General features: G+C 40.1%; 3 protein-coding genes across 4 annotated transcripts; all 3 read left to right on the forward strand.

Annotated features, from left to right (window-relative positions):
• The first annotated feature begins 91,672 nt into the window (after positions 1 to 91,672).
• EMB1030 (Alanyl-tRNA synthetase, class IIc) lies at positions 91,673 to 440,023 on the forward strand. Of its 2 annotated transcripts, XM_089405768.1 has the most exons (13): positions 91,673 to 91,983; positions 160,935 to 161,063; positions 161,195 to 161,406; positions 207,313 to 207,491; positions 239,089 to 239,167; positions 252,730 to 252,864; positions 253,010 to 253,159; positions 254,238 to 254,348; positions 254,461 to 255,387; positions 293,446 to 293,718; positions 350,075 to 350,284; positions 439,000 to 439,154; positions 439,434 to 440,023. In XM_089405768.1, exons 1-13 carry the CDS (start codon positions 91,785 to 91,787, stop codon positions 439,765 to 439,767), a joined length of 3,093 nt encoding a protein of 1,030 aa, XP_089261894.1. In that variant the 5' UTR covers positions 91,673 to 91,784; the 3' UTR covers positions 439,768 to 440,023. The 2 variants fall into 2 exon arrangements, with proteins under 2 accessions (XP_089261894.1, XP_089261895.1); XM_089405769.1 differs by lacking the exon at positions 91,673 to 91,983 and having other exon boundaries at positions 207,313 to 207,495.
• Positions 189,663 to 191,565, forward strand: LOC149197218 (uncharacterized). Its single transcript, XM_089406194.1, has 2 exons — positions 189,663 to 190,617; positions 190,735 to 191,565. The coding sequence occupies exons 1-2, from the start codon at positions 189,663 to 189,665 to the stop codon at positions 191,385 to 191,387; spliced, it is 1,608 nt and encodes a 535-aa protein (XP_089262320.1). The 3' UTR covers positions 191,388 to 191,565.
• A 26,980-nt stretch (positions 440,024 to 467,003) lies between the features above and the next one.
• LOC149197219 (uncharacterized) lies at positions 467,004 to 471,071 on the forward strand. Its single transcript, XM_089408608.1, has 2 exons — positions 467,004 to 468,283; positions 469,031 to 471,071. The coding sequence occupies exons 1-2, from the start codon at positions 467,004 to 467,006 to the stop codon at positions 471,069 to 471,071; spliced, it is 3,321 nt and encodes a 1,106-aa protein (XP_089264734.1).
• Positions 471,072 to 576,716: the final 105,645 nt, after the last annotated feature.

Consider the following 576,716-nt stretch of genomic DNA (forward strand, 5'->3'; position numbering starts at 1 on the left):
GTTAACCTTTTGGTGTCGTGTGAAATGCTTTATTATGAGGATCCGAAGTTCTTTCAATGTTGGGAGGAGACCTGTAATAAGATACAATACAATACATTATCTTCATAATATTTTTCATGATCTAGTTGAGGCGGGCATTCCCATGCTCAACTTTATAAATTCATTTTCATGTACATAGGACAGACAACCGTCTGAGTGTAGACTGATGATTCTGATAGAGCCATCATCCTTTTGGTAGGATGATTATCTGTGCTGCAATGTTGTACATTTAATGTCTTTATTTCCTTGAATATATATCGCAGCCCGGATGGATGAAACTAGATCTGGTGTCTTCAATCTCGTCCGATCTTCACTCGAAGTACAAGTCGATCCATGTGAGAAACGTTATGAAGTCAAACATGGAAAGACATCGCTTGATTACCAGTCAATGATGTAAATTGTTAACAAGCGCAAGAGGAATCACCGATAATGATAATGACCCTCAAGGTACTGCAGTACAATTCACGTGGTGTGAATAAAGGACTTGGCGTTGAACACCACGCAAAATCTTTCGGTCGAAGGCCATTGATGTAAACCTGTCGCCGGAAGTGAGAAACTTGCCATTGAGGCATGCAAGCTTCAAAGTACTGAATGGGGTGTTCCTAGATCAACTTCTTGGATAATGAGCTGATGTCGACAATAAGTGATCCGTCACAGGAGGGCCTTAATGAATCCCACATCAATGACACGGAACGGAGCAAATGATTCTGATGGAGGTGAAAACGATCTGGTGATATAAGGTTCAGGGTGGCGGTCATGAAAGAATGGAGTATAATGTATGGTAGTGGGTGAGACACAGGTGACTTCTCTGGATGACTTCTCTTGAACATATCGGCAACACTGATGTGATGGATTGGTAGCATTAACCCCAAATGTGGATGGTATGGCGTGACCATGGTGATGTGACCGGTGAATGAAACAACCCAACCCGACTCGGACACGGAGTGGAAGTGTCATGTTCAAGAGCGACTTGCTACCAACAAAGTTTCTTTGAGTTTTCTTCCCAATTTTTCCCCAGTCATTGTCGACCAGTACCTCTTTATTTTTGTCAAGCTTGAGGAGAACATATGCTTGTTCTATAATTTGCCCTTCGGGCAAACCCATTGCGATGTTTTAACGAGCCTAGCGATAGTGAAACTCGTTCTCATCTATAGACAAGTTTGTCGCTATTAATCTTTTTAACGAGTTTAACGACAAAGATAACACGGTCCTTTTCAATTTTAGAGAGTCTGAAAAGGAACGTAAAGGTAACTCCAAAATTCCTTTTTCGTCATCTAATTCCTTAAGTCCGAAAAAGTATAAAACAATACAGAAGGGATGAATTTTCGATACTTTTAACGAGCCGAACAAAACAAGCGCTCGATCTTTTTGTGTAATAATCCCTCGGGTCCAAAAAGATTAAAATCTAGAGGAGGGATAGCACTTCCTGTCCCTTTAACGAGCTGGAGAGGCCAATGGCTCTGCGATCTTTTCATATTTTAAGAGTCAGTTGAAAAGAGCTTAAAGGAGACTCGTCTTTTGAGGAACGAGTGTTAAAACGGGTAGCAGTTGATTCCAGGTAAGGTTTGGAATTTTCCAATCACGGCAGTGTCACAAGGATGGCTAGTGAAATCACTCTTCGCAGTTGTTCCTCAAAATGGGTAAACAATCAAATGGAGGTGAATGATCGGCCAATGAAAAAGTGGAGGTGATGGTGCAAACACGACCAAGGCTTTAATGGCTGAAGTACTACATTCACGATGGTTATTTACCGGGGAATAGTTCATTTTGTAATGAGCTTAAACACGGGTGGAAACATTTTCTCATGTCTTATGTTTATTTTTTAACGAGCTTGAACTATGTGCTAAAACTGCTCGATGCGGGTTTATTTTTTAACGAGCTTGAACCCTGCAGTAACACTGCTCGTTAAGTTTGCATGCCCCCAGCATAATAACGCAAATCGAGGTGCATGCCCCCCAAGATTCATTGCATTCAACTCGGTGGTTGGAATGAAGGTTTACCTCCGAGATCTTTGAAAGTCTCGGGTTGGATTTTACGAGACCATAATCAAAGACTCGATTTGGAAAGGGAGTTGTTTCATTTTTTAATGAGGTTGACACAGTAAAAGAACTATCTTCATGACTCCTTGTTTCATTTTTTAACGAGGTCGACACGAGATAAGAACCGTCCTCAGAATCACCGTATTTACAGTATTTGATAGAAAATCAAAAACTGATGGATGATTAAGGTTGCTGGAATAACCTTCGTGGTAATCCGGAAGATGGGAGTGATTGTGGTAATCTTCCCATGGTGCCTCTCTTATCATGAATGATTCCTTCGTCTGTAGAATGTACATGTGACCGAGGATCGGAAGAGGTGTCATATTCCTTAGACCTATCTATCCAAACACTCGATGAGTGTTGATTTGGGTTTGCCCCCCAAGCCAAGAAAATGGATTGCTACAATATTTCTAAAATGGCGATGATCCATGCTGACAAAATGTTTAGGAATATTCCGAATCCATTAGATATAGAAGATTTCATATTGTAGGTTTCCACTTTGGCCACTTCCGCCATATTACTCGAAGGCGGTAGGGAAAAAGTACCCATTAAGGCAGGGTATTTTAGGAGACCTACTCTGATATTTTGAAGCGAATGATTATTTCCATGGATCATTGGAATGCTTCCCGTAACTTGCGAACTGTTGGGGAGAAATGTTTGTTGGTCGACAATTGTAATTCCTCCTTGGAAGGGAAATGCAATCTTCCTGAAGTAGGTTGACACAACTGCGGCCATGGCATATATCCAAGGCCTTCCCAGTAGGATGTTGTAGTCGAGGTTTCCGTCGATTACTTCAACATCAATTTCTATTGTTTTGCCCCCCAGTTCAACTTGCAAGTTACTTAAAATCCCATATGGGGTGTATGATCGTCCATCAAATGCTTTTAACGTCGTTGATGATCTCGACAAGGGTGGTGAGCCTAAATTTTTCCAGCAACTCATCGACGTAATACATGTAGATGCCCCCTCATCAATAATTGTTCGATGAACAGTTTTGTTGAGGGCTTTCACTTGAATAAGGAAAGCTAGTTGAGCCGGTAACTGAGGGTCATATCCTTTATGATCAAAGGCCACAAGATTGGAATCCATTGGTTCAATCCCACCTATTGCTGATAATAGATCCTGATTTTGGGAGGTGAAATTTTGTGGTACCTCAAGTGTCGACATAGCCGACAGCGATTGGGCCAGGTCCTCTACTATATTATAATTATGTGCTACTTTGGCACGGGGATTAAATGTCGACTTGTGTACTACTCCCTTTGGCAGTTTTATTGTCGATTCAGGAATGATGGGTGGCGCAACTTCTGTCGAAGTTCTTGTCGAACTACTAGGTTGATCTTTATCCTTGTTGTTCGACAGCTGTGGATTCCCATAATCTTTATTCCTTGTCAAAGCATCATTTTGCTGCTTTGAGATAGACAACATAAGCACTTGGGATCGGGAAGCATTTTGATTAGAAACCAGTTTGGTTCCCAGGTTTGGAAACGGATTAGTCAATATTGCTGAGGTCTTTGAACTCTTAAAGAGTTTCTTAACTTCAGCTTTATGTGGACAATCTCTTGTCCGATGATCCCCATCGCATATATGACACCCCGCAGGGGGTTTCCTTTGCCCAGAAGGGTTTGCAGAAGGTTTTTCAGGAGATGACTCGTCCTGCTTATTTTTTCTCCCTTTCTTTTTCTTCTTGCCCCCTGGTTGCTTCAGTTATTTGCCCTTGTCGGTCGACACGACATTTACTTCCGAGGCAAGAAGTTCCTCATTTGCATTTTGACTAGAAATCTTACGGGCCTTTTTAGATGTAGCCTTTGTCGATTTCGTGTCTGTTGCGCCAATCACGCCATCGTTGGCATGAGAGTTATTGTTTGTTTTAGGAGGAGGAGGAACTGAGAATTTCAGTCTAGGGGCGTCAGGTATTTTATCGTAGAGCGTGCCGGACTGAGTGTAAATCAAGTCCAAATATTCCGCACGAGTGATAACTTGCTCTTCTGTTACGACCCCCCCCCCCCCCCTTTGCCACATCTTCCGTGATGGAAGGTAGTAATGACTTGATAAACCATTCAGCTAAGAGCTGATCGGGAACATACGTTTTTATCATTCTACGACGACGTCATCATTCATGTATATGATCAGATATGTGAGTGGCCGTCGTCTGTTTGAAGTTGGTAAGGAGTTTCGTTCCCATTTCGTACCTTATTGGTAATTGAAAATGGGTTAAAAAGGTTGTGGCTAAGGTACTGAAGTTGTCGAATGAAGCTCTAGGCAATTCGATGTACCATTTTGCCGCCGGACCAGTTAACATCCTCTGAAAAAGGCGAAGCCTTATCGAATCATCATTCAGGGTGTTTGATGAACACCACAGATGAAATGTCATCACATGATTCGACGGGTCTTCACCCGGATTTCCATTAAATTTAGGAATATCTGACGGAATTTTATGCGGAATCACTGGCCACCAAGGGGCATAAGAAATTGGATCATTCGTCAGCCAGTTTAGATCTGGTAATTTCTAGAGTTGCTACAAAGGGCAACTATTGATTCAGGTTAGGTGAAGCATACCCAGGATAAGATGGAATCGCCTGAGCAGTAGGTCTTTGCATACCAACATAATGTATTTGATGTTGGCAACTTTGACAAGGTTGATGGGCATAACCATTATAATATGGTTGTTGATAACCGCTTTGGAAATGCGGTTGCCCATTACTTACAAAGACTTGTTGCTCAGGTCCTTGATATGATTGCTGCAATGGCGGTTGTTGAGATTGAACCAGCCATGGTTGTTGGACAATTTGCTGATGCACAATACTGGATGATTGACCAAGATGAGGAGTCACAGTACTCGTTTGAGCCTGAGTCACTCCAGATAAGGAGGCACTAACCTGAGGTTGTGATTGAGTCGTTGAGACAAGAGGCTGTTGTATTGCAACCTGAGAAACTTGGGGTTGACATACAACAGTTAACGCTTGTACTTGTGATGCAGTCACCATAGCAGGTATAGTGGGAATATTCGACACAGGGTGGACTGGTTGCATTGAATATACAACCCTTGGTTGCTGAGGCAGTATTGGTACCCAACCACTGGATGTAATTCCAGTTTGACCTGAACTTTGTTGTAAACTCCCATATGGTTGTTCTCTGGGAAGGAACAATGAAAAGGCATACTGCCCTCCATATGGTGGAAATCCAGTACTTAAAGGGTAGATTGGCCTTTGAAGACACATTGGATCAATTTGTTGAGTTTCAACATAAGAAATACCAGTTGATAATCCGGATGAAGAAATAGGAACTGACCATGTTGTCGAAACAGTCCCTGATTGGACTCCAGCTTGTTGTTGATAACTTGTCGGGACAGATGGTATACCATCGAACATCGTTGGAGTAGCAGCAAGAGGCTCTGCCGCCACTGCGTCAGATGACACAGTCCTAGATGTTGACGGTTGTTCAGACATTTCTAGTCTATCCAAAATATTACCTAGCGATTCTACAAGAACTTGCGATGAAGGGAGACTAACTTCGAAAACCAACGAGGGAAAGGTGATGAATATTCCGTTTAAAATAAATTTTAGACGCTTTGACACAACTTGTTTTTTCAATTTTAAAGAGTCGAGAAAAAACAAAAGATGACTCTAGTCGCCTTCGATTTTTAATGAGCCTGGAGTGACAAGTGCTCAGATGGACCTTTTCCGTTAAGGAGTCTGAAAAGGAACGAAAGGGACTACTCTGGAAGTCTAGGTAGAGGGAGTACCAAACCAATCACAAAACTGCAGAATACTTTTTATGGTACGACAGTCAATCTTCCCGAATGTTGTGTTCAGTGCATTGCGATCGATAGGGCGGCAGACACGGCTTCCTATGGATAAAGGATTTAAGCCTATTGGGGTCTCCCAAAATATACTCGACGATACGTGGGAGCACAAGTCCGTACTGGCACTTATCGTCTCAAAGTGGAGGAGTCACCCAACCATCAGTGAGAACAACAGTTACCAGGCTTTACGATGCCGAAATACGTCTCTAGCCTAGACTTCTAAATGTTGTGCGTTAAGTTCCAAAGCGTTGTTAGATTCATTGAATTTATTTTAATTTGATCTTGTTTATGAAGTTTGCCTGTCGAGTTCACCACGAGATGTAGATGTAATTCCTAAAATGAAATCTAAAGATGATAAACAAACTTTTATCTCTTTTGTGCAATGAAAATCCTAGCTACTAGGGTAAAGAAAGACAGAATCTTTTCAGAAAGAGCAAAGAGCACACTGTAAATGCACTTTCCTAAATCAAGCCAAACAGACTGTCTATATGCAAATGCACATGCATGTATTTGTTTTTCGACTTTCTTAATATATAGATGCTTAAAAAGAAAGTTGATGTACAAATCTGAATTTCTTTTCAAGCGACAAATATAAACAAGCTCTTTTTTGAAATCAAAAATAGAGATGATTACGACACTTTACGATTTTGAAATGAATACTTGTTTTTGACACTAGAAAATTACAAATTCAGACCAAAAGCAATAGTAACAGGATAATCGACCATCAACAGCAATCAAACTTTCTCTTATGATCGAAATCGACACTTGTGACATATTCAAATCAAAGGACGACAGTACGACTATGCTACTTTTGCAAAGGAAAACTGTAAACGACTCAACAAACACACAAAAACATCTACAGTTCTTTTCTACAAAGGAGGCGGAATAATAGCAAGGAAAAGGGGTTTCAAACAGACATATACTGATCACAAGCCACAGAAGCCACAACTGCATAGAGCTAGTCTGATCAGCGCACCTGTAACACAGGGAATCTGAAATGCAGCGCAGGTTGTCCCTTCGGGAAGTGCGCTGAAATTCAAAATCTCTGAACAGTACCTGCGCTGGACCATAAACGAGACTCTGTTCGGGTTCCGGGTCACAGTTTTCAGTTCAGTTCTTGGTTTTTGGCCGAGTAAAAAGCAATCAGTAATGCAACAATCAGGGGTAGATCTAAAGAGGATCTAAGAGCTATCACAAGGGCAATCAGATAGTTTGTGAATCAGTTGTTTAAATCATAAACAGATCGAGTGGATGGATTGAAATAGCAGTTATCTACTTTGCATTTGTTATGGCAAATGCAGTTCGAATTATACTTATAAGTTTATGAAACAAACAACAAAGAATGATAAACAAACAAACTAATTATCTCCCCAGTGGAGTTGCCATTTTGTTACAGGGAAAAGTGTCTATTTAGAACTGCTCTATCCCACTAAGGTGTGACAGCTACCTTAAAAACAAACAGAGAAAAGCTACTTTTGTATTTCCTTTATGAATTATAGATAGAGAGGAATAGAAAGAACCAACCTGTGTCTTGCGCTAATCCTTTGATTCGATCCCTCTCTTCTTTGATAGTCTCCAGCTACCTGCTCACTAGAACGCCCAGCTTCACAAAGTACCTGAAAGATCACAGAGGCATAGCACTATACAAAGACATGGATCTATATTCATAAACAACTTAGGATCATATTTAAGTTAACCATACAAATATAACAAGCATCAATGATACAAAAGCATGGAGGAGAACTCAAATAGCTTTTATTGATAAACAATAAAAGATCCAGGAGGAGTTACAACTAATGGTTCTGACCCAGCATCAACCTCCCAGCAAAGAAGCCCCTCTTCACCTCCAACAAAGCATAGATCACCCAACAATCTGATGTTTGTCTCTAGAAACCAACATCAATTCCTTACAATATGCAAAATTCCAGCCTCCCAACCTCTGGATCTCTGGGATGAGAGATCTATATATAGATATTTGCAGAGGTGTGAGTCAGCTCTGGGTTTTTTATTAGTGTATTCTCTCTGATAGTTCTTGATGCCACTTGGAGATCTCATTGATCTCTTACTCATCCTTGGGCGATTCTGAGAGGCAAGTGTCCCAGGAGAAGTTTCTGGAAGATTCCATGATCATCCACCTCGCAAACTGTCTCCGCCACTTGTCTTTTCTCGTCCATCGCACCCCATAGAAGGGCTTTTTGAAATGCAACGCACTTCCCGTGTGTACAAGGTGCAATGCATCGCACTCTGGCCATGGAGCAAGTGCAATGATCCAGTTTTGACTAGTTCTGAGTAGTTTTTCATGGAGAACTTCTGGGAGAAGCTGTAATCTGTTGACCTTGTTCTTTTAGGGGTTGGAACAACACCTTTAGGGACTTAGGAGCCCTTGGTTTATGGAAATTTTATGCTTGGGGTTGTAGGGCCCAAAAATGTCTATAACAGGGACACTATACAACAAAGTAGTTACAGAGGTGCATAAGTGTCTGAATCGCTTGTTAAGGTTACAAGAAGGATGATCATGAAACTTCTCGAAGGTTCTAAAATAATAATCAAGAAGTAATTAGATAAGCCCTAAAGGCTTATCGATCTATGTGAAGGCAGATTGAAAGTGTAAAAATGACATCACGACCATATTAGGCTGTGGAAACTTGGTTCCTGCATCCCCCCATACTGCTTCGGGTGAGACTTCAGTCCATGCTCTACGGGCTAATGTCGAAAGGGCTAGTAGTGCAAGGATTTGCTTGGCTGACTAACGCTGAACCTGGATCAAGGCCCATAAAGCCAACAAATGGTTCTGCTGCCATGATTGGGATCAACATAACGAGATGTGTGATGGTGCATCATTGTAATCCAACTAAGAAGGAGATTGAAGACTGGTTGGATAGAAGATCCACGAATTCGCGGCACAAGAAAACAGGAATCCACGATTGATGAAAGAAGATTGGTTGGACCAATGTCTGTATATAGATATACATGAAATCTTCTTATGTTCCTTCCAGGTTGAATTATATGAGTGGATCGTGAAGTTGGCAAACGGCCAAAGGAGGTGGAGTCTTGACGATCTAATTGTATGAACCCCAGAGTTAGTGTGGAAATTAGAAGCCTCTAAAGATAAGATTGTGTGTGTTGTTGATAATTGGCTTGATCGTATCATAGGAGGGTTTTGTGATAGAGTTCACAGTCGATACTTCAGTCAGTTACATCGAAGCAGAGCATCGCTTCTTCAATAGGGCGTGAGGTAAGTATTTGAAAACATTAAATACTTGGATTAAGATGCTTCTGTGTGAAAAGTGGGTTATGCAGTTACCTTGATGTTTGGGGCTACGTGAAGTGGAAGGACTTTCAGTGACAGAGGAAGAAAAGGTCCTAAATATAGCCCGCTGATTGAGCCTCCTCTGAGTGACGACGAAGGAGCAGCACAAGGTTCTCCACTGAGAGCTATTTAGTCGATAAGATAAGGGTTCCTGCGAATACCTACACTGCCTTCATCCTCACCTCATCCATCCACGCCACCTCCATCCTCACCTCCACTACTTACCCCCTCACCCACACCGCCACCACCTCCACTACCATTCAACATGGCATACTTTGTAAAGCTACCTATGTTCAAGGGCATAGGAAATGAAGATCTGGACCAATTTTGGTTTGTCACAAAGGTTGTATGGGAAGCTTAGGGTATCATGAATAATCCAATGAAGAAATCAACATTAGTTAGTGCTTTGCAGGACCACGCGCTAACTTGGTACATTAAGTACTACACTGATAATCCGACTTCTGTGTTGGCCGATATCCAGACCGCATGTAGGTTTTAACCCTGTACAGAAATTACCTGCATACGAATTCTTAAACAAAGAAAATAAACAATGCGAGAGCATAACCCATAAAACACATATGCACAGAGATTTTTCCCTGGATCCCAAAACCGGGACTACCAGCTTGATTTTTCATTATGTTCCTTTCAATGTTACAATACATATTTATACATGCTGAATCATCCAATACCATGGACCGAAAACCATCGCGTCTAAAAAACATGTGCGAAAATCATGCACAAAACCATAGGTGGGTCCGCCCAACATAACATATGGTCCAAAACCAAAATTTTCTGGGGCGCTGCCCCGGACCCCATAATGTGGGGTTACGGGTGCCCTTCAAACCCCCTATTAACTACGTGGAAAGAATATAACACAACCCAACAATCTCCCACTTGTTGTTTTCTTTCCACAGGAGAGCTTAGTCATTTTTTCAGCCCTGAGATTCCCATTGCTTCTCTACACCAAGAAAACTTCTCAGAGCTCACAGGTTTTGTCAATGCATCTGCAGTATTCTTCAAAGTGTCCACCTTTACCAGCAACACCTTTCTGTCTTCTATCATATCCCTCACAAAGTGATACTGAACATCAATGTGCTTTGTCTTTGAATGATAAGCAGGGTTCTTTGCCAAGAAAATTGCACTTTGGCTGTCACAGCCTATTCTTATAGCTCCTTGTACTAACCCCATACTTGAACACAATCTCTGCAACCAAACTGCTTCCTTTCTTGCATGAGTGGCTGCCATGTATTCTGCCTCTGTAGTTGATAGTGCCACTACAGATTGTTTCTTACTCATGCAACTGACTGCACCTCCAAATAGGTTAAACACATACCCACTTGTAGATCTTCTCTGATCCAGATCTCCAGCCCAGTCTGCATCAACAAATCCATGAATATCCAACACTTTGTCTAATCTTGGTCTTCCTTGGTAGCACAAACCATAATCACTAGTGCCACACAAATACCTGAAAACCCGCTTCACTACTGTCCAGTGCTCCTTCCGAGGTTTTGACATAAACCTGCTCAATACTCCCACTGCATGTGCAATGTCTGGTCTAGTACAGACCATTGCATACATCAGGCTACCCACTGCACTTGCATATGGAACACGGGACATGTCCTCTTCCTCTTCTTGTGTCTTGGGACACTGTTCAGCAGATAACCTCACACCTACAGGAATAGGAACCTTCACCGGTTTACTATCCTGCATATTAAACCTTTGGAGTATAGTCTCAACATACTTCCTCTGGTTTAACCAGAGCTTCCTCTTTGACCGATCTCTTTTAATTTCCATGCCCAAAATATAGTTTGCAGCACCAAGATCTTTCATGTCGAATTTGGAGGACAATTGGGTCTTCAAATCCTGGATAATTTCTTTGTCATTTCCAACCAGCAACATATCATCCACATACAAGACCAGATAAACACTACGGTCGCCAATTAATTTAAAATACACACAATGATCTGCTTTGCTTCTGGTGAATCCAAGTCCCCGTATAAATGTATCAAATTTCTGATACCACATCCTTGGTGACTGTTTTAACCCATACAGAGACTTCTTTAACTTGCATACCAGTTCTTTCTTACCCTTCACCGCAAAGCCTTCAGGTTGCTTCATGTAGATTTCCTCTTCCAAATCCCCGTGAAGAAATGTTGTCTTCACATCCATCTGTTCTACCTCAAAATCAAAAGCAGCAACAACAGATAAAAGTAATCTAATAGAAGTTACCTTGGCAAAAGGAGAAAAAATATCACCAAAATCAATTCCCGGCACCTGGGAATAACCTTTTGCTACCAAACGAGATTTGTATTTCTCCACCTTTCCTTCTGCATTTGTCTTCTTCTTGAACACCCATTTGCTGCCAATGGGTTTCCTTCCAACCAGCAACTCCACCAGATCCCAAGCCTCATTTTTGTCCAAAGATTCCATTTCATCGACCATGGCCTCTTTCCAAAGTTTTCCATCCTCTGAATCCACTGCTTCCTTCACAGTTCTAGGATCATTATCAGTAACAGACAAAGAAAAATTTGAACTGAAAGCAGATGGACTATACCTTTCTGGCTGCCCTCTTTCTCGAACTGATCTTCTCACAACCGGAGTTTGTGGCTCTTCATCTTCTGATGCCTCCTCTGCTGCAGAGTCTGATTCTTCCTCCTTTGGCTCAAACTCTATCTTCTCAGGTTCCTTTGGTTGGACTTCATGTTGAATAACATCTTTTACCTCTCTAAACAACACATCTCGGTTGTACACAACCTTCCGTGTGACTGGGTTCCAAAGCTTATAACCCTTTAAACCATCCTTATACCCAATAAAGATGCACTTTTCAGATTTACTATCCAACTTGGTTTGTTTCTCCTTTGGAACATGTACATATGCATCACATCCAAATACCCTTAGATGTGAAAGAGAGGGTTTCTTACCAGTCCATACTTCTTGTGGAGTCTTATCCTCCAACGCTGATGAAGGTGATCTGTTGATCAGGTAACATGTAGTATCCACCGCCTCTGCCCAAAACTCCTGTCCTAACCCGGCACCACTGAGCATGCTTCTTGCCCTTTCCATCAACGTCTTGTTCATTCTTTCTGTGACTCCATTTTACTGAGGTGTATATGGAGTAGTCTTCTGCCGTGCTATACCACACTTCTTACAAAATTCTTCAAATTCCTTGCTGCAAAATTCTCCACCATTATCTGTTCTCAACACCTTTATCTTCTTCTCTGTCTGATTTTCCACCAGAGCCTTAAATTCTTTAAACCTGTCAAAGACTTCAGATTTCTTCTTAAGAAAATATATCCATTCCTTGAGAAGTCATCTATGAATGATACATAGTACACAGAATTACCTAGTGATGGAACCTTCACAGGTCCAAACACATCACTGTGCACAAGCTCTAATATATGTTTCGTCCTCTTACCACCAAAGGGGAAACTCACCCGATTCTGCTTCCCATATACACAATTTTCACAGAAATCAAAATCCAGAGATCTATTATTCATACCTTCTACCATACCTTTACCATGAAGTATTCGAAGGCCCTTCTCTCCAATATTTCCAAGCCTTTGATGCCACAACATGGTCTTCTCTCCAGAGACCACTAGATTCTCTACTCCATTTTCAGGAACCATAGAACTATTGCACCCATCAACAACAGTGCTACCTTGCAGCTTGTACAGAGTTCCAATCCGAACTCCCTGCATTAATATCAGTGCTCCTCGAACCATCTTGCAGGTATCTTTCTCGAACGCCGTCTTTACACCTGCATCATCCAACTTGCTTACAGAAATCAGATTTCTGGCCAATGCAGGAATATGTAGAACGTCCGAAAGTGTTCTAACCCTTCCACCTTGCAACTTCAACTTTACTTTTCCTCGACCAATGATTCTAGCCTTCCTATCATCTCCTAAGAATACATCACCACCATCGTATTTCTCATACTCGCAGAACCACTCTCTATGGGGAGTGAAGTGAAAGGATGCACCTGAGTCAATCAACCATGCCTCATGATCTACATGTGTACTTGAAGAAGCCAAGTACACATCCCCACCTTCATCTGAGGTGGTCTTCGCCTCTGCAGAAGGAGCATCATCAGATCCCTTTCCTTTATTAGGAGATTTAGATTTACAATCCCTTCTGAAGTGCCCTTCCTTTCCGCATTTCCAGCACACCACCTTTGTAGGTTTTCCTGGAGATTTAGATCTCCCACTCGATGACTTATTTTTGTTTCTGTTCTGGGACCGTCCTCGTACAAACAAGGCATCACCATTCTGGTTGTCCATATTTTTCCGTCTCATCTCCTCCGTCAGCAAGGTTGAGACTATTTCATCAAACTGCAAAGCAGTTGCATTGCTACCTATTGCAATAACCAGACTATCCCACGAATCTGGTAGAGAACACAACAGACTGATGCACTTATCTTCATCTGAAATTTTAATATCAACAGATAATAACTGACTTACCATAGTATTAAACGCATTCAGATGCTCTGTTACCGAGTCTCCATCTTTCATCCTCAGGTTATACAGCTTTTTTCGCAGGAACAGTTTATTCACCAGAGACTTAGATTGGTACAAAGTCCCTAACTTGACCCACAAAGCCTTTGTCGTAGCTTCCCCTGATACATTCAGCAATACTGAATCCGAGACACACAATCGTATTGTGCTCTTTGCCTTCCGATCCAACTTCTTCCATTCTTCATCGGTCACTCCCGATGGTTTAGTACCCGGATCTACCGCGATCCACTGATCTTTATCCACCAACAAATCCTCCATCTTGAGTTTCCACAACTCAAAATTCTGACCATTGAACTTCTCAATCTCTATCTTTCCACTGCTCGCCATCTTCTTTCACCACCAGAATCGATCTCGCAGATCTCCCACTGAACAGGGTCTACCATAGGCCCGAGCAAAACCCCTCAGCAACAAAGGCGTCCCCTTGAAGCCAAAATAGCTCTGATACCAAATGTAGGTTTTAACCCTGTACAGAAATTACCTGCATACGAATTCTTAAACAAAGAAAATAAACAATGCGAGAGCATAACCCATAAAACACATATGCACAGAGATTTTTCCCTGGATCCCAAAACCGGGACTACCAGCTTGATTTTTCATTATGTTCCTTTCATTGTTACAATACATATTTATACATGTCGAAGCATCCAATACCATGGACCGAAAACCATCGCGTCCAAAAACATGTGCAAAAATCATGCACAAAACCATAGGTGGGTCCGCCCAACCTAACATATGGTCCAAAACCAAAATTTTATGTGGGGTTACGGGTGCCCTTCAAACCCCCTATTAACTACGTGGAAAGAATATAACACAACCCAACACCGCATTGAATAAGGAATTTAGTAGACCTAAGTCTGAGGTACAATCAATTGTGAGATTCAAGGAGATCATGATGAAGCCTGGAGAGATGCCTAGGGATTTGGATCAAAGATTGAAGTGTGATCCGTAAAGCCAACATGAATCTAACTAATGGGTAGCACTATGAATGGTTTGTGGCCTCGCTCCTGCCTCACCAATGGTTGCGCTATCACAACAGAAGATGGGACCCAGGCAGAAGCTCTGGAAATCATGATGAGATTGCACGAGACACCAATGCAGGATGATAATCTGGGGATTCAGCAAATTCAAGTGCAGTTCTAGAACCTTTGCCTCGAAATGCAAAGTCTAAAGAAAGACAAAACAACTCAGCCAGAGGTGCGCGAAGAAGTGTGGTGTCTAAAGTGCAAAAGTTAAGGGCATGACAAAGATCATTGTCCTTTTTTTGCAAATTATGTTGCATCAGGGGGACCAATGCCTCTGAGGCTGGAAGCTGCAGCAAGGCCAAGTACAGGACCCGTGCTATGGTGCACTATCTATCAGGTAGCTATGAAACATATGACAGACAATTGTCATTTTCTGTAGAAATTCATACAGACACTACAACAACTCTTCTGCAACTTTTTTCAATCTTTGGGTCATGATGAGCGCAATTTCTGAAGTTACGAATTAATGATGGATATTACACCTGCATACAGGGTGTAGGCAGAAACGGGACCTCCGAACCAAGGCGTTGGAGGAGTGTGAGGAGAGTATCAGGGGTGCGGCCGAGGCCAAGGTGGAGGAGGACCTGGTAGAGGTCGAGAGCAAATTATTTGTTACAATTGTGGAGAACCAAGACACTACACACGAGACTACCCGAATCCGACACAGATGTCATGTCGCTATTGTACTCAATTTGACCATGCAAAGGAGGATTGCCCTATATTATTAGCCAAGATACATGAGAAGGGGGCACAACCTCAACAACCAACTCAGAACCTGCAGATGATGAGGGTTGAGCCTCAAAAGGAAGACCCCAAGGTAAATATTGTGTTGCGGAGTGAAATGACGACTGGTGAGGATAAGAGGAAGTAACCCGAAAAAGGCGAGTGGGTATGCAAAGCACCAGAAAAGGGGACCGGGTTTGATTTGGAATGCGCAAAAGAAACATTTATGGAAGAAAAGAAAAGCTTTGTTGAGGCCTCTACCTCAGGAATTCAAGAGAAACTAGTTGAAGAAATGAACCCATCCATGATTACCACGTTCTTGGATACCTGCATGAAACTACCCCACGATAGTAAGGCTGTGAAGGGACTGCAAGAACTAATCAATTGGTGCGCTGGAAAGGAAAATGCTATTGACGAACCATGCGTAGTCAAAAATCTTGGTAGGCATAAGGAAAGTACTGGACGTGAGATGAGACTCACCACTCAGATAGGAGAAAAAGAAACTGACCAAGTTATCTTGGAACTAGGTTCGACACGAATGTTTTTCCAAAACAAACATGGGAAATAATGGGGAGACTCGTGCTACAGTGGTCTTTGATTCAGTTAAGGATGGTGAATCAGCATAAGATCATCCCAATGGGGAGGTTACAGGGGGTAACAGCTGATATTGAAGGCATTAATGCACTAGCGGATTTTGAAGTAATAGAGATTGTGGATGATAGAAATCCTTACCCCATGCTCCTTGGGATCGATTCAGCCACTGACATGAATGGGGTAATCAACCTAAAGAATCAAAAGATGATATTTGAGAATAAATCGGTCCACGTAGTGGTGCCACTGGATCCTACAGAAGGACTGCGCTATACAAAACCAGTCCGCAATTATGAAAGTGATGACGATTTGGACCAGAATTACGAGATAACGACGAGATCAGGATTGGGTGAATCTGACAACAGACGGACGTATTGCATGGGACCGCGAGAGCTCCTACACATCAAATTCCGACAAAGAACTAGAGCACTGGAAAAATTGACTCCATGAAGTATTTACGTTGCGTTGTAATATGATGACCAAGTCATTGCGATGTGTATCATCAGAGGTAAGAAATCTACCTCACTATGATGGGTTAACTGATCTTGATCACTTTTTGGAATCATTTTAAAGGGAATTACCAAAGAAGCATCACTTCCAGGCATTATATTCAGCACTACGCACTACACCCGCAAGATGGTGGCGTACACACAAAGATATTTTTGATGATTGGCGTGAATATAGGAGGATGATGAGGGTACGCTTTGGTCATCCGAAGGTGCGATTAACAAAAAAATATGATGGGAGAAATGATATGCGTGACCATTTGGCCAAATGTACTAAAGTGTATGGAGCAAAGCCTCAACCAGAATGGGTCCATCTATTTTGTCATACCTTGGATGTTATACCTATGAATTGGTACTTGGAGACGGAACTCCACCATGACACTGAAGAGTGGGATTTTTTGCTCCAAGGATTTTTTTATGATGTTCAATTTTGAGGATGGATTTGAATCTATCGATGAAGCATTGCAGGAGGTTAAGACAACCATTTTTAGGGTACCGCAGGATCCTCTAGATTTGATTCAACCTAATTGGACCACCCAGTTGAGCCACGCACTGGAGTGCTACAATGTCACAACAGAAGAAGAAGACGAAGACCCGAGGAAGATTATTATTCTAGAGACTTAAGGATACCGTGAAGTTGAAGGACCACATCTAGAGAACCCAAACATAACTACGTCGCTCAAGACCAGGCAGGTGAACATTGGCATGTAAGCAGAGACGAAGTTTGCAAATATTGGGGACTACTGGGATGATGCGACAGTAGATAAGGTCGTTGAACTACTCGACAAATATCAGGATCTCTTTCCCACACAATTTTCATATCTAAAAGGGATAATAGGGGACTTGTGTGTCATGAATATCACCCTATAACCGAACGTGGAACTTGTGAAGCAAATACCTTACCACCTAAATTCGAAGTATAAAGAAAGGGTCCGCTTAGAGTTAGACAAGATGCTCATAGTAGGTATTATTGAACCGGTGGGAGAATCTGATTGGGTAAGCCCAATAGTGGTTCAAGAAAAGAAGCAGAAGGAAGAAATAAGGATATGTGTAGATCTTAGGAAGTTAAATGATGTCTGTGTTCATGATCCTTTCCCAACCCCATTCACTGATGAGGTCTTGGATAATGTAGGCAGATAGGAAGCATAATCGTTCATTCATGGGTTCTCTGGGTACCATCAAATAAGATTGCGCTAAAGGATAGAAGTAAGACGACCTTTGTGACTAAATGGGGATGCTTCTAGTATAGGGTGATGCCTTTTGGGATGAAGAACGTGCCGGTGATATCTTCGTGTGTATTCATTGCGACGTTCAAGGATTTCATTCATAAATTTCTGGAAGTATACTTTGACGATTGGACAGTGTTCAGACTAATGAAGTGCCATGTGGCATGTATGCACTTGATGCTAGATACATGTCGGAGGTACCAGATCACACTCAATCTGAAGAATTGTTTGTTTTGTGTCCCTTTTTAGATCTTGTTGGGCCAACTGGCATGTAGACAAGGCTCAATGGTAGACCCTATGAAGATCGTGGTCATAATCAATTTGGAGGTTCCAAGGAGTGTGAAATAGCAGTGCGCAATGTTGGGGCATACGAGATACTATAGGAAATTCATCAAGAGCTATGCCCAGATCACTGCGTCAATGGAAAAATTGTTAAAGAAGTATGTTACATTCTATTGGAATGAAGAATGCTAGAAGAGCTTAGATGTGTTGAAGGAGAAAATGGTCATCGCGTCGATCCTAGTCTTCCTAGATTGGAAGAAGGAATTTCATGTGCATGTGGATGCATCATGTATTTCACTAGGAGTAGTGCTGACACAGGCTGGTGAAGGGGACCTAGATCACCCTATAGTGTTCGCAAGTACGAAGTTTTCCAAAGCTGAGAAAATTTATTCCACAACAGAGTGCGAACGACTAGCTATGGTGCATGCGCTCCAGAAGCTTAGGCATTATTTTTTGGGCAGACATTTTAAGATGTATACATACCATTCTGCATTAAAATACCTGGTCAACAAGCCTGTGTTGGGGGGGGAGATGTGCAGGTGGCTGTTGTTATTCTAGGAGTATGATTTTGAAGTTATTGTGAAACTAGGACGCTTGAATGCTAGACTGGATCATCTGTCATGCATTGAAACGGGAGATGAACCTACAAATTTGGAGGAAGGACTACCTGATGTGCAGCGCTTTACAGTATGCATCATGGACAACCACTTTGAAGATATTATACACTTCCTGATGACACGTATGGGTCCGGAAGGATATACAAGCCAACAAAAGAAGGAATTGGTGGTATGCGCGGCAGACTTTTCTGTCAATGCAGTGCACTTGTACAAAATGGGATTAGATGAAATATTGTGACGTTATGTGCTAGAGTTTGAACAAAAGAACATCCTCATTGACGCTCATGACAGAGCCACGGTAGGTCATTATGCAGGAAAACCAACAGGGCAGAAGATTCTACGCGTTGGGTTATGGTGGCTGACCTTGCATAAGGATTCAAAAGTGTATTGTAGGGCATGTGACACATGCCAAAAGATAGGCAGATCCTCATGCAATGATGAGCTCCTGTTGAATCTGCAGATATTGTTACAACCCTTTGAGAAGTGGGCTATTGACTTTCTAGGACCAATTCAGCCTCTAGGTAAAAAGACGAGTGCGTGGTACATCATCACCGCGACTGAGTACTTAACCAAATGGGCAGATGTGTAGCCTATGAAGGAATGTACAAGCATGAGAGCAGCCAAATTCATCCTTGAGTACATGCTGACAAGGCTCGGTTGTCGAAAAATTCTAATGAGAGATCGTGGTACACACTTTCTCAATGAGATGATCAGCATGATGACGGAAGAGTTTCAAGTTTACCATCAGAAGAGAACAGCCTATCATTCGCAAGCTAAAGGGAAGGTGGAAGCATTTAATAAAATATTGGAGAGTGCGCTCACAAAGGTTTACAATGCTCAAACAAATGACTGGAATGTTCGCGTGCCCACGGTGCTATGGGCTTAGAGAACGACTTGCAAGAATTTGACTAGACAAACATCGTTCAGACTAGTTTATGGCATGGAAGCTGTGATGCCGATGAAGTACATTGTACCTAGTCTATGCATAACGAAATTCACAAGAATGGCAAATTGAGGAGCCCTACAGGAGAGGCTCGTGCAACTAACATATCTTGAAGAAGATATATTTCTAGCTGGATTCCATCAATAGGTTTAAAAGAATTGCGAAAATGCATGGCATGATCAGCACATCAAAATGCACACCTTCAAGGTAAATGATTTAATTCTATTATATGACATCAAGTTTGATCAATTTCTAGGAAATTTTCGGATGCATTAGTTGGGGCCTTGTGTCATTAAGGAGATTACCTATGGTGGAGCAGTTCAGTTGGTAAAGTTGAATGTGGAACCATTCCTAGGGTAGGTGAATGGCAGCTGATTGAAGCAATACACCAGCGATCTGGCTAGATGACTACATGGTGGAAGCATAGTCTTAGTGCTCCAGGCAGCTGAAAGGAGGAGAGGGACTATAAACTACACTGCCCGAGTTGGCGAGCTGCGTGATTGGGGAACTGCGCGGAATGAAGGCATGTCATAGTGTCAACAGAAACATGCAAGGAGTTGTGCTATCCAAGAATGGATTGCGCAGGGCAGCTAGAAAGTGATTGTTATGGTTACTGTTCATGACTTGATAGTGGCAAAACGGCTAAATGGAGCGGGGGTGGAATTTAAGTCGAAATTGAAGGGCAAGGTCTGTCAAAATCTGCTACGAATACAGTATTTATGAACGAATTTTGGGGGGAACGGTCGGATTTGAATTTGAAAAGGCCTATAAATTACAGATGGCTTCCCAGCAAAAAACACTTGGCATTTTGAGAATTGAGGTGTTGAGCTCTCAAGCGCGCATGAATCGTGAGAGATTTGAAGCTTTGATAGCGAGTTAAGTGTTTGAGAGGTTTCCAAAAGAGATGTAGGAGTTGTTGTCCAGTATTATGTCGGAACCCACAGAAACGTGAGTATAGGAGCAGCAATGGTAGCTGACGGAACTGCCCCAGAAGTAGCAATGGAGCTAAGGAAGTTGCAAGAAAGGTTGAGAGTGTCGAAGTACCAACAAAAGTGCCTAAATCACCGAGGACACCCAGGTCAAGGCCTACGCTGACCCAAGAGGGTCCAAAATCAAAGAAAGATAAGCAGAAAGCACCACAGCCGGTGCACGCATCACCCAGAAGGCACCCACAGAAGGAAAAGCCCACCGTGTAGGAGAAGGGAAAGCTAATTGACCTTGAACTTGAAGAGGATGTTGAGGAGATCCCTATGGATGAAGAAGACATTGACATGGGGGCGAAGGATGTTGATGTTGAGGGGTCTGACCCTATCTCTAAGCTTCCCGAGTACATTCCTCCACGCAGAGGCAAGACAAAGGTTCCAAAGGACATTGATGAAAACAAGGTCACGCTACATACACCCTTGCTGCTAGACAAAATTGCCTTTGAAGGACCGTGCCTGGGGCATGTCCCCCTATTAAAATTGGAGGATTTGGATTTGGCTGATATGGAGTGCTTTCCCCACTTAGCCACAGATCAACTCATGCACCACATCTTCTACAAAGACTCTGGTGTGACCACACTAGAGCCAAGAAAGTGGGTAAAAGGGGTGGATAAGGCTAGTCTATTAAACATGTTGTGGGTATCGCATTACAACTGCACACCCATAACCATGATAGTGATCAAGCAGCTACTGTGCTTGGTGCACGATGGGTGCCTATGGCTAGAGGAGTCGATACCGATCACTGACATGCTGATCCATAGGATCACTCAGCTGCCGCACGCAGGAGAAAATCTGGCCATGGAATTTGGAAGAAATGCAGGTGAGCACGACCTTGCCGAAGAAATGAAGGATAAATTTAAGCTCGCAAAGAATTCATGCGGCTACTCCATCACTAGCATAACCAACCCCACGATTAAGGTATCTACTCAGATCTTGGCAGGCAAGATTATGCAGAAGTGTCACACAGATGAAGTGTCAGCACCAATAGTATCTTTAGCGGCCCAGTACGCAGAGGGCGTGCAGTTCAACTGGGTGTGCTACCTCTATAGTGAGTTTCTTGCTAATTACAGAGAGGCATAGGATCAAAGCAAGACGTTTCACTAGCACACTGCTTCATACTTGATAGCTAGGTCTAGTAAGTTCGCAAAGCAACAAAAGAAAGAAGAGGCCAAGTAGATGATGGAACAACTACCAAAAAAGAGGAAGAAGGAGGATGAGGACAAAGTGAGGGCAAAGCATGCTGCTGAAAACAGACAGAGGAAGAAGAGGAGCACGAATCTAACAGAATTCAGAAGTCACCTTCCCCTGAAACAGAAGAGGAGCAGGACCAATAGACAGGGTAGGGAGGAGTAGACCTGGAGACTACTCCATTCTGGATTAAGCACAATAGGGAATTGGAGAAATTAGGGCCGCAGAAGAAGTCCAAGGCCATCAAGACTTCCCTCGACCTAATCACCTTGATAGAAGGTGATCTGAATGACATTGGTGATATGGTGAGGGATGCCGCTTCGGAACTGTTACAGTAGTTTAAGCGCAGCAGAAGTAGGCCTTAGGCACCATTCAGATGGGTCTGCGTGAACTGCAGATCCAGGCATCACAAGTGCAGACCAGTGTGGGTCACAGTAGCGTAGCGTCAACCAGCTTGGCACTTGGGACAATTGAAGCAACATAAATGGTTCGCATCTTGGACCCCCAGTTTATCCCGCTGCCAAATGGAGTGCTGACAATAGAAGCAGAAGATGATTGGGCCACTATCTGCACCCTCCAGAAAGGTCGAGCTAGACTTGGCCACGCTTCCAAGAGAAGCCCTTCACACCCTGCATGATGGTGTGATCGCAGAACTTTAGGCTTGAGAACAGCGAGCATTGAACGTCATCAGTGAGCAGAAGGTGAACAACGCCCAAATGTTTGCCGAGAAGACTTCTGCCATCGAGCTCTTTAAGGCTATCACCACAAAGAATGAGCACACTACCAAGGTAGTGGTGGAGGCATGCAGGTTTGTCCCCGAGTTGGATATTCCTGAAGATGCGCCAGTGGACGAACAAGTTCAGAAGATCGCTGCCGAAGTACGTGAAGCGAGATCAGACCTGGCCAAGGTTTAGTTGGAACTAAACCTTAAGATCATAGAACTTGCATTAAGGGACGAGCCCTCAACTCTGCTAGAGGTAAAGAAGCAGAGTGAGGCCGCTATCAGAGGTGCAGTAGCCACTGTACATAGCATAGTAAAGGAGTGCACATCACTCTTCGAGCATGCGCTCGAAGTGGTTACCAATTTGCAAGAGGATCCCACCTTACAAAGGTTGGAAACGAAGGCCCAGGAGCTACAATAGAGATATGATGAAGTCAAAGCGATAGTGCACACGATCGCCCTTATGCAACGGCTAGCAAAACTGTAGGAGGCAAAGGTGCTAAAGGTGTAGTTGGACGCAATGTAGCACAAAGAGAGTGTCCTCAAGTCCAGAATAGGGCCTTGGCTTGATGAATCTTATGCGCTCATAGCCACCATCGAAGGAAAATTTCCTAGTCTGCAAGGAATGCAGCAAAAGGTACAGGCAGATGGTGTAGGGCCAGCGAAAGAGTAGCTTGTTGAATAGATGAATCAAGCAGCAACACAACACACCACCGAAGTTTCAGTCATGCAGAGGAGTTGGGAGGTCTTCACGACAAGATCTCCATGCCAGCAGAGTGACTCGAGGGCAAGTCACAAGATTTGTGTAGGGGCTTGTTGGGAACGGGTCCCTTGGGGTAAATTTTGGGGTTAAAAGCCCAGGTTTTGGGGCTAAAAGTCCAAGTTTTGTGGGAAGTCTCCACATTTTGTGGTCGAGGAGCATGAAGATATCAAGAGTTAATAAATGGTTTCCACCCTTCTTTTCTGTAAAAGCATGTTGGCTTTAGAGATCCAACTTTGGTCCGCAGACCATGGGATTGTATAAAAAGAAGTGTTAGAAGAGTTTTGTAGGGGGAGATAGTCATAGGGGAATTCATTGAAGCCTGGGAAGAGCTAAGAGTGAGAGTCTTAGGGTAAGAAGGAGGCTTTGCAGCTGAGTGCGCAGAGGCCTAGGGTAGAATTCCATAGCTGAGTGCGCAGAGGCCGAGGGTAGAATTCTGCAGCTGAGTGCGCGGACCCCTGCAGCTGTGTGCGTAGGGCAGTTAGAGTCTGTACTGGAAATCTGAGTCATCAATAAAGAGAAGTATTATGAAATCACTGTGTATTTTACTTCTATCAATTACATGCAATTATTTTGTCTTTGAGGTTTCTGCGAGTTACATCATTGTTTAGATTCTCTTCCGGATCCATCGCATAAGGATTCTTTTCCATCGACATTTCGAAACGTCGATGGAAAAGAATCCTTATGCGATGGATCCGGAAGAGAATCTAAACAATACATGCAATTATGTTATGTTAAGCACTGGGTTTATGTTTTATTGCTAATTTGATGTGTGAATCTATATGTTTTCCTCTGTTATATGAACGTAAGTACAGATATATCTTTATGCCAAGATAATCTTAATTTCATGGTAGAGTTGGCGAACACTTAAGATAATTTGGGACACTATACAACAAAGTAGTTATAGAGGCGCGCAAGTGCCTAAATCACTTGTTAGGGTTACGTGAAGGACAATCACAGACCTTCGCGGAGGTTATGAAAGACTAATAAAGAAGTACTTCGATAAGCCCTAAAGTCTTATCGATATGCGCGAAGGTAGAGTTAAAGTGTAAAATTGAAATCACAACTATCTCAGGGTGTGGAAACTTGGTTCATGCATCCCCCTATACTGCTTCAGGTGAGACTTCAATCCGCGCTCCACGGGCTGATGCCCAAAGGGCCACTAGTGTAGGGATTTTCTTGGCTGACTAACACTAAACCTGGGTCAGGGCCCATCAAGCCAACATGGACATGTTTTATGTTTTGACATATGGTATCATGATGAAACATGGAGTAAAACCCTATACCATGACCTAAAATGAGGAATTTAACCATTTCATGACCCAAGACATTTAAATGAAGATATGATACCTCGATGTTGCTTCCCTAACCATTCCAGATCAATGTCGACCATTCATTGGCCCTGGAGAAGTTGCAAGAATATCTCCATGGGTGTTCCTCCGCCCAATGACATGCCCCGTGGAGCCACTGAAATCGTACTCTCGCGCATTGATCTTTCATGATACAATGCAAGTCATACGAGTTGAAGCTTTAGACATCGAAAGGATATTTCTTAATCTCCTTTGTTTCAACATCTGCATGCTTGAGGTTTTGTATCTCATACAACCTGATCCGCAACGAAAGAGTGGGCGGAGGTGCCTTCTTCTTCCGGTGCAGCCTAGCTGGCAGTCCTACAGAGATGTGGTATGATACTTCTTTTGTGATGACCTTGTCCATGGCAAACTTTGGCAAAACATGTGGAGGCTTCTCCGTGTTGTACTTCCATATGAAGGTGTCGGGCGGTGAGGAATACCATTTCGCTCTGTCGATCAGTGCCTCCATTGTTTCCTTTGACATGCAAGGTGGATCCTGTTCAAATATCATCTTGTACACCAGGGTGACAAAATGATTTAACAGTTGTGTGATATCTCCTCTGAAGCTGCATTCGGAAAATAGTTTACAATAAGTTTTGATAGAGGTTTCCGCCGATTTCCATGCCCACCTCATGCCTGGGAACTGCTGACGGGAATAGGTTGCATCCAATATGTAAGCGAACACGTAGAATTATTTTTACTAACCTGTGTGTTGTTGCCGAGCTCTTGTGACATGTTCCTTCAACTTGTGAGCCAACATGTCAAACCAGTTGCATGCTATTCCTTCACTGGCCATTTGGTCCAACGCGATCACCAAACTCTACGAGAAGGTCTTCATGCTCTCTTGGCCATACAAGAGACATGCAAATATGACCAAGTATTGATATGCCTTCCACAATATCTTTGCCTTGTAAATACGGTTGGGTGTCATCCTGAATTTGGTTGGCTCCTTTACCCAATTCTTCAATATATCCCTAGAGTTAGCAGTGCCACTGGGTATGCTAAAGGGTATCTCCATGGTGATCACTGGCTTCGACAAATGGTACATATGTTGATAATCTTGTGCCCTGAAGGTAGCAATATTTGTCCCACTGAAACTTCTTAATGTCATCATCTCAGGATCAGTGTGTTGGACAATCGAGTGTATCATGTTCGTGCATGGTTTTATCACCCTAAAATTCTTGTTTCTAAACTTTGGAAAGTTTGCCTTGTTTCTTTTCATAGTATTATAGATTTAGAGTCTCAATAGTGTCATTCTCATTTACAAACCCTTCTTCTAGTCATGGTGTTAAAGGGTCTCTAGGTCATTTCATGCTTTAAGGGTAAGGTAAGAAAGATTTGTTCTTGGTTATTCTCATGCTCCTTTCATGCATAAGAAGCACTTAGCAAACTCAGGTTCAACATACATCAAAGTTCTTTGAAGTCTCAAGCAAGGCAAGTAAGGTAATCCTAAATTTTGATATGAATTACCTTTTTGAAGTTTTCCTTGAAAAATGGTGCCTCTGCATTCAATTTTGAATAGTTTCAAGGTATATGAGAAGAAAAATTCAAGATAAAGAAGCTCAAGACAGTCAAATTTGGCATGTAAGCTGTGTTTTTGAAATTACACAGTCGTTTCGTAGCGCGCTATGAAACTGCTGTAAGTAATGCCTAATGCACAGCAGTTTCGTAGCGCACTACGAAACTGCTGTAGCTGCATATTGTGATTTGATGGACCATTTTTGTAAGACAAAGGGAAATATTCTTTGAAGAGGAGGGTCTGAAAGGGAGCATTCACGAAGTATAAGTGTCTAGCAAAGGCAAAACAAGGAAAGGAAAGACTTTTATGAACTCCAAAGTTTTATGTTATGAAAAGAGCAGTCGACTTCCAAGGGGATTACCAAGTAGTTAAAAACTCATCTCTGAAAAGTGAAAGAGGTTTTCATTCCTAAGATTCTGAAGTACAAAAACCTCTTCCACTTTCTTCAAATCCATTATGATTTGAGAGAAAGGAATGATCAAACTTGCGCTACGAAACTGTTGTAGGTGCAGTTTTTCACAAGCATATTTTTACACCTGTTTTTCAAAGACTCATTCTAGGCAGTAGGAAAGATGTTTCAAAAAACAAAGAGATGTTTTTGTTCAGCATGGATTGGTTCACAAAAGCCTCCTTCATTTTTTTCAAATACATTTTTTATGAGAATTTATGAGCTCTGTCCCAAGACCTATTTTTCAGCCAAAACAAAGCAAGGGACAGTCTCCTAGTTTCTAGGAACATCAAAAGGATGAGTAATCAAGGGCCAGCTGGAAGGTTATGAGCACCATAAAATTTGACTTCATGGAGTTTTAGGTGTCAAAGAATGTTTTAATTGTTTAGATAAGGTTTTTGTAATCATAATAAGGAGTTACACTCCTAGTTGTATTAGGTCTCTAGGACTCCTAGTTAGCTGTCCTTTGTATTAAATAGTTAGTTTTAAGTGTCAATAGGTGTCAAAGTAGGAGGAATTCTGCTAGAGGAAGGAATCTACATGAACTCTATATATGGGAGAAGAACTAATGTATTAAGGGTTGGAAATTTCAAGAGAAACAAGGCATATTATGTTATTGCAGAACACTGTATGTTTTATGTTAATGCAGAAGTTTGGCTTTCCTACTCAGGATTCAGAGAGGGTTTTATGTGTTTTATTTCCTCATGGATTTCTTCATTTTCTCACTTGCAGTGGTATGAACACATGTTACTTAGAATTCATTGATAATGCTCTAACTTCCTTCATGTGTTCATAAACTATGTTTCCTATATCATGTCTCTGTTTTGCTAGTAAATTAAAACTCTTTATGCTGTGACTTCCATGTAAGCTGATCTGTTGTTGTACTAAAACATACTCTGACTCCATAGCCCAATAGATGCTTGTTGATTGGCATTTCACCCATTTATACATTTTCATTTGATTTCAATCCATAGAGTTAGCCATCTTATTCATTATCCAAATCTTTAATCTTGTGAGAGAGCCCTCTCAGGTTGGGGAGGCTAAGCCTCAACAAAAAATTGGTTTGAAAGAGTTACACAAGGTCTACCTGATCAACAGCCTTCTAGGGTCTGATTTTTGTGATAACACATGGGAATGTGGGATACCTGCATGCAATCTGATACAAGCTGGACTTGTGAATGCTCACATAGACTTGGTGGTCTTCAAGATCTTCCTAAGATATGCCTGAGAATGCATCATTGACATCTTGCCATTTCAACTTGATGTCTCTGTCTATGATTAGCTTGTTGTCTTCATAGAGCAGCAAGCTCGTAGACACTCGCTCAAATACTGCTCCAGTTGCACTTCCATAGGTGTCCTTTGACCTTGATCTCTTAGAGGCCATTGATCCTGAACTACTGAGAGACGGACAAACACCTATTGTATCTGGAGACATGGTGACATGCATGTAAATAAATCTGTCAGTTAAAACCAAAGAAAAATTGAGGGATGATATGCAACATACCTGGGGAACTGCTAGAAAGGATTGCGCAATTTTCACGGGGATGGCAGGAGACTGATTGCCAGAACTATGTAGAAGGTATTTCAGACTGTCAAGAGGCTGGTTGACTATTGGAATTATGCAATATGCAATCCAGACTGGCTTGTTGGGAGCTGGGATTGAGCAATGCATAATTTCAGCTGTCAAGTGTTGCAGGCCCAGGGACTGCATTACACAATTTTCTGGGCCAGCAGTCACTGCCTCTCAGAATTGCACAAGGAAAAAATAGAGGGAAAGACCCTTCCCTCTCATAATTGCACAATGTTGTCTTGGTGAGGTAGAGTCCGAGCCAAGGTTGCCCAGACCTTCCGACGGGAAACTAAAAGAAAATGAAGATGTGAATGCATGGTGATACTGAGTGTAATCAAGAGTGAATGATCATGCATGAAAACAGTGAATGCAAGATTCAGAAAATAGAACAACATGCATGTGTGTGAAACGAGTCGTCGAATCAGCGACCATTTGTGCAAAACAATGTCATGCATGCAACAACAGTGAGATGCTGGAAAAAATGTAAATGGTGCTTGTACAAGCTAACATGCATGCAAATGACATTAAGCATTCACAGAAATCAAGTAGACAACACTCACACAAGCCAAAAAAACAAAAAGCAACAAAAATGTTGCAAAAGATAAGTTAAGCGGACTTACCTGGAAATAGCTGAGCTATATATGTCAAAGACTCTTCGATGTCCAGTGGGATGTCAGATCTCTAAGAATGATGTGAAGAATGAGCTCTGAAGTGTCAAATAAATAATTTTGACGCTCATGACGCGCATGCCACAAATCTAGGAAAAAGTGACACTTGGAGGAAAGTTTCTCAAATGATCTTTACATGTAACCTATAGTTCCTAAAAATAGCTCCCTAAAATCTAAGGCTTCTTTTAGCATGTTTATTTTTTCTATTTCGAGAAAAAAATAGCCCATGCATGCAATTCAAAATTCCTCGGTCCAGGGTGGAACCGGTCAACCTGAGGGCACATGCAACAGACTGGTTGACTAAGGGGAAATTTTGCACAATTTTTGGGATGAATCTGGGCTAGTTGTCTAGAGGGATTGCACAATTTATGGGAGGAGCAATTGACTGCTACCCAGAATTGCGCAATTTCTAGGCTGAGCAACACTACTGGGCTAGATTGTGCAATTTTCACTAGGAAGGTTGTCTAACCAGATTATGTAGTTTTTGAGCTAAGCAGGCTGCCAATCAGATTTGTGTAATTTCTGGAGGGAAGGTTGGTTCCCCTCTAGAATTGCGTAATTCCTTGAAGGAGTTTCTTAGCCAGTAGCTTGACCAATTCTGGAGTGGCAGCCTGTGAGGGGAGTGAGGTAAGCTATCATGCACATGCTAGAAAGTTGCTAGAAAACCACTGAAGCTCATGTACTTGACACTGCAATACATGTTGTTGAGGATGATTGGTAGGGAGGCTCCAAAATGAAGCAAAAGTTTGTAGGGTGGTTGTAGCCGCTCTAACTCTTGGCAACGCACTGGTAGAACTCCAGCTCTCTGAATGGATCTTGTTCGTGAAAAACAAGTCTAACACCTTCAGAAGTATTGTTCAATTCTCTGTTCGCCTTGGTTTCCACACTTTCTTGATTGTAAGATGTAGCATTTGCCAAGCCCTTGGTCGGTTGACACACATTCCAAGCCAAGTCAACATACTAAGTTGTTTTGACTGGGGTGAGGGGTATATTGGTGCACAAACAATATGGTCGTCAGAGTTTTAGTTTCATCTCTAGTGCTACTCTGCTGCCAGCAAGCTTGGATAGTACCCCAGTGGAGTCACGCAGGAACACAAGCATCACTCTGCTACCAGCGAGCCTAGTCAGTACCCCGACAAAGTTAATTGCATCATCTCTATGTGGAAGAAGCCTTTCTCTTCTTTCTCCTTATTCATTTTTCATTTTTTTCGAAAATTCTTCACTTTTTCATTTTTTTTTATTTTTCATTTTCATAATTGTGCATAGCACTTATTCATTTCAGAGGTAGAAGAGGGATCCCAGCTTATTGAGAATAGAAGAGGTTGTTCCTTCGAAGAAGTAGTTTATATATACCTTTGACATGCTTGTTAAGGTTTTCCCCTTCAACTTACTCTACTTGACTGAGCTGACAAGGATTAACCCAAAAACAATTGACTATAGTAGGTGACACTAGTTAGCATGCAAGCATTGTATTTTCACCAAGGTTCCCTTCGAATAGTACATATTTTCCATCGATGTATCATGTACTAAAGATAACAAGTTCTTCATACATAGGTAGGATGATAGATAACCAAGTATTTATAACTGCACAAGTCCTCTTGTACTTTACCTAGCTTGTTTCAAGAGTCGCACACAATCTCATGCGAAACTAACCTACGAATGTAAACCAACAAACAAACACAAAACAAAGTGAAAGAAGAAGTACATGTTGAATCAAAGCAAGTAAGCAAACAAACATGAAAGGTAATAAGCAAACAAACCAAAATCAAACACTACTCCTACTCCTAAGCTAACGGTACATGGTTCTTCTCACTTGAGGTGATACTTCCAATGTAGCTATTGACGCATTGGTCGACCCATGTTGGTGAAGGCATGGTTCGTGATGAACATAGCTGTGTGAACCAGTAAACATGAAAGATATAGCAATGAAGACCAACACACTCCAAGTTTATATGCTTCCATAGAACATATGTAAGAGCAAGTGTGTGACATGAAATCTGTGGACTTATCATGGTGTTGTGTGACATTGCTTGCAGTTATTAAGCATACGCATACTCTTGACTGTGACATGCAATCAAACAAAAGAAACAAAGACAACTTGCGTCATGCACATTTTCTTGCCATGTAAGATTCCTCCAATGCATGAGTGATGGGATGGTGTAGTTCAAGTGGAGGAAGCATGATCTGTGTGTCAGATTGATATTCAATGCATACAGATTAATGATGAGGAGCCTCAGATACTTCAAAAATTTCTTGATCGGAAATGAACCCAACCTCAAAACAGTGAGGGCCTGACATAACCATCAACTCGAGCTGAAGTGCCTCAACAACCTATGGAGTTTCGACTTCGTCGAAAGATAGATCATCATAAACAAGTGTCTTGGAAAAATCAACTACCTTAGAATCATCATCGTGATCGAATACAGGAGTAAATAGATCACGACATCTACGATCAGAAAAATCCATGATTTCATCGACATCCTTATGATCTGATAAATCAAATAGATGGGTAGATGAGAAGCGGACAAATTCACCCTCTACGCTTCTAGAAAAGGTAGATGAAAAATCAAGTGGATTTTTAGTGAATACTTTATCCTCTACATTTTCATATGATGGACTGACATCTGGTGTGTTATGCAAATGATAAAAAATGGGTGCATCCGTAAATGGAGATATACATGTGAAATCATGGATGGCAGAATCACCAAAGATGTCAAGAAAAAATGGAGGATGCTCAAACAAAAGGGAGTCACCCTTCGTCGAGGATTGATGCTCAAGCTCCCAGTCATACTCTTCATGAATGGCAATGCAGGTTGGTTGTGCAACACAACCTCTGTCGATATCTTGATCCTTGTTCACAATAAATGTAGAGTTTGGAATGGAAGAACACAAGACAGTGCAATCCGGAGGATCAGCAGAACACGAAGATGGAGGTTGAGGTAAAACAATCATGTGACAACCCATGGGCTTCGCAACCAAATCTGCGCAAAAATTGAGAGAAGTTATATTGGGAGGATGTCATCTTTGAACGGATGTGTATGCTTGTTCTCCCACATCACTTTGTGGTGGTGGATCAGTTTGATGAGGGGATGGCGGACAATCACTTGTGACAATGACCATGTCCATATGTGATTGTGCAGCTCCATCACTGAAGTATGCTAAGAAGAGCTTGGGCTTGAACATCTTCTTGGGATTGACTGATTTGTTAAGATAGTATTAGAATCTATCCCAAAGATGTGGAAATTTCATCTGAATTTTTGGAGCTTGAAACTGCAACACACGGAAGCATTCCCAAAATTCCATAGGTGATTTATGCAGAGCCTTCTGTTGTTGTAACTTTTTTTGGTTAAGAGGTTCTAGATCAAATTGATGTAAAGTAGATTCAATGAGATCACAGAACTGCTCCAGTGAGTGCACGCTGCTAGGAGGTAGGTTGCAGCACCACCATTGTGCGAATTCACGAAGTGTGTATAAATGCAATAGACTGACCTCTTTTGCATAGAACTTGTCTGTATCATCAAGGAATGCATAGAAGTCTTCTAAGTACTCAGGCAAGGCTACTTCGCCTTCACCATCATACGTGAATTCAGACAAGAGATCAAAAAACTCCCTCATGATGTTGAGAGGTTCAACATGCAAAAGACATCGTGGAGGGCTCAGTGTAATAGAATCCATGATAGATGTGCAAAGGTTCAAAACAAGATGAGAGGGCACAACTTGTCATCTTCCCCTCCTTCTAGCACCAGAAATGTTGATAGTGTTGGACCCACCAACATGTCAAGGGATCTCCTCAGTAAGAAGTCCCAACTAGACCTCAAATTGTTTGGTGTAAGAGTCCCAGTAGTGGGTTGTACGGTATCGCATTGACCGCAGTTGCGAGCACAGGCAAGTAAGATGTCCCTATTAGTAGCAAGGGTGTGACATATGCAACAAGTCAAGGAATGTGCATGAATGGTTCTAACACATGGAGGGTGAGGTGAGTGCGCCCCCTGGAAACCTGTGAAAGCACGGAGTTAAGAAGGGAACACATGAGCAAAGATGCATCACAAAATGGAAAGAAAGTAAGCTAGAAATCCAAAGTGATGGTTAAACCAACAACAAATTTTGGTAAGATTCATACATACACATAAAGAAAGAGTCTATACACTCATGCATAAGAAAATAGATACATATATCATTTAGAGTAAACAAGATAGCTGAAATACAATACGACATATGCATGAAATGTGTTGGCTATGTTATATTAAGAAGTGACAGTTCTAGTCATACAATACAACCATGACCAACCACTAGTTCCGACAGTAGAATGTTACAGTCATTGTCACCTACTCCTCCAAAGAGATATACTAGCTCTGCACAATCAAGAAGCCAAGGCTCGTTATAATACTCTCCAAGCTTTCTCTAAGATACTCCTATTGGAAGCTTGGTTGACCAAAAGCTTTTACAATGAGTTATGAGGGACTATATATAGAAAAGGGTGGGGTGACCCTTGGCATTCCCCTTTACGAATGTTCATCTATCCTCATGACTCTTCAACTACTCTATGACTGTTACATCCAAATATCGACACTTGAACTTCCACTTGGCAAGACTTTACATACAATCTACACATGTACCCATGAGAAACAAAATAGGCTTGAGAAAGCCATGCAAGACATCACTATGATTTGGACAACTGTGGGAATACCAACTCTTCAACATCCTCACGATGGTCGACGGTGGTGAAATGATTCCAATCTTCGTATTCTGCAATGGTGTCTGTGTAATCTATGGTGACATATTTTTGGAAACGAACTCTTGCCTCCATTTCATTCAGGTACACTGCTCTAGCTCCTCTATCCAACTCGTTTAATAGCATGTGCATCATTGTCTTGAGTGTGTAGGACTAGTGACATATTGATGCATGGTGTCTGCACTAATCACTAAGTCTACACTGGTGGCTATGTGCATCAACTCATCAAAGTACGAGTCAAGCTCTAGTCAGAATCATGTCGAGCGGATAAATCATTCTTGCGGACAAGACCGATCTCCCTAGTATCTATGGATATCTAGTGACAAGCAAGACAAACAAATTCTATCTTTCTCTAAATATTGTGATTTATAAATAAAAGCCAAGAGATGTTTCAGACCCTACCTCAAGTCCAATACCAGTTTGTGGAAGCCACGCTCCGTTCGTCCAAATGAGCTCCCTTTTAAAGAACCTACAAACACAAATAGGCACACATCAAATAACACCTGCATAGCCAATATAATAAACCATATTTATCATGATGATCAAGGAATTCATGAAATAAACTATAGAAGACAATTTATTGAGAAAAATGAATCTGATTGTATTAACTTTAAACAAAGAAGAACTTTACAACCTTGGTGCCTTGATGTTGTACAAGCTCCTCCCAGGGTCCAGCAAGAATCTCCTTTACTTTGTCAAGTTTCACTCTCTTCCCAAAGAGATCAAAAGGTATGTGATCTCTCCTCTCAAGCTCAATTAGGAAGTCTAAATTCCAACAGCATTTACCCTCAAAAATATTCAGCTTTCAACCTCTCTAGCAACCAACCCAATGCCTCATTTTATAGTGCAGAGGAAGGAAGTTATTGTTAGCACTTGAAATTTCACCTCAGGCTGAGAAAGGCAAACTCCAAGGCAACATCAAACCACTTAGCCTCGTAGCTAGCCCTACGGGGCAGGAGAGGGCTCTCTCCGGTCTATCTCAGTAAATATCTTCAACGGGCAAGATAGCCAATGAGGAAACACTGATTTTAGGCTAGTAAACTGATTTAAAGGTTTGGTGTGCGATTTTTAGGGTTTTGGTGGAAAGTTGGGGAAAGGCAATTCTGGGTGCGGGGATTGGACACAGTTTTTGCAGGGGGTTCTTTGGGGCAAGGTAGGAGACTGTACTGATGCCTTTAAATTAAATGGATGGATAGAAATGACCGGTGAGGAGCTAAAGAGAGCAAGAAACCTTCAAGAGTTCTCTTTAGACAGATGAAAACATAAATATTAAGCAAACTTAAAAGCAGAGCATGACAATCATGAATTCTACTTTAACACTTCATTCGCCTAATTTGCAGAAGGAAAAGTAAGATGATGAATCACATAACAAATTTACAAGTACAAAGAGATACACACCATCAATACATGTAACCACAGGAATCCCAAAAAAGACTGCAAAACCCTGGTCTTTCTTCCTTTGCCAAAACTGCAGAGATACAATGAATAATACAATAATAGCTTTGATCCGGATCTTGGGAGGAGGCCCCCAAGATCTAAATAATTGAAATGGATCTTGGGGGGAGAGACCCCCAAGATCTGAAAACTTGCAATGGATCTTGGGGGAAAGCACCCCAAGATCTGAAAACTTGCAATGGATCTTGGGGGAAAGGACCCCAAGATCTGAAAACTTGAATTGCTAGAAGAAAAATAAGGAGAATGCCCAATAAGCAAAACCACAAAGAAACTTTTTATTAAAACCCAAGTGGAAATAAACCAGTTAGGGCAATGGTAGCTTATCTCTGAGAAGAGATGTGTGGCTACATGCCTCTGAACTGTAAAGGCTACATTGTGGCGGACAATCTGTCCTTTTACAAAATGTGATCTGTTACTTATAGTATTTTTCAATTACAATACCATGGGTCAATTCCATGGGTGAATGAATACCATGGGTGGATTTTACAATACCATGGGCAGATGCCATTTACAATACCATGGGTAAATTCCATGGATCGATGAATAATATGGGTGGATGAGTACCATGGGTGGATTTTACAATACCATGGGCAGACGCCATTTACAATACCATGGGTAAATTCCATGGGTCGATGAATAATATGGGTGAATGAGTACCATGGGTTGATGCCATTTTCCATTCGGATCATTCCTCCCTCCTTAAGAAGCAATGGTCCCCATTGCGTAAAGTTCCCTCCTGCAAAGCCTTTGTTGAATATGAAGAGCCACTGAAGATAAGGGTTTTATGTGGTTAACCCATAACCATGATAAACGAAGATCCGAGGATAGAGATACCCTGTAATGCTTGTGACCAACTATGATGATGACAGTGTGCGGCCTAGAAAATGGACTTCGATGAAGTGTTGGTTTGTGGATGACCCATAACCATGAAGACCGAGGATAGAGATACCCTGTAATGCTTGTGACCAACTGTGATACTGACAGTGTGCGGCCGAGCAAATGGACTTCGAAGTTTGTGGATGACCCATAACCGTGATCTTTGTTGCTGATGAAGTAGCAGGTGCCTACATAGCCTGGGGTGGGAGGACACATCTCCAAATAACCCAAGCCGAATGCTGCTATGTTGAAATTGATAAATGTGAAGCAGGTGCCTACTAAAGTGGGGTGGGAGGGCACGTCTCCAATGGAAACCCACTCTGAATGCTGCTCCAGAATTAAAATGGACATAACTCGGCCAATATAACTCAGAATATTTATTATAACCTGTTTTTGGAAGCAGAAGGATCATTTTGCATCTTCCCATGTGAAGGAAATCCTTATCTGGGCACTCTAAGATCTTATATTCGTGCTGCAACAGTTCCGCCGTCACAAAAATTCTAATAAAATAGCTGATTTTAAATCAGCAATATTTCCCACATCCGGACTCCGATTTGACCCATTTTTTTTTTTTTAATTGGGTGATTTTTCGAGAGGAATCTAGATCTGGTATTTGTTTTTGTAAATTTTGTACTGAATGTTTCAGATCTGATCTGCAAAGTCGCCGCCCAAAAAAAAATTCCTGCAGAAAAATTGAGACTGAAATATGCATGAAACCCTCATTCCCATGGAATCGTAACCTGCTCTGATACCACTGATCCGGATCTTGGGAGGAGGCCCCCAAGATCTAAATAATTGAAATGGATCTTGGGGGGAGAGACGCCCAAGATCTGAAAACTTGCAATGGATCTTGGGGGAAAGGACCCCAAGATCTGAAAACTTGCAATGGACCTTGGGGGAAAGGACCCCAAGATCTGAAAACTTGAATTGCTAGAAGAAAAATAAGGAGAATTCCCAATAAACAAAACCACAAAGAAACTTTTTATTAAAACCCAAGTGGAAATAAACCAGTTAGGGCAATGGTAGCTTATCTCTAAGAAGAGATGTGTGGCTACATGCCTCTGAACTGTAAAGGGTACATTGTGGCGGACAATCCGTCCTTTTACAAAATGTGATCTGTTACTTATAGTATTTTTCAATTACAATACCATGGGTCAATTCCATGGGTGAATGAATACCATGGGTGGATTTTACAATACCATGGGCAGATGCCATTTACAATACCATGGGTAAATTCCATGGGTCGATGAATAATATGGGTGGATGAGTACCATGGGTGGATTTTAAAAAACCATAGGCAGACGCCATTTACAATACCATGGGTAAATTCCATGGGTCGATGAATAATATGGGTGAATGAATACCATGGGTTGATGCCATTTTCCATTCGGATCAAGCTTCTCCCTCAAGAGTCCTACCTCTCCAACCTCTGAAAATGACTAAGATAATACATAATATAGGCAATCTAACATCTTTCTTTGCCTCTAGGGGTCGAGCTCATCCTTCTAGGATCTGTTTCAACCAATTCTAAACTGAGCACTAAAATCTAGGCAGTCAAAACAACTTGCCTCTATAAGCTAGGAAACCAATTCATTCATTAAATGTTTGCTATTTCATGAATGAATCTTCTAGAATAAGTAAATAAGTGTCATGTCAACATAAAAATACATTAATTACATCAAATATGGTGAAAAATCCCATCACAATTCAAAATTGGTCAAAGCTGGGCGAATTCCTGAGCTGTAGATGAAAAATTGGCAAACTTTCCCAATAGGTCGCGCCCTGATCCTGAACGGGTTGCGTGCCTTTGGAGGTACTTTTGAGGCACTTCCAGGTGTCAAAATGAGGCAAAAGTGGGCTTGTTGGAAAGGTCTGGATGTCTAATTTCCAACCCAAGTGGAATTTCTAAATTTTGTGGTCATTTGCCCCTCCAAAATTGCAAACTCCCAAGACTGCTTCCTGTGTGTCAAAAAGGTGGCAAAAAGACATTTTTTGCTTTTTTTTTTTACTTTCTGGAGGCGCAAAACTTGGTGAAATTCTTGGCAATGGCTGAGAAATTGTATCTTTGCATGAAAAATCCAAAAATGCTGAGTTTTCCCAAAAAGGAGTTGCCCAACGAAAAGGTCGCGTGCGGCGCGCGACCCGTTGGTGGAGAAAACCTGTTTTTTGCCCAAAAATTCACAAGTGACCAAAAATGCTCAAACTTTTTTGAAATTTGTGCTGGATTTAAGTCATTTAGTATCATGCTCCTTCAAAGAAGCCTTAGCCAAGATGTGGAGGGGATGGGTTCTTTTCCTTCGTTTTAGTGCTTTGGCCAGCAAGCTCTCCAAATGAGCATTGACCTGGAGAAGCATAGCCTCTCGAGTGATAAAATCCTCCCATGGGATACCCTGCTGTTTTGACTATTTAAATGCTGCTCCAAGGGGACAAAAACACAAGGGAGATGTTAGGGAGGGGGAATTTTGAAGGGATATATGGAAAATACATATGAAAGGGGAATTTAGGGAAGCAATTATGAAACATATACCATCACATAATCATATTTTGTAGGGGTTTCATAGGAGGTAGGGTTTAGGGACTTTGATATTTTGGTAAGAAGATTAGGTGAAATTGACAAGGGAGGTGGTAATGGGATGTGGGGAAAAAATGGAAGTGAAAGGGATAACCTTGATAGTAGCAAAACAAAACCCTAGTTGTACTTGCACTTTGACATTTTTAAACAAAATACACATGAACTTCTCCTTTCAAATTGATGGCATTAAAACACATTTTCATGCTCATGCAAGCTTTAGCAAGCAATAAACCTTGATGATTAGAGGCCTACCTGCAACCTTGAAGAGATTTGGGGTCAATTTGCAGTTTATAAGCAATTTTTTGTGGATGAATTCCCAACAGGTCGCGCCAGTGTATTTTCTCAACTGGTAAGACCCCACTGACAGGTCGCGCGCACCCAACAGGTTGCGTGCTTTTGCAGGAGGCTTTTGGAGGCCTTCCCGGTGGCGGAATCAGGTGCAGGATAGCTCGTTGGAAATTTCTTTGAGTCTACTTTCCAAAACAACTATAATTATTCAATTTGGAGTTCATTTTCCCTGTCAAAAATCAAATCTCCCAAGACTGTTCAAAAAGTGCCAAATGAGGCTGCCTCAAGGAAGAGTGTTGTTGCAGTCAATTTTTGAATGCCTTCCTCAACCCAAAATTGAGCTCATGATATCTCATTAGGAATCTCTTTGTGTCTAGTTGTCATTTTACCCATCAAGAAAATCATTTGGCCAAACAAGCTAGGAGAAAACGTGATTTTCCCAAGGTCACTTCAGAGGTGTCTTTGATTCTCCTAAGGCAACGGTTTTCTTGACATTTCTCTCAAACCATGACACCTGTGCAAAACGTGAAGGATGTTTTTCTTCTTTGGCATGTTTTGGACAAAAACCTCTCTCAGTTTCCCAAAATTCATCTTTTATTTCTCTAAAACATCTTTTGAGTGAAACTTATCCCGATGTGTGAAACAAGGAATTTTGTCGAAATGAAGCGAAATGAAGGGGATAAGGGGCTTCTAAATTCTTGGGGAAATTTTTGGAAGTAGGGAGGGATGTTAGGAAGCAAGGGAAAGTGGAATCATGGAGATCGAGTGAAGGGAAGGGGTCCAAAAGGGCAAAACACAGGTCAAACCTAGAAAATTGCCAAGTTGTGGCAAGAAACTAGGGTTTGTGCAAAAATGAGGATTTTGGGGGACCTCAGTGATGGGAAGCATTTGATAAGGTATATGAAGGATAGGGGAAGGTGTATGAACATCTGGATACAAGTTTTGCCGATGATTTGACCGTCCAAGAGAAATTAGCTTTCAAAACCCTAGGAGAGGGAAATGACCCTGCCTAGGCGCAACTGAAGCATGAACAAGGTGTAAAATGACTCATTAGACACTGACATGATAATGAAAACCCTATGAATGATGATAGAATCAGCTGAATGATGACATGGACCGACATTTGGACAATTTTAGAAGGAGTGAAAGCAAACCCTAGACCTAATGCCTAGTGACCAAATTTTCCTTGAAAACTCTTTGAAATGACAAAATTTGACCTTGACACTCTGAGACCGCTTTGTAAGAGCATATTTGATCACTGGAGGAAGGGTGGAAAGACTGACTCTAACAGTTACCAGGTCCACCTTCAAAGGGATAGAGTCCTCCTTCAAAGGGATAAGCTCCTCTCATCAAGGGGTTAGCTCCTTTAGTTATGGGATGCATGAACCACCTAGGAGCGAACTTGCCACCTCAAGATTCCTTCTAGAAGCGTCCAGAATTAACCCAAAGTGAGTTTTTAATAATAAACTTACGCCTTTTTTACTTTTACAGGGGTCTGCACCCTTTCCTTTAGAGACAGAGCAGGCAGGTCCTCAGGGAGCATGACCAAGGGGTGCGGGACCGCAGGTAATGCTAAGAGAAAGTGCAGAACCAAATTTTTAGAGATTTTCAAGGACTTTCTCTCATTTTTAAGGCTTGAAATGAAGGGCCGAGGTTTAAGACTTGCAAAGGAGGACAGTATGAGTGGTGATAGACTCACACTAACTGCAAAAAGTCATGGTGACAATATTTCGTGTAACAGATTGCCCCCTAAAGTGTGAAGTCTGTAATAGATAGTATTTGTCATCTAAGAAGAGTGAAGTACTTTATCATTTCGAGGATCATCTTGTGGAGAGCCTGGTTGGAACCTGTAAAAACATTCAATACAAATATGTATATATGAGATTTTCTCATCGCTGAGGTAGGCATTCCCATACTCAGATCAAAACTGACTAGAAAACTAACTAAACTGCTCTGATATATGAATGATCTTGCAATACATCACAAGTATAGAAATATGTAGACACAGTATGGGCGCAGCCATCTATTTATGAATAGTCCATTGTATAATGAATAACAAAATTCCTCGCAGCCTGGATGGTGGAAACTAGATCCAGGGTGTTGATTTCTACTTCCTGAAATAGTACGATTCTATCAATGTGAATGAATGTGTCAAAGTCGAACATGGTAGAAACCACTTGATTACCAATCAATGATGTCAACTGTTAACAAGTGTGAGAGAAACCACCAGTAATGTCAATGGCTCTCAAAGTACTCAGTACAATCCATGAAATGTGAATAGATGTGTTGATGTTGAACATGTCACGGAATCCTTTGATCGAAGGTCAATGATGCAAGCTATCGTCGAAGGCGACAAACCTGCCATTGAGGCATGTAGATCCCAAGGTACTGACGATTTCTAGATCATCTTTCTAAATAATGAGCTGAAGTTGATAGAAAGCGATCCGTCGTAGGCAAGACCACAACACGAAATCATAGATCAAGTTTGAAGAAATATAGTTGCAAGGACTGACTCAGAGATGGTCAAGATGTACGACAGATATTTTGCAGATGAATGGTTTATTTGCACTAGCCTCTTGAACACATAACGACACTGCAGATGGTTTGGTGACAATTGACCCAAAGCTAATACCCAGAAACCGGCTGAAGACTTTCAATATGGTTTGATTAACTGTTAGGCAAAGGATTTCCCAACCCAGGTGAACAAAAAGTGTCGTGTTCAAGAGTGGTTAAATGTTTTTCTGAGACACAAAGTATGACAAACAGGTTCATTTCTCTCTCTTTTCCCCCACTATTTCTGGCAAGTACCTCTTTATTTTTGACAAGCTTGAGGACAATAGCATTTGCTTGATTATAAGCTCATCCTTCGGATGAGTCCAACTTAGTTTAAATTCGAACCCTAAGAAGGAGTGGTATGTTCCTGTTTGTAATTGAACAGGTCCTTTACTGTTAAATTTTAATGAGTCCAGTATAGGAGAAACTCGGTGTTTTTCAATTTTAGGGAGTCAGAAGAAAAAATTAAGAAAACTCCATGGTTGTCCTTTTTCGTAAATTTGTGTCTCTCAAGCCTGAAAAATTATAAAATAATACTTGAGAGAACCACTTGACCATTACGATCAAGGAGTACTTTTCATAATTAGTGTATCTGATCTGAAAAAAGTAAAAAAGTGATTAATGACACGTCGTTTTATAACCAATATCGAATTTGAAACGACAAAAATCCGGCAATCTTTTCATGTTTATACGGCCAGAAAAGAGCTGTAAGTGGACCATCCTTTTAATTCTGTTTTGACGAGCTTAAAAAGAAAAACTCGGCAATCTTTTCATATTTTAGGAGTCAGAAAAGAGCTTAAAGATGACTCTAATGTTTTTTTTCTTTTTCTTTTTGAAAATGATCAATTTTGAAAAATCCGATATTCTGCACAAAAACTCAAACATTACTCATACCTGTTTAAAATAAATAAAAATGCTTCAAAAGTTACCTCTTTAAAGTGAAAAATGAACAAATTGAAAATTTATTTATTCAAAAATCTTATAAAAAGGGCTTTTGTAAATTCATTTTTACCGTTTGACTTCAGAGTGAGAAAAGAGAGCTTTTGGGTAAGAAACTTCCTGTGAAGATTGAGGAAAATCTGTTTGTTGGAATCGAACACCGTCACCTCCAGGTAATCCACATCACTTTACTCTTGCATTTCAACCATTTTGAATTTTGTTTTTAGGTTTTTATTTTGATTTTTAGGAAGAATTTTGTTTAAAAGTCGGCTCGCAGGGGTCTGCAGGTGCAGCATGCAAAACCTGCAGACCCCGACTTTTTCCTACACAGGAAAGAGCCAAGGGCCCGCACCTGTTGTTCGGGCAGAGTGCGGACCTACGCATCGTCTCTAATTGGAGAGTGCGGTCCCCACGACATAGGTTTTAAAATTCCAAATTCTTCAAATTCCGCCCAGAAACTTTGATTTAAAATGTTTTAATCCGCCTTTTCTTTCAATGTAGGATATACACCATGCATAGTTGGCGGGAACGGGAGCACAAAGATGTGGACCTTGCTGCAATCTTTCATCAACCTTCAATTGATACATTAAAGGCATACACATTATCTAAATTCTGGGCCATACCTGGCATGAGGGCCCAAGTAGACTTTCTGCAGTGGCTGGTGGACAGGTGGAATGTACAGGACCATTGTTTCATTATTGGTGGCCACCAGCTCGAAATGGAGCCAGAGGAAATTTACTTTTTGACTGGTTTGCCCAAGAGAGGTGAACAATTGACTCTATTCGGGACTAGGCCAGGTGGCCATTCTGTCGATAGCCTCCGGCTAGAGTTTTGTAACGACCAAACCAAGGACAAAGGGATTGATATCAAAACCATCTCCCGCCCTAAACTCAAAGTGATTGCATTTACTATCACCAGACTCTGCGGAAGCGCAACACTACATATGGCCACTGGATCCCAAATGCAGATGGCAGTAGATTGTTTTCGAGGCACCGTCTTCAACTAGTGCGAAGCTGTGTTGGCTAATGTAAAAGGCCAGCTGACTAGAGAAAAGAACGGACAACTGAAAAACTTTGGATATGGTTTCTTAGTTGTGAGATTTGGTCTAGAGAGGGTCCCAATGTTGGTCCCACAGCATCTTTCCGTTGAAGTTGGACTTCCCCGAGAGCCCAAGCTGATGCGTTGGGTTGCAGTTATGGCCGTCATCCTGAGGAGGGTTCAGAGGTTGTTCGATTTCCTCTTGAGTATTTTCATTGGTTGGAGAACCAAGTTTTTGCGATTCAGGATTTTTCTTATGCTGGGATGGATTATCATGGTGACCCAGACATGGCTCTTCCACCAGGAGAGTAATGGGATGACTCAGCTAAAATCATTTTCAACATTTTCTAATTAATTTTTTTTTGTTTTTAAATCGTCCCAAAATTGATAGTAAAAAGTTTCAAATTCAGATGTAGGTCTACGGCGACCAGCCACTCTCCGGCCCTATGAGAGGAAATAGCCAACTGCAGCAGCACCAGCCCCACGGGACGAATCTACAGAGACCCTGGTCGAATTTGAAAACCATCTAGAGCATCTGACAGCAAACATTCCAGAGACTAGCATAGATGACATTCCTCTTAGGCTACAGCGCTATGTGATTGGGGTCCCAGGACCTTTCAGGAGGTTCCTTTGTAGGGTGGCCCATGCAGTGGTTTCTTATCGTGATCATCACCAGTGATAGGATGATCGCCTTTTGTAGACTCATATGGCATTTTTGCTTTTTGTACTATCATTTTTGCCGATCATAAGGTGTTTTTCAACCTATGATCGAAGACGATGTATATTTGACACACTTCTATGCTATGCTATGCTATATCACTATTACTGGCTATCTTGTAAAACGTGTTATGGAATGTTTTTAAATTTACTGTTTTATTATTACAAATGTCTACTTAACATTCAAGAAGCAATTGCATCTGCTAATGTATCCAAATATCTTGGAATATGTTGATATTCAATATAGTCAAATTCACGTTCCAAGAGACGAACTCTTAAAAATAATCTTAATAACACTGGATTTCTAATGGCATAAACTCTATTAAGCTGCAATACAACGAGTTCAGAATCTAACCTCACAATCAAACTCCGAATCCAAAATGAGATGGATTCAGATAATAACTCAATCACTGCACTATACTCTGCAATGTTGTTCGTTGTTTGATCGAGGCTTACCCCATGCATAGATACCAACTCATCAGAGGGTGAATAGATAACCCAAGCTGCGGAAGAAATGTTCCATGTATTACGACAAGCACCATCAACAAAACCAATGTATGTTTGAAGAGACGTCGACATCTGCAATATCAAGAGTAAAATCAAGATAAGCAGGAATAATGACAAAAACACTCTCTAAACTAAGCACACTTTTCTAATCTAAAACACACCAGCTAGAAAGAAAACTAACCTAACTAAAATCTCCACACCCAGATTTAAGCATAATATCTTTTCAGGTAAAGACCATTTCTGGGTTTACCTAAAGAGACACCGTCAAAATCTACCAATTCATAGGCCCCTTTTGCCAGCTTTCGCTTAACAACATAAGGACCATGCCACATGGGTACGAATTTTCCGGCCCATATCTTATTGTTTGCTTGATTGTATAATAAGACTAGGTCTCCTTCCGAAAAATTACGAGGTGTAACATTTCGATCGTACTGAGCTTTAATACGTTTGGCATGAGTTTCGATTGCTAGTGCAGCATCACGTCGATTCTCATCTAGCTGAGCCAAGTACAACAAACGTTTCTCCTCTTTGGAAGTGGCTGGAAGTAATTCTATGGCCATTTGCAATGACGGGATTTCGCATTCAATGGGTAACACTGCTTCCAAACCGTAAACTAGTTGGAAAGGAGTGAAACCAATTGATGTTTTTACTGAGGTTCGATACGCCCAAAGCGCTGAAAATAACATGCTATGCCAATTCGACCTATGAATCCCAATGACTCGTCGGATCATAATGACTAGAACTTTGTTGATGGCTTCAACCAGACCATTAGCCTGTGGGTAATATGGAGTAGAACTATCGTGACGCAAGCCGAGTTAATCTGTTAGTTCAGTCATCATGATGTTTCGAAAATGGCACCCATGATCAGTGATAATCACTTGTGGAACACCGAACCTAGCAATTATATGATTGAAAACGAAAATTGCAGCAGTTTTTCCGTCTGCTGAAAGTGTAGGCATCGCCTCGGCCCACTTGGTAAAATAATCTACCGCAAGGATTATATACGCATGCCCCCTGGCCGAGTGAGGGTTACATGTAATAAAATCGATACCCCATTTTCCAAAAGGACAGACGGCAATTATAGGGTGGAGAGGAGCAGGTGGAGCACGCATCTTTCAATCAAAAATTTGGCAGTTGTGGCATTTTCGGACCGCGTCAATACAATCTTTAAACAAAGACGCCCAGAAATAGCCAGCGCACAATATCTTTTGGGTTGTGGCATACCCAGACATATGACCATCACACGCTCTAAAGTGACAGTCATTTAAAACCCTTTCAGCTTCCTCATGAGTTAAACAACGTCGGAAAACAGAGTCCACCCCACGACGATAAAGTGTATCTCCAATAATCTTGTATTATTGGGATTGGAATCGTATTTTCCGACGCTGAGATCTTGAAATTTCAGGCCGAAAGGATTGGGTTTGGAGATAAACTATGATATCTCCATACCATGGATCAAGAGTGCTGATAAGAAACAAGGATTCATCCGCAATGGGCTCTTCCGCCACAGTTTCAGTATCAGCGCATGGGAAGTCACACATCAACTCCGCAAAAACTAAAGATTTCTTTGACTTAGATTTTTCAAACTCCAAGTCAAATTCCTACAAGATAACAATCCATTTGGAATACTTGCTCCCTAGCAATTGTTTTGTCAAAACATAGATCATAGGGTTGCAGTCGGAAATTACGGTAGTTTTGCGTAGTAAAATGTAATGACGAAAACGTTGGACAGCTTGAAAAGCTGCCAAGGCCAATTTCTCCACATGTGAATATTTTAGCTCAGTTGGATTTAAAGTTCGACTAAGGTAATAAAACACATGTTCACTATCGAATTCATCTTCCTAAACTAACACCATTTCGATGGTGGAATGAGAGGCGGCGAGATATAAGAAGTAGTCGTGGTTGTAGTTGGGAAGATGCAATAACGGTGCATGGGTCAACGCGTGTTTAAGTGCATCAAAAGATTTGTCAACTATCTCATCCCAAAAGAATGGAGTATTATGTTTCAACAACCTGGTAAAACCCTTTGTTATCTCGGCGTAGTTAGGAATGAATCGACGTAAAAAGTTTGCTTTCCCTTGCAAACTTTGGAGTTGGAGAAGAGTCGAAGGAGGAGGCAATTTGACAATAGCTTCAACCTTCAAGGGATTGACACGAATGCTAGCTTTCGAAACAAAAAATCCCAGTAAACGACCCATTTCTATACAGAAAACACATTTGTGTGGATTCAACCTAATTCGATAATGCCTACATCTCATAAAGATTGCTCGTAAATTAATAAGATGATCGGCTCTACGTAATGAATGAGCAGGTAAATCATCGAGATAAGGTTGCACAATGTCCTTGATGTCATGAAATGCGTAAGACATAGCTCTTTGAAAATTTGCTCTAACATTTTTCAACCCAAAAGGTAATTTGCAATAAGCAAATGTCCTCCATGGACAAATAAAAGTCGTTTTTGGTTGATCAACATGTAGAATGTTGATTTGATTGTAACCCGAAAAACCATCCATAAAGGAGAATATTTCACTGCCAGCACAATCATCAATGATTTGATCGATATAGGGAGTTGGATAATTGTCTTTGGGACAGGCTCGATTAATGTCCCTATAATCGATACATATTCTTATCGTTCCTTGCTTTTTGTTAACAGGAACAATATTCGATACCCAATCCGTTAAGGGAATTGGATAAATGAAACCTGCTTTAAGTAATTTTTCAACTTCTGCTTTAATAGCAGCAACTTTTCGCAGGTGAATCTGACGCAAACGTTGCTAGACGGGTTTAGCATCCGGGTAAGTTTTGATTTCATGAACAACTATTGTTGGATCAATTCCTAGCATTTGTTCATATGACCAAGAAAACACGTCATGAAATTCTTGAAATAGGGCCTTATATGTTTAAAGTTCATCTTCCATACATGAGGCACCTATATGAATGTTTTCAACAATTCCAGGTTTAACTGAAATGTCAATAGGAATTGTTCGAGAAATATTGCTCAAATTTAACTCAAAATCAGGATTTTGCAATGGATTCTGTGGTTCCTTGACATAATCAATTGTAAAAATAGATGAAAAATCATTTTCAAAATGATCAATCTCAGGTGAGAATGAAGATCTATGATGAAGATCTTCCCATGGTAAATCATCAACAGACAAAATTTCTCGAATCTGCTCATCAGTATGAACAAGTTCGGAAAAAGCTGTTGAATCTGAGTTTGATGTTGAAAGTGATTCTCCATGGACCACATTCATTAGGTCAATTTCGGTTGAATAAGGGTCGGAAAATGACTATACGGCCTGATACGCAACTTCATAGGGACTCAAAGGCATAGCATCGCCAAATGAATCTATCTCAGATTCGGAAGGTACGATCCAAGGATCATCATAAACAATAGTGTATGATGAAATCATATGAATGGTTGCAGTAGAAGGCGATACGTTAGGAGGAGGAAAGGAAAAAGTTCCTAGTAAACGAGAATCTTTAACTAGTCCTACTCCAACATCCTTATAAGGGATTGTTGTTTTGCCGACATGCTGGATACTTTTAGAAGAGGCTGGGTCGGATGAATAATAAGTTAGCTGGTCTATAGTTATGATCTTTCCATTATGAGGAAACTTTATAAGCTGAAAGACCGATGAAACAACAACAGTCATAGTGTAAGACCAACTACGACCCAAGAGAAGGTTGTAATCTAGAGGGGCATCAACCACTTCCACATCTAGATTAACAGTTTTGCCTTCAACCCCTATAGGTAAATCCTGTAGAATGCCAAAAGGATAGAACCCACGGCCATCAAAAGCCTTTAGAATCATCGGGGATTTATTGAGTGTAGGAGAACCAAGCGATCTCCAACACTGGATCGACATAATACACGTTGAAGCTCCCTCATCAATTACAGTCCTATAACAAGGTTTGTTTTTTACTAACACTGGAATCTGGAAAGCCATTTGATGAGGTAAGCGAGGTGTACTATTTTCTAAATCAAAAATTATAAGGTTCAAGTCTTGAATATCAACAGCTCCTATAGCCGACAATAGCAATTTACGTTGTGCTAGACATGATTGCAGCACCTCCAAAGCCGACATTGCTGAAGGTGAAATAGCTAAATCTTCAACAATGTTATAGTTCTGAGCAGCTCTCGCATGTGGATTGAAAGCTGACTTTTGAAGTATACCTTTAGCAGGCGGTTTGATTACTAAGTCTGGGTTAGGTTTCTCGATTTGTAGCGGATCGGAACTGAGAGTTGAAGTTGATGGGTTCGAATTAGAAGATTTTGCTTCCTTACCACCAACAGGACTTTTACTTCCATAACCTTGCGATCGTGTCGCAATCCTAACATGGGACACCATCATTATGGGTTCTTCTGAGGCATTTGAGGAATAACCTATCATCTTACTATCTTGACTAGGGAAAGGATCCTTCAAGACAACAGGCGTTTGAGAACCTTTGACGATTTTCGCAACCTCAGCACGATGAGGGCAGTCTCTTGTAAAATTCTCTTCGTCACAAATGAGACAAGGATAACGAGGTTTACGTTTCTCATCAGTAGATTCCATTTTATCTGGTTTCGCTTTCGAATTTTTCTCTGATTTATTTTTCTTCTTCCCCTTATTCTTACCGCCGGATTTTGATTTGGTCGTAGATGACTCTACAACATGAATATCGGCAGAAATTTCAGTGGAAGAGTCTCCTGTCGGGGAATCTGGTAAAGTTATAATAGGAGAAGAATTCTTGGAAGATTTCTTCTTACTTTTGGTATTAACTGAACCAATCATACCGTCAGCGGCATGAGACCCTGAAGGAGCTGCAGTTATTTGATTTTGTTTAGGAAGGTCGGGGATTTTCTCGTGTAAAGTACCCGACTGCATATAAACGAGGTCAAGGTATTGAGCTTGAGCAATTACTTTCTCTTCAGTAACGACTCTTGCCTTAGCTACATCCTCAGTGATTTTAGGTAATAATGATTTAACAAACCATTCTGCTAAGATTTGATCCGAAATAAAAACTTTCACTAAACGTCGTCGACGTCTCCATTCATGAATGTGATCTGAAATATAAGTGGACGTTGACTGTTTTAATGAACTTAATAATTTTGTGCCATTGTCATATCTGACTAGAAATTGAAAATGAGTTAAGAATGAAGTAGCTAGCTGACTAAAATTATAAAAAGTGGCTCGCGGTAACTCAATGTACCACTTGGCCGCAAGACCAATCAGAGTGCGTTGAAAAAGACGTAAACAAATTGAATCATCTGAAATGGAGTTAGATGCACACCAGAGGTGATAAGTCATCACATGGTTTGACAGATCCTCTCCTGATTTACCTTCAAACTTTGGGATATCACTAGGCAACTTATTCGGCATTGGCGGCCAAAACAGAAGATAATTAATCAGATCGCTCGTAAGGCGCGACAGATTAGGCAAGTCCAAAGTTGCAATGAACGGTAACTGACGATTAGGGTCTCGAAAACCCTGGGTCATGAGACCAACCCCAGGAGGAGGATATCCAGGATAACTTGGAATTGGAATTGCATTTGGGATATTATATCCTCCTAGAAAACCAGGATTAATTGGACCATATTGGGGTTGTTGAGGTTGCTGATAAGTATATCCAGGGTACGGTTGATACTGATAGATTGGGTTCTGCACAACAGGACTGAATTGGTACTGTCCCTGGTACAGTTGATAAGTAAATTGAGGTTGACTTGTGACAACCGTACTTGGACCGGGTTGTCCTACAGGCATCTTAATTGAAGTCTGAATTGTAGGTCTAGACTGAGGTAAATATGCTTGAGGATTTGATGCAGGAACAGTAGAAGCTGGAGCTGCTGATACTCCAGAAGTAGGTGGGGTAGATGGAACAGATGTTGCAGCAGTTGCAGCATTCGTTTAAGGCGGAGTTCGAGGCGAACTAGGTCCAGGCTGAGAAACTACACCACGTGAAAAAGTTTGAATAGTATGCTGGACAGGTTGCTGGGTTGAACCAGAAACCAAGGGTTGTCCAGATTGAGATGACAACTGCACATTCGGTTGCAAGATCTATTGGGATTGAGATGGATCCCACACTACGTTCATTCCGGGGTATGGACCCATAGAAGGTTGAGCATATTGAGGACCATAACTGGGTTGAGGGTAGGGTTGATAATTCAAAGGTACATTTCTAGTTCCTTGGACAAATGATTGACGTGAAGGTGGTTGGAAACCTTGGGTTGGGTACTGATCTTGAGGTTGATAACCTTGAGGCACATACTGAAACTAGGGTTGACCTTGAGGCATATATTGATACTGGGGTTGAACTTGAGGTACATACTGAGTCTAGTGTTGACCCTGAGGAATGTACTGTCCTGAAGGTATGTAATGTCCTGGAGGTTGCCCCCCAGGCGGTAATTGAGTACCTTGAGGTTGCCCCATAGGCGATAATTGAGGACCTTGAGGTTGCCCCCCAGGTGGTAACTGACTACCTTGAGGCTGCAGATTTGGAATGGTACCTGACATCATAAGAATATATTCTACACTCAACGGTTTAGTTCCGTTATTACCAGTTAATAACCCTTGTTCAACAAGTTGAGGAGATGCTCCCGAAAAAGTACCAGTAAGTGACTGATACCCAGAGGGAACAGAAGGACCGCCATATAAAAATGTTTTTGGAGATTGAGAAAACATGGATGACTGTCTCGACATATTCAAAGGAGGATAATAACCTCTAAGTGTTGGATGAAAAGGAATGCGAGGTGGTGAAAAACTTAGTCCCGGGTTTTCGAGAAAATTGGTCAATGAAAGATACCAAGTGTCCCTCGTAGGTGGACTGTAAAAGATCAATTCACGCTCCCTAAGTTCTATAGTTGGTTGATTTTCAGGGATAGATATACCTTCTTCCGGAGTAGCAAGTTCTTCAATAGCAATAACTCCAGAAGGAAGATTTTGGGTAATGATTCTTCCTACCCTGGGTGAACCAGGACAACTGGAAGTTGGAGAAGCAAATCCTGATGATGGAGTAGCAATAGGTTCAGTTTCAGGTTTAGAAATTTCAGGTTCCTCGGCTAATTCACTAGTAGAAGAAAAACTACCAGTAACTTCGGAAAATGAAATAGGTTCAATAATATACTCTGGTGCTTGAACTTGATAATCAGGATGCACAACTAAAGAAGATTCTCCTTCTTCGGGTGACCCAACTCTACTGTCACTAGCAGTTACAAGGGCTCATAGCCCTTCAAGTTGGCTTGGTGAAAACTCAGGAGGTTGGCCTCGAAGTCTACGGGACTGCCTCGGTAATTCGGCCACGATTAAATATTTTAATTACTTCACACACAAACAAAGCAAAATCTCAATGAAAACCACCTAAAGTCTCTAAAGAACCAAACAATTTGAAGCACATGCCTAAAGAATCTAGGAGTTCAAACCATACACAAACAGTAACTTTCTGTACCGAAAACACTAGTTGGTGATGAAATCCAACGTCACAGAATTCGATACAGAAATGGCGGTTGGAACAGTTACCCCAACAACCTGCTTAATGAAACAGACTGGCACAAGTTTCTCCACTAAACCGTCTCGAGTGAAGAGAACCCCCCAGAGAGTCCAAGTGAGTCTAGTCGACGTCTGCTCCAGGTACAGTGGGATCTTCCCTCCACCGTCACCTTAGGAAAGAATCCTATAGATTATGGTCACTATGGTTACCAACAGAAACAAATATACCTGGGGGAACAGTTTGTGATCCGATACACACGCAAGGGCAGAGTAGCAAAGCTCAATCCCCTTGAAGGCTCCTTGACATAATCCAAGGTTTACCAACAAGTGACCCCAGGCTCCTCGACAATGGTTAATCTGAGGTTTACCGTTTTTAATATGTGTATATCTGCTATCGTTCCCAATGAGGAAGGATTGATTACCCCACTGGTTCGGATATGACCTCGTGCTTGACTCCTTTAAGAGGAGCTTCCTAGAGCATAGATGTAACAATTGGAATTTATCTCCTACCGCAAGATACAGCTACTTGTTTGTTTTTACTATCTTGGAGAGTTAATTACTCCCTACTCCAAGATACTAGCCTAAGCTATGTTGGTGATAAAGAGCCCTAGAAATAAAAAAATTGCTAGATAGATTTTACTTTAAGCGTTATTTTTATGGTTTTTTCTTAAGTCAAAAGGTGTGGAGATGAAACTTTATGGTGTGAAGACTCGACTTGATCCAGGTGGATATTGGTGGCCACCTGCCAAGTCCACCTGGACCCCCACCATTGTCTTTCTCAACATTTTCAGTTTCCTTAATTGTAGCACAACTTACTATTTTTAGCAGTTTTTCGGGTCCTGAACTTCCGGAGCCGTTTTGAGGCCCTAAACGACGTTTTTTGGGAAATCTGGGGGCAACATGGGTCCATGGACCGATGTTGCCCTTCCCAAAGTGGTAGTGCTCGGATAGATCTTTCTAACGAGCTATTGTACGCGTCAAACGGAGATCGTATGCCAAAGTTACGACCCCGAGAAGTTGATGTACCAATTTACCCAAACGGGGCCCACAGTTTGGCGTTTCATCTCCTAGGGTTAGGTTTTGGAATGTTAAGGGTTGTCCATTGTTTCTCAACAATAAATAGGCCTTCGAGCCTCATTGTAACACAGTTCAGAGGCATGTAGCCATCACATCTCTTCTCAGAGATAAGCTACCATCGCCCTAGCTAGTTTAATGCCATTTCTGTTTGTAAGCATATTCAGCATTTTCCATTAATGAAATGAAGTATTATTTCCGCTGCATCTTTGTGTATATGGTTATCTCTGTAATTTGTTGCGTTCCTGTTTAAATCCGGATCAGTGGTATCAGAGCGGTCTGCTTTTTCTCTGTTTTTCTTTGCATGTCCCCAACAAGGTCGGGATATAAGGAGTTAGGGCTTGAACTGGTTGAATCTTTGCAAGACCAGCCTCGCAAATCCCGACGGCCTCCCATGGCGGACGAGAAGAAAGACGAGGGGGCAGGAGATCCCATCAAAATCTTGCTCGAAGAAGCGCTCGAGCGACAATGGAACGCGATGATGGACAACTTTGCGCAGATCCTTCAGCGGTTACCCAGAAGCGGCGCATCGGCTTCCAGTAGCTCCTCTGGAAACGCCACACCCTTTAAGGTACAAGTTAATTTTGAAATCCCCATATTCGAGGGTCAGATAGACGCCGATGCCGTAGATAAATGGTTAAATCTGCTAGAGGGTTATTTTTCTGTTCATGAATTTTCGAGTCGGGAAAAGATTGTTTTTGCTCTTCTCAAAGCAGCCCCCCACGTCAAGGACTGGTGGGAAACCTACTGCGAGCAGAAGGATGAAAGTACTGGCTCACTATTTTCAGCCGCACCCACCTGGGATTCATTCCGGGATGCCATCAAGGAGCAGTACTACCCTGTCAGAAGCTATGAGGATGAATACATAAAGTGGACCACGCTGCGGCAGGGAAGGGACCAAGACGTGCCGGAGTTCACCAATATTTTCCATACCCTTCGCACAAAGTTGGGTATCAAGGATTCGGAGCAACATTTGATACTCAAATACCGTGGCTGCCTGCACAAGTACATCCAGGAAGAAATACAGTTCTTAAACATCCCCTCGCTCGGCGCAGCATACCGGTATGCTGTCAAGGTCGAGCAGAAGTTTAAACAAAAGAAGCGAGACTTTGGATCTGCGAATCCAAAGCAGGGGAAAGGTGCCCCTAAACCACAGAACAAAGGACAAAGCCAAGGCGGGACAGCCCAAGACAACCAGCCGAAGCTGCAAGCAAAGAGCAACGCCGCGAAGCCGAGAAAGGACACTGGAAAATGGTGCGAGTTCCATAAGAGCTCCACTCACAACACAAGTGAGTGTCGGGCCAAGCAGTCACTGGTGGCTGAGCTAAAGGTTTCAGAATCAGATGCATGTTCCGACTCTGAGTCAGAACCCGATAAGGGGTATGAAAAAGGGAAGCAGATCATTGATGCGGATCCCAGCGCCACTGTTGCTACCGCAAAGATCCAGAAAAATGAACCCGAAGATCCAGAGGAGGAGGAGCGTCTCTTCCACTCCCAGATGTGGGTAAAGGGCTCCCCGATACAGTTCATTGTTGATAGCGGGAGTCAAAAGAACCTCATTTCGGCAGAGGTCGTGAAGCGGTTGGGCTTACCGACCACAGCACATCCACAACCATACACCATTGGGTGGCTTCACCAAGGGCGAGATCTTCGCGTGAGCCAGCAGTGTCGCCTTCCATACAACATCAAGCCCTTCACGGATGAGGTATTGTGTGACATTGCTCCCCTTGAAGTTTGTGATGTATTACTAGGACAACCATACTTGTGGAAGCGACATGCTGTGTATGAATCAAGGCCCCGTGCTGTTATTATTACATTGGGAAATAAGTTGTTCAGGATACCAGAGGTAGCACCACCTGCCGCCATCTCTTTGATTACTGCAAAACAATGCAGTAAGATCATTTCCAAAACCAGGAAATTTGTTTTCCTGATGATACGCCCTCAAGGGAAGAAGAAGACAGTGGCCGCGGCCTCCAAACGGGGTTCCTCTGCACGACAGCTACAGATGGACAAGATTGTGGAGGAGTACGAAGACATCTTCACCTCCCCGGCAGGGGTTCCTCTGCACTGTCAAGTCAAGCACTCCATCGATCTGACCCCAGGTGCGCCGCTACCCAATGGACCAATTTATCGGCGCTCCGTTCTGGAGAACAATGAAATCAAGAGGCAGATTCAGGAGCTCCTGCAGAAAGGTCACATCCGTCCGAGTTCTTCGCCCTGTGGGAGCCCGATAGTGTTGGTACAGAAGAAGGATGGGACGTGGAGACTCTGTATTGACTATCGGGCGCTGAACAAGATCACTGTCCGTAATAGGTACCCGATCCCGCGGATTGATGACCTCCTAGACCAACTAAAGGGGGCGAAATATTTCAGCAAGATCGATCTGAAGTCAGGATATCACCAGGTACCAATTGAACCCTCAGATGTGTGGAAGACTGCCTTCAAATCCAAGGAGGGCCTCTTCGAATGGTTGGTCATGCCTTTCGGATTGACGAATGCTCCTGCAACCTTTATGAGGCTAATGGATGACATCTTGCGGCCATTCACCAACTCCTTTGTAGTAGTATACTTGGATGACATTCTGATCTTCAGCCAGAGTTGGGAAGAGCACCTCCACCACATCCGACAGGTTCTCCAAACACTGCGGCAACACAAGCTATGTGCCAATTTGGAGAAATGCACTTTTGGCATGACCGAGGTTCAGTATCTGGGATACATCATTGATGAACAGGGGGTGCATGTCGATCCAGCCAAGGTCCAAGTCATTCGGGATTGGCCCTCTCCAACCACTCTAACAGAGCTCCGCAGCTTTCTAGGTCTTGCCAACTTCTACCGCAGGTTTGTGTTGGGATTTTCTCATATTTCTTGGCCCTTGAGTCAAGTCACCAAGGGCGGGGCGAAAGCAAAATTCTTTTGGTCTGAATCTCAACAGAAGTCATTCAGGGAGTTGAAGGATCGCCTCTGCACGGCACCAGTGCTCGCGTTACCAGATTTACAACAACCATTTGAGGTCGAGACAGATGCCTCTGACTATGCTATTGGGGCAGTCCTTACTCAACATGGACATCCAGTGGCATATCACAGTGAAACACTTTCAGACACAGTCCGGAAGTACCCCACTTATGATAAAGAGATGTATTCCATTGTACAGGCCTGCCGACAATGGAAGCATTACATTTTGGGGAAGGAAACGGTCATCCACACAGACCACCGACCTCTGCAGTTCATACAGACCCAAGGGAAATTGCAGAATGATCGCCATCAGAAGTGGTCTACATACCTGCAACAGTTTCACTTGAATATCAAGTATAAAAAGGGCAGCACCAATAATGTTGCAGATTGCCTCAGTCGACCACCGATCATGGCGCTAACCACCGTGCTCAACTCTTGCGGGCACGAGACTTCTGATTGGCCACTTCTCTACAAAAGCGACCCAGAATTCGGCCACACATACCAGACACTCTTGGAGGGTCGGCAAGTTGCAGATTTTCACCTCCAGGATGCCCTATTATGCCACCTCGGTCACCTCTGTGTTCCTTCAAGCGAGCGTGCCAAGATGATTTGGGAAGCACACTACAGTCGGGCTGCTGGGCATTTCGGGGTCGAGAAAACAGTGGCAGTACTGCAAAACTATTTCTATTGGCCGAATCTTCGACAGGATGTTGGGAAGTACATCCGATCATGTACTGCCTGTGCCATTGCCAAACCGACCATTAAGAAGCAAGGCCTCTATACCCCGTTGCCTACCCCTAGTCGACCTTGGGAATCCATCTCCATGGATTACATGTCAGGCCTTCCTTCCACTAAGCATGGAAATGACTGTGTTTTTGTGGTCGTCGACAGGTTCTCAAAGATGGCCATTATGATGGCCTGCAAGAAGAATATCACAGCAGAAGCCACTGCTAAACTCTTCTTTGAACGAGTGTGGGTGCACTTTGGGATCCCACAGTCTATCATCTCAGATCGGGACAGTCGGTTTCTCAGCACCTTTTGGTCCAGTCTCTGGTCAATGTTGGACACCAAACTCACGAAGTCCACAGCCTTCCATCCTCAAACTGATGGCCAGACAGAGGTTGTCAATAGGATGATTGTGCACATTCTGCGCATGTATAACTCAAAGCATCCACGCACATGGGACGAGAGCCTCCCCTACGTTCAGCACAGCTACAACCGAGCTCTTCACAGCTCCACTGGCCATAGCCCTTTTCAGGTGGGTTTGGGATTCCAGCCACTATGCCCCATTGATGTGGCCATGCCACTTGCAGCTACTCACATGAATTCAGCTCATGTCCAGTCCGAAACAGATAAGGCCACCAGCTTCATTGAGCGAATCCAACATATTCGCCAGCAGGTCCATGACATTCTTGAGAAATCAAATGCCAAGTACAAGCAGCGACATGATCAACATCGGGTGCCACACAAGTTTCAGGTGGGCGACAAAGTCTGGTTGCATTTGCAAAAGGAACGCCTTACTGGAGCCTATCGGAAATTGAGACCACTCCGATATGGTCCTTACACCATTACTAAGGCTATGGGAGACAATGCATTTGAGCTCAGCATTCCCCCATTCCTTGGCCTGCACCTAGTATTTAATGTGGACCGCCTTCGGCCATACATTCCACCATTGCTAGACACATCCGACATTGCAGAACAGCTCAAACCCACAGAATTAAATCCAGATTGCATGGAACAAGCTGCAACTGATCGGATCATGGACACACAGATCAAGAACACTCGCCAACAGAATATCCAACTGTATCGAGTTGTCAAAGCGGGCCAACTCCTTCAGCAGGGCAAGTGGCTCACCAGGGAACAAGTTCAGCAGAAGTTTCCTCATCTCATGGAGGAGCTCAACGCAATGGGGACCATTGCTTCCTAAGGGGGGAGGAATGATCCAGGTGGATATTGGTGGCCACCTGCCAAGTCCACCTGGACCCCCACCATTGTCTTCCTCAGCATTTTCAGTTTCCTTAATTGTAGCACAACTTACTATTTTTAGCAGTTTTTCGGGTCCTGAACTTCCGAAGCCGTTTTGAGGCCCTAAACGACGTTTTTTTGGGAAATCTGGGGGCAACATGGGTCCATGGACCGATGTTGCCCTTCCCAAAGTGGTAGTGCTCGGATAGATCTTTCTAACGAGCTATTGTACGCGTCAAACGGAGATCGTATGCCAAAGTTACGACCCCGGGAAGTTGATGTACTAATTTACCCAAACGGGGCCCACAGTTTGGCGTTTCATCTCCTAGGGTTAGGTTTTGGAATGTTAAGGGTTGTCCATTGTTTCTCAACAATAAATAGGCCTTCGAGCCTCATTGTAACACAGTTCAGAGGCATGTAGCCATCACATCTCTTCTCAGAGATAAGCTACCATCGCCCTAGCTAGTTTATTGCCATTTCTGTTTGTAAGCATATTCAGTATTTTCCATTAATGAAATGAAGTATTATTTCCGCTGCATCTTTGTGTATATGGTTATCTCTGTAATTTGTTGCATTCCTGTTTAAATCCGGATCATGACTCCAAAACACTAAAAATGCACCTAAGATGATAAACAATCCTTTTTCTTCAATGAATTTCTAGCTAAAGAAAGAGTTGAGAATGCAATTGCTTGAAAAACAAATCTTTCCTTAACATATAAATGAAAAGAAAAACTTTTTTGTCTTTTTCAATAAACTCAAAAACGAGACTACTAATTATGTTCACGAAAAAATCCTTTTTCTTTTCAACAATCAAAAACTACAAAGACAAATCCTTTCCAAAAGAGATTTTAAAATTCCTAGAAAACACTCAAAACTATTAAAAAATCTAATCTTGAGATCTATAAATTTGAAAAACCTAATTGAAGTAAAAGCTTACAAAATTTCTTTTCAAGGACGTTTTACTTAGTTATGAGCAAACTAAGGACTAATTTGTTCAGAATAACAAATTAATTAAAAAACAACCAGCTTATGTTTTCTTTTTTTAAAAATGAAATCCAAAACTTTAAAAACAAGTTCTTTCGAAGCTTTGCAAAGAGAAAAACGAGATGTATTCCTCACCAAAGGCAGATTTTACAAATCGGTCAGACTCATAAAGAAGACCAGCAAAAACTATGTTGATCTAAGGCTTCTAAGCTCTGAGTTGCTACAAAGACCAAACAAAAATCAAGCCAGGCATACAAAACTTCTAGAAATTCACCTAAAACCTAAATTCCAATGGAATTCACCTACAAAAAGTTTCTGACAAGACACGTGCAGATCTGGGCAGAGGCTAAAACACATAAACAAATCCTAAGCTTAACTGAATGAAAAGATTTTAAGTTTTTCAAAATTTTGACAGGGTCCGCAAGCTCCCAGTATAACCAGGTGCGGTACCGCTCTGTGTAGTAAAGCAACAGTGCGGGGATGTCCGCACTGTGTTACAACCAGAACGTGCGGTCCTCTTCCAAAAGCGTGAAAAACAAAAAATAATTCAAAATCTAAGGAAACTACCCAATCCCACACACATCAAGCAAAAACTAGAAACAGAGAAAAAGTTTCTCAAGTCAAAGTAAAAGTAAAGGCAAAAACCAAAAATTCAAGTCCCCAGCGGAGTCGCCATTTTGTCGGCCGGATAAATCGTTCTTGCGGACAAGACCGATCTCCCTAGTATCTATGGATATCTAGCGACAAGCAAGACAAACAAATTCTATCTTTCTCTAAATATTGCGATTTATAAATAAAAGCCAAGATATGTTTCAGACCCTACCTCAAGTCCAATACCAGTTTGTGGAAGCCACGCTCCCAATGAGCTCCCTTTTAAAGAACCTGCAAACACAAACCGGCACACATCAAATAACACCTGCATAGCCAATATAATAAACCATATTTATCATGATGATCAAGGAATTCATGAAATAAACCATAAAAGACAATTTATTGAGAAAAATGAATCTGATTGTATTAACTTTAAACAAAGAAGAACTTTACAACATTGGTGCCTTGATGTTGTACAAGCTCCTCCCAGGGTCCAACAAGAATCTCCTCTACATTGACAAGTGTCACTCTCTTCCCAAAGAGATCAAAAGGTATGTAATCTCTCCTCTCAAGCTCAATTAGGAAGTCTAAATTCCAACAACATTTACCCTCAAAAATATTCAGCTTTCAACCTCTCTAGCAACCAGCCTAATGCCTCATTTTATAGTGCAGAGGAAGGAAGTTACCAGGTCCACCTTCAAAGGGATAGAGTCCTCCTTCAAAGGGATAAGGTCCTCTCATCAAGGGGTTAGCTCCTTTAGTTATGGGATGCATGAACCACCTAGGAGCGAACTTGCCACCTCAAGATTCCTTCTAGAAGCGTCTGGAATTAACCCAAAGTGAGTTTTTAATAATAAACTTGCGCCTTTTTTACTTTTATAGGGGTCTGCACCCTTTCCTTTAGAGACAGAGCGGGCAAGTCCACAAGGAACATGACCAAGGGGTGCGAGACCGCAAGTAATGCTACGAGAAAGTGCGGAACCAGAGTTTTAGAGATTTTCAAGGACTTTCTCTCATTTTTAAGGCTTGACATGAAGAGCTGAGGTTTAACACTTGCAAAGGAGGACAGTATGAGTGGTGATAGACTCACACTGACTGCAAAATGTCATGGTGACAATATTTCATGTAACAAATAGTGTGCGCACAACAAGATCCATACTCTTAAATACCTGTGCATGGGAAGCCTACAAACTAGTGATGAGTTGCCAGAGATATTCATAGTTCTGGATCTGACTTCGGATGCATGCCTTCAGCTTGACCTCTCTAGGCTTCATCATCTTGGGTAAGTGTAATGAGGTTCCCTTGTATCTCATTTTCCATGTTTGCATGTAGTCGACAGCACTGTGCACGTTTGAAAAGATATGTACTCTCCTAGCACATCGTTGATGCCAACCTTTGAGATGGACAACTGCCTTATGCATGGTACCAAACTTGAAATACAATGCCTACATGACTATCTCAAGGGAAAATAACTCATCTAGTATCACCTTCTTCAACTCTTCTCGGGTAGATGTTGTAACCAGTTCTCATCCTTGCTTGGTCATCTATAACTCCTTATACATTCACTTGTTCTCACCTATCAAGAGGCGAACACTCGAGATAGTGGCTTCAAGATATGCCTTGGTAGCATCAGCTAATTAAATGGATTCTTGCGCACGTCAAAAATGATCACTCATTCTTCTAATTCCACAGGAGATGTGTTGTAATACAGAGTAGACACTCTGAGTGATTACACAACTCTATGTTGCGACTCGTCAAATGATATGTTGTGCATCTCTCCTTTCGGATTGTCTCCAAGATTCTTAGTATCTCCTTGGTCTCTTGGGACTTGCTCTGCTTCCAGATCTGGTGAATTTGGTGGGTCGACCTCTTGGTGGTAAGGCATGAGGTCGATTTCTTGCTCTAACTCTTGCTACTCCATATTTGTATCCATATGCTCAAGTGCTTGTTTAATCTCTTGAGTGAAGTCCTACGCTTGTGACTGCTCAAATTGTATGCTTGGTTCCAGCTGTTCGAAGGAGTCTACTACCTGTACGGGTGCAGTTTCATCTGTCTGTAGATGTTGTGCCCCCTGTTGTACATGTTCTTGTTGCACTTCCTTCTCCTGTTTGCGCAGCTCCTATTCCTTCCGGAGTTTCTCCTTCAACTTATGCAACTCCTTCACTGTTTCCTCCATCCTTTATTTTTCTCTCTGCCTTTGCATGGTCCTCTTGTTGCGTTTTTGCCTCTTCGCAAGTGGGTCTTCTCTAAACTTGTAGCTTTGTTCTTCCTCGGCACTATCGACAATATTTCTCTTGCCTTTATTGCACGCCGGTATGTTTACCTTTGTTGCTGGTGCTCTCCTGGATGTTGCTCCATGTTGCTTCACTAACCATTCCACATCAATGTCGACCGGTTCAGTGGGCCTAGAGAAGTTGCAACAATATCTCCATGGGTCTTCCTCCACCCAATGACATGCCTCATGGATCCACTAAAACTGTACTCTCACGCAATGATCTTTCACAATACAATGTGGATCATACAGATTAAAGCTTCAGACGTCGAAAGGATATTTCTTGATCTCCTTTGTTTTGACATCCATGTGCTTGAGGTTTTGTATCTCATACAACCCGATCCGCAATGGAAGAGTGGGCCAAGGTGCCTTCTTCTTTCGGCGCAGCCTAGCTGACAGTCTTGTTGAGATGTGGTATGATACTTCTTCCATGACGAGCATGTCCATGGAAAACTTCAGCAAACACATGCAAAGTCTTCTCCATGCTATACATCCATATGAAGGTGTTGGATAGTGAGGCATAACAATCCACTATGTCGATCAGTGCCTCCATTGTTGCCTTCAACATGCAAGGTGGATCCTGCTCAAATATCATCTTGTATACCGGGGTGAAAAAATGATTTGACGGTCAAGCTACATTCAAAAATAGTTTACAATAAGTGTTAACAGAGGTTTCCACTGATGTCCATGCCCACTTCGTGCCTAGGAATTGATGATGGGCACAGATTACATCTAATATGTAAGCGTACATGTACATTTCTGCTTGCTAACCTTTGGGCGGCTGCTGAGCTCCTGTGACCTGTTCCTTCATCCCGTGAGCCAACATGTTGGATGTTGGATTCGTGGGCCCTGACCCAGGTTCAGCGTTAGTCAGCCAAAAAAATCCCTACACTACTGGCCCTTTCAGCATCAGCCCGCGGAGTGTGAACCAAAGTCTCACCTGAAGTAGTATGGAGGAATGTTGGAACCAAGTTTCCACACCCTTAGATGGTCATGATGTCAGTTTATACCCCCTGCCCTTGCTTTCACGCAGGTCTCTAAGCCTTAGGGCTTTATCGATCTACCTTTTATTTTGTCCTTTAGTACTTCCGTGAAGGTGTACGATTGACCTTCGTGCAACCCTAACTAGAGGTTCAGGGACTTTCGCGCAACTATGACAATGTATTGTATAGGTTCCAAAGTTATCTCAAGTGTTTTACTTATCTACCGATCAATTACAGTTAGCGTCACGTAAACTGCTATCTTTACTTGCATTCAATTAACTGAGATAATCACATACATTCGTGCATCAAATAAACATTGTAAAATAAACCCAGATTGCAATATAATAAAATGCATTAACAGAGACTAAACACACGGTAATTAAAGAATACTTCTCTTTATTGATATCTTCTAGTTTAATGCAGAATTTATCTACCCTACGCACACAGCTGCGAGGGTCTGCACACTCAACTGTGGACTTCCACCCTAGGCCTCTGTGCACTCAGTTGCAGAGCCTCTACCTACACTAAGACCCAAAAACACTTAGACTTCTCTACCAGAACTTCCAAAGCTTCCTTGTTCTAACTGCCTATAGCTTACTTACTTAACTCTCTTTTATACAATCCCATGGTCTGCAAACCATGGGTATATATTTATAGCCGACTTGACACTTTAAAAAATAAGGGCGGACAACCCTTTATGACTCTTGACACCTTTGTGCTCCGCGGCCACAAAATGGGGAGACTTTACGACTTTATTACAAAATTGTCCCAAAACCATGGGCTTTTAGCCCCAAAACTGCTCTTGGGGGAACCCGTTCCCAACATTGGACCAATTGCATTCTTTGCCTTCACTAGCCATTTGGTCCAAAATGATCACCCAAATCTGCAAGAAGGTCTCTATGCTCTCTTGGCCATACAAGTGACATGAAAAGATGATCAAGTATTGATACGTCTTTTGTAGTATCTTTGTCTTGTAAATCTAGTTGGGGGTCATCCTGAATTTGGCTGGATCCTTTACCTAGTTCTTCAAGATATCCTTGAGTTAGCATTACTGCTGGGTATGTTGAAGGGTGTCTCCATGGTGATCACTAGCTTCGAAAAATGGTACTTCTGTTAATAATCCTATGCCCTAGAGGTAGCAATCTCCATCTTGCTGACACTACTCAATGTCATCGTCTCAAGATTAGTGTGCGAGATGATATAGTGTATCAGTTCCGCGGATGGGAATGCAAGATACCTACATGCAATCTGATACAAGCCGGACTAGTGAATGTTCACATAGACTTGGTGGTCTTCGAGATCTTCCTCAAATGTGCCTGAGAATGCATCATTGACCTCTTGCCATTTCATCTTGATGTCTTTGTCTATGATCATCTTGTTGTCTTCATAGATTGGCAAACCCGTAGACACTCACTCAACTACTGCTCCAGTTGCGCTTTCGTCGATGTCCTTTGACCTTGATCTCTTGGAGGCCATTGATCCTGAACTGCTGAGAGACGGATGAACACCTACTATATCTGGAGACATGGCGACATGCATTGCAATAAATTTGTCAGTTAAAACCAAATAAAACTTGAGGGATGACATGCAACATACCTGGGGAACTACTGGAAAGGATTGCGCAATTTTCACTGGGAGGCAGGGGGACTGACTGCCAAAATTGTGAAGAAGGTAGTCTAGACTATCAAGAGGTTGGTTGACTGCTGGAATTGTGCAATGTGTAATCCAGACTGGCCTGCTAGGAGTTGGGATTGCATAATGTGTAATATCATCTAGCAAGTGTTGCATGCCCAGGGACTGCATTATGCAATTTTGTGGACTAGCAGTCACTCCCTCGTAGAATTATGCAAGGCAATATTGGAGGGTAGTCACTAGCTAGAATTGCACATTTTATGGGAGGAAGAAAGAGCCTTCCCTCTTAGAATTGCACAATGTTGTCTTGGTGAGGCAAAGTCTGGGCCAAGGTTTCCCAGACCCTCTGAGAGGCAACTAAAAGAAAATGAAGATGGGAATGCATGGCAATACTAAGTGTAAGCAAGAGTTAATGATCATGCATTAAAATAGTGAATGCAAGATTCAGAAAATGGAACAACATGCATGTCTCTGAAACGAGTCGCCTAATCGATGACCGTTCATGCAAAATAGTGTCATGCATGCGACAACAGTGAGATGCTAACTAAAACTGAAACAGTGCTTGTACAAGCTAACGTGCATGCACATGATAGTAAGCGTTCACAGAAATCAAGCAAACGACACTAACACAAGCCAAAACACAAAAAGTGATAGAAATATTGCAAAAGACAAGTCAAGCAGACTTACCCGGAAATAGCTGAGTTGGATGTGTCGAAGACTCCTATGTGTTGTGGGATGTCCAAGCTCCAAGAATGATGTGAAGGATGGGATTTAAAGCGTCGAATAAATAATTTTGAGGCTCATGACATGCATGCCACAAATTTAGGAAAAAGTGACACTTAGAGGAAATTTTCTAAAATGATATTTGCATGTAACCTCCAACTACTAAAAATAGCTCCCTAAAATCTAGGGATTCTTTTAGCATGTTTCTTTTTGCTATTTCAGAAAAAGTAGCCCATGCATGCAAGTCAAGTTTCCTCGGTACAAGGTGGAACCGGCCAACCTAAGGGCACATGCAACAACCTACTTAACTAAGGGGAAATTTTGCGCAATTTCTGGGATGAAGTTTCGCTGGCTGTCCAGAGGGATTGCACAATTTCTGGGAGGAGCAACTAACTACTGCCTAGAATTGCGCAATTCCACGGTGCCAACACGTCTGTTTATAATTTTTTCCCGTGCTTCTAGTGCTATGGCACTATTGAGCTCAGGGAGAGCAACACGGGTCCGATGGGTAAAACCTGCGTTCATAACCCTTGACATATTTTTTTTCAAGCCGTCCTAACTACCTATCCTATGAATGCAATCACTTAAAAATACAATCAAACTGCAGAGGAAGGAGAGATCTCTTACTTGCAACAAACGGTTCGTCGAACGGTACCCTAGATCGATCACACTCCTTGTCTGAATATCGGGAGGATTTGGGGTAAAAATTGCTCTCCAAATTACCAAATGACAAAGGGTAATTTGTTTTAACTTTTTGATTTTATATAATTTTTTAAAAGTATTTTTACCATTTAGGGCACATTTTAATATTTTTATCGAAACAGGTAACGTTTGTTCACATATGTAGCAACAGGTTATGGCTTATTGGGAAAGGTAATTGAATTTTACTGAACTAGCGAGTTTTATTTTATCACTTTTTCGGACTTGTAAAAGATAAACAAACAAGGAACCCCCTTGGAGTCATCTTTGAGCTCTTTTTTGACTCTTGAAATATGAAAAGATTGTTGAGTACTTGTCATTTCAAACTCGTTAAATTAAATGAAATGACGTCTACTTAGTATAAATTTAACCCTTTTGTGGACTGAGATAGACTAATGTACAAAAAAGGAATACCTTGGTCACATGTGGCTAAGAGGTTCTCTTGAATATTGTTTTCTACCTTTTCGGATTCGAGAGTTTATCTACGAAAAGGGACCTTTGGAGTTTACTTTTTGCCTCTTTTTCAAACTCTATAAACATGAAAAAGACGTTGAGTTACCCCTCCATCTAAATCATAAAACTTAAATGACATAAGACTTGTCACCATGATGAGACCGAGCTACTCCTTCCTAGGGCTCGTTAAAAATACTATGATGGATTCATCTGAAAGATGAACTTATACGCCAAGCATATGGTATCCTCTTCAAGCTTGAGGTACTAACTAAAAATAGTGGGGAAAATGGAAGTAAACATGTCCTATATTTTGTATGAAGGTAGCATATCGCTCTTGAACATGACACTTATTTGTATCTCATGTCGGGTTTGGGTTATCCCCACTTTGTAACTATCCTTCCTGGGTTTTAGGAATATATTTGCCTCTCATCTGATTATATCCTATTATCACCATGACCTTTGATCCTATGTTGAGTCAAATGATGCCGAATTCCGAAGTCGTATCGCTGATATGTTCAAGAGAAGTCCCATCTACACTTCAAACCGCTTATACCCTGTTTGACTTTTCTGCACCAATCTTGAATCACTCTTACCAACTTTGCAAAATCCTATGTTTCATGTTGATGATGTGGGAAACATTATGGCCCTTCTTCGACAAATCACTTCTTGTCGACTGCAACTCATTATCCAAGAAGATGGTTTAGAAACTCTCTTTCAGTACCTTGGAGCTTGCATGCCTCAATGGCAGGTTCTTCGCATTCAATGATAGGTTCACATCACTGGCCTTCGATTGAATGATTCTACGGGTTTTCAGCTTTAGCTTCATTGTTCACACTCGTATATTGTGTTGTTGTACCTTAGGAGCCATTGTAATTATCGGTGGTTTCTCTCGTGCCTATTAACGATTTACATCATTGACTGATAATCAGGTGGTTTTCTACCATGTTCGACCTCGACGCATCTATTCACATAGTGGGATTAGTACTTTAGTTGGGTTGAGACAAAGATGAAGATGTTGGGTTTCGTCTGATAAATCTAGGTTATGTGGAGTTATTATATATTCATGATTGTACACATTATCACTTCTATTCGAATGGTTGCATACACTTGATCCCTTCTATTTAGATGGTTGTGTCCATACCATGGATCTATACACATGATTTCTTCCATTCGGATGGCCGCATCCATGTCGCGGATTCATGTATTGTTAGGTGCCTACTCAAAGATGTATTATTAGGCATACTTACATCAGAGATGTCAGATATCTTGTATCATGCTTGATTTGTAGGTCTCCTGATGGTGTTTCTCCAGGTCCTTGCCTTGACTAGTAAAGAATTTCACCCATCAATTCCTGTTCTGCCTTCACGCTTTAGGGGGCATCTGTTACACAATATTTTGTCACACTTCTCATCCTGTATCCTGAAGTGTCAAAATGATGAACGTTGTCACTGTATTCGCCATGAAACATATACAGAAGCATCCCTGAAGAAAAGAAGAAAAATTGCCCTAAGAGAGTTATGAGAAAACTTGTAAAAAAACCTTGTTTTTAGGATCAATGCGTTTTTCACCATTGGTGATCCATGCTAGTAACTTGTTGCACTATTTTTACCTAGTGTTTCCAGCATGACTTTGATAAGGAAAACCCACACTGAACCTCTTCAGGTAGTTTTTCCTAAAGTGGAGGAGAAGCTTCTCTTACTAGAAGTCTCGAGAACGATGAGCTAGTTACAGGTGAAGACCCTAGGTTTCATCTGATAAATCCAAGTTGTGTGGAGTTATTAGATATTCATGATTGTACACATGATCCCTTCTATTCAGATGGATAAATACACTCGATCCCTTTTATTCAGATGGTTGAGCCCATACCATGGATCTATACACATGATTCCTTCCATTCGGATGGCTTCATCCATGCCATGGATTCATGTATTGTTAGATGCCTACTCAAAGATGTATAGTTAGGCATACTTACATCATAGATGTTAGATATCTTGTATCATGCTTGATTTACAGGTCTCCTAGCAGTGTTTCTCCAGGTCCTTGCCTTGACTTGTAAATCATTTCACCCATCGCTCCACGTTCTGCCTTCATGCTTTAGGGGGTCTATTACACAGTATTTTCTCACACTTCCCGTCCTGTATCCTGAAGCGTCAAAATGATGAAAGTTGTCACTGTATTCACCATGAGACATATACAAAAGCATCCTTGAAGAAATGAAGAAAAAATGCCATGAGAGAGTTTTAAGAAAACTTATCAAAAAACCTTGTTTTCAGGATCAACGCGTTTTGCACCATTGGTGACCTGTGCTGGTAACTTGTTGCACTATTTTGACCTAGCACTGCCAGCTCGACTTTTAAAAGGAAAACCCGTGTTGAACCTCTTCAAGAATTTTTTCCTAAAGTGGAGGAGAAGCTTCTCTTACTAGAAGTCTTGAGAATGGTGAGTTGGTTAAAGGTGAATAAGGATTAGAGCGAGATCTCCCTTTCTTGGTCCTTGATCCTACCTTAATGATATTTCCCTTGAGTTGTGGAACCTCTCCTTCCTTTTATGGATCCTTAAATCCCTCTCCTTCCCTATAATTGAGATCTCTACTATCCACAATTGGTTAGTTATTGCTTGGTTGCCTTCCTATGTTGAAATTATGCCTAAATGTTGCCCATCTTACTAAGGAGAAAGGAGTGCTTGAAGGTCTTGGCTAGTACTTGGAAACTCATCCAAAGGAGGTTTCAAACATCAAGGCTTAAGTGGTTGTATGCTTCCCTTACTTTCTGTTAATAATACATTATGTGTTTACTTTCCATAAGTGTGTAAATCATTACTCATTTAGTGTGATACTCCTTTCCTGTCATATAATTTATGTTAGAACGAATTATGCTATGTATGCCTTTTTCATCTCTATTTGATCTTCCTTGCAGGTATTCATCCACAATGAAATAGAGAGGATTGAAATTGGAAGCGAGAAGATAGAGAAACCACACTGATGGATGTTAGCATCTAGGTGAGGTAGGTCATCTATCCTCCTTTGTGTTTTATGGCATAAACTAGGAAAGTTTGCACAAATTTGTCTTTGTTTGTTGCTATATCCTCCCATCGGACTAAAGGGATCGTTTATGTCTGTAGAAAGGATTGCATGCACAAAAAACAATAAGAAACATGAAAACTAACTAGAAAAAAATAAAAACAAGTGGAAGAAACCCACAACACCATGGCTATCCAGGAAATGGCAAGGAAAAGCTAAAAACATTGTCAATCCAGGCAAATCTCCATGCTAATGACAACACGTAACCAAAGAATCACATGCATATACCATGCATCTAGAAATCAACAAAGAAATCACACATGCAACTTGTTACCTGCAAAGCAGTCCAACTGTAGTTGTTGATCCAACTATTCCCTTGTGCTTTCCTACTTTCCTATGTCTTCTTTCTCCAATCCGAGTGAATGCTCAATTGTGCAAGAGTATGAGAGAATGAAATGAGAGCTCCAAAACTAAACTATCAAAAATATCCACTAACCAAAGCTACACCATAAAAAAGATTTGAACTGATCCTCATAAGCCGTTTTATCATTGAGGCCTCTATTTTCTTCATTTTCCTTTCAATTTCCCTCTCATGCAAATATGTGTCTCTTCACCTTCCTTTTCTCCTATTTTCCTTTATTTCCTAAATAAAATGCCAATTATTGCCTCTTTTCCTTTGCCAATGCCTTTTTCAATTTCCTTAGCCATAAATAAACCAAAAGTGATCCCCACTATAATAACTGCCCACCATTCAACTTGGAATACATGTCCCATGACCTTGGCCTTATATTTTTTACATGGAAAATCAACTAGGGGTTGTTACAAGATCCCATGAGGGGGGTTATTGTATGGAGCTCCAATTTAGTGTCGATACCTGGATCCCTGTAAGGGTCAGTGTCAGGGCATGGAGGCCTAGATGGTATCTATATCTTGTTGGATGGATACGAGGGTTGTAGCCTGATGGTACCTATAATGGCAATTGCCTAGATGACACCTTAGTCCCTGTTAAAGGATACCTTGGTAGTGAGGGTATCCCTAGAATTACTTATGTTGTTCTACTCTTCTTAAGAAAGCCGCATATTCTACAAGCCTTCCCTATACACGAAATTTTTTATTCAGTGCATACTGACTGCGTAGTTATATTTTGATGGTGTTCATTTTTAAAGTCATTCTTATGAATGATTTCCAATATTTGCAGATTTTTGTTTTCATTCGCTGGAATGGTATCCAGAGGATTTAGAAAGCAGTAAGATGCATCTGGAATTTTTTTAATTAAATGTGGGGAATGTAAGTTTTTAATTAAATGTGGAAATGTAAGTTAGGTTCCCCTCTTCGATCCCTATTTAATAAAATCTGACACGCTATTTGTTCCTCTACACCTTGAAATCTGATCGTTCTTATCTGCATAGGCTGTAATTTCCCATTTCTCGGCTACAAACTATTTATGTTTCTCATTTTGTAAATATGTGTACTCATTATATTGTCTGGGCTGTTGTCAAATTCCCACTGTATTGGCATTTTTTTATGATTGAATTGATATTCCAAAAGAGGTTTTTTATTTCAGAAATGAGTTAAAATTACTTCGATTTCAGTACCTTTTCATTAGCAAATTTTATGAAACCTGCTCCCTGTGATTAATCGCTGTTAACTTTCCGATTTGAAAGCCCTTGCTAACTTGACGTATTCCGATTTGTTTTAAGGGTTTAGGGCTTTAAAATTTGAGAAGTTAATCATAATTATTTTATTTTTTATTTTTTTGTTGCAAAATGTTGTTTCTTGGTGCTAGGTCATGAGGTTGAATCTCTCGGAGGCCCTGTACTAATAACAAAATTTTAATTAAAATTTTTGGGTCCTTTTACGTATTTTCCTCCTTTGAAGTTTTGACGTTGATTATTTTTTTTGGAATGGATTTCATTTAGAAGAAAATCGATTTCCTTTGGAGAAGGTTTATCATTATAAAAATTTTGTAAAATCCTTGTATTTTCTCTCATTAATATTTTCAGGAGGGATATTATTTGGCAAAAGCTTGCTTGCTAGGGCTTTTCCTAGAAGCCGATTTTTCTTTTTCTTTTGAAGAAGTCATTCTCAGAGGCACAAAACGAATTTGTGGACCACTGAGAACTAAAAAAAGGCTACCAAATTTTCTTTGGTGCAAAATTCTCAGCTGACTTCGACGTCTTGCAAGATAGCCATAAATTTTTAGGAGTCCAAGCTTTGAACAGTTAAGAAAATTGCTCATAAGAATCTGTAAAATTAAATTTAAATTTTAAGCCAAATCCCTTGGGCTGGCCGAGAGCTGTCTAAAATCGATTTTCTCTTTTGGCTTAAAGAATCTGCAATCAACCCAATTTTTTAAAGGGTTTGAAATTTTAAAATCTGAAGAAATAAATTCTGAGTTTTTTTTTCTTGCTTAACTGAAAGATTTTCCAAGTAGATTCTCCTTACCTGCAAGCAAAATTTCATGAAGTCGTCGAAAGTCAACCCTTAAAAATTAATTATAAAAAGCTTCGATGATTATTTATTTTGGAATTCCACGTTTATTTCCACCCCACTTTGAAATTAAATTTTGGAATTACATAGACTTTGAAATTAGATCTCCTAAAGGGAACTGTCATAACACAAATCAACAATGCTCAAGAATCAAGGTATTGAGGGCCATAGTGTGATGTACTTGGAGTTCATTATTCTAAATAATTATATTAATAATTGTGTGATATCACCGTAGGATCGTTTTTCATGGTGCAAAGCTCTAGATGGTATTATATACTAAATTGTATTAAATAATTGTATTTAATTAAAGAATAAAATAATTGTATAATATACAGGTTTTTCCTAACTCTATATATATATATATTATTTTCATATTATAAGTGGATTAATTAAGCATAAAAGAGAAATTTGATAAGTTATTTTTGGAATATTCTATATATATTAATTTATTGACAAATTATGTTTAAGATTGTGAACCTATGAATATTGATTATAAGTGAAGATTTTTAAGAGCACTTTCTATTAAGGCATTTGAGTTAGTGTTCTAACATTTTCATCTAATTGTCATTTCCTTTACTTGCTTTATTGATTATAAGTGAAGTGGTATTTCTTTTTTTTGAAGCATCTTGTTTTGAGAGATGAGGGTTTGACATTGAGACAAACAGGTGACAGTTGAGAGAGAACTCTGTGTGAGCTAAGACAAAGCCAGATTATCTTCCACCCCTTTATTGGCAAGGAGGTCCGCTAATCTATTGCATTCCTTCTGATATGAACGAAAATAATTGCTCGCCCTTCTGCAATGACTGCTGCTAGTTGTTAAACACCGTGGTCCAAGCGCCAACAACTTTTGCATTTGTGAGCTGAAGAGCCACCAAGTATGCAATTGGCTATTTGAGTGGGTGGAGATTATGTGATGGGGCTATTATTATTCCTTGCATGAGAAAATGGTACTATTGACCTTATAGTGTGTGCAGATTTCTCGACATGGTTATCGAAAAGAACAATGGAATTTGCAGGAACACGCATAGCCATGGCCGCAAGCTTACAATCTTATGTCTTATGCAGGCAATTTTATGTCTTATCTGGGAAATTATTATGGCTAAAATGTATCGTAATTTGAGGGATGGTGTTGCCTTCGCGGGTGCGCTTGCAGGCAGGCCATATAATTAATAAAATGATTTTATTTTGTGTTGGGGAGGGATAACCTTCCTAGTGATCCAATCCGGTTCTGGGTTGGGTGGTGATGTCTCTTCTTTATGGTGTGGAATATTTATTTGGTTGTTTTATTTCTTAAATTTTCTTAGAGTAATCATTTAATAGCCATAAAAATCTCAAGATACATTCAATAAATTTGTTTAAATGATTTATTTTGTTAAAAGCAGTCCATTTAATTCTTCTAACATAAGTTATGATTGCTTAAACAGATACTTAAAATAATTCACTCTACAGCACATAATTTCAATTTATCTTAGAACATAAGGTCATGAATCTATAGACTTAATATTGGTGTGACATATAATTTCAAAAGTCATGGTGAATTTTCTTTCAGAATTCAAGTACCTTCTTAAAACAATACTGCCACTAATATTCTTAAGCTTTACTCATTGGAATTTTGATTTTACGTTGAGACAATTCTCTAAGTTTTAATACTACAAAATTAGTGATTATTCATAATTTGCATGATCAATCACACAGTTTCAAATTTGGCAATGGTCTGATTGCATGCCGTGTAGTAGGGGAAAAATATACAAAACAGTAGATTGAAATGAATCAAGAATCTTCAAAACTTTGTTGAATAAATTTGGCATGGTTAATACATATCTAGTTAAAAATTCACTGCATAATTATCACAACAATAATCTAAGTATTTTGGCTCTTATTTTATGCTTCTTCGGTGATGAATCTTGATATTGAGTGACTGATTACAGCGTTTGGCTATCATTGCATGCATATGCAGGTGACTTTTTTTTTTTTTTTTTTTTTTTTTTTTTGTATAAAGACTATTCTATTAAGATTAAAAAGAAAAATATTTACAAAGAGGTTTGAACCTCTGAGAGGGCTGTAGCCTGCCCTCTGTCAGAAAAACCGTTGCGATTACGCTCATTTCCTTCTGTTTACAAAGATGAAAATCATCGACCCAAGACTAAATAGAGCCAGATAGGATCGACGCTTTAGTATGAGCCGCCCTATTACAAAATGTTGTTCTTTGCCGCTATTACAAAAAAACTGGAAAGCCAAAATCATATCCTGGAGGATGAGAAAAACCATACTGATGACATTAGAAGCCATACCCACTGAGAATTACACCCAAAAATCAGAAATCCTGAGATGACTTGCTGAGGCAGAAGTAGTTATGCCTGAGGAGGCAAGTCTGTGTCGTCTTCATTTTCCTTGTTGGGAGAGCTTACCCAATGAACCATCACATTATCTTCAACTTCCGTCATGTTGCAGTCTGGAGGAGTCACAAGGTGCAGAACGCTGCCAGAGAATTGCGCCGGCGCACAAGCTATGATATTCTCTTGAGAAGAGTCTTGCTGATGGCGAGAATCTTCTTGTTGGCCTTCTTCCTGCAACGCAGCGGGATTATTGAGGACATCACCAGCCAAGCTGCCCTGAGAGTCACCGGAATTTTGAGAAAGAGACTGTTCCTTGGAGGTTTCAACTGAGCCTGTGAGCTCATCTTCTTCCTCCGAGAAGATGACAGTTATAATAGCTGAGATAATCGGTTTGTTAAGCCTGCTTTTGAATTTGAACCGGGATGAGTGAAAAGAGTTGTTTAGGGAGGGTCCAGAGTGGTCTGATGGCGGTGAGGATGGCGAGGCAGAGGCTAATGGGGTAATACGTCGAGGTCCTGAGCCACCACGACCCCGAAACCCTTCACGGGATCCTGAGTTACTACCCCGCCTGGGAATACCATGACGCCGGGCCATTGTAGAATGGATTAACAAATTGAAAGTGATGAAGGACTGAGGGAGAAAGAGAAGCGACTCTCCACAAACTAAAAGAAACCGGAGTGAACAGACCTCCGATCTGAAGACCCCAAAGCAGAGCACACAGAGTGTATAAACGACCACGAGAAATAGCCCAGCACCGACTGAATGAACCCAATACCCGACCCAGACACCTTCAGCAAAGACCGAAACGAAACCCCTTACAGAGATGGGCAAGAAGACTGACTTAATATACCCGACACATATAGAGAAGACTGACTGACTATACCAGACACCTTCGAAAAGAAACAAAACCAAATACCTGAAGCTGGCTAGATGTGAGCGATTATGAGGCCATGGTGGCTTCCAAATGCTCTGTGTTGCGCCAAAGTTCTGAGGACATAACCACTAGAGAGTATCACTACTTGAATAAACCGGAGCGACTCTGTCACTGTCTGAAGAGACCAGAACAAATGAACCGTGAATTGTGCACGCCATCTTGAAATCCTTTCCCTGCATGCCTTGAACCCGAAGCTTCATAAATGCTAATTAATGTCCTGCCACGAACCGCCAACCCTACTCAAGGTAATGCCAGATGCCGGCGTCGCGTGCTCGAGCTTTAACATCTCATTAAGGCACCCGCATCCGGGTGTGAGTCTTCCTTCGATTGCATATCACTGGTTACTATGGTGTTGAAGGTAGAGAGTTGATTCTCCGAAGCTATACTGGAAATTGAGCCTTCAAAGAATTCCCTTCCACTGTCCACTCCTAAATTAGCAAGAAAGTCTGCCAGTTTATTCCCTTCCCTTCTGATATGTTTAAAGAAAATTGCTTGGTGATTAGTAAGCCATTGTTTGAGAAGCTCAAGTCGAGTGGCCATTCTCCAACTGCTACTTACCTTATGCACCGGGGATCCCTGCAGAAGCTTTGAGGCCATGGTGATAATAATCTGGGAGTCCCCTTCCACTATAAGAGGAAGGAATCCTCGTTCTTGCGCCAGATTAAGCCCTCTCCATAATCCTTCCAGTTCCGCTGCATTATTAGTATTCCAGCCAATTGAGCCAACAAAAGTTATTAGGGGAGTACCCTGGTAGTTTCTGATGGCTCCACCAAATCCCGTTTTCCCAGGATTCCCTTTCGAAGCTCCGTCAAAGTTAAGTTGAAACACGTTGATTGGCGGTGGCGTCCATCTTGCTGGAGAATCTAGATGCTTTGAGGAGTTATCATTTGAAGAGATCGGATGCTTTAATTGAATCTGCCAGCTGTCCCATATAGCTTGTTCCTGCGGGAGAGATGGGAAATCCTCTTTGGACCAGCCTTTAATAGACAGAGTTTCTTTGATGTTATGGTGCAATCCACTCCATATCTGCTCAATCGACTGTGATTGATCTTTAAAAATCCTTCTATTTCTCTCCTTCCAAATATTCCACATTAGTAGTCCCGGTATGAGTTGCCATAGTGTATTTAAGAGTTGGCTTTGATATGGCTCTTGGCTCCAGGTGCGAAGGGTACCTTTGATGTCCCCAATCACTCTGCCTTCCTTCTGACAGCGGAATGTAACTTTTTCCCACAATTTCCTTCCAAGCGGACAGGTTTGCATAAGATGTAATGCTGATTCCTCTTCCTGTTTGCAGTTGGGACAAATAGATGGTCCAGAGAAATTCCTTTTCCTGAGATTGTCCCATGTGAGAATCCTGTTGTGAGAAAGAAGCCACAAAAAAGTTGAGACCTTCGGCCATATGGAGGAATTCCATATCTTATCCCATAAATTATCTTTGATTATCTTGTCTTTGATGATTGTTTTGTAAGCTTCCCTGGTTGTGAAGGTGCCCTTTTCCTCATATCCCCATCTGAGAATATCCATGACTGCCGAAGTGAGAATTTTCCGTTTTTGAAGTTCTAAGGAGAGAGAGAGTTGAGTTTGCTCCAGGCTGTGAGGTATTATATGCTTGGCCTCTTTCCACTTTCTATGTTCTTGGGCATTGTGTGAGTTCCAAAATTGGCTCACCTTATCATATTGATTTATATCTTGATCTGAGATTCCCGGAACTGTATCTCTAAGGTTTGGAAGTTGCTGCTATGAGTCTTCCCAAAACCTTGCTGTGTGGCCATCCTTCACATCCCAAAAACTGTACTTTTGAATTATATCCCGATGTTGAATGGCTGAGTTCCAAATCACTGATCCTTTACTGACTTCTGACATTCTAATTCTCTCCTCCATGGGCGTATTGCTTGCATATTTCGCTGTCCATAGGGAGGCCCAAGGTGTATTGGGATTAGAGAGCCATTTCCACCAGATTTTGGCCCCCATTACCATGTTACTGTGATCTGGGTCTCTTAGCCCAATGCCTCCTGCTTTTTTGGGAAGACATACTTTCTCCCATTTGACTAGTGCCCACTTTCGATTTGGCCCTGATTTTCCCCATAGGAAATTACGCTGAAGCTGTTTGATAGCTTTGAGAACCCACTTAGGTGCTGCTAAAATGGAAAAAAGGTAAAGAGGCATGGACTGTAGAACAACTTTAATTAGCACTAGCCTGCTAGCCATATTAAGCGCTCTATGAGTCCAAAGGGACAATCTGGCTTCCAGTTTTTCTAAAAGACTATTCCAAGAGGAATGCTTGAGAGCCGAGGCAATTAAAGGAGCACCCAAATATTTAGAAGGAAGGGTAGCGATGGTGAAGCCAAGGATACGGGCTATTGCTCTTTGGGTGGTGGGAGGCGTATTGAAGAAGAATATCTGGGATTTAACTTTGTTAATGAGAGCTCCTGAGGCATCCGAGAAGTTTGCAAGAATAGATTTAAAAGATCGAGCTTCTTGAACAAAAGGATGACCAAATAACATGTTATCATCTACGAATTGTTGGTGCGAAAAGGTAGGGACCTGGTGGAAAGCTATACCTTTGAGTTGATGAGAAAGGATAGCCTCTTTAATGCTACGGCCTAACCCTTCAGCTAAGATGACAAACAGAAAGGGCGAGAGAGGATCCCCTTGGCGAATTCCCCGAGAAGGACGGAATGTGGGCGACGGGATTCCATTAATGAGAATGGAAAAGAACGAGGAGGATATAAGACTACTGATCCATCTAATCCAGGAGGGGGCGAAACCAAAGGCCTTGAGGATTTTTTGCATATATTCCCAACTAATACTATCAAAAGCCTTAGATAAATCAATTTTGAGCATCATACCTGGTTTTTTTGAGTGCTTGAGAGAGTGGATTATTTCATGGGTTAAAATTATCCCGTCCGTAATCTGCCTTCCTTCTACATAACCAGATTGTTCTGGAGAGATGATAAGGGGAAGCAGGGGCTTCAATCTGGAAGCTATCACCTTGGAGACAATCTTGTATATAATGTTGCACAAAGCAATCGGTCTATATTTATCCGGAGTGTTGGATTCCTCTTCTTTAGGGATTAATGCAATGAATGTTGCGTTCAGACCTGGATACATCCATCTTAAAGTACGCGATTCTTCCACCACCTGCCAAACTTCCCATTTGACCAGATCCCAGAAGTGTTGAAAAAAATTTGAGGTAAATCCGTCGGGTCCTGGCGCTTTCCCTGCTTTGAGCTGATGCACAGCAGTTTCAACCTCCTGAAGGCTTATGGGCTTGAGAAGGAGAGTATTATGGTCTTCAGTAATTAATCTGGGTATATGTCTGATGATTTTATCAATAGCCTCTGTTCTGTTTATGTCAGGTTCTTGATTCATCTTCTTGAAGTAATTGAGGAATACCTGTTCGATTTCTTTGCTGAGTATCTTTCATCTCTTGATTGAGGGTTTCCTTAGCTTTAAAAATGTTGCCAAAGATAGAGTGATTCCAGCGTTTAATTTCCCCCTTGAGATATTTCAGCTTCCTTTGGAATATGGACATTTTTGTGCCATCCGTCGGATTGCATTTTAGCCAAGATGCTCTGACAAATTCATAGAAGTCCGGATGAGTTAGCCAAAAAGCCTCAAACCGGAAGGGACGCCTTGTATTGCAACCAGGACAATTCCAATGGAGGGCTATTGGCCAGTGATCAGAGCCGGAAAAAGGAAGAATAGATGTTGTGAATTCTCCTCCTAGATGAACTGCATTATCAGAGATTAGAAATCGATCAAGACGCAAAGCTATTTGCATTGGTGCTGCCCTTTTGTTGTTCCAGGTGTAGAGGCCATTATTTGTAGGAAGATCTATCAGCCAATTATTTTGAATGAAGTCTTTTAATATAGAGCCATCCCTGTTTATTCTGCAACGCCCTCCCTTTTTTTCCTCCATTGATGCGATTATGTTGTAGTCTCCTCCAGAAACCCATAACGGGTATTTCCTCTCTGTATTAAGCTGCGTTAAAGCATCCAGAATTTCAACCTTGTGCTGGGTTTCTTGAGGAAAATACACATTTGTTATGTGACCATAGATATTGGTTCCAATTATATGAAAGATGGCTTGAATGAAATTTTTATTTGCATGTATGTTAACTAGTTGGATCATTCTTGCATCCCAGAGCACTGCAAGTCCTCCTGACGCTCCCTGAGCATCAACAGTTGTTACTAGCCCACCTGGCCAAGCCTTTGCTGCTATTTTTTCCAAGACTGTCGAATTACACTTTGTCTCTTGCAAAAAGAGAATTGCGGGTTTTTCCTCCATTAACATGTTTTTTAATAGTCTTCCTTTCCTTGGGAAATTAAGCCCTCTAATATTCCATGAGATCAACTTCATTGGGAAGGCTTGGGGTTGGTATTGAAATACTTGGTTAGCTTAGCATATCTGCCTGATTCTACCAATACTTCTCCAATCTTGATAGTTCTCTCTAGAGTAGTTTTCCTTCCTCGTTTTTTACTATCTTTGGTGATGAATTTCCCATCCCATTGGCTGTCGATTTGAACCCCTAATGAGTATTTTTTTGGGCTTTATTGAGGACTTCCACTAGGTTATCCACTTGTCTATCAGGTATTTTGTCGAAATTTCCTGTTTTACATGCTTGTTCTAAGCCCAAGATATCTAGCTCGCCGATGTCTATTGATTCCGTATCCTCCTCCATGATTTGAGGTTCTTGATAGTTTCCATCTCTTTCCTTCTCATTTTCTATACTGGGGTCTGTGCCATCTATATCCATTTCAGGGAGGCTCCAGGTTTTTGAAGCGGTCTTGAGCTTATTGCCTTCTTGTTCTACACCCTTTTCCCCCGCTTTCGATTGGGATCCTTCAATCTTTTCCTGATTAGATCCTTTTTTATTGGAGGTTAAATTGTCTGGATCCTGCAAATCTTCATTGGCTAGAGCTTCAAAGCTGTTACTAGTAGAGGGTTTTGATTGATCCCCTGGAGGTGTCTTTGTAGGGACTACTGATTTTTTATTTCCTCTTCTACGATTTATCACCTTAGTGAAGCCATCTGACGATGGGTTTTCCTGGTCAGTTTGAACCGAAGGTTTGCTATTTAATGGGCAGTCTCTGTAAAGGTGTCCTAGGTCATGACATTTCCTGCACCTAAAGGGTACATGCTCATAATCAATTAACTGGATCCATTCCACATCTTCATGAAAGAGACTTACCGTATTGGGCAGAGGTTGCTTCAGGTCCATGTAGACGCAAATCCGTGCATATGAGGTATATCTCCGCGTCTTTGTTTCTTCTGCTACCTTGACGAAGTCGCCCAGAACTTTGCCGATCGCTTTGAGAGACTCCTCTTCCCAGTATTCCCATGGCAGAGAGTACAACCTGATCCACACCGGTGCCCAGCTTAGGTCTTCCTTATCAGGGTTAAATCGTTCAATCCATTCTCTGAGAAATAGCCCGACAGAGTTAAAGAAATAAGGCCCTCCATCGAAAACTCTGTTTCTGTCTTCCAAGCAGTTGAAGACTGCGGTGAAAAACCCCTTAGGCCCTAGATGCAAGGTTATGTGTCCTTTTGGATGCCATTTAACATTTATCCAGGCTCTCAACGCTTTCTCGTTTGGCCATATTCCAATAAATTTGCCTATGAGAGCATGATCTCTCATATATTGAATTCTAGCATTGATGCGATGACTAGGTAGCTCCACTTTTGGTCTATGCGTAGCTACTGGCTTGCATGTGGACGAGCTTACTTTCGGCTTATCTTGCTGTGCTTGTTCAGTCTGCTTCTGCTGACTTTTGTCTGTGCTTCCATCATTGTACTCCTGTCCCCTGTCTGAACCCTCGATATTCCCTTGCTGGTTGTCGTTTGTTGGAGGAGGCGCCCCTCCTTCCCCCTGATGGGGGTTCATTGTACCCGCCTGCCAAAACCTGCGAGCTGTGGTATTCTACTCTGCCGCGTTCTGATCCTGGTGACCTCTGTCTGGAGGACCTGCCTTTGCATGTGAGTTCTGAAACCCTATTGCTGAGTTGCAGAACCTCTAGTACCTTCCCTTCAAGGGTTGTTATTTCCATATGCAGGTGACTTGATTTCGCTGTTAGAAATCTGATATTTTTAGAGGTTGGATATAGGTCTGACCTTGACATTACCGTGATATATTACCTTTGCATTTGCCACTAAGCTTGAATCTAGATAATTAGTACTCCTTATCTTGCATTCAATGATCATTTGAAAAGTGAATTAGTGGATTGATTGGATCATCTAGTGACTCACATCACATTGCAGTTTTGCTATCCAATTTGGTATCTAAGGACTGATATATTCTTGGCAATAAGCTACAACAATCGGATTCTTGACAGCAGAATAACGTTGGTATAACTTAAATTTTGGTGCATTCATTAGTTCCTCATTGGTTTTCTCATGCACCATTATAGACAACAGATTCTTTGGTTCTATGTTCGCATTAGAATCTCATTACATGGTAAAACCACTATCTCATTTTCTTGAGTTGATTGTCCTCTTATCATTTTCTAAACAAAAAAAAAGTGCTATAATCAACTACAACGGTTCTCTCCATTACAACCATATAACAAAGCGAAATTCTAAACGACTCGCCTAATTAAAAGTATATAGTTTTGTTATGACTCATTGATTCATTGGAAAAAAATCTTGTAATCTTGGATGGTGATAATCTACCCATAATTAACGATGTATAATTGCTGGCATGTTTTTTGTAACAAATCTCTAATGCTGGTGTAACCACTCACCACTAGTTCATTTTACAACACAGTTTTTGAAGTATTTGGATAATTGAAGTTGAAATTTGTCACCAATTAAAGTGCTCTAAAATAGTGAAATCTGTTCCAATTTACAATGGATAAACTCTGATATTTTAGTACCTTTAGATGATCATTGTTCACTAGCAATCTGTTCATTATTTTACTCTTCAAATTTGATCTAAAAACATAGAGATAACATTCCTTGAATGTTGATCATACTATTCACTAATTGGGTTGGATTGTTGTTCTCATTTCCTTTAGCGATAGCAGTTGCTTGGCATTTCTTGGGTATATTATTGCAAGAACACAACTCTCTCAATATGATCTTCTAATAAATTTAATTTTGCATTGCAATTGCCATTCAGATTACATGTATCTGCTCATTTACTAAACATCATCAAGCTACCATTGAAGTTCCCTTCATTCTTGAGTGAATCAGTTGGGTTTGCAGTATATATATAAACCACAAGATGGTATCTTTTAGTCTTAGTGGCAAATCGTATAAATTTGGATTAAAGTTCACAAGTTTAGTATAATGTTACATGTTACATGTTACATGAGGTTCGTGATTCAAGGTTAATTGCATATAATGGTCAAAGTTGTCTAAGGAGAAATGGAAAGGACAAACTTGCAAATTTTTTTGGGATGATAACTAATGATAATTCATGTGATTATGGCTAACTTGGATCAGATAATTAAGGTGGTAGCGAAGAAGTATCACAACAAGAGTAAGAAATCAGTAAGAAGAGACAACCTATTTTAGAACATAATGAAAGACTTTGGTATAATCATCACTTGGTACTCTAAAGGTATCACTATAAGGTCTATCTAAGGAGGAAAATATTGGCAATCAACCAGGGAAGTTGAAAAATCATGGTAATAATGAAGGTCATTTTAAGGAACCTGGAAGGTATGATAAAATAGAATGATTGGAGAAGATAAGTTGTGTGCATAACAACATCTATAACAATGGGAGAGCCGCATTGTAAGTTTTCCATAGGTGACTAACTATATGAATAAATTATGGATAACAAGATGAAGGATCAGGCAATTTTATTAGGTGGATGTCTTAAAACAGGATTACATTTGGTAGCCATCGTAATGAATTTATTTATCAAGGATTGCCCAAGTTGGGAAATAGTAACAACATTTCCAAGGTATATCGGTGCTATGTTTAAAAGAGGAAGAAAAGAAACCACAATGACCATAGGTGAGAAATTAAAGTCAAAATAGAATAAAGTAAAGAAATTTCCATTTTAAGCTAGTAGACATGGAAGACTAGGAGAAAAATATATAATAATATCTGGTAGGAGGAAATGAAGGGATGTTCTATCAAGAAGAAAGGTATTGATGAGTGGAGCGAGAAACATGATGGGTAATGGTCATAATGATGATCTACATATTTTAAAAATGTGAAGGTGTAAAGTTGCATGATGACCAAGTGATAATAAACGAGGAAGATAGGAAGGAATGTTGCTAGAAATTTTATAAGGATACCTTGTGAAGGATTGTGTACATAGTGACAAAAGAAGTGAAAGTCAATTAATAGAGGTTGTACTTGACTAATTTTCACTCATTGTTTCATGAGTAGGACTTCCCATAAAGTTAAAAGAGGTTGTTTCCACATAACACCTCACATTTAAATGGACAATGATGGTAGTGGTGTTTCCAACTATTTCAAAATTTAAAATAATGATACTATTTAAGAAAGAGTCTTTTATGATAAAGCAATCAAACGGTATTGAGATACAAACTCGATGAGATAAGAAAATATTTCTGTGGATGAAGTGCTAATTGTTAAATAAGTCAACATGAATCAACAAATCCTATGCAATTGCATATAGCAGTATTGGAATCAGTAAGCCAAAGGGTAAATGGATGTAAATCAAGGAATTTTAATAGATGATGATGGAACAACTAGTAAATATCTTAAACAATGAATTTCACCAGAATTTCCTGGGGTAAGGAAGAATATATAACGAGAGATTAAGACCCAAGATGATGAGGCTCATGTGAAATTTAACGATGATTATACCATTGGTGTAAATGATCAACTACCTAGTAGAAAGAAGTGGAAATGATTATTGAAAAGCAATTGACAACTTGATGAAAACATATTGACAACATTTCATGATATCATGGTAGGAGGATAATGATGCACATAATGTGGCATAAGAGTTATGATGCTATGAGGTTTATTGACATGTGATTCATTTATGTGAAGTTATGATATGTCTTTGATGCAAATACGTTGATGATCTAACTTACGAGGGTATTCATAAGGTGAAGTATGCGATAATTGCGTACAAATTTATGATATGCATGAGCATGCAGTTCGTTATTAGTCATAATGTTGCCATTAACATTGATGAATGTTCCCATGATGGCATGCAAGACTTGGCATGTGGATTACTATGATACTATGATACTATGATGGTATGGTTAATGCATTGGTTGCATGTTGGGGTGTGATGATTCACAGGACTCCACAAATGGGCCAAGAGGGCCGGTTTATTTGATGATCTCGTGCGAGCCCATATGCACGAGGGAGAATAAGTAACACCATATGGGCTGGGGACAAAACTCAATCAACACTACATATGCCAGTGGTTCCTTTGTCTTGTGTATAGCTCTTGATGGATAGCTCTTGAAGAGCTATGGGACCATCTTGAGGAGGCCAAGTGCCTGATGTTCTAGGCTAGGTGCCTGTTATTGGATTGGGATGTCGAAGTCTGGAAGGGATGTAAAGGACTTTGATGCCTGGGGTTGTGCGCCTTAGTAGTTGTGGAGGGAGTGGGCCAGCCTTGCGAGATGCCCGGGGTCATTGAGTACCGGATCAGATGCCTGCCTTGGGGCAGATGAGGTCTGAGTCAGGCGCGAGCCTTGGGGCCAGCCTTGGACTAGGATATAGACCGGGTCAGGCTTAGCCTGGTGCCGAAAGTGGGAAAAAGGATAGAGATTCCTTGAGATTTCCCGGGGTGTTGGGGACTTTCGATGCCTGCTAGTTATACTAGTTCAACAGAGGGTGTGGGCAACATGAAGTAAATTAAATAATAAATAATAAATAATAAAAATAATAAATAATAAATAATTCAACTTAACTTCGGGACGAAGTTCCTTAAAGTGGGAGAGTATGTAATATCCCTCCCCTTAATAATAAATAATAAATAATAAAAATAATAATATAATAATAAATAATAAAATAATAAATAAATAATAGAAATAATAAATAATAATAAATAAATCACTTAATAATAAATAATAAAAATAATAAATCATAAATGTTAAATAATAAATGATATTCAAAATATATTCAAAGAAAATAAATAAAAATAATAAAAATAAAAATAGTAATAACCATACTAATACTCTAAATAAGAATAAATAGAAATAAAACAAGAAAACCATCAAAAAGAAGGAAATAAAACAAGAAAAGCTAAAAATCAAAAGAAAAGTAAAGAAATAAAACAAGAAAGCTAAAAATCAAAAGAAAGTTGCATGTAGACACATGGAGTGTGTGCATGTGGTTCCCCTTCCAATGCTGTTCTATTTAATAGATGGTGAGGAAGATGAGAGACATTCCTGCATTTCATCATTCCGAGATTCTATCTTGCATTCTCTTGGGAGAATGGTGTTCTAAGACTTAGGAGTCACTGGTAGTAGTACGTTGATTGAGGGCTCAGGGGTGGCCAGTTGTAGCAAATCGTTGCACAATTGAGCCTACGGTTGGGTGGAGAGTTGTCCGTAAAACCTTGTTGCGGTAAGCCTACTTTTACCATAGGTAAGCACTATTCATAGTTTGAATTTAGTTAATTAATTACATGTTTATTTGGCTAGGTAAGGGCCACTCTTATTTAAGTTAATGTTAATAAGTTAATTAGATATTTATTTTGGGCTGTTAAAAATCCCAACATTTTTTTTTTTTTTCTAAGATGTCCATAGGCCCTAAGAGTTGAGCCAATTGTGCAACGATTTGCTACAACTGGCCACCCCCGAGCCCTCAATCAATGTACTATTGCCAGTGACTCCTAAGTCTTAGAACACCATTCTCCCAAGAGAATGCAAGATAGAATCTCGGAATGATGAAATGCAGGAATGTCTCTCATCTTCCTCACCATCTATTAAATAGAACAGCATTGGAAGGGGAACCACATGCACACACTCCATGTGTCTACATGCAACTTTCTTTTGATTTTTAGCTTTCTTGTTTTATTTCTTTACTTTTCTTTTGATTTTTAGCTTTTCTTGTTTTATTTCCTTCTTTTTGATGGTTTTCTTGTTTTATTTCTATTTATTCTTATTTAGAGTATTAGTATGGTTATTACTATTTTTATTTTTATTTATTTTCTTTGAATATATTTTTAATATCATTTATTATTTAACATTTATGATTTATTATTTTTATTATTTATTATTAAGTGATTTATTTATTATTATTTATTATTAACTATTAATTATTAATTATTTTTATTATTTATTATTTATTATTATATTATTATTTTTATTATTTATTATTTATTATTAAGGGGAGGGATATTACAGGTGGGAGAGAGAGGGAGAGAGAGGAAGGAAGAGGGAGAAGGAGAGAGAGAAAGAGAGAGAGAGAGGGAGGAAAGAACAAAGACACAGAGAGATAGAGATGGAGAGAGAGGGGGAGGAAAGAACAAAGACATAGAGAGATAGAGATGGAGAGAGAGAGGGAGGAAAGAATAAAGACATAGAGAGATAGAGATGGAGAGAGAGGGGATGACAAGGGAGAGATGGGGAGATAGTGAGGGAGAGAGGAGAGGAGGGAAGAGAGAGAAGAGGAGGGAAGAGAGAGAAGAGGAGAGGAGATAGGTAGGGAGAGAAGGGGAAGAGAGAGAGAGGGAGACACAAAGATGGAGGGAAAAGAGAGAAGGAGGGATGGAGGGAGATAATGATAGAGTTAGAGGGAAGAGAGAGAGAGAGAGAGTGATGGGGGGGAAGAGACAGAGGGAGGTGGGAGAGAATCACAGAGAGTGGAAGGAAGAGAGAGGACTCAATAAAGAGAAGGAGAAAGAGAGAGGGAGAGAGAGATGGAGTTGTAGGAAGAGAGACAGGAAGGGCGGAAGGAAGACATAGAGGGAGAGAGGAAGTGACAAGGGAGGGATAGAGAGAGGGAGGGAGAGAGGAGAGTGGGAGGGGAGAGAGAGAGAGAGGAGAGAGAGAGAGGGAGAGAAGGGCAAGGGAGAGAGATGGAGGGGGGAGAGAGAAAGATAGATATGGAGAGAGTGTGTGTATGTTTGGGGGTTGAGATAGAGAGAAACAATAAGAAATAGACACATAAATACAAATATAGATATTATATAGTATTATATAACCAACCTAGATCCGTCTTAACCCCGGATCTATTAAGCGCTGAGAGGGATCATATCTCTCGAGGTGCAAACCTTTCCTCATGTTTTGCACCAGAAGAAGAGGTTTACACCTTGAGAGGTTTGATCCCTCTCGAGGCTTGATAGATATGGGGTTAAGATGGATATAGGTTGGTTATAAGGGTACCCAATTTTAAAGTGGTGGCTTTTTTCATAAAGAGATCCCCTTCTTGATTGTTATTTCTTAATACATGAATCATTGAATAATCCCTTAAATGATTTAACAAGGGATATTAAGATGAAGAAGAAGAAATTATTTTAATTTCCATGAGGCTAAAGATAGCCTATGAGATAGGTTTCTTCCTCATCTGCTTGATATATTGGCCCTTTTCTGTGAAGCTTCAAAATAAATTCTCCCAGCTTCTCGACAAACACCTCACTAAATAGATTATCCCAAGAGCTAGCTGCTAGCATATCTCCATAATTTTCCGTGTTGTCTTTGAAGGCCTCAAATTCTAAAATGAAGCGTTTTTTTGTTTCCACTTTTCTAGAAGAACAAAAAATGCATACTCTTTCCTCCCACACTTCCTTTGGCCTTTTCCAATGCCTTGTTTCATAATGGAGTTGACGAGAATTAGTCCTTAACTAAGAAATAAGAATTTTGGATCTCCAAGAGATATTGGCCTCTATTTATGCTTTTGGTTGATGACAATGAGAGGGATTAAACACTTCAATATAATAATTGTTCTTTCTTCCTATCTCCTTATCCCAAGTACGCCTGTGGAACTTTTCCATAACAAAAGTTTTTATCTCTTTGCTATTTATGGGACACACGTTCAAGCAAATACCCCATTTACTAAACTATTTGTTATTTTGCTACATCCAAGTTTTTTTGCTCTTGCACAATCTTTCATTAAAGACAACCTTAGGCCATCTACCCTCTTCCATTTGCTCAATTTTTTTTTAAATTCCTTATGACTCGCACCATAGCAATTGCTTCAATAGGAGCAGTCCCTATTTCACTTAACAAGATATCATAAGGAACTGCACTTTTAATCTTAAATTTGTTTGTAATCAAATGCTTCTGAATTTTCTCAATTTGTCTCCACTGCATTTGGATGTACTGCTGGCCCATAGAGAATCACCAGAATCACTAGAAGTCGAAAAAGAGTTTGAGTGGTTTTCCAGTCCCATAACTCTGCCTCTTTACACCTATTTTGAAAATCATAAAACGCGTTCCAACCCCCCAAAGTTCTTTTCTTTCTACAATCATTCCAACTTAGGTTTTTGTTGAAGTCAATTCCAAGGTATTTGTAATCTGCAGCTTCTTCTAGAATTTGTCTTCAAAGTAGAACTTATGTTGGTTATGTTTTCTTTTCTTAGAGAAGACAACTACTTTCGTTTCGCTGATATTGACTTGCATCCCCACACTTCTACAAAAATGCTCAAGGGATAGTAAGTGCTCTTGCAACCCAAGAGCCGATTTAGCAATCAGAATAAGGTCATCTGCATAAAAAAGAAGCCTTATAACAAACTTGTCCAAATAGATACCATCACCCCCTTCCGAATTTAACCACTCCTCAAGCTTGTCGATATATAAACAAAAAAGGGTAGGAGACAACGAGCAACCTTGCTTGACCCCGATATCGCTTCTAAAACTTTCATAAATCCCTGCTGAAGTTCTAATTTTGATTTTCACCTTTTCATACAGCCTATGCACAACTGCTCTCAAATGTTTAGGAACCCCAAGTTCCTCCATTCTGTGCCAAAGCTTATCCCTAGGAACCGAGTCAAGTGCTTTTTTGAAATCAACAAAGCAACAAAAGAATTCTTCCTTTTTCTCCCAAACTTTTTCAATGATGTGCCTTAAAATTATACAATGATCAACTGCGGAAAGTTTCGGTCTAAAACCTACTTGCCCTTTAGCACACTTATCTCTTTCTTTTGTCCACTTACTAATTTTGTTTTCTAGCATGCTTCCAAATAGCTTTGCAAACAAAGGGTTTATCATGATGGTCCTATAATTGGAGGGATTATTGACGTCACTGCTCTTGAAAAGAGGTATTGCCAGACTAGTTGTCCAATCTGCGGGGAACCCTTGTTGTATGATGTCGTTGAAGATTTTTGTAATGTGAGGTGCAAGAATCTTTGAGCCCCACTTTAGATATTCTGCTTGGTGTTCAGCTAAGTCTTTTTCTTTTCCAACACCCAACTCCTTGATACCCATCTCTACCTCTTGTACTGTGAAGAGTTCAGTATCAGTGTTGACCAAAGGGGGAGGGTCAACCTTGGGAACCTGCTCATATAGTTGTCTTGCATAGTCAAACCATTTAGAAGTTGTAATATTATTTCCAATTTATATCTTTTTTGGTTAGAGCTCCTTCCAAAATAATTTGGGATTATTTTTTCCAAGGAAGATTAGTTCTTCCCTCCTTGAAACCATGAAATCGACCTTTTTCTTGCTTAATAACTACTTGTAAGTTTTGAGCTTTATGTTGTCCTTGTTTGACTCTTTCCACATTCTCCTTGCCTTTTTGCATTCCTCGTTAAACCAAGCATTAACCGGAAAACAATTTGTTTTAGACTTCTTAATTTTTCCTCTTTTGCACTTTGCAAGTGCGCATTGAATTACGTGTGTCAATTCATGGCTATGAATGCTGTGAATTGTAATTTTCCCCTTCTCGAAGAGCCTCTCGAGCGTCATTTTGAAGGTATTACAATTTTATGGGGTCAAAAGAATTCTGCCTTGTGGGATATTTTGTTGGACATGCTGAATTTTTGATTCTAATTGTTTCTTTCCAATCCAAGAGAAACATAAATAAATTGGCTTGTGATTCGATTTCAAGTCCCACAGCCGATCTCCAACCAAAACTTCCTCCAATTTCTCACACAAACCATGCGAGTAAATTACATAATCTACAACGCTTGCTCCATTGTAAGTATTGCAAGTGAAATTACCGGAATTTGCCCATCTAGTCAAGCCATTACAAATGACTAAATAAAAGGCCCCACATAGAGTAAGCAATTGTTCACCGAAGAGATTGCAGCCCTTGTCCCCTGAAATTCTTTCCCACTGATGATTACTTTCCTCTGTAAGCCAAATAGGGTCACAATCATCTTTACAACAAATAATGCTAGCTTGCTCACTTGCAGTCCTAGCATTGAAATCACCCACTATAAGGACTTCACCTAACTGCAAGTATGTTGCAATATCCGCTTTTAAGGCTGCAAATGGATCTTTGTGGTCAAGCCCTCTACCTTTGTAGATTTTTGAAACATGCGGTGCAAAATAACATGCTGCAATTCTAATGTGGTTTCCATTTTCTGATATTTTAAACCAAATGAATTGCTTATTTGAGTCTTCTTTTTCTAACTGAATGAGTCAACCTTCTTTTTCCATTACTAACTTTAGATACTTAGAAGGTGTGTCTGTATAAAAGTGACATATTATGTTTGGAAAAATTCTCACAATTATTATACTGCCAAGATTTATGGAGGTAACTTGAATAATTATAGAGGTAACTTGAATAAACCCCTAGAAAATGACATAAGTCTTTGCTTGTTTATTTGAGGTGTGTCCAAGACTTCAAGAGAAGGATATAGGGAACTTAATTTCATTATTAATTATATATTTTTTAATTTATAATTTTTTCCATAAGAATTTTTTTTATTAACATTGACATTTTTATTTTTTGTATATTAATATTAAATTTTATATTAAAATATTGTTATTATTATTTAAAATATCAATAAAAATAAATTCATATAAATTTATTTTAATTGTGATATTTAAACTAAAATATTTTTTTAAGGAGTGAAGTTAATCTTGTCACTTGCAAAAATTGAACCTCAGTGGAGAGGTGCCAAATCATTCCTCCAACCACCTAGCATAAACCCAATTGAGAAAATAAATTTAAAATTAAATTAAATTTATATCACTTTAAAATATTTAAAATTAATTAATTTTATTAAAATTTTATATTAAAAATTATTATTACTATTATTTAAAATATCAATAAAAATGTCCACAAAGTGTAGTGCAAATAGTAATAGGGTGTTTTGTTAAAGCAGTGTGTGGTGTAAATGTCACCAATTCAAAAATGCTATAGCTTAAATGCCGTGAGTCCAGACTACTCAAACCACTGGAATAACTTAAATACCCCTAAATTGGGACTACTCAAACCACAAATTAAACATACTAATGATCTCAAAACTAACATAATCTAACCAAAAAAGATTAAATTCATATAAATCTATTTTAATTATAATTTTAAAATAAAATAAAATTTATATCACTTTAAGATATTAAAGTTAAAGAACTTAAAGTTAATTTCTTTAAAGACATGGCTTCCCTCGATAATTATGGTTAAAATCTCTATATTATATTATATTATATTAAATTAAATTAAATTAAATTAATAGCATGCGCTTTTTTAAAAGCCATGAGAAGGAAAATCCTAATTTCTATCAGTTATGAATGGTGATATCAAGCATTTTATGGACCTTATCCTGCATTATTTAAATGTGAGGCACAAACCTAGCTTTTTCTCTCCAGACTCTACTGCTTTGAAACCTTTGCAGAATATGCATATTTATTTAACCAATTCACACTAAACTCTATGAGACACACACATTCTTCTCCATTCAACATGGAGTGCCTGCAGAGAAGCCATGTGCTGGCGTGGGCTAACAATCACTGTGCAACTACAGTACTTCTCATGGCTACAGGCAGATTAAACTGCAGAAATTTCCAGCTTAAATTTCATACTCTGAACCTCATTCAAGCTCCCAGAATTACTTTTCCTCGGACACTTTCAGGTTAGCTAATTCTATGACTTCTTTGCTGGAAATAGAGTGTTATCTTTGCCATTTACGAATCTGATATGCACGGGAATGATTTGAAAGAGGGAAACTTGTTAGCATGAAGTATTGAAACCACCCAAAACCAGCCACAAAAAGTCTGCCGTGTCTCAATTGTTTGCTGTATTGGTTAATTTTGTGTCTGTATTCACTCGGTTTTATGTCCGGAATCCCAGATGAAACGATGATGATCAGCGATTTATTAATGAATCAGTGAGTCAATTACTGGCTGAGAAATCTGCTGAAAAAAGCTACCAAAATCGGGCTGCTGAAAAAATCACGATTTTATGAAAAATCATTGCTCTGTCAATTCTTTGCCGACACTGATTGGGCGTCCATATCATCTCAAAAGCAAAATTTGCTCTCTGTTTTCGTTTTTTTTTAGCTGCTGATATTTGGGAAGAAGGGAGAATATCGATTTCGTTAGAAGAAAAAGGGAAAGCGACATTTTAGTCGGGGGCAAAGAATTTTTTTGGTATTACAACAATTTCCATTCGATTACTCATTTCTCGGAAAAACATCAAAATCCCATGGCTAATTTTCTGACTTCTATGCAGATTAACGCAACTCTATTTGCAGATTAAAGCAGGCCAAATCTATCTTTTTCATTTAAAAGCTAGATTCATGCAGCGCTTCAAATTTCAACATCTGATTGCTTTTTGCAAAAACCCACAATTTTATTTTTATCCTCGGTGTCAACTTTCTTTCTATGAACATGCTGAAATACTTGGACATTTTTTGGGTATATAGGAGCCCATTCAACGACAATGTGGGCAGGTCTGTTGAGAAATCTAGGGCAGCTAGATTAGGTGATTTCTCTTACTTTGATAACTGCTTATGATGTCTTTTTGCTTATCTTAATTAGATTCTTCTTCAACTTGATAATTATTGAGTTCTTTTCATCAAACAGCTATCAAACCATAAAGAACAATGAGACAAGAAGACACAAGGTATAGCCGATCAGCCAGGGCCAAAACCTCTCCAATTGAGAGGAAAACCCACTAGAATTCTTCTCTTCTTATAGAACTTCAATTGATGAATTTGAACACCTATGACCGTTGACCAAGACCCTCCAAGACCAAGTCAAATCTTTCTTTCCTTCCTTTTGCAATTACCAGCAAGTTCTTTTGCAACTTCGAACTCCCCAACAAATTCTTTTGCAACTTCGACTTCCAGTAGATTCTTCTGCAGAAACCCTAGGGATTTTGACCTTCTTTTCTCCTTCGCTTGAGATGAGACCTTCTCCTTATTAACTCGGCTTGCAAGAGAGACTTCCTTTAACCCAAAAACTCAGATCTACTCAAGTGACTGCAATTTGGTACTTGTTGTTGTAGAAGGATGCCCTAATACTTTGCATGTGTGGAGAGTAATAGCCCAAAATAGTCCAAGATTTTCGCTCTTCTTTTCTCCCTTTTATCCTTCTCTTTTTCGCACCCTTTTCTCTTCCTTGATCAAACTTGAGTGTGGTGAGTGAGTGTCCTTGAATGAGGCCGAGTGCTCCTTTATATAGTCTTCTTGTCCATGTTTGTAGGCCAACTTGTAGCTGTCTCTAGGCCGACTTGTCCTTGCTTGATAGGCCGACTTGTTACTTGCATTATGACAAGGTCTTGGAGAGCTTTTTGACTCAAATAAAATTTTCTATACAATATGTAACATGCCCAAATGGGTCTTCAATACATGAATATGACTCAATTGACTTGTAGACTAAATAAAAAGCCCTAGAAGCCCCCAATGTGTGCTTGACCTAAAAATAAATTTCCCTTGAGCCTGCAATTCATGCCTCAAGAATAATAATAATAAATTTATTTTATTTTTACATCAAATACATACAATCATGATTACATATGTCATTATGAAGACTGAACCTAGTTACATATTTCAACAAGGTCATTTGCACTCTACGTGCAACAATTTTATATGAAGGGATCCATTGTTTGAGTATTCACCTTGCAAGTAACCTTCATAAATATTCCAAGCCTTGTCCAATAGTCACCATAGACATTTTATCACGAGGTAAGGCTTATATTGAAGCGGTTCAACAGAAAAAAGTGGATATGCAAGCTCTTTTAACTGACGTTGCAATAGGTGGGGTAGCATGACACCTTTCACCTGTGAACTTGAAAGGGAAACGACCTATAATGCTAAATGCTAGGTTCCTTCTCCTAGTGCCATATCACTTTTTTTTTTTATCTAAGCATTGAGCTTGGGGCATGTTACTCACTACCTGTGGGTAGCATTCATAGGAGAAAATTTTCTCTTAGATGGTCTTTAGCCGACACCCAACAACCCCTTGCAGCCACCAGATAGCTCGATGTGCTACTATCTTCGCTACCTGAGGCAACCATGTGGTCCTTCGCTTATCTTTTATGATTGTATGTTTGAAGGTGGGTCTCCCAACCCTAAAGTTATGACTTTTCATTGCTTTAGTTGAGTAATTTTGTTTACTTTTCATGGACACTTTTGGGCAATGGATTGGTGGGGGGATCCAGCGGAAAGAGTGGGCTAGCTCTGTACTCTTGTCTCATCTCCCTGATTTGGTGGTTAGCCTTGTATTCTAGTCCCGTGGGATCATCTTTATTGCCCATTAGCTTTAGGGTTAGCACTACTTGGGAAATCCCGATTTTGGTTGTGTGGTCCCGCTTCTCGACACCATATACATCACTCCTTTCCACTCATTTTAGCCCCATTCATCATTTTTCCCATCCGGGTCCACATATGTCCACTGGTTCCACATAGGGTTAGCTTACCCCTCCCCTTGTCCACACCTTGGGTCGGGCTTGGAACGATGCCCCAGAGGTTGATGTAGCTAAAAGGAAAAGAAAAAGCATAATTTGGCCACACTCAATAGGAAATGTACCATAAAATGCAAAAGATGGTCTGGACATATAAATTTAGCATGTGGGCAAAAGCCAAACATGAGCTCTATCCCTTATTTATGGCCATCACCTTGGTTCCGATGGGCTCTAGATGAGCCCCCTCCACATTAAGGAACCCATGATTGTCCCAACCCCTGGTGGGCAATGAAATGCCCCACCTTAAAAGGTGGTACCTACTGCTATATTTTATACATCATGCTCTCATCCTTGGAGCCCCGAGTAGTTATGAAGAAAAATCAATCAAAGGCAAAAGGCATATGAAGAAGGGTGTAAAAATAAAGGCTTTGGTAACTTGTGTACTACAATTTGCTCCTTCATACACTCATATACCCAGGTGTGGGCTTCCCTTATTATAGTTTCCCTAGTACCATGGCATGTGGTTTGGAGCCTTCTCCTCATCCCCACTTCATACCATCATTATATCACTTGCCACCTACCACCTGATGGATGTACCATGGACTTGTCACCCCCTTTAAAGGGTTGAAACCACCTAATAGGTTCCTTGGTTATCCCCCTTATTGAGCTTGGAGACACTTGTACATGCCAAAGTCCACTATGGAAGGGCATGTCACCATGAAGTGCCCCATTGATTCCATGATTTGTAAGCTCTTTTACTTGATTATTCTAATGATTTGTTCTATTGAAGGGCAAGGGGACGCATTGGATCTTATGCAGGATTGCGGGGGGGTCTCCATTTGGGGTTTGGTCTCCCTATATGGGGTCCAAGCCCTCCAGAGGGCCACATTAGCACTTGTAAAGTGAGCATTGAGAGCAATGGGCCTTCACCATAGCAAAGAGTACTTCATGGATCCCTAACACAATTCAGTGATTGCTTGTACTCCACCTTTTGGATGAGGATGATGCACCTGGTTCACCATGCCTAGTCGGCTCCACACTTGCACCATACACTTGGCAGAGGTTCCGGGGTCCAGATGATGATGTGTCTCACTGCAGGAGACAAAGGAAAGGCACATGCCATCATCCTAGCCCTTATAGATGGTTTACTGACATTATCGATCCATTTGGAGACCCATGAGGATGTCATTGTGCCCACACGCCCACTGGGGAGCACCACATGTGACTTTCTTGGAAAACAAGGGGCCAACACCTTGTCCACTTAGCACTATGTTTGGAGCCTTTTCACTCAACTTGGCACATTTAGGCTCCATTAAGCCTCTTCAATGGCCCAACGACTTTGTCATATTCATTATTTTTCCCTCTTGAGAGGTTATTCTTTGTATTATTGAGCTATCTTGGTGGGCTTGTCACCAATTCATGTCATTATTGAGCATTATTTTATTATTTGGGGCTAATTAAGACAAATTAGGCTATTCGAATCCCCTATTGGATTGTATAAATAGATGAAAGGCTCATTCATTCCTCTCATCATCACTTGGATTGGATTAGTATCTCTTGAGAGCTTTTCGCACTTTTTGTTGGGTAAACATTTTGGAACTTTCTTGATGCACTATGATGTTTGGATTTTTGCTATGGTCTTTGGAGCTTCTTTCTAACGCGAAATTGATAAATGGATATACTCTCTGTCTCATGTAAGTCGAATTTTTGATGTTATTATTGTTATCTTACTTGTCAAATGCATGTATCTTGTTATCATTATTCTTGTATGGGTAAATGTGATGCGAAATTCTTTTGGGACCTTGAATAAGTGGTTAAATGCATGCGTTGATCTTTGAGGGATTAGGTGAATGTTCCTAGAGGCACCTCTTAGGTTGAAGACCTCGAAACTTTGTCTCCTTTGCAAATTTGAGTACAAATCCCTACTGACCTAGTTGCTGCCCTTGGAGAGGCTAGCAAAGATCAATTAGGGCTCCTTAGCTCACGGAAATTCTCGATTTATGTGTATCTTGACTCCATTAAGCTCAAGCAATAAGGCACCTGCTCCTCGTGTCCCTTTGGTGGTCAAAATTACCTCTCTTTTCTTCACTTTTCCAAATTCTAGGTCTAACCCTAGTAGGTCACCTAGGGCATCAAACGAATTTCTTTGTAGCCATCCAAACACCTTGAAAATTGGTCCACTACTGCACTATAGTTTTCTCAAGAGGTCCTCCAAGTTTGAAGCAAATCCAATGGTGGAATCTCGAGATATAGAAAGCCCTAGCCACAAGACCATCTCTTTCCCTAGGTTGATTTGGGTTAGTTTCCTCACTTGGATCATTGCATTCAAATCTCAAAAGAAAACTTGTCCTTTGATCCTATTCTCTCCCCTAATTAGGTCAAGCTCCTCCTTGGTTGATGAACCCCCTACCTTTGACCTAGTTTGGGTTTGTTAGCACTCCTTAGTTTTCCCAAGGCTGAGAAAGGAAACCAAAGAGGTAACCTCATACCAACTTTGGACTTGGCAGCTAGCCCTACCAAGTCAGAGAGAGCTCTCTCTAAAACAATCTCACAGCCAATGGAAGTGACTGGAGAATATGTCGATTTTGGGCTAGGTATCAGCTCAAATCCCTACTGACCTAGTTGCTGCCCTTGGAGAGGCTAGCAAAGATCAATTAGGGCTCCTTAGCTCACGAAAATTCTCGATTTATGTGTATCTTGACTCCATTAAGCTCAAGCAATAAGGCACCTGCTCCTCGTGTCCCTTTGGTGGTCAAAATTACCTCTCTTTTCTTCACTTTTCCAAATTCTAGGTCTAACCCTAGTAGGTCACCTAGGGCATCAAACGAATTTCTTTGTAGCCATCCAAACACCTTGAAAATTGGTCCACTACTGCACTATAGTTTTCTCAAGAGGTCCTCCAAGTTTGAAGCAAATCCAATGGTGGAATCTCGAGATATAGAAAGCCCTAGCCACAAGACCATCTCTTTCCCTAGGTTGATTTGGGTTAGTTTCCTCACTTGGATCATTGCATTCAAATCTCAAAAGAAAACTTGTCCTTTGATCCTATTCTCTCCCCTAATTAGGTCAAGCTCCTCCTTGGTTGATGAACCCCCTACCTTTGACCTAGTTTGGGTTTGTTAGCACTCCTTAGTTTTCCCAAGGCTGAGAAAGGAAACCAAAGAGGTAACCTCATACCAACTTTGGACTTGGCAGCTAGCCCTACCAAGTCAGAGAGAGCTCTCTCTAAAACAATCTCACAGCCAATGGAAGTGACTGGAGAATATGTCGATTTTGGGCTAGGTATCAGCTCAGTAGGGTTTGATTTGGGTTTGTTGGATAAGAGCACTAGGTCTGAGAACTAGGTTAAGTATTCCTAAAGATCAGTTGCAGTCATAAGATGGGGCAAGGTAGATGCAATCAATGACTTAAAAGGATTTGTCATTGTAGTGTAGTGAAGATAATATAGTAGGAGTTAAGTGAGCAAAAGCATGAATTCACTTATCTAGAAAGAAAACATTAAAATGCTAATCCTAAACAAAACAAAGCATTTAGATGATGATTTTTGCTTAAAATTCATGAGATAAAACATAAGATGAAATGTAGATGGCTGCTAGATAGGTCTAATAATCAAATATCAAAGAACACATAAGAAAAACAAAGCCACTATCACAACACAAGAATCACATAAAAATTGCTGCAACTGCATATATTTCTGCCAATATCAAGAACACTAGTTCAAGAGCATGAGTTTCCAATATCCAACCCTCTCCTTTGCTTGATTTTGACTACATATAGATGAAAAAACCAAATCTCCCCTCTAAGGGGTCGAATCCCGCTTCCTAGGAATTGATTTCATGATCCTACCTAACCACTGCCACATCATAGGGGAGTTAGAACCACTTTCCTCCTTTCAACTAACTAATTGAGTTTGTTTTCAAAGCATTTAATTACAAGGCTTTTTTACTTTAATCATCACTAAAACATTCATTTACATCAGGTAAGTTCATAGAGACACTAATTACATCAACAAAACTTGACCTTTCACCATCAACACGCAAGAAAAGCCTTCTTCCTTAGAAGCGCAACAAGTTTCTGCAGAAGCGCAACGAGTCTTTGGGCTAATAATTTGATGCCTTTAAAGGTGTTCTGAACTTTGTTGAAGACTTGTGAAGATATTTTAGGATGTCTACTACACCCTAGAACCTTTAAGTCATCCAAAATCCATCCTCAAGCCCCCTCAAAACTAATTTGAAAAAAGGTTCTCCAGAAATGCAGCAAGTCCTCTAAAATAGTGGCAGAAAGGTGAAAAATAGGCACTATTTGATCATTTGCTGAAAATTAATGATCCTTCAAATGTCCCCAAGTACTTTTCTAGCATGTACATATCAAGAGCTATCTTCACATGCTTGCAAATTTGGATTTGGACCTCCTGAGAAAAAGCGCAGCAAGTACTCGCTGCGTTTCTCTAGACTACTTTTCCTTTTGTGCATCAAAAACTCAAAATTTTCAAAAATTTGCCTCCTTTCTTTGCTTTTTGCCCTGTGTTCAGACTACCAGTGATGCTTCAGCTAAGAGGTGAAGGTTATCCCTCTTCTTGAGTTTCCTTAGGGTTCTCTTGAGCTTCTTTTTCATGTCTTTGACCGTAACTTTGTCAACCATGTTTCTTGCATAGTAGTGCCTTGCCATATTCCTCTGCATGGAAGTATCCCTGTTTGCCTTCTTCAAAAGCTTCTCTAGGTGCACATTCACTTTCTCAAACCAATACTCCTTGTCCTCTTCAATTTTAGCAGCTATGGAGTCATCTAAGGTTTTTAGGGTTTGAGGAGGAGAGGGATTTTCTGCTTGCTGTCGCTTCTTGGCCATGGCTCTGGTTGTAGGTCTCCTTGGCTGCACCTAAATGTTCTCCTCTTCCAAATGCTTCACATCAATGATTGCTTTACCTTTATCCTTTGCTGCCATAACACATGCCTTGCTGGATGATGGAAGATCCTCTTGTGATTTACTCTGTTGCATTAAGCTCAGCTTCAACTATCTATTCTCTTGTTGTAGGAAAGCCACCATGAAATTGGCTTTAGAAAGGTCCTCTTTTAGCTCCCTAATCTGTGCCTCTTTCTCTTTGATTATCTTCTGCTGCCTTATCTCCATGGTGTTCTGCTAGGTCAGCCATCTCTATTTTAAGAGGCACCTCTTCATGATGTTGGAAAGGTGAGTCATCTCTGTCTCTAGGTGATTCCATCATGGTTTCAATTTGAATTGTTTCTTCACCCACAACCTCCTTCGGTAATCTCGTAGCCTGAGACCTAGTTCTAGGTTTAGGTTTAGGCATCTCCTCTTGTATCTTAGGAGCAAAAATCAACCTCTTACCTCTCTTGTAGGTCTTTGAAATCTCTGCTCTTGGCTGAGTTTTTGTCACTGATGGCATGCTAGATGGCCCCACTCCTTGTGGCCTGGAGGGCGGTGAAGGAGTGCTTTGACTATTTGGCTGACTTGAAACAGGAAGAAGAGCAACTGACTCTAAGAAGCTTTCCCATGACATAATGATCTATACTAGCTCGTGGAGGACTATTAGCGTTACTAAGGCATGATGGAAAAGACTAGCTTGATGGTTTCTTCCCTTTGACTGTACCTTCTCTGTCATCTTTACCAAGCTTCTAAACAATTAATTAGGTAGGTTTAAGGGCTTTTGAGAAGTGAAATGCATCAATAACCTGATGTGATACTGATACAACCTGCTAAACTTGCCCTCACAAGTGAAGTACTTCATGATAATCTTCATTAGAGGGCTATACTTGTCCAACAACTGTTTGCTAGGAAAAATATGAGAAGGAGACTCCTTGTACTGTGGTTTCAAGAACACCTTGTAGTGCTCTAGGTCTAAATCCATCCCCTTGAACCAAATCTCACCTTCATTAGGGATTGTAGTGGCTGATGCTATGACCTCTGCTGACACTAAAAAGTTAACCCCTGCTATGGTAACTTGATCCTTCTTGAAATTTATGGCAAATAGGCTTGTTAAACCTTGATGATAACCTACCTCTTGCACCTTTAGACAAAACCCTAGTCAACTTGCCCGCTCAATGATCTTTTGATGAATTCTGATCTATTGACCTCTTGCATATGAGTTGGCTCATATTTTGAGATTTGTCCTCCCTTAAACTTCTTTCTTTCACTGGCATTCTCCATGATTTGACTTTAATTTCGACAAAAACCCTAGTTTCAAACAAGAATGGGTAAGGGAGTTTGTGCTGCAAAACAGGGCTAAAAGCGCAACAAATTGAGGGAAGGGAATGAAGGGGAAGGAGGATGGGATAATTTCTGAGGAAATTATGGGGGGTAGGGATATGTGTGAGGAAGGTAATGGGAGTGGAATTTCTCCAATTGAGTGAGAAAAGAGGGGGAAAAAAGGAAAAACACAGTCCTAAGCTAGAAGCGCAACAACTAGCTAGGGTTGTGAGGGAAAATGATAAAATGAGTGATTTTGAGTGTGGGGAAAGGTGGAAAGTGTTTGATGAGGGTAATTAGGGATAGGAAAGCTTAGAAACAAGGGGGTTTCTCTTGAAAAGGAGCCAAAAACCATGAAAATGCAAAAACACAGCAAAACCCTAAGCAAGGAATTTAATCAATTTTATGAGGGAATTGACTGCATCTAGGGTTTGTGAAGGCTCCACTTACTTTTTGAAAGATGCTTTGAAACACTGAAATGAAGAATGAACTTGTTCTTTTCTCCTTTTAGCCTCCCAATCAAAAGCGCAACAACCTCCAGAAGCGCAGCGAGGCCCTCCAGAAATGCAACAAACTAATAGCTAGAGCAGTGGTGATGGAATTTCGATGCTTTGATGGCTATTGTGAGTGTCTCAATGGTAGATAAGAGCTCTTGGAACTTTTGAAAGGATGAAATGAACTTTGAAATGTTTTAACGCCCCTTTATACTTGAAAAATCGAATTTTGGCTTTGATGGTTGAATGGCATCATGTGTACTTTGGACAAAATGACTTGGTTGATATGATTTCACTGCAACATTATAACTTGAATAGGAAATGATACTTTGATTGCTTTTTGAAAACTTTATTCCCTAATTGCTATCTCCCATGATGATGACAAAAATGAATGACATGACTCCCTTGTTTGATATTGATGATTGATATGATGATGACAATCCAATGTATATCCTAAACCATGACCTATATGGTGACCCACTAACTCTTTTGATGACCTAGGACAAAGAATGATGACATGACCATGATGGCTAATGTTGACCTTGAACAAGTGGAGGGAGTAGCAATGATACCTAGACAATAACCTATAACCATTTGACAACCAAGAGATGTCAAATTTTATTTGAAAATATAATAATTTGATATAAGACCCTATCAACCACATGAAAGAGTACATTTGATCACTGGGACTAATGGACACTAACAGGGTCCACTTGGGTTCTTTGTGGTCCCACAACTCTACAACTCAAATTCCACAAAGATTACATAAAACCCATTTTTTCACAAGGATGCTTAAGCCTAGGTGTTGATTTTTGTAGCTTGGGAGGTACTCCAAGCCTTGAGGATCGAGGGTTTGGAGGAAGGAGCTCCACAAGTGGTCTTGTGGGCTTGAAACCCAAGCTTGGGGTTTTGCACCCATCGTGATTTGGGACAAAACCATGAGCACATTTCGACATGTGATGGATGAGGATGATAGCTCTTGTCGAGACGAATCCGACACAACGAAGATCATCTGATTCCGAGTTGTAGAAATGGAGATATGAATTTTTGAAGTTATGGAGTGGGTTTGCACCAAATGAGTTAAGGTCGGCTTAAGTTTAGTAAGCCTCTTGACAGCTGGACAAGCCCATGGAGGACGTTGGAAGGAGCCCTTCTTATGTGTATAAAAAGAAGGTGATGGAGAGTCATTTCTCACATCCATTTGTGCAACACAAGAGCTCGTTGGAAGAGTGGACAAACTCAGGGCACCTATCTCTGTTTGGGCAATAGGTGGGAGAGCATTTCAACAGGGGAAAGAGGCTAAGTAGGATCCTTTTGAGGGTTGTTTGAAGGGCTGTTCACACTTGTAGGAAGGCCAAGTAAGTCAAGGTCAAACGCAGGTCTGTTGGGGTAGTAAAAAGGTAAGGGAAACCTGTTTTGTGTGGGACGTAGGTACAGGCAAGGAGCTGTGGTAGGCCATAGACCTTACCACCACAAAACAGTGGCAGCGTGGGGTTGTTTTGGAGCAGATTTGTGCCCAGAACAACAACACATGTTTGGAGGATCCTTCCTTAGTGGGGCCACAGTGATTAAGGGCTATTGCAACATGCTATGATGCCCTAACCAGTCACAGTTGTAACAACAAGAATACAACAAACTTGGAGCTACATTTTGTCTTGTGTTGGGTCATAACTTTGACCAGTTTTGGATCAAATTCATATGCAACCTGTGGGAGCCATGTGTTGGGGTTGTCTTGGGTGTTAAGAAACCCCAATTAGGAGCAGATCTTGCAGTGGAGTAATATGTGTCCTAGGAGAGGATTGATTAGAGAAGTTTGTTAGCAGCCATGTGGAGGTGTTGGATGCCCTAACTAGCAATAGATACTACAACGAGGATTGGTCACTCGTGGTTTGTTGGAGGGCAGCGTGGGAGTGGACCAATTGTGGATGTGATTGGGCATTTATGGTTTGTTGGAGGACAACGCGATAGTGTCCAAGTTGGAGCCCGGTGTGCACCATCTTCATGGACCTAGGTGGTTACTAGAGTGGCAGTTGTTGAGCTTATGGGTGTAATCAACCAGGAGCATTTTGTGGAGACCTAGACTTGTGTGTGGAGAAGGACTTATACAACAGATGATGGGCAGTCCTCCTAGCCCGTGTTCATTATGGGAGATGGACATCTTGCAGTGATAGGTGGCAACCCTCCGTGCCCTATGTTAGTCTTCATTGGAGCATTGGAGCAGTGCAGGAAGACTATAGTGGGCTGAAGTTCCTCAGGAGCAACAGTAGGCAAATTGAGAGTTTTTCACAAACGAAGTTGTGAGCAACTCGATAGGAGTCTCGATGTGTTGTGCCATTGATGGACTAAGGCACAACTAGTGAGTAGATTGATAGCCGAGGTTCAGTGGTTAGATGGACTTGGAGCATTGATAGAGGCAGGACCTGCAGATCGGGAGCCCAAGGACCAAGTAGGTACAGGGTATGATCGAGAGGAGCTGAGAGATTCGACTGCATCAGCCAGATGGTCAAAGTATCTTGTTGAGGGAAAATTGGTTGTCGATGGACTAACACCAAGCCCTAGTTTGTATTCTTATATCAGTGGATGTATGAGGGCGATTATCCCTAGTACGGGAGGCCTAAATTGTTATATTATATGTTGATTAATATAATGAAGTTGGGTTGAAAATTGTAAAAAGTTGTCCATATTTTGTGGATGTGTGATTTACTGCCGCTTATATTCCGCTGTGCAAAGTAGTATCGTTGAGATTCTTGGTTTGGTAGCGTCAGAGATTTTAAGATTCTATCATAGACCCAAGATCGTGGAGATTCAACACTAGGAAGCCCCTTGTCAAGGCATATCCTCCAAACCTAGGTCTAGGTATCCTCATAGCCCTTCTTAAAGGGCCTATCACCTTGCTTCTCAAGCAAGTAAGCTATTCAATTGAGTCGCTGTTGTGAATAGGCTTTAAGAATCACCCCTCATCCCATCATTGATACATTCATCTTTGTGATTCCTCCTATACTGGGTCTCCTCCCATCGGTGAAAGTCCGTAAATAACAGGGAGCTTTAACTGAGGTGACAGTGGGCTATTGCTCCATTGTTGCCCCTTGACCTAGTAGTTGCTCTATAGGATCCCCTCCTATGACCCCTCTGCTAGTTTGAGCGATAACAGGGCACAACTTTTGATGATAAATGCAATTTAGTACCTTTTTCACGGAGTTGCCAAGGTGAGTTGTCAAATGCCTTCACAATGATACTTGTCTACACCAAGCATCAAGTCTTCAAAATTTGTAAGAACAAAGTCTTTGTTCTTCCAATGGAGTTTCCAGGATGGAAATATGTTCAATCTCAAACTTCATCCAATGTTGTCTTCTAGAAATTGACTTTATCCCCTGCAATGAGGCCAAGTTCCTTCTCCTAGTGCCACATCACCTCTCTTTGATCTTAAGCATTGAGCTTGGGGCACAACCTTTGATGATAAATGCAATTTTGTACTATTTTGATAATGGAGTTGCCAAGGTGAGTTGTCAAATGGCTTCACAATGATACTTGTCTCAGCCAAGCATCAAGTCTTCAAAATTTGTAAGAACAAGGTCTTCATTCTTCCAATGGAGTCACTTGGAGGGAAAGATGTTCAATCTCAAACTTCATCCAATGTTGTCCTATGGAAAATGGACTTTATCCCCAGAAATGATGCCAAAAATGTTACAACAAAATCTCTCACTTCTTGAGATAAAGTCCAAAAGCTCAAGTGCGAAACTCAGTATAATCAAGAGGGTGCCACTCTCATCTCACCAACCCTCCTCTCTCACTTCTGGCCAACTCTCCTCTAGCTCAAGGGGGATTCTCCCTAGTAGATCTTAGGGATTGAATGGCCCAATAAAACCAAGTCAATAGCCCCCTAAGGCTTATACTTCAAATACCTCTAGTTAAAGGATTGCACCATTTTGGGTTTAAGGGTGGAAGATAAGATTGTTGGGGTTTAAGGTAATTTCAAGGTTTGAGTTCAAAGGGGATCCCCAAACACACACACCCAAGGAATCACCAAGAGAGTGAAACCCCAACAAAACAATTTTAATGATTTATAGGAAGAAAAGGTGATGGAGGATAGAAGATCAGTGCCTTAGCTTGCCAAGATATTTTTGAGGACATATGGAGTCAAGGAGCGATTCACTGGAGAGAAAAAGATGGATGTGTGTGCAAGGATCCAAGGGAGACTAACTTGTGTCCCTCATACCTCCAACCCTAACCTCCTTCAATTTTCAAACATAAGATAAGGGAATGAGCTTATTGTAGGTCATCTTGCAAGAGCTTGATGAGAGATCCAAAGAGGCTTGGAGCAAATTTAGCCTCAAGGACTAGGGCAGACTAACTCATGTACTCTAGAGGCTTGGGATAAGTACCTTACAATTTTCAAGGATAAATAAGGGAGAGAGCTTAACTTATGTCATCTCAAAAAGAACTTAATAAAGAACCTTGTCCTAAGAGAATAAAGAGATAAAAATACCAACAAAAAATATTTAATAACCCTTATCAATTAACAATAAACAAGATTGGAAGAAGATAACTCACATTGAATAGCATATATCATCAAAGTTAACCAATAATCATCTATGAAAATAATCGTATCCACATCAACAAGGCCCTCTCATCAAGATCTACCAATATTCGTCAAGAAAAGAGAACCAGCAAAATCCTCCAAGACATCACTCTACGTAATCCTCCATAGCTAAGATAAAGAAAAGAGAAAAAAATTCAGAAATTTCTGACTTGCTAAGAGATTTCTCTCTCAATCCAACCATCAAAAAATGAGAGGAAGTGCACCTTAGAGAGGAGGTGCTCTACTTGATTTCCATTAAAATATTCTTTATTTAGCCTACAAGTCCCTAATCTAGCCTAAGGAGGGCCAAAAGGCCCTCTTCATCAATTATTATTCTAAATAACAAAAATTAAGGGGTATTCATGCCACTTGTAGAAATTCTAAGGGATACAAGCTCACAAAAGTGATCAATCTCCAATAAATGAGGGGAAAAGGAGGCTTTGGTGCAACGTCCAACCTCCAAAATCCCTTCAATGCTCCTCTCACTAAATGCACAACACCTTGCCTTGAATAACATTTCCACTTTGCACAAGTAGGTCCAATGATGTTCCAGTACTTTGGAGATGGAAAAGTGGAGTTTCAATGTGGGCATTCTATTCTTAAAAGCCCTTCAAAGTGGCACAAGTCAACCTTATAGTTCTCCACATCAACGCAAACACAAAGGTTGGCTCCCCAAACCTTGTCCATGTAGGTAAGCTTCAACCTATTCTATAAGTCGGAATGTGGACCTTATCCACCAATATCCAAATACTTTTTAAGTCCAAACATAGGTTGGCCTTGTCATAGTCCCTTTAGTGCATAGGTCGGCCCTAAATTTCAATTTTAATGTTGGAGGTGTATATATATGTGTGTGTTTGTGTATGTGCACACACACACACATGTGTGTGTGTATATATATATGTGTGTGTGTATTACACACACACATACAGATATATATATATATATATATATTTATCCAAACAAAAACACTATTTTATCGCTCAAGATCTTGCATATCTGCCAGAAGTCACTGTAATTAGCCTCATGCGATCCTTCAAGGATAAACTCACTCCATCTATTCTTTCCTTCATCATTAGTGGCTCGTTGTTTTACTTTCCTTGGCTTATATGAAGGAGAGTGTGCATTTGTAATAAATGAATTTCAAAGGGTCGAGCTGAGAACATGACTTGGTGACATCATGGCTTGAGTATGCTACTGACATTAGGCCAATGCACTGTTGGACGAATGTACAAATCAATTATAAGGACTGTTGATTTTTGGTAGCTTGGGAGGTATTCCAAGCCCAGGGTTCAGGGTTTGGAGGTTGGGGTCCACAAAAGTCATTTGTGGGCTTGGAACCCAAGGTTGAGGTTTTGTACCCAAAGGGTTTGGGCCAAAACCATGGAGCATTTTGGACATGTGATGGATGGAGATGATAGAGGGTGTTTAGGAGAATCCAACGCAACAAGAATCGTTGAATTCTGAGTTGTCTACAATGAGTTATCAATTGTTTAAGTTAAGGAGTGGGCATGGACAACAAGTGTTAAGGTCAACCTAGTGTTATAATGCTAATGACAAGTTGTCAAGCCCTCTTGGTGCAATTTTGAGAAGCCCTTGTATTGATATAAATATAAGGTGAGGAAGGATCATTTAGAGACATCCAAGTGCAACAATTCTAAGGAGAATCATCACCTGTGGTAGCCACAATACAGAAAGGAGAAGGCCGAGGAGCACAAGGGCTAATTTAGGGTATGTTTTGTGGGATTAACAAGGCTGAGGTACAACAGAGGCTAGCCAGGTTGTTTCTGGGTTGTTTGGTGCATATTTCAGGGTATAATACTCCTTGTTTTGGAGGATCGCAGGCTCTGTGGGACAGCAGAGATACCGCAGGCCTGTTCTGGACTTGCTGGAGGGGCCATAAGGCCCATTACCAAGCTCTGTGATAAGGGAACAGACAACGTAGGAGGTAACTAAGCAAGGAAGGGAAACCACACTGATTTTGAGGACTGTTGCAGTGGTTAGGAAGGGTTGTCAGGGCCTGCATTGATGCCTTAACCAGATTGATAAACTACAACAAATGCACCAACTCACAAGTACAGGTATGTTGATGGTTTTGTGTTGAATTGTTTCTAGGGAAGAGGCCCAAGTTTGGACATTTTGTAGCATGTGGAAGCCAAGTGGAAGAGGGCTAACTTGGTGGCTAGAAGCCCTTTCCTAGGAGCAGATTCCATAGAAAAGTATTGGGCTTTTGAAGAGTTGTTGGAGGGCAATGTGACAGTTCCCAAAGTAACCCTAGAGCAACAAACATGAATGATGTTGACTGTTGTATGATTGGGTGAAGATTGGAGCCTAATGTGCAACACTTTGATGGACAAAAGTGATTACTAGATTGGCAGATTGGAGCTCAGGTATTGGCCAGCCTAGAGGAGCAGATTGGATCAGCCTGTGTTCATTGTAGTAGAAGTGACTTGCAGCAGTGATGTGGCAGCCCTCCTGGAGTCTCTCTATGTGTTCTTTCTTGATGGACTAAGGGGCAGCTAGAGAGCAGATCAGAATTGAAGGACCGACAGGACGAGATACGACATAGAGGCTGTGATTGTGCACTAGAGCAACGAGATTGTCATTGTATCTTGTATTCTTGTACTTGTAGATATTTGAGGGCCATTATCCCTTGTACGTGAGCCCTAGACTATCGTATTATATGTTGATAATATAATGAAGTTGGGTTATATATATTGTTGTCATTGTTCTTATTGTGCACGTGATTTGTTTACTGCACTGTATTGTTCCACTGTGCTAAGTAGCTTTGTTGAGATCTTTGGTTTGGTAGCGTCAGTGATTTAAGATTCTATCCTAGACACAAGGGTCATAGAAATTCAACAAGGACAACCTTCGGTTGTTATAGTACTTTATAGTAGCCCTTTTACATGTTGATATATCTCTTGCACCTGATACAAATCACATTTGTTTCATATGGGACAATTGCATCTTTGGTGATAATATCTATTTGAACTTCATCGAATTGTTGCTTTAGTAGTTTGAATTTACCCACACATTGAGCTCCTAAGATGATCTTTTCACCTCAAATGAATACATCAAATGAGTTGTTGTAGAATGGATCATCTATGCATGACATAATATAGAATGGTCTTGTTACCCACCAAAAGTGGGTGACCCTAAGGAGATATTTTTCTCCTATTCACCCCTTCCAGCTGGCAGCAACCACCTTGTAGCCAATGTGACGTGCCATCCATATCTCCACCACATGCATGAGTCATATGTTTCCTCACCCATTTGTTAAGAGGACATGTTGGAAGGCGAGCTTCTGATCAAAATATACTTTATTCATTTTGCAATCGGGTGCTTATGCTTGTTTGTATTTGGGCATTTTGATTATGGGGGAACTTGGTGTTGAATAAAATGTAACTAGGTTCGGTCTTCATAAATGCAATTTTGATCTTTGTATTTGTAAAAGAAAACAAATATTATTTTATTATTTATATCAATGAGTTTCTTGCTCATTTCATAGGTCTAGCACATGTCAAAGTGCTATAGGGAAGTCAAAGAGTCAAAAGAAATATTGAAGACCCTTAAGGGCATGTTACACCATGTATATTTATGTATTAGAGTCCAAGAAATACCTCCAAGCCAAGTCACAAGCCTCCATGCAACGACATCACAAAAGGAAGCAATCCGAAGCATAGAAGTCAAGTCGGCATCAAGTTGGCTTAAAGAAGGAGAAAACCTCTATATATAAGGGTCATTCCACTCCTCCATGACAACACAATTCACCTCTGGAATCAGCGAAGGTAGAGGACAAGAAAAGGGTACAAAAAGGACGAAGGAAGAGTCTCTAAGTGAAACAAAGAAAGGAGAAAGAAGACCAAAGTGTAATAGGGCTATCTTAGGGCCTATTACAGTCACACGTGCGAAGGAAGGAGGCTCTGCCTGCTGTCATAACAACCCTCCCATCACAGTCATACAATTTCATTGGTTGGGCTAGAAAAGAAGGCCTATAAGGCCTCTCACTCAAGCGAAGATGGAGATCACACAAGCGAAGGAAGAAAGATGTATTTAACATAAGTTTCTTGAAGGAATTGTTGAAGAATCTAGGGCAAATAAGTGTAGTGTGATTCTTCATTACTTGATAACAATTTGTGGAGTCTTTTTACTTTTTCTTGTTAGCTTAATCTTCTTCTTCTTCTTCTTCTTATTAATGCATGTGTGTGTACTTCATCAAATTACTACCAAAACATAAGAACAAGAACACAAGATGTTGGCTCTCTGCCAGGGCCAAAACCTCTCTTCTCTTGAGAGGAAAACCCTTTAGTAAGTTTCTCTTATTGATCAATGCCAAACCCTAGACCCCTGACTTGAATATCCTCCAAGCACAAGTCAAGTCCTTCTGACACTTTGTTTCCTCGACACTTCCTCCTTCTGACACTTCGACCTCCTTCTTCCGGCACTTTGTTCTTCTCTCAATTGTTGATAGACCTTGTTGCACTTGCTCTAGAAGAGACACCTTTTGATAAGTCCCTTTTCTTGTGATGATCCCTTCCTTCTACTTGACCAAATGAGCTCTTTCTTCAAGGTGTAGGTGCAGACTTGATATGACTGTCCTGTAGCCCTAGATTTCTGCACATGTGGTGACTTCCTTTATATGGTAAGCTCTTTTCTTCCTTTGCTTGAGTGTCCTTCTCCTTCGCTTGATTGGGAGACCTTATAGGTCTAGTTTCCTAGTCCAATTAGATAGATATGCCAACAGTGAGTTTCTGCTGCTATGGCTGCAAGTAGACCCTTCCCCTTTCGCACGTGTGGCTGTGTGTTCACCCTAGAGACAATCCTTAATCTTCGGCTTCTTTCTCTCTTCCTTCGCTGCCCTAGAAGACCTCCTTTTCGTCCTTTTTCTTAGCCTCTTCTTCCCTCGGATTTCAGAGCTCTTGATTGCGTTGTAATGGAGTGGACAACCTCTATTTATAGAGGACTGTCCCTCCTTTTAGGCCGACTAGAAGGCCGACATGTTAACTGTTTGTAGGCCGACTTGTTGAGCAGACTTCAGATGGTTTCTATGGTGGTGTAACATGCTTGAAGGAGCTTCTTTGATGGTTCCTTTGCATAGGAGGAGACTTGACTTTGCTTGGAGGTATTCTCTTGACTTTAATACATAATCATACATGGTGTAACATGCCCTTAAGGCCTTCAACATTTCCTTTTGACTATTTGACTCACCTATAGCACTTAACATGTGCTAGACCCATTTTAATGAGCAAGAAACTCATTGTCATATATTATAAAAATAATATTTCTTTTCTCGAATAAGTACAAATATCAAAAGTACATTTATGAAGACCGAACCTAGTTACATTTCCTTCAACAGGAATCTCCTCACATGTGCGAAGAATTAGGGCCACATTGCTATCATATCAGACCTGCAACTATATCTCAAGGAAGAGCTCGATTGGATAGGGATAAGGTCCTCTTCATAAGTGAAGGAGTCTACTAAGGAACAAAGAGAAATATCTCTTATAGTGCAAGCATAACTAGTGCTGCTATTGTTAGTTTTTGGTAGCATCAGATGTTCTCTAGCCATGAAAATTGGTGGAGAGGCTAAGTCTCATGAGTTCTAAAGAACCCAGAAACCGTTTGGTGAAATTCTACCCGGATTGTCTTTTATTAAAATAATTGATATTTTTAATGGGGTTCCTAAGTCTAAACTTAAGAAAATTAAAGTATTAATGGGTATTAATCAAAATATGGGTGAGAATGTTCTAGAAAACGGATCAAGCCCAGTTTTTAATCTTAGCCGTTGATTAGAGACTTAATCTCGACTGTTGAAGTCTCAACGAGAAAACTATAAGAAGGAGGCTTGGGGTTCATTCAGAAACACACTAAGAGAACGAATTGATCTAGAGGCTTGGGGTTCATTCAGAAACACACTGAGAGAACGAATTGATCTAGAGTTTGAAATTTCTGGGGCTTGGAAGTTGAGAAATTCGAACTAAGTGATCATTCTGCAGCAGAGGGGTAGGGATAGTTCGGGAATACTGGGCAGAGAGGCGGAGAGCCACTAGTGGAGGCAGTGCAACACCTAGAGGGATTGACGCTGGGCCAGTCTGGGCCCACGCAGGCTTGATGTAGAGCCAGAAGGGCCAGCGCAGAAGGGCAAAGCTTCTAGCATTGAGTTAACATCCGGTTAAAAGCCGCCGGGGGGGGGGGGCTGCCCACCATTAGCACCTGTAAGGTAATTCCTCCACTTGCGCCTTGCCCTCACTCATCCACGGTTAAGAGAAAGTGAAATTATATAACTCTCGGTCCAACTTGCCTTCCTTTCGAATGAAAGCATGCAAGTTGCCTTCACGTATAAATTCGGAACTGCTAAGGAGATGCCAGAACAGCCGGGAGAGGTTGATGCAGAAGCTCCATGAGGCGAAAGAGACATCGCAGGGCCGACGCAGGGATAGCCGGGGGTTTGCCAATTCTGCTGTCGGATCAACCGGAAACTGCCGGGTGAAGTGAGGTAATCTTACTTAGTTTTCCAAAATCATATTTTTCTCTGTAATTGGATTGCCGGTAGGGCATCCAACATTGTATTCAAAACTACTGCTTAATAATATAAAACCCCTCACAGTTGATGCACTGGTTTTCTCACATTGGGTTTTTTCCGGGGACTATTTTGTCAAAAAATAATGGTGTCCTATGTATCTTGTTCTTTGCTCAGTCTCTTATTTCATGTAATCAAATTAAGTTGGTCCATCTTCATGAGCTAGGGTTTCTTATCTAGGGCCGAAAGTTGCAGGTTTTCCCCTAGGAACTAAAACTCTGAGAGATAGCTAAGAAGAAGGAAGAGTCGTGAAGTGTGCCTATCGTTGACACAATGAAGAAGGAACTCATCAAGGGAACTTTGTGACTTGGTCTTGGAGAGGCAAATAGGTCAAGGGTCTCGGTCTTGGTATTCGTCAATTGAAGTCTCTATAAGAAAAAGAATTTGTTCGGGTTTTCCTCTCAAGTGGGAGAGGTTTGGCTCTAGATGATCGCCTATATTCTGTCTCTTTTCTTGTTATTGTTTATGCTTTGATAACTGTTTGATGAATAACACTATAATAATCTAGCTAAAGAGAAGATCGTAATCTAATAAAATAAAAAGCAATCACAAACAATTATCATTAGAAGAGATCACTTAATCTCGATGCCCTAGATTTCTCAGCATCCAATAGCCACAAGATTGCACAAAAGATTAATTTACGATGGTCAGATCCTTTCTCAATGCAACAATTTTGTTTATCACTCAAAGGATCCTATCATCTTGTATCAACGAAGATACAACTCCATGAATTTGTAGAATGTCATGTCTATTCTCAAACACATTTGTAACAGGGTGTTGTTACACAATTTTGCACAATTTTGGCTAAGGAAGAGAACCCATCATTTTCGACTTAGGGACTTAGGAGGCAATTCGACTTTATTTGCTTGCTAGTGGAATGTGGAGGCCACCCACATGGGAGTTCCAATTGGCCCATTCGAATAGCTTGGAAGGAAAGTCGAATAGGTGGATGGAGGGGCCCATATGAGGCTAGGGAGGCCCAAGGAGTTATAAGGAGGTGTTGAAGTTTCTAAGTGTACTTAGTTAGAAACCCTCCATGCACTTTATCTGATTTATTCCTACCTGCTTGTTACTTTCCTTAACAAGCTATTTACAATGTAAATACTGAAAATAAACACTAGTGCATGCTCAACATATTACAGATCAACAACTAAAAGAAACAAGAACAAACACACCACGACACCATTATTTTTGGACTAATGTCCCCGGAAAAATCCAATGTGGGAAAACCGATGCAGCTATCTGAGGTTTTCTTGTTAAGCAATATCAGAGTACAATCTGGGTGCCGAAACTGACCTACCCAATAGAGAATTTCCTTAGCAGTAACACCTCTCCGTTTCTGACAAATCTACTGGCGGATAATCCTTCTGGCAGCTACTCAACACCAATCTGCCCCAGAAACCCCAGCGTCTGCCCAATCTGGATTGCGTCAGCCTTTCCTAGCCCTGCACTGGCCCTGCGTCAGCCCCAGGAGGCACTGTGTCAGCTCTCTGAGCCTCTGCGTCAGCTACGCTGGCCCCTCTGGTGCTTTGCACAACGCTTAGCTACCTCTGCGTGGCCCTACGTGAGCACTGGCTGCTCCTGCGTCTCTCTCTCTGGATGCTCTGCCGCTATCCCGACACTATCTCTGCCTCTCTATCTCTCTGTACTCAATACCCCTCAGCTGCTCTCCGATCACTGATCCTATCTCTCTTAGCAAACCCTGCTCTAGAGAATAGAATGACTGGTCACTCTAGTGTAATCTCCAAGTGACCCTCAAACCTCCTCTTATACTTTTCCTATTGACGATTCAACGGCTGAGATTAAGTCCCTAATCAACGACTAAGATTAGATCTGGCTTGATCCATGTCTTTTGGACCACTCGAACACAGATTCATATTAATACTCATTAATATTTTATTTTCCCTAAGTATAAACTTAGGGACTCCATTAAAAATATTAATTATTTTAATATCTCTTGATCTGTTTAGAATCTGCCCAAACCCTTTCTGGGTATTGGAGATCTCATGTGCCCCAACCTCTCCACCAAATTTCGTGGCTAGAGCACATCCGATGCTACCCAAAATCAACACTCCCTTTTAGCGAGGATTGTGCTCTAGCAATACTCCTCACTGAGTATTACTCTGATCATCCGGCATCGGTACCTGTGCTGATGCTAGGCCTTCTTGCCCAACATCTTCTGCACTGCTGCATCCTGTACTGCTGCCCATGGTTCTGCCACTGCCACTGCTGCATCTGTAAGACAACTCCCTTTGCATCCGCGCTACTGCTGGTCCCTACTCCCAATGCTGCATCCACAATGCACCTCCTCTCATCACGCTGCATCGTGTTGCCCACTACTGCACTGCAACTTAGTTACTGAGAAGTAAGTAACTAATCTCCCAACTGACCTCCCTGTTGGGTTAGAAACACCCACTGATGTTGAAGCTCCCTTTGCCGCTGACAAATGCTCCCTCTCTGACATCTGCATTGCTGCAACAACTCTCTTGCATCTCGCACTGTTGCACACCTCTCTGTGCCTTCCTGCACTAGTGCAACACTCCTGTGTCTCTCGTACTGCTGCAGCCTGCTAGCTCTGCGTTGTCTCGGGACTCTTGCACTGTGCTAGTCGCTCCATCCGCATTCGTCTCTACCTGACTCAGCTAGTCCTGCTACTCCTCGTTGGGGCTCTCATAGCAAGGTCTAATCCAAGAGGCTGGGTACCTCAAGGATCCTGCCCCTCATCGCCTATAGTCTATCTGACTATAGCTCGATGTCTCCCCACTTTCGCTCAAGTGGTGCGTGTGCACTCATGGCACAGTCATCGTCTGTCAAAACTTCCTTCTCTGCCCGTGCTGGCGCTGCCTTAGTCTCGGAATACTCTCCCTTATTCTTCTTCCTTGGGCACTGGATTGCATAATGACCCATCTCCCCATAGTGGAAGCACTTGATCTTGGAGAGATTTTTCTTCGTCTGCTTCTCCTGCTTTCCCTCAGATGCTAGGTCCACATCCTCCTCCTCCTGCTTGACCTTGATCCCTTTGCTGCTGCTACTTGCCTTTGACTGCCGTCTGATCTCCTCCTGGCGAAGTGCTGCCCACATCTCGTCCCAAGGTAGGAGAGTCCCTCTGCCCAGGATGCTTTGGACAAACACTTCCCACTCTTCTGAAACAACATTCAGGGTTGTCCTCACCATAAGCTCCTGATCCAGTGTCGCTCCTATAGCAGTCAACTGATCTCGGATCTCATTTAGTCCTCCGAGGAAGGACTCAATCGTTTGACCCTTCTTCATCTGATACGACCTCATCTAGTTGAGAAACATTCTTCTCTGCACAAAAGTATGCTGGTACAGGTTCTTGAGAGCCTCTTACATCTCAACTGTCGTTCCCTTCTCGGCTATATGTGGTACCACATGATCCTTGACCCCGTCAAGGATAATGCACTTGGCCCTCGCCATCGCCTCCTCGTACTTGTCATTATCATTGGGGTTGACTAGGATAGCTATAACCTTCAAGGTGAAGTTCTTGACATGATTCCTGTCAAGCACTGATAAGATTCTGGCCTTCCAGACTGCGAAGTTCGATGCTCTGTCCAGTCTATCTTGGTCTCTTACCTCGTGAAGTGCCATGACGCTCCTCTACTTCCCTGCTGGAAGTTTTCTGTTCGACTCCTCTAAGTCTCTACTTCTTGTCTGGAAGTTCTCTTCTGGACTCCCTCTGAGTCCTGATTTCCCTCCTGGAGATCCTTCTGTTGCTTGTTGAGATGCCCCCTACTCTGATCGTCTTGTGCAACTGCACTGCTGATCCAGGTTCCTTGGCTAGAAACCCCTGGTAACAACTCCTCTGGCCCTGCTCTATTAGGTACTGTTCTGACTACAGTACCTCACCAACTCCACTCTGTAATATTCCTACAGCCTTCTAGACCCCAGCAACTGCCTCTTTGTGAACTGCGTTAGTCCTTCTCTGCCTCACGCTGGCTCTGCGTCACCTTGGATGGGTCTGCGTCAGCCCTGTGATGCCTTGCGTCAGCCCTCTGGCCCTCTGCGTCAGCAATGCTGGCCTCTCTGAGGCGCGTAGTTCCCGGCTTCTTCTGTGTGGCTTTGGTTGGCTCTGGGTCACACTTCCTTGGCTTTTGCGCTGCTAGAAATAGCTTCTGTCACCTTGGGACAATTGTTTTCTGCTGCTATTGCTCCGCTCGGCTGATGTCTCTTAGTCCTCCTGTGATCTGCAATCACCCTCTGATACCATGTTGAAGTTTCTAAGTGTACTTAGTTAGAAACCCTCCATGCACTTTATCTGATTTATTCCTACCTGCTTGTTATTTTCCTTAAAAAGTTATTTACAATGTAAATACTGAAAATAAACACTAGTGCATGTTCAACATATTACAGATCAACAACTAAAAGAAACAAGAACAAACACACCACATGACACCATTATTTTTGGACTAATGTCCCCGGAAAAACCCAATGTGGGAAAGCCGATGCAACTATCTGAGGGTTTTCTTATTAAGCAATATCAGAGGACAATTTGGGTGCTAAAACTGGCCTATCTAACAGAGAATTCGTTAGCGGTAATACCTCTCAATTCCTGACAAATCTACTGGTTGAAGCCTCGGATAATCCTTCTGGCAGCTACTCAGCACCAATCTGCCCCAGAAACCCCAGCGTCTGCCCAATCTGGACTACGTCAGCCTCTCCTGGCCCAGCGCTGGCCCTGCGTCAGCCCCGGGAGGCCCTGCATCAGCTCTCTGAGCCTCTACATCAGCTACGCTGGCCCCTCTGGTGCTCTACGCAGCACTTAGCTGCCTCTGCGTGAGCACTGGCTGCTCCTACGTCTCTCTCTCTGGCTGCTCTGTTGCTATCTCGACACTATCTCTACCTTTCTATCTCTCTGTACTCAATGCCCCTCAGCTGCTTTTCCGATCACTGATTCTATCTCTCTTAGCAAACCCCGCTCTAGAGAATAGAATGACTGATAACTCTAGTGAAATCTCCAAGTGACCCTCAAGCCTCCTTTTATACTTTTCTTGTTGATGATTCAACGTCCAAGATTAAGTTCTTAATCAATGGCTAAGATTAGATTTGGCTTGATCCATGTCTTTTGGACCACTCTAACACAAATTCATATTAATTCTCATTAATATTTTATTTTCCCTAAGTTTAAGCTTAGGGACTCCATTAAAAATATTAATTATTTTAATATCTCTTGATCTGTTTAGAATCTGCCCAAAGCCTTTTTGGATATTGGAGATCTCATGTGCTCCAATATCTCCACCAAATTTCGTGGCTAGAGCACATCCGATGCTACCCAAATCAACAGGAGGGAGCAACTCTCATTTTGGATTCATTCTTACACCTTGGAATAAAAATTACTTGACTATTCACTATGCTATTTAGCTGAGTCAACTAGCTGTTTAGTCACGAATCTCTCAAGCGGGAGATTCAATCTCTACTCCAGGAGACCATCTGTGCCCGCCCTAGAGAGGCAGTTCCATAAGTATTTCGGTAGTTCCGGGAGTGTGCTACAACACTACCATTCAGCGACAACAGGGAGTGCGTATTTTTGGCTAGCTGGAGAATACGCAAGGGGAGCTTGGAGCTATCAGTGATCAAGCATTTGCCTAGAGAGTTGGAGGATTGGGAGAGCAGCAAAGGGCCAACCTTTCTTGCGAGTTTGGAGCTAGTAGAGCCAACATCCCAACAATCCGATTTACAGTTACCTGGGCCTGCGCAGAGGGCCATCACTAGGCTCACGTGGGAGTTGGGGGAAGGAATTGTAGAGTTGGAGCTGGCCGGGAGAAGTAAGAGGTCACTTGGAGGGGCATTTGAGGAGGATTGCTAGAGTAGGGAGAGCAGAGATTGATAGGATCAGTCACAACAACAGAATTCGAAATTGGACGAGGGCCAAGTTGTGAAGGGTCAATTTTTGAAGGTTTGAACCAAGGGAAACCCTTTATGGGTTTTTCTGGGTTTTGGGCAAAGATCACACTTGTAAATTTATAGAATTTTTTGGGCAGATCTAAGGGTTCAAATAGGGGTCCCAACTCAGTCGGCAGCTAGAGGAGCTAAGGGGAATTTGGGCCAAAATTCCGAGGTCAACATTTGGCCAATTCCTTTGTGGGTTTTTCTGGGTTTAGGCCAAGGGGAAAGGAGCTGAAATCTTGTAATTTTTTGAGCACAGGAAGCAGTGATTCCAGTTGTTCGAAGTCGGCAGACAGAGCAACTTTCTGGGGCAGCGCAGTTTAGTTTGGTGCAGCAGTTGTAGCAGCCTTCAGTTCAATGTTTTCTCACCTGGTTTTGTTCATGCTTGTCCATTGAGACAAGCCTAGGTGCACCATTCTATTTTACTATTGTATTTGCTCCTGAAGAAGTAATAAAATGGCTCAACAGTTCTCTATTTCTAGTGTTTCCATGGGTGCTTAATGTATATTTCGTTCTTTTGATTGCTAGATTGTTTGCATGCTTTGTATATCACTTACATTCCTGTTTAGGAACATTATAGTGGTATTAGAGCCATAATCTTGGCTCAGCCTGTGGGAAAGATTAGAATTAAACAACATGGCGGTCACCTGGAATGAGGTGGTGAGGATACAACAAATGATGATTAATGTGGGGAAGAAATTGATTCATTCCTCAGTTGGGAATCCAGACATGATTGCAACTGATGTGGAGTTATTGGGGGAAAACTGGAGGGCATACCAATCATTGGGTCATGGCATTCAAGTGTCCCTCTCTTTTTGGGAATTTTGTGAACTAAGGGGTATGCACAAACCAATGGAGATTTAGTGGGATTTTGCAGGGATGATGAGAAGTATTAAGAAAAAAGATGAAAGAGTAGTTGAAGGGGCCATGGTTGGCAATGAGATAGTTGAGCATACACCCATTGATGAGGTGTCATCCGTTGATGAGTTATTCGGGTTGTGACCGAGTTCTCAGGTGATAACAATGCACCACAGGTTGGTGAGGTGCCGAAAGATAGCTCCACTATTGTTGAGGAGTCGATAGGTACAAAGGCCTCCAGATCTATGACAGAGTTGCCAGACGACAGCTGCCTACATCTGACTGGTGAGCATATCGTGCATATTGGGTTGTTTATGGAGGAGCAGTCGAAGGCTCATGTCGAGCTCGTGATGGAGGAGGATATGGAAGAGGATGTGCAACCATCCCTTGGGCTAGCCATTGATGAGGGGCAACATAGAGGTCACGCGTTGGGTTTTCAACACAGTGCACTTTAGAGGCCCACTGGCGGGGTCTATAGCGTTATCAACTCACCCTTATGTGCTGGATTGAGGGAGGCTGAGCTGTCTAGACGTACCCGAGGGGGTGGATAGGTTAGCAGGACTGAGATGAGCATGATACCACATCAGCTTGGAGGGCTTGTTCCTTCCACAGAGGATTACACATTCGATCTCTCCTTTGGGATTGGATGGCGAGAGGTGCTGTGCTGGTACTCGATGGAACAGGTTAGGCGGTTGGATACATCCATGGCCACATGTCAGCAGAGGCCATGGATTACCAGAGGGACTTGAGGGCCAAACTATTTTTGGGATCCAGGTGGGATTTTCCATCACGTCATAGAGCTGGTAGGTGATGGTACTTGCTATGGGATGGATTTGATGCTTGAGCGCACACACATTTTCAAATCTCCATCAGAGTCCTAGTTAGCACTAGTGACAGGATGGTTTGACAGGCGAGCAGACAGATTTCATGAGTTGTCTTGGCATATTGACGGTGGTGGAGTCACAGGGTGACTATCTTACTTTGGCAGGAGCTGGTAGGAGGAGGTGACATCGACAGGCTATTAGATAGGGCATTGTATGGAGAGAGTGCTCTCTTACTAGGATATGGGACTATTGAGGATAGGCGTAGCAGTGTCATTTCCGTTAGCATGTGGGAAGTCAGGCTGCTCGGGTCTTTCAGAGCAGATGGGGGGATGTAGCCCACATCATGGATGACGTATGAGCAGAGAGGTCGATATTTTGGCCCATGCAGGATACTGTATGTTACAGGATGGTACGACAGTGGGCATTGTTACACAGGACTACGCAGAGTTATGTCATAGCGTCGAGTGTTATGTAAAGGGATGTAGTCTGATGCATACAGACCAACCATGGCATCCAGTGGTGTGAGGGGCTATGGAGCGAGGAGCAGGGGTCTGCAGAGGAGCATGGAGACACAGGGTGGTGTATCATAGTAGGTTGGACTGCGTTGTGGAGTGGGAATGCCTCACATCGCATTGAGTACATGTGGGGAGTGACAGGTACAATGACACATGCGGGACCCAGGCTAGTACAGAATGGCAAAGTCGTAGCCGAGGGTATCCAGCGGTGTACAGGGGTAGGCTGTTGGGTCTAAAATGCGGATGCAAATTAGAGTTTCATTTACTATCAATCCAGGTAAAGTAAAACTTCGAGGAACATCCACCGTATGTGGACTTAGAGACAAACTAAACTAAGCTAGGTGAAGAAATGCCAAAGCTCCCTTACAGGAGGTCTTTCATTGGGATCTCCAACACCTATTTAGTCATTTAACAAAATGAAATCTAAAAATTCAAAGACATTATGACAAGTGTAAGAAATATTGAAGCTCCCTTACAGGAGACTATTCATTAATATTTCTAACCAACTTAATCAATAAACTAAGAAATGAAGGCATTTAAACATAATTCAAATTGATTACAGGAAATATTAAAGCTCTCTTGCAAGAGACTATTGATTTATATTTCCAGCATCAAGATCTTTAAACTAATGAAATTAAAAACATAAATGAAAGCTTACTATACCAAAACAAGTATGCAAGTGAGGCAATGGGGGCCCTCCGTAGCTCCACAAGCACACCTAGAAAGAAGTCAAATGTAGAAGAAAATCCAATCCACTTTATTTATCATCAATTGCAAATTGCAATTACAAGCTCCAAGTTCTACATTCCAAGAGATTCTAAATCTCCATTACAATGATCCTAAAATCTAAAATTACAAATGAAGGACTAAGTTTCTAAATTCTAAAAAATTAAGATTACAAATGAAGTAGATAACACTCCTATTTATACAACAAGATGAGATAACAAACTCATAATGATGATCCGCTATTCCCTCCTTTGATCCACTTATTTCTCAACCAATGGTGACACATAACCCTATCCTCCATGATTTTCTCCATGAGGTCCATGATCTCCTCAAATTCGAATTTGAACATAGAGTGCCACATAAGGGTGCCTTAGAAGCTTCCTTTGTACCTACACATGTCAACAAACTCATTCTAATTGTTAGGTATAAGTATATGGATATTATTTTCTAAAGTTTAACCACAAATTCTCTTAAAAATACTAAGAATTAATAATGTTTTGGAAAACACAATAGTAACACATTTAATGATGAAAGTGAAGCTAATGTGATGACATGGTGGTGGAATAGAGGTGAGAAAATGTGTGAATGGAGAGAAAGTGGATGTATTTTAAGGATAATTCTTAGGCCTAACATACCCCCAAACTGAAGGTGTTGACCTCTACTGGTCAACTACCCATGCAGTACACCCCCCTTTTTGGCAAAAAGGGGCAGCACCTGATCAGCGTGTCCGTGCCATCCAGCGGTCATCAGCAGCTTGATCAATCTAATTGTAAACCCAGTCTGCATGTATTAATTGTAAATAATCTTAGCAGATATGAGTCATGTATGTGAATTGCCTAGGTGGACCTAACTTTCTAGTGGTAATCTACGTCCCGGAAGGTTTTTCGTCTCACCGATCCATGGATCGGTAGAGTTTTCCTTCAAACCTGACCCCAAAGCCGGGATTGGATTTTGTCATTAGAACTTAAGGAGAATCCTAGTGTGTTAAGCTGCTAGATTATAGTTGTGTCGCAGAACTAGGTGGTTTATGAGGGTCTATATTAAGTGGGTTTTTCCCCTTAAGATGTAAATTGTAAAAGTCATGATGTAATGTGTCTTGAGGGTTGAAAAATGTTTTAAATCCCCTCATGAGTCCTAAGTCCTAGGTCCTAGGTGATGTTTCCGAAGGCTTAGTTCGATGAAAAAATTAAAAAATAATAAAATAATAAAAAAATCATAAAATACAGCAAAAACCCTAACTAATAAAATAATAATATTTTAAGTGAATAAATCGACGGATGAGATCAAGAGATGTCTTGATCCTCATCAACGGTCGAGATCATTTCGACATGGATCACTCGAACTAGCCGTTGGGATCATATCCTTTATATAGGGTGCTAGGGGTCATTTCAGATTATTGGAATTCGGATCTGTGAGTCTGATATTGAAGGAGCTCTCTTGTAAATCTGTTTCTGGTTAATAAAAGAAGACTTTGGGGTCCATATCTTGCTGGTGTTACTCTCTTGGAATGCTGTGAGATCATTTCATTTTCTGCATATGTTATTTTCAGCCATTAATAATAGCTTTTTGTAGAGTATTGTGAGCACAGGTATCTTGTTCACTTGCTGGGGTTTGAGTGCTGTTAGGGTTTCTGAAGTAATGGCAGGTATCTCCATTACTGTTTGAGATCTAGCAACATTTTTTCCCTCTTTACTGATGGTTGTTTTGAGCTGTGCAGAAAACATTTTCTGAAGGAATTTTGTGGGCGTTCGGGGAAGTTCTCGGCTGAACCAGCCAACTCCCGCAAGCATTTTTTGCGGAGCCCAGTTGGATTTGATCCTGGGTCTATCATTCGGTTTATTTTTCTAAGTTTGCATGAGAGATTTTCTGAAGTTCTTCACAGTGACGATCTGAAATTTCTGTTCTTTAAAATGTTTTCCGTGCTTACTGCTGAATCTGGCTGTTAAGGGGCCAAATCTGTAAATTAATTAGCTGATCTAGGGTTTCAAATTTCAAGATTTTGCTTTGTACAGTTTTTGATTAGGGTTCTCTGTTTGCTTGTATCCACAGGCAGCTCATCTGTCCAAAACAATGGCGTAAGTTTTATTTGAATGAACACACAGAGATCCGCCGGCAGCTGGTTTCGATTTGATCTGCGACTCAGGAAAATGTGGAAAACATTCAGTATTCACCCTCGGCCCAGCGTGTTCAGTGGTCTGCCGTCAGTCTTTGCTTTGGCTGGGGTCACGTATCATCACGTATCAACATTCTGTTATTGACTCTCCGCCGTCAGAAGCCTTTGCCGCCCTCCTCAAACTGCAAACGCAGTCAATAGCTTGAAAAATCGAAAATTTATTTTGATGCACGTTTGCGTAGCAGCTTGATTTTGCCGGCGTAAGGTTATCTGAGAGGGTCCAATATCGATTGCCGCTGTCAAGGCTTTATCAGAATATATGCTAATGTTTTGATGCGTTTTCCGTAGCAGAAAAATCGATTTACGTTTTCTTTTTCATGGTCATATCACGCGATTTACATGCTGGGGTTACGTATTCACGATGGCAGCCAGTTAAGGAGCCCGTCCCAAATAGTTTTCGAAATACTCAGGTAAAATCCGCTGTCAGATCCATTCGCTGCGTGGTTCGTGGAGGCATCAAAGCGTTAGCAGTGGGAGCACCAGGTAAGAAAGTCAGCTTCGATTCGATCCTCAAATCACTGCATTCGTCTATCGTCTTCATCATCGGGGCAGGTGACATCTTTAAACGCATTCCTATTCTCCTGAAAAACATTTGCGTGGGTATCAAAAACCTACACACGCCGGCAGCAGGATCAATCCACGATCCGTAGCAGGTAAAATCGAAATTTTTTTTGTCGTCTGTCAATATAATGCGTGTTAGATATTTGCGTCGCTGCGTTGTTTCAGTCGTAGGCTTTGGATTAGGTTTTGATTTAGCTTTGCGTAGGTTCTGACCTTTGGTTATTCGTAGGCTAGCATAGGTTTTCATATACGCCATTGGATATAGTTTCATTTAGTTGGAATTAAATTTATGAAAATCAAAAAAGTTTCACTATAGTTTCGTTGTATATTTAAAAAAAAAATTTATGTTAGTTTTTTTTTATTTTTTAGATTTAATGATTTTAGATTTTATTTTTTAGATTTGTATTTTAATGTTTTAGCTTTAGTTTAAAATTTGAATAGTTTTGTTTAGATTTAAAATAGTTTTTTAATATTTAGTCCTTAGATTTAATTTTAGTTAGACTTTAGTTTAAATTTTTTTTTAAAATTTTAGATTTTTAATAAGTCGTTTTGTTTTTTTTTATAGATTTTTATTATATAAAAAAAAAAAAAAATAAAAAGATTTTAGACTTAGTTTTATTTTTAATATAGTTTAGTTTTAGAGTAGATTTTAAATTTTAAATTTTTTAGATTTTAAATTTTCATTTTTATAATATTGAAAAATAAAAAATTTGAAAAAAGATTTAAAAAATTAAAAAAAAAATAAATAATAATATAAAAATTTCGTGGAAAATTATTTTGCCAGATTCAGTGGTTTTCATGTTATATCTTTCATGCTGAATTTTCAAGTCGAGATGCGAAATATGATATCTGGTCAATGGTTTATGATTCGTGGTGGTTTAAAACATTCATCTTTTGAAAATTCTCAATCGCCGGATATCGTTTTTGTCATTCTAAGAGCATTGTGATTTAGCTGATGATAGATGATTGCTGTTCATGGTCCATATTTTTATATCATTTAACAAGTAATCGTTTTAACCACAATCTCTTAAGGCACTGGTCTGCTAAATTAATCAAATCCATTAAGTGCTTTTTATATCGTATCTCGTGTCTCCCAACCAACTGGTCGACAGTTGGTCTCATCATCTCACAGGGACTACCCCCCTTAGCCGCGGGAGACAGGCTTAAACGGAGAGATCGGGGATCAGAGTGACAGCCCCCGGTCTGAGGGTTGTCGTGTCAATCCGCGCGACAACATTTTTTGGCGCTGTTGCCGGGGACTTTGTTTTTTCGGCATTTCAACGACTTTTCTTCCTTCTCATTTTTATCTTTTCATCTGGCCCGGCAACGCCAACATTTTTTGGCGCCGTTGCCGGGGAACTTTGTTTTCTCGGCATTTCAACATCTTTTCATCATTCATCGTTCATCTGTCTATCTTTCGTTTGACCCGGCAACGCCAACATTTTTTGGCGCCGTTGCCGGGGACAGAGTTTTTCTGTTCCTGGAGTTTCATCGACAATCATCTTCTCATCTCTCATCTCTCAGTTGAGCTGGCAGATTCAATATTTTTGGCATCTTTTCATCCCATATCAGCAGCATTTCTTGGGTTTGTTTCTTGTTTGGTGGCGACTCCATTTTCTCATTTTTCCCAGACAAGAAGCCTTCCTCATATCTGCTTGTGAATTCCTTTTTGGATCTTAGAATCAGATTCATTGTTCAAGTGGCGACTCCACTGTTTTCATCTCTTGATTTTCTTGAGCAGATATCTAGTTCTATCATCCTTTTAATCCCTTATCATTCATCATGGATTATTCATTTAAGCCATGTCGTTTTATTGAACGTCTCCATGATTTTCCGGAAGATGCCATTCCTAAGTTACCTATTTTCTCGGGTGGTGATCCAATCGCTGTTAGAAGGCATCTAGTCTTGTTTACTCGCATCATGATCATATATTGTAGATCCCCTCAGTTTAATCATGAAGATATCAAAATGCGTCTATTTGTCCTTTCTTTAGAAGATGATGCTTTGAATTGGTTTAACAATTTTCCAAAGGAATCTTTCACTTCTTTAGAAGACATTGTCGATGCTTTTAAAAATAGATATGGTTATCCAAACAGCTTGCCTTCTGCCTCTAAAATTGTGCAACAGAATGAAAGTAATTTGATAAGAGGTCCAGCTGAAAGATCCCAAGACGATTCATCATGTCAGAATGTGTCTTCCACCGAAAATATTGCAGATCAGGTTCATGATAGTGAAAAATCAGGAACAAATGACAATGAAAGGGAAGAGCAAAAACAAATTTTACGAGATCTAATGATGTTGGTAAGAAATATGGAAATCAATCAAACTAATTATGTCAATGATGTGAAAACTTTATGCACCCACCTGGAAAAACGTAATAGGGAGATTGAGGTCACGCAAAATCAGCATGCTAAGGAAATTGAGGCCATAAAAACTAAATATGAAACAGAAATTAGAATCATGCAAAGCAAGATGTCAGTCTTAGAGGAAAATATGGTGACCATGAAAGCTGATCATGATAGGGAAATTGACTCTATGCAAAATAAGTTATTCACTATGGATGAGGAAATGACTATCATGACATTCAATCATAATAATCAGTTGGCTGACATGCAAGCGAATGAGAGAGAAGAAATAAATTCCATACAACATTGCTTGATGAACATAAAGGAAAGAAATGTTAAAGTAATAAAAGATATGCAAGAACATCATGCCAGACAAATCGATGATATAAAGGTTGAACACTCTAGACAGATGGATGCCATTAGAATACAGGTTCAAAGGTTTCAACAGTTGGAAGATGAAAGAAACCAGGTGACATCAATAGATCATGAGCCTTCTCATGTGCTGCAACAAGCTCCATCTTATTATGAGGAGGTTATTGATTCGATTGAAAGATAATTAATTGAAGGTGATCCGGATAGACTTAAGAATGATAAAGATCAGATGCGGGCTAAAGAAAGACATATCACGCATACTTCATCTGATAGTTTTGAAACAGAAAGTTCCAGGTCATCAGTAATTCAACCTGCCAGAAAGAAAAAACGTAAGAGAAAGAAAATAAGAAGAAGATTTGATGCATCAGACGGCCGTGAGCAGCTTGATTTTCGGATAGGAAAAAGTCCTACCATATGCAAAATTGGACATGGCACATCCGACAAGCAGCTGACAGATTTGCCTGAAAGCAGGCAAATGCTCAGTATGCACTTTATTGAACACATCTGATGCCGTAGGGCATCCTTTGTATCGTATTTCTAACCCTACTCCTTTTTTTTTTTTTGTTTTTTCCGCATTTTTTTTTTCTGCTTTAGATAGTTAATAAATGAAGAGCTTTTATCTTTCCTGTGCTTAATGTATATGCTAATTTTTGCGATGGACGCTACTTATTTTTGTGTTATATGGATGCAGATTCTGGATTCTCACATTCCTGCAAGCAGCAACGTGTCCCCAAGTAGAGCCAGATGTTGACCTCTACTGGTCAACTACCCATGCAGTACACCCCCATTTTTGGCAAAAAGGGGCAGCACCTGATCAGCGTGTCCGTGCCATCCAGCAGTCATCAGCAGCTTGATCAATCTAATTGTAAACCCAGTCTGCATGTATTAATTGTAAATAACCTTTGCAGATATGAGTCGTGTATGTGAATTGCCTAGGTGGACCTAACTTTCTAGTGGTAATCTACGTCCCGGAAGGTTTTTCGTCTCACCGATCCATGGATCGGCAGAGTTTTCCTTCAAACCTGACCCCAAAGCCGGGATTGGATTTTGTCATTAGAACTTTAGGAGAATCCTAGTGTGTTAAGCTGCTAGATTATAGTTGTGTTGCAGAAATGGGTGGTTTATGAGGGTCTATATTAAGTGGGTTTGTCCCCTTAAGATGTAAATTGTAAAAGTCATGATGTAATGTGTCTTGAGGGTTGAAAAATGTTTTAAATCCCCTCATGAGTCCTAAGTCCTAGGTCCTAGGTGATGTTTCCGAAGGCTTAGTTCGATGAAAAAATAAAAAAATAAAAAAATCATAAAAAAATCATAAAATACAGCAAAAACCCTAACTAATAAAATAATAATATTTTAAGTGAATAAATTGACGGATGAGATCAAGAGATGTCTTGATCCTCATCAACGGTCGAGATCATTTCGACATGGATCACTCGAACTAGCCGTTGGGATCATTTCCTTTATATAAGGTGCTAGGGGTCATTTCAGATTATTGGAATTCGGATCTGTGAGTCTGATACTGAAGAAGCTCTCTTGTAAATCTGTTTCTGGTTAATAAAAGAAGACTTTGGGGTCCATATCTTGCTCGTGTTACTCTCTTGGAATGCTGTGAGATCATTTCATTTTCTGCATATGTTATTTTCAGCCATTAATAATAGCTTTTTGTAGAGTATTGTGAGCACAGGTATCTTGTTCACTTGCTGGGGTTTGAGTGCTGTTAGGGTTTCTGAAGTAATGGCAGGTATCTCCATTACTGTTTGAGATCTAGCAACATTTTTTCTCTCTTTACTGATGGTTGTTTTGAGCTGTGCAGAAAACATTTTCTGAAGGAATTTTGTGGGCGTTTGGGGAAGTTCTCGGCTGAACCAGCCAACTCCCGCAAGCATTTTTTGCTGAGCCCAGTTGGATTTGATCCTGGGTCTATCATTCGGTTTATTTTTCTAAGTTTGCATGAGAGATTTTCTGAAGTTCTTCACAGTGACGATCTGAAATTTCTGTTCTTTAAAATGTTTTCCGTGCTTGCTGCTGAATCTGGCTGTTAAGGGGCCAAATCTGTAAATTAATTAGCTGATCTAGGGTTTCAAATTTCAAGATTTTGCTTTGTACAGTTTTTGATTAGGGTTCTCTGTTTTCTTGTATCCACAGGCAGCTCATCTGTCCAAAACAATGGCGTAAGTTATATTTGAATGAACACACAGAGATCCGCCGGCAGCTGGTTTCGATTTGATCTGCGGCTCAGGCAAACGTGGAAAACATTCAGTATTCACCCTCGGCCCAGCGTGTTCAGTGGTCTGCCGTCAGTCTTTGCTTTGGCTGGGGTCACGTATCATCACGTATCAACATTCTGTTATTGACTCTCCGCCGTCAGAAGCCTCTGCCGCCCCCCTCAAACTGCAAACGCAGTCAATAGCTTGAAAAATCGAAAATTTATTTTGATGCACGTTTGCGTTGCAACTCGATTTTGCCGGCGTAAGGTTATCTGAGAGGGTCCAATATCGATTGTCGCTGTCAAGGCTTTATCAGAATATATGCTAATGTTTTGATGCGTTTTCCGTAGCAGAAAAATCGATTTATGTTTTCTTTTTCATGGTCATATCACGCGATTTACATGCTGGGGTTACGTATCCACGATGGCAGCCAGTTAAGGAACCCGTCCCATATAGTTTTCGAAATACTCAGGTAAAATCCGATGTCAGATCCATTCGCTGCGTGGTTCGTGGAGGCATCAAAGCGTTAGCAGTGGGAGCACCAGGTAAGAAAGTCAGCTTCGATTCGATCCTCAAATCACTGCATTCGTTTATCGTCTTCATCATCGGGGCAGGTGACATCTTTAAACGCATTCCTATTCTCCTGAAAAACATTTGCGTGGGTATCAAAAACCTACACACGCCGCCAGCAGGGGCAATCCACGATCCGTAGCAGGTAAAATCGAAATTTTTTTTGTCGTCTGTCAATATAATGCGTGTTAGATATGTTAGATATTTGCGTGGCTGCGTTGTTTCAGTCGTAGGCTTTGGATTAGGTTTTGATTTAGCTTTGCGTAGGTTCTGACCTTTGGTTATTCGTAGGCTAGCATAGGTTTTCATATACGCCATTGGATATAGTTTCATTTAGTTGGAATTAAATTTATGAAAATAAAAAAAGTTTCACTATAGTTTCGTTGTATATTTAAAAAAAAATTTATGTTAGTTTTTTTTTATTTTTTAGATTTAATGATTTTAGATTTTATTTTTTAGATTTGTATTTTAATGTTTTAGCTTTAGTTTAAAATTTGAATAGTTTTGTTTAGATTTAAAATAGTTTTTTAATATTTAGTCCTTAGATTTAATTTTAGTTAGACTTTAGTTTAAATTTTTTTAAATTTTTTTTTAAATTTTAGTTTTTTAATAAGTCGTTTTGTTTTTTTTTTATAGATTTTTATTATATAAAAAAAAATAAAAAAAAAAGATTTTAGACTATGTTTTATTTTTAATATAGTTTAGTTTTAGAGTAGATTTTAAATTTTAAATTTTTTAGATTTTAAATTTTTAATAATATAAAAATTTCGTGGAAAATTATTTTGCCAGATTCAGTGGTTTCATGTTATATCTTTCATGCTGAATTTTCAAGTCGAGATGCGAAATATGATATCTGGTCAATGGTTTATGATTCGTGGTGGTTTAAAGCATTCATCTTTTGAAAATTCTCAATCGCTGGATATCGTTTTTGTCCTTCTAAGAGCATTGTGATTTAGCTGAGGATAGATGATTGCTGTTCATGGTCCATATTTTTATATCATTTAACAAGTAATCGTTTTAACCACAATCTCTTAAGGCACTGGTCTGCTAAATTAATCAAATCCATTAAGTGCTTTTTATATCGTATCTCGTGTCTCCCAACCAACTGGTCGACAGTTGGTCTCATCATCTCACAGGGACTACCCCCCTTAGCCGCGGGAGACAGGCTTAAACGGAGAGATCGGGGATCAGAGTGACAGCCCCCGGTCTGAGGGTTGTCGTGTCAATCCGCGCGACAACAGAAGGTATTGCATGTCCTCATGCAATCTATTACATTACTTTTGATACTTGAACTTTGGCTTAAATTTTGCATGATATCATTTACTTAACTTTTGCATAGTGTTTTTGATGAATTGCAACTTGGTTGGTTCTTGTGTTTCAACTATATTTTGTTTGTTGCATTCAATTTTAATGTATGATCTTTGCATATTGATAATGTGATTTTTATTGTGAAGTATTTTTGTTGGAATGCATCATGGTTGGTTCTTGTGTAACAACCATGATTGTGTTGGCATCCAATTAACTTTTAAATACTTTTTACAAAGCCATTTTTTTGCTCATGATGATGTAATAGTAAATATATTTTGAAAGTATTTGGGTTTTAGAATGTGATATATGAATATGGGAAAATATGAAGGTGACAAAGTATGAATGTAAATGTATCCCCTCCCGCCCAAACTGATGATTTTGGCAATTTTGTGAAATTAAGAAAGGGGTTTTTTTTCTAAAAATGATCATTTTAGTTTTTCAAGGAATTAAATGGTTAATAGTTAGAAAATATCATACCTCAACTTACCCTTTCAAAAATGGATGAGAGTTGTGCATGCGTGGTTGCAAAATTCTGATCATAGTCTTTTTCACTTGGCTGTGAAAATGGTGGATGAAGTCGAACAAGTGAATCTTTTATTGCTGCTAAATCTGCTGCTGAATGTACAAAATCTGCTGTTGAATGTGGCTGAAAATGTATAAGGCTTGGAAGGTATACAAAATTCAGAATTTACACTTTCCCTCCGCAACCTTATTTATTGACTTGTCCTCAAGTCATTTACGTCAAAAACTGAAAAGTAATGAAAGTAAATCTGTTGCCTCTTCTACAAAATGATGGTCTTCAAGTCTTCAACACTCGTTGGCACAATTCTTGTCATGTGAATAAATGTTTCAGTGTCGAACATAACAAGAAATTGTTAACTTAGTGGCCATTAATGGATGCCACTAGTCAACACGAGAGCTCCCATCTTTGATGTGGATCATAGTTTTCAAAACCGTTTTAAAAAACCGGTTACCGGTCTAACCGGCCGGTTAGCAAGGCCGCCGGTCTAAACCGGCCAAAAAACCCGGTTGGAAAGGCCCTTTCACCCATTTTTTGCCCTAACCGGTGAAAAACCGGCCGGTTTAGGACGGAACCGGCCGGTTTGTATCAAACCGGCCGGTTCTGTCCTAAACCGGCCGGTTTTAGGCATGCCCACCAAAACTTGCAAAAAGTGTATTCCTGATTGTGGTTTAGGGGTTTTGGGGGGAAACTAAGGGTGTTTCAACCCTAACAATGTTGGCAATTAATGGTAATGTTAAATTCTTAAAGTAAAAGTGACATTTCCTTTAATTTTTATTTTCATCCTTTTACTTAAATTTTTAACATTACCATGAAATGACTCAGGATGTTTGAGAGTGGTTTCAACCTCATTGGATTTCATATGGAGAAACTAGAATTTTAGATTTCACTCAAAATTCAGCAGACTTAATGGTTTTCAGGATTTCATGGTTTGGGGGTAAACAATAAATGCAATTAGAGCTCCAAACGATAAGCAAAACTCCCGATCTAGATCCCATTGTGTTGGACGATATTGATCCAATATCAAAATGGGTGGAGGAGACTGAAGAACCTGTGTTTGAGGTTGATTTTGATATCGACATGGCTTTAGCAGGGGTTGAAGCAGATTATGTGGTGGCATCAGAACTAGGATCAGTAGCGGCATCAAGGAAAGGCAAAGAACCAATGGAAGGCACTAGTCACGCAGGTCGACAAACTCATGCTTCCATTAGGTCCACTTCTATTGTCATTAGTGGCATTGATACTGAGGTTGCAGATCAGGCTGAGGCATCTTCAGACTCTGAACCAGATGATGTCTATGTAGCTCCTGATGATGATCCTGTGTCTAGTAGTGGTTATGAACTTGATGATTGATCATGTGTACACTGTAGGCTTGTAGTAGGCCATTGGCCTCATAGCTTACAACATTGTTTTTAGACTTTATAGGCCATTTAGAGCCTCATTTCTTATGTATTTTGCTATTTTGTCGATGATATGTATTGCACTCGGTGCCATTTTGATATATTCACCTTTACATGGTATATAAATGATCAAACTTTGCATATTTTGTCTCTATTGGCTTGGAATCATGGTTTTACATCTTAAAAATAGTTTTGTTTCATTAAAAATTAATTATTTAATGTATTTTTTTAAAACCGGCTCGTTTAGACCAAACCAGTCCCGGTTAGACCGGTTCCGGTCGGTAAACCGGTTCATTAGGTGGACCGGTCCGGTCACCGGTTCCGGTTTTAAAAACATTGATGTGGATGAGAGTCAAGATGCCCCTAACACATCTTTCTAAGTATGAATGAATTTGTTGTTGTTGAATACTTAGAAGATCCGATGAACAAGGGACATTGATGTATTCCCTTTGTTTATCGGCATGATAGCTTGCCCTTAAGGCATGCAAGCTTCAAGGTGTTTTTAGAAAAATATTTAGACTCAAGGACTATGGACTCAATGGTGTATGGAAGCAAGGTTTTATTTGCAAGGGTAGGAAAAAGGAAACTGACAATGAATATGTAAAGTGGAACAAAAAGCTTGTAAATGAGCTTCGTTGCTTTTATTGGTGGGTTAGGATTGAAGAAAATGTAATATAGTGTATGTGGGTAATGAGAAATGGATAATGACTCTTGCTAGGAAAATGTGAATTATGGCATGCAAAATCTCAAAAATAGCATATCTGCTCATTTATTCTGGAATTTCTGCTAAAATAGCTGAGTTTGACCAGCGTTGACCAACTCCCTGTAAACTTTGAATTCAAGGGTGGATAGGTATTTCACCATCCTTGGATATTTAGGAACAAACCCCAGATCTTCGAATTTGCTAATTTGTCATGCAACATGTCAAACCATTAAGCTATTACAGGAAGTTGCAAGAACTTGTAATTTTCTGGAAATTTCGTTTATGATCATGGACTTGTTCTTTAGAATTTCTCATGAAATTAGTCTTTTTGAAGACCAATCGCTGGCACAATTTAGTCTCCTTAATGATCAGTTGATCTCCCAAATCCTGCAAAAAAAACTTGGCATAAAGAACATAAGTGTGTTCAAGAAGAAATGGCCATTCCCTTCCTGATTCTTATGCAAAAATTGTATGCCAAAATGAAACAGATTAAGGAAAATCGAAAGCGTAATTTTAGTCCAATTCATGATGTTGATAACAATCCATTTTTAATAAATATCCATGAAAATTAAATTAACTCCCTGTTTGTGTCAGAGGACTCATGGAATGTGCATGGCAAAAAGCTTGGCATTATAGCTTTGTTGTGTCCTGCAGATTAGTACGTCACATAAAAGCATAATACTCCAAATGTTCGATAAATTAGTGTTTCCAAATGTGCTGTGCCGAGAGTACTTGATGTCGAAACAAGCCCTTCTAAGGAGTTGGAAGTTGGTTGAATGAGTAGCACATACATCTGCCGCCATTTGGCAACATTGATTACCATTACCCCGGTATTGAAGTAGCACGACTGTTTCCTTCCTTCGAACGTTTTCGCCAGATTGCTGTCCGATTAGAAGGCACCACTGATGTATCCTGACCGTTCAGGGAATGCAATCGATATTTGCATGCAATCATTTAGAATCATCAAATTGCTCAAATTGAGCCGCAAAATCTGCATGCAACCATGATATCGCTAAAAATGGATCAACCGAAAGCAGATCAAATCAAGACTTGAGGAACAAAACGAGATTGTGTAGTGAAAGTGCAAATGAAGCGCGCAGGCGAGTCGAGATAGCGAAATGAGGAAGAGCCAGATAAGCTAATCACAAGGATAGAGCCGTAGTGACTCGAGTAAGAGACCAAAGGAAAGAGCTCGATCCACAGAACCTAATTTAGCTCGCCCAATCAAGGGGAAGGTCCACAGCCCAAACAAAAAGAAATAGATTTCTTTTGATCCACAGGACAGAGGCATGATCTCCAATCCCCTTGGTCGTGTGGCGGATTTTTAAAAGTCAACGCCAATTTCTTCAAATTGATCGTAGAGATATCAGCGTTTCCTAAATATATGATCTCTTCTCCAGAAATTTGAAATTGTTTCGGCTCTTTGGAGATTTGCTCCACGCAACCACCTAATAAATTTTCTCAAATAGTGTGATATCGATTTGTGATTGTAATCCGCTGGAGCAATAGCACTTTGAAATGTGACAACCAAACAAATGAACAGGCCCGATGGTCGGTTGAGAAGCTTCAGATGAAGGAACGGGCCCCGATCCACTTATTATGGATTCAATTGAATAAGTTGTATGCTCCTCGGGTTCAATACTGTATTCTATGGTAGGTAAATCAAACTATTCTGCTGGCACTTTGTTTTTCGCTGGCACCAAGAAATATCTAGAATGTGTTGATTATGCTGCACAAAGAGGAAGAGATAGCTACACTTGGCCACGAAGGATGGAAAAATGTTCAGTTTGTGCCATGACGATTCAGAATGTTGAATTGAGAGACGTGCACATCCGACCCAACTCGTGCCTTATTCTATCAAAGGAGAAACTACTACCCAAAACCAATCTCCAATCCTAATAGGCTAGCACTCGAATTTAATTAGGTGGAAGGCACTTAGTGCCCCAGACTAAATAAGAGAGCAAACCCACGCCAATCCTTTCAGTTTTGCCTTAATGTTTAGAAGCTCGGTGGTCTGTAATAGTATATATATCTATATATAGGTCATATAGTTAGGCAGATCTAGGAGCATTTTGTTTCGTTTGACGAAAAACATTTAATCTCAAGGCTTGATTCATTGATTGGACCTATTTCTACCTCTTGGAAAAGGCCCGAGATTGTAGATTTGGTATCAAATGAATCCCGAGCACCTAAGCTTGGGGTTTTTTTGAATCTGAGCATGATCCCAAACATTCAGGTGGTTTGAATGCAGTCGACAAGAATTACACTACACTCTCCGAGAACTAAGCCACGGCCAAACAGTCAAATCTCACCAAAATAGATCAAATCCCATGCATCCAGATGAGGAAATCGGAACTAAATCTCTATTGTATTTGGATGACCCTTTCTCCATTACAGAATTCTCGAATAGATAAAGAAATGTTAAATAGTTTGTGTGGAAACAAGTTTTTATGCAACCAACAAATCCAAAGGGAGAATAATCACCACATACGCACTTTGAAAATAAAGGGGATTATTCTTATCTAATCGTACTAAATTGGGACATTCGTTTCACTTTGCTCATCTGCGTTTTTATCAGAATTCCAATTGAAGTGGGCTAAGAAAGAAAAGGATTCGAATCTTGGAGGGTTGGTTCCATGTAAGAGTATTCAGATAGCCATTTCTTGTTAACCCAACATTCACCATTACCTTCCTTAAGGTAAACACTTTAATAGCTCGATATGTAGAGAAGTTTTAACACATTGATCAAATCACTAAACTACAGATTTAATTTTTAAATTTGAAATTGAAAATAAACGAATTTAAAAAAAAAATGATTTCGATTTCTTATAATGTTGTAGTTTTTATGATTTGTGCAAATTCCAAGCAAGAGATTTTTATTGATTTGTGCAAAATAAATCAATAGATTTTTTGATCTTTCCTGATCGCTTAAAGCGTAGGAAGAGAGCATCCTAACCTATTGATTTGTTTTTTTATTATTTTTGCAGGTTAGTGTGGATGAAGTGTAAATTTATTCATGAAAAATGATGATGTTTTTTTTTTAAAGAAAAACAAGACTAAAAACTCTAGCGAGATCTCGTTTTATTTTTCTAATCTATTCTACCTTAACTTGCTTGAAAGATTTTTTTATTTCCTAGGTAAAAGAATGCTTCCAGTGAAGCCACCTACGGACTAAGAATTTGAAAATGCTCACATCAAGATTTAAAATTTTTACCTGATTATTTGCAAGGATGTGAGTAACCTATTTTATTCTTGGATTTGGTGCAAGGTTCTTTTGAAACCAATCTTCACTATTGTTCTTGCTCTCCAAGAAATACTTATTTAACATCTTAAAATTTCTCATCCGTAGATGAATTAGAAAGAAATGGGGGGTTTGATAAAAAACTGAATTTAAAATCAAATTAAGTATGAAAAATCAAAAAGCTCAAACTTGAATACCTTTATGAAGATCCTGCTATCACCAGGTTTCACAAGTTAGTCCATAAAAAGAAATTGCAATAAAAATAACTTCCTAAGTCTGTCTCTAAATGATCCTCTCCGGCAACGGCACCAAAATGTTGGGTCTAAAATACGGATGCAAATTAGAGTTTCATTTACTATCAATCCGGGTAAAGTAAAACTTCGAGGAACATCCACCGTATGTGGACTTAGAGACAAACTAAACTAAGCTAGGTGAAGAAATGCCAAAGATCCCTTACATGAGGTCTTTCATTGGGATATCCAACAACTATTTAGTCATTTAACAAAATGAAATCTAAAAATTAAAAGACATTATGATAAGTATAAGAAATATTGAAGCTCCCTTATAGGAGACTATTCATTAATATTTCTAACCATCTTAATCAATAAACTAAGAAATGAAGGCATTTAAACATAATTCAAATTGATTACGGGGAATATTAAAGCTATTTTACAAGAGACTATTGATTTATATTTCCAGCATCAAGATCTTTAAACTAATGAAATTAAAAACATAAATGAAAGTTTACTATACCAAAACAAGTATGCAAGTGAGGCAATGGGGGCCCTTCGTAGCTCCACAAGCACCCCTATAAAGAAGTCAAATGTAGAAGAAAATTCAATCCACTTTATTTATCATCAATTGCAAATTGCAATTACAAGCTCCAAGCTCTACATTCCAAGAGATTCTAAATCTCCATTACAATGATCCTAAAATCTAAAATTACAAATGAAGGACTAAGTTTCTAAATTCTAAAAAATTAAGATTACAAATGAAGGAGATAACACTTCTATTTATACAACAAGATGAGATAACAAACTCATAATAATGATCCACTATTCCCTCCTTTGATCCACATATTTCTCAACCAATGGTGACACATAACCCTATCCTCCATGATCTTCTCCATGAGGTCCATGATCTTATCCATGAGGTCCATGATCTCCTCAAATTCGAATTTGAACATAGAGTGCCACATAAGGGTGCCTTAGAAGCTTCCTTTGTACCTACACATGTCAACAAACTCATTCTAGTTGTTAGGTATAAGAATATGGATATTATTTTCTAAAGTTTAACCACAAATTCTCTTAAAAATACTAAGAATTAATAATGTTTTGGAAAACACAATGGTAACCAATTTAATGATGAAAGTTAAGCTAATGTGATAACATGGTGGTGGAATAAAGGTGAGAAAATGTGTGAATGGAGAGAAAGTGGATGTTGAATGGAGTGAAAGTGGATGTATGTTAAGAATAATTCTTAGGCCTTGTTGTCGCACAAAGTGTCTAGGCACCGTGACAATGCTCAGAGTAAGGGCTATCACTGTCGATCTTTACTCCATTTAGACTCTCTCCTAGGCAAGTCAAGGGGGGTAGTCCCTAGGCTAAATGGATGAGAAAGCCTGTGGAACACGAGCTCTAGGAGATTTTAATTATGAACAACTTGACGAAAGTAAACAAATCTCGACTTAGATGAACGAATTAAATGCTAAAGTAACCAAGACACGACCACAAGATAGAAATGATTACAGACCAGTGCGTTTTATATTTAATCAACCATAGATGAAGTAAAACAAGATATCCAGAACAATTTTCCAATAAGCGACGAATAATGACAATCATGAATAACCAATATAAATGCCCAAAACGGTATCATGCAAGAGATTGAAGATTTAAAATGATTATCGTTAATGACCAAGATTAATGATTTAATTAATTTTCTCCAACAATGCATATAACTTAAAACATTTATTGTACTTTGACCATAGGAAAATCATAAAAATGCATATAATGACCAAATAACACTAAGGAACTTTAGGTTTAAATTTTAATTATTCCTTAGGCAATAACTTCAATGGTAATTGAAGAAATCAAAATCTTTTAGTGTGACGGAAAAATGAATTGAAGGGTTAAAATTTAAAATTTTAATGGGCCATAGGCCACATTAAATTTTTTAATGTTAAGGCGTAAATCCCTTAAATTTGTTTTAAATTCCTTAGTCACCAAATTGTTTTTTAATATTTTATTTTTTTAAAGTTTTTTAGAATTTTTTTTTAAAGTTTTTGGATTTTTTAGGTTTTTCAAAAAATATTAAGAATTTTTAAATTTTTTAGAATTTTAAATTTTGTTTGTTTGTTCAATTAGAAATTAAAAAAAGGAAAAATAAAACGTCAAAAGGTTAGTTTTTTTTTAAAGGTTTTTTTTTTTTTGGTAAACTTTGTAAATGTTTTAGATTTTTAAATATATTAGATTTTTTTTTAGTTTTAGAATTTTAAAATAAAAATCATAAAATAAAAATGAAAAAAAAAAAATTCTTTTTTTTTGAAACTTAATGAATCCTAACTTAAGTTTTATTTTAATGAAATAAAAAAAATATAATTAAAATTAAACCAAAACCCTATACCAATGGAATAAAAGAACTAACCTAAACTAAAGCATTGTATACATGAAATAAAAGAAACAAATCGAATGCCTTTTTTCGTTGTGGTTTTCCAGCTGCAGGTGAATGAAGAGATGCACGCATGTGAGGAAGGGATCGAGCTACGGATTAAGGTTTCGAAGAGAAGCGTGGGAGATTTTTTTTTTTTTTTTGCAGGTTGAAAGGCGGAGGAACAATGATGAGGAGTAGGTGAGAACTTCGACGACTGAATGGAGGAGCAGCTCACGCAGACAACAAATTTCGTTGAAAGGCCTCGCGTAGATGCAAAGGGCAGCACGCATAAGGAGCTCGAATGAGTGAGGATGAGGCTGCATGGTTTCTGCGATGAAGGAGAGACCAGGAAGGCAGCCACGAATAGTAGGGATGGATACAATTGCACGTTTAGGAGAGGCGTGGGCAGGTAATATGTTGCATGAAAAGGGATAAAGCAACGGATGGAATGCTAGAAAAGATGAGCAACGATGTAGGGTTTTCACGGATCTGGATGAGGAGAAGAACGAAATACAGATTATGGCTGCCAGTGAGGGTTTGGGGATCTAGAGAGAGCCAAAAAATACAGGGTTTCTAAAAAAATTTCGAAAATTCACAGCAAAAGCAGAAACCCCAAGCAGCAGATAGGTGGCCAGAAACCCTTGTAAATTTTCTAGATAAAAGATTTTCTTTTTTTTTAAAGCCCTGTTATCGCGCAGAGTGTCTAAGCATAGTGCCAACACTTAGACCAGGGGCTGTCACCCTGATCCCCGATCTCTCCATTTAAGCAGTCATGGGATAAGAGAAGACCAACTGGTAATCAGCTGGCTTGGGAGACATAGCGAGGGAAACAAGCACTTGATTGATTTTAAAACTTGATTAGATCTTTAAATGTTTAATACCAGTGCCTTTGCTGGATGAAGTGGAAATCGGATAATTGATTCGCTTCTTAGGAAATATAAATACAAACAAATCTTTCAACAATTGCTTGAAAATATTTACTGAAATGTCTAGCATACGATGAGCATTAAAACATTCAAGCAACCATGATCAATTTTAATGACTTAGCACAACTCCAACAATTAATTTTTCAAAAGATAGAATACTTTGAATGACCACAAAATGCTAACCAGTTCATAAAATGAATCACCACTTTCAGATAGCTAATCTTCAGATGCAAAAATTTAAGCACATTTAACTACAAAGAAATGACAAATACCAATACTACAAAAGATACATCAAAAGGAATTTTCAATTTTTAATTAGTCTTTTTTCAAAAATTTTTAATTTTTAATTTATATTTTATAGAAAATCTAAACAAAAATAATTAAAAACCCTAAGATTAACTTTTATGCCTTTTTTAGGATTTTAATATTTTTATATATATGTTTTATGATTAAAATATAAATCAAGATCATAAAAAAAAAAAAAAAAAAAAAACTAAGGACTAGACCTTTTATATGCTTTTCATAATTAAAAAAAAATAAAATTATTCTATTTTTTTCTTGTATTATTTGATTTGATTTAAAATAAAACTAAGCTAAACTAATTCTAAGACTAAAACCTAAGCCTAAAGAAATATATACACCCTAACTCCTAAATAAATACAAATGAAATAAAACAAAAGAACTAAACTAACACTAAACGCTACGCATACATAGATAATAATAAAAAAAATCGAATGTATGTTTGGTGTGCGTGAAGGAGAGAGCTCGAGGACAGAAAACAATGGAGCGAGGGCGAGCTACGTCTGCTCGATGAGGGAGCTGGAGCAGCACGTGGATGGGTTATGGCGTCTGCGTGAGAGTTGGAATGGCGGCTTCGGATAGACGGAGGTCCAAGGCTCTGAGATGAACAGCGGTTGGGCAACAAAACGCACGGAGGGAGGCCTGAGAGAGCTGGAGCGTAAGTGCGGCAGCGGGGTGGTGGTTTTCACGCAGGTGAGGAGAAAGGGATGCGTGCAGTGGATGAGGACTTCGACGGCAGCAAAGAAAGACTGCAGATGAGGCTTGAGGAGATACGACAGTGGGTTTGAGGAGCAGCGCAGATGAAGTTGCGTGAGGAACTTAGCAGTGGATTGCAGGTTGAGGAAGGGGGAGAGGGTGCGATGGAGGAACGCAGGTGTGTTTGCTTGCTGTGCAGGTTGGGTAGGTCGATGAGATGGAGAGGAGTCGCAGGTGCAGCAATAAGGAAAAGAAGGGAATGGACATCGAGCAACGTGAAGGGTTGAAGAATCACTGGGGCGGATTAAGTGGCTGCGTGGAGGAGTAAGATAACGCTGGAGAGCTGCGGGAATGAGATGAGCAACACTTTCAGCAGTTGTGAAGGTTGTGTAGGGATGAGCTGCGGAGTTATGTAGGCATCGTGGGATGGGCAACGTGGTTTGGTAGATCGCTGAGAAGAGGGTTTGGTAGTAATCTAAAAAAAAATTCGAAAAATTTTCCTGCAAAAAAAAAAAGAAACCCCAGGTAGTAGCAAACAAATGGCTTGGAAAACCTTTAACGTCTTCAGAAAACTTAATTTAGAGATCAGCTGCTTCGGATTGAAAACCCCACGAAATTTTCCAGATCTGGAACAAATGCCCCTGCAAGAGCTGATTCTAAGGCCAGATCTTACCCTCCAAGGCCTAGATCTAGCTTCAAACTAGGATCTCCTCTTCAGATCTGCAACCTGCAATGACAAAACAAACACTCAGAAACAATATATGCAAGGATCATACTAAAAACTCAAAAAAGAGCTAAATAATTACAATATTCGTAGTTTGAAAGCTCTAAATAGCCAGATTTGTTAGTATGCCACAAAAATATTTTTAGAATTTTAAATTTAGTATGAGGTGCTTCAGAGAACCTTTCATGCATTCACCAGAAAAATTCTAATGATAAGCCCAGGATCAAAACCAATTGGGCTCTTCAGAAAATGCTTTTTCAGGAGTTGGCTGGTTCAATCGAGAACTTCCCCAAACGCCCAATGATCTCAAAATCAAGATTTTCCTGCACAACTTAATTCAACCATTAACATAGAGGGAGAAAACGATAGAGAAATTCAGATCTAATGGAGATACCTGCCATTATATTCAGAAATTAAACCATCATTCAAACCCTAGTGATCAAACAAGATACCTGTGTTTAAATCAATCTTCAATAAGCTAACATCAATGGCCGAAAGTAAATCTATGCAAGAAAATAAAACAGCGTACACCATTTTCCCGAAGAGTAACACCAGCAGAGATTAACCCCAAAGTCTTTCTTTATTTGCACATGAAAAACGATTACAAGAGAGCTTTCTTTAGCACATGACTCTGAGATCAAATGATCTCAAATGACAACTGACCTCCTATTTAAAGAAAAAATTCCCAATAGCTAGTTCGAGTGATCCTTGTCAAAGTGATCTCGATCGTTGATGGGGATCAAAAAATCTTTTAATCTCATCCGTCAAAATTAAAATAATGAGGAAATTCGAAATTGTCAATTAAATGCAATTTAATTAATTCAAAAATTTAATTTTTGAATTAATTTCCTCAAAATTTTGACTTTGACTTAACCTTAGGGACCAAAGGCATAAAATTTAGCAAAATAATCATTTAACCTTAGTCCCTGGACCCTTTAAAATTTAATTTTTTAAAGGATCATCGAATTTAGCCTTTGGAAAATTTAAAAATACCTAGGACCTAGGATTTATGAAGGGATAAAATATTTTTCTAACCCTCAAGACACTTCACATCATGACTTTTACAATTTTACATCTGAAGGGGTAAAACCCATTTGACATAGACCCTCACAAAATACCCAGTTCTACGACATAAATATAATCTAGCAGATCAAGCGATTTGTAATAAAATAACCTAACCAAATAGTTAGGATTATTCCCAAATCATTTTTACATAGACTCGACTTAACACACTAGGACTCCCCTAACATTCTAATGATAAAATCCATTCCGGCTAAGGCTGAAGGAAAACTCTGCCGCTCATAGATCGATGAGACAAAAAACCTTCCGGAATGTAAATCATCATCAGAAAATTAGGTTTACCTAGGCAAATACATACATGACACGGATCTGCTGAGATTATTTACACATTTACACATGCACACTGGGTTTACAACATACCATGATCAAGCTGATGATGATAGTCGAATGGCATGAACACGTCGATCAAGCGCTACCCCTTTGCGAAAAAAAGGGGGTGTACTGCTATGGGTCGTTGATACGTAGTGGTCAACAAGCCCAAATGCAGACAAGAAAAATAATTTCGAAAATTTCCAGAAAATGATAGGCAGCAAAGGAACTGCATTCAGAAAACGAATTTCACACTGATATGTTTTAATGCTGGAAATTTTGATTAAAATGATGATATATTCCTGCTGAAGATTTTTAGTGAAACCCTCACAAAATTTCCAGATCTAAAAATAAAAATTTAAATTTAAAACTCTTAGATTGCAAACCTCTGGATAGAATCCCTGCAAATATTTACTCTAACAAACCCCAGAGATCCAGATCTTACCCTCCAGGGCCTAGATCTGGACTCTACACAGTTTTCTCCTTCAGATCTGTAGCTGCAATACAACAAGAAACACCCAAACGATATGTACAATGACCCGAAAAACTAAAACCCAGAAAACCCAAGTCATAAAACTGAAGATAATTATAGATCTGTGTACATAAATATCAGATCTAAGGAGTGTGAGTCCGACTCCGCTCCCAACTTTGATGATCTGAGGCTCTCAACAGCCAGATCTATTGATTTAGCACAGAAAAATTTAAATTTTTTGAATTTGAAAGGAGGTACTGAGCTCAAAACCCTTCATGCATCACCCATAAAAAATATCTTCTGATAAGCTCGAGATCAAATTTAAGCTGGGCTTTTCAGAAAACACGGATCGGGAGTTGGCTGGTTTAGTCGAGAACTTCCCCGAATGCCTGATGATCTAATAATCAAGGATTTCCTGCAAAAACTCAATTTAACCATCAACATGGAGCGAGAAAACGTTAATAAAATTAAGATAAATAGAGATACCTGCTATTATATTCAAAAATTAAATTATCATTCAAACCCCAACGACTGAGCAAGATACCTGTACTCAAATCGCTCTTCATAAAGCTATCATCAATGACTAAAAAGAAATCTATGCATGAAAATGACACATCTTACAGTATTCCACGAAAAGTAACACCAACAGAAATTTACCCCAAAGTCTTTCTTTATTGCTCATAAAAAGATTACAAGAGAGCTTTTCGCTTAGTACACAATCGAAAGATCGGATGAATTGACTGACAAATGATCTCCTATTTAAAGATAAATCCTCCAACGGCTAGTTCAAGTGATCCTCGTCAAAGCAATCTTGACCATTGATAAGGATTAATTTTTTTTTTAATCTCATCCGTTGAAATTGTAAATTATTGAGGAAATTCCAAATTTTCAATTAAATGCATTTTAATTAATTCAAAAATTAAATTTTTGAATTAATTTCCTCAAAATTTTGACTTTGACTTAACCCTAAGGACCAAAGGCTTAAAATTTAGCAAAATAATTAATTTAACTTAGTCCCTGGACCTCTTAAAATTTAATTTTTTAAGGACCAATGAATTTTGCCTTCGGAGAATTTAAATTTACCTAGGACCTAGAATTAATCAAATTTCTAGCTTAGGATTTTAATTAATTTTGGCTAGAAAATTTAATTAATTAACCTATGAGGGGATAAATTATTTTTTCAACCCTCAAAACACTTTACATTATGATTTCACATTTTTTACATCCAAGGGGGAAAACCCATTTGCATAAGACCCTCACAAACTACCTAATTCTGCGACATAAATATAATCTAGCAGACCAAGCAATTTGTAATAAAATAACCTAACCAAATAGTTAGGATTATTCTCAAATCACTTTTACATAGACTCGATCTAGAACACTAGGACTTCCCTAAGATCCCAGTGACAAAGTCCATTCCGGCTTTGGGTTAAGGCTGAAGGAAAACTCTGCCAACCATCCGAGAATGGATCGGTGAGACAAAAAACCTCTCATAATGTAGATCGTCACCAGAAAAGTAGGTTAAGTAATTACATACACGACACGAATCTACTTGGATTATTTACATTATACACATGCAGAATGGGTTTACATTATAAGATGATGATCACGCTGTTGATGATGGCCGAACGACACGAACACGTCGGTCAGGCACTATCCCTTTTGCGAAAAAAGGGGGTGTACTGCTATGGGTCGTTGACACGTAGTGGTCAACATGCCCAACATAGGCCATGGTGTACAGTGGCATGTCCAAGAGTACTGGGATGATCGGTGGCATGCAAGGGTGTATAGTGCTGCACAACGAGGTCATGGAGTGTTGCCTCCAGGGAGACCCTTGGATGGAAACACTGGGCATACCTTTGGGCGTAGTTCACCCAGGATCGACTGGGACATAGATCAATGATACTTGATGGTATCCGCGGGGACTCACACACCTGACCCTCTTCTACATCCCTCACATGCATAGTCGATTTTCCTGTCGAATTTCTGCACTTTGGGCATGAGCCACAGGGGATGAGGAGCTCACCTGAGATATTTGGGTGAGACTCAGCGCACTAGGGGGGAGACTTTTCAGCAGTGGCGTTGGGTTGGTGCGTCAGTTGACAGCCACAGGTTGGGGGATGAGGTGATCATCTGCAGGGGTGGCATATCGTTCATCACCGAGCCTACGTCTAGGGATCTAGTCCCGAGGGAGACATGTGTCACTCTTTTCTTAGGGCATGTCGGGATCGAGCATGAGCAGAGGATAATGGTTACGACTGAGGTAGTTTCCCAATATGTGTTCGGGCTCCAGACCTTATATTGGCACATTATCGAGAGGGCGGATGGCAGATCTAGGGGAGATGGTTGGCAGGGACAGGAGGGCTCCACGTACCCTGAGTTGATTATGAGTATCGAATACCCATCTTTTGGTTGCATTCATGGGGTATCTCTTTAGCACATGTGGCTTCTAGTGATCATCGGTACTACATAGTGGCAGACACAGGGCAGATTAGCATGCATCAGATTAGCCCACGATATATGGATCCTATATAATGATCACATGTAGGGACTAGAGATGAGGGCCAGAGGGATTCCATCGGTTGACAGGGCTATGCCGCAGTAGGTCTGGCTATGGGATGCAGGGATTCAGTTGATCGATAGATCACTCGTGATGAGCAGAGTCGTGGCAGAGAGTGATATAGTTCGCTCTTGGGATGACACATGGGGGTTCACAGAGGGTTTCATCATATGGGGAGGCAGACATTCTCTGTTGCTGCACAGGTTCGGAGTTAGATTTGGATGGGTAGGCCTGGGTGCCATGGAGATGCCCAGGCAGGATGTGTCTCGCCTCTTTCAGTATTCCACCATCGAGTTCCAGGAGAGGACACTGACTGCGCATGATGGGGAGTATGACATAGTCAGAGTAGCGCAACGTCAACATGATGGCACCACTTTGGGACTAGCAGGGAACTAGGGCATCACAACTCAATAACCTTTAGGGATGCGCCAATTACTGTAGGGGGAGATCATACAGATCTTCCATTGGGCTTTAGCGAGTCACTGATGGAGCAGGGGACTTCTGGTACTTTCACTGGGCAGGATAGTGAGTGGAGCGAGGGGAGCTTCATGTTGGACAGGATTTCCTGGGATCCTGGTATTGAAGGATTCTTCCATATCAGGATAGTGCAGAGATCAGGCATGATCCAGTGGCACATTTGGGACCTTGGCACATTTTGCAGTGACAGTGGGAGCAATAGTTAGAGAGGTTGCTTGCTCAGCGATTGCTTGAGGACAAGCGATTCTTGGTGCATTGGAAGAGCTTGTTGGATGAGGATGCCACTTGGGAGGGTGAACACATTTTGGAGCACATAGCTATGAGGTTGCTTGAGGGCAAGCAACATTTGGGAGGGGAGGACTGTTATGTCCTTTCTCAAACACATTTGTAACAGGGTGTTGCCACACAATTTTGCACAATTTTGGCTAAGGAAGAGAACCCATCATTTTCGACTTAGGGACTTAGGAGGCAATTCGACCTTATTTGGTTGCTAGTGGAATGTGGGGGCCACCCGCGTGGGAGTTCGAATTGGCTCATTCGAATAGCTTGGAGGGAAAGTCGAATAGGTGGACGGAGGGGCCCACATGAGGCTAGGGAGGCCCAAGGAGTTATAAGGAGGGAGAAACTCTCATTTTGGATTCATTCTTACACCTTGCAATCAAAATTACTAGACTGTTCACTATGTTGTTTCGCTGAGTCAACTGGTTGTTTAGCCATGAATCTCTCAAGCAGGAGATTTAACCTCTACTTCGGGGGACCATCCGTGATCGCCCTAGAGAGGCAGTTCCATAAGTATTTCAAGAGTTCCGGGAGTGTGTTACAACACTACCATGCAGCCACAATAGGGAGTGCGCATTTCTGGTGAGCTGGAGAATACGCAAGGGGAGTTTGGAGCTATCAGTGATCAAGCATTTTTGCCAGGAGAGTTAGAGGATTGAGAGAGCAAGAAAGGGCCAACCTTTCTTGCAAGTTTGGAGCCAGCAGAGCCAACATCCTAGCAGTTCGATTTACAGTTACCTGGGCCTGCGCAGAGGGCCATCACTAGGCTCACCTGGGAATTGGAGGAAGGAATTGTAGAGCTGGAGCTGGTCGGGTGAAGTAAGAGATCACTTGGAGGGCCATTTGAAGAGGATTGCTAGAGTTGGGAGAGCAGAGATTGACAGGATCAGTTACAACAACAAAATTCGAAATTGGATGAGGGCCAAGCTGTGAAGGGTCAATTTTTGAAGGTTGGAACCAAGGGAAACCCTTTTTGGGTTTTTCTGGGTTTTGTGCAAGGATCACACTCCTAAATTTATAGAATTTTCTGGGCAAATATACGGGATCAAATAGGGGTTCTAACTCAGCCAACAACTAAGGGGAATTTGGGCCAAAATTCCAAGGTCAACATTTGGACAATTCCTTCGTGGGTTTTTCTGGTTTTAGGCCAAGGGGCAAGGAGCTGAAATCTCATAATTTTCTGAGCACGGGAAGCAATGATTCTAGTCATTCGAAGTCAGCAAACAGAGCAACTTTCTTGTGCAACACAGTTTAGTTTGGTGCAGCAGTTGTAGCAGCCTTTAGTTCAGTGTTTTCTCACCTGGGTTTTGTCATGCTTGTCCATTGAGACAAGCCCAGATGCAGCATTCCATTTAACTATTGTATTTTCTTCTGAAGAAGTAATAAAATGGCTCAACAATTCTTTATTTCCAGTGTTTCCATGGGTGTTTAATGTATATTTCGTTTTCTGATTGCTGGATTGTTTACATGCTTTGTATTTTTTCCCTGGGAAAAAGTCGTAATTTCTATTAAGATTAAGAAATTACATTTTGTATATGCCGAAGCATTCATATATAGGCAGCGTTGCCTAACATGATCAGTCTGTAGTACTGTATAAACAATAAAACAGGTTGTCTCCTCGCAGGGAGCAGTCCCAAAAAAAACTGTACACTATCAGTGTTCAATAAAAGAGTCCATTGCTCTACGCAGAGAGCCATATATAGCTGTTATATCAAAATAGAAGTGCTGTATTGTACTAAACATAGTATAATCTACAGCTATAGTTAACCAAAAAAGAAATCAAAAAGTAGATCTGTAAATGGGCTTTATAGCCCATTATCCATCTGATCATCAAAGGGTCGATGATAATGCTGATAGAATGACCCTTCGATTTCCTCCTGAATCAGCCAATTGTCTCCTTGCCTGTGCGCTGCCTCTTTGGAGAGTTGATCTGCAATGGTGTTCTGTTCCCTGTAGATGTGACGACAAGCAAATGATTCAAAGGAAGCAGTCAGACGCTTTGCCTCATCTAAAATATGTCTCAATGAAAAAGCATGACAATGAGATGTATCAGACAGCCAATTGCAAACTATTTTGGAGTCTCCAAACAGCTGGAGATGTCTACATTGTTTTTGTATGGCAAAGTGTATGAGATGCTTGGCGGTGCAAAGTTCAGCGTAGTTATTAGTTCCTCTGCCTAAGGAAATTTGAATTTTGTAGCTGTGAGTGTCATTGATATGTAATACAGCTCCTCCCCCACAACCCTCATCTTGTGCAGAACCATCAAAAAAAGCCCATGGTTTGGATTTGTCAATGTCCAATGGTTTTAGGATACGTACAGGTCCTGTGTTATCATCATCAGGTATCATGTTATAATCCGCAATGGTATGAAGAAGGATAGTAGGCCAATGGGGAGCCCTAAGATTGAAGATAGTTTACATGCTTTGTATTATATTCCTGTTTAGGAACATTACATAGAAGATGCAAACATGTTACAAGATAAGAAAAAAATGACATGCCTTGTTAGCGATAAGCTTTGAGGACAAAGCTTTTTGTTGAGGAAGGCAATGTTATGAATAAAATATATATAAAAATAATATAAATATCAATAATAATGATAATTTTAATAATGATTAATTAGTGATTAGTATAGAAGAGGCATGTCTCTAAGGACATGACCATTCATGAAGGGGCACCTGCCTAGGTATATATGGTGACAGTGGGCCACTATTCCATTGTTGTCACATGGTCTAGTTCTAGCCTTGTAGATTAACCCCTCTCGAAGGCCTGCTAGATTTTGCGGCAACAAGCTTGAAATTAAGAGTTCCGAGCTATGTGACCCGTTTCTATGCAATAACAACATTTCATCTCACCCTTGTCTTTTGTTGATTTGATGCAATTGTTTCTTTGAGTATAATGTCATCTCAGATTGAGCAACCAACTCTTTCAAGGCATCAGTATAGGCAAGAGCTGACTGAATCTGCTCCAAAATCCTCTAAATTGATCTTGGCTATGAATGACCTGAAGGTTGAAACCCTTTTGGATTTTTGATGTGTCATGTTGGTGATCCTTCGATTTGTTTCTTCTTGCAGCGGTCTCTAGGCTTCACGCTTGCACAGATTCCATGTCCCTCAAACTACTGAAGTTGCAAGAGTGGAAACATTGTCTTTCAAAGGCATGAGACACTTGATATGGCTTTCTGTGGCTCTCAGACCTATGAAATTGCAAGAGTGGAAACCTTGTCTCTCAAAGGCCCAAGACTCTTGATATGGCTTAGACTCCTAGATTCTTCCCTGCTTTGATACCATATTAAAAAATGAACTAGATCACTAAATGAGAAAAGCGTAGATAGGGTTGAGTCACATAAGTTCATAACTAAGCTCAAAGGAAGATACTCATATTAACACCATATGATGTTATCAATGAATAATTGGTGCCTTTGTTACAATGGAGTTTACCTCCTTATATATCATTGTTCACTACGCAAATTATTTCCACTTATGAATGTGGGATAGACTGCTTTACAAAAAAGTGCCATAAAGTGACTTTATTACAGATTTAAACCTTATATCCTAACATTAACATCTAAGTGAAGAATATAAGGGGCCAATTTTACTGCTGTCCTATTGCTGTCAAAGAATATTTTCAAATGTGGTTATTGGCTGATAAGTTGCGCTAAAATGGCTGAAACTTATTCCTTTTGTTTGGTTTATTTTCTCCTTGAAATGCCAAGACGTTTGGGCTGTTTGGAAGTGAAACATTGTACTCTTTCTGCTGCTTTTTTCAGTTTTGTCCCTTTTTTTACTGTAGCCCTAAGGCTGGAAATTCACAGGGTTAAGATACAAGAAGCCTTCTAGATTGAAGGTGAAGTTTCCGTTTTACATTGAATGTTGAATTCTGAGAATTTTCCACAGTACATGTATTAAGAGTTCCTCGCTAGTAGTGTGCTTGAATTTTTTCTGAAATAAGAATGTAGAGATGTTGACATCCCAGGAAGAGTCTTGTATTGTGAAACTATCCAAGTTACCGACTGTTGAAAAGTGTAACTAGGTTCGGTCTTCATAATGACATGAAATTGTAATTTTATGTAAAGAGATGTAAAGAAGAAAAATAAATTATTGTATTGCTTGCATCATGGGTTTCATGAGCAAGAGATTTTATTTTTGAGTCAAGACTCCCATTGAGAGTCTTTAGGAATTTTGTCATCTAGAATAAAAGAGTCATTGTCATGTAAAGAAGTCATGTTACACATTGTAAAGAGTTACACTTGTCTATGTAAAATAGTCCTCCAAGACCTTGTCACTAACCCTCTCCAAGTCGGCCTAAAACGAATGAAGAATCTAGAAGATGAAGTCGGCTTCCCTACAAGAGATCATGTCAGCCTAAAAGACATGAGACAAAGTGTATATATAGCCTCACTCGGCCTCACTTGAAGCAAGCAATTCGGTGAAGAAGAAAGTCAAGAAAAGAAGTGCGAAATAGCCATCTAGAGAAGCCTCCATACCAATGAAGTCAAGGAGAAGAAGAGCGAAGGAATTCAAGTATTGTTTTTGGGTTAATTTGTTTTCCTTCATACGAAGATAGCAGAATCGAAGTGATCCAGAAGAAGTGTTAAAGTTGGCAACTAGGGCCAAACTCCACATAGGTTATCTTATTTATGACAACTGATATTTTTTTTTGGATTCCTCTCTCCGAGAGGTGTAGGATTGATCTAAACATCATCCAATTCCGACATGTACAAATGAAGTTATGAATTTATTTTGATTATGGACAAATTGTCAAGGTCGGCCAGCAAACTTATGTAGGCTCAGAAGCCTAACAGTGACGTCTATTCATCCTTAACGTTTGCTATAAATACATGATGCCTTAGCCTCATTTGGACATATACTCATCTTCACACTTCTCTCTCTCCCCTCATTTATTGGGTATGGATTTCTGAGCCTCTCTCTCCATACGTCCGAAATTTCAGGAGAGCGAAATTTCAGGAGGCCGAAATTTCAGGAGCGAAATTTCAAGGGGACGAATTTCTGTTTTTGGGCGTTGATCGAAATTCTAGGACAGTTTGATCAGCAGCATTGACCTGTTTGACTGGGTTTTTGAGAGAGGCATTTTTGTTTGGGTAGGCTGCAGTTCTGGGCACAAAAATTGAGGTCAAATGTTGACTTTGACTTGCATTGATTGCAGCTAGGGTTGACTGCAGGGTTGGCTGTTTGACCAGATTTGACTGGACTGTTTTGGGCTATTTTGAGGGCTGATTCATCTTGCTGTTTGGAGGCCGAAGTTGACTGAAGTTGACCAATTTGTTGAGGGTCAAATTTGCCTTGTTGACCAGCGTTGACTTTTCTGGTTAACGCTCTTTTACTGCTGTTACAAAATATCAGATTTGTAAATTATACTATCTCTCTTTGCTGAACTATTGATGAAGGGTTTCCCCACATTGGGGTTTGTCCCTGGCTGGTGCCACATCTTGTGTCCTCTTGTCTTGGTTTGTCTTCTACTGTTTATATTTATGTTCTATCTGCATTTTACCATCATGTTGATGTGATTGCTAATCTAAACATTGATACTGGGTTGATAAAGAAATTGAAGTAAAATTGCTCTAAAGCATAGAACATACCATTGTTGCCTAAAATTAACATGGTATCAGAGCTGAGGTGAAGACAAAGCCCAAGCAAGAGTGAAAGAGCAATCACCAAAGACAGTTGGACAAGGACAAAAGGCTCAATGGGTTCCTCATCCCACTTCCCGACTGAAGACAAGCTCCATGATAAATCTGACTATCATGGATGGAAGATGTCTCTTGATTTGACCTTGGAAGAACAAGAAGTGATGGATTATGTGCAAGGTAAAATCCCTGAGCCTCCTTCAAATGCACTGGCTGCTGCAAAGACCAAGTACAATAGGGCTGAAGTCAATGCAAAGAAGATTATTAGGGATTCCATTAACAAGCGCTCGGTGGCATACATCTCCAAATTGAAGACCTCCAAGGAGATGTACGATAGGTTGGTCAACATGTTCAAGGTTAGTAATGCTAATCAAATTCTATTTCTCAAGAATAAGTTGAAGGATATTAAGAAGGGCAAGGACGAGGATATTAAATCCTACATCTTAAGGATCACTGAGATCAAGAATGATCTCCTTTCGATTGGAGAAGTCATTCCTGACAGGGAACTTACTCTCACCACCCTTGGAGGACTCCCACCTGAGTGGTATGTATTTAGAAATTAGAACCACTATACTCAACAATGATTGAATTCCAGGGTTTAAAGAATTGATGTCGAGATGCATTCAAGAAGAAACAAGAATGGTGGAGCAAGAAATGCCTTCTAATAGAAGCAACCCCACTGCATTCTCCGCTCATGCCAAAAGGAGAAATAATGCAGGGTCTAAAGGTCATTTCCATGGAAAGCCTAGATCTAAGGGAGGAAGGAAGGGCAAGTGCTTTGTTTGCAATAAGTTTGGCAACTATGCAAGGGAGTGTCTAAATAGAAGGGACACATCACATGATGATGATCACAATCATTCCAGGGGCAACTTCAACAACAACGATCAAAGGAATGGTAGGTCCAATGGCAAGAGAAAAAGGAATGCGGAACATCAAGGAAATGGTCGACCCTCCAAGAAAGCAAGGAACTCCAGGTATGAAGAATCAAATGTTGTTAACAATAAGCAAAAAGAGTACTATCTTATATCGACCCTCTCCACTGCCTCTCCTCCGGACACTTTGGGGAATTGGCTAATTGATAGTGGTGCCTCAAGGCACTTCACCGGATACAAGGAAGCTCTCTCTAATCTGATAGGAAAGGAGACAAACTTGGAGATCATCCTTGGAGACGATGCCACCTACCTCGTGAAGGGAGTAGGGAATGTTACCCTTCAATTGAATCAAGGTAACACTATTCATTTACAAGAAGTACTATATGTACCCGATCTCAAGAAGAACTTGGTGTCCATTTCGGCAATGGAAGACAAAGGATTCAAGGTGGCATTCATTGATGGAAAGGTACGTGTTTGTATAAGAAATTTTAAAGATGCTTTTAGTCTTGGGTTTAGGGTTGACACTTTGTATCAAGTTGGAGGAAGTCCACTGGGAGTCATGTCTTGCGACACATCTCTACAATCTGAACTATGGCACCGGAGGTTTGCCCATCTTCATTATAAGGCCCTACCCGATGTGAGATAGATGGTGACAGGTATGCCCGAGTTCAAAGTAGAGCATGAAGGTGTATGTTCGGGATGTGCCAAAGGAAAACTTACAAGGGGACCATTCCCCTCAAGTAATAGCAAGACCACAAACATATTGCAATTGATCCACTTCGACATATCTTGTATGATGCCCGCAAACTCTTTGGGAGAATATTTATATTATCTCACTTTTATGGATGATTATTCTCGCAAAACCTAGATCTACTTCTTGAAGAAGAAGGATGAAGTGTTCACCTGGTTCCGACACTTCAAAGCTTTTATTGAAAACCAATCCAAGAAGAAAATCAAGATATTGAGGACTAATAATGGGACCGAGTACGAATCCAATGAATTCCAAGATTATTGTAGAGAAGCTGGCATTAAGAGGGAGATTACAACACCATACACTCCCGAGCATAATGGTTTGGCTAAAAGGAAGAATCACACTATTGTAGAAGTTGTTAGTGCCATGCTTCATGATTAAGGGCTTCTGAAGTTCCTATGGGCTGAAGCTGCAAATACTGTTGTGTATGTTCAAAACCAATGCCCTCATCAAGCATTGGACTCCAAGACTCATGAAGAAATGTTCACTGGTAAGAAATTCGATGTCTTTCATTTTAAAATTTTTGGAAACCCCGTATATTTTCATGTGCTGAAAGAGAGAAGCAAATTGGGTGCATTTGGGAAGAAAGGAATCTTTGTGGGCTACAGTGAAAATTCTAAGGGATATAGAATTTATGTGGCTAGTCAAAGGGAAGTTGAGATAAGTCTTGATGTCACCTTCGACGAAAATATGGTCCTCAGGAAGATCCACAACCTTCCTATCCCAAGGAAGGACAAAGAAGCTGACACCGGAAAACAGGTGCAAAAGAAAATGAAACAATGCCCGATGTTGATGAACCTATCGATCCTATTAATCCTCCTCCTTAAGAGCCCTCCTCCTCCAAGAGGAGACCCTCATGGCTTAGGGAGACTCTCGAAGACGTCGAGAGACATATTGCACCAAGGGGGACTTTCCGTGAAAGCAAGAAGCCGAACATGTATCAAGGATACTTGAATGTCATGAGCACTATCGTTCAAAATGAGCCTTTATTATTTGAAGAAGCCGTGAAGCAACAAGTATGGAAGGATGCTATGAATGAAGAATACGGGTCAATTATGAAGAATGATGCCTGGGATGTGGTCCCTAGACCCCAGGACAAATCGGTTGTCACCTCTAAGTGGCTCGACAAAATCAAGCATGGAGCTGATGGAAATGCAAAAAAGTTCAAGGCTCGCTTTGTTGCTCGAGGCTTCTCTCAAAAGGAAGGTGGAGATTACAATGAGATATTTGCACCGTTGCTTGATACACCACCATTCACTCGATCATAGCCCTTGCTGCCTCGCAAGGATGGAACCTACATTAGATGGATGTCAAGACCACTTTCTTGCATGGTTCGATCAAAGAGGAAGTCTATGTGGAACAACCCGAGGGGTTTGAGGTTCATGATTGGGAATCTCATGTATGCAGGTTGAATATTTATGTTATCTCACTTCGACATATCTTGTATGATACTTCGACATATCTTGTATGATACCTGTAAACTCTTTGGGAGAATATTTATATTATCTCACTTTTACGGATGATTATTCTCGCAAAACCTAGATCTACTTCTTGAAGAAGAAGGATGAAGTGTTCACCTGGTTCCGACACTTCAAAGCCTTTATCGAAAAACAATCCGAGAAGAAAATCAAGATATTGAGGACTGATAATGGGACCGAGTACGAATCCAATGAATTCCAAGATTATTGCAAAGAAGCTGGCATTAAGAGGGAGACTACAACACCATACACTCCCGAGCAGAATGGTGTGGCTGAAAGGAAGAATATTGTAGAATTTGTTCGTGCCATGCTTCATGATCAAGGGCTTCTGAAGTTCCTATGGGCTAAAGCTGCAGACACTGCTGTGTATGTTCAAAACCAATGCCCTCATCAAGCATTAGACTCCAAGACTCACGAAGAAATGTTCACTGGCAAGAAACTTGATGTCTCTCATTTTAGAATTTTTGGAAACCCCGTATATTTTCAGGTGATGAAAGAGAAAAGAAGCAAATTGAGTGCATTTGGGAAGAAAAGAATCTTTGTGGGCTACAATGAAAATTCTAAGGGATATAGAATTTATGTGGCTAGTCAAAGGGAAGTTGAGATAAGTCTTGATGTCACCTTCGACAAAAATATGGCCCTCAGGAAGATCAACAACCTTCCTATCCCAAGGAAGGACAAAGAAGCTGACACTGGAAAACAGGGTGCAAAAGAAGATGAAACGATGCCTGATGTTGATGAACCTATGGATCCTATTGATTCTCCTCCTCAAGAGCCCTCCTCCTCCAAGAGGAGACCCTAATGGCTTAGGGAGACTCTCGAAGATGTCGAGAGACATATTGCACCAAGGGGGACTTTCCGTGAAAGCAAGAAGCCGAACATGTATCAAGGATACTTGACTATCATGGGCACTATCATTCAAAATGAGCCTTCATCATTCGAAGAAGTCGTGAAGCAACAAGTATAGAAGAATGCTATGAATGAAGAATACAAGTCAATTATGAAGAATGATGTCTGGGATGTGGTCCCTAGACCCCAGGACAAATCGGTTGTCTCCTCTAAGTGGCTCTACAAAATCCTGCATGGAGCTGATGGAAGTGCAAAAAAGTTCAAGGCTTGCTTTGTTGCTCGAGGCTTCTCTCAAAAGGAAGGTGTAGATTACAATGAGATATTTGCACTTGTTGCTCGATACACCACCATTCGCTCGATCATAGCCCTTGCTGCCTCGCAAGAATGGAACCTACATTAGATGGATGTCAAAACCACTTTCTTGCATGGTTCGATCAAAGAGGAAGTCTATGTGGAACAACCCGAGGGGTTTGAGGTTCATGACTAGGAATCTCATGTATGCAGGTTGAAGAAATCTCTCTATGGATTGAAGCAAACACCCCGGGCTTGGTATGAGAGGATTGATAGTTATTTGATGAAGCTGAGATTCATTAGAAGTGAAGTCGATCCAAACCTTTACTTTAAGGTTGAAAATGGTGTGGACGACCTCTTTCTGACAGGTACAAACCCGCTCATTCACAAATGTAAGAGGGAGTTGGCTTTTGATTTTGAGATGAAGGACCTAGGACTGATGCACTATTTCCTAGGGTTGGAGGTCTGGCAAAAGCCAGGTGAAATTTTCCTATCTCAAGGAAAATATGTTGTGAAGATATTGGAAAGATTTGGGATGGTGACTACCCCGATGGAACTTAACTTTAAGAAGTTATGTGGTAGTGTTGCTGGACTTGAATTGGGAAATGCTTCTGAGTATCGTCAACTCATAGGAGCACTGATGTTCTTGGTGAACTCTCGTCCGGACATATGTTTTGCAATTAACACATTGAGCCAATACATGGTTGAGCCTCATCATATACATTGGATTGGTGCCAAGAATCTTCTGAGATATCTTCGGAGCACAATCGCTCGTGGATTGAGATACACTGGCAGAGATGTGAGGCTGCATGGTTATTCTAATGCTGATTGGGCTGGCAGTGTGGTGGATCATAAGAGCACTTCTGGACGCTGTTTTTCTCTGGGTTTTGCTTCGATATCCTGGATGAGCAGGAAGCAGAAATCGGTTGCCTTAAGCACCCCCGAGGCCGAATACATAGCTACTAGTATTGCCTCTTGTGAAGTTGTCTGGTTGAGGAAGCTCTTCAGTGAGTTGTTTGGACATGTGTTGGATACCACCGTGATCCTCTGCGACAACTAGAGTGGGATCCGATTATAAGAGAATCCCGTGTTTCATGATCACTCAAAGCATATAGATATCAGGTACCACTTTATCAGGGATATGGTACAACAAGGAGCAATAAGGCTCTATCACATTGGGATTGATGAGTAGGTCGCCGATATTCTGACAAAGTCCCTGGGGAAGGTCAAGTTCTTGGCCTTCCGAGAACGACTTGGAGTCGTGGAGGGACCCTCTTATGAAGGTCCTGTATGATATGGACATTAAGCTTTGGGAGCTCCGGGGGGCTTGGGGTACTTCTTGGAGTGATGAGCAACCATAGGGTGAGTGGTTCAACCTTCCCCTAGTGGTTTGCTGTGTTCAGGGTGAGTGATTCAGCCTTCCCATGTGATACCCTTGGCGACATGTAGGCAGGATGAGTGGTTCATCCTTCTCCTGTTGAGAAATCCTACCCATGTAGTCTGGGACTCATGGGAAGTACCTCTCATCTGGCCAATGAGTAGGGAAATGAGGATAGGGACCATAGTACTACCGATGGACGCATCGAGTATTACCGTACTCCCTATGCTAGGATGACCGATATTGATCTCAGATCAATAGGATTGATTTCGGGTCAGTAAGAGTGGTATGACACACTCTCCTTTGATTGGGACTGACTTCGGGTCAGTAGAGAATGGTATGATACATTCTCGATCACTTCTTCTTCTTCATAGTTCGGCAAAGCAGTGCATTGATGGCAGAGATAGTACAGATTGGCAGATGGAGTTCTCCTTAGTTGAGAGGGAGTGTTAAAATTGGCAACTAGGGCCAAACTCCACATGGGTCATCTTATTTATGATAGTTGATATTTTTCTTGGATTCCTCTCTCCGAGAGGTGTAGGATTGATCTAAAGATCATCTGATTCCGACGTGTACAAATGAAGTTATGAATTTATTTTGATTATGGACAAATTGTTAAGGTCGGCCAACAAACTTATGTAGGCTCAGAAGCCCAACAATCATGTCTATTCATCGTCAACGTTTGCTATAAATACATGATGCCTTAGCCTCATTTGGACACACTCATCTTCACACTTCTCTCTCTCTCCTCATTGATTGGGTACAGATTTTTGAGCCTCTCTCTCTCCATACGTCCAAAATTTCAGGAGAGTGAAATTTCAGGAGGCCGAAATTTCAGGAGCGAAATTTCAGGAGACTGAATTTTCAGGAGGACAAATTTTTGTTTTTGGGCATTCACTGCGTTGACCGAAATTCTGGGACAGTTTGACCAGCAACGTTGACTTGTTTGACTGCTTTTTTGAGTGAGGCATTTCTGTTTGGGCAGGCTGCATTTATGGGCATAGAAATCAAGGTCAAATGTTGACTTTTACCAGCATTGACTGCAGCTAGGGCTGACCACAGGGTTGGCTGTTTGACCAGATTTGACTGGACAGTTTTGAGGGCTGATTCATCTTGCTGTTTGGAGGCCGAAGTTGACTGAAGTTGACCAATTTGTTGAGGGTCAAATCTGCCTTGTTGACCAACGTTGACTTTTCTGGTTAGGGCTCTTTTACTGCTGTTACAAAATATCAGATTTGTAAATTGTACTATCTCTCTTTGCTGAACTATTGAAGACTATAAGAGGATTTGATCAAGGGTTTCTCCACATTGGGGTTTGTCCTTGGCTGGTGCCACATCTTGTGTCCTCTTGTCTTGGTTTGTCTTCTACTGTTTATATTTATGTTCTATCTGCATTTTACTATCTTGTTGATGTGATTGCTAATCTGAACATTGATACTGGCTAATAAAGAATTTTAAGTAAAATTGCTCTAAAGCATAGAACATATGATTGTTGCCTAAAATTAACAAGAAGCTGAAGAAACTGCTGGGACTAGACCTCGCTAAGAGAAGTCGAGTCAAGAAGTCTCTCTCTTGAGACTAGAAAGAAAGTGAAGACAAGCTAGGGTTTCTGTGGTGGGTTGACAAGCCTACAAGAAGAGACTAAGATTCAAAGGGAGTCGAGATCTAGAAGAGAAGAAGTTGAGCACAAGAAGAGATAGGAAGCTGAGGAGCATCGTTAAAGAAGAGGTTAGTGACAAGGGTCTTGGAAGGACACTAGAGTCAAGGGTCGTTGTCATGGTCTTGGTACTCGTCAATTGAAGATCTATAAGAAGAATTTTCCAATTGGGTTTTCCTCTCAAAGAGTGAGAGGTTTTGGCCCTGGCTAACAAGCCTACATACTGTGTCTCTTGTCTTCTATTGTTTATTTGGTAATTGTCTTGATGAAAATAACACATTAATAATATAATGAAGAGAAGATCATCACTCAAGAAGTAAAAGTATATCACAAGCAATTATCAAAAACAGAAATCTCCTAATCATTGATGCCCTAGATTTCTCAACACAGACAACATATAGTATATAGGGGCATTGAATTTGTACTTGCGATTTGCAAATGCTAGTTTTTTCTAAATGTAGTAAATAAAAGGAATCTTATTAGGCCATGAAAGATATGGGCAACTATTGGTATCTAGTTCTGAAAATCATCAAAATAATAAGTAGAATTTTCCTGCATTTAACAATGCCCTTTTATGTTATTGTGCATTGGTGAGAATTGTCACCTGTTTATTGTGTTTAATGTCATATTGAAGATGCATGCTATATGATTACGTGGAGATTCCATTTTTACAAATGTTCCATTATTTGTGAGACTGACTGCAGGTAGCAAGTTCAGTGTGGGTTCACAGCAGGGAAGCTCTTTTTTTTCAATTTCCCAACAGCATATGAAGTATAGAAGCTGTGATTTAAACGTGCCACAGAAAGTGAATCTATCAGTCAGAAATAGTTCAGGTTAATTGGATCATTTCACACACTCCCATGATTGAATTGAAACATGCTATTTCTCATAGTAACTTTTACTTATATAGTCTAAGTCAAGGCATTAAAGCTCTCAAATGATGCTTTTCAAATATTTTTCTCAGCACTGACAGAAACAATGAAGGATGAACCAAGTGAAAAGGCATTAAGTGCAGATCCTTCTGTGAGTGGGGATGCGATTCGCCGTAGATTTCTTGAGTTTTATGCATCTCGTAATCATAAAATTCTTCCCGGCTCTTCTCTTGTGCCCGATGATCCAACAGTTCTACTTACAATTGCTGGAATGCTTCAGTTCAAGCCCGTTTTTCTTGGTCATGTATGGTTTCTCCCTGGCATACAGGCATCTCACATTCAAACATGCAATAAATAATTTGTATGGCTGATAAATTGTAATGGAAAAAAAATATTATTTGCAGCTTTTTAAACAGTCTTTCATTTGCTTAGAGAAATAAGTCAATGTAAAAAATGGTTAGTGTTTGCATCTTTATGCTAACATTCAGTTTTACATCATGGCCTATTCATTGATGCTATTGCTTGCTTGTTGCCAGTGACATTTATCTGCATGTATTGGTTGCATTGCTGGCACTTCACTGGATGCTTTCTGTCCACTTTGGCTATGTTTCTCGGATTGTTTCCTGCTGCACTTTTTCCTTCCAGTAACTGCACTTGTTTTGATCACAAAATATGGATACTTTGATGACATGAATGATGATTTTTTCTCATCTGTCAATATGTTGGGGAAGATATAAAGCAGATATAACTTGCTTCTGCTTATCCATGATTGTATACTTCAGCATCATTTAGGTTGCAGGTAGTGAAGTCTCTAGTGATTCACCTTTCTTGTCTAATGAGATTGGATATGCTATTTTGGTAGCCTTTAACTTGCTTTAACCTACTTTTATGTTTTTACGTTTACTTTAGTGACACGAGCTGCTGGAAACTGTATCGATCTGCACTTTTTTGGATATCAGGAATTATTTTCAATTACTTTTTCTTGTTTGTTTCACTTAACCAAATACGGTAAAGACATGATAGTTATGTTTTCTTTTTGAAAATTATGTCTTATATATACAGAAAATATTTATGTCAGCAGAACAGAAAGTGGAAGGGTATATAAAATGGAGTTTATATCCTCTTCCAGTGCTGCTAAAGTGGAATAAAGTCAGAATATGATACTGCATCTAGAGACTTGGCATACTTAACAAGCAGAAAATCTTTGGCTGACAACTGCATTTGTACCTTATCCCTCCACATGGTACAGAATGTAGACAAAGAATTGATCACATTATTAAAAACAGACCTACACTAGATCTTCTAGAGAGTGTACAGAGTGGGGATCCTAAGACAATGCCAAATACTGAAGAAAGAAGAACAACTCAAACAGCTGCAATCACCTACTATAGCTGCCCACCAATTTATCCTTCCCTAGAGAAGGACTGAATACTGTTTCAACATACTTCCAGTCACTCTTTGCAAAGTGACAATCCAAAAACATATGCTTTACTGACTCAGACTATTCACAAACAGGGCAGAGATCATCAGAATGGCCACTCTTTTCCAACTTGGCCTCGGAGGGGACTGTATGATCAATAACCAGTGATGCAAAACCCGCAGCCTATAGGAGAGTCATACAGAGCACACATTATGTAGTTGGTGGACACACATATCCATCGGATTACCCAATGCTAATTGAGGACAGGGGCTAGTGCATGACACTATTGCAAAAGGGGACATAACTTCACTGAGTCATATTGTTGAAGGGAGTGACCAAGGTCCAAAACTCTACCCCCAATTTTGCCAAAATGGCCTTGGCGTTGTAATATTTGTCTTGTACATATCCTCTTACAGGATGAGTCAAACAAGCTCAGTGATAGTTGACCGGTTTGAGGGAAGCAAAGCATGCTTGTGCATGAGTATGCCAATCCTTCAAGGAATGTGCCACTAAATCCCATAGGTCTTGTCAAAAGACAATGCTCTTCCTACTCAGAAGATGGGCTTGAAAATCTGGGAGCTCTGAAATACAAGAACCTTGTAATCTCCAACTCCAAATAGGTTGTTGTGTCAAATCTCAATGCTCTATTGCCATTTGTATTCCATCTTACAAAACCTGCTACTTGTTTTCAACCTAAGGATGAACAAGCTTGCAAAGTGGAATAGGTGTTGAAAATTGAAATTTCTAAGTCTGACACTTCAGAAATTCCTATTGCATTATCTAGTTTTATTTCTCCTACTTGTTTATTTCATTAACAAGTTATTTATAAATATAAATACTGAAATAAACACAAATGCAACCTTAACTCATATACAGATCATCAACTGAAATAACTGAGACAAACACATAAGGGACACCGTTATTTTTGGACAGTCGTCCCTGGAAAAACCCAATGCGGGAAAACCGGTGCAGTAGATATGAGGGTTTTATTATTATGCAGTTTCCGAATACAACTAGGTAGCCAGAAATGGCTCACCCAACAGAGAATGTCCTCAGTAGTAGTACCTCTCCTCGGAGACAGATATTCCGGTTGATCAATCACCGGATGAACGATCCCACAACAACTACGACAACTCCTTAGTTGGACAACAAAAGCTGCTCCAAGCTTCTCTACTGCTCTGCGTCACTTTGCAGGGGCTGCGACACCCTTCCTAGCTCACCAACACTTAGTCTGCCCCACAAAAAATCTCTTGATGCTGCCTCTTGGCCTTGCGTCAGCTCTGCTAGCCTCTTCGCAGCCACTGAAGCCTCTGCGTCAGCCCTTTGTCTCTCTGCGTCAGCTCTTAGACCCTCCGCGTCACCCACGCTGGCCTCTTCAGCCTCCTCGTAGCTCCAAGCTGCCTCTGCGTCAGCCCCCAGCCGCCTCTGTGTCAGCCTCTCCAGGCTCTGTGCTGTCTCTCTGACACTATCTCTGCCTCTCTCGGCCTCATGCCGAATTGCTCCTCGTTGCAACAGATCACTAGCTCGATTCTCTTAGCAAAACCCCGCTCCAGAAAATCGAATTGACTGATCAATTTGGTGTATCTCCAACTGACTCTTAAGCCTCTTCTTATACTTTTCCTGTTGAGTCTTCAACGACTGAGATTAAGTCCCTAATCAATGACTAAGATTAGATTTGGCTTTATCCATGTCATTTAGAACATTCTCGCTCAGTTTTATATTAATACCCATTAATATTTTAATCTTCCTAAGTTTATACTTAGGAACCCCATTAAAAATATTAATTATTTTAATATCTCTCCAACCAGGTGGAATTTCCCCAAACCATTTTTGGGTCTTCGAGATCTTATGTGCTTTAGCCTCTCCATCAATTTTCATGGCTAGAGCACATCTGATGCTACCACAAATCAACACTCCCTCTTAGCGAGGAATGTGCTATAGTAATGTTTCACCATGGAAACATCACACTGATCCTCCGCACTGGTAACTGTGCTGATGCTTGGCTTGCTGCCTCACGTCAAATGCACTGTTGCTTCTTGTACTGTTGCCCATGACATTGCCACTGCCACTGCCAAATCTGTACTGCAGCTCCCTCTCAATATGCTGGCCATGCTGCCCCTAGCACAACCACTGTTAACTGCTGCATTGCAACTCAGTTACCGAGAAGTAGGTAACTAACTTATCTGAAGTATTGACATCCCAGTCAGTTTGGAAGCCACGTGACACTGAAGCTGCCTTTGCTGCTATCTTGTGCTCCCTCTGCTGCCACTGCACTGCTGCATACAACTCTGTGTCTCTTGCACTGCTGCACCCTCCACTGCGCTGCCTCAAATTTCTGCACCCAAGCACTGCGTTGTTGCTCCACTACACTTTGCTCCACCTGGCATCTGTCATTCTGCTACTATCGTTAAGGGCTCCCGTACCTAGATATGATCCAAGAATTTGGGCACCTCAAGGATCCTGCCCCTAGTATGTAGTCCTCCTGACTACAACTCGATGTCTCCCCACCTCTTCTCTAGAGGTGCATGAGCACTCATGGCACAGTCGTCATCAGTCTCGACCTCTTTCTCTGCCTTAGCTGGAGCTGCCTTGGAGTCGGAAGCCTCTCCCTTGTTTTTCTTCCTTGGACACTGGGATGCATAATGTCCCAACTCCCCACAATGGAATCACTTCACCTTGGAGATGTCCTTCTTCCTCTTCCCTTGCTGTCCCGCAGATGCTAAAGCTGCATCCTCCTCCTCCTCTTTCTTGATTTGACTTCCCTTATCACTACTCCCCGCCTTGGTCAACCTCTTGATCTCTTCTTGGCAAAGAGCTACCCACATCTCCTCCCATCCTGGAAGAGTAGCTCTGCCGAAAATGCCTTGGACAAATGTCTTCCACTCCTCGGAGACTGCATTCAGGGTGGTCCTCACCATGAATTCCGGATCCGGTGTAGACCCTATGGAAGTAAGTTGGTCACGAATATCCTACAATCTGAGGAGGAATGGATCTACCGGCTCTCCCTTCTGCATCTGATACGACCGCAATTGATTCTCCAATAGCATCTTCCGTTGCACGGAAGTGCCCTGATACCAATGTTTTAAAACTCTGACTTCGGTTCAGAAATGGCCGAGGGTCGGCTCCGACTCCGACTCCAACTCGGTGTCGACTTAGCTGGTTTGATTTCAATGACTCGGTCATAATTTTAAAGATTTTCATTCATGTTTCCAAACACAAAGCTTTAGAATATAGAGAGAAGACAACATATGATCAAAGTAGGCTCATGAATATATCCATTATATCAAAATGGCACCCAATGCACTGTCTAATACAAAGTTCATACTTATCCACCGATGCCGGGATTCTTTTCTACCACAGCCTAAGGACAATCACTAGACTACAACAACAATAATACCAATTCTCTGCCCTTAATGAAGTCTCAAAACCCTTGATTTAATTCTGGTCAAGCTCCAAAACAATCAGAGGTAAATATGTATTTATTAGTCTATTGCCAAAACGTTTGCCTTTTTTAAAACATTGTATGGCTCAATGCATTGTTTCAGTTTTCTAATTCATGCCACTAGGATAACCATACTTTGGCCTTGTAATTTTCAAAACTTTCTCACAGTGATAGATTACTTTAGGGCTATAAATATGCAATAAACAATAGCCCAACCATTGATATGTAGGAGGCGAAACAACTTTTGACAAATGTGCTTCAGGGTTTTGTAAAAGATCCGAGCCGGTTGAGTTGTTATAGAGCCGACCGAGTCATTACTGAGTCGACCGAGTTGTTACCGAGTCGACCAAGTCAATAAGGCTCGGTAACAACCCAGACAACCATTCCGTTTCGGCCCCCGAGCCAACCCGGCCAGACATTGGCTCCGTCTGACTCAGTTGAGTCGGAGTCAACTTGGCCGTTTTCTAAAACAATGCCTGATACAAGGTTGTCAAAGTATCCCACATCTCCTTTGCTATGTTCTTTTCAACAATATGTGGTATGGCATGATCTTTGACCTCGTTTAGGATCATGCACTTTGCCCTCGCCATTGCATCCTCATACTTCTCATTCTCAGCTGGGTCGATTGGGATAGCGATGATTCTCAAGGCAAAGTTCTTGATGCGATGTCAATCCAGGACTGCCAGGATCCTCGCCTTCTAGATGACAAAGTTGGAAGCCCCGTCCAACCTGTCCTGATCCCTTAGTTCGTTCATTGCCATTTCCGCTCCTCTTCTGGACTCCCTTTGAGTTTTGACTTCCCTCTTGGAAATCTCCCTCTAAGTCCTGATTTCTTTGCTAGAAATCCTCCCTCCAAATGTCGAACCACTCCTCTCCAATCCTTCTTGTAACTGCAACTCGGATCTGGATTTCTTGGCTAGAAATCCGCCAAGATAGTGACTCCCTCTACCTTGGTTTTGTCCCGTTAGGTGCTATTCAGCACCAACAGAAACAACCATCCACCAGTTTCTCAATCACAATGTGCCCATAGCTCCCCAAGCCCTGGCAACTGAAGAAACTGAGGCTTTCAGGCTTTGCACAACCCCGACAACGACAGAATCTGCTCCTCCTGGCCACAACGTCGATCCTTCCTGGCTGAGAAAGATGACCGAGCACTGCATAGGTCTGACCTGCCCCTCTGTCTTTGCGCTGACCCTCCTTCTGGCTCGAAATGATGGCACAAGCCCTCTGCGTCACTTCTTCTCTGCTGCTTCTGCTTTGGAACAACGCTATCTCTTGGGACAGCTGCTACTGCTGCAAATTCTTTAGATTACTGCTGGTGCCTTTAGTTCTCCTGTGATCTATAATCCTCTAATACCATGTTGAAATTTCTAAGTCTGACACTTCAGAAATCCATACTGCATTATCTGGTTTAATTTCTCCTACTTATTTATTCCATTAACAAGTTATTTATAAATATAAATACTGAAATAAACACAAATGCAGCCTTAACTCATATACAGATCAACAACTGAAATAACTAAGACAAACACACAAGGGACAGTTATTTTTGGACAATCGTCCCCACAAAAACCCAATGCGGGAAAACCGATGCAGCAAACATGAGGGTTTTATTATTATGCAGTTTATGAATACAACTAGGGTGCCAGAAATGGCTCACCCAATGGAGAATGCCCTCGGTAGTATTACCTCTCTTCAGAGACAGATATTCCGTCTGATCAATCACCGGATGAATGATCCCACAACAATTATGACAGCTCCTTAGGTGGACAATGAAAGCTGCTCCAAGATTCTCTACTGCTCTGCGTCACTCTGCAGGGACTGCGTCACCCTTCCTAGCTCACCAGCGCTCAGTTTGCCCCACAAAAAATCTCCCGACGCTGCCTCTTGGCCCTGTGTCAGCTTTGCTAGCTTCTGCGTAGCTACTGAAGCCTCTGCGTCAGCGCCTTGGCTCTCTGCGTCACCGCCTTGGCTCTCTGCGTCACCTCTCAGACCCTTTGCATCACCCATGTTGGCCTCTTCAGCCTCTGCGTAGCTTGTGGCTCCCTCTGCGTCAGCTTCTCCAGGCTCTGCGCTGTCTCTCTGGCACTATCTCTGCTTCTTTGCTGTGTATTCTCGGCCTCATGCCGAATTGCCCCTCGCTGCAACAGATCACTAGCTCGATTCTCTCAGCAAAACCCCGCTCCAGGAAATCGAACTCACTGATCAATTTGGTGTATCTCCAACTAACCCTCAAGCCCCCTCTTATACTTTTCCTATTGAGTCTTCAACGGCCGAGATTAAGTCCCTAATCAACTGCTAAGATTAGATTTGGCTTGATCCGTGTCATTTAGAACATTCTCACCCAGTTTTATATTAATACCCATTAATATTTTAATTTTCCTAAGTTTATACTTAGGAACCCCATTAAAAATATTAATTATTTTAATATCTCTCCAACCAGGTGGAATTTCCCCAAACCATTTATGGGTCTTGGAGATCTTATGTGCCTTAGCCTCTCCACCAATTTTCATGGCTAGAGCACATCCGATGCTACCACAAATCAACAATAGGTTGGGGGGGGTAGTTTTGCCCTAGCCAAACCCACTGAATCTTGGTAACATCCTGAGAAATAACCAACTTGTGATGCAACAACAACTACCATGGAACAACCCCCTCCAAGTGGCGAACCACACATTTAGTAGCAAGGATGCTCTCTTGTGTAGCCACATCAATCAATCCTAACCCCTCTCATCCTTGGGCATGATACACATGTTGCATGGGACCTATTACCCACCCATATCCCCACGTAATCCTAGGAGAAAATTTTCTCCTACGATGCAGTTTGCTAGCCAGCTCTATTCTAATCCACATATAGCTAGCCTCAAATGCCTCTCATCCACTCTTTGATCAGTGATTTCTTTCACCTAGCTTGCTCACCTCATGAAGTTGGGTCATCTATGTTGAGGGACATCAACCTTTTTTTGTATTCAAGTGCTTTCTTTTGATGTTCAAGGGCATTCTAGAATGGATCACAGGTTGAATTGGATGATAGACCTCTATTGATTGTACTCTTGTTCCCTTGCATCACCTTGGTGGTTATCACCTACTCCTAGTCCAGTGTGGAGGGGCATAAATAGGAGGCTTTGATTGATGTTGTCTGTTAGGGTCCTATATTTTATAGGATAAATTGATGATTATTTGTTGATTTTTATATTAGATATTGTAAATAGTGTTTCATCCTGCAAATTATTTCCAAGAAAAAAAAAGAAAATAGAAAAAAGAAAAAGAAAAGAGAAACATAATGAAAGGGGATACAAAAAAAGGATATATATATGTCAAAAAATAAAAGAATCAAAAAATAAATATGAAAAAATGCAAATAACCACAATAAGTGAGCCAGTTCAAATGGCACTTCATTTAAAAAAATAAAAATATGATGAGAAAAATCTTTAGAAAAATCAAAAAAATAATGTGCAGCTAGTTTAAATGCTGCATTACATTCAAATAAATAGGTTTAATTATTTAATCGCACCATTTAAGTGCGATTAGATTAGTTGAATAAAATGTGTTTAGTTAAATAAGTAAATTAGTATGATCACACAGTATAAGCGATTAGATTAGCTTTAATAAAGTTATTTAAATTAGTTAATTGCATTGTATAAATCACGATTAGTAGTGTTAATAAAGCTATTTTGATACGACACATTTGTTGTTTGTAATAAGTGCCGAGCAACAATGAAGGGCCGTGATCTCACCTGCCCAAATCAACGACGGGTGATGACTTTGGACCCCCTCGTCCCTTCGACAGTTAACCAAGGGAGGGGGTCAGAAAAGTTGTTTCCCCGCATATTGTTTGTGCAACGTGTCGCCCCTAGGCCGACTTCGGAACCCCCCCCCCCCCCCTTCCCTTCGAAATCCACCTTTTCCACCTCTCGCCTAAAATGACCGTTGACCCCGTGCTCCCTCACTCCACTCCTCTTCCGCGATGTCCCACATTCCTTTTTCCTTTGCCATTGGACCTGCCATTCCTTTGATCGTTGTTGTTGAAGTTGCCCTAGGAATGATTGTGATCATCATCATGCGATGTGTCCCTTCTATTTGGACACTCCCTTGCATAGTGGCCAAACTTATTGCAAACAAAGCACCTGCCCTTCCTTTCTCCTTTAGATCCAAGCTTTCCATGGAAATGACCTTTAGACCCTGCATTATTTCTCTTTTTGGCATGAGCGGAGAATGCAGTGGGGTTGTTTCTATTAGAAGGCATTTCTTTCTCCACCATTCTTGTTTCTTCTTGAATGCATCTCGACATCAATTCTTCAAACCTTGGAATTCGATCATTGTTGATGACGGTAGTTCTAAATACATACCACTTAGGTGGGACTCCTCCAAGGGTGGTGAGAGTAAGTTCCCTGTTAAGAATGACTTCTCCAATCAAGAGTAGATCATTCTTGATCTTAGTAATCCTCAAGAAATAGGATTGAATATCCTCGTCCTTGCCCTTCTTAATATCCTTCAACTTATTCTTGAGAAATAGAATTTGATTAGCATTACTAACCTTGAACATGCCGACCAACCTGTCGTAGATCTCCTTGGAGGTCTTCAATTCGAAGATGTAGGCCACCAAATGCTTGTCAGTGGAGTCCCTGATAATCTTCTTTGCTTTGACTTCAGCCCTATTGTACTTGGTCTTCGCAGCAGCTGGTGCATTTGAAGGAGCTTTAGGGATTTTACCCTACACATAGTCAATCACTTCTTTTTCTTCCAAGGTCAAATCAAGAGACATCTTCCATCCATGATAGTCAGATTTATCATGGAGCTTGTCTTCAGCCGGGAAGTAGGATGAGGAACCCATTGAACCTTTTGTCCTTGTCCAACTGTCTTTGGTGATTGCTCTTTCACTCTTGCTTGGGCTTTGTCTTCACCTTAGCTCTTATATTGTGTTAATTTTAGGCAACAATGGTGTGTTCTATGCTTTAGAGCAATTTTACATCAATTTCTTAATTAGTCCAATTTCAATATTCAGTTTATGTTGATTTTGGGTAGCATCAGATGTGCTCTAGCTCCGAAATTTTGTGGAGGGGCTAGAACACATGAGATCTCTAGAATACAGAAATTGTTTGGAGAAATTCCACCCGGATGAGGAGTTATTAAATTAATTAATATTTTTAATGGGTTCCTAAGTCTAAACTTAGGAAAATAAAAATATTAATGTGTATCAATAAGAATATGGGTGAGAAACTTCTGAGTGATGAGGATCAAGCCTATTTTAATCTTAGCCGTTGATTAGGGACTTAATCTCGGCCATTGATTCGTCAACAGGAAAAGTATAAGAGGAGGCTTGAGGGTCAGTTGGAGATACACCAAGAGATCAAAGAGTTCGATTTTTCTGGGGCGAAGTTTGCTGAGAAAATCGAGCTAAGTTGATCTGAGTTGCAGAGAGGAGTAGTTCGGTAGAGGGACTTCAGTCCAAGGCCGAGAATACATAGCAGAGAGGTAGAGCAACACCAGGAGAGACAACGCAGCTCCAGAGAGGGTGACGTAGAAGCCAGAGGGGTTGACGCAGGTCCTTAGAGGTAGCCCTGGGGTTTTCTGTGGAGCAGAGAGAGATTAGTTCAGCATATCAAGTTTTTGAGCAAGGGAGGCTCACTAAGAGGGTGACACAGCTCCTAGAGGAGGTGACGCAGTCCCAACGCAGAGCTTGGATCAACCATCGCTGACCAACACTGAGGACAACAATGTCATCTGTGGGGTTTGATCATCCAGTTGCTAGATTCGCCAAAATATCTCTCTAGAGAGAGGTACTTTTGCCAGGTTTATTCTTTGTTGGGTGAGCCGGATTTGGCACCCTAGTTGTATTCAAATATCTGCTTAATAATATAAACCCTCTATATGCTGTATCGGTTTTCCTGAATTGGGTTTTTCCGGGGATGATTGTCCAAAAATAATGGTGTCCCTTGTGTGATTGTCTCATTTGATTTTAGTTCATGATTTGTATGAATGTGTAGTCTGCAATAGAGTTTTCATCGATGTTTAAGTAATTAAATAACTTGTTGAATGTAAAGAACAAGTAGGAGATGAATGACCAATGATTGCAGTAGGATTTCTGATGTGTGGATTTAGAAATGTTCAGAGCAATCACATCAACATGGTAGTAAAATGTAGATAGAACATAAACATAAATAGTAGAAGACAAGCCAAGACAAGAGGACACAAGATGTGGCACCAACCAGGGACAAACCCCAATGTGGGGAAACCCTTGATCAATTCTTTTTATAGTCTTCAATAGTTCAATAGAGAGAGTACAATTTACAAATCTGATAATTTATAACAGCAACAAAAGAGCCCTAACTAGAAAAGTCAACGCTGGTCAACAGGACAGATTTGACCCTCAACAAATTGGTCAACTTTAGTCAACTTTGGCCTCCAAACGACAAGATGAATCAACCCTCAAAATAACCCAAAAACTGCCTTGTCAAATTTGGTCAAACAACGAACTTGCGGTCAGCCCTAGCTGCAGTCAACGCTGGTCAAAGTCAATGTTTGGCCTCGATTTTTGTGCCCAGAAATGTGGCCTGCCCATACAGAAATAGCTCACCCAAAAATGCAGTCAAATAGGTCAACGCCGCTGGTCAACGCATGGTCAAACTGTCCCAGAATTTGGTCAATGCAGTTAACGCCCAAAACAAAAATTTCATCCTCTTGAAATTTCGGCCTCTTGAAATTTTGCTCTCCTGAAATTTTGGCCTCTTGAAATTTCGCTCTCCTGAAATTTCGGACGTGTGGAGAGAGAGAGGCCCAAAAATCCGTACCCAATCAATGAGGAGAGAGAGAGAAGTGTGAAGATGAGTGTGTCCAAATGAGGTTAAGTCACACTCTATTTATATGCAACATTGAGGATGAATACACGTCACTGTTGGGCTTTTGAGCCTACATAAATTTGCTAGCCGACCTGGACAATTTGACCATAATCAAAATAACTTCATAACTTCATTTATATATGTCAGAATCAGATGATATTTAGATCAATCCTACACCTCTCAGAGAGAGGAATCCAAGAAAAATATCAGCTGTCATAAATAAGATGACCCATGTGGAGTTTGGCCCTCGTTTCCAATTTTAACAAAGTTGGACCTTCTCCTTATCTATTTCGAAATCAGTCTTTGGAGTAGGTAGTGGGATGGAAGCCAATGGGAAGCAAGCAGAGGTTTGATTAACGATACCTGCCCCTGTGTTACAACCACCCAGTGCCTCCGGCATTGCAGAGACTGTGGCTCTGACGACTGCGAGGTCACTATTATAACTAGTAGAAAGTGTTGAATCCCTCAAGTTAAATGAAGAAGGGTTGTCCTAGAAGTTGATCAACTAAGCTTATGCCTAGAGGTAAGTTATTAGATTCAACTATACTTAGAATACTTATGCAACGATGATGAGGAATTTCTTAACTAGAGATTATCTTACGTTTCGATGAGTTATGTGTAATCTCACAAGTAAGAAAGTGCCAATTAACTTAGTGCCAATAAACCAATGGTAACAATTGAAATAATTTAGAACACTTACCCACCAATGATTATCAACGCAAGATGCCAATAAAAATTACTCAAGATGTTTTTATGCTAATATCACAATGCCAATTAGATCTCAAATGCCCAAATTGACTTAATTCATCAACAAGACTAGAACTTAGATGTTTGAGTGTTTGAAGTGCCAAATTAACAAATTCGCAAATCCAACTCAAGACAATCAATTGTTAGAGCTTAACAACACCAAACTACTATGAAAAAGGCATTTATGATAAAATTAGGACACCAGTGAGAAAATCAATGTAGACCCAAGAAACAACAAGCCTATGATAACTAGAGATGCTCAATGAGATGCCCAACACTTTGCTGATGTAAATTATGAGTTTAGCCCACTTTAAGATGTAATATTCAGTGAGATATCACATCTGAAATAACTTATTACAATGATAAGAAAATGAGTGAACAATGATCTATCAATGCTACAACAAGTGCCAAATTATGCCCAAAATTTGGAATTAGCTTGCCAAACTGAAAAATTGTTTTTTAAACCCTTTTAGATGTGTTATTTAGAAAATATCAGATCTGATTATTCAGTTACGCAGAAAAATTCCAGCAAGCTAAAAATTAGATCTAGGCTAGATATGCAATACCCAAGTGGCCAAAAATTTAGGAAAATATTATTTTGCAATTTATGAGTTGTTTGACCAATTAGCTGTATTTTTAGGGAAATTATATGACTTTTATGAAGGTGTTATTACAATTCTAATAAAACAGAGGTCAAATAAGGGTTTAGAGAGCAAACCCTAGGTCCAAGGCCTTGAAGATCACTTTGCCTAAAGTTGCTAAATTTCTGCAATGAAGTTGCCATATGAAAATCAAACTTTTTGAGACAAATTTCTGCAAAACCTACCAAGTATCAAGTCCCAAAAAATTCAGAAAATGCACAAAGGTTAAAGAGAGGCTAACTATGGCCAAAAAGGGCTAGTGCTAGGCCTTGTAGGGCTAGCGTTGAGAGGAAGAAGGCTTAGAAGGCCAAAGAAAGGGTAGAGGAGATGGGAAAAGGCCAAGAGGGCCTAGCACTGAAGGGAGGAGTCCTACTTGGGGCTTACGGCTAAGGAAAAAGGCCCTAAAAGGCTATCGTAGGCCCCACAAGGGCCATGACCAAGGATGAGAACGAGGCCGAGGGTCTGGCAGAGACCCTAAGGCCTACAACCTAGGGTTCTAAGGCCAAGAAGGCCTACCACAAGCCTTTAGAGGGTTCCGGCTTGGGAGAAGAGGGGAAAAGGAAGGGTAGGAGGGCCGGGGAGGGAGGAGAGAAGGCTGAGAGAGGGGGAGAGGGCTAGCAGAGGAGAGATAATGGGCCAGAAGGGGAGAGGAAGGCCGTCTAGGTCCTGCGACAAGGCTTAGAGGGGAGGCCGAGAGCCCTCGGGCCTATGACCAACCTTAGTAAGGCCGAAAAGGATGATGCAGAGGCCTCAAAGGGGGACACTGAGGGTTTGGAGGAGAAAACTAGGGCTAGAAGCCCCAAAAAACTTGAAAACCTTGCTACAAAAATATTTTGGCTTAAGCTCTTCAATTTCCTGAAAATTCTGCAATGGCTGCCCCTGTGAAAATTATAGAGACTAGATCTTACCCTCAAGGGCCTAGATTTAGCTCTATTCCAACTCTTTCTCTTGATCTTACCTTACAAAATGGAGATAAAAATACCCAAAAACCCAAATATATACAAAATTTCAAAAATAATTCAAAACCCCAAAAACCCCAGCTGCAAAACAAATGTTATAAAATAATTATTTACAAAATTTTTATTTTACAAATATATTTACAAAATATACATGTGAAAATGCCTCAAGGAATTTTTGAAATTTTATAAATCTTTAGTGATGGATAAATGTATTTCGAAAGATAAATAATAAATCACAGCTTTAGTGAAGTTAGAACACCATAAAAATAATTAGAGTCCAAACATAGTCAACATCTATCCAAAGTTCGTGAACTTGGAGTCCAACGGCTGGGGAGCCTACAAACAATATAATTTTCTGAAAATAAATTGTTAGAAGCTTCCAGTGAATCAGATCACCTAAGATATGCCCACAACTTACCATAGAATGTTCCTATCACCTACAATGAAATAACGATCAAAATATTTCTAAGGCACAATATGGGAATGGTCGTACCCAACACATACCACAAATCATCAGAGTAGAGACACCATGAACTGCGCCTGAAAGTCTTTATTATGATTATTCCAACATACCCAGCGAGACAGTAATTTACATCAACTTTTCCAGTTAAATAAGCCAAAACTAGATGTCCTGGGACACAAAATGACTCTATATATAAATAAATCCTCAAGTGGAAAAATAATGGCTAGTTGGCTTGATCTTTGTCAAAATAATCTCGGTCGTGGATAAATACTCTATGATATTTTAATCTTAGCCGTTGAAATAATAATTTTTGAGGAATTTTCGAATTTCTCATTTAATCCCTTTTTTATTATCACAAAATTAATTATTTTGAGTTAATACCCTCAACAATTTGACTTTGACTTAATCACTAAGGTCCCAGGGTCCAATTTTTCTCGAAATATCCAATATTCCCTTGGTGGAGGACCTCCGAAAATTAATTCTTTTGATACCTACGAATTTTTCCACCTGGAGAATTTAATTTCTCTAAGACATTTAATTTGACTCTAATTAATTAATTTTCTGGCTTAGGATTAATTTTATTTTTGTCCGAAAAATTAATTAATTGACGCTTGAAGGGATTTAATACTTTTTCCACCCTCTAACATATTAATCATGGTGTCTAAGTATGGAGACCATGCATTCAAATACTTTTTACATAGGATCTTACAATTCAACCCTCAAAGGGGGAATACCCATTCGGCTTTGACCCTCAAATTACATACCCAATTCTGCGACACAATATGATCTAGTAGACCAAGTGATTTGTAATAAAATAATTTAGCCAACTAGCTTAAATTATTCCTAAATCACTTTTACATAAGACTCGACTAGAACACTAGGACTCACCTAAGACTTTGACGAAGAATTCTACCCTAGCTTTAGGGTGAGGTTGGAGGGAAAAACTCTGCCGACCATCCGTGTTTAGAAACATGAGTCAGTGAGATGAAAAACCTCCTAGGATGAAACTTTCGCCAAAATAATAGGTTTACCTAGGTTGTTACATACATATAAGGTCTTACTAGCATCATTTACATTACAAATTTGCAGAATGGGTTTACAATTACACATAATGCTGAAGGATGATGATCTGATCCTGTTATGAAACCAGCTCAAGAAAAGATAGAAAAGATAGATCAACGCCTTAGAATTCAGCCTCTTCGAGGGGGCAACCTCCTTTACATTACATAAATGAACAATTCTTGGATGATTCAAATGACAAAACCTCCTTTCTATATATAGGAGTCTAAGGAGTCACAATATAATCCAGCCGACCTAACAATAATAATATAAAGCCACAAAAATAAAAATAGAGGGATTCTATGGGGCACAGAAATAACAATATGGGGGTAATAGGGGCACAACAATATAAATAAGGGGTATAACTACAATAGTAATGGGGTAATCACTAGTATTATAGGGACCCAACATGCCCCTCCTTCAAAAAAGTGTTGTCCTCAACGCTTGAGTAGTTCTGGATACTTCTGCATAAAATTCTCATCCTCCCATGTGGAATCTTCAGCGGATAAGTTCTTCCACTTGATAAGATACTCTGAAATTGATCGATTTCGTAGCTGTCGAGTTCTTGTTTCTGTGACTGCTTCCGGTTCCAATATAATTTTTCCTTCCTCGTCAAGTTCTGGCAATATTGTTTGAATTGGGAGCTTGTCACCTATAACCTTCTTTAAACATGAAACATGGAAAACTGGGTGCAATCGAGAAGCTGCAGGAAGCTCCAATTTGTATGCCATAGTACCAATCTTTTGCAACACCTTGTACGGACCATAATACTTTGGTGATAATTTATTATCCTTCTTAGCTTGCTTTAGGGACATTTGCTTATATGGTTGTAGCCGTAGGAATACCCAATCACCTACATCAAAACTTCTTTCACTGCGATGTTGATCTGCCTGTTGTTTCATTCTATTTTGTGCCAACACGAGGTTATCCTTTAAGAGTTGGAGGACTTGTTGTTGATGTTCGCTGTGATGTTCCACTGCCTGAACCTTAGAATTTTCTCTTAAATATGATGTGATGGATGGTGGTTGATACCCATAAAGTGCCATAAATGGGGTCATTTTTGTTGCTGTATGGAAGGAACCACCATTCAGCCAGAGGCAACCATTTGACCCATTGTGTCTGTTTATCAGATACAAAGCAACGAAGATATCCTTCCAAACATTTGTTTACTATCTCAGTTTGCCCATCAGATTGAGGATGATAAGATGAGCTATGAGCTAACTGAGTACCAAGACAAGAAAATAATTCTGTCCAAAAATTTCCAGTGAAAATGGGATCTCTGTCACTTACAATAATCTTTGGGTTTCCATGTAGCTTTTGAACTGTTTCCATAAATGCAGTAGAAACTGTATTGGCTTTAAATGGATGTGATAATGCACAAAAGTGTGCATACTTGGTAAGTCTGTCAACTACCACCATGATGACACTCTTTCCCTCAGACTTGGGTAAACCTGTGATAAAATCCATTGAAACCTCCTCCCAACGTTGGCTTGGAATGGATAAAGGTTGTAATAGACCCGGTGTCTTAATTGTTTCAACTTTATTTTGCTGGCAAACCAAACATTCCGCCACAAACTTTTGAATATCTGATTTAAGGCCATCCCAAAAAAATTCCTTCTTAACCCTGTGGTAAGTTTTTAAAAATCCTGAGTGCCCTCCTAAGGGAGAAGTGTGCAATTCCATAAGAATCTTTTGTTTTAGCTGGGAATTCTTACAGAGGTATAAGCGATCTTTGTACCATAACGAATCATTTTTCCAGCTAAATGTATCAGAAGTACTGGAATCTTGTTGTAGCTTTCGAATAAGTGCCCACACTTCTTCGTCATTCTTCCATTCCTCCCTTGCTTCGTTTATCCAATCTGGTTGGATAATAGAAATGGCACACAACAATGCTTCCACATCCTCATCCTTTCTTGAGAGTGCATCTGCCACCACATTTTGCTTCCCTTTTTTGTAGATGATTTCAAAGTCATAACCCAACATCTTTGTGACCCACTTTTGTTGCTCTTCAGAGGATAATCTTTGTTCTAAAAAGTATTTAAGGCTATCATGATCCGTTTTTACCTTGAAGTGTCTTCCCATTAGGTAGGGTCGCCATTTCTTAAGTGCATGGAGTATTGCCAACATTTCCTTCTCATAAATAGCTTTGCTTAAAAACTTTCCCTTGATTGGACGACTTTCAAAAGCAATGGGTCTTTCATCTTGCATTAGAACAGCACCAATTCCATTTCCTGAAGCATCACATTCCACAATAAAGGTTTTTGTGAAGTCCGGTGTAGCTAAGACCGGTGCTTGGCACATTGCCTCTTTAAGATGTTCAAAGGCCTTTGTTGCTTCCGGAGTCCATGAAAATGAATCTTTCTTCAATAATGTTGTTAGAGGTGCTGCTATTCTCCCATAATTCTTAACAAACTTGCGATAATACCCTGTCAACCCAAGAAATCCTCGCAGATGCTTTATGGATGTGGGGATTTTCCATTCCTTAATGGCTTTAATTTTGCTAGGGTCTACCTTAACTCCTTCATGAGATACAATATGACCCAAATATTCCACCTCCTGGACTCCAAAGAAACATTTGGATCTTTTTGCATATAATTGTTTCTCCTCCAATAGTTGTAGCACCCTGTCAACATGTTCAACATGATCCTTCCAAGACTTGCTGTAGATTAGTATATCATCAAAAAATACTAACACAAATTTTCTAAGGAATGGTTTGAAAATTGAATTCATCAAACCTTGAAATGTTGAAGGTGCATTGGTAAGGCCAAAAGGCATGACCAAAAATTCATAATGACCCTCATGAGTTCTAAATGCCGTTTTTGGAATGTCTTCAATCTTCATTCTGATTTGATGATATCCCGAACGAAGATCCAACTTGGTGAAGTAAATTGATCCATGCAATTCATCCAGTAATTCATCAATAACAGGAATGGGGAACTTATCTTTAATAGTGAGCTTGTTGAGCTCCCTATAATCTGGACACATGCGCCATGATCCATCCTTCTTGTGCACCAATACTACTGGAGCTGAGAAAGAACTTTGACTCGGTTGAATTATACCAGCCTCTAGCATTTCTGCAACCATACGTTCAATTTCACTTTTTTGGACATAGGGATATCTGTACGGCCTGATGTTTGGAGGAACACTTCCTGGAATCAGATGAATAGCATGATCATGATCACGCATAGGTGGGAGACCCTTGGGAGTCTCAAATACCTTGGAATGATTGTCCAAGACTTTTTGGAGATCTGGAGAAATAGATGATTCCAATGTGGAAACATCTAGCGAACATAATTGTGCAATTACACCTCTTTGCTCCTTTTTTAGAAGCTTTGTCATACCATTAGAGCTGATTATCTTTCCTGGTTTCCCTGCAATACCCCTTAATTCAACTTCCTTTCCTTCCGCAGAAAATTTGATGAAAAGTTCTTGAAAATTAAAAGCTATTGTACCCAAGGATTGTAGCCATTGGACTCCTAGTACAACATCAGCACCTCCCATTGGAATGGAAAGCATTGGGCTAGTCAATACATATTCTCCCATGGATAGCTTGATATTATGGCACTTTCCAGAGCAATTTATTGTTCCTCCATTTGCAATCATCACTTGACACTCTGGTGCTGGATATAGGAAGCAATTCAATTCTTTTGCTACCCTACAATGAATAAAATTGTGGGTGCTTCCTGAATCAATCAACACTATTACCTTTTTCTTCTTGATTTATCCTTCTATCTTGATGGTTTGAGGAGTGGTAATTCCCGCCAATGCATTACAAGATATGGTCGGATTTATTTGTTCTTCATCTAGGCTTTGTTCCTTATTTGTTCTTCATCTAGGCTTTGTTTCTGGAGTATATCTTCTTCTTTTGACCTTTCTTGCTCCTTTTCTTCTTCCTCTTCACAATCTATGTAGAATAATTTCTTCTCAGCACACTTATGACCTTTAGTGTATTTGCTATCACAACTGTAACAAAGCCCTTTTGCTCTTTTTTCTTCCAATTGTTGTGGTGTCAACCTTATAGGTTGTGGAAGACTAGGGGCAACAACACTTCCGTCTTTATAGTTGTGAGTGGTATGCTTCCTGGTTGCCATAATTTTGCTTTCCATTTTTCTTGCTAACCTGAATGCCTTCTCTAATGAATCAGGTTCCCAAAGGCGAACATCATGTTGGATATTATCCTTTAAAGACCCTATGAACACATCAATCCTATGCTCCTCTGGAATATCTTTTACCCTTATGTTCAATTTTTGGAACTCCTCAATGTGCTCCATTACTGAACCCTTTTGTTTGAGACTTATCAATTGGCTAAAAAAAGTGTTGCTTTTTGTATCTTCATAATGTGCTATCAATTCTTCCGTAAAAATTGCCCAAGTGATAAATTGTTTACGAGAGCAAAGCCATTGATACCATACAAACTGATTTAGTTCCAAATATACAGTTGCCATACGTACCTTTTGTGCGTTTTGCACATTATTGAGATCGAAGAATTGCTCCATCTGTAATATCCATGTAGCGGGATCCTTGCCTACTTTCTTGGTCACAACATTTGTAGATGCACCAGAATCAAGCGTGCAATTGTGAAGGAGACGATCATTAATATCCAATGTTAGAAAGAAACATTGATGGTCTTCATTAGTCATATAGCAATTTAAATCCTTTAACTTTATTTCTTCATCTTTATGATAGAGAAACTTGTAGCATTTGACATGGAAATCTTGTACAAAAAGGGGAAGGACAATGTGGTTGCTGGCGATCTTTCACGTAAAGATGAAGACACCAAAACGTGTGCCGTTTTGGTAGTAGTTCTTGATTGGTTGGACGAGATCCGAGCTGAATATGCCAAGGAGCTAGACTCTTGCTGGATGGTCGAAAACATCAATCAATATGCCAACTTTGAATGGAAACATGACATATTGTGGTTCAAAGGTAGACTTTATCTAACCCCATCATCAATATTTAGAATGAAAATTCTAAAATAGTCTCACAGTTCTCTTGTAGCCAGACAATTGGATTCTTCAAAACCTACTACAACATTCGAAAATCATTTTACTGGAAAGGTATGGGTAAGGAAATCCAAAAGTATGTCCCTGAATATGATATTTCTCAGAGAAATAAGAGTGAAAATATTCCAACTCTTGGGTTATTACATCTGTTACATATTCCAAATAAAAAATGGGAAGAAATTTCGATGGATTTCATTGAAGGACTACCTATATCTGATGGGAAGGACAATATATTTGTCGTAGTAGATAGACTCGCCAAATATGCCCACTTCATGGCAATCAGAAAAACTAACATGACCAAGCAAGTTGCATAAGTTTTTTTGTAAAAACATTTACAAACTACATGGATTTCCGAAGGTTATTGTCAGTGATAGAGACAAAATTTAGAGGCAATTTTTGGAAGGATTTCTGCCACCAAGCAGGAATATCTCTCAACATGAGTTCAGCTTATCATCCCCAGATAGATGGTCAAACTGAAATTGTAAATAAATGTTTGGAAACATATTTCTGTTCTTTCATCATCGACACACAAAATTAATGGTCTCAGTGGCTACACCTGGCAGAATGGTGGTACAATACCACCTATCATACTTCAACCAAAATGACTCTCTTCCAAACTTTATATGGGTATGAACCACCAAAGTGGAAGGATTTTGCATTACACAATTCTAAGGTTCAAGTAGTAAGGGACAACTGAGGAAAAACAAAGAATTATTAACTTTTTAAAAGAAAAATTAACTATGGCATGTGTTGCACTCCAATTGTCAAAGTTCTAGGGAAGTGGAAGTACCGATTCTTTCAAGAAGGATCAAATCACTTATCAGCAGTCTGTGTGTCATAGTTATCCCATTCTGCAAGTTATATATTGTAAATGATCTTAGTAAAACCATGAGTCTATGTAACAACCTAGGTAAGCCTATAATTTGATGACGAATTCCATCCTAGGAGGTTTTTTAACCTCACTGATTATTTGTGTTTTTCGACACGGCTAATCAGAAGAGTTTTTTCCCTCCAACTTAAACCCCCAAAGCTAGGGTGAAATTTATTGTCGAATTATTAGGTGAGTCCTAGTGTTTTAGTCAAGTTTGATGTAAAAGTGGTTTGGGAATAATTTAAGCTAATTGGCTAAATTATTTTAATACAAATCACTCGGCTTACTAGATCATATTGAGTCATAGATGGGTTGTGTCTTGAGAGTCTAAGACGAATGTGTATTCCCTCTTTGACTCTTGTAAAAGAAAAATCGTTTGCATTAGAGGGTTGGAAAAACTAATTAATCCCCTCATGTGTAAATTAATTAAATTTTCTGGCAAAATAAAATTAAAATCCTAAGCTAGAAAATTAATTAATTAGAGTCAAAATTAAATTGTTTAGGAAAATTGTTAAAAATGGCAACTAGGGCCAAATTCCACTTTGAACGGCTCCGTTGGGGAAGATAATTGTGGCATTGAATTCCTCTTTTCGAAAGGACCAAAATCGATCTAAAGATCGTTAAATCTGGATAAGTAGAAGTGGAATTTTGAATTTATGTTTCTCTCATGTAAATTATCTAGGTCAGCCCCTCAACTATATGTCGGCTTAAGAAGATCAAAAGTCACGTCCCTTAAACTCCAACGAATTGTATATATAGAGGAGCATTCCCTCTCATTTGGGATACATCAATCAAAGGAAAAAGATATCTCTGAGGCAGCGAAGACTAAGGAGGATAAATTCTAGTTATGGTTGGGACTATTTTGGTTAGGGCTTTGTCATAACAGGTTCGAGTATGGAAGCAGTGCTTCACTATGGTTAAGGACAATCTTATATATGGGTTGTGACTTGTTTTGTATGGGACTTCTTCTTGTAGTTTGGCCGCAACTAGAAGATATTCTCACAGCTTGACCGTAGGCTTTGAATCATTTGCCCAGAAAGCTGAAATACAACTGAAAGCCGTTGACCTTATATGATAGTATTTGGCTGCTTCTTGAGGATGGCGTGGAAACTTAAAAGGAGGCTAGGACTACAACAAATAATAGAGCTCTTGTAAGAAGAAAATGGCCGCACTGTTTGCAGATATTCATGGGCTGGAGCAACATTCTTTAGAAGCCCTAATCAAGAACCACAGAGATAATATCAACAGTGACCTTAATGTGGTCATACACCAGCTCCTTAAGCCAGCGAAAGGAAGCATCACGTGAAATAAGGAAGGCCGTAGTAGAAAGGAGGATTTTTGGTTCAATCAACTTAGAAAGCAGTGGACTGTTGTTGTCATAACCAGACCGATCTTCTACAACAATATGATTTGTCCTCTATGAACAGACTGCCCAGTTTACAGGATTGAATGGATCTAAGAGTAGTGATACATGATCTTCATATTGGAAGGTAATTTTAAATCATCGTACTCTCTCTCTTTCTTTGCTGAAAATTTGATGATAATAATAAGAAGATTTGATCAAGGGTTTTCCCCATCTTGGGGTTTTTCCCTGGCTTGAGCCATATTCTCAAGTCTTTCTATCTAGGCTTGTATTCTACATCTATCATTTATGTTCTTTCGTTAGTTACTCTTATATAATGTCTAATGTAATTGCTAATTGGATTAATGGGCCTATGGTTGTATGAAGTATCTAAACTAAGGAAAGAACATGTTAACTAAAAATTAACATGGTATCAGAGCTCAGGTGAGGACAAGCCCAAGCTAAAAGAGATTGCGATCACTAAAGAATTTCATTGATACCTCCAACTCTCTGTGGTAAATCAAGTCAGAGTTCAAATCTGGGTTATTTCTTAAGGCCTTGTTCAAGCCTAATTAGTAAACATGGGCACCAATCCTAAAGATATTCAACCATCATGGGCAAAAGTTGGAAGACATCAATGTATATTCGTGTATTTTATAACAGTCCTACTTAGCATGCTTAAGACTGTATCATCATCGTAAGCTTATGGAAAGATATTTTCTATGGTCCCTGGAGGTAAGGTCAATCCTCTACAGATCTCTGGTACTATTCTCATCTTTTGAGGACTGATTTGTTAGTTTTTGGTAGCATCGGAAGAGCTGTAGCCTTGAAAATTGGTGGAGAGGCTAAGGCACAGGGGCTCTAAAGAACCCAGAAACCGTTTGGTGAAATTCTACTAGGATTTTATTCTATTAAAATAATTAATATTTTTAATGGGGTTCCCAAGTCTGAACTTATGAAAATTAAAATATTAATGGGTATTAATCAAAATATGGGTGAGAATGATCTAGAAGGCGGATCAAGTCAAGTTCTAATCTTAGTTGTTGATTAGAGACTTAATCTCGGCCGTTGAAGTCTTAACGAGAAAAGTATAAGAAGGAGGCTTGGGGTTCATTTAGACACACATAGAGAGATTGAGGAAATCGATTTTCTGAGGTGAGAAGTTCTCAGGAGGAAAATCGATTGGGGAGATTTCGGGAGGACTTTTTGGAGAATACAAGGCAAAGAAAGGACAAAAGACGTCTAGAGGAGCGTTGACGTTGGCCTACGCAGAGGCAGCGCAGTCAGTGAGGGGAAGTCGAGTTTTTGCAAAGGGAATTCGAATTTCAAGTGCTGGAAGTATTGGAATTTCTAAGTCTAACCCGTTAGAAACCCTTTATGTACTTTTCTGATTTATTTCTTCCTACTTGTTCTGATTAATTAACAAGTTATTTACCATGTAAATATTGAAAATAAATACAAGTACATGCTCAACACATTACAGATCATCAACTGAAGGAAACAAGAACAAGCACACAAGCGACACCGTTGTTTTTGGACCAATGTCCCCAGAAAAACCCAATGCGGGAAAACCAGTGCAGCTACTTGAGGGTTTTATTATTATGCAGTTTCTAAATACAATCTAGGTGCCAAAACCGGCTCACCCAACAGAGAATGATCTCGGCAGTAGTACCTCTCTACTTGAAAGCAGATATTTCGGCTGAAACCCCAGATAAACACTCCGACAATTCCCAACTCCAATCTGCCCCACGAAAAGCCCAACGTCAGCCTCTAGGGACTGCGTCAACCCTTTTTGGCCTAGCGTCTACCTAGCGTCACCCTGGCTTGCCCTGCGTTAGCCTCTGGAGGCCCTGCGTCAGTGTTTAGAGCCTATGTGTCACCCATGCTGGCTCTTTGAGGCACTGCGCAGCTCCTGGCTGCTTCTGTGTGAGCCTTGGCTGGCTTTGCGTGAACCTCTGGCTGGCTCTGCGTCCCTCTCTCTCGGCTTTTGCGCTGATCCTCCTGGTACTATCTCTGCCTCTCTGCTTCTGTATTCATTGCCCCTCAGTTGCAACTCTGATCACTCTTTCGACTTCCTCAGGAAACCCTGCCCCATAAAATCGAAATCTTGATCAACTCGGTGTATTCTCCAAGTGACCTTCAAGCCTCCTCTTATACTTTTCTCGTTGACAATTCAACGACCAAGATTAAGTCCCTAATCAATGGATAAGATTAATTCTGGCTTGATCCATGACTTTTGGACCCTTCTAACACAGTTTTATATTAATTCATATTAATATTTTATTTTCCTTAAGTTTAGACTTAGGGACTTCATTAAAAATATTAATTATTTTAATATCTCCCAAACTGTTTAGAATCTGTCCAAACCATTTCTGGGTATTGGATATCTCATGTGCCTTAGTCTCTCCACCAATTTTCGTGGCTAGAGCACATCCGATGCTACCCAAAATCAACACTCCCTTTTAGCGAGGACTGTGCTCCAATAATACTCCTTATTGAGCATCACCTTGATTATCCGACATCAGTCCCTGTGCTGTTGCTAGGCTTGCTGCCCAACATCCTCTGCATTACTGCATCATGTACTGCTACCCATGGCCCTGCCACTGCCACTGCTGCATCTGTACGACAACTCCCTTTGCATCCATGCTTCTGCCCATGGCCCTGCCACTGCCATTGCCAATGCCGCATCTACACTGCAACCCCTCTCATCATGTTGCATCGTGTTGCCCATAGCATTACCACTGCTAACTGCTGCACTGCAACTCAGTTACTGAGAAGTAAGTAACTAATCTCCCAACTCTGACATCTCTGTCAGGCTAAAAACACTCCCAATGCTGAAGCTCCCTTTGTCACTAACAAGTGCTACCTCTCTGACCTCTGCACTGCTGCAACAACTCTGTAATATTCCTAATTAGCCATGGCTAATTGGAATATTCGATTTTGTTCGATTTTTGCTTTCTTTAGTTATTTGTAAATAAAAAGTGAGGAAGGGGGACATAACTCACTTTTAGAATAAAAAGTCACTTCCTAGTAGCACAACGTTGTGACTTAAAGGGGAGCCAAGGGGGCCAAAAGGGGATGCAGAAATGGAGCCCACGCAGACACATGGAGGAACTGCGTAGGAGGAAAGGAACATGTGGCAAGAGGGGAATCACATAGGAGGAGGTGAGCCTTGGGATTAAGAGAGGCAAAGGCTATAAAAGAGAAAGGAGCCCCCTCATTTTGATCATTCTGGTTATGAGCATTTGTGATAGTCATTTCGACTTAGAGCACGCTGGCTGTTTAGCTAGTCTGCAGCACTGTTTAGTGCATTGAGTGTCTCCGTTCGGAGATCTCACCCTTAGCCCCGGGGGACTTCGAGTGCCTGCTTGGGCAAGGCATTTCCATTGGCATTCCAGCAGTAGATTCATCAACATTTCAGTAGCAGTTCCATCAGCATTTCAGCAGCAGTTTCATCAACGTCTTTGAGGAACTGCGCAGAACCCCAAGGGGGTGATTTTCAGGGGTTGGCCATTTCAGAAAAGCTTTCTGGGTTTTTTGAGTAGAGTCCGATTCCAGAGTTTCAGCCTTTTCTGAGGAGGGGAGCAGCGCCAAATTCTCATTCGATTTCCAGCAGCAGCAGCAGCATGACAGTTTTCCAGCAGTTGGGACGCAGATTAGTGTGAGGCCATTTTAGGAAAGCTTTTTGGGTTTTTCTGGGTTTCTTGAGTAGAGCCCAAATCCAGAGTTTCAGCTTTTTCCAAGGAGGGGAGTAGCCCCAAATCATCATTTGTTTTCTAGCAGCACAACAGTAGCATCCACGTAGAGAGGCCATGCTTGTCATTCTGAGAGTATTTCTTCACTTGCCTTGTGCAAGTCGAGGTGCCATCTGTCTAATCACCTCTTGTACTCATTTATTGCTCAGTATAATAAAATGGCTTAAGCCTTAGCATTTCTTGCTGCATTTCTTGTGTATTTGCTTATATTTCTGGTTTACATTATTATATGTTGTTCCATTGTTATTTTATCACTTCTGGGTTATTATATCATTTGCACATATTTGGTTGGAGTTTTTGCTGGGGTTTGAGGAAAATTCTGGGTTAGGGATATTACAGTGGTATCAGAGCATAGATCTGGCTCAGCCTGTGGAGCTAGCAATCTATGACACCGGGGGAAAAACCCTATAGATGTTACAGAGGTCAGAGATATAGAGACACTGGGCGTCATTGTTTTACGAAACGGCCGAACCGAAACGGAAACGGCCGTTTCGTTCCGTTTCAAACCCCTCCGCATTGACCCGGCCCTTGACCCGGCTCGGTTGACCGGGTCAGCTATGACTCGGCCGGGTCATCCAATGACTCGGCCGAGTCATAGCTGACCCGGTCAACCCGACCGGGTCCCGTCATGACTCGGCCGTACCGTTACAAACCGGCTGTGGCAGCGTTTTAATCCAAAAAAAATGATTTTTTTGCTGTTTTTTAATAAAGTGAGTTAGGGTTTGTGGAGCTGAAAGGGTTATTGTGATTTGTTTAATGCTTTTGGGGTCCATTTCCCCTCCCAAACTCTATTTAAGACAGCCACATGCTCTCATTTCACTCACAGCAGTCTTATGCATTTGAGTGAGAGTCTTCTTTGAGAGTTAGTGAGCAGTTCTTGAGCTTGTTTTGGAGCAGCAGTGAGGAGTCTTGGAGGAGCATTGTAGCTGGAGTGAGGAGCTTCTTGGGCAGCCATTTGGAGCAGCATTGAGGAGCTGATTTTTGGAGCAAGCTTGAGGAGGCAGTTTGTGCCTGGAGGTATTTTTTTCCACCTCTATAAATCTGTTTTTACTTAGTAAATTTTAGGTGCATATCAAGATAGCTTAGAGAGTGTTTTTAGTCAAATAAATGAACATTGAATCAATTTTTTTTTTTTTTTTCATTTTCAGATTGTTTTCCTAGTCAAAAAATGGCACCTAGAGCAAAAGATCCTGCTTGGGCATATGTTGAAATGGTTGATGATGAGATGTGTTGCAAGTTTTGCCATAGGAAAATTAAGTCAGGTCCTGGGGGATTAATAGGCTGAAACAACACTTGGCAGGGATTAAAGGCAATATTACTGCATGTAAATCTGAGGAAATTGGGGAGATTAGAAAGAATTTGTTGGAAAGCTTTGAAAAATTTAATGCAGAAAAGACTAGGCAAAAAGAGATACAGGCTGAAATTGGGAGGAAGAGGGAGATACAAAGAATGATGGCTGCCAAGGCCAACCCCCACTATGAGTTTGAGGGTTCTTCCTCTATCCCTCAAACTGATGCATCAAACCCTTTCCGTTATGTTCCTCCCTCTTTTGCTTCTGTTCAAGATAAGGGAAAGGGTAGAATGAAGGGTGATGGGACTATCAAAAGTTTTTTCACTCACTCAGGCTCCTCTCCATCAGATGCACATGGTCCTGAAGTTAGTAAAGGTCTTGCTCAGCCCACTTTAGATGACCATTGGAAGAAAGAATTGAGGGAGACTGCTTGTGACTACATAGCTAGATGGTGGTATGATGCTGATATCCCCTTTAATGCTGCTCGTTCACCATATTATGAGCCTATGTTTGAGGCCATACATGCTGCTGGAAAAGGCTTCAAAGGCCCTACTATGCAAGAGCTAAGGGGGTTTCGTTTGCAGAAAGAAATTACATCAATTAATGAGTATTTGCAAGATTTCAAGGAATCATGGGCAAGAACAGGGTGTACCATCATGTCAGATGGATGGACTGATCAAAGAAACCGTACCATCATAAACTTTCTTGTCTTCTGCCCACTGGGAACCATGTTTTTAAAATCAGTTGATGCATCTGATAAGGTAAAAGATGGCCACTTGTTGTTTCAGCTATTGGATGAGGTTATTCAGGGTGTGGGGGTGGCTAATGTTGTTCAAATCATCACAGACAATGCCTCTAACTATGTTCTTGCTGGTAGACTGTTAGAGGAAAAACACAAGACCATCTTTTGGACCCCATGCGCTGCACATTGCATAGACCTCATGCTTGAGGATATTGGGAAATTAGATTGGGTCAGAAACACTGTAGATAATGCCAAAAGCATAACAAAATTTATCTACAATCATACACTGGTTTTGAGTATCATGAGGAAACACACTGGAGGCAAGGATATTATTAGGCCTGCCATCACTAGATTTGCTACACATTTTTTGACATTGCAATCTATGCTTTCCCAACATAGAAACTTGCAAAAGATGTTTTCCAGTGATGATTGGAATAATAGCAGTTGGTCTAACAAACCAGAAGGCAGAGAATTGAGAAGGAAAGTCCATGATGAAACTTTTTGGAGAAAGGCAACAGAGATTGTGAAGGTTGCTGAGCCACTAGTTAAGGTGTTGCGGTTGGTGGATGGGGAAAGGTTGGCTATGGGCTTCATTTATGAGGCTATGGATCAAGCAAAGGAGCAAATAAAGGCAGCATACAAGGATAGAGTGGCAAAGTATGGGCCCATTTGGGCAATCATTGATGAAAGATGGAACAATCAACTCCATCGCCCTATACATGCAGCTGGGTATTTTTTGAACCCACGGTATCATTATAAAGCTAAGGAGTCAGGAGCTTTGAGGGGGGAGGTCAGAGATGGACTGGTTGATTGCATTGAGCGCATGGTCCCATCGGAGTCTGATCAGCTACTGATACATCAGCAGGTCACATCCTTCACCAATGCAACAGGTACCTTTGGGAAGAACCTAGCAAAGATTGCAAGAGAAGCAGATGAGCCAGGTAAACAAAAATTTCAATTTTCAATTTCTCAATTTCAAGTTAGATATAATTTGTAATTTTGTTGAGCTTCAGCCTTCATCTAACTCATAATTCATTACACTCCTATGTTTTTTGCAGCACAATGGTGGGAGGCCTTTGGTGGCCAGTGCCCTGAATTGCAAAGGTTTGCAATTCGTATTTTGAGTCAAACTTGCAGTGCATCTGGGTGTGAGCGCAATTGGTCTGTCTTTGAGAGGATTCACACAAAGAAGAGAAACCGTTTGGAGCAAAAACGGTTGAATGATCTAGTTTTTGTCCAATACAACCTTCGGCTCAGACGGAACCAATTGCTGAACAAAAGACCTGATTCAGATCCCATTGTGTTGGAAGACATTGATCCAACATCAGATTGGGTAGTGGAGAGTCGTCTACCAGAGTTTGATCCTGATGAGGATCTTGATGAAATTGATGTTGGAGATCCACTGCACCGTGTTCAGTTGAATGCAGATCCCAATCCACCAGCCTCAGTCTCACAGCCAGCTAGTAGGACTCCAGTTGTAGGTGCTTCGCCTTCCTCTGCTCAGCCACGACAGAAGCGCAGCCGCATTTGTACTCTATCTCAGCTTGCATCTGCTTCACAGCCTAGTGGTACTGGTACTGGCACCACTTCTACAGTTGCAGTTGGAGACGATGATGATGAGGAGGAGCCATGGGGCTCCTTGTCTGGCTCTGATGATGATGATCCAGAGATTGGTCGAGATGATCTTGGCTCCTCTGGCAGTAGCCAGTAGCTACTAGCCTCCTTGGTTATTTGTATTTTGTTTTGACTCTTGAGTCTTTGATCATGTATGAAACAGACAGACTACAGTTGACTATGTATTTACTATTGCCATTGGGTACACCGTACCATTTTGATATAATGGATTGGTTCATGAGCCTACTTTGATCATATGTTGTCTTCCATGTATATTATAATGTTGTGTGTTTGGAAACTTGAATGAAAATCTTTAAAATTATGTTTAAAATATTTAAAATTATGTTTTTTTATAAAAAAAATAAATATTTAATGTATTTTTTACAACGACCGAGTCATTGAAATCGAGCCGGCCGAGTCATTGCCGTTTCCGTTTCCGTTTCCGAGTCGATCCTCGGCCGAGTCCGAATCCGAGTCCGTTTTGTAAAACATTGCTGGGCGTAGGTTGGAGAATACCTACGAAGAGGGAGATTGTGTTCCTGTGGTAGACACAGAACAGAGAGAGCCAGTAGTGGATGCAGAGCAGATGGCAGACGATACGGGAGGAGATTTGCGGATATGCTCCTCAAATCAGTGCAGGATCTATTGAGGCAGATTGAGGTGATGGGGCAGAGATTCACGAAAGTAGAGGCCAGATAGCGGGAGAGCCCACGAGTTTTTCAGATCGGTGAGGGATCAGGTGCATCCCATCACTTGCCAAAGCAGCGTGATACTATGCAGCAGGGGGCCTCACATGCCCCTACACGCTCTACCATGCCCACCTTCTTAGGAGCAGACACGGGGGCCGCAACCCAGCAGGACGCAGAGCCCGAGCATATGGGCGATTATTTTGCAGAGTACCAGGCCTATGGACAGGAGTTCAGGGAAGCCCTCTCATTCAGAGATTTTGTTCAGCTCCAGCGGGATAGCAAACCCCGCGATTATCACAGAGGGTACCGGCATTACCATGATGGCGATACCCATCGTGTAGCAAGTAGATTCCACTTGCCTACATTTGATGGCTCATCAAATAGTTCGGCAAAGTCTTGGGTGGAGAAGCTAGACATTTATTTCCAGCTTAACCAAATGTCGGAGGCAGAAGCCATCAAGGTGGCAATATTGCATTTGGATGGCGAGGCCCAGGATTGGTGGTTTCATGGGATGGTTACACTAGGGCACTCCACAGTGACGACGTATGCTGAGTTTACCAGGAGACTGATGGAGCGATTTGATCGGAGGGATCCAGAGCAGCGTTTTGTTGAGCTGACGAGGCTCAAGCAGACAGGGAGCCCAGAGACCTACATTGCAGATTTCTTGAGGGTCTCCGTGATGGTGCCAAACCTATCCACGGCACAGAGGGTCTATATGTATGTTGAGGGGTTAGCAGAGCCACTTCGGGGTTTAGTTCGATCCACTAAACCACACTCCAGGATGCTATCAGCAGGACCCGGGACTTACAGGATGTCTTACCCAAGACCCAGACACCTTACCCCTAGAGACAGTCTTTCCAGTCTTAAGGGGAAGGATGTGAGGATTCCTCTTCCAAAGGGGAATCCAGGACGAGTACAGCTTGACGACGATGCCAGGAGGGAGCTGAAGAAGAAGTGGTTGTGCTTCACCTGTCAGGAGCCATGGGCACCAGGACATAGATGTGCTACTGGCATAGTTTTAAAAACCGCTCAGAAAAACAGGTAACCGGTCAAACCGGCCGGTTAGCTAGCTGGCTGGTCCGAACCGGCCTAAAAACCCGGTCAGACCCTTCATTTGCCCGATTTTTGGCCCTAACCGGTGAAAACCGGCCGGTTTAGGACAAAACCGGCCGATTTTGTCCTAAACTGGCCGGTTTTAGGCACAACCACCATAAAGTTAAAAAAACATGTTTTTGACTGTGTTTGAGGGGTTTTGGGGGGGACTAAGGGTGTTTCAACCCTAACAATGTTGGCAATTAATGGTAATGTTAAATTCTTAAAGTAAAAGTGACATTTCCTTTAATTTTCATTTTCATCCTTTTACTTAAATTTTTAACATTACCATGAAATGACTCAGGATGTTTGAGAGTGGTTTCGACCTCATTGGATTTCATATGGAGAAACTAGAATTTTAGATTTCACTCAAAATTCAGCAGACTTAATGGTTTTCAGGATTTCATGGTTTGGGGGTAAACAATAAATGCAATTAGAGCTCCAAATGATAAGAAAAACTCCTGATCTAGATCCCATTGTGTTGGACGATATTGATCCAACATCAGAATGGGTGGAGGAGACTGAAGAACTTGTGTTTGAGGTTGATTTTGATATCGACATGGCTTTGGCGGGGGATGAAGCAGATTATGTGGTGGCATCAGAACCAGGATCAATAGCGGCATCAAGGAAAGGCAAGGAACCAATGGAAGGCACTAGTCATGCAGGTCGACAAACTCGTGCTTCCATTAGGTCCACTTCTATTGTCATTGGTGGCATTGATACTGAGGTTGCAGATCAGGCTGAGGCATCCTCAGACTCTGAACCAGATGATGTCTATGTAGCTCCTGATGATGATCTTGTGTCTACTACTAGTAGTGGTAATGAACTTGATGATTGATCATGTGTATACTGTAGACTTGTAGTAGGCCAATGGCCTCATAGCTTGCAACAATGTTTTTGGACTTTATAGGCCATTTAGAGCCTCATTTGTTATGTATTTTGCTATTTTGTTGATGATATGTATTGCACTCGGTGCCATTTTGATGTATTCACCTTTACATGGTATATAAATGAGCAAACTTTGCATATTTTGTCTCTATTGGCTTGGAATCATGGTTTTACATCTTAAAAATAGTTTTGTTTCATTAAAAATTAATTATTTAATGTATTTTTTTAAAACCGGTTCGTTTAGACCAAACCAGTGCCGGTTAGACCGGTTCCGGTCGGTAAACCGGTTCATTAGGTGGACCGGTCCGGTCACCGGTTCCGGTTTTAAAAACATTGGCTACTGGCAGAGCACATTTTATTGAGGTCTTCTCCGAGAACAATGGAGAAGAGGATGACAAGGAGGATGTGGAGGCAGGAGATAACCATTCCATACAAGGACCTATGCCACCTCCACCACCAGCAGCAGGTGGTGCATCTTTTGCACCCACCGGAGGGGCCCTTGCAGCGTTGCGAGGAGTTCCCAAGTATCTGACGCTACGTGTACGAGGGACAGTACGTGGCCAACGCGTATCAGTTTTGGTTGACAGTGGGGCCACCCATAACTTCATCGATGCACAGATGGTTGAGCGGAGAGGTATACAGACAGAGAGCTTCCATGGGTTTTCAGTTTTGGTCCCAGGAAATCAGACTATGATGTGTGCTCGTTTTTTTCCAGAGCTATCAGTGACAGTGGGCACCTACACATTGACTGACCACTTTTTCGTGGTCGATATTCCGGACACCAACATGATACTGGGTGTTTAGTGGCTCATCACTCTAGGGAAGGTCACGACAGATTGGAAGACCTTGGAGATGGAGTGGGATGATGAGAAGACAGGGAGGCATGAGAAGATACGGGGATAGCACACATATCCGCCTTAGATTGTTTCGGCTCATCGGATGGAGGTAGTCTTCCGAAAGGGAGACATAGAGTGGGCAGTAGAGCTGCATGCATTAGAGGCAGGGACTACAGGGCGGACGGTACATTCGGAGGTACAGTCCATCCTTGACCGGTATGCCATAGTGTTTGGGGAGATTCCGCTAGGAAAGCCACCGGACCGGGGGTTTGAGCACACTATCGAGCTTGAGCAGGGCATCCAGGCAGTGATCACCACCCCCTATAGGCACCCCAAGGCCTATCGAGATGAGATTGAGCGGGCTATCCAGGAGTTGCTAGCTCTTGGGCACATTCGACCGAGCACGAGTCCTTTTGCTTCTTCTGTGGTGTTGGTGAAGAAGAAGGATGGTACATTGAGGATGTGCATTGACTACAGGGTGAGGACTGATCACAATAGCCTCAAGTTCTTTTTGGAGCAGAAGCAGCTACAGGAGAGGCAGCAAAAGTGGATCAGTAAGATCCAAGCATATGACTTTGACATTGAGTATGTCAAGGGTAAGAACAACGTGGTGGCAGATGCCCTTTCACGTAGACCAACCACGTTGTCTCTTATGAGCTTGGATACAGATTGGAGGGCTCGACTCTTAGTAGAGTACTCCAAGAACAGGTTTGCATGTGAGGTTCTGGATGGGCAGGTGGCAGATGACAGGTACAGGGTGGTCGATGAGATCATCTATTACAGGGACCGGATCTTCTTGACTGAGGGGTCTCAACTGAAGAAGAAGATACTCCAGGCATCACATGATTCACCTTTGGCAGGACATCAGGGGTTTACGAAAACCTACAGGGCCATTAGAGAGAGGTTCTCATGGAAGGGCCTCAAGGAGGACGTACTCTAGCACATTCGGGAGTGTGATGTTTCCATCCTGCGGGTTTATTGCAGCCTCTTCCCATTCCGGAGGGGACATGGGAGAGTATTTCGATGGACTTCATCACAGGGTTGCCCATGGTATAGGGCAAGGATTGTATCTTTGTCGTCGTTGATCGACTAACAAAGTACACACATTTTTTTGCCATATCCGCACACTATACAACAACATAGGTGGCCGAGCTGTTCTTCAGAGAGATCTTCAGGCTACACGGTCTTCCTAAGAACATTGTCAGTGACAGGGACAACCATTTCATGGGCGGGTTTTGGCAGGAGCTTTTCCGGTTGGTGGGGACGGAGTTGACATCGAGTACCAGTTATCACCCACAGACGGATGGGCAGACAGAGATAGTTAACAAGTGGCTGGAGGGCTACTTGCGTAACTATGTCAGTGGGCAGCAGCGAGCATGGCTGAAGTGGCTGCATCTGGGGGAGTACTGCTACAATACTTCACATCACATGTCCATTGGTATGTCACCATTCTATGCCTTATATGGGTATCATCCTTTATCTTTTGCTGACGTGATGTTTGGTGATAGCAAGGCTCCTAGAGCCAAGATTTGGATCCAAGAGAGTCAGGATATCCTCCGAGCTCTCAAGGATAACATGGCTACAACGTAGAACCAGCAGAAGCTGTATGCCGATAGGGGTCGGGTGGAGAGACAGTTCGAGGTAGGGGACATGGTCTGCCTACGATTACAACCATACTGACAGTTGTCACTGAAGTAGAAGGGGGCTGAGAAGCTGAAGCCCTGCTTTTTATGGGCCATACAGGGTGATACGCAGGATTGGATAGGTTGCATATGAGTTGGAGCTGCCCCAAGGCAGCAAGATTCATAACGTTTTTCATGTATCATGCCTGAAAAAGGCATTGGGGCAGCAGGTGACAGTGACAGATGAGCTACCACCCATGGATGATGAGGGGCATTTGGTATTGCAGCCAGAGGCTATCATTGATACCAGGGAGAGGCAGCTGCGGAGTAGGACGATCCGGGAATTCTTGGTGAGGTGGAAGAATTTGCCGGATGAGGATGCCACTTGGGAGAGTGAGCAGATCTTACAGCATCCATCACTTCAGTTGCTTGAGGACAAGCAACATTTTGCTGGGGGAGACTGTAATATTCCTAATTAGCCATGGCTAATTGGAATATTCGATTTTGTTCGATTTTTGCCTTCTATAGTTATTTGTAAATAAAAAGTGAGGAAGGGGGACATAACTCACTTTTAGAATAAAAAGTCACTTCCTAGTAGCACAATGTTGTGACTTAAAGGGGAGCCAAGGGGGCCAAAAGGGGATGCAGAAATGGAGCCCACGCAGACACATGGAGGAACTGCGCAGGAGGAAAGGAACACGTGGCAAGAGGGGAATCACACAGGAGGAGGTGAGCCTTGGGATTAAGAGAGGCAAAGGCTATAAAAGAGAAAGGAGCCCCCTCATTTTGATCATTCTGGTTATGAGCATTTGTGATAGTCATTTCGACTTAGAGCACGCTGGCTGTTTAGCTAGTCCGCAACACTGTGTAGTGCATTGAGTGTCTCCGTTCAGAGATTTCACCCTTAGCCCTGGGGGACTTCGAGTGCCTGCTCGGGCAAGGTATTTCCATTGGCATTCCAGCAGTAGATTCATCAACATTTCAGCAACAGTTCCATCAACATTTCAGCAGCAGTTTCATCAGTGTCTTTGAGGAACTGTCCAAAACCCCAAGGGGATGATTTTTGGGGGTCGGCCATTTCAGAAAAGCTTTCTGGGTTTTTTGAGTAGAGTCCGATTCCAGAGTTTCAGCCTTTTATGAGGAGGGGAGCAGCCCCAAATCCTCATTCGATTTCCAGTAGTAACAATAGCACGACAGTTTTCCAGCAGTTGGGACGCAGATCAGTGTGAGGCCATTCCAGGAAAGCTTTCTGGGATTTTCTGGGTTTCTTGAGTAGAGCCCGAATCCAGAGTTTCAGTTTTTTCCGAGGAGGGGAGCAGCTCCAAATCATCATTTGTTTTCTAGCAGCACAGCAACAACATCCATGCAAAGAGGCCATTCTTGTCATTCTAAGAGTATTTCTTCACTTGCCTTGTGCAAGTCGAGGTGCCATCTGTCTAATCACCTCTTGTACTCATTTATTGCTCAGTATAATAAAATGGCTTAGCATTTTTTCCTGCATTTCTTGTGTATCTGCGTATATTTCCGGTTTACATTATTATATGATGTTCCATTGTTATTTTATCACTTCTGGGTTATTATATCATTTGCACATATTTGGTTGGAGTTTTTGTTGGGGTTTGAGGAAAATTCTGGGTTAGGGATATTACAAACTCTGTGCATCTCGCACTGCTGCCTCACGCTGTCCTGGGACTCCTACACTGTAGCTCCCTCTTTCGCTCCATCCGCATCCGTCTCTACCGACATCTTGCCAATCCTGCTACTCCTCTTTGGGGTTCCCATAGCAAGGTATAATCTAAGAGGTTGGGTACCTCAAGGATCCTGCCCCTCATCGCCTGTAGTCCGTCTAACTACAACTCGATGTCTCCCCACTTTCGCTCAAGTGGCGTGTGAGCACTCATGGCACAATCATCATCTGTCTCCACTTCCTTCTCCGCCCTTGCTGGCGCCGCCTTTTCCTCGGAAGCCTCTCCCTTGCTCTTCTTCCTTGGACACTAGGTCGCATAATGACTCAGTTCCCCACAATGGAAGCATTTGACCTTGGAGAGGTCCTTCTTCCATTTTTACTGCTTTCCCTCAGATGCTAGGGCAGCATCCGCCTTCTCCTCCTTGATTCAGACCCCCTTGCCGTTGCTTCCTGCCTTGCTTAGCTTTCTGATCTCTTCTTGGCGAAGAGCCACCCACATTTCCTCCCAATCTGGAAGGGTCACCTTGCCCAGTATGCTCTGGACAAACACCTCCCAGTCTTTTGAGATTGCGTTCAGGGCTGTTCTCGCCATCAATTCTTAATCCGACGTGGCTCCTGTGGAAGTCAGCTGATCTGGATGTCCTTCAATCGACCGAGGAAGGTGTCGATTTGTTCTCACTTCTGCATCTGGTATGTCCATAGCTGATTTTCTAGTAGCATCTTCCTCTGCACAGAAGTATGCTGATGCAAATTCTTTAGGGCCTCCCACATCTCATTTGCCGTGTTATTCTCGGCAACATGTGGTACTACATGGTCCTTGACCCCGTGAAGGATGATGCTCTTGGCCCTCGCCATTGCATCCTCATACTTGTCGTTATCAGCCGAGTCAACTAGGACCGCTATTGTCCTCAAGGCGAATTGCTTGAGACGGTTCCTGTCTAGAACGGATAAGATTCTGGCCTTCCAGACTACGAAGTTTGAGGCTCCGTCCAGTCTGTCCTAGTCTCTTACCCCGTTCACTGCCATCTCGCTGCTCCTCTACTTCCCTTCTGGAAGTTCTAGGTGTGACTCCCTCTAAGCTTGGGTTTCCCTCCTGGAAACCCCTCTGCCAATGTCGAGATGCCCCCACTCCGATCCTTAGTGCAGCTGCACCACTGATATGGATTTCTTGGCTAGAAATCCTCAGTAGCAACTCCCTCCTCCTTGGTCTTGCACTGTTCTGACTACAGTACCCCACTAGCTTCACTTTGCAACTTACCCATAGCCTCTTAAGCTCCAACAAACTGAAGGTTAGAGCTTCTAGGCTCTGTGCAATCCCAACACCAACAAAATTCGCACCTCCTAGCCACGGGCGTCAATCCTTCCTAACTGAGAAAGATGACCGGGCACTACGTAGGTCAAGTCTGCTCCCCTCTGCCACTGCGCTGATCCTCTTCCCGGCTCAAACTTGATGACGTAGGCATTGCGTCACCCCTTCCTTATTGCGTCTCTGATAGGAACAACTTCTGTCACTCGGCTGATGTCCTCAGTTCTCCTGTGATTTGCAACCATGCTCTGATACCATGTTGGAATTTCTAAGTCTAACTTGTTAGAAACCCTTCATGTACTTTTCGGATTTATTTCTTCCTACTTGTTCTGATTAATTAACAAGTTATTTACCATGTAAATAATGAAAATAAATACAAGTACATACTCAACACATTACAGACTAAGTCACAGGACACGTCGCTCAGGGTCTCGTGTCTCGTATTTCACGTGTCGAACACGAAAACCGCCCTAAAACGTGTTGAAAACGTTTTTCTTCGTGTCCTCCAATTGAGACACGTGTTTTGGACGTGGCGAAAACGTGCCCTAACGTTTTTTGGTTCTTAGGACACGTGTCCCATGAAAAGTGACATTTAAAACCTACATGTATTTTTTGGGTTTTTTTTGTCATTGTTCATCACAGAAATTGAGTTTGCTCGTCGCTAGAATCCAATTTGTTGTGCAGTGTGAGGAATTCCATTAGATCCGAGCGCAATGCTCACAACTTCACATCAACTGAAAGAAACAAAAAGAAGCACACAAGTGACACCATTGTTTTTGGACCAATGTCCCCGGAAAAACCCAATGCGGGAAAACCAGTGCAACTATTTGAGGGTTTTATTATTATGCAGTTTCTGAATACAATCTGGGTGCCAAAACTGGCTCACCCAATAGAGAATGATCTCGGCAGTAGTACCTCTCTACTCAGAAGCAAATATTCCGGCTGAAACCCTGGATAAACACTCCGACAGTTCCCAGCTCCAATCTGCCCCACGAAAACCCCAACGTCAGCCTCTGGGACTGCGTTAGCGCTTTCTGGCCCAACGTCTGCCTAGCGTCATCCTGGCTTGCCCCGCGTCAGCCTCTGGAGGCCCTGTGTCAGTCCTTAGAGCCTCTGCGTCACCCACGCTGGCTCTCTGAGGCACTGTGCAGCACCTGGTTGCCTCTGCGTGAGCCCTAGCTGGCTCTGCGTGAACCTCTGGTTGGCTCTGCATCCCTCTCTCTGGGCTTCTGTGCTGATCGTCCTGGTAATATCTTTGCCCCTCTACTTTTGTATTCACTACCCCTCAGCTGCAACTCTGATCACTCTTTCAACTTCCTCAGCAAACCCTGCCCCAAAAAATCGAAATCTTGATCAACTCGGTGTATTCTCCAAGTGACCCTCAAGCCTCCTCTTATACTTTTCTCGTTGACAATTCAACGACCGAGATTAAGTCCCTAATCAATGACTAAGATTAATTCTGGCTTGATCCATGACTTTTGGACCCTTCTAACACAGTTTTATATTAATTCATATTAATATTTTATTTTCCTTAAGTTTAGACTTAGGGACTCCATTAAAAATATTAATTATTTTAATATCTCCCAAACTGTTTAGAATTTGCTCAAACCATTTCTGTGTATTGGAGATCTCATGTGCCTTAGCCTCTCCACCAATTTTCGTGGCTAGAGCACATTCGATGCTACCCCAAATCAACAGGAAGCCAGGGTGTGTGATTGGAGGCAAGAAAGTCGAATTCTCAGCCAGCATAAGATCCAGAGCAGAGAGGTAGCGTAATAACCAGGAGGGGTGACGCAGAAGCTGCCCAGGGTGATGCTGTTTGATGCAAAGTCCATCAGAAGGTGACACAGAGCCTCCCAAAGCCGAGGATCTGTCATTGATTCTCCAGTGACAGGGTGAGATCATTTCACCAGTCTTTTGTCTAGTATTTTCTGTGTAAAAGGTTGCTAGTTGAGCATCCTAGATTTGTATTCAAAATTTTCTCCTGCATAATAATAAACCCTCAGAGCTGCTGCACTGGTTTTCCCACATTGGGTTTTTCCGCGGACTATTTTTGTTGGAAATACTGAGAGGGGGGGGGGGTGAATCAGTACTTCTTTTCAATTGTTATTTTTACCAATTAAATCATTTATATTTATAACACAAAATGAACAATAGGAATAAAAGCTTTTATTAATATAATCTTTACAATAAATTAGGTACAATATATATAAGGCTCCAACTTGTTGTCAAGCACCAACTTGGACTTTTTGTGAGGCTCCAACCTCCAGGGCACCAGCCCTGTCTTGTCAAGGCACCAACCTTGGATTTAGGAGCACCAACTCCAAGGACACCAATCCTTCCAATCTTGAGGCACCAACCCCAAGGGCTCCGACCCTATCCTGTCAAGGAACCAACCTTGGATTTAGGAGCACCAACTCCAAGGACACCAATCCTTCCAATTCTGAGGCACCAACCTCAAGGGCTTCGACCCTATCTTGTCAAGAAATGTTTTGATTGTATTATACTGCTCTCAAAATCTTCTTCACTGTGTTTTGTCAATCTACAGCTTCACTGCTACATCCATGACAACCTGTCTTCATATGAAGGAGTCTTCACAATTCTTCATATTGCCCAACAAAGTCTGCAAAGTTTACCTCATGATGATTTCAACAATGCATCATGATCTTCAAGATCTGCTGATACTTATCAACAAGATATTTGCGCTAGGCCTCAATGTCTTTTTCAAAACAACTTTGTTTCGACCCTTTGTTCTTATTGTCACAATAACTGCTTCGGGAGTGAGGCTTCAAGAGTAACTGCTTCAAGAATGACTTCTTTAAAGGAGTGATTATTGCAGTTTCATATTGTGCGTTCAATTAAAAAACAACCCTGCCCTGTTCATACTCAGATAATCTTCTTAGATCCGCAGAGCGTCCTATTGAACTGTTATCTGAAATCACTATCAAACACAGGTCCGAGTTTTTCAATAAATAACCTAGTCAACAATATATTTGACGTTCGGCTTCCTTCTTCTTCCCCTAGACCTTTCGGCTTCCTTCTTCACTTGCGCTTTGGCTTCCTTTCTTCTTCCGTTGGACCTTTCGACTTCCTTCTTCGATCGCTTGATCTTCGGCTTCCTCTGCGCTCACTCGACCTTCTTCGCTCGCTTGATCTTCTGCTTCCTCTGCGCTCACTTGACCTTTCGGCTTCCAAATCTTCGGCTTCCTCTGCGCTCACTCGACCTTCTTCGCTCGCTTGATCTTCGGCTTCCTCTGCGCTCACTCGACCTTTCGGCTTCCAAATCTTCGGCTTCCTCTGTCTCTTCGAGTTCACCAATACTCAAAAGACACGTTCATTTGGAAGGAGAGGCCGACTTATGAATATTCATCCAATTACTCATAAACTTGTTTTATTTATGGAGGATTTCATAGGAGAGACCATACCCAATGAGGTCCCACATCCACGTCATCAATTAATCGCAACTTTCAGAGGTCCCACAATCGCAACTCTTAACATCACCGATGTAACATGGCTGATATTCATACTGCCGATGAAATGGACGCGATATAATATTAAGCAGTTGTCAATAGATCCGTCGGGTCCATAGCTCCATTGCAATCGACTGTCTGTCGGCTCCACAAGTCTTATCGCAATCGGCGGTCCGACAGTGACAACCTTTATGATTTGCGTAACTTCCTCGATACCTGGACGCAATATTACATAAAGGTATATTCTATGGAGCTATCGGGTCCACGTAATATATCGCAATCGGCGTTTTGACATCCCTTTGAAACTTTGCGATTACTACAGATGCGATATTCAATAGCTTGTCTTTGATAGATCAGTCGAGTCCACAATTCTATCGCAATCAATGGTTTAACCATCGTTACATATCTTCAAGACTTGTGATATGCGACGAATGCGATATTTCTTTGGGACATATTATAATGGTGCAGCGGGTCCGCATTACATATCACAATCGACGGATTTCAATGTGGCAAGGCTTTAACGAGGCTTGCAATGTGGCAGATGCGATGTCATATTAAGACGTATTGTAATGGGGCTATCGGGTCCGTGTTACATATCGCAATTGGGGGTTTTGAGCAGTGGCATATAATAGAATTGTCGATAAAGTCATCGATATGTTTTCTCTGATGCGTTGTGGACTTTAAAGAGTTTCCACTGCTTATTACTAGGATGTTCCTTAGCTCTTTCGATATCTTAACTCCTCCGATGTGTTAACTCCGACGATACTCCACAATACTCCTCCGATATGTTAACTCCTCTGATACTCTGCAATACTCCTCCGATATGTTAACTCCTCTAATATTTCTCTGATATTTCATGCAATATTACTGTTAACTCCTCCGTTAACACTGTTTATGCACCTTCGCCAATGTGTTCCTCTTTGCTTCTCGTGGCTTCCAATGACCTCTTCCTCTTACGCTTTGGCTTCATGATGGCTTCCGATAAACTGCTTCCGATGAACTCTTCTGATAGCTCTTCTTTGACTGCTCCTGTTCTTGACTTCCATTGGCTTCCAATGTCTTTCCAATGGCTTCCTTGATGGCTTTGCTCCTTGGCTTCTTACTCCTGTTTCTTCACGGATCTGCTTTGCTTCTTGTTGGCTTCATATCATCATTTAGTATCCTAGAATATTGCCATATTGACATTAATGACAATCTAGATCAACAATTTTTTCCAAAAACAATTGTGTCCTATGTATCTTGTTCTTTGCTCAGTTTCCTTGTTTCATGCAAATCAAATTTAAGTAGTGTAGGCTGCAGAAGTAATTTGCTTCAATATTCAGAAGAATAACTTGATGAATGTAATTAAAATCGAGCAGGTGAAGTAGATTCAGATTTACTATAATAGGGGTTCCTTGAGGATTAGGAATTTTCACATGGTATCAGAGCATTGATTTTGAAACAGAGAAGAGCAAATCTAGCGCGGAGCAGAGAGGCCAAAAGCTGCACTTGGTAGCAGTTCGAATCCCCTTGAAAGGATTGCACAGTCCTTACCGGGAAGCAAAAATTATGAGGAAATCTCTCTGAGAGAGTCGATAGAGATGTACGATTTCCAAATCGTGAGCTTGCAGAGGTAGAGGGAGTGATGCAAAGCCTCAACGCAGTGCTTGAAGGGCGCAGTTTCTACCAGGGCAAAAATTTGTTGGAAAAGAGCGAAGACACATAGAAGGGGAATTTTCTCCTTAGAGAACTTTTTGCCAAAAAGTCCGAATTTCTCACTTGCTGGGTAGCTGAGCAGTGACTAGAGGAGTCAGTTCGACAGTTGGGTGAGATGGCATTGCAGGGGCTCAGAGATCAGGACAGGTTGGAAGGAGCTTCCAACTATGTCATATGGAAGAACGAAATCTTCGCTGTTCTGGAGGAGTACGATCTCGAAGCCTACGTCAAAAGTGTTGTAGCTATTCTTGCTGACAATGATCAAAGAAAGAAGTACAAGTCCGAGCAGGGGAAGGCGAAGAGGCTCATTCTCGATGGAGTTCGAGATCATGTGGTCTCACACTTGCAGGGCAAGGATACAGCCCGAGAGATGTGGGAAGCCTTGTCTTCTCTGTATGAAGGCTCTTTCGAACAACAGAAGATGTACCTAGAACAGTAGTTGCAGCAGACATTGATGCAGAAGGGAGGAGTCAACTCCTATCTTCAACGTCTTCAGGATACCAGAGACCAGCGTGTTGCAGTGGGGTCCACTCCTCAGTCAACTGCGATGGTGAGGATAGCCCTGAATGGAGTCTCAGATGAATGGCAAGTCTTCGTCCAAAGCATATTGGGCAGGGAAAGACTACCTTCATGGGAGGAGATATAGGCAGCCCTTCAACAAGAGGAATTAAAGAGGGACCTTGTAATGGTCAACCTCAATGGCAGCAGTGGGAGTGGCACGAAGACCAAGGAGGAGGAGGCGAACACAACTCTAGCATCAAAGGGACAATAGAAGCAGGAGCGGAAGAAGGACATTTCGAAGGTGAAATGTTTTAGTTGTGGCGAGAAGGGCCACTATGCATCCCAGTGTCCTTTGAAGAAAAAGGATAAGGATGAGAAACTTGATCCTAAGGCTGCTCCAACAAAGATTGACAAAGATGAGTTTGCCATGAGTGCCCACGTAGAGCAAGGTTGGCAGCAGCGCAAAAGATTCAGACGGTTAGAGACTAGTAGTAGTTAGATTCCAACATTCATGGTATTTTGCTGAACATAGTTAAGTTCAGTTAATTTTGGATTTTTTTCAGTTGCTTCTCTCTGCAACTGAGTCGCAGTACGAATAACAAAACTTTGGAAAGTCCTATTCTTAAGGCTTTGATACCAATTTATATGAGAATAGTACCAAAAATGTGAATAGTCGCACATGAGAAAAGCACCCGAGAGCATTCAATATTCCCCATGGGATTGTGGTGTAGCTGCCAGCAGCAAGCAGGAAGTTGATTGGATTTGTATTAACATGGAGAGCTAGGTTCAAAACCCCCTGAGTAGGTGCAGATGAGGTTAGGTGCAAGTTTTGGGTGACTTCGACAACATAGATACATCCCACAGTGTGTGGCAGCTTAGTCAAAGAGATTTTATAAGATGTATTTACCAAAAAAAAGGTATGGAAGTATTAGAGAGGAGGTTCCCTGAACTGTACAATCATTTATCTTACTCTATATGGCATACAAAATTGTGGGGGAGTGATCAAAGTTGACCATGTCTTTGATAAAATACAATAAAGTGGGTGAATGATCAATTTAGATTAAGTCACCCAAGTGAGTTAATGATAATGTGCAAAATAGGAAAGTGCAAATATAATACATGTTAACACATGCTCACTAGATACTCATCTAAAAGTTAGGGTTTTAGGGCTGCAAACTTTGCATTGTTTTGTGTTTTAATTTTATATTTACTTTTCCGAAAATAATTTTTTTGGAGTACGTGCCAGCTTGATGTAAGCCAGAAAAAGGTGCTTAAGTAAAGCCCCAGGTTCTTCCAACCTGGAAATGTATTCCAAGTGGATCGGGATACAGATCTGCAGAAATGTGGTTCTTAGATCATCCATAGTTGGAGCTGGTAATACAGTTTCTAAGTATTTAGTTAGTTTGTGGGATCCTAAATGAACGTTTAGTATTTTTGACAAGAAAGATCATATGAAACCTAGAAATGGTAAAAATTATAAGAACTGGATTATTCTTTTTCTTTTGTGCTGTGGCTCTTTTGGAAAATTTTCTTGGAACTCAATTCCTTTAGTTCATTTTTCTTAAATAGAATGGTCTTGTTTTCAGAAATGAAAGCACATTGCATTTTTAAGCCTTGAACGTCATTTTCTTCTTGGTTTCTTGTTGCTTTCCAGTGTTAATGCAACTATTCTTGTCTGCTTATTTGAAAGGAATTAACTACTGTTCTTTATATGTGCTAGTATGTCTTTTGATTCCTTATAATATCAACAATACATTCCTTGTTTTCTTCTTCAAACTGCATTCCCTGTACAACCATAAATATCTGATATGCTAAGTCACATGACACCATGACACCGGACACAGGATGCAGAAATATGAGTGTCTGACTTGGGACATGGCTACCCCAGCAGGACATGGACGACATGTTATAATGTGTGTGTGTATTGATGTAATTTGTTATGTTTATATTGTGTTGGCTAACTTTAGAAAGCTTCATATACTTCTGAGCTAATGAACTCATTTTTTACCCTAAAATTTGTTCATAAATTTGCTGGAACAATTTTCTGCCATTACTTGTCTTAGGGTAAGAGTGAATGCCAGTTACTGGCTTGCTGAAAAATAGTTTATTGGTGGTTCATGGAGATTGAATAGGTTTCTTCCCTCCAAGATCATCAAAAAACATATTTGATTTTTCTGGTCAGATTGAATCTTAACTTCTAATGCCTATGATACCTAAACAAGGCATTTTGTTGCAGGCACCTAGGCAAGTGCTTCGTGCTACTACTGCTCAAAAATGCATTAGAACTAATGATGTGGAGAATGTGGGCCGGACTGACAGACACCACACATTTTTTGAAATGCTTGGTAACTTCAGTTTTGGAGACTACTTCAAGCAAGAGGCTATTAGATGGGCATGGGAGCTTGCAACTAAGGAGTATGTATGCGCTTTAACCCTTTTGGAAATTTTAGTTTGAATTAAACATGCAAAGCTCATATCAAATATTTCTTGGAACTAAATCGGATTACAAAGGAAATTCTTTTCTTTTCTAATCTGCAAGAATAATACACAGATGACAGAAATCACATACAGATGATTCTACACAGATTGATTAGAGAACAAGTGTAATGGCACATCGACCAATTATATTCAGGGAAATAATATTAATATAATAGACTGTGCCGTGGGTAATACAAAGAGAGGGGGACTATAAATATCATTAGAGTGACCTTTCTGATGAACAGACATGACTTAATTAAATAATAAGAAATAATAATTGATAATTACTATTATTCCTAACTTAATTCGTAAAATGCCCCTCTTCTTGAAATATGTTTTCCTAAAACTGATGAAATGCTTAAGGAGGGAAATTGTTCAAGGATAATGACATTTTCCCATTTGTCAACTTCGTCTAACAATTTCTTTTGTTTTTTTTTATATATTCTACAATTTATTGATTTCTAAGTTGTCTAACATTACAAAAATGACTAGATCACTAAATGTCGAAAACCTAGATAGGATTGAGAAGGAGATACACAAAATAACACAATATGATATTAAGAAAATACTTCAGCAACTTGCAACGAGATTCACCTCTTTTAGTTGAGCAAGTCTTATTCCCAAAACCCTAAAAGCTAATAATAATTGAAAATCCTAAATTGTAGCTTAAGTCACTACAATGACTTTATTATGCATTCAAGCCTTATATTCTGTTGTAGCGGCTACAAACACCCTTCAAAATTTTGCTTATGCTTCCTTTTTGAGCCTCCCTTCTAAATCACAGCAGCGCATCTTGCATTGATCTAGGTACTTGTGCTTTGATTGGGCCTCATTCTTTGCATCTTGGCTTGTGTTTGCTTACTTGGTTTACTGTCTAACCCACAAGCCGATCTCTTGACTTGGTCTTTCGAGAGTTCCAGGCTTACCTTAGTGAACTGTGCAATCCTTGAGGGCCACTGGCTTTGCTCTTGGGAATTGCGCAGTCTTGACTGACAGTGGGCCTTGTGCCCAGGAATTGCGCAAAATTGGATAGCAGCTATGAAACCGGATTCGTCCAAAACCCTTGACGAATCGCGAATCGCTCGAATCCGACACGATTCTCTGCGGATTCGTGTCAAGATTTCAGGGCACGTCGTGTCCTCTTGTGGCACGTCGTGTCCAGCAACGGGTCGCGAATTTCCAATCGTGTCTCGAATTTTATGACGAGTCCTGGTTTGCGGATTCGTTTCGAGGGCTCGGAACTGCGGCTAGGTTAAAAGGGGGCGTGTCTCTCTCAGTTGACGGCTCATTCAGTCATTCTGCAAGTCAGTTGGCAATTGCAAAGGATTGCTCTGTTGCAGCGAGGAGCGGACCGCCCAACGTCCACAGTCCACCCAACGTCCACAGTCCAGTTTAAACTTCAAGTTCTGACTCTCTGAGGTAAGTAGTCCACGGTCTTTGTATCAGGCTATCAGCGGTGCGGCGTGCCGGTTATAAAATTATAATTTATGAATCATGATGAAATTCGAGTGCGTTGAACGGTTGAAACTTGAACCACATTTATGTTACAGTTAAAAAAATATCTCAAACCCCTCACAAATGCTAAACCGTAAACCTGTAGACTCAGCTGTCGTACTTGCTATAACTTCTGTTACGGGTTACCTGTATTTACTATTAATATGAATTCTCAGATTCTGGGTTAACCGTTAAATTGATTGTTGAGTCCAAATGATATGAAATTATGTGTATTTTGCATGCTGTTTACATGAATGAAATCTTTTAAATTTTAATCCATGTTGCTTCAATTCTGCTGCAACATGGTCAAATGATGGTAGTCGAGTAGATGCATAGAACTTCACACACAGGATTAAAAAATTAAACATACGATGATATTGTTTTTATATGGTAACATGGAGAAAAAAAATTGCATGATGACTGCAAGACAAAAAAGCTAGTTGTCAGCAACTTACTTATTATACCAGTATTATTTTAAGGATTGGGTAGGATAGAATTTGTAGGCTTCAACAGCCTAAAGCCCGTCCCATTTGTCATAGAAGCGTGTCAATCAACTTTCCTTTTAAATGAAATGCAACATCCATTATATGCTTGTTACAAGGACAGTATCTATATTTAATATTTATCAATTTTACAGCTTTAATAGAACATGTTCAACACTTTGTTAATGTACATGTAAAGCTCAAGAAATTAAAAACAAAATTTGAGGCATTATTTCTCTTCATAAATAACAGGATGTCAATAAAAAAAAGAGGTTCTGGTTATCAAACAACAAGCATGAATAGACTGGCATAGATTCGGCTTCAACCTTGGCTCTGTTACACTCCTAGAAGGATCAAAGAACAATGAGATCTACACCTCAAGTTTATATCCTTCTTTGCTTTTAAAATATTAGAGATCAGGATGGATCCATGCTGGTTCTAGCAGTGAAGGGCAGGCTGCAACACTCCTGTCCTACAGATGTCCCCAATGTTGACATAGTCACAATTTCCGTGATATCAATCTCAGAGCTTATCTCACAGTATATCGATCTACCTCCTTGCTATATTAATAATTTAAAAATTAATATGTATATTAATATCAGTTGAAATTACAATTCGAATTAGTGTTGATTCTTGTTCATTTCTTTTGCATTTTTAAATTTTGACAGCAGTTTGTTCATTTTTTTTACAGGTTGAGGTAACATGGCTCAATCAAAGGCAGCAAGGAAGGGCAAGAATGTCATGGGTAGAGATGCCCTTCCTCCCCCAATATCATCAGAGTCTGCTGCAAGTAATGTTGAGGGAAGAGGACTTAAAGACAATGATAAATATCCATTGTGGAAATATGTCACAAGAGAGGATGGGCCAAACAACAAGGGAAAAGGAGGAGGCAATGTGCAATGGAAATGCAACTTTTGTAACATTTCTTTCAAAAGCACATATTACCGTGTGAAATCACATTTGTTGGCTATACCTGGTTGTGGGATTGGATCTTGTAAAACTATTACTTCACAAAAGAGAAAAGAATTGGAAAAGGAGGCCAATGTTGGTATGGAACATGTGGCACTGGCTTCAAAATCAAAAGCACCCAAGGGCAAGAATGAAGACCCCCTTCCATTTTTGAGGAAAGCCACCACCAAATTTTCATTTGAGAGTTCTACTTCTACTGAGGGACAAGCATTAAAAAGAAGATCACTTGGTCCAATGGACAAGATTTTCCAAAAAGAGAGACGGGAAGAGCTTGATCTCACCATTGCCTTCTTCTTCTATCAAAACTTCATATCATTTAATGTTGCACGTTCACCTTTATTTGTTGAGATGTGCCGAGCTCTAACTCAAGGGGCTCCAGCAGGGTATGTGCCTCCTGGGTCAGAGAAGCTGAGAACCACATTGTTGACGAAGGCAAAAAAAGAGGTGAAAAAAATGCTTGAGCCTATTATGGCATCATGGCCAACATCTGGGGTTAGCATTGTTTCTGATGGATGGACAGATCCAGCACGACACCCAATCATCAACTTCATGGTGTCTTCCTTGAATGGTCCAGTTTTCCTGAAAGCAGTGGATACACTTGGCGAATACAAGGACGCACAATTTATGGGTGAGTTATTTATTAGAGTTGTTGAAGAGGTAGGTGTTGAATCTTGTGTGCAAATCATTACAGATAATGCACCTGTTTGCAAGGCGGCTGGCATGATTGTGGAAGCTAAATATCCACAAGTGTTTTGGACACCTTGCATTGTCCATTCATTGAACTTAGCACTGAAATCCATTGCTTCTAATGTGCTTTGGATTGGAAGCATTATTGAGGATGCAAGACATATCCGTAACTTTGTGCAAAATCATACAAATGCCCTCACTATCTACAAGGAGTACAACAATCTATCATTGTTGAAGATTGCTGATACACGGTTTGCATCTTCATTCATGATGTTGAAGAGGTTGAGGGAGGTCAAGACTGCTCTTGGGTCCATGGTTATTTCTGAGTTTTGGTCTTTTTGGAGAAAGATAGATCAGGCAGCCTCTAAAAGAGTGAAGGACACGGTACTAGATGATGCTTGGTGGGAGAGGGTAGATCTAATTATTCGGATCATGGACCCTATCATCTCTTTGCTTCGAGTTGTAGATACAGACAAACCCATCCTATGAGAGGTTTATGAGGGATGGGATTCCATGATTGAGTCTGTGAGGAGCATTATTCTACAGAGTGAGTGCCCCCAGTATGAGACATCACCAGAGGCCTTCTACGATACCATACATGATATTCTTGTCCGCAGATGGGACAAGAATTGTACACCTTTACATTGTTTGGCTCACTCATTGAACCCCAAATACTACAGCCATGAGTGACTGAATGGTGGACCTTCCCGCAGATTCCCTCCTCACATGGATGGTGAAATCTCACAGGGGAGGAAAGAGGCATTGAGGCGGATTTATCAGGATAGTGCATTGCTTGCTGAGGTGGAGGATGCCTTTGCAGAGTTTTCCACTGGCACTAGTCGATTTGGAGGTTATGATGTGATTAGAGACAGGGGGCTTAAGAATCCCTATTCTTGGTGGGCAAATCATGGGGCAACAAGCCCTCCTCTTCAGCAGTTAGCCATGAGGCTCCTCTCTCAGGTGACTTCATCCTCTTGTTGCGAGAGGAATTGGAGCACATATGGGAATTTGCATACTGTGAAGAAGAGCAGGCTTGAGCAGTCCAGGGCAGAGACAATGGTGTATGTGCACACCAATCTTCGTCTTATTTACAGGTAGAGGGAAGAGTGGTTGAGGGGAAAGACAAAGATGTGGGATGTCTTTCCTGATGATATGGGTCTGGACACCACTGTTGAGTTGGCATTGGCCAACATGGATCTCAGTGATCCAGTGCTTGAGCCTGTTAGATTTGATGACTTAGAGGGGTCAACCTCCATACCAGCAGATGCAGAGGCGACTATGGATACAGGGGAGGAGGAGGATGCAGAGGAGAGCAGTGGGGACCATGATGATGGGGACAGTGATGCTGATTCTGATGTTGATTGATGCCTTGAGGCTTGTATACCTATAGTTGTTTTATATTTTCTATTTCTATTTGCCATTGGCATTGCACCAACACTACCTATGTAACAGATTTTGATTTGATGACTTAATGAGAAAACTACAGTTGTCAGTGTGTTTATCATTTATGTTTATGTGACCAGTACCACTGACATTTATTTGAATTTTGTATGTACTATGCATGCTAATAGTAATAGCTATAGATGAAGAATCAAATTCAAGATCTATGTTTGAAATCAATAAATTTGTATCATTAATTAAAATTTGTGTAAGAAATATGCTAATATCTAATTTTTAATATATATATATATTTAAATATATATATATATTTTTTTAATAAAATAATATATAAGTTTATAACGTGTCCTAACGTGTCCTGTTTCGGGGGTCAGCGTGTCCCGAATCCGACACCACGAATCCCAAATCCTACGTGTCCCGAATCCCCGTGTCAGGTGACTTAGGATAGCAGCCAACCTTGACCTGGGAAATGGCGTAGAACATGAGAGGTAGCGCAGAGCCACTCATCCCAGAAATTGCGCAAAACCAACTGAGCTCAGAAACTGCTCAGTGCATGAACTAGAGAGTTGCCCAGTTCTTCCCAGAACTGCATAATCTTTCCGGGCAATGCATGGCAGTTTTCCTGAAAAGCAAAAAACATTCCTAGGAAGTAGGGATCTGTTATTAGTTTCCCGAAGTTGGCGCATTGCTATCTTTAGAAGTTTCCGCCAAGTGTCCCCTTTTGTCCTTGATCTCGGGCATACGCGTCATAAATTCCAATTTGCTCAATTCTATGTAATGGACACCTCTAGAGCTCACTTATACATTCGATCATCAAGCTCTAGCATTCCCGAGGAAATCAAGGAACCTTCGTAGCACCATCGTCGCTTTTTCGGGTGAGTTTTGCTTTTATTGTCTTTTGCCGTTTTTTTTGTCGATTTTTGTTGTTTAGCTTTTGAGAGTGTTGTTTCACTTGTTTCTATGAACAACTGCTCACCTTTTAACTTGTTTTAGATTGTAGAAGTGTTGTTTCAAGTTATAGATTGCCTTTCCCAAGTGTCGCATGTGTTTTCCTGTGATTGCACCAACAGTTGCCGTTGCGGCGACACCCTTCACATGTTTCGTTTTCCTACAATTTGATTGATTCCTGCACTCGTTTCACTTGCATGCATCATCACTTAGTCAAATATGCACTCAACATCACACTATCCTTCTAATCTGCTTGATGTCACACTCCCCATGGGGAGATCTGGGCCTCCCCTTGCATGCATCTCCCACTTCACTGCATGCACTACGCAATCTGGGAGCTCAAGGCCTCTGCCTTGGCTTTTGGAATTGCGCAGAGCCTGTCCTGGCCTGGTTGCAACTGTGCACTGCATAGTTCCAGGAGCCAGTGTCCCAACATGGCCACTAAGACTGTGCAATGCGCAGTCTCTCCGAGGCCCTGGCCCAGACTAAACTGCGCATTGCGCAGTTCCAGTCATCAAGCTTCCACACTGACTGCTGGGACTATGCAGTGCACAGTTCCCACAGTTAGTCAGTCACCCTTGTTAGTCAAAATTGCGCAATCCCTCTCATCATATGCCCTGATTGCTGCTTGATCATGCTGTGAAGTTAGATTTGTAAGAGCTAATGTTTGCTTGCCATGAGTGTCCTTTCTGTCCCACAGGTACCACACTCATGAAGCACTTCTCTCCAACAATCATTGTACCATGGCACCAAAGAGAGTTGCTTCAAGAGAGACCACTGAAAGCAGTATTGGGGAAGCAGTTGAGCAAGCGCCAGTTTACTTGCCAATATATGCAAACACTCAACTATTTATAGAAAAGGAGTCAACACTAACATGGCAGCAAGTCCAACAACAATCGTAGAGGGCGACAATCCAGTACAAGATCAAGGAAAGAGGAATTTGCTGACACAATAAAGGGAGAACAAAGCTACAGAGTGAAAGTGGATTCAATTTTCATACAGGCATCTTTGGCAACAGAAACAAAAGGAAGTAGAGGACATAGACAGGAGAGCAGAGGAAGAGAGAAAAACAAATCTTGGAGGTAGCAGAATTGAGATCATAGCAAGCAGAACAAGAACTAAAGGAAGAACGAGAGCCGAGGAAGAAAGAACAGGAAGAGAAGCAGAAGCAGGAGGAAGAACAAAGGCAAGGCGCAATGACAGAGCAAACAACGCCAATATAGGTTGATGAGTCGGAACAACCAACAATTGAGGAAGAGAGTGAACAGATGCATGTTCCCTCACTGATGCTAAACAAAAGAACCAAATCCGGCTAGAGATCGATGAATGCATGGAGCAGCGAAGACGAGAGGCCACCAGGGAAGACTTGGAGTTGAACGCACACAACATGCAGCAGTGCATCGGTGGTCCGGTCAAGGTTAACACTATGCTGCACATGCTTTAGAATGAGTTGGATACAAATTCCAAGACCATATCGCCGGATGGCATGGAGGCAGGAGTTTGATTTCAGAAAGACACCATCAAGTAATTTGGGAAGACCATCATATAGTACCAAGCTTGGCACCAATATGTGATCGAGAAGCACCAAGTGGAGGTTGTTGAGTTGGTCTTTCCCAAAACTTAAGAGTCATAGTGTTTTGTCTTGTTAGGCTATCTCTAGCCTATTTTGTCTCACGTGGGTATATGTGGAAATTGTAATATTATTTGTAAATATGTTGTAGGTGAAATTCCAAGTGTCATTAGTGGAATTTGAAAGGTCATCATGTTATGTAATGAGTTATTTGTAAAGAAATTGAAGCAAAGAGTCACAAAGGGGAATGTCAAGGGTCACCCTACTCTTTGTTATAAATAGAACCTCATAACTCATAGAACGAGCTTTTGGGAGCCAAGCTTTTGGCTAGGCTTAGGCTTAGAAAAGGCATGAGAGTATTGTGACGAGCCTTAGCTTCTCCATAGCGTAGAGCGAGTATACTTCTATGGAGGAGCATGTGTTCTTGATTGTAATGTTCCACTATTGGGGCTAGTGGCCGTCAATGGTGTATGTATGGATGGAACTTCCACTTATAATAATAATATCAGAGCCAACACGCTTTCATGCATATGTTTTTATTGTAGTTGGACTATTTTGGTTTCTTTAGCAATGTATGTTGTTTAACTTATGCATTTGCTTATGAACTACTTTGTGTGCAATTGTACGAATCTTGTTGAATGTGTGTTGTTGGATTAAACCATCATTTTAATTTGTGGACTATTCTGCATTTTAGTTTGTGATGTCATTCTGCTAGTGTGTTCCTTTCAAGCTGCGTATTATTACAGGCTTCTAAGGGCACACTTCCTTTTCCCCTCCATGTGTTAAAACCTTCATGCATCGCCCTTGACTCTCCACAGGGTCACATACTTGCTCTCACCCAAAGTTATAATACTTACCTCTGCGCACTACCGCTGTCAAGGCATTACACTACCACCCACTGTTGGGACTCCTACTCCAAACGGTTTGAGGTCTAGTTGGGACTTTTTATCGAGGAGATCCCTTGAATGTTGTTGGGTCCAACATCGTCAACATTTCTGGCACTAGAAGGAGGGCTAGATGACAAGCTGAGCCTTTGAAGTTTGTTTTGAATTTCTACACATATTTCATGACTTCTGTCCAAATCACAACCTCGACATGTTTCTCTAACTTTGCTGATTTTGATGTGCTGGCGAGCATTATAGATAAATTGTCCAAATATAATTCAATGGCGACAATAAAACACCCTTGTTCAAGCAGACAGTTGTCTTTGTTGGCTTCTGTGACAGGCATGATGTCCCCTCAGATGACATTTCCCGTTGGTTGTTCGCTTTCACGTTCGAAGGGTGCGCAAAGCAATGGTGTCACGCATTGCCCGCGGCATTTATACACTATTTTGATCACATGTTCAGAGAATTATGCTGTTGTTTCGTTCTTTATGACTGTAAAGCACTTAATAAAAAAAATATAAAATTGCGAAAATCACCTGACAAATCTCTTGAGCACTTTCATGATCGTTTTCTTCATTACTGTTATGAATTTCCTAAAGATGAAGTTGACTGGGAATTTTTGGAGGAAATATTTCAATATCTTGTTCACATTTCTGAGAATCCACATGAGTTAGAATCTTTTGAACCTCTCCCAACATACCTCGGTGTTAGAGCTTCTAAATCTGAGACGAACAAGGTTGCTGTCCCAAGTGACCCTCCGTCCCCTTCTCATCAAACAACTCTAGCTCCGCAGGTCGAGGTGGGAGAAGTTGAGAATCCACCTGTTGATCTGTCACCATCTCCTCCTACCCCACCTGCTCAGGATTTCTGTGCAGATTTGGATTGTAAGCCTGATGGTTGTCATGTGGTCTCATCTCATCATCCTCTGTCCTTCGGTTCCTTTGATCCTCTAGATTTTGGTGTGTTGTATTCATCTGTCTCGGATCTCACATGTGATGTTCATGAGGATCAAGTTTTGGATGAAGTTGGTGTTGAACAACCAACCTGCGCTATTATTTTTGATGAGTATGTGTGGGAGTCTGAACAAGAATCTACGGTGAAGGATGACCTCCTTTTGTCCACACCTTGTCCACTTTATCCTAACATCTTCCACGATTCTTCCGTTTTTGTTCCATCTTATGAAAATTCATTTTTGGATTTTTCTAATTTTGATCATTCACAGAACACATGGGATGTCAGTCTTTCATTTGATTGCAGAGAGGACAAACCTATTTTCCCGAATCCTCCCAATCTCTCATCTTACCTTTCCAGAAACATAGAGGGTGAAATTTCTCGGTTTTCATCACCCCGTCTTTATGATTTGCCAAATCATGAGGATGTCATTGTTCATCTTGAACTTTCTGATCGTGGCTGTCGTGATCTCTTCATTCATTAATCCGATCACGATTCTGATTCGCCTGCTGTTGATCTTTCTTAGCCACCGATCTTTGATGATCCATCTTTTGATGAGTTGGAAACTCCTCAAGCTGCCGAGGCACTACAGCCCGAGCTGATGGTCATGCCAGGTTCTCGTAGCTTTGATGTTAGTTCCACGGCTGATCAGAAATCTGTTGAATCTATCCATCACTTTGTTGTTCACATTGAAGATCAATATATTTCACAGTTTTCGTATCCTCCACTAGAATTACACGATCTTACCGCTCATGCATTGGAGGAGTCGTGCGTAGCAAGCATTGTTGCGAAACAAAAGTTTTTTTCTTTCTTTATGCTTGCTCGGTTTTCAAGTTCGAAGGTGTGTACATGCTTGTCTTTCATGCGCACTGTAACAAGACACCATGATACATCCGCAAAGTGCCTTCCATGTTCTTTTCGTTTTTACTTTTCTGTGGATGCATAAGCTTCAAATGTTTTGGTGTACATTGTTGTATCTTTCTTGTTTGTTGGTTTGCTTGCATATCTTTCTTGTCAATCATGCTCTCGCGTACATGGGCCAACCAATGCACCGATGGCTGCATTTGAAGTATCACTTTATGTGAGTTGGCCTATTCTCTGCTTAGGTTAGGAGTAGGAGTAGTGTTTGGTTTTCTTGTTTTGTTTCCTAATTTGTTTATTTCGTTTTGCTTTCTCTTGCTTCTTTCCTTTGTTGTTTGCATTTGCACCTATAGGTTAGTTTCCGCATGAAATCGTGTTTGGCTTCTTAGACAAGCAGGGTGAAATCCAAGAGGAGCTTGTACAACTATCAACACTTGGTTATCTGTCTATTCCCTCTCTTTATGTGAATCTTGCATTTCTTCCCGTTGATGATACCCTCATGGAAAATACATTCTTTTTAGAGAGAGTCATGGTGGAATCACAATCCTTGCACTCTTAACTAGTACCGCCTACTCTAATCGGTTTTCTATATTCGGTTAACCCTTGTCAACTCAGTCAAGTAGAGTAAGGAGAGAGGGAAAACCTTAAAAAGTATGTCAGAGGTATATATAAATATCCTTCTCTAAAGGGACAACCTCTTCTGCTCTCAATAAGTCGTGATCCCTCTTCCGCCTCATGAAATAAATAATTTCCTTTGCACAGTTCTTTGAAAAATGAAAATGAAATAAAGGCGAAAGAAGAGAAAGGTTTCCTGCGTATAGAGGTGAAGAAAGTAACTCCGTCGTGGTACTGTCCAGGCTCGCCAGCAACGAAGCAATGCTTGTGTTCCTGAAGTGACTTTGCCGGGGTATTGTCTAGGCCTATTGGCAGCGGAGCAACACCAAAGATGAAACTAAAACTCTAACAATCTATATTATTTGTGCATTTATATACCCCTCATCCCCAATCGAAACAACTCAGTTTGACTTGGCTTGGTATGTGTGTTGCCGATAAAGAGAATGGTAGTGCCTACATCTTTAACTCAAGCTAGTGAAGAAGTTATGATAATTGAAGAATTGAACAGTACTTTCGGAAGAGTTAAACTCGCTTTGCATGAGACAAGGTCCATACAGAGAGCTGGAGTTCTACCAGTGTGTTGCCAATGCTGTAGCGGCTACAACCACCCTCCAAAATTTTGCCTATGCTTCGTTTTGGGACCTCCCTTATAAATCACAGTAGCTCATCTTGCACTAATCTAGGTACTTGTGCTTTGATTGAGCCTCATCCTTTGCATCTTGGCTTGTGTTTGCTTACTTGGTTTACTGTCTAACCCACTAGTCGATCTCTTGATTTGGTCTTTCGACAGTTCCGTGCTTGCCTTAGAGAATTGTGCAATCTTTGAGGGCAACTGGCCTTGCTCTTGGGAATTGCGCAGTCTTGACTGACAGTGGGCCTTGCGCCCAGAAATTGCGCAGAACTGGATAGGAGCTAGCCTTGCGTTGGGAAATTGCGCAAAACACGAGAGGCAACCCAAATCCATTCAACCTAGAAATTGCATAGAACCAATTGTGCTTAGAAACTGCTCAGTGCATGAACTAGAGAGTTGCCCAGTTCTTCCGAGAACTGCGCAATCTTTACAAGCAATGCATTGCAGTTTTCCTAAAAATGCAAAAAAAGAAAAAAGAATTCCTAGGAAGTAGGGATCTATTATTAGTTTCTCGAAGGTGGCACATTGCTATCTTTAGAAGTTTCCGCCAAGTGTGGCTTTTGTCCTTGATCTCGGGCATATGTGTCATAAATTCCAATTTGTTGTATTCTATGTAATGGATGCCTCTAGAGCTCATTTATACATTCTATCATCAAGCCATAGCATTCCCGAGGAAATTAAGGAACCTTCAGAGCGTTGTCGTCGCTTTTCGGGGTGAGTTTTGCTTTTATCGTCTTTTGCCGCTTTTTTTTGTCACTTTTTGTTGTTTAGCTTATGAGGGTGACGTTTCACTTGTTTCTATGAACAATTGCTGGTGTTTTAACTTGTTTTAGCTTGTAGAAGTGTTGTTTCAAGTAATAGATTGACTTTCCCAAGTGTCGTATGTGTTTTCTCGTTTTTGCACCAACGGTCGCCGTTGCGGCAACTCCCTTCACATGCTTCATTTTCCTTCTATTTGATTGATTCCTGCACTCGTTTCACTTGCATGCATCATCAGTTAGTTAGATCTGCACTCAACATCACACTATCCTTCAGATCTGCTTGATTTCACACTCTCTATGGGCAGATTTGGGCCTCCCCTTGCCCGAATCTCACACTTCACTGCATGCACTGTGCAATATGGGAGCGCAAGGCCTCTGCCTTGGTTTCTGGAATTGCGTAAAAACTATCCTAGCCTGGCTGCAGCTGCGCACTGCGCAATTCCAAGAGCTAGCCTCCCGACGTGGCCATTTTGCGCAATCTCTCCCAGGACCTGGGCCAGACTGAACTACGCATTGCACAGTTTCAGTCATCAAGCTTCCACACTGACTGCTGGGACTGCGCAGTGCGCAATTCTCATAGCCAATCAGCCACCCCTGTCAGTCAAAACTTCACAATCCCTCTCATCATGCCCTGGTTGCTGCTTGATCATGCTATGAAGTTAGATTTGTAAGAGCTAATATTTGCTTGCCATGAGTGTCCTTTCTGTCCCACATGTTGATTTGGGGTAGCATCGGATGTGCTCTAGCCATGAAATTTGGTGGAGAGGTTGGGGCACATGAGATCTCCAATACCCAGAAAGGGTTTGGGCGGATTCTAAACAGTTCAGGAGATATTAAAATAATTAATATTTTTAATGAAGTCCCCAAGTCTAAACTTTGGGAAATTAAAATATTAATGTGGATTAATATGAAACTGTTTTAGAATGGTCCAAAAGACATGGATCAAGACAGATCTAATCTTAGCCGTTGATTAGGGACTTAATCTCGGCTGTTGATATGTCAATAGGAAAAGTATAAGAGGAGGCTTGAGGGTCACTTGGAGAGTACACCAGAGTGATCAGTCTTTCTATTCTCTAGAGTGGGGTTTGCTAAGAGAGATAGAATTAGTGATCGGGAGTTGCAGCTGAGGGGCATTGAGCACAGAGAGTCAGAGAGGTAGAGATAGTGCCGGGAGAGCAGCGCAGTAGCCGGGGAGAGTGACGTAGTAGTAGCCAGAGCTCACGCAGGGCCACGTAGAGGTAGCCGAGAGTTGCGCAGAGCCTCAAAAAGGCCAGCCTTGTCGACGCAGAGGGCCAGAAGGTTGACGCAGGGCCTCCTAAGGCTGATGCAGACCCATTTAGGGTGACGTAGGGCCAACGCTGGGGAGAGAGGGGCTGACGCAGTCCAGAAAGGGCGGACACTGGGGTTTCTGGGGCAGATTGGTGCTGAGGAGCTGTCGGAAGGATTATAAGGGGTTTCAACCAAGAGATTTGTTAGACACTGAGAGGTATTACCGCCAAGGAAATTCTCTGTTGGGTAGGTCAGTTTCGGCACCCATATTGTACTTTGTGATTGCTTAATAAGAAAACCGTCAGATAGTTGCACCGATTTTCCCACATTAGGTTTTTCCAGGGACATTGGTCCAAAAATAATGGTGCCATATGGTGTGATTGTTTCTATTTCCTTTAGTTGCTGATTTGTAATATGTTGAGCATGCACTAGTGTTTATTTTCAGTGTTTACATTGTAAATAACTTGTTAAGTAAAATAACAAGTAGGTAGGAATAAATCAAATAAAGTGCATGGAGGGTTTCTAACAAAGTAGACTTAGAAACTTCAACATGGTATCAGAGCGTGATTGTAGATCACAAGAGGACTAAGGACATTAGCCGAGCGAAGCAATAACAGCAGAAAACCGCTATCCCGAGGTGACAGAGGCTGTTTTTAGAAGAGCAACAACAAGGGCCTGCGTCATCAAGGGTGAGCCGGGAAGAGGTAGCGCAGAGGCTAAGGAAGGTAAAATGGGCCTCACGTAGAGCCGCACAATAGCTGGGATGGTTGATGCAGTTGGCTGAGGAGGCCGGGTTGCTGGTGCCGGGATTCCGCAAAGCCCAGGAGCTCTCACCTTCAAGTTGTTGGGGTTTAGAAGGCTAAGGGAATATTGCAGAGTAGAGCTGGTGAGGAACTGTAGTCAGAACAGTACCTGACAGAGCAAGGCCAAGAGGAGTTGCTACTGAGGGTTTCTAGCCGAGGAACCCAGATCAGTGGTGCGGTTGCACAAGGCGATCAGAGTAGGGGGCATCTCGACAGCAGCATAAGGATTTTTAGGAGGGCAATCAGAACTCAGAGGGAGTCTAGAAGAGAACTTCCACACGGGAAGTAGAGACTCAGAGGAGTCGAACAAAGAACTTCCAAGAGGGAAGCAGAGGAGCATCATGGCATTACACAAAGTAAGAGACTAGGATAGACTGGACGGAGCGTCGAACTTCGCAGTCTGGAAGGCCAGAATCTTATCCATACTTGACAGAAATCGTGTCAAGAACTTTGCCTTGAAGGTAATAGATATCCCAGTCGACCCCAATGATAATGACAAGTACGAGGAGGTAATGGCGAGGGCCAAGAGCATCATCCTTGACGGGGTCAAGGATCATGTAGTACCACACATAGCCGAGAAGGAAATGGCATTTGAGATGTGGGAGGCTCTCAAGAAATTGTACTAGCATACTTCTGTGCAGAGAAGAATGTTACTAGAGAATCAGTTGAGGTCGTATCAGATGAAGAAAGGAGAACCGATTAACACCTTCCTCGAAGGACTGAACGAGATCCGAGATCAGTTGATTGCTATAGAAGCCACGTCAGATCAGGAATTGATGGTAAGGACGACCCTAAATGCAGTCTCAGAAGACTGGGATGTATTTGTCCAGAGTATACTAGGCAGAGGGACACTTCCACCTTGGGATGAGATGTGGGCTGCTTTTCGCCAAGAAGAGATCAGATGGCAGTCGAAGATGGGTAATAGCAACAAGGGGATCAAAGTCAAGCAGGAGGAGGAAGATGTTGCCCTAGCATCTGAGGGAAAGCAGGAAAAGCGGAAGAAGAAGGATCTCTCCAAGATCAAGTGCTTCCACTGTAGGGAGTTGGGTCATTATGCAACCCAGTGTCCAAGGAAGAAGAGTAAGGGAGAGTCTTCCGAGACTAAGGCAGCGTCAGCAAGGGTTGAGAAGGAAGTGTTGACAGACAATGACTGTGCCATGAGTGCACACGCACCACTTGAGTGGAAGTGGGGAGACATCGAGTTGTAGTGAGGTGGACTACAGGCGATGAGGGGCAAGATTCTCGAGGTACCCAACCTCTTGGATTAGACCTTGCTACAAGAGCCCCGAAGAGGAGTAGCAGGACTGGCTGAGTCGGGTGGAGATGGATGCAGATGAAGCGGCAGAGAGAATTACAGTGCAGGAGTCCCGAGACAGTGCGAGGCTAGTAGGCTGCAGCAGTGCAAGAAGCATGGGAGTGTTGCACCAGTGCAGGATGGCATAGTGAGGTGTGCAACGGTGCGAGATGCGGGGAGTTGTTGCAGCATCGCAGAGGTTAGAGAGGGAGCACTTGTCAGCGGCAGAGGGAGCTTCAGCATCCAGAGGGTCTTTAGCCTAACAGAGAGGTTAGGGTTGGGAGATCAGTTACTTACTTCTTAGTAACTGAGTTGCAGTGCAGCAGTGGGCAAGACGATGCAACATGATGAGAGTAGTTGCAGTGCGGATGCAGTGTTGGGAGAAAGGACCAGCAACAACATGGATGTAGAGGGAGTTGTCATACAGATGTAGCAGTGGCAGTGGCAAAACCATGGGTGGTAGTACAGGATACAACAGTGCAGAGGATGGTGGGCAACAGGCCTAGCATCAACACAGGTACCGATGTTAGATGACCAGAGTAATACTAAGTGAGGAGTATTGCTAGAGCACAGTCCTCACTAAGAGGGAGTGTTGATTCGGGGTAGCATTAGATGTACTCTAGCCACAAAATTTGGTGGAGAGGTTGGGGCACATGAGATCTCCAATACCTAGAAAGTGTTTGGGTAGATTCTAAACAGTTTAGGAGATATTAAAATAATTAATATTTTTAATGGAGTCCCTAAGTCTAAACTTAGAGAAATTAAAATATTAATATGGATTAATATGAAACTATTTTAGAATGGTCCAAAAGACATGGATCAAGACAAATCTAATCTTAGCCGTTGATTAGGGACTTAATCTCGACTGTTGATATGTTAACAGGAAAAGTATAAGAGGAGGCTTGAGGGTCATTTGGAGAGTACACCAGAGTGATCAGTCATTCTATTCTCTAGAGTGGAGTTTGCTAAGAGAGATAGAATTAGTGATCGGGAGTTGCAGCTAAGGGGAATTGAGTACAGAGAGACAGAGAGGCAAAGATAGTGCCGGGAGAGTAGCGCAGTAGCCACGAAGAGTGACGTAGTAGTAGCCAGAGCTCACTTAGGGCCACGCAGAGGTAGCCGGGAGTTGCGTAGATCCTCAGAGAGGCTAGCGTTGCTGACGCAGAGGGCCAGAAGGCTGATGTCGGGCCTCCTAAGGCTGACGCAGGCCCATTCAGGGTGACACAAGGCCAACGCTAGGCTGGGAGGGGCTGACGCAGTCCAGAAAGGGCAGACGCTGGGGTTTCTAGGGCAGATTGGTGCTGAGGAGTTGCTGGAAGGATTATCTGGGGTTTCAGCCAGGAGATTTGTCAGAAACTGAGAGGTATTACTGTCAAGGAAATTCTCTGTTGGATAGGCCAGTTTCGGCACCTGGATTGTACTCTGATATTGCTTAATAAGAAAATCCTTAGATAGTTGCACCGGTTTTCCCACATTGGGTTTTTCCGGGGACATTGGTCCAAAAATAATGGTGTCATATGGTGTGATTGTTTTTGTTTCCTTTAGTTGCTGATTTGTAATATGTTGAGCATGCACGAGTGTTTATTTTCAATATTTACATTGTAAATAACTTGTTAAGTAAAATAACAAGTAGGTAGGAATAAATCAGATAAAGTGCATGGAGGGTTTCTAACTAAGTAGACTTAGAAACTTCAACACCACAGGTACCACACTCGTGAAGCACTTCTCTCCAACAATCATTATACATGGCACCAAAGGGAGCTGCTTCAAGAGAGACCACTGAAAGTAGTACTGGGGAAGCTGTTGAGCAAGTGCCAGTTTACTTGCGAATATATGCGGACACTCAACTGTTTATAGAAAAGGAGTCAACACTAACATGGTAGCAAGTCCAAAAGCAGTGGCAGAAGGCAACAATCCATTACAAGATCAGGGAAAGAGGAAGTGGCTGACACAATAAAGGGAGAACAAATTTGTAGAGTGAAAGCAGATTCAATCTTCATGCAGGCAGCTTTGGTAGAAGAAATAAAGGGAAGTAGAGGACATAGACAACAGAGTCGAGGCAGAGAGAAAAGAAGAGCTTATAGGTAACAGAATTGAGATCGCAATAAGCAAGAACAAGAACTGAAGGAAGAACGAGAGTTGAGGAGTAAAGAACAAGAAGAGAAGCAACAGCAGGAAGAAGAACAAAGGCAAGGCGCAATGACAGAGCAAACAACGCCAATACAGGTTGATGAGTCGGAACAACCAACAACTGGGGAATAGAGTGAACAGATGCAGGTTCCCTCACTGATGCTAAACACAAGAGCCAAGTCCGACTAGAGATCGATGAGTACATGGAGAAACTAAGACGAGAGGCCGCAAGGGAAGACTTGGAGCTGAACGCACACAACATGCAACAGTACATCGGTGGTCTGATCAAGGTTAAAACTATGCTGCACATGCTTTAGAATGAGTTGGATACAGGTTCCAAGACCATATACCTGGATGCCATGGAGGCAAGAGTCCGATTTCAGAAAGACACCATCAAGCAGTTTGGGGACACCATCATGTAGTACCAAGCTTGGCATCAATATGTGATCGAGAAGCACCAAGTGGAGGTTGCCGAGTTGGTCTTTCCCCAAACTTCGGAGTCATAGTGTTTTGTCTTTTTAGGCTATATCTAGCCTATTTATTCTCACATGGGTACATGTGGAAAATGTAATATTATTTGTAAATACGTTGTAGGTGAAATTCGAAGTGTCATTAGTGGAATGTGAAAGGTCATCATGTTATGTAATGAGTTATTTGTAAAGAAGTTGAAGAGTCATGCAGGTAGTCAAAGAGTCACAAAGGGGAATGTCAAGGGTCACCCTACCCTTTGCTATAAATGGAACCTCATAACTCGTAGAACGAGCTTTTGGCTAGGTTTAGGCTTAGAAAAGGCTTGGGAGTATTGTGACGAGCCTTGGCTTCTCCATAGCATAGAGCGAGTATACTTCTTAGGAGGGGCAAGTATTTTTGACTGTAATGTTCCACTATTGGGGCTAGTGGTTGTCAATGGTGTATGTATGGATGAAACTTTCACTTATAATAATAATATCAGAGCCAACACGCTTTCATGCATATGTTGTTATTGTAGTTGGACTATTCTGGTTGCTTTAGCAATGTATGTTGTTTAACTTATGCATTTGCTTATGAACTACTTTGTATGAAATTGTACGAATCTTGTTGAATGCGTGTTGTTGGATTAACCCATCACTTTAATTTGTGGACTATTCTGCATTTTAGCTTGTGATGTCATTTCACTCGTGTGTTCCTTTCAAGCTGCGTACTATTACAAGCTTCTTGGGGCACTCTTCCTTTCCCCTCCATGTGTTAGAACTTTCATGCATTGCCTTTGATTTTCTGTAGGGTCACACACTTGCTTTCACCCAAAGGTATCATACTCACCTTTGCGCGCTACCGCGGTCAAGGCATTACACTACCACCCATTGTTGGGACTCCTAGTCCAAATGGTTTGAGGTCTAGTTGGGACTTCTTATTGGGGAAATCCCCTGAATGTTGGCGGGTCCGGCACTGTCAACATTTTCTAACACCCTCTCTTAAGGCTTACAATATTGGAAACCAAACTCGTTGAAAGCAAATGTTCTCTGGCTGCAAATATATTTACTGAAAGTTAAAAGAACATAATGAAACATTCTTTAGATGCGTTCTTCTTTGAAAAAAAATTCTTGAAGAGTGGGACTTTTTGAAGTTGCTCCCTCTACCATTAAAAGATATAGTTTGCTAATTGTAATCCAAGTTCATAGCATCATTGGACATTATTTTCACATGAAATGTTTCATAACCCCCATAAAGTTATGATACTTAACTTCAAGATCTTTGATCTCCCTTGAAATATAGGTCAACAATCCCCACATGCATGCCTCATAACCCCAATGAGATATAGTTTCTCCGATCCACAGTGTGTTGAAATTTGTAACTAGGTTCGGTCTTTATTAATGTATTTGAAAAGTATTTATCAAAAGAACGAAGAAAATATTTTTATTATTATTTCTATGACTTATTAAAGCATGGGTTTCATGCTTGGGTCATCATGTTTTAGGTCAAAGTCCCAATTGAGGAATTCTAGGATTTATTCTAGGTCATTAGAGTCATTGTACATTTAAAGAGACCCTTCTTGGGCTTTCAGATCATGTAAAAAGAATTATTTTTGAGTAAAAAATGAATTTATTCTTCTCCACACCAAGTCGGCCTTAAGAAGATCTAGTCGGCCTCAAGACAATTTATTCTACTTCCCTAGAAAGCTATAATTACAAGGAGTTCGAATTCATTTGGAGCATCTCACTCTCTCACACAGTTCGATTTCTGAAGCTGGAAGCTGGAAAGAAGTGCGAGTTTCTGGAAAGGGATAGAAGACCTCAAGATCGAAATTTTGCGACAACTCTCACTCTGTTTTGAGGTGTATCAAGGGAGATCGAAGTTATCCATGTTTGGTCGAAGCTGTTGTTGCTACTATTGCTGGGTCAAAGCTACTGCTGATGTTGCTAGGTCGAAGTTGCTTGTGAAGGGTTATCATCTGCAAGAAGTATTGAGGGCTGACTTGGTGTTGAGGAAGTCTCTGTCTGGGTCTAGATTCTTGGATTATCTCAAGAAACTATTGAAGGAAGAATTGTTGACTAGGTTTTCCCCTAGATAGGGGTTTTTCCGTGGTTGTCTGCTTACATCTGTTGTCCTTGTGTTATTGTTTTGGTAATTTCTTTCTGAACTAAAAGATAAAAGAAGAACATAAAGATAAAAGAATCACAAATATTTATCTATATAAGAAAATCTTTCTGCCTTTCTTATTTTCTAACATGGTATCAGAGCTAAGGCGAAGGAAGAAAAAAGCAGTCTTGAGAATTGATCTAGGGATCATATAAGAAGCTCTTAGAAGAGAAGAAGCTCACTATCTTCAGGGACACTGTCTAATACATTAAAGAGTGAGAACAAGTTGGAAGGACCATCAAACTATAGATCTTGGAAGAAGAGAATTTACGTCATTCTTGAAAAGAACAAGGTCTTGGATGTGGTCAGAGCGAAGGTGAAGAAACCTACTGAAGAATCCAATGATGCAGACAAGGTGAAGTATAGGGAATTGGAAATATTGGCTATGACTCTAATGGTAGAAAGAATTACGGACAATCTTGTGCCATACATTTCCAATATAGACCATGCTTAAGAAATGTATGAAGCATTTACAAAATTATTTACTTTCGAAGATATTGGTCAAGTAGAAAGCTTGAAGAATGTGTTAAGGACTGCTAAGATGACAAAGGATGATACTGTGGCTTCCTTCTTTGTAAAAATATCAAGGATTAGAGATGAATTTCAAGCCATAGTTGAACTAGTACCAGAGAAGGAGCTAGTAATCACTGCACTATTGGGATTACCACCTACTTCGAGCTCTTTTGCTTTAGGTCTCAATAGTTGGAAAGAAGCTCCTACCTTTGAACAATTGTGGAATGTTTGCACCCAAGAAGAAATGAGAATTTCAGTAGTATCCAACAACGGAGAAGAAATTGTGTTAAATGCATACTCCGCTTCCCACAAGAAAGGACACTTCAAGAAGTCAAGTGGGCCAAGAATGAAGATTGATATGTCCAATATAGAATGTTACCAATGCCGCAAGATGGGTCACTTTAGAAGTGATTGCCCTGACAATTCGAAGAACAAGAAAAGTGTGAAAATTTCTGAATTCAACACATCAGAAACCCCTACTGCAATTACTGGTTTACAATCTCCTACTTGTTCTTTACATTAACAAGTTATTTAATTGCATAAACATCGAAGTAAACACTATTGCAACCTTCACAAATATACAGATCATGCACTGAATATATAGAGACAATAACACAAGGGACACCGTTATTTTTAGACAATTGTCCCCAGAAAAACCCAATTTGGGAAAACCGGTGCAACATATATGAGGGTTTCATTATTAAGCAGATTTGGTGAATACAACTAGAGTGCCAGAAATGGCTCACCCAATAGAGAATTTCCTCGGCAGTAGTACCTCTATTCAGAGACAGATATTCCAGCAAATCAACAACCGGATGATCAAACTCCACAGTGACTCCTGTTGTTTCCTATGCTGGACAGCGAAAGCTGCTCCAAGCACTGCTGTGGAACTACGTCACTCCTCCAGGAGCTGTGTCACCATCTCTCAGCGCAGAGTTTGCTGATCTGCTTCTAGTCTGCCACACAGAATCTCCCCAACGCTGCCTCTGAGGTCCAACGTCAATTTCTACGGCTTCTGCGTCTCACTAAGTTAACCCTCTGCGTCCTCTACGTCAACTTTACAGCCTCTGCGTCAGCCCTTCTAGGGTCTGCGCTATCTCTCCTGGCACTGCGCTGCTTCTCTGCTATGTATTCTTCAGCCTCAGTTGAAAATCCCTTGCTGAACTGCCCCTCGCTGTAACTCGGACCACTAACTCGATTTCCTCAACAAACCTCGCCCTAGAAAATCGAATTCTTTGATCACTTGGTGTGTCTCCAACTGATCCTTAAGCCTCCTCTTATACTTTTCCTGTTGACGAATCAACGACCGAGATTAAGTTCCTAATCAATGACTAAAATTAGAATTGGCTTGATCCTTGTCACTCAGAACTTTCTCACCCATATTCTTATTAATACACATTAATATTTTTATTTTTCTAAGTTTAGACTTAGGAACTCATTAAAAATAATAATTATTTTAGTAATTCTTCATCTGGGTGGAATTTCTCCAAACGATTTATGGGTTCTGGAGATCTCATGTATTCTAGCCCCTCCACAAAATTTCGGAGCTAGAGCACATCCGATGTTACCCAAAATCAACACTTCCTCTTAGCGAGGAATGTGCTCTAGCAATACTTCACCATAGAAGCATTACACTGATCTACTGCATCGATCCTCCATGCTATTGATGCTTGGCCTGCTGCCCTTCATCCACTGCATTGCTGCTTCCTGTACTGCTGCCCATGACTCTGCCACTGCCACTGCTACATCTGTACTACAACTCCCTCTCAAAATGCTGCATCATGCTGCCCATAGCACTGCCACTGCTAATTGTTGCACTGCAACTCAGTTGCTGAGAAGTAAGCAACTGAAACTTCACCCAAAAACTGACATCTTGGTCAGTATGGATGCCTCGTGATCCTGAAGCTACCTCTGCTGCTAATCTGTGCTGACCCTCTGCTACCACTGTGCTGTTCCAAATTGCTCTGTGCCTCTCTTATTGCTACAACATCCACTGCGTTGCCTTAGACTTTGGCCTTCTAGCTCTGCCACTGTCGCTCCATCACACCTCGCTCCAACCGACACTGGTCATATTGATACTGTCGTTAAGGGTTCCTGTAGACGTATGTGATCCAAGAGTTTGGGCACCTCAAGGATCCTGCCCTTAACATGTAGTCCTCTCGACTACAACTACATGTCGCCCCACCTCTTCTCCAGAGGTGCATGAGCACTCATGGCATAATCGTCATCAGTCTCGACATCCTTCTTCGCTTTTGTTGGAGCAACCTTTGAGTCGGAAGCTTCTCCCTTGCCTTTCTTCTCGGGGCACTGAGAGGAATAATGTCCCAACTCCCCACAGTTGAAGCACTTGACCTTGGAGATGTCTTTCTTCTTCCTCTTCTATAGCCCCTGCTGTCCCGGTGATGCGAGAGATGCATCCTCCTCCTCCTTTTTGATTTTAACTCCCTTACCGCTACTCCCTGCCTTGGTCAATCTGCTGAGCTCTTCCTGTCCAAGAGCTACCCACATCTCCTCCCAGTTGGGGAGAGTTGCTTTGCCCAAAATGCTTTGGACAAACGTCTCCCATTCCTCGAAGACTGCATTCAAGGCGGTCTTGACCATGAACTCTGGATTCGGTGTAGACCCCACGGAAGTAAGTTGGTCGCAAATCCCTTGCAACCTGAGAAAGAATGGATCTATCTCCTCTCCTTTCTGCATCTGATATTGCCTCAGCTGATTCTCCATTAACATCCTCCGTTGCATGGAAGAGCCCTGGTATAAGGTGGTCAAGGTCTCCCACATCTCTCTTGCTGTGTTCTTCTTAGCAATATGTGGTATTACATGATCCTTGACACCGCCTAGGATCATACATTTTGCCAACGCCTGGGCCTCCTCATACTTCTTGGCTGCATCAACGTCAACTGGGACAGCTACTACTCTCAAGGCATAGTACTTGATGCGATGTCTATCTAGGACTGCCAAGATCCTGGGCTTCCAGATGACACAATTGGAAGCCCCATCCAATCTGTCCTGATCGCTTAATTCATTCACTGCCATCTCTGCTCCTCTTCTCTAGACTCCCTCCAAATCCTGATTTCCCTCTTGGAAATCCTCTGGCCAATCGTCGAATCACTCCTCTCCAATCCTCCTTTGCTGCTGCAACTCGGATCTGGATTTCTTGGCTAGAAATCTGCCAAGGTAGTGATTCCTTATCGCTTCATCAAAGATAGAGTCGAGAGAGGTGTTGTGAGACTGTAATACAGTTCCACAAAGGAGCAGGAGGTAGATATTCTTACTAAGCCTCTAGCAAAAGGGAAGTTTGTAAAGTACTGAGATAAGTTGGGGATAGTGGAGAATCCCTTTCTTGTTAGGAAGGAGTGTTGTTGTTGAAGCTAGTGGTAGCTTTAGAAGGTCACTAACTTGAAGAAGTTGAGTGTTTTTGAGGGTGGTTGGTGGATCCCACGTTGGGCAACTAATAGGTTCCTTGATGTATCTGGTCAACACTAGGCCAGATATTTGTTTTGCTATAAAGATTAAACACACTTAGCCAGTTCATGGTGGGGCTGATACAGGTTCATTGGGTGGCAGTGAAGCATGTGTTGAGGTACCTGTGAGGTACAATGGACTTTGGGCTTAGATATGTTGGAGTTGGTGGTGTGAAACTGTAGGGGTACAAATAATCTGAGTGGGCAAGAAGTGTAGTGGATCGAAAATCCACATTAGGTTGTTTTGTGAGCTTGGGATCAACCATGATCTCATGGTATAACAGAAAGTAGCAGTTAGTGGCACATAGTTTAGCAGAGGCAGAGTACATGGTAGAGAGTATGGAAAATTGTGAAGCAATGTGGCTTTGTGAGATGCCTTCAGAATTATTTGGTCTAGAGATGGGAATAACAAAGGTTCATTGTGACAATAAGAGTTGTATTAAGCTCTCTGAGAATCCTGTGTTTCATGATTGGTCCATGCATATAAATGTCAAATATCACTTCATTAAAAGACAGAGTCGAGAGAAGTGTTGTGTGACTGTAGTACATTTCCACAGAGGAGTAGGTGGTAGATATTCTCACTAAGCCTCTAGTTAAAGGAAATTTGTAAAGTACTGAGATAAGCTGGGGATATTGGAGAGAATCCCTTCCTTGCTAGGAGGGAGTGTTGATGTTGAAGCTAGTGGTAGCTTCAGAAGATCTTTTGCATAGGATTCTTGTCTTGGCATGTAAGAGATGATTTATTTCCTCTTTAGGTATTTATGTCTTCTTTCCTATGTCTAACTTAGGAAAAGTACAATAATTAAGGTAAGTTAATTATTGTGGGCTATTAAGTCATTTTCTAAGGATAAATAATAAAATTATCCAAGTTACTTAGAAATAATCTCAACCATTGATTTCCTAGATCTTCTAGAAGGGAGATTAGGGTTAGGGATTTGGGCTTCATGAAGATTATAAATGAAAGCTTTAGGGAGAGGTGAAGATACAGACAGAGAAGAAAGACAGCTACACCATTTCTGGTAAAATGATTTTCTCAAGAAGGAGAGTGCATTCTTTGGAGTGAGAGTCTCAGTTCGACTGAGGAGAAGGAAGGAGAACACGGATAATTTTGAGAGTGTTTCCAGGAGGCCAATTTGCTGGAGATTGGAGAGGCCGAATTGCTGAAGCGAGAAGGAGGCACAGTTGCTAGGGAGGCCAATTTGTGAGCGTGTAGACACTGAGTAGGGGCAAGGTACAAGGGCCGATTTATTGGTGAGAGGTGGGACGATTTTCTCAAGGTCAGATTTCTTCAACAGCTAGTTTCCAGTTGGCCAAATTTCCTTGGGTTGAATTATTCCGTTGGGATCAAGTTGCAGGTTCTAGTCACTATGTTTTTATTTGTAAATTCTCTATGGGTCGTGTTGTCGCACAGATTGACACGACAACGCTCAGACCGGGGGTTGTCACCCTGATCCCCGATCTCTCCGTTTAAGCCTGTCTCCCACGGCTAAGGGGGGTAGACACTACAGGTAAATGGGTGACCAACTATCAACCAGTTGGTTTGGGAGACACGAAGCATTAAATGGATTTTGCTAAGTTAAAAGACCAGTGCCTTATAGAATTGATGGCTGAACAATTATCTATCAAATGATGCGGAAAGATGAAATCATTAACAATCATTTACCATCAAATGACTCAAGCAAATGCAAGATATTCGATAAACACACAATGACTATCTTTCACCAAAACGAGAGAAGATGCTTAAATGATGTTCCAACGATTAAAGCTTCGAAAGATGAAATTCGATACACAACCGCGGAATTTTAAACGCTAATCATATTCATGCAGCTAATCTTCATTTATGAGCAGACTCACATAAATTTATAAAATATTCATTCCACATCAAATATTTGAGTCTTAGCTGGCAAATTTTTTCCACAATATTTATTTATTGCTTTTCAAACACGACAAAAATTTAAAGCTAAAACTAAATAAAATCTAAACCTACACTTTGAAGGAATTTTTTTTTTTTTTGACTCAAAATTAAAATAGAACAAAATTAAAATAAATTCTAAAACTAAAATCTAATAAAAATCTGATCAAATTCTAAAATTTAAGTACATACCATGAAAATCAAATTTTTATTTTTTTATTTTTTGAAATTCTATATAAAAATAAAATTTAAATCTAGAACAAAATCTCTAACCCTAAAAGAAAAGATTTGTAATTAAATCAAAATTTATGAAAACAAAACCTAAAAATAAATAAAAAGGCACTAAACGGACTAAACGCTACCTCTCTTTTCTTTTTAATGCTTCATGAAATCGAAATGAAACCTAAAACTAAAGACAAAAATATGAAGAGCTAAGCTATGAATATTTCGAAAATCATGAACGCGTTAGCCCCTAAAAAAATAGCGTGAGCTCAGGTGATGGTGGAGCGCTTGACGGGCCTGCGGGCCGATCCTGGACGTGTTGACAAATTTGAAATCAAAGATACGACGATGCACCGCAGCGGGGGTCAAAGAAAAATTTTGAATCGAATTGAAAACTTACCTGAGCATTTCTGAATTGAACGACTTCGATTTAGATTTGGATTTGCTACCTGGAGTTTGCTGAATCAAAGAACTGGTTCACAGAAGATTTCACCTGATGCCCAAAATGCGTGTTTTCACCCACGCTGTATCGTTCCAAAGCCCTGCTCTCTGCGCGTGGGTATATACAGGTTGATAACCGACGCTTAACGGACCTGAGACTTTCTTCTTAACCGGCCAGCAAGTAATCTTCCGCAGGTAACGATGTGGGAGCGCAAGTTTCTAATAGGAACTGTGCAGACGGAGGCTGCACACAGCAACCTGGTTTTCACATAAACCTGAAACTTTCACCTGATGCCGATGCATGAAATGATGGCCCAGAAAACTGGACAGCGTGTATCAAAAAGACGCTTCTTCTCTGCAGTTTGGAGTCGAAATAAATGCAACGAATGGCAGGTTGAGATCAACAAACAGCTGATGGGTAGATCAGCAAATGTAAAGTGAAATTTGCTGTGCAGGTCTGGCAGTTTATGGATTTTCATATGAAAGCAAACAGCGAATGTTTTATGCAAATGAAGATATATGGGAGCTGAGAATGCAGGAGCAGTAAGGGTGAGCCGCATGAGCTGGGTAGCAAATGGAGGCTATCTGAAACACGTAAGAAAAAAAATGGATATGCAGGTACGTGGAGCTTTTTAGCAGCTGGATGGTGGCCACGGTGCAGCAACGTTTTTTCGGCAAGGGATACACGTTGGTTGACAAATGATTTGTCTGCAGGCACCCTGAGGTAAACTTGGTTGTGAAATGGAGAATGACGTGGAGAGAAAATGACAACAGCGAAAACTGCAACCCGCAAGCAAAAAACCTGCAAAATTCGGGACACAGATCTGATAACACCTGATGTTTGGAACCCTTGGATAGCTAAACGACGCAGATAAACCTTGGAAATCTTCAGAAACCCTGCAACCTGGAAGGAAAAATCACCCAAAAATGATATGTGCATAAAACAAAAACTGAAAACCCTAAACCTAGCAAATTTTTTTTACAGTATTTACAAACTGAAAGCTCTTCAAAAGCCGGATTTATCAATAATCACAGTAATATTATCAGAATTTAATTTTAATATAAAACGCTTCAGAAAACCCTGCATGCATTCATAAAAAATATATTTCGAATGATAAGCCCGGGATCAAGAACTGGCTGGGCTCTTTCAGAAAACACAACCTGGGAGTTGGCTGGTTCAGCCGAGAACTTCCCCTAATGCCCGGTAAATCTGAAAAAAGGATTTCCTGCACAGCTTAAAATCGACCATCAACGTAGAAGGAGAAAACAATAGTGAAACCCCGATCAAATGGAGATACCTGCCAATATATTTCAGAATCTAAACTATCATGCAAACCCCAAAGATCAGACAAGATACCTGTGCCTAGATCAATCTTCATTAAGCTATCATTAATGGCTGAAAATAAAATTATGCAGAACAAATAGAACAATCTTACAACATTTTTAGAAGAGTAACACCAGCAAGATTTTCAACACCAAAGTCTTCTTTATTGCACAAGAAAAATGAACTACAAGAGAGCTTCTTCAGCACAAGACTCACAGATCCAATGATCTCAAATGACTCCTAGCACCCTATTTAAAGGAAAAGATCCCAACTGCTAGTTCGAGTGATCCATGTCGAAATGATCTCGATCGTCGATGAGGATCAAGACATCTCTTAATCTCATCCGTCGAATTTTTTAATTCATTAAAAAATGAAATTTTGCATGTATTTACTCAAAATATTATTATTTTATTATTTTTAGGGTTTTTGCTTTATTTTATAAATTTTTTATTATTATTTTTATATTTATTATTTATTATTTTTAATTTATTTTTAAATGGATCCTCGAACTTAGCCTTTGGAAAAATCACCTAGGACCTAGGACTTAGGACTTAAAACTTATGAGGGGACTAAAACATTTTCTATCCCTCAAGACACTTTACATCATGACTTTTACAACTTTACATCTTAAGGGGGAAAACCCATTTAACATAGACCCTCATAAACCACCCAGTTCTACGACACAACTATAATCCAGCAGATTAACACACTAGGATTCTCCTAAAATTCTAATGACAAAATCCATTCCGGCTTTGGGGTTAGGCTGAAGGAAAACTCTGCCGATCATGGATCGGTGAGACGAAAAACCTTCCGGAACGTAGATTATCACTTAGAAAATTAGGTCCACCTAGGCAATTTACAGACATGACTCATATCTGCTAAGATTATTTACAATTTATACATGCAGACTGGGTTTACAACATAAATTGATCAAGCTGTCGATGACTGCAGGATGGCACGGACATGTCGATCAAGCGCTACCCTTTTTGCAAAGAAAAAGGGGGTGTACTGCTATGGGCGGTTGACCGGTAGTGGTCAACAGGTCGAAATCCCGATTTTCCAGATTAATAAATGAAGGAGAATTGTTGTGGGTTTTATCTATAGTAATGTGTGATTGATATCTCTGTTTTATTTCCACTGCATATAAATTTATAGAAGTTAAAATACTAGTGATTTTATTATTTTAACATTTCAAAATTTATTTGGATAGTTAAATATATTTATGGGAATAAAAATTGATGTGAGAAAATAAATCTAGGTTGGTACTAAGAGATTTAACACAATAATTATTTCATGGTTCAACAAAAGTAGGCTTCTGTGGCACTTAGTTCAACAAAGGCAAAGCATATGGTAGCGAGTTTGGTGAGTTGTGAATCTATTTGGCTGTATGTGATGCTTATAGCGTTATTTGGTCTTGAGTTGGATTCTATTGTGATAAACTATGATAATCAGATTTGCATTAAACTCTCGGATAATCTAGTTTTCCATGATAGGTCCTGGCAAATTAGATATCACTTCATCAAAGATAGGGTCCAGAGATGAGTTGTGAAGCTTCAGTTTATCTTCATAGATAAGCAGGTTGCAAACATTCTCACCAAACCCCTGATAAAGGGTAAGTTTGCCTTGTACAGAGATAAGATGGGAGTGGTGAATAATACCTTCCTTGCTAGGAGGGAGTGTTGTTCACTGTAGCAACAGACAAACACTTTTGCATAGAAGGCCGCTCATGTGACGACTAAGCTCAGTATGGACTGCACATGTGGATAGTATAGTTCACAGTTCAGGGTTTTTCAAGGAGCTAAGTTTTCTAGGTTCCAATTGCTATAAAAATTTTGTATTTCTCTGTGGGCCATTTTCCCTGTAAGAGAGCTCTTATTTTCTGCTGTGATTTATTTTATACTTGTGCTTCTGCTGTCAATTTTATTCTTAAAATACCTGTGTATTTTTATTCAGCAATTTCAGAAAATAATTTACTAGGTTGAATTTTTTTTTGGGTCGTAAAAATTGATTGGGATATTGATCAGATCTGGAATTGAGAAATTCAACATTTTTAAATTAATATTTTAGAATTGAAAATACTTTCCTGACCATGGACAATGAAATCAAATGGAATACCTCCTTGAGGGCATTCCTTTGTTTGATGAAGAAATCAGGGCTTGTGGTTTGGAATCTTCTCAATTTAAGGAGTTATTACTATGGCCTTCTCATTTCCATGGTTCTGATACCATGTTAACATTCACCAAGTGTCCTAAGACACAATTTTAGTAATCAGGAAAAGGAAATTCCAGAATAGGTGAAAGACATAGTGTATAAATAACTTCTTTAGCTTTATTAAACATGCCAGTGTCCTTGACCAACAATGCCAGGATAATCACTATAACAAGGATTATCCATCTCCTGGGAAATATATTTTAAAATAATTTTATTTATTATTAGTTTAGGGAAATGCCTATCTAAATAAACTTTAGGGTTATTAGGCTAACAGTTTATTTTTCTTTCTTCTCTCTCATGAGGTTTGGTTTTTTCTCCGGCAATTTTATGCTTGATGGAATGTGTTACTATCCACAAGAGTGAACTTTTGTTTCCATTTAGTACAGTGCTTCAGGTGTTGTCTTTTTGCTCCCTAAAATCAATCTGTTAAGTAAATGAAAGCTACAAGTCCTTATTGAATTTTCTGTGTAACTCACTGAAGACCTGGGTAATATATCATATAGTGCTTGACTATGGTTTCAACATTCTACAACCAATGAACTTTTATGTTCTTTTTAAACATGGATAACTTCACTTTTGATTCTAATTGTTTCCTGTTAGGTTGTTTTTAATATGTATGCCTTCAGGTGTGGTCTTTTTGCTCCCTAAAATCAATCTGTTAAGTAAATGAAAGCTACAAGTCCTTATTGAATTTTCTGTGTAACTCGCTGAAGACCTGGGTAATATATCATATAGTGCTTGACTATGGTTTCAACGTTCTACAACGAATGAACTTTTATTTTCTTTTTAAACACGGATAACTTCACTTTTGGTTCTAATGGTTTCCTGCTAGGTTGTTTTTAATATGTATCTCTAGTGACTAGTCATCCATGGAAGTCTACTATGCTGGTATGTATTGTCATGAATTTGGTAAAACCTATGGAGATCATTTTTGACTTGAAAAAAATTATATTACAAGAATATATCCAAGTTTTTGTTTTCTTTGACAATACCTGCCCGAGTTTTCAACCAAGTAGATGCCCTTATATTTTATCTTTTCAAGGTTATGTTTCAAACTCATAAAATTGAATTTCGTTCTCAGGTTCAAGCTGCCTCCTGAGAGGTTGTGGGTGAGCGTCTTCAGGGATGATGATGAGGCCTTCAATATTTGGTTTGAACAGGCAAGATTTCATAACCAAAGACATACTTTTAACCTTGTGCCAGGAATCTTTGTTTTTATTTTTTTCTTCTTGTCTCTTGCATGACACAAGATGTTATAATGGAATACTAAAGCAAAAATCATGTAAAGTGGAGTGAATAATATATAACATTAAAGAAAATAAAGGCAATGGGAATCTCCCATTTTCTATAGTAGGCGTTTTAGAAATCTGCTATGCTAGTAGGTTAGGTGCATTATTGATAATATAATTTTGTTTAGCCTTTTAATTAAGCTCTAATGGAGTAAACTGTATTGCTTTACAACACACAATAGCATTTAGAGCCATTGACATGACACACCAGACTATGTAGAATTTTTTTTGTCCTGTAGCCTCACCCGATTTCAATTTGTTTTGCATAACAAGTTTAACGCCCACATCCCATGGTTAATTGCTGATATTTAAACTTGATTACAAATTGCAATTAAAACACTAAAAAGATACCACTACTCTTTCATAAATAAAATAAATCATCTGATGGGTCTGAGTTCACACCCTTGACTACCTGTGTGTTATCATCCTTGCACACCTCTTGCGAATCATCATCAAATTTCGTAACCTCATGATTTTCCTCAACAATCTCGTTAAATGATGATAGGTATTCTGCATCATTATCTGATTCTCCTTCATCTCGAACCCTTGTACCACCTTGCTGGAGTGAATCTAGGCTAGCTTTATCTTCAACGGGTATGAGTTCTCCCAATCCATCCTAGGAGGTTTGATCATACTCCTCACTTCCAATCATCATTTCTCCTACAGTCAAAATAGTCACTCAGATTTTGTTTTGCCTTTGTGCTCCTTATACCTTCATCATTTGCAGATCTACAATTTCTTTTTTCTTTTTCCACCCTTGATGATGCCTGTTGCTGCTCAAACTAGTAGGGGTCCTAGGAGGGGATTCTATAAGGCAACTACTACGTCAAGGGAAACAATGGAGCGATAGCCCACTGTCACCTCAGCTAAGGCTCCATGCTCTTTACATATTTTCGCCGATGGGAGGATATCCGATATAAAGGGGAATCACAAGATGAATAGGTCAATAAGAGGATGAGGAGTGATTCCTAGGCCTATTCTCAAGAGAGACTCAATTAAATGGGTTGCTTGCTTTGGAAGCAAGGTGATGGGCTCTCTAGGAAGGGCCAAGAAGATCCTTAGGGCTAAGCTTTGAGAGTATGCTTTGTCAAGATGGTTCCTAGACCTAAAGGTCTTTATGGAGACTTTGCTTCTATGTGATCTTTGTGAAATTGGAGTCAACAAGTTGCGGGACCAAAAAAGACCAAGTGGACCCACAATTAGTTCAAGGGTATGGAGTTGATCAACTAAGGATGTACTTGACCTAATTAGGGAAAGAAAGGAGATCAAAGGAATAATCTTATTTTGATAATTTAATGCTATTATCCTAATGAGGTTACTAGCCAATGGGAAACCAAGGGCAAGAATCGATCTTCAAGCTAGGGCTTGAAATATCTCAAGATCCCACAGTCAGAATTGCTTCAAAATTGGAGGGCTTCTAGAGGACACACTAGTGTAGTTGTGGGCAAGAGATCGAATTCTTTGGATGGCTAAGTCGTGAGAAAAGTGATGCCCTAGGTGACCTATGGAGGCTAGACCTAGAAAAAGAGGGGAAGGTGAGATGAATTCTCTTTGAAAATGATCACGTATGGAGGGATCAGTACCTTATTCTTTGGGGAAGATGTAGTCAAGGTGAAATTTATGATTTAGAGGAGCTACACCCAATCAAGGAGCCTTTTAGACAACTTCCGTGGAAATTAGGGCATGAGAGTAGTTCCTAGAAGAATTTATACTTCAGTTTGCAATAATCAATGGCTTAACAAGATGTGTTCAATAGAAACAATCTCTAGGAATATTCACCCATTCACACATGATACATGAAATGATGCAACACTACAAAAGATCAATATTTCCACAATTTCGCATAAAAAAGCAATAAATTTCAAAACTAGTATAGTGAAAGCCCAACAACATTTATGTATTAAAGTAAATAACAAGAATAGACATGAAAAGGTCACATGCACAAAAGAGTATATCCAACCATCATATTATGCCATTATCAAAGCTCCAAGACAAGAGAAAGAAGATCCAAACATCAAAATTCATTCATATCACCCAAATTCGTTCTCCAAAAGGTATAGCAAAAATCTCACAAGAGAGAATGACCCAATCCAAGTGATGATGAGAGAATGAATCGCCTCTCTTCTATTTATACAATGTCTAATGAGTTCGACTTAGCTAACTTGGCCTAATTGAGCCCTTAAAACAAAATAATGTGCATAATAACAATACTTTTGGTTACAAGCCCACCCAATAGCTCAAGAATACAAGCATACGCCTCTCAAGAGGGTCGAATGATCAACAAAGTGAGTCGTTGGGCCTTTGAGGAGGCTTAATGAAGTCTAAGGGGTGCCATGATGAAGAAATGGACTCCAAACATAGTGGACAAAGGGTTGGCCCCTTGTTTCCAAGCAAATCCCTGTGGTGCCCCCAAGTGGGTTTGAGCCTTGAGGGGCACAAGGACATCCTCATGGGTTTCCAAATGGATAAAAAATGCCCGTATACCAGCTGTAAGGGCTAGAATGATGAGACAAGCCCTCCCTTTGTAGCGGGAGACAATCCTTTGGACCCTAGAACATCTGCCAAGTGTATGGTGCAATTGTGGAGCCGACTGGGCATGGTGAAATAGGTGCATCATTCTCATTCAAAAGGTGGAATATGAGCCATCAATGAGTGCTGTTGGGCATCCATGAAGTAATCTCTGCTATGGTGGAGGCCCATGGTTCTCAACACTCACCCTACAAGTGCCATTGTGGGCCTCTGGAGGGCTAGGACCTTGTATAGGGAGACCAAACCCCAAATGGAGACCCACTTGCAATCCTAAATAAGATCCAATGCGTCCCCTTGCCCTCCAATATAACAAGTCATCAGAATAATGAAGTAAAATAACTTATAAGTCATGGAACCAATGGGGCACTTTATGGTGACATGCCCTTCCGTAGTGGGCTTTGGCATGTAAAAGTGTCTCCAAGCTCAATAGGGGGTTAACCAAGGACCCTATTAGGTGGTGTCAACCTCTAAATGTGGTGACATGTCCATGGTACATCCCTCAAATGGTATGTGGCAATGATATAAAATGGAGTGGAGTGGGGATCAGTGGAAATCATCCAGACTACATGTCATGGTACATGGGTAGCTATAATAAGGGAAGCCCACACTTGGGTATATGAGTGGAGGGAGCAAATTGTGGTACATGAATTACCCTGCCTTTGTTTTTTCCACCCTTGTTTATATGCCTTTTCCCTTTGATTGTTTTTTCTTCATAACTGCTCAGGGCTCCAGGGGATGACAGAAAGATGTGTAATATGTAGCAGTGGATACCCCCTTAAGGTGGGGTAGTTCATTGCCCACTTGGGGTTGGGACAATCATGGGTTCCTTAATGATAGAGGGGGCTCATCTAGGGCCCATAGGGACTAGGGTGATGGCCATGGCTAAGTGATAGATCTCATGTTTGGCTTTTGCCCACGTGCTAAATTTGTATGTCCCGACCATATTTTGCATCTTGTTGTATGTTTCCTGTTGAGAGTGGCCAAATTATGCTTTTTCTTTTCTTTTTAGCTACTTTAATCTCCGGGGCATCATTCTAGGCCTGACCCAAGGTGTGGACAAGGGGAGGGGGAGGCTAATCCTATGATGACTTAGTGGACACATGTGGACCAGGATAGGAAAAGGGATGAATGTGGCTAAAATGAGTGATGTAGGTGGTATCGGGAAGTGATACCACACAACCAAAATCGAGATTTCTCATGTAGTGCCATCCCTAAAGCTAATGGCCAGTAAAGGAGATCCCACGGGACTAGGATACAAGGGTAACCATGAAATCGGGCAGTGGAGACAAGAATAAAGACCTAACCCACTCTTTCCACTGAATCGCCCCACCAATCCATGCCCAAAAGTGCCCATGGCAAGTAAGAAAATTACTCAACTATACCAATGTAAAGCCATACCTTTGTGGTTGGGAGGCCCACCTTCAAACATACAATCATGACAAGTGGTCGAGAGATCACATGGTTGGCTTAGGTGGCAGAGATAATGGCACATTGGGCTATCTGGTGGTTGCAAGGGGTTGCTGGCTACTGACTGAGGACCATCTAGGATAAATTTTTTCTCCTATGTACACTACCCAAGGGTGGTGGGTAACATCTGGCTCCAACTGGGACATGAGCTCTCGGGGAAAGTGTGCGAAGCTACTCGAGTGAGAGGTCATGAGAACACCAACAATCTCTTGGAACCACAGACCTATTACCAGCACATATCAAAAACACAACGCCATGGGGAAACATGTTTTTGTGGTGTCTTATATCACCCATGCTTAGTATTAGGCCGTAAAAATCAACAAGAGAGTAAAAATATAAGTTTAATCTAAATGCAACTAATCTATCATGATAAATATCATATGATGTTAGTTCTAATGAGAAAATAAACATGCAATGCACCCTACTCTAACATGCATGTGGTACAATCTTAATACTAAGTGTAATCCTAAAACCAGTGCAACCAACATATCATCAAATCAATATACACATGCCTGCCTATATGGTTACTTATGTAACGAATCCCAGCATGAATGCAGACACGATCACATGGAGGATAAAGCGGGTGGGAGGTGGGAAAACATGATTTCCATGCAAGGCAAGAAGAAGCCGTAGTAGAAGGAAAATAAGTCAATCCAGAAGTGCAGGGCTTTCCCTCTAAGCACACAATGGTGGAATGAATGATAAGCCTTAAGAACTCCTTATCACAATCACTGCTCATAGTATTAGGTTTTGTAGATGTCGGAAGGTCATGATGGGAAGAGAAAGGAGACTTGGGACACGGAAGGGTACAACATATTGGTTGCTCAATGGAGTGATTGTATTCACAACCTTGAGGGTATGAGGGGGAAGGAGGGATGCATCTAGTGGATGGTTCTTCCTCAACATCATACCTAGGGAGGTGAAAGGGCCCATGGTCATTGGAGATCATATGAAAAGGGGTGAGGGAATCACTTGTGGAAGACTCAAGATGATGAACGAGAGAAAAAGGCAAAGGGGAGGGTGAAGTCTCATATTCAACGAGTTTTTCCTCCTCAAAATCATAATTTAAAGGCTCAAGTGATTTGAATATAGAATCATAAGGAGGATAGGTGGGATCTTTATCGATTTCATCATTGTTAGTATCAAAGATCAGGTCTTTCCTAAAAGGAGAATCAATTACTTCCAATTGCCCCTTTTAATGCAAGGGAAAAGAATAATTTCCCTTCCCAAGGGCATCGATGGAAATGTCATCATAAACAGTCCTCGAGAGAAATGGAAGACTGATCTCAACCTCATCCTCCTTGTCAGTATCATAAATGGGAGCGAAATCAAATTGAGGACCAACAATTTCCCATTTCTACTTCTGAATGCAGAAGTAATTTCCAATGTAATCTTCCAAGGGGCTAATGGGATCACCTTGCCCGGAGTTCTCAAAGGGAGAGTCATCAGAAGTAATATCCTTGAGAAAGGTAAAGTCAGCCTCAAATTCACTTTCCATAGCCTCATCTTCACCAACCCATGTGCTCACAAAATCATCCTTTTCATCATGTGGACCCAAGGGGGACTCATCATTTTTCTCATTATATAGGTTCCCAAGGTCATCTCCAACTTCGTCATATTGGTTCCACTTTTCCATATATTCCTCATTTTGATGATAATCCTTCACACTTGAACTTTCTTCAATGTCACCTTGATCACCCTGTTCTGTAACATCTCCCTCTACGTTGTGAATGTTTGGCATCACTGCCCACCAACTACTGTGCAAATGCTGCATCTGTATTGCTGTTGACCCTGCCACTGCCAACATTGCATCTGTACTGCAACTGAGAAACCACCTGTTTCTGCTTCTGAAATGGATCCTCTACCATGCCCATTTGCTCCCTAAACTGGATGAACTTAGCTCTTCCTAGAGCTGTTGTGAGTACGTCTGCTACTTGATTTCCTGTGGAGACATACTGCAACTATACTGCCCCATGCTAAACACAGTCTCTTATAAAGTGGTATCTGATATCAATGTGTTTCGACCGATCATGAAATACTGGATTCTCAGAGAGTTTAAAACAACTCTGATTATCGCAAAAAATACTGGTCTCTTCCATCTTTTTTCGGAACAAACTCACAAGCACATTTCTAAGCCATATAGCTTCGCACGTAGTTGTGCTGGCTGCCATATATTCTTCTTCTGCTGAGCTTAGAGCTACCGACTTCTGCTTCCTGCTGCACCAAGAGATCATTCCTAATCCAACACTGAAGCAATAATCGGAGGTACTTTTCCGGTCTACTGAACTACCTGCTCAATATGCATCTGTGAATCCATTCAATCTGACGTCATCTCCTCGGGTGTATTTCAACCCATATCCGACTGTTCCACACACATACCTAAGAATGTGCCCAACTACTGCCTAATGCACCCTTTTCAGTTCCACCATGAATTGACTAAGGGTGTTGACAGCGAAGCAAATGTCTGGCCTAGTGTTGACCAGACACATGAGCGACCCAATGAGCTGTCTGTACAAGGTGTTGAAATTTCTAAGTCTAACACATCAACAATCCCTACTGCATTATCTGGTTTATTATCTCCTACTTGTTTTTTCCATTAACAAGTTATTTATAAATATAAATACTGAAATAAACACAAATGCAGCCTTAACACATACAGATCAACAACTGAAATAACTGAGACAACACGAGGGACACCGTTATTTTTAGACAATCGTCCCCGGAAAAACCTAATGTGGGAAAACGGATGCAACATATATGAGGGTTTTATTATTAAGTAGATTTTGAATACAACTAGGGTGCCAAAATTGGCTCACCCTTCAGAGAATTTCCTTGGTAGAAGTACCTCTCCTTTGAGGTAGATATTCTGGCTGATCAACCACCGGATGATCGATCCCATAGCAACTACGAAAGCTCCTTAGTTGGACAACGAAAGCTGCTCCAAGCTTCTCCACTGTTTTGTGTCACTCTCCAAGGACTGTGTCACCCTCTCAGCTCCAGTGTGCCCCACGAAAATCTCCAACGTTGCCTCTTGGCCTTGCGTCAACTTTGCTAGCCTCTGCGCAACTATTGCTATCTCTGCGTCGGCCACTTGGCTCTTTGCGTTAGCTGTTTGGCCCTTTGGGTCACCCACGCTGGCCTCCCTAACCTCTGTGTTAGTCCTTGCTGCCTCTGTGTCAGCCTTCCCAAGCTCTACGTTGTCTCTCTGACACTATCTCTGCCTCTCTGCTATGTATTCTCGGCCTTCTATTGAACTGCCCCTCGCTGCAACAGATCATTGATTCGATTCTCTCAGCAAACCCCGCTCCAGAAAATCGAACTAACTGATCAATTTTGGTGTATCTCCAACTGACCCTCAAGCCTCCTCTTATACTTTTGCTGTTGAGTCTTCAACAATCGAGATTAAGTCCCTAATCAATGGCTAAGATTAGATTTGGCTTGATCCTCGTCTCTTGGAACCTTCTAACCCAAAATTATATTAATACACATTAATATTTTCATTTTCCTAAGTTTATACTTATGACCCCATTAAAAATATTAATTATTTTAATATCTCCTCATCCAGGTAGAATTTCTCCAAACGATTTCTGGGTTTTGGGGATCTCATGTGCTTCAGCCTCTCCACCAATTTTCATGGCTAGAGCACATCCGACGCTACCACAAATCAACACTCCCTTTTAGCGAGGAATGTGCTCTTGTAATGCTCCATCACTGAAACATCACACTGATCCGCTACACAGGTACCCGTGCTGATGCTTGGCCTGTTGCCTCACATCATCTGCACTGCTGCTTCCTGTAAAGCTGCCCATGACACTGCCACTGCCACTGCTACATCTGTACTGCAGCTCCCTCTCAATATGCTGCCCATGCTGCCCCTAGCATTGCCATTGCTAACTGCTGCACTGCAACTCAGTTACCGAGAAGTAGGTAACTGACTTCTCCCAAATACTGACATCCCAGTCAGTCTGGAAGCCTCGTGAAACTGAAGTTACCTCTACTGCTATCCTGTGCTCCCTCTGCTGCCACTGTGCTGCTGCATACACCTTTGTGCCTCTCGCACTGCTGCAACCTCCACTGTGCTGCCTCATATTTTTGCACCCAAGAATTGCCTTGCTGCTCCACTACACTTTGCTCCACCTGACCCTGTCATCCCGCTACTGTCATTAAGGGCTCCAGTAGCCGGATATGATCCAAGAGTTTGGGCACCTCAAGGATCCCGCGCCTAGTATGTAGTCCTCTTGACTACAACTCGATGTCTCTCCACCTCTTCTCTAGAGGTGCATGAGCACTCATGGCACAATCGTCATCAGTCTCGACCTCTTTCTCCGCCTTAGCTGGAGCTGCCTTTGAATCAAAAGCCTCTCCCTTATTTTTCTTCCTGGGACACTGGGATGCATAATGTTCCAGCTCCCCACAATGGGAGTACTTAACCTTGGAGATGTCCTTCTTCTTGCTCTTCCCTTGTTGTCCCGCAGATGCTAGAGCTGCATCTTCATCCTCTTTCTTGACTCGAGCTCCCTTACCACTACTCCCCGCCTTGGTCATCCTCCTAATCTCTTCCTATCGAAGAGTTGCCCACATCTCCTCCGAATCGGGAAGAGTAACTCTGCCCAAAATGCCTTGGACAAATGGCTCCCACTCCTCGGAGATTGCATTCAGGGCAGTCCTGACCATAAATTATGGGCTCAGTGTAGACCCCACGGAAGTAAGCTGGTTGCAAATCTCCTGCAACCTGAGAAGGAATGGATATATCTGCTCTCCCTTGGGGTGTCCCACATCTCCTTTGCTGTGTTCTTTTCAGCAATATGTGGTATGACATGATCTTTAACCCCGTTTAGAATAATGTGCTTCACCCTCGCCATTGCATCCTCATACTTCTCGTTCTCAGCTGGGTCAACTGGGATAGCCATGGTTCTCAAGGCAAAGCCCTTGATGCGATGTCGATCCAGGACTGCCAGGATCTTGGCCTTCCAGATGACAAAGTTGGAAGCCCCGTCCAACCTGTCCTAATCCATCAGTCTGTTCACTGCCATTTTAGCTCCTCTTCTCGACTCCCTCTGAGTCTCGAATTCCCTTCTGAAATTCTCCCTCTCAGTCTTGATTTCCCTCTTGGAAATCCTCTGGCCAGCTGTCGAACTGCTCCTCTCCAATCTTCCTTACAACTGCAACGGAATCTGGATTTCTTGGCTAGAAATTTGTTAAGGTACGACTCCCTCTACCTTTGTTTCGTCTTCGTAGACACTGTTCTGCTTCGATAGAAACATCGTCCCACCAGCTCCTCAAATCACAATTTGCCCACAACTCCCCAAGCCCTAGCAACCGAAGAAGCTAAGCCTTTCAGGCTCTGCTCAATCCCGACAATGGTTGAATCTGCACCTCCTAGCCACAACATCGATCCTTCCTGCTGAGAAAGATGACTGGGCATTGCGTAGGTCTGATTTGCCCCTCTTTGCCTCTGCGCTGACCCTCCTCTTGGCTCGAAATGATGACGAAGGCTCTGTGTCACTTCCTCTCTAGCTGCTTTTGCTATGGAACAACCCTGTCTCTCGGAACCACTGCTACTACTGCAAATTCTTCAGATTACTGCTAGTGCCTTCAGTCCTCCTGTGATCTGCAACCTCCCTCTGATACCGTGTTGAAATTTCTAAGTTTGACACATCAGCAATCCCTACTGCATTATTTGGTTTATTATCTCCTACTTGTTCTTTTCCATTAACAAGTTATTTATAAATATAAATACCGAAATAAACACAATTGCAACCTTAACACATATACAGATCAACAATTGAAATAACTAAGACAACACAAGGGACACCGTTATATTTGTACAATTGTCGCCGGAAAAACCCATTGCGGGAAAACCAATGCAACATATATGAGGGTTTTATTATTAAGCAGATTCTGAATACAACTAGGGTGCCAGAAATGGCTCACCCTTCAGAGAATTTCCTTGGCAAAAGTACCTCTCCTTGGAGACAGATATTCTGGCTGATCAACCATCAAATGATCGATCCCACAACAACTACGACAACTTCTTAGCTGGACATCGAAAGCTGCTCCAAGCTTCTCCACTGCTTTGCGTCACTCTCCAAGGACTGCGCCACCCTCTCAGCTCCAGTCCGCTCCACGAAAATCTCCAGTGTTGCCTCTTGACCCTGCGTCAGCTCTGCTAGCCTCTGCGCAGCTACTGCTGCCTCTGCGTCAGCCACTTGGCTCTCTGCGTCACCCCTCTGGCCCTCTCCCTCTGGCCTCCTCGGTCTTTGCATCAGTCCCAACTGCCTCTGCGTCAGCCTTCCCAGGCTCTGCGCCGTCTCTCTGACACTATCTCTGCCTCTCTGCTATGTATTCTTGGCCTTCTGCCGAACTACCCCTCGCTGCAACAGATCACTGGTTCGATTCTATCAGCAAACCCGGCTCCAAAAAATCAAACTGACTAATCAATTTTGGTGTATCTCCAACTGACTCTCAAGCCTTGTCTTATACTTTTCTTGTTGAGTCTTCAACGACCGAGATAAGTCCCTACTAAATGGCTAAGATTTGATTTGGGTCGATCCTTGTCTCTCGGAACCTTCTAACCCAAAATTATATTAATACACATTAATATTTTCATTTTCCTAAGTTTATACTTAGGACCCCATTAAAAATATTAATTATTTTAATATCTCTTCATCTGGGTAGAAATTTTCCAAATGATTTTTGGGTTTTGGAGATCTCATGTGCTTTAGCCTCTCCACCAATTTTCATGGCTAGAGCACTTCCGATGGTACCACAAATCAACACAAGGTGGGGTCCACTTCCTTGTGTCTTGATGCATCTATTTTCTTCCAGTTGGTGATCATGTGCGTAGCCATGGGTCGACAATCCCGCATTCTGAATCTCTTCATAATCTTTGTAGCTTATCTTCCTTGCCCAAGGAAAATCTCTCCATTCTTCTACAAAACTTCCAATCCTAGAAAATAATGCATCAACCCCATATCCTTCATATCGAATTCTGCTTCAAGATTCTTCTTGTAGTCCTTTATGAGCCTAGATGACCCTGTTAGAAACAAGTCATCCACATATAATACTAGAATAAGTGGCTCATTCTGCACCATTAGATAGTAGAGATTGGGATCAACATCACTCTTGACGAATCCCAACTGTTGCAAGTAACTATCAATTTGACCATACCATGCTCTGGGTGCCTGCTTGACCCCATACAAGGCTTTCTGTAACCTGCATACATGGGTTCTCTTTCCATGAGTTTCGAAGCCTTCAGGTTGTTCTATATACACCTCTTCTTGTATCACCCTGTTCAAGAATGCTGTCTTGACATCCATCTGGTGAATCTCCCATCCCATTTGAGTTGCTAGGGATATAACGGATTTGATAAAGGTATATCTGGCTACTGGGGCAAAGGTCTCATCATAGTCTATTCCTTCTTTTTGTGCATACCCCTTTGCCACGAACCTAGCCTTGTACTTCTCTATACTGCCATCTGCAGCATACTTGATCAAGTAGATCCACCTTGATCCTACAACTGATCTATCCTCTGGTCTAGGTACTACTTCCTAGACATCATTCGTCATCATAGAAGTATATTCTTCTACCATGGCATCCACCCAAACTTGGTGTTGTACAACTTCCTGAAAGCTAGAGGCTTCTTCAACTTGTGCTACCAAGGCTTGGTACTTGTCAAGCCGTCTATGTTGCCTCTTCTCGGTTCTAGGAGCTCTGGCAAACTCCTCTGCGTCCCTCAGTGTTTGTCGTACTTCCCTGTTGGTTCTACCACAGGTGGTGGGAGGCTCAATCAAATCCCTCTCCTGTTCCTGTTGTTCCATCTGCTGAGAACTATTTGGATATCCTTCTTCTGAGGAAATACTTGTGTTGGTTACTGTGCTCGATCTAGCTGTCTGTCCTCCTACTTGTCCTCCTTGCTGCCCCTGTTGCTGCTGGACTAATGGAACATCTACTGACTGATTAGCTGCATTAGGTGTATCTCTTGTTGAACTGAAGAATTTCTCTAAGGAAATGGTTGCTGGGTTTTTTTTCCCTGAAGTGGGATTTCCCAGGGTAAATGTTTGTGTTCTTGTGTGACTGTCTCTTTATGATCTTACTGGCATTTTTAGTTTTTCTCTTGGTATCCTTTGTGTAATCGCTTTATGCTGAATGATAATGCATGAAAGAATTAACCTAAGAAGAAATCATAAGAAGTAATTATCTGTTTAGAGGATACTTGAAAACTCAACACCTTCCTGGGAAGATGGCCCTTTGAGGAAAAGTACAAATAGAACAAAACTTGGAGATATTCCTGCTGATAAAACACTCTGCAGATCTTCCCTTCGATCTCGCTGGCTGATCTAGATCCTTCTCCATTGCTGCCCCTTGCACTCTTCATAAAATTCTGCACACTTGGATGAATGTCCTTCTCCACCTAATCACTGAGATCTCACTATCTCACTGTAATGTCCTTCTCCACCTAATCATTGAGATCTCACTATCTCACTGTCTTGTGCTCGCTAGATGTCCTCCTCCCATCGTCTAGCCTTCCTCTTATAAGTTGGAGTTATTGACCAAATCTGCAACCATAATCTCGAAGGTGATTGACAGTTGAGATTAGATCAATGTATGAGATTCATTTAATTCACTAATGCAGATAACCTTTGCATTTCATTAGATTAACTCACTTTTTCTGATAAAAGTCAATTACTTTAATAATTTCTTTAATTAAAGTAACTGCTAAGGTTAAGAGTCCTTTTGGATGACTTCCACATGTCTAAAGACTTGGACTTGTGTGGAAGGACTTTTCTGATGCTACGATCATCAACCCCCCCTTCCAAATGGTGACTTCACTTGCAGTCCCCAAGTCCCTGTGGATGGGGTAACATGGAGAATATGTCCCCCCGGGCTGGGTACAGGTTTCGTTCAACTTTGCTTATCATATTGCTGTGTTATGAAGTCAAATAATTCTGCTTATTTTGCAGTCTTGATTTTCATAGGGTTTGTCTTATCAATGCTTCCTTGCTAAGAGTTGACAGTTTCTGTTATTTTGTCAGACTAACATCTTCAGGGCACATGAAATTTACTCCAGGCCATTCTTTAATATACGAAGCAGGACCTAAGTAAAAAATTGGTTATCTAGATTTGAGAGTTGCTGTTCGATAATTTCATTATAACTCCTGTTTAAAACATTGTTCCATTTAATATTATCACTTTCTTCAAACACGACTATGTGGATGCTTAGTTTAAATTGAATATTTGTTTGACTGTGGCAGTACTTTGGATCGGTTGCTGTATAACTAAGCATTACGTTATGTTAGTCTCTGAAATCTCAGAGAGGTGATAAGAAGAGATATTGGTTGTTACATGTCAATGTTGAAAATGTCCATAATCCTATATGTCATCAATTATGGCAGTAATTCATGTTTAATTTATAATTGAATTCACATGTTTTGCAGGTGGGTGTTCCAGAGGCAAGAATAAAACATATGGGAGAGGAGGACAACTTCTGGTCTAGTGGTCCAACTGGTCCCTGTGGTCCTTGCTCTGAACTATATTATGATCTCCATCCTGAAAGAGGCTATGCAGGGGCAGTATGTTATTTCTCTTCTTCATTGTTAATTTTGATTCGTTTATATTTGCACTGCTTTGCAAAATATATTTGCAATTGCAGATTGAAGCATGGTTAATTTATCCCTTAAATTCTTATTTTGTTCAAACATTGTCATTGCAATGCAGGATCTAGGAGATGATACTAGATTCATAGAATTCTATAATCTGGTTTTCATGCAATATAACCGAAAAGATGATGGAACTCTAGAGATTTTACAAAACAGAAATATTGATACAGGAATGGGTCTTGAGCGCATGGCTCAGATTCTTCAGAAGGTACATGCTATTTCTAGATCCTCCACTTTTCCTAATATCCTCAATTTGAGGGGTGAAGAAATAACTACAAGAGTTAGTTGAAATATTGCTTTACATGGCTGCATTGGCTTTATAACTTTCCCCTTAGTGATTCACTATGAAACTTATCTCATTGTGATTCTGCTTTTGGTCCAATAAGATGCTAATGTAGAGTGGAAACTAATTAATCCTTCAAGCTTAACCAGGGATTAATTTGATCTTCACTTTTCTTAAGAGAACATTCTTCGAGTTAGTTTTTTTCAGGAATAGAGAATATGTTCTCCCTCTTTATAAAGTTGCCAGCATTATGGGGATGCAAAATTTTACATTCCTTGTATTTGTCCCTCGGGGAGCACTAGTTGTAGATTCCTTTGAATTGAGATAGCCATTGGAGCATCCTACAGGTGAATAAGTTCTATAAACATCTTGTAAATCTGCATCCTGAAGTACCTGATACTTTTCTTTTTCTACTTTCTACTACTCTTGTTTGGAGAGAATCATTATTGCCTTAGAAACTTTCTCTATTTGGTAGTGGATCGTATAGTTGGCATGCAAAATTGTATCATTACCATACAGCAAGTGATGAGACAATTTGATGAAAATCCTAACAACTATGAAAGCTGATCCCATTCTCTTCTTAGGAACCTCAATTATTGACTTTCAAGTAGAAAGAAGGATTATATTATCCACTTATAACCAAAAATAGCCAATGGAACTGTGAAAGTACATCGGATTACACCATCAGTGTAGGCACTGTGGGGTGGGACCTTGTGTCTAATCTTAAGAAACTAACACTAAATGAATAAGTACATAATATAATGAATGTAAATGGCATGTAATTGAGTGAAGCTGGTAATTATGTCATTAGACGGTTGTCCAAATGGCTTCAAAAAATGTTTTTATAATGTGAATTGTTTAATTGTAATAGAATATATATTTTTAAGGAAACATGAAACAATATTAATGTTTTTATAGTCGTGGATACTGTATATCTTTCTAGTCATGGAAAATAATTGACGGTTTTGCTTTCTAACTTCTCACGAGGAGAAAAATCTTGCAGGTTCCAAATAATTATGAAACAGACTTACTTTACCCCATCATGGAGTGTGCTGCAGAATTGGCAGGTGTGAAATATGTGGGGGCTGATCATCGCACAAAACTCCATTTAAAGGTATGCTATATAGAGTTTTAATTTACACTAAACTATTTTTGTCTCTCTTTGCTCTGCAAGCATTTAAATTTTATAGTAATAAAGGTTTTACTAAATTTTGTCCATTTTGCAGGTTATTGGAGACCACATGCGTGCCATAGTTTATCTCATTTCAGATGGAGTTACTCCATCAAATATAGGTAGAGGCTATATAGTTCGGAGGTTGATCAGAAGAGTTGTTCGGACTGGCCGTCTACTTGGGATCAAAGGTGATGGTAGAGGTGATGCTGAAGGGGCTTTCTTGCCTATTATTGCAAGAACGGTGATCAACCTTGGCACAAATATAGATCCTGATATAAAGAGGAATTCTGTTCGGATACTTGAGGAGTTGAGAAGGGAAGAACTACGATTTGTTCAGACTCTGGAAAGGGGAGAAAAGTTGTTAGACCAATTTATTTGTGAAGCATTAGCAAGTGTGGATGGTACAGAAAACTGCAAACCTATTTTATCAGGAAAGGACGTTTTTATTCTTTATGACACTTATGGGTTTCCTGTAGAGATTACAAAAGAAGTTGCTGAAGAGAAAGGTGTAGCTGTAGATTTGCAAGAGTTTGAAGCTGAAATGGAAATTCAGAGGCAGAAGTCTCAGGCTGCTCACAATGTTGTTAAACTTTCAGTTGGGGGTACTGTTTCAGAGCTTTTGAGTACAGTTTCCGAAACAGAGTTTCTGGGATATGACAGTCTCCAGTGTTCTGCATCAATTATGGGTCTACTGGTCAATGGAATTCCAGTAACAGAGGCTTCAAAGGGAGATGAAGTAGAGCTTGTATTGGACAGAACACCATTTTATGCTGAATCAGGTGGGCAAATTGGAGACCATGGCTTGCTCTTTGTGCAAGGTAGTGGGGAGAACATGAGGCAAAGCATCATAGAGATCAAGGATGTGCAAAAGTCACAAGGAAGTGTATTCATCCATAAAGGTTTTGTTAAAGAGGGAACAGTAAAGGCTGGCAATGAAGTGAACGCTGCAGTTGATGCGATGTTACGGCAAGGAGCAAAGGTCAGAGAGCTTCTATCATCTATACTTGGGCCTTGATGAATTACCTAGTTTTGGTATAACATACTTGTTTCTAGTTGAGCTCATATTTTTAGATCATGCCTTCTATTTTCGTAATTTCAGCAACAATGTACTCTATGAGGTCTAGATTTAGTGTGGAAAATCATGCACATTCTAGGGGAACGTTTCTTGTTAGTTCCCTGATTTTGAGTTCCCTTAACTTGTAATTACTAGTTTTATTATTTTTGAATCTCGAAGAATCATGCATCATTTAATACCAAAATTCTTCTGTACAATATGGATAACGATGTCGAGACTCGATATTACTAGCTATAATATTTCTTAGTTAGTATTATGATCTAGTATCATAAATTAGCGTTGTTATTGATGATTCTTAAAAGGATCATATGATTTTCAGTACCAAAATTCTTCTGTTCAACATGGAAAATGATGTCTATGTTACTAGCTCAAAAAGGGCTCAATTGGTGTTATTGTCTAGGAAATATGGTTCAATACAGTCAAATTGAGTGGCAAAAAAGAACCATGGTTAACAGTTGTGTTGATTACATGAGACATATACACTTGAGTTAGCAGCAACCACCATGCATGACAAGTACAAGCTACAAATTGGGTTCGTTACAACAAAATCTAGCACCCCCGTATGATGTAAGTTCTAAGCATGAAGGGGCTAGTCTTGTGCAACTTAGGAAGGCTACCCATTGTCGCCAAAGTAGCTCTTTGGCTCTGTTGTCCACCAAAAGTGGGTATCCCTAGGAGAGCTTTGCTCCTATTCATCTTCTTCAGACGATAGCTAGTAGCCCTGATAGCCACCCATAGCCAATGCGATGTGCCACTTTATCTCCGGTTCCTACATCAGTTATAGTTTCCTCGCCCATTTGTTGAGAGCATATGTTAGAAGTGTCGATTTGGGGTAGCATTGGATGTGCTCTAGCCACAAAATTTGGTGGAGAGGTTGGGGCACATGAGATCTCCAATACCTAGAAAGGGTTTGGGCAGATTTTAAATAGATCAAAAGATATTAAAATAATTAATATTTTTAATGGAGTCCCGAAGTCTAAACTTAGGGAAAATAAAATATTAATGTGTATTAATATGAATCTATGTTAAAGTGGTCCAAAAGACATGGATTAAGCCAGATCTAATCTTAGCCGTTGATTAGGGACTTAATCTTGACCATTGAGATGTCAACAGGAAAAGTATAAGAAGGAGGCTTGAGGGTCACTTGGAGAATACACCAGAGTGACCAGTCATTCTATTCTCTAGAGCGGGTTTTGCTAAAAGAGATAGAATCAGTGATCGGGAGAGCAGCTGAGGGGCATTGAGTACAGAGAAACAGAGAAGGCAGAGATTGTGTTGGGAGAGCAACGCAACAGCCAAGGAGATTGACACAGAGCCAGCAAGGGCTCACGCAAGGCCACGCAAAGGCAGCCAAGTGTTGCGCAGAGCACCAGAGAGGCCAGCGTGTCTGACGTAGAGGCCCAGAAAGCTAATGTAGGGCCTACTAGGACTGACGCAGGCCAATAAAGGCTGACGCAGGGCTAGCGTGAGACAGAGAGGGGCTGACGTAGTCCAGATTGGGCAGACGCTGGGGTTGCAGAGCAGTTTTGTGCAGAAGCGCTGTCGGAAGGATTTTCCGGGGTTTTAGCCAGGAGATTTCTCTCAAACTGTGAGGTATAGCTGCTAAAGAAATTCTCTATTGGGTAGGCCAGTTTCGGCACCCAGATTGTACTCTGATATTGCTTAATAAGAAAACCCTCAGATAGTTGCACCGGTTTTCCCTCATTGGGTCTTTTTCGGGGACATTGATCAAAGAATAATGGTGTCATGTGGTGTGTTTGTTCTTGTTTCTTTTAGTCGCTGATCTGTAATATGTTGAGCATGCACTGGTGTTTATTTTCAGTATTTACTTTGTAAATAACTTGTTAAAGAAAAATAACAAGTAGGTAGGAATAAATAAGAAAAAGTGCATAAAGGGTTTCTAAACTAAGTAAACTTAGAAACTTCAACAAGAAGGTGGGCAATCTGATCCAAAATATATGTTTTTCATTGTGTAATCAGGTGATTATGCTTGTTTTTCTTGGGGTATTTTGGCCATGGATTATTGGGTGACTTGGAAGAAGGAAGGTCTTTGACTATGGTTTTATTCCCTCACCTTAAATGCGCTGTTAATATTCAATCCTAATCTCGTGAGATCTCCCTTATTGGTCTATGGATTTAGGAAGGGCACTACTTGGGAAACCCTGATTTTGGTAATGTGTTCCCGTTTTCCTATTCCACATTTTTCACTCCCTTCTGCACCTTATGAGCCCTATTTCATCATTTTCCTTCTCTGGGTCCACAAGGCACTGGCACGCCCCCTCCCTTTTGTCCACATATCTGGGTCGGGCCTGGAAATTTGGCCCTGGAGGTTGATGCAGCTAAAAGAAAGTTAAAAGCATATCACAACCACAAGCAAGAAACAAAAGAAAAAGAATATTATAAAATGCAAAAGATGGTCGGGACATATAATATAGCACGTGGGCAAAAACATCGGGGAGCATTAGCTTCCACCCTCTATCTCATGGGTGAGTCACATATCTCAACCCCATATTGAGCAATAGGATATCCAAACGCACAAGGGAGCACAGATCAACCCTGGAATCACATTGGGGAGCTCATTCTCAACCCGAAACCACAAAGGGGAGAAAATCTCAACCCAATCCTATTGCTTGCCGATCTTCCCATTAATAACCCTCAAGAGTCATGAGGTAGAACACCTACATCATAATCAACTTGGGTTGTACACCCGAAGTACACTCTCAACCCGTTGGCCAAATAGGGAGCGGTATTCCCAACAAGCTTGGGTTATGGGTATGATGCCAACTAGGGTATACTCTGCATGGACCAGATAGGGGAGCAACATCTCCAATCCTATAAGAAGATAAGGGAGCTACATCTCAACCCTATGGGTAACAGATAGGAGTGATACCTTATTGTCCAGAGATCCCTCAACCCCAGGAGCTCTCTATCTCAATTACTCACCCTGGGAGCTCAACAGGGGGGAAGATATGGCTTAGTGTCCTCGATCAGCACTGCCCCTTATCTGGAGGGGTCACAATTATCAGTCCAAGCTGCTCTCTGAAGACCAATAACTTCCCTTTCGGTAAAGCCTTGGTGAGAATATCTGCAATCTACTCATCTGTTGATATATGATGGAGTCGAACAACTCCTCTCTATACCATGTCTCAAATATAATGATATCGAATTTCAATGTACTTGGACTTGTCATGAAATACAAGATTCTCTGCTAGGCGGATCCCACTCTTGTTGTCACAATATATAATTGTAGTGTCTAGGACATGCTCAAATAGCTCTCCAAAGAGCTTCCTCAATCAAACTGCTTCACAACTAGCCATGCTAGCGGGAATATACTCTGCCTTGACAGTACTCAATGCTACGAACTTCTGCTTCATGCTCATCCAAGATATAATGGCAGATTCAAGACTAAAACAATATCCAAATGTACTCTTCTTGTCGATAATATTTCCTGCCCAGTCAGCATCGGTGTATCCATGATGTCGAGCATCTTCGGCAGAATATCTTCAGACCAAGTGTGATCGTCCCATGCAAATATCTAAAAATGTGTTTGGCAGTGATCCATTGTTCATGGAGAGGCTCGGTCATGAATTGACTCAATGTGTTCACTGCATAGCATATGTCTGGACGGGTGTTCACAAGGAACATCAGAGTTGCAATCAATTGTCTATACTCGGATGGATTTGCCAAATCAGGTCCTGCAACTTCTCCACATAACTTAATGAAGTTCATTTCCATTGGTGTGGCCATGGACTTACATTCTGTCATTCCAAATCTCTCTAATAGTTTCATAACATATTTTCCTTATGAAAGGAAAATTTCACAGGGCCTTTGCCACACCTCAAGGCCTAGAAAGTGTAAGGACTCTGGACACCACATATCTCCACAATGGTATGATATTGTCCACTTTGGGCCTAAGCCCTCATGGATTTGCTTTTGGACTTACCCCAAAAGGCCTCGTACCAATGGAGATATTTGTCCATCCTTATATATCCATGATCCTCCCCACCTCTAGTCAATGTGGGACTTTGGTCGTATACCCAACAATCCTCCCCTCGAACAAAGGACCATCGAGCCTCCCCTCAAACGATTATCCATCCGTCCACTCTCTACCAACCAGGATTCTCCGCTCCAATGCGTTGGAAGCACACGCCTTACATGGAGCACCACCTACCTCGAGAGCTTGCTCTATCCCAGGTCAACTCCTCTTCACCATGTTGGGACCAGGACACGTCCATGAAGAATCCGGAGCACACCGCCTGTCTAACCGAGCTCATCCACGGGTCCCATCGTGATATTACTGGGGCCCACCACCTTCGTTCGGTATTCTGAGGATTCATCCACTTGGCTAACTTTGGGGCATGGCTCGGATACCACTTGTAAGGACTCTGGACACCACATATCTCCACAATGGTATGATATTGTCCAGGGCCTAAGCCCTCATGGATTTGCTTTTGGACTTACCCCAAAAGGCCTCGTACCAATGGAGATATTTGTCCATCCTTATATATCCATGATCCTCCCCACCTCTAGTCAATGTGGGACTTTGGTCGTATACCCAACAGAAAGTAGTGCATGAGTCCAAGGTCCTTCATCTCGAATTTAGAGGCTAGCTCCTTCTTGTACTCGATCATCAAAGGCTCACTACTTGTCAAGAGTAGATCATCAACATATAGAACCAAAATCAATGACATACCTTGGACTACCTTGAAGTAGAGGTTGGGATCAACATTGCTTCTTGTGAATCCAAGCTTCACCAATTAATTATCTATGTGGGTGTACCATGCTCTGGGTGCTTGCTTCAAACCACACATGCCTTTTATAACCTGCAAACATGTGACTTTCAATCCTCTACTTCAAAACCTTGTGGTTGCTCAACATACACTTTTTCTTATAACATGCCATGGAGGAATGCAGTCTTTACGTCCATCTGATGAAGAGTCCATCCTTGACTTGCGGCTAGGGCTATTCTCGAACAAATGGTTGTGTATCGAGCCATTGGTGCAAATATATCATAATAATCCTCTCCTTTTTGTGAGAATCCTCGAGCCACAAACCTTGCCTTGTATTTCTCAATGCTACCATCAATTCCATGCTTGATTTTGAATAGCCACTTTGAAGTGGTAATGTTCCTAATGGAAATTTTTACAAAGATAACAAAGACATGCAAAGATAGCAACACAATTTTTTTTAGGAATGCATACGCATAAACCATAAATTTCTGTAAATCCCCAAACTGGCCAAGATTTTATTAATAATAGTTGTTGTGGTACAAATGCGTTGGAGAAAATGCACCTGGGCTTGCACAAGGCAAGCTACAAGCACCTGGTGATGAATACAAGAAAGCTCAATAGCTACAATAGCAGGCTCCTCGAGAAAACTGTGTTGTTGCTCCAAAACTGCACTGTTTCCTGACTTCGCCCGCCTGATTTGACCACTCTAGAGTGCCCATAAAATTCTAGGAATTTGGAATTGTGATCCTTGCCCAAAGCCCAGTAAAACCCATAAAGGGTTTGGCTTGCTTCCAACCTTCAAAAATTGACCCTTCACAGTTTGGCCCTCCTCCAAATACGAATTTTGTTGTTGTGACTGATTGTGTCAATATCTGCACTCCCAACTCCAACAATCCTCATCAAATGGCCCTCCAAATGATCTCCCAGCTCCCTAGCTCCAAAATGCCAGGGATAATGTTGCCCCAACAAATCTCATTCCAATGACTGCGTAGTCACTGCGCTGTTGTTACTCTCCCTGCTATGTGCTGCTGCTACTTTCCTGCTACTGGAACTCAGTCTCCTTGCTATTATTTTCCTGTTGCTGTAACTCGGCCCTCCTGCTGCTGTAACTCAGCCCTTCCGCTGCTCCTTTCCTTGTGGCTGCAACTTAGCCTCCTTGCTGTTACATCCCCTGCTGCTGTAACTTGACTTAGTGCTGTTGTAACTCGACTCACTGTTGCCGGTACGATTTGGAATGTAATAGAATTCCCTCCTAGGGCTGGCACTCGAAGTCCACTGAAGCAAGGGTTGAGATCTCCACTTGGAGACACTTGTGTGCTAAACAACACAATATTAACTCAGCTGTGTTGTTTTGGGATAGCATCAGATGTGCTCTAGGCCTCAAATTTTGCAGGGAGGCTTGGGTACATGCATTCCAAAGAACCTAGAAACCGTTTTGGGAAATTCCACCCATAGTTGATTATATTAAAATAATAAATATTTTTAATGGGGTTCCTAAGTCTAAACTTAGGAAAATCAAAATATTAATGGGTATTAATCTAATTGTGGGTGAATCTTGTAGATAAAGATGAAGATCAAGTCAAAATGATTTGAGCCTTTAATTTGGAGTTAATCTAGGCCATTGGTTATCCAATAAGAAGATATATGAAGGGACTTAAGGGTCATTTGGACAACACAACAGACGCATATACTCAGTTGCCCGAGTAAGATCGATTTTATCACTGGTCGAAGTTCGGCAAGAGAATATTGATTTAGAGGGAGAGTTGCAGGTGAGACAGAGAGAGAGGGTATCAACGCATTTAGAGAGTGTAAGGCAGCAAGATGTAGAACTATAGCTTTCCAATGAGCTATCATAAGCTCAATTTGGAGTTGAGGAAGGCATTCAAAAGTTGACTGCAACAGCACTCTGCCTTGAGCCAGCCTCATTTGGCACATTTTGACCAGTCTTGGGAGATTTGATTTTTGACAGGGCAAATGAACTCCAAATTGAAAAATTCCAGTTGTGTTGGAAAGTAGACTCAAAGACCTTTCCAACGAGCTATCCTGCGCCCAATTTGGACACCGGAAAGGCCTCCAAAAAGCATCTGAAAGTCGCGCTACGCGTAGGGCTCAGGCGCGCTACGCATCAGGGTTTTGGCTCAATGCGTAGCGCGCCGCGCGCTACCCTGAAGATGGGGAGGTCCAATTCAAGAAAGGTTTGCATTTTTGGATTTGTCATGATGAAATACACTTGCTCAGCCACTGCCAAGACATTTCATTGAGGTTTGGGCCCTCAAAAGGTCAAAAAACAAGCAAAAAATGACCTTCTGCCACTTTTTGGACACACAGGAAGCAGTATTGGGAGATTGCATTTTTGGAGGGGCAAATGGCCACCAAATTGAGAAATTCCACTTGGGCTGGAGAGTAGACATCCAGACCTTTCCAACAAGCTCACTTGTGCCTCATTTGGATGTCGGGAAGTGCCCCAAAAGTGGGCTGAAAGGCGTGCTACGCGTTGAGAAATGGCACGCTACGCATCAGGACATTTTCTCAATTTTTCACCTTCAGCTCAGGAAAACGCAACATTTGACCAGTTTTGACTTTTTGGTGGGATTTTTCATCCTCCATGATGTAATTGATGTAATTTCATGTTGACATGACACTTATTTACCCATTCTAGAAGATTTATTCATAAAATGGCAAAAAATTAATGAATGAATTGGTTTCCTAGCTTATAGAGGTAAGTTGTTTTGATTGCCTAGATTGTAGTGCTCAGTTTAGAATTGGTTGAAACAGCTCCTAGGATGATGAGCTCGACCCCTAGAGGCAAGGAAATGTGTTAGCTTGCCTATATTATGTACTTTCTTAGTCATTTTCATGGTTGGACTCTTGAGAGATAAGCTTAGACTGTTTTACTCTTTGTATCTCTGCAATTTTGGCAAAGGAAAGACCAGGGTTTTGCAGCACTATTTGGGATTCCTGTGGTGATTTGTGTTGATGGTGTGCTTCTCTCATGTACTTGTAAGTTTGTTATGTGTATCATTTTCCTACTCCTCTCTTCTGCAAATTAAGTAAATGAAGTGTTAAGGTAGAATTCATGGTTTCTATGCTCTGCCTTTAAGTTTGCTTAATATCTATGTTTTCATCTGTTTAAGGAGAAATCTCGATGGTTTCTTGCTCTCCTTAGCTCCTCATCGGTCATATCCATCCATTCACTTATTTCAAAGGCATCAAGACTATCTCCTACCTTGCCCCAAAAAGACCTCTGCAAAAACTGTGTCTCATCCCCGCACCCAAAATTGCCGTGCTCAGCTTTGCAACAAAACCCTAAAAATTTAAAATCAAACTTTACCTATCAGTTTACTAGCCTAAAATCAGTGTTCTTTATTGGTCATCTCAGCCCTTTGAAGACCTTTTGCCGAGATAGACCCGGAGAGAGCCCTCTCCTGTCCCCGTAGAGCTAGCTACGAGGCTAAGTGGTTTGATGTTGCTTTGGATTTTGTCTTTTTCAGCCTGAGGCCAGATTCAAGCGCTAACATATTGGCGACCATACTGGGGACAACAAATGGTTTGCTTGTTGATGTCATTTGTTTTATAAGCTACAAACAGAGCCTGAAGTTATGCCAGGTAGACTTCGAAACGCTTTTGCTTTGCATTAGCGGAAGTAGATAAACGCTGCTTCAGTCAATCTCCGGTCTAGCTTGTAAACGTGACATCTAACTTGTTAATTACTCCAGTACATGTATCAAGTTCAGATCTGATTGTTGATGGTGGACAACGATCAGACACTGACAAGGCTGAAATCATTCACTAGCGACTCCTTCATTGAAAACTCCAGAGATCAATGCTTCATGGTGACTTCACTGCAGGAAGATTAGTAGCTTTGAGCTTTTCAAAATGGATCGGGTTGCAAGAAGATATGCTCCCATGAGCCGAGATCACATCCCTGGTTTTCCAAATAAAATTTCGAAGGTAGATTGGTCAAGGAATTTGCCTACATTTAAAGATGATGGTAGGAAGGATGCTGCTCTACATCTGGTTAGATTTCACATGCATATTCGCAAGTTGAAGGTTGATTTTCCTGAAGATTGCTTGATGAAGATATTCTTGGCCACTCTGGAAGGTAAAGCCCAATCATGGTATGAAAGTTTGCCGCCTGCTTGTATTTACTGTTTAAAGGATTTTCATGCTATGTTCATTGAACGATATAAGGACTCTTATCCATCATTAAATTTAGTTCAAGACTGTTGCAAGCATGCTTATAGTTTTATTGAAAGCCTTGAGAAATATTATGAAGATGATAATTTTATGGATGATGAGATCATGGAGGCTCTGTATGAGAATCCATTTCAGCAGCATAAAGAAAACTTAGAGGATACTTGTCCAGATGATCAGGACATTTTGCAGCAGAATCAAGATCAGCAGGCTGAAGATGGTCATATGGTGGAAGATGATGAAAGAGAGGGTTCTATTACAGATCTGCCCACAGAAGAAGACAGCGTGCAGGGTAGTCAAGATTCAATTTCAGAATGTGATGCAGTCAAGTCAGCTATTTCAGATCAACATTCAGATCATGATGACCAAGAATACCTTGTGCTGAATCCCATCAAAGAGAGCTCTGCTGTTGAGATCATAGACAGAGTTGTGGATTCAGATGTTCATAAAAAACAGAATGAGATCTTTGTGCAAGTGATAAATCTCCTTTCAATAAATCAGTAATAAATGATAGTTTGAATGCCCTGTCATATGAAGATAATTACTGTTTAAGCAGAAGAAAACAAAAAGCATTGTCTCTTTTGTCTGAATATGAGATAGATCTACTTTTGAGAGGTCTTGTTACAGCCCAAGCTACAACAGATTTGCAGTGCACACATAGTCAGGAAAGTGTTGGAGAAACTTCTTCCTCTTTTGAAAAAGATGACTGTCTTATAATCAGTTTTGTAGATCAGCAAAAAGATAATTTTTTCTTTCACAAAGATGATAAGGCTGTCATGTTTGATAATCTCGAAGATTGTTTTTTGTTTAAGAATGACCGACAGCACATTCACACCACAGAAGATCAAAACATTCAGAATTTCCATTCAGATTCCTCTTCATATGTTCCATGTGCTGAAATGTTTTTCCAAGAAGAGATCTGCTCATCCATTTGTTCAGAGTTTTTTGAAGCCTATGAGCATACTTTTACTGAAGCACATGATGAAGGCAGATCAGAATTTGAAACAAAGGACACCTTGTTCTTTCAGCAGGAGGTGGCAATGGCAAATCTTCATGTTTTTTACGATCCTCTAGCAAGTTTGTTGCAGCCAACAGTGAAAGTGTTTATTACAGTGTTTTGTTGCAGCCATGGTCAACTATGTTTTTGGATGCCCAGTGATAGGTTTGTACTGTTGACCAGAAGATCTAATCAGGAGAATCAATCAAGAAGGCATCTGCTTGATTGGTTGCATTGACATTTTGATATAGTTTGATGTTATATTGTCTTGTAAGAAACACAGGTGGTAGTCATCATGATTTCAAATCTTGATGGACTGCTGCCCTTCAATAAGCTTTGTAAGTTCTTGCTTTAGTTAAGTCAGTAATGAGTCATTTGTGAGTCAGTTTTCAGTCATGTAGGTTTCATAGTTGAGTCGGTTTGAATCAAGTTTCAGTCAATAAATGAGTCAAAGTCTTGTATTGTTTGTCAAATAATGACTCCATCGCCCAATGGATGAAGGCACTGTTTAGCTCTTACAGAGATCTGCGGTTCTTGGCACCTCCAAGGAGCTACCATCCCCATTGGAGCGAATGTTAGTGTCAGTCTTTCCAGCCTTCCTCTAGTGATCAAATATGCTCTTACAAAGCGGTCTCAGAGTGTCAAGGTCAAATTTTGTCATTTCAAAGAGTCTTCAAGCAAAATTTGGTCACTAGGCATTAGATCTAGGGTTTGCTTTCACTTTTTCTAAAGTTGTCCAAATGTCGGTCCATGTCATCATTCAGCTGAGTCTATCATCATTCATAGGGTTTTCCTCATCATGTCATGTTCCGTTGGGTCATTTTACACCTTGTTCATGCTTCAATTGAGCCTAGATAAGGTCATTTCCCTCTCCTAGGGTTTTGAAGGCAATCTCTCTTGGATAGTCAAATCATTAGCAAAACTTGTATCCAGATGTTCATACACCTTCCCCTATCCTTCATGTACCTTATCAAATGCTTCCCATCACTGAGATCCCCCAAATTCCTCATTTTCGCACAAACCCTAGTTTCTTGCTACAACCTGGCAATTTTCTAGGTTGGACCTGTGTTTTTGCCCTTTTAGACCCCTTCCCTTCACTGGATTTCTGAGATTCCACTTTCCCCTGCTTCCTAACATCCCTCCCCACTCCCAAAAATTTCCTTAAGAATTTACAAGCCCCTCATCCCCTTCATTGCGCTTCATTTCCACAAAGTTCCTTGTTTCACACATCGGGATAAGGTTCACTTAAAAGATGTTTCAAAGCAATCAAAGATGAATTTTGGAAAACTGAGAGAGGTTTTTGTCCACAACATGCCAAAGAAAAAAAACCTCCTTCATTTTTTACACAGGTGTCATGGTTTTAGAGAAATGTCAAAAATATCGTTGCCTCATGAGAATCGAATGCACCTCTGAAGTGACCTTGGGAAAATCAAGTTTTCTCCTAGCTTGGTTGGCCAAATGACTTTCTTGATAAATCAAATGATAACTAGACACAAAGAGCTTTCCAATGAGCTATCATGAGCTCAATTTGGAGTTGAGGAAGGCATTCAAAAGTTGACTGCAACAGCACTCTGCCTTGAGGCAGCCTCATTTGGCACATTTTGACCAGTCTTGGGAGATTTGATTTTTGACAGGGCAAATGAACTCCAAATTAAAAAATTCCAGTTGTGTTGGAAAGTAGACTCAAAGACCTTTCCAACAAGCTATCCTGCGCCCAATTTGGACACCGAGAAGGCCTCCAAAAAGCATCTAAAAGTCGCGCTACTGGTAGGGCTCAGGCGCGCTACGCATCAGGGTTTTGGCTCAACGCGTAGCACGCCGCGCGCTACCCTGAAGATGGGGAGGTCCAATTCAAGAAAGGTTTGCATTTTTGGATTTGTCATGATGAAATACACTTTCTCAGCCACTGCCAAGACATTTCATTGAGGTTTGGGCCCTCAAAAGGTAAAAAAACAAGCAAAAAATGACCTTCTGCCACTTTTTGGACACACAGGAAGCAGTCTTGGGAGATTGCATTTTTGGAGGGGCAAATGGCCACCAAATTGAGAAATTCCACTTGGGCTGGAGAGTAGACATTCAAACCTTTCCAACAAGCCCACTTGTGCCTCATTTGGATGCCGGGAAGTGCCCCAAAAGTGGGCTGAAAGGCGCGCTACGCGTTGAGGCGCTACGCGTCAGAACATTTTCTCAATTTTTCACCTTTAGCTCAGGAAAACGCAGCATTTGACCAGTTTTGACTTTTTGGTGGGATTTTTCATCCTCCATGATGTAATTGATGTAATTTCATGTTGGCATGACACTTATTTACCTATTCTAGAAGATTCATTCATAAAATGGCAAAAAATTAATGAATGAATTGGTTTCCTAACTTATAGAGGCAAATTGTTTTGATTGCCTAGATTGTAGTGCTTAGTTTAGAATTGGTTGAAACAGCTCCTAGGATGATGAGCTCGACCCCTAGAGGCAAGGAAATGTGTTAGCTTGCCTATATTATGTACTTTCTTAGTCATTTTCATGGTTGGACTCTTGAGAGATAAGCTTAGACTGTTTTACTCTTTGTATCTCTGCAATTTTGGCAAAGGAAAGACCAGGGTTTTGCAGCACTATTTGGGATTCCTGTGGTGATTTGTGTTGATGGTGTGCTTCTCTCATGTACTTGTAAGTTTGTTATGTGTATCATTTTCCTACTCCTCTCTTCTGCAAATTAAGTAAATGAAGTGTTAAGGTAGAATTCATGGTTTCTATGCTTTGCCTTTAAGTTTGCTTAATATCTATGTTTTCATCTGTTTAAGGAGAAATCTCGATGGTTTCTTGCTCTCCTTAGCTCCTCACCGGTCATATCCATCCATTCACTTATTTCAAAGGCATCAAGACTATTTCCTACCTTGCCCCAAAAAGACCTCTGCAAAAACTGTGTCTCATCCCCGCACCCAAAATTGCCGTGCTCAGCTTTGCAACAAAACCCTAAAAATTTAAAATCAAACTTTCCCTATCAGTTTACTAGCCTAAAATCAGTGTTCTTTATTGGTCATCTCAGCCCTTTGAAGACCTTTTGCCGAGATAGACCCGGAGAGAGCCCTCTCCTGTCCCCGTAGGGCTAGCTACGAGGCTAAGTGGTTTGATGTTGCCTTGGATTTTGTCTTTTTCAGCCTGAGGCTAGATTCAAGCGCTAACATATTGGCGACCATACTGGGGCCAACAAATGGTTTGCTTGTTGATGTCATTTGTTTTATAAGCTACAAACGGAGCCTGAAGTTATGCCAGGTAGCCTTCAAAACGTTTTTGCTTTGCATTAGCGGAAGTAGATAAACGCTGCTTTAGTCAATCTCCGGTCTAGCTTGTAAACGTGACATCTAACTTGTTAATTACCCCAGTACATGTATCAAGTTCAGATCTGATTGTTGATGGTGGACAACGATCAGACACTGACAAGGCTGAAATCATTCACTAGCGACTCCTTCACTGAAAACTCCAGAGACCAATGCTTCATGGTGACTTCACTGCAGGAAGATTAGTAGCTTTGAGCTTTTCAAAATGGATCGGGTTGCAAGAAGATATGCTCCCATGAGCCGAGATCACATCCCTGGTTTTCCAAATAAAATTCCGAAGGTAGATTGGCCAAGGAATTTGCCTACATTTAAAGATGATGGTAGGAAGGACGCTGCTCTACATTTGGTTAGATTTCACATGCATATTCGCAAGTTGAAGGTTGATTTTCCTTAAGATTGCTTGATGAAGATATTCTTGGCCACTCTGGAAGGTAAAGCCCAATCATGGTATGAAAGTTTGCCGCCTGCTTGTATTTACTGTTTAAAGGATTTTCATGCTATGTTCATTGAACGACATATGGACTCTTATCCATCATTAAATTTAGTTCAAGACTGTTGCAAGCATGCTTATAGTTTTATTGAAAGCCTTGAGAAATATTATGAAGATGATAATTTTATGGATGATGAGATCATGGAGGCTCTGTATGAGAATCCATTTCAGCAGCATAAAGAAAACTTAGAGGATACTTGTCCAGATGATCAAGACATTTTGCAGCAGAATCACGATCAGCAGGCTGAAGATGGTCATATGGTGGAAGATGATGAAAGAGAGGGTTCTGTTACAGATCTGCCCACAGAAGAAGACAGCGTGCAGGGTAGTCAAGATTCAATTTCAGAATGTGATGCAGTCAAGTCAGCTATTTCAGATCAACATTCAGATTATGATGACCAAGAATACCTTGTGCTGAATCCCATCAAAGAGAGCTCTGCTGTTGAGATCATAGACAGAGTTGTGGATTCAGATGTTCATAAAAAACAGAATGAGATCTTTGTGCAAGTAAGTGATAAATCTCCTTTCAATAAATCAGTAATAAATGATAGTTTGAATGCCCTGTCATATGAAGATAATTACTGTTTAAGCAGAAGAAAACAAAAAGCATTGTCTCCTTTGTCTGAATATGAGATAGATCTACTTTTGAGAGGTCTTGTTACAGCCCAAGCTACAATAGATTTGCAGTGCACACATAATCAGGAAAGTGTTGGAGAAACTTCTTCCTCTTTTGAAAAAGATGACTGTCTTATAATCAGTTTTGTAGATCAGCAAAAAGATAATTTTTTCTTTCACAAAGATGATAAGGCTGTCATGTTTGATAATCTGGAAGATTGTTTTTTGTTTAAGAATGACCGACAGCACATTCACACCACAGAAGATCAAAACATTCAGGATTTCCATTCAGATTCCTCTTCATATGTTCCATGTGCTGAAATGTTTTTCCAAGAAGAGATCTGCTCATCCATTTGTTCAGAGTTTTTTGAAGCCTATGGGCATACTTTTACTGAAGCACATGATGAAGGCAGATCAGAATTTGAAACAAAGGACACCTTGTTCTTTCAGCAGGAGGTGGCAATGGCAAATCTTCATGTTTTTTACGATCCTCTAGCAAGTTTGTTGCAGCCAGCAGTGAAAGTGTTTATTACAGTGTTTTGTTGCAGCCATGGTCAACTATGTTTTTGGATGCCCAGTGATAGGTTTGTACTGTTGACCAGAAGATCTAATCAGGAGAATCAATCAAGAAGGCATCTGCTTGATTGGTTTCATTGGCATTTTGATATAGTTTGATGTTATATTGTCTTGTAAGAAACACAGGTGGTAGTCATCATGATTTCAAATCTTGATGGACTGCTGCCCTTTAATAAGCTTTGTAAGTTCTTGTTTTAGTTAAGTCAGTCATGAGTCATTTGTGAGTCAGTTTTCAGTCATGTAGGTTTCATAATTGAGTCGGTTTGAATCAAGTTTCAGTCAATAAATGAGTCAAAGTCTTGTATTGTTTGTCAAATAATGACTCCATTGCCCAATGGATGAAGGCACTGTCTAGCTCTTACAGAGATCTGCGGTTCTTGGCACCTCCAAGGAGCTACCATCTCCATTGGAGCCAATGTTAGTGTCAGTCTTTCCAGCCTTCCTCCAGTGATCAAATATGCTCTTACAAAGTGGTCTCAGAGTGTCAAAGAGTCTTCAAGCAAAATTTGGTCACTAGGCATTAGATCTAGGGTTTGCTTTCACTCTTTCTAAAGTTGTCCAAATGTCGGTCCATGTCATCATTCAGCTGAGTCTATCATCATTCATAGGGTTTTCCTCATCATGTCATGTTCCGTTGGGTCATTTTACACCTTGTTCATGCTTCAGTTGAGCCTAGGTAAGGTCATTTCCCTCTCCTAGGGTTTTGAAGGCAATCTCTCTTGGATAGTCAAATCATTAGCAAAACTTGTATCCAGATGTTCATAAACCTTCCCCTATCCTTCATGTACCTTATCAAATGCTTCCCATCACTGAGATCCCCCAAATTCCTCATTTTCACACAAACCTTAGTTTCTTGCTACAACTTGGCAATTTTCTAGGTTGGACCTGTGTTTTGCCCTTTTGGACCCCTTCCCCTCACTGGATTTCTGAGATTCCACTTTCCCCTGCTTCCTAACATCCCTCCCCACTCCCAAAAATTTCCTTAAGAATTTACAAGCCCCTCATCCCCTTCATTGCGCTTCATTTCCACAAAGTTCCTTGTTTCACACATCGGGATAAGGTTCACTTAAAAGATGTTTCAGAGCAATCAAAGATGAATTTTGGAAAACTGAGAGAGGTTTTTGTCCACAACATGCCAAAGAAGAAAAACCTCCTTCACTTTTTACACAGGTGTCATGGTTTTAGAGAAATGTCAAAAATATCGTTGCCTCAGGAGAATCGAATGCACCTCTGAAGTGACCTTGGGAAAATCAAGTTTTCTCCTAGCTTGGTTGGCCAAATGACTTTCTTGATGAGTCAAATGATAACTAGACACAAAGAGCTTTCCAATGAGCTATCATGAGCTCAATTTGGAGTTGAGGAAGGCATTCAAAAGTTGACTGCAACAACACTTTGCCTTGAGGCAGCCTCATTTGACACATTTTGACCAGTCTTGGGAGATTTGATTTTTGACAGGGCAAATGAACTCCAAATTGAGAAATTCCAGTTGTGTTGGAAAGTAGACTCAAAGACCTTTCCAACGAGCTATCCTGCACCCAAGTTGGACACTGGGAAGGCCTCCAAAAAGCATCTGAAAGTTGCGCTACGGGTAGGGCTCAGGCGTGCTACGCATCAGGGTTTTGGCTCAACGCGTAGCGCGCCGCGCGCTACCCTGAAGATGGGGAGGTCCAATTCAAGAAAGGTTTGCTTTTTTGGACTTGTCATGATGAAATACACTTGCTCAGCCACTGCCAAGACATTTCATTGAGGTTTGGGCCCTCAAAAGGTAAAAAAACAAGCAAAAAATGACCTTCTGCCACTTTTTGGACACACAGGAAGCAGTCTTGGGAGATTGCATTTTTGAAGGGCAAATGGCCACCAAATTGAGAAATTCCACTTGGGCTGGAGAGTAGACATCCAGACCTTTCCAACAAGCCCACTTGTGCCTCATTTGGATGCCAGGAAGTGCCCCAAAAGTGGGCTGAAAGGCGCGCTACGCGTTGAGAAATGGTGCGCTACGCGTCAGGACATTTTCTCAATTTTTCACCTTCAGCTCAGGAAAATGCAGCATTTGACCAGTTTTGACTTTTTGGTGGGATTTTTCATCCTCCATGATGTAATTGATGTAATTTCATGTTGGCATGACACTTATTTACCTATTCTAGAAGATTCATTCATAAAATGGCAAAAAATTAATGAATGAATTGGTTTCCTAGCTTATAGAGGCAAATTGTTTTGATTGCCTAGATTGTAGTGCTCAGTTTAGAATTGGTTGAAACAACTCCTCGGATGATGAGCTCGACCCCTAGAGGCAAGGAAATGTGTTAGCTTGCCTATATTATGTACTTTCTTAGTCATTTTCATGGTTGGACTCTTGAGAGATAAGCTTAGACTGTTTTACTCTTTGTATCTCTGCAATTTTGGCAAAGGAAAGACCAGGGTTTTGCAGCACTATTTGGGATTCCTGTGGTGATTTGTGTTGATGGTGTGCTTCTCTCATGTACTTGTAAGTTTGTTATGTGTATCATTTTCCTACTCTCTTCTGCAAATTAAGTAAATGAAGTGTTAAGGTAGAATTCATGGTTTCTATGCTCTGCCTTTAAGTTTGCTTAATATCTATGTTTTCATCTGTTTAAGGAGAAATCACGATGGTTTCTTGCTCTCCTTAGCTCCTCACCGGTCATATCCATCCATTCACTTATTTCAAAGGCATCAAGACTATCTCCTACCTTGCCCCAAAAAGACCTCTGCAAAAACTGTGTCTCATCCAGTGTTGCAGGAATCGCCCCCCCCCCCGCCGGATCCAAACCCATAATCGCGGATCGGAGCGAAGCGTCCCGGAATCCACACTGGAAGCGCGATTCCGTTTTTGAGGTGGCGCGATTCCGGGTTAAAAAAACGATTCCTGCCATTTGAGGTTGCGGCCCCCCGGAATCGCGCAACCTGGACGCAACCTGGACGCAACCTGCACGCAACCTGGACGCAACCTGGACGCAACCCACCAATATGACATCATTCTCATATAGGATTCCTAATACCATATAACTTGAGCATTGTAGCTTGAATATACGGTCTTACTGCTCTGAATACAATGTCAACTCAATGAATATACATTGAAAAAGGGCGGATTGCGTGGCGCAACCGGAAGCGCAGTCATCTACTGAACTGATGGATGCACTTCTATATATTCATATACTGCTGTAATTAGAACATAGCAATACCATACTCAAGCTATTTGAGCAGTGATATCCATACATAATGCTAAGTGCATATAAGAATGAAGAAGTCTCTGCTTATAGGTTTATACCCATCATTGCCAATATTGGGAAGCCATACCAATATTGATCTATATGAGAAACGATAACATATATATGACTGAAGCAAGTGACATGTCCATATTGAATTGATGTCATGAACAAATGTCATAATGCAAAGAATCATACTGAAGCATATGCCAATAATCATATGACACTATTGGTAAATCATACCAGGAGCAAGAGCATAGCCATATAACGAACGTCCAATTATTCCAGAGGTGCAGTATCAAATTATCAATACACTGTGAGAGTAGATCTGAGAGACTTCCTTGTAAAGTCTGCAATTCTTGCTAATGTAGTTTGTTGCCCTTACCTTGCTTCAAATCACTGTGATCTTATGTCCAACTATGCTTCCACCTATGCTGATCTACTAGGTATTCAATGTACTGCTGGTGGGGCTTAAGCCTTAAGGTTCCTCCTCAAGCCTCCTACAATTCACGGTTTTGCTACAGCAAGGTCTAGGTCTTCATATACGCGGGTTAATACTTTTTATAGTTTTATGTTTTATAATATGCTTAAAAATTTGATGTATGTTTGTAATAGCTAGAATATAGATGATTGTTGTACATACTAGTAACTACAATGGAATCATGGATGCCATATCTATCTTGATTTATGCAAAAATATGCATGTTTTCATGTCTTCTACAATTAATTTGGTATTTGGGATGTTTGTTTTGAGTATAAATGCAAAAAAATATATAAAAATATATATATATAGCAGACGCTTCCGCGGACGCTTCGCTCCCTAGATTTTTGGAAAATGACGCTTCCGCGCTCCGCGCTTCCGCTTCGCGCTTCCGCTTCACTCCCGCTTCGTGCAACATTGGTCTCATCCCTGCACCCAAAATTGCCGTGCTCAGCTTTCCAACAAAACCCTAAAAATTTAAAATCAAACTTTCCCTATCAGTTTACTAGCCTAAAATCAGTGTTCTTTATTGGTCATCTCAGCCCTTTGAAGACCTTTTGCCGAGATAGACCCGGAGAGAGCCCTCTCCTGTCCCCGTAGGGCTAGCTACGAGGCTAAGTGGTTTGATGTTGCCTTGGATTTTGTCTTTTTCAGCCTGAGGCCAGATTCAAGCGCTAATAGCTGCCTTTTACACTTTCAGAAATATCAATAAAGATTTTTGGGTTTCATTCATGAGGCGTTCCTCCTTTTCGAGTGTGATGAATTGTTGAGCATTGGTATAATTCCTTTTACTCTTGCTTTGATCTAATTTGCTTCCATATGCTCTTGTAGATTTGTTAATGTAGAGCTATCTTGCATTGACATTTAATTTAGAAGTATGCTCTAGGTATAGAATGCTCTAGTTAGTTTTAAATAAATCTCTAGAGTTTCTTATCATTGTTTATTGCTAAATCTATATGGAACTGATTATTAATTGAAGTTTTGTAGAGGGAACATTTTGTTGGGATTACAGAATCAAGCGTGAGGGGAAGTCTTTGGAGAGACCAATCCACTCTTGATACATTCTTAAAGGAGCTCTCATTTGTTCTTTGAACCTTCATAGTCTTATCTTACAAAGTGGTTTTGCAGGGATTTCGGCACATAACTTGTACACAAGCCGAAAACTTCTAAATTTAAATCTGTTTTAAAAAACATTGTACTTCATTTATTACATTTGCTATCTAAGAGCTTGAAGATGACTAAGCAAAGACGAGAGTTTACTTTCACTCTTTAGCTTAGCCTTTTGTAAATTATAATTGTACATATACATTTTATCTTGCTGATTTTTCCATTAATACTTAACTTATTTTGCTATCATTGTTTGGATTGTTTGCTAACTCTTGTGTGGCAGATTTTGAAGAGTAACTTCCCGCAACATCTAACAAGTGTTTGCAGGACCTTTGGCAAGTGTTGGGGGCTCGATTTCCAAGGATGTCGTGAGCCCTTTTGAGGCTTATTTTGGCCAAGTCGAGCTCACTAGAGGGCTGCCCATTTTCCTCCTTAGGGTGTGGGCATTTGGAGGAAACTCACACCTTGTTTCCTTTGCATAAGTGTTGTGATATCTTGTCACTACTTTCTCAAGAAAGGTCTAGTGTCCAAGTTTCAAGCAATTATTGTGAGGACTCTCGTTGAAGTTTAGTTGAGGACTGTGAAGGACCCTCTTCTCTTTGTAATATTAATAAAAGATCTAATTTTCTCGTGGGAGCTTGGGATTTCTCCCATGGTATCCTATCTCCCCATTTAGAGGGAGGCTTCTCTTGGGTGGATTGACATTTGCATGGTTTAAGCCTTCATATTTCATTCACTTACATGCACGCTTTAATTGGGAATCAACACAACCTTACTATCACATTTCATTAAGTTAAAGTTTGTTACAACTTCATTTGAGCTTTGCATTCTTTATCTCATTGTTGCTTGAAGCTACAAGATTACACTTTACTTTGGGCAATTCATCCTTTACATGCAAGCATTTTATATTCTTAACAAACTTTGATTCGTTTCCATTTACTTTCGTAAATTGTTTTATGAACACTTGAATACATGCTTCAATTTTATGTTACATTGTTATCTTGAATATTGAAGCAATTTATTGTCATTGTCTATTTGAAACAAATTTTATTTTTAAGCAAATTACTTGTATCATTTTAATTCATTGATAAAACACATGCAACACTTGTAAGCTAATTTTATTCCTCCAAGTGAAGTTATAATTGCAACTTATGTTGAACACTATTTCATTTTCAAGCTATGTTGCAGGAAACGTGGGGGGGGGCCTGTTTTCGGCTGGAAACCGGTAAAAAACGCGGAAACGCGTTTGGTACGACCAGGAAATGCGTTTCCGGCCGTACTGCCACGTTTCCCGAAACGGAAACGTGGCAGTACGGCCGGAAACGCGTTTCTTGACCGTACAAGCCACGTTTCCCAGTTGTAATGTGTTTTTTTTAATTTTTTTTTAGGTTTCCAGTAAATTCTAGAAGCCTATTCTAAACTTATAAAAGAGAAGTTTGTCTCATTCTCTCATCACACTATTCAGCAAGTCGTTTCTCTTGGAGACTGACAGTTGTTTCAGCTAGGGTGTTTTGAACAGTGAGCAAAGTAGATTTCAGCAACAGGAGAAAGAGATTTCAGCAGCAAGAGAAAGAGATTTCAGCAGGAGATTTCAGTAGCAGCAGATTTGGCTCAGCTACAACCATATTTCTTTTCTCTTTTCTGGCATTTCGGGGTAGTTTCAGCCACAGAAAATTAATTTGGGTAAGCCACACTCATTTTGTTAGTTTTTTCTTACTATTTCTTCAATTTTTCTAGGGTTTATGCAACGAAAAATATGAAAAACGTTTTTTATTTATAGATTTGTTTTTTAAATTTATTTTTGCAGCAGATTTGGCTCAGCTACAACCATATTTCTCCTCTTTTCTGGCATTTTAGGGTAGTTTCAGCCACATAAAATTAATTTGGGTAAGCCACATTCATTTCTTAGTTTTTCCTTACTATTTCTTCAATTTTTCTAGGGTTTATACAGCCAAAAATATGAAAAACGTTTTTATTATTCAACTTTTTTATTTATAGATTTGTTTTTTTAATTTATTTTTGCAGCAATGGCTTCCATCCAAAGTGCAGCTGCAAGTTCAAGCCCTAGGGCCAACCCAAGGGCTGAATATTATCCTCTTTGGAGGCATGTGACGAAGCTTCAAATATGTGGAGGTGGTGGCTCATGGGAATGGCGATGCAATCTTTGCACGTACAAGGGCTCCTACCCAAGAGTGAAGGCACATGTATTGCATGGAGGTGGACAGGGGATTTCAGGTTGCACAAAAACATCAGATCCGTTGGCAAGGAGGGCATATCAAAGAGAGCAAGATGAGGCGGATGGTACTAAGAGAAGGCATGATGACCTTACTCAAGCTCCATCTAACATTGAGCCAAGGATTGTAGCTGAAGCAAGAAAGAGGAGAGCTGGTCACACTCAACAACATGAACAACTAGCACCCAAAAATACCAGAGGCCCAGGGGCATCCCCTTCAGTTCAGGATAGCAGAATTGCTAGATTGGTGAATGTGCAAGCAAGAGAAGAAACTGATTCCAGAGTGGCTAGGTGCATTTATGCATGTGGTATCCCATTCAATGTTGTTCGCTCTCCTTACTTGCAAGATATGATAAGGGTAGTTAAAAAAGCTCGTCAAGGGCACAAGGGGCCCAACTATGAGAAAGTCAGAACCCAGCTTCTCAAAAATGAGGACCTTGTGGAGGATATTTTAGCTCCAATTCGTTCTTCCTGGAGTAGCTCTGGGGTTACCATAGTCTCAGATGGTTGGACAGATATAAGGCGCAGACCATTGATAAATATCATTGCCACTTCCCCCAAAGGAGCAATGTTTATCAAGGCAGAAGACTGCTCAGGAGAGGTGAAAGATGCACAGTACATTGCTGATGTCATTATAAAAGCTATTGAACAAATAGGGCCTAACAAGGTGGTGCAAGTTATCACGGATAATGCACCGGTTTGCAAAGCTGCAGGTTTAATTATTGAGGGGAGGTATGACCACATCTTTTGGACACCATGCATTGTCCATAATCTGAATCTGATCTTAGAGGAGATCGACAACAAAGTTTCCTGGATAAAGGAACTCACAGGGGAAGCAAGGGAGATTATCAAATTCATCATCAACCACCACTAGTCTCAGGCCATATTTCGAGAGTACTACAAATTGGAGTTGTTAAAAGTTGCTGAGACAAGATATGCCTCAAACTTCGTGATGTTGCGCCGCCTTGTTGAGGTTAAGCATGCATTAGTTTCTATGGTGGTGAGTCAACTTTGGGTTGAGTGGAGACAAGCAGATTCAGAGCGGGGATCTATGGTGCGTAGATTGTGCCTTGATGAGGATTGGTGGAGCAAGGTAGATTTCTTGCTAAAGTTCACAACCCCTGCATTTGAGCTTCTCCGGAGTGCTGACACTGACCAACCTTTCTTGGGAGAGGTATATGATGGCATGGATTCAATGGTTGAGAAAACTATGGAAATCATTTCGCAGGAGTCTCCACAACTTTTGTTTGTTGATGATCATTTCGCTGGTTTGATCAAGAAAATCATTGTTGATAAGTGGAACAATTTCAATACTCCATTGCACACTTTAGCACATGCTTTGAACCCCAAATTTTATGATGAGGAGCTTATTGCTAAAAGCAATGGGAAGAGGAAGGCACCCCATAAGGATAGAGAGGTGGCTACTGGGGTGAAAAAAGCCCTTATGAGAATGTTTCCTTCTAATCTACATAGGGAGGTAAAGGAGGAATTTGCCAGTTTTGCTGTAGGAATAGATGATTATGCAGATATATCAGCTTTGGAGGAGAGAAGCACCATGAATCCAGTTAGGTGGTGGATTTGTCATGGAGTAAATGGTGTACATTTGCAAAACCTTGCCATTCGTATTCTTTCACAAGTGGCTATCTCTTCATCAGCAGAAAGGAATTGGAGCACTTATGGTTTTATTCATTCTGTGAAGCGCAATAGGTTGGGCTCACAGAAAGCAGAGGATCTTGTTTATGTGCACTCCAACCTTCGCCTTGCATCTCGTAGGGGTCCAGAATACAACAGTGGTCCTTCTAAAGAATGGGATGTGGATGCAGAAAATCCTGATTTGGATCTCTCTCTTGCTGCCCTGAATATTGAGGCCGAATTTGGAAGTGGAATTGGTGCATCATCTTCTTCAGCACTACCATCCATTGTTGAGCATTGTGCTGCTTCTATTTTTGATGAGGATTGTTATGATGAGGATTAGTCTTTTGTGACTTGTCTCTATAGTTCTTGCAGCCTTATAGTCTTTATTGTACTTGCATCCTCATATACTAATATAAATAAAGGCTGATTTTGAGATTTTGCCCTTGGATATATAATAAAGGTTGCTTTTGGATTTTCCTATATTTTTATTTTCATTATGTGATCATTCATGACTCATGAGTAAATGTGATGTAAATTTAATCTTAATGTTTAAATGTAATAAATTATAATGTATCATTAATGCTTTATGATTGCACATATATATAATAATAATTTTTAAATATTTTTAATATATATATATATATATATATATATATATATATATATATATATATTCGCGTTTCCCCGTTTCCAAAATTTGGGGAAGTCGCGTTTCGTATCGCTTCCCGTTTCGGAAACTCGTTTCCGTTTCCCCGTTTCGTGCAACTTAGTTTTCAAGCATTGAAAATCAATCTCTTTGAAGCATTTGCATGTATTATTATTTTAATTTGGGCAATTAACACAATTTGCATTTCATCTAGGCATTTTAGTGTAGGAAGGCTCCAAGCCTCATTAAAATTTTACCTCCAATATAAGTTGATTGAAGTAGACATCTTAGGGATCCTCTACTCTTCTATTGACTCCTCACTGTGAGATCCATGTCATTGGGCGATGGTGAGGTCTGGGGATTAAAGAGTTAAATTGTAATTTTGTTGTAAAGCTAATTAATAAAATTAACCAAGAGCACTTTCCATTACATTTACTTTACTTGTCTCTTGATTGTTTGAGTTTTCATATGCAAAGTCTATTCCAAAAGCAAGTATTGTAATCATTTCAAACAAGTGTTTTATTTTCATGTTTCAAGTCTAATTGCATATTGATGTCTTGGTTTGGCACTTCCTTTCTTTTACATTTCCAAGTTAATTACTAATTTTTTGGTTTTGGCAAGATATGTTTCACATGTTTTGATTTATAAAGTTGATTATCTCAAAAGCATTTTGTATCTTAGATATCTTGTGCTAACAATCTTATTTACATTTCAGGGTTACTTTGTTTTCTCTTTTGAGAGCATTGCATTTTACTTTGAGCAAATATATCTTTAAATTGTTGAGCAAATTCCTTATAAGGCACTGGTTTTATGGGTTTTTTTAACCATATTAATGATTGGCATTGTTATTTCAAGTTGCTCACTTCATATTTGCTGATAAATCCTTAAAAGTAATCCATTTTCACTATAACGCACTCCTAGAAACTCACATCTTTTAACTTAACTTTTCATTAGGAACCACCCCCCTTAGCTAACCTAGGAGATAGCTCAAACAGAGAGAGTCAGGATTAGTGTGACATCCCCTTCTTTGAGTCTCCTGCCACCAACCACACCTTGTGGGGTTGAAGGCTTTTCTCACTGACTTGTAGGTAGGTGTAGGCGACAGGATCAACATCTTTGGCACCGTTGCCAGGGACAAGCTTTCTTGTACCTGGGAAATCGACTAACCTTTTGGTTTTATCATTTTTGAACTTTAGATTTAGATTCTTGCTCAAGTGGCAACTCCACTCTATCCAAATTTTGCAAGAGTCTCTACCAGAGAAATTCAAGTGGTCTAGTTAGCCCCTCTCCTAATCTTGAAAGTGTTTTTAAAGAGAGGTTGAATAGACTTTCTCATAGTAAAGCTCTTGCTAGTCTTGGGCAAGAGGCTATTTCTGATATTCATTTGCTTTTTCAAGAACAAGTAAAGCCTAGCATCACGAATGATCTTTTTTCTCCTTGTGGCTTCACTAACATAAATGGCTATCCTCACAATATCCCTGACAAGGCTATTGAAAAATTGCCTTCCTTTCAAGGTAACAATGCCATTAGTGCTACATCACATGTGAAAAACTTTTATGTTTGTATCTTTAAATGGTGTAACACTGCTAATTATGAGAATGTGAAGATGAGGCTTTTTGTTTTATCTTTAGAAGAAGATGCTCTTGATTGGCTCACTGAGCAACCTGCTAACTCATATGACTCTTTACAAGCCGTTCTCATTGCATTTTTAGATAAGTTAGGAGAGAAGAAGGAAAATAGGCATTTGATCAATGCCATTAGCAACATGAAGAAAAATGAGAATGAGACCATGGAGGAGTTTAACAAGAGATTCAATGAATTAGTAAAAATCATGCTTGCTACTGTTAACCCTCCTGATGAATTTCTTTTATGCCCATATCTAGATGCTTTTGGGGTTGACACTACCTATGAGTTTAGGAGGAAGGAGCCTACGAATCTAAGTGTAGTTCAATCTGAAGCCTTGAAGATAGAAAGGGCTAGAAAGCAATCAGGAAAATCTGAAATTCCTGGTTTCAATAGAGGGCCATCAAAATCAAATGATTCCAAAGGCAAGGCCAAGGAAGAGACTACACATGATCATATTAAAGAATTAACTCAGCTCATCAAGTGCATTGATTGGCTCACTGAGCAACCTGCTAACTCATATAACTCTTTACAAGCCATTCTCATTGCATTTTTAGATAAGTTTGGAGAGAAGAAGGAAAATAGGCATTTGATCAATGCCATTAGCAACATGAAGAAAAATGAGAATGAGACCGTGGAGGAGTTTAACAAGATATTCAATGAATTAGTAAAAAGCATGTTTGCTACTGTTAAACCTCCTTATGAATTTCTTTTATGCCCATATCTAGATGCTTTTGGGGTTGACACTGCCTATGAGTTGAGGAGGAAGGAGCCTACGAATCTAAGTGTAGATCAATCTGAAGCCTTGAAGATAGAAAGGGCTAGAAAGCAATCAGGAAAATCTGAAATTCCTGGTTTCAATAGAGGGCCATCAAAATCAAATGATTCCAAAGGCAAGGCCAAGGAAGAGACTACACATGATCATATTAAAGAATTAACACAACTCATCAAGGGCATGGAAGAAAATCACATTAAAGAATTGCAAGTCATGCAAAATAGGTTGGTGGCCATGGAGAGATCACAAGTGCAAAGATTCCAACCTAGGCCAAATGATAGATGGCAAAAGAATAAAGGCCCTTAGCAGGAGCATAGGCCTCCAAATCCATTGGAATCGACCAATATGGTAGATCAGATTCCCACTTTTTGTAGGCCATGTAATAAGTTCCATGAAGAAGCCACATGCCCATATGTGAAGAGAATCATGGAAAGTGGCATGTTAGGAGATGAACATGTAGGGACAATTGGTCAAATAAATATTTTCTCCATGGAGGATTAGATATACACCATTGAGAAATCAAGAGATTGACCATATGCCTAATAATCTTGGCCCTTGGGGTTTACAATATGATTGCAAATTTTGACTAGGTCACTTAGATTTTTGGGGAAAAACCTACATCTGGACAGATTCTTGCTATGGCAAAACACAAAAGGATGACTTATCAGAGAAGGGATATCCAAGACCAGAATAATCACAGAAATTTGTCTCCTCCTACTTCAGAATTGAATTTTGACTTAGGCAATTGGTTGAATAATGCAAAGGTTTCTATTCCGGTGACAGAACTTTTAAAGATACCATCTCAAAGGGCCAAGTTACTAAGTGCCATTGAAGTTACTCAAAGGGAAGAAAAGCCTAGTGAGAAACCAGAAGATGAGGAAATTGTATTGAAAAGTATGAACTGTTATGTGGGGAATGAAGATTTTCTACCTTTTTATGTTTCTTTGATAGTGAATGATCGTTTTTTACACAACTGCATGCTTGGTTCAGGGGCTTCATCAAATGATATGACCAAGAAAGTCATGGAGCAACTGAATTTAAGGGTTTCTAGGCCCTATCACAACATATGTTCAATGGATTCTAAAAGAATTGAAGTGTGTGGGATAATTAAAGATTTACATGTTTTCCTAGTTGCATACACAGATAGAATAATGACTGGATATTGTTGTGATAGATGTTCCAGATTCATGGGGAATGCTTCTATCAAGAAAATGGGCATCAGATCTAGGTGGCAGCCTTCAAATAGACTCATATGCCACCAACCCCATGCCTGATAATACCTTTGTTAGACTTGATCGAGAGTTAGAGAAAAGATATCATGTTGAAGATCCAAGGAAACCCAACAATGAGATTATCTATAGATCATGCCAGACAGAGAGTGATGCAGTGTTGACAAATTTCCTTCCCCCCTTAACAAAACATATTCAAAACGAAGAGATTAGGCATAGCTCAAAATGCTTGGGTACTTCAAATCTTCCATCAGAGCATTTTCAAGACAAAGTAGTAGGATTGGCAGTAAATGCATCATCATCACCATCGCAACTAACCAAGAAGAAAAGAAAAAAGCGAAAAAAGGAAAAAGATATAAAAAATGAACCACCAGTTTTGAGCAAGATCAAGCCTTAATGCATCAATAGTCGGAAAAGGAAAAGGAAGAGGTTTGGTATATCTGATGGCCACAAACATGTTAATATTGGGGCAAGTCATGGTCCCAAGATAGTCAGAATTGGGCAAGGCAGATCAAAGAAAGAACCTATGGACTCTGCTCATCACGAGACAAAGTGATCTATCAACCAACTAAACCTCTGGATCCCATAGCTAGACCTGCTGCAACATAGCTTTGACAACTGTTGGAATCCATCCATGCCTCATCTCAAGTCCCTCCATGCAATCAATGTATATGCTCCATATATCACGAACTAATCTGATGCATGCCAAACTGCCTTGTGTCTGCCACTGTGTAGCACTGATGACCGCTGGAAACCACATGTGCCAAATAGCTACCCCCTGAATGCAGCCAATAGACAGATGTTTGATGCTCGTGACCGCTTAGTGTATGCGGATCTGTCTTGCCCCATCCAATCATACCACCAAGTATGCCATCTGCATCGTCGGTGAAGTGCCAATACAGTGTCTGAAGCCCGAATACCCACTGGAAAACTGCCTTAGCTATACACGGTATCCCCTGCTCATGCAAAATCCCAAGAAGCCCTACTGAAGTAAAGGCACATGTCTTCCCCATAATCAGCCCCCCAAGTGTGGGCCCAAAGATGAGCGGTATACCACCCTTGCAGAAGATCATCTCATCTCCTAGCCCATGGTTGCCAACTCGCGTACTGTCCAGCTGTCTAGGGTGAGTCTCCCATGTCTTGCTACCTGTACTGAGGGTATCATGGAACACCAACCTGACCCTCAACAACTGTAAGCCATGTTGGAGAGCGATAGGTATGTAAGTCCCCACGGGTATGACCGAGTCCGCATGGACACCAAAAGATAATCCTATGGATGCCCCTCTCTCTGTCCTGGTCCTGCTGATAACTCCATCAAAGACCGAACTCTATTGAGCAGAATGTCCCCATATTCTCAACAACGTCTCCATCCATACGGGGTGAGCTGCATCCAATGGTACGCCTCCTCTCACTCCATGGTGTAAACCCACGCACCACAACACACAACCATGCATCTACGTGCTCACCTGCCAACCACTACTCAATGCTACATGCTCCTACACGCCACTGAATGCTAGGATTTGAAACCGAGATAGTACGCGTCAACCCACACCCTACCAGTGTCGCCTCCACTGTCATATCACCGTACCCTCTGATGCAAGGGCCTCGCCTCCAAATTCTCCTTGAGAGGCACGAGAGGAGAATCCTCTTATGCACCAGTGGCAACACCACCACTATGCTGCTCCTTGGTGAACTCCCAACTAATTATGGAGAGTCCCTGGCCCCAACCAAGGCACTATCTGGTGGCCTGCCAATGCCACCTCCTCCAACAAACTCCTGCCAGAGTATGTTGATCATTCGATGATCCCATGTACAACCATCATACCAAAACGACCTAGGGAGTCCACTCGCAAACTGATGAGCCATTGGCATTGGTTGAGACTCCCCTAATGACTGCTTGCGCTCAACTGCTGGGTCAAATATACCACTAATGTTGTAGTCAATTTGCATATCTGGTAAGGGGTAGGTAGTCCCACCTGCTGACTATCACCCCAACCTATGACCCCAACCCCATACGCCTAACCCACTCCATCGAGCACCAACTCAGAATCTCTCGCCATCCAACCCCAAGGGAGGGATCGAGAGCATAAACTCCCGTACACAGAATGAGCCCTCCATCCTGCCAAGGATGCACCCTGCGCAACTCATGTTGCCTCATCTCACCATCCTAGTCAACACATAAAATATGTCGAGGTGACTCTGCCTCTCCCTCTCCAATGTGTAGTGGTAACCTGCTAGTGCTACCGGTCTCATCTATGCATGTCTAAGTAGGGTTGCCCCATCGCTCCAATGTGCACTCCAACTGAACCATTAGGGAACCCAACTGTTCCCCAATGCGAGTCAATTTGGTTGCTGACTCAGCACAAACCGTTCTCATGCCCTCAAACTGCTTGTTATGTTGCAAAATAGCCTCTCGCACTGTCGTGGCCTTCTTTCTCAATGCTAGAAGGCTAGCCCAAAACTGATGAAACTGTGGAGAGCGGCTATCCTCTGTAAACTCAGTCACTGCTTTGGACCCCTCCGTCTCTTCTAGTATCTCCTCAATGATAGGTATGCCTCCTAGCACCTCGTCAACCTGCTATGGGTGGCCATCGTCTAGAAATTGGGTCATAGCATCGGGTACCTCATCAACTGTTGGCATCTCATCAATGGATGGCCCTTCGAGTGTATGCTCTACTTCCTCAACCAAGGTGTCAGCTGGAGCCACCCAAGAGGCCTCCAACAATGGCGACTCATGTGCCACACCAAGTATATTGATGTGCCCCTCACCATCCTGCATGTCCTCCTGCTCAACCTCCTCCTCAAGCTCCTAACATCTAAATCCTGGTCTCCACTAGCAGAAACGCCCCTTGGTCTCACCCTCTAACTGTCCTCATCTAGTCCACTCCCTTTGAGGGGGTTTGATGTCATCTCGATCAAATCTCTCCATGAGCCTCCATGTGAACTCTGTGTACGATGTGATACGTGCATGACCCAAAGGGATCAACCCTTGGTACCACCACTCCGTAGCATCTCCGTCCAAGTGCAAAGTGGCACGTCTAATAACATCTGCCTCCCTCATGGGGTTTAGCCAGAAATATGTGTCCAATTCTTGTACCCATTTTTTGACAGAACTCCTAGCTGAACCATCAAAGTGGGTGATGGTCATTTTTCCCTCAATGATACTCACTCTCCCTTGAGCCATGGGTTTGTCTACAGTTCACCCATCATAGTGCATACATGCCCAAATCTTCCATGATCTAGCTGGCTACTCCACATCTGGCCTAGATCATGCTCTGATACCACTCTAATGTTCCTAATGGAAATTTTTACAATGATAACAAAGACATGCAAGATAGCAACACAAAAAATTTCAGGAATGCATACACAAACCAGAAATTTATGTAAATCCCCAAACTGGCCAAGATTTTATTAATAATAGTTGTTGTGGTACAAATGAGTTGGAGAAAATGCACTTGGGCTTGCACAAGGCAAGCTACAAGCACCAGGTGATGAATACAAGAAATCTCAACGACTACAATAGCAGGCTCCTTGAGAAAACTGTGCTGCTGCTCCAAAACCACACTGTTGCCTGACTTCGCCCCCTGATTTGCCCAATCTAGATTACCCAGAAAATTCTAGGAATTTGGGATTGTGATCCTTGCCCAAAACCCAGAAAGGGTTTGGCTTGGTTCCAACCTTCAAAAATTGACCCTTCGCAACTTGGTGCTCCTACAAATACGAATATTGTTGCTGTGACTGATCCTGTCAATCTCTGCACTCCCAACTCCAGCAATCCTCCTCAAATGGCCCTCCAAATGAGCTACCAGCTTCCCAGCTCCAAAATCCCCGAGATAATGTTGCCCCAACAAATCTCACTCCAATCACTGCACAGTCCCCACGCTGCTTTTACTCTCCTTGCTTTGCACTATCGTTACTCTCCCTGCTCTGCGCTGCTGCTACTTTCCCTGCTGCTGGAACTCAGCCTCCTTGCTGCTATTTTCCTGCTGCTCCTTTTGTTAGCCTCACTCTCATGTGATGAAAACAATTATAAGTCCAAAACAATTAAATTAATTTAAATCATGAAAGTTAGGATTTAATCCCACCTTTCTAGATTGAGTTTGCTCCTCATGGTTACCAGTCAGTTTAGGCTTAGTTGGTTGAGAGATTCTCTCCAACTAATTAGGCTCCTAGATTAGTGTGTTGTTGAGATATTTTCTCAACCATAGAGTCCAAGATAGACGTACTATCTTGAGACAAACTTCCTCATGTATTTATTTGTACTATTATCATTCTTTGTACATTGCATTACATGATGAGAGGAATACAGTAAGGCTCTCAGGCCTTTTCCGCCATGTCTGTTTTGTATATTTCTTCTATTTATTTTATGAGTGTTTTATTATTAGTTTGTTAAATTTCTTCACCTTTCCCTGCGGTTGCAACTCGACCTCCTTCCTGTTACTTCCCCTGCTGCTGTAACTTGACTTACTGCTATTGTAACTCGACTCACTGTTGCTAGTATGACTTGGAACGAAGTAGAATTCCCTCCTAGAGCTGGCACTCGAAGTCCACCGAAGCAAGGGTTGAGATCTCTGCTCGGAGACACTCGTGTGCTAAACAACACAATACTAGCTCAATTGAACATCTAAGGCAAATTCGATTTTCTAATAGACAAAAGACCCCTATTTCTCCCTCATTCCTTCCTTTTATAGTTGTTGGCCATGCATTCCTTGTGGATCCCTCCACCAATTTGATTTGCCTCAAGGAATTCGAATTCCTTCTTCCCCAAGTGCATACTTCATGTGGGCCCCATATTCCACTACCAATTTAATTATCTTTTTCTCTAATGTTGGTGGCCTCGATTTCTCCAAAAATTAAGTGGGGACTCCCTCAATCCACTTTTCCTAAGTTTACATGCCAAAACATTCCCAGCTCTTAAATTGCAAAAATGGGAATTCTTCTTAGTAAAATTAATTTAATTGGGGACATTACAGAAGTCACCACAAATTTCCCCTTTGGTCTTGACACAACATCCCATACATCATTCTTCATAATCGATTCATATTCCTCGGCCATAGCATCTTTCCAAACTTGTTCTTTTACGACTTCTTCAAATGTGGAAGGTTCGGCTTGAATCATAGTGCTCATGGCTGCAACATATCCTTGGTACCTACATGGCTACTTCCTTTCTCTAAATGATCTTCGAATGGGAACATGTCTCTCAGCATCCTGTAGAGTGTCACAGAGCCAAAGTGGTCTCTTCCTAGTAGGAGGATCACTTGGAGGAGGATCTAAGGGATCCATAGGCTCCATGGGATCATCAACAATATCAGTCTCGGACTCAGGCACGGAAGGACCATCTAGAATATCCCTATCATCATTCCTCTTCTCGGGAGGAGGAGGTGGAGGAAGGTCTTTTCTTTTCCAAGAGCAACATCTTCATCGAATGTTACATCCCTGCTAATTTCAACCTTCCTTTGACTAGGAATATATATTCTATATGCTTTAGAATTTTCACAATAAGAAACAAACATACCTTTTCTTCTTGTAGCCTCCAACTTGTTCCTTTTTTCCTTCGGCACATGAAAATATACAGGGCATCCAAAGATATGAAGATGGCTAATGTCGGGCTTGACACATGTGAACACTTCTTTGGGGGTCTTGTTTTCCAATGCTTGATGAGGTACCTTGTTTTGAACATATACAACAACATGCATTACTTCTCCCCAAAGGAACTTTGGCAACTTTTGATCATGGAGCATGGCACAAGCAACTTCTAATATAGACTTGTTCTTCCTTTCCGCTAATCCATTTTGTTCAGGTGTATATGGCACAATTGTTTCCTTGATTCCTTCTTTCTTGCAAAATGCTATGAACTCATTTGACATGTATTCCCCACCATTGTCAAACCTGAATACTTTGATTCTCTTCCATGTTTGATTTTTGATCAAAGCTTTGAACTCCTTGAACATTTTGAAGGCTTCATCCTTGTGCTTCAAATAGTATATCCATGTCTTTCTTGAAAAGTCATCAATGAAGGTGATGTAGTAGAGATGACCACCAATAGAATGCACATGCATCAAACCACATATATCAGAATGAATGAGATGGAGGATGTCATTTGTCTTGTTCTCACTATAGGGGAATGGTCCCCTTGTCTTCTTTCCACTCACACAACCTAGACATACTCCATCATGTTGGGCTTGAACATCGAGAATACTAGAGACCAATTTCTTCAATTTTGGAAGCATCATAATGTAGATGAGCCAATCTTTGGTGCCATAACTCGCTTAGATGATTAGTATTATGAACTAATGCTAGAAGTGGTCTTCCAGTGACACTATGGAGTCCTTCAAATCTTGATCTTAATGTGAATGCATCTCTCATAGGTGAACCAGTAGACCAAGACATAACTTTTCCCTTGATGAAAGCAACCCTCACCCCTTTATCTTCCAAAGCGGATAGAGATAACAAATTCTTCTTTTATCTCGACATGTACATAACATCATATAGAAAAACTAATTCCCCAGAATTCAAATGGAATTTGATGGAAGCATAGCCTTTCACGGGATGAGTGGAGTTGCCTCGAAGAATAATCTTCAGCTTAGTCTCCCTCTCTACTAGATTAGAGAGAACTTCCTTATATCCAGAGAAGTGACAAGTGGCCCCATTGTCAGCCAACCAACTATCCCATGAATCCAGAGGAGAAGAACTACTAAGGGAAGAAGTAAGAACGTATTCATATTGATTTACAACATTACTTTCATACCTGGGAAATCTTGACTTCTTTTGAGGACGACGATCTTCTTCACGGTCGCTTGAGGTATCTCTTCTTCTTCTTTCATATCTTCTATCGCGGTCATTTCTTTGATCATATTTTCTTCTTTGATTATTGTATTGTTGTTGTTGCTTCTAGTGTTGTAATGTGGTCCTTTGTTCTTCTCGGGACAATCTCGAGCATAATGACCCTTCTTGTGACAATTATAGCATTCAATATGAGATGATGTTCTATCATTCCTTCTTTTTGCATTTTGAGGAGGAGGCTTTCTTGATGGACCTCCTTTTCCTTTCTTCTTCTTTTTGTCATGAGTGATATATGCAGTGGGCTCTCCTTCTTCATGTTTTTGAATTCTTCCTCTTGATACCATCCTTGATTCTTCTTGTGTAAGCTTTCCAAAAATTTCATCAAATGATGAGAGGACATTGTTGTTGCTTATAGTAGTAATGAAGGTTTCCCAAATAGGAGGGAGACCTCTAAGAGTCACAATCACTAATTCCCTATCAGGCACAAATTCTCCAACTCTCTGCAATTGATCTCTAAGGCGAGATATCCTCATGATATAGGATTGTACAACTTCTCCTTTGTTCATCTTGGTGTCTTTGAGTTGATCTTTCAAAGAGATGATCTCATTCAAATTGTTGATTTCATACATGCCAACTATCTTATCATACATGTCTTTGGACTTCCTCAAATTCCCAACATATGTAAGTAAATGATCTTGTAAACCATCAACGATAATTTGCTTTATTTTGGACTCACCTTTCTTGTACCTATTTTTGATGGAAGCAGAAGCATTTTCTAGAGGCTCGACTATTCTTCCTTGAATGTACTCCAACACATCATTGTTGTCAGCTATGATCTCCAACATGACTTTCCATGCAGTAAAGTTTGACGAGTCATCCAACTTCTCATGCTCCTTGAAGGTAGAGGAAGACATTTTGATTTTGACTAGATAAACTCCTTTAACTTTCCAAGGATGATGGCGTCAATGCTTGTCTCCTTTTGGGCTTTGCCCTTCACCTGGGCCCTGATACCAAGTTAATTTTTCAGATTGCTGTATGTTGTTTCAATTACTTTAGCCCAATTTAATTCTTCTTTTAGCAATGCATCTAATTATTATCAGTGTTTCCAATCATAAACAATAATTGAAGATAGAACACTATATGTAATGAAAAAGGAGACAATAGCACAACCACAAGAGACACCAGATTTGGTCAAAGACCAGGGAAAAACCCCATTAGGGGGAAAACCCTTTCAAATCTTCTTCTTATCAGATTGTCATAAAATGTTTCAGCAGAGAGTACAATGAGCCCAATACAAAATCATCTAGCAAAGATTTACCCAACACAAATCAGAAACAGACTTCTAGGATCTCTGTACAACTGAGAGAAACCTTCTAGCCTTCGGCCATCTGCGGTCAACCGTTAAACCCTAGCCCCGGGCGCACTCATCAAGTTATCTTGCAAGCAACTGTGACTTCTCAGACGCTCCATGAAGCATTGTGAGTGAGCAACTATTACTTCCTAGTCGCTCCCAGAAGTACTGTAAGCGAGCGACTATGGACAGATCAGTCCAAAGCCATCTCAGAGTCTCGATCGCACTCTTCAAGTTGTTATGTGAGTGATTGTGGCTTCCCAGTCGCTCTCTGGAGCATTGTGAGCGTGCGACTGTGGTCGGATTTTCCCTGTGACAAGCATGTGATCAGAAAACAGAAACCCTAAACATGTGCGGCCTTAGACTTGTAATTTCAGGCCTTGCATGAGCTTCCTCTGTCAAACCTGTGCGAACCAAATAATAGAAGAAGAGAATAAGATGCTTGATGATGATGATCAAATGAGCTTGAGGTCTCTTGTATTTATAGGCTTCCATGTGGGTCTATTTGATGTCCATATGATTTTGAGGCCGACTTGTCCGAATGTACACGCATTGAGGCCGACCTGTCCAATGTACATGATTGGGTACATAAATTCAAAATGCAACTTTTGTTTGTCCAAATGAGATGATCTTTAGGTCGATTTTGGTTCTCTCGAAAAGAGGAATTCAATGCAATCATCATTTTTGTCATATGAGCTGTCCAAGGTGGAATTTGACCCTAATTTCATAAATTAACAAAAGGAAGCCTAGACATAGGGATTATAGATATTTTTTGATAAGGGATGACTTAATTAATTATGCTTGAGGTGGCATTCCGAGAGGATCATTTGATGAAATGCCTCAGCGTAATAGCTCGTTGTAACCGGAACGAGAAGATCTACAGGATGGGATGCTAAGAAGTGATTTTCAGTGGTCGGAGAGAGTATGGTGGACAATTTACCATTTTCCCAGATTAAAAATGACACTAATTAGTCACTTAAGTAAGAATGGTAAAAATAATTAATTGGAGGAAAAAGGCCAAAAGTGACTCAAGTGAAATAAAATAAAAATAAAAGGTCACTTAAAAGTTAAGATAAAGTCAAGAAAGGAGCTTCAGAATACTAATAAAATAATAAAATAAGATGCTTCTAGAGGCTTGGAGATCTATGCACCAGATCTATAAAAGATGGGGAAGAGATCATTTGAAGACATCTTGGATTTGAGTATTTTCTGTGGGGAGGTTTTGAGAATGTGGTTCTCAACTTGAGTAGCCCTAGGACAAAAACCCTCTGGTGATTCAGAGAGAGTGGGTGAGCACCCATCTCATTCCTTGGTTATTCATCCAGAATTCACAGGTTGCAGCTATTGTTTTCAGTTCTGATTTTGGAGGCCCAGTTTCAGCCTGTAGCAAATATTTGTGGGAGGCCATTCTCTTAGCCATTTACAGCATCATATGTACTCTTCTATTTAATAAAATAAGGCTGAGTTTTCTGCATGATTATCTTGTCAAATCTTCAGTTGCAGATTTTATTTCATGTTTTTTCCATTGATTTTGTGGTTCAATTTGTGCAAATGGTTTAAGGAATTGATGGTTTAAATTTTTAAGCAATTGTCTACAAAATTTTATATTTGGGACATTACATAGACATGCATGGATGGATGCACATACTTCCTCTCTTTCTGTGTATATATGAAAAAAATAACAAAGTGGGTTCATGATTGTTATTTTTTTCTCATAGAAATTGTTAATTATATTGTTTATTTATATTATTTTATCTGAGGTGTTTTAAGTTTTTATAAATATTTTATTTAGATTGATTTTCAAGCGACTAGTAATGTCATGCAACATTTCTACAGAGACAAATGTACTGATGTTTTCAGAATACTTAACTTCTTGCTTGAAAAAGATGACAATTATCTATCATTTTTGTCTAGTTTCTTTCTTATCATTTTACTGTTTTTGTAGGTTCATCATACAGCAACGCATTTACTACAGTCTGCCTTGAAGAAAGTTCTTGGCAATGAAACATCCCAAGCAGGGTCTTTGGTTGCTTTTGATCGTCTTAGGTTCGACTTTAATTTCCACAGACCAATGTCAGAACATGAAATTACAGAAGTAGAGTCACTGGTCAATGCATGGATTGGTGATGCTGCACCACTGAAATCACAAATCATGCCACTATCTGATGCAAAGGATGCTGGAGCCATTGCAATGTTTGGTGAAAAATATGGAGATGAGGTTCTTTTCGATAACTTTACTGAAGCTATGAGTTATCACATGTCAGACTCTGAGTAATTATTTCTTTTGGAAGCTAATCAATCTATGATATATCAGAGGTTCAACTGATCGTGAATTACTATTCTATATAAATGACCCGAAATTGGATTGTTGCATGTTAAATTATCATAGTAAGCAGATCTGCAATATGAGGATTAAAATTCAGTTCCATCAAACACCAAATAGTCTAAACATGCCTTCTCTTTAGTTAGTCTATACCTTGTTCTAAAACTGACCTGTAAAGCATTTTAGTTAATCCATGTTCCTGTGTTGTATGCAGAAGCTCATTGAAGTACCAAAACGTTTTAATTTCTTAAATGAAGTTTAGTTTTTTTTCTTCGTTTAACATGTTTTTATGATCTTATATCAAAAAACATTTATGAGAGCTTCCTCAAGATACAGAAAATTTCATGAAATTTTTTGAACTGCCAAAAACAAGTCTAATGCACTTTTTGGAGCAGATAATTGGGTATTCTCCTCACTGATTTAGAGTGATCTTCTATATACTCTTTACTTTTGATCATAATGATGATGCTTTGTTTTAAGTTCTGAATGCTGGTACAGTCACTGAGTCATGTAACACTGTTGCATCCTTTAACAAAGTCCTCACTGGTGGATCATTTAAATCTGCTAAGTAACATTTAAGATCCGCTCTGCAAATTGATAACAGGTGTGTTTTGAACATTGGTATTCTTATGGTTTTTTGAGTATTATTAGCATACGAATATCACATCTTTAGTGCACACTACTCTTTGATCCAGATCTCACTTCTCTGAATAGCTTGTTGTATCACAGCCCAGTGGTTATAATTACATTGATGAATGAGCTTTGAACACCAGTAAGTCTGGTCATTGTTAACTTGCTATAAATGTCATATTTCACTTGGATATCTGTGGTTGTTATCATATGCAATTCGCATGTTAATTGTGCACTATTTACAAGACATAAAGTAGGGTACACGAAGTCTGATTTTTCATGCTAGTGAACCTATGGTAAAAGCACTTTGAATGCTGTCATAAGATCAGTTTTATTTGGTTGTAGTGTGCTACTTGTCAAAGCATTCCTCACACTTGGGATGATCATTGTTTACACTACATAATTTCACCTCTTAAACACAAGCGATCCTTGTTATCATATGCATTGTGGATTGTTGAAGTTTCTAAGTCTAACAGTTAGAAACCCTCCATGCACTTTCTGATTTATTCCTTCCTACTTGTTCTGATTAATTAACAAGTTATTTACCATGTAAATACTGAAAATAAACACAAGTACATGCTCAACACATTACAAATCATCAACTGAAGGAAACAGAAACAAGCACACAAATGACACTATTATTTTTGGACTAATGTCTCCAGAAAAACCCAATGCGGGAAAACCGGTGCAAATATCTGAGGGTTTGATTTATTAAGCAGTTTCAGAATACAATCTGGGTGCCAAATCCAACTCACCCAACAGAGAAAAATCTTGGCAGTAGTACCTCTCCTTCGGAGACAGATGCTCCGGCTGAAACCCCAGATAAACACTTCGGCAGCTCCTCAGCTCCAATCTGCCCCACGAAAAACCCCAGCGTCAGCCTCTTCTGCCCTCTATGTCAGCTTTCCCGGCAGTTCCAGCAGTTCTCGGCAGTTCCGGCTGTTCCTGGCATTTCTGGCTTCTGCCCTCTACGTCAACTTTCTCGGCAATTCCCGACAGTTCCGGCTGTTTCCAGCAGTTCTGGCTTCTGCCCTCTGCATCAGCTTTCCCAGCAGTTCCGACTATTCCCGGCAGTTCCGGCTGTTCCCGGTAGTTCCCACTATTCCCGACAGTTCAGGCTTCTGCCCTCTGCGTCAGCTTTCCTGGCAGTTTTGGCTTCTGCCATCTGCGTCAGCTTTCCCAGCAGTTCCGGCTTCTGCCCTCTGCGTTAGCTTTCCCGGCAGTTCCGGCTTCTGCCCTCTGCGTCAGCTCTCCCGACTGTTGCGGTAGTTCCCAGCAGTTCCCGACAATTCCGACTTCTGCCCTCTGCATCAGCTTTCCCGGCTATTCCGGTAGTTCCCGACAGTTCCGATTATTCCTTGCAGTTCTGGCTTCTGCCCTCTGCGTCAACTTTCCCGGCTGTTCCCGACAGTTCCGGCTTCTGCCTTCTGCATCAGCGTTCTCAACTGCTGCGCTCATCCTCCCGACACTATCTCTGCCTCTTTGCTTTTGTATTCACTGCCCCTCAGCTGCAACTCCAGATCACTCTCTCAACTTTCTCAGCAAACCTAGCCCAAGAAAGTCGAAATCTTGATCTCTTGGTGTGTTCTCCAAGTGACCCTCAAGCCTCCTCTTATACTTTTTTTGTTGACAAATCAATGGCCGAGATTAAGTCCCTAATCAATGGCTAAGATTAGATCTGGCTTGATCCATGACTTTTGGACCATTTTAACACAATTTTATATTAATTCACATTAATATTTTAATTTCCCTAAGTTTAGACTTAGGGACTCCATTAAAAATATTAAACTTAGGGACTCCATTAAAAATATTAATTATTTTAATATCTCCAAAACTGTTTAGAATCTGCCCAAACCCTTTCTGGATATTGGAGATCTCATGTGCCTTAGCCTCTCCACCAAATTTTGTGGCTAGAGCACATCCGATGCTACCACAAATCAACATGGATCACTCTTGAATGATATGAATTGGGCATGCTACCAGAATATTTAGCAGGTCTAGTGCAAAGCCTCATTAGGCAATCTAAGTCTTATGGCAACAAAGAAATTAGCCATCATTGTCACCTCAGCTGCCTCTCTCCTGTTGTTCTTTGGTTGGATGTTATTATCACAAGGGAGGCATCCTTGGCAAGACTTAAAGGTTAGAAGAGTAGGGTTCCAGGCCATATGGTTCTCTAAGGAGCTTGTAGATAAATCACCTAGAAAGGTGTTCAGTAAAGGAGAGTTCAAAGGTGATAGGAGTCCAATGGTTATGGAAGAAGACATTGGCAAAGGCCTGAAAGCCAACATAAGAGTTAGAAATGTTCAAATACACTTTCACCAACTCCAAGAAACTAAAAAAAATGGTTATAAGCTAAGGTTTTTATGATATGCAGATTTACAGCATGCAAAAGTGTTTAACATCAAAGAAATAGCCTATAAATGATGAGATCAACAAAGGGTTGAGAACTATTAAAGAGGTAAGTGAAGGATATGTCAATTTGAAGTTTTTAATGGTTACAAATACATAGAACAACAATAAATATCTAGATGTTAGCCCTAAATTTGGGGTGAAAGCATGCAATTAATGCTAGAATCTCCTTTTTAAATTTATTAAATGCAATTCCTACCAATAGAACAATGACATATAGATGTATAATTTCTACAAAATGTAGAACTAGAGCAAACCCTAACCCTAATTACCAAGAAATAAAGAAAACTAGACTAGTGCCTTTATTCAAGTGAGGTATGAGGTCAAACAGGGCGAGGTCAATGATAGAAGGATTTGGATGAAGAGGGTGGAAAGCTAAATATCTTCTATTAGAAACTCTAATGATTTCTTGTAGGAGATTAACGACTTCTTGTAGTAGGGGATTTAAGGTCAAAGGATGCATGCAACAAGTTCCTTTGGTGGATTGATGTGGAGCATTGTTGTAAGTTTATTGTCTATTATAAATGTTTTGCATCCTTTAATGTTCAAAGTAGGGTTTCAATTGTTCAATAACTAAATGCTTTATCATTGCTGAAATTTTCCTTCAATATCGCATCTAAAATTGCCCTCTTTAAAGCTTGTTGTTGCCCAAATTGTACACATGAATGCGACAACACTTAGGGTAGGGGCTGTCACTGCGATCCCGACCCTCTCCGTTTAAGCAGTCTCCCTACAACAGGCTAACGGGGTTAGTCCCTATGGATGAAAAGATGAATTTGGAAGACACAACTAAATGGCCTAGCAACTTAGTCAAGAAATAATTGGCAAGTTCAGTTATTTGGCACAACTTGATTAGATTCATTGAAATTATCAATTAGAGACCAATGCCTTAGGAGTCAATTTACTTGCACGATGTAGATTTAATTCCAAGTTACCAGATGAACAATTGCTGCTAGGATGAGAACTATCCTATATGAGATGCGACACCTAGAACTAAGTGAAATGCAAACTCTTGGTTAATTTTAGATTAAATGCCTATTCTAAGTGAATTCTTTCTCTCAATTGTTTTGGAGTTAGTCTCAAATGTAGGTTGTGGAGAGAAACCCAAGGAAGGAAAGCTATGGCTTTATGAATGATACTTCCCTTGGAGTTCTAACAACTAGAATGCCTTTGGCGTTGCAGGGACTGTGGCCCTGATGACTGCAAGGTCATTGTGTTAACCACAAGTGAGGGTCTAAACTTCACAAGCTGGGTGAGAAAAGTGGTTCTATTTTCTTTCAACCAAGCTCATACTTGTAGGTAAATTAATTAATGCACTACTAATCCTACAATGATGTGCAAGACTATGAGTGAATACCTTAGGTGAGATTATTAGATGGTCCCCTTAAGTACCTTTAAGTTAAATTAGATGTTTATGAAGTTCAACCTAAGAGCACAAATAAGTACTTGAAGAGAGTAATTAGAGAAACAATCTCATGAAGATAATGTGCTAATGGAACAAGATGAACAAGTGCCCAAATACAAATCACTTCAAAATGATTAACAATCTCAAAATAACAAGTGCTCAAATGAATCATTTATCAGTTTGATTTGCAAACTAGGAACAAAAGGAAAGAACACTAATGGAACAAGATTAGCAATAAGATTGTTTAATTGAGATTACAATGCCACTCAAAGAAGATGATATCACAAGATTAGATCACAATAATGTTAAGCAAGGTAATATTTTACCCAATGAGCAACCAATCCCTCGTGTTACTTATCAATTGGAAGCAATTGGTTACTTACAAGTGTGGGATGCACCAAAGTGATATCAATAGCATTCACAATTAGCGTCACTTAAGAATATTAGCAATTTCACGATAAGCCAAAACAATGCTAATGTTAAGTTAATTAGAGCACAATCTTACTTTGAGATGAGATTACTAACAGTGACCTATAGAGGTGAAATGCACTATGCAATACAACAAATGCAAGATGAGCAATGATCTCTTAGAGCATTACCAAGTGAGGTTGATTTTTATTAGAGCACACTTAGGTGTGAATCGTGAGATGCAATAATGCAAAGAGTGACCAGCAAGACAACAATGATTAGTTCAACCACTTAGAGCAAAACTACTTATGTTACTTTGCTAAACCAAGTTTGTCATGACTTCTTAAACGTATTAGGACTGTCTGGATCAAATCTTACACACTAAAACTCATAAACTTCACTGTTGTAGCACTTATATCAGATTCAGTAGATAATATATAAGATTCAAAAAAATATATATCAGCTCTCCAAAATCAACTAGAAAACCATAGAAAACATGAGACAAGTCTTTCTTATTATTTGAGATTAAATGTGCACTAATTATGAGCTTATATGAATGTGTTTTTAGGGCTGTTTAGAGTGTTACTTCAGAGATTATGCCACTGTTGACAACCTACTTCAGATCTGATTTATGAAACAGTGAGGAAGAGACAAGGTTAGAGAGCAGACCTTTAGGCCTAGAGGCCTAGTTTGATGGCTAGTTGACCTTCCAATGAACCAGAACCCTTTCAAACACCTGCAACACAATTTTTTAGCTTGAAAATGAATGGATCAGCCCTCTTGTGACTGAAGCTAGGGTCTTTAGGGCTGGTTGGTGGCTTGTTTGGCAACTTTGGCCCTTGAAACCCTTGTCCAAGAGGCTAGTTAACCTGCAAAATGAATTGTTAGCCCAATAAACTCAAAATTTATGATCCAAAACAATAGCTATCAGTCCTAAATAATTTTCAATGATGCCTTAAGCCTGTAACCACAAAAAATTAGTCAAAATTTGAATGCCAAACCCTGCAATTCGCCCAAAAATTCAGAACAATGAGGAAAGAGCCCAAAAGGGCTAGCGGCTAAAGGAAAAATCTCTCTAGGGGCTGTGGCTAGGAGGGTTAGCCCTTTTAAAAGCTGCAGCTGCCTTAGGAAAGGCCTAGAAGGCCTGCCACAAGCCCAGTTAGGGCTGCAGCCTAATGGGAGAAGGCCCTAAGGCTTGCGGCCAGCCTCAAAGGGGCTTGTGGCTTGATGAAGATGCCCTTAAAGGGTTGCCGCAAGGGAAAGAAGGCCCCTAGGGCCCGCTGCCTAGAAAAAAAATTCCCTACGGGGCTACGACTAGCCTCTAGGATGCTTGGACCCCTGAAAACTAGAGAGAAACCAAAGTGAAACCCTCGTCCAAAGGCTGCGGCTTCCTTTCTCCTATTGGATGTTGAGTTGCTGGAAGCTGGAGATGCTAGATCTTACCCTCAAAGGCCTAGATCAACCTTCTTCTCTTGAATGAATAGCCCAGAAAAATTTGTCGCTTCAAACCCTTGGACTATCACCTACACAAATGAAAAATTGGAGAGCCCAAATACCCAATATATACAAAATTTAAATTCAAAACCCTAAATGCTATACAAAAAATTAAAAATGGGTTAGGATTAAAATACAAGGGTTAGAAAATTAATTTTACAAATATTTACAATATTTACAATGGTTACAAATTTTAAATTTACAATCTCTAATTAGTAGATAAATCCTTTATAGCACAAGAGAAAGGGATTAATTTTTTTTTGAGAGAGATTTTGAAATGAACGATGTATGTAAATAAATCACCGGCCCAAACCCTCCTGCAAAATGAAAGCTCAGAATCTAAACATGGTCGATCCTTCCCCACAGTCTGTGAACTTGGAGACTGATGGCTAGCGTGCCTATAGATCTCTATTCAAACTCAAAAGATAAATTGGTCTAGATCTACGGGAGTAGACCTAAACCCAACACCTAAGGCAAGATACCTATACCAATAGATGTTCCATCACGCGGCAAATTAAATAACAATTGTGAAGCACAAATAATATAGAGCATTAAAAATCACTAGCACATACCACAAATCAATAGATAGAAGAACACTATGAATTGAAAACCTAATGTCTTTCTATTATGCGAAATACAATTCTAGCAGAGCAAGGCTTAGTTACAAAATTACATCATCCAAAGATGGAAAATAGGAGCTTGATAGCTTCCTTATATAGAAAATGAGATAAGAAAACCCCTCCAAGTGGAAATAGCGGCTAGTTGGCTTGATCCTCGTCAAAATAATCTCATCAGTCAAGTCTCCTTTGAAAATAATTTAATATCCATTGTTGATTCTTTATCTTTTTAGGAAAAACTCGAATTTCTCTTAGAACCCTTTTTTAATTAATCCAAAAAATAATATTTTGGACTAATTTCCTTAAAAAATTCACTTTGACTTAACCACTAAGGTCCATGTTGAAAAATCTAGGGCATGAATAGTTAAAAAATTTCACTGCTTGATAATTGCTTGTGATATACTTTTAGTTCTTAGTTTATAGTCTTTTCTTCATTATGTTATTATTGTGTTCCTTTCATCAAGACAATTACCAATATGCACAATAAAAGACAAGTGACACAGTATGTAGGCTTGTCAGCCAAGGCCAAAACCTCTCACCTCTTGAGAGGAAAACCTGATCAAAATTCTTTTTCTAGATCTTCAATTGATGAGTACCAAGACCATGACAAAGACCCTTGACTCTAGTATCCTCCCAAGAACCTTGTCACTAACATTGATGCTCTGCGTCTTTCCTTTCTCGACTTTCTTCTTGATGTCGAATTGCTCTCTTCGGCTCCTTCTAGAGAAACTTGGTCTCTATACTTCACACTATTTCTTGACTTCTCCTAGAGAAACTCGGTCTCTACGATCTCACTGGCTTGCTCTAGAGAATCTCAGTCTCTAGATCTCTATCTCGGTCACCCAAAACAAGTACCCCAAAGGAACCCTTCCTTCGCTCACCCTAGAAGAATCCTTTCCTCGCTATCCAGAAGAAACCTTACTTCACTGGCCCCAGAAGAGACTTCTCCTTAGCTATGCTGTAATGTTCCTAAATATGAAATTAAGTGATAAACAAGCAAGCAAACAATCCAACAATCAGAAATGTGAAATACACATCAGGAACCCATGAAAACGCTAGAAATAGAGAAATGCTGAGCCATTTTATTAAATCATCAAGGGCAAATACAATGGTAAATGGAATGGTGCACCTGGGCTTGTCTTTAAGGGCAAGTGTGATAAAACCCAGGTGAGCAAATGCTGATCTAAAGGCTGCCCAACTGCTGCACTAGAACTGAATTGCGTTGTCTGCTGGAACCAAAAGGCTGGAATCATTGCTTCTTGTGCTCAAAAACTTATAAAACTTCAGCTCCTGGATCCTCAGCCAAAACCCAACAAAACCCAGGAAGGGTTTGGCCTAGTTCAGACCAATGTTTTACAAAACGGACTCGGATTCGGACTCGGCCGAGGATCGACTCGGAAACGGAAACGGAAACGGCAATGACTCGGCCGGCTCGATTTCAATGACTCGGTCGTTGTAAAAAATACATTAAATATTTATTTTTTTTATAAAAAAACATAATTTTAAATATTTTAAACATAATTTTAAAGATTTTCATTCAAGTTTCCAAACACACAACATTATAATATACATGGAAGACAACATATGATCAAAGTAGGCTCATGAACCAATCCATTATATCAAAATGGTACGGTGTACCCAATGGCAATAGTAAATACATAGTCAATTGTAGTCTGTCATACATGATCAAAGACTCAAGAGTACGGGAAAGGCTTCCATACATGATGAAGACTCAAGAGTACTAAACAATTGGAGATAGGCTGCCAAGGTGACAGTGGCAGCCAATCTCTTGTTGCCCTGAGGTCTGGATTTGTCTAGTGAGGCTCTGCACTAGGCCTGCTAGATTTTGCAGCAATGGGATGAACAGTCATGATACATTAAAAAAACATTCCGAGGGAACTTCCATTAAAAACAGAGTGTCTTTAATTGGTATGTTTTGTCTTATGTCTAGGATCATTTGAGGAATGGCATTACCATACATCTGTTCTGGTATAAGGCTGTTAGAAAGAGGTGTTAGGGCCATATTTTTTTTAAAGAAAAAGAAAAAGAAGGAATTGTATCACTTGCATTTGAATATTCTCTGATGTTTGTAACAGCCATTTCCCTTAATGCTGTTTGAGGGTTAATTTCAAGACCATAATTGCAAGCCCAATATGCTGTCAAATACCCTGAGAAATCTATATATGCTGGGTGCTAGGAAGAGACTTGTTCTATGCATGAAATAGTAATTTGTATAGTATTTGAAGTTACGAACAAGAATTCCCATTTACAGCAACATTTGATTGAGTTTTCCATGTAGTATATTGTGTAATGAGTAACCCCAGTAATTTTCCATAAAACTCAGATTGGTATAGGATTGCACCAAATTGGATGCGTGTTTGAAGCATCAAATGAGACCTTGATCACCAGCTGTCCAATAACACCTCCTTAATCAGTTTCCAGCCCAATCAATATTTGAAATCCACAAACCCAACTTAACTTTACAAAATATCAGCAAAAAAATGAATTTTTTTTATTAAAATCGCTGCCCAGCCGGTTCCAATCGGTACGGCCGTTTTTTGACATGACCCGGCCGGGTTGACCGGGTCAGCTATGACCCGGCCGAGTCATTGGCTGACTCGGCCGGGTCATAGCTGACCCGGTCACCGAGCCGGGTCATGGGGCCGTTTTGAAATTTTTTTGTTCAACCCGGATCGAAACGGCCGTTTCGGAGTCAACCCGGCCGTTTCGTAAAACACTGGTTCAGACTTCTGAAATTCGACCCCCAAGGAGCCCGACCTCTACTGCAACTGGTAAACTCGGCCTGCCTCAGTGAAGCTGGGAAAACTCCCAAAAACTACCCAAATCACTAAGATGAGTCCTCCTATGCATTTCCTTCCTTCCTAACTGTGATCTTGTGTTGTGGATTTTTCCCTCAAGACCCATGTGATGCCTAGATTGGCCCTCTGCGCTGGCCTCCAAGGATGGAATTCAAACTTCATGTTTGTTGCACTCACTTGCTCCAAAACTCCACCCAAGTGCTGACCCAATGATGTCCTTCGAATCTCCTAGTTCCTCCAGCTAATGGCTGGCCCAATGAAGCTCTATCCTCAACTGCGTGTTCCCTATCTGCTGGCCCAGAAATATGCATTGTTGGATGATGACAGAATTGGCTGGCTCTGAATACTCCCTAGTGCTTCTCAAGATGCTATGAAATTGCCTTCCTAGGGTGGCACTCGTATCCCTCTAAGGTAAGGTTGAATCTCCCGCTTGAGAGATTTGTGGCTGAACAACCAGTTGATTCGGCTAAGCAGCTCGAGAAAACAAGGACGTGATTTTTGATATGCAAGAATGAATGATCCCCAAGTGAGGAGCTCTTCCTCCTTATGACTTTGTGGGCCTCCCTTTGCCTCATGTGGGCCCCTCCAACAGCTATACAAATTCCCTCCAAGGCAATTCGAATTGCCCAATACGCTTTCCCACGTGGGTGGCCCCCACCTTCCACTAGCAAAATAATTTGGTCATATTTCTCCTAAGTTCCTAAGTCGAAATTGCTTGGGTCCTTTTCCTTAGCAAAATTGTACAAAATTGTGTAGAGACAAAACCTGTTACAAATTCTTTTGGGAAGGGACATGACAGTCCTCCCCTCCCAAATGTTGCTTTCCCTCAAGCAACTTCAGAGCTGGGTGCTCCAGAATGTGCTCACCCTCCCAGGTGGCATCCTCATCCGGCAAGTTCTTCCAGCGAACCAAGAACTCCCTGATGGTCCTGCTCCTCAGCTTCCTCTCCCGCCTCTCCAAAATGGCCTTAGGCTCCAAAACCAGGTGGCCCTCATCATCCAACGGGGGTAACTCTACTGCTGTTGTCACCTATTGTCCTAACACCTTTTTAAGGCATGAGACATGGAATATGTTGTGAATCCTGCTCCCCGGAGGCAGCTCCAGCTCGTAGGCCACCTCCCCAACTCACCTGACTACCCTGTATGGCCCATAAAAATGGGGCTGTAGCTTCTCGGCCCCTTCTACTTCAATGTGGATTGCATATATGGTTGTAACCGAAGGTACACCAAATCCCCCTCCTCAAAATGTCTCTCAGTTCGGTGCCGATCTATGTACACCTTCTGCTGGTTCTGCATTGCCCCTAAGTTATCCTTGAGAGCCTTGAGGATGTCTTAGCTCTCTTGGATCCAATCTTTGGCCTTTGGGGCCTGACTATCTCCAAAACAACGTCAGAAAAAGATAATGCATCATAACCATACAAGGCATGGAAAGTAGTCATACCGATGGACATGTGATGGGTGGTGTTGTAGCAATACTCGCCCAAATGCAACCACATAATCTAAGTCCTCTATTGCTCAATCATGTAGTTCCTCAGGGACCCCTCCAACCATTGATTAACTCTCTCGGTTTGGCCATCTGTCTGGGGGTGGTAACTCGTGCTAGGGGTGGGCCGGTACTAACCAACTTGAAGAGCTCCTGCCAGAAACCTCACATGAACCTGCTATCCTTGTCATTCATGATGTTCTTAGGAAGCCCGTTTAACCGGAAGATATCCCTAAAGAACAACTCTACAACCTGTGAAGCTGAATATCTAGTAGGGATGGCAAAAAAGTGGGCATCGACCACTACATAAATGCAGTCCTTGATCTATACTGTGGGGAGCCTCGTGATGAAATCCATGGAGATACTCTCCTATTTCCCCTCGACGATGGGAAGCGGCTGTAATAATCCTGCAGGATGAATCAACACCCCTTTGTTCCTCTGACATGCCTTGCACTCCTTTACGTGTTTCGGCACATCCCCCTTGAGGCCCTTCCATGTGAAGCGCTCCCTAACTACCATGTATGTTTTCCTGTGTGAATTTCTAACACAAAATTCTACTGCTGTAACTGATTTATTTCTCCTACTTATTTTCCACAATAAGTTATTTACAAAACCCTTCAGTAAACATCAAAGTAAATTCTACTGCAGTTGTCAGATAATAGCATAGAGAAAAGAACAGTGAAATACAAGCACAAGAATCAATCACATCAACACAGTTATTTTTGGACAATAGTCCCCGGAAAAACCCAATGCGAGAAAACCGGTGCAACAGATGAGGGTTTATTTATTATTCTTCAGCAACAATCTCTTTATAAGGAATGATTTTTAGAACATAGAGAAACCTCTGAGAAAACACCCTGAGATAATTTTCCTGCACCCTTTGGAGAAATTCTGATATCCAAGAGACCCTCTAGCCTCCATTGCGTCACCTTTGCGTAATCTCACTAAGTTTTTCTGCGAGTTTATTTTCTCTGTAACTAGATTGCCAGAAGGGCATCCAGAGTTGTATTCAGAAACTACTACTTAATAATAAAAACCCTCAGAGTTGTTGCATCGATTTTCCCGCATTGGGTTTTTTCGGGGAAATTTGTCCAAAAAATAATGTGTCACTTGTGCATCTTTCTCTATTTGTTCTATTCTTGTTTTGGGTAAAATAATTAATTAAGTGAAGGCTACAGTTTGTTAGCTTCGATATTTGCTGTAGGAAATGGTGAATAATTTGTTTTAGTATTTAACAGATAAGAGAAGTTTAATTAGTTGCTGAGTAGGTGATTTGGGTGGGATTCTCGAATTTTCACATGTTATCAGAGCATTGCAGGTGAAGCAAGTAAGAATAGTACTAGAGACCCAACGTTGAGCAGAAGAGGGAGTTCGAAAAAAGCTGCAGGAGGCAGCAGTTCCAAACCCCAGAGTGTTTGCGTAGTTCTAGCCGGAGGGCTGAAATTTCGAGGCAGTCTCTCTCTGAGTGAGTCGACAGAGAGAAGGGCTTCCAGATCGAGTTTTTACCGGGGTAGAGGGAGCAGCACAGAAGCCTCAGCGTGAGGAGAGTTGGTGGGACGTGGTGTTTTCTGTAGACCATTTTGCTGGGTAGAAAGACGTCAGAGGAGAAGAAAGGAGCATAGTTGAGGGAATTTCTCCTTAGAGGACTTCCATCCAAGGAGTCCGAATTCTCACTTGCTGAGCAGCAACAGAGAGAGGCAGATCTACAAGCTCCAGAAGGGAGTGCGTAGGCCAATCTAGTGCTGCGTAGAGCACAGAGGAGGTCATTCAATAGTTCTTCTGGTAGAAATGGCAACTAGTGGCTTGAGGGATCAAGACAAGGTTGGATGGGGCATCCAACTATGTCATCTGGAAGGCAAGGATGGCATTCATTCTAAATGAGCATGCCCTCAAGACATATGTTGACAGTGTGGTGGTTGTGCTTGCAGATGCAGATCCGTTGAAGAAATACAAGGCCGAGATGGCGAAGGCGAAAAGAATAATCCTCGACGGAGTGAAGGATCATGTGGTCTGTCACATCGCTAACAGAGGGACTGTTAGGGAGATGTGGGAAGCATTGTCTACGCTGTATCAGGGATCTTCCGAGAAGCAGAAGGTGTACCTTGAACATAAGCTAAGATCTTCTCAGATGCAGAAGGTGGAGCGTGTGGATTGTGAAAATTCCTATACTCAAGGAACCCCTACTGCAACAAAACTGAATTTGCTTCTCCTACTTGATTTTAATATACATTATCAAGTTTGTTTTTTTCCTTAAAAATACTGAAGTAAATTACTTCTGCAGCCCACACCAATTTAATTTGATTACAGGAAACATAGGACACCGTTATTTTTGGACAAAATAGTCCCCAGAAAAACCCAATGCGGGAAAACGGTGCAACAACTTAGAGGGTTTTATATTATTAAGCAGTAGTTCTGAATACAATGTTGGATGCCCTCCCAACAATCTAGTTACAGAGAAAAATATAATGGTGGAAAACTGAGTGAGATTACCTCACTTCACCCGACAGTTTCCTGCTGATTTGACAACAGAATTGGCTAACCCCGGCTATCTCTGAGCTGGCCTTGCATCAGCCTTACAGGCTCTGCGTCAGCCTTGCGCTGTCTCTTTTGCCTCTTGGAGCTTGTGCGTCAACCTTTCCCAGCTGTTCTGACAACTCCCCGATAGTTCCAGATTTCTGCTTGAAGGCAACTTCTGCTCTACGCTGGCTCTCCCTGGTTCAGTGTCAGGCTTGCGTGGGCCCAGACTGACCCAACGTCTGTCCCTCTAAGTGCTGCGTTGCCTCTAGTAGTGGCTCTCCGCCTCTCTGCTCAATATTCCCGAACTATCCCTGCCCCTCTGCTACAAATTGATCACTTAGTTCGAATTTCTCAGCTTCCTAGCCCCAAAAATTTCAAACTCTAGATCAATTCGTTCTCCCAGTGTGTTTCTAAATGAACCCCTAGCCTCCTTGTTATACTTTTCTCGTCGAGACTTCAACGATCGAGATTAAGTCTCTAATCAACGACTAAGATTAAAAACTTGACTTGATCTGCTTTCTAGAAAATTCTCACCCATATTTTGTTTAATACCCATTAATACTTTAATTTTCGTAAGTTTAGACTTAGGAACCCCATTAAAAATATTATTTATTTTAATAAAATATAGTCCAGGTGGAATTTCACCAAACGGTTTCTAGGTTCTTTAAAACTTAGGTACCTTAGCCTCTCCACCAATTTTCATGGCTAGAGCACATCCGATGCTACCAAAAACTAACACTTCCTCTTAGCAAGGAATGTGCTCTAGCAACAATGTCCAACTCCATACTGCTCTGTCTCTGAAGCATCTCCTTTCCGCACTGTTGTTGCCATCAACACTGTGCTGCTGCTGCTACTGTACTGTTGCCGATGACACTGCCACTGCCACTGCTGCATCTATACTACAACTCCCTCTCAAACACTGCATTTGATATGCTGCTAGCACTGCCACAACTAACACTACATTCGTACTGCAACTCAGTTGCTGAGAGAAGCAACTCGAAAACACCCAAAATTACTGAACTAACTGTGTTCAACATAATACCATGTGAATGTTGGAATCTGATTGCTACTAGTCTTTGACCCTCTGAATATTTTGCGTTGCTGCTGAATTCTACACTATGCCATCTGCACTGCTACCAACCTTGCTCTGCGCTGATCAGTGTCTGGTCTCAAGCTACTACATCTGTCTCTCCAACCAACCCACTGCATCATCTGACACTAAGTCCATCTCGCTACTGCTGAATCTCGTGCTCTTTAAGCAAGGAATTGATCCAAGAGGTGGCTTCCTCGAGGATCCTGCCAACATGTAGTCCTCTCGACTACAGTTCTATATCGCCCCATTTCCCTCCTGGAGATGCGTGGGCACTCATGGAAAACTCATCTTCGTCAATTTTTGCTGGAGCAGCCTTAGGATCACGGTTCTCATCCTTATCCTTTTGCTTCAAAGCACACTGGGATGCAAAGTGGCCCATCTCGCTACATTTGAAACATCACCTTCGAAATGTCTTTCTTCCGTTTCTACTTTTGCTGTCCCTTTGATGCTAGAGCTGCGTTCTCCTCCTCCTCATTGGTCTTTGTGCCTCTCTCACTACTGCCATTGAGGTTGACCTTAAATAGATCCCTCCTTAATTCTTCCTGTTGAAGGGTTGTCCACATCTCCTCCCATGAAGGTAGTCTTTCCCTGCCTAATATACTTTTGATGAAGACGTGCCATTCAGCTGAGACTCCATTCAGGGTCGTCCTTACCATTGCAGTAGACTAAGGAGTAGACCCCACTGCAACACGTTGTTCTCTAGTGTCTTGAATGTTGAAATTTCGAAGTATTACCCATTAGAAATTTTATCTGTATTCTCTGGTTTATTTCACCTACTTGTTTAATTACTAACAAGTTATTTAACCATATAAACACTGAAATAAACACAATACAGTCTCAACCATCTACAGATCAACAACTGAAATAAATAGACAAACACACAAGGGATATCGTTATTTTTGGACAATCGTCTCCGGAAAAACCCAACTTGGGAAAACCAGTGCAACAATTCTGAGGGTTTTATTATTAAGCAACTTTCTTGAGTACAACTAGGGTGCCAAACTGGCTCACCCAACAGAGATATTTATCTGGTAGTAATACCTCTCTTCGGAAGCAGATATTCAGCAAGTCTGCTCCACAGAAACCTCTCCAATGCTTCTCTGAGGCTCTGCGTCAGCCTTCCTGGCCTCTGCGTCACTCTAAAACCCCCTCCGTTTGCTTTCCGCTGCTCTGCAATGGCTCTTTGGCCTTCTGTGTCACCCACGCAGGCCCTGCTAGCCTCTGTGCAGTCACTCTGGCTCTTTGCATGGCTCTTGTTGGCTTTGCGTAGCCTCCCCAGTCTCTTCGTTGGTCTTTAGGCACTATCTCTGCCTCTCTGCTATGCACTCACTGCCTCTCGCTGCAACTCTGATTACTTGTTCGAATTTTCTCAGCAAACCTCGCTCCAAAAAATCAAACTGACTGATCAATCTTGGTGTATCTCCAACTGACCCTCAAGCCTCCTCTTATACTTTTTCTGTTGAGTCTTCAACGGCCGAGATTACATCTCTAATCAACGGCTAAGATTAGACTTGGCTTGATCCATGTCATTTAGAACCTTCTAACCCAGTTTTATATTAATACCCATTAATATTAGATATCATTTTTTGGGATTCAACTGCGTTAAGTAAGTCATTCATCTATGACCATTTTCATGAGAGGTATTCGTAATTGACTAATTTCTCATGATTTTTGAATAGTCCACTTTGCACTCATTGCATATTAATTATTTTAATATCTTCTTCACCGGGTAAAATATACCCAAACCATTTCTGGGTCTTGGAGATCTCATGTGCTTTAGCCTCTCCACCATTTTTCATGGCTAGAGCACATCCAATGCTACCCCAAATCAACACTGAAGACGTTGAAGATATAAGTTAACCCCTTCTCCCTTTTGCACCAATGTCTGGTGCAACTTTTGTTCTAAGTACATCTTCCGCTGTTAGGAAGAACCTTCATACAGTGAAGACAAATCTTCCCACATTTTTCGGGCTGTATATTTGCCCTGCAAGTGTGAGACCACATGATCTCGAACTCCATCGAGTATGAACCTCTTTGCCTTTCCCTGCTCGGCCTTGTACTTCTTCTTCTGATCATTGTCCGCGGGAGCAACGACAACACTTTTGACATAAGCTTCGAGATCGTTCTTCTCCAAAACAACTAAGATTCTGGTCTTCCATATGACATAGTTAAAAGCTCCTTCCAACCTGTCCTGATCTCTGAGCCCATGTGATGCCATCTCATCCAAGCCGTCGAACTGAGTCCTCTTGTCATTGCGCAGCAATAGTCTGTTGCCCGACAAGTGAAAAAAATTGAATTTTTGGCGAGAAAAGTCCTCTGAGGAGAAAATTTCCCTTTGTGTCTTCGCTCTTTTTCGATGGATTTCTGCCCCAACAGAAACTACGCCCTTCAAGCACTGCGTCACTCCCTTTGCCTCTACAAGCTCACGAATTGGAAATCGTACCTCTTCGTCGACTCTCTCAGAGAGAGATTTCCTCAGAATCTCTGCTTTCCTGGCAAGGACTACACAATCCGTTCAAGGGGATTTCGCTATCAAATGCAGCTATTGGCCTCTGCTCAACGCTGGATCTGCTCTTCCTGTTTCAAAATCAATGCTCTGATACCATGTGAAAATTCCTATACTCAAGGAACCCCTACTGTAGTAAAATTGAATTTACTTCTTCTACCTGATTTTAATATACATTATCTAGTTATTTTCTGAAAAACACTGAAGTAAATTACTTCTGCAGCCTACACCAATTTAATTTGATTACATGAAACAAGAAACTGGACAAAGAACAAGATACATAGGACACCGTTATTTTTGGACAAAATAGTCCCCAGAAAAACCCAATGAGGGAAAACTGGTGCAACAGCTCTGAGGGTTTTATATTATTAAGTAGTAGTTCTGAATACAATGTTGGATGCCCTCCCGACAATCCAGTTATAGAGAAAAATATAATGGTGAAAATTGAGTGAGATAACCTCAGTTCACTCGGTAGTTTCCTGTTGATCCAACAACAGAACTGGCTAACCTCGGCTATCTCTGCGCTGGCCCTGCATCAACTTTTACAGGCTTTGCGTTAGCCCTACCCTGTCTCTTTTGCCTCCTGGAGCTTCTGTGTCAACCTCTCCTGGCTGTTCCAGTAGCTCCTCGACAATTCCAGATTTTTGCGTGAAGGCAACTTCTCCTTTGTGCTGGCTCTCCCTGGTTCAGTGTCAGGCCTGTGTGGGCCCAACCTGGCCCAACATCAGTCCCTCTAGGTGATGTGCTGCCTCCACTAGTCGCTCTTTGCCTTTCTGCTTAGTATTCCTAAACTATCCCCGCCCCTCTGCTGCAGATTGATCACTTAGTTCGAATTTCTCAGCTTCCTAGCCCCAAAAATTTCGAACTCTAAATCAATTTGTTCTCCCGGTGTGTTTCTAAATGAACCCGTAGCCTCCTTGTTATACTTTTCTTATTGAGACTTCAACTACCGAGATTAAGTCTCTAATCAATGGCTAAGATTAAAAACTTGACTTGATCTGCTTTCTAGAAAATTCTCACCCATATTTTGATTAATATCCATTAATATTTTAATTTTCGTAAGTTTAGACTTAGGAACCCCATTAAAAATTTTATTTATTTTAATAAAATACAGTCCGGGTGGAATTTCACCAAATAGTTTCTGGGTTCTTTAGAACTCACGTGCCTTAGCCTCTCCACCAATTTTCACGGCTAGAGCACATCCAATGCTACCAAAAACTAACATGGATCCATTCCTCACGAAGCTTCAGGAGACCTATGATGAGTTGTTTGCTGTCTCAGATGAGTGGCAAGTCTTTGTCTAGAGTATCCTGGGCAGAGCAACTTTGCTGAATTAAGATGAGATGTGGTTAGCTCTAAAACAAGAGGAGTCGAGGAAAGACGTAGTCAAGGTTAAACTTGACGAAAGTAGTAACAGTGAGTCGAAGCCCAAGGAGGAGGAGAATGCAGCGCTTGCATCGAAGGGACAACAGGAGAAGTGGAGACGTAAGAAAGATGTCTTGAAGTTCAAGTGTTTCACATGTGGTGAGATGGGTCACTATGCTACACAGTTGTTGAAGTTTCTAATTTTCCTTAGTTTAGAAACCCTTCATGCACTTTTTTTGATTTATTCCTACCTACTTGTTATTTTTCTTTAACAAGTTATTTACAAAGTAAATGCTAAAAATAAACACCAGTGCATGCTGAACATATTACAGATCAACAACTAAAAGAAATAAGAACAAACACACCACATGATACCCTTATTTTTGGACCAATGTCCCTGGAAAAACCCAATGTGGGAAAACCGATGCAGATATCAGAGGGTTTTTTTATTAAGCAATATCATAGTACAATCTGGGCGCCGAAACTGGCCTACCCAATAGAGAATTTTCTTAGTAGCTATACCTCACAGTTTGAGAGAAATCTCCTAGCTGAAACCTCGAAAAATCCTTTCGGCAGCTCTTCAACACAAAACTGCTTTACAACCCCAACATCTGCCCAATTTGGACTATGTCAGCCCCTCTCTGTCTCACGCTGGCCCTGCATCAGCCTTTCTTGGCCTGCATCAGCTTTCTAGGCCTTTGCGTCAGACACGCTAGCCTCTCTGGTGCTCTACGCAACACTTGGCTGCCTCTGCATGGCATTGCGTGAGCCCCTGCTGGCTCTACGTGACTCTCCTTGGCTGCTGCACTGCTCTCCCGGCACAATCTCTGCCTTCTCTCTTTCTCTGTACTCAATGCCCCTCAGCTGCTCTCCCGATCACTGATTCTATCTCTCTTAGCAAACCCCGCTCTAGAGAATAGAATGACTAATCACTCTGGTGTATTCTCCAAGTGACCCTCAAGACTCTTATACTTTTCCTGTTGACATCTCAACGGCCAAGATTAAGTCCCTGATCAATGGCTAAGATTAGATCTGGCTTGATCCATGTCTTTTGGACCAATCTAACACATATTCCTATTAATACATATTAATATTTTATTTTCCCTAAGTTTAGACTTAGGGACTCCATTAAAAATATTAATTATTTTAATATCTCATGATCTATTTAGAATCTGCCCAAACCCTTTCTGGGTATTGGAGATCTCATGTGCCCCAATCTCTCCACCAAATTTCGTGGCTAGAGCACATTCGATGCTACCCCAAATCAACAACAGTTTCCAATCATGAAGAAGGACAAAAATGAGAAACAAGATCCAAAGGATGCGCCTGTGAAGATCGAAGAGGAGTTCGCCATGACAACTGAGATACCTCCAGGAGGGAAGTGGGATGATTTGGGGTTGTAGTTCTGAAGAGCTACAGATGGGCAGGATCCTTAAGGAGCTCACCTCTAGGATCATTTCCTTTCTATGAGAGCCCAGATCAGAGGTAGCAGGATGGACTAGTGTTGGATAATGCCGAGGATTTTCGGAGAGACGGTTGCAGTAGCTAGTGAAGATGGCACAGAGCAGAGGGCAACAACAATGCAGTAGATTCAGAGGGTCAGCGTAGAGACTAGCAGCATTCAGGCTCCAACATTCACATGGTATCATACTGAACACAGTTAGTTCAGTAATTTGGGATGTTTTTCCATTGCTGATGTTGTAGTAGTAGTAATTTGCAGTGCAATAGCAGTTGGTAGTGGCAGTGCCAGTAGCAGCACGGGTGCAGAATTTCTAAGGGAATTGCAGTACCGATGCAGTGTTGACAGTGGCAGGCTCAACAACATTACAAATGCAACGTTTGCACAGAGGTTGATGGACAGCATGTCAAATATCAGTAATGTAGAGGACGATGATATGAAGTCAATGTGATGCTTCAGTTGGAGGCATTACTAGAGCACATTCCTTGCTAAGAGGGAGTGTTGATTTCTGGTAGCATCGGATGTGCTCTAAGTCTCAAATTTTGTAGGGAGGCTTAGGCACATGTATTCCAAAGAACCCAAAAACTATTTTGGGAAATTCCACCCAGAAACAATTGTATTAAAATAATTAATTATTTTTAATGGGACCGTAAGTCAAAACTTAAAAAATTAAAATAATTAAAGGGTATTAATATAAACTGTGGGTGTAACTTCTAGAAGAAGACGAGGATCAAGCATAAATTATCTTAGCCATTCATTAGCTTCTAATTTGGGCCGTTGAATGCCATCGAGGAAATTATTTAAGGAGGCTTGAGGGTCACTTGGAAAAACACACAAAGGGAGTTCAGAGAATCGATTTTCGGAAGCAGAGCAGCTACTGATAGATTTTCGATAGTGAGCTTTTGTAGTGAGAGGTAAGGATAGTTGGGTTGGAGTATCTTTTCCAGGACCCAGGATCAACAACAGAGAGGCAGAGAGACACCAAGACGAGGCAGCCCAGACCTAGGAGGGGTTGATGCTGGGCCAGAAGGGCCCTCGCAGAGTTGATGCAGAACTAGAAGGGCTCTTACAGAAGCAGCGCAATTTTCCAATGCAGAAATCCGAAATCTGTGGGTCGTTGATTTGGGGTAGCATTGGATGTGTTCTAGCCATCAAAATTGGTGGAGAGGCTAAAGCACATGAGATCTCCAAAACCCAGAAATCGTTCTGGAAAAATCCATCCGGATGAAGAGTTATTAAAATAATTAATATTTTTAATGAGTTTCTAAGTCTAAACTTGGGGAAATAAAGATATTAATGGATATTAATAAAGATAAGGATGAGAAGCTTCCAAAAGATAAGGATCAAGTCTATTTTAATCTTAGTTGTTGATTAGGGACTTAATCTCAGCCGTTGATTCATCAACAAGAAAAGTATAATAGGGGACTTGAGGATCAGTTGGAGATACACTAAGGGAGACTAGTCAGTTTGATTTCTGGAGCGGGGCTTGCTGAGAAATTCGAACTAGAAGACTGGATTGCAGCAAGAGGTTGAGTACGAAACAGAGAGGCAGGAACGGTACCAAAAGATCAGTGCAAAGATCAAAGAGGCAGACCCAGAGACTCTCAGGCAGACGCAGAGGCAGCAGGACTACGCAGTCATTGGAGGACCTGTGTGGGTGACGCAGAGAGGCCCAGTGCTGACGCAAAGAGGCAGGAGCTGATGCAGAGGCTCTGGGAGCTGCGTAGAGGCCAGAAAGACTGATGCTGAATCTGGGTGAGGTGTTGGAGAATTTATCTTTGTTGGGTGAGCTAGTTTGGCACCCAGTTGTACTCAAGAAAAGCTGATTAATAAAATCCTCCTCTGTTGCACTGGTTTTCCCGCATTGGGTTTTTTCGGGGACATTTGTCCAAAAATAACTGTGTTGATGTGTTTGGTTTTTGTGCATGTATTTGTTTCTGTTCTATGGTGTGATATCTGCAGTAGAGTTTATTTTAATATTTACTGAAGTGATTTCATAAATAACTTATTGAAGGATAAGTAGGAAAAATAAATCAGTTGCTGCAGTTATAGAATCTTCACATTAGGGAGCTGAGATTTCTGAGATGGGAGGGCTGGAAACTACTCCAGAGGGCAGATGTTTCCCAGTTGGGTTGACGCAGAGCCTGTTGAGGCTGACACAGGGCCAATGTAGAGATAGCCAGGGACAGTTGGTTCAGCTGCTGGAACAGCCACAATTGCTGGGTAGAGTGAGGTAATCTCACTAAGTTCTGCCAGTTTATTTCTTTGTAATTGGATTGCTAGAAGGGCATCTATAGTTGTATTCATAAACTACTGCTTAATAATTAAAACCCTTGGAGTTGTTGCACCGGTTTTCCCACATTGGGTTTTTCCGGGGACGGTTGTCCAAAAAATACTGTGTCACTTGTGCATCTTTCTCTATTTGTTCTGTTCTTATTTTGGGCAAATTAATTAATTAAGTGAAGGCTGCAGTGTGTTAGCTTTGATATTCGCTGTAGGAAACAATGTTTAATCAGTTGTTGCAGTGGGGGTTTGGGTGGGATTCTCGAATTTTCACACCCTGACTATAGTTATGTTCTTCTGTTTTGCTACCCAATTCTGTTGTAGATTGTAGGGAACTGTCCACTCTCTTTTGATACCTTCCTTTCCGCAAAAATCTATGAAGTCTCTATCCGTGTATTCTCCACCATTATCTGAACGTAGTACCTTGATCTTTTTCCTTGTCATGTTTTCTACGAGAGCCTTGAACTCTCGAAACTGATCAAACTCTCGAAACTGATCAAAGACCTCATGTTTGGTCTTTAAGAAGTAGATCTAGGTTTTTCTGGAATGGTCATCAATAAAGGTGACGAAATACTCGCCACAACTAAGAGCTCTGGTGGACATAGGGCCGCAAATATATGAGTGTATCAATCCCAACACGCCATTGGCTCTACTGTCACTTTTGGGAAACGCTGCTTTTGTGTACTTCCCAAGTACACATCCTCGGCATAGATCATCATGCTCGGTGCTGAGCGCTAGAACTCCTGTTATAGTCTCTCTGAGCATCCTAAGTGCTCCATGGTGCAAGTGCCCCATCCTCCTGTGCCATAGTTCGTTCAACTCCTTCCTACTGTTGTTATCACTGCCTATCAGTGCCATTGGAGAATTGATCTGCAACCTATATAGCCTGTTGCTTCGAGCTCCAATCTGTCTCACCTTCTTCCAGGTGGGATGCTTGACATATACTTTCCTTCCCACAAAGTACACATCGTATCCCTTGTCCTACAACTGGGACACTGAAATTAGGTTCATACCCAATCCTGGCACATGTAGCACATTTGTGGCGCTAGTGCTGGTTCATGCTTCCGTCTGAAAATCTATGGTGCCTCTCCCTTTGGAGTACAGTTAGTTCTGTTTCCCATAATGATTTGGAAGTCCGTTTTCTCCTCTTGATAGCTCGAGAAATATTCCCTTACTCCAGTCATGTGAGTTGAAGCTCCGCTATCAATATACCAGACACCAGCTGATGCCGATCCTGACAGACACACAAACTCATCTTCCAATTTGGAAGATAATTCTGAGGCTTCTTGATTATCCATAATTTTTAGTGCTATTCTCCTTCTAACATTATTCTGCCAGCAACTGCTGCAAAATAACTGCATCTCAGTTGAAGATCTGCTGTGCAAAAAAATACGCTGGCCCCTTCGGCCTCTGGAAAGCTTTGATCTGGAAAATCGAATTTCTCTGTTGACTTATTCAGCGAAATCGATCTTTCCTCAAAACTCGACCTCCTTGGCCCAAGGACTGCGCTGCCTTTGGGGTTTAAAATTGTTGGCAAGGCAGAAATTCGAACCTCCTTCTTCCTTTCTGCTCTGAGCTCTCCGACTTACAATTTGTGCTTCGATACCATGTGAAAATTCGGTGATTCCAAATCCCGCTGCAAATTACTTAAACAAATTATTTGCAGTTTTCTACGACAAATATCGAAATACATACACTGCAACCTTCATAAATAAAATTATGTGGAAAGTAAATACAAGGAAAATACTAGCACATATATAACCACAATGACAATTATTTTTGGACAATTGTCGCCGGAAAAATCCAATGTGGGAAAACCGGTGCAACAGATGAGGGTTTCTTTTATTATTATTCAACAATAATATCTGTACAAGATACAGATAGACAAAATAGAGGAAGAATCACTGAGAGAAATTTACTGATGAATTTCTCGCAGTCCACAACCTTTTTTTGACCTCGAAGAGAGTCTCTTGCACTTTTGCTGTCCTTTTTGTGTCACCCTTTGTGCAGTCACTGCGCATGGCCTGCGTCACTCTTTCTATGTTGATGATTTGCGTCTCTCCTTTGTGCTGCCCCTTCCATATTTCTCCTGCACTCTCAAACTATGCTGATGCCCTCTCTCTCCCACCTGCAACTCACTCTCTGATTCGATTTTCTCTTGCGGAACTTCAGCCACTAAGAAAATCGATCTGCTTGAGAAACTAAGTATTTGCACTGGTGTATTCTCCATCTACCCATCGACTTGTTCTTATAATCTTCTGTTGGAGTACCAACAATCACGATTTAAACATAAGCGATGGCTAAGATTAATTGGAAATTGATCCATGTATTCTTCTAGAAGATTCTCACCATGACTTAATTAATATCCTTTAATTAACCAGATTTCTTAAGTTTAGACTCAGGGAACCATTTAAAAAATTAATTATTTTAATTAAGTCGTCTCTAGGGTTTCCAGAAACGATTCTGGGTTTTGGAGAATACATGTATTCTAGCCTCTCCACAAAATTTCGTGACTAGAACACATTTGATGCTACAAAAATCAACACTTCCATCTTGCTCACTGCCCCCCAGTCAGAGTTTGTATATCCAATCAGTTGGACATCATTCCTTCTATCATACTTCAGACAATAGTGGATGGTTCCTTGCAAATATCTCAGAATATGTTTTGCTACTGCCCAACGATCTTGCTTTGGATCCACTTGGAATTGACTGAAAACATTTACTGCAAAGAATATGTCTGGTCGAGTATTCACCAAGTACATCAATGATCCAATAAGCTGCCTATACTTGGAAGGATCCACAGGGCAAGATTCAGAACTCCGTAGTCTCTTCAAATTTGTGATCATCAGAGTGGTCATAGGTTTGCAGTCCATCATGTCAAACCTCTTCAACATCTTAATCACGTACTTTCCTTGACCCAAATAAATTTCATCAGGTCCTTGCTAGACTTCTAGTCTCAAATAATAATGCATCAGCCCAAGGTCCCTCATGTCAAATTTTGCTGCTTGTTTCTTCTTACATTCTTCAATTCGAACTTTTACACATGTCAAGAGAAGATCATCTACATACAGAAAAATGATTATAGGTTCTCCATCTACAATCTTAATATAAAGGTTTAGATCAACAAAACTTTTTGTGAAGCCTATCCTTTGTCAGTATGTATCCATCCTAGCATACCATGCCCTTGGTGCTTGTTTGAGGCCATATAATGATTTCTTCAATCTGCAAACATATGCCTTCTTATCTTTAACTTCGAATCCCAAGGGTTGCTCTATATAGACTTCTTCATCTATTGTGCCATTCAATTCTTCAATTCAACCTTTTACACATGTCAAGAGAAGATCATCTACATACAGAAGAACAGGCTCTCCATCTACAACCTTAATATAAAGGTTCGGATCAACAAAACTTTTTGTGAATCCTATACTTTGTCAGTGTGTATCCATCCTAGCATACCATGCCCTTGGTGCTTGTTTGAGGCCATATAATGATTTCTTCAATCTGCAAACATATGCCTTCTTATCTTTAACTTCGAATCCCAAGGGTTGCTCTATATAGACTTCTTCATCTATCGTGCCATTCAGAAACGTAGCCTTGACATCCATTTGGTGGATGTTCCATCCCATCGATGCTGCCAGAGAGACTAATGATCGAATTGTTGTATATCTTGTTGTTGGAGCAAATGTCTCTTCATAGTCGATGCCTTCAAGTTGAGAGAAGCCCCTAGCCACAAATCTTGCTTTATACTTATCTATACTTCCATCTGCTGCATGTTTGATCTTATAGATCCACTTGGAAGTAACCACAGATTTGTCTTTAGGCCTAGGTATGATCTCCCAGACTCCATTCTTCATTATAGATTGATACTCTTCATTCATGGCATCTTTCCATTCTTGATTATTTACAGCCTCTTCAAAAGTGGATGGTTCTGCTTCTATTAGTTTTGTCATGTATGCAACATACCCAAAATATCTTTTGGGTTTCTTTCTTTCTCTAAATGATCCTTTCGCTGCCTCATGACCTTCTGCATCAAGTAGAGTAGATTTTAACCAATTAGGTCTTTTTCTTGTTTCAGGGATGACCACAGGTTGAACAGGCTCACTAGGACCTTCTTCTTCATGGTGTGATTCTTCTTCTCCCTTGTCCACTTCGTCCTCAAATACCAGAAGTTCTTCATCATCAGAGTCTATGGAAAGTTCCTTTGATTTCTTGAAAGCTATGCGTGGCCTCTAGCTGGCTCTGCGTCAACCCTCTCCCGGCTTTTGCGCTAATGCTCCTGGTACTATCTTTGCCTCTCTGCTACTATATTCACTGCCTCTCAGCTGCAACTCTAATCACTCCTTCGATTTCCTCAGCAAGCCCTGCCCTAGAAAATCAAATTCTTGATCAACTCGGTGTGTTCTCCAACTGACACTCAAGCCTCTTCTTATACTTTTCTCATTGACAATTCAACGGCCGAGATTAAATCCTTAATCAACGACTAAGATTAGATTTGGCTTGATACATGACTTTTGGACCATACTAACTCAGTTTTATATTAATTTACATTAATATTTTATTTTCCCTAAGTTTAGACTTAGGGACTCCATTAAAAATATTAATTATTTTAATATCTCCCAAACTGGTTAGATTCTGCTGAAACCATTTCCGGGTCTTTGAGATCTCATGTGCTTTAGCCTCTCCACCATTTTTCAAGGCTAGAGCACATCTGATGCTACCCCAAATCAACACTCCCTCTTAGCAAGGACTGTGCTCTAGTAATACTCCTCACTGAGTATCACCTTGATCATCCGGCATCGGCCCCTGTGCTGATGCTAGACTTGCTGCACATCATCCTCTGCACTGCTGCATCATGTACTGCTACCCATGGCCTTGCCACTGTCACTACTGCATCTGTATGACAACTCCCTCTGCATTAGTGCTATTGCCCATGGCCTTGCCACTGCCACTGCTAAATCTGCACTGCATCCCCTCTCATCATGCTACATCGTGTTGCTCATAGCATTGCCACTGCTAACTGCTGCATTGCAACTCAGTTACTGAGAAGTAAGTAATTGATCTCCCAACTTTGACATCTCTGTCAGGCTAGAAACACTCTCGATGCTGAAGCTCCCTCTATCGCTGACAAGTGCTCCCTCTCTGACCTCTGCACTGCTGCAACAACTCTATGCCTCTCGCACTGCTGCCTCATGCTGTCCTGGGACTCCTGCAATTTAGCCCTCTCTGTCCCTCCATCCGCATACGTCTTTACCAACATTCGCCAGTCCTGCTACTCCTCTTTGGGGCTCCCATAGAAAGGTATAATCCAAGAGGTTGGTACCTCGAGGATCCTGCCCCTCATCGCCTGTAGTCCGTCTGACTACAACTTGATGTCTCCCCACCTCTTCTCTCGAGGTGCATGAGCACTCATGGCACAGTCGTCATCAGTCTCCACTTCCTTCTCCGCCTTAGTCAGTGCAGCCTTGGTCTCAGAAGCCTCTCCCTTGATCTTCTTCCTAGGACACTGGTTCACATAGTGACTCAGTTCCCCACAATGGAAGCACTTGACCTTGGAGAGGTCCTTCTTCTTTCTTTTCTCCTACTTTCCCGCGGATGTGAGAGCTGCATCTTCTTCTTCCTCCTTCTCGATTCTGACCCCTTTTCCGCTACTCCCCGTTTTGGACACTCGTCTGATCTCTTCTTGACGAAGAGCCGCCCACAATTCCTCCCAATCTGGAAGGCTTGTCCTGGCAAGTATGCTCTGGACAAATACCTCCCAATCGTCTAAGAATGCGTTCAATGCGATCCTCACCATCAGTTCCTGATCTGGTGTGGCCCCTATGGAAGTTAGCTTATCACAAATCTCCTTCAATCCACCGAGGAAGACATCTATTTACTCTCCCTTCTGCATTTCATATGACCGCAACTGGTTTTCAAGTAACATCCTCCTTTGCACAGAAGTATGTTGGTACAATTTCTTTAGGGCCTCCCACATCTTATTTTCCATCTCCTTCTTGGCAATGTGTGGCACCACATGATCCTTGACACCATCAAGGATGATGCACTTTGCCCTGGCCATTACCTCCTCATACTTGCCATTTTCAGCTGGGTCAACTGGGATCGCTATTGTTTTCAAGGCGAAGTGTTTGATGCGATACTTGTCTAGAATGGACAAGATCCTGGCGTTTCAAACTACAAAGTTTGAATCTCCGTCCAGTCTATCCTGATCTGCAACCATGCCCTGATACCATGTTGGAATTTCTAAGTTTTTTCGTTAGAAATTGTTCCTGTACTATCTGATTTATTTCTTCCTACTTGTTCATTTACTTAAAAAGTTATTTACCAGGTAAATACTTAAAATAAATACAAGTACAGGCGCAACACATACAGATCATCAACTAAAAGAAAACAAGTACAAGTGACACCGTTGTTTTTGGACTAATGTCCCCGGAAAAACCCAATGCGGGAAAATTGGTGCAACTATTCAGAGGGTTTTATTATTAAGCAGTTTCAGAATACAATCTAGAAGCCAGAAATGGCTCACCCAATAGAGAATGCCCTCAGCAGTAGTACCTCTAAGTCGGAGATAGATATTTTGGCTAAATCACCGAAGGAACGATCCCGCAACAACATTGTAGCACTTCTGCTGTCTATCACCATGATAGGGACTGCGTCACCCTATCCAGCTCTCCAGCTCCAATCTGTCCCACAAAATCTCCCAGCGTCAACCTCTAGGGTCTGAGTCAGCTTCTCTGGTCCAGTGTCAGCTTCTCGGGGCTTTGCGTCAGCCTCTGGAGCCTCTGCGTCTCCCACGCTGGCCCTCCTCAGGCTCTGTGCAACTCCTGGCTGCATCTGTGTGGCCTTTGGCTGCCCCTGCGTGGCCTCTAGCTGGCTCTGCGTCAACCCTCTCTCGGATTCTGTGCTGATGCTCCTGATACTATCTCTGCCTCTTTGCTACTGTCTTCACTGCCCCTCAACTGCAACTCTGATCACTCCTTTGATTTCTTTAACAAGCCCTGCCCCAGAAAATCTAATTCTCGATCAACTCAGTGTGTTCTCCAACTGACCCTTAAGCCTCTTCTTATACTTTTCTCGTTGACAATTCAATGGCCGAGATGAAGTCCCTAATCAACCACTAAGAGTAGATCTGGCTTGATCCATGACTTTTGGACCATTCTAACTTAGTTTTATATTAATTCACATTAATATTTTATTTTCCCTAAGTTTAGACTTAGAGACTCCATTAAAAATATTAAATATTTTAATATCTCCCAAACTGGTTAGATTCTGCCGAAACCATTTCTGGGTCTTGGAGATCTTATGTGCTTTGGCCTCTCCACCAATTTTCAAGGCTAGAGCACATCTGATGCTACCTCAAATCAACAAGACATCCCACATCTTTGTCTTTCCCTTCAACCACTCTTCCCTCTACCTGTAAATAAGACGAAGGTTGGTGTGAACATACACCATTGTCTCTGACCTGGACTGCTCAAGCTTGCTCTTCTTAACACTATACAAATTCTCATATGTGCTCCAATTCCTCTCGCAACAAGAAGATGAAGTCACTTGAGAGAGAAGCCTCATGGCTAACTGCTGTAGAGGAGCGCTTGTTGCCCCATGATTTGCCCACCAAGAATAGGGCTTCATAGCCCCCCTGTCTTTAATCACATTATATCCTGCAAATCGATTAGTGCTAGTGGAAAATTTTGCAAAGGCATCCTCCACCTCATCAAGCAATGGTCTATTATGGAAAACTTGCTTGAATGCATCTTTCCTCCCTTGTGAGATTTCACCATCCATGTGAGGAGGGAATCTGCGGGAATGTCCACCATTCAACCACTCATGGCTGTAGTATTTTGGGTTCAATGAGTGAGCCAAACAATGTAAAGGTGTGCAATTCTTGTCCCATCTGCTGACAAGAATATCCTGTATAGTACCACAGAAGGCCTCTGGTGATGTCTCATACTCGGGGCACTTACTCTGTAAAATAAGGCTCCTCACAGACTCAATCATGCAATCCCATCCCTCATAAACCTCTCCTAGGATGGGTTGGTCTGTATCAACAAATCGAAGCAAAGAAATGATAGGGTCCATGATCTGAATAAGTAGATCTACCCTCTCCCACCAAGCATCATCTAGCACTGTTGTGTGCTTCACTCTTTTAGAGGCTACTAGATCTGTCTTTCTCCAAAAAGACCAAAACTCTGAAATAACCATTGCCCCAAGAGTGGTCTTGACCTCTCTCAACCTCTTCAACATGATGAATGAAGAGGAAAACCATATATCCGCAATCTACAACAATGATAGATTGTTGTACTCCTTGTAGATAGTGAGGCCATTTGTATAATTTTGTACAAAATTACGGATATTTTGTGCATCCTCAATAATGTTACCAATCCAAAGCACATCAGAAGCAATGGATTTTAGTGCTAAGTTCAATGAATGGACAATGCAAGGTGTCCAAAACACTTGTGGATATTTAGCTTCCACAATCATGCTAGTAGCCTTGCAAATGGGTGCATTATCTGTAATGATTTGCACACAAGAATCAACACCTACATCTTCAATAACTTTAATAAACAACTCATCCATATATTGTGCATCCTTGTATTCTCCAAGTGTATCCACTGCTTTCAAGAAAACTGGACCATTCAAGGAAGACACCATGAAGTTGATGAGTGGGTGTCGTGCTGGATTTGTCCATCCATCATAAATAATGCTAACCCCAGATGTTGGCCATGATGGTTTAATAGGCTCAAGCATTTTTTGCACCTCTTTTTTGCCTTCGTCAACAATGTGGTTCTAAGCTTCTCTAAACCAGGAGGCACATACCATGATGGAGCCCCTTGAGTTAGAGCTCAACACATCTCAATAAATAGAGGTGAGCTTGCAACATTAAAGGATATGAAGTTTTGATAGAAAAAAAGGCAATGGTTAAATCAAGCTCTTTCGGTTTCTCCTTTTGAAAAATCTTGTCCATTGGACCAAGTGAAATTGCCTTTCTTTTTGTTGCTTGTCTCCCACTAGAATTCTCAAATGGGAATTTGTTGCTGCCTTTCCCAAAAAATGGAAGGGGGTCATCATTCTTGGGTTTTTTATTATTATTTTGTAGCCACATTTGCCATACCAACACTGAAATCTCTTTCCATTTCTTTCCTCTTTGGTAAAGGAACTTTTGTACAAACTCCAACTCCACAACCTGGTAAAGCCAACAAATGACCTTTCACACAAAAATATGTGCTTGTGAAAGTATTGTGGCAAAAGTTGCATCTCCAATTCACATTGCTTCCTCCCTTCATCTTGCGGCTTGGCCCTTCCTCTCTTGTGACATATTTCCACAAGGGATATTTCTCAATGTTACCTTTAGAAGGAAGTCTTCCCTCAACGTTACTTGCAATAGAGGGAACACTTGTAGTAGACTCTGATGAAATTGGGGGAGGAGCGACATCTCCAATGGGGACATTTTTCCCCTTCCTTTGCCCCTTCCTTGCTGCCCTTGATTGAGCTATCCATATTGTAAAAAAATAAACAAAAAATGCACAAATTTGTAAAAGAAATGCATATGCAAACTGCTGTAATACAAATGCAAAAAAATAGAGAGGAAATGCACTTACCTATTGCTTGAATCTCCTTGAAAACGCTCCCACACCCTTTGCTCCTTGCTCCAAACTCCTCACATCAAACCCACAACCAACCTATTGCAAAAAAGATAAGTGAAAATGATAAAAAGAACAACAAATTTCGCCTTTTTTAAGCTGCGAGGGTCCCTTTTTCCAGATTCGTGTCCAGAAATTGGGACACGATTCGGACTCCATCGTGTCCCAATCGGACACTGTGTGTCCCGATTTCCAGAGACGAATTGGGATGAATCATGTCCGATTAGCCGGATTCGGGACACGTTGGCCTGTTTGAATGAATCTAGTTTCAGAGGTTGCTGTAGTAGTAGATTCGGGTGGGATTCTCGAATTTTCACATGATCAACATATCAAAACATGTGGGTTGGGCTTGAGAAACCTATGCAAAATTTTTAAACTATGAAAGGGTGCAAATCATTAAAATTTCTATATTATTAATGTTGTTGAAGCAGGGGGTAGATTCAAAGGGTTGCATCATACTAGAAAGAATAGTGAACCAAACCACCATGAAGCAAGTAATAGTAATAGTGTTGTTCCTCAAAGAGTTTCAAACGACCTTTACCCCCTAAGACTAATCTCAAGCCCAACACTTCTAATCTAATTAACCGAATATCTTAGATGTGGACTTAGGAAGTGTCTTATCAAAGGTAAATGTGGCTGCCCCATGCTAGTTTTTGGTGTAGCAGTGGTGAGGTTTTCTAGTCTCAGATGATGCTAAGAGGCTAAGGGACACGAGATCTCCAAAACCCAAAAAGGTTTCACAGATAAGCTTGGGAAACACATTAATTAAATTAATTTGCCATAATTAGAATATTTCCTAAGTCTAACTTAGGAAAAGTGGTAAATTAGATTTAATTAGTTAAGGTAATTCAATTTTTCTTTAAAGACTTCTATTGACGGAGTCAAAGTGATCTAAGCCATTGATCAGGATTAGATCTTAGCCATTTGTTGTCCAATAGAAAATTATAATAGCAAGTTGAGGGCTTGGAGAGAGGTATCAGTTGTGAGTTGAGCAATTTGACTACCTAGTTTGTAGCATTCAACAAGGGCGTAGTTGAAGCTAGGGAAGAGCGTCTGATAGAGGGAGCAACAAAGATTTCGGCGCAAAGATTCCGGAGGAATATTTCTTCTGTATTTATAGTGTTTGGGAGACAGGAAAGAGGAGGTTGAATAATCTATAGAGGAGGTCGTATAGAGCAGTGCGAATAGCGAGTAAATCCAGTGCGAGTTTCTAGAAGAGACTTGTTTCAGTTGCTAGTAGCCAGATCAGGCCCCTGAAAGCAGAGTGGGTCAGTTCGAGAGGCAGAGGGAGGTTGGATGTCTCACCTAGAGGCATATTTAGGGTTGTACAGATTTATCTTGAGCAATAGTGCACATTTCCCCGAGGTAGTGCGAATAGCTTGGGAGAGTGTGAGTTGTCAAGACAGGGCCAAATTCAGTTGGAGAGGGAGACCTTGGATCTCTAGTTTATTTTGCCAATTGTGATCAATATATGCTGGAGGATTTCCAGTAAAAGGCATCCAGTTTATTGTACTCTCAAATTGCCGCATAATAACAAAACGCTCATCCGTTACACTGGTTTTCCTTTCGAGGTTTTTCTAGGGACATTTGTCCATAAATAACTGTGTCAATTTTATTGTGTGTGCGCATCTATTTTTCAGTTCTGTATTTTTTTATTTCTGTAGTGTTTTATGGTGAAGAATGCAATTGTGAACTATTTGCTATTTGTCGTTAATAATTAACAAAAGACAAATAAAATGCTTTTAGTTAGGAGAATAATTTCCAATTAATTGCATTCATGGAATTTTCACACCCCACAACTGGGACTTGCCATACTTGAAAAGCAAAGAGGTCAAGTTAAGAAGATTCTCAACTTAGGCAAAGAGTCCGAGGACCCTCTTGTTATATTGCAAAACACGTATAATGATTCAAGAAGTGGAGGGCATGCACCCTTCTTGTTGTCCCTACTAATCAATAATCTCATATTGTAGAATTGTATCCTTGACTCTGTTGGAAACACTAAGAGTGCAGTGAATCAATATTTCCTTTCAATTAGTTAATTTGTAATCTTTAGAGCATTAAATTCAGATTAGCATTAGATCAAACATAAATCAACATCACATCACATGAACAGTAAACAACACCATTCAACAATGCACGACATCAAGACAGTACACAAGAGATTATAAGTGGAAACCCTTCTGAGAGAAAAACCATCGAACGCTTCTTAATATAGGTCTTCGATAATTTACATCAATTAGGAAGCTCCAACTTCTAAGATCTACAACATCAACTGAAGGAGGCTCTAACTCCTTGGTTTATGGGTGTTAGTTTTTGGTAGCATCGGAAGTGCTCTAGCCTTGAAAATTGGTGGAGAGGCTAAGGCACATGATTTCTAAAGAACCTAGAAACCGTTTGGTGAAATTCCACCCAGATTGTATTTTATTAAAATAATTAATATTTTTAATGGGGTTCATAAGTCTAAACTTAGGGAAATTAAAATATTAATGGGTATTAATCAAAATATGGGTGAGAATGATTTAGAAGGCGGATCAAGTCATGTTTTAATCTTAGCCGTTGATTAGATAAGATAAGATAAGATAATTTTATTAATGTCCAACAAATGACCATAATAGGTTAACGGGACTGTCGGTTACAATGATTACATCATGCCTAGCCGGTGGACCAAACGGTCCCCTTTAACATTTCTTTTAAAAAGCAGAGAATACATCTATAATCGAAGTAAATGTAAATGTAGAAGCTAGAAGCTCTTGGCTTCGAAACAAAGCACTGTGATGAAGCATAGAAGGAGAAGAAAGGAGTCTCCTGTCCAGTTCCTACTCTTAACATCCGAGGTCGAGAGAAGAAAACTGAGAGAAGCTTGTCAAAGTTTGCTGTCCTATGGGCACATTGGGTTGTTGCCTGGAGGTTCTAGGGCGCCTCCCAGGGGTGGATCCAATCCTGGAGCGCTGGTGCAGTTTGGGGGGTCGGCCCCCCGGGATCGCACTGATCTGGTCTCAGTGTCTATGGGTCGGTCAGTGGTTCTTTTCGTGCCCCGCGTTGATGGTAGCGCTCTAAAGAAGTCCTTGATCTTTTGCGTGGTGTCCGATCTGGTAGGGGGCTGAAGAAAACAGGCCCGAAATCTGAAGGCCTCCTGGAGATAAAGTGCAAGGCATCTCGGATCAACATATCTGAGGAAGCTGGTCAAAGTCTGAGAAGATCTGAAGAGACAATGGAAATGACTTCGAATCTCATAGTAAGCAGGGAATCCGAAGATGAAGTGTGTCTCTGTCTCTATCTCCTGTAAGTGACAGAGCTGGCAAATCCTATCAGCCCTATCGATGTGGTGATCTGTCTCCACCCGGAGTCTGTGTGACCCAACTCTAAGCTGGCCAAGGGGGATTCTAAGGGCATGCATCTAATGCTGGAATGTGTATTGGGGTCTGATGATGAGCCCATCCCTGATCTCCAGGCAATGCTCTATGTAGAAGGCCATTTTTGGACGCAACCCATTGGGAGGATTGGTCCATGTAGTCTGAATGTATCGTCTATAAATATCCTCCTGAATGATTTTATTCTGCTCTCGCTGATTGGGAAGGAGGTGGCTTGGAGCGTTCAGAGAGTACTGAAAAGGAGGGAGATGGTCAATCTGGATTCCTGAGGCCTTCAGAAGCTCTGTCACACCGGTGTACCAACATGTGGATCGGCCTGTCTGCATACAGGTGATGTTCTCCGAGGAGCAATATACTAAATATGGGTATCTGTCACGACCCTTCCTCGCGTCTGCCAGACCTCGGAGCCTGTGCAGGAGCGACACTAACTTGAATAACACCTCTAGGCGGAAAGGTTGAGCCCCGAATTCTGCTAGAATGATGTGCTGAGGAACTGTCTGCTTGCACCTAATGAAATGACGCAAAAGGAGGGTCTGGACCTGCTCCGCTGAAGCCCAATCTGACTCTAGGAGAGAGGGACCCCAAATATCTGAGCTGTAAAGCACTGTGGGGCGAATCAAAGTGTCCATGATGCTCATTTTGGACGAGATGTCTTGGAAATGGTGCCGGAAACACTGCCTCTCCAGAAGGGCTAGGGAGCCATACCCTTTGTTGATCCGAGGCTGAAGGGCTAGCCGCAGGCTGAATCGAGGCCCTGAAAATTGAACTCCCAAATATGTATAGGTGCTGACAATCTCGATCTCTTCTCCTTTAAATAGGAAGTGGAAGTCTGAGGTTTTCTTGACTCCATTGAAGATGATCACTTTGGTTTTACACAAGTTCATAGTTAGATGCCTCCCGTCACAATAAGCTGCGAGAGCATCCAGCTGTCTCTGAAGGCCTTCTTGGGAGGAGGCAATAAGGGCAATATCGTCTGCAAAGAGGAGGATGGAAATCAGGACCTGATGAAGAAGACACCCATTTGTATCCTAGATATGCTCCTGGAGGAAGGACTCAACTCATCGATATAGATCCCGAATAAAGTAGGAAAAAGGGGGCATCCTTGCTTGACCCCAATGGTGCTTCGGATGAAATCCGACATTCCTCCGACTGTGCGGAGACGGCCAAGGACGACCTTATAGAGGTGCATGATAGCTGTCAGGAGAGTCGAGGAAATGCTAATCTCTCGTAGCCTCTAGAAAAGATCTTCCCTCGGGACCGAGTCAAAGGCCTTCCGGAAGTCTATAAAGCAACAATACACTTTAGAGGATTGATGCCTAGACTCCTCGATCACTGCACGACGAGTAAGGATGTGGTCGATCGTCTGGTGGTCTGGGTGGAATCTTGGTTGGCGCTTGGCCCTGAGTTGTCTCTGCTCAAGGAAATGGGAGAGTGTCCTGTGGAGTGCTGTTGCATATAGCTTGGAGAATGTGTGGCCAACCATGATTGTCCTGTAGTTGTTGGGGTCGGAAGTAGGTACTGACTTGTGGATCGGGTAGATAATGTTGTGTGACCATCCATCCGGAAATCCATCTCGAACCACTTGGTTGAAAAGGTCCACCAGATATCCTACTAGGGGGTGAAGTCCATGCTTGAAGAATTCTGCCTAGAAGCCTTCTTTGTCTGTTGCCCTGCTGCTATTCATTGTCCATATTGCCTCTCTAATATCTTTGTTGGAGAAAAGGTGGCAAGAGGTGTGGGGGGAGGGGGTGGGGGGGAAGTAACCTGAATCAGAGGCTGCCCAAGAATGTCATACAACTGGGAGGTGTGAGAGAACATTGAGGCAGGATCAAGGTCGATAGGGGTAAGTGAGCGTTGGGAAAGGAGGGTCCCCCAGAAATCTTTAGGGGAGCGAAGGAGGAGAGTAGAAAGAACTTGTCTCCTATGGGCAATGAAAAGGCACTTCTTGCGGCGAAGGAGGCGATGGTAGGCTGAACAAAGGTCTGGGTATGTTGGTAAGGATTTTCGGAATGCGTGTCGAAGGTCCTGATGCATAGACTTGCATTCCTGGTAATACCATTTGTTCATAGGGCAATTTCCCGGTTTGCAGGAGGTGGTGGCGGTATGAGTAGAATGGGGGAAGGATTGGAGTGCAGCTTCGCAAATTTCATATGAGAGGCACTGGTATTTGTCCTTGGCGGAGCTAAGAGAGGCGAACTGGGACTACGATGGGAGTGTCTGTCTGAGGATAGAGGAGAAGAGATTAGTCACCCTCCTCAAATCAGAAGGTGGTCCTGGGAGGGCTGCGGGGAAGAGTAGGAGATGGATTCAGGAGGTTAAACTGCAGAGAGAGTGAGAGAAGTGCATGATCTGCGAGAGGGATGGGGGTTATCGAGAAATTTTTGATGTAAGGGAGGAGATCTGGGTTTGCAATAACGTAGTCAACCACACTTTCTCCGCCTCCAAAGGGTCTGCAAGTAAAGAAGTGCGAGGATGGGAAACATGGTAGGCCATTCAGAATTACCAGCTCATGAGATTCTCCCAATTGCAGCAGATATCTCCCATAGGCAGTGGTGGGTCCCAAGTGATCCTCGGAGGTCCGGTATATGCCAATCATGGTCGGGTCAATCCCCCGAGTGCAAAATATATCCTCTGTCTGGTTGTGCATAGGAGTCTGGAGGTCTTTGGTCTGAGCATTGAAGTCCCCTGTGAGAATGATGTCCCCTACTGCCGAAAACTTGGTGATGTCAGAGTACAGGTCTGTAAAAGGGTCTCCATCTGAGCTATTGTGAATAGCGTAGGAAGACGAGATAGGTGGGAAGTAACAGAGTGCGAAATAAATGTCTCTCGGAGGTGATGTTCTGGCTTTGATCTGAATCCACATGAATTTGGCATACTCATCGGTTGCGACCACCGATACTCTACTCCTGAGGCTATCACGAACGAGGCAAGCAACACACCCTGATCCCGTGACACCTGAACTCCGTGTCTCCTGTTTGCAAACTGCGGTCCACTGGTATCCTGTAATGTCGGGGAGAGGTCGGACTGGGCTCGCAAGAGTCTTGGTAACCAAGAGGATGTCCACTGATTTAAGGGCTTCATAAAGTAGGCCTGGTGAAGACCAGAAGGAGCCATTGCCATTCCAGTAGTGAACAGAGAGATCCGTGCCCCGCCTCCTCTCCGCTCGGACCTGTCATTTGGAGCTACCTGAACGGGATGCCCATCCTGGGGGGAAGGTGTCCCAAATAACTGCTCGAAGGTTTCTAATCACTGCCCATTTACCTGCCTGTCTTGCTGCTGCAACCTTTTCCCTGGCTTGTTTCAATTCAGCTACTTGAGCTCTTGTGAGGTCTTCATCCAAAAACACTTTATTCAGAAGAGGGAATAGCTTCTGCTTGGCTCGAAGTACCCTAAGTCTATCCGAGGAGTCATGGAACTTGAGGAAGAGGGTAGAGTCCTGCCCTATCCAGGCTTTGTCCAAGGTTATGTCTGGTATGTCGAGAGTGTTGCTTAGAAAGTCTCAACCGTTGAAGTCTCAACGAGAAAAGTTACGAAGGAGGCTTGGGGTTCATTTAGAAACACACATACACAGATTGAGGAAATCGATTTTTTGAGGTGAGAAGTTCTCAGTAGGAAAATCAATTGGGAAGATCTTGTAGTTGAGGGGTAGGGATAGTAGCTTCTGGAGAGAGTGATTCTCAGCTGGAGATACATTAGTAGAGAGAAGCAGTAAGTGATCCATAGGCCTTGACGTAGAGGTTGATGCTGGGCCAGAAGGGCCACACAAAAGTGACACAGAGGCAGAGAGAGGAAGTCGAAAATCAGAGCAAGGGTCAGTTTCAACAGCTAGAAGCCAGGGTGTGAGACCGGGAGGCTGAGAGCAGAGACTCTGGGCTTCTGATCGAATTCCGAGCTGGTTGACGCAGTGCCTGCAAGGGTTGACGCAGGAACAACGTAGAGGCAGCAGAGAGCTAGCGCATTACCTACCAGGGGCATCTCAATTAGTAACCAGAACAGCCGGGACTTTCCTCAGTGATTGTGTGAGGTAAACTCACAAAGCTTCTGCCAGTATTTCTCTCTGTAACTGAATAACTGTATTCACTGATGTATTCAAATTTTGCTACTGCATAATAATAAAACCCTAAAAGTTGCTGCACCGGTTTTCCCATGTTGGGTTTTTCTGGGGACTATTTTGTCCAAAAATAACTGTGTCCTATGTATCTTGTTCTTTGCTTAGCTTCCTTGTTTCATGCAAATCAAATTTTAGTAGTGTAGGCTGCAGAAGTAATTTGCTTCAGTATTCAGAAGAAAAACTTGATGAATGTATTTAGAATCAAGTAGGACCTAGGTGAAGTAGATTCCGATTTGCTGCAATAGGGGTTCCTTGAGGATTAGGAATTTTCACATGGTATTGGAGCATTGATTTTGAAACAGGGAAGAGCAGATCCCGCACTGAGTAGAGAGGGTAGAGAGGCCAAAAGCTGCACTTGGCAGCAATTTGAATCCCCTTGAAGGGATTGCGCAGTCCTTGTTGGGGAGTAGAGATTCCAAGGAAATCTCTCTCTGAGAGGGTCGACAGAGAGGTACGATTTCTGAATCGTGAACTTGCAGAGGCAGAGGGAGTGACACAGAGCCTCAGTGCAGTGCTTGAAGGGCGCAGTTTCTGCCGGGGCAGAAATTCGTCGGAAAGAGCAAAGACACATAGAAGGGGAATTTTCTCCTCAGAGAATTTTTTGCCAAAAAGTTCAAATTTCTCACTTGCTGGGCAGCTGCGCAATGACTAGAGAAGTCAGTTCGATAGTTGGGTGAGATGGCATCGCATGGTCTCAGAGATTAGGACAAGTTGGAAGGAGCTTCCAACTATGTCATATGGAAGACCAGAATTTTAGTTGTTCTGGAGGAGTACGATCTCGAAGCCTACGTCAAAAGTGTTGTAGTTGTTCCTGCTGACAATGATCAAAGGAAAAAGTACAAGGCCGAGCAGGGGAAGGCGAAGAGGCTCATTCTTGATGGAGTTCGAGATCATGTGGTCTCACACTTGCAGGGCAAGGATACAACCCAAGAGATGTGGGAAGCCTTGTCTTCACTGGATGAAGGCTCTTCCAAACAGCGGAAGATGTACCTACAATAGAAGTTGCCACAGACATTGGTGCAGAAGGGAGAAGGAGTTAACTCCTATCTTCAACGTATTCAAGATACCTGAGACCAACTCGCTGCACTGGGGTCCACTCCTCAGTCAATTGCAATGGTGAGGATAGCCCTAAATGGAGTCTCGTATGAATGGCAAGTCTTCGTCAAAAGCATATTGGGCAGGGAAAGACTACCTTCATGGGAGGAGATGTGGGCAGCTCTTCAATAGGAAGAATTAAGGAGGGACCTAGTTAAGGTCAACCTCAATGGCAGCAGTGGGAGTGGCATGAAGACCAAGGAGGAGGAGGAGAACACAGTTCTAGCATCAAAGGGACAACAGACGCAGAAGCGAAAGGAGGACATTTCGAAGGTGAAATGTTTCAATTGTGATGAGATGGGTCACTTTGCATCCCAATGTCCTTTGAAGCAAAAGGATAAGGATGAGAAACATGATCCTAAGGCTACTCCAGCAAAGATTGATGGAGATGAGTTTGCCATTAGTGGCTGTTGTCGCACAGATTGTCTGGGCAGCACGACAAGGCTCAGACCGCTGGGCTATCACCCTAATTCCCGATCTCTCTGTTTAAGCCGTCTCTCGAGGCTAAGGGGGGTAGACCCTAAGGGATAAAGGAAGACCAACTGTAGACCAGTTGGGTTGGGAGACACAGCGAGGCAATTTTGCACCTGATTGATTTTACAGATTAATGTACCAGTGCCTTATGGACTTAATGATTAAATGATTATTTATTAAATGTTGCAGAAATATGAACCTTGTAAAACAATCATTTATGATAAAATACCCCAAGCAATACAAGCTATTTAGTAAACTCACAATGCTTTAATAGTGATCCAGCAATTAAATTTCTAAAGATTGAATGCTTTGAACCAGTGTTGAAAATATCGGTATCGGCAAAATATCGGCGAGGGTCCAGAAAATATCTTATCGGCAATATCGGCGAAAATATCGGCAAAATATCGGCAAATATCGGCAAGCATAAAAAATAATTTTTTCAAATTTTTAAATATAGCCGATATTTTCAAAATATCGCGATATTTTGCCGATATTTTCCGATATTTGCCGATATTTTGAAAATATCGCGATATTTTCTCGGCGATATATCGTTTTGCCGAAAATATCACGATATTTCCGAATATCGCCGATATATCGCCGATATTATCAACAGTGCTTTGAACAACCATACAATTTAAATGTTTACCAATTACCACTTTCATATAGCTAACTTTAAATAAATATTTAAGTGCATTTAACTATAGAGAAGTGGAACATAGACACCACAAAAGATACCAAAAAAAGCATTTTCAATTTTTAGTTAAGCTTTTCAATTTTTTTTTTAATTTTTATATTTTTTAAATAAAACAAAACTAAACTAAGCAAAAACTAAAGTAAATGAAACTTAAAATTACTAAACTAAACTAAATGAAATTATAAATAAATATATACAATTAAAATAAAATTTTAAAACTAAAAATTATTAAAAAATATAATTCTAAAAACGAAATAAAGATTATAAAAAAATCTACCCTAAATGAATCAAAGTCTAGAATTAACATTTTATGGCTTTTTATTTTTTATTTTTCTTTATAGATTTTTAAGCTTAAAATGAAACAAAACTTAATATCTAATCTAAAACTAAACTAACACCTAATCAAAAGAAACTAAAAGGGAATTTTTATGCCTTTTATACTTTATATATATATCTATATATATTTTGAAATTATTTTTAAAGTCAAAATTTAAACAAAAAATTACATCTAATCTAAATGAAAATGAAATTTAAAAAGACAAGCATTAAATATATACAAATGAACTGAAATTAAAAAAAAAAAAAAGAAAAAAAAAAAAAAAGAAAAAAGAAAAAAGAAAAAAGAAGAAGAAGAAATATATATATATATATATATATATATATATATATTTTATTAGAAACTAAATGAAATCGGAATATTAACAAAAATAATTAAATTCTAAACTATAGAAAAAGTAAAATGAAATCTAATTAAAATTAAAATCTAAAACTGAAAATTTAATTCTAAAATCTAAACAAAAGTTCAAATCTAAAACCTAAACTGAATGAAACTCATATTTAAACTAAATAAAGATCTATCCTAGCCTAAAAATCAAAATAATAATCTAAAAATGAATTAACGTATATACATTATAAAAAAATGAAAATCTGAAGCTTATCTAAATCCAAACCTAAAAGAAAACTTTTTATGATTTTTTATACTTTTTTAAACTAAAACATATTAAAATCTAATCCTAAAAAAAAATTAGTTACATTAACCCTAAGCTAAAAAAATGAAAACTAACCAATGCATAAATGAAATAAAAAAAGGAATGCCACTTAACCTAAATACGTAGAAAACACATGCGTTGTTTTACTTGTATGTACGCATGTCAGCCGAACGGTGGAGCAAAGGAAACGCAACGAAGGAAACAATGGTGGCTTGACGACGAAGGGAGACAAGAGTGCCGATGATAGCCGCAGAGGAGGGGAAAAGCAGCAATTCGAAGGCAGATATAGCAGTGGGGGTTTGAATGAAGAAAACACAGGTTTGATGGTAGCAGTGTGATGGGGATGGAGGGCAGTGGATCGATGAAGAAGATGCGTGGAAATGGAGCGGCTATAGGTTGGAAAAAGGCTGCGTGGTTAGATGGAAATTCGTAGAGGGATAGGGTAACGAAATTTTGGATGCAGGTGGGCAGAGGTATGGTGAAGACGCAGAGGGATCAGCAACGTGAGTAGAATGAGAGGGACGTAGATAGCTGCAGCGGCAGCGAGGCGTGTAATGGAATAACACAATGAAATGAAGTTGCGTTTTGACGTAGTAGGCTAAAGAAAATCGATCTTGGGCAGGAGAGAAACCGGAGGTAACAAACCCGTAATCTAGAAACTTAATCAAAATTTTAAATCCTTACTGCTCCAGATTGTGTAATGGAAACCCTGAAAAATTTTCAAAATCTGTACTTGCAATGATAAAAACGAAATTCCCGGAAAATAATAAAACCTTTAAAACCCTAGCTAAATAATTACAACATTCACAGGCTACAGGCTCTTAAATAGCCAGATTTGTCAATATGCCACAGAAATATTTTCAGAATTTTAAATTTAAGATGAGGTGCTTCAGAAAACACTTCATGCATTCATAAAAAAAAAATTTCAAATGATAAGCCTGGGATCAAAAACTGGCTGGGCTCTTTCAGAAAATGCAATCCGGGAGTTGGCTGGTTCAGCTGAGAACTTCCCCTAACGCCTGGTAAACTCAAAATTAAGGATATCCTGCATAGCTTAAATCAACCATTAACAGAGGAAGAAAACAACAATGAAATTCAGATCAAATGGAGATACCTGCCATTATATTTGAGAAATTAAACTATCATTCAAACCCCAGAGATCAGACAAGATATATGTGCCTAAATCAATCTTTATCAAGCTATCATCAATAGCTGAAACTAAATTTATGCAAAAAAATAAAACATCTTACAACATTTCCAGAAGAGTAACACCAAGAAGATTTTTAACCCCAAAGTATTTCTTTATTGCACAAAAAATGACTACAAGAGAGCTTTCTTTAGCACACGACTCTAAGATCGAATCATTTCAAATGACTCCTGACACCCTATTTAAAGGAAAAAAATCCCAACTGCTAGTCCGAGTGATCCATGTCAAAATGATTTCGACCGTCGATGAGGATCAAAATCCCTTTTAATCTCATTTGTCGAAATTTTAAATGCATTTTAATATATTAAAGAATTAAAATCTTGCATTTATTTCCTCAAAACTTTGACTTATTATTATTTTATTTTATTTTTTCAAATTTTTATTTATTTTTTAAGATTTTATTTTATTTTATTTATTTATTTTTTAATTTTATTTTATTTATTTATTTTTTAATTTTATTATTATTTTTATTTTTTATTTTTGGATCCTCGAACTTAGCCTTTGGAAAAATCACCTAGGACCTAGGACTTAGGACTTATGAGGGGATAAAACATTTTTTAACCCTCAAGACACTTTACATCATGACTTTTACAATTTTACATCTCAAGGGGGAAAACCCATTTGACATAGACCCTCATAGACCACCCAGCGCTGGGACACAAATATAATCTAGTAGATCAAGCAATTTGTAATAACCTAACCAAATAGTTAGGATTATTTCCAAATTACTTTTACATAGACTCGAAGCACACTAGGATTCCCCTAAGATTCTAATGACAAAATTCATTCCGGCTTTGGGGTTAGGCTGAAGGAAAACTCTGCCGATCATGGATCGGTGAGACAAAAACCTTCCGAAACGTAGATTATCACTAGAAAATTAGGTTTGCCTAGGAAATTTACATACATGACTCAGATCTGCTAAGATTATTTACAATTTACATATGCAGACTGGGTTTACAACATAACATGATGGGGCTGATGATGACAGTCGAATGGCACAGACACGTTGATCAAGCGCTATCCCTTTTGCGAAAAAGGGGGTGTACTGATATGGGTAGTTGACACGTAGTGGTCAACAGGGCCCACGCATCCCCAGGAGGGAGATGGGGCGATATTAAGCTATAGTCGGGAGGACTACACGAGGGTAGGACCCTTGAGGAGTCCACCTCTTGGATCAATTCCTTGCTACGAGAGCCCAAGATTCAGCAGTAGTGAGATGGACTTAGTGTCAGATGATGCAGTGGATTGTTTGGAGAGACAGATGCAGTAGCTTGAGAACAGAGACTAATCAACGCAGAGCAAGGTTGGCAACAATGCAAATGGCACAGTGCAGAAGTCAGCAGCAGCGCAGAAGATTCAGAGGGTCAGAGACTAGTAGCAGTCATATTCCAACATTCATGGTATTATGCTTAACATTGTTAAGTCAGTCAATTTTGGATGTTTTTCAGTTGCTTCTCTCAGCAATTGAGTTGCAGTACGAATGCAGTGTTAGTAGTGGTAGTGCTAGCAGTAGAGCAGATGCAACATTTGAGAGGGATTTGTAGTACAGGTGCAGTAGTGGCAGTGGCAGTGTCATGGGCAGCAGTACAGTGGCAGCAACAACACAGTGTTGGTGGCACTCCAGAGACAGAGCAGCATGCAGGTAGACATTGTTGCTAGAGCACTTTCCTCGCTAAGAGGGAGTGTTAGTTTTTGGTAGCATCGGAAGTGCTCTTGCCTTGAAAATTGGTGCAGAGGCTAAGGCGCATGAGTTCTAAAGAACCTAGAAACCGTTTGGTGAAATTCCACCCAAATTGTATTTTATTAAAATAATTAATATTTTTAATGGGGTTGCTAAGTCTAAACTTGGGGAAATTAAAATATTAATGGGTATTAATCAAAGTATGGGTGAGAATGATCTAGAAGGCGGATCAAGTCATGTTTTAATTTTAGCCATTGATTAGAGACTTAATCTCAACCATTAAAGTCTCAACGAGAAAAGTATAAGAAGGAGGCTTGGGGTTCATTTAGAAACACACACACACAGATTGAGGAAATCGATTTTTTGAGGTGAGAATTTCTTAGGAAGAAAATCGATTGGGAAGATCTTGCAGTTGAGGGGTAGGGATAACAGCTTCCAGAGAGTGATCCTCAGTCGAAGATACATTAGTAGAGAGAGGTAGTAAGTTATCCAGAGGCCTTGATGCAGAGGCTGACACTGGGCCAGAAGGGCCACACAAAAGTGATACAAAGGCAGAGAGAAGAAGTCGAAAATCAGAGCAAGGGTCCATTTCAGTAGCCAGAAGTCGGGGTGTGAGACCGGGAGGCTGAGAGCAGAGACTCTGGGCTTTTGATCGAATTCCGAGATGGTTGACACAGTGCTTGCAAGGGTTGACGCTGGGACAACGTAGAGGCAGTGCAGAGCTAGCACATTGCCTGCCAAGGGCATCTCAATTAGTAACCAGAACAGTGGAGACTTTCCTCAGTGATTGTGTGAGGTAAACTCACAAAGATTCTGCCAGTATTTCTCTCTGTAACTGAATAACGTATTTAGTGATGTATTCAGACTTTGCTATTACATAATAATAAAACCCTCAGATTTGTTGCACCAGTTTTCCCACATTGGGTTTTTCCGAGGACTATTTTGTCCAAAAATAACTGTGTCCTATGTATCTTGTTCTTTGCTTAGTTTCCTTGTTTCATGCAAATCAAATTTAACTTATTTAAGTAGTGTAGGTTGCAAAAGTAATTTGCTTCAGTATTCAGAAGAATAACTTGATGAATGTAATTAAAATCAAGTAGGACCTAGGTGAAGTAGATTTAGATTTGCTGTAGTAGGGGTTCCTTGAGGATTAGGAATTTTCACAATGGGCTCCAACTTGAAGGATGCTCCAATGCTCTGATTTACCAGCTCCAATTGGAAGGATGCCCTAACGCCCTGTTTTACCAGCTCCAATTGGAAGGACGCTTTAACGCCATGGTTTTATCAAGTCTAACTAAAAGAATGCTCCAACACCCTGCACAGGCTCCAACCTGCCATAACACCACCCTGCCGCCCTGAAGTGTTCTCAGGCTCCAACTTGAAGGAGACTACACACTCTTGCCTTACACTACCCAACTACCCTATTCAACAGGCGGACCACATTTCACGATTTTTAGACTAGATCCATTTATGTTCAATTAAATAATTGCAACACAACTTCTGTTGAACAATCGAATTTGCTTCAATGCAAAATGATATCTAGTTAGCAAGCCAAAATCATAAATAGCATCAAGCCCAACAACCTGCTCATTAGACCATTCAACCCAATCATCTCAAACCAACGCATATCATTACTGTATATGAAAACCCTAACTCATCATATCCTCACTGTCAAATCTGCAACATAAATACTTTGCCTCAAAATTTGCACTGTGACCAAACCAAGCTTACTGGCAACCATTTTCCTTTTTGCTAAGATGCGATGAAACCATAGTAGTACATTTTATCAAACTAGTCCAACAACATATGTATGTTCATTCCGCTATATCATAAATACATGATTTCTCAAATGATCCTCAATTGATGTATATACTTCAGATAATGTCCAAAACTTCAAGACAGGTCTTTTTATGTTGACAAATTTCAATAATAACACAAACACATTTGAACCACCATACCTTAGGTTTGTTTATGTGTCATACCTTAGGTGCGCTGAAGTAGAGAAAGTCCCTGTTGTACCTAAAGATGCCTAAATATGTCTTCCTTCACTACAAAATTGACCTGATGCTCCTACTCGTATTCTTCACTGTTGTAGATGAGGCCTCTTCACAAAGTGGTCTAAACTTGATCAACAACAATTGTAGCCAGATAACATAATGACTTTGATCACTGAGAATCCTTGAGGTAGCTTGGATTAGGGTTTGTTAGTTTAATACCCCTGCTTCATTCTGCAATATATCTTTTGAAGAGCTTTCAAGATGACTTAGAGATTATAGTGCCAAACCAGAATTACACCCTAACTATACCACAAATTACTTGTCAAAAGAGAGGTCTAAATGTACCTTTAATAATGCACAATGTTTACTTGTAACAACGCTAGATGTAGCTACTAAAAATCCTTACAACACTTCAGATCTCATCGATAAATTCAAGTAGAACTTATCTTAGGTACCAAGTATTAAAAAGAGCCTATGTTACTTCCCCTTTGGGGTTGGAAACACCTAATAGGGTTGTCCTTCAGCCATTCCTACCTAGGGAGGAAATGCCATTGTGAGCTCAAGACCCCAAATTTGGAAGGGATGTCTTGTTTGAAGTGTCAAATAGCCCTTTACTTTCAATCTTGGTTCACTTAGATGAAAAAATGAGTATTGTACTTGATGATTGGTTGCTTGCACTAGACTTTATGTTGTTATTGTCAGGTGGTTCCACAAGCAAGACCTAGGCAGCTCACCCACAAGTACTCAGGCCTCCAGTGTAGCATATTAGCACCCACAGGTGAAGCGTTGAGGGCCATGGGACTCCAAGCAGTTGCAGAGCATGATACACACCCTTGGGCACCTCCAACACCCATAACATTTGGCACTTTTCCCTACATTTTATGACCTTTTGGGATGATGCACCTAGACCTAGTAGCCCCCCAACCAACTTAGCTCTTTGAAGGGGATAGTAGTTGATCCAGGGTTGAGAGGAGGATGGTCTCATTGCTTGAGACATGGGAGGGCTAGCACCACCTTGGAAGCCTTGAGCGTTGGAGCAAAGATCGACACTATGGCCATTTGGAGACTTATGAGACCACATTCTAACCCCCAAGGTGAAATTTGGAGCCCATAGAGAGATTTGACAAAAATGTGAAGGCCAACCTTCACATAATGATTTTAGAAGGCTTCTACAACTTTGGCATCAATAAGCCTCAACACATGCCTCATAGAGCCCTATGCATGGATGACATTAGCATTTTGGCTCACGCATGTGGCCATTTCACTTGGGTTTATGTTTTGGCTAGTGGGTTGGCTTGTAACCCAATTCATCATTTTAATTTTACTTGAGATGGGCCAATTAGAGATTGATCCTCCTTATATAAATAAAGGAGAGGACTCTTTTCATTCCCATCATCATCACTTGGAGATTTTGCCCTCCCTTAGGAGAATTTCGGCCTTCCTTTCTAGTGGGAGAGATGTGACCTATGGAATGAATTTTGTATTGGAGTTATTTCTGTGTTTGGAGAACTTATCTTGGATTGATGATTGATTAAAGAGAATTTCGGCCTTCTTTTCTAGTAGGAGAGATGTGACCTATGGAATGAATTTTGTATTGGAGTTATTTCTGTGTTTGGAGAACTTATCTTGGATTGATGATTGATTATTTCATACGTGTTATCTTGTAAGTGAACCTTATATTTGATAAACTTTTGGTTTATGTCTAATGTATGCAATATATTGGTAATCTTGGGTTTTTCTATTGTGCCCTAATTTGCTGAAAATCAATAGCATAGAAGCTAGATATCATTATTGCATGCATTACTCATTATATAACATGTGAATGGTATTCCTCTTGGGAACTCATGTTTTAGCTCTCCCAAGTGTCTTTGATCCCTCACAAAGATAATAGTTAGGGTTTTGATGCTAGGGCCTCAAAATATCATTACTCCTTTGCAAATATTGGCTAGCCTTAAACATCCATGGACTCCATCCACCATAGGGATAGGCATTGGCCATCCTTTGTTGGTGATCAAATGAACTTTTATCCATAAATTTTCTTCCTTTCTCTCTCTTGCCTATTTTAGCCTTCTTAAGGCCAACTGGCCAACTAGGGCTTGGAGCAAATTGCTTGGGAAGATGAAATTTTGATGTTGGAGAGTTTAAATGCCAAGGGAAGAGTAGTTGCCCTAAAATTATTCTCCTTTGGTAGGCATTCACTTCAATTTCATCCATAATTTCCTTTGCCCTAGTTGTTTGCACTAGGGAAAACCTTAGTTTGGTTTTAGCTTCAACTTGGGGGCTTACTGAAGGTTTCATGTGCCTCATACTTGTTGGAATACATCATAGGAAACCCTTTCTTGGCATCTTGACCTTTGGATATCTCAACTCTCAGCCTACTAACCAGGCCCTGGGTCTTGTATTACCTTAACATGGTCTCCAAGGAAAGTGAATTGTCTGCTCTTGTAGCCTTGTGCTTGAAATTGTGTCCTTCCCTTAGAGACCTCTTTGTGTCACCTCATACCTCAAACCTAGAATGTCGATTAGGTGACCTATACACATATCAAGACTTCTCTGATTGGTGAAATCCCAGAAAGCGCAGGGGTTTGTTGTTTTGGGGTAGCATTAGATGTCCTCTAGCCACGAAATTTGGTGGAGAGGTTGGGGCACATGAGATCTCCAATAGCCAGAAAGGGTTTGAGCAGATTCTAAATAGATAAGGAGATATTAAAATAATTAATATTTTTAATGGAGCCCCTAAGTCTAAACTTAGGGAAAATAAAATATTAATGTGTATTAATAAGAATCTGTGTTAGAGTGGTCCAAAAGACATGGATCAAGAGAGGCACTGAGTACAGAGAGACAGAGGGGCAGAGATAGTGCCGGGATAGCAGCAGAGCAGAGAGAGAGAGAGATGCAGGAGCAGCCAGTGCTCATGCAGGGCCATGCAGAGGTAGCTAAGTGCCGCGTAGAGCACCAGAGGGGCCAGCGTAGCTGACGTAGAGGCTCAAAGCGCTGACACAAGGCCTCTTGGGGCTGACGCAGGCCAAGATAGGCTGACGTAGGGCCAACGCTGGGCTAGGAGAGGCTGACGCAGTCTAGATTGGGCAAACATTGGGGTTTTTGGGGTAGATTGGTGCTGAGTAGCTACCGGAAGGATTATCCGGGGTTTTAGCCAGTATATTTGTCAGAGACAGAGAGGTATCACTGCTAAGGAAATTCTCTGTGGGGTAGGCCAGTTTCGGCACCTAGATTGCACTCTGATCTTGCTTAATATGAAAACCCTCAGATAGATGCAACGATTTTCCCACATTGGGTTTTTCCAGTGACATTAGTCCAAAAATAATGGTGTCATATGGCGTGTTTGTTCTTGTTTCTTTTAGTTGCTGATCTGTAATATGTTGAGCATGCACTGGTGTTTATTTTCAATATTTACTTTGTAAATAACTTGTTAAAGAAAAATAACAAGTAGGTAGGAATAAATCAGATAAAGTGCATGGAGGGTTTCTGACTAAGTAAACCTAGAAACTTCAAGATGGTATCAAAGCGTGATTGCATATCACAGGAGGACTAAAAGACATCAGCTGAGTGGAGCAATAGTAGCAGAAAACAACTGTCCCGAGGTGACATAAGCTGTTTCTAGCAGCGTAGAAGCCGAGAAGTGTGACGCAGAGCCAGCGAGAGCCACGCAGAAGAAGCCAAGAGCTGTGCAGAGCCTCAGGGAGGCCAGCGTTGCTAACGTAGAGGGGCTGACACAGTTCACAGAGAGGCAGTTGCTGGAGTCTAGAAGGCTGCAGAAATATTGCAGAGTGGAGCTGGTGAGGTGTTGTAGTCAGAACAGTACCTGACAGAGCAGGGCCAGAGGAGTTGTTATCGAGGGTTTCTAGCCAAGGAATCTGGATCAGTAGTGTCGTTGCACAAGACGATCAGAGTGGGGGGCATCTCGACAAGTGGCAGAAGGATTTCCAGGAGGGAAATCATGACTCAGAGGGAGTCCAGAATAGAACTTCCAGACGGGAAGTAGAGACTCAGAGGAGTCGAATAGAGAACTTCCAGGAGGGAAGTAGAGGAGCGTCATGGCACTACATAGGGTAAGAGACCAGGATAGACTGGACAGAGCATCGAACTTCGCAGTCGGGAAGGCCAGAATCTTATTAATGCTTGACATGAATTGTGTCAAGAACTTCGCCTTGAAGGTTATAACTATCCCAGTCGACCCCAATGATAACGATAAGTACGAAGAGGCGATGGTGAGGGCCAAGTGCATTATCCTTGACTGGGTCAAGGATCATGTGGTACCACATATAGTCGAGGGGGAAATGACAATTGAGATGTGGGAGGCTCTCAAGAACCTGTACCAACATACTTCTGTGCAGAGAAGAATGCTACTCGAGAACCAGATGAGGTCATATCAGATGAAGAAGGGTCAAACGATTGACACCTTCCTCGGAGGACTGAATGAGATCCGAGACCAGTTGACTGCTATAGGAGCGACACCGGATCAGGAGCTTATGGTGAGGACAACCTTGAATGTTGTCTCAGAAGATTGGGAAGTGTTTGTCTAGAGTATGCTGCGCAGAGGGACTCTCCCACCTTGGGACGAGATGTGGGCAGCTCTTCGTCAGGAAGAGATCAGACGGCAGTTGAAGACAGGGAGCAACAACAAAGGGATCAAGGTCAAGCAGGAGGAGGAGGATGTGGCGCTATCATCTGAGGGAAAGCAGGAGAAGCAGAAGAAGAAAGATCTCTCCAAGATCAAGTGCTTCCACTGTGGGGAGATGGGTCATTATGTGACTTAGTGCCCATGGAAGAAGAGTAAGGGAGAGTCTTCCGAGACTAAGACAGCGCCAACACGGGCAGAGAACGAAGTTTTGATAGATGATGACTGTGCCATGAGTGCGCACACACCAGTTGAGCGAAAGTGGCGAGACATCGAGCTGTAGTCAAGAGGACTATAGGCGATGAGGGGCAGGATCCTTGAGGTACCCAGCCTCTTGGATTAGACCTTGCTACAGGAGCCCCGACGAGGAATAGCAGGACTGGCTGAGTGGGTAGAGACGGATGCGGATGGAGCAGCAGAGAGAGCTACAGTGCAGGAGTCCCGAGACAACGCAGAGCTAGTAGGCTGCAACAGTGCGAGAGGCACAGGGTTGTTGCACTAGTGCAGGAAGGCACAAAGAGGCGTGCAATGGTGCGAGATGTAGGGAGTTGATGCAACAATGCAGAGGTCAGAGAGGGAGCACTTGTCAGCGGCAGAGGGAGCTTTAGCATTAGAGGGTGTTTATAGCCCAACAGGGAGGTCAGTTGGGAGATTAGTTACTTCTCAGTGACTGAGTTACAGTGCAACAGTGGGCAGCATGATGCAACATGATGAGGTGAGGTGCAGTGCATATGCAGTGGTAGGAGGAGGGACCAACAACATCACAGATGCAAAAGGAGCTGTCGTACAGATGCAGCAGTGGCAGTGGTAGAACCATGGGCAGCAGTACAGGATGCAGTAGTGCAGAGGATGTTGGGTAGGAAGGCCTAGGATAAGCACAGGTACCGATGCCGGATGATCAGAGTAATACTCAGTGAGGAGTATTGCTAGAGCATAATCCTCGCTAAGAGGGAGTGCTGATTTGGGGTAGCATCGGATGTGCTCTAGCCACGAAATTTGGTGAAGAGGTGGGGCACATGAGATCTCCAATACCCAGAAAGGGTTTGGGCAGATTCTAAACAGATTAGGAGATATTAAAATAATTAATATTTTTAATGGAGTCCCTAAGTTTAAACTTAGGGAAAGTAAAATATTAATGTGTATTAATATGAATTTGTGTTAGAGTGGTCCAAAAGATATGGATCAAGAGAGGCATTGAGTACAGAGAGTCAGAGAGGCAGAGTAGTGCCGGGATGATAGCAGAGCAGCCAGAGGTAGAGACGCAGGAGCAACCAGTGCTCATGCAGGGCCGTGCAGAGGCAGCTAAGTGCTGCGTAGAGCACCAGAGGGGCCAGCGTAGCTGACGCAGGGTCTTCTGGGGCTGACGTAGGCCAAGATAGGTTGATGTAGGGCCAACGCTGGGCTAGGAGAGGCTGACACAGTCCAGATTTGGCAGACGATGGGGTTTCTGGGGCAGATTGGTGCTGAGTAGTTGTCGGAAGGAGTATCCGGGGTTTTAGCCAGTAGATTTGTCAGAAACCGAGAGGTATCACTGCTAAGGAAATTCTCTATTGGGTAGGCCAGCTTCGACACCTAGATTGTACTTTGATATTGCTTAATAAGAAAACCCTTAGATAGCTCCACCGGTTTTCCCACATTGGGTTTTTCTGGGGACATTAGTCAAAAAATAATGGTGTCATATGGCGTGTTTGTTCTTGTTTCTTTTAGTTGCTGATCTGTAATATGTTGAGCATGCACTGGTGTTTATTTTCAGTATTTACTTTGTAAATAACTCGTTAAAGAAAAATAACAAGTAGGTAGGAATAAATTAGATAAAGTGCATGGAGGGTTTCTAACTAAGTAAACCTAGAAACTTCAACAGGGTTTTGGTTGTGGTGATTCTGGGCCACTACCCCATTCTTGTCACTTGGTCTAGTAATAGACTTGTGAGGTAGCCCTCTCCAAGCCTTGCTAGATTTTGCGGCAACATTACCATAATTGGGAGTATAAAGACAGTATAAAAAATGGCACTGTTGATCAATTTTCAGTATTTTTTTCTTGTCTAAAAAATTGTATTATGAAGACCTTCAACCTTAAAGTTTCATTTTAAGATCAAATATTCCAAATATTGTTGGTAAACGAATGTGACATGTAGGCCAACAATCCCTAAAAAAGGGATGAAATTTTGCCTTTTTGGAATGATATGGATTTAAAATGTCAATGAAAATGGTAAATTGCATTTTCTAATGTTGTTCCCTGCCCTATCATTTGAAACATGTGATTCTAAGCTCAAACACTATAAGGAATTATGACAAATGTTACATTTATCATTATCGGCAATTTATTGTTGGGGGTCCGAAATTTAAATTATCAGCAATATCAAGGAAAATCTCGGAAATTATTGGGAAACTTAAAAAATACAAAAGTAATCATTTTTTCTTCAACTTTTTATTCTTTTAAAGCAACATCAACATCAAACAAAGTTCAAACACATTGTCACACAAATATGAGAATAAAACTGCATTATAAAATGTACAAGATGTCAAATGGTGCATTAATCATTGATACTGAATTATGATATTTGTTTTGAATCATAAGTCCTGACAAGATAATACAAAATCACATTAAAACAAAAAAAAATGTATCTCATGAGATGATCATCTTGAGGCATCTAGATACCATAATAATAATCCGATTATCATAATGCTCTAGGAAGGTGTGGCCAAGGATAAGGTTTCCCTAGCCCTTGGGAAGCTTGTGGTTCCCATGCAATTCCCTAGTTCCTCTCTCTAATCTCTCTTTCTAGCAGTATAAAAAATTGATTTCTTTGCAATAAGGACAATGTCCGGGGTAGCTATAGGGAAAATATCCACTTCATGCCCTAGGCTTTTGGCAATGTGGTTTTTCAAGCAGGTGATTCTACCAAACATTTCCATTCCACATTGCCTGCAACTCAGCTTTGTTCTAACTTCTATTATCACTCTCACATGGTTCACCATACTCTCACATTTGGACCAATGGCATTGCCATTTTGTAGAGCTCTGATTTATTTTTAAAATTTAGACCTACAACAGAAAACAAATGCAGAATTTCAAAAATACATATCCACAAAAAGCTTGAAGAATGTTGTAATTAAAATATCATACCTATATAAGTATTGAATCTCTTATTATAAAAGGGCAAGAAGAGGCAGACTCCAAATTTATACTAGATCTTAGAAAACAAAGAAAAGGAAGGCAATAATTTTTTTACATACCTAAAAATATGGATATGGTATATTGGAGTAGATCTCCACTCCACAACTGCTCCGCTGATGGCAAAGGAAACTATGGATTATCCATTGTTTGCTTGATGAAAAATGGTCGCAAGACTCATACTACCCTCAAAGCTCAATCTTGGCACAAGAAAAAATGAAAATGACCATCAAAAACCCGAACCAGAACATTATATTTCTGTTTCCAGCAGTGGAGCGATAATTTCCCTTCGACTTGCGATAATTTTGAAATTATTGTGATAATTTCAATTGGGGAAAATTGTAGAATGATAGAATCAAGCCGACATTATAACAGCACAAGTCCATCAGTTCTCTCTGTTGGAAGCAAAAATAAATGTAAATTTTTTTGGGGATTACAAGTTTCTTTCATTAATTTGGCTTTTTTAGAAGTCTTAGTAATGCTTGCGAGTCTGTCATAGTATGTTATCTTCATTTTCAAATTACAACGAAGAGTTTAAGGAATTATCTTTAATATAAGATGCCAAATTTTTTGAAGTGGCTGAAATGTGAGTTAAACAAATGTACTTTTATGCTGTCTTATAAAATGGATGTAATGCTAATTATAATCATTTTCTCTCAATCATGTAACATGTTTGCTTTATTTATTTTTTTCACCAGGTTAGGGTTGTTGAAGTTCCTGGAATATCTATGGAATTATGTGGTGGTACTCATGTCAGTAACATTGCTGAGATTCGTGGGTTCAAGATAATTTCAGAACAGGGCATTGCATCAGGAATTAGGCGAATTGATGCTGTTGCCGGGGAAGGTTTTATCAACTATACCAACTCTCGAGATAATATTGTGAAACAATTGTGCTCTACTTTCAAGGTATGAATTCTCCTACTTGTATGTGGCCCAGAAGTGGATTTTCCCAGATTTATTAGGAACAAATTTGTCAAATTGGTGTGCCATCTCCAGAATAAATCTGGTAGTGGTGCTGGGTTACTGATAAAAAAGAATTCAAGAGTAGAGCTAATGTTGAAAGAAGCAGTAGCAGCAAAAGGTCTCCATGTAACTGTGTTAATGATGTATATTACAGTTCCAAGTTTCAGACTTCATCCATGTTAAACGTATCTCTTACATATTTAATTCTCACGTGTATATATATTTATATGGATCCCTAAGATTTTCATATTATGTTGCTTAGTTTTGTTTCGAACAACCCTGATTTTGTTACTTCTGTATATCTTGCAACTTTAAAAGTGTTGCACACCCATTTTTGGGATGCTATTGTTTGTGCTAAATGGATTTTCCCAGATCTATTAGGAACAAATTTGTCAAATTTGTGTGCCATCTCCAGAATAAATCTGGTAGTGGTGTTGGGTTACTGATAAAAAAGAATTCAAGAGTAGAGCTAATGTTGAAAGAAGCAGTAGCAGAAAAAGGTCTCCATGTAACTGTGTTAATGATGTATATTACAGTTCCAAGTTTCAGACTTCATCCATGTTAAACATATCTCTTACATATTTAATTCTCATGTGTATGTATATTTATATGGATCCCTAAGATTTTCATATTATGTTGCTTAGTTTTGTTTCGAACGACCCTGATTTTGTTACTTCTGTATATCTTGCAACTTTAAAAGTGTTGCACACCCATTTTTGGGATGCTATTGTTTGTGCTAAATGGACCATTAGTTTTAGGTGAGGTAGGATTTTTAGCGCTTCCTAAATATAGCTGGTATTGGACCTAGAGATATATGAAGCATGTGATGCACCCTGCTACACTTCATATTGTATGAGGTCCCCATTGTGATTTTCATCACATTGGTAGTGTTTTCTGCAGGTACCTTGAGCCTTTGATGGATTTGAGGGAGATACACCTTTATGGAGACTCTTCTCTTCTTGTCATTTGATTATTAGATGGGGATATCTTGGGAGAGGACTCAGTCTTTTTGGTGGATGGTCATCGTTGTTGATGCTACGTTCAAGCTCTTGGATCATTCTCTTGAGTCTTGACACATGGATGTTTGCTATTTTGTGTGTTATCTTCTTCTTGGAGCATCTTAGTGACTTTGTATGATTATTTTATGATGTTCTCATTGGGAGTGTCAAACACATACATAGCGGCAATAGAAGATGAATGATAAGCACGAGAGAGTCTATTATTGACAATGATATATATTTATAGTACATTCATATGACCCTTGGTTTCGTATTCCAAGGTCTCTTGGACTTCCTTAGACTATTCAGCGTCCACATCAACCCTTAGAGGATTAGGTGTCCAACATTCCCCCCCTAATCCGAAGGGTTATGTATGAGTCCACGAAGAGAGCTGTAATACAAAATGTGCAAAATTTCATGGCAGCACTACGCTAAATGTGCTTTCTGAAATGTTGGTATAAAGGGAGGTGGTTTAAGGATGACCACCAACACTGGAATGCTTAGTGCAGTTCCCGGAACTCTTCCAAATTTGGCATGAAGTTGAGGTCTTCTGCTAGAGGAAGTGCTCCTGATGTTTTGAATAGGGAAACCTTCAACCATGAAAGGGAGGTCTCACCCTGTGATGGTTTAAAGATTACCAAGAACTCTGGAATGCTTAATGCAATCCCTGGAAGAGGCATCACCAACTGAAGGCATGCTCAGGGGCATCTTTGTCTCTGGCTACAACTCTGAATCTGGTATGGCAGGTTGTGGCTCAGGCTCGCTTGATGTGGCTTTGAAGCTTGTAGATGACCATCATTTCCCCCCTGTTAGATACAAGGTGAGATGATGGAGAAAACTCAACTGCAAGACTGTTCAATATTCAAGAACAAATCCTGTTGTATGAGTGAAATATCTTCTTGGTTGTTGAAGCCCATTGCCAAGAAGCGATCCATCCAAGATGAATCTTTGTTCTTGTAGGAGGTTTGTTTTTGAAGCATCTGTTTGAAGAATGACTCGTTTTATGACAGTGCTTACATGGATGAAGATCAAAACAGTGATCTTTCATATGGCCAACTTGGTCACAGTGTTGGCATTTCACAATCTGTTGTTGTTGCTGTGGAAGAGGCACAAAATCTGGAATAGCTGAAGGTGAACTGTCATGAAGGAATCCAACACTCTGAAATTGGATGGGTTTTGAGTAATCTGGAATGTGAAAGGACACGTCCTTGTCATATCCAAGACTAGTTCTGTGCTTGTTGTGGACAAGTTCTTCCCAAGGTCTGATCACTGACTTGGGAAGTGCAGACTGAACTTTTGCATCTGCATGTACAACTGCTGTTTCATTGGGTACTAAATCTGAATGAACTTCAACAATATTGGCTCGCTGTTGATGGGAGTATATCTCAATGTTCTGAATAGAATGATGCTTACGATGTTGTAGCTCTTCTTGTTATAGCTTTGTCTCAAGCTGCAAAAACTCAATATTCTCCTGTGCATTTTGGAGACAAATTTTAATATTGGAAAGAGAGGTTTTGTTGATCTTAACCATCTCATCAACAGTGGAATGTATTAAATTATTCAATAGTTTCAATACATCATCCATTCGATCCATTTCAAACCAATATAATCAGAGAAATGATGTTATCTTCAGCTACAAATTGACCTATAAAATGATAAATAGCTGCAACTATTAGATGAGTAGCAAGATACCAATATCACCAAGTCACTGTAGCAGACAGTGCAGTACCAATTTCAATGCAACAAATGACTCGCTGCTTCAATGCACTTACTTCTCAAACTTCTCACACTACAAAAGAAGAGCCAATCTTCTACTTTCTTTGCAAATGAAATTTGTCAGTTCTAGAGCCTACTTGCAAAACATCTTTTTTTATTCTAGATTCACAAATGCAATCATCTTCCAGATTCTTGACATACAAATTGGTGAATTTTTGATCAGCAGAAGGTCCAATCCTATCATTCCTTTTAATGAACTTTCCCACATATACTTGCTTTCCCTCTAACAACATCCCATTAACATTCTCAATGGCTGCGTTTGCAGCTTCCTCCATTTCAAAGTGAACAAACCCATATCATAAACCAGATGTTTCAGACAAGAGGCAAGTGAGAAAAGAATTCAAACTTTCTTAGTAACTGCGGAAGATGTTAACATCAACAAGTATGTACTTGATGTTATGACAAACAAACTGCAGAAACAAAGTTATATTTCTAGCCAGTTTCTATATGATATATGATTATTCTCAATAACAAATGAACTTTCCTGTATCATATAAAAACTGACAAACTATATTGTCAAATACATATAGCACAATGCATGTAAATCTAAGATCTTTACAATAGACCTCCGAGAAGGAATAGTACCTTCAATCATTTCTTTCAGACTAGTAATGCACACAACAATATCCCTAATGAAAGAATGCATGAGAAATAACACTTGAACTTTTGTTCAAGTAGGTGGAGATTCGATTCGATTAATAGTTTATAAGCACTTGTTTGATCTCTATCACTTTATTCTCCTTCAATGGCCTCCGCTCAGAGCTGCCCTTTGAATTCTTCTTATTTTTGTTTTGCCGGCACCGTTCTTGTTACAGTAGATACTCAATCCACGAACTTTGTCCCGAATATTACATTGGCATTGTTAAACATGCCTTCCTTTAGCGAAACAACAATAAACTATGAATATGGGAATTAAGATTTTATCATCCTTCCAATATTTTGGGTATGACTGAGGTCAAGAGCAACATCAACCCTTGAAACCTAAATGGTAAGACCAACATTCATAGGCTGCTCAGTGTTTTTCTTCCAGCAATCTCTGTCTGCAATGCAGCTAGTGGACAAAATTAATATGAACCAAGCATATTATGGACAATCTTTCCGATATCATGATCCACAATTTAGACCCTTGTGGCATTGAAAATGGACAACATAACCAAAATGCCGACACAACAATCAATGCACCCAAATAGCATACCAAACAGGGCCGACCTCCTCAGCAGGCAACCACTCCGAACCCCTTCATCATCAACTTTGAGCATTAGATTAAATATTTCCAAAGATTTCACATCAAACATAGGCAACACACCATCAAGCGATTTAGGATCAACGGAAGTTCAGCGCTTCATTCTAGCCTCGACTATGTGCACCAACCCGTTCATTAGAGCGCTGCTACAAGCGAAGAAAGTTTGCCAAGAAGAAGAAGGACGAAGTAGTGGTCCCTGTTCAGGCTTGAGAAGGTGATGGGAGCTCTCCAGATGCGGAGTCCGAATCTCCAATTTATGATGGATCTAAGGAAGAAGAGCAGATACAAGAAAACTCATTCCTTGATACACAAGGATACCAGAACCATCCCGTGGAAAGCACTGATATCAGTTTAGGAGTCTTTGACAATAGGTCTGAGAGTTCATTTGATGTATTAATACACGACAATAATGGCCTCACTGAAAGCTCATCTCCATTCACTGATGCAGTCGAGCCTCATCCTGAGGAAGATACAGATATTAAGATGAAATTTTCCGCTCAATCCTCAGAGAAATATAGCAGCGATGAAACCTACGAAAGTGAACTTGATGCTAGAACAGACGTTGCTTCGGTGTTTACTAGTTCTGAGATTGTCGGTGGAGAGTATTAGCGTATGGAGTGATTAGAGTGAAGAACACAACATTTGCAGTGGAGTTTTCGATACCAATGGTGGTATGACTATGGTGAACCGGGAGCACGGTGTATGGGGCATTATGCCTGTAGGAAATCAGTTGGTATGGGTGGCAGCATACCAGTTGAAGGAGCATTTAGAGAGCAGCGTATTGGGGCCAACAGGTAGACTGTGCGTAGGGAGCCATCATTCAACCAACGCCACTAATTATTAAAGACACCATTCAATAAAACTAACGCAGAGGACAGAGAATATGGCATAGAAGTCTGACAGGAGTTATACTACAGAAAACTAATTTGAGACCTGTGCTTTGACCGGTGCAGATAGATTTTGGAATATTTTAGACAACGCTCAGGTCTGACAGACACATAGAGAAAGACCACAAAGAAATAGTGGCTCAAATATGGGCAGGGAAAGATATCATCTGCTTTGATACCATGTCAAACACATACATGGCAGCAATAGAAGATGAATGATAAGCATGAGAGTGTGTCTATTATTGACAATGATATATATTTATAGTACATTCATATGACCCTTGGTTTCGTATTCCAAGGTCTCTTGGATTTCCTTAGACTATTTAGCTTCCACACCAACCCTTAGAGGATTAGGTGTCCAACAGGGAGGAGGGGGTGTTCTACATGGTCTGCATGTTTTGAATGTGTGATGGGGCATCTTGATGATTGGATCGTGTTACCACTTTCTTATGCCCCCTTCTCTTAGGATGCTGATGTGCTGGGGTAATGTATGTTTCCTTGGTGTGGATTTCCTAGGTGATACAACTTTGAGATACTAGATATCACCCAGTGGGAGATGATAATTAGTACCTTTGATGTACTTTTTCTCGTAAATATGAGTTAGAAGTGGGTAGGGGGAGGGCATGGGATACTACATCTTATATTTTCCCAAGGTTGGATGATATATATGATATATTAGTCCATTGATGGTGGTAGTGCCCTAGGTTGGAGCTTTTATGGGGTGTGTTGTCGCACATAATGTCTAGGCACCACGACAACGACTTAGATCGGGGGCTGTCACCCTGATCTCCAATCTCTCTATTTAAGTTGTCTCCCTACAACAAGATAAGGGGGGTAGACTCTATGGAAAAATGGAATGAAGAAGAACTAGTTGGGAACCAACCAGTTCATGAGACACAGTGAAGCGATCAAGTACTTGATTAAGATTTAGCAAGACTTATAGGATTTGATTAGATTTTAAACGATTGATACCAGTGCCTTATGGAGTCAACGATCTTGCTAGGGAAATGAAGACCAAGTAATCGATTAGCAACTGTTGCTTAGATGAATGACTATCTTATATGAAATGCAGACCCTAAAACTAATGTGAGATGCAAGAATCTTGGTTAATTTTAGTTAAATGCCTATCTAAGTTTTAACCCTTCGATCCTTTCTATATTGAGCCTGATTTCGTAGTAATTGGCAGAAAGAAGATAAGGTGAAGCACACTAAGGTGTGATTAACGATACCTCTCCTGAAAATCTAACATACCCGGTGCCTCCGGTGCTGCAGAGAGCTGTGGCTCTGACGACTGCAAGGTCACCGTTTTAAGTACTATTAAAAGCAGGCTACTCAAGCAAAGATGGATGGATACCTATCTCTCTATCGACCAAGCTTATGCTTGGAAGTAAATTTTAGTTATGCAAAACTAACTTAATATGCAAATGCACGAGATGATTAGAAGATGAGATGAAGTTGAAAAGTGTTTATGCTACGATCTGATTCAGAGTTATATATCAAAGCCCTTAATTGTCAAAATGAATGTTCACTTCACTAGACAAAGATTGAAAGATAAAATTCTTAGCAATATCACAATTAGACCATAGGGTTATTTCAAATCTTCCAGATTCTTTTTAAATGCAATTGTAGCTCAAAGAGAACGAAAACGTCTTCACAAATTAATATCAGATGCTCGAAAAATACTCAGTTTATGAAACAAAAGATATGCATTTTATCACAATTCCATGACAGAGTACTTAATTTTCAGAAATTAGTTTTTAGGACAACAGTAAGAAAAAATTTATGACAACAACAATATGACAATGAAAACAATAAGCTATCAATGATATCTTTATGCCAAAAATTTACCGAATTTTTTTCAAATTTGCCCACATGAATTATCAATTTTTTTTTAGCCTGTTATGATGTGATTTCCAGAATTATATCAGATCTGATATACTTATTACAGCCATCAATTAAAACATAAAATAAGCCTAATGATGAATGCCCAACTCAAGAAATTAATTCCTTAATGTATTAGACAACTTAGGAATTGATTTTAGGCTAACCCACATGAAATTTTTCCACTATTATATTTCAGACTTCAGAAATAGAATTATTCAGGGATAACAGTGACCCAAAATGTAGATATAGGCCAAATTCTTGATACACATCAAACATAAATGACTTATTAATGTATTTATCGATTTTTTAGTTAATTTCAAACCACTTAGATGTGTTTTTCACCACAATTAGAAAGGTATATGACTGTTGAAGCAAACATTGAGGAAAAAGATGGTTTAGAGATCAAACCCTTAGGCCCTAGGTGTAAGGCCTCCGAGTTGCAGTGCGACGGGCGCCGGGCAAGGTCGTGCACGCGGGCGCGGGCGGGCGCGCTGAATGGCGGAAGTGCGACGAAGTTGCGACGGACTGCGGAAATAATGCGACGTTCACAAGAGTTAAATGCGACGATAACAACAACACTTATGAATGCGACTAAGTGTTGAGGAGATTTATATGCGACTTGGAAGGAGGCTGCGTGAGGGCATGGCCGACTGTACAAGGAGCGATTTATGGGTGTGTGGATGCCAGTTTGGGGGTCGGCCAAGGGGCTAACGCCCACATGAAGGACCACACATGAAAACATGTAAGAAGCATATAAAGAGGACATGCGTTGAGTCATTTTGGACATGAAATTCGCACTTGGAGAAGTACGCATAAGGTAGAGGGTAAAGTAGTGCGCAGAAAAGAGGTAGTGCGCATACCTCATGCGCAGATCTTAGAAGGTGCACTCAAGGTCTCTCTTGTAACCAGTTGTGGATTGGGTAAAAGTGTGCGGTTGTGCAGTTTTGTGCAGGACTTGGCTAAGGGATCTTGGGTGGCTCGGGTGAGCACCTCCCTTCGTGCAAGGGTGCACATGTATGTAAAAGGCAGGTTGCCTATCTATTGTAAAATTTGGTTAAGTGTGAGACTTGGTTCGGCCAAGACACACTGGTGTATTGTAATCTGATATTCTTAATAAAATTGTCGGGCAGACTCACATTACGGGGAGTTGCCCCTCCCCTTTATACTTGTTGCAATTGTTGTTGTTCTCGGTATAATTGCATGATGATAATGAATGAGTATGGGCTTCATTAAGTATAAAGGATAATTGCATTTTACTTAGTTGCGAAACACAAGCTAAGTATGTTAATGTGAAAGTAGGCGTAGTTCACGAATGTTAGTATTGGTGAAAAGAACGCGTTCGGTGGTGTCGCACCTTGCTACAAGCGGTTGGAAGACTACCGCAGGTGTAGGGGCGTGACAGTTGGTATCAGAGCTTGGTTGGAGCTGGTGTTAGAGCAGGGTTGCTCGTGACGAAGTGCAAGTGTGGGTACACTTGGAAACTTGACAGTTGATGACAGTGGAAGCAGGTTTAGCAGAGGTGAAGCTCAGTGCTTGGACCAAGCTGAACGATAAGGCATGGCAAGTTTGGGAGAAGGTGGAAGGAAGCTCTTGCTTACCTTGGACAGGTTGAAAAGGTTGAAGGAAGAGAAGCCCCGTATCCGTGAAGAACTTGAAGCCTTGGAAAAGAATGTTGAAGAAGAGCTTCTTCAACTTGGTTGGACAATGGAGCAAGGTGAAGTTGCAGATTGTGCTATCAAGGAAGAGGAAGCCGTGATGATTGAAGATGTTGCAGACATGACCATGATGGAGGATGAACTTGAGGATGATCAAGTTGGACCAGGATCGTGCAGTTTGTGGACATGGATGAATGAGGAAGAGCCTCATGATGATGAAGTAAGTATTGATACTTGTGTTTCATTTGGGCATTTGGTGGATGGACCGTATGCAGGGAAGGGCAAAGCCAGTTTGCCTATGCTATGGAGGATCTTGCCATGGATGACTAGGATGAGGCCTTGTATGAAGAAGCAAGGATTGTTGGCTGTTGCAGGACTTGTTGGGGTTGTTTGTGACCTTATGGTAGAAGGTGCAAAGGCCCTTGACAAGGGTGGAACATGATGATCGTTGTGGAGGATTGGGTCATGCTTTAGCCACATGGCTAAGTGCCCGGCATGACTCATGGACAGGTTGAGGAGGGCACACACTTGTGATGATGCTTGGGTGGACTTCTCATGGCCAAGACCAAGAGATAGTCTTGGTGGACACTTTGGTGGAGGAGCTATGATGGAGGGACTCATGACATGATGATATGGTTGGGTGACCGAGTTCACTAGACCGAAGATTGAAGACTTGGATGGGGATGACCGATGGTTGTGATGAGTCTACTTGGTTGGACTACATGAGCAACTTAGTCATGGACATCAGGTTGGAGGCATGGAGCATGGCAGTCTTATGCAGAGACATTATGCGGGAGCACTTGTAGAGGTGTCATGGACATCCAATGAGGAGTGCCATGGCAAGGATGTTGTGCAGATGGATTTGCTAGTGTGACATGGAGACTTATTACTTATGAGTTGATGGAGAGGCTGTACACTCTTGTACAACAAGACCGTGGACTTGGATGGAGTTGTGAGCAGATTATGGAGCATTCCTACTACATGGAGATGTTGGTTGGAGATAACTTGTGGAGCTCATGATGACATGAGATTGTTGTGACTTTTAGGGACTTCATATGGTGGACTTAGAGGATTTGATGCATTGAGGAGCTGAGGTCAGGAGACTTTGATGCAATATGGGATGCATACTTTCAAAGTACATGTATGGACATGGCTTGGAAGAGTGACTTGATGTAGAGGATCGATATGAGACACTTTGAGGTGATGGAGTTACAACGATGATGATGGTGCCTTGGTGGCTGCACTTGGGCATGGGTTGAGCCGAGACTCAACTACTTTTCACACATGATGATGTTGGGATAGATGTGGCTGATTTCATATAGCACATTGACACCAAACATCATGGACAACATGTTGCAGATGAGGTGGATGGAGTTCCGTGGACCTGAGCATGGATTATGGAGATAGATTCTTGATGAGTCAAGGATGTGGCAGGATGTTTTGAGAAACGACTGATGGTGGCATGAGGATGTTCACTCTCATGGTTTGAGCGTGATAGTTGGACTGATCACCCGACTAGTTCAGGCATGAGGGCTAGCAGTGGGCAGAGATGTGTTAGCATTATGTTGGAGTATCATGGCAACAGTTCACATGAGGACAAATGATGAAGACAAGAGGTCAGTAATCATGGATCAAGATGACATCTGATGGAGAGCATACCGTGGAGATGCATACCTTGGTATGGTGAGCTTGGTGGCAGTTGGTCACTAAGTCGAAGCATGATGGAGATGAGGCTCTACATATGTTGCAAGGGTGTTGCTTTGTGTGGAGGAGTCAACATCATGGATAATGATGATCTTGGTGGATGGCTACCGGGATGGTATGTTGTCGAGGACGACAACGATTTTAGGTGGAGGAGGATGTAAGACCTCCGAGTTGTAGTGCGACGGGCGCCGGACAAGGTTGTGCACGCGGGTGCGGGCGGGCGCGCTGAATGGCGGAAGTGCTACGAAGTTGCGATGGACTGCGGAAATAATGCGACGTTCACAAGAGTTAAATGCGACGATAACAACAACACTTATGAATGCGACTAAGTGTTGAGGAGATTTATATGCGACTTGGAAGGAGGCTGCGTGAGGGCATGGCCGACTGTACAAGGAGTGATTTATGGGGGTCAGCCAAGGGGCTAACGCCCACATGAAGGACCACACATGAAAACATGTAAGAAGCATATAAAGAGGACATGCGTTGAGTCATTTTGGACATGAACTTCGCACTTGGAGAAGTACGCATAAGGTAGAGGGTAAATTAGTGCGCAGAAAAGAGGTAGTGCTCATACCTCATGCGCAGATCTTAGAAGGTGCACTCAAGGTCTCTCTTGTAACCAGTTGTGGATTGGGTAAAAGTGTGCAGTTGTGCAGTTTTGTGCAGGACTTGGCTAAGGGATCTTGGGTGGCTCGGGTGAACACCTCCCTTCGTGCAAGGGTGCACATGTATGTAAAAGGCAGGTTGCCTATCTATTGTAAAATTTGGTTAAGTGTGAGACTTGGTTCGGCCAAGACACGCTGGTGTATTGTAATCTGATATTCTTAATAAAATTGTCGGGCAGACTCACATTACGGGGAGTTGCCCCTCCCCTTTATACTTGTTGCAATTGTTGTTGTTCTCGGTATAATTGCATGATGATAATGAATGAGTATGGGCTTCATTAAGTATAAAGGATAATTGCATTTTACTTAGTTTCGAAACACAAGCTAAGTATGTTAATGTGAAAGTAGGCGTAGTCCACGAATGTTAGTATTGGTGAAAAGAACGCGTTCGGTGGTGCCGCACCTTGCTACAAGCGGTTGGAAGACTACCGCAGGTGTAGGGGCGTGACACTAGGCCTTGAAGATCACTTGCCCAAGTTGCCAAAAAAATTTCAATACCTGAAACACAAATTTTTACCAAATTTTCTGCAAAAACCCACCAATGATTAGCTTCAAAAATTTAAATATTCAAATCAGAAATGGAGCAAGGGGAATCTAGGGCCAATGAGAGTTAGCACAGGGCCAATAGAAGGTAGATCTGGGCTTAGGAGCCCCAAAACTTGAAACCCCTATTCTGAAAAAAATATTTTTCTTCAGATCTTCAGATTTATTGCAAAATCTTTAATGGCTGACCCTGCAAACAAATTTCTGACTTCAGATCTGAAGATCTCTGTGGATAAAATTTCATATCTATGCCTGCAAACAATCTTTGAGCCCAGATCTTGCCCTCTAGGATCTAGATCTAGCTTAGATTTGATGATTTTCTTGGCTGATTTCTCAGATCTAATCTTGCAAACAATCTTTGAGCCCAGATCTTGCCCTCCAAGGTCTAGATCTAGCTTAGATCTGAAAATTTTCTTGGTTGATTTCTCAGATCTATTCCTGCACAAGTAAAAAGAGAAAAACCCAATACCCAATATGTACAAAAATAAAGAAAATCCCAAAACTCAAGTGTTAAAATTCAAAATTATGTTACAAAATTTCAGATCTACACAAGTAAATAACAAATCTATACAAATAATTTATAGATCTATCAGATCTGAGGAGTATGAGTCCAACTCCGCTCCCAGATCTAATAATCTAAGGCTCTTAATAGCCAGGTTTATCAAAATTTCGACAAAATATTTAAAAGATTTTGAAATTTTAGAGAGGTACTAGCCCAAAAAATCCCTGTAGAAAAAAGATTATCATCAGATAAATCCTGAGGCTTATATGAAGTAGGCTCTTCAGAAAATATGTGTTGAGAGTTGGTTGGTCCAACTAAAGACTATCCTCAAACGCTCAATGAGAACCTGAGAGATCTTCTGCAAACACTAGATCAACTATCAAATCAAGTAGAGAAATATAACAACAATAAAATTCTGAAGAAATAGAGATACCTGCTACTTCAATCAAAATTAAAAATGTTAGCCTAGATCCAACAAACTGAATAAGATACCTATATTTAGATTATTTTAAGAGAGCTATTGATTGATAGTTTTCACATAATATTAAGCAGAAATTAAAACAATGTTACCATAAATTCATGAAGAGGAACACTGCAGAATGTTGAAACCCCAAAGACTTTTGCATTAATTCAAAAAAAGTATACAAGAGAGCTTGAGAGCTTAGAAGGTCGGATCATTTGACTGACAAACGACCTCCTATTTAAAGATAAATCCTCCAACGAGTAGTTCGAGTGATCCTTGTCAAAGCAATCTTGACCGTTGATGATGATCAAAATTTCTTTTAATCTCATCCGTCAAAATTTCAAATTATTGAGGAAATTTGAATTTTTCAATTAAATGCATTTTAATTAATTCAAAAAATAAAATTTTGAATTAATTTCCTCAAAATTTTGACTTTGACTTAACCCCAGGGACCAAAGGCTTAAAATTTAGCAAAATAATCAATTTACCTTAGTCCCTGGACCTCTAAAAAATTAATTTTTTAGGACCAACGAATTTTTCCTTCAGAGCATTTACCTAGGACCTAGAATTAATTAAATTTATGGCTTAGGATTTTAATTGATTTTGGCCAGAAAATTTAATTAATTAACCTATGAGGGGATTTATTATTTTTTTAACCCTCAAGGCACTTTACATCATGATTTTTACATTTTTTACATCTCAAGGGGGGAGATCCATTTGCAAAAGACCCTCACAGACTACCCAGTTTTGCGACACAAAATATAATCTAGTAAATAAAGCAATTTGTAATAAAATAACCTAACCAAATAGTTAAGATTATTCCCAAATCACTTTTACACAGACTCGATCTAGAACATTAGAACTCCCCTAAGATCTCAGTGACAAAATTTATTCCGACTTTGGGGTAAGGCTGAAGGAAAACTCTGCCGACCATCCGAGAATGCATCGGTGAGACAAAAAACCTCTTGGAATGTAGATTGTCACTAGAAAAATAGGTTTACCTAGGTAATTACATACATAACACGAATCTGCTGAGATTATTTACATTATAGACATGCAGACTGGGTTTACATTATAAGATGATGATCAAGCTGACGATGATAGCTAGACGGCATGAACACATCGATCAGGCACTATCCCTTTTGCGAAAAAAAGGGGGTGTACTGCTATGGGTTGTTGACACGTAGTGGTCAACAGGGTTCACTCCCTTATTGGCATACATGTTCATGGTGATTTAATCATTCAAGGATTATTAGAGCTGGAGTATGGTTATTTGCCTTTGTGTACACATGTTGAGGATGATTTAACCCTTCAAGTGCTTTGTTGACCCTATTTTTCACACTTGGAGGTTTGTTGATGAAGTACCCTATGCTATTGAGTGTTTTTTCATATTTGAATGGGTGTAATTGGAGAAGGTTTGAACTTTTATGTGGAGTGCTTCCCATTTTGGCACTAATTCCAAGGCATGCTAACATTATTTTATACAATTTTGGAGAAGATGGCACACTTTTATAGGGCACACATCCTTGTGTTTATTGAGCATCAATATGGAGGTTTTTATAGAGGAATATTTTATTTGTTCATTAATGAGTGTAACTGCCTTTGCACACTTCTCTTCGACACTCACTTGTGCTCATAGTTTGGGGAATCATTTGATGGTTTTGTGAAACAACACATGGTTTTGGCACATGTGATGGAGTATAAGTACATTGGAACAAATTCCTAAGTCACATTGCATATAGAGGATATTTTATTATTTGTTGGCAGGTTGGGGTGGCTCCATGGCACACTCTTCTAGGGTACACCTCTCCTATGTGCTTTTTCATCATTAATGCATTGTCATTTAAGCTACATTTGGCATTATTTGAGCTACATTTGGGAGGACCTTCATCTCTTTGACTTAGCATATTTATTATTTTATCTAGAAGTTGTTATAGGGGTTTCTTTTAGTTTGAGGGATGTGTTGCACTTGCAGGGCCACACATGTGCCTATTGCATGCATTTACTTGGTTTCACTTTTATTTTTGGAGCAACTCCTTGGAGGGTGCACACGTAGAATGTTTTCCTATTTCTATTTGTGGAGAGCTTGTCTTGGAGGAGTGCACCCTTTTATTATTTTATTTGTTTCTTGGATGGCACAAATATGCAGTAGAATATTTTATTATTTCATGGAGCCTGGCATGTTGGAGGTCGTAACCACTTCAATGCTTTATCATTCATTTGACTAGTCTCATGGAAGTAGTTACTTGCAGAGCATTATTTTATTGTACTTTTTGGGATTGTGGTTATGGAGCATTCTCCTAAAGAATTATTTTGTTGTTTCTCTCTTGGGCATTGTTTCCCTAGATGTCAACAAGGATACATACAAAAACTTTTCAGCATTTATCACCACCCTTGTAAGCCCAAGGTCACAAGTCAAAGCATTGTAACAACCTTGTGATGTTTTGTATTAGATATCCTAGGCATGTGTCTTGTTCACATTATCTATATCTTGTTGTCTTGGTCGGACCATGGTTCATCCCTTGTAGTTTATTTCAAGTTCTTCTCATCTTGTATAGGTTTGGAGGGCTCCAAATGAGCTTACTTGACGACTCATGGTTTTATGTGAGCCTACTTTTGTAGGGGTGATCACCAGTGTATGGGCCAATATAGCGCATGTCATGGTGCACCTATGTATTTACCACATGGTTAGAGTTTATAGAGTCTATAGGTGGCCTTGTCTTTGGTACAATATTCCTTAGACGACTCTAATACATGGCAATCTCATTTTTGACAAATTCCCACATCTCCCAAGGCAATGTATGGTTCCCAACGCAAATTGGTTGCAATGATAAAAAGGTCAACCTGGTCTCATACTGTTCAGTTTAATGAGAGGAATCCATGCCACATTGAAATTTTCTAATCAGGATTGGAGGTGGCTAATTATAGTTTGGTCAAACTTGGTCGACAAGTCAAATAGGTTTCCAGTGGATAAAACAAGGGGGAGCATTGGGCATATTTTCACATGCATTATGTCAAAAGTGATTACTCAATGAGGGGAACATAACCCATGTTTTAGATTTTCCAAATCCTCAAGTGCATTAAAGATCATCCATTTGGGCATAATGACATGGCAAGGTAGGTTTCTGGGTGGCATAACAAGGGAAAATCTTGACAAAATTTGAGTAAAAAATGGTCTACAAAATGAAACCAATCTCTTAGTCTCTTCAAATTCCCAAGGGCATCAGAGATCCAACACAATGCATGATAACATGGTAGACAATGATGATGTGGCAATGCAAGGCATAATTTGTTCAAGCAAAGAAAGACCCAAATGAAATCAGGTCGAGTTATAATAAACCTGTGAAAATTTCAAACATGAAATTCTGCTATAGTAACTGATTTATTTATGCTACTTATTTTCCACTATAAGTTATTTACAAAACCCTTCAGTAAACATCAAAGTAAATTCTACTGCAGTTGTCACATAATAGCATAGAGAAAAGAACAGTGAAATACAAGCACAAAAATCAATCAATCACATCAACACAATTGTCTTTGGACAATAGTCCCCGGAAAAACCCAATGCGGGAAAACTGATGCGATAGATGAGGGTTTATTTATTATTCTTCAACAACTATCTCTTTACAAGGAATGATTAGCAGAACATAGAGAAACCTTTGTGAAAACACCTGAGATAACTTTTCTCCACCCTTTGGAGAAATTCTGACACCCAAGAGACCCTCCAGCCACCTCTGCATCATCTCTGCATGAGGACTGCGTCCCTCGCTGCGCTGCCTCTCTGAGCTGTCCCTTTGATGCACTACGTCCCCTCCTCCTTAGTCTCTGACTGATGCTGATACCCTCCTCTTCCTTCACCCTACAACTCTCCCTTTAAAATCGAACTCTTACTTCTTGAGAATTGATTTCCCTCGGGTTACTGAGTGTTTGCTTGGTGTATCTCCAAATGACTCTCAAGTCTTCATTTATACTTTTCTTGTTGAGATATCAACGAACATGATCTAATCTCTAATCAACGACTAAGATTAAACTAGAATTGATCCTCGTCTCTTAGAAGCTTCTCACCCATATTTTCATTAATACCCATTAATATTTTAATTTTCCTAACTTTACACTTAGGAACCCCATTAAAAAATATTAATTATTTTAATAAAATACAATCCGAGTGGAATTTCACTAGACGATTTCTGGGTCTTGGAGATCTCGTGTGTTCTAGCCCCTCCAAAAAATTTTGGAGCTAGAGCACATCCGATGCTACCCAAAAATCAACACTCCCTCTTAGCGAGGAATGTGCTCTAGCAATACTTCTTAGCAAAAGTATCACACTGATCAACAACATCGGTCTTTTGTGTTGCTGATGCTCGGCCTGCTGCCCATGACACTGCCATTTTCACTGCTGCATCTATACTGCAGCTCCCTCTTAAGTATTGCACTATCCGTTTCTGATACTGAATATGATTCTCAATCATCACCATCTTCTCTCTCAAATAAACAAACTTTGTTCTTCCTAGAGCCTTGGTGAGAATGTCTGCCACCTGTTCTCCTATCGGAGTGTACTGTAACTGTACTTCACCTCGTTGGACATAGTCTCTGATAAAGTGACATCTGATGTCAATGTGCTTCGACCGATCACAAAAAACGGGATTCTCAGAGAGCTTGATGCAACTCTGATTATCACACAGAATGTTGGTCGCTTCCATCCTTCTCCTGAATAGATTCACAAGCAACTTTCTAAACCATATGGCTTCCCACGATGTTGTGCTAGCTTCCATTTATTCAGCTTCAGCTGAGCTTAGAGCTACGGGCTTCTGTTTCCTACTGCACCAGGAGGTCATTCCTAATCCAATGTTGAAACAGTACCTAATGGCACTTTTTCGATCTACTGAACTTCCAACCCAATCTGCGTCAGTGAACCCACTCAGTCTGATATGATTGCCTCGGGTGTACATTAATCCATTCTCGACTGTTCCTTGTATATATCCGAGAACATGCTTGGTTGATGCCCAGGGTGCCCTCTTCGGTTCCACCATGAATTGACTGAGGGTGTTGACAGCGTAACAAATGTCTGGCCTAGTATTGACTAGATACATCAGGGACCCTATGAGCTGCTTGTACAAGGTGGGATCTACTTCTTTATCTTCAAACGCATCAATCTTCTTCTAGTTCGTAATCATTGGAGTAGCCATGAGTTTATAGTCCTGCATTCTAAACCTTTTTAAAATTTCTGTAGCGTATCTCCCTTGTCCAAGGAAATTTTCATGCTTTTGCCGCCAAACTTCCAACCCCAGAAAATAATGCATCTGTCCCAAATCCTTCATGTCAAATTCTGTAGCTAGGTTTTCCTTACAATCTTTGATGAGCCTAGGTGAACCTGTCAGAAAAAAGTCATCCACATATAACACTAGAATTAGAGGCTCATTCTCTATAGTTAGAGGTTGGGATTTGCGTCACTCTTGATGAATCCCATCTTCTGCAAGTAACCATCAATTCGACCATACCATGCTCTAGGTGCTTGTTTAAGCCCATACAAGGCTTTCTTATGTGTTTTTTTCTCATGTGTCTCAAAACCCTCTGGTTGTTGTATACCTCTTCTATCACCCCGTTCAAGAATGCAGTCTTGACATCCATCTGGTGAATCTCTCACCCCATCTATGCTGCAAGGGATATCATGGATCTATTAGAAATATACCTGGCTACTGGGGCGAAAGTTTCTTCGTAGTCTATCCCTTCCTTCTGAGCATACCCCTTAGCCACGAACCTGGCTTTGTATTTTTACACATTGCCATTTGCAGCATATTTGACCTTGTAGATCCATCTCGAACCTACAACTGATCTGTCCTGAGGTCTAGATACCAGTTCCCAAACATCATTGGTCATTATGGAACTGTATTCCTCCACCATAGCATCTACCCATACTTGATGCTAAACGACCTCCTGAAAACTAGAGGGTTCTCCAACCTGAGCTACCAAAGCTTGGTATCTATCTAGTTGTTTGTGCTCCCTTTTCTCGTTCCTAGGAGCTCCAATGAAATTCTCTACATCCCGTAGTATCTGTCGAAGTTCCCAGCTCGTTCTTCAACTGGTAGTGGGTGGGATCTATTTGCTCCTCCTCCTGAGATTCCATCCGCTATGATGCTTCTGGATTCTTGTGCCTTGGAGAAATACTAGTGCTGGTTTCTGCTGGTCGAAGTGGCTGGACCAATGGATCATTCTTTGATTGCTATTCAGAAGGCATTTCTCGAGATTTCCTAAAAGCTCTGCCCTCCATGAACTTTACATCCCATCGTACTATGATCTTTCTATTGCCCGGAAGGTAGATTCTATATGCCTTAACATTCTCGCTATATCCCACAAGATATCCTTTTTTTGCAGTTTGATCCAACTTCTTCCTCTTTTCTTCGGGTATATGGCAATATGTCAAGCTCCCAAATATTTTGAAATGACTCACTTCAAGCTTCTTACTGGTGAAGACACTCGCTGGAGTAATCTTACCTAATGCCCTATGAGGAGTCCCGTTCTAAACATATATTGTTGTGTTGCATGCTTCTGCCCATAGAAATTTGGGCATATCTTGATCATACAAGATTTCCCTCGTTGCTTCAACAATAGTTTTGTTCTTCCTCTCTGCTACTCCATTTTTCTCTGGATTATATGGAGTTGTCCATTCTCTTTTGATGCCTTCCCTTGCGCAGAACTCAGTGAAGTCTTTATCAATATATTCTCCACCATTGTCTGAGCGCAACATTTTTATCCTTTTCCTTGTTAGATTCTCAACCAGAGCTTTAAACTCTTTGAATCGATCAAAAACCTCATCCTTGGTTTTTAGAAAGTAGATCCAAGTCTTCCTGGAATGGTCATCAATGAAGGTGACGAAGTATTCGGCACCACTAAGAGCTTTTGTGGACATGGGTCCGCAAATATCTGAGTGTATTAATCCGAGAACACTCTTTGCCCTATTGTTACTTCTGGAATGAGCCGCCCTATTGTTACTTCTGGAATAAGCCGCTTTGGTGTACTTGCCTAGTACGCAACCTCTGCATACATCGTCTCATTTGGTACTTAATTTTGGAACTCTTGTGACGGTTCCTCTGAGAATTCTTAGAGCCCCATGGTGTAAGTGCCCCATCCTTTTGTGCCATAGTTCATTCAAATCTTTTTCACCATTGCTACCTATTAGTGCCATTGGAGATTCTAGCTGTAACTTATACAGTCTGTTACTTCTGACTCCAATTTGGGCCTTCTTCTTCCAACTTGGATGTTTGACATATACTTTCTTCCCAATGAAGTAAACATCATAGCCCTTGTTCTGTAATTGAGATACAAAGAGTAAGTTCATTCCCAATCCAGGCACATGCAACACATTGGTAGTTTGAAGTTGATCCCCTGCTTTTGTTTGAAAAACTACAATACCTCTTCTTACGGGGGTACATTTTGACTTATTTCCCATGGTGATTTGGAAGTTCATCTGTTCTTCTTGATAGCTCGAGAAACATTCTCGTATTCCCATCATGTGCGCAGAAGCCTCGCTATCAATATACCAAACCTCAGAGGAATCAAAACTTGACAAGCAAGCGACTTCTTCTTCCAGTTTGGAAGCCAACACAGAACTGTCGTGATCCATTATATTCTTCGTGCTTTCCTCTTTCCTGGGAGAATTACATGAGTCCTTTTGAGTTGCTGCTCTAGCATCATGTTCACGACTCATTGCAAATTCTCTAATTCTATTGCCCAATCTTAGCTTTGATACCATGTGAAAATTTCTAACATGAAATTCTATTGCAATAATTGATTTATATCTCCTACTTATTTTCCACAATAAGTTTTTTACAAAACCTTTCAGTAAACATCAAAGTAAATTCTACTCTAGTTGTCACATAATAGCATAGAGAAAATAACAGTGAAATACAAGCACAAGAATCAATCACATCAACACAGTTGTTTTTGGATAATAGTACCCGGAAAAACCTAATGCGGGAAAACCGGTGCAGCAGATGAGGGTTTATTTATTATTCTTCAGCAACAATCTCTTTACAAGGAATGATTAGCATAACATAGAGAAACCTTTGTGAAAACACTTGAGATAATTTTCCTCCACCATTTGGAGAAATTATGACACCCAAGAGACCCTCCAGCTTGCACTGCGACACCTCTGCGTCATCTTTGCGTGTGGATTGCGTGAGGATTGTGTCCCTTGCTGTGTTGCCTCTCTGAGCTGTCCCTCTGCATTGTCCCTCTGATGCACTGCATCCCCTCCTCAGTCTTCGACTGACGCTGATACCCTCCTCTTCCTTCACCCTGCAACTCTCCCTCTGAAATCGAACTCTTACTTCTTGAAAATCAATTTCCCTCAGGTTACCGAGTATTTTCCTGGTGTATCTCCAAATGATTCTCAAGTCTTCATTTATACTTTTCCTGTTGAGATATCAACGACAACGATCTAATCTCTAAGCAACGACTAAGATTAAATTAGACTTGATCCCTGTCTCTTAGAAGCTTCTCAACCATATTTTCATTAATACCCATTAATATTTTAATTTTCCTAAGGTTAGACTTAGGAACCCCATTAAAAACTATTAATTATTTTAATAAAATGCAATCCAGGTGGAATTTCACCAAACGATTTCTGGGTCTTGGAGATCTCGTGTGTTCTAGCCCCCCCACAAAATTTCGGAGCTAGAGCACATCCAATGCTACTCAAAAATAAAAAAAACCTAGGTGGTAAAATTGGCAAATTCATCAAGATGTTGGATAACTAGAAAAAGGTGACTGAGTTGAGTTAGTAAAAGGAAAAAGTCAAGTCAAGTCAAGCTAGTCGTTGGGTGGTCTAACTAGCCATTGGAGACATCATGGACCAAGAAGTTATAATATGGACCAAGAAAGTAGTTGTCACATTATAAATCATTCTTCCTAATGTTCAAGTCAAATTCCTCCAAGGACAAATTAGCGGGATGTTGAGCTATTATTCTTTACTAATTTCGTCTTTTGACAATACCAGGCCCATAGCAAAGGGATTGTGGGCTAGATTGGGAAATTTGAGTCCAATCAGTGTTGAAAAGTGTAACTAGGTTCGGTCTTCATAATGACATGTAATTATGATCTTTGTAAATGATGAAAAGAAGTAAATAAAATTATTTTTGTAATTCCTTGCTTCATGGGTTTCATGAGCAAAAGATTTTATTTAGATGTCTCCCATTGAGAGCCTTAGGATTTGTCATTAAAGTCGATTGAATTAATGTCATGTATGGAAAGCTCTTCTTGAGCATGTGTCAAATGTATATGGAAGTGTCTAGAAGCCCTCCAAAGACAAGCATAGTCCTCCTCTTCAAGGCGGCCTCCAAACGAAGTGCAGAACTCATGTCAGCTCACCCTATGAAAAGACACACCTATTCATATATTCAAGTCGGCTTATTTATAGAGGGAAACCACTATAAATATATATGAAGGCTCTTTGCATTACATAGTCACAATTTCATATCTCTCTATGGTTTCGGAAGGATAGTAGCATAATGAAGTTCGGATACATATCTTTGAGATTTCCGGTGTCAATTACGATAAAGGCTATAGTTTGGATCTCTGTCAAGAGGAGTTCGAACCTATTTGAATTTAGCTAAGTTACCAGGATTCGGATCCGGATTCAGATACGGATCTGCCAGTTTTTTGAAAAAACAGGATTCGGAGACGGCAAGGATACGGCAAGTACACACAAATATAAAATATTTTATAATTTTTAAAATTAAAATTTATATAAATATAAAAATAAAAACTAAATTTATATAAATATAAAAATAAAAACATATGCTAATTTTTTAATATATAATTTTTACATACAATAAATAATTATTATATAAATAATTCATGACTTAATATATCATTTATAAATATTAAGTAAATTTATATAAAAATAAAAAACATATATGAGTTTTTAAATATATAACTTCAATATATCTGAATAATGTATTTAAGCATTAATTATTAGTTGTAATACAAATTATTAAAGTTATTTTAGAAAACTTACCTTTTAAACTTGAAAAAAAAACTTTAAAATTAATTAAAATAAAACTTACTTTTTAAAGGAAAAATAAATATATAAATAAAAGCTTACTTTTTAAACTTTAAAATATCTAATTAAAAACTTACTTTTTAAAGTTAAATTATCTAAATATATAAATAAAACTCACTTTCTAAACTTTAAAATATCTAAATAAAAGCTTACTTTTTAAACTTCAAAATATCTGAATAAAAATGGGTATAGATTATAATAGGCTGATTCATTGTTTTCCGGGACGCTGAAACTTACTTTTTAAATGTAAAATATCTAAATATATAAATAAAACTCACTTTCTAAACTTTAAAATACCTAAATAAAAGCTTACTTTTTAAACTTCAAAATATCTGAATAAAAATGGCTATAGATTATAATACGCTGATTCATTGTTTTCGGGGAGGCTGATTCTTTCATTCACTGTCTTGTATTAACGCTTATAATGTCGTCAACTAAAATAAAAATAATAAACTGTCCGGGCCAACTCCATAGATTATTTTGGCCGACGTCAATTAATTAATTCAGTGACGCCGGACGCTGATTCTTTCATTCACTTGCGACTGAACAGTTGAATTTCCCATTTTGGAATTTTGTGCTGGCGTTTGCTAGTTTATTACAGATTTATGCGTTGAAGTTTACAATTTTTTTAGCCTCAGAGAGAAGCTGGGCGTATCTCTGCGGATCCGGATCCGAATCCGTCTCCGATCCGGGGATCCGTGGATCCCACCATTAAGCTTGACGGATCCGGTAACATAGGAATTTAGTGATAAATGCAGAGATCCGTGCAGATAGGTAATGAAGGAATAACAAAGAGATTTAAGGGCCAATCACAGGGACAATAATTTAGAAGGAGAATCTCGATGCCACAATAAAAGATCATAGGTTGATCAAGGGTATAGATACCATACTGATGTGTGAAAACTTCTAAATTGAAATTCTGTTGCAACAACTGATTTATTTCACCTACTTATTCTTCACAATAAGTTTTTTACAAAATCATCTCAGTGAATATTAAAATAAATTCTATAGCAGTTATCACATAATTACACAGAGAAAATACATGCACAAGAACCAATCACATCAACACAATTATTTTTGGACAATTGTCCCCAAAAAGACCTAATGCGGGAAAATTGGTGCAATAGATGAGGGTTTTATTAATCTTCAGCAACAATCACTTTTACAAGGAATGATTTTACAGAGAATTGAAAGAAAACACATGAGTCTTTACCTTTGAAATTTACTAGAACTTTGGAGACCCTTCTCCCACTCCTGCGTCAACCTCTGCATCACTCTGCGTGGCTTAGCGTGGCTTTGAGTGGCTCTGCGTCCCTCTGTGTCAAAGTCTCTCCTTTGGACTACATCTATCTCTCTCTGCGCTATCTCTTACTGCCCCTGCGTCACCTCCTCCTCAGTCACTGACTGCCACTGATGCCCTTCTCTTCCTCCACCACGCAACTCTCTCTCTGAAATCTATCTCCTTCTCTTGAGAATTGATTTTCCCTGAGATACTGAGTATCTGTTGGTGTGTCTCCAAATGATCCTCAAGTCTTCTCTTATACTTTTCCTATTGATGAATCAACAACCGAGATTAAGTCTCTAATCAACAACTAAGATTAAGACAAACTTGATCCTCATTTCTTAGAAGCTTCTTACCCTTCTGCTGCCAAACTTCCAACCCTAGAAAATAATGCATTTGTCCCAAATCCTTCATGTCGAAGTAAGTGGCTAGGTTCTTCTTGCAGTCCTTGATGAGCCTGGATGACCCTGCCAGGAAGAGATAATCCACATATAACACTAGGATTAGAGGCTCATTCTGTTGATTTGGGGTAGCATCGGATGTGCTCTAGCCATGAAAATTGGTGGAGAGGTTAACGCACATGAGATCTCCAAAACCCAGAAATCGTTTTGGAAAAATCCATCTAGATGAAGAGTTATTAAAATAATTAATATTTTTAATGAGTTCCTAAGTTTAAACTTAGGGAAATAAAAATATTAATGGGTATTAATAAAGATAAGGATGAGAAGCTTCCAAAAGATAATGATCAAGTCTATTTTACTCTTAGCTCTTTATCAGAGACTTAATCTCGGCCGTTGATTCATCAACAAGAAAAGTATAAAAGGGGACTTGAGGGTCAGTTGGAGACACACTGAGGGAGACTAGTCAGTTCGATTTCTGGAGCGGGGTTTGCTGAGAAATTCGAATTAGAGGTCTGGATTGCAGCAAGAGGTAGCAGGTATGGAACAGAGTCTCAGGAACAGTTTCAGAAGATCAACGCAGAGGTTAGAGAGGTAGACGCAGAGCCTCTCACGTAGACGCAGTGGTAGCAGGACTGCACAGTCATTTGAGGGCCTGTGTGGGTGACACAGAGAGGCCCAGTGTTGACGTAGAGTGGCAGGAGCTGACGTAGAGGGTCGGTAAGTTGTGCAAAAGCTAGAAAGTCTGACGTCGAGTTTGGGAAAGGGGTTGGAGAATTTATCTCTGTTGGGGAAGCCAGTTTGGCACCTAGTTGTATAGAAGAATAGCTAATTAATAAAATCATCCTGTGCTACACCGGTTTTCCTGCATTGGGTTTTTCTGGGGACAATTGTCCAAAATATCTGTGTTGACGTGTTTGATTCTTGTGCATGTATTTGTTTCTATATTATGGTGTGATATCTGCAGTGGAATTTATTTTAATGTTTACTACAGGGTTTTCGTAAATAACTTATTGGAAAATAAGTAGGTAAAATAAATCAGTTGCTGCAGTGATAGAATTTTCACATGGTATCAAAGCAAGTAATTAGAGACAGGAAGGGAAAATCAATTATGGGTTGAGACCATGATACAGAGGCATCTACTTCAGGAGACTTGCATAGATATTCAGAAAATTGCACAAGAGACAATAATTTCGATTTCTCTATGTTGGCTTCCAGATTGGAAGAACAAGTTGCTTGTGTGACTAGCTGCATCATCAGAGGTATGGTATATAGACAGTGGAGCCTCTTGGCATATGACAGGTATCCAAGAATGTTTCTCAGGTTATCAGCAAGAAAGGATGAATTTTCAAATCACCATGGGGAATAAGGCAAAGTGTACTCCAGGAGAGAAGGGTACCATAGTTTCTCAAACAAAAACGGGAGAGCAGTTCCGTGCTATCAATGTGTTGCATATACCAGGACTGGGGATGAACTTACTTTCCATATCACAACTTCAAGGCAAAGGCTATGACATTTTCTTCATCAAGGAGGAAGTATACATCAAACACCCGAGTTGGAAAAAGAAAGTGCTACAGACTACAACTAGAATCACCAATGGCACTGATAGGCAGTCGTGGAGACAAGGATTTGAATGAACTATGGCACAGAAGAATGGGACATTTGCACCATGGGGCTCTGAGAATTCTCAGGAAAACTGTAACAGGAGTTCCAGATCTTAGTACAGAATGAGATGATGTATGTAGAGGATGTGCTCTGGGAAAGTATGCCAAAGCAACATTTCCTAGAAGTAAAAATAGGGCCAAGAGTGTACTAGGATTGATACACTCAGATATCTGCGGACCTATGTCCACTAAAGCTCTTAGTGGTGCCGAATATTTCGTCACCTTCATTGATGACCACTCAAGAAAAACTTGGATTTATTTTCTGAAAACCAAGGACGAGGTTTTCTGTTGATTCTAAGAGTTCAAGGCTCTGGTGGAGAATCTGATAGGGAAGAAAATAAAAGTTTTGCGCTCATGTAATGGTGGAGAGTATGTCGATAAGGACTTCACTAATTTTTGTGCTAAAGAGGGCATCAAAAGAGAATGGACAACTTTTTATACTTTGGAGTAGAATGGAGTAGTAGAAAGAAAGAACAGGACTATCGTAGAAGCAACTAGGGCCATGATGTACGATTAGGATATGCCAAAGTTCCTGTGGGCAGAAGCATGCAACACAACATTCTTTGTTCAGAATAGAACTCCTCATTGGGCATTGGGCCAGATTACTCCAGAGAAAGTCTTCATAGGGAAGACACCCGAAGTCAATCATTTCAGGATATTTGGGAGCTTAGCATATCGCTGCATACCCGAGGAAAAGAGGAAGAAGCTGGATCAAACTTCAGAGAAAGAATATCTAGTGGGATATAGCGAGAACGCTAAGGCATACAGAATCTATCTTCCAGGGAGCAGGAAGGTAGTAGTTCAATGAGATGTGAAGTTCATGGAGGACATGGCTTTCAAAAAATCTCGAGAAATGCCTTCCGAGGAGCAGTCAAAAAATGAGCCATTGGTCAAACCACTTCAACCAATGAAAGTAAAGAATTCTTCCTCGGATTAGAAAGAATCACAGGAGGAGCAGGAGCTAACAAAAGTACTTGCTACCGGAGGAAGAACGAGCAGGTAACTTCGTCAGATTTTGCGAAAGAACGAGCAGGTAACTTCGTCAGATTTTGCGAGATGTAGAGGATTTCATCGGTGCACCAAGAAACAATAAAAGGGAGTGAAAACAACCAGATAGATATTAGGCATTAGTAGCTCAGGGTAGGGAGCCTGCTAGTTTTCAGGAGGCTTCTCAACATCAGGTTTGGTTGGATGCGATGGTAGATGAATAGAACTCCATAATGGTGAACGATGTCTAGGAGGTAGTGCCAAGGCCTCAAGACAGATCGGTGGTAGGTTCGAAATGGATCTACAAGATTAAATACGTTGCAGACGACAAGGTTACAAAATACAAAGTCAGGTTTGTGGCTAAGGGGTATGCTTAGAAGGAAGGAATTGACTATGAAGAGACCTTTGCCCCAGTAGCTAGGTATACATCTATTAGAATTGTGATATCTCTTGCAGCAGAGATAGGATGGGAGATTCATCAGATGGATGTCAAAACGACATTCCTGAATGGGGTGATAGAAGAAGAGGTATACATTGAACAACCAGAAGGCTTTCAGACACATGAGAAGAAGTCTCATGCATGCAGATTGAAGAAAGCCTTGTATGGGTTGAAGCAGGCACCTAGAGCATGGTATGGTCAAATTGATAGCTACTTGCAGAAGATGGGATTTGTCATGAGTGACGCAGATCCAAATCTCTACTATCTGGTTGTAGAGAATGAGCCTCTAATCCTAGTATTATATGTGGATGATCTCTTCCTGACAGGATCATCCAGGATCATCAGGGACTCTAAAAAGAATCTAGCCACAGAATTTGACATGAAGGATTTGGGACAAATGCATTATGTCCCGGGGTTGGAAGTTTGGCAACAAAAGGGGGAGATCTTCCTTGGGCAAGGGAGATATGATACAGAAATTCTGAAGAGATTCAGGATGCAAGATTGTAGACCCATGGCTACTCCAATGATCACCAACAAGAAGAAAAGTGATGCATCAGAAGACAAGGATGTTGATCCCACCTTATACAGGCATCTCATAGTGTCCCTGATGTATCTAGTCAATACGAGGCTAGACATTTGTTACGTCATCAACACCCTCAGTGAGATCATGGTGGAACCGAAGAGGGTGCTTTGGGCAACAGCTAAACATGTTCTTAGATATATACAGGGAACAATCAATTATGGACTCTTGTACACCAGGAGTAAGGATATTAGATTAAGTGGATTTACTGATGCATATTGCGATGGAAGTTCAGTGGATCAGAAAAGTACCTCTTGGTACTGTTTCAACATTGGATTACAATGACCTCCTGGTGCAGTAGGAAATAGAAATCCGTAGCTCTGAGCTCAGCTGAAGCAGAATATATGGCTGCAAGCACAGCTTCGTGTGAAGCCATATGGCTTAGAAAACTACTTGTGAACCTATTCAAAAGAAAGATGGAGGCGACCAGGATCATGTGTGATATTATAGTTGCATCAAGCTCTCTGAGAATCTAGTATTTCACGATCGGTCAAAGCATATTGATATTTGGTGTCACTTTGTCAGAGACTGTGTCCAACGCGGAGCTGTACAATTCAGCTACACTTCTATAGGAGAACAAGTGGCAGACATCCTTACCAAGGCCCTTGGAAGAACCAAGTTTGATTATTTTAGGGTGAAGATGGGGATGATAAAGTATCCATTTCAATAGGAGAAGTGGGTATGGTGTTGCAGTGTAGTAGCAGTTAGCAGTAGCACAATGCAGCGTGATGAGAAGGGGTTGCAGTGCAGATGCAGTGTTGGGAAGAAGGACCAGCAACAACACGGATGCAGAGGGAGTTGCAGTGCAGGGAAGAAGGACCAGCAGTATCACGAATGCAGTACAGATGTAGCAGTGGCACTGATAGAGCCATGTGCAGCAGTATAGGATGCAACAGTGCAGAGGATGTTGGGCGGGGAGGCCTAGCATCAGCACAGGTACCGATGTTGTATAATCAGAGTGATGCTCAGTGTGGAGTATTACTAGAGCACAATCCTCACTAAGAGGGAGTGTTGATTTGGGGTAGCATCGGATATGCTCTAGCCATGAAAATTGGTGGAGAGGCTAAAGCACATGAGATCTCCAAAACCCAGAAATTGTTTTGGAAAACTCCATCTGGATGAAGAAATATTAAAATAATTAATATTTTTAATGAGTTCCTAAGTTTAATGAGTTCCTAAGTCTAAACTTAGGGAAATAAAAATATTAATGGGTATTAATAAAGATAAAGATGAGAAGCTTCCAAAAGATAAGGATCAAGTCTATTTTTATCTTAGCCATTGATTAGGGACTTAATCTTGGCCGTTGATTCATCAATAGGAAAAGTTATGTTACCAGAAAACGGATACGGGTACGGGGTTTGAAACGGATACGGCAAATTTTCAAAAAATCTGCATACGATACGGCAGGAAACGACACATAATCTATATATATATATTAAAAATAAAAAATTCATATTACTATTCGTATTTCAGAATCTAAATTATCATCTATGATCTATCATGATTCATGATTCATCATCATCAATTCAAGTTTCAACTTTCAACATATGCCATATGGCATAAACATTCAACATTGGCATCATCATTAACGATTATTATAAGATTCATGATTCAAGTTTCAAGTTTCAAAATATCATCAAGTTTTTGTTTCAAATTTTTAACATCAAGTTATCAACATGACAAGTTACACAAACACCATCATTACCAAAATTAATAATGCATACTAATTACTACATACTATGAAAGTACAAAATGAACTATGACTGGTAGTCTACTATCATTACTCATAATTCATATGGTTGTACAAAAGTTTAAAAGTTAAAAGTTAAAACACCATCATAAATTACATTTACATATCATCAAATATGTCTTCATTCATGCCACTATAATGTTCCACTTCCACATCCTCTCTAGAAGTGGCATTGGGAACATTGCTTCCATGTCCACTTGAAGATGCACCTATTCCTAGTGATGGCTCCGAATCAAACAAACTCATGTGAGACATGGCATTCAATGTCATATCCAAGTCAGGCAACTCTGGTTCCACGTCCCATAATTTGGTGGGCCCAAATTTGTATTCATCTCTCTTGTGTGACAGAAGGCGAAGGTTTGAATGAATATACACTAGTTCCTCAGCCTTCTTAGAGCCCAATCTGTTTCGCTTCACTGAATGGATGAAGCCGTATGTACTCCAGTTCCTTTCTGCTGAAGAAGAACTAGCAACCTGTGACAAGACCTTGATGGCCAATTTTTGGATATGTGGAAGTGCCCCACCAAAGAAGTTCCACCACTCAATTGGACTTAATCTGCTCTTGTCCCGCATACACTCAATATCACAACCCCAACCCTCCGATCCCACAAAATGAGAAAACTGTGCACGAATCCGAAGCCCAATTTTAGGATCTACAAAAAGCTTTCTAAAAGCATTTTTAAATCCTTCCGCAACTTCTGGGTCTTTGTTTGGTGCGCTTCTTTCTGGATCACGTAGCAACTCTGCAGCATAATATTTTGGATTCAATGCATAGGCTAAAAGGTGCAATGGGGTGGTCATCTTTTTTGGTCAATATATCTTTTACTTCTCTGTAAAAGATTTCATCTGGGTCATTCTCCTTGGCATTTATAACGAACCTTATCTTCTCTATCATGGAATCAATGCCCTCATACACCTTTCCCAGATTAGGCATATCTGTGTCAAACATATGGAGCAAATCCACAATTGGCTTAGTAAATGCCAAGAGATACTCCACCTTATCCCACCATTCATCATCAACAACCAACCGTTTCATTGCTTGTGCTCTATCAAATTGGGATTGCCTCCATTGATTCCAAAGAGAACTGCATACCATTGATTGTAATGCATCTTTCACCTGCATGAGCCTTGTTAAGACTATGATGTGAGAAGCAAATCGAGTCTCAGCAACCTGCAGGTGTCAAATTGCCAATGTTTCAAATTTCAATCAATTTGAAAATCAAAAATCATAATTTGATTGAATAACCTATTATGATTCACGAATCATGACATTTGAGAATCCAATTTAGATATTTGAATTTAGAGTCAAATATTTAATAAACTTTAAACTTTAAAGTTTAAGTATATGTACCTTAAGGAGCTCCAACTTAGCAAATTCCCTGTAGATGCCTTGGGACATGTGGTGGTTTGTGATAAAGGCTTGAATTTCTTTTGCCTCTTCAAATATTTTTCGAATCCACTCAATTTGCTTCCCCAACTTGCTCAACATGAGGTTCAATGAATGCACATCACAAGGGGTCCAAAAAATGTGTTGATATTTGCCTTCAACAATTAGGCCTGCTGCTCTACACACCGTTGCATTGTCAGTTATTACCTGGACAACATTTTCAGGCCCCACCAATTCAATTGCTTCAATCAAGATGTTAGCAATGAATTGAGAATCTTTCACCTGCCCCTCACAATCCACTGCCTTCAAAAACATTGCCCCATGTGGGCTCTGAGCAATCACATTGATCAAAGGCCTATTTCTTTGATCTTTCCATCCATCAGAAATGATGGACACCCCTGAAATGAGCCATGAATCACGAATGGGGGCTAATTTAGCCTCCAAATCTAACTTTTGAGCACTCAACAATGTGGTGCGTATCTTCTCATACCCAGGGCTCTTGTACCCTCTTGGGGCTTCATTCAAACATTTTACCATCTTTGCCCAGTAAGGAGATCGCACAAGGTTAAAGGGAAGGCCATTTGCATAAATGCATTGGGCTACAGCTGCATCTGCTATCTCTCGAGCATCATTATTAAAACTCTTCTCAAGCGGTCCCAAATTTGACCGCTTTGACCCAACAATTCCATGAGAATAAAGTGGAGGCTTTGATGAAGATGCTCCCAACCTTGTTGGGTGTTTTAAATGGGAGGCAGGATTTGCTTCATTTGCTTTAGCATCTGCCTCTTCTTGTTCTCTCTGATATTTTGCAATTTTTACCTTGCTTAAACCATTTCCATCTTTCCCATTCTCTTTAGGTGGGCCACTACATATTCGAACCCCATTGTTTTTTAACCCAAGCAAATGTGCTTTAACCCGTGTGTATGACCCCTTAAACTCCTTTTTACACTCACTGCAAACCCATGCCAATGATCCACCTCCTTGGATCTTCCCAACAGTAGTGACATATTTCCAAAGTGGTGACTTTGGATCAACTTTCTGGGTTGTTTCAGTTTCCTGTGCCACTTCCTCTGCCTCATGAATGGCTGAACTTGAAGTTGCCATGAATGATGATGACATTCACTGAAGTCTGAAACTGAAAAAAGAAAATTGACAAATATCAGTCTTCAGATATGTATTTTACTATTTAAAAAAATTTATTTGGTCATTTCTGGATGTTAATAAAATTATGTCATCATTTATTTATAAAATTATATGCCTTTCTCTTTACTCTGTTCCATAATGATTAGTTATTATTCCAGTAACTACAAAAATAAAAAATGAGTGAAATCTGTGATAAACAGTTTGCAATTTCTAAGTCTTGAAGACTTGAACACAGTGAACTGTGACTGTGACAGTGAATTGTGACTGTGACAATGAACTTTCAACTGTGACAAGTGAATATGGTTGTAAATCTGAGCAACAGATCCCAGTCACATAGGACCTACAACTGAGAAATTTTAGAACCAGTTAAGTAATAGGAAAACAATGCTTTATGACAGGAGAATGACAGAATGTAGATTATTTTACCAACTCTCTCAGCTCCCACTTGAAATTTAATGTTGCAGGTATTAAGATAGTCATGGCTCTAGGTCTATCTCTCGTCATGGTTTCAGTTTTATCACTTCTGTTCAGTTCATCACAATCTGGTGCCAATGTGGCAGATTCTGGAAGGACAGCGAACATTGAAGCAAGAACAACAGCCACTGTTGGGGAGACTCAACATGAAGATTCCATCGAATTGAAGAAATGATTGAGAGAATTCGTGGGACAGCAGGATTACCATGCCAGTAGTATGAAATTGAACACACAAAACAAATAGTGATCAGAATCATTTTTGACAAAGGCATTCTACTATAACCTACAGGATGCTTGCCAATAATGTGACCAGGAAACCTGTTTCTCATTCCGTTCCTGTTCTCATTCTCATTCCCGTCTTGACACTACATTAGTAATCAATTTTATATGCATGACAGACTTGCACATGCCTGGGGATGTGCACATTTCTTATTCCCCAAAATCGTCTGACCCCGTTTCTGGTTTTGTCCTCATTTCCTGTTTCTTGTTTCTAGTGACATAGTAGGTGACCACGAACACCATAGGTCCCATCCCTGACCAATGAAATATTCTAAAACAAATTAAATATCAGATAACTATTTGAAGTTGTATACGACTGCATTTAAAAGAACAACACACCTGTTACTCCTTTTCAGGGATATCTACACTCTACAAATAACCATAAAGTAAACCATAACCCCATGTCACAAGGTTTGACGAAATTCAATCATGATGTTCAGATTCAACGAACCTAAAATAATTTTTGAGGATTGACAAACCTCATTGAACCTCATGGCTGTTGACCAAGTCCATAGTACAAGCTCAATCATCAGATAAAAAGACGGACACCATAAGCTTGAAATGCAGGATACAGTAATCTGGGAGGTTTATGGATGATTGACCTATCTTGCTTATATCCAGGGCAACGTCCTCGGGATAATTAGGACACTAACAGAACCAAAGGAAAGCCACCAATATATGACCAAAAATGAATATATAATATATGGTACCACAATCAATCCTCATGTTATACAAAGCTTGGGATAAGTTCAAAAAGGCTTTAAAGACAATGCCATGTTTGATATTAGAAGGGCAGACAAGTACCCAGGTAAAAAACTCCAATTTTTTAAAGAACTTTTGCTAGAATACAATAAACAAAAAAGGGTGAATTCTCACTGTCTCAGCAATGAGCATGAGCATCTGTTGATTCTGTTCGTATCAAAATGAAAAACAATTGTGGCAAACAAGCATAAGATCACCAGGACCATCATAATAACTCAACATATACCTTCTATTTAGAAAATGGTGACTACGGTAGCTTTAATGCTACAGCTATTATATATGTCAGGGACTGCAGTCGATATTAATGGTACAGCTCTTATATGTTAATGCTATTAATACAGCTTTGAAAATCATGCTAAATAAGATGCAAAACTGCAGTATGGCATGCACAACTGTAGATGAATCGAACGATAAAATCATAAAAATAGACGCTGATCAGTGATAAGTTGTGTACCTTGTAGTTGTCCAACGATGCCGGCAGGTTCAAACTTCAGTCACTCCACGCAATGAAAATGACAGAAAGGCAATGTTCACTCAGCAAGGCAATGTTCACTCAGCAACTTTCCAGGGCAGCAATCATGCTTTCAGTCCAAGAATATTCCAATGAGCAGTTCCAAACTTCCAAAGTTCAGTGACAGAGCGAAACTGTTAGCGGCGACACTGGGCAGTGAACTCTGCGGCAGCAGTCAGCGCTCTTCAGACTTGTCGTTTAGGGATTAGGTTAGGGTAGATAGTGATACTAGTAACTAGAATGAACATTGAATAATAAAACCGTGCCGTAAAGTGAAGTTCAAAACCTAAAATGCCAAATTTTGAAAATCTGTTCCCGGCGGGCAAGTGATAGCGACGAAACGTATTGAAATTTTTTAAATACGAATCACGATTTTGCAGATACGTTTTGAAAATTTCGAAATACGTTTTAGGTTTTTCTGAAACGTATCAATTTTTTTTAAACGGGAGGTTTTTTCCTTGAAAACGCCTGAAAAACGGCAAAAAAAAATTCGATACGTTTCCAAATCACCAAAAACGTTTTTTAGCCGTTTCTGGGGTGAATACGTATCTGATACGTAAAACGGCGTTTTGGCCCTTCAGGGAGCCGTTTCCAGTATTTTAGAGGAAAAGTATAAAAGGGGACTTGAGGGTCAATTGGAGACACACTGAGGGATACCAGTCAGTTCGATTTTTGGAGTGGGGTTTGCTGAGAAATTCGAACTAGAGGTCTAGATTGCAGCAAGAGGTAGCGGGTACGGAATAGAGAGTCAGGAATAGTATCAGAAGATCAACACAGAGGTTAGAGAGGTAGACACAGAGCCTCTCAGGCAGACGTAGAGGCAGCAGTACTGCACAGTGACTGGAGGGCCTGCAGGGGTGATGCAGAGAGGCCCAGTGCTGACACAGAGAGGCAAGAGCTGATGCAGAGGGTTTGGAAGCTGCGAAGAGCCCAGAAAGTCTGATGCTGAGTCTGGGAGAGGTGCTGGAGAATTTTTCTCTATTGGGTAAGATAGTTTGGCAACCAATTGTACTGAAGAATAGTTGATTAATAAAATTCTCCTCTGCTGCACCGGTTTTCTCGCATTGGGTTTTTCTGGGGAAAATTGTCCAAAATATCTGTGTTGATGTGTTTGATTCTTGTGCATGTATTTGTTTCAATATTATGGTGTGATATCTGCTGCATAATTTGTTTTAATGTTTACTAAAGGGTTTTCGTAAATAACTTATTGGAAAATAAGTAGATAAAATAAATCAGTTGCTGCAGTGATAGAATTTTCACACATTCTCTATGACAAGATAGTAGAGATTAGGGTTTGCGTCACTCTTAACGAACCCTAACTTCTGCAAGTAGCCATCAATTCCATCGTACCATGCTCTAGGTGCCTGTTTAAGTCCATACAAGGCTTTCTTTAATCTGTATACATGAGATTTCTTCTCTCCTGTTGCCGGATCTCTGCTCCGATACCATGTGAAAATTTCTAAACTGAAATTCTGCTGCAACAACTGATTTATTTCACCTACTTATTCTTCACAATAAGTTATTTATGAAATCACTTTAGCAAATATTAAAATAAATTCTATTGCAGTTATCACATAATTACACAGAGAAAATACATGCACAAGAACCAATCATATCAACACAATTATTTTTGGACAATTGTCCCTAGAAAAACCCAATGCGGGAAAAATGGTGCAACAGATGAGGGTTTTATTAATCTTCAGCAACAATCGCTTTTACAAGGAATGATTTTATAAAGGACTGAAAGAAAACACCTGAGACTTTCCCTTCGAAATTTACTAACACTTTGGAGACCTTCCTCCCACTCCTATGTCACCTCTGTGTCACTCTGTGTGGCTTTGAGTGGCTCTGCGTCCCTCTGCATCATCATCTCTCCTTTGTACTGCGTCTCTCTCTCTACGCTGTCTCTCACTGTCCCTGCGTCACCTCTTTAGCCATTAACTACTATTGATGCCCTTCTCTTCCTCCATCCCACAATTTTTCCTCTGAAATCGATCTCCTTCTCTTGAGAATCAATTTTCCCTGAGATACTGAGTATCTGTTGGTGTGTCTCCAAATGATCTTCAAGTCGTCTCTTATACTTTTCTTGTTGATGAATCAACAGGCGAGATTAAGTCTCTAATCAACAACTAAGATTAAGACAGACTTGATCCTCGTTTTTTAGTAGCTTCTCACCCTTATCTTTATTAATACCCATTAATATATTTATTTTCCTAAGTTTAGACTTAGGAACCCATTAAAACTATTAATTATTTTAATAACTCCTCATCCAGGTGGAATTTCTCAAAACGATTTCTGGGTCTTGGAGATCTCCTATGCCTTAGCCTCTCTTCCAATTTTCAAGGCTAGAGCACATCCGATGCTACCAAAAATCAACATGATGCTCTTGGTATAATCTCTGTCCTACAACAAATAGGATTTGGGGCTAACTCAGGAAGATGATCACATGTGGAAGGTCTAGATACAAAGAAGATCGAAATGGAAGAGAATCGTAGAAGAAGATTGACTGTGAAGAGAATTTGTGTCTTGGTCTTGGAGAAGCTACTAGGTCAAGAGTCTTGGTCTTGGTATTCGTCAATTGGAATCTCTATAAGAAGAATTTGTGTAGCTTTTCCTCTCAAAGAGTGAGAGGTTTTGGCCCTCGCTCATAGCCTAAATTTTGTGTCTCTTGTCTATTTATGTTCATGCATTGGTAATTGTTTGATGAAGAAGAACACTAATTACTTAAGCAGAGAAGATCCTAATATAAGAAGCAAAAAAATACTCACAAGTAGTTAATAACCTAAGAGAAATCACCTAATGCTAATGCCCTAGATTTCTCAACATGGTATCAGAGCTAAGGTGACAGTTAAGGAAGGGCATCTAATCAAAGAGAGACTCAAGGATTGAGTTTTGAGGAAGGCATCAAAGCAAGTTGAAGAATATCAAAGTGAAGTCAAGATCTACACTAAAGAAGAAAGTCTACTTCAAAAGGAAGTCTTGGGATCATCAATCAAATCGAGGCAACTAGAAATCTACACCAACAAAAGTGTTGGATCCTCTAGTCACTGTCAAAAGACCACAAAGACCCTCATCAAGTCGAAGAGATCTACAAAGCAAGATAGCCCAAAGTATAGACATTCAAGAGGGGCACTTCAAGGACAAAGATCACAACATCTTAGAGAAAATCAAAAGTTCAGAAGCATTTCTGATCTTCACTCATTCACCACCAAAGAAGTCGAAGTATCTTGAAGACTAGAAGGCATTGTCATCGTCCTTGAAGCAAGGATCCCCTCCTTATCCTTGAAGAAGATCATTCGAAGAAGCATCAAAACATCCTCATCAATCACCATCAACAAAGGAAGCTAGATCTAAAGACGTTGTCATCATAAAAGGAGCAATCTCCTTTCATTGAAGAAGAGATTTCATTTGGAAGAAGATCATCCAAAAGGGTACTAATACATCTTCATCAACCACCATAATCAAAGGGATCAAGTTGAAGCTTTCTTCTTCACTTATTAAGAAAGTGTCTTTGATTCTATAATCTAATATAGTAAAATGACTTCATTTTTGCAGGGAAATCTATAAGTTGGTTGGGTCATCGAATACCTTTGTATGGAAAAGGAGGATAGACATAGTCCTTGAAGAAAGTGAAGTCATTGATCATATCTATGAAAAGGTCTCCAAACCATCCAAAGGTCAAGTATGATCTAAATACATGGAAAGGGATCAAGGGGCTCAAGGGATTCTTATGAAATCAGTCAAAGGTCCCCTCATTCTCTAAATAGTAGGATTGGAGACATCAAAGAAATACATGATAAACTGGTAGAACTATTCTCTGAAGATGCAATAAAAAAGGTCACATCACTTAGATCTGATCTACACAAATTGAAGGTATCGAAGGATAAAGGGTTATCTTCATAAGATTTCAATTGCAAGATATGGGACAAATAATCTTCATTATTCCAAATACACTAACTAATGAACAAGGTAACGAATGTCTATGAGGATAAGAAGGCTATCCCATTCAACAACGTGTAGTCTCTATGCAAGATAGGAGAAGACTGGTTGAAGGCAAAATGTATTCAAACATTTGCCGAAAGGAAAGAAGAACATCACTAAGAATCAATGCTATGGACATTACAGGAAAGATTGTCCTAAGCTTAAAAAGGGCAATAACAAGGAAGATAAAAAAGTTCATTTCATCAAAGAAGTGGAGGAAGTTGAAACAGGATAAACATTAGAAGCAAGAGCTCGTGATAAGATAGATGGAACAAAATTCTATGGCAGACAACTATGTAGGAGATAGCTCTCGGTGACCTCATTTAAAGCTCAAGTAGAAGGGGAAGAAGTCATCCAGGACAAGGCTCATCATACATTTGCTGGATAAGGATATGTAAGATCCTCAAGATTCTCTGATGGAATCCTCATCATAGGGTTCACCAATCTAGGAAGGAAACAAGTGTTTCATTGAGAACTCCAACTTGTGGAATTCATGGGATGATGGTATGATGATATAATAGATGAAGCAGATCAAGGGGTTGAAGCTCTTTTCAATCAAGGAAGCTGCTGAAAGAAACCTAGATGACCAAAAGGTAAATGAGGTTTGTATGCTTGTATTCAATATTATAAATTCATGTTGTATGGTTTCGGGTAACATGGATCACTACTCAATTTGAGAAGCATGATCAAAGGAAAGGAATATCCTCCTATGAAAGGTTGCCGAAAGGCATGGGTCGCACTAGATGAAATCAACATAATATGTCCTCATATGAAGTATGATGGTTGATTACGATAGAGGAACTTTGATTGGTAGCTACTGAGAATGAAATGTGTGAAGAAATAAAGGAAGAGACGTGAAATATACAACCATGGTAAACGCAATCAACATCCGAAAGACCAAGAAGATTTGACTAGGAAATTTCCCGGAAAGATATGAAGACTCTAATGGAAGTTTGAAAAAATGGAGACCCTTTGACAATGGATATCTTTGGGAGATATGTCAAAATGTATACAGGATGCTGATGCACACTAGAAGATGTCATGATGAAAGGTCATTTTGATTTAAGTGTTCATTTCTTATTGAACAATATCTGGATGGGTTTATGGAGGTCTACCAAAGGAAGCAGCATGGCAAGAGGCAAGGCCAGATGAAGACCAATGGATCACTTTTTGATGACATGACTGACTCATGGATGAAAGTGATAAGATGGTCTATGCCCTATGAAAGAATCCCCAAAAGAAGAAGACTCCTTGACAAAGAAAATACATGACATCGAAGGAAGGAGTTCCTCTAGCAGTTGGTTGTCCCATCATCTCCACCTGAGGAGCTGTTGTAGGTCCTTAATTAAGAAGGAGCTTGAAAACAAGTTTTGGAAATTCCTGAGCCAAGAAAGAGCTTTGGAATTGATATGTTCTCCCTAATTGAGAGGGAGAGATAGACATGTTGAAAAATCGAGGGCAATAGTGTATAGTAGGATTCTTCTAGACCTGATAACAATTTGTGAAGTACTTTACAATTTATCTTAGCTTGATCTTCTTCTTATTATTATTGTGTTTGGTTGCTTCATCAAACTACTACCAAAACATAAGAAACAAGAACACAAAATGTTGGCTCTCTGCCAAGGCAAAACCTCTCTCTCTTAGAGAGGAAAACCCTTTGGTAAGTTTCTCTTATTGAAGCTTCTTATTGATCAATGCCAAACCCTAGACCCTTGACTAGAATGTCCTCCAAGCACAAGTCAAGTCCTTCCTCCTTTCTGCACTTTGTTCCTCGACACTTAGTCTTCCTTCTTCCAACACTTTGCTCCCCGACACTTCGTCCTCCTTCTTCGTTCTTTGATTGGAGATAGACCTTGCTTATGTGAGCTCTAGATGAGATGCTTCTCTTCTATACTTAGTGATGTCCTTTACTTGTGGAGACACCTTTCTCTTGATCAAACGAGATTCTTCTTGAGATGTATATGTAGACTAATGTGACTGTACAACAGCCCTAGATTCTCGCACGTGTGGTAGGTATCCTTGTGAATTAGGGTCCTTTCACCTTCGCTTGAGAGAGTCTTCTTCACTTGAGTAGGAGGCCTTGTAGGCCTAAGTTTCTAGCCCAAAAAAAGATGAATGTGTGATTGTGATCTTGCTACTAATATACCCGTAGACTGCCCTCCTTTTCCTTGCACGTGCAACTGTACTTTGCCTATAAACAGTCCCAAACCTTCGCTTCTCTTCCTTTCTTTACTGCACTTGGAGACCCTTTAAACTTCGTCCTTCTTCGTTTTCCCTTTATTTCTCTTGCTCGCTGATTTCAGAGGTGAGTGATGGTCATTATGAGGGAGTGGACAACCTCTATATATAGAGGATTGTCCCTCCTTTATGCCGACTCGAGGCCGACTTGTTGACTGTAGGCCGTGTTGACCTCTACTGGTCAACTACCCATGCAGTGCATCCCGTTTTTCTTGACAGAAAGAAGCAGCGCCTGATCAGCATGTCCGTGCCATCCTGCCATCATCAGCAGCTTGATCATTTTTGTTGTAAACCTAGTCTGCATGTATAAGTTGTAAATAATCTAAGCAGATCAGAGTCATGTATGTAAAGTTGCCTAGGTGGACCTAACTTTCTAATGATGATCTGCGTCCCGGGAGGTTTTTCGTCTCACCGATCTACGATCGGCAGAGTTTTCCTTCAAACCTGACCCCAAAGCCGGGATGGATTTCGTCATCAGAACTTTAGGAGAATCCTAGTGTGTTAATCTGCTAGATTATAGTTGTGTCGCAGAACTGGGTGATTTATGAGGGTCTTTATTAAGTGGGTTCATCCCTTTGAGATGTAAATTGTAAAAATCATGATGAAATGTGTCTTGAGGGTTATGTTTTAAATCCCCTTGTGAGTCATGAGTTCTAGGTTCTAGGTGATGTTTCCGAAAGCTTAGTTCAGTGATCCATGTTAAATGAATTAAAAAAAAAAAAAAATATATATATATATATATATATATAAAATAATAAAAAATTAAAAAAATGAAGCAAAAACCCTAACTAATAAAATAATAATATTTTAAGTTAATAAATCGACGGATGAGATCAAGAGATGTCTTGATCCTCATCAACGGTCGAGATTGTTTCTACATGGATCACTTGAACTAGCCGTTAGGTTCATTTCCTTTATATAGGGTCTTAGGGGGTCATTTCAAGTGATCTGATCTGTGAGTCTGTACTGAAAAGCTCTCTTGTAATCTGATTTTCTGATTAATAAAAGACTTTGGGGTTCAAAACTGGCTGGTGTTACTCTCCGGAATTGCTGTGAGATCTTTAATTTTTTGCATATTTCAGTTTTCAGCCATTAATCATAGCTTGTTTTTAGAGTAGTGTGAGCACAGGTATCTTGTTCACCTGCTAGGGTTTGAAGGCTGCTAGGGTTTCTAAAATAATGGCAGGTATCTCCATTATTTCCTGAGATCTAGCAGCTTTCTCTCTCTCTTTGTTGATGGTTGCTTGAGATGTGCAGGAAAACATTTTTTTGAAGGAAATTGTGTGGGCGTTCGGGGAAGTTCTCGGCTGAACCAGCCAACTCCCGCAAGCACTTTCTGTGCAGAGCCCAGCTGATTGTTCCCTGGGTTAATCATTCAAAGTTTCTGTTTTCTGTTTTACATTGAGAGATTCTCTTTCTGTTCACAGTGAAGTTCAAAATTTCTGATATATTGAAAATATTTCTGCTCTTATTGTTAAATCTGGCTGTGTAGGGGCCAAAATCTGTACATTAATTAGCTGTTCTAGGGTTTCAAATTTTTGTACAGTTTTTATTAGGGTTTTGTCTTTTTTGTAATGGCAGGATTGCCATCAAGGTTGACACGCCGACACACTCTGCAATAAGCTGCCAACAGGTGATTTACATCAAGCACAAGCCAATTTTGCCGTCATCCGAAAGCAGCTGGGTCATCCTCCGTCCATGGCTGAATATTGTCTTAGCCTGTGAAATTAGCATCGGTTGCCAAGATAACGGGTGGAGCCGGCAGTCTAATCTGATATGCTGGTGTGCTAATTCTGTTTCATTGTGAGGCGTTGCTCTGTCCGCTGTCGAGATTGCCAGCTAGCTCCTTTTCACGCAGGGTATTTGCAGCTTCATTGTTAATCGTATCTCAGGCAAACTGCGTTTCAAATTCAATATTTAAAGGGGAGCCACCGCAGAATTCATATCGTGTTTATCGAAACTGCAAACGGAAAAGGGTGAACCCTTTCCTCCTGCTATCAAATGGTCAAGATAGCTGACTGCGTGTGATCGACGGCTATTCACCAGCATACCTGGCATCAATCCGAAGGCCAAGCAGCGAAACGTTCATATGGATCTGCGCTCAGCATTCGAGTTAAAGAGTGGTAGCTAGTCTGCGTGGAGGCTCCAAGTATCATAGCAATAATCCAGGCCATCAACGCAGGTAAAAACGCTTCTACGCAGTCACAATAACCTGCAAACTCTCACCGAAACCCGCAGGTGAAATCAATTCGTGAACAGGTAATCAAAATCGATCCGGAACAGGTAATATTTCGCTGTTTTATTGTGTATCGATTTCATTGCTGTGGTTGATTTGCCATTTAATATCGGCGTTAGCGTAGGGTTTTCGATTTCGATATTTTGTGGTCATAGTAATGTGTAAGCTAGCGTAGATTTTTTTTTAGGATTTCATTTTAGTTACGTATTTTAATTTATTAGATTTTAATTCTTTTTTTTATATAGTTTCATTTTTATGTAGGTTCATAAAATTAAAAAATTAAAAATGTTTAATTGTTTAGATTTAGCTTTGTATTAGATTTTTGTTTTAGTTTAGTTTAAAGTTCTTTTTTTTTATATAGGTTCGTTGTTTTAAAAAAATCATAAAAAATATAAAAAATGTTTTGTATTTTAGTTTTGTTTAGTTATTTTATTTCATGTGTTAGTTTTTGTTAGATTTTAGTTTTATAAAAAATAAAAAAATACAAAAAAATAAAAAATCAGTTTATTTTTGAAGTAAATTTAGTTTTAGAATTTTAATTTTTAGATTTTTTAAATTTCCATAGCATCGAAAAACAAAAATTAAAAAAAGATTTAAAAAAAAAAAGAAGAAAATTTCGAAAATTTTTTTGTGGGAAATTTTATTTTGGCCAGTTTCAGTCCTTTTATTCACGTTGTATCCTTCATGCTGAGATCGGGACACGAAATCCAATGTTTGGTTAACAATTCATGATGCTCATGGTGGTTTAAGGCATTTATCTCTTCAAAGCTTTCAGTTGCCGGATATCGTTTTGGTTGCATGATTTAGCTGATGATAGATGGTTGCTGTTCAGGGTCCATGTTTCTTTATCATTTAAAAAGTAATCATTTAAACATTGACTCCACAAGGCACTGGTCTATTAAATCTCTAAATCCATCTAGTGCTTTTCATATCGTGTCTCGTGTCTCCCAACCAACTGTTTGGCAGTTGGTCTTCACTATCTCGCAGGGTCTACCCCCCTTAGCCGCGGGAGACAGGCTTAAATGGAGGGATCGGGGATCAGAGTGACAGCCCCCGGTCTGAGCGTTGTTGTGTCAATCTGCGCGACAACATTTTTGGCGCCGTTGCCGGGGAACACTTTGTTCTCGGTGTTTCAAACGACTTTTCATTCATCTTCTCATCTTTCTCATCTCTCATTTGAGCTGGCAGATTCGACCTTTAAGGTTATCATTTGGATCTTTTATTGCCTTATTTTTCGCCATATCATCAGCATATCTTCGGTGTGTTTCTTGTTTGGGTGGCGACTCCATTTTCTTATTTTTTCCCAGACGAGAAGCCTCCCGCATATCTGTTTGTTGATTACTTTTTGGATCTTAGAATCAGTTCAAGTGGCGACTCCACTTCTTGCATCCTATGATTTTCTTGAGCAGATATCTAGTTCTATCATCCTTTTAATCCTTTATCATTCATCATGGATTATTCATTTAAGCCATGTCGTTTTACTGAACGTCTCCATGATTTTCCGGAAAATGCCATTCCTAAATTACCTATTTTTTCAGGTGGTGATCCAATCGCTGTTAGAAGGCATCTAGGCTTGTTTGATCGCATCATGATTATATATTGCAGACCCCCTCAGTTTAATCATGAAGATATCAAAATGCGTTTATTTGTCCTTACTTTAGAAGATGATGCTTTAAATTGGTTTAACAGTTTTCCTAAGGATTCTTTCACTTCTTTAGAAGACATTGTTAATGCTTTTAAAGATAGATATGGTTATCCGAACAGCTTGCCTTCTAAAATTGTTGAACGGAAAGAAAGTAATTCAGTTGTTGAAGAAAGATTTCAAAATCAGAATGTGTCATCAACCGGAAATATTGCAGATCATCATAGTGGAAAATCAGGGACAAATAATAGTGAAAGGGAAGAACAAAAGCAAATTATACAAGATCTAATGATGCTAGTAAGAAATATGGAAAGCAATCAAACTAGTCTTATCAATGATGTTAAAACTTTATGCACCCACCTGGAAAAACGTAATAGGGAGTTGGAGGTCACACAAAATCAGCATGCTAAGGAAATTGAGACCATGAAAATTAGATATGAAACAGAAATTAGAAGCATGCAAAGTAAGATGTTAGTCTTAGAGAAAAATATGGTGACCATGAAAGCTGATCATGATAGGGAAATTGACTCTATGACATTCAATCATAACAATCAATTGGCTGACATGCAAGCGAATCATAAAGAAGAAATAAATTTCATGCAACATTGCTTGATGGACATAGAGGAAAAGAATGATAAATTAATAAAGCACATGCAAGAACACCATGCCATGCAAATTAGCGCTATAAGGGATGAATGCTCTAGTCAGATGGATGCCATTAGAATACAAGTTCAAAAGATTCAACAATGGTCAGATGATAAGAGAAACCAGGAGCCTTCTCATTTGCCGCAGCAAGTTCCATCTTACTATGAGGAGGTCATTAGGTGGATAATTGAAGATGATCCAGATAAGCTTAAAAACGATAAAAATCAGATGCAAGACACAAAAAGACTTAGCATGCATATCTTACACACTTCATCTGATAGTTTCGAAACAGAAAGTTTCAGGTCATCAGTAGTTCATCCTGCCAGAAAGAAGAAGCGCAAGAGGAAGAAGATTAGACGAAGATTTGATGCATCAGACGGCCGTGAGCAGCTTGATTTTCGGATAGGAAGGAGTCCTACCATATGCAAAATTGGACATGGCACATCCGACAAGCAGCCGACAGATTTGCCTGAAAGCAGGCAAATGCTCAGTATGCACTATATTGAAAACATCTGATGCCGTAGGGCATCCTTTGTATCGTATTTCTAACCCTACTCTTTGTTTTTTCCGCATTTTCGTTTCTGTTTTAGATAGTTAATAAATGAAGAGCTTTTATCTTTATTGTGCTTAACGTATATGCTGATTTTTGGATGGACGCTACTTACTTTTGTGTTGTTTGGATGCAGATTCTGGATTCTCACATTCCTGCAAGCAACAATGTGTCCCCAAGTAGAGCCAGATGTTGACCTCTACTGGTCAACTACCCATGGAGTGCATCCCGTTTTTCTTGACAGAAAGAAGCAGCGCCTGATCAGCATGTCCGTGCCATCCTGCCATCATCAGCAGCTTGATCATTTTTGTTGTAAACCCAGTCTGCATGTATAAGTTGTAAATAATCTAAGCAGATCAGAGTCATGTATGTAAAATTGCCTAGGTGGACCTAACTTTCTAATGATGATCTGCGTCCCGGGAGGTTTTTCGTCTCACCGATCTACGATCGGCAGAGTTTTCCTTCAAACTTGACCCCAAAGCCGGGATGGATTTCGTCGTCAGAACTTTAGGAGAATCCTAGTGTGTTAATCTGCTAGATTATAGTTGTGTCGCAGAACTGGGTGATTTATGAGGGTCTGTATTAAGTGGGTTCATCCCTTTGAGATGTAAATTGTAAAAATCATGATGAAATGTGTCTTGAGGGTTGAAAATGTTTTAAATCCCCTCGTGAGTCATGAGTTCTAGGTCCTAGGTGATGTTTCCGAAAGCTTAGTTCAGTGATCCATGTTAAATGAATTAAAAAAAATAAAAATAAAATAAATAAATAAATAAATAAAATAAAATAAAATAAAATATAAAAAATAATAAAAAATTAAAAAATGAAGCAAAAACCCTAACTAATAAAATAATAATATTTTAAGTTAATAAATTGACGGATGAGATCAAGAGATGTCTTGATCCTCATCAACGGTCGAGATCGTTTCTACATGGATCACTTGAACTAGCCGTTAGGTTCATTTCCTTTATATAGGGTCTTAGGGGGTCATTTCAAGTGATCTGATCTGTGAGTCTGTACTGAAAAGCTCTCTTGTAATCTGATTTTCTGATTAATAAAAGACTTTAGGGTTCAAAACTGGCTGGTGTTACTCTCCGGAATTGCTGTGAGATCTTTAATTTTCTGCATATTTCAGTTTTCAGCCATTAATGATAGCTTGTTTTTAGAGTAGTGTGAGCACAGGTATCTTGTTCACCTACTAGGGTTTGAAGGCTGCTAGGGTTTCTAAAATAATGGCAGGTATCTCCATTATTTCCTGAGATCTAGCAGCTTTCTCTCTCTCTTTGCTGATGGTTGCTTGAGATGTGCAGGAAAACATTTTTTTGAAGGAAATTGTGTGGGCGTTCGGGGAAGTTCTCGGCTGAACTAGCCAACTCCCGCAAGGACTTTCTGTGCAGAGCCCAGCTGATTGTTCCCTGGGTTAATCATTCAAAGTTTTTGTTTCTGTTTTACATTGAGAGATTCTCTTTCTGTTCACAGTGAAGTTCAAAATTTCTGATATATTGAAAATATTTCTGCTCTTATTGTTAAATCTGGCTGTGTAGGGGCCAAAATCTGTACATTAATTAGCTGTTCTAGGGTTTCAAATTTTTGGATCTAGGGTTTCAAATTTTTGTACAGTTTTTATTAGGGTTTTGTCTTTTTTGTAATGGCAGGATTGCCATCAAGGTTGACACGCCGACACACTCTGCAATAAGCTGCCAACAGGTGATTTACATCAAGCCAAGCCAATTTTGCCGTCATCCGAAAGCAGCTGGGTCATCCTCCGTCCATGGCTGAATATTGTCTTAGCCTGTGAAATTAGCATCGGTTGCCAAGATAACAGGTGGAGCCAACAGTCTAATCTGATATGCTGGTGTGTTAATTCTGTTTCATTGTGAGGCGTTGCTCTGTTCGCTGTCGAGATTGCCAGCTAGCTCCTTTTCACGCAGGGTATTTGCAGCTTCATTGTTAATCGTATCTCAGGCAAACTGCGTTTCAAATTCAATATTTAAAGGGGAGCCACCGCAGAATTCATATCGTGTTTATCGAAACTGCAAACGGAAAAGGGTGAACCCTTTCCTCCTGCTATCAAATGGTCAAGATAGCTGACTGCGTGTGATCGACGGCTATTCACCAGCATACCTGGCATCAATCCGAAGGCCAAGCAGCGAAACGTTCATATGGATCTGCGCTCAGCATTCGAGTTAAAGAGTGGTAGCTAGTCTGCGTGGAGGCTCCAAGTATCATAGCAATAATCCAGGCCATCAACGCAGGTAAAAACGCTTCTACGCAGTCACAATAACCTGCAAACTCTCACCGAAACCCGCAGGTGAAATCAATTCGTGAACAGGTAATCAAAATCGATCCGGAACAGGTAATATTTCGCTGTTTTATTGTGTCACGATTTCATTGCTGTGGTTGATTTGCCATTTAATATCGGCGTTAGCGTAGGGTTTTCGATTTCGATATTTTGTGGTCATAGTAATGTGTAAGCTAGCGTAGATTTTTTTTTTAGGATTTCATTTTAGTTACGTATTTTAATTTATTAGATTTTAATTCTTTTTTTTATATAGTTTCATTTTTATGTAGGTTCATAAAATTAAAAAATTAAAAATGTTTAATTGTTTAGATTTAGCTTTGTATTAGATTTTTGTTTTAGTTTAGTTTAAAGTTCTTTTTTTTATATAGGTTCGTTGTTTTAAAAAAATCATAAAAAATATAAAAAATGTTTTGTATTTTAGTTTTGTTTAGTTATTTTCTATGTTGCCAGGAAACGTGGGTGCGGGGACGGGGACGGGGACGGCATTTTTGGAAACAGGGTGCGTGGGTTCGTCGGGTAATATAATAATATTAAATTTTAATAATTATATTTTATAAATTTATAAATTATAATTTATAATTAATAATATATGTGAAATTTGAATTTGACAATTTGTATATTTTTTCAACTTTAAACAAGAAAACTTTAATGATAATCATTTAAACATTGCACATCATTGAACATTCAACATTGACATGCTTCCCTCGAGCTCTCCTGTGATTCTCTAGCACGCCCTTGGAAACTATCCATGTTTCTGTGACCCTTTTCCTTACACTCACTGTCACGAAATATGGAATATCTGTTGTCTTAATTCAGTGCAGAGTCTACAAGGAGGATGTGTCTCTAGCTAAAGAGGAAAAATGGCGTTTAGAAATATTGATGATTCAGGAATCTTTGCAAGATTGCAAGAGCATTAATGCTAGTCTCGTTTTACAACGTGATGTTTCGAGTCTCAACGGTGTGCTGTCTTGCACACGAGGACATATACCTAGCTAGATATACTAAACCAACCTTGGTTTATCAGTAGATATAGAAGCTACTTGCCACATTTTCTAATCGAGTGATGATTATGAAAGGTTTCCAATTCTGCAATACCAATACGCATACAAAACATAAGAAATTATGCTTAATCCTTATTTATGCTAATGCATTAATGTCTTAGTCTAATACTTCTCAATGTTTTACAAGAGACTCAATGTTATATATTTTTATTGTCTTCAAGAAGACCTAATGATATACATTTTGACTCAATGCTAACTACCTCTGCAAAACAGAAATATCAGTCCTAAAATCTGCTTACAATTAGGAGGTAAATAAGCTGAAATCTCACACCTATTCTCTCAAATATGAGTTGAATTTTAATTAGAATTTCAAAGCAAATTTGTCTGGTGACTGGTCTCTTTCAGAATCTGTAGCAAATATTTAAGTGATTTCAGGCCTAATAAATCCCGTCACACCAGCTACTACAAGCAAGCCCCTAGACTCACGGCTAAAGGGAAATAGGTCACCCAAGTAGCCTCTTTCCACCCTGCAAAGGAAACACTGGCAGATCTGCAAATTTTACGATGGAAACACGCGGAAAACCCTCTTAAGATCAATTTGAATTTTTTATTGTCTTCAAGAAAACCCTGTACTCTCACTCTATCGGTGAAACCCTCTGGTAACCGTAATACTAGTTTCAATGACTTCAATGATTTATGCTTCAGCTTTCATAAATTTTAATTTTTAAAACCGTATTAGTCTGACATTTATCCTGAGCTTTTATAGGTTTAACTCTAGTCTCCAATAACTAAGTAGTTTGAATGGTAAGTTAATCTAGTATAAGGAATTTCTTCACTTTGGTCCAACTAAAAGGTGTCGTGGCTACGATGACAAAATCCCCGAGATCATTCAGAGATACGAGGGAACTCCTGTAACATACCAGGTTTCCACCAATATTCCTTTAATGATGTTATACTGTAAAAATACACAGTGTTTAATAAAGAATCGCACTGTAACATTAAACAGACGGAGACCAAACTCTCACATTAAACAAATGAATCAGACATTACTAAATAGTAAATACGCACTCACTGCAACGCTCCACTGCCCACTGCTGCCGGAAGCTGCCCACGGTCCACGCTGAGCAAGCTGCCCACGGTCCAAGCTGAAGCTGCCAACTGCTATGCCGCCAAGAACAATGCGTATAGCGTTTCACTTATGTTTTAAACAATGATATTTGCCTTTAAGATTTAGGGTGTTTTAAATTATTTTTTAAATTTCATTGTTTCAATAAAAAAAAAAAAAAAAATTTATGAAGAACCCATTAGTTTTTTATTGAAGAACCCGAAGAACCCAACTTGAAGAACCCGAAGAACCCAAGAACCCAAGCACCCGAAGAACCCAAGAACCCAAGAACCCGTCAAAGGCTAAGAACCCAAATTTTTTTTTTGAAGAACCCGGTTCTTCTGGGTGCGTCTGAGAAGAACCCGTACCCGTTTCCGGGACTTGGGTGCGGGAACCCGGTGCGGGTTCGAGAACCCCACCCCCGGGTGCGGGTACCCGTGCAACACAGGTTATTTTATTTCATGTGTTAGTTTTTGTTAGATTTTAGTTTTATAAAAAATAAAAAAATACAAAAAAATAAAAAATCAGTTTATTTTTGAAGTAAATTTAGTTTTAGAATTTTAATTTTTAGATTTTTTAAATTTCCATAGCATCGAAAAATAAAAATTAAAAAAAGATTTAAAAAAAAAAAAAAAAAAATTTCGAAAAATTTTTTGTGGGAAATTTTATTTTGGCCAGTTTCAGTCCTTTTATTCACGTTGTATCCTTCATGCTGAGATCTGGACACGAAATCCAATGTCTGGTTAACAATTCATGATGCTCATGGTGGTTTAAGGCATTTATCTCTTCAAAGCTTTCAGTTGCCGGATATCATTTTGGTTGCATGATTTAGCTGATGATAGATGGTTGCTGTTCAGGGTCCATGTTTCTTTATCATTTAAAAAGTAATCATTTAAACATTGACTCCACAAGGCACTGGTCTATTAAATCTCTAAATCCATCTAGTGCTTTTCATATCGTGTCTCGTGTCTCCCAACCAACTGTTTGGCAGTTGGTCTTCACTATCTCGCAGGGTCTACCCCCCTTAGCCGCGGGAGACAGGCTTAAACGGAGGGATCGGGGATCAGAGTGACAGCCCCCGGTCTGAGCGTTGTCGTGTCAATCTGCGCGACAACAGGCCGACTTGGTGTTTCTTCATCATTTTTGTTGCTAGGAGGATGTCGTTGCATGGAGAGGACTTCACTTTGCTTGGAGATATTTTCTTTGACTCTTATACAAGTTTATACATAGTGTAACATGCCCTTAAGGGTCTTCAATAAATACATTGACTCTTTGACTTCCAATAAGCACTTAAATATGTACTTGACCTACTTCAATGAGCAAGAAACTCATTGATAAATATAACAAAAATAATATTTCTTTTCTTGAATAAATACAAATATCAAAAGTACATTTGTGAAGACCGAACCTAGTTACACTTTCTTCAACAAGACACATTATTCTTGTCTTCACCTGGGAAGACAGAATAGAGGATTGGGTAAACATTTGGCATCCGATACTCTTTGAGGATGTGATAGGGCATCTAAAATAAGAGGAGTCATGGAGGACCAATATTCTTTGAGGGTTGGGGAGCCCAAGATAACTATAGTTCTCATGGGGCACACCTTGAGAACCTAAGTGGGATATGTTTCGAGAGAGATAATGATGAGGACGTCTATAAGTCATGGATCTCGCCAGCATTGAGCTCAGATCTTGTGGAGAGATAGAGCTGTTAGTCAAGTCCTTGCTATATAACAACGCTGGTTAATATGATGCAAAACAAATGGGTTACCAATCTGATTCTTCTTATGAGAAATTCTTTAGATTGAGAATGACCAAGTACCATTATGAATACCTCCTTAGTTAAGAGGGAGTGTGCTGAAAAGTGTAACTAGGTTCGGTTTTCATAATGACATGTAATTATGATCTTTGTAAATGATGAAAAGAAGTAAATAAAATTATTTTTGTAATGCCTTGCTTCATGGGTTGCATGAGCAAGAGATTTTATTTAGATGGCTCCCATTGAGAGCCGTAGGATCTGTCATTAAAGTCAAAATAATTAATGTCATGTATGAAGAGCTCTTCTTGAGGATGTGTCAAATGCATATGGAAGTGTCTAGAAGCCCTCCAAAGACAAGCACAATCCTCCTCTTCAAGTCGGCCTGCAAACGAAGTGCAGAAATCATATCGGCTCACCTTATGAAAAGACACCTATTCATATATTCAAGTCGGCTTATTGATTGAAGGAAACCACTATAAATATATGTGAAGTCACTTCGCATTACACAGTCAAAATTTCACATCTCTGTGTGAAGGATAGTAGTAGAATGAAGTTTGGATACATATCTCTGAGATTTTGGGTATCGAGTACATTAAAAGGCTACAATTCGGATCTCTATCAAGAGGAGTTTGGACCTATTTGAATTCAGTGATAAAATGCGGAGATCAGTTTGGATAGGTAATGAAAGATTAACGAAAAGGTTTAAGGTGTTGATTTGGGGTAGCGTTGGATGTGCTCTAGTCCTCAAATTTTGCATGGAGGCTTGGGCACATGCTTTCCAAAGAACCCAGAAACCGTTTTGGGAAATTCCACCCAAAAACAATTATATTAAAATAATTAATATTTTTAATTGGGTTCGTAAGTCTAAACTTATGAAAATTAAAATATTAATGGGTATTAATCTAATGGTGGGTGAATCTTCTAGATAAAGACAGAGATCAAGTCAAAATGATTTGAGCCTTTGATTAAGAGTTAATCTAGGCCGTTGGTTATCCAACAGGAAGATATAAGAAGGGGCTTGAGGGTCATTTGGAATACACACCAGGCAAATACTCAGTTTCCCGAGTAAAATCAATTTTCTCACTAGTAGAAGTTCGGCACGACAAAATCGATTCTGAGAGAGAGTTGTATGTGGAGGAGAGACAAAGAGGGTTCAACATCAGTCAGGGAGATAGGGACGAAGACACAGAGCAGCAGAAGGGACAACACTGGGCAGATTGACGCTGGGAGAGGTAGTGCTGACTTGAGTGACGCAGGCTTTGCACAGACTAGTCCTGAGGCCAGAGAAAGTGACACTGGGCAAGCCAGAGAGACGCAGAGGGTGGAGGAACTTCTCTCTTGGGTCAGATCCTTGTTCAAGAACGTTTGTAAATTTTTCTCAGAAAGCCTTCTTCTATACTGCTAGGTGTAATTTGTACATGATGATTTTTGCTGAAGAATAATAAAATGCTCATCTGCTACACCGGTTTTCTAGCATTGGGGTTTTCCGGTGACAATTGTCCAAAAGTAACCGTGTCATTGTGTTTGTATATGTGCCAACATTTTACTTACATTTACTTTCTGCAATGTTTTAATTGTGAAGGCTGTAGTAGAATATGTTTTGATATTTGCCGTAAGAATACAATAGATAACTTATTTATGAGGTAATAAGTAGAAGAAATCATATTAATCACTGCAGTAGGATTTCTATTTTAGAAATTTTCACATGGTATCAGAGCTACAGGGAAGCAAAAGAGAGAAGCTAGAGGATCCAGCGCTGAGAAGAGAAGGGAATTTGAAATTCCTGCAAGGGCAGAAATTCGAATCTCCCAGAGGATTGCACAGTTCAAACCAAAGAGATTGGATTTCGTGGGAAAACTCTCTCTGAGTGAGCCGACAAAGAGGTAAGTCTTTTCCAATCAAAATTTATTAGTGGTAGAAGGGACAACACAACAAAATATTCAGCAAGGAGGATTATTTCAGGTGGGACACAATTTTTCCTATAGTAGTTGCTAGGATAGGTTAGCGTCATAAATTGGCACAATATGGATACTCAAAGTATCTCAGATTTATCTACCAGATTAGATGAAGAATTCACATGCCTAGCTAATTCATCATAAGAGGATGTTTGGTACATTGGTAGTGGGGCTTCAACTCATATGACTGGAGTACGAGAACATTTCGTGAGCTATCAAGAAGAACAGATGGATTTCCAAATTACTATGGGAAACATAACAAAATGTACTCCAGTAGGGAGAGGCACTATTAGCTTTTCAGATGGAAGCAAGGACCAACACCTGATCCACCAATGTTTTGCATGTGCCAGGATTAGGAAAAAATTTAATTTTAGTGTCCTAGTTGTAGGACAAGGGATATGATGTATACTTCATTGGGAAGAAAGTATATGTTAAGCATTCAAGCTAGAAGAAGAAAAAGCAAATTGGGGTTCGAAACAACAAGTTGTATAGGTTGCAGCTCGAATCACCAATGGCATTGATAGGCAGCAACTATAATGGTGAAAAGGAGTGAAATGAATTATGACACAGGCAAATGGGGCATTTACACCATGGAGCACTGAGGATGCTCAGAGAGACTATTACAGGGGTACCCATCCTAAGTAGTGAACAAGATGACTTGTGCAGAGGATGTGTGCTTGGAAAGTACGCTAAAGCAGCTTTTTCCAGAAGTAACAATAGAGAAAAATATGTATTAGGATTAATACACTTAGATATTTGCGGTCCTATATCTAAGTGGTGGCAAATACTTCGTCACTTTTATTGATGATCACTCCAGAAAAACCTAGATCTATTTCTTAAAGACCAAGGATGAGGTCTTTGATTGTTTCCGAGAGTTTAAGGCTCTTGTTGAAAATATGACAGGGAAAAAGATAAAGGTATTGCGTTCAGATAATGGTGGAGAATATATAGACAAAGATTTCACAGATTTCTATGCAAAGGAGGGCATCAAAAGAGAGTGGACAACTCCATATAATCCGGAGCAGAATGGAGTGGTAGAATAGAAGAACCGAACTATTGTTGGGGCAGCCAAAGCCATGTTGTATGATTAGGATCTACCTAAGTATCTATGGGCAGAAGCTTGCAACACGACAATATATATCCAGAATAGAACTCCTCATAGAGCATTGGGGAAGAGAACGCTCAAAGGAGTATTCATAGGGAAGAAGCTAGAAGTCAGTCATCTCAAGATATTCGGAAGTGTGGCTTATTGCCACATTCCAGACGAGAAATGCAACAAACTGGATCTGATTGCAGAGAAGGGGTATCTCGTAGGATACAACGAGACCTCAAAGGCATATAGAATCTACATTCCAGGCGACAGGAAGATTGTAGTAAGACGGGATGCAAAGTTCATGGAAGATAGAACTTTCAGGAAATCTCGTGAAATGCCTACAAAACATCAGTCAGGAGATTTCTGTTAGTCCAAGAGTAGCAAGGGCAACAAGAACGACAGGCAAGAGAGCATACACCTGGGTTGAGTACAGTGACCAATACCAATATTTCCTCAGAGGGAGGAAATGCAGATGCTTCTAAACGGACAGAACAACAGGATCAGGAGGAAGAGTTGGTTGAGCCTCCCACCACCAGTGGTAGAACGAGCAGAGAGGTGTGACAGACACTGAGGGACGTAGAGGAGTTTGTTGGAGCTCCTAGAGCTGAGAAGAGGTAGCATAGACAACCAGATAGATACCAAGCATTGGTAGCTCAGGTTGGAGAACCCTCTAGCTTTCAGGAAGTTGTTCAACACCAAGTATGGGTGGATGCCATGGTGGAAGAGTACAACTCCATCATGACGAATGATGTCTGGGAAGTAGTACCTAGACCAAAAAATAGATCAGTTGTAGGATCACGATGGATCTACAAGATCAAGTATGCTGTAGACGACAACATAGAGAAGTACAAGGCAAGGTTCGTAGCAAAGGGGTATGCTTAGAAAGAAGGGATAGACCTTCACCCCAATTGCTCGTTACACCTCTATTAGATCTGTTATATCCCTAGCAGCTCAAATGGGATGAGAGATTCACCACATGGTTGTCAAGACAACATTCTTGAATGGAGTGATAGAAGAAGAGGTGTATATAGAACAACTCGAAGGCTTCGAAACTCATGAGAAGAAGTCTCATGTTTGTAGATTAAAAAAAGCCTTGTACAGGCTCAAGCAGGCACCTAGAGCATGGTATGGTCGAATTGATAGTTACTTGCAGCAGTTGGGATTTGTCAAGGCTCATCCAAGACTACAAGAAGAATCTTCAAGTCAAATTCGACATGAAGGACTTGGGATTGATACATTATTTTCTGGGGTTGGAAGTTTGGCAGAAGAATGGGGATATCTTCCTTGGACAAGGAAGGTATGCTACAGATATTTAGAATGCACGATTGCCGACCCATGGCTACTTCCCTGTTCACCAACTGGAAGAAAATAGATGCATTAGAGGATAAAGAAGTAGATCCCACCTTGTACAAACAACTCATTGGATAGCTTATGTATCTGATCAACACTAGGCCAGACATTTGTTTTGTTGTCAACACTCTTAGTCAATTCATGGTAGAACCAAAAAGAGTGCATTGGGCAGCAACAAGATACATACTTGGGTATGTATGTGGAGTACGTGGAACAGTCGAATATGGGTTGAAGTACTCTAGAGGGCATAATATTAGCTTGAATGGGTTCACCGATGTAGATTGGGAAAGTAATTCAGTAGATCGAAAAAGTACCTCAGGGTACTACTTCAGTGTTGGATCAGGGACGATATCTTGGTGTAGCAAGAAGTAGAAATCGGTAGCACTGAGTTTAGCAGAAGCCAAATATATGGTAAGCTTATTCAGAAGATGGAGGTGACCAAGGTTTACTACGATAATCAGAGTTGCATCAAACTCCCCGAGAATCCAGTATTTCATGATCGGTCGAAACATATAGATATCTGTTGTCACTTTATCAGACACTGTGTTCAGCGTGGGGCACTACAGCTATAGTATGTTCCCACAGGAGAGCAAGTGGCCGATATACTCACAAAGGCTCTCGGAAGAGCTAAGTTTACTCAGTTCATAGAGTAGTTGGGTATGGTTGAAAATCCGTTTTAGTAGCAGCAGTAGTTTGCAGTGCATGTAGCATTGGTAGTGACAATGTCAAAGGCAGCAATACAGTTGTAACAACAACATAGTAGTTGGTGGAAAACATGTCAGACATCAGCAACGTAGAGGACGATGCTTCAGAATCAGAGTAGTATGCAGTAGCAGTGTATTGATAGAGCACATTCCTCGCTAAGAGGGAGTGTTGACTTAAGGTAGCATTGGATGTGCTCTAAACCTCAAATTTTGCAGGGTGGCTTGGGCACATGCATTCTAAAGAACACAGAAACCGTTTTGGGAAATTCCACCCAGAGATGATTACATTAAAATACTTAGTATTTTTAATTGGGTTCCTAAGCCTAAACTTAGGAAAATTAAAATATTAATGGGTATTATTCTAATTGTGGGTGAATCTTCTAGATAAAGACGAAGATCAAGTCAAAATTATATTAGCCTTTGATTAATAGTTAATCTAGGCCATTGGTTATCCAACGGGAAGATATAAGAAGCGGCTTGAGGGTCATTTGGAATACACACCAAGTAGATACTCAGTTGCCTGAGTAAAATCGATTTTCTCACTAATCGAAGTTCGACAAGACAAAATTGATTATGAGGGAGAGTTGCAAGTGTAGGAGAGACAGAGAGGATTCAACATCAGTCAGGGAGACAGGGACGAAGACATAGAGCAGCAAAAGGGACAACACTGGGCAGATTGATGCAGGGAGAGGCAGCGCTGGCTTGAGTGACGCAGGCATTGCTCAGGCCAGTCCAGAGCCCAGAGAAAGTGACTCTGGGCAAACTAGAGAGACGCGGAGGGTGGAGGAACGTCTCTCTTGGGTCAAATCCTTGTTTAAGAACGTCTGTAAATTTTTCTTAGAAAGCCTTGTTCTATACTACTGGGTGTAATTTGTACATGATGGTTTTTGCTGAAGAATAATAGAACCCTCATCTGCTGCACCAACTTTCTCGCATTGGGTTTTTTCAGGGACAATTGTCCAAAAATAACTGTCATTGTGTTTGTATATGTGCCAACATTATACTTACATTTACTTTCTGCAATGTTTTAATTGTGAAGGTTGCAGTAGAAAATGTTTCGATATTTGCCGTAAGAATACAATAGATAACTTATTTATGAGGTAATGAGTAGAAGAAATCATATTAATCACTGCTGTAGGATTTCTATTTTAGAAATTTTCACATAAGGGCCAATCATTGGGACAATAATTCAGAAGGAGAGTCTCGGTGCCACAATAGAAGATCACAGTTTGATCAAGGGTATAGATACCACAATGATGATCTCAGTATAATCTCTATCCTACAGCAAAGAGGATTCGTTGCTAACTCAGGAAGATGATCAAATATTATGTGACAAGGTCTTGATACAATCACATGTGGAAGATCTAGATACGAAGAAGATCAAAGTGGAAGAGAATCGTAGAAGAAGATTGACTGTGAAGAGAACTTATGTCTTGGTCTTGGAGAAACTACTAGGTCAAGGGTCTTGGTCTTGGTATTCGTTAATTGGATTTTCTATAAGAAGAATTTGTGCGGTTTTTCCTCTCAAAGAGTGAGAGATTTTGGCCCTGGCTCATAGCCTATGTTTTGTGTCTCTTGTCTATTTATATTCATGCATTGGTAATTGTTTGATGAAGAAGAACACTAATAACTTAAGCAAAGAGAAGATCCTAATATAAGAAGCAAAAAGATACTCACAAGTAGTTACTAACCTAAGAGAAATCACCTATGTTGAATTTTTTCTAAGTCTATCCGTTATAAAATTAATTTGTATTCTGCTGGTTGATTTCTTCTACTTGTCTAAATTCGAACAAGTTATTTAGTACATTTCAATACCAAAATAAATATTGGTATCCCTCAGTGTGTCTCCAACTGACCCTCAAGTCCCCTTTTATACCTTTCCTGTTGATGAATCAACGGCCAAGACTAAGTCCCTAATCAATGGTTAAGATAAAAATAGACTTGATCCTTATCTTTTGGAAGCTTCTCATCCTTATCTTTATTAATACCCATTAATATTTTTATTTCCCTAAGTGTAGACTTAGGAACTCATTAAAAATATTAATTATGTTAATAACTCTTCATCCAAATGGATTTTTCCAAAACGATTTCTGGGTTTTGGAGATCTCATGTGCTTTAACCTCTCCACCAATTTTCATGGCTAGAGCACATCCGATGCTACCCCAAATCGACACTCCCTCTTAGCGAGGACTTTGCTCTAGTAATACTCCTCACTGAGTATCACACTTATTCTCCGGCACCAATACCTGTGTTGATGCTAGGCCTCCCCGCCCAACATCCTCTGCAGTGCTGCATTATGTATTGTTGCCCATGGCCCTGCCACTGCCACTGCTGCATTCATACGACAACTCCCTTTGCATCTGTGCTGCTATTGGTCCATCCTCTGAACATTGCATCTACACTGCATCCCCTTCTCATCATGCTGCATCGTGCTTCTGCATACTGCTACTGCACTACAACTCTGTTACTGATAAGTAATTGATCCACCCAACTTCTGACATCCCTGTCAGGCTAGAAACACTCTCGATGCTGAAGCTCCCTCTGCCGCTAAGAAGTGCTCCCTCTACTGACCTCTACGCTGCTGCAACAACTCTCTGCATCTCACACCGTTGCACACTTCTCTGTGCCATCCTGCACTGGTGCAACACTCCTGTGCCTCTCGCACTGTTGCAGCCTGCTAGCCTTGCGCTGTCTAGGGACTCCTGCACTATTGCACTCTCTGCCACTTCATCCACATCCGTCTCTATTGACATCCGCTAGTCCTGCTACTCTTCGGGGCTCCCGTAGAAAGTTAAAATCCAAGAGGTTGGCTACGTCAAGGATCTTGCCCCTCATCGCCTGTAGTCCTCTTGACTACAGCTTGATGTCTCCCCACTTATTCTCAAGTGGCACGTGAGCATTCATGGCACAATCGTCATCCTCCTCGACTTCTTTCTTTGCCCTCGCTGGCGCTGCCTTCGACTTAGAAGCCTCCCCCTTGTTCTTCTTCCTTGGACACTGGTTCGCATAGTGACCAGTTCCCCATAGTGGCAGCACTTGACCTTGGAAAGGTCCTTCTTCTTCCTCTTCTCCTGCTTTCCCGCAGATGCTAGAGCTGCATCCTCATCCTCTTCCTTCTTGATCCTAACCCCTTTGCTGCTACTTCTTGCCTTGGTCAGCCGTCTAATCTCTTCTTGACGAAGAGTCGCCCACAATTCTACCCAATCCGGAAGACTCGTCCTGCCCAGTATGCTCTGGACAAATGTCTCCCAATCCTTGGAGACTGCGTTAAGTGCGGTCCTTACCATCACTCCTGATCCGGTATGACCCCTATGGAAGTCAGTTGGTCACAGATCTCCTTCAACCGACCGAGGAAGACATCTATCTGCTCTTTGTTCTGCATCTGGGATGACCTTAGCGGATTCTCCAGGAGCATCTTCCTCTGCAAGGAAGATGCCGGTACAATGTCTTCAAAGTGTCCCACATCTCCTTTGTCGTTTCCTTCTCGGCAATATGTGGGACCACATGACCCTTGACTCCATCAAGGATGATACACTTTGCCTTAGCCATTGCCTCCTCGTACCTTTCATTAGCTACCAGGTCAACAGGGATAGCCATCACTCTCAAGGCGAAGCCCTTGATATGATGTCTGTTTATAATGGAAAAGATCTTGGCCTTCCAGACCACAAAGTTGGACACTTTGTCCAGCCTGTCCTGATCTCTTAGCCCATTCACGGTCATCTCACTGCTCTTCTGTCGATTCCTCTGAGTCTTTCTACTTCCCTCTTGGAAGTCCTCTGTTTGACTCCTGCTAAGTCTCCCTACTTATTGTCTGGAAGTTCGTGATTCGACTCCTGCTGAGTGTCTCTAATTCCCGTTTGGAAGTTCTCTTCTTGACTCCCTTTGAGTCCTGATTTCCCTCTTGGAAATCCTTCTGCCAACGTCAAGTTGCCCCACTCCGATCGTCTGTGCAACTGCAACACTGATCCGCATTCCTTGGCTAGAAATCTGCCTCGGCAACAACTCCCTCTACCTTGGTCTTGCCTTATTAGGCACTGTTCTGACCACATTACCCCACCAACTCCGCTCTTGCAAATTGCCCACAGCTTCCTTTGCCCCAACAACAGAAGCAACAGAAGGACTGAGCCTCTAGGCTTTGCGCAATCCCGACACTGGCAAACCAGCTCCCTCAGCCACTACGTCAACCCTCTTGGCCTCTGCGTGGATCTGCGTGAGTTTGATTCTGACTTCCTCAGCTTCTGCGCTGGCCTCTCTTTGGCCCAGACTGATGATGCAGTCCCTCTGCGTCACTCCTTCCTCTGTCGCCTTTTGCAAGGATCAGCTCTGTCACTTGGGACAGTTGACACTCCTTCCTCTGTCGCCTTCTGCAAGGATTAGCTCTGTCACTTGGGACAGTTGAATCTACTGTAAATGCTCTACTTGGCTGATGCCTTTAGTTTTCCTGTGATCTGCAACCATGCTCTTATACCATGTTGAATTTTCGAAGTCTATCTGTTAGAAAATTAATCTGTATTCTGCTGGTTTATTTCTTCTACTTGTTTGAATTCGAAAAAGTTATTTAATACATTTAAATACCGAAATAAACAAAATACAATCACAACATCTATAGATCAACAACTGAAAGAAAACAAGCACACAAGTGACACCGTTATTTTTGGACAAATGTCCCCAGAAAAACCCAACTTGGGAAAATGGGTGCAACAATTCTTAGGGTTTATTTATTATCCAATCTTTTTGAGTACAACTGGGTGCCTAACTGGCTCACTCGACAGAGAAAAATACACAACAACAATACCTCTATATTCGGAAACAGGTATTTAGAAAAACTGTCCCACGAAATCCTCTCTAGCACAACTGAAGCTCAGCGCTGGCCCTTCTGGCGTCTGCGTTAGCCCCAGGAGGCACTACGCAAACTCTGGGACCCTTTGTGTCACTCCAACAGCCTCTGCGTGGATGACGCAGTCCCTCTGGCCTCTGCGCTGTCTCTGTTGGGCTCGGCGTGGCTTGAACTGACTGCTACTCTCACTCTCTTTGCTTCTGTGCTGGTCTCTCAGTACTCTCTGCCTCTCTGTCCAGTACTCACTGCCCCTTGCTGCTGATCACTGATTCAACTTTGTTTAGCAACCCCACTTTAGCAAAATGAATGACTGACCACTCTGGTGTATTCTCCAACTGACCCTTAAGCCTCCCCTTATACTTTTCTCGTTGGTCCATCAATGGTCGAGATTAAATCTTTAATCAACGACTAGGATTAGATTTGGCTTGATCCATGACTTTTGGAACCTTCTAACTCAATTTTATATTAATACCCAAAAATATATTATTTTTCCTAAGTTTAGACTTAGGAACTCCATTAAAAATATTAATTATTTTAATATCTCCCAAATTGGGTACAACCTGTCCAACCATTTCTGGTTCTTGGAGATCTGACGTGCTTTAGCCTCTCCACCAATTTTCATGGCTAGAGCACATCTGATGCTACCCCAAATCAACAACCTAATGCTAATGCCCTAAATTTCTCAACAATCGGCCCCTTAGTGGGCAAATAAAAATTGTACTGTAATATTTCACGAAAAATTACTATCTCCAACTTGTGGATGACTAATAAAATATTATTTTGTAGGAGTCCAACAAGCCATTAGCTAGCTGTTAAGAATTGTTCTACGAAAGGCTAGCCTCCTCTCATGTAATAGTTGTTGTTTTCATTTGAGATTAGTGCCATCATTTTAATAAAACAACTCACTTTTTGCAAACCTTTGTCCATATATTTTATGTTCATTGTGTGGAGTGGATTTAATTCATATTTTTTTCTTGATCATGTTGCTCTTGTAAATATAGTCTAATAAACTCAATAATGAGTAAACCTACATAGCATTTAACAAGTTGACCCATGTAGGAGCAACTTAGTTAGGTGGATAGGACGAACTATGAGGAAACCCCACTTAGATTTTTTGTTTTGCTAGTGAATCACTCCAAGTGACTGGACCATTCCAAAAGGGAGCTTCAAATCGGGTAGAGGTTTGTATTCATCACACACTCAAGTTGAACACTGGAGATGCCACACCAAAGGGCTTGCTCCTAGTTGGGTTTGAAATTTTTTGAGGTTGTTAAGTCAATATTAGGGCACATTCTCGTAGGGACCAAACTCACTTCCTTGATTGATTGGCAAGATCAACTTAAGAAGGTGCAATTTTCACTTTTCAGCGAAGGTGAGGTAATTTGGGCAGAAGGTATTCACTCAACAACCACTATTTCTTTTAGAATTCAAAACTTTGTATTTTTTTGCATTAGTTTAGGTCTTTATTTACCTGTGGATCGTGGTAGGGCTACTAATTGGTAAGTTGCAATGTAGAAGAATTCTTTTCTCCTAGGGTTGCCCATGTATATGGATGGGTAACACTCCTCTTTGTTCTTTCCATGCTAATTTCAAGAAAACAAAGATGAAAGAATGAGAAAAAAGAGAGGGGGAAGAGCTCTTTTGTTTTCATCCTTAGTTTCTCCTAAACCCTAAACGTACCCTAGGTCCCACCTCGACCTGAAAATTAGATAAAAATACATTTTTTCGTTAATGTGTAGGAGCATCCTGTGGCCCTAGGGAATACCTTGGTAGTGCACTCCCTTGCTTCGAGAACATCACTCCCAGACCCGCAGGGAACATCTCAAAATGGTCAGGAGCGTAATCCCTCAGTGCTCCTGCTCAGAGCTTGGTTTTGGGGGAGGAATGGGCCTTGGGGGGCTGCTTTTGGTAACACTAGTCCATATATTTGTGTTATGGTCTCTTTACTTGAATGAATGTTACTGCTCCTTGCAATGATCTGTTTGGCTAAAATTGTTGAGAAATCTAGGGGAATTCAAATAGATGATTTCTCTTTCTTTGATAATTTCTTGTGATGTATTTTATTTAACTTGATTAGCTTCTTCTTTCACTTAATTATTATTAGTGTTCTTGATCATCAAACAACTACCAGATGATGAAGAATAATGAGACAAGAGGACACAATATATAGGCTATAAGCTAGAGCCAAAACCTCTCCTCTTGAGAGGAAAACCCACAAGAACTCTTCTTTTCTTATAGAACTTCAAATGATGAATTCCAAGATCTATGATCTGTTAAACTTTGATAGCTCAGGGATGAATTTGTCCTAGAAGAAATCATATCTTTCAGTTTTGTTTGAACCATCTATGATAAAATTTCATTTCTAACAATTCTAATATGACTTTCCAAAAATAGTAAGCACATCTCAATTTGAAAGTGACTTTCCAAAAATAGAAAGCCATGTCCAAATGATCAAGGATGATCTTGACATATGGAATCCACTTCAAAATCAAATCAATCTTGATTATACGAGTCGAGCATTAATATTTTTATCTTACTAGTATTATTATTATTATGATACTATTATTTATACAATAGTCTAAAGCCATTCACCTTTAATGGATTAATAAAAACGAATTCGCTCATGAAATGGGTAAATTAAATTGAGAATCTCTTACTTGGAAAATTGAACCTCTCTCTTGGAATAAAATAGTAACTCCACACTTAAGAGAATGTAACTCTCCCTCACTAATTCAATGTATGGCAAAAGTGTAACTTCTCCTCATTAAATGCACTTGTAATTCCCTCATTCAATTCGATTGGTAACTCTCATTAAATATTCTCTCATGTCTAAATGTAACTCTCTCTCTCTCCCTAATTCAAATTGTAACTCCTCAAGACAAGTGTACCTCTCTCTCTATTCTTGGGATGAGTTACACTTCTCCTCAAGTAACTCCTCCCTCATGGAATTCAATTCTCTTATTATTGGCTCAAGGAATGAATTCATTTTGTAACTCCTCTCTTTTCTCATCTATTTAAGCAAGAGCAAGTGAGAGTTGAATGTAGCATGTTCATTGTGAAGAAGGAGAGCTAGAGTTGAGTGTGTGCAAGAGAAGTGTGAGAGCAAGTGAAGAGTAAGAGCAAGGGAAGAGTTGGAGCAAGTGTGAAGGTCATGATCTAATCAAGATAAGGAGGAGATCTACAAGAAAAGAGCAAGAGCACTTCAACTGCAAGTTGATCAAACATTGGTGACTTTATTCACTCTCTCTCTCTCTCTCTCTCTTTGTATTCTGTTGAACAATTGAATAAATCTAATAGAAGAATAATCATTTGGGTTTTCCCCTTGTGGGCTTTTCCCTGGTCATTGGACCTAACTCTCAGTGTCTCATATTTGTGCTTGGTTGTCTTCATAGGATCTTTAAGTTTATGTTTTATCTACAATTGTTGATCAAAAGTTGTGAAGAAGAAATCTACATTCTAAATACTTATAACTGCACAGTACATTCAATTTTCTGCAAAGTACATCCTGTTTGCTGCAAAGTACATTCAGCTTTCTGCAAAGTACATTCAACTTTCTGCAAAGTACATTAAGTTCCATTCAGTTTTCTGCATAGAACTTTCAAGTTTCTCCAAAGAGTTTTTAAATTTTTGCATAGAACTTTCAGATTTTAACATGGTGTTGGAGCCTTAGTGAAGACAAGTCCAATGAGATCACAGATGACTTGGAGATACCCCACTTGCTACCAAAGTTTTCTGATTCAGATGACTTATCCTACTTCAAGATAAAAAAGAAGCTGAATGATGCTTCAAACTTTCGTCCATGTAAAGCAAGGGTAGATATCACTCTTGAAGAACACGAAGGATGTCACAATAGATGATCCACCAAAGAATGCAAGTGCTGCTCTCAAATCCATGTTGGAAATGCTGAGAGGGGGGTGAATCAGTATTTCTTTTCAGTTGTTATTTTTACTAGTTAAGATCACTTATAATTAGAACACAAAATGAACAATGATAGAATAATAATTTTATTAATCAATGATGAAGAATTCAATCCTCTTTACAATAAATCCAATACAATAATGTGTAGGGCCCCAACCCTAGATGAAGACACCGATCTTCAATCTCCCAGGCTCCAACCTATATATTGCCAAGCACCGACTTGGACTTTCGAAGGCTCCAAGCTTGTCAACTTTGAGGCACCAGCCTTTAGGGATCCAACCCTATCTTTGGTACAAGCTCCAGCCTTGTCTCTTGAGGACTTCCATCCTCTAAGGCTCCAACCCTATCATCAGTACAAGCTCGAACCCGGTCTCTTGAGGACTCCTATCCTCTAGGGCTCTAACCCTATCTTTCAAGGCACCATCCTTGTCTCTATGAGGCTCCAAACTTTGTCTTCCAAGGCACGAACCTTGTCGTTATGAGGCTCCAACCTCCTGCTTCAGTTCGTCAAGATAAGTTTAGTAATTGTTCACAACTCCCATTGTCTTCTTCAACGAGCCCTGTTTATCTTCAGCAATGCCTCCACTTAATCTCCATGTCACTTCATCAATGGCAACCTTGCTTTATCTTAAAGGTGTCTCCACAACTCTTCATGGTACCCAAACAAAATCTCCAAGGTTACTCCATGAGGGCTTCAACAATGCGTCATGGTCTCCAAGATCAGCTAAAACTTTTCAACAAGATATCTTCAATAGGTTGCGCTAAGCCTCAATGTCCGCACCAAACAATTCTTCAAGTGCTTCAGAATGTGCTCTAGGATGATACTCCAAGTACTGCTCAAGAATATCCCCAAGACAACTCCAAAACACTTCAAGATGTATATCAAATTAAAAAAGCTTCTCCAACGTCCTACAGGGCATAATTCAAGCTTCAAGGTACCCGGTTGGAGTTGTCATGAGACTCTTCCACAGGTTTGTTGTAGTCCGAGGTGTATACCTCTGTTTCGAGCCTCTGTTTACAATGCCAAGGTGACTGCTTCAGGAGTGATTGCTTCATAGGTTTGCGATATGATTTCTTCCATGAAAAACTCACAAACACTTCAATGTTGGTGTCATCTTCAACTCCTTTCAAATGATGATAGATGTAACCTTACTTCGCTCCATAGGACTATCCTTCAGGTCGAGGTCTGCACTACCCACGAATCTGCACTCCACCGAAACTTAAATGTCCATAGGTCTGGGCTATACCGAAACTACACGCTCCACCGAAACTGAAATGTCCCACAGAACTGGGCTCTACCAAAACTCCGCACTCCATCGAAACTGAAATGTCCCACAGAACTAGGCTCTACCGAAATTGTGCACTCCACTGAAACTGAAATGTCCCGCAGAACTGAGCCACAGAAATACGCACAAGTCTGAGTAAGTGTGGTTGCCTATCTGAAGTCTTACGGCCTTATCTGCATCAGATATCTAGTGATCCTTCTTGACCTTTATGTCTCATTTCCTTTACTCTTTCAAGTTCACGAGTTGACAACTGTATCTTCCTCTCTATGACGGATGACTGAGTTCGATGCTTGATAATGAAATATTTGACTTGTATTTATATGAGTTTTGCCAATAAACAAAAAGACATGTTTATTAGAGGAGAGGTCGACTTGTGGATGAGGTGGCACATTGAAAATATATCAAAAGGGGTATTTGTTAATAATCGACTAAATATAACATGGTTTCATTGTTTACGAAAACTATATTATAATAGCAAGATAGGAGGGGCCATAGGTTTTAAACAATGCGAAACCATATTACAGTGAATTGTTGATTTCTAGTAGCATCGGATGTGCTCTAAGTCTCAAATTTTGCAAGGAGGCCTAGACAAATGTATTCTCCAATACCCATAAATAATTTTGGGAAATTCCACTAGGAGACAATTTTATTAAAATAATTAATTATTTTTAATGAGACCCTAACTCTAAACTTAAGAAATTAAAATAATTAAAGGGTATTAATCTAAACCGTAGGTGAAACTTCTAGAAGAAGGGGGAGATCAAGTCAATATGAGCCTAGCCATTGATTATAATCTAATCCATGCCATTGATTGATCAACAAGAGGATTATAAGAGAAGGCTTGATGGGCTCTTGGAAAACACATAGAGGGGAGATTAGAAGTTCGATTTTCTGAAGCTGAGCAGCTGCCGGAGAGATTTTCGATAGTGATCATTTGCAGTGAGGGGAAGGGATAGTATCCGAAGGGAAATCTTTCCTGGTTGGAGAATACTCAGCAGAGAATGCAGAGGGAGATCCAGTAGTGGCAACTAAGAGCTAGAGGGGCTGATGCAGGGCCACGTAGAGGCAACAGAAAAGCCGAGAGGAAGTCCAAAAATTTGCTGAAGGAATCGATTACAGAAGCTGGGAGCCGGGGTGTGAGATCGGGAGGTAGAAATCGAAGCTCCTAGGCAGCAAATCGATCAGCTGGAGGAGTGACGTTGCCCCCAAAGGGTTTGAATTTTGATGCTAGGTTGATGTAGAGACTGCGCAAAGGCAGCGTAGAGGCAACCAAAGATAGCCAGGGACAGTCATTTAGGGGTTGGATCAACCAAGATTTCCAGTGATAGTGTGAGGTAATCTCACAGATCTCTCCGTCAGTGATATTCTCTATAACTGGATTGCCGGGGAGATATCCAGAAGTTGTATTCATAAATTACTACTACGTAGTAATAAAACCCTCAGAGCTGCTGCACTGGTTTTCCTGCATTGGGTTTTTCCGCGGACATTTGTCCAAAAACAACTGTGTCACTTGTGTTGTATTGTTTTCCTTTTCAGTTTCTTGTTTCAGAATATTATTTTAAATAGTGAATGTTGCAGTTGTATTTACTGCGATATTTACTGTAGAACACAGTAAATAACTTTTATGGATTAACAAGTATGAGAAGTAACAACAGTTTGCTACAGTAGGGATTCCGGGTTTAGGATTTTTCACATGAATGCCGGGAGGTCCCAGATGCCACATCATCACTTTACACTGTACATCGGGACCACATTGATATCGAAGATTTTTAGTTTGTGTACATGCCAAAGTTTCAACTCCAACAATGCTGATATCTCGATATCACACATCGCCCCTACTAGCTCTGTCCTTCAATGCACCAAATGCGATATTTCATTAAAACGTTATGATAAACTAATCAGGTCCGCAACATATCACAATCGTAGGTTTTAACATGACATGGCTTGCAAAACTTGTGATAGGGAAGTTCTGACACACAGACAAGATATTATATTTTAAAATGTTATGATAAGGCCAGTCGGGTCCGCAACCATATCGACAATCGGACCCTTGGTCTTATCGGAGGTGCCATTTCAAAAACTATGATAAAGTGGTGGATGCGATTGAACAATTAAATTGTTATTAAAACAAGTCGGGTCCGCATATCGGAAGTCGGAGGTCTAGATCACAGTTTGGAGATCGGAGGTCCACATCGCATATCGAAGATCAGAGGTTCTGGGTGGTGACACAAAATAAAACGCCAATATGATTTCTCCGATTTGGTTCTGGAAATTTCGCCGATATCATTTCTCTTTGCTCCTCTGATATCACTATTTCTTCCCTTTGCTTTTTCTCTTGGGCATATGTGGTCTTCTCTTTGATCTACTCCTCTTTGACTTGTCTTGGTTCCTGCTCTTGGCTTCCGATGGCTTTCCTTTGGCTCTCGATGGTTTCTCTTTGAACTGTGTCTTACTCTTCTCTTTGGTACTCCTCCTCTTTGGCTTGTCGCTCCTGCTCTTGGCTTCTGATGGCTTTCCTTTGGCTCCTTGGGATTGCTCCTTTTGTATAATGCTTCTATTCTGTTTGTATATATATTCAATGCTTATGCTATATTCAATCCATCTCATCATATGATCTCCAACCATGTCATCATATGTGATCAAGTCCTTCATCAAGGATATCATAATATACACGAGGTTATGGCATCTTCATAAGAAGTTTCATCACTATGATCAAAGGGCAACATCACAGATCACAAGAATTTTCCATCACAACCAATGCCATGTTGACATCAATGACAACCTTGATTAACAATCCAAATATAAAAAGGGTGAACTCGAAGCTAGAAAAATTATTCTTGATTATCTTAGTGATCATCTCATTGCTTATGTTTTTGGTTTGAAGAAAGCTAAAGAAATGTATGACAAATTAATTGACATGTTTGCAATTAGTAACTTGAACCAAATTATTGTCTTGAAGAATCAACTGAAGGACATCAAGATGAACAGAGGAGAGACGGTTCAAGCATACTTCCTGAGAATGACCAAAATCAGGAATCAACTGTCAACAGTTGGTGAAGTTGTACTCGACAAAGAAATGGTGTTGATTGCGCTTGGAGGCCTTTCTCCTGTTTGGGAGACTTTTATCACCACCATTAGCAACATCAACACTATTCTCACATTTGATGAGCTCCTGGGAAAGTGTATCCAAGAGGAGGCCAAAATGATCTCTAGAGGGAGAATTTCACATCATGAAGAAAGAGAACCTATTGCATTTTCAGCCTATGACAAGAGAAAGAAAGGTAATAAAAAGAAATCTGCTTTCAAATCAAATAAAGGGAATCTAGACATGTCAAAAGTTAGATGCTTTAATTGTCAAAAACATGGTCACTTTGCTCGTGACTGTAAAGAAAGAAGAAGAACACCTAAATTCAAAAACAAATCTGATTATAAAAAAGACTCTTCTGAAAATCAAAGAAAAGGGCATCCTAAGAAAACAAGAAATCCAAGATATAGAAATAATGCAACAGAAACTCAATCAAAATATTTTCTTGTTTCTTCTCTTTCCAGTTTTTCTACAGATTCATTTGATAGCTGGTTAGTTGATAGTGGTGCTTCCAAACATTTTACTGGTTACAAAGAGGCACTCTCTAATCTAGTTGAGAGGGAGACTAATTTAAATGTTATCCTTGGAGATAATTCTACTCACCAAGTTAAAGGTTATGGTTCAGTTTCATTTCAATTAGATGATGGCAAATCTATTTTTCTGCAAGAAGTTTTGTATGTACCTGGTTTGAAAAAGAATCTTGTATCCATATCTGCTCTAGAAGATAAAAGAATAAAAGTTGCTTTATTAATGGAAAAGTTCTAACTTGGCCTTTGAACTCAAGTATGAGAGAAACCTTCACTCTTGGATCAAGATGTGAAGGGCTTTACAAAATCAATGGTAAACCCATTCATGCATTGGTCCATGATATCGATCTTCAGTGTGAGCTATGGCACAAAAGATTCGTTCACCTACACTACAAAGCCTTACCTCATGTAAGGAAGATGGTTTCTGGAATCACTGAGATCATAATGGATTATGAAGGAGTTCGCACAGGATGTGCAAGTGGAAAGCATATAAAGGGACTATTCCTTTCAAGTAAAACAAAAACTAGTCAGGTACTTGTTACCCACCATTTTGTGGGTGATATTCCTAGGAGAATTTTTTTCTCCATGATGGTTTTCAGCTGGCAGCCAACAGCCCCTCACAACCACCAACTAGTTCGATGTGCCATTTCTCTGCCACTTGAGCTAGCCATGTGGTCCCTCACCCATCTATCATGATCGTATGTTTGAAGGTGGGCCTCTCAAACCTAAAGGTATGCCTTGTTATTTCGTAATTAAGTATTCTAGTTTATTTATCATGGAAAATTTGGGCATGGATTAATGGCGGGATTCAACAGAAAGAGTGGTTTAGGTCTGTGCTCGTCCCCTAGGTCTCTTTTGGGATGTTAACCTCGCACCCTAGTCCCGTGGGATCTCTTTTATTGACCTATTGGTTTTAGGGATGGTACTACATGGGAAACCCTAATTTTGATTGCATGGTCCTGCTCCCCGATTCACATATATTACTCCCCTTCTGCTCATTAGACCCCAATCATCTCTCCTCCCACCTAGGTCCACATTCCTCCACTAGGTCCACATAGGGCCAGCCACCCATCCCCTTGCCCCACATCTTGGTTCGGCCCTGGAATGATGCTCGAAGGTTGATGCAGCTAAAAGAAAAAGAAAAATCATAATTGGCCACATTCAACAGGAAATTGTACCACAAAATGCAAAAGATGGCCGGGATAAAAGCATTTAGCACGTGGGCAAAATCCATGGCATGAGCTTTGCTCCATTCCATGGCCATCATCCTAGTTCCTACATGGCCCTTGATGAGCCTCCTTTATCATTTAGAAACTCATGATTGTCCCAACCCTCGGTTGGCAATGAACTACCCCATCTTATAAGGGGGTATCCACTGCTATACTTTACGCATCATGCTCTCATTACCTAGAGCTTTGAGCAGTTAACCAAAGAAAATCATAAAAAGGCAGAAGGCATATCAAGAAGGGTGGAAAAATCAAGGCCGAGGTAACTCGTGCACCACGATTGCTCCCTCCTAGACATTATTTACCCAAGCGCGAGCTTCCCTTTTATTAGCTACCCTTGTACCATGGCATGTAATCTAGGTTGCCTCCTTTCATTCCCTACTCCATTCCATCATTATGCCACATGCCACTACTATTTGAAAGTTGTACCACAAACATACCACCCCCTTTAGAGGTAGAAACCACCTAATAGGATGCTTGGTTAACCCTAGTTGGAGTTAGGAGACATTAGCACATGCCAAATCCCACTATGGAAGGGCATGCCATTATGAAGTGTTCACTTGTTATCCATGGTTTATAAACTCTTTTACTTGATTTCTTTAATGACTTGGTGTGTTGGAAGGCACGAGGATGCATTGGATCTTATGCAGGATTGTAGGTGGTTTCCATTTGGGTTTGGTCTCCCTATACGGGGTCCTGACCCCAGAGGGCTACATTGGCACATGTAGGGTGTGTGTAGAGAGCCATGGGCCTCCACAACAACAGAAAACACTCCATGGATCCCCACAACCATTCAGAGATTGCTCGTGGTTCACTTATTGGACAAGGAAGATGCACCTGATCCATCATGCCCAGTTGGCCCCAAAGTTGCATCATACACTTGGCAGATGATCCAGGACTTGCACGATGATGTGGCATCGACTACACCATCATCCTAGTCCTTGTAGGCAATCTACATGGATCTTTCATTTGTTTGGAGACCCATGAGGACACTTGTGTGCCCCCACATGTCATTTGGAGCACAACAGGTTATTACAAGGGGCCAATCCCTTGTCCACTGCTTTTGGGAGTTCAACTACACATTATGGCACATATGGACTCCATTAGGCCTCCTCCAAGGCCCAATGACACATACTTTTCATTATTCGACCTCTTGAGAGGCTTATTCTTTTGTTTATGAGCTAGTTTGGTGGGTTTGTCACGAAATGTTAGTTATTTTGCACATTATTTTATTGTAGGGGCTAATGTTGGCCTAATTAGCTAAATCAAATTCATTAGAAGTGTCTAATTACAAGTGATGTGAATTCATTTTAGCATCGCCACTTAGTTGGACTTGTATCTCTTTAGAGGACTTTGCCATCCTTCTAGGGAGATGAAATTTTGGAGCATGGAATGAATTTTGATGTTTGGATCATTTTCTCGTCTTGGAGCTTCTTGTTTGGCAAAATTTTGATGGTTGGATATACTCTAATACATGTAAGTGCAATTTTAATGCTATCCTTTTGCTCTATTTTTGTGACATACATTGTTGCTGGGATTTTGCTATTCTAGGGCTAATTTGCTACATCTATTATTGCGAAGTTGTGGAAATTTTGTTTCTAGATAGTGATGCTTCATGTATGGGCTATGTATGATGGGTGAATGTTCCTAGGGATATTTCATGGTTGTAATTTATTTTGATAAGCCATCTATTTTGCAAAACGAAGTATAAAGTCTTTGAAGCTACTCTCCTTTGCTTTAGTGCAAAGTGAAGCTTCCTTTAAGGCCACCTTGACCAAGAAAATCAAATCTGAATTCATATTCATTCTTGACTCCAATCTACCCAAAGGATTGGGCATTGGTCTACCATGGGTCATCACCCTAAAACTTGTTTTTCTTCACCTTCTCCTCTTCTTTCTAGGTCTTTCGACATAGGTCACCTAGGGCCTAGAATATCTCACAATCTAGCCATCCAAATACTTCGATTTTTGGTCCACAATTGCACTAGTGTGTGCTCAAGAAGCCCTCCAAATTTCATGAGATTTTGACAATGGGATCTTGAAATATCATAAGCCCTTGCTCGAAGACCAATTCTTTCTTTTGGTTTCCCTTAGGCTAGAAACCTCATTGGGATCGTTGCATTGCCTTTCATTGGAAATTCATTCCTTGATCCCTTTCTCCTCCCTAATTAGGTCAAGCATATCATCAATTGTTAAATCCTATCCCGTTGACCTAACCTGGGTCCACTTGGTCCAGTGTGGTCCCATATCTTATCAAAGTCAACTCTTCAAAAACCACTTGGGAAACCAGGTTCCACAAGGATTTTAGGGTTTAGGAAGCTCCTTTACAAGTCACATTCCCTAAGCCAAGCCCTCAAATCCCTACTCCCCTATCTTAGAGAATCTTGTACCTTGCTTAAGAAGCAAGCAAGTCCCACTCTTGAGTCTTTCCTAGGAAAAGGTTACCGAGATCACTTCACATCCATCTTAGTTGATCTGTCCTTCATAAGTGATTCCCTATATATCGGGTCTCCTCCCATCGGTGAAAGTTTGTAAAGAGTAGGAAGCTTTAGCTGTGGTGACAGTGGCCTTAGCTTCATTGTTGCTTTTGACCTAGCAAGTGCCCCTCTAGGATCCCCTGCTAGTTTGAGCGGTAACAGTACTTCAGCGAATACATTCTGATTTATGTGGACCTATGCCTATTACTTCTCTTGGTGGCTACTTGTATTTCATGATTTTTGTTGATGATTTTTCTCGCAAGTCATGGATATTCTTTTTGAAAAAAGAAAGGGAAAACATTTGACTTGTCCAGAGATTTCAAGGCTTTGATTGAAAATCAAACGGGAAAGTTGATCAAAGCTTTCCAATTTGACAATGGGGGAGAGTTCACCTCCAATGAGGCTAATGATCTTTGCAAAGAACCTGGATTAAAGAAAAAAACCATCGTGTCGTACAATCCACAACAAAATGGTTTCGCTAAGAGGAAGAATAGAACCATTATGGAAGCAGTCAGAGCCATGCTGTATGATCAAAATCTACCAAAGTTTCTGTGGGGAGAAGTTGCAAATATGGTTGTTTATGTGCAAAACAAAACTCCTCATTAGGCCTTAGACAATAAGACTCCTGAAGAAGTCTTCACTAGTAAAAGGCCTGAGGTGAGTCATTTGAGAATCTTTGGTTGTCCTTTTTTTTTTTAGCTGTGGTTCACGGTCACTGAGTGGCCGCTACATCCACGGTAGAGAAGCGGGGCAGTTCTACCTGAAGGGATCTGCCTGTCGGCCATAACAGGCCTAACCCCGAGGGCGTCGAGGAGATCTGACCCCGTGACCTCCCAACTGGGAAAGTGCTTAGCAACGGGAACTCGACCATTTGAGCTATCCCTTGGGGCTAATCTTTGGTTGTCCTGTATACTTCCATGTGCCAAAAGAGAAACGGAACAAGCTGGAAGTTTTAGGTAAGAAAGGTACATTTGTTGCTTATTGTGATAATTCAAAAGCTTATAGAATTTAAGTACCTGGTCAAAGAATTATAGAGTTTAGCAAAGATGTAACATTTGATGAAAATGCAACTCTTAGAAAAGCAAGAGACTCTCCTCCTCCTTCCATTGCTAAAAGACAAGCTGTTAATGAAAAAGAGGTTGCATCTGAGTCTAAATTGAAACCTGAGAATGAGCTTGCTGATAATCCAATGGGTTCCATGGATCCTCTAGATCCTCCACCACATGATCCTCCTACCAGAAAGAGACCACTATGGTTGCGAGATACCTTACAAGATGTTGAACAACATGCTGCCCCAAGAGGAACATTCAGAGAAAGTAAGAAGCCAAGTTAGTTTCAAGGGTATGTTGCTGCCATGAGCAACATCATTTAAGTAGAACTATGCACCTTTGAAGAAGCTGCGAAAGAACAATTCTGGAAAGATGCCACGACTGAAAAGTACGAGTCCATCATCCAAAATGATGTCTGGGAAGTGATTCCTAGACCTGAAGGTAAATTTGTTGTCACTTCCAAATGGTTGTTTAAGATTAAACATAGTGCAAATGGTAGTATTGAAAAATATAAGGCTAGATTTGTAGCTAGATGATTCTCTTAGAAAGAGGGAATAGATTATGATGAGATTTTTGTACTTGTAGTTCGATATACTACTATTCGATTAGTTGTTGCATTAGCTGCTAGCCAGAGATGGACTCTTCACCGAATGGGTGTGATAATTCCTTTCTTGCATAGCTTCCTCAAGGAAGAGGTATTTGTGGAACAGCCACAACGATTTGAAGAGCATGACAGGGAAACTCATGTATGCTGACTAAAGAAAGCCTTATATGGGTTGAAACAAGCTCCAAGAGCTTGGTACGCTCACATTGATGGCTACCTGATAAAGCTTGGTTTCACAAGTAGTGCAGACCCAAACATCTACTTCAAGACAGGCCAAGGTATACCTTTGATTTTGGTATTGTATGTTGATGATTTATTTTTGATAGGAGGAGAACCTCTTATCCTCCAGTGTAAGAGGGAGTTATCTTACGAAATTGAAATGAAAGGCCTTGGTTTGATCCATTACTTTCTGGATCTGGAGGTTTGGAAAAGACCTGGTGAAATTTATCTTTCTCAAGAGAAATATGTTGTTAAGCTTCTTGAAAGATTTGATATGGTAGAATGTAAGTCGATGCATACTCCTATGGAAATGAACTTTAAGAAATTATGTGGCAAAGCTGCAGGACCTAGTCTAGAAAATCCCACAGAGTATAGACAACTCGTTGGTGCTTCGATGTTTTTGGTAAACACTAAGCTTGATATATGCTTTTTTGATGTAAACAGTTTAAGTCACCGTATGATTGATCCCTTTCATGCCCACTAGATTGCTGCAAAACATGTACCCAGCTACTTGCATGGAACTATAAATTTAGGAATGAAATATACTGTTAAAAATGTAAGACTTCATGGATATACTGACGCTGATTGGGTAGGTAACTCTGTTGATAGAAAGAGTAGTTTTGGGTGCTACTTTAGCCTTGGATTTTCCGTGATCTCTTGGATGAGTAGAAACAAAAGTCTATTGCACTGAGTACAACTGAAGTTGAGTATGTTGCTACTAGCATGGCTAGTTGTGAAGCAGTTTGGCTGAGAGAGCTTTTTGGGGAATTATTTGAGCAAGTTTCAGACACAACAATTATATATTGTGACAATAAGAGCAGGATTCGTCTTGCAGAAAATCATGTGTTTCATGACAAGTCCAAGCATATTGACATCAAGTATCACTATATCTGGGATATGGTGCAGAGAGGAGCAGTGAGGCTCCATCACATCTCCACTGATGATCAGATAATTGACATTCTTACCAAGCCTTTACCGAAAGGAAAGTTATTGGTTTTTAGAAAGCAACTTGGACTTATGGACGTGACCCTTCTGGGAAGTAATCACAGCTGATTGAGAACACTGAGTTGCCTTTCCCCCCTGTTAGAGCTCACAGGATTATGGAATGATGTCGAAAATATCTTGTGGATGAGGGACATTTTGTGTAGTGTGTGCCACAAGAGTAGACCTCAGTATGCATCCGACCAAAAATTTGGGATGTGGGAAGAGCCACCTATCTAGCTAATAGGTGTAGTGAGACTTGTCTAGGATGCATGTGTTCCACTTGATACTTGGTTGTGTTTGATTCTTGTTTGTGTGACTTATTTGAGTCTTGCCTTTGTGATGCCTGTGTTTTATCACCTAATTGTTTTTTGAGATGAAAATTGGTCAAGTGTAATCCTTGTCAATGTGACATGCGATGGTTCTTTCCTTTCCAAATTTGTGTCAAGTGGATGATTCTTCTTTAGATTTCGACTTCATTGTTGTAGATGTCACAAAGCAGAGTTGAACTGAGATGAATGAAAGAGAACAGAGGTGATGCAAAAAGAAATTCTTCCCTAGCTGAGAGGGAGTGTTAATATTTGATAGCTCAGGGATGAATTTCTCCTAGAAGAAATCATATCTTTCAGTTTTGTTTGAACCAACTATACTAAAATTTCATTTCTAAATATTCTAATATGACTTTCCAAAAATAGAAAGTCATGTCTAAATGATCAAGGATGATCTTGACATATGGAATCCACTTTAAAATCAAATCAATCATGATTATACAAGTCAAGAATTAATATTTTTATCCTTACTAGTATTATTATTATTATTATGATACTATTATTTATAAAATAGTCTAAAGTCATTCACCTTTAATGGATTAATAAAAATGAATTCTCTCATGAAATAAGTAAATTAAATTGAGAATATCTTACTTGGAAAATTGAACCTCTCTCTTGGAATAAAATAGTAACTCCACACTTAAGAGAATGTAACTCTCCCTCACTAATTCAATGTATGGCAAAAGTGTAACTTCTCCTTATTAAATGCACTTGTAACTCCCTCATTCAATTTGATTTGTAACTCTCACCAAATATTCTCTCATGTTTAAATGTAACTGTTTCTTTCCCTAATTCGAATTGTAACTCCTCAAGACAAGTGTAACTCTCTCTCTACTCTTGGGATGAGTAACATTTCTCCTCAAGTAACTCCCCCCTCATGGAATTCAATTATCTTATTATTGGCTGAAGGAATGAATTCATTTTGTAACTCCTCTCCTTTCTCATCTATTTAAGCAAGAGCAAGTGAGAGTTGAGTGTAGCATGTTCATTGTGAAGAAGGAGAGCTAGTGTTGAGTGTGTGCAAGAGAAGTGTGAGAGCAAGTGAAGAGTAAGAGCAAGGAAAGCGCTGGAGCAAGTGTGAACGTCAAGATTTATCAAGAGAAGGAGGAGATATTCAAGCAAAGAGCAAGAGCACTTCAGCTGCAAGTTGATCAAACATTGGTGACTTTATTCACTCTCTCTCTCTCTCTCTCTTTGTACTCTGCTGAACAATTGAAGAAATCTAATAGAAGAATAATCATTTGGGTTTTCTCCTTGTGGGTTTTGCTTTGGCCATTGGACCTAACTCTCATTGTCTCATATTTGTGCTTGGCTGTCTTCATATGATCCTTAAGTTTATGTTCTATTTACAATCGCTGATATGAAAAGTTGTGAAGAGGAAATATGCATTCTAAGTACTTATAACAACACAGTACATTCAATTTTATGCAAAGTCTATTCAACTTTCTACAAAGTACGTTCAACTTTCTGCAAAGTACATTCAGTTTCATTCAGTTTTTCTGCAAAGTACATTCAATATTCTGCAAGTACATTCAAACTTCTACATAGAACTTTCAAGTTTCTGCAAAGAATTTTTAAATTTTTGTATAAAACATTCAGATTTTAACATGACGCTTGACAAAGAACCCTCCAAGACCAAGTCAAGCCTCTCTTTGAAGAACTTTCTTCTAGCAAAGTCAACCCAAGTCAAACCAACTTCACAACTGTTGTAACTCTTTTCTTAAACCTCAACTTCGGACTTGCAATTATCACTGCAATTTCGGCTACTGCAAAAACACTAGTTTTTGTACGTGTGGGAGAATATGGTGTTTTTACCCTTCTCTCTCCTTCGCTTGAGATGGCTTCTTCTCCTAGGAAATTCGACTTGCAAAGGAGACTTCTTTTAGAGACAAAACTCGACATTCTAGCGTGACTGCAATTTGGTACCTAATGCAGCGAGATTGATGCCCTAACTTCACACGTGTGAGGAATAAAGACCCAAAACAGTTCTTGAAATACTTCGATTTTTCTGTCTTCTTGTCTTCTTTGCTTGATATGAAACTTCTTCTTGACTTGTGATCGAACTTCTTGGATGAATGATGGATGTGCTCAAATGAGGTCGACTTACCTCTTATATATAGGCTACTAGGATGCCCTTAATAGGCCAACATGTTCCTCTTGGAAGGCCGACTTATCATTCTTTGAAGGCCAACTTGATGCAGCAAGTTTGACTTGTCTTCGATGTTGATTTGGGGTAGCATCGGATGTGCTCTAGCCATGAAATTTGGTGGAAAGGTTGTGGCACATGAGATCTCCAATACCCAGAAAGGGTTTGGGCAGATTCTAAACAGTTTAGAAGATATTAAAATAATTAATAATTTTAATGGAGTCCCTAAGTCTAAACTTAGGGAAATTAAAATATTAATGTGAATTAATATGAAACTGTGTTAGAATGTTCCAAAAGACATGGATTAAGCCAGATCTAATCTTAGCCGTTGATTAGGGACTTAATCTCGACTGTTGATATGTCAACGAGAAAAGTATAAGAGGAAGCTTAAGGGTCACTTGGAGAATACATCAGAGTGATCAATCATTCTATTCTCTAGAGAGGGGTTTGCTAAGAGAGATAGAATTAGTGATTGGGAGATGTAGCTGAGGGGCATTTGAGTACAGAAAGACAAAAAGTCAGAGATAGTGTCAGGAGAACATCACAGTAGCCAAGGAGAGTGACGCATAGCCAGCCAAGGCTCATGCAAGGCCACGCAGAGGCAATCGGGAGTTGCGCAGAGCCTCAAAGAGGCTAGCGTTGTTGACACAGAGGGCCAAAGGGCTGATGTAGTGCATCCCAGGGTTGACGCAGACCCATCCGGGGTGACGCAGGGCCAGTGTGGGACAGAGAGGGGCTGACGCAATCCAGAGAGAGGCTACCGCTAGGGTTTTTGGGGCAGATTTGTGCTGAGTAGCTGCCGAAAGGATTATCTGGGGTTTCAGCCAGGAGATTTGTCAGAAACTGAGAGGTACTACTGCCAAGGAAATTCTCTATTGGGTAGGCCAGTTTCGGCACCCAGATTGTACTTTGATATTGGTTAATAAGAAAACCCTCAGATAGCTACACTGGTTTTCCCACATTGGGTTTTTCTAGGGACATGAATCCAAAAATAATGGTGTCATATGGTGTGTTTGTTTCTGTTTCTTTTAGTTGCTGATATGTAATATGTTCAGCATGCACTAGTGTTTATTTTCAATATTTACATTGTAAATAACTTGTTAAGGAAAATAACAAGTAGGTGGGAATAAATCAGATAAAATGCATGGAGGGTTTCTAACTAAGTAAACTTAGAAACTTCAACATGATATCAGAGGGTGATTGCAGATCACAGGAAGACTAAAGGACATCAGCCGAGTGGAACAATAGCAACAGAAAACAGTTGTCCCGAGGTGACAGAAGCTGTTTCAACTTTCTAGCAGAGCGACAACAAGGAAGGGTGACGCAGTCCCTGTGTCATCAAGGGTGAGCCGGGAAGAGGTAGCACAGAGGCGAAGGAAGGCAAGAGAAGCCTCACGTAGAGCCACGCAGTAGCTGGGAGGGCTGACAGAGTTGGCTGAGGAGGTTGGGTTGCGGTGCTAGGATTGCGCAGAGCAATGTTGCACGAAGCGAGAGCGAAGCGGAAGCGTTTTTTGGAAGCGGGGACGCGGAAGCGTCATTTTCCAAAAATCTGGGAAGCGAAGCGTCTGCTATGTATATATATATTTTTATATATTTTTGCATTTATACTCAAAACAAACATCCCAAATAGCAAATTAATTGTAGAAGACATGAAAACATGCATATTTTTGCATAAATCAAGATAGATATGGCATCCATGATTCCATTGTAGTTACTAGTATGTACAACAATCATCTATATTCTAACTATTACAAACATACATCAAATTTTTAAGCATATTATAAAACATAAAACATAGAGCATATTATGATTTATCTAGCAAGTGAGCAACTGTCAACATTTGTCATGTCCAAAATTCAAATAATAATGTTTACAAAATATGTCACTTGGTCACCGCCAAGACAAAAAAGGTTCAAAATTCAAATTCACAAGCCTACAAATCTAATGAGTAATCTATGACAAAAAGTAGTAGACTGTGAATATATCTACTAATCTCTCCTCCTTCCACCACGAACAGAACGTGTCGGCGGGCGGGGGCCTCCACGTGGTGGCAATGAAGAAGATGGTGCCGGTGGAAGTTGTGGAAGTGGCACTGAAACTGATGAAGAAGAACCCCCTGCTGTTGGTGTTGAACCATGGAACCTAGGAACCAAGGGACCAGATGGGCGTGGGGGTGGCATATCAACACGATCATCATCATCCTGGAATCGCTCAAAAAATTCATGCAAAAAAAAAACACTAGTTAACAAAAAAATTAAAAACATGAATTAGAGAAATGCTTTATAAGGAAAAATTGGAAAATTCATACCACAATGGACATACTTGGATAAGAGCATCCTCTAATTTCTCTAATCGCAACACTCCATCCTCCAAATTGGGCTCCTCTGGATTCTTGTCCCAAATCAATAGGTCTTTATTAGACTTTGCATCTTCACAGTAATGGGACAGCAATCGCAAGTTGTAATGAACATAAACCAAGCTCTCTGCCCAGTCTAAACTCAACTTGTTCCTTTTAACACTGTGGATGATAAGAGCTCCAACACCTCTCTGTAGAAGAAGTGTTTACCACCTGTGATAGCACCCGCAATGCCAAACCCTGTAGAAGTGGAGTACCCTCTCCATGCATGTTCCACCACTCGAGAGAAGAAAAAGTCTCTCGATCTTTAATTGCATGCATGCTCCCAAATGGACTAGTGTTAAGCATATAGTTGCTCACCTGTCTCCGTACCAATGCAACCTCCTCCTTATCAGGGATTAATTTACTCAATGTAGCCATATATTTTCTGTGAACCTCTTGATCTTGGTGTGGTTTTCTCCTGCTTCCCCCCCCAGGTGTTGGTGTTGAAAGCCATGATAGATGATAGTATTTAGGTGTCAAAACATATGCTAATGCATGCAATGGAACATTTAGCATTTCCCATCGATTTTGCACCTCTACACGAATATAATTGTACAAGGTGGTATCTCTAGGCTCAACAATGTCTTTAATCTGCCCCAACATGCTATCCATTTTCTCATACACCTCCCCAATTACTGGTCGATCTGAATCTGCAAACTTGATCATGTAATAAATTGGTTTGGTGAATTGCAAAACATATTTAACCTGTGACCAAAAGTAACTGTCAAGAACAGTGTCCTTGACTGCATTAGCACCATCTATGTCAGTGTTAATTTCATCCCATGTTTCAGCACACACCAGATTAGTTAAAGCTTGTCTCACCTTCACTAGCCGCCTAAAGGTGAGGTAATAACTAGCAAATCTTGTCTTTGCAATTTTAAGCAACTGCAACTTGGAGTAAGTGCCATAGAAGTAGTTTACCCTTGTATGCCCTGTGATGAATTTAATGAGCTGCTTCCCTCTCCTGTAAAGTTCAGTAATCCACCCACATTCTTTGTGCTTCACAATATCATGCATCAAAAGGTTCAATGTGTGAACCAGGTATCCAGACCAAAAGATGTGTGGATGAGTACGCTCAATAATTTTTCCTGCTGCCTTACAATTTGCTGCATTATCTATGATCACTTGAACCACATTATTCGGACCAACATCTTTGATTGATTTCAATAGGAGATCTGCAATGTTTTGTGCAGATGCAGTGATGGAGGAGGAGTCATGACATGTAATAAATACTGCACCACTAGAAGAAACACCAAGAACATTTATCAAATGTTGGTTTCTAATATTTGTCCACCCATCTGATACAATGGATACCCCAGAATCTACCCACTCATTTGTAAAACCTGTCAAAGCTCTTTGAACCTTAGCTTTTTCTCTTTCTAATAACACTGTTCTAGCTTTCTCATAGTTGGGGGCCTTGTATCCTTTTGGGGCTTCATTGATGGCCTTTACCATTTCATGTCAATACGGAGAGCGAAGCACATTGAATGGTACACCGCAAGCACAAAGAAAACGGACTATCTTTCCATCCACATCATCCCTCCCAGCGACATTAAGGAAATCCCCTATTGTTCTTCTACCTCCAGAGCTTGCAGAAGTACCATGAGGAGATGAGCAGCTACCAAATTTAGAGGTTGCACTTGATTTAGAATGAGTTCTTTGTTTCTTGTTTTTTTGTTGTGCAACCATCTCTATTTGGATGTATTTTCTTCTTTCTTCAGTTGAAATGTTTGGGCAAATTTGTACCCCTACAGGACCCTTTTTTTCATCACTGTCCAGCACCCCACAAAGATGCCTCCTCAAATGGGTATATGAACCACAATATGGTTTTCCTTCATGACAACCATGAGGGCACACAAATTTGTAAGATCCACCACCCTTTCCCCCATCAAGTTTGGTCACATAGTTCCACAAGGGTGTTGATGTAGCTTTCCCATCTTGTGTTTTAGTGTCCTCTTCAGGTTCATCCCCTTCCTCTTCAAACCCTTCCTCCTCATCATACATTGGATCACTCATATTGGGACCACTGTCCTCTTGTGTTTCATCCCTTCTATTTCTATTCCCGCTTGCCATCATTAAAACCAAGAGTGGAATGATACATAGAAGCCAAAAGAACACCATCTTGGAATATGGATATAGGTGGTGGACAACCTGTAAGTAAAGGAGCAAGTAGAAACAATGGGAAAGAGTAGGAGAGGGAGGAGAAAAATACAAAAAAATTGTCAAAAAATTGAGTTTGGGGTTTGAACTTACCTCTTTAGCTCTTGTAGATGAAGTCCTCCAAGCTCTTGCTCCAAGCTCCTCCTCCTTCTCCTAGCTCCTCCTCCTTCACTCCTCCAAGCTCTCCTCTCTTCTCCTCTCCTTTCCTCTCTTCTCTTCTCCTCTCCTCTCTTCTCTTCTCCAACTCTCATAAACTCAAAGTGAGAAAATGAGGAATGAATGGGGGCTTTATTCTTTTCATTCCTCACCTTAATCTCACTCTAACCTCACCCTAACCCACCCCCTTTATGTTAAGTTAACATAAATTAAAAAAAAATTGTTTTTTTGCCTTGCGCGCGGCCTCCTTTCCGAAGCGTACGGGAAGCGTACGCTTCCTCCTCCGAAGCGCCACGCTTCTGAGGCCCGAAGCGCCGTACGAAGCGCGCTTCGGAGGCCTGGAAGCGGCGCTTCCGTACCGCGCTTCCAAATTTCCAGGAAGCGGCTAAAAAACAGGAAGCGGCGCTTCCGAATTCGGAAGCGACGCTTCCTAGGCGCTTCCGTACGGGACGCGCTTCGGGGCTTGGAACCGCGGGGGGGGGCGCTTTGTGCAACATTGGCGCAGACCCTAGGAGCTCTCACCTTTAGGTTGCTAGGGTTTAGAAGGCTGCGGGAATATTGCAGAGTGGCGCTGGTGAGGTACTGTAGTCAGAATAGTACCTGACAAAGCAAGGCCAGAGGAGTTGCTACCGAGGGTCTCTAGTCGAGGAACATGGATCAGTGGTATGGTTGCACAAGACGATCAGAGTAGGGGGCATCTCAACAATGATAGAAGAATTTCCAGGAGGGAAATGAGGACTCAAAGGGAGTCCAGAAGAGAACTTCCAGACAGGAAGTAGAGACTCAGAGGAGTCAAACAGAGAACTTCTAGGAGGGAAGTAGAGGAGCATCATGGCACTACACGGAGTAAGAGACCAGGATAGACTGGATGGAGCATCAAACTTCACAGTCTGGAAGGCCAGAATCTTATCCATACTTGACAGGAATCATGTCAAGAACTTCGCCTTGAAGGTAATAGCTGTCCCAGTCGACCCCAATGATAATGACAGGTACGAGGAGGTGATGGCGAGGGCCAAGAGCATTATCCTTGACGGGGTCAAGGATCATGTAGTATTACACATAGCCAAGAAGGAAACGACATTTGAGATGTGGGAGGCTCTCAAGAACCTATACCAGCATACTTCTGTGCAGAGAAGAATGTTGCTTGAGAATCAGTTGAGGTCGTATCAGATGAAGAAGGGAGAACCAATTGATACCTTCCTCGGAGGACTGAATGAGATTCGATATCAGTTGACTGGATCAGGAGCTAATGGTGAGGACAACCCTGAATGTTGTCTCAGAAGACTGGGAGGTATTTGTCTAGAGCATACTGGGCAGAGGGACACTTCCACCTTGGGACGAAATGTGGGTAGCTCTTCGCCAGGAAGAGGTCAGACGGCAGTCGAAGACGGGTAGCTGCAACAAGGGGATCAAAGTCAAGCAGGAGGAGGAAGAAGAAAGATTTCTCCATGATCAAGTGTTTCCACTATGGGGAGCTGGGTCATTATGTGACCCAGTGTCCAAGGAAGAGGAGTAAGGGAGAGTCTTCCAAGACTAAGGCAGCGCCAGCACGGGCAGAGAAGGAAGTTTTGACAAACGATGACTGTGCCATGAGTGCACACACACCACTTGAGCAAAAGTGGGGAGACATCGAGCTATAGTTAGGTGGACTACAGGTAATGAGGGGCAGGATACTCAAGGTACCCAGACTCTTGGATTAGACCTTGCTACGGGAGCCCCGAAGAGGAGTAACAGGACTGGTTGATGTGGGTAGAGATGGATGCAGATGGAGCAGTAGAGAGAGCTATAGTGCAGGAGTCCCGAGACAGTGCCAGGCTAGCAAGCTGCAACAGTGTGAGAGGCACGGGAGAGTTGCACTAGTGCAGGATGGCACAGAGAAGTGTGAAACAGTGCGAGATGCAGGGAGTTGTTGTATCAGCGCAGAGGTCAGAGAGGGAGCACTTGTCAGTGGTAGAGGGAGCTTCAGCATCAATGGGTGACTCTAGCCCAATAGAGAGGTCATAGTTGGGAGATCAATTACTTACTTCTTAGTAACTGAGTTGCAGTGCAGCAGTGGGCAGCACGATGCGGCATGATGAGAGGAGTTGCGGTGTGGATGCAGTGTTGGGAGAAAGGAGTAGCAACAACACGGATGCAGAGGGAGCTATTGTACAGATGCAGCAATGGCAGTGGTAGAACCATGGGTAGCAGTACCGGATACAACAGTGCAAAGGATGGTGGGCAGCAGAACTAGCATCAGCACAGGGACTGATGTCGGATGATTAGAGTAATACTCAGTAAGGAGTATTGCTAGAGCACAGTCATCGCTAAGAGGGAGTGTTGATTTGGGGTAGCATCGGATGTGCTCTAGCCATGAGATTTGGTGGAGAGGTTGGGGCACATGAGATCTCCAATACTAGAAAGGGTTTGGGCAGATTCTAAACAACTTAGGAGATATTAAAATAATTAATATTTTTAATGGAATTCTTAAGTCTAAACTTAGGGAAATTAAAATATAAATGTGAGTTAATATGAAACCGTGTTAGAATGGTCCAAAAGACATGGATCAAGCCAAATCTAATCTTAGCCGTTGATTAGGGACTTAATCTCGGTTGTTGATATGTCAATGAGAAAAGTACAAGAGAAGGCTTGAGGGTCACTTGGAGAAATAATCAGAGTGATCAGTTATTCTATTCTTTAGAGCGGGGTTTGCTAAGAGAGATAGAATTAGTGATCGGGAGATGTAGCTGAGGGGCATTTGAGTATAGAGAGGCAGAGATAGTGCTGTGAGAGCAGCGTAGTAGCCAAGGAGAGTGACACAGAGGGCCAGAGGGCTGATGCAGGGCATCCCAGGGCTGACGTAGACCCATCCGGGGTGACGCAGGGCCAACGTGGGACAGAGAGGGGCTGACGCAGTCCCTAGAGAGGCTGACGTTGGGGTTTCTGGGGCAAATTTGTGCTGAGTAGCTGCCGAAAGGATTATCCAGGGTTTCAGCCAGGAGATTCAGAAATTGGGAGGTATTACTGCCAAGGAAATTCTTTGTTGGTTAGGCTAGTTTTAGCACCCAAATTGTACTCTGATATTGCTTAATAAGAAAACCCTCAGATAGTTGCACCGGTTTTCCCACATTGGGTTTTTCTAGGGACATTAGTCCAAAAATATTGGTGTCATATGGTGTGTTTGTTTCTGTTTCTTTTAGTTGCTGATTTGTAATATGTTGAGCATGCACTAGTGTTTATTTTCAGTGTTTACATTGTAAATAACTTGTTAAGGAAAATAACAAGTAGGTAGGAATAAATCAGATAAAGTGCATGGAGGGTTTCTAAGTAAGTAAACTTAGAAACTTCAACATTCGAGGGTCTTTTGTGACTCAAATAATTTTCTCTTACATAATACATGATGCCCAAATGGGTCTTCAACATATTACAATGACTCTTATGACTTGTTGACTCAAACACAAGCCCTAGAAGCACTCAATGGGTGCTTGACCTATAAATCAAATAACCTTGAGCATGAAACCCATGCCTCAAGAATGCCAATAATAATGTTATTTTTTCTCTTTACATCAAATATATAAAATCATGATTACATATGTCATTATGAAGACTGAACCTAGTGACACATTTGAACAAAAATTAATATTGGCTGAAGTGTTCAAAGAATTGCTGGGATGTTTTAAGTCCACAGTTGGACATGTACCTAGTTGTTAGAGAACTGGACTGTAGAACTTAGTTGCAGATCTAACAGCCATAGCTTAGGGCATAGTTATGGGAAGACCCTCAGTGAGGAGGCGAGTCTGGTTGTGGTTGGTCAAGCCCTTGTGGCTGAGGTAAGGCAGTAGCTAATAAAAACACCACTCACATGAGCTAGTGGAAGGTGCTGCAATGTTTTGTCTTTTCAACGGCTTCTCTACTGTATCTATCCTCTTCAAATCATTAAGAGCTCCATCATCATATTTGGAAATTTGAAAAGCAACATTGCTTACCAAACCCTTGCCTTGAATGGAGGATGAAGTGGGTGCTGGAATTTCTTCCTCCTGCAAGTGTACACTAAATGCTTCTTTTCAAACAGGAGGGAGCACATTGTCTTCAATTAAAGGTGAGGTTAGAGTCTTAGACTCAGGAGTGCAATGGGATTCGGAGTTTGGTAACACTGCCCTCCAACACTTCCAAAAATGTTTGTTAAAAATGGAAGTTGAAAATAAAGTGATTGAGGTTCATATCAGAAGTGTGAAAGTGCTGAGAAACAGATGAGTGCGAGACAAAAATACTTTTCTAGAAATAAAAAATAATAGGGAAGACATTGGCTTGACAATAGATTTTCTTCTATGGAGTGACATATGTGTCCAAGTTGAGAAAGCCCACATATAAATCAGGTTGGATATCCTATCTCTTTCTATAATGAAGTTATTATTACTATTATTATTAACTTTTTCAGAAGAAAATCATTATTAATGAGATGTTTCTCTTATCTCATGTCCAGGAATTTTCCTGCTAATTTTATATCATATGTGCTTATGTTGTTTTCTAGGGATTAGATTTATTGGCATGACAACATAATTTCATTTTTAACAATGTCAATTGACTCTGTAATATATGATATATTTCTCAAAAACAGATTTTGATTCTAAGATGTAGTTATGGTGTGAAATCATATATTTTGAATTGAGAAGGAATCTATTTTACAGGTAAAGGGAGAAGATATACCTACAAGAGTAGATAACCTGCTGGAAGAGCTGAGAACAGTGAGAAATGAGGTTACAGCATTACGATCAAAAATAGCCACAATAAAAGCATCAGCAATTGCAGATACGGCTTCTGTTGTTGGAACTGCTAAAGCTAGGTATACTGTACATACATATGATCTATTGCAATGTACCAATCTAGTGATGCATTTTTGTTCATTATCCTGTTTCAATAGGCAGCAAATGTCATGTGTCTTCTTTTATCATATAATAGAAAATAACAGATCTTCCAGATGAAACTGAAACCTGCAACAAGCTTTTTTATTACACCCATACTATCTACACCTGTTGCTGCTGAATAACATTACTGTGCTTTAGTTAAAATTTATACTCTCGAATTTTATTAACTGATATCTGATTTATAATTTATATTTCAGGGTGGTTGTAGCAAACATGGATGATCTTGATGCGGAGTCTCTCAAAGTAGCTGCCGAACATCTATTAACTTTGTTGGATGATCCTGCTGCCATTGTTCTGGGATCCTGTCCAGGTGATGGCAAAGTGAGCTTTGTTGCAGCTTTTAGTCCTAAAATTATAGAGAGTGGACTACAGGCTGGAAAGTTTGTAGGCACTGTTGCCAAACTATGTGGTGGAGGTGGTGGTGGGAGACCAAACTTTGCACAGGCAGGTGGGAGGAAACCTGAGAAGCTAATAGATGCTTTAGAGAAAGCCAGAGCAGATTTGGAAGCATCTTTGTCAACGTGCAGATGAGTTCAGTATGGAGTTGTCTTTGCAATGAATTTATCTTGTGAGTTTTTATTCACTATTACAGAATATCAAAATCAGGTTAGAATAAGGCTCTGGTTTCTTTTCTTCTATAAACCTTCTTATCCATGCAGCTGGGGATGATGAAAAAATGGTTAAATTTTTAGTTCATTCTGTACAAGCAGTCGATATATAGGTTGTTGATTCTTTTCATTTGAGAAGAAAGCTTTCCTTTAAAAATATAAAATTTATTTATCAGGAAGATACTGGCCAATCAGTCTTTCCATTTGGAGGCACTAGTGAAGTCATATGTACATCACCTTTATTGACTGTTGTCGTTGGATGTACTGGCTAAAAGGATGCTGTAAAACATCATGTACTATACATTGTGTTGAGAAATGTAACTAGTATCGGTCTTCATAATGGTATTTGAGTCATGATGTAATGTATTTGTCAAAAGAAAGAAAAATAAAATTATTTATTAGCATGAGTTCTATGCTTTGTTTATTTTATTTTTAGGTCAAAGCACCCATTGAGTGCTTCTAGGGTTTATGTCAAGAGTCATAGTCCTTGTCATCACAATCTAGACCTTTCTTGGGCTTTGTTTGTCAAGAAAGAAAATTTATTTTGATGTAATTTGTTCATATAATCCTCCACCAAGTCATCCTTCCCTCCAGTCAAGTCGGCCTCATTAAGGGAATTCGACCACACAGAACCACTATAAATAAGCAGCTACTCGACCTCATTTGTATATCCAATCAAGCAAGTTCGATCTGCAGTTGCAGGAGGAAGAAACAAGAGTGAAATTCCTAGAAAAGAAGGAGAAAACCCTAGTGAACAAGAGGGAGACATTTGTCAAGCAAAAGGAAGCTGAAATTCTCTATTTTCTGCCACATGTGCAAGTTTCTAGGCCGCTGCAGGAGGGCCGAAGTTGCAGGTCTGCAGTAGGGCCGAAATTCTGAAGGTGGAGGGCCAAAAATCCGAGTTGTTGCAGGGTTGAAGTAGTTTGACTAGGGTGGACTATTGAAGTTTGTCTGTTCATCTTGGGAGGCTGACTTGGTGGAGTGAGGAAGGTCTTTTGGTCTGATCAAAAGTCTTGGTTATCTCATTTGATTTAGTTCTAAAGGAAGAAAATAGAAGTTTTTTTGGTTTTCCCCTAGTAAAGGGGTTTTAGCCCTGGTTGACAGCCTATATCTAGTGCATTTGTTGATCTTCATGTTTTTGGTAGCTGCTTGATGATAAGAAGATAAAAGAAGATTAAAAAGAAGCTAATAAGATTTCAAAGATAATCACAAGTTGTTGAAGAAAATGTAGCTAGGTTCGGTCTTCATGATCTTTGTAAATGATGTAATAAAAAAGAATAAATTATTTTTGTGTGCCTTGCTACATGGGTTTCATGAGCAAGATGTGTCATAGGTCAAAAGACTTCTTTTTGATGTGTTTAAGATTTTATTATTATGTCAAAGAGTCATGTCATGTGTAAAGGAGGTCTTTAAGAGCCTATGTAAAATACTAAAATGTATTTAAGTCAAAGCAGCCCTCCAAGACCAAGAACAATCCTCCATTGGCATAATCAAGAAGACTGCAAGCAAAACTGTTAATTTTAGGTATGTTCTATGCTAGAGCAATTTATTTAAATTTTCACAGTTAGGAATCACATCAACGTTAAAGTAAATTGCAAATAGAACATAAATATAAATCGCAGAAGACAAGCCAAGACAAGATGACAAAAGATGTAGCCAGGGACAAACCCCACAATGTGGGGAAACCCTTGATCAATTCTTCTTTTATGTTCTTCAAAGTTCAGCAGAGAAAGAGAGAGAGAGAGAGATAGTACATTTACAATAGAAGTCAACACATTGACTTATCTAGATCTAGCATAGATCATTTCGTATAACGATGAGATCAGTTGAAGACATTCTGCTTTAATTGATTCTCCAAGGTGACGGCGCCACCTATCGTAGTGCTGACTCTCGTTCATTTGCTGCACATTACCATGTGACACCTTGCTGCACTATCACATGTTTTCAACCTTGATGATAGAGCTTCTCTCAGCTTCATGCTGCTCATCACGCTGCATCTTCCATGGTCTTGTTCATCATCAAGCTACCGATGGTCATGATCTCATTCATCATCATGCTGCTCCTTACTAATATGCCCATCATTCATCATCTAGCTGCAATACTATGTTGCTACATCAAGTTTGCAATACCTTCATGCTTCAACCTTAGCTACTTGCTATGGCTTGCAGCCTAGCAAAGCAGCAAGGCTATAGTTCCAGATTCCTTCCGGCAGTCATAAATTATACACTCTTTCTATCATCATGTTGTCATCTACAGCAATCCGAATTTAGTTATACCATATCTGAAACATTCTTGAGCCTTCGCTGGAAATTCTTACAACCACATACATATTTCCTTTGACATGGACAACGACGAAACATATATATCAGTATGTTGATCAAGACTGCAATAGATACACAGTGTCCTTAGTTCATCTGAAATCTATACGTGAGAGATCGCTGTATCATTTAGCCCAGAATTCGATATCTAGTCTATCTGCCTTTCAACATCCGAGGTGTAGAGAGACCTTTGATCTCTTGTGTTAATTTTAGGTATGTTCTATGCTAGGGCAATTTAATTTCTTTTCCATATTAGCAATCACATCAGCATAAAGTAAACTGCAAATAGAACATAAATATAGATCGTAGAAGACAAGCCAAGACAAGAGGACACAAGATGTGGCGCGAGCCAGGGACAAACCCCACAATGTGTGGGGAAACCCTTGATCAATTCTTCTTTTATGTTCTTCAAAGTTCAGCAGAGAAAGAGAGAGAGAGAGAGAGATAATACATTTACAACAAAACTCAACACTTTGACTTATCTGGATCTCAGCATAGATCATTTCCTATAATGATGAGATCAATTGAAGACATTCTGCTTCAACTAAATCTCCTAGGTGACAACTTCACCTATCCATTTCGTTCATTTGTTGCACCTTATTGTGTAGCACCATCATGCTGCATTATGCATCTTCATGCTGCTCATGATCACTGTGCTGCCCATACATCAAGTTGTCCATGACTTCATACTGCCCTATTCATCAGTATGTTGCTCCTTACTTAATGTGCCCATTATGTTGCATCATGCAGTCTCATTACTTATCATGTTGCCCTTTATATCATCATGTAGTCTTACTGATCATGCTGTCCATTACATTATTATGCTGCCCTTTATTAACATGCCCATTATCCCAGTGTTGTACCAAAATATCACTGAGCTGTTCTCATTTATCCAAGAGAGGTTCCAGCACTGTTAGTGCAACCCTCTTGCCACTTGAATAGCTTGTCCAAGAGGCTGCACCACTGTCAAATCCATGCTGTCTAAAGTTCTTCTATGACAACACTTAGTCACCATGAATAGCGTATAACAGTCTTCATGACCTGCATATATATGTCTTCATGATCAGCGCATAACTGTCTCCATGATCAGCGTATATGAGCAGCGTATAACTGTGGATAGATGTGATCCTCTTGACAGCAGTTAAGGCTCCTTTTAGAGCTTCATTATATAGCGTATTAAGGCAGCGTATTAAGCCTCTCCTTGCAGAGATGTATAATTTAGGACAGGTATGACTGTGTATAAGATCAGCGTATGGTTCACATTACCTCAAACTGTGTAATGTCTCCTATAGCTGAGATGAACCCTTTTATGACTGCGGCTTGATGATAGTGGCACCCTTGTCTTGCTGACCAGCGTATGACAACCCAACGTCTATATAACCATGACTCCAGCGTATATATAAGACCATGATGCAGTGTATATATAAGACCATGATGCTAGCGTATATATATATATATATATATATATCTATATAAGACCATGATTCCAACATATATATATAAGACCATGATGCAGCGTATATATAAGACTGTCCAGTGATTACATTATTGCCCAGCGTCCAACATTTATATAAGTATATGACTGTCCAGCGTTGACATGTATGCGTTCCAATGTATGACTGTGTTTCATCCTTTGCGTGAATCAGGACTGCGTGTATAGGATTGCGTTTATCCTTTGCGTGAATCAGGACTGCGTGTATCCTTTGCGTGAACAGGACTGCGTATAACCTTTGTGTTTTATCCTTTGCGTGAACGGGACTGCATATAACCGGTTGCACAATTTGTTTGTGTATAGCAGGTCTTCTTGCTGTGTTAGGATGGCTCCATTTCAACTGCGGCTGTGCCTCCTTTTATTACTGCAGCTAGGGCTTATTACGGTCACCTTTATACAGCGTATAAGGATCCTCTGTGACTGCATCTAGATGTCCAACATTTCATCTTCATTAGGGCAACGTAGATATTAGGGCACTCCTTTTAGATCTCTTCTCCATCAAACCCAAAACAGGATGAAGAGAGATCACGAGAGAGTGAGTGTGTCGAATGACTTAAAGTCTTCTTCTATTTATACCAAAACGTATAGGTTGAGTAGACATGACGTTTGGGCTTCTTGAGCCTACATAAGTTGCTGGTCGGCTAGATAATAAATCCATAATCAAAATAAATTCATATCTCCATAAATACTTATCGGAATCGGATGATCTTTAGATCAATCCTACACCTCTCGACGAGAGGGATCCAATAAAAATATCAGCTGCCATAAATAAGCTGACCCACATGGAGTTTGGCTCTAGTTGCCAATTTAACATCTTGACAGTGACTTCAGCTATCTTACATGACTGCAACTAAGGCTGCAGCTCTTATGTGCTTGACTGTGGTTCTTTTATGCTTGACAACAGCTCTTCTATTATCACTGCGGCTATCATTTATGGTGGTTCCTCTTCTATGCCTGTGGCTCCATCTTATCGTGAATACTTCTTACTGCAGCTTCTCCTTTACAGCGTTAAGGGCATTGTAGTTTAGGGCTGCATAGTGATGACATCTTCACACTGTGTTTGGCAGCTACAAGTCTCACATGGCTGCGACTTTCTTCACATCACTGCGCCTACCCTTTATGACTGCGTTGATATGTTTCCTATGACTGCGTGAAGATGTCTCTGTCTTCATTTGCCTGCAAATCTTCATGACTTGCATATGTGTCTCCATTGCCTGCAGAGATTGTATTTATTCCTTCCCTTACTGCGGCTTGATGTCTCCATTACAGCGTATATACTACGTTTAGGGCATCATCCAACGTATATTCTTAGTGTCCCTCCTCCTCCAAAAACCCAAGACGTGGAGAGGAGGAGAACACATGAAGAGGATATGTATCTCAAATGATTTCAAGTCCTCTATATTTATACTAAAAACGTAGATGATGAATAGGCATGTCTATTGGGCTTCTGAGGCTACTCAAGGTGCTTGTCGGCTTGATAATAATTCCATAATCAAAATAAATTCATATCTCCATAAATACTTATCGGAATCGGATGATCTTTAGATCAATCCTACACCTCTCGACGAGAAGGATCCAACAAAAATATCAGCTACCATAAATAAGCTGACCCACATGGAGTTTGGCCCTAGTTTCCAATTTTAACACTCCCTCTCAACTAGGAGAACTCCATCCGCTGATCCATATGTTTGACTGTACTGTCTTTTCCATCAGTGCCCTGCTCAGCTCTGCTTAGCTCTGCTCAGCTCCGCTAGCTCTGCTCAACTTTGCTGGCTCTGCTCAGCTCTGTTGGTTCTGCTCTGCTCTGCTTGGCTCTGCTGAACCATGAAGAAGAAGAATTGATCGAGAATTTCTCATACCATTCTCCACTGACCTGAAGTCAGTCTCAGAGTGTGTACCATTGGTCCCAGACTGGTCTCAACCGACCCGAAGTCAACGTCATAATATGTACCACTCTCACTGGTCCTAGACCACTCCTACACTGACCCGAATGTCAGTCTCAGAGTATGTACCATCAGTCCTAGACCAGTCCCAACCAACCCAAAGTCAGCGTCATAGTAGGTACAACTTCTACAATTGGTCCCAGACCAGTATTATTGATCCCAGATCAATGAAGATCATCCTAGCATAGGGTGTACGGTAGATATAACGATGCGTCCATTGGTACTACTATGGTCCCTATCCTCATTTCCTTGCTCATTGATCAGATGAGAGGTACTTCCCATGAGTCCCAGACTGCATGGGTAGGATGCCTCGACAGGAGAACTAATCAATCCTGTCCTCATAAGAGAACTTATCATCCTGCTACACAATCGCCATGGAGAACACATCATCTAGGTCACAGGAGAGCTAATCATCTTGCTACATAATCGTCATGGAGAACACATCATCCCGACCTTACAGGAGAACTAATCATCCTGCTACATAGTTGTCATGGAGAACGCATCATCCAGACCTCATAGGAGAACTAATCATCCTGCTATATAGTCATCATGGAGAATACATCATCCAGACCTCACAGGAGAACTAATCACCCTGCTACGTAGTGGTATCCAAACAGCTCACTGAAGAGCTTTTGTAACCAGACTGCCTCTCAGGTAGCCATGCTAGTAGCAATATACTCTGCCTCGGCAGTGCTCAAAGCCACCGACTTCTGCTTCTTGGTTATCTAGGATATCGAAGCAGATCCCAAGGAGAAGCAGCACTGTGAAGTGCTCTAGTGATCCTTCACACTGCCTGCCCACTTAGCATTTGAAATATACCAGGAAATGTATCTCAATCCATGAGAGATTGTGCCCTGAAGATATCTCAGAAGATTCTAGGTACCAATCCAGTGAATCTCAACCAAATATGAGCTCACCATGCTAACTGCAACACATATGTCCGGACGAAGGTTCTCCAAGAACATCAATGCGAATGAGTTTATGAAACTCAGAGGCATTTCCCAAATCTGGTTCGACATCACTACCATATAACTTCTTGAAAGTCAAGATCCTCGAGGTAGTCACAGGGTTGCAGTTTATCTTTCCACATTCAAAATCCAACTCCCTCTGTCTCCTACAAATGAGAGGGTCTGCATTTGTCAGACATAGGTGCCGGTATGAGAGGTCTATCATCCACAACCTTCGAGTAACGATTTGGATCGATTTCACTCCTAGAGAATCTCAGCTTCATCAGATAGCTGTTGATCCTCTCATACTATGCCCGGGGTGTTTTACTTCAAGCCATAGAGGTCTTTCTACCACCTGCATACATGAGATTCCTGATCATGAATCTCAAACTCCTCGGGTTTTTCCAAACCTGTGGACCTGTGGCATGAGGGGAATGGTCCTCTTATAAGATTTTCCTTTGGTACATCTCAGGCATGTACCTTCATGCTCTTTTTGAATTCAGGCATCCTTGTCACCATCTGACTCACAGACCTTCGGTGCTGTGTCAATGGACATGGTTCCCAGTGGACTTCCTGCAACTTGATACAAAAAACATCTTTGAAAAATCTATTTTCAAGCACGTACCTTTCCATCGATGAGTGCCACCCTATAACCTTTGACTTCCATTGCTGACATGGACACCAGGTTCTTCTTGCGATCAGGTACATAAAAGAGATTCTGTAAATGAATTGAGTTACCCTCATTCAATTGAGGGGTAACATTCCCTACACCCTTTTCGGGATAGGTGGTATCGGCCCCAAGTATAATCCCACCTATCTGATGAAGTGCCTGGGGTTCCTTGCTTTCTTTGAAGAGTTCACCATTTTTCCTTGATGAACTGTATTACCCATCATTCCCTTGACCTTGGAATGATTTGATTATCTTCATCAAGAGTAGTGTCTCTACCATTCAGACACTCCTTCGCATAATGGCTGAACTTATTGTAACCAAGGCATCTGTCTTTCCTTCCACCCTTAGATCCGCACTTCCCAAGGAAGTGATCTTTAGGTAGGGCATCAGAACCTTCTGCTACACCATTCTGATAATATTCTCTGCTTCGACTTCACCCAGGGTGAATTTGAAGAGGGGTGAGGAACCCATTGATCCTTTTATCTTGTCCCAACTATCTTTGGTGATTGCTCTTTCACTCTTGCTTGGGCATTGTCTTCACCTCAGCTCTGAAACCATGTTAATTTTAGGTATGTTCTATGTTAGAGCAATTTATATAAATTTTCACAGTTAGCAATCACATCAGCATTAAAGTAAACTTCAGATAGAACATAAATATACATTGCAGAAGACAAGCCAAGACAAGAGGACACAAGATGTGGCGCTAGCCAAGGACAAACCCCACAATGTGGGGAAACCCTTGATCAATTCTTCTTTTATGTTCTTCAAAGTTCAGTAGAGAAAGAGAGAGAGAGAGAGATAGTACATTTACAACATAAGTCAACACTTTGACTTATCTAGATCTGGCATAGATCATTTCGTATAACGATGAGATCAGTTGAAGACATTCTTCTTCAACTGATTTTCCAAGGTGACGGCTCCACCTATCATAGCATTGCCTCTCGTTCATTTGATGCACCTTACCATGTGACACCTTGCTGTACTGTCACATGTGTTGAACCTTGATGACAGAGCTGCTCCTAGCTTCATGCTGCATCTTCCATGGTCTTATTCATCATCAAGCTACCAATGCTCATGATCTCATTCATCATCATGCTGCTCCTTACTAATATGCCCATCATTCATCATCTAACTGCAATACTATGTTGCTACATCAAGTTTGCAATACCTTCATGCTTTAGCCTTAGCTGCTTGCTATGGCTTGCAGCCTAGCAAAGCAGCTAGGCTATAGTTCCAGATTCCTTCCAGTAGTCCTAAATTAAACACTCTTTCTATCATCATGTTGTCACCTACAACAATCCGAATTTTGTTATACCATATCTGAAACATTCCTGAGCCTTAGCTGGAAATTCTTACAACCACATACATATTTCCTTTGACATGGACAACGAGGAAACATATATATCAGTATGCTGATCGAGACTGCAATAGATACACAGTCTCCTTAGTTCATCCGAAATCTGTACGTGAGAGATCGTTGTATCATTTAGCCCAGAATTCGATATCTAGTTTGTCTGCCTTTCAACATTCGAGGTGCAGAGAGACCTTTGATCTCTTGACAGTGATTGCAGCTATCTTACATGACTGCAACTAAGACTGCAGCTCTTCCGTGCTTGACTGTGGTTCTTTTATGCTTGACAGCGGCTCTTCCGTTATCACTGCGGCTATCATTTATGGTGGTTCCTCTTCTATGCCTGCGGCTCCATCTTATCGCAGATACTTCTTACTACAACGTCTCCTTTACAGCGTTAAGGTCATTGTAGTTTAGGGCTGCGTAGTGATGACATCTTCACACTGTGTTTGGCAGCTACAGGTCTCACATGACTGCGGCTTCTGTAATAGCACTGAAATAAAAACATGTAATTAATTAGATTAATCATACGATCTATAATCAACATGTAATTTATCAACTGATTAACATTAAATTTCAAAAGATACGAGTAGAGACAACTTACCTAGGGAACGATAGTTGAATTCTTTTGCTAATTGCAACAATGCCTTGGGGACGACTCTCCACCCAACCGTAGGCTTAGTTGCACAAAATCTTGCTACAACTAGCCACCCCCGAGCCCTCACTCAACGTACTACTGCCAAGGAATCCTTTGTCTCACAACACTATTCTCCCAAGAAAATGGATGATGGAATGCGTCTCATCTTTCTCACCATCTATTAAATAGAGCAAACCTTGGAAGGGGAACCACATGCACACACTCCATGTGTCAACATGTAACTTTATCGCTTTCTTGTTTTATTCTTTTATTTTTACTTTTTGATAGCTTTATTGATTTGTACTGCTTTTTTGTTTTATTTCTATTTCTATTTATTTAGAACTTTAATATTGTTATTTATTATTATTTATTATTTATTTACTATTACTATTTTTTAATTTATTGTTTATTATTTATTTTTCTGTATTTTAATATTATATTATTTATTATTTATTATTTTTATTATTAAGGGACATTACATACTCCCCCACTTTAAGGAACTTCGTCCCGATGTTAAGTTGAATTATTTAATATTTTATTTTGTTATTTATTACTTCATGTTGCCTACACCCTCTGGAGAACTAGTATAATCAACAGGCATCGAAAGTTTCACAACACTTGGGAAATCCCAATGAATCTCTGTCCTTTTTCCCACTTTTGGAACCAGGCATAAGCCTCCCCGGTCTGTATCCTAATCCAAGGTTGGCCCTAAGGCTCGCACCCGACTCAGACCTCATCTACCCCAAGGCAGGCATCTGGTACGGTACTCAATGACTTAAGGCATTTCACAAGGTTGGCCCACTCCCTCCACAACTCATTACAGCGCACAACCCCAGATATCGAAGTCCTTACACCCCCACCAGACTTCGGCATCCCAATCCAATAACAGGCACCTAGCCTAGAACATCAGGCACTTGGCCTCCTCAAGATGGTCCCATAGCCCTTCAAGAGATATTCATCAAGAGCTACACAAGACAAAGGAACCACTGACATATGTAGTGTTGATTGAGTTTGTCCCTAGCCCATATGGTGTTACTTATTCTCCCTCGTGCGTATGGGCTCGCATGAGATCATCAAATAAACTGGCCCTCTCGGCCCATTTGTAGTGTCTTGTCAATCATCACACCTCAACATGCAACCAATGCATTAGCTATACCATCATAGTATCATAGAAAATAATCCACATGCCAAGTCTTGGATGTCATCATGAGAACATTCATCCTTGTTAATCGCAACATTATGAATAATAACGAACTGCATGCTCATGCATGTCTTAAATTTGTATGCAACTATCACATGCTTCACCTCATGAAATACCATCATAAGTTATAACATCAACATATTTTCATCAAAGACATATCATGACTTCACATAATAAATGAACCACATGTCAATAAACCTCATATTATAGCATCATAATTCCTATGACACGTTATGCATATCATATCCATCATGAGTATTCAACATTAAATACTTATCATCATGTAGTAAATGAATATGTCAATATACCTCGAATAACATCATAATGCCTATGCATATCATCATCATCATAAGGACACATCATCACTATAAGAACCACATGTGCATCATTATCCTCCTACCATTATATCACGAAACCTCATGTAACATTATACTCAACATCATAACAGTTAATTAAACTAAACTGAAATCATAGTGTACGATTTAGATGTATTATAAAGTTTAAACAATAAAACATGATTTAGATGCTCCATAAAAGTATCTGCTAAAGAAGCACTCCTAATTAGTTCACCACAACAGTTAAAATAAACTCAAAAAAAAATAAATTTCAAATAATCTTCATATTTATTATTCACAACTAATATTCAAAAATCTACATCACTAAAAAGAAACTATCAAATAACAAAAACAAAAAAAAGTATAAATAATCCTTAAAAAATTAACCTCCACTCTTCCTCATCTTCATCTTTAAATCTTGACTCTTAACTTACATTAAAAGAAACAAACTTATAACTAAATAAAAACACTTAAATTATGCTTTAACACCTCAACAAATGATAAATGTCCTATCCACCACATAAAATATGATAAATTTTACTGTATTCAAAAAAAGAAAATTATAAAACCTTTTTTTGATATACAACGTGAGTGTCAAATTCTCTTTTCTAAATATGATGTGATTTTATAATATTAAAATTTGGAACACTACGTACACAATTTACTACAGGGAAATAAATGCATTGAAAGTTTCCACGCTGCGTTCATTAATGCAGTCATTTACACGACCCCGGGTTTGTAAGATTGTACCATGCGCCAAAAGAGAGCATCCATGTTCGTGAAAATTTACAAATAAAAGAAAGCATAAATTACACGTCAGTGGGGGAACCTTGCGGACAGTGGGCTTTCATACGAGAGGCGGGCCCAGGAGAAACAAACACCAAGAAATTATCCAAAACCGTTAATGCGTCTCCTTCCAAGTTGGCCCTGGTGACGGCGACGCCACCATCTTGTCCTTAAGCCAACTACTTATTTATACAATTGTTTGGAAATAATAACTTTAAAGTTTATAATAATTTAATAAATAGTATTTATTTATTTATCTTTTAATAATTTACATAATAATTATGGTAAGAAAAAGAAAAGTAAAGTTTGTATTTATTTCTTTCAAATTTAGTTTAACTAAATTAAAAAATTTAGTATTTTTCTCTAAAATTTTATCTTGAGGTCAAACAGAGTTGAAACTCGCTCTGATACCATATGTAACAACTCCGAAATAAAAACATGTAATTAATTAGATTAATCATACGATTTATAATCAACACATAATTTATCAACTAATTAACATTAAATTTCAAAAGATACGAGTAAAGACAACTTACCTAGGGAATGCTAGTTGAATTCTTCTGCTAACTGCAACAAAGTCTTGGGGACGACTCTCCACTCAACCATAGGCTCAGTTGCACAAAATCTTGCTACAACTGACCACCCCGAGTCCTCAATCAACGTACTACTTTTAGGGAATCTTTTGTCTCACAACACTATTCTCCCAAGAGAATGGATGATGGAATGCCTCTCATCTTCCTCACCATCTATTAAATAGAGCAAACCTTGGAAGGGGAATCACATGCACACACTCCATGTGTCAACATGCAACTTTATTGCTTTTTTGTTTTATTCTTTTGTTTTTACTTTTTGATAGCTTTACTGATTTGTACTGCTTTCTTGTTTTATTTTTATTTATATTTATTTAGAGCTTTAGTATTGTTATTTATTATTTAATTATTATTTATTATTTATTTACTATATTATTTATTATTTATTGTTCATTATTTATTTTCCTGTATTTTAATATTATATTATATTATTTATTACTTTTATTATTATTATTATTTATTATTTATTATTAAGGGACATTACAACTTCCTTCACATCATTGCGCCTACCCTTTATGACTGCGTTGATATGTTTCCTATCACTGCGTGAAGATGTCTCTATCTTCATTTGCCTGCGGATCTTCATGACCTGCGTATGTGTCTCCATTGCCTGCGGAGACTGTATTTATTCCTTCCCTTACTGCGTCTTGATGGCATATAAATTCCTTCCCTTACTGCGGCTTGATGTCTCCATTACAGCGTATATACTGTGTTTAGGGCATCATCCAACGTATATTCTTGGTGTCCCTCCTTCTCCAAAAACCCAAGACGTGGAGAGGAGGAGAACACATGAAGAGGATATGTATCTCAAATGATTTCAAGTCCTCTATATTTATACTAAAAACGTAGATGATGAATAGGCATGTCTATTGGGCTTTTGAGCCTACTCAAGTTGTTGGTCGGCTTGATAATAATTCCATAATCAAAATAAATTCATATCTCCATAATTACTTATCGGAATTGGATGATTTTTAGATCAATCCTACACCTCTCGACGAGAGGGATCCAACAAAAATATCAGCTGCCATAAATAAGTTGAGCCACATGGATTTTGGCCCTATTTGCCAATTTTAACAAAAACGAAATAGAGATCATCATTGTCGGTTTCAAATATTGAATTAAATATGTTTAAATGACATGTTGGCTCAAACGAAAGTCATGTCAGTTCACAAGTACACTTCGGCTCAAATAGGAGCAAAAACTATAATAAATACCCATCTAGGGTATTCGCAATTGCCATGCACAGAACTCGCAAATTCTCTCTGAAATTTCACATATACTAGAAGGAGCAGAGCCGCAGGCATTTTCAATGAGGGGCTTGACTGCACCTCGGATGGGAATAAGGTGCAGTCAAGCTAGATCTCGGTTGGATAGAACAAAAGGAACCTCAGATGGATAGATAGTCTCAGCATAAATATATCTCTACTCTTTCGGAGGTATAGTATTGACATAATTACTAGCTGCAACAACAACAATGATCCTACAGTTGATATGACAATCTCGACATACATATATATATCTATTATCTTAGTCACTGTCTTGGTATACATTCTCGGCATAATCATGATAACCTCAACATTACAGTGAAGGGTATTCAATCTCAGAAGCAGCCTTGGATAAGGGTTTGGATCTGCCTCTAGTAACCTTAGCATTATCTCCAAGCATAAATTCAGTCTCGACATATCATTGATGGAGTAGATCTAGGTGATATTCCTGTAGTAGTCTCGGCATAATGAACAACAGTGATGTAGGGATACATTCTTAGCATCACTATGTAGAAGATCTTTTCATATAGCATCTTGGAATTCAGATCTGTAATGATATTAACATTCAAGTTAGACACAACATATGATCACTGTATATATTGATATCAAGGAATGATCTCTGTGATATATAGTCTTATGATAGTTATAGGATCATGGGTCCTGATCTCGATATAACTCTCTGAATGGTGATATAAAATATGATCTCACAAATTTGATCTCAGTGGCACTGATGTGAATGTACATCAATGATGATCTCAACGAAAGGAACAAGTGAAGATGCAACAGTAGGGTGTTGACATAAGCCTGGTAGCAGTGATGATGATGATCTCAACATTGGCAGAATAAGGGATTGATGTCTTGGTCTTGGAGAGGCAGAATGTGTCAAGGGTCATGGTCTTGGTATTCATCAATGGAATCTCTATAAGAAGAATTTACGCATGGGGTTTCCTCTCCAAGAGGGAGAGGTTTTGGCCTTGGCAGAGAGCCAAATTTTGTGTTCTTGTCTCCTTTTGTTTTTGATAGCAGTTTGATGAAGTTAACAAACACATGCTAATAATAAAGTAAAGATAAATTGTTTAAAGACTTCACAAATTGTTATCATGTTAAAAGAAGAATCACTTTAATATGCATGCCCTAAGATTCTTCAACATGGTATCAGAGGTAGGTTCAACAGTCAAGGAAAAGGGAAGAAAAGAGACATGCATGGATCAAGTTTTGAAGCATAGCATCAAAGCAAGAAAGATCTAAACCCTAGATCAAAGGATCAGCCTACAACAACAGTAACAAGGGTTATTGTCTATATCATAAAGAGACTTTTTCTCAAGTAATCATCATCTAATTGCCTCAAGATCAAGGCAGCCTGGAGGATCTTAAATTTGAAGCCTACACCTTCTTGAAAGCCTAGGAAGCAGTTTATAATAGCAAGGGTTTTTGGATATCAATGGCAATACACTTGCAATCACAAGTCGATGTTGTATTCTACCCAATTATATCAGCAATTTGTTGATATATCAATGAAGATGGCTCGAAGGGAAGGAAGGCAGTCTGCCTATCACAGATCTCAACCAAAGGAAGCATCAACACACCTACTCCAACATGATCAAGGTGAAGATTTTATCTTCACATCTCAAGTAAGTATTTTTCATTAATTATTTTTTAAATGACTTCATTGCAAGAAGATCTATATGTTGTATGGAGGTTCTTGCATAGAATAAGGAGGATTGTCATTATCCTTAGAGAAGTCAGAACATCAAGGTCTCCTTTGAAGTCATAAGAACTAGTAGGGTTCTATGAAACAAGAAAGGAGACATAGGTAGAATTCAAGAAGTACTAGAGGATATACTCTCTGAAATGAAGTACAGAAGAAATGAAGGAACATCTTCAAGAGGTCTCAATTAAGAGATCTAGAAAAATGATGAATATATGATCATCATTAATAAGCAAGGTGACAAATGTCCATAAACAAGAAAGTTACCTCGATCAACAGTCTATGGTCTCTATGTCAGATAGAGAAAGGCAAAGTGATGTGTCACATATAAGTGCAGATAAGTAAAGGGAAGGTTGATAAGACAAAACAATATTCTAGAAGAGGAACTCATATCGCTGGAAGGATGGAGGAAGCTGAAGAAAGGATCAGTGAAAGAGGGAGTAATAAATCTCCATTATGAATGAGATGGTGTCCCTCTCAAAAGGATCCTATTAGAAGTCCTTGCAGATATGATCATAGTAAAATGCATTATGGCATCATGGAAGCAAGAGCTCGTATGAAATCATGAAGAACATAGCTCTTGGGAATCTCGTTGTACATTGAAGGAGAGGAAGAGTTCATCCAAGTCAAAGGAAACATTTTCCAGATGGGGATATACTAGATCCTGAAGGATCTCTGATAGAGATTTCAGCAGAGGATCTCCAAGTCTGGAAAGGTAGCAAATGTTTCAGCAGAAATTCCAACTCTTGGATCTCATTAGATGGTGGTTTAATGACATGAAGAATGAAGCAGATCAAGGGATTGAAGAACTGTTCAATCAAGGAAGCTGCAGAAACACGCCTAAAGAAAACCAAGGTATGTATGATTATAATCATATTTGTATTTGATATTGTGATGTCATGTTCTGTGGTTGCAAATAAAATGGATCAAGCTTGATCAAGAAGAAAAAGGTCTCCCCCTCTGAAAGGATGCATAAAGTCAAAGTAGATGAAATCAGCATAATATGCCCTCTTAATGTATTATGAGGTAGTTGATGACCATTGAAGAACTATGAGAGTTCCTGGGAATAAAAGACATGAGGATGAAAGAGATAGTAAGAAATGCAACCATGACGAAGGCAGTCAACATCTAGAGGACCAGGAAGACTTGACCAGGAAACCTCCCGGAATGACGAGTAGACTTTGATGGATGTTTGAAAATATGAGGACCCTTGACAACATATATCATTGGGAGATGTGTCAACATAGATGCAGGATGATTGATGCCTACAAGAAAATGTCACTGAAAGAAGACCGTCACCAAAAGGTAATATGTGATTTATTTTTGTTGTATGACCTCTTGGAAAAGTCTAGGTATGTGTGCAAGATCATGGAAATGAGAGTTGTGAAGGATGTCACAACTATGTGATCCAGAGCAATCACTGTTAAAGAAAAGTGGAGACATATGAGCTTATGAAGGAAGTCCAGGATGTAAATCCAAGGAGGACACTTTCTGGGAAAGAAGGAATGCCATGATAGAGGAAAGTGATGGATGGCTGAACCCTACACGTGAAGAAATTGATGACATCGAGATCGTGGATCGTCAGTCAACTAGAAGACCCTATAAAGTATTGATGATAGAGTCCCTATGTAAGAGGGAGCTTTGGGAGGTTCCTATGAGTAAAGGAACTCGAGCAAGTTTCTGAGTAAAAAGAAACTTGGAACTCATCCTTGGTTAAGAGGGAGAGTTAGACACGACATTCTTGTCTTCAGTTTGGAAGAAAGAATGGAGGATTGTGGAATCATTTGGCATCCGACACTCTGAGGAAGATGACCGATATTCTTGAGGGTTGGGAACCCAAGATGAGAATAGTCCTAGTAGGGCATACTCCGGGTGGGGATGACCCTAAGAGAGACAATGATGATGTGTGTCTATCAGTCATTGGTCTCGCCAACATTGTGCTTTGATATAAGTGAGAGATGGAGTTGTTAGTCAATGCCTTGCTATATAAAAACAATGTTGTTTGAAATGATGCTATAATAGATGGATTGCAAATCCGATTCTTCTTATGAGAAATTCTTCAGATTGAGAACGACCAAGTACCATTATGAATACCTCCCTAGTTAAGAGGGAGTGTTGAAGAAAATGTAACTAGGTTTGGTCTTCACAATAACATGATCTTTGTAAATGATGTAACATAAGAGAATAAATTATTTTTGTATTCCTTGCTACATGGGTTTCATGAGCAAGATGTGTCATAGGTCAAAAGACTTCTTCTTGATGTGTTTAGGATTTTATTATTATGTCAAAGAGTCATGTCATGTGTAAAGGAGCTCTTTAAGAGCTTATGTAAAATGTATTTAAGTCAAAGAAGCCCTCCAAGACCAAGAACTTTTTTCCATTGGCATGATCAAGAATACTGCAAGAAAAATGAAATAGAGATCATCATTGTCGGCTTCAAATATTGAATTAAATATGTTTAAATCAATGTGGAAAAAGTATCCAAAAATTGGGGATTAAATCCCAAAATGGCGATTTTTTCAGCAAAACGATTTAATCGGCCGATTTTTTGCAGATTTTTTTAGTTCCCAAAATCGTGATTAAATCTTTTTATGCCCGATTTTATTGGGAGTCGGCCCAAAAAGTCGGTCGTCCTCCCAAGCCGCAGATAAAGAGGCTGAAAATAATATCATTTGCTGTTGTTTTTTCTCCCATTCGGCGTTGCGGAGATTCATAGCTATTTGCCATTGCCCTAGAGGAGAAGATTTGTTAGTTTTGTGGTGGGGATTTGGAGATTTGTCCATTGCTCAACGTGAGAGATTCAAAGTGTCGAATTGTTGCTACCAAGTATGCATTTTAATCTCTCTTAGTTTTTTTACACAAATGGATTCTTAAATCTTTCTATAATTCTATATAATTCTATTAGTTTGTTTATATCTTATTTTTGCCTAGAATTTTGAAAGGGAAACATTGTTTAGAATCTAGATTGAAGCAAAACTTCAACTTTCAATAATAAAATGACAAAAATTCAAACCCTTGTTTACTGAATCTGAGTGTTTTCAAGTGACTGAGAAAAGGCATTTAAAATCTAAAACCAACTATTGCATTTATGTTTGCTTCTTATGTGACGGGAAATTTTTAATTTGTTTCAATTTTTTTGTGTGCCTAGGTTTAAATTCAAGTTCAAAGTTTAAAACAAAATGCCAAGGCTTTTGGATGTTATGTGAGAATATGGTGAACTTGATACTATACCTGAATCTGGGGGGATCAATAGGATGTATTTGACTTGCAAGTTGTGTGGCAAACATATGTCAAGAAGTATCAACAGATTAAAATTCCATTTGGGGAAAATTCCAGGTTAAAATGTTGACCTTTGCCCAAATACATCTCCGAAATCATCCGACAGGCCATTCAATCGTTGATGGATAAAGAGGATGGAAAAGACACCAGGGAAGCATTAAAATTCCAACTTGTAGGGGCCTCAAGAGCGGGGGGAATTGAGAGTGGCAGTGCTTCTTCAACATCACCTTCCTCACCCATATGTCCCAACCCCTCATCTATCTCATCTTTTTCTGTTCCTAGAACCACACTTGGTGCACAACCTGACATCAAATCAACACTTAAAAAAAAGGAAAAGACAAAAGTTGACAGATTGGTCAGTAAGTGTCTTCTATGGAGTGATGCTCCTTTCAATGTTTCCAAGACAAACCCATTCTACCAACCTATGTTTGATGTTGTTGCTGTCGTTGGCCCGGGGTACAAAGCCCCCACCTTTGCGGAATTGAGAGGGCCTCTTCTTCAAGATGAAAACACTGATTGCACTTCTAGATTGGAGGAGTTTAGGACATCATGGGAACAAATTGGATGCACAATCATGTCATATGGTTGGACTGACCATAAGGGTAGGACCCTTCTTAACTTCTTGGTTATTTGTCCCAAGGGGACAATGTTTATGAAATCTGTTGACGCATCTGCACACATTAAAGATGCACGTACATTATGTGAGTTGTTGGACATCTTCATTCAGGAAGTAGACCCAAGCAATGTTGTCCAAGTCATAACGGATAATGCTGCAAATTATGTTGCAGCTGGCAAGTTTCTTATGGAGAGGTATCCTAACTTGTTTTGGACACCTTGTGCTACTCAATGCATTGACTTGATGTTGGAGGATATAGGTAAGATTCCTATTGTGAGGGATATTGTTGAATCATCCAGGAGCATAACAAAATTTATATATAATCATGCATATGTGTTTAGCTTGATGAGAAAATTCACCAAAAAAAAGAGTTAGTGTGTCCTGCCATTACACGATCTGCCACTATTTTCATATCTCTTCAGTCTCTGTTGAATTCTATGTGGGATGTGAAGAGCATGTTTATTTCACTGGATTGGCATGCTTTATTTATTAGTCGCAAACCAAAGAGAGAGGGCATATGCACACTAGTTTCATATGATTAGAGCTTTTGGGCAAGAGTAGAGGAGGTGTGTGCCATTTCTGAACCTTTGATAAGGGTTCTTTGGTTGGTTGATGGAGACAAGCCCGCAATGGGCTACTTGTATGAGGCCATGGATAGGGCCAAACAAGCCATTCGTGCTTATTATGAAGATAAGGGAGACAAGGGGTTAGAGAAACAACAAGTCATATGGAGAGTGATTGATAGCGATGGAACAATACCCTTCATCGCCCCATTCATTCTGCAGGTATCTACCTCAACCCCGCATTTGCTTACGCCTTTGGTTTCCTATTTGATGCCGAGGTGATAGATGGATTCTTCACTTGTCTCAAGATAATGGTGTCATCTGAGCAAGAACGTGAAGATATTTCTAAATAAATGGAGGTATATAGGATGGGAGGTGGCACATTTGGTTTTACCATGGCTATTAAGAATAGGATGACCAAAATGCTAGGTAAGCTTCAGTTTGTTTCAAACGTTCAAGTTTAGAATTTCAATGTTTTTTTTTTTTATGTTTCTCATTTTCTTTTAACTTGTAGATGCTTGGTGGACAAGCTATGGTGGCATAGTACCCCATATCCAAAAGCTTGTCGTTCGAGTGCTCAGCCAAACATGCAGTTCCTTTGTGTGTGAGCGCAACTAGAGTGTATTTGAAAAAATACACAGCAAAAAGCGCAACAGGTAAAAAAAATTCAAATTATTTTTTTTGAATTCATTTGATTATTTTTAATATTAAAATATTCTAAGTACTAATTTACAATCTATGACCGTAATACAGATTGGAGTCCAATGCCTCAATGATATGTTCTACGTCCACTACAATCTTCGATTGTGGGTGAGACAACTTCATACACCTCCTGATGTGGAAGCCATCTCCTTGGACAATATTGATACCACTGCTGCATGGAGGGTCGAGACTAAGAGGCCGACCATGAACTCGATCCCGGATTGGTTAGGTGCGGATCTAGAGGAGGTAGCAGTTGTAGGGGAGGGAGAGCCAGAGGTAGAGGAGGAGGAGCCAACATCAGGGTCAAGAGGCAGAGTTGGATGAGGATGATGAGGTGGAGGTGACACCATCTAGGATGGGCAAGAAAAGCATAGGACAGAGGCCACCTCTTTTATCGGCTTCTAGAGGACGACTGACTCCATTTGTATTTCCAAGGGTTGGGCCTTCTTCCTCTAGAGGAAAAGGCAAAGGCATTCCCTATTCCTGTAAAAGGGGAAGAGGATCTCAGTGACTGATTACTTTATGACTTTTAGATGACTCATGATATACATTTATTATATTTTTTGTTGATATTTTGACTCTTGAGAGTTGAGACTCAGACAAGACTCAAGATTCAGGAGTTGATTCACTATTTTGATATGTGATGTAGCACTAGACTTCATATACATATTATATATTAGCTTTCTTTACATGTTTATGTGAAAATGCATTTATTTGATGTTGTGGATACTCTAGATGTTAAAAAAAATAAAAATAAAATGAATATTTTTGTCTTTTTTTTTTAATTTTGCCGACTTTTTGCTGACCTTTTAAAAAAACTCCCGACTTTAACGAGTTTTTCAACTTTTGGACCCTTATCGATTTAATCCTGATTTCGACTTTTTCCACATTGGTTTAAATGACATGTCGGCTCAAATGAAAGTCATGTCAGTTCACAAGTACACGTCGGTTCAAATAGGAGCACAAACTACTATAAATACCAGTCTAGGGTATCCACAATTGCCATGGACACAACTCGCAAATTCTCTCTGAAATTTCACATATACTAGAAGGAGCAGAGCTGCAGGCATTCTTGGTGAAGGGCTTGACTGCACCTCAGATGGGTATAAGGTGCAATCAAGCTAGATCTCGGTTGGATAGAACAGAAGGAACCTTAGATGGATAGATAGTCTCAACATAAAGATATCTCTGCTCTTTTGGAGGTACAGTATTGACATAATAACTAACCGCAGTGATAACAGTGATCCTACAATTGCTATAACAATCTCGATATATATATATATATATATATATGTCTATTATCGTAGTCACTGTCTCGGTATACATTCTCGGCATAATCATGACAACCTCGACATTACAATGAAGGGTATTCAATCTCAGAAGCAACCTCGGATAAGGGTTTGGATTTGCCTCTAGTAACCTCAGCATTCTCTCCAAGCATAACTTCAGTCTCAACATATCATTAATGCAGTAGATCTGGGTGATATTCCTATAGCAGTCTCGAAATAATGAACAACAATGAAGTAGGGCTACATTCTTAGCATCACTATGTAGAAGATCTTTTCATATATCATCTCGACATTCAAATCTGTAATGATATTAACATTCAAGTTAGATGCAACATATGATCACTGTATATATTAATATCAAGGAATGATCTCTGTGATATACAATCTTATGATAGTTATAGGATCATGAGTCCCGATCTCGATATAACTCTCTGAATGGTGGTATAAAAGATGATCTCACAAATTTGATCTCAGTGGCACTAATGTGAATGTACATCAATGATGATCTCAGTGAAAGGAACAACAAGTGAAGATGCAGCAGTAGGGTGTTGTCATACACTTGGTAGCAGTGATGATGGTGATCTCAACATTGGCAGAATAAGGGATTGATGTCTTGGTCTTGGAGAGGCAGAATGTGTCAAGGGTCATGGTCTTGGTATTCGTCAATGGAATCTCCATAAGAAGAATTTACGCATGGGTTTTCCTCTCCAAGAGGGAGAGGTTTTGGCCCTGGCAGAGAGCCAAATTTTGTGTTCTTGTCTCCTTTTGTTTTTTATAGTAGTTTGATGAAGTTAACAAACACATGCTAATAATAAAGTAAAGATAAATTGTTTAAAGGCTTCAGAAATTGTTATCATGTTAAAAGAAGAATCACTTTAATATACATGCCCTAAGATTCTTCAACACAAGTAACTATCAAGAAAAGAAAATCTTTCCGCCTTTTTGTTTTTCTAACATGGTATCAGAGCAAAGGTAAAGAAGAAGAAGGAAAAGGTAGCTAGAAGGTCAATAAGAAAGGATTCAAGAGTAGTTTTCAAGGAAGATCATAAGGAGAAGAAAAGTCCATTTGATAGAAGGAAGGAAGTCTTGAAAGTTAACTAAAGATAGCTAGTCCTCATCAAGAAAGTTAACCTATGGCCTCATTAATGAAATCTGAGAACAAGATTCAGGCAACATCTGACTATAGAGCATGGAAAAAAAGGATGGACCTCATCCTTGCAAAGAATAAGGTATGGAATTTTGTACATTGAAAAGTCAAGCATCCCTAAGATGATGTTGGAAAGGAGAAACACAAGGAAACTAATATTCTTGCCATGAACTTAATTGTAGATGGCATCAAAGGAAACTTGATTCCTTACATATCTACTCTAGACTCTTCAATAAACATGCATGTTGCTCTATCAAAATTGTTCACAATACAAAATATTGGGCAAGTAGCTAGTCTGAAGAATGGGCTTTGAGCAGTTAAGATGACAAAGGATGACACAATGTCTTCCTATTTTGTAATAATTGCTCATATAAATGATGAACTTCAAGCAATTGATGAAATACTTCCCGGAAAGGAACTTGTAATTGTTGCCCTTCTAGGACTGCCAAAATCTTGGAATTCATTTGCAGCAAGAATTAATAGTTGGAAGAACTCTTCATCATATGAAGAAATGTGGTTTGCATGTATACAAGAAGAAGCTCATATTTCCTTCGTAGAAGGTAAACAAGAAAATGAAGAAATTTCTAATGCCTACTCTACTCATGTCAAGAAGAAAGGAGGAATCAAAAAGTTTAAGGGGTCAAAGAAGAAGATTCATCTATTTAAAATAGAATGTTACCATTTGTTGAAGAATCTAGGGCAATTAGGTTAATAAGATTCCTCTGACAATGATAACTATTTGTGAGGTACTTTTTACTTTTTCTTATTAACACAATCTTCTCTTGTTATTATTAGTGTGTCTTTTCTTACTTCATCAAATAGTTACTAAAACAAAAGAGACAAAAACACAAGATGTTGGCTCTCTGCCAAGGCCAAAACCTCTAACTCTTTGAGAGGAAAACCCGCAACAATACAAACTTTGAAATGGGAACTGACACTGTTACCCGTTTTGTAGAGATAGCAAAAAAGTGACCTGATTTTGAAAATGGGTGATGCAGAACACACATGTTTTTTTTAGAGCATAGTTTTTGGCACTATAAATTTTTTTATGTACATTGTGTTTTAGAATGGTAGTCATTTTGATGTTGATTTAAAAAAGTGGTAATTATACACCATGGCCTTTTTTTAAAATGCATTCTTTTTACTTTTAATTTTATAATGTATGAAATGTAAATAATTATTTTGTAAATTTAATAACTTTGGAAGTGGTCTTCTTCTTAATATTTTCTTGTTTTTATTTTTATTTTTATTTTTTTTCGTAGTCATGTTTTTATTGTTTTGCATATTTAAAGAAAAAAGTCGATATTTTGCATTTTTGATATTCTACATATTTATACATAGTTAATTAAATTTTCAATCCACATGAAATAATTGTCTCTAAAAAACATATATAAAAATATATATAAAAAGACAAAAATGAAAAATAAAAAATGTTAAAAAAAATTATCTCATAAATCATAAAAGAATTTGAAAAAAATATATATAAATATAAAATTAAGTAAAAAATAGAGAAATTAAAAAAAAAAACATTAGCAAAAACTAGGAAAAAAAAAATTAAAAATAATAATAATAATAACGAAAAAAAATAAAAAACTAGTAAAATTAATATTTAAAAAAAACAAAAATTAACTCAAATTATTAAAAAATAAAATAAAAAAATATTAAAATTATTTAAAAAAAACCAAAAAAATTAAAATATAAAAAAAAAAACCAATTTTTTTTTTTTAACATTTAAACCTTTTATTTTAAACAATTTGTTTTTATTAAAAAAAATTATTATTATTTTCAAACAAATTTATTTTTTTTACTTAAAAAAAATCATAAAAAAAAATTTAATTTGTTTTAAACGAATTAAAATTTTTAGTTTTGAATTTAAAAATTTTAAAAAATTATCAAAAAAAAAAAAAAAATTATTTTTTTATTTTTTTTATTTTTTATGGATTTTTTAAAAATAATTTTTTTTTTAATAATTATTATATTATTATTTTTTTTAACATTTATTTTTTCTTATTAAAAAAAAATCATTAAAAAAATATATGCGTAAATTTTAAAATATATAATTATTGTTTAAATAAAATTTAACGTTGTATGGACCGAGCGAGCTAGGTCACGGGAAGGCTTTGGTTAGGGTTTCGACAGTCTGCAGTAACTGCTCGATGCCCTCCATTACGCGCCCGCCATACACTGTCACCGGCTCACACTAACCGCGGAGAACCTGCCGTTTACTCGCTGGTAGCTTTCACGGGGAGCAGAGCACTGAACCGCGACATCCGGCGATCTACTGTGACGGACTTTGAACAGCTTGCACGGTCCGTTACTGAACTGCAAACTGTCGTTTTCCCCGGTTTACTCTCCGTTCCGAGGTGTTCGCAGATCCGAGAAGCAGCTGGCAATGGAGGACATTGAGGCCGTTGATTATTCCGCTGACCCATTGGAAGGGGTCTCCATCTGGCGCACCCCTTTTGACACTTCCGGAGGTATGTACAGCACGGGTTTCTCCGATCAATTTGCTCCGATTCCGTTTGGTGACCAGCATCCGCCAAACCCTGTGGTCCTCCCGGATGATCCACCGACTTGGCCTGCTCTTTCCACCCCCCCTCATTCTCCGGCAACCCTAGGGTTTGTCTCAGGTTGCATTAACCCTAACCCCGGTTCCTTTCCCCCGGCAGCGGGCTCCTTACCCCTCCCTCAACAAAACCCCTCTTTCCCCTGCCCCTCCGCCGGCATCCCGGGTTCCTTCGGTCATACTTCTGGTTGCTTTACTTCCGTACCTCCGCTCTCAGGCCACCCCTCCGTTTCTGGCATTTGCGGACCCTCCTCTTCACCCCGATTCCCGGCACCGCTGCAAGCTAATTCCCCTCCCTCTGGTCGTCCCCAGAGCAATCCCCCTCCACGGGGCCCTAAACGGAAATACAAGTGCTTCAAATCCAAAGAGGACGACGTCTTTCTCAGATTGGAAGAGGACATTCGCTGGGGTGAGGCTATGGATTTTGCTGATCGTGTTTTGGTCGGGCGCATCAGGGGTCGAAGTTACTCGGCAGCACGCTTGAAGACTTGGGCAGCCGAAGTTTGGGGCCACCATTTGGTGGATATCCCCTTTGTGCAGACCTTCGTGCGGGGCTGGTTCGCACTGAGATTCGCTCGTGCTGATCATACCAACTGGGTTCTGTCTTCCTACTGGCACTTTGACCATGCCCCGGTGCTACTGAAGAGATGGTCTCCTTTATTTGACCCAGAGACAGAGCAGATAGGCATCAGACCGGTATGGATAAGGCTCCCAGGGCTCCCACTCCAGTACTGGTCAGAAGACATATTCAAGAGAATAGGCAATGCCATCGGTACATACATGGGCTACGACAAATCCTATCAGCAGACGGGTATGATGGCCTATGCCAGGATTCTCATCAACCTGGACACAAGAGGAGGACTGCTGGAATATATTACCATTCAGTGGAGGGATACAGAGCGCAAGCAGATCATAGATTATGAAGGCGTCCCATATCGCTGCCGCAGGTGCCATAAAGTAGGCCACTTATATAGAGATTGCCCGCTCCTCAGGAAAGCGATGACGACTGACAAGGAAGAAGCAGTCTCTCAGCCACAGGACAATCCCCCTGAGATGCAACCTATCCAGCCCAATGGGGATCAGGATCGCACTCAGAATGTGGAGGAACCTCGGAGCAACACTGAGACAGCAGACATTGCTATGGATCCCTCTGATCCACTTCCTGCATCGCCAGCACCTGTGCAGCCATCGACTGATCAAGCAGGCTTGGAGCATACGGGTAAGTCTTCTATCCCTTCTCCGTCATCTCCTCCTTCATGCATGTCATTGGGCATCTCATCTCATAATTATTTAGGCTCTGCATCTATCCCTGCTAATTTATCCTCTGCTTCACCTCCCCTGAGTTACACACACACTTCTCTCATCTGCTCCCTACCATTCCCTTCACCTGTGGCCCCTCCATCGCGGATCACTTCGACTCTGGAAACCCTATCCTTTCTTTCGTCTCAGTCCTCCCCCCGTTATTCTCTCCGACCCCGCACGAAGGACAGAGGACCGGATGCTGTTGGCCTCGACCTGGCTAACATTCCCTTGACCCTCAAGAACTCCCGTGGTAGACCCTCTCGCATTACCAAGGCAAGGCACACTGCTGATGAAGAAGTTGCCCTCGGGCGACAGCAGACTATTTTCAGGGCCCTTAGAGCGAAGGATGGCCCATCCCCCTTCCCCTCATGAAGTTTCTCTCCTTCAATTGCCGGGGGTTTGCTAGTTTAGCCAAAAAACTAGCGCTTAAGAGACTGCTCTTATCATCACAGATGGATTTTATATTTCTACAAGAAACTCTCTGTCAAGCCGAACCCCTCATCCATACCCTCACTGCCTGGCTACCTTCCTGGACCTTCCATGCACTGGATGCGTCCGGACGATCAGGGGGCTTGGCCATTGGGGTCAATAACAGAGTTGCGGAGGTCAGGAACATATTTGGAGGAAGAGGTTTCATTGGACTTGACATTAGTGCACATTCTGCAGAAAGGGACATTAGAATTATCAATGTCTATGGCCCTTGCGCTGACCGTGCCAACTATTGGCGGTCCTTACTTGAATCCGAACTCTTCCAAGCAGACAACATTATTCTTGGAGGGGATCTCAACTTCTCACTCGGATTCAGTGAGTCATGGGGGCACTTTGCTCAGGTCGATACCCTAACAGATACTATGTCCAGCCTACTAGAGGATCATCAATGGGTGGATATACCGTCTGCTAGAATTCAATATACATGGTCAAATAACAGAAGTGGAGATCAAAGCCTTGCAAGGAGACTCGATAGATTTCTTATCAAGGAATCTTTGTTTAATAACCTCCCCAGAGTTCGTCAATGGGTTGGAACGGGAGGCATCTCAGATCATCGGCCTATTTTCTTAGAAGCTGAAGACCACTCCCACAAAATCAAAAGCCCTTTCAAGTTTAATGCCTCTTGGCTCCAGGATCCCTCTTACATCCAATTGGTCCATAATTATTGGCAATCCAATATCATCAGAGAAGGAGAGGACATCTCAGTGGGTTTTGTCAGGAAACTTACAGAACTCAAGCAGATTACCAAGAACTGGGCACATCAAAAGCGCATACAAGATAATCAGACATTAAAAGAGGCTGAAAGGGTCATTGCCGAATTTGAAGAATCGTCAAATGGGACTTTCCTCTCCCCTGAAAGCAAGGAGAATTACACCTCTCTTATTACAAAACGCTCTCAAATCCTGAGAGAAAGGGAAGAAAGCTGGAGACTTAGAAGCAGAGCTATTTGGCTCACCGAAGGGGATGCTAATACTAAATTTTATCACAAGTTTGCAAATGGCCGGAAAGTTATCAATACTATCTGGGAGTTAAAGAACGATCAAGGGAATCCTGTTACCTCACAGCGGAACCTGGCCAGGCTGGCCACTGAGCACTTTAGAGGCATTTATAAAGCTCCTGTAGAAGCTAATATCTTGGAAATCATGAGAGTGGCCGAGCTCTTCCCTAGATACATTGAACAGGAAGAATCTGAGGAACTACAGAAGGAAGTGACCATGGCAGAATTGGAGGCTACACTGAAATGGTTCAAAAAAGATAAAAGCCCTGGACCTGATGGATGGACCATTGAATTTTACCTTGCGTTCTTTGAACTCCTGGGTAATGACCTTCTGGAGATAGTAGAAGACAGCAGAAGAAGAGGCAGAATATCCTCTGCCATTAAATCCACCTTCATCGCTCTCATCCCCAAATCTAATGCCCCGAGCACCTTTGATGACTTCCGTCCCATATCCCTCTGCAACTGCCTCTACAAGATCATAGCCAAGACCATTGCTAATCGCCTCAAGCCTATTCTTTCGCATCACATATCCGCCGAACAATTTGCTTTCCTTCACCACAGACAGATCCACGAGGCTATTGCCACTGCCCAAGAACTCATGCACACCCTACAGATCAAAAAACAAAAAGGAATGATCCTTAAAGTGGATTTGTCCAAGGCTTTTGACAGAACTAACTGGTTATACTTAAGGCTGCTGCTCACTCATCTGGGGTTCCCCTATGACTTCATCAAATGGACTATGAGCTGCATCACTGATGTATCCTACAGTGTATTACTTAATGGGGAAGCTACCTCGTTCTTTACTTCTGAGAGAGGACTCAGACAGGGTTGTCCCCTCTCTCCTCTGCTGTTTTTACTTATTATGGAAGGTTTAAGTAGAGTTATCTCATCTGCCCGTGACAGACATCACTTATCTGGCATTAAACTTGCGGATAATTTCTACCTCACCCATCTATTATTTGTTGATGATATCCTGATTTTTTTGAATGGCAGTATTGGGGATTCCACTACCCTCCATAACTCCATTCTTCTCTTTCAGCAAGCTACAGGTATGAAGATTAATGATAATAAATCCACCATCACCACTATTGGCTGCTCTATACATGAAACAGCTTATGCTATCCAGCGATTCCCCTTTATCAACCTGACCCTGTCGGATGGTATAAAGTATCTTGGTTTCAGACTGAAACCTAATGGCTACAGAATTGCTGACTGGTTATGGCTCATAGCTAAGGTGGAAAAGAGACTCCAAGTATGGTATCATCGATATCTCTCCCGTGCTGGCAGATTGATTCTCATTAAAGCAGTGATTGAAGCCACGCCAGTCTACTGGATGGATCTCACCTGGATACCCAAGGGAATACTGAACAGATTACAACATATTTGCAGCAGATTCCTATGGAAGGGCCATCAGCCAGGTAGACTATTTGCATGGGTCAAATGGGACACCATCGCTAAACCCAAGTGCTGGGGGGGATGGGGTATCAAGAGGCTCGACCTTTTCTCCAGGGCACTAGCTACCAAACTTGGGTGGCAGCTCCTTACCACAGATGGACTTTGGACTCGGGTAGCATATACAAAATACATCAAGCCCCTGAATGTGCTGGATTGGATTTGCACTCATCATGGAACAAATCATCACATATCCATCATTTGGAAAGCTGTCATTGGTACCTTACCTCTGTTACGAGAAGGATTAACTTGGCGCATTAAGGCAGGCAATGCGGTCCGCATAGGTCAGGACCCATGGGTCGGATGTGGAAACACTCATAGACTATCAGCCGGACTCATCAGGCATCTTAACGACAGAGGTATCATCAATATCATGCATATCGGAGACCAAGCAAACTCCTCCTTCCTTCATCAGGCCTGGACCAGTGCGCAAGCATTAGATATTCCGGCACAGTGGCATAACGAATGGACAGAGTACACGGACGCGCTCACACAAGCCCATATCAGGCTCACTGAAGGACCTGATGAAATCATATGGGCCTTTGCTAAACATGGAGCATACGTCCCGAAGCTTGGCTATCTAAAACTCATGGAGCCACACAAACCTCAGAATATCCACCCCTCATGGAAAGCATTATGGAAGCTCAAGTCAGCCCCCCGCACTCGATTGCTTATGTGGAATATTCTGTTTGATAAAGTACCAACGGGCACCAATCTTATGAAGAGATCCTTTCATGGACCTTTCCGTTGTCATCTTTGCCATGAGGAGGAAGAAAGTACTGTTCATCTATTCTTGAACTGTAGCATTACAATACAGTTTTGGCATGCCCTCATCACTCACCTCCCGCATTTGAAAAATTGGCAAGGCAATAACATAATGGATGCATGGGAGAACTGGAATCTTAACCACTCGGGGAAATCCATCAATATCCCGCTGCTTGCCTGCTGGGCAGTTTGGATTGCCCGGAATCAGGCTATCTTTAATCTTAGAGCCCCTCATTGGCCCACAATCCTTCACCATACTATTGCTGATTATAACATGATACCAGATGATGAAACCTCAGGCCCTGTTCGCATCATTAGACAGATGAATATTGACAAATCGAAACCATGGGCTTTTTTTGATGGCTCGGCGCAAGAAGTGGGTTGCGGAGGAGGAGCAATTCTTTATCTCAACGAATCACACTGCTATAAAATTCAAATTAATTTAGGCAGAGGCACAAATAACTATGCTGAACTGTGCACTGCTAAGCACATCATATACTTTGCCATTCAAAAACAATGCAGACATCTCCAGCTGTTTGGAGACTCTAAAATAGTATGCAATTGGCTGACTGATGCATCTCATTGTCATGCATTTACGTTGAGACACATATTAGATGAGGCAAAGAGACTGACTACTTCCTTTGAATCATTTGTTTGTCGTCACATCTACAGGGAGCAAACCACCATCGCTGATCAACTCTCCAAAGAGGCAGCGCACAGACAAGGAGATAACTGGCTGATACAAGAAGAAATCGATGGATCATACTATCAGCATTATCACAGACCCTTTGATGATCATATGGATGATGGGCTATAAAAGCCCATTACAGACTTTTTCTTGTTTTTTGTTGTCAATAGCCTGTATATATTTCACTATGTCTAGTTCAGTACAGCACTATACTTTTGATTTTAACAGCATATATATGGCTCTCTGCGTAGAGCAATGGCTTCTTTTTTGAACACTGCTAGTGTATAGTTTTGGACTGCTCCCTGCGTGGAGACAACTTGCTTTATTTTTGATTATCTAATTTAGCAGACTATGAACTTGACAGGCACAACTGCCTCTATATGAATGCTTCGGCATATACAAAATGTAATTTCTTAACTCTAATAGAAATTACGACTTTTTCCCAGGGGAAAAAAAAAATTTAACGTTGTATAAACAATTTTTAAAATTTTAAAAATTATAATACCCTCCGCCGGTAGCCGAGCCACCACAGGTGGCCGGGGGGCGGGAGAAAGTCTACTTTTTTTTTTTTTTCTTTAATCATAATTATAATTTTTTAAATTTTAAATTAAAATGGTTTATACGTTAAATTTGATTTAAATAATAATTATATATTTTAAAATCTACACATAAATATATTTTAATGATATTTTCTAAATAAGGGAAAAAATGTTTTTTAAAAAATAATATAATAACCATTGAAAAAAAAAAAATTGTTTTAAAAAATTTGTAAATAAATTTTTAATTTTTTTTTTTAAATAATTTTTTAAAACTTTTAAATTTTAAATTAAAAATTTTAATTCATTTAAAAAAAAATTAAATTTTTTTAATGATTTTTTTTTTTTAAATAAGGAAATAAATTGTTTGGAAAAAAAAGGTTAATAATAATAATTTTTTTTAATAAGATAAAATTGTTTAAACAAATAAATTTAAATGTTAAAAAATTTTTGGTTTTTTTTTAAATAGTTTTAATATCTGTTTTTTTTTTTTTAAGTTGAGTTCATTTTTTTTTCTTAATATTAATTTTACTAGTTTTTTTAAATTTTTTTCGTTAATTTTTTTTTTAACTAGCTTGTTTTAAATTTTTTTGTTTTTGTTTTTGCTAATGTTTTTTTTTTTTTTTTATTTCTCTCTTTTTACTTACTTAATTATATATATCTATCTATCTTTCTTTCTTTCTTCTTTCTTTTTTTTTTTTTTTTTTCCAAATTCTTTTATGGTTTATGAGATAATTTTTTATTTTTGTCATATATATATATATATATATTTGTTTTTTTAAGTAATCCACATTTTAATCTTAATTTTAGTAGTTTTTAATTTTTTTGATTAATTTTCTACTTTTTTTTAATATAGTTTGTTTTTACTTTCTTCTTCTTCTTCTTCTTTTTTGTTTTTTGTTACCTACTTAATTTTTAGTTTATTTTAAATGTTATTTTTTCTTTTCCATTTTTCTTTTGCTTTTTTTTTTTTTTACATTTTTATGATTGATTTTATTTTATTTATTTTTTTCGGGTTTTTTTTTTTTTTTTTTTTTTTTCCTATTTTATGTTTTGCTTTTAGTATATATTTTAATTTGTGTTTTGTTATTTTTTTTAACTTTTTTTTTTGTTTTGTGTTTTTTCATTGTTTTAATTTTTATTTATTTATTTTATGTTTTCATTATTTCTTTTAAATTTTAATGTTTTTCGAGGTCATGATAAAATATTTTACGCTATTATTTCGAAATGTTGAAATTTTACTTTTGAAAAAAAAAAACGTTTTCCCAACGTTAACACTTTCCGTTTTGAGAGTGTTTTTTAGACAATTTTTGCGCAAAAAATTGGTTTTCACCACCATTTTTAAAACATGTTGAAAATTTACCCAAGAAAAAAATATGTTATTCCAGCATCAACACTTTTCGTTTTTAACACTGTTTTTGATGTTTTTCCAAGGTTTTTTGACCAGAGTTCCCGTTTTGAGTTTATAGTTCCTATTTCAAAGTTTGCATTGTTCCGCACAAATTCTTCTTATAGAGAATCCAGTGAATGAATACCAAGACCAAGACCCTTGACCTTGTTGAAGAAAGTGTAACTAGGTTTAGTCTTCATAATGACACATTCCAATGTAAATGATGTAAATTGTATCTAGCAAAATATTTTGTGAATTTGAGTCATGGGTTTCATGCTCAAAAATGTATTTGTTTTAGTAGCTCTCATTATGAGCTCTAGGCTAGGTGATAGGTTTGTGTCATTGATGTAAATGTTTACACTTAAATATGTACAATGTATGACTCCAAGATCAAGGGCAGAATCATGGTGCAAGACTCCTTCCAAGTCAAGATCAAAAGGCTAGCAATTAACCCCTCCAAACGAATATGGAAGAAGCAATGTATTTTCGGCATAAATATATATTTATATTTGAGTGTTCATGTCGGCTTCATATCACATTCACGTCGGCTTAGAGGCATGTTATGTCGGCCTAATGAACAACCCTCATACGCTATAAATATAGGCCTCTCCTCATCTATTCAGACACACCATCACAACACTTGAATTGGGTCTCTCTCCTGTGCAAATGAGTCTGTCAAAAGGTGCGAAGAAAGGATAATCTCAAGGCGCTGTCGGTCCATAAGTAGGTCTGTTCTACTATCTATAACTGCAGGGATTCTGTGTGAGGCTAGGGCATCACTATATGTGCTCTCATCATCAAAGAAAGAGTTCAATTTTGGGTCTATTTGGAGGACAGATTTGCTTGGAGAGTAGAGACATCAAGAACAAAGTGTTTGGAGGGCTAGAAGAGCCATAACCCTATCACACATGTGAAGAAACAGATCACGGTTAGGGTTGTGTTATAGTCCTAGGTTATCTTAATGATAGGGATTAATTCCAGGCCTAAAGAGTTCAACTATTTGACTAAAAGGAAGCTCCAATCATAGCAAGGCAAGAGGAAGGCTACAAAAGCAAATAGCTCACTCCCACGTGAGAAGACAATGACATTTTCAGTACTGTGGCTAGGGTTTCTGAGCAGTCCAACAGATCACATTGTTTCAAGGCAAGCATTGAGGAGATCCACTAGGCTAGTGGACCATCTTGAGCAAGGGAAGCTTGGAGGAGGAAGAGGGAGGAAGAAGGAAGCCAAATCATCCATTCTTGGTAATAGATATGGTCCATGTTGCAACAAATTAGAGGACAACAGTAAGAGAGGATTCTAGCCTTGATCTTGGAGTCACTTAGTCAAAGGGTCTTTGTAATGGTCTTGGAAATTTTGTCAAAGTGAAGAAACTATAAGAAGAATTACCGTGGGTTTTCCTCTCAGGTTTGGAGAGGTTTTGCCCTGGTTGCTGCCTATATCTTATGTTATTGTTCTTTTGTGTATTATGCATGGTAGCTGGTTGATGAAGTTAATGATCACTAACATATAAAAGATATTGTTTGAATTGTCTAAAGAATGAAATTAATTCACAAGAAATTATCAAGATAGAGAAATCATTAATATCTCAAGCCCCTTAGATTTCTCAATAGACCTAATAGCCACTCCAAGACCAAGACACAAGTCCTCTTGCTTCTCTTCGATTACTCCTCCTCGGTTTCTTCTTCCTCAGATCTTGCACCATATGTATTGAACTTGTCAAGGATGTCGAACTTCTCCTTCTCCTATAGCACCAATTTTGAAATCATGTCACTAAATCATAGATACTATTGATAACACAAAGACCTTTCTCCTTCGTATCAGTACTGAGATTATGTCACACACTTGTGCCCTTCTTCTTGAGGTACTACCAAATGCTTCAATAGAATATTACTGAGTGGTATCCTTTGTAGTACTGAATCATACTCCTACCAATTCAGTGAGTTGTGGCTTCTCCATAGTACCAAACTATAGTATATATATGTCTTTGATTAGGAAGTGCTCCTTTGTTGAGGTACTGAGACTTTCCTTCATAAATCCGAACTGATTTCTGTGTTAGGCTCTAAACAAATCCTCGATGTCGCTTCATTACATATTTGCGTTAGTCCTATCTTGTCTTTTGTTTGTTACCCGAATTTTAGAGCCTGACTATCTCTCCAAATCCGAACTTCTGTCTCTATAATAGACTTCCAAAAATATCAGAGATAGTCGAGTTTTATTCTGAGATTTTCCACCAAAATTGCAGAGGTATCTGAATCCTTGAACTGTCCTTATGCGAAGATCCTAGCTGGGTAATTTTAGTAGTTGGTCCTCCATAAATTAGCCAACATGATCCAACAAAGAGATGTGTCCTTTTAATTGTGAGCTGACATGAAGGTATTATCTTTTCTTGAAGCCGACATGAAGAGGAGGATGGTGCTTTTCATTTGGAGGGATATTTAGAGATAGACATAGACAAATACATTTTACATATGCTCAAGAAGAGATCTTCATACATGACGTTGACTCTTTGACTTAATGATATATCCTAAAGCTCTCAATGGGAGGCACTAACAAATAAAATCTCTTGCTCATGAAACCCATGAATAAAGGCATACAAAAATAAATTTATTTCTTTTATTACATTATTTACAAAGACCATAATTACATGTCATTATGAAGACCGAACCTAGTTACATTTTACAACACCATTGTCATTAGATGGGACACTACAAGAGTCAATGTCTTGATAATCCTAAGAATAAGAGGAGAGAAAGGGACCAAGCAAATGTTGTTACTAATGAAAATCCTCAAAATAAGTCAAAGACTTATTCTATTAAGTCTTATGTATCCTCCACTTATAGTTTAGGTTATTGTTTTTTAGTTCTTTCTTTTATGTTTGCCTTTAAGATCAATTTTTTATTTCTCGGGTTTATAGATTTAATATGTTTTGTTCTTGAGTTGTTTTGATAAAAAGGAATCCCTCACAAGACTAAGTTAATGTAAGATCAAGAGGGATCTTTCCCACCTTTTTCGCAAAAGATAAGTATCCTATTCTTTATTTCCTTTTCTTTGTTAACTCCCTCTATTTTGTCTAAGTTTATGTGCTTGTTTATAATCCTCTCTCTTGTGTTTTTCCTTGGAAGAAAAGTTTGCAAGAATATTCTAAAATCAAGAGGGATCTTGCTAGATTTAGAGGGAGACTCCAAAAGAAGTAAGAAGCTTTGTTGCAAAGGGAGCCCTTCAATAGGAAACCGTACAATGTTTGTAAAAAGGAGCATCTTAAGGTATGTGTAAGAACACATGATTTGTAGCGACTTCTTCTTCATATACAAAGGTATGATCATTTTGAAATTTGCTTTATATTACTAACTTTCTCATGTTTAAGGTTTTCTATAAATCATTAAGATTCTTTATTGTTAGGGTGATTAATATCTAGATTGAATCTACCCTTGTCATACTATCTTTTACTATTTAATAAATCATAAAACCCTAACCTTTAGGGTTCATTATAAAAACCCTAATCTTTAGATGTTTAGGGTGTGTTGGTGTTGTAATGAAACCCTATCCACTTAGGGTTTGTAGTTGATGTCTAAGTTATATGATAAAACCCCTAGATTTTAGGGTTTGATGAATTAGGGTTTATGTCAAAAGGCCTTGTAATAGTTAATATAAGGTCCTAAAAATGAAACCCTAGGTGTATATGCTTTCGTATAATTATAACCCTAACTTAATTTGGCTATTATATTAAAGTTTTGACAATTGTATCTAGGGTTTATGAGGAAACCCTAGTAGAAATTCTAGAAACCCTAGATGTAAAACGATTAAGTCATTGGTATTTAAAGTTTAGTTTTGTTTATGATATCTAGGGTTTGTGACAAAACCCTAGCAAGAGTTTGTTGTAAGGCTGAAAGGCATGAAATTGTAACCCTAGTCGATTGCTTCTCTTTTGGATCGCTATCATATCTATGTTTAGAATTTGATATTTAGAGTTCAAGCTCTTACTCAAAGTTTCTAATAACCATAGATGCTCTCCATGTTAATGTGGCAACCCTAGTTTGGAATTTCATGCTCCTATATATGTGTGCTTGGTTGTACTTGTTGTCGAGGACTTGCAAGTACATTGTCTGCAAGATGTTGAAGATGCTTACCTACATCATACTTATTTATTACTTCTTGATGATGTTGAGCATGATGGAAAGAGAGAGTTGTAAGAATTTTGATGGCGCTAAAGATTGATAGATAATCTTATTAAGATAGAAGGAATGATGTTTCGAAGATTGAAGATCTCCGATGATATGATAATGTGAAAGAAAGAACCTGTGTGGCTGTGTTGACTTAGTAGACAAGAAGCTCGACTAAAGAAAGTGTATAACTCCCCAGTTAAGAGGGAGGGAATATTATGACAACTATAATGAAGACCTTGAAGAAAGAAAAATATTGGAGAAAGGCTAAAACACTACAGATGATTATTTGTGATTGATGAAATTGTGAACAAGATTTGGATGTTCCGAAAGGTGTTGAGACTGAGTTTGGTGCAGATGAAGAAGTTAAAGAAATAAGCTTTTGTCAAGATATGTATCGATGTTGTGATGACCTAAGCAACATCAGAATAATTGGAGACCCCGAATTTTGTGCTAGCATATAAGAACATATATATTGGAAGTTTGACACAGGTAGGGGTTGTGAAGCTACAATATGTACCAACAATTGAACAAGTAGTTGATGTATTGATGAAATCTCTTCCCAACAAAGAAGTTGGCTTTTAGGAGCATGCTCAGATTGATGGATGTGTTGATCTCTTCTTGAGAAGTTTATAATAAATGTATCTGATTTGATTAAAAGGGAAAGATGAAGTACCATAAAAATCCATGTATGTTGGTACTTGGGAAGACATCGTGTCCTGGTTAATATTGAGATCTTAGTTGATGTCTAAATCCCATAGGGAGGGTATCGTGTGGAGCTCTTGTTTAGAGGTGATACCTAGATCCCCATAAGGGTTGGTATCGGGGTATGGAGGCCTAGATGGTGTCTATATCATATTGGATGGATACCAGGGTTGTAACCTGATGGTGCCTATAGTGGAAATTGCCTAGATAACACCTTAGTCCCAGCTGGGAGGATACCTTTGCTAGTAAGGGTATCCCAAGCATTTCATATGTTGTTGTTCTCTTCTTAGAGAAAATTTCAAATTGAGGTCAACCTTGTACTGGTTGAACAACTACGAATACCTCCCTAGTTAAGAGGGAGTGTTGGGAAATGTAACTAGTATCAATCTTCATAATTGTATTTGAGTCATGATGTAATGTATTTGTCAAAAGAAAGAAAAATAAAATCATTTATAAAAGAAAAATTATTTATTAGCATGGGTTTCATGCTTTGTTTATTTTATTTTTAGGTCAAAGCACTCATTGAGTGCTTCTAGGGTTTATGTCAAGATTCATAGTCATTGTCATCACAATCTTAGACCCTTTTTGGGATTTGTTTGTCAAGAAAGAAAATTCATTTTGATGTAATTTGGTCATGTAACACACCCCCCCTCCACCAATTTGTCCTGCCCTCGAGTCAAGTCGGCTTCATTAAGGGAATTTGACCACACAGTACCACTAGAAATAAGTAGCTACTCGACCTCATTTGGATATCCAATCATGCAGGCCCAATCTGTAGTTGCAGGAAGAAGAAAGAAGAGTGAAATACCTAGAAAAGAAGGAGAAAACCCTAGCGAAGAAGGAGGCATTTGTTAAGCAAAAGGAAGTCGAAATTCTATCCTTTTTTCCACATGTGTGAGTTTATGAGTTGTTGCAGGAGGGTCAAAGTTGCAGGTTTGCAGTAGGGTTGAAATTATGAAGCTGGAGGGCCGAAAATCAGAGTTGTTGCAGGGTTGAAGCAGTTTGATTGGGGTTGACTATTGAAGTTTGTCTATTCATCTTGGGAGGTTGACTTGGTGGAGTGAGGAAGGACTTTTGGTCTAGTCAAAATTCTTGCTTATCTCATTTGATTTAGTTCTAAAGGAAGCAAAGAGAAGTTTTTTGGGTCTTCCCCTATTAAAGGGGTTTTAGCCCTGGATGAGAGTCTATATCTTATGTTTTTGTTGATCTTCATGTTTTTGGTAGCTTCTTGATGATAACAAGATAAAAGAAGATTAAAAAGAAGCTATTAAGATTTCAAAGATAATTATATGTAACTATTAAGATAAGAAAATATTTATGCCTTTTTTATTTTCTCACATGGTATTAGAGCGAAGGTAAAGAAGAAGAATTAAAAAGGTAGCTAGAAGGTCAATAAGAAAGGATTCAAGAGTCGTTTTCAAGGAAGATCATAAGGAGAAGAACAATCCATTTGATAGAAGGAAGGAAGTCTTGAAAGATAACTATAAATAGCTAGTCTTCATCAAGAAAGTTCACCTATGGCCTCATCAATGAAATCTGAGAACAAGCTTTAGAGAGAATGGAAAACAAGGATGGACGTCATCCTTGCAAAGAATAAGGTATTAAATTTTGTACAAGAAAAAGTCAAGGAACCCTCAAATGATGCTGGAAAGGAGAAACACAAGGAAATTGATATTCTTTCCATGAACCTAATTGTATATGGAGTCAAAGACAAGTTGATTCCTTACATATCTACTCTAGACTCTTCAATATAGATGCATGTTGCTCTATCAAAACTGTGCACAATCAAGAATATCGGGCAAGTAATTAGTTTGAAGAATGAGCTTCGAACAATTAAGATGACAAAGGATGACATAGTATCTTCCTATTTTGTAAGAATTTCTCGTATAAAGGATGAAATTCATGAAATAGACCCAGAAAAGGAACCTGTAATTATTGCCCGTCTAGGACCACCAAAATCCTAGAATTCATTTGCAGCAGGAAGTAGTAGTTGGAAGAACTCTCCGTCATTTGAATAAATGTGGTCTACATGTATACAAGAAGAATCTTGTATTTCCTTGGTAGTCGGTAAACAAGAAAATGAAGAAAATGTTAATGCCTACTTTGCTCATGTGAAGAAGAATGTAGGAAAGAAGAAGTTCAAGGGCCTGTTGACAACTGGAGTGGCACCGGATGATTATATGAAGACTCCATGCCCAAGGATGATCCAGAGGACACTTGTACCATCAGATGGCATCAGTCAACAAAGTTTTTAAACTCTACTTCTATCTTCTCATCATCTTTCTTGTACCCAGATTTCAGACCTTGTGGGGAATTATAATAAGTGATATTAGTAATGATGAGTTTTGAGTTTGTAACAGGCCTAGGATGTTGGGACTCGATCAACAAACGAGTACACCTTGGAGTGTTTTTTTTATCTAGTTAATTATCCTTTCTTTTTCAGAGGTGGATAATTTTCTGGGTTTTTTCACTCACTTTTTACCCCAAAGTCGGGGTGATGGTTTGAAGATTGAGCCCCTGACGCATCTTAGTGTCTAGAGTTGATTTATATTACCATACTAGATCACACAAATTGTTTTGTGGAATTTAGTTAGGTCTAGGTAATCATTTTTTATTTTTTTAGATGTCCCGCAGGTCAAAAATTGCAAATAAAAATGTATTTAAATTGTAATAAGTGTAGTCTAGAGAAGTTGTATGGGGTTAGAGCTATCAAAATTACACATTTCATCCTCAAATTTCTACTATGATACACTTTGAGGGGTTAAAAATGTGTTTTGAACCCTCAAAACCCACTTTTCGGAAGTTTAGTGGGAAATCTGATAATTAATTAAGCCAGAAATTAAATAAATGGAGAAAAATAAATATCCACACATGCTAAATGTTGTGGAAATGAGGTGGAAAATTATGGGGGAGTTAAAGTGAAAACTCAAGGTGATGTGGACTCCTAAAATCAAAGAAAGGACATGTGCTCAAATAAAATCGAATTTCTGGCATTAAAGGAGAAAGTTGCTTACTTGGAAATTCGAATTTGTGAAGTTAATACACATTTGGGAGGATTTGGGAGAATATTTGGTGGAGATTTTTATGGAAAATTGTTCCCATATGGGTTACCATTCATATGCACTTGTCATTTTATCATAAAATTTGAATTTGGCACATAAGGGAAGAAGAAAATGATGTCCACTTGCTAGAATTCAATTTTTACACTTGGCATTGGAGCTCTATTCAACAAATTTGAATTTCTCTTTGGGATTGTCACCTCATGCCACTTGTTTAATCACTTCTACATTGGGATTGGCTCCAATGCCATTTTTCATTGTCATTCTTCATTGGGATTTGCTCCCAACTCTATATAATAGAGCCATGGGCTGTCATTTGTATGAAGATTGTTATTAGCTATTGTGCTTGCGGAAGCGCTGGTGCCTTGTACACTTTCAAAAATATCAATAAAGAATTTGGCATTTCATTCATGAGGTGTTCCTCATTTGGGAGTGATGAATTGTTGATCATTGGTATAATTCTTTTTATTTATGCTTTGATCTAATTTGTTTTCATATGCTCTTGTAGATTTGTTAATGTAGAGCTATCTTGCATTGACATTTGATTTAGAAGTATTCTCTAGGTATAGAATGCTCTAGTTGGTTTTAAATAAATCTCTAGAGTTTCTTATCTTTTTTAATTGCTAAATCTATATGGAGCTAATTCTTGATTGAAATTTTGTAGAGGGAACATCTTGTTGGGATCACAGAATCAAGCATGAGGGGAAGTATTTGGAGAGACCAACCCTCTCTTGATACATTCTTAAAGTATCTCTCATTTGTTCTTTGAGCCTCCATAGTCTTATCTTACAAAGTGGTTTTGCAAGGGTTTTGGCACATAGCTTGTACACAAGCCGAGAACTTTTAAATTTAAATCTCTTTTAAAACCATTGTAATTCATTTCTTTCATTTGTTATCTAAGAGCTTGAAAATAAGTAAGCAAAGATGAGTTTATTCTCACTCTTTAGCTGAGCCTTTTGTAAATTATAATTTCATATATACATTTTATCTTGTTGATTTTTTCACTAATACTTAACTTATTTTGCAGTCATTTTTTGGAATGTTTGCTAACTCTTGTGTGGCAGATTTTGTAGAGCAACCTCCTGCAGCATCTAACAACTGTTTGCAAGACCTTTGACAAATGTTGGGGGTTCGATTTCCAGGGATGTCGTGAGCCCTTTTGAGGCTTATTTTGTCCAAAGTCAAGTTCACTAGAGGGCTTCCCATTTTCCTCTCTAAGTCGTGGGCATTTGGAGGAAACTTTCACCTTGTTTCCCTTGCATAAGTTTTGTGAAATATTGTCATTACTTTCTCAAGAAAGGAGGTCTAGTGTCCAAGTTTCAAGAAATTATTGTGAATACTCTCCTTGAAGTTTAGTTGAGGACTTTGAAGGACCCTCTTCTCGTTGCAATATTAAAAGATCTAATTTGTTTGTGGTAGCTTGGCATTTCTCCCATGGTATCCTATCTCCCTATTTAGAGGGAAGCTTTTCTTGGGTGGATTGATATTTGCATGGTTTAAGCTTTCATACTTCATTCACTTGCATGCTTTAATTGGGAATTAACACAACCTCACTATCAAATTTCATTAAGTTATATTTTGTTACAATTTCATTTGAGCTTTGCATTCTCTATCTCATTGTTGGTTGATGCTACAACCTTACACTTTACTTTGGGCAATTCATCATTTACATGCAAACATTTTATACTATTAACAAATTTTGATTTGTTTCCATTTACCCTGGTAAATTGTTTCATGAGCACTTGAATACATGCTTCATTTTTATGCTACATCGTTATCTTGAATATTGGAGCAATTTATTGTCATTGTCTATTTGAAACAAATTTTATTTTCAAGTAAATTACTTGTATCATTTTAATTCATTGATGAGATACATGCAACACTTGTAAGCTAATTTTATTCTTCCAATTGAGGTTATAATTGCAACTTATGTTGAACACTATTTCATTTTCAAGCATTGCAAATCAATCTCTTTTTTGGGGAAAAAACTTATATGCATTTCATCTAGGCATTTTAGTATAGGAAGGCCCCAAGCCTCATTAAAATTTTACTTCCAACATAAGTTGGCTGAAGTAGACATCTTAGAGATCCTCTACTCTTCTATTGACTCTTCACTGTGAGATCCATATCTTTGGGCGATGATGAGGTCTGAGGATCGAAGAGTTAAATTGTAATCTTGTATAAGAGATAATTAATAAAATTAACCAAGAGCACTTTCCATTACTATTACTTTACTTGTCTCTTGATGGTTTGAGTTTTCATATGCAAAGTCTATTCCAAAAGAAAGTATTGTAATCATTTCAAACAAGTGTTTTCTTTTCATGTTCAAGTCTAATTGCATATTGATGTCTTGGTTTAGCACTTTCTTTTTTTTACATTGCCAAGTTAATTACTAATTTTTGGGTTTTGGAAAGATATGTGTCACATGTTTTTATTTATAAAGTTGATTATCTCAAAAACATTTTGTATCTTACATATCTTGTGCTAACAATTCTTATTTATATTTCATGGTTACTTTGCTTTCTCTTTTGAGAGAATTGCATTTTACTTTGAGCAAATATATCTTTAAATTGTTGAGAAAATTCGTTGTAAGGCACTGGTTTTATGGTTTTTAATCATATTAATGATTGACATTTTTATTTCAAGTTGTTCATTTCATATTTGCTCATAAATCCTTAAGAGTAATCCATTTTCACTATAACACTCTCCTAGAAACTCACATCTTTTAACTTAACTTTTCATTATGGGCCACCCCCCTTAGCTAACCTAGGAGATAGCTTAAATGAAGAGAGTTGGCATTAGTGTGACAACCCCTTCTCTGAGTTCCCTGCCACCAACCACACCTTGTGGGGTTGAAGGCTTTTCTCATTGACTTGTAAGTAGGTGTAGGTGGTAGGGTCAACATTTTGGGCGTCGTTGCCGGGGAAAAGTCTTCTTGTACTTGGGAAATCGACTAAGTTTTGGTTTTTTGCATGTTGGATTTTAGAGTTAGATTCTTGTTCAAGTGGTGACTCCACTTATTTCATTTTTTGCAAGGATTTCTGCTTGAAACTTGCTTCTTGTAGAATTATTGCTAATCTTAGACAAGAGCCTCTCTCTGGTATCCATTTTTCTTTCAAGATCAAGTGAGCATGACATCATGAATGATTTGTTCACCCCTTGTGATTCTAATAGCATTCTAGGCTATCCGAATTTTATTCCAGATGAAGCCATTGAGGCTATTGAAGAGTTGCCTAGTTTTCTAGGTAACAATGCCATTGGAACTAAAACTCACCTTAGGAATTTCCACCTTTGTGTGAGAAAATGGTGCCATCATATTAACCACGAGGATGTTAAAATGAGACTTTTCATCTTTTCATTAGATGGAAATGCAATGGATTGGTTCATAGAATTACCTACTAACAATTTTGATTCACTAGAATCAATCATTGATGCCTTTGAAGAAAAATATGGAGATGAAATAAAGATCAAAACTCAAGCAAATGAGAATGATAAGGATCTCATCAAGGGGTTGATTAGAATGATTAAGGATATGCAACTCAACCAAGCTAAACTCATTAAGACCATGGAGGAAAATTATGCACAAGCAATAAAGGCCATGGAAGTAAATCATTCTAATGAGATGACCTTTATTCAAAATAGGATGTTCGCCATGGAAGAAAAACAAGTACAATTAATCAACACCATGGAAACGAATCATGCTAAGGAAATAAGTGTTATGAAGGCTAACCATATCACTTTTTAGAATAGGCTGGAGGAAATGGAAAGATTATAGGTACAAAAATTCCAGCTTAGGACAGATGACAAATGGGAAACGAACAAAGAAACAAATCATAAATCTCGCGATCCACTGAAGCGATCTTCATCTCATTATGAGGAGGTCATTTACTCGATTGAAAAATGGCTAATTGATGGAGACTTGGATAGCAAGGAAACTTAGGGAAATCAAGTTTATACTTATGAGATTGATCCATCAACCATGTCAGAGCAGAAGCAGAATGGACAAAAGAAAGTCAAAGAAGTCTTGGATACTTCGAATTTTCCATCAGAGCATCTTCAAAATCGAATAGAAAGGTCTACTTTGATCACCTCAACATCAACATCACAATCTATTAAGAAGAAAAGAAAAAAGCGGAAAGGATTTGGTAAATCTGATGGCCATGTACAACACAGTGTTGGGATTAATCAAAGTCCTCAAATATTCAGAATTAGACAGGTAACATCAGAAAAGTAGCCCATGGATCTACCTGAAAGTAGGTAGGTTCTCAGCATGAACTTCATTAAGGACATCTGATGCTATGGGGCATCTTTTTGTATCATATTTCCAACCTTTTCCCTTGAAATTTATGTTTAATTGGTTTCATTTCGTGAATACATTATCATTTATGCTCTTAGAATAAATTTTCATTTCTTCATTTCTGTACTTGATTATGATATTTAGAATCGATACTGTTGATATATGTCTTTTGTCAGTGGATGCAGATTTCAGGTTCTTGCACACTATCACTTCATATCTAGCACGCATCCCCATATGGAGCCAAATGTTAACCACTGGAGTGGCACCTGATGGTTATATGAAGACTCCATGCCCAAAGATGATCTAGATGACACTTGTACCATCATACATTATTAGTCAACATAGTTTTTAAACTCTACTTCTATCTTCTCATCATCTTTCTTGTACCTAGATTCCACACCTTGCGGGGAATTATAATAAGTGATATTAGTAATGATAAGTTTTTGAGTCTGTAACAGGCCTATGATGTTGAGATTTAATTAACAAATGTGTACACTTTGGAGTGTTTTTTTATCTAGTTAATTATCCATTTTTTTCAGAGGTGGATAATTTTCTGGGTTTTTACACTCACCTTTTACCCCAAAGCTGGGGTGACGGTTTGAAGGTTGAGCCTCTGACACATCTTAGTTTAGATAAGTTGTATGGGGTATGAGTAATCAAAATTACACCTCTCATCCTCAACTTTCTACTATGACACATTTTGAGGGGTTAAAAATGTGTTTTGAACCCTCAAAACCCACTTTTCCGAAGTTTAGTGGGAGATCTAATAATTAATTAAGCTAGAAATTAAATAAATGGAGGAAAATACATATCCACACATGCTAAATGTTGTGGAAATGAGGTGGAAAATTATGGGGGAGTTAAAGTGAAGTCCCAAGGTAATGTGGACTTCTAAAATCAAGGAAAGGACGTGCTCAAATAAAATCAAATTTCTGGCATTAAAGGAGAAAGTTGCTTACCTGGAAATTCGAATTTGTGGGGTATGAGTAATCAAAATTACATCTCTCATCCTCAACTTTCTACTATGACACACTTTGAGGGGTTAAAAATGTATTTTGAACCCTCAAAGCCCACTTTTCCTAAGTTTAGTGGGAAATCTGACAATTAATTAAGCCAGAAATTAAATAAATGGAGAAAAATAAATATCCACACATGCTAAATGTTGTGAAAATGAGGTGGAAAATTATGGGGGAGTTAAAGTGAAGTCTCAAGGTGATGCGGACTTCTAAAATTAATGAAAGGACATGTGCTCAAATAAAATCGAATTTCTAGCATTGAAGGAGAAAATTGCTTACTTGGAAATTCGAATTTGTGAAAATGCACATTTGGGAGGATTTGGGAGAATATTTGGTGGAGATTTTTGTGAGAAATTGTCCCCACATGGGTTACCACCCATATACACTTGTCATTCTATCATAAAATTCGAATTTGACACATAAGAGAAAAAAAAAAATGATGTCCACTTGCTAGAATTCGATTTTTACATTTGATCTTGGAGCTCCATTTAACAAATTCGAATTTCTCTTTGGGATTGTCACCTTATGCCACTTGTTTAATCACTTCTACAATGGGATTAGCTCCAATGCCATTTGTCATTGTCATTCTTCATTGGGATTTTCTCCCAACTCTATATAATAGAGTCATGAGCTCTCATTTGTATGAAGATTGTTGCTAGCTATTTTGCTTGCGGAAGCGCTGGTGCCTTGTACACTTTCAAAAATATCAATAAAGACTTTGAGGTTTCATTCATGAGGTGTTCCTCATTTGGGAGTGTGATGAATTGTTGATCATTGGTATAATTCTTTTTACTTATGTTTTGATCTAATTTGTTTCCATATGCTTTGTAGATTTGAACATGTAGAGCTATCTTGCATTGATATTTGATTTAGAAGTATGTTCTAGTTATATAATGCTCTAGTTGGTTTTAAATAAATCTCTAGAGTTTCTTATCATTATCTATTCCTAAATCTATATGGAGCTAATTCTTGGTTGAAGTTTTGTAGAGGGAACATCTTGTTGGGATCACAGAATCAAGTGTGAGGGGAAGTATTTGGAGAGACCAACTCACTCTTGATACATTCTTAAAGGAGCTCTCTTGTTCTTTGAGCCTTCATAGTCTTATCTTACAAAGTGGTTTTGCAGGGGTTTTGGCACATAGCTTGTACACAAGTCGAGAACTTCTAAATGTAAATCTATTTTAAAAGTCATTGTACTTCATTTCTTTCATTTGCTATCTAAGAGCTTGAAAATGGCTAAGCAAAGACGAGAGTTTACTCTCACTCTTTAGCTTAGCCTTTTGTAAATTATAATTGTACATATATATTTTATCGTATTGATTTTTTCACTAATACTTAACTTATTTTGCAGTCATTGTTTGGATTGTTTGCTAACTCTTGTGTGACATATTTTGAAGAGCAACCTCTTGCAACATCTAACAAGTGCTTGCAGGACCTTTGGCAAATGTTGGGGGTTTGATTTCCAAGGATGTCGTGAGGCCTTTTGAGGCTTATTTTGGCCAAAGTTGAGTTCACTAGAGGGCTGCCCATTTTCCTCTCTAAGTCGTGGGCATTTTGAGGAAACTTTCACCTTGTTTTCCTTGCATAAGTTTTGTGAAATATTGCCATTACTTTCTCAAGAAAGGAGGTCTAGTGTCCAAGTTTCAAGCAATTATTGTGAAGACTCTCCTTGAATTTTAGTTGAGGACTTTGAAGGTCCCTCTTCTCGTTGTAATATTAAAAGATTTAATCTGTTTGTGGGAGCTTGGCATTTCTCCCATGGTATCCTATCTCCCCTTTTAGAGGGAGACTTTTCTTGGGTGGATTGACATTTGCATGATTTAAGCTTTCATACTTAATTCACTTACATGCATGCCTTAATTGGGAATTAACACAATCTCACTATCGCATTTCATTAAGTTAAAGTTTGTTACAATTTTATTTGAGCTTTTCATTCTCTATCTCATTGTTGCTTGAAGCTACAAGCTTACACTTTACTTTGGGCAATTCATCTTTTACATGCAAACATTTTATATTCTTAACAAACTTTAATTTGTTTCCATTTACCTTGGCAAATTGTTTCATGAGAACTTGAATACATGCTTCATTTTTATGCTACATTGTTATCTTGAATATTGGAGCAATTTATTGTCATTGTCTATTTGAAACAAATTTACTTTCAAGCAAATTACTTGTATCATTTTAATTCATTGATGAGACACATGCAGCACTTGTAAGCTAATTTTATTCCTCTAATTGAGGTTATAACTGCAAGTTATGTTAAACACTATTTCATTTTCAAGCATTCCAAATCAATCTCCTTTTTGGGGAAAAACTTATATGCATTTCATCTAGGCATTATAGTATAGGAAGGCCCCAAGCCTCATTAAAATTTTACCTCCAACATAAATTGGTTGAAGTAGACTTCTTAGGGATCCTCTACTCTTCTATTGACTCTTCACTGTGAGATCCATATCTTTGGGTGAGGGTGAGGTCTGAAGATTAAAAAGTTAAATTGTAATCTTGTATCAGAGATAATTAATAAAATTAAGCAAGAGCACTTTCCATTACATTTACTTTACTTGTCCTTTGATGCTTTGAGTTTTCATAAGCAAAGTCTATTCCAAAAGCAAGTATTATAATCTTTTCAAACAAGTGCTTTATTTTCATGCTTCAAGTCTAACTACATATTGTTATCTTGGTTTAACACTTCTTTTCTTTTACATTTCCAAGTTAATTACTAATTTTTGGGTTTTGACTAGATATGTTTCACATGTTTTGATTTATAAAGTTGATTATCTCAAAAGCATTTTGTATCTTACATATCTTGTGCTAATAATTCTTATTTACATTTCAGGGTTACTTTGCTTTCTCTTTTGAGAGTATTGCATTTTACTTTGAGCAAATATATATTTAAATTGTTGAGAAAATTCCTTATAAGGCACCCGTTTTATGGTTTTTAATCATATTAATGATTGGCATTGTTATTTCAAGTTGTTCACTTCATATTTGCTCATAAATCATTAAAAGTAATCCATTTTCACTATAACGCACTCCTAGAAACTCATATCTTTTAACTTATCTTTTCATTAGGGACCACCCCTTTTAGCTAACCTAGGAGATAGCTCAAACGAAAAGAGTTGGGATTAGTGTGACAACCCCTTCTCTGAGTTCCATGCCACCAACCACATCTTGTGGGGTTGAAGACTTTTCTCACTGACTTGTAGGTAGGTGTAGGTGGCAGGCTCAATAGGGCCAAAGAAGAAGATTGATTTATCGAAAATACAATGTTACCATTTTCATAAGATGGGACACTACAAGAGTTAATGTCCTGATAATCCTAAGAACAAGAAGAAAAAACAAATGTTGTTACTGATGAAAATCCTCAAAATAAGTCTAAAAATGAGGATCCTGAAGTCAAATACTTTTTCTATTAAGTCTTATATATCCTCCACTTATAGTTTAGGTTTTTTTTTTCTTTTTAAATGTTTGTCACTAAGATCATTTTTTTATTTCTAGGGTTTATTGGTTTAATATGTTTTATTCTTAAGTTTTTTTTATAAAAAGGAATCCCTCAGAAGACTAAGTTATTGTCAGATCAGGAGGGAGCTCTCCCACCTTTTTTCACAAAAGATAAGTATCTTATTCTTTATTTCCTTTCTTTGTCCTATTTTGTCTAAGTTTTTGTGCTTGTTTATAATCCTCTCTCTTGTGTTTTTCCTTGGAAGGAAAGTTTGCAGGAATATTCTAAAATCAAGAGGGATTTTGCTAGATTTAGAGGGAGACTCCAAAAGACTTAAGAAGTTGTTTGCAGAGGGAGCCCTTCAATATGAAACCTTACAAGGTTTGTAAAAAGGAGCAACATAAGGTATGTGTAAGGCCACATGATTTGTAGCAAAGTCTTCTTCATATTGTTACACTTCATTTTGTCACCATGACAAATAATCATGAATATTGGAAACTCCATTAGGGAATGTCCTATTCTCTTCCATCTCCTTGTTTTTTATTCTCAATTTTTTTTGATAGCTTTATCTGAGTCTTGACAAGTTAACGATCTTTCAGATTTTGTGATTTGTTTGGATACTCTTTTTATTTTTTTTATAAGTTTCTCTACTTGTGTAGTTTCTATTTAGAAACAGAGCGCAAATCTGCGTAGATTACCTTTAGTAACAATGTGCATGCACACTGTACTACACTGTCTACTGCCGCATACTAAGAATTTTTGAAAAAATAGCTTTTCCTCTCATCAAAATCTGAATGTTTTTATTTTTTAAGGTTTCATTACATTTGTCTATGACTCCAGTCAGTCTCCGTGTGTTTGATCAAGTGTTGTGAAGGAGTTTTCTTGAGATTTGTCTGTTTTCAAGGATTGAAAGGTAGGGTTTCTCAAGAATTATTGTTTTGATGAGATGTGCTTCTTGTGTTGCATTGAAAACAAGAGTCATTTTTATTCCAGTACTGAAGTTTAATCAAAATTACACTTTAAGCATTGATTTCATAACATTCATTCAAGCATTTTCATTTTAAGGATTTCTTTGGGTGTTTTGAATTTGATTTCCTTTGATCATTTCTCAAAGATTTGTCTCAGTTTCTTAACAATTTTTGCATGCTTTTTGCTTTCATGTTTTTGGCTGAATTGTGTCTGAGTGTTAATCACCTTTGAGTGTCATTATTTTTTTATCTTTGGAATTTTCACCCGATTTCCTTTATTTACACTTGATTGGTTCTTTAGTTGTATTAGTGAAGGGAAATAGCCTTGTTGTTCTTTCATTGATTTAGAATCATCTCGTGTTTGTTTTGAAGAATTTTCTTGCATAGATTACATTTGCATGGTTAGAATTCTCATTTCACACAAATTGTGCATAGATTACATTTGCATAGTGTTCACAGAAATTGTGCATAGATTACATTTACATAGTTTTTAGGGAAATTGTGCATAAATTACATTTGCATAGTTTTCAGGTAAATTGTGCATAGATTACATTGCGTGGTTTGCAAGTCAGAGCTTTGAATTGCATTGAAAAATTAGAAGTGGTACATTTTGGAGTTAATATTTTAAAGAAGAACCTCTTTACTTTAGCTAGAATTCATTGAAATGAAGAGATTACAAATTTCATATTTGATGCATTAGAGTTTTGAGTTAAGTCATAATACCATCAGTTTCACGCCCATTTACCCTTTGAGTAAATAACAACTTAATAACATATCATTAATAAAATCCATCTTGAATTTTTATTATTTTTAGGGATCTTTCCACCTATAATAGATTAGGTAGTAGGGCTTTGGAATAGGGAAGCAAGTAAACTTTCCAAAGCTACAAACAAACAATAGAATCTTGAGTTAGGGAGAGAAAATCCAATTATTTCAGTTTTTCTCTAGGAAGCTCTTCTTGTACATGAGTTAAGCACGAGATCATGTTGAATCTGGTGAAGTGATCATACCCACTTCATCGGCTTAGATATAATTATTTGCACATATTACAATGATACTGAAAGGTACTTAGGGTCACTTGAAAGTAAACCTCAAATTGATCATGTGGAGGATATTTCAAGGGGATTGAGCTTTGTTACTCTGCCCTTGCATGTACGTTCAAGTTACGACTATTCCCCTAGGTAAAATTGTTGTATTTGGTCAACTTAGTGACTATAATCCTAGGGCTCTACCTAAGGTGGCGATAGAGAGAAGGTCTTGTTGTACCCGGAACAAACGTTAACTGTGGAGCATTGGAAAGGTATGTTTTTGATGAACAATTTAGTGATTTTTCAGTAGCAATTGTAACCCTTTTTGCATAATGGGCTTAAAGAAATAAAGAATTTTAATAGAACGTGTAAGAATTAGTATGGAAAGCTTAATTGCTGATAATTATTATTTTTTCATGCAGAAAAGGGTGGAAACGAAGGACTACCATTCGAAAGGAAAAGACAAAGAAGCAATAACTGTTGTCCCTTTTGGAGGGAACCGGATGCGAACAAGATTGAACAAATCGAAGCAAGACGACCCTGGAAAGGAAGAAGGATTATCAATTCGGCGGAACAGGGGAATAAAAGTAAAGGGTTAACGGATTGGCGAATCCCTCAGGATCTTTGATCTTGAGGGATCGCTGTTTTGCTTATTTTTGCTACCTAGATACCTCCGTCATTACTCATATAAAAAGGGACAACAATGTTAAGCAAAGGGACTTTTTGTTTATATATGTAACTGTGAATCTCAGATTCAACTTTGATCATCGACTCCTACTAAGACTTGTTTTGTTGTACAATTGTTGATGTATTAATACAAAAGACCTGGTACTTATTTAATCTCTGCGTCTGAAGTAATCTAAGGCGGTGTACCATTGGAAGCTAAGGGCCCGGCTCCGAAGGACACTTGCTTTTGTATCATTATAATTTGGTTTTCGTGTGGTTTGTTTATCTTTACAGTTTGGTAATCTGACGCGTTTTTCATATGCTATTCCATGCTCTGTTACAATTAATTCATTAATGGTTTCTTTCGAGAAGTGATTCTGGATTGTATGAGTGAATCTTTTTAGAGTCAATTGCATGCCAACTGTTTCTGTTGCAGAACCTTCATATTGAATATTGATGTAGTAAATTCATTTGAAATCTCAATTGTTGGAATTCTAAAGTGATATTATTCTATTTGGAAGCATAGTCATATTATTTTTAAATCAGGTTACTATAGTAAGCGTGTTGTGTATATATGTTTGATGATTGTTGTTCCATAATTCATTTGTGAATATTGTTCCATAAAGTATAATTCATTAAAGTTGTTTTCGAGAGAGGATTGTTATTTGATTGCAGAATGTGAGTTTAATTCAATCGAGCAAGCTTAGTCTGACTCGCGAGATTTAGTTTATTGGATTGTTGTTCCATTTATTGCTGTTCCATTTCAGATTTGTTGTTCCATTTCCTGTTTGCTGTTCCAATTTACTTTCTGCCGTTCCATTTACTTGCATTTACTGTTTTGGTGTGAGAGAAGGTCTAAGGCTGTAGAGAGCCTCAGCAAGTCGCTGCCTAGCTCCTAGACCTATGGTCCATGCTCTAATTTCCTTTCCATCAGTTTCTAGAGGGATGGGTTATCGCTTCCGTACCCTCGACTGATAAGCTGCTTTGTGTGATCTTATTCTTTTAAGCAATTTAGTCGTAAGTTTAGCATCCATCTACCCTTGTATTTCCTAGACACTGTACTACGAAGCATTACTCTGACGAATAGCCTCGGATTGAGCTACTCTTTGCAATAACAAAGCGTTCCCGGATTGACTTATTAATGTGGCATAACTAGAGGTGAAAGAGACCCTTGTTACAGCTCTACATTTTGGCGCTTGCCGGGGAAAGAGTACAACCATTTGTCTTTTACAGAGTAGTGTACGAGTCTGCTAGGGGAGAGTTGGATTTTAAAAATGGAAGGTAAGAACCTGCGTACGGAGCATGTAAAAGCCCTGCCCCACCGTCCGCTTTCCTGGCAGAATTGTGGGTTGAATAGAATTTGGTAGTTTATAGAGTGCATGACTAAGCAGAAAAAGCCAGAAAAAATTATCAAACCTCCGTTCAAACCTGAAAAAGCCAAAGGGTCGGTGACCCTTGGCCAAACAACCTTCATAGACGAAATCTATAAGAAAACTGAATCTCAGCCATCAGTAGGGTTTAGGAAAACCAATTCTAAACAACCTACTAGCTCCCTTCAGGCCGCAGGATCACCATCTGTAGCCTTCGCTGAGGTGCATAGTCAGACTGATGAACAGGACTTTCAAGAAATTAAAAATTCTATTCTAGAATGACTGCAGGAAGGGAATCTAAGCAATCTTTGTGAAGGAGAAGGGGAAACATGAGAAGTTGAGGAGTCAGGATCTCCTCTTAGGATAATCCATCCATTAAAAAGCGCAGATAAAGGAAGTGCTGTAAAAACCATTGTTGAAGGGATTCAATCCCCTCAAGCAACAGGGATTCTCGTTGTTCCAGACAAAGGAAGTGCTACTAAAACAATCCCTGTTAAAGCCGTTCCTTCTCCGCCTAAGAACACCCTCTTAGAGATCCCGGAAGGTTACTGGCACATATTCGATCCCATGGCACAGAATCAGCCAAATACTCAAACTTCTACATTACAATATCCTATAGTGGATTCCGCAGCAAATGCTCCTATGAAAGCAATTCCCCTTCAACACATTCCTACATTTCATGGACTTACATCAGAGGATCCTGATGCATTCTTATTTGAATTTGATGTATTATGCAGGGGATATGATTACACCACTGACCCCCAGAAATTAAAGCTGTTCCCCTCCACTTTGAAAGGAGCAGCTTTAAGATGGTTTATGGGTTTAGGTGGTGGGGTTATAAATAACTGGGAGCAAATGAAAGAATCCTTCCTAAAGAAATATCAAGATTATTGTAGGTCTAGAGAACTGAAAGATGAAATATTTCAAATGACAGCTAGACCAAACGAAACACTAGAAGAATATGTAGAACGTTTTCAGTATAATTTGCAAAGATCTCCATATGCATCACTACCTCTGCCTGATAATGTGCTAAAAACAGCATTGATTAGAGGCATGAAGGAACAATGGATTGAAACATTAAATATCATGGGAAAAGGGGATATCTATCAAGAAAATTTTGCTGACATCATTGATTTATGTATCAGGAGCTCGAGAGGCAGCACGAGGATAAAACCAACAGAATATGATCGGTTTGTCAGAGATAACAAAATATCAACAGAAGGAGTAACACGTGTAGAACTTGGGAATTTATTAGAAAATTTTAAAACTGATATCCTGGGGACATTAACTACACAACTTGATATTGTGCAGGCTAAACAGAAGCAGATAGAGGCAGAACAAAATTTGGCGATCTTCTGCCCCCGATGTAGAAGAAAACATAGCCACAAGGAATGTCCGCTGGATGCAGTTCAAACATGTGCCATCTGTACAAAAGATCATCTTACTGAAAGTTGCCCCTCACTTCCTGGATTGAAAGCAGTATATAAGGAAGCAGAAGAAGAGCCAGAATCAGCATACTTCGTTAACCAGCGTCGCCAATGGCAACCAAGGCAATCAGGTATGTTTTCAGACCCAACTTCTTCTTTTCAGCCTCCACAATATAATGCTCAGCAATATAGTATGTGGCAAAACCAATCTCAACCCCCATTCCCGAACTGGACATCGCAACCATTTCCTTCTCCAAATCCATGGATGAATCAGCCAAGCCAATTTGGTTGGCCGAATTTTCCTTACGCCCCACCATATTGGCAGAATGGCTCATACCCTCCACAATGGACCCCACCCTACTTCACAAAGTTCACCCTGGCAGACAAATTGGCCAAGATCGACATATCAGCCAACAGGAACTATTCCGCTCCCTCAACCGACTCTGCCAGCTTTGCAACAAAATCCCCAGTCTAATCTGAGACCGCAACTCCCAGCCCAACCCAATCCTAATCCTAATAATAGGCCAGTCCAATCCCTTCAAATTATAGAATCAGCAGAAATTGGACCTGAACTAAGGGAGTGCAATGATCTTCAGTTAAGATCTGGACGTATAATAGAAACAGAGGGAGATAAAACAGTTCACATTGAAGATCAGTTACCAATAGAACAACCGTTACAACAAGAGGGTGCAAATAAGGAACAGACTCATCATCAAGCAAATACACCCTCTCCTCCCTTCCCAGAACGATTAGTCATACCACGACCTGTACAACATCCAGACTTTGACATTCTGGGAGAGCTACAAAACCTGTACATACGAATTCCTTTCCTCCAAGCCATTCAAGACATCCCTATATATGCAAAAACTATAAAATAATTGTGCATAAAAAAACCGAGGAATGTAACCACTAACCCAAGAGTCCAAATAGTCGGTACTTTATCTGACCTTTTAACAGGAGCACCCATTAAATATGACGATCCAGGAAATCCAATTGTAACTGTCCAAATCTATGGTCAGACCCTGACTAATGCTTTAGTTGATTTAGGAGCCGCAATCAATATTTTGACAACTTCTACTTGCTAAAAGCTTGGTATTACATCAGTAGAACCCACTTCTACTTTGTTAGAATTGGCTGACCGATCTGTAGTTCGACTGGAAGGAACTCTATACGATGTTATGGTCTCTATAGATTCTTGGGAATACCCAACTGATTTCCTGGTAATTAATCCAAAAACCCGACTGGATGGACACCTGCTAATTTTAGGGAGACCTTGGCTTGCTACCACCGATGCCTACATTGGTTGCCGGCAGGGGAATATGACCATAACCAGAGGACCAGATATTAAAAATCTAGTTCTACACCCTCCAGCACAGCCAAGTCTTACAATGATAAAAACTAACCAGCACCCTGTATCATACCTTACTGACAATATCAGATCACCATTGACTATACAGAAGGCCCTAGACTTTAAAGACCAAACATAAGATGATGCCATCAATAACTTTGTTAGTCAAACTAAATCTAGACCTCATGCACAGTGTTTTATGATAGAAGCCGCATTCGAGAACGAACTAGAAGAAGACCCCTTGAAAGATACACATGACCAAACGATACCTGTGACTTCTGTTGCCAATAGTAAAGAAGTGGAAATTGAACCGGGAAAAACACTAAACATCAATGCCAACCTTACACCGGACCAAGAAATAAAACTCATCCACCTGTTACGAAAGCATCAAGAAGCATTTGCGTGGGATTACCCCGATATGAAATGGATTGACCCCCAATTGTGCACCCACCATATTTATATAGAAAAAGATGCAAGACCTATCCATCAACCGCAAAGAAGACTCAACCCTCACCTAAAAGATGTTGTAAAAGCAGAACTTCAGAAGCTTTTAGATGTTAATTTTATCTATCCTATTTCTGATAGTAAGTGGGTCTCTCCACTTGTGGTTGTACCTAAGAAGAATGGGAAATGGAGGATTTGTGTGGATTATAGAGAGTTAAACAAAGCCACACAAAAAGACCATTTTCCCCTCCCATTCATAGACCAAGTATTGGACACGTTAGCAGGAAAGAAATTCTTTTCTTTCCTGGATGGCTTCAGCGGATACAATCAGATTCAGATTGCCCCTGAAGACCAGGATAAAACTACCTTTACTTGTCCTTGGGGAACGTTCGCCTATAGAGTTCTACCCTTTGGCCTATGTAATGCTCCTGCCACATTCCAAAGGGCCATTCTTAGCATCTTTGCAGATTTAATAAATGATGGGCTTGAAGTATACATGGATGATTTTACACCATACGGAGATGATTTTGATCCAGCTCTGGACACTTTAGAAAAAGTCCTACAGCGTTGCATTGATACCAGGCTTTGTTTAAGCCACGAAAAATGTTATATGATGATGACTGAAGGGCTCATTCTAGGACATTTCGTCTCAGCAGCCGGAATTCAGGTAGATCCGGCCAAAATTCAAATTCTGTTGCTTATCCCCACCCCCACTACTCAGACAGAGGTACGCAGCTTTCTTGGATTTTCTGGGTATTACAGACGATTTATAGAACATTATTCACACATTGCTGCACCTTTATATGCATTAACTGGTAATGTTGATTTCATGTGGACAGAAAAATGCGACCGCGCTTTCCAGGATTTAAAGAAGCTTGTATCAACAGCTCCAGTCCTTCGAGGACCAAACTGGAATTTACCATTCCAAATTTCATCTGATGCCTCAGACACAGCAATCGGTGCAGTCCTTGGACAGGAGGAGGATAAAAAACCATATGCTATTTATTATATCAGCAAAAATTTATCCCCTGCTGAATTAAATTACACTGTCACCGAAAACGAATTCCTCGCTGTAATACATGCTGTCAATAAATTTAGACATTATATTACAGGCTATCCCGTTGTTTTATATACAGATCATTCTGCTATCAAATATGTAGTGAATAAGCCTGTAACAAATTCTAGAATAACGAGATGGTTGATCTTATTGCAGGAGTTCGATATCACAATCAAAGATAGACCCGGAAAGGAAAACCCTGTAGCTGATTTTCTCTCATGAATACCAAAATCAATTGAGGCAGCAGCAGTGGAAGACCAATTTCCGGATGAGCACTTGTTTGCTGTTGCTATTCGAACACCTTGGTATGCCGATGTTGCCAACTACCTTGCAATAGGTAAACTACCAAAACACTTAACCCCTAATGAACGCAAGCAGATTGTTCAGAAGAGTACTCGGTTTTCGTGGATCGGGGGTTATTTGTTCCACACAGGGGCAGACATGCAAATTAGAAGGTGTATTCGAGAAGATGAAATCTTCGACATCTTAAAAGCTTGTCATAATGGACAATGTGGGGGACACTTTGCCGAGAAACGAACAACACATAAAGTATTGCAGACGGGATACTACTAGCCTACAATTTTTAAGGATTCGAGGAAATTTGTTCAAGCCTGTGACAGCTGCCAGCGAGCAGGATGACCTGGTCAAGCCGACGAAATGCCTCTGAGGCCACAATTAGTCATTGAACCATTTGAACAATGGGCTCTTGACTTCGTTGGACCCATCAACCCATCATCAAATCAGAGAACATATATTTTGGTAGCCACAAAATATGTTACCAAATGGGTTGAGGCCGAAGCCTTGCCTAGAGCTACAGAAGATTCGGTAGTACAGTTCTTGTTCCATTTGTTTGTACGATATGGCCTTTCGAGAGAAATAATCACAGATGGAGGACCACAATTTTTCGGAAACAAATTAGCTGCAACACTTAACAATTATCACGTCCAGCACAAAATTACTACCCCATATCACCCGCAGGCGAATGGGCAAGTAGAAAGTAGCAATAAGGTAATAGAATCAATTTTAACAAAAACCATTGCTTCACATAGGTGTGATTGGGCCGCCCGACTACCTGAAGCACTCTGGGCCTATAGAACCACCTGGAGAAGCACCACTGGTTATTCACCCTATCAATTAGTGTTTGGGAAGCAACCTATTTTCCCCATAGAATTTGAAATCCAAACGCTACGAACTGCACAGGAAGTTGGCCTAGATTTAAGTGAGGCACAAATCAGTCGATTACAGCAGATTAATGAATTGGACGAAATAAGGCTCTCTGCATTACAAAACACAGCACTTATTCAGCAGCAGCGAGCTAAATGGCATGATGCACTTATCAAGAATAAAGTCTTTCATGAAGGAGACTGGGCTCTGTTATATGACTCTCGGTTTCAGGATTTCCCGGGGAAACTGCAGACTCGTTGGTTGGGGCCATATGAAATCCAGAAAGTACATGATAATGGGACCCTTACTCTCATCACAATCGATGGTTCTGGATATGCATTCAAGGTAAACGGCCACCGAGTTCGTCTCTATCGCAGGCCACTCACTCGGGAATCCTTCTGTGAGCAGCTACGTCAAGACACTGACATGGAGATTTTAGGAGAGGAAGTAAGATCTTCCTCACCAATAATTCAGTAAGGAACGTATTTTTTTGACCTGTACATAAGCTCTTGTATATACATTTTCTTAATATTTCTTTGATCTTTCTTTCTTAAGATTGCTTTTTACAGTCAGTGTGTTTTTGCTGTTCCTTTTCCAAAAAGGAACAACAGCTGCTTGTTTTCGTGTTTTTGCTGTTCCTTTTCCAAAAGGAACAACAGTTGCTTGTTTTAGTGTTTTTGCTGTTCCTTTTCCAAAAGGAACAGCAGTTGCTTATTTTCGTGTTTTTGCTGTTCCTTTTCCAAAAGGAACAACAGTCGCTTGCTTTAGTGTTTTTGTTGTTCCTTTTCCAAAAGGAACAACAGTCGCTTGCTTTAGAGTTTTTGCTGTTCCTTTTCCAAAAGGAACAGCAGTCGCTTGATTTAGTGTTTTTGTTGTTCCTTTTCCAAAAAGGAACAGCAGTTGCTTGTTTTCGTGTTTTTGCTGTTCCTTTTTCAAAAGGAACAGCAGGTGTGAGTTTTTGCTGGAACAACATTTTTGGGGCTTTGTTGTTCCTTTTCAAAAGGAACAGCAGTTGAGAGTTATTGACTGTTCCTTTTTCAAAAGGAAGAACAGTTGCTTGTTGCCGTGTCTTTGTTGTTCCTTTTTTTCAAAAGGAACAGCATTTCTGAGTCGTTGCTGTTCCTTTTCAAAAGAAACTGCAGTTGTGAGTTTTTGCTGTTCCTTTTCAAAAGGAACAGCAGTTGTGAGTTTTTGCTGTTCCTTTTCAAAATGAACAAAAGTTGTGAGTTTTTGCTGTTCCTTTTCAAAAGGAACAGCGTTTGCGAGATTTTGTTGTTCCTTTTGAAAAGGAACAGCAGTTGAGAATTTTTGCAGACAAGCACTCATGATCTTAGGCTGTTTCTTCTTAAAGAACGGCATCCCAACTATTTGTTTGTATGGATTCTTCTCTATAGCCATATCTTCGTTCTTAGTGATGATTCATATTGAGGATGCTTTTCGCCATGATCTCTCCAGTCTTTAAGATACAACTATACACTTATGCAATGAACATCAATTACAACATGCCGAAGTCAGCAGATCATAAAATCACTATCTTTATAGAGCCTAGTATTGATAAGAGGACAAGAGGAGGGACATACTTATTTCTCATCTCTGTTGTCATTGACTTATTCCCATTGTCCTGGTTGGTTATCTTTATCATGGCGATCTCCTTAAAAAAAAAATTCTGATTATTACACAGGAATAAGAATAGAGGATTTATATCTTCCTATTGGAATGATAAGACTTCTTCCACCATTCCCACTCTTAAGGAGTGCTGAACCACCCTTATGTGTAAATAAATAAGAAAAGGTGCTTTGCAAAGAAAAAAATGATGATGAATATGGATTATTAATTGTCAAATGCAGGATAGGGGGTCTCACCAAGAGCCAGCCTACCATGATCATCAGGTTGGAAGCGGAGTGGCATTCCCAACATGGCCACCACACCAGGGATATGGTCCAAAAGGTATACTAAATAAACAGAACTTGGAACAAGGGGTCTCATCACGAGCCGACCTGCCCACGATTCACACCTTCCTTGTGAATGGCATTATGGCTATCTGGTTACCAAGCCAGCATAATGGCCTGCGTTTTGACAAAATACTTTTTATACACATACAGGATCATGGTTCCGGGGGTGAAATAAACAACTCTGCCAAGGTTATGAACACCTGTCGGCAGCAGAGCTCTGTTAATGGTATCGGAGTCATAATGGTTACACCAACGGGGATGATATTAAAATCTCTCTGTCTCTTCTATCCTATGAATAATTCATATTTTATTTCCCGATGAACATATCGCACGAACACTCATTACTACCAATCATGGCAAGGGAACTGACAATGACCTCTGGGGACTTCGTACGATTGACAGACGTCCCATCCCCCGGCCTCGCATCATATTACGCAGGCTCTTATGTAAAACACGATCCACCTTTTTGCCTCGATTTCGGTATTTCGTTGTCCATCTAAAACATGGCGTAATTCTATATGCTGTTCCTTTATGACTGGTTACACGATGGCTGCTGCTCCTCTATTTGACGGTTGGGGCAGCCTATCACATCGCGAGGGGAAGGTAATCTCATTACTCCACGAGTTACGTGTCAGCACACCATTCGGGGTAGATAGTGTACGAAAGTATGGCATGGTTTAATGGTATGATAATTCTATTTTACGCAAAGTTACCATCCACAATCCATTTTTGCTGCATACTCTGTTTTTTTTTGTTCCGCGACGATCACCTTCTCTGCATCCCAAAACAGCACAGGCAGTTGCTGTTCCATTAAAAATCCTTAGTAGAACCATGGGAGGAAAGGCAGTTCGAAGCGAACCTCAGGAATTGACAGTCTCTGCTACCGCCCGGGAGATCCTGGAAAAGGCTGGGTGGCTGAATTATTTCAGTCGCCTACAAGAATCAAACGAGATAGTGGCGTTGGAATTTCTGCAAAACTTGCAGGAGGACTACTCCACAGTAAGAGGAAGGCAGATAGCGGTCACGGACGATGTAATTGCAGAAGTCTCAGGCCTACCAGCCACCGGACCTGTATGGACGCTGAGGAAAGAAAGACTGCAGAAGATTATGGAGATTTTCCAGGATGAAGGCCAAAGCTTGACAGTGAAAGGGAAGGGAGTTCTGCCAGCAACGTTAGGAGAACCCTGGACTGAACTAGAAAGGATAGTACAGAGCTACATTACGTGCGAAGGAAGGAAGGACGTGGTAAGACCATGCCATCTTAAACTCTTAGCTGTTTTGAAAGAAAAATGTTCTGTAAATATGCCTGCACTTTTAAATTCACTACTGCATGATGCGGCCCGAAGCCTGAAAACGGCACAACATGTAGAAGCGGTTGTTAGCCACCATGGATTGATTCGATTGATAGTGAGCCACAGTGTCACTCAACAGCAGAGCAGCTGGGAGGAGCTCGTTGCATTGATCGAGGGGAAATTGGCTGCACCACCCCCAAAACCTAAAACTTCCTCCAGCTCACCAGAACGATCAGAGAAACGCAGAGAAGTGGCAGCAGGAAAACGTGTCGTTCCAAAACGAAAGCATTCTTTAGGGACACCGGAGCGACCAGAAGAACGTAGAGAAGTGATAGCAGAAAAACCTGTTGCTTGTACACCTGAACAGCCAGAGAAAGCAAGAAAATCAGTCCGGCTAGCTCGAATACGAGGGAGGCTGGAAAAGATTCGAGAAAGCACCAGCCAACCAATTGAGATTATAGACGAACCTCCAGAACCAGAAGGAATACCTTCCGAAGAAAATGTTGGACAATCTGGGGGCGAAGCTGAGCAAGTCGGAGGAGGAGGTGAGGAGAGAGAAGTGCACTCCGAAACAGAAACAGAAGCTGAACACTCCAAGGCAGTCACTGAACAAGACACTCGGGAGGAGGACGTAGCATAGCTAGAAAGCAGTCCGCTGCGAGACCCTGTGGGCGAAGAAGAATTGGCCGCAATCCTGGCCAGTTTGGGGGAATATGGCCAACCCTCCAGCCCAGCAGGTCCTCCCGATGAACCTCCAGAGGAAGACATACCTGAGGGTTCACATGCAGAAAAGGAAGCAGAAGAAAACCCGCCCGTTCATGAGGAAGAAATAAGGGACACCAACCGGGAACAATCTGTTCCCGAGGCACCAGAAGAAACTCTAGAAAGAGTAGGAGCAGATTTAAGGGCCAGCAGCAAACCCTCTGCTGAAGCAAGGGAAATCAAGAAATTAAAGACTAAACAGCAGAGGCTGCTGAACACTATAGCCCGGCTCCGACAGAAAATTCGGATGTTGAAAGCCAGTCTGAGGATACAAAGGACCACAAGGAAAAGAAAGAGGACCACTGCAGCAGAATCCCGCAGAACAAGAAGACGAGGGACTTACAGTCACACTGTTGGTCGAAACCCGATTGAAAGACCTGCTGTTGTTCCAAATGACACTGAGGAACAAACTGTTGTTCCAATTGTCACAGAAGAACAGACTGCTGTTCCAAATGACGCTGAGGAACAAACTGTTGTTCCAATTGTCACTGAGGAATAGACTACTATTCCAATTGATAATGAAGAACAGACTGTCGTTCCATTTGGGGCAGAGGGACAGGATGATGTTCCATTAACAGAGGAACCACAACAACCCTTCATTCGTGTTAAGAAAGAAAAGGAGAATAAGGAGATCCAAACAGAGGCACCGCCCTCAGGGGTGATCCGGGTTCGGAACTCCAAACAGCATAACAAAAAGGTTCAGGTAAAACTCCCGGCCTCTACGGCCCTATGGAAAAAGGATCCAAAAACAAGAACCTTGCACAAGATGATGAAGCAAGCTGAGCAAGAAGCTGAACAGTTGAAGGAACAAACAGTCCCCCGAGAGAAATATGAAGAGTTGCAACAACAACTTCGGGATATTAGTCAGTCCGAGAGCCAGGCCTTTGAAGGCTGGCAAAAGGAGCAAGAAAAGGTTACAAAGGTAACTCATCGATTAGATATTGTTGTTAGGCAGATGGACACTGTGTGTTCTTTGTATAATGACGTTCTGGCCTGTAGGGCCCCTGCTAAAAACTATGCTTTATTTTTGCTTGAACGATATTTACGATTAAAGATAAAAGCTGTCAGGGTAGGCGCCCCTATACAAATCAATACTGTTAATGATTTCATAGATTGTTGCAAGCATTACGGAGTTAAGGTTCAAAGGTTATTATGTGAATTTTACTTGCATAACCTCGTGCTAGACCAGGAAACTGATTTAAATCCTGGCCCTTTTGTTGGGGACATCCAATTGCAAGCCTTCGTTTCCTTCGGGGTTAATCAGCTAAAATGGCTCAGGGCTTATAACACTTTTCAGAGATAGGAAAATAGCTTAGACTAGTGGGTAAGAGCCGAGCCTAGAGACCCAGTACTGTTATGGAGAGCACATAGGAACCTTATGAGATCCCCGGGTGTTATGGAGACACTAGGACCCATGCACGAGGACCTAATCCGACAAAATTTGGAATATTTTCTGACTATTAAAGACCTTGCCATTGATGCTGCAAAATTTCGATACCAGACTTCGAACCCAAACATCCAGCTCAGGGAACCATTTAGATATGAAAATTTTGAGCTAGCTGCCAGCCGATTGAACCTTTATGGCGAGCGTATTTTGCAAGCAGGGTCATCCTGGTTAGGGTATCGATTTCGTAGTCCAATTATTTGGCACCCTGCACCAGGATATCAGGCCTTGTATGAAATGCCTGAAGGTCAAACAAATCAGTTCTTTGATGATCTAGTTGCTCATCACGGCTGTAGGCCTCCACACGAGGTTCCCTCTCCAGCCTATTCTCTTACCGCCTTGCATGTCAACTATAATGTTTTCATGAGGGCATGAAACAGGGTAAGCAGGGGGGTGTGTGGAGCACTGGAAAGGTATGTTTTTGATGAACAATTTAGTGACTTTTCAGTAGCAATTGTAACCCTTTTTTCATAATGGGCTTAAAGAAATAAAGAGTTTTAATAGAACGTGTAAGAATTAGTATGGAAAGCTTAATTGCTGATAATTGTTATTTTTCCATGCAGAAAAGGGTGGAAACGAAGGACTGCCATTCGAAAGGAAAAGACAAAGAAGCAATAATTGCTGTCCCTTTAGGAGGGAACCAGATGCGAACAAGATTGAACAAATCGAAGCAAGACGACCCTGGAAAGGAAGAAGGATTATCAATTCGGCGGAACAGGGGAAGAAAAGTAAAGGGTTAACGGATTGGCGAATCCCTCAGGATCTTTGATCCTGAGGGATCGCTGTTTTGCTTATTTTTGCTACCTAGATACCTCCGTCGTTACTCATATAAAAAGGGACAGCAGTGTTAAGCAAAGGGACTTTTTGTTTATATATGTAACTGTGAATCTCAGATTCAACTTTGATCATCGACTCCTACTAAGACTTGTTTTGCTGTACAATTGTTGATGTATTAATACAAAAGACCTGGTATTTATTTCATCTCTGCGTCTGAAGTAATCTAAGGCGGTGTACCGTTGGAAGCTAAGGGCCCGGCTCCGAAGGACACTTGCTTTTGTATCATTATAATTTGGTTTTCGTGTGGTTTGTTTATCTTTACAGTTTGGTAATCTGACGCGTTTTTCATATGCTATTCCATGCTCTGTTATAATTAATTCATTAATGGTTTCTTTCGAGAAGTGATTCTGGATTGTATGAGTGAATCTTTTTAGAGTCGATTGCATGCCAACTGTTTCCGTTGCAGAGCCTTCATATTGAATATTGTTGTAGTAAATTCATTTGAAATCTCAATTGTTGGAATTCTAAAGTGATATTATTCTATTTGGAAGCATAGTCATATTATTTTTAAATCAAGTTACTATAGTAAGCGTGTTGTGTATATATGTTTGATGATTGCTGTTCCATAATTCATTTGTGAATATTGTTCCATAAAGTATAATTCGTTAAAGTTGTTTTTGAGAGAGGATTGCTATTTGATTGCAGAATGTGAGTTTAATTCAATCAAGCAAGCTTAGTCTAACTCGCGAGATTTAGTTTATTGGATTGCTGTTCCATTTATTGTTGTTCCATTTCAGATTTGCTATTCCATTCCCTGTTTGCTGTTCTAATTTACTTTCTGTCGTTCCATTTACTTGCATTTACTGTTTTGGTGTGAGAGAAGGTCTAAGGCTGTAGAGAGCCTCAGCAAGTCGTTGCCTAGCTCCCAAACCTATGGTCCATGCTCTGATTTCCTTTCCATCAGTTTCTAGAGGGATGGGTTATCGCTTCTGTACCCTCGACTAATAAGCTGCTTTGTGTGATCTTATTCTTTTAAGCAATTTAGTCGTAAGTTTAGAATCCATCTACCCTTGTATTTCCTAGACACTGTACTACGAAGCATTACTCTGACGAATAGCCTCGGATTGAGCTACTCTTTGCAATAACAAAGCGTTCCCGGATTGACTTATTAATGTGGCATAACTAGAGGTGAAAGAGACCCTTGTTACAGCTCTACATTAACTATACTCACTTGGAATTTTTGGAGGGTAATCTTTGCTCGAGATGGTTTATAGAAAAGTTACTCTCACTAGACTGCTTCATTAAGTAGGTTGTCAGGTAACTGGTTCCAAACGCTCATACCTATAAATATTTTCACTTTGATTGTTGCGACATTTGATTTCATCACCAACTAGTAAGTATTGATCTCTGTGAAAGGTAAGTTTGTATGGTTTGAATTCCTAGATTTTTTTAGCGTGTGTTACCTTTTTTGTTTTTACTTTTTACAAGACCTTAGGTGTGGATTGTGAATATTATTTAATTTTAATAATAAAAACTTATTTGGATTGAATTTAATGAAAACAATGTCAGAAGTTACCGATAAAGACCTTCTTTTTAACGAGAATCCTAATCCTTTCCCTGATTTTGCAAATGTCGGTCCTCCTTATATGGCTACATTGTTACTTGCCGGATTCACGATAGGTTTACCTGTATGGTTGTTCTTACCTTCTTTAATTTCAAATACTCTAATTGTACCATCTCAATCGAGTTTTTCACCTCAACCAAGTTCACCATCTCAACATCACCAACCTACTATTGACCCTTTACCTTCTTCACCCAACATGTTCTCCTCCCTTTATTCTTCTTCACTTGGTAAAAGCCTTGATGCTAGTAACCAAGTGACTAAGAAGAAGAAGAAAGGGAAGAAGAAGAAGAAGCAAGATAAGAAAGTAGTCAACCAACCAACCATGGTTGTAAGTATTGGTAATGTTGAGGGAACTTCTACAATGCATTGTAAGCCAAAATACCCTTGCAAGCTTTGTAAGGGTGACCACTTCCTTATTAATTGTCCTGGTATTCTAGAGGTTTTGGAAGTATGGTCAAATAATTCTTATCAACTTACTATTGATCCATCAACCAGTGATTCTCAGATTCTGGTGAAAAAGCTTAAAGTTAGGTTTCCTTGTAGGTTATGCAAAGGAACTCATCATAGTCACCTTTTCCCTCACATAGATTAAGCCTCTAAATTGTTGGATGTTAAGTTATGGTATGTTCTATGCTTAGAGCAATTTACTTCTTTTTCTTATTATTATCCATAGATTAGCAATCACATGTACATTAAGTAAAGTGCAGATAGATCATTAAACGATCAACAGAAAACAAGCCAAGACAAGAGACACAAGATGTGGCGGCTAGCCAGGGACAAACCCCTATGTGGGGAAACCCTTTGATCAAATCTTCTTTTATCTTCAATAATTCAATAGAGAGAAATAGTACATAAATCTGATTTACATCAGCAACAACAAACCCTAGATCAACCCTCAACTAGGGCAGACAATATCTTGCAAATCGACCGTCGAATCGGCTTGATTCCTTCACCAAAAAATGCGGCCTTCTGAGGAGAGTCAGTTCCACCTACAATGCAGTTCTGAAAGAGAGAAAGATGGTCAACACTGGCCAAACTTCCGATCTGCAGTTGCAGCCCTAAATTTGCATCCTTCCTTCCACACATGTGAGAGAAGAGTCCCTTTCTGTGCAGTAGGAGAAGAGCCTCTTTTCTACGCAAGAGAGAGAGAGAGAGAGAGAGAGAGAGAGAGAGAGAGAGATGTGATAAGGGAGTGTGTCCAAATGAGGAAAAGACCTCCTATATTTATATACAAATGTTGATGATTGAATAGATGTGACTGTTGGGCTTCTGAGCCTACATGAGTTGCTGATCGGCTTGATAATTATTCCATAATCAAAATAAATTCATATCTCCATAAATACTTATCGGAATTGGATGATCTTTAGATCAATCCTACACCTCTCGACGATAGGAATCTAATAAAAATATTATCAGCCATGAATAAGATGAACCTCATGGAGTTTGGCCCTAGTTTCCAATTTTAATACTCCCTCTCAACCAGGGAGAACTCCATCTGCAATTCGTTTGTCGGTTGCTACTATTCATCCATCAAATGCACTGCCCTGTGTAGCTTGACCCCTGCTCTGCTCTGCTTTATTCTGCCTGCTCTGCTCTATTCTGTTTTCCCATGTTCTGATCTGTTCCGCTCTGCTTTGCTTTGTTTGAATTATGAAGAAGAAGAAATGATCGAGGATGTATCATACCTTCCTCCACTGACTCAAAGTCAGTCTCAGAGTGTGTACCATTGGTCCTAGACCAGTCCTCAATTAACCTGAAGTCAGTGTCATAGTGGGTACAACTCCTACCACTGGTCCTAGACCACTATCATCTTTCACTGACTCCAAGTCAGTCTCAGAGTGTGTACCACTAATCCCAGACCAGTCCTCAACTGACCAAAAGTCAGTGTCATAGTGGGTACAACTCCTACCACTGGTCCTAGACCAGTATCATCTTTCACTGACTCAAATTCAGTGTCAGAGTGTGTACCATTGGTCCCAAACCAGTCCTTAACTGACCCAAAGTCAGTGTCATAGTGGGTACAACTCCTACCACTGGTCCCAGACCAATATCATTGATCCCAGATCAATGAAGGTCATTTTAGCATAGGGAGTACAGTAGATACAATGATGCTTCCATCGGTACTACTATGGTCCCTATCCTCATTTCCCTGCTCATTGATCAGATGAGAGGTACTTCCCATGAGTCCCATACTGCATGGGTAGGATGCCTCGACAGGAGAACTAATCAATCCTGTCCACAGGAGAGCGAATCATCCTATCCCACAAGAAAGCGAATCATCTTGTCCCACAAGAGAGCGAATGATCTTATCCACAGGAGAGCGAATCATCATGTCCACAGGAGAGCGAATCATACTGTCCACAATCACCATGGAGAACACATCATCCAGGCCTCACATGAGAACTAATCATTCTGCTACACAATCGTCATGGAGAACACATCATCTAGACTTCACAGGAGAACTAATCATCTTGCTACATAGTCGTCATGGAGAACACATCATCCAGACCTCACAGGAGAACTAATCATCCTGCTACATAGTCACCACGGGGTGTCACAAGGAAAGTTTTGATTCTTTTACCTTGTACATGTACACCACCAGGGGATGGTGAGTCACCCTGTGGTCATATGTCGCTCCAAGAAGTACCCCGAACCCCCCAGAGCTCCAAGAGCTCCATACATCATACAGGACCCTCATCGGAGGGTTTCTGAACGACACCAAGTCGTTCTCGGAAAGTAAAAAATTTGACCTTTCCTAAGGGCATTGTCAGAATGTTGGCGACCTGTTCATATGTACCAATATGCTAGAGCCTTATAGCTCCCCGCTACACCATATCTCGAATATAGTGGTACCTGATATCGATATGCTTGAAGCGATCATGAAATACGAGATTCTCTGATAACTGAATCCCACTCTGGTTATCACATAGGATCACAATGTTATCCAATGTAAATCCAAACAACTCACTGAAGAGCTTTCGTAACCAGACTTCCTCACAGGTGTCCATGCTAGTAGCAATATACTCTGCCTCAGCGGTGCTCAAAGCCATTGACTTTTGCTTCCTACTCATCCAGGATATCGAAGCAGATCCCAAGGAAAAACAACACCTAAAAGTGCTCTTACGATCCACCACATTTCCTGCCCAATCAGCATCAGTGTATCCAAGTAGTTTCACATCTCCGGTAGTGTATCTTAACCCATAAGTAATTGTGCCACGAAGATATCTCAATAGATTCTTGGCACCAATCCAATGTATGTGGTGAGGTTCAACCATATGTTGACTCAACGTGTTGACTGCAAAGCATATATCTGGTCGGGAGTTCACTAAGAACATTAATGCTTCGACGAGTTGACAATACTCGGTGGCATTTTGTAAAATAGGTCCAATAACGTTACCGCTTAACTTCTTAAAGTCAAGCTCCATCGGGGTAGTTACGGGCTTGTAGTCAACCATACTGAATCTTTCCAATATCTTCACCACATATTTTCCTTGAGATAGGAAAATTTCCCTTGGCTTCTGCCAAACTTCAAGTCCTAAGAAATAGTGCATCAGTCCTAAGTCCTTCATTTCAAATTCAAAAGCCAACTCCCTCCTACATTTGTGAATGAGAGGGTCTGCACCTGTTAGAAAGAGGTCATCCACATACAACACCAGTATGAGAGGTTTGTCATCTTCAACCTTAAATTAAAGGTTAGGATCGGCTTCACTCCTAGTGAATCCCAGCTTCATCAAGTAGCTATCGATCCTCTCATACCATGCTCGGGGTGCTTGCTTCAACCCATAGAGAGCCTTCTTCAATCTGCATACATGAGATTTTCGATCATACATCTCAAATCCTTTGGGTTGCTCCACGTAGACCTCTTCTTTGATCGAACCATGCAAGAATGCAGTCTTGACATCCATCTGATGTAGGTTTCATCCTTATGAATCTGCAAGGGCTATGATTGAGCGGATGGTGGTATATCTAGCAACAGGTGCAAATATCTCGTCATAGTCTATAGATTCCGTCTGGGAGAAGCCACGAGCGACAAAACGAGCCTTATACTTTTCTGTACTTCCATCTGCTGCATGCTTTATCTTGTAAAGCCATTTAGAAGTGACAAGCTTGTCCTGGGGTCTGGGAACTACTTCCGAGACATCATTCTTCATAATAGACTCATATTCTTCAGTCATATCATCCTTCCATAATTTATGCTTGACGACATCTGAGAATGATGAAGGCTCATTTTGTATGATCATGCTCATGATGGTTAGGTATCCCTGATACTTGTTAGGTTTCTTACTTTCACGGAAGGTTCCTCGGGGTGCAGTGTGTCCTTCAGCATCATCGAGTAGCCCCCTAAGCCAAGAGGGCCTCTTCCTAGAACAGGAAGGCTCAGGTGGATCAATAAGATCCAGGGTTCATCCACATCGGGCATTGTTACATCATCTTTTTCTTTTGGTTCCTTGGTGCCAGCTTCTTGAGAGCTCCTTAAAGTAGGAAGATCGTTCACCTTGTTGAGAGCCATCTCTTCGTCAAAGGTGACATCATGACTAATCACGACTTCCCTTTGACCGGCTACATAGATTCTATATCCCTTAGTATTTTCACCATATCCCATGAAGATTCCTTTCTTTCTAGATGCACCCAATTTATTCCTTTTCTCTTTCGGCACATGAAAATATACAGGGCTTCCAAACTTTTTAAAATGAGACACGTCAGGTTTCTTACCGGTGAACATTTCTTCAGGAGTCTTCGAACCCAATGCTTGATGAGGGCATCGGTTTTGTACATATATGGTGGTGCTTGCAGCTTTGGCCCATAGAAACTTCAGAAGTCTTTGATCATGGAGCTTGGCATGGACAGCTTCCACAACTGTACAGTTCTTCCTTTCTGCCACACCATTCTTTTCAGGAGTATATGGTGTAGTAGTCTCCTTCTTAATGCCAGCCTCTTTACAAAAGTCATGAAACTCTTTAGATTCATATTCAGTTCCATTATCAATCCTTAAGATTTTGATTTTCTTTTCGGTTTGATTCTTGATCAAGGCTTGAGATGTGTCAACAAGACATGACACCTAGGGGACTTTCTCTGACCTGATATAATGAATTAACTCAAAACCCAAGAGTGAAGGCATATTTAACATTGTTTTTCCATATACGTACCTTGCCATCGTTGAAGGTCACCTTGTAGCATTTGTCTTCCATTGCTGAGATGGACACCAAGTTCTTTTTGAGGTCAGGTACATATAATACATCTTGTAAGTGGATCATATTACCTTGATTCAATTTAAGAGAGACATTGCCTACACCTTTCACGGGATATTTCTTATTATTTCCAAGGACAATTTCCAGGTTAGTTTCTTTCTCTATCAGATTATGGAGAACTTCATTGTAACCAGTGAAGTGCCTTGAGGCACCACTATCAATAAGCCAAATTCCTAGTGAGTCCGAATGAGCAGAGGTAGATAGAGCAGCTAGTAGATAATATTCATCCTGCTTATTGTCAACAGTGTTAGATTCATACCTGGAATTTCTAGACTTCTTGAATGATTGTCCTATTCCTTGATTTCCATCACTCCTTTTACCTTTTCTATTATATTTTCCATTCCTTTGATTGCCATGAGAGGGATTTTTATCATCGTCCCGGTGTGAGTCCCTTCTATCAGAGCATTCTCTTGCATAGTGACCTGCTTTATCGCAAATGTAACATCGTCCTTTTCTTTCACCCTTAGGTCCAACTTTTCTTTTTTTTTTAGTCCCAGAATTATTTCTTTTCTTAGCATGAGAAGAAAAGGCAGCAAGAGGACCTTTAGACATGGGAATTTCTTGCTCTTCTATCCTTGTTTCTTCTTGAATGCATCTTTCCATTAATTCCTCAAAACCAGGAATTATGTTATTGTTGAGAAGAGTAGTCTTGAACACGTACCATTCGGATGGTAATCCTCCAAGAGTCGTGAGTGCCATTTCCCTATTAGTAATAATCTCCCCAATAGATAGGAGATTGTTCTTTATCTTGGTGATTCTTAAGAAGTATTCTTGCATACTCTCATCTTTGCCCTTCTTAATTTCCTTTAGCTTATTTCTAAGAAACAAAACTTGATTTGCATCATTAACTTTAAATAAACTCACCAGTCTATCGTAGATTTCCTTGGAGGTGTTCAGCTCAGACACATAGGCCACCAAGCATTTGTCTATAGTGTTCCGGATGATCTTCTTTGTTTTGACTTCACCGGTTTTTCATTTTTTCCTGGTAGCAGCGGGTGCATTTAATGGAGGCTCAACAATATTCCCTCTCACATGGTCCAACACTCCTTGATCTTCTAAGGTTAGTTCGAGAGACATCTTCCATTCGTGATAGTCAGACTTCTCATGGAGCTTGTCTTCGGCAGGGAAGAGTGTTGAGGACCCCATAGTTCTTTTAGGATAGCCTTGCCAATCTTCTCTTCGGTGATTGCTCTTGCTCTTGCTCGGGCTTTTTCTTCACCGTTGCTCCAATACCATGTTAAGTTTGGTATGTTCTATGCTTAGAGAAGTTTACTTCTTTTTCTTATTATTATCCACAGATTAGCAATCACATGTACATTAAGTAAAGTGCAAATAGAACATTAAACAATCGACAGAAAACAAGTCAAGACAAGAGACACAAGATGTCGCGGCTAGACAGGGACAAACTCCAATATGGGGAAACCCTTTGATCAAATCTTCTTTTATCTTCAATAATTCAGCAGAGATAAATAGTACATAAATATGATTTACATAAACAGCAACAAAACCTAGATCAGCCCTCAACTAGGGAAAACAACATCTTGCAAACTGACTGTCGGATTGTCTTGATTCCTTCACTAAAAAATGCGGCCTTCTGAGGAGAGTCAGTTCCACCTACAATGCAGTTCTGAGAGAGAGAAAGATGGTCAACGCTGGTCAAACTTCCGATCTGCAGTTGCAGCCCTAAATCTGTGTCCTTCCTTCCACACATGTGAGAGAAGAGTCTCTTTCTGCACAGTGGGAGAAGAGCCTATTTTCTGCGTAGGAGAGAGAGAGAGATGTGATGAGAGAGTGTGTCCAAATGAGGAAAAGACCTCTTGTATTTATATACAAATGTTGATGATTGAATAGATGCGACTGTTGGGCTTTTGAGCCTACATGAGTTGTTGGTCTGCTTGATAATTATTCCATAATCAAAATAAATTCATATCTCCATAAATACTTATCGGAATTGGATGATATTTAGATCAATCCTACACCTCTCGAAGAGAGGAATCTAATAAAAATATTATCAGCCATGAATAAGATGACCCTCATGGAATTTGGCCCTAGTTTCCAATTTTAATATTGAAAAAAATTACTATTTCACAACAACAACTTCCAACTAATTACTGTGAACTTTCTCCCCATCTACCGTCAATTGATGGAGTGATTGATATAAATCCAAGTACAGTCAATCCCACTCTTCCATTGGAGGGTGAAACATGTATCACTCAGGTTGATGGACTATTTGTTGATCAAGTGGTCAAATCGATTCCATCTTCGGTCGATCCCACTCTCCCATTAGAGAGTGAACTTTATACTGCTTAGGTTTTTCATGTGACTTCGGGTTCTTCTACACATGGGGCCATTTCATCTGTTGCTTTTGAACCCTGTCCAAGTAATGAGGTTATTTCTTTTATTTGGAGTAGACTGAAAAAAACTCTTCTTCCGTCTTTCGCCCCTTTCTAAATCATTTTGAAGGCTGATGGTAAGAATGTGTGTCACACCAATGTAGATGAAGGTGCTTCTGTCAATATCTTATCCTCAACTGCTTGGCAAGCTTTGGGTTTCCCTCAGCTTGTGCCTGATACACAAAACTTGTTAGCTTTTAATAGAACCGTTAGTGAACCTTTAGGGATCCTTCCGAAGTTAACTATTACTTTGGAAGGTAAAATTGTTTCTATTGATCTTATGGTAGTCCAAGGACCCTTAGATTTCAATTTTGTCCATAAGCGAGACTATGCTTATGCCATGAAGTTGTCATATTGACACTCTTTCGTGTGATGTCCTTCCCTCACAATGGAAACATTGTGATGGTTGATCAACTTTCATACATTGATCTTTCTTTGAATACTAGTCATCCGACACCCTTGAATTTTCCTTATATGGAAGTGGTAACTACCCTGCAACGAGTTAATTATGTGGCAACCTATCCCATGTTTTTAGTTACCAATGCAAGCGAGCCTCTCACTATTTTCTCGACTTTTTTTGACTCATATATGGTAGCTGACATGGACAAAACATCAATGGGGGCATTTGAATATGATTTTCTTATCCCTATTATCCCTTTGACATGTGTTCCTTCCAAAGCATTGTTCTTCCATCTGATGAAGACCTTTTGGAAGCAATGATCAAGGGGTGTCCCTTGTCATGTATTTCTTCCATATGGAAGCCATGAACAACTTCTTATGAGGATAGTTCTTTTCCTGTGTCGAACTCATCAAAAAATGAAATAAGCCTGTTGAGGATAGTTCTTTTACTATGTCAACCTCGTTAAAAAATGAAATAGGTCTCACGAGGATAGTTCTTTTACTATGTCAACCTCGTTAAAAAATGAAACAACTCTTTATGAGGATAGTTCTTTTCCTGTGTCGACCTCAATAAAAAATTAAACAGATCCTTATGAGGATAATTCTTTTACTGTGTCAACCTCGTTAAACAATTAAACAAACTCTCTTGAGGATACTTTTCTTTTCCTATGTCAACCTCGTTAAAAAATGAAATAGGGCTCATGAGGATAGTTCTTTTCCTATGTCAACCGTTAAAAATGAAATATGTCTCTTGAGCATAGTTCCTTTCCTGTGTCAAGGTCATTAAAAAATGAAACGAATCCTCCCCTATTTGAGTTGAGTCTTTAACTAGATCTCATAAATGTTAAAGTCGAGTCTTCCTGATCTCGTAAACAAGCCTTCATTTCATTCGCCTATTAGTAACTTGTAGTCTACTTAGGTGAATGAAATGAAGTTTGGGGGCCATGTGCCCTTGCAGACATTATGCTAGGGGCATGAAAAATTATCTCAAGCACAATTTTCTCAGTTTCAAGTTTGTGTAAAAATGAAACCACCCTCAAGCACAATTTTTATTTGTTTCAAGCTTGTGTAAAAATGAAACTTATCTCGAGTCCATTTCGGTTATTATTTTCAAGACTCGTTAAACTTATGAAAATCCTGAGCTCCTTTTTCTATCTTTTCATGCTCGTAAAACATACATGAAAATGTCGAGTTCTTTCCGTCTTTTCTTGCTCGTTAATTAAATTGAAAGTCGATAAGATGAGTATATTTTATCACTTTTTCAAACTCGTTAAAAATTACGAAAAAGAGAAACCATAGAGTTCTCTTTTAAGCCCTTTGTCAGACTCTTTAAAAATGAAAATATTGTCGAGTACTTGTTTGTTCGAACTTGTAAAAGTAAATGAACAACTGTCCACTCAGTATAAGTTTACCCCTCTTACGCACTGAGCAGGACTATTTACGAAAAGGGTATACGTCGATCGAACATGGTGAATAGAGTTCTCTCTTGTATTATTTTATCTTTTTTTGGACTTGAGGGGCTAAAACTTATGAAAAAAAACCCTGATGGAGTCTACTTATATTTTTCTTCTGACTCACTAAAACCGAAAAACATTGAGCTTTACTTTCTCCGTGCTCGTTAAAATTTTATGGTAAAAGAACTGAATGAGTTTCCTTTTTGTGTATTTTTCAAACTTTTAAAAGAAAACGACATCGAGTTACTCCTTTACTGGACTCATAAAAATTAAACAGTAAAGGAATTGTTAAGCGTAACGGAATCGAACCACTCCTTCTTAGGGTTCGTTAAAAATACTAGGATGGACTCATCCGAAGGATGAGCTTACAGGACAAGCATATGTTATCCTCCTCAAGCTTGTAAAAAATAAAGATCTGCAATCTTGTTTAAGGATCTCAGCCCTTCTGTTCAGCAACAAGCCTTGGTCTTCGTTCCTCATTCAAAAACATCACAGGCTTGAACAACATTGAATAACCCTTAGCTTGTTGTGAAAGGGATGAAAGGTAGACCTTTAATCAAGCAAAGATAAAGGTATGTATAATTCAAATTCCCTTCCTGTGTGTTAATAATGTACTTTAATAACTATTGACTGCACTGTACCATGTATTAGGCTAGTTTTCAGTCTTGCATAACTACCTTGTCATAACTGTAACTAGAGTTGTGTCCAGCTAGGGTAAGTTTTTTCCTATGTATGTCTAAGTCAATATTCATCTCTTGTATAGTCTTGTATAAAATATGGTTTTGTATCAAGGTTGGGTATGTTTAAGTAGAGTCTAGGTTTGTGTTCAAAGTTTGTTAGTTGCTGCAACAAGTCAACTACAATCACAAACAACAAACACATTTTAGGTATGCATTGCATTCTTTTGATTTTTATTTATTTATTATTATGTGCTTACATGTGTGTTTGCAGGCAGAGGTAAGTTAAAGGGTTGTTGTGTTTATTTGTTTTTCTCTAGGATTGTGTTTCGTTGGGAAATTTGTATGCGGGTAGAAGAAGACTCAAGGACATCATGAAGCGAGCATTCAAGAGCCGAAGTATCAAATCAAAGGAAGCATTCAACGGTACATCCTTTCAAGACATGACAACCACCCGTATATTTTGAATAAGTGTCATGGCCAAGAGTCATCATTGTAAAGTTGTAAAAGAGCCATTTGTAAAAGTGTCGTCATTGGAAGAGTCATTATTGTAAAAGAGTCAATTTGCCTAGAGTCGAAAAGGCATTGTTGGGATGTATAGGAGTATCTGTTGGGATGATATCATGGTTGGGTTGCAGGTCATAGTGTTTGGTAAAAATTATTATAAATGATATTGTATCGTGGATCATTGTTCTTGGTACGGGAATCCACACTCTTGTCTCATTTCAGTCATTATAGAGTGGCAGGGAGGTGTTAGGCAGGTGCATGAAGTCGCCTATAGGTTGGAACCTATGAACACTTCAGGGTGGTAGGTCGGTCTAGGGTGTTGGGGCATCCATTCAGTTGATTACTGAAGAAACCAAGGTGTTGGGACGTTCTTCCAGTGGGAGCTCGAGAATAATGCTTTTCTAGAATTCTAGGAAGTTGCTGCTTTCATTTTAGTTGGGGCTGAAGATTAAAGAATTTATTAGAAAAGCATTCGATGGTTTTTGACTTGGAGGGGGTTTTCCACCTAAATTTATTGTGCCTAATGTATTATTTTATTTACTATTATTATTGCATAAACATTAATAATAATTGAATATTAACTAATGCTCTGAAAATATTTAAAAGTGCTAATTGCTAAGGAATATTGATTCAACCCCCCTCTCAGTATTTCCAACAATTGGTTTCAGAGCCAAGTTCCTTCAATAGTAGTCTAACAACTAGAAGGAGTTCATGGAGTATACTAAGAATATAGTTCCTTTGTTCAATGGAAATAAATATGCCCTTTGGAGTGGAAGAATGCAGGTTCATTTGAAGGCGCAAGGATACGAAGTATGAGAAATCGTTGACAAAGGCTTCACACCGACCTAGGATGAACAAGGTAAGAAAAATATGGTATATGATGCAAAGGCTAAAGATCTTATTATCAGTGGGCTTATCGAATTTGTTTATCTTAAGGTATTGAGTTGCAAAACTGCTAAAGAGGTATGGGGAAAGCTTGAAAATATATGCAGGTGACTCAAAAGTGAAAGAGGTAAATCTTCAAATTTTCAGGGCAAAATTTGAGCAACTCAAAATGAGGGAAGATGAAGATATTGCTTCATACTTTCAACATGTTGATGAAACAACAAATACATTGGAAGGTTTGGGAGAACCTGTTGAAATGAAAATTGTTGTCCGAAAGATCCTCAGAACCTTGCCAACAAGATTTAACCCTAAGGTATCTGTCTTGGAAGATAGATTGAATCTAACCAATCTCAGCATTGATGAATTGCATGGAATTCTTACGGCATATGAAATGAGGATTGAAGAAGAGGATGGAATATCTCACTTAGAAACAACATTTGCCACATCCAGGAAGAATAGTAAGGACAAGCAGGCTTCAAAAGAATAAAACTTTCAATTGTAAGGATGAGGAAAAGGTTTAAGAAAACTTTAAGAAATGGTTTAAGAAAAGTTTATTCTCCAAGGAAGATAGCTCCTCATCCGAAGAAGACAATGATATCAAAGACAAATTTAATGGAAGAGTATTGTTTATGGCCAAGACCAATAAACAAGAGGCACCTGACGAAGAAGGAGACGAAGAAGAAGAAATGGCCGAGGTTGAATTTCAAAATGAAGTGATTAGAGTTATCAAAGAGTTCAAGGCCGATAAGAAGCATGTCAACACTCTTGAAGAAAAATTAAAGACAGAAAGGGAACAGGTCCTAAATCTTAAAATCAAGGTTGAAGAATACAAACGAATTGAAGAATCACTAAGGAAAGAATTAAAGGAAAGCAACAAGGAAAGGGAAGCATTGGAAGCTGAAATCGTTTCTTTACAAAAGGAAGTAAAAAATGGAAAAAATATTGAAAACTACGCCAACAACTCAAAGACTTTGGACGAACTCATCATCAACCAATTATCATGCAACGATAAAACTGGTCTTGGTTACAAAGAAAAATTCGAAAATGAGTCAAGTACTTCTATGACAACTAAAGAAGTTGGACATGCAAAATCTACCAAGTAGGTAGATCTCCCAGACCCAACTAGATCAAGAGATCAAGGCTCGCAGGAAGAACCTTGGAAGGCAATTCTTCGAAGAAGGTTTCCTCCCAAGTATCAACCTATCTTTTATGGTCATTGTTATTCATGTGGAAGGTTTGGACATAGAGCTACAGAATGTCGCATATATGTTTGGAATGAATATAATAGTAGGAGATCTCTCAGAAATGGATATTCCAGAACTCAACAGAATATCAATAGATTTTATAATTTGAGAGATGATGTCGAATGTTACAAACGTAACAATTTTGGACACTTGGCCAAAGATTGCAGACTTGGAAGTTCTTCAAAGGAATTCTCGCAAAATTAGAATGAACAAGTATGGAAAAGGAAGACTGAAAGGTGTGCTCTCACTCTCAAGGCTCAAAGAAACATAAACGTATGGTATGTTGACAATGGTTGCTCAACGCATATGACTGGAGATAGAAATAAGTTCATATCCTTGAAAGAAAAGAAGGATGGAACACTGTATTTTGGAAATGATGGGTCCTCAAACGTCATAGGAGCAAGTATGGTCACTCTTGGAAGCAAGGATGCATTAGAAAAGGATGTGTTACTGGTTGAAAATATGAATCACAATCTGCTCAGTGTTGGACAAATGTGCGATCAAGGACACATAATGTTATTCAACTCGAAGAAATGTGAAATCAGGAAAGGCAAGTTTGCTAAAATTGTGGCTACAACAAGCAGAGCTCCAAACGACATATAATTATTTTTTTATGGATGAGACACCTAAAGGGTGTTTCTTGGCAAAAGAAGACGACAGATGGTTATGGCACAAATGAATGTGACATATAAATTTTGACAATTTTGTCAAGATTAGCAAAAAGGAAGTAATTAGAGAAATGCCGAAAATCTCAAAACCTACCCATACGATATGTGAATCTTGTCGGCACGGAAAATAGAGAAAATTCGAGTTCAAGACAAAGGAACATTTTGTGTTACGTCCATTGGAATCAATACATACTGATCTATGTGGTCCTATGAGAAAAAAAGTTTTAGACAATGAATTATACTTTATGCTAATGATAGATGATTACGCGAGAATGACATCCATCAATTTCCTGAAGAAAAATTCTGGGGCATTCTAATGTTTGAAAATCCACAAGGAATTGGTTGAAAATGAAACTGATTTGAGGATCAAATGTCTAAGACCAGATAATGGTGGAGAATTCACGTCCAAAGAATTTCAACAATACTATGACGATCCTGGAATAAAAAGGCAATTCTCAACAACCAGAACACCACAACAAAATGGAGTAGCTGAAAGAAAAACAAAACTGTACAGGAAATGGCTAGAACCATGTTAAAAAACTCAAGCTTAGACGATAAATTCTGGGTTCAAGAAATTGATACTGTCGTATTCATTATAAACAGAGTTTTTTTTAGGAACAATTGTAACATGACTCTGTACGAACTATGGAAAGGAAGATCAACTAATGTCAACTACTTCAAAATATTTGGAATTAAATGCTACATCAAAATAGAAGACCAAAAACTGGGCAAGTTCGATTCCCGTGTTGTCGAAGGTATTTTCGTTGGTTATTCACGCAAAAGAAAGGCTTATAGATGCTACAATATGAGGCAAAAACAAATAGTTGAAAGTATAAATGTTACTTTTGATGAAGACTGTCTTCTAAAAGTTAACAATGAGATTGTCTCTTCAAGAAAATCTGAGGTGCTTGAGGTAGAAGCTGTGAAGGATAAAGAAGAAGCTCTAGAACAAGACCAATCAAATAAGGAAACACCAGTCAACCAAGAAGAAATAAGAAATGATTAGTAGGAGGTACAAGAAGTTTCTCCAAAAGGTTCAAAAGAATGGTATCAAAAGAATCATTCGTTAAATCAGTTCATCACCAACATAAATGAAGGAATTGGAACCAAAAGAAGTCGACAACTTCGTTCATCACAACAAGCTCATCTTTCCCTTTTAGCGACTTTTGAGCCTAGCAATTTTGAGGAAGTTAGTTAAAATGAACATTGGATAGCATCTATGAATGAAGATCTAGATCAAATTTAGAAGAACGACACTTGGGAATTGGTTCCACGACCAAAGGATAAAAATGTTATTGGAACTAAATGGGTCTTCAGGAACAAATTGATTGAGGATTGACATGTTACCAGGAATAAAGAAATATTAGTTTGCAAATGATATGCACACATTGAAGGAACCGATTTTGAAAAAAAAATTGCTCCCGTTTCCAGAATGGAAGCTATCAAGATGTTTCTCGCGTATGCATGCTCGAGAAAAATGACGGTCTACCATATGGATGTTAAGTCAGCCTTTCTAAATGGTGAATTGGAAGAAGACATTTACATTGAACAACCCGAAGGTTTTCTGCTCACTGACAAAGAAAACTTCGTTTGCAGATTAAAGAAGGCACTATATGGTCTCAAGCAAGCTCCTAGGGCTTAGTATGCTCGTCTTGATAGGTATCTACATCAACAAGCATTCAAGAAAGGAAGCCCTAACAACAATCATTATGTGAAAGTGGATCAAGATAACCTAATGATTATCGAGGTATATGTGGATGATATAATGTTTGGAAGCAATGATGACAAATTAAGTAAAGACTTTGCCACAAAAATGAAAAGTGAGTTTGAAATGTCTATGCTTGGCGAGTTGACATACTTTTTGGGGCTTCAGATTTCTCAGCAAGATAAACGAAGATTTCAAGCCAGTCCTTGCGCTCATGATAACAGGTTGCAAGTTAAGCTTAGAAGATTCATCAAAGGATGTGGACCAAAGGTTGTATAGATCCATGATTGGTAATCTCCTATATGTGACAACCTTCTCGCTTGATGTGATGTAGGCAGTTGGACAAGTAGCAAGATTCCAAGCGGCACTGAAAGAATCTCATATTATTTCCATCAAAAGAATTCTTCGATATCTTAAGGGCACAATGGAATATGGTCTATGGTATCCCAAAGGAAATGATCTGGTTATCCAAGCTTATATAGACACTGATTGGGCAGGAAGTGTTTGTAGGAATTTACAGGGTAAGTTCCACAGAAAGAATACCAAAAGGACACCGCCCACAACCAGATCTCAAATCAATACACCAGTATTTTTGACGTGGTTAAAACCCTCAGAGTGCAAGGAGGGAAACAGTCCACGGCCTGTCCCAACGTGGGTACTACAGGCAATTTATTAATCAAAGAATGAAAATTTACATAAGCTTCTCTCATGCACGGATTACCCGAACAATGACCCTCCATGCGCTTTAAATAGAACTCATGGACCAATCGGGTGTCAAGCCACGGATCAAGTGTCGGTAATACCGAGGTGAGAGTGAACCGTCGGATCACTACATATCGTGACCGTCGGATTGTAAGTTACAAAATGTACAACGGTAAAGAAACACACTTTACCTAACTCTAACCTAACTCTATACTAGACCAAGTTGAACTTAACTATATCCTATGTGTCGGAATATCCTAACATCCCCCCTTAAGAACAACTTGGGATAGGATTGAAGGATTTACAAATATGACACAATAGGAGAAGGAAGGAGGCACTAGAGCCTATCCCCCCTTAGTGACAACTTCCTGAACTCCAAGCATATATCGAAGTTTAGTGAACTTCGCCTCTGTGAGAGCCTTTGTGAAGATGTCTGCAACCTGATCATCTGTTGGACAATATTGCACTTCAAGAACATGGTCATGAATGAGCTTCTGATGAAGTGCATGTAGAGTTCAACGTGTTTGCTGCGCTGATGCTGGACTGGATCTTTGCATAGCTGAATGGCACTTTGATTATCACACCAAAGTGTGGTTGGGTGCTGCTGCTCAAAGCCAAACTCTGATAGGAGCTGACGAAGCCACAAGGCTTCCTTACTAGCTTCCACGGCACCACGATACTCTGCTTCTGCTGACGAAAGAGAAATGGCAGCCTGTTTCTTACAAGCCCATGTAATAGGTCCTGAACCAAGAGTGAAGACATAACCGGCAGTAGACTTCCGATCATCAGGGTCACCAGCCCAATCAGAATCAGTGAAACCAACTAACAGAGGAGCTGCTTTGGCACTGTAATGAATCCCAAACTGTACTGTACCTCGAACATAACGAAGTATTCTTTTAGCTGCTTTCCAATGACTTTCACGGGGGTTTTGCATAAAACGAGCAACAAGGCCAACAACAAAGGAAAGATCAGGACGAGTATGGGTTAAATACAAGAGTTTTCCGACAAGTTGACGGTATAAGGTAGCATCAACTTCAGGAGAAGTACAAGAGACTGAAAGTTTGACTCCAGACTGAAAGGGAGAAGGGGCTGGCTTACAGTCTTCCATGTGAAAATGACGAAGAATATCACAAGCATACTTGGACTGGGAAAGGAAAATACCCTCTTGGGATTGCAAGACTTGAAGACCGAGAAAATAGTGTAAGTGTCCTAAGTCTGTCATTTCAAATTTCTTTTTAAGGCTGGACTTCACATGGTTTATAAGGTTGGGATCACTACCAGTAAGAATAAGATCATCAACATAAAGAACAAGGATGATAAGAGAGTTGCCCACTTTCTTGGTGTAGACAGTATTGTCAGAATGACACCTAGAAAAGCCAGATTCTAAAAGAAAGCTATCCATTTTGGCATACCAAGCCCGAGGAGCTTGCTTGAGGCCATAAAGGGATTTCTTAAGTCGACAAACAAGGCTGGAGTCTGTTTGTATGAAGCCAATGGGTTGTTCCATATAGATTTCTTCCTGCAAGTCCCCATGCAAGAAGGCAGATTTAACATCCATCTGATGGACTTCCCATTTTAAAGAGGCAGCAAGGGAAAGAACAAGGCGGATAGAGTTCATTTTGGCAACAGGAGAGAAGGTTTCAGTGTAGTCAATGCCTTCAACCTGTGAAAAGCCCTTAGCAACGAGACGAGCTTTATGTTTATCAACTTTCCCATCTGGTCCATACTTGGTTCTGTAAACCCATTTACATCTAACAAGTTTGCGTCCCTTTGGTAGAGGAACAAGATCCCATGTATCATTTGTCATCAATGAATGATATTCTTCATTCATAGCTGCTTCCCAATGTGGATGGCCTGAAGCTTCTGCAAAAGTGTCAGGATCATGATTTACTGGAGCTTGAGCCAGTAAAGAAGAGGCTCTTTCAAACTGAGAACGTGTACGTCGCTGATCTGTAGGATCACCGGCAAGATCACCTGCTGCATCCCGAGTAGCACGGACCCATCTTGGAAGTTGAGGATCCTGAGAAGGTGGGGGAGGATTATCATCCTCGCTTTCATCATCTGAAGAAGAAATGTTTTCAAAGATAGAAGAGATAGGAAGAGGTGGCACATCCGCCGGACTAGGCTCGCAGGCCGATTTATTTTCATCAAATTTTACATCTCTTCTAATGATAACATTTTTGGACTTAAATGGAATAAGTCTATAACCTTTTACATCTTCAGAATATCCAACAAAAGTACATTTCTCACTCTTAGGTTCTAAAGCTTTATGCTTTTCATCTGGAATATGGGCCCATGCTTCACTTCCAAACACACGAAAGTGACTTACATCTGGTTTAATGGAACTCCAAGCTTCTTCTGGAGTGATATTCTCTAGAACCTTAGTAGGAGTGCGATTGATTATATAATTTGCACAATTAATTGCTTCGGCCCAAAAACTAAGACTGAGTCCTTTAGATTGCAGCATACAATTAGCCATTTCCTTTAAGGTGCGATTTTTCCTTTCAGCTACACCATTTTGTTGTGGAGTGTATGGAACAGTATGTTGCATTTGAATTCCATTTTCGGTGCAAAAGTTGATGAATGTGTTTTTAACATATTCTCCACCATTATCAGTTCTTAGCTTAAGAATTTGATGTCCAGATTGTTTTTCAACAAATGCTTTGAAGGCCAAAAAAGTGTAAATACTTCGCTCTTGAGTTTTAAGAAGTATACCCAAGTGCGTCTGGAGAAATCATCAATGAAAGTTAAGAAGTACTTGCAGCCAGAGAATGAAGCAACAGGAAGAGGACCACATAAATCACTGTGCACAAGCTGTAAAGGGGCTGAGGCGTGCCAAGAGGCACGTTTGTCAAAACTGTCCCGATGATGTTTTCCGAGTACACATCCGGAACAAACACCATCTCTGCAAGATACCATAGGAAGACCTGTCACCATATTTTCTTTACATAGATGCTGAAGGGAGCGATAGTTTAAGTGACCAAATCGCTCATGCCAAAGTTTGCTCACTTCATCATTATGAGCAACAAATACTGAGGGAAGATTGGATGACCCAAAGTTGTGAAACTTATACAACCTTTTGGAATCATCAGCAAGACCAGTAGCTAGAATCTGTTTAGGATCTTTTAGATCCTTGATTACAACATCATGAGGTGAAAATTCAACAATTTTACCTTCACCTGAATGAGTTATCTGATAGACAGATAGAAGGTTGCAGGATAAGGTTGGAACACATAATACATCATTAAACTGACCATTGTCTAGATGAACAGTTCCAGTCCCTACAACATTAAGAGATCTATCATCACCAATATATATATTTTTGGTGTTACAATCATTTAAAGAAGAAAACATGGCTTGGTTTTTGGCCATGTGACAAGAGGCTCCAGAATCAATGAGCCACTCATGAGAATGAGAAGAAGAAGAAGATACATTTAATGCATAACCAGACTGAGATGATTGACAATGACATGCAGAAAGTGCCATTCCGGAAGTTGAAGTTGAAGTAGGCTCCACATGGATGTTATGTTTCTTCATTGCGGCTTCCAAGGCTTCCATCTTCTTAAAGCATTTAGATTCTAAGTGGCCATCTCGATTACAAAAGTTACAATGTCTATCAGTCTTCTTCCATTTGTTTTTATTGGTCTTATCATTTTGCTGAAATGATCTTTCATTTTGAGGCTGAGATGGTTTAGGACCATTCTTTTGAGGATATGACTTCTTAGGATTCTTTGAATTTGGTTGCTGCTGGGCGGCTAACGCTTTCGTGGAAGAGTTTCCAAGATTAAGAAGACCAAGGTGTAAGAGTTTTTCTTGTTCTCTTATTAAGGAATCACAAAAGGAGTCAAAGGAAGGGGGCTTGTAGTCTTGTCCTTGACAAATGAAAGCTTCCCTTATAGAATGGAAAGTGAAAACAAATACAGAGTAGGCTGGTCCCAACTTAGTAAGGATGGAATAAATAAGGTTACCATCTTCTTTCTTAACTTTAACACCTTCCAAGAGATATCTAAGGTTCTTGAATTTGGACAAGAAATCTTCAATGCAAGAAAAATTATTAGGATCCAAAGTAAGCAGCTCATTTTCAAGTTGATGGGCTCTAATTTCATTTTTAATCCCAAAAACTTTAGCAAGTTTTTCTAATGCTTCATGAGGAGTCTCAAGTTCTGCAATGTGGAATCTAAGATCAGGAGAAATAGACATCCCTATCAAACCACGTGCTTGATCTTGTCTATTTTCCCATTTTTCCGCCTTGTCTTCATCTTTTGGTTTCTTCTCTTGGTCTGTGGCTATTCTGAAGAGACCTTTACTTCTAAGTAAATCTTCCATGTAGGCTACCCATTGGAAGTAGTTAGTGCTGTCAAGAATGACTTGGCATGGACTTTCCATTTAAAAAAAAAAATGAAGCTGAAGATGCTGAAAGTAAGTGTTCCAATGGATAGATCTCGAAAAAATAGGCGGTTTTAAAAAAAACGGCTCTGAAAAAGGCTTCCGGATGAAGAAGTTATGGCTTTTTGAAAAAAAATTGTTGAAGTTGCCGGCAAAGTGCGCGAATGTGCGGGAATGAAAAAATCCGCCCCCACAAAATGGAGACTTGAACCCAAGACCTCTACTCTCTTAAAATAGCTTTGAACCAATTGATCTATACAAAAAATTTGAGAGAGAGAGAGAGAGAGAGAGAGAGAGAGGGGGGGGGGGGGCTCGGTTTGCGTGCTTGCTTTGAGAAAGCTCTTTTTCCCTACAAAACACAAAACACAAAACCCAACACGAATATGCAAAGAAAAACGAACCTTGCGGCTCGAAGTTAGCTTTAGCCAAAAAACTAGAAATTTAAAAAAAAAAATCTCAAAGTTAGCTTTAGCCGAAAAACTAAATATTTTTCTCAATGTTTCTGATTTTCCGAGATCACACTAAGGTGCAGGGAAAAGAGCATACGCATGAGAAAAATCCTTCCTTTCTGTTTCTGATTTGCCCAGATCGCACAGAGTCGCAGGGCAAAGAGCATACGCAGAAATGAAAGGTATAGATCCGGTTAAAAAAAAAGGCTAAATAAACTGAGACCGAAATAAGCAGAGAGAAAATAACAGTAAACTGCAAAAAAAACACTGTATACCTCCCGATCTGAAAAATGACGCAGCTAGGGCTACCGGAAACCTTTTCGCGTGAAACGAAAGGGGTTCCTCACTGGAACAGATGCTCCGAACGCAACAGAGCAGTCCTCTCGGCCCGAAAGCAGTCAGAAAACAGATCTAGGAAACGACAGCCGCATGCAGTTCTACCGGCTTCAGATTTGGATCACCAACGGACGCGGCCCTCAAATAGCTCTGATACCATGTAGGAATTTACAGGGTAAGTTCCACAGAAAGAATACCAAAAGGACACCGCTCACAACCAGATCTCAAATCAATACACCAGTATTTTTGACGTGGTTAAAACCCTCAGAGTGCAAGGAGGGAAACAGTCCACGGCCTGTCCCAACGTGGGTACTACAGGCAATTTATTAATCAAAGAATGAAAATTTACATAAGCTTCTCTCATGCACGGATTACCCGAACAATGACCCTCCATGCGCTTTAAATAGAACTCATGGACCAATCGGGTGTCAAGCCACGGATCAAGTGTCGGTAATACCGAGGTGAGAGTGAACCGTCGGATCACTACATATCGTGACCGTCGGATTGTAAGTTACAAAATGTACAACGGTAAAGAAACACACTTTACCTAACTCTAACCTAACTCTATACTAGACCAAGTTGAACTTAACTATATCCTATGTGTCGGAATATCCTAACAGTGTTGATGATCATAAGAGTACCAGTGGAGTAGCATTCTATCTAGGTGGTTGTCTTATTTCATGGTTAAGTAAAAAGCAGACTTCAATCTCATTATCCAGAGCAGAAGTAGAATATGTCACAGCAATAGCTTGTTTTACTCAAGTTATTTGGATGAAGAAAACTTTTCAAGATTTACAGGTCAAGTTTGATGAGCCTATTCCCATCTTTAGCAATAACACCAGTGTCATCAGTATCTCCAAGAATCCTATGATGCATTCCAAAATGAATCACATTTTGATTAAATATCATTTCGTTAGAGAGCAGGTCGTCGAAAAGAATATCAAGCTTGAATATGTTGGCACAAAGGAACAAATTGCTGACATATTTACCAAACCATTACCTTGTGAAGAATTTGAGTATCTTTGCCAAAAGCTTGGGATTCTCCCAATTTTTCATTAGACTCTTTCTCTTAACTACTCGAGTAGAAATGGGGAGTGGAGGTGTGTACCGATTCGCAGGATGATTATTTGTCAGGGGGAGTTATCCATTGATGACAAAGGGGGAGAGAAGGTAGTAGGAAGAGCTGCCATGATTGTAGGGGGAGTACTTGTGTTGCCATCAATGCCAAAGGGGGAGAGTTTTGATAAGTTGTTGTCATTGATGTCAATCCAAGAAGCACCATGGGTTACCCTGATATTGCAAGGGAATTTTGACTTGAAAACTCATATTATTTTTCGTCAAAGCTCTTCTCAATGGGTTCTACTCATCGAGATGTTTCTGTTGATATATGGTACACCTCCCAGTTATTCACGATTTGAGAGTTATTTGTGTTTGAAGTCAGAAACCCCCATTAGTGGGATAAAACCCCAGGGGTTGAGACATCACCTTATTCTCCAACGATTGTCAATATATTACAGGGATTCTCATCGTAATCTCACCTCGTATAAATTGAATAAATTTAAAATCCCAAAGATAGTAAACCAATCATTGACTTCACACTTCGGTAGGAATCGGGATCATATGCCCTAAGCCAATCATTGGTTTGCTTGAAGTTGACATCAAAATTAAGAAGAATTATTAAGTGTGTGTCACTAAACAAAATAAAAAATAATTTAAGTCAATAAATATTAATGCAAATATTAGGAGGAATATTAAAGTGATCCAATTACCTTAGAACAAAAGATACATATTTTAAAATATTTAACATTCTAAATATATTATGCATTACTCCTCCAATGTACATTAAGAAGCCCCTCCTTAACACTCGATGGTCAAATGATAAATATTGCTACTAAAGTATGTGGTGTCTCCTATAATTAAGGAGCTCTATCCAATGTCTAAGTGAGAAACTTATACTATATATATGTTGTGAAACCTTGGCATAGATGTGATGATGAATTGAATGCATAATCTCTGAAATATGGAGATTTCCCTAAAGGAAAATAAACCCAGATAAAACTTTTTGTTAGGGCTCAATGTGTTATAGGTTTATCAAATGTTAGCAGAGTTTTTGGCAAGGTCTATGAAATATTAGCGAAGTATTTGGCAAGGAAGCGAGGTCCTATTTTGTTGCAGGTATTTCAAAGGTTAGAAAGGTAGCAAGGTTCTGTTCTATTGCAAGTCTATCAAAAGTCTAATCACCAAAAGATAAGCAAAGATTTGGGAAAAGTAGTGAAGCCTTAGTCTAGGCCTATATCATAGAAGTTCCAAGCATCAGAAATATTGGTTAAGGAGTTACAAGTCTCGATCTAGAAGTTACAGGTCTTGGTCAAGAGTTTCCAAGCAATCATTACTGTCTCAGATGACAAAACCTTGACTAAAGAAAATTTTTAGGCCTAAAATTACAAGTATGAGATCTCGGTCCAAGGATTACCATCTCCATTCAAGATCAAGTGAAGGATCAAGGTCTCAAAACCCCACTCAAATCTACCAAGTACAAGCAAGGAAATATCTTGATGATCTGCAATCTCGTTTAAGGATCTCAGCCCTTTTTTTCAACAACAAGCCTTGGTCTTTGTTCCTCATTCAAAAACATCACAGGCCTGAACAACATTGAATAACCCTTAGCTTGTTGTGAAAGGGACAAAAGGTAGACCTATAATCAAGAAAAAATAAAGGTATGTATAATTCAAATTCCCTTCCTGTGTGTTAATAATGTACTTTAATAACTGTTGAATACACTGTACCATGTATTAGGTTAGTTTTCAGTCTTGCATAAATGCCTTGTCATAACTGTAACTAGAGTTGTGTCCAACTAGGGTAAGCATTTTCTTATGTATTTCTAAGTCAATATTCATCTTTTGTATAGTATTATATAAAATATGGTTTTGTGTCAAGGTTGGGTATGTTTAAGTAGAGTCTAGGCTTGTATTCAAAGTTTGTCAGTTGTTGTAACAAGTCAACTACAATCACAAACAACAAGCACATTTCAGTTACAAATTGTATTCATTTGATTTTTATTTATTTATTATTGTTTTCTTACATGTGTGTTTGCAGGAAGAGGTAAGTTAAAGGGTTGTTGTGTTTATTTGTTTTTCTTTGGGATTGTGTCTCGTTGGGAAATTTACATGCAAGTGGAAGAAGACTCAAGGACATCATCAAGTGAGTATTCAAGCGATGAAGTATCAAATCAAAGGAAGCATTGGAGCGGAACATCCTTTGAAGACATGACAATCATCCGTATATTGTGAAGAAGTGTTAAGGCCAAGAGTCATCATTGTAAAGTTGTAAAAGAGTCATTTGTAAAAGTGTCATCATTGGAAGAGTCATTATTGTAAAAGAGTCAATCTACCTAGAGTTGAAAAGGAATTGTTGGGAGGTATAGGAGTCTTTGTTGGGATGATGTCATGGTTGGGTTGTAGGTCATAGTGTTCGGTCAAAATCATTGTAAATCATATTGTATCGTGGATCGTTGTCCCTGGTATGGGAATCCACACTCTTGTCTCATTTTAGTCATTATAGCATGGCAAGGAGGTGCTAAGCAGGTGCATGAAGTCGCCTACAGGTTGGAGCCTATGAACCCTTCAGGGTGGTAGGTCGGTCTAGGGTGTTGGGGCATCCATTCAGTTGATTACTGAAGAAACTAGGGCATTGGGGCGTCCTTCCAGTGGGAGCTGGAGAAGAATGCTTTTGTAGAATTCTAGGAAGTTGTTGCTTTCATTTCACTTGGGGCTGAAGATTAAAGAATTTATTAGAAAAATGTTTGGTGGTTTTTGACCTGAAGGGGGTTTTCCACCTAAAATTCTTGTGCCTATAATGTTCTTTTATTTATTGTTATTACTACATAAACATTAATAATAATGGAAGATTAACTCTTACTCTGAAAAAATTTAAAAGTGCTAATTTCTAAGGAATATTGATTCACCCCCCCTCTCAGTATTTCCAACAACATGCTTCTCTTAAGGAACAACCTCTTCTGCTCTCAATAAGTTAGGATTTTTGGGTGTAGGAATTGTAGTTCAACAAACTCATTTCAACACTTAATTTTTCAACCCGGGGTTTTGTACACTTCAAGGCATAGCACAAGAAATTCCATGAAATGATATGAACCTTCTCTAATTGTATTCCTACTTCTTTGATTACAAATTGCAGACTCGAAAGGAAATATCACATGACAATGAATACCAAGAAAACTATGGTGCTGAATGAAAAGAATGTACTTTGCAGAAACTCAAATAAAGGAAACTCTCAATTCGTCATGAAAAATCTAAATTGATAAAATAACTATTTGAGATTCTCTTCAGTATGGTTGTAAGACAGAAGAATGATCCAACTAATCAGGATGTCTGTCTTCCTCAAGATTTTCCTTCTTGTACCAAGCTGTCGTTCCTGTACCGCAACAAGGTTCTTGTACTGGAATGTTTTTCCTGTACCAGAGAAAATTTTCTATACTAGAAGTATATATATTGGGCCCTTAATGAAGATCTTGACCTGCATACAAGAGATCTAAGCCTTTGTAGTAGAGAACTTTGTTCCTATACTTAGAATGTGAATTCCTGTACTAGAATAGAGGTTCCTATACCAAGAAACTAGAGTTCCTGTACTTGGTTTCCAAACCGGTTGCAAGAAATAAAAGTGTGTTAACTAAGCAAATAAATGCAAGGTGAAAACATAATTGTAAAGTGAACCTCTATAAGCAAAATGAATCATTAACTAATCACATGCTTGGAAATGAAATGTTCTTTCACAGCCACATGAAATTTCTATTGGAATAAGAAACCATTTTACTTGGAAACTACTTTGACCCAAACATCAGCAAGCTCTTTCCTGAGATGACTGTTCATCGAGTAAATTAGATTTGAATCCTTATATAAATAATCATTTTAACTCAGGGAATCCTTCTAATAAATTCAGTATTTAAGTCCAGCAACAAGTGCAGGTACAAATCCAAGTACTGCAACAGTGTTTTAGCGAAAGCTTATGGAAATTAATCAAATCTAAATCTGAACTTGAATATCATAATATGCTTTAATAAAAAAAACTAAACACTATTTGCAGAAGAATAATAGACCTACAAAAATAAGAACGACTGACTGCAATGAATAAAGGAAACTTTCAACTTGCTAAAACGAAAACACACCGGTGCAGGAAGCTAGATGTACATTTACTTTGTAAAGAAAAGGGCAGCACACATTTGCAGGAAAGAATGGAAGGAAATAAAAGTAAATGCAAATGAACCATGCACACACCTGGATCTAGATCACACAACTTGCAAGAAATTAAATTTCATCAGCTATAAAAGAATCCAAACATGATCTTCTTCACTAACCTTGCATGAAAATAAATCTAACACACCTTTAATGAAGGGAGAATGAGCTGGGTTGGCTGGGCCCTAGCCAACCAGCTCGTTTCCCTGTAACAAAATAGGAAACTTCAAGCGCTCAAATGGAGCATCACAACGATATTGAGACAAAGAACTTCACAACTAGCATGTTCCTTTGTATTAAGTTTCAAAAAGAGAAAATACACATCGTGGATCCCCGATCCAACCCAGAAATGGTGATACTCAGAAATTACAAATGGTAGCAAAAGTTTAACACAACATCGCTCTCTAACATCTACAGAGAAACCCTATTAAATACATGCTTCGGCTCTTGGCTGCAACAAAAATATAACAACATGATATATTAAGCCTTTCAATTGTTTGCAAAAGGTCTAAATAAGGGTTTTGCAGCTGAAGTCCAGCCTTCATATCCTGCCTTCTTCTCTAAGCACTGAGCCCAACAAGGAAACTGATACCTTAAACAAGAAATATGCGCATTCTACTGAGTTGTCCTTTCCATAAGTGGTGAGTCAAACAAAAATTGATAGTTTCCTCGAAAGTGCAGGAACGCTAACTGGTACAAGCACGATCCCTACACCACCCCAATCTTTCACATAGATTAACACTTTGGTTTCAACGAATTACTTAGGAAAGGAATATATTAGTTGCAAAGACATTTTATGATATTAAACCTGTAAATTTAATGATTAAGTACATATATAACCTTTGAATATAAAAAACATAAGAGTGGTGCATAAATGTGTGCAATTGGGAAAACATACAGGAATAGATAGGCTTTTAGGGTTAAAACATGGGTTAAGGTGGTGTGTTTGGGATAGGACAATTCTAGCCACCAACATCCTCCCTTCCCTATCCTGTTGTGTGTCCTCACACAACCTTACCCTTACCTCTGCAAAAAAGCACATGGAGACCTTCCTTCAATCTTATATCTGTATGCTAATTCCTATCTTCATTGTCCTTTGCTTCTTAGTTTGAGCCTTCTTGACTTGTTTAACCAATTTCCTTAGTCGACCATAGCATTTCGAAGCTCAAAACTTCCACTCTTTCTTGTCATTTTCGTTCTTGCACTTCCCCTTCAACATTCCTATTATGTAGCGTTACACCCTATTCTTTTATGGCCTGATTTAAAACTTCGAGTCCATAAATGCGTAACTTCAGCTCCTCGACCTGACTATTCAAATTGAGAGTGGAATCCTCCTTAATGAATTTCTCCTACATCCGAATCTTCTCAGCAGTTGATTCAAATCAAGTGTTGGTGTTTTCAAGACTAATATCATCTTGTATATCAATATCTGACATTTCGACATGACAGGGTGTTTCATCACCCTTCATTTCCTCATCACGTTGTCTTTCATCATTTTGCACTTCAACGTTACATTGCGCTTCATTACCCTGACCCTCTATTGGACCCTTCTATGCACTGACATCTGGTGTCTTAGAGGTCTTCTTCTTCATTCTTCCAATTAACACCAACAAAGGAGTAACATCTTCCTCTTCAAGGTATCCTGCAGTAAACACTGTGTGAACGACAACATCTGCAAGAAGCGAGAGATTGTTCTCATTCAACGAACTAGGTTGGGAATCATCTACATTGATAGGAGAGGTTGACTGAGTATGGCCCTCTCTTGAGGAGGCAAACCTCTTCTTAACATAACTTCTTGATATTCTCTTCAAAGGGCGAGGGGTTTCGGTTACGAGTTCTTGTTTCTCTTCCTGCACTGGTTCATTAGGTAGGGTCTTTTCTTCTTACTAGTTTGTGGGGTGAGGGTTTTATCCATCTACCCAAATTCTTCCTTCCTACTCTTACCCTTCTTCTCGGGTGACTCCACTATGTTTCCTCGTAATTCTTTCAAGAAACCTTCTTAGGTCACATTTTTACTCTCTAATTCCTTCCTAACCAAAATTGAGATCAACCCATAATGATATAGCTTGAACCCAAACTGACTCTCTTGACTTTTCTGAACACCCTTCGACATATTTTCCAAACTTTTAAGTAAGAGGTAAGGAATCAACTTACTGGACTCAAAGTGTAATAGCAAGAAGATGTGATATAGGAAGGTTAGGGAATATCATCCTTCACAGGTGAGCAACTTCTGCAGAATGTACAATAGGTGTTGCCATTTCTCGATCATAGCACTTTTTTGCAACCCTTGTTTCCAGTCCACTTTCTGCTTTTTATTGACTATGATCTATGACAAGCCCCTTTTTGGAGCTCTCCTTTCTTGAACCACTGTTCGCCTATGGCCGCCATCCCTGTAGTCTACGAAATAGTCTGCTTTGTCACTTCAAACTCTAGAGACCCCACCTTGGCTCTGTGTCCATCAAAGGTTTGGGCAAATTCTAACGTAGGTCAATAAGTCAATAAAAGGCAGCTCCAAATCTAAATCAAGGATAATGTGCTAGAAATGTGGAAATAAAGGACACATGAAGAAACACTGCAAATCTTGGAAGGGAAAAGGAGATGGACAAAACGAGAACAATCATGAAGCAAATGTGACATGTGATGCGTTGCAATATGGTTTGATTCTTTCATTAGAGGATATTTTTTATGCATGGGTGGTATACTTAGGGGCCTCATTCCATGCCACACCTAATAGGAAACATTTTCATGACTATGTTCAAGGAGATTTTTGACAGGTTTGTTTCGGTGATGATAAAACCTGTAAACTCATTGTAATGGGTAAGGTTTTTATAAAGAAATAAAATGGAAACCAATTTCTATTGAAGGAGGTAAGACATGTTCCACATGTGAAGAAAAATCTAATTTCAATTGGGCATTTAGGTGGTGAAATTTGTGTAACTACATTCATGAACAAAACTTGGAAGGTCATTAGAGGAGTCCTGGTAATAACAAAGGAGAAAAGGTTAGTAAATTGTATTTATGCAGTGGTATTTCTAATTATGTTAATGATTTTACCTCCACAAGAACAGATAAAACATTTTGGAATAATAGGCTCGGGCACATGAGTGAGAAAGGGATGTAGATTTTTCACTCAAGAAATTTGTTGCTAGGTTTGAAGTATGTTGATTTGGATTTTTGTGAAAATTGTGTTTATGGAAAACAAAAGAGGGTTATATTTATCAAAGTTGTGAAGGAAACGAAGAGCAAAAAATTAGAGCTTGTTCATGTAGATGTATGGGGACCTGCTCAGGTATCATCTCTCGGTGAGTTTCGCTATTATGTTATTTTTATTGATGATGTAACCAGGAAAACCTGAGTTTATTGTATTCAGAATAAATTTGATGTATTTAATACTTTCAAGAAATGGAAAGCTTGATTGAGAATGAGACAGGAAATAAGTTGAAGTGTCTCATATCAGACAATGGAGGTGAATACTTTAGCAAAACGTTTAATAACCATTGTTCAGAGCATGGAATTCATAGAGAGAAGATAGTTCCGGGAACAACACAAGAAAATGGTGTGTCAGAAAGAATGAACAAAACAATCATGGAGCATGCAAGGTGCATGAGATTTCATGCAGGATTTCCCTTTTTGTGCAGATGTTGTAGATATTGTTGTTTATCTAATAAATAGAGGGCCTTCAAGTTCATAAGATGGTAGTGTTCAAGAGGAGGCATGGACAAGTAAAAAGGTAAACTATTATTTTTTAAAGACTTTCGGTTGTGAGTCTTTTGTCCACATTAATAAATAAAATAGAACAAAGCTTAAGGAAAAATCAAAGAACTGTACCTTTATTGGATATGGTATTAATGATTTTGGTAATCACTTATATGATTATGAAAGTCACAAAAACATTAGGAGCATAAATGTCATATTCAATGAAAAGATCTTGTATAAGGATAAGATGTAGAAAAAAACAGGAAAAGGAAAACAAAGAATACACAATGCTTGATGAGATCACAGGAAAATTAAAGGTGCCTAAAAATAAAAATTATTAACAAACACAACAACCACAATAGCAATAGGCACCTCAAACACCTTAAAGTGGTGTTAGAAGATCTACCAGGATAAATATACCCCCTGAATGATACTCTCCTTCATTATATTATGTATTGTTGGTTGATTCTGCGAAACCAAAAAGATATGAAGAAGCAATGCAGGTAGAAATTAGGAAGAAGTGGGAGTAAGCCATGGAAGAAGATATGGACTCCTTAATGCAAAAATAGACTTGAGACTTAGTCAAGGTCTACTAGTAAAACAACATTACAGAATAAATGGGTTACAAGTTGAAGGAAGAAGATGGAGGTAACCAAAAGTATAAGGCTAGACTTGTGGTGAAGGGATTTGCACAAAAGAAAGGTATAGACTTTGATGATATTTTTTCTCCTATTGTTAAAATGACTTAAATCATAACTAGTTTAAGTCTAGTGGCAGTGGGAGATTTGCATCTTGAGCAGTTAGATGTAAAGACAATCATTCTCCATGGGGATTTGGAGGAAGAAAATATATGCAGTATCCACAATGGTATGAGGTCAAAGGGAAGGAAAAATTAGTGTGAAAATTCAAGAAGAGACTGTATGGCTTAAAATAGGCTCCAAGGCAGTGGTATCTGAATTTGACAGGTTTATGTTTGAACAAGGTTATACTAGATGTCACTCTGACCATTGTGTTTATTTTAAAAGGAAAAATGATGGTAGCTATATTATATTGTTATTGTATGTAGATTACATGCTTATTCCAGGGTCTAACATGCAGGAAATAAATGTGCTCAAAGGAAAATTAGCAAATTCATTTGCAATGAAGAATTTGGGTGTTACAAAACAAATCCTAGGTATGATAATAACTAGAGACATGAAAATAAAAAATTAGAATTGTCTCAAAGTGAGTACATAGAAAAGGTGTTGAAAAGATTTAATATGTAGAATGAAAAACTAGTCAGTGCATATTTGGCTAGCCATTGAAAACTAAGGAGATGTGTCCCAAACCCTAAGAAGAGATGTATTATATGTGTAAAGTTTCATATACATCAGTTGTTGGAAGCTTAATGTATGCAATGGTTTGCACAAGACCTGATATTGCACATGCAGTGGGAGTTGTAAGAAGGTACATGAACAATCCATGAAAGGAACATTGGATAGAAGTGAAGTAGATTCTCAGGTATTTGAGAGGTACCACAAATCATGCATTATGCTTTGGAGGTTCAAACATTATTCTATATGTATATGTTGATACAGATATGGGAGGTGATATAGATAATACGAGGAGCACTGCAGGTGGAACAACTGTCAGTTGAGTTTCAAAACTGCAAAATAGTGTTGCACTTTCAACAATGGAAGCAGAGTATGTTGCTACTATAGAGTCTAGCAAAGAAATAATTTGATTACAAAGGTTTATGGATGAGTTGGGCAAGAAGCAAGAGATGAGAATTTTATTTAGTGACAGCCAGAGTTCTATTCATCTTCCAAATAATTCAACGTTTCATTCTAAGACAAAACATATATAATTTAGGCCATTTCATAGGGTTAGTTTTTCATGATGGACAGTTGAAGCTGGAAAATATACACACTAGCTAGAATCCTACATATATGTTGACAAAGGTTGTAACTATGGAGAAATTGGGTTGCTGCTCAATTTCGATTGGCCTTCAAGAATGATGATGAAGATGAGAAACAACCAGGCCCAAAGTAGAAGCATTGTTCAACAAGTGAAGCAGTGATGGAGTTGATATAATCAGTCTCCGAGTGGGAGATTGTTGGATGTGGAGCCTGATTATCTTCCTAATTCAGAGGTATTGTTTTAGCCGCGTTTGGATCCCAATCCCGGCGAGGGGGTGTGGGGAGGATTACCCACCCACTGTTATTGTTTTGGGGTACCAGTTGGGGGTGAATGCATGTTTGGGCCCCCTAGCAGGGATTTTGGGGCAGCGACCCCAAAGCTAAAAATAGATGAAAATTTTCCTTGTAAAATATTGTCATTTCGTAGTCAATTTGGGTCGTTCATTAGGTGGATGATCTGATGGTACAAGTTATGTTTATTTAGGGTTTTTTTCCCTAGAAGGAAACCCCTCAATTTATTTGAGGGAATTGTATTGCGGATGTGCATTATTATTTTGAGTGAGAAAGATAGAGGAGACTATTTGAGAGAGAAGAGAAAAGTATAGCGGATTTTTTGTAGGTTGTATTTCTTCATTTTTCTAGATAATATAAAAGAAAGGACTATTTGTTTCTCCGTGGACATAGCCCAAGTTAGGTGAACCATGTATATTTGTGTCTCTCTTATTCCATGCATTTATGTATTTGTGTTTTCACAATATTTTGTGTATTTCATTGCTCCGTTAATTAATTTCTAACAACCGGTATCAAAACCGACTATTTATTTGGCTGATAAATGTGGAGGAGAGAAGGGTTCCTAGTTTGAGTGGGAGAAATAGCAGAAGATGGTAGGTTTAGGGTCGAGAAATTTAACAACGAAAATTACCAGCCATGGAAGATTCAGATAGAGGATTATCTATATCACAAAGTTTTGTACCTACTATTGAGAGGAAAATCAAAGACGCTGATAAGTATAACAAATGAAGAATGGGATCTTCTTGACAGAAAGGAACTAAGAAAAATACAATTATGTCTAGTAGCATCGGTGGAATTCAACATTTCAAAGGAAACAACAAAAAAAGGTTTAATAGCAACATTGGCCAAAGTATATGAAAAATCCTGGTAGCATCGATGGCATTCAACATTCCAAAGGAAAAAACCAAAAAATGTTTAATGATGGAACTGGCCAAACTATTTGAATAATTGTTGGTGTCCAAGTGTGAATAAAACTATTCAACCATTTCCTACATTAATTATCAATATGAGATCGATTGGTTATTGCAAGGCTAATGTGTAATGTATATGCAGGGACAATTTTACAACCCATAGTTGGCCAAGGATTCGTTAACAAACAATGAACGAATGTAACAACAATGGAAATGACAACACTAATCAACTGGAACAAAAAATAGAAATGACAACAAAAATGAAGTGTAATAGCAATTCGATTCACAACATTTACATCAAAGCATCACAACAAGGAAAAGAAATACATACATGGAAAAGAAACGAATGACACACTATCTCAGCAGCACCTAATCAGGAGAGTGGGCCCAACTCCTTGATGAGGGTTGTGATCAACTCACGAACTTGGAGAAAGACCAAAAAGCTATAAATTTCATTAATGTAAAAGTCTCTATTACAAATCTTAATTCTCTTGTCTCCAACCCCCTGTTTCAAACTCTCTATCCTTTCTTATACAAAAAAAAGTTCTAGAGATTAAGGTAACTGTTGCCTACGATTACATAAAGGTTGTAATAAGCCCAAAACTGAATACAAAATATAGAAAGAGTAAGTTTGGATCAGTTCTGCCGTTACAACTGCAGTTCGATAATAGCTCTACTAGCTCAATGTTTAAACTTAGCCATTTGACTTGGAAATCTGCACATAAGATGAAGTTTAGCAAGCTCTTTGGTCATAATCCCCTAGACTATGCTTCAATGATTAATTAATTCATAAAGACATGATTAGAGGTATACCTGTACGATTTAGGATATGAAATGACTTAGTTAGGAGTGAAAATGTGAAGGAAAATAGGATAAAAAGGTAAGTAAAAACATGCAAGTTTAGCTCCCAACATCTCCCCCCAATTGGTCTTTCTGCATGTCCTCATGCAACCCGTTGCCTTCATAGGTCTAGGTTAAATCGACTGTGATTAGCATGCAATTGAGAAAGATCATATTTTTTGGCCATATCTGTCCCTGGGGGTTTGTATCCATCTGTCAGTAAGATATCTTTCCACCAATCATTATTTACATTTTAGGTAGGAGTGTATTGATTTGTTGGAAACCAAAGGATGGGAAACTAGAATCTCAAGCCCATCCAATGGACCCCTCAAGTATGGATGGAGGCAATATAATGTGGCAATATTTCCAGTGCTTTGGCATAGTTAGGGGCCCCAAAAGGTTCCCGCACTATAATAGTCGATGATGACAACATCCATCTCCTCTGATCATTATCCAAAGCCTCGTCTTGAAAAGAAACCACCTGTGTCGTGCATAACCCAGTGCACCATCTATGAGTTACCAATATCTTTTCTAGATGCCCCTCAATCCTCAAGAAGGTAGCATGTCTATTATAAATAGTGTCAAACTGATAATGCTCTCTTTGAATAAGAAGAGGCCTAGTAGATTGATTTGCTTCAAATGTATCAGTGGCCTTCTTCCACTTGATTTGATTGATGGTGTAGGACGTGAAAGCTCTTAGTTGAATATCCCCTACATAGGGGACTAGGTTGAATGCTTGGTCATCTTCCAAGAAATAATCATGCATATACAGTTCACATATTAAGTGTTGGTTCAAGACATCATGAAGCCTTATAATGTGGAGAAACTGTATAGGGTCTTCGATTTCATGGTTGATCTCGAGACGAATACTTTCCAAGAAAAAGAGAAGGTATTGTTCATGAAGAAACAAAGCATAATTGTGAGCAGGGGGGTGACAAGCCATTACCTGTTGTGTTAAGGTAAACATTTCCTCCTTATCAACTTTTAGCATTCACACCTGCTCTATCTTCTTTTGTTGTTTTTCTCGTTTCTGCCTCTCCCTATCCAACTAGTACACATAATCAGTGATGATTTCTGCATCCTGGCTACGAATTCTGTTTACATCTGCCTAATGATCTTTCATAGAAATTGTTCCATGTTAAAGACGAACCACTGTAACCTGCCATTTCTGAATCTCGACATTCAAAATGATTTCCCGAGCCTCCCATAAATGGCCTATAGGTTCTGTTTGCACCACAGAAGAAATAGTGGGATTGTCTATGGTCTGAGCTGCTGAGGGAGCAGCTCTAGTCTTAAGTATTGCAATTTTTCTCCTGTACCTTCTTTCTCCCCTTTGCAAGTGCAACACCCTTTTCCTCAATCTCAGATTATCTATTTTTAATTGCATAAGTTCATTAAACTAAGATAGATACCTTTCCTTAAGGGGAGGTCTCCTTCGTGCGCATTGTTCAATGAATTCTTGTAGTGTCCTATTTTTCTAGTATAGTTTTGTCACTCCTATCAAGGGTTATATATATATGATAGGTTGATCACTTGATTGAGGAATAATGTTTTACATACATAGTTATATTTCCTCTTATATGTGGCATCATTGATTATCTGTATTAGATGGTTTTGGTTAAGTAAAATGTTATACATATGTTTTTTCTGTTTGTATCTGATTTATGAAGCAGGTGTATGACATGGATGGTGATCCAAGATTGACACACATATACCCATGGATTCTCATGGTTATGCAGAATAGATGGTTAATTATGATTTATGGATGATACATGATTTGTGTGATTATATATGTATAATATTGTACTAAGTAGGATGTGGTAGGGTACTTGATCATTTTCCAACCAGGATGTTCAATTATGAATGACTGTGGAAGTCATTACTTCAAACCAAAATGACTGTGGAAGCCATGCACCATTCTGGGTAAAATGTGATTAAGTTAATTTCATTATGAAATTCATTTGATTCCTTTGATCTATGAGATTGTAATGTGTGCAGGTCTTTGAACAAGGCCTTACTAGTGAACCATCAGATGGGTAAAAGCTCACAATCAGTACCATAAGGAGAAATGCAAAGTTTCAAAGCACAGTAGATGAGAGGGCATGGAAATTAGGGCGTGGAGTCCTAAATCCAAGAAAGATAAAGACGTGGAGTCTTGTATATTTAGGGTGCGGAGTCCTGAATATTTAAAAAAGATCAAGTTGTGGAATCTTGGATCTTTGGAGTAGATTAGGGCGCGGAGTCCTCAATCTACTAAGGCATAGAGATGCATGAAATAGGGGTGCAGAATCCCTATTCTCCAGAATAAAAATACCACTCATGGATGAATTTCCCTAAATAAAATTTCATTCTCACAATTTTGGAATGACTTTATAAAAATAGAAAGTCATGTCCAACATCTCAAGCACGAATTTAAAAAAATAGTAAATAGCTTTACATAAATTGGTAATCAAGCAGAGTTGAAGAAAAACGAATTAACTTATCATTAATCAATCACAATAGTTCAATCTTGATTGAATACTCAATATTATTAATATTATTATTATCTTTTACGAGACTATGATATTATTATTAAAAAGGAATTACAAGTCAATTTTATCTCCTCAATCAATTCACACATCTCCTTCATGACTCTCATGGCTCTCTCTCTCTCTCTCTTTTAAATAATTCATTATACTCTATTTTATGCACTCATCAAAGAATGGCATATTCCTTTTCACTCATTAAAAATATGTCATAAAATATTCCTCTTACACTCTCTTTAATGCATATGTTACACTCTCCTTAACTAAGGCATGCATACCTCTCCTTAATGGCATAAGTTACACTCCTCTAAATGGAATCCAATGCATGCACATTACTCCTCCTTTATGACAAGAATTGATTGTTCCTCCTATATATGGATCTCATGTATTCTCACTTGGGGATTAGGAGGCCAAGAGTGGAAGAGACTTGAGGAAAATAGTGAGAGGGAGAGATATGGAGAGTAACCAATTGATTCCATAATAAATATGAAATTACTGTTAAAATCCTAAGATCTCTAGCTATTGAGGTTGGCCATGAGTGGTATTGAGAGGAAGTGAAAATTTGCTTCCTTAGTTTACAGTGCAAATCTCTCTACTGTTGTCTTTTGGTACTGCTTGTGAGCTTTTGCAGCTTAGGGGTTCTAGGGGGAGAAGTTCTTCCTGGATATAGTTGGGAGGAAAACCGGGTGGTTAACAATGAGTTGGTAAGGATATTGGAGCTGGAGCATACTCTCATTGGAGCTGGAGCATACTCCCATTTTTTAAGTTGTATAAATTCACTGCCAGGTATGTTGACAACATTATATTATGTTTCTTTTTGTATTTCATTACATGGTTTTGATTATCTAGTTATTGACTGAAACTTAGATGTACATCAAATGCTGCATAATAAATGTTGAAGGAATTTTGCAATAACTATAGTGTATTTTATGTAAAAAAAATTTTGTACAGTTTCATTGCAAGTTGATTTACATGATCTATTAATGGCTGAAGCATTTAGGCTGCCATGAGTTTTATGAAAACATATTAATAGCACAAATTTGGGTTTTCCTTCTCTTTTTACAGCTATAGATAGATTTTCAGAGTATATGTTTGACAAAAGGGATAAATGAGATAGTATGAATTTGTTTTTGGTTGTGGTTTTAAATAATCACATTTCTGGGCATTTTTGTTTTGATTTATTTTAACTTCAGGGGGTATCTGTACCCTAAGGCCATGTCGCCCCAACTTTGATTTCAAAAAACAAAGTTTCAGAATCTGGTTCTGTAATCTTCTATATTTTACAGATTTGCTGCTGCTACTTGGTGGTTTGTCTTGCTACTTTTTTTTGTAGCTATGATTTACCTGGTAATCTCTTTTTATGAAATCAGTTTGTTATATAAACTTGGAATTATTATTTTAAAGTATCAATGGTTAATACATTGATAGTTTAATAAACTTGTGACTGCTTGTTTGATAGTTTAATAGTTAGCAGCTTGTTTTGTGACTGTTAACTATTGTTCAAAATTCCCAATGGCTGTAGCTACATCGCTGCGAGTTATTTGTAAAAATTCTTAAATATTTATAGTCATTATGTGCCTAAATTTTTGTATATGCAGCAATCAAGATGGATGACAGTTCTACTTATGTATTAGGTTCACTTCTTGGCATTACTGACAAAGAAAAGGAAATTATGTAATCTTATATTCATGTTAGTTAATTTTGGTGAAATTGTCTTAAGGGTTATGGTTGTAAGTGTTTGACAAAATGCCTCAATGGTTGTACATTTCATGCTTGCAAATTGTTTGACATAATGCTTCAATGGTTGTAGCTAATTACATCTATGAATTGTCTATAAAAATGACTAAGTAAATTTAGGATTTGCAACCAAGGTGTTTTTGGAGATATCTCAAAGAATAAGCATGATGGTTCCATTTAAGTAACAATCCATGGAAGGAAAATTGGTTAGGTGAAATGTTGTAATTGTTAGCTCACATATGAATTCATAATAATTGGAAACCACTCCTTTTGAAGTTGAATTATCTTGTTTTTCTTCCCTTTGTTTTACCAAAGAATTCATAGGCATATTATCTAGAACAAAATCAAATTAGTGACTCTTAAACGCTCTTAATTGCAATAAAATGAACAATTAGCTTATTGGAAATTGTGGTTTGTAAATATTGATATTATTTATCCCACTAAAGACTTTATCATTTAAATGTGATTTTAAGACTTATGGTTGTAAGTTTTGGATCTTGAGGAACCATGACCCTGTAGCTTTAATGAGAAGTTTAATATTACCATGGGTTAGTTAGTTAGTAGAAATTAGTATGTAGTGTAAAGAATACCAATAAAAATAAAAATATAGATATATAACCTTGCATGAAATTTTATGTCTTAAAAAATTAAACTTAAATAGCATTTTGAGTCAGCATTAGTATAATACTGATGGTTGGTAAGGTGGGTGTTAAAGTTGGCAACTAGGGCCAAACTCCATGTGGGTCACCTTATTCATGGCTGATAATATTTTTCTTAGATTCCTCTCGTCAAGAGGTGTAGGATTGATCTAAATATCATCCGATTCTGATAAGTATTTATGGAGATATGAATTTATTTTGATTATGGAATAATTATCAAGTTGACGAGCAACTCACATAGGCTCAAAAACCCAACATACTCATCTATTCATCATCAACATTTGTATATAAATACAGGAGGTCTTTTCCTGATTGGGACACACACTGATCATCACATCTCTCCCTCTCTCTGGTGCGTGGCGAAATCTTGCACTGGTGCGCGCCGAAATCTTGCACTGGTGCGCGACGAAATCTTGCACTGGTGTGCAGCGAAATCTTGCACTGGTGCGCGGTGAAATCTTGGACTGGAGCATGGCGAAATCTCGGACTAGTGCACGGTGAGCGGCGAAATCTTGCACTGGTTTGCGGTGAAATATTGCACTGGTGCGCGGTGAAATATTGGACTGGAGCGTGGTGAAATCTTGGACTGGTGCACGGCGAAGTCTTGGACTGGTGCACAGTGAATGACTCACCGGTGGAAACTTGGCAAGTTCGATATAAGGTCTGCTGCCCTAGTTTAGGGCTGATCTGGGGTTTGCTACTACTAATATAAATCAGATCTTTGTATTATTTCTCTCTGCTGAATTATTGAAGATAAAGGAAGATTTGATCAAAGGGTTTCCCCATATTGGGGTTTGTCCTTGGCTAGCCGTCACGTCTTGTGTCTCTTGACTTGGCTTGTTTTCTGTCAATCGTTTAATGTTCTATCTGCACTTTACTTTATGTACATGTGATTGCTAATCTGTGGATAATAATAAGAAAAGGAAGTAAATTTCTCTAAGCATAGAACATACCATAATTTAACATGGTATCAGAGCTGAGGTGAAGACAAAGCCCGAGCAAGAGCAAGAGCAATCATCGAAGAGAAGATTGGCAGGCTGTCCAAAAAGAATTCATGGGGTCCTCAACACACTTCCCTACTGAAGATAAGCTCTGTGAGAAGTCTGACTACCACAGATGGAATATGTCTCTCGATATAACATTAGAAGAACAAGAAGTGTTGGACCATGTGAAAGGTGGAATTGCTGAGCCTCCATCAAATGCATCCGTTGCTGCTAGGAACAAATGGGCCTAAGGGTGGAAGAAAAGGACGATGCTACATTTGCAATAAAGCAGGTCAATATGCAAGGGAGTGCCCTGATAGAAGGGACTCACATTGAGACGATGATCAAAATCCCTCTCATGGCAATCAAAGGAATGGCAAATCCAATAGTAGAGGAAAAAGGAGTGCTAGAAATCAAGGAAGAGGACAACCATTCAAGAAGGCTAGAAATTCAAGGTATGAATCCATTATTGTTGAAAATAAGCAGGATGAATATTATCTACCAACTACTCTATCTACCTCTACTCCTTCGGACTCAATGGGAATTTGGCTCATCGATAGTGGTGCCTCAAGGCACTTCACTGGTTACAAAGAAGTTCTCCATAATCTAGAGAAAGAAACTAACTTGGAAATTGTCCTTCAAGATAATATGAAATATCCTGTGAAAGGTGTATGCAATGTCTCTCTTAAATTGAATCAAGGTAATATGATCCACTTACAGGATGTATTATATGTACCTGACCTCAAAAAGAACCTGGTTTCCATCTCAGCAATAGAAGACAAAGGCTACAAGGTGACCTTCAGTGATGGCAAGGTATGTATATGGAAAAATAATGTTAAATATGCCTTCACTCTTGGGTTTCGAGTTGATTCATTATATCAGGTCGGTGGAAGTCTGCTAGGTGTAATGTCTTGTGACACATCTCTTCAGTCCAAACTTTGGCATCAGAGGTTTGCACACCATTATAAAGCTCTACCAAATGTAAGACAGATGGTAACAGGGATGCCCGAATTCCAAGTAGAGAAAGAAGGTGTATGTCCGGGATGTGCCGAAGGAAAGCTAAAAAGGGGACCATTCCCCTCAAGCCAAAGCAAGACCTCCGATATATTACAACTAGTTCACTCAGACATATCTGGTATGATGCCTATGAACTCCTTGGGAGGATATTTATATTACCTTTTACAGATGACTATTCTCGAAAGACTTGGATATACTTCTTGAAAAAGAAGGATGAAGTGTTCTCTTGGTTTTGACACTTCAAAGCCTTGATCGAGAACCAAACCGAAAAGAAGATCAAGATCTTAAGTACTGATAATGGGACTAAATATGAATCTAACGAGTTTCATGACTTTTGTAAAGAAGTTGGCATCAAGAGGGAGACTACTACACCATATACTCCTGAACAAAATGGTGTGGTGGAAAGGAAGAACCGTATGATTGTGGAAGTTGACCGTGCCAAGCTCCATGATCAAAGACTTACGAAGTTTCTCTGGGTCGAAGTTGCAAGCACCGCCATATATGTACAAAACTAATGCCCTCATCAAGCATTGGGTTCCAAGACTCCTGAAGAAATGTTCACCGGTAAGAAACCTGACATATATCATTTTAGAATTTTTGGAAGCCCTGTATATTTTCATGTGCCGAAAGAGAAAAGGAATAAATTGGGTTCATCTGGAAAGAAAGGAATCTTCATGGGCTATGGTGAAAATACTAAGGGCTATAGAATCTATGTAGCCGATCAAAGGAAAGTCGTGATTAGTCATGATGTCACCTTTGATGAAGATATGGCTCTTAGTAAGGTGAACAATCTTCCTACAGTGAGGAGCTCTCAAGTAGTTGACACCAAGGAATCGAAAGAAAAAGAGTAGGATGAGATATTTTCACCTGTTACCAGATATACCACCATCCGCTCGATCATAGCCCTTACAAATTCACAAGGATGGAACCTACATCAGATGGATGTCAAGACCGCATTCTTGCATGGTTTGATCAAAGAAGCAGTCTACGTGGAGCAACCTGAATGATTTGAGATTTATGATCGAAAATCTCATGTATGCAGGTTGAAGAAGGCTCTCTATGCGTTGAAGCAAGCACCCCAAGCATGGTATGAGAGGATCAACAACTACTTGATGAAGCTAGGATTCACTAGGAGTGAAGCCGACCCTAACCTCTACTTTAAGGTTGAAGATGAAAAACCTCTCATATTGGTGTTGTATGTGGATGACCTCTTCCTAACAGGTGCAGACCCTCTCATTCACAAATGTAAGAGGGAGTTGGCTTCTGAATTTGAAATGAAAGACCTAGGACTGATGCACTATTTCCTAGGACTTGAAGTCTAGTAGAAGCCAAGGGAAATTTTCCTATCTCAAGGAAAATATGTGGTGAAGATATTGGACAAATTTGGTATGGTAGACTGCAAGCCTGTAACTACCCCGATGGAGCTTAACTTCAAGAAGTTAAGCGGTAGTGCTGCTGGACCTGTTTTACGAAATGCTACCGAGTATCAGCAACTTGTCGGAGCATTAATGTTCTTAGTGAATTCGTGTCCAGATATATGCTTTGCAGTCAACACATTAAGTCAACATATGGTTGAACCTCATCACATACATTGGATTGGTGCCAAGAATCTGTTAAGATATCTTCATGGCACAATTACATATGGGCTAAGATACACTACCGGAGATGTGAGACTACTTGGATACACTGATGCTGATTGGGTAGGCAATGTGGTGGACCATAAGAGCACTTTCGGGTGTTGTTTCTCCTTGGGATCTGCTTTGATATCCTGGATGAGTAGGAAGCAGAAGTCGGTGGCTCTGAGCACCGCTGAGGCAGAGTATATTTCTGCTAGCATGGCCTCCTGTGAGGTAGTCTGGTTTTGAAAGCTCTTCAGTGAGCTGTTTGGATTTACATTGGATACCACTGTGACCCTATGTGACAACCATAGTGGGATTCGTTTGTCAGAGAATCTCGTATTTCATGATCGCTCCAAGCATATCGATATTAGGTACCACTATATTTGAGATATAGTGTAGCGGGGAGCTATAAGGCTCCAACATATCGGTACAGATGAATAGGTCGCTGACATTTTGACAAAGCCCCTAAGAAAGGTCAAATTTTTGACTTTCCGAGAATGACTTGGTGTCTTTCAGAAACCCTCTGATGAGGGTCCTGTATGATGTATTGAGCTCTGGGAGCTCCGGGGGGCGCGGGGTACTTCTTGGAGTGACATATGACCACAGGTTGACTCACCATCCCCTGGTGGTGTATGTGTATAGGGTAAAAGAATCAAAACTTTCCATGTGACACCTCGTGGAGACTATGTAGCAGGATGATTAGTTCTCCTGTGATGTCTGGATGATGTGTTCTCCATGACGATTATGTAGCAGGATGATTAGTTCTTCTGTGAGGTCTGGATGATGTGTTCTCGATGATGATTGTGTGGCAGGATGATTAATTCTCCTGTGAGGCCTGGATGATGTGTTCTTCATGGTGATTGTGGACAGGATGATTCACTCTCCTGTGGATAGGATGATTCGCTCTCTTGTGGACAAGATGATTCCCTCTCTTGTGGGACAAGATGATTTGATCTCTTGTGGGACATGATGATTCTCTCTCATTGGACATGATTGATTAGTTCTCCTGTCGAGGCATCCTACTCATGCAGTCTAGGGCTCATGGGAAGTACCTCTCATCTAATTAATGAGCGGGGAAATGAGGATAGGGACCATAGTAGTACCGATGGATGCAACGTTGTATCTACCATACTCCCTATGCTAGGATGACCTTCATTGATCTGGGATCAATGATACTGGTCTAGGACCAGTGGTAGGAGTTGTACCCACTATGACGCTGACTTTGGGTTGGTTGACACTGGTCTGGAACCAGTGGTCCATACTTTGAGACTAAATTTGGGTCAGTGAAGGACTGGTCTGGGACTAGTAGTAGGAGTGGTACCTACTATGACACTGATTTCGGGTCAGTTGAGACTGGTTTGGGACTAGTGGTACACACTCTGAGACTGACTTTGAGTCAGTGGAGGATGATACTGGTATGGGACCAGTGGTAGGAGTTGTACCCACTATGACATTGACTTCAGGTCGGTTGAGGACTGGTATGAGATTAGAGATACACACTCTGGGACTGACATTGAGTCAGTATGACACATCCTCAATCATTTATTCTTCTTCATAATTCGGACAAAGCAGAGCAGAGCAGATTAGAACAGGGCAGAACAGAACAGAGCAGTGCAAGCAGAATAGGGCAGGGATCAAGCTGTACAGGGTAGTGCATTTGATGGATGAATAGTATCAATAGACAGACAAATTGTTGATGGAGTTCTCTCTAGTTGAGAGGGAGTGTTAAAATTGGAAACTAGGGCCAAACTCCATGTGGGTCACCTTATTCATGGCTGATAATATTTTTCCTAGATTCCTCTCATCGAGAGGTGTAGGATTGATCTAAAGATCATTTGATTCCGATAAGTATTTATGGAGATATGAATTTATTTTGATTATGGAATAATTATCAAGCTGACCAACAATTCTTGTAGGATCAGAGGCCCAACAGACGCATCTATTCATCATCAACATTTGTATATAAATACAGGAGGTATTTTCCTCATTAGGACACACACTGATCATCACATCTCTCTCTCTCTCTCTCTCTCTCTCTCTGGTGCACGGCGAAATCTTGCACTGGTGCGCGGCGAAATCTTGCACTAGTGTACGGCGAAATCTTGCACTGGTGTGTGGCAAAAACTTGCACTAGTGCGCGGTGAAATATTGCACTGGTGCATGGCGAAATATTGCACTGGTGCGCGGCAAAATCTTGCACTGGTGCGTGGAGAAATCTTGCACTAGTGCACGGCGAAATCTTGCATTGGTGTGCGGTGAAATCTTGCACTGGTGAGTGGCGAAATCTTGGACCGGAGCGCGACAAATCTTGGACTGGTGCACGTCGAAGTCTTGGACTGGTGCACGGTGAACGACTCACCTCTAGAAACTTGACAAGTTCGATCTAGGGTCTGCTGCCCTAGTTTAGGGTTAATCTGGGGTTTGCTACTGTTGATATAAATCAGATCTTTGTACTATTTCTCTCTGCTGAATTATTTAAGATAAAGCAAGATTTGATCAAAGGGTTTCCCCATATTGGGGTTTGTCCCTAGCTAGCTACCACATTTTGTGTCTCTTGTCTTGGCTTGTTTTCTATCGATCGTTTAATGTTCTATCTGCACTTTACTTTATGTACATTCGATTGCTAATCTATGGATAATAATAAGAAAAGGAAGTAAATTTCTCTAAGCATAGAACATACCATAATTTAATAGTGGGACCTTACAATTCTTGCTTGATAGTGACCTCCTCCACTAGTCTCGTAGTTGGTGTGGGGCCTAGTGGGTCATCAGCACAGGTGTCGACCGGCTCTAGCTTCACTCTCACTTATGTTTTCTTATCACATTGAGTGGTGTTCCCTTCATTTCCTTCCGGAATTACCATGGTAGGGGGTTCGACATTCTACACTTCTTTTTCTCCTGCTTGTTCTTCCAAATATTCTAGAACTGCCTCTGGCTCTAATGGGTCAGTTTCAACAGGCATTGCGTCTTTCAATAATTCTTGAGTTATCTCAATAACCTGCGGAATACCATCCTCAACATTTTTCTCCTGTGCTTTCTCTTCCACCTGGTCATCCATTCTTTGTACGAAAGTTGACTCAAACCCTTGTGGGGTGGCATCAACATGAATGTCTTCCCCTAGTGGCTCTACAGGGCTAGCATACATCACCAATTCTTCAATCTATTTCCCATTCAACACTTCTCCTTTTGTAGCAGCGTTGACTCCCGTGTTTTCAAATTGTTCTGTATGTGTAATGACAAGTGTCGGCACTTGAGTGGCCGCCTCAACCAGTGCATCAAATTTTGTACCAACAATTTTTAAAATTGGGGGAATCACTTTTTCCTCCTGCGAGTGCTAAGGAGTTCGAGATTTCCTCACCCCTTTTGGTAGATTTTTACAAGAAGGGAAGAATGAAGAACATCTTCTCCCATTTCCATCTGGATTGTGCTCCCTAAATCATGCCCCTCAACAACTGCATTTGTTGTCTGAGTCAAGTCTCCTTGTAGTTCTTTTTATTTTTCCAATTCTAGGGTTTCTTCTATCAGTGGTGATAGTTCTTGTGCGACAACACCACTTACAGTTTCTACTTCGGACCCCAAGTTTTCTTGGATGGGTGGTGCTAGTTCTTGTGTAAAAGCACTACCTGCACTCTCTTCTTCAGACCTCAAATTCATTTGTTCAAGTGGTGGTGGCGTAGTTCTCCCCGAGAATTATCAGTTGATGTTAAAGCAACGTCAACCATGTCCTCAATTTCCATCCTTTCCACTTCAACTGAGCCAACAGGGGATGCTGGTTCTTGTGGAGTAGCATCAGCTATAACATCTTGCATCTCGACTGAGCTAATAGGCGATGTTGGTTCTTGTGGCGTAGCATCAACTATGGCGTCTTCCATATCGATTAAGCCAATAAGCGATGCTGATTCTTGTGGAGCAACATCAACTGCGGCATCTTCCATTTCGATCGAGCCAACAGGCGATGTTGGTTCTTATGGAGCAACATCGACTGTGGCGTCTTCCATTTTGGCTGAGCCTTCACCATCCTCCCCCCCGTAGGTATAATGCCCTTCTATTATTCTTTTGGCAATTCAATGAATTGTGACCAAGGTACAGGAGTTCGAGCCAGCACTTGAATTACCAGTAGCTGGACCGACCTGTGATTCGTGAGGACTGCTAATACTTTCCGAGAGCGATGATTGGATTGCGCCATCAGTTGAATACTTTTCCAAAGGAAGAAAGACATATTCAACGAATGAATTTTCGCATGCCAGAACCGAAGGGAAGCTAACCGTTTAAAATGATACTTGAACAACACTATAAAGTGCCCTTCGTAGGTGATGTATCTTAACACGAACTATGCTACTTCGTCCCAAGGATAAGGTAGTGACTTATGATCATATCCCTTCCTTTTTGAATTGTTGTTTCGCCAACTTGTAAAAGTACTTACAGGAACTTCGGTAAGGGAGCCTTCTGTCTAGCCAATTTAACGTCTTAAATTTCTCTACATAAATTATCAATCCGGGTATCATAAACTGATGAAGTGTGGTGCACTATATGTGCTTAGTTAACCTTTTTCTTACTTCGTTGCTTTATAGATTTTATTTTGTTTTGGGGTTTTGTTTTTGTTGGTTTCCTAAAGTGTCTAATGAAAATGGAAATCCTATTCTAAAGTCTTAAGAATACTTTTAAAGGACAAGTATGGATAGAGATTTCAAGACAAGGCCTATGTCCCTAATGGTAACTTCCAAAACTTAACACTTCAAAAGATCTTAAAACATGTTATTGATGGAATTAGTACTTAAACAAAAGTGTAAATATGCAGCTACTTCAATCAAAATAGAATGAAATAACCAATCAATGAGCTAGTGACTATGAAACCCAGTATCCTTGCTGCTGTATAAAAAGAAAACTGAAGAAAGTAAAAACTGAACTTAAAGCAACTCAAAGACTGAAAGCAAAGCAACTAATTCACACTACTTCAACTCTTCTGATCCTTTACCCTTCATCTCAATCTACCTTATGGGAAGCAATCATGAACAAGTTAAGCAATACGATATCTAAATTGCATAAAGGAAACTAATCACACTACTTCAACTCTTCTGATCCTTTACCCTTCAGCTCAATCTACCTTATGGGAAGCAATCATGAACAAGTTAAGCAATATGATATCTAAATTGCATAAAGGAAACTAATCACACTACTTCAACTCTTCTAATCCTTTACCCTTCAGCTCAATCTACCTTATGGGAAGCAATCATGAACAAGTTAAGCAATATGATATCTAAATTGCATAAAGGAAACTAATCACACTACTTCAACTCTTCTGATCCTTTACCCTTCAGCTCAATCTACCTTATGGGAAGCAATCATGAACAAGTTGAGTAATATGATATCTAAATTGCATGAAAGTAAATAAGAAAAACAAAACTAAAAGAAATAACAATGCTGGAATTAGAACTCAAAAAAAATAAATCAGTAGAAGGACAAGATGATTCCGTCATGTCATTAGTCATTAAAAAGCTATGTGCATTATTAACCTACAATCAACATAGAATGCAACAACCAAACAATGAGCTAGTGACTATGAGACCCAGTATCCTTGCTGCTTCAGCAGAAGGACAAGATGATTCTATCATGTCATTAGTCATTAAAAGGCTATGTGCATCACTAATCTACAATCAACCGGTTGAACACACTTGCATGAATTAAAATTGCATGAATGAAAAATCTAATCTATCAACTTGAAAGCAATCAAATGACATAATGAAATCAAAGCAAAATTTACAAAATGAAATCTACTCTATCTTACATTCTAATGTGCTCCATGCCATCTACTTCACATCTCCTTCCATGTTGAGAACATCAAAGCTTTATTCAAATTCTTCAAAATTACAAAGTACAACAAAGCTCTCCAAAGCTTTCAAAAGCCATCAAGGAAGAACTACAAACTCACAAGCTAAAAAGACTTAAGAACTCCAAACTCTAAGCTAAAGAGGACTAACTAATGAAGGAGAGAGATCTCTTATTTATACAAAAAGATGAGAGCCATCTCATTAATGAGAATCCATGAATCTCTCCCTCTACCTCTAGAGTCCTAATCAAAATAGGAACTGATAAGACACATGCCTTCTTAGAGTTACAATACAATTAGGAGATGTGACACATATCCTCATGATCCCATGATTCTTTCCACTCAAATTCGAATTTGGCCTTGGGGTGCCACATAAGGGTCTTCTAGAAGCCTCCTTTCAACCTACACATGTCAACAATCTCAAGCCATTTGTTAGGTATAAGCATATGCACATTATTTTCTAATGTTTAACCACAAATTCACTTAAAAGGCTTAGAAATAATAAAGATTGGAAAAACATAAAGGTGGCCCAATGATAATAAAAGTTGGATGAATGTGGTGACATAGTAGTGAAATGGAGGTGAAATGGAGGTGATATAATGGACATAATAGTGAAAGTGTAATGGAAATGAATGACAATTTCAAGACTCAACATACCCCCCCACTGAAGCTATTAATGTCTAGTCAATTTAATGTCTTAAATTGCTCTACATAAATTATCAATCCGGGTATCGTAAACTGATGAAGTGTGGTGCGCTATATGTGCTTAGTTAACCTTTTTCTTACTTCATTTTTTATAGATTTTATTTTGTTTTGGGGTTTTGTTTTTGTTGGTTTCCTAAAGTGTCTAATGCAAATGGAAATCCTATTCTAAAGTCTTAAGAATACTTTTAAAGGACAAGTATGGATAGAGATTTCAAGACAAGGCCTATGTCCCTAATGGTAACTTCCAAAACTTAGCACTTCAAAAGATCTTAAAACATGTTATTGATGGAATTAGTACTTAAACAAAAGTGTAAATATGCAGCTACTTCAATCAAAATAGAATGCAATAACCAATCAATGAGCTAGTGACTATGAAACCCAGTATCCTTGCTGCTGTATAAAAAGAAAACTGAAGAAAGTAAAAACTGAACTTAAAGCAACTCAAAGACTGAAAGCAAAGCAACTAATTCACACTACTTCAACTCTTCTGATCCTTTACCCTTCAGCTCAATCTACCTTATGGGAAGAAATCATGAACAAGTTAAGCAATATGATATCTAAATTGCATAAAGGAAACTAATCACACTACTTCAACTCTTCTGATCCTTTACCCTTCAGCTCAAGCTACCTTATGGGAAGCAATCATGAACAAGTTAAGCAATATGATATCTAAATTGCATAAAGGAAACTAATCACACTACTTCAACTCTTCTGATCCTTTACCCTTCAGCTCAATCTACCTTATGGGAAGCAATCATGAACAAGTTAAGCAATATGATATCTAAATTGCATAAAGGAAACTAATCACACTACTTCAACTCTTCTGATCCTTTACCCTTCAGCTCAATCTACCTTATGGGAAGAAATCATGAACAAGTTGAGTAAGGTGATATCTAAATTGCATGAAAGTAAATAAGCAAAACAAAACTGAAAGAAATAACAATGTTGGAATTAGAACTCAAAAAAAAAAATCAGCAGAAGGACAAGATGATTCCGTCATGTCATTAGTCATTAAAAAGCTATGTGCATTATTAACCTACAATCAACATAGAATGCAACAACCAAACAATGAGCTAATGACTATGAGACCCAGTATCCTTGCTGCTTCAGCAGAAGGACAAGATGATTCTATCATGTCATTAGTCATTAAAAGGCTATGTGCATTACTAATCTACAATCAATCGGTTGAACACACTTGCATGAATTAAAATTGCATGAATGAAAAATCTAATCTATCAACTTGAAAGCAATCAAATGACATAATGAAATCAAAGCAAAATTTACAAAATGAAATCTACTCTACCTTACATTCTAATGTGCTCCATGCCATCTACTTCACATCTCCTTCCATGTTGAGAACATCAAAGCTTTATTCAAATTCTTCAAAATTACAAAGTACAACAAAGCTCTCCAAAGCTTTCAAAAGCCATCAAGGAAGAACTACAAACTCACAAGCTAAAAAGACTCAAGAAATCCAAACTCTAAGCTAAAGAGGACTAACTAATGAAGGAGAGAGATCTCTTATTTATACAAAAAGATGAGAGCCATCTCATTAATGAGAATCCATGAATCTCTCCCTCTACCTCTAGAGTCCTAATCAAAATAGGAACTGATAAGACACATGCCTTCTTAGAGTTACAATACAATTAGGAGATGTGACACATATCCTCATGATCCCATGATTCTTTCCACTCAAATTCGAATTTGGCCTTGGGGTGCCACATAAGGGTCTTCTAGAAGCCTCCTTTCAACCTACACATGTCAACAATCTCAAGCCATTTGTTAGGTATAAGCATATGCACATTATTTTCTAATGTTAAACCAAAAATTCACTTAAAAGGCTTAGAAATAATAAAGATTGGAAAAACATAAAGGTGGCCCAATGATAATGAAAGTTGGATGAATGTGGTGACATAGTAGTGAAATGGAGGTGAAATGGAGGTGATATAATAGACATAATAGTGAAAGTGTAATGGAAATGAATGACATTTTCAAGACTCAACACCTTCTACGAAAACCACTTCTACCCTTCCTATGGTAGTCCATTGACGACCGAGATGGCTTCCTCTATGATAGGGATATTGAGATCCCAAACTCTGGAATGATCTTCTTCCAAGTTCAATACAAATTCAGCTATAAGAGTCTCGTCAAACCCATGCAATCTCTCAAAATATTTGTCCCAACCTGCATTTACAAAGACCTGCCATACATCTGCATTACTACAGACTAAAATTATGCTCTCAGGTTCGTGTCTCATAGCCGCTCCACCCATTCTGCTATAGCTCAGTAGCAACACTTCGGAGTAGCAGAAAAATCATTAGGAGGGAGTATTGATAGGTAAATTTTTGCAGAAAGGCATAGGAAATGGTGATAGTGGGGTGTACGAATGGCGATTTTTAGAAAGATGGGAAAAATCCATGGCAAGTTATGGAAATAATGGAGAGCCATTATGGTAATTACTCCACAGACTCCAAAGGGACTGGTTCATTAAATCCAGTATCTATTGATAAATGTGTAGAGTAAGGTAAGAATTGTGGAGTGGACGTATTGGCACAAGCTTTTTATGATGACGTCGGTAAATCATTGTTGAAATTGATTATGCCGCCGTTTTTAAATATAGTTGTACCTCCCCCCAACTGAAAAATGATCATCCGCAGTCACCTCAAGTCATGTCAAAAGAATTACTAATCAAAGCCGCAAAGTCTTCTCGGGGACATACTTGGCACTTACCTGGCGGAGTGACAGCCACAGAGGAGTAACCAAATTGATGGTGTAAGGGCATCCGTGGAGTAACAATATCAGGTAATTAGAAAAAATTTCACTACGGAGTAGTAGCACTGGAGGAGTAACAACATCGAAGGAGTAACATCACTGAAGGAGTAACAACACCGGGTATTTAGAAAACATTTCACCACGGAGTTACAGCACTGGAGAAGTAACAACATCATAGGAGTAACATCACCGAGGGACTAACAACATTTGAGGAGTAACAGCAACGAAGGAGTAACAACAGTGGGTACTTCGAAAAATTTTCACCGCGGAGTAGCAGCACCGGAGGAGTAACAACATCGGAGGAATAACAACACCGAAAGAGTAATAACACCAGGTACTTAGAAAAAATTTCACCATGGAGTAGCAGCACCGGAGGAATAATAGTATTGAAGGAGTAACAGCATCGAAGGAGTAACAACACCAGGTACCTAGAAAAAATTTCACCACAGAGTAGCAGCACTGGAGGAGTAACAACATCGGAGGAGTAACAACATCTAAGGAGTAACAACACTGGGTACTTAGAAAAAAATTCTTACCTCCATAGGATATAAACACTAGTGGTAGTACCTACAAAAAAAACAATTGAGTGGTAACTATCTATATATATATATATATATATATATATTAATCAGAGGATGCAAAGGAGGAATTCTCTGCACTGACAACCTTCAAACCAGATTTATCAGAGAGATGTTTGATGAAGGCATCTTTAGAGGCCAGACGATGATACAGTCTGAGATGATGTCCATTTATAATAAAAGAAGCATGTGTATCATCAATCATGACAAGTCTGATAGTTCCATTATCAAATACCTCATCAATCTCGTAAGGCCCCATCCAACGAGAGCAAAGATTTCCCTTAAAGTCCTTAAAACGAGAATCATACAGTAATGCCCAATCCCCTTTATGAAACACCTTATTCTTAATAAATTTATCATGCCATTTTGTTCTCTGTTTTTGAATCGCAATAGTTCAATGGACAACCACTAAACAAATTTCATCTAGTTCATTTAGTTGTTCCAGTCTGTGTTTCCGGGCTTTCGAAAGGTCCAATCCTACTTCGAGAGTTGTTCTAAGCATATTGATCTCAAATTGTATTGCAAACAATGGAGCTTTACGGTAGACAAGCTTAAATGGTGAAAACCTATTGTATCTCACCATGATGTTCCATACACCCAAAGAGCTTTAGGAAGTTTTTCAGCTCAATCTCGGTGATGCTTTTCTAGAGTCTTTGTGAGCATGTTTTCTAATACCTTGTTTGTGCTTTCCACTTGACCATTCCCCTTAGGGTGGTATGGATATTGTATTCTATGCTTGATCCCATAATTTTTCATAAGCCTTGCTATCATATGTCATGTAAATTTCTTCCCCCATCTGAAACTATCTCTCTTGGGGTGCCATATTGAGCAAAAATCTCTTCAAACAAAAAGTCTGAGACAACCTATTCTGTGGCTTTCGCCATAGTTGTGGCCTCAACCCACTTTGTCAGATAATATGTGCAAACCAAAATATATGTGAAGATGGATTAAATGGGCCAACAAAATCAATAGCCCATTCCTCAAAAGGTTCAAGGACTACTTGAGACTGTAACGACATTTCCTCTCATCAACTAGGTTGACCCATCCGTTAGTAGCCATCACATCTTCGGACATAATCTCTCAAATCTTGAAAGATGGAGGACCAATAATATTCCATTTGTAACACCTTATGTCCAGTTTGTTTGTCTACAAAATGTTCCCCATAGGGGCCGTCATGAGCAACCTTCAGGACATCATAGATGTCATTTTCTGCTACATAGCGTCGGATCTACTTGTTGATTCCTATATAAAACAATTATCCTACTATCCATGAATAACAGGTACTATAACAAATGATATTCCATTGTTCCTTGTATAACAAATTCTTGGGTACCTTCCCTGTAGCAAGATAATTAGCAATATTTTCATACCATGGAGTGTGAGTAGAAATTGAGAGAAGATATTCATCCAGAAATTATCTTCTACGGGTGTACCTTCATCATTAGTATCTTATTTAGACAAGAAGTCAACAACTACATTATCCTTGCCTGGTTTATCTATGATGGTAATGTCAAATTCTTGAAGTAATATTTTATGAAGCCAACTCAAGAAAAGATAGAAAAGATAGATCAACGCCTTAGAATTCAACCTCTTCAAGGGGGCAACCTCCTTTACATTACATAAATGAACAATTCTTGGATGCTTCAAATGAAAAAACCTCCTTTCTATATATAGGAGTCTAAGGAGTCACAATATAATCCAGCCGACCTAACAATAATAATATAAAGCCACAAAAATAAAAATAGAGGGATTCTATGGGGCACAGTAATAACAATATGGGGGCAATAGGGGCACAACAATATTAATAAGGGGTATAACTACAATAGTAATTGGGTAAACACTAGTATTATAGGGACCCAACATGCCCCTCCTTCAAAAAAGTGTTGTTCTCAACGCTTGAGTAGTTCTGGATACTTCTGCACAACATTCTCATCCTCCCATGTGGAATGTTCAGCAGATAAGTTCTTCCACTTGATAAGATACTTTGAAATTGATCGATTTCGTAGCTGTCGAGTTCTTGTTTCTATGACTACTTCCGGTTCCAATATAATTTTTCCTTCCTCGTCAAGTTCTGGCAATATTGTTTGAACTGGGAGCTTTTCACCTATAACCTTCTTTAAACATGAAACATGGAAAACTGGGTGCAATCGAGAAGTTGCAGGAAGCTCCAATTTGTATGCCATAGTACCAATCTTTTGCAACACCTTATACGGACCATAATACTTTGGTGATAATTTATTATCCTTCTTAGCTTGCTTGAGGGACATTTTCTTATATGGTTGTAGCCGTAGGAATACCCAATCACCTACATCAAAACTTCTTTCACTGCGATGTTGATCTGCCTGTTGTTTCATTCTATTCTGTGCCAACACGAGGTTATCCTTTAAGAGTTGGAGGACTTGTTGTTGATGTTCGATGTGATGTTCCACTGCCTGAACCTTAGAATTTTCTCTTAAATATGATGTGATGGATGGTGGTTGATACCCATAAAGTGCCATAAATGGGGTCATTTTTGTTGTTGTATGGAAGGAAGTGTTATACCACCATTCAGCCAGAGGCAACCATTTGACCCATTGTGTCTGTTTATCAGATACAAAGAAACGAAGATATCCTTCCAAACATTTGTTTACTATCTCAGTTTGCCCATCAGATTGAGGATGATAAGATGAGATATGAGCTAACTGAGTACCAAGACAAGAAAATAATTCTATCCAAAAATTTCCAGTGAAAATGGGATCTCTGTCACTTACAATAATCTTTGGGTTTCCATGTAGCTTTTGAATTGTTTCCATAAATGCAGTAGAAACTGTACTGGCTTTAAATGGATGTGATAATGCACAAAAGTGTGCATACTTGGTAAGTCTGTCAACTACCACCATGATGACACTCTTTCCCTCAGACTTGGGTAAACCTGTGATAAAATCCATTGAGACCTCCTCCCAACGTTGACTTGGAATGGATAAAGGTTGTAATAGACCCGGTGTCTTAATTGTTTCCACTTTATTTTGTTGGCAAACCAAACATTCTGCCACAAACTTTTGAATATCTGATTTAAGGCCATCCCAAAAAAATTCCTTCTTAACCCTGTGGTAAGTTTTTAGAAATCCTGAGTGCCCTCCTAAGGGAGAAGTGTGCAGTTCCATAAGAATATTTTGTTTTAGCTGGGAATTCTTATAGAGGTATAAGCGATCTTTGTACCATAACGAATAATTTTGCCAGCTAAATGTATCAAACATACTGGGATCTTGTTGTAGTTTTCGAATAAGTGCCCACACTTCTACATCATTCTTCCATTCCTCCCTTGCTTCGTTTATCCAATCTGGTTGGATAATAGAAATGGCACACAACAATGCTTCCACATCCTCATCCTTTCTTGAGAGTGCATCTGCCACCACATTTTGCTTCCCTTTTTGTAGATGATTTCAAAGTCATAACCCAACATCTTTGTGACCCACTTTTGTTGCTCTTCAGAGGACAATCTTTGTTCTAAAAAGTATTTAAGGCTATCATGATCCGTTTTTACCTTGAAGTGTCTTCCCATTAGGTAGGGTCACCATTTCTTAAGTGCATGGAGTATTGCCAACATTTCCTTCTCATAAATAGCTTTGCTTAAAAACTTTCCCTTGATTGGACGACTTTCAAAAGCAATGGGTCTTTCATCTTGCATTAGAACAACACCAATTCCATTTCCTGAAGCATCACATTCCACAATAAAGGTTTTTGTGAAGTCCGGTGTAGCTAAGACCGGTGCTTGGCACATTGCCTCTTTAAGATGTTCAAAGGCCTTTGTTGCTTCCGGAGTCCATGAAAATGCATCTTTCTTCAATAATGTTGTTAGAGGTGCTGATATTCTCCCATAATTCTTAACAAACTTGCGATAATACCCTGTCAACCCAAGAAATCCTCGCAGATGCTTTATGGATGTGGGGATTTTCCATTCCTTAATGGCTTTAATTTTGCTAGGGTCTACCTTAACTCCTTCATGAGATACAATATGACCCAAATATTCCACCTCCTGGACTCCAAAGAAACATTTGGATCTTTTTGCATATAATTGTTTCTCCTCCAATAGTTGTAGCACCCTGTCAACATGTTCAACATGATCCTTCCAAGACTTGCTGTAGATTAGTATATCATCAAAAAATACTAACACAAATTTTCTAAGGAATGGTTTGAAAATTGAATTCATCAAACCTTGAAATGTTGAAGGTGCATTGGTAAGGCCAAAAGGCATGACCAAAAATTCATAATGACCCTCATGAGTTCTAAATGCTGTTTTCGGAATGTCTTCAATCTTCATTCTGATTTGATGATATCCTGAACGAAGATCCAACTTGGTGAAGTAAATTGATCCATGCAATTCATCCAGTAATTCATCAATGACAGGAATGGGGAACTTATCTTTAATAGTGAGCTTGTTGAGCTCCCTATAATCCGGACACATGCGCCATGATCCATCCTTCTTGTGCACCAATACTACTGGAGCAGAGAAAGAACTTTGACTCGGTTGAATTATACCAGCCTCTAGCATTTCTGCAACCATACGTTCAATTTCACTCTTTTGGACATAGGGATATCTGTACGGCCTGATGTTTGGAGGAACACTTCCTGGAATCAGATGAATAGCATGATCATGATCACGCATAGGTGGGAGACCTTTGGGAGTCTCAAATACCTTGGAATGATTGTCCAGGACTTTTTGGAGATCTGGAGAAATAGATGATTCCGATGTGGAAACATCTAGCGAACATAATTGTGCAATTACACCTCTTTGCTCCTTTTTTAGAAGCTTTGTCATACCATTAGAGCTGATTATCTTTCCTGGTTTCCCTGCAATACCCCTTAATTCAACTTCCTTTCCTTCCGCAGAAAATTTGATGAAAAGTTCTTGAAAATTAAAAGCTATTGTACCCAAGGATTGTAGCCATTGGACTCCTAGTACAACATCAACACCTCCCATTGGAATGGAAAGCATTGGGCTAGTCAATACATATTCTCCCATGGATAGCTTGATATTATGGCACTTTCCAGAGCAATTTATTGTTCCTCCATTTGCAATCATCACTTGACACTCTGGTGCTGGATATAGGAAGCAATTCAATTCTTTTGCTACCCTACAATGAATAAAATTGTGGGTGCTTCCTGAATCAATCAACACTATTACCTTTTTCTTCTTGATTTGTCCTTCTATCTTGATGGTTTGAGGAGTGGTAATTCCCGCCAATGCATTACAAGATATGGTCGGATTTATTTGTTCTTCATCTAGGCTTTGTTCCTGGAGTATATCCTCTTCTTTTGACCTTTCTTGCTCCTTTTCTTCTTCCTCTTCACAATCTATGTAGAATAATTTCTTCTCAGCACACTTATGACCTTTAGTGTATTTGCTATCACAACTGTAACAAAGCCCTTTTGCTCTTTTTTCTTCCAATTGTTGTGGTGTCAACCTTATAGGTTGTGGAAGACTAGGAGCAACAACACTTCCGTCTTTATAGTTGTGAGTGGTATGCTTCCTGGTTGCCATAATTTTGCTTTCCATTTTTCTTGCTAACCTGAATGCCTTCTCTAATGAATCAGGTTCCCAAAGGCGAACATCATGTTGGATATTATCCTTTAAAGACCCTATGAACACATCAATCCTATGCTCCTCTGGAATATCTTTTACCCTTATGTTCAATTTTTGGAACTCCTCAATGTGCTCCATTATTGAACCCTTTTGTTTGAGACTTATCAATTGGCTAAAAAAAGTGTTGCTTTTTGTATCCTCATAATGTGCTATCAATTCTTCCGTAAAAATTGCCCAAGTGATAAATTGTTTACGAGAGCAAAGCCATTGATACCATACAAACTGATTTGGTTCCAAATATAAAGTTGCCATACGTACCTTTTTGTGTTTTTCACATTATTGAGATCGAAAAATTGCTCCATCTGTAATATCCATGTTGCAGGATCCTTGCCATCAAACTTCCTCATATCGATTTTTGGAATATGGTGGGTCTTCGATCCAACATTAGAGTCTATGATATCATGATTAACATTTTTTTTGTTCGCATCATGAGTTTCCTTTACTACCTTTTCACTATTAGTAAGTATTTCTTGTAGAAAATTTGTCAAATATGTCTTCATATCTGTCATGCCTGTCTTCAAGTTTGTGTTCACATCTATCTTCAATTCTTCCATGTCTATCTTCAAATCTGTTCTCCAATCATCCATCTTAGCTTCCATGCCCTTTATCTTAGATTCCATGCCATTTATCTTAGTTTCTGTTAGCTTTTGTGAGCGTGACATTTGTTGCACTTGTTCTTGTAATTTTGATATATCATGTAGCATTTCTTCCTCTTCTTCATGAGTCATGCTAGAGCTTTCAGGTTCCTTACTAGGTGTTTGCATTTTCTTTCCTTGGGGCATTAGTTATCGATAATAATTCCTTCAAAATAATTTTCAAACCGATCTTAAGAAAAAATTTAAGAAAATCTACACACGTTTTTTCACTTTGTAGGAGATTGATATTGCCTCTGATGTATCTCTGTACTTTTCGATCATCTAGTTCTGAATTTGTGACCTGCAGTAGCCTTCTGTGTCCTCTTTCTAATGCCACAAGTCTGACCAAAATTTGATTCTCCACGCAAGAGTTATGCGAAATCTCCCACAGTGACTTGATTATAGACTAGTTCAGTAGAGCGTACTTGTACGACGTGGCACGAGTCATTGTTTTGACCTTTGGATCTACAAAATGCATACAAGAAACTAGAGTCCGTCTTCTTTCTGTACCTTCTTACGAAATTTCAATCTGATCCCCAGAGAGAAAGTTATGACAATTTTCCCCAGGTCACCTGTTTGGAATGTAATTCAGGAGTTTGCAAAAAGACCAACTTCCTCATATCATATCTCCGCAAATATTTCACAAAAAGCTCTGAAATTTGTACCCACGGTTCAACGTGATTTCTTCTCAAATGGGTTTTTTTTTGCAACTTCTGAAACATAGCAGAAAATTTTTTATAGTGAAAATGCCACGATGACCTGTTTGGAGTAGCGAAACCCTAGAATCCAAAGCTGTGATACCCAATGTTATGAAACCAGCTCAAGAAAAGATAGAAAAGACAGATCAATGCCTTAGAATTCAGCCTCTTCGAGGGGGAAACCTCCTTTACATTACATAAATGAACAATTCTTGGATGCTTCAAATGAAAAAACCTCCTTTCTATATATAGGAGTCTAAGGAGTCACAATATAATCCAGCCGACCTAACAATAATAATATAAAGCCACAAAAATAGCAATAGAGGGATTTTATGGGGCACAGTAATAACAATATGGGGGCAATAGGGGCACAAAAATATTAATAAGGGGTATAACTACAATAGTAATTGGGTAATCACTAGTATTATAGGGACCCAACATAATAATAACCACCTTGTGGCACGCCTAGGGATTATAGGTTTATTCATCAATTACCTGATTGTTGCATGGTCAATATGCACAAAAGTAGGATATCCAGTAATGTAATGCCAAAATTTATTAACAACATAAATAACAGCTAAAAACTCCTTTTCTGTTACCATATAGTTTAATTCAACAATGTCAAATTCTTGTTGACATAGTATACCGCATACAACTTCTTGTCCTCTTGATGTCCCAAAATTCCCATATTGATGCTTCATAGGCATCGGTGAGGATGTGAAACAAGAGTTCCTAATTAGGATCTTGCAAGATCATAGCTTGTTAGATTAGTTCCTTGATTTTTGCAAAAGCCTCTTCACACTCATCTGTCCACAAAAATTCTACATCTTTAGTTAACAACTAAAAAAGTGGGAATTCTATTCTAGATTTTTTTTCTATAATAGCCGGCGCAACCAATAAAATTGCGTACTTGCATCGGTTTCTTTGGTACAGGAAAATGTAATATTACCTCTACCTTGGTCTTATTAACTTGAATTCCAGCAGTTGAAAGCAAGTGTCCCAGCACTATACCCTATTCTCTCATCAGATGACACTTAACTGCACTTAGAGAAACATGCATTTGTATGCATCTTTTAAGCACCTTCTCCAAGTTTGCTAACCCTTCCTCAAATGATCCCACATATGGTGTAAAATCATCCATATAAATCTCGGTACTATCATTGACTAGATCGGAGAAGGAAAAAAACTTCTTATGAGCTAAGGTATCAAGGACTTGGTCAATAAAGGGTAAGGGAAAATGATCCTTCAAGGTTGCCTTGTTCAACTCCCTATAGTCCACACAAATCCGCCACTTACCATTATTTTTAGGAACAATAACTAGTGGAGACACCCATTGACTATCCGAGATAGGGTAAATAAATCCTACATCTAGTAACTTCTAAAGTTCGTCTTTGACAATGTTTTTCAGGGTGGGGTTCATTCTTCTTTGGGGCTATCTCACAGGCCAAAAATCTTCTTTAATGTATATATGATGAGTGCATAAATCAGCAGGGATACCCTTCATATCTGTATAATCCCATGTGAATTCTTCCTTATGTTCACGAAGGACTTTTAGGAGTTGTTCGGTCTGGGATGGTGAAAGATTCAGGTTAATATTCAATGTCTTCCCTAGCTCAATTTCTATAGGGATATTGTCACAGGGTGCAATTATAGGAATATCTTCGTCTTCAATTCCTTATTCAATAATTTTTTGCATTTCACAGCTCATAACATATTCTAGAAATTGACGAGTTGTATTAGAAATGACATGGGGTCTATTAATAAATGTATTAATAGTATCATCTTCCATTTAATTTTTAAAACAAAGGGCTTGACTAATAGTAAGTACTGGTCTGGTTTCCTCACTTTCAGCTTCAGACCCTTCTAAAGGTAGGGAATTTTGTTTAAATGTTGTTTTACCTGATGAACTTGGTTTTGTAGGGGGGTAAAGAATAAGGTTCTTTGTATTTTCCCCATTAGTTATCACCATATTTCTTGACTAGAACCCGATATATGCATCTGCAATTGCTAGCCAAGGTCTTCCTAAAATCAGAGCGTGACCACCAGCTGGGGATTGTGTATGTAATACTAGAAGATCAATGGGATAATGCCATGAGTCTACTAAAATGGTTGTGTCCTCCAATTTTTCTATCGGCCTTACTGTAGATATATTTGCTAATTCCAAGACAATAGGAGTTGGTTTTAGATTTCGTAGACCTAATGTGAGCATAGTTTCAGATGTGATAACATTAATTGTAACCCCCAAATCTACCAGTACATTTGGGATATCAACCTCGTTAATCTGCACTGTCAGAATTGGGTTCCCTGGATCTCCATATTTCACAGGTACAAATTTTCCCAACATAATGTCTGATAGCTTCCCCATAACATGAATGGTAAGAGGATCCTTTTTTTTCTTTCCATATTTCTTGGAAAAGTATTCTCTAATTGTCTTAAGATAAATAGGCACATCCTTCATAGCTTGGAGTAAGGGAATTTTGACAAACAAGTTTTGCAGTTCCCCTAAAAGGTCAAATTCTGGTTGAGGATTATGTTTACTCAAGGCTAATCTCTTGGGATAAGGCAGATCAGTTGGGAAGCCCTAAGAAGCACCCAAACGAGGAGGGGGGTGCTTGTGTTATGCTCTTAACCTGCAAGATGGTACCAGAAAACCAAATATGCGAAGAAATATACCCAGAACATAGAACAATGAGAAATAACAGCCAATATTTTATTATTCAGAAAGCAATGTTCACTTGCCTCTTCGAGGGGGCAACCTCCAATAGAGCTGAGCTCAATTACAAAATAAGACATGATGCTCCTCGTGGGGAGTCTCTATCCTTTATATAGGATTCATACATGCAATACCATGGGGCAATACCATGGTTCTTATTAATACCATCTATCCAATACCATGGCCCATTTGCAACTAACTATGGTCCCTTCATTAAATGCGGGTTAACCACTTACAATTATTAATATGGGCTTTATTGACTCTATAGCTATGACTCGATCCTATTACATAAATAAGGGGGTTAGGGTTGGAACCTAACATGCCCTCCCCCATAAGAATAAACTTGTCCTCAAGGCTAAAGCTGCGGAAACTGCTGAAGTATAGTAGCTGGTTCCCAGGTTGCATCTTCCGAAGAGGTGTCTTTCCACATGACGAGGACTTCTTTGATCGTGCGGCCATGCAGGTGTCGTTCTCGTGTGTCAAGAACCTGTTTAGGTTGGAGCCACATTGATCCTTCTTCATCCACTTCAGTTAGATTGGTTTGAATTCTGCAATGGTTCCCAATCACTTTCTTGAGGCATGAGGACATGGAAGACTGGATGGATTTTTGTAGTGGGTGGCAAAGCTGGCTTGTAGGCGACTTCTCCAATGTGTTGAAGTACTTGATATGGTCTGTAGAATTTTGGAGATAATTTCTGAAAACCCTTGTCTTTGAGTGATGTTTGCTTATATGGTTGCAGCCTCAAAAATACCTGATCCCCTTCTTGAAATTGGTGTTCTAAGCGATGTTGATATGCTTGTTGCTTCATGTGGTTCTGGGCTTGATGAAGATTCTCTCAAAGGTGGGCAAGCATGGTTGTGCGGTTTTGTAGGAGTTGATCCACTGCTTGTACCTTTGAGCATCCCTTGATATAAGAAGTAGGGGAAGGAGGGAGTTGACCATAAACTGCTTCATATGGAGTCATTTTGGTGGTGGCATGATAGTTGGTGTTATACCACCATTTGGCTAGAGGTAACCACTGTACCTAGAGATGTTGCTTTTTTGAAGTGAAACACCTAAGGTAGGTCCCCAGACATTTGTTGACTGCTTCAGTTTGACCATCAGTTTGTGGATGATATGAAGTACTGAGTTGTAGTTGGGTACCTTGTAGCTAGAAGAGCTCCTGCCAAAAGTTACTGGTGAAGATCGAGTCACGATCAGACACAATGGAAGTGGGCATGCCATGCAATTTGCAAATCTGATCCATGAAAGATTGAGTGACCAAAGTCGGTGTAAAAGGGTGGGGTAGGGTGCAAAAATGAGCATACTTAGAAAGTCTATCCACAAGCACCATGATGATTGGATTGTTTCCTAACTTTGGAAGACCCGTAATGAAATCCATAGAAACCTCCGTCCAGATTGAGGCCGGGATGGGAAATTTATCTTGGACTGTCAACTTATTGAGGGCCCTGAAGTCTGGACACATACGCCATTCCCCATCTTTCTTGAGCACCATGACCACCGACGAGGAATAAGGACTAATGCTGGGACGAATGACGCCTGCTTCCAAGAGTTCCTTGATTATTTTTTCAATTTCATTCTTTTGGGTGAACGGATATCTATATGGGCGCACATTTGGTGGTTGGGCCCCTGGGACCAAAGTAATGTTATGATCATGTTCCCCTCTCGAGGGTGGAAGCTGATGAGGCTTGTCAAAGACTGGCAGATGGTTGTTTAAGATATGTTGCATCTCAGGATGAATATGAAGAGAATTGGGTTCGAAGGCCTGGATGGCATTGAATTGAGCTATAAATCCTTGGTGGCCCTCTTTTAACAATTTTTCCATCCGATGAGCTAATGATAGAGGGATCTCCTGCCTGGAGTCTGCGGAGGGTATGTGTGTGGTTGTTCTGCTGAAAGCTCATATATAACTCCTGGAAATCCATTGTGATTGGTCCAAGTGTGCGCAGCCATTCAACACCGAGGACAATGTCGCACCCTCCCATGTGTATGGAAAACATGTGGGTCTTTAACTGATAATCCCCCATTTGAAGTTTGACATTTTCACAGCGGCCTTCACATTTCATTGTCCCCCCATCAGCAATTTGGACCTAGAAGTTAGAAACTACTCGGACAAAACAATGCACTACTTCTGTGACTCTTTGATGGATAAAATTATGTGTACTTCCACTATCAATCAAGACTACTATTGGGCGATGCTTAATAAAACCTCTGATTTTGAGAGTTTGGGGTGAAGAAATCCCTGCCAAAGCATGCAGCGAGATAACTGGTTCTTCAGGTACATTGTCCTACTGGTTGTCCTCTTCTTCCTCCTCTGGTTCCTCAAGTGGTGGGGCTTCCTCTGATGAACTTTGATCAATAGCATCAATTTGAAAGAATTTGGGCTCCTTGCATTTGTGCCCGAGGGAGTATTTCTCATCATAGTAGTAACATTATCCTTGCTTTCTTCTTTCTGCCATTTCTGTTGGTGACACCTTTTGAACCTTGGGTGTTTGGGTAGTGCTTTGAGCTTGTGGGGGGCGACCCTTGGCGATGACATTTTGGCGATTGGACTGGGCCGCTAACGCACGTTCTACTTCACGAGCTATCCTGCAAGCCTGCAGCCATGAGCTAGGGTGGTGTAGTAGACGTGGGCTTGTATGGCTTCTTTGAGACCACTGACAAAACATTCCATGTAGAACTCATCGTGTAGACCTCCAGTGCAGAAAGCTAAGGCTTCAAAGGCGGCAATATATTCGTTCACTGTTCCTGTCTGTTGGAGCTTAGTGAGACGACCCACAAAATCAGATTCATGGTCAAAGCGATCCATAAGAGATTTTTTGAATGTCTGCCAAGTCAAGGGCCTTCCATAGAAACGTTGATGCCATTGCCACCATTGCCATCTTTCATTGTCCAAGTACATGATACCCACACTAAGTTGAGTCGCATCATCCATGAGGTAATTCAGTGTGAAATATTGCTCCATTTGTGCTATCCATGCAGCTGGGTAAGATCCATCAAATTTATACATGTCCAGCTTGAGTGGTCGCGGATGGGATTGTTGGTGGGTGCCAAAGAGGTGAAGAGACTGGCTAGACTCACCATCAATGTTTTCATTGCCAATATATGCCTCCTTGCATGCCTCCACCTTGCCCTTAGAGAGTGTTGCATTTAAGTTCTACAGTTGCAACATGACCTCGTTCAATGTTGATTCAAGTTTTTCGATCCTCTCATTCGCCATAGCTTGAGCTCTAGTTTGTACATGCACTGATCTGATGTACTTGAAATTTGGGACCACCCGAATTTTTTTGGCACTAACAATTGAATGGTACCACCTTTCTCAGCTCGTCTTCCTGATTTTTTTTTTTTACTCTGAACGAAGTTTTACTCCTTACTTAGGAATACTACAGTAGCCAAATCCTAGAAATGTCAATGCTGCCAAAAGTCCTGCAAAAATCACACCCAAGTATAGGAACCCGCACAACTACTCAGATCTGGATGGTGGATCTGATGGATTTGAGAGATCTGAATGGCTAATCTGAGAGATCTGAATGACGGAACTGATTGCTGCAGCGATCTGATGGATCTGATAGATTTAAATGGCGGAATTGATTGCTGCTGCGGCGAAAAAACCCCACTTGCGAGATCTAATCTGGCAAATATTATGTGTGATCCAGAGATAGATCAGGGAACTATGGTCTCCAGGAGTGTCAGGTGCTACAGATCGTAATATACATAAGGGTCTGACAGTAGTACTCGGCCCAATTTTTCAGGGCACTAACCAAGGAGGATCAACCATACCCTTAGTCATACAACCCGACTACCCTATCGTATGCACGAGTAATCTCTCCGAGTGTTGTTCTCGGTGTACTGTAGCAGCAATACAGCCGACGGTTTATCTATGGCGAGGTTTCAAGAGAGCTAGGGGGCTTCCGATATACCTAGAGGGTACTTGGAAGATAGTCTGTGCACAATTATGTCTAATGTGCTACTACTCGAAGGGATACCCATAGGGGTTACAAGGGAGTCCAACAAGCGTGACCACCTCTTGTATTTCTTGCGTGCATGCCTCCCCAAATCCGCAGGTTTATGTGCTCAACAATAGATCCCATGGTTTAAAGATGACGGAACACGTCTCTAGCCAAATTTTTTTTTTTGCTAAAAATTAGAGATCCCACCGGCCCTGGAAAGCGCTCTGATACCACGTATTATGCTCTTAACCTACAATAGGGTACCAAAATACCAAATATGCGAAGAAATATACCAGAACATAGAACAATGAGAAATAACAACTAGTATTTTATTATTCAAAAAGAAATGTTCACTTGCCTCTTTGAAGGGGCAACCTCCAATAGAGTTGAGCTCAATTACAAAATAAGACACGATGCTCCTTGAGGGGAGTCTCTATCCTTTATATAGGATTCATACATGCAATACCATGGGGCAATACCATGGTTCTTATTAATACCATCTATCTAATACCATGGCCCATTTGCAACTAACTGTGGTACCTTCATTAAATGTGGGTTGGACCCTAACATTTTGACAAAATTCCGATTTGACTCATTCTCAGCTACCTGGGATTCTGGTTCTGGATCTTCATCACCAATATGTTCAACAATAACTGGTAAAGTCTGAGCATTCACCACCCGACCAGATCACAGATTTATCTCATTACATTCTGTGGTACAAATGCTATATGAAGGAAGGTTGAAAGTGATAGTCGGTTGAATGCCCTTATTATTAGGGTTTGGATTAGGTTGGATAGGAAACTGAGGGCGGGGAGGAGTACTGGATGGAATGTTGGAAGGTAGTTGTAACTGCTATTGTTGCATAGGTTGAGGAAATTTACTAGGAGAAGGGGAAGGTCCTCACCAATTATGAGACCATGAAGGGTTTGAACTAGACTGAGGGAACCAAGACTGCCAAGGCAGATATTGATAAAATTGAGGCCATGATTGTGGAAAAGGTACTGACTGAGGGCCCATATTTAAATTGCTAAAATACTGAGAAAGGTCCTGAGACATATCTTGATTTGAGCTTGGTGGTCGTGGTTGCCATGGTTTCTTGGAACCCATAAAGCATAGTTTCTCTACTCCTTCATTTGTTCCCTAGAATATTGCCTTTAGCCCAGGAAGAGACAGACATGAACTGGTGGAGTGAGCCCGTTCACATATTGCACAAGTCTCCATAGTATTTGTCATGCGGAAAGAGTCAATTTTGCGGACAAAACTGACCTCCCTAGAAACTAAGGCTTTTCTAGTGACAAACAAAACAATCAAGCACTATCTTTCCCTAAATATGCATTTAAAATAAGAGCAACCAGGTGTTTAAGGCTTACCTTTAGTCCAACGTTGTTTGTAGCGGCCAAGCCTCTTCGATCCAGATGAGCTCCTCTCCTTGAAGCCTGCATACACAAACAAGCAAACGATTACATAGCACCTGAATAACTCATATAATAAAACATATTCATCATAAAGACCAAGGAGTTTATGAAACAAATTATATATAACAACTTGTTGAGAAAAATGAACTTAATTGTATTAATTGGAAACAAAAGAAACCTTACAACCAACGCCTTGGTGTTGTGCAGGTCCCTCCCAGGGTCTAGCAAGAGTTCTCCTCTACTTTGATCAGCTCACCCACTTCCAAATGAAGCTAAGAAAGGAATGTGATCTCTCCTCTCAAGCTCTATAAGGGATTCCTAATTTCAGCAGCATCTACCCTTAGGAATGTTCAGCTTTCAACCTCCCTTGCCTCTGGCTCAATGCATGTATTTATAATGCTTTGGAGGAAGTTAAACAGGTCCACCATCAATGTGATAAGCCCCTCTTTCAAAGGGATAGCTCCCCTCTTCATGGGATAAGTTCCTCTTTCATTGGGATGCATGAACCATCTGGAGGCGCTCAATCCACGTCAAACCATCTTCTAGAATGCTCTAGAATCGACCGCAAGTAAGTTTTTTGAAGTAAAACTTGCGCCTTTTGACTTTTATAGGGGTACGCACCCACCCCTTTACAGACAGAGCGTACAAGTACGCAGGTATTATGTACTTGAGGTGCGGGCCCGCAGGTAAGAGTAAGAGAAAGTGCGGAACAAGAGTTATATTGATTTTTTAAAGGCTTTCTCTCTTTTTTGGAGTTTGACATGAGGAGCAGAGGTATAAGACTTGCCAAGGAGGACAATATGGTTATTGATGGAGCCATACTGACTGCAAATAGTCATGGTGACAAATTTTAGTGTAACAGATTGCCCCCTAAAGTGCGAGGTCTGTAGTAGATCAGGGTTTTATATCATCTAGGAAGGGTGAAGCACTTTATCATTTTGAGGATTATCTTGTGGAGAGTCCAGTCGTAACCTGCAAATATTCAACACAAAATACATATATGAGATCATATCATCGCTAAGGTAGGCATTCCCATACTCGGATCAAAAACTTAACTAACAAACTAACTACTGCTCTGATATAGGAATGATTTCGCAATACATCATAATCATAGACACATGTAGACACAGTATGGACACAACCATCTGTTTATAATTAGTCTACTGTATAATGAATACAAAACTCCTCGCAACCTGGATGGCGGAAACTAGATCTAGGGTCTTCATTTCTGCTTCCCGAAATAGTACGATTCTATCCATGCGAATAAATGAGTTGATATCGAACATGGTAGAAACCACTTGATTACCAGTCAATGATGTAAACTGTTAACAAGTGTGAGAGAGACCACCAGTGATGTCAATGTCTCTCAAAGTACCCAGTATAATCCATGAGATGTGAATGAATGTGTTGATGTCGAACATGTCACAGAATCCCTTGATCGAAGGTCATTGATGTAACCTGTCGTCAAAGGAGAGAAACCTGCCATTGAGGCATGCAGATCCCAAGGTACTGATGATTTCTAGATCATCTTTCTAGATAATGAATTGAAGTCGATAGAAAGCGATCCGTTGCAGGCAAGCCCACAACACGAAATCATAGATCAAGTTGAAGAAATGTAGCTGTAAGGACTGACTCAGGGATGGTCAAGATGGATGACAGATATTTTGCAGATGAATGGTTTATTTGCAAGACTCCTCTTGAACAGATAATGACACTACAGATGGTTTGGTGACAATTGTCCCAAAGTTAATACCCGGAAACCGGCTGAAGACTTTCAATGTGATTTGATCAACTGTTAGGCAAAGGATTTCCCAACCCAGGTGAATGAAAAGTGTCGTGTTCAAGAGTGGTGATAAGGTTTTTCCGAGACAAAGTATAACAAATAGGCTCATTTTCCTCTCTTTTCCCCCACCATTTCTGGCAAGTACCTCTTTATTTTTTACAATCTTGAGGAGGATAACATTTGCTTGATTATAAGCTCATCCTTCGGATGAGTCCAACTTAGTTTAGATTCGAACCCTAAGAAGGAGTGGTCCGTTCCTGTTTGTAATCGAACAGGTCCTTTACTGTGAAATTTTAACGAGTCCAGTATAGGAGAAACTCGACATTTTTCAATTTTAGAGAGTCTGAGAAACTTAAGAAGACTCCAGGGTTGACTTATTTCGTAAATTTATGTCTCCCAAGCCCGAAAAAGTATAAAATAATACTTGAGAGAACTGCTTGATCTTTACGACCAAGGAGTACTTTCATGATTAGTGTCTCTGATCTGAAAAGTAGAAAGTGATCAAGGACACGTCGTTTTATTTCCAATATCGAATTTGAAACGACAAAAATCCGGCAATCTTTTCATGTTTTTACGGTCAGAAAAAGGGTTGTAAGAGGACCGTCTTTTTAATTCTGTTTTAACGAGCTAAAAAGAAAACTCGGCAATCTTTTCACATTTTAGGAGTC

The sequence above is a fragment of the Pinus tabuliformis genome, chromosome 2_2 (assembly GCF_031772625.1).
Source record: "Pinus tabuliformis cultivar Carrire ecotype Pingquan chromosome 2_2, CPIR1, whole genome shotgun sequence".
Taxonomy (NCBI): domain Eukaryota; kingdom Viridiplantae; phylum Streptophyta; class Pinopsida; order Pinales; family Pinaceae; genus Pinus; species Pinus tabuliformis.

Excerpts from the sequence above, each read along its gene's own strand:
- EMB1030 (XM_089405768.1), top strand. The coding sequence starts at position 91,785 with ATGAGACACACACATTCTTCTCCATTCAACATGGAGTGCCTGCAGAGA. Across the intron at positions 239,168-252,729 it reads TCAATATTTGGTTTGAACAG|GTGGGTGTTCCAGAGGCAAG; the intron begins GCAAGATTTCAT and ends CATGTTTTGCAG. Across the intron at positions 293,719-350,074 it reads GTGAAAAATATGGAGATGAG|GTTAGGGTTGTTGAAGTTCC; the intron begins GTTCTTTTCGAT and ends TTTTTTCACCAG.
- LOC149197218 (XM_089406194.1), top strand. The coding sequence starts at position 189,663 with ATGTTTTTAAAATCAGTTGATGCATCTGATAAGGTAAAAGATGGCCAC. Across the intron at positions 190,618-190,734 it reads AAGAGAAGCAGATGAGCCAG|CACAATGGTGGGAGGCCTTT; the intron begins GTAAACAAAAAT and ends TGTTTTTTGCAG.
- LOC149197219 (XM_089408608.1), top strand. The coding sequence starts at position 467,004 with ATGGATTTTATATTTCTACAAGAAACTCTCTGTCAAGCCGAACCCCTC. Across the intron at positions 468,284-469,030 it reads TTGGAGGCTACACTGAAATG|TATTGGGGATTCCACTACCC; the intron begins GTTCAAAAAAGA and ends TTTGAATGGCAG.